Below are 556,636 nucleotides of genomic sequence, written 5' to 3'. Positions count from 1 at the left end.
ACAACACTAAGTTTTCCAGAGTGTCTCTGAGTTTCCTTTCAAATAGTGATCCGCACGTCAGAAGCCTCTGGGCTTCAGTTCCATTGAACTTCCCCTGTTGTGACTGTTTTAACATTCATAGCCTCTGAATTATGCTCCATGTCACTTAAAATTATGGGAATGGCTCTTTGAAGGGCTTCCACATCCTGCATGACATCAATAGAGACATCTGGAGATCCAAATACGGCCAACAAGTCACCAAGTGCAGAGGCTAACTCAGGGGTGGAGCACTGACTTGCATGCAGTAAATATGGCCCTCTGTGCACTTGCTTGGGAAACTCAGAGCTGAATCAGGACAGAAAATCTGCCACTCGAGGCAGAGTCCAGCAACTCAAAGAACGGGCTAAGCTGCCCTCCTTCTCTGAAGCTCCCTCCTAAGCCCTTCTTCTCGCTTACTCTCTCCTGGCTCGTTCTCTCCTGAACAAGAATATAGGACGATCAGGTTTGTGAAGTGTACCTCGGGCTCCTGAGAGATAAATAGGACAGAAGACATGGTTTGAGAATATTTCCTTACCTCACCGTTTTCAGTAAGCCTTCAGGTGTGCGTTTTGTCTGCAGCGTTTCATAACGCTAGATATGAGAATTTTCCTCGTGAAGGACGAGGTAGGTGTGTGAGATTATGAAAGTGCAGAGCAGGGCACACTCTAGCTCACAACTGTTCTTCTGCCGTCCTCCCTTCATGTCTTCCTTACCCTCTCCCTCCTCCCCCCTTCCTGTGCCCCTCCTTCTCTGTGCTTGTGATAGAACATGCTAAGCTCATGCTCTACCACTGAGCTACATTCCCATTTACCACCCTCTCCTTCGTCCCCTCAGCTCCTACCCAAATCTTCATGTGGCCTGCCCTTTTTTTTTTTTCAAGACATGGTTTCTCTGTGTAGCCCTGGCTGTTCTGGAACTCACTCTGTAGACCAGGCTAGCCTCGAACTCAGAAATCCGCCTGCCTCTGCCTCCCAAGTGCTGGGATTTACAGGCGTGTACCACCACCACCCGGCATGGCCCGCCTTTTCTCTCTTACTCCAATGCTAATCTGTAGCCCTGTGTTCATGATGCCGCAACCCTTTAATTCAGCTCCTCATGTGGTGGTGCTCCCCAACTTCTAAAATTATTTTTGTTGCTACTTTGTCACTGTAATTTTGCTGCTGTTATGAGTCTTAATATAAACCTATGCTTTGGGGCTGGAGAGATGGCTCAGCGGTTAAGAGCAACAACTGCTCTTCCGAAGGTCCTGAGTTCAAATCCCAGCAACCACATGGTGGCTCACAACCATCTGTAACAAGATCTGACTCCCTCTTCCGGTGTGTCTGAAGGCAGCTACAGTGTACTTACATATAATAATAAATAAATCTTAAAAAAATAAAATAATAAACCTATGCTTTGCAGAATATCTGATATGCGACCCCTGTGAAATGGTCATTCAACTCCCAAAGGGGTCTTGACCCACTGTTTGAGAACCACTGAGATAATGGGGTTGGTTGGTTGGTTGGTTGGTTGGTTGGTTGGTTGGTGGGTTGGTTGGTGGGTTGGTTGGTTGGTTTTCAAACATTGTTTATTGTATACATCTGAGTGCACTGTAGCCGTCTTCAGACACACCAGAAGAGGGCATCAGATCCCATCATAGATGGTCGTGAGCCACCACATGGTTGCTGGGATATGAACTCAGGACCTCTGGAAGACCAGTCAGTGCTCTTAACCGCTGAGCATCTCTCCAGCCCTGAGATAAGGGTTTTTATTTGTTTGGGGTCTAAGTTGGATTTTTGGATTTTGGATTGTTGATAGAGTTGTTTTCCTTTCTTTTTAAATTGTTTTTTATGTGTATGAGTGTTTTGCCAGTATATATGTCTGTGCACTATGAGTACTTGACCTTGAAGGCCAAAAGAGGGCAGCAGATTCCCTGGAACTACAGTTACAGATGGCAATGAGCCAATTTGTGGGTGCTGGGAATTGAACCCAGGTCCTCTGGAAGAGCAGAGCCATCTCTCCAGCTCCCCCCTCCCCTTTCATTCTTTGTGCTTGCTGTTGTCTGTTCACTCATCATTAAAACAACCCAAATGTTAGAGTACACACTACTATCAGCAATTCTGCATCATAAAGTGCCTGGCAGGCACTCAAAGAGTGATTCAAGTTGTTTGTTCCTGGGCTGTCGCTGTGTACCTGGCCTCTGGTAGTCATTGGTTTTTCAGATATTATTCTAACACCACATTAGCACTGGGCGTCGTGCCTGGGACTCCAACAACAATTCTAGGTGAGGAAAATAACACCACAAACCTCCAAACTAGCCCCTCATGTTTTCAAACATTTCTTTAAATTGTGTATGTGTGTGTTTAATGTGTGTGTTTAATGTGTGTGTTTAATTTGTGTATTTATATGTGTGTGTGATTTATGTGTGCATATTCATGAGTATTTGGGTGTGCACTGGGGTGTGTACTGTCTGTGTATATGTTTTGTATGTATGTTATGTGTTTGTGTGTATGCGTATGTTTCTGGGTGCATGTTTGTGTGTATACCTGCACATACATACATGTACACACACATGTGAGTGCAGGTGGTCTCAGAGTCCAGAATTGGTGATAAAGTCATGTTTGTGAGTGTTTGTGTTTGTTTTTGTCTACGTGTGTATATCTATGTTGTGTGTGTGTTTATGTGTGTGTCTGTGTGTGTGCTCTTTATGTGTGTTTATGTGTGTGTTTGTGTGTGTGTGTTTTGTGGGTGTGTGGGCGCATGTGTGTGCACATGTATACATGTTTACACATGTGAGTGCAGGTGCCCTCAGAGTCCAGAGTGGTGGTGGAGTCATGTTTTTGTGTGTTTGGGTTTATGTGTGTTTATGTGTGTTATGCATGTGTTTTGTGTATGTTTGTGTGTGTTTTATATGTGTGTTTTTGTGTGTGTTTTGTGTGTGTATGCACACATGAACACATGTATATACATGTGAGTGCATGTGTTCTCACAGTCCAGAGTGGTGGTGGAGTCTCCTGGAGCTGAAGTTATAGGCAGTTGTGAGCCTGCTAACATGGGTGCTGGGGGCTGAACTTGGGTCTTCTGCAAGAGCAGTGCACATTCTCAATCACTGAACAGCTCTAGCCCCTAATTGAGTCTCCCTTGAACAGTGAAAAAACTACCAGTCCATAATAATGGTTATTTTTAATTAAAAAAAAGATTTAAAATTAATAAATTCAACCCATGACCTAATTCCAGATAGCCAAGTCCGAACCAAGCACACACACACAAGAAACGTGAAAAAACAAGACAATATAAATCATCCAAAATTTTTCAATGCCACAATGATTGCCTCCAGCAAGAATGATTTAAATGGAATCTCAAAGAATTCAAAAATAATTATCATAAGTATGCTCAAAGAAATTTTAAAAAAAGAAAAGGAACATTAACTCCAGAATGAATTCCAAGGCACCAACAGCTAAATGAAATGAGGAAGTCAATATAAGATATAAAAGAGGAATTTAATAAAGAGTTCAAAATCGTGTGTGTGTGTGTGTGTGTGTGTGTGTGTGTGTGTGGTGTGTGTGGTTTTTTGAGACAGGGTTTCTCTGTGTAGCCCTGACTGTCCTGGAACTCACTCTGTAGACCAGGCTGGCCTCGAACTCAGAAATCCACCTGCCTCTGCCTCCCAAGTGCTGGAATTAAAAGCGTGCGCCACCACTGCCCGGAAAGAGTTCAAAATCTTAATAAAACTCCAAACTGAAATGTCAGAAATGAAAAGCACAGTAAGCTGAACAAACGTTCCATAGAAAGAAAGCCACGCCGACAGAGCGGACCGAAGAGAGGACAGAGATCTGAGACCAGAGACAAGCGAAGAGTTAGCGAGTGGTCAGACTATCCCAACAAGAATAAAAATAAAATAAGAAGAAGGGATGGACCAGGGCTTTACCAAATATTAGTAATACTATGAAAAGAACAAATCTAAGAAAGGCAGGCATAGAAGTAGAAGAATTTCATTCTGAACGCATAAAAAACATTCAAAACAAAATCATAGAAAACTCTCGCAACATTAAGGAACGAGATGCCAAGCCTGATATGTAAGAGAGAATTGCCCTTCAGTTCTAAACCACTAAATACACAGACCAAGGAATGTGTGTACTGAACAGCAGAAAGAGGCCAGCCATGATAGGATAGCCTTTTATCCCAGTGCTCCGGAAGCAGAAGCAGATGGATCTCGGAGTTGCAGACCAGCCTACATAGTGAGTTCCAGGTCAGACCTGGACGGAGAGAGAGACCCTGTCTCAAGATAAGCAAAAAAAAAAAAAAAAAACAGCAGGAGAGGCACAAAGCCAAGCATGGTCACCAGAATAACAACTGATGATTCGGCTCAAACTTCAAAGTCCAGGACGGCTTAGAAGGATATATTTCAAGTTTTAAAAGAAAACAGCTACCAATCCAAACTAGCAAAGCTCTCTGTCATAACTGAATGCAAAAGAAAGGCAGGCCAAAGGAATTCATAGTTGTCAAACAGGAAAGGAACTCAACTGTATTTTTGTGGTCCTTTTGTTTCATTTTGCTTTGGGGGGATTTAGGGGGATTTAGGGGAACTTGGGGGGAGGGTGTCTGTCCTTCTCGGTTTGTTTTTGTCTCATTGGTCTTTTACCTGTTTGTTTTGATTTGGGGTTTTATGGGGTTTGTCAAGTGGTAAAGTTGTTTCTTCTGTTTTTGTCCCTTTTTTTTTTTAAGAAAAAAGAAAGAACATAAAGATGGGTGGGTAGAAAGGTTGGAAGATTCTGGAAGGAATTTGGGGAAGGGAAGAAACATGATCAAAACATAGTGTACGCCGGGCAGGGGTGGCGCATGCCTATAATCCCAGCACTCGGGAGGCAGAGGCAGGCGGATTTCTGAGTTGGAGGCCAGCCTGGTCTACAGAGTGAGTTCCAGGACAGCCAGAGCTGAATGCGTAAAATGAAAACAAGAAAGAACCCCCAAAGCCATTTGGTCCTATCGCAACCAGATGGATGGAGAAATGGCTTCTGGCATCTCACCACACACGGCACAGCCTTCCACATGAATTATTAGCCCCAACATATCAATGGCACCAAGTTTAGAGAGTAAGGCATATCTCCGCCTGAGTCCAAGTTCCATTTGGAACAACATGGCAAGTCAGAACAGAGGAAAAACAATAAATTCCTAAAACAACCCTTTTCAAATCCTGGGTCCCCCCCCCCGCCCCCCCCCCCCGAGAGGCCATCACATGGGATGCCTCTTGAGAGTCGAGGGCCTGACTGGAGTGGATTCAGTACTGCACCTCCCCACCAGAAGTAGGAGCTGGTGCCCTGGGAAACAGGAGACGTGTAATCCCACAAGGAAGTTTTCACCCCTCTCCCAAGACCAGCCCTAACCAGCCTTTCCAGGGCTGTAACAATACCACCTGCCCCACCTCCATCTCACTGAGTACTTGAGACCTAAAGTATTGAATTGCTTCCTGTCCTGCCACCTCTCCGAAGGACAGAGGAAGCTTGGTACACTTCCAAGGGCTTCCTTAGACCCCTGACCTCAGAGCACTTCTCCCGTGCCCTGGCCAGCTCTGCTTTTGGCATTCTAGTCTTCTGATCTGGACAGAAGTTGAGAAACTTGGACCAGTTTCCAAGATGAGAGCCAAGAACAGACATGGGTAGTGGGGGGTTGGAGGCAGTGACTCAGGAGAGCGGAAGGAGGGCCTTATATAAGGCAGGGAGGAGGGAAGAGTGTGATTTGAGTCTGGGGTCCTTTTTCTGCGGCCCTGCGGGCCCTGCCTTTCTCCTTAACCGTCCTTCAGCCTAAGCCCACTGTATTCACAGTTACGGAAGCATGAGCCATAGACACAAGAAGAGATAGCAACTTAGAAGAAGTTAGGAGATAAAAACAGGAGAGAGAAAGAAAGGCGGGGCCAGGGGCTGTGGGAGTGTCTGTCTGCCATGACTGAAGCCCAGGGTTTCACCCTCACCAACTACCAAAACCAGGCGGGAATGAACACGCCTACAGTACCATCGTTCCAGAGGTGAAGCTGAAATTTCCAGAATTCAAGGTCACCCTTGGCTACACAGCAGGCTCTAAGACATTCTGGGCCACACAAAAGCAGACTGAAGAGATGGTTCGGTGGTTAAGAGCCTGCACCACGCTTACAGAGGATCCAGGTTTGGGTCCTGCACTGCTCACAACAGCCTACAATTGCCAATCCAGGGGATCTGACGCTGACTTCTGTGGGCAACTGCACTCACATGCACACACCAGATGCACACACATAATTAAAATTTAAAAATAATCTTAAAGAGAAAGGATGGCTCCAAACGCTTCATCTCCCACTCTACAGGACAGCTGGATACATTTCTATGGGTCTCCCAGGCCCTTGGCTACAATGTATCCATCTTTCCTTCCTTTTTAGTCTCTATTTCCTTCTTTCTCTTCTTTTTTTTAACTTGACAATCAGCAATATCGTGTATATCATTTCAATACATGTCTCTTAGGATATTTTGTTGCCAGACTGAGAGAGACAGAATGAGAGTCATAAAGAATTTCAGAGACAAACTGCAAGACTCAAGAAAAATCCAGTGGAAGAGGTACCCGGAAGTGGGAAGTGGGGAGTCAACACAGAGGGAACGGGCCTTTCGCAAGGCCCCCTGGCCGGGGTAGCAAAACTGGACTTGAACCCATAAACACAGAACAGAAGAGCTCAGGCTAGGACTGGATCCAGTACTGGATCCACAGTACTCCTCCCTAGCCCATTAATTTTTTAGCCAACACCCCATAACCCCACCTTCTCCTCAAGAACCAGGCCCAGAGTCCAGAAGCCTTTGCCCTATTCCAAAGCAAATAGCAAGTGCTGTCCACAGAGAGAAGATTTAAGGTCAGCCTTCAAGCCAGGAGGACCCAGTCAAGTGACAGAGGGTTCTAGAGGTGTGGCCCTGTTTACCCCGCCATGCCAGCTGGCTGAGAGCCCAGGGTCCACAGCAAAGGTATGATGGAATGGTGGGAGGGGATTAAGATCACTGGAAGACCGGGAAAGAAGGCAGGGCAGGGGAGGGACAGGGAGAGACGACTTAAGAGCAGGCACCCCACAAACACACACACACACACTCACACTCACACACACCACAGCACACACAAGAGCTCCAGAACATTGCTACAGAATACTAATACAGGTGAGGGGTGACTCCCAAGAGAGGTCGCTGGCTCTGGCTCTGAGAATCAGTTCTGGGACTTGTATGTATGCCCTTTGTTCTCTAGATGGCCCCCCTCTCTCCCCCCCATCCATCTCTCCACACCCACTCTTTATTCCCTATTAATTTTCTTCTTTTTAACTTGACAAGCAGCAATATCATGTGTGTCGTGTTAATGCATGTCTGTTAAGATCTTTTATTTTTCAGTGTTTATCTCTGGATGGTTTCATAGTTTTCTGGTTTGGTTTCTTTGTTGTTTGGGTGGTTGGCATTGAGTTCATTTGTTTGGGGTTTCGTTATTGTTTTATTTGAAGGGGTCATTTTGTTTGTTGCTTTGCTGCCTGTGACAAGGTTCTGACACACGGCCCTTGACTGGCTGGAAACCCACTCTGTAGATAAGGCTAGCCTCAAATCTTGAGTGGTCTTCCTGCCTCTGCCTCCCCCATGCTGGGTCGCAGGCATGCAGCATTATGACTGGTCTGACTCTGTTTCTTGGTATGCATCTCTGAGCTAGGTACAGTGATTACCCGTCACGCTGGCACTCGAGAGGGTAGAGCTGGAGTGAATCCGAAGCCAGCCTGGCTGCCGTGTGAGAACCTCTCTTAATAGACCAGGAAAAAAGTGTGTGTGTATCTGTCTCTTCAACTCCCATCTCTCTTCTCTCTCTCTCTCTTTCTGTAACCTCTCTCTCTCTCTCTCCACACACACACACACACACACCCTGTCAGTCTCTTTCCTGTGATTGTCCGTCTGTCTGTCCCCATCTCTGTGTGACTCACGTATCTTCTGCTGTTTCTCTTTGTGAGAGCCAGTGTTTTGGTAGATGGTTTAACATCGATATATGAGAGATAAATGAAAGAGAGAGAAAGAGAGAGAGATGTTAGATGGATTATTTATAGATGATAGACAATCAGTAGATGGTTAATCGACAATATATTGGTAGCTGATAGATAATACAGCTACATAAACAGAAAAGACATAGATTCCACTGTTTCCGATGTCATGACTGTTTCTTTGGGTCCCTGTGGCTGTCTGTCCCCGCCTGTCTCTGCATTCCTTTCTCATGTGTATGTTTTGACAATGTCTCTGTGTCCTCACACACCCTTCCTTCTCCCCTCTTCCTTCTTCCTCCTCTCCCTCTTCACAATCTGACATCTCTCCACCTCTCCTTCACTCCACGGTCCCATTGCCTGGGCCCAAAGAAGGAACATTCCAGCCGAACATGAGGAGAGGCATCCCGCACCTGACGTCTCCCTCTTTGTCCCTCCAGGCACTGCACCTGCCTTCACCATGGATGGCATGAGCACAGCCATCTTGCTTCTCCTCCTGGCTCTCATCTCTCTGTCCCTGACCTTCGGCTCTTGGGGCAAGGGCCAGCTGCCCCCAGGACCCAAGCCTCTCCCGATCCTGGGAAACCTGCTGCAGCTTCGCTCCCAAGACTTGCTGACCTCCCTCACCAAGGTGCCAGGGACTTGTCTTTGGCAGAGGGCAGTGGAGCCAGGAAGGGTTGCCATGGCTACCAAGCCCCCTGTAAACCCTGTCTTCTCCCTCCAGCTTAGCAAGAACTATGGGTCAGTGTTCACCGTGTACCTGGGGCCCAGGCGTGTGATAGTCCTCAGCGGATACCAGACGGTGAAGGAGGCTCTTGTGGACAAAGGGGAGGAGTTCAGTGGCCGCGGCTCATACCCCGTGTTCTTCAACTTCACCAAGGGCAATGGTAAGCCTCCCCGACCTCCTCCAGCCTCTAGCCTTTTGCATATCTAGGAAGGAAAGAAGGGTGGGGGGCTGTCCACTCAATGACATTCAGAGCTGCAGATCCCCCCAATGACCTCATGTAGGACGCAGACAAGCAATGCTGCAAGGAGGGGAGGATCTACCTCATGTCCAGCTCCCACCCGCACCGCGAACTGAGTGGCCATGCCAACCTCCCCATCCACTCAGTCTGACCTTACGCTCATCCCAACCTTACTCTATCTCAACCACATCGTCAGATTTCCACTCAGTCACGTGGCCAAGTTGTTGACCATTGTCTCACCAAACTCTTTCAGGCCTACATCGGTATTGCCCCATTTCAAATCCCATCTCATTCGGGGAGAGGGTGTTTGTTTGCACGTTGTTTGAGACAGGGTCTGTCTCCAGCTGTCCTCATACCACTGCACCAGGAATAGTCACGGTCACGCCTAGCAAAACATGGGCGGTGGGACTAGAACTCATGCTCGAGAGGCAAGCGCCTTACCTACCATCTCCTTCCTCTTCTTTTTTCTTCAGCAGCTAATTCTTTACTATATCAAAAGAATTTTTTTAAAAAATGTAAGAAACCTAAGACTTGGGGCTGGAGAGATGATGACTGAGCAGTTAAGAGCTCTGGCTGCTCTTCCAGAGGACGTGAGTTCAAATCCCAGCACCCACAACTGTCTGTAACTCCAGTTTCAGGGGATCTGAAATCCTCACACAGAAATATATGCAGGCAAGAAACCAATGCACATAAATTTTAAAAATATTTTTAAAAAAAAGAAAAAAAAAGACTTTAATCCCCTGATTCCTAAAACACAGGCCATCATGAGACTATAGCATTCCAGCATGGTCAGAACTGCCTTGAGGAGCTACAGGAACCCAAAAGACACACCTGACCCAGCCAGGAAGGAATTCCTGCCCCACCGCCACCACCCCACCACCCCACCAACCCCACCACCCCACCCCCGAGGTCCTGAAAGACAGAGATGAAAGACAGGGTGAGACTAAAGACAGGGTGAAAGCGATCAGGGCTGAGGAAGCTGAGGAGCGTGAAGTGCTTCCTGCAGAAGTGTGAGGTTGGGAGTTCAGATCCCCAGCCATCACATAAATGCCAAGTGGGCATGATGGCTGCCTGGGACCCCAGCACACACAGAAGTCAGAGACAAGGGGTCACCAGAGCTGGACAACTAGACTCGCTGGATTGGCAGGCTCTGGATTCAGGCGAAACACATTGCCTTAACAAAATAAGTGTGGGGAGAGACTGAGGAAGACAGCTGGTATCAATAAAAATAATAAAATCTGGGGCCAGCAACATGGAGGTAAGGGTGCTTGCTGTCAAGCCTGGTGACCTGAGTTCAATTCCTGCAATTCCTATAGAAAGAGAAAACTGATTCCTGCGAGTTACACTCTGACCTTCACATATTTATAGCACATATGTATACACACACACACACATCCAATAAACATAACAATCTTATAGTATTAATAAAAGTAAAAAGAGAGCCAGGCGGTGGTGGCACACACCTGTAATCCCAGCACTCTGGGAGGCAGAGGCAGGCGGATTTCTGAGTTCAAGGCCAGCCTGGTCTACAGAATGAGTTCCAGGACAGCCAGGGCTACACAGAGAAACCCTGTCTCAAAAAAACCAAATCCAAAAAATCAAAAAAAAAGTAAAAAGAGTCAGGTATGGTTGTAATCCCAGCATTTGGTGGGCAGAACCACAGGAATCTTTGCAATTCAAGGCCAGCCTGGTCTGCAGAATGAATTTCAGGCCAGCCAGAGTTTTATAGGGAGGTAGTGTCAAGAACAAAAGCAAAAGGGTTTTGTTTTGTTGTGATTTTTTGAAAGACTGTTCTGTGATAGAGTCCTTACCTTTTGTCTGTGTGGCTCTTGGTTCAATCAATCCTAGCACCAAAAAATCTAGAAAGTGGGGAAGAGACTCACTTCTATGAAAGGCGGTGCAAAGGTTCAGAGACCACACCTGTCCTAGGATGAGTTCCCAGTGTCCTGTGGTATTGATTCTTCTTACTTATCTCTCTTATTTGTACACTCAATGATCAATAAGCAGTCAATACGATTCAAAGGTGACTTTGACACAAACTGTGTCTTTACTCTGTCCTTCTAACACCTCATAGTGACAGGTCGTTGCAGGGGAGTACAGAGGCAGGGGTGATAAACCAAGGAAAGTCCAGAGCCCTGCAGAACCCAAACCTGGCGCGTCCCAGGAGTCGGGCAGGGTTTGCTGGAAGGACTGAGGAAGATTCTAACCTGGATCCTCCTCCCGATGGAGCAGGAAGAGACGACTCCGTGGCTGTGGTTTGGAAACAGTTGCCAGTTGAAGTTGCAGTTCTTTTTCCTCTTCTCAGGCATCGCCTTCTCCAACGGAGACCGCTGGAAGGTCCTCCGAAGGTTCTCGGTCCAGATCCTGCGGAACTTTGGCATGGGGAAAAGAAGCATCGAGGAGCGGATCCTGGAAGAAGGCGGCTTCCTGCTGGAGGTGCTGCGGAAAACGGAAGGTCAGGCCACACCCCGGGGTTAGCATCCCTCCCGCTAGCGGGCTCCAGAACCTGGATATGAACAGAAACTCCTGGCGGCATCTCACGCTGCCCATGGTGTGAACTGTCCTCCTGGAGGCTGGTGGGCAGGGCGCGAGGTCCTCTGGGGCTTGCCGCCCAACGTGCCTATTCCTAGTGGGAATAATGATGACATTCTCAAATATCTTACCACAGATCTGGAGAACTGAATTGCACCAGTTCAGTTCCCAGCATGCATATGGTGATTCACCACCCTCTATAATTCCCATTCCAAGGAATTCAGCGTCTTCTTCTGACCTCCACAGGTGCCAAGTATGCGTATAGTGTGCGCACGCGCACGTGCGCGCGCGCGCGCGCGCGCGCGCGCACACACACACACACACACACTCAGGAAAAACACTCACACGCAAATTAAAATGAATAAGTCTAAGTTAAAATGTTCGGGAGAAATCATCACAGCTGGACCTACCTGGATGTGGCCCCAGAATTCAGGAGGTGGAGGCAGGAGGCCCAGGAGTTCAAGATGGCTCTTAGCTAAATAGTGAGTTTGAAGCCAGCCTATGTTACATGAGGCCCTGTTTCAAAATGGTAAAAAAATGTCAGGAGGTGAGGAGAAAGTGGGCTGCAGAGGTGACTCTGTGATCAGGAGACCTTCCTGCCCCTGCAGAGGCCTTGGGTTCAGTTCCAAACATGGAAGTTTGCAACGTCCTGTAACTCCTGCTTCAGAGGACCCAATGCCCTCTGACCTCCATGGGCGTCCATACACATGTATGCGCACACACAGAAAGACACAGACAATCACACACATAATTAAAACTAAATACTTTGGGGGGTTGATCATTTTATTTCTTATGCGATTTATAATTAGGAAGGTAGAACAACTTCCTAGAATCCCACAGGGGATCATTAGGGGAATAGCTCAATGGTTGAGCCCCTGCCTAGAATCCCCCAGTGAGGGGCTAGGGGCATGGCTCAGTGGTAGAGCACCTGCCTAGAATCCTCCAGTGAGGGGCTGGGGGCGTGGCTCAGGCGTGAAGTACTTGCCTAGTGTGCATAAGACCTCAGTTCCATCTCAGCAGTACAACATTCAAACAAAATCACAGTTTTCTACAGCTCCAAGACCCTTGGGTATAGCCATCTCTTTGAAAATTCATTAGCACTCAGAAGGTTGAGACAAGAAGAGCATGAGTTCAAGGCCAGTCTTCACAGCACATCAAGATCCTGAACAAGAAAAAAAAAATTACATAAACCAATGGAGTCTCAAAATCTGCCCCAATTTACAGAAGAAACTAAAATACAGAATACAAAAAACAAAACACAACTCTTTCCTGCTCTCCAAATCTTACTTGCTTTGGGAGAAAAAACTGGGATTGCATATGACTTAAGTGTGGTCATAGCTGCTTAACGCTAACCATGTAGCTTCCCACAAATGTGTCTAGTGAGATGTCTCAGCAGACAAAGGTGCTCTCTGCCAAGCCTGGCCTACACAGTGGAAGGAGAGAGCATGCCCTCTGACCTCCATTTCATGTTACCAAACACACACGCACTCACACGCACACATCAATTACATAAAAATTTATTTTTCAATTGCCACAAATATATTCATATAACATAAATTGGTTGTTTGTTTGTTTTAGCTAGGTTGTCCACTCTGTAGCCCAAGCCTAAGACTCATAGCAATTCTCCTGCCTCAGTCTCCCAAGTGCTTCGATTACAGGTGTGACCACACCCAGCCAGATTCATTATCTTACATGGTTTTATAGGTTCGAAGTACTAAGGGGATCAGTAGAATGCTCTCTCTCTCTCTCTCTCTCTCTCTCTCTCCCTCCCTCCCTCCCTCCCTCCCTTCCTTCCTCTCTCCTCCTCTTCTTCATTTTCCCCACCAACACACTTTTTTATTTTTCAAGACAGGGTTTCTCTGTGTAGCCCTGGCTGTCCTGGAACTCACTCTGTAGACCAGGCTGGCCTCGAACTCAGAAATCCGCCTGCCTCTGCCTCCCAAGTGCTGGGATTACAGGCGTGCACCACCACTGCCCTTAACTCTTCTTTAGAAGGACCTTACTGAGGTCCACCCAAGTCATCCAGAATGTTTTTCTTATTACAAAATTTATTTTGAGATTTTTATGATCTTTTTTTTAAATATGCGTCTGGGGGAGGCGTGTGGCCATGAGTGCGGCTACCTGAAGAGACCATGGGATCCCCCTGGAGTTGAGGTACAGACCATTGTGAGCTTCCCAGTGTAGGTACTGAATACCAACCCCATGTGATCTGTAAAGCAATACGTATTCCTAACCACTGAACCATTTCTCCAGCCCCACATTACAAAATCTGAATAACATCACATCTCAGGTAAGAAAGAGCCCGGGGTGGAGACAGGGACGCCTGTGGCACCCACTGGTCTCCCTACCACAGCAGTTTGCTTTGTGGCGGCCCCATGACAGATCAGGTTTCAGCTATGAATTTCCCTGATTCTTTCTAAGAGCTCCATGAGGAAGGGACTGTCACCATACCCATTTTACAGATGAAAACTGAAGTGCAGATAAAGAAAAAGCATAGAAACTTAGAGCCCACACTAGAATCAAAGTCCAACCTTCAGATACTGTTTTCTGGGCTGTGCTCTTACACCTTAGAGGTTGTGTTGAAATGTAAGTTTTGTTTATTCTCAAAACAGAAACTCTGTAGCCCAGGCTAGCCTGAACTCACAATGAATGAGCCACCTGCCTCAGCCTCCCAAGTGCTGGGATTACAGGCCTGCACCACTGGACCTAGCATGTGTTGCTTTTATTGTGTCCCACAGTGTGTTTGGCTGTTGGATGGTTAGAGGTTAGACAATATGTTTGTGGTCTATCCTGTGGTAAAGCTGTCCTCAGGCACTGTGTGTGGCACTGCAGTGTGAAGTCTGCTGCACCCCAGTGTTAACTCACTGTGTATCACCTCTTCTGCTGCCTGGCTGTGTGTCTTAGGATGCCACCGTGTGTTCTGCACTGAGCTTCTGTGAGTTACAGCTGTGCGCTGGGCAGTTGTGTGTGTGTTGGAGTATACCGACATCATGAGGCTGCTGCGCCCTGGGCTGTCTGAACCGGCATATTCTGTGAGGTTTTGCATTGTTTCTTTCATGGAGACAAGGTCTCTCATAGCCCAGGGTGGCCCCAAACTCTCAATGCAGCCAAGGATGACCTGGAACCCCAGATCTTTGCCTCTGCCTCTCAAGCGCTGAGATTGCAGAGGTCAACCACTAGGACCAAACACCTATTTTGTTTTGAGTTAGGATTTATTTGTGTGAATATGAGTTTGTGTTAATGTGTGCCAAGGGTGTGTGGGTGCCTGCCAAGGCCAGAAGAAAGAGTCGGATCTCCTGGCATTCTAGGCAACCACTAAGAGCCTGAGGTAACCTCCCTGGGCCAACCCGCTGGCCCCCAGCTGTCTGATTTCAAGACAGTTTTGAGGCTCGTAACCCCGGGCTGAGGTCAAACTTGCAGCAATCGTCCTGCCTCGGCCCCTCAGCTGGGACTGCAGGTACTAGCCTCCCTTGAGACTCTTTTGACTGTACTTGCTGGTGACATTGGTGTGCAGCTGTTTGCTGTGATACCTGTGTGCCGTGCTGTGGGCAGTGTAATGTATCTAAGAACAGCCAGTTCCTTTTTGTTACGTTCTTGTTCTGGCCTGGCAGTGTTAATCCCAGCACTTGGGAGGCAGAGGCAGGAGGATTTCTGAGTTCGAAGCCAGCCTGGTCTACAGAGTGAGTTCCAGGACAGCCAGGGCTACACAGAGAAACCCTGTCTCAGGGGGGAAAAAAAAGTATTCTTGTTCTGCAGGATAAGGTGAGTTTTGTTGTGCGTGACATTGCCAAATGAAATGATTTGGGAGTGTTGTCATATTGCACACTGAGTGGCCACGTGGGAGCATTCTGGACTGCAAGATGTGGTTTCATGAGTGGGGGAGCACTGAGCAAACGGTCCGCGGCAGCGCTCCCTCCGGCCACAGCACGTGTTGTACTGGCAGAGCTGCGCCCTGACCTCCTTCGCCTCTCCACCTCAGGCAAGCCCTTTGACCCCGTGTTTATCCTGAGCCGCTCAGTGTCCAACATTATCTGCTCCGTCATCTTCGGAAGTCGCTTCGACTACGACGACGAGCGCCTGCTCACCATCATCCGCTTCATCAATGACAACTTCCAGATTATGAGCAGCCCGTGGGGCGAGGTAAGCACTCCGAGGTCAACCAGATGGAGTAGCAGAGCCACGGGGTCCACCAAAGCACCAGGGCCGGTGAGGTGGTGGCACGTGCCCATAATCCCCATACCAAGGAGACGGAGGCCAGAGGATTGACACAAGGTCCCGACCAACCTAGACTGATTAGAAAGACCTCCTCCAGCCGGGGCTGAAGAACCAGGTTATGTCTCAGAAAAATAAATTCGTAAGACCAACAGAGATGTAGCTGGCCTGGCCTGACCCCACTCCTTACCTTATAACCCCACCCCACCCCCGGTTACAGGGTCCACCCAACCCTCCCGTGTCCTGCCCCGCTCCCTCCCACTCTCTTTCCACACTCGGAGAACTTGGCTGCCCCCGCCAAGACCGGGTCAGAGTCGATTTCATCTGTTTGCCTTACTGAGCCCGTCCATCAACCCCCAAGCTTGCTTCACCGAAGCCTCTCCGACTCTGCCCCCCGCCCCCCAGATGTACAACATCTTCCCGAGTCTCCTCGACTGGGTACCTGGGCCGCACAGGCGCATGTTCCGGAACTTTGGAGGCATGAAAGATCTCATCGCCCGCAGCGTCCGCGAACACCAGGATTCCCTAGACCCCAACTCTCCCCGGGACTTCATCGACTGCTTCCTCACAAAGATGGCCCAGGTAGCTGTGGGATGAAGATTCTCCCTCTGGGCTGGTATGAAGCCCTACCTGCTATCCCCCAGCCTCAAACCTGCAGGGAGCTCAGCTTGGGTAGGGTCCTGGAGCCGAGGCACCTGGCCCTCCTGGACGGCTGCCCAGAGCGACTACCAGTGAACAAATCATTAAGCCGTTGTCGTGGCTGGCCAAGGCGTTCACCTGGAGCCATCCCACTTTTTATCTCTCCCCTCACCCTCCACGGCTCTCCCCATCCCCCCCAAAAAAATGTTAGCTCAAGAGAGGGAGAGAACCAGCAACTAGTAACGGTAGCAGTTGAGTGGGTCACACTGGTTCCAAAGTATGAGATTCTCCCAGAGCCTGACTCTCAGTACCATCCGTCGACCGCAGGAGAAGCAAGACCCACTGAGCCACTTCAATATGGACACCTTGCTGATGACCACACACAACCTGCTCTTCGGGGGCACGGAGACGGTGGGCACCACATTGCGCCACGCCTTCCTAATTCTTATGAAGTACCCCAAAGTGCAAGGTACACAGGCAGCAAAGCCCTCTCTACATTCCCCCCTCCCTCCTCCTACCCCCCACCCCCACCCCACCCAGTCCAGCGGGTCTAGTAGAGCCCTCCATTAACAACCCTCTCATACAAGCCCAACCAACTGACAGGGCCATTCCCGATCGGGCCTGTGTACTATTGGCCCTGCCCACAACACGTGTGATTGTCCGGCCTCTGAGTCCTTCTTCCTCTGTCCTCTCAAAACCCCGCCCCTGAGCCCCAGTCACAAGGTCGGCTAAGGACGTTGACCTCTTCTGAATAATATGACTCGCCTCTAGCACATAAGCCTCCCCCTCCCCAGGCTCCGCCTCCTGGGTGTCCTCCTGGCTTTGCAGAAGCCACCCACTAGGTCCAGGAGCCTCAAAGCACTTCTAGACATCAAATGAGGGTCCTAGGATCCAAACAGCCCTAAAACCCACCTACACAAACCCACACCCAGAAACCCTTGCAACAATCAACATTGTCCCCTCTCAAAACAAATGCTTTGAAACCCAGACTAACCAAAACTCTCAGCCATCCTCCTGCCTCAGTTTCCCACGTGCAATGATTACGGGCCACCGCCTGCAGCTAGAAAAGCTCTGACTTGATCCTGTCCATGCACTCCCACAAACCTGTTCCAGTCCCAGCCGTTCCTCAAAATACCATCATCCACCACCTTCCCCTTCCGCCTCCAGCCCGCGTGCAGGAAGAGATTGATCACGTGGTGGGGCGCTCGCGCATGCCGACGCTGGAGGACCGTGCATCCATGCCTTACACAGACGCCGTGATCCACGAGGTGCAGCGCTTTGCAGACGTCATCCCCATGAACCTGCCCCACCGGGTCATTCGGGACACACCTTTCCGAGGCTTCCTGATACCAAAGGTGTGCTGGGCTCCTGAAACGACATGGGGGTAACCTAGGAAGAAGTATCTCAGGCTTTTGTAATTGGTTAAGGGGTACCCTAGACCCTAGCAATCAGCTCCTAGAGTACCAAGCTACAGAGATGGGAAGTTGGAAACATTTTTTCCCAATTTTTAATTTTATTTTTTACGTGTATGATGTTTCACCTAAATGTCTGTGTACCATTTGCATGCAGTACCCAAGGCGTCCAGGAGAGGGCTGCTACTCTCTGGAATTGAAGTTACAGATGGTTGGGAGGCCCAAGAGGGTGCTAGGAATTGAACCCAGGTTCTCTGCAAAAGCAGCCAGTGCTCTTAACACCATCTCTACAGCCTTTTTTGGAGAGAGGGTCTCTTGTAGACCAGGTTGGCCTTGAACTCCTGATCCTTCTGCCTCTTCCTCCAGTGTATTGAAATCCTATCACCCCTGGCTTAGCCATCTTAGATTCTTTTTTTGGTGTTGTTGTTTTTTGGTTTTTTGGATTTGGTTTTTTCGAGACAGGGTTTCTCTGTGTAGCCCTGGCTGTCCTGGAACTCACTCTGTAGACCAGGATGGCCTTGAACTCAGAAATCTGCCTGCCTCTGCCTCCCAAGTGCTGGGATTACAGGCATGCGCCACGACTGCTCAGCTCATCTTGGATTCATTTAAACAGAGTTCCTTCGTACCAGAAGGGATTGGAACTCCATACACCTTCCTATCTCAAGCCCTTTCCTCGGACCCCTCTCCAGAATTACTAGGGTCTGGAATTTTATCTGAACATCTCCTGAGGCTAAGCTACCATTCTTGGGAGGACACCCCCTCCAAACACACACACACACACACCTCCCACCCCACTCCACTTTGCACACACACCCCACACACACCTCCACTCAGAAATCCTGTATCTGCTTCTACAAAGCTCAGGGCCAAAAGTCCCCCCCCCCCCATCCATTTCTCAGACCTCAACAACAGCTTCTAGCACCTATCTCTAGGAGACCTAGATGGAGTCCCACCTGGCCTCCTTTTCAAATCCCTAGTGCTCCATCTTCGCAGCACGGAAATTCGAGTTGGGGGGGGAGGGGATGGGGAGACAAATAAATAAACAAACAAACAAACCCTCTTCCAGAATGGAAAGATGTCTCTGCAGTTAAGAGCACTTCCAAAGGACCCAGGTTGTACTTCCAGCTGTGGATACACAGCAATTCACAACCACCGGGTCCAGGAAACCCGCCGCCCTCTTCTGACAACCTCCGCCTTTGTACCCACATGCTCACACATACGTGCAGGCAAACATTCATACACGTAAAATACAATTTTGTCAACCCTCGGTGAGTGCACATCACTGACTCTGACTCTTCACCCACACAGGGCACAGACGTCATCACACTCCTTAACACTGTGCACTATGACTCCGACCAGTTCAAGACGCCTCACGAGTTCAATCCCGAGCATTTTCTGGACGCCAATCAATCTTTCAAGAAGAGCCCCGCCTTCATGCCATTTTCGGCTGGTAAGAGATGGAGTGAACTGTAACTCTAACCCTACTCTTCAGACCCTCTCGATCTATCCCATCCCATCCTTGGCTTAGCGTACAGAAATTTCCCTTTTCGTGTTTGGCTCCTATAACACCAAAGTGGAAGCCACTGAATTTAAGAATGATTATTACCAGACTCTCCACTAGGTGGCGCAGCTGGCTCTGGTTTTTTAAATTCTACCTTCAGGGGGGCGGGGTGGGGGTGGTGTTGGGGGAAGGGGACCGGAAAGCTTGAAGGAGGCGGGAATTCTAATTACTCAGTACAGGGAGGAGGAAATGAGGGCTAATGTCAAATAATTTGCCTTTTGTGTGTCCGGTGCTGCCTCTGAGACCGGGCAGTGGCTGAGAGTTGGGCTCCGCAGCCAGATCACCGCTGATTGCACCCCAGTCCTGTCCCAGCTGTGATAACATTCTGATACAAGATTTGAACCCAGGCAGTTGCGTTCTTATCGGCAGCCACCTCGGCTTCATTCCCTCCTGAGTCAGTGATATCCCTAATCATGATCTTCAAACCCACACACTGTCCTCTAAGAATACGGGATGCCGGCCACTCTGTCTTACCTCTGCTCTCCGCCCTCCCCGCCCACTCAGGACGCAGACTGTGTCTGGGAGAGCCGCTGGCGCGCATGGAGCTCTTCATATACCTCACCTCCATTCTACAGAACTTCACGTTGCATCCGCTGGTGGAGCCTGAGGACATCGACCTGACCCCGCTCAGCTCAGGGCTGGGCAATTTGCCAAGGCCGTTCCAACTGAGCATGCGCATTCGCTGAGTCCCGCGCCCAGGGACTGCTCTGTCTCTCTTCCAGTTGGGCCTCCATCCATGTCTCTCTCACATTATCTTCCCTAAACCCGGGGCCTGCCACAATATCGGTGGTACTTTACCCCTCCTGTCTTACGCCCATCTTCATGGAAAGAATGCGGTGACAAAGGGGAAATACCCATCTTATACGCACAGAACCTATTCTATGATGCACGCTCTTCCTGGCTTTTTGTATCATTTCCTAGTAAACACCTTAATAACAGATGTGCATCTGGCTTGGCTGAATTAATGGAAGAGATAAGCCCTTTACGGCAGCACTTTTCGAGCTGTGGATCAAATCCCTTTTTCAAAAGACTCGTCTAAGACAATCTGCATATCAGATATTTACATTACGATTCACAACAGCAAAATTACAGTTATAAAGTAGCAAAAAAATAATTTTATGTTTAGGGTCGCCACGACTTGAGGAATTATTGGGGGCCACAGCATTAGGAAGGTGAGAACCACTGTTTTTATGATGAGGAAGGAGGTCTGGATGCAGAGGGCGTGTAGACACGCCCATCCTAAGCCACGCCCATCATAGGCCACGCCCGTCCTAAGCCACGGCCATCCTAAGGCCCTCCTGGAGTTACCAGACACAAAGTCAAAGACTTGTCTGGGCTACAAAATGAGTTCAAAGCCAACCTAATTGTCTCAAAGTTAATTTTTGAAAGTATTGAAGATACAGCTCGCTGATAGAGTTCTTGCGAACATGTATGATTCCCACAGTCCAGTCTCCAGTACTGTAAACAAAGGGAGGAGGGGCTGATGTTTTCTGAAAACCAGTTGGAAACGAAACGATGTGGGGGCCTAAAGACCAAGAGGCAAAGGTTATCAGAAGATAGCAAGCAATCTGTGGGGCTGAAGCTGGAGAGCCCGAGAGAAGCAATTACAAAGATCACACCATGCTTCCCAAGGAAATAGCTCTAGATGACCCCTTTCATTCTCACTATAGAACAAAGAAGTATTGTCACCCATGTTTGCAGACCAAACGGAGACTAAGAAAGGTGGGACCTTTTACCCAAGATCACACTGTCAGAAATGAACAGAGCTGGAATCAGAACACTGGAGCACTGCAGGTCTAACCACTGCCTTTTAAAAGACCAGAGGCCACAGAGAGATAGAAGAAAACATTGTCAAAGACAGAAGAGAGGTGGGGTGGGAAATGGGGAAAAAATGAAAAAAAATGAAAAAGAAATGAGAGCCAGAGAGTTGGCTCCGCAGCTAAGAGCACTTCCTGCTATTCCAAAGGACCCTGGTTCAAGTCCCGGCACCCACACGATGCCTCACAATGGCTGACTTGGCTGAAATAATGGAAGAGATAAACCCTTCCAATGGTCCAGGGTATTGACACCTCTTCTGGCCACCACAGGCGCTAGCAACACATGTGCAACACAGACATGCGTGCTGACAAGACATCTGTACACATAACATAAACATGTAAGAAAAAGAAATGAGAGAGGAGATTGAGAGAGAAAAAGAGAGAGGGGGAGAGGGAGAGAGAGAGAGAGAGAGAGAGAGAGAGAGAGAGAGAGAGAGAGAACGCCAAAGAGGGGAGAGGAGACACAAGCAAAGAAAAACAAAGAAAATTAGACCAGCGTTGGCACAGGATATCCACCCAAGGCCAAGTTCTCAGCACAAAGATTTGCTTGCCCCAGAAAGACATGGATGGGGAATAAGAGGCAAAAACAGGAGATAGAGGATGAGGGAAACAGAGGAGAGGATGAGGGAGAGGGGGAAGGGGATGAGGGGGAGGGAGGAGGGGATGAGGGAGGGGGGAGGGGTATTTATCCTCAAGCACAAGGGACTGCCTCTTGATAGAGAGGAGACACACGTGGCACATAGAAAAAAATGGTGTCCTATAAAGGTAAAGGGGGAAGCCTGTGTTAGGATGAGATGTTAATTCTGCTTGGACAGGTTAATCAGGACAGCCAAAGGGCACATCTGCTTGCTGGACGTGAATACTTTGATAGCTGGACCTTGGTGGTCAGCCTCAGGAGGAAACAGTGGACAAATAAGGCTGAGTAGCTTTAGGAATGTCGGCTAATGGCTTTGAGCAAGGCAGAGGGAATGGGAGAGAGGAGGCAGGGCCTGCCACGGCCACGCTGGCCATGCTGGCTACGCTGGGTGCTGTTACAGCCCCTTCACCGGGAAGTCCAGGTCAGCAGTCTCTGTTACTCCCAAGACCAGGGCAGAAGGATCACTAAGTCAAAACCTGCTCTGCTATGCAGTAAGTTCAAAATCCCGGACAACTTAGTGAGATCTTGTCCCCAAAAGGAAAAGGGCTTGGAAGCTCGGTGTGGTGGCCCACACGTCTTTGAGCCCAGAGTTTGAGAGGCACAGACAGGCAGGTGAGTTCAAGGCCAGCATACTCTACATGGTGAGTTCCAGGCCAAGCAAGGCTACATAATTAGATCCTGGCCCCAACCCTCACCCCCGTGCTGGGGTCAGGGGGAAGGCTTGAAATGCTGTTCAACAGTACAGAGATTGCTGAGAATCCACCAATAGGGGGCTGGGGGCGTGGCTCAGTGGTAGAGCCTCTGCCTAGAATCCCCCAGTGAGGGGCTGGAGGCGTGGCTCAGTGGTAGAGCCCCTGCCTAGAATCCCCCAGTGAGGGGCTGGAGGCGTGGCTCAGTGGTAGAGCCCCTGCCTAGAATCCCCCAGTGAGGGGCTGGAGGCGTGGCTCAGTGGTAGAGCCCCTGCCTAGAATGTGCAATGCTGTTGTGAATAGTCCTGGGCTTGTATTTTGATGTTAATTCCACTCCTCAGAGGGGCTGCAGATGAGGAGTTGCTTTGTGAACCTTCTCCCCACCTTAACTTTTTAAATAAAGGCTTGAGCCGTGGGCTGGAGAGATGGCTCAGCAATTAAGAACACTGGTTTCTCTACCAGAGGTTCTGAGTTCAATTCCCAGCACCTACATGGTGACTCACAACCATCTGTAATGGGATCTGATGCCCTCTTCTGGTGTGTCTGAAGACAGCTACAGTGTACTTATGTACATGAAATAAGTAAGTCTTTAAAAAAAAAAAAAAGGCTTGAGCCAATGGTTGGGCAGGAGCACGGAGGAGGAGCTAAGAGTTGAGGGGAGGAGCTATGAGGGATTTAAGGAGAGGCTGGAGAGAGAGAGAGAGAGAGAGAGAGAGAGAGAGAGAAGCTGGAGGCCTGGAAAACTGCATGTTATCTGGGACAATACGGATGGGAATAGAGTAGTGTAGTGGGAGATCTGCCTATCTAGGCTTGTAGCTTGTTTTGTTACTGACTGAGTTGAGCTTTCTTTTACCAGGGAATTGGGTTGGAAACAAAGTAGCAGGAAAACAATGCTCCGAGTTCAAGTCCTGGTACTGGAGACAACAGCAACAACAAACAGACAGAGAAAGAGAAGAACCCTGTGTGAAAACCCAAAGTGACAAACACAAGCCCCGTATGGGCCTGAGGCCTGGTCCTCCGCAGGCACATATGCTTCGGTAGAGGAGCCTGCTGTTCTTGTGAGACTCCCGACACTGGGAGCTGGGGACAGGGGCTGTCTCTGACTGCTTTGCCCGTGCTTGGGACCCTTTTCATACTACTGGGTCGCCTCGGCCAGACTTTGGCATGAGTGTTTGCACCTAATCTTATTGTAAGCTGTGCTCACTTGATACCAATGGAGCAGACGTGGATCTGGGGGAGAGGGGATTTGTGGGGAAAGGATTGAGAGGGGTTGAGGAAGGGGAAACTGCAGTCCGGATGTACTGTATGAGAGAACAAAGAGTAGAAAAGAAAGAACCACGTATAGAGGAGGTGAAAAGCGGGAAGACAGCCCCTCGTTCCACATCCCCTCACAGGCCAACGCTTCTGCTCTGCCATTCCTCCCTGTGGGGTGTGGATACAGTCCCAGGCATGAGACGCTTCAAAGCTTAGTACTGACCCTAACACCTTGACATCTTGCTGACGTTAGCTTTCCTCCCAAGCTGCAGGCACAGTGTGTCTGGCTCCCAGCCACAGGCAGCACTGAGGTGGAAAGGGAGACCTACCTTGAAAAGAATCTCCCCAAAGCCATCAGAAGTTTGGACATGCTCTGCAGAGCCTGACGCCAGCCTAGGCCAGGGCTATAGATAAACCTGACATGGAGCATTGATTTCCTAATCCCTGTAGGGAGATCAGAGGGTCTACTTCAGAACCTGAACAGGCATGAAGAGGCCCGGGGAGAGATGACAGAAATATATGTGGATACTTAAAAGAAAATGAGGCGTGCTGGTGCAGATCTGGAGTCCCAGCACTTGGGAGGCAGAAGCAAGTAATTCTGATTTCCAGGTCAGCACGGGCTACGAGAGTGAGAGGCTCAGCCTCAGACGCCAGATCTGTTGGTGAAGGCCTACAGTCCCAGATATTTGAAGGGCTGAGGCACCATCATAATAAGTTGGTGGCCAGACTTAGTGAGATCTTGTCTCAAAACAAAATACAAAAAGCAAACAAACAAACAAAAACTGAGCCCCTGCCTAGAATCCCCCAGGGAGGGGCTGGGGTGTGGCTCAGTGGTAGAGCCCCGCCTAGAATCTCCCAGTGAGAAGCTGGGGACGTGGCTCAGTGGTAGAGCCCCTGCCTAGAATCCCCCAATGAGGGGCTGGGGGCGTGACTCAGTGGTAGAGCCCCTGCCTAGAATCCCCCAGGGAGGGGCTGGAGGCGGGGCTGGGAGCGGGGCGGGGCTCTGTGGTACAGCCTGGGGTGGGGGGGGCTGGAAGGAGGGCTTAGCATAAGCTCCACCAGTCAGGAGCAGTGCTCAGTGGAAGAGCACTTACCTCAACTTTACAGGTGAGAGGCTCAGGCATGACTCAGCGCTAGAGGACTTGCCTAGAGTTCACCAATGAGGAGCTGGGTAACTAAGTAACGCAGCATTTGTCTAGCTTATGCAGGCTTCATGTTCAATGCCTAGTACCTCTGAGGGTAGGCTTAGAGTTTTCAAAACCTACTTTGATAAGGGTTCTTAAACACTTCAACCTCCCTTCTAGTCCACCTACGAGAGGTAAGGAAAAAGAGAGGTTGCTAGGAAACAGGGATGTGGGCGTGTTTAGAAGTAGTTCTTTAGGGCTATTCCAATCTTCACTGTCAAGATCTCAGCAGTCCAGTCCAAAACATTAAACACTAATCAGTAACAGCGGCTCGACACAAGGTTCCTCTAAACGGCGTGTGTCCGTGGAACTGGCCAATAGCAGCTGGAACACCACAAGAAGTTCTCTGGCGTGATTCTCTCTACAAAAATCACAGCAAGCAAAGATCAGCAAAAAGGCCAGCCAAGCATTGCAAGGCAACGCCATGCCAGAGTGTTCTCTCGCTCTCTGTGAGGCTATATTTCTATTCTTTCTAACCACCATGCTCCCCGTCAAGTGTCGGCCTCAGCAACACATCCTGTCATAAGACAGCTTCCAGAAAAACATCACATGACACAACTGAGTCTCCAAGGAAACCAGGAATTCCCGCTTCACCTGGGAGTGGGGGTGACATTAAAAAGATGGAGACAAAAAGTCACAGGAGCAGCAGAGAGAGACCTTGGTTCCCAAAGTCTGCTTTCCGGGAAACAGATCTGACTGCCTACCACAGCAAGGCCGATGTTCAGGAGAAAGTGAGTGGTGGGAGACAAGTTTCTTCACAGGCCAGCAGTATGGAGACGTGAAGAGGTTGCCTCAAGACTTCATCTTGAGGAGCTCAAGGACACGAAAGGTTTCGTGAAGAGTGAGGGAGGCGCAAAAAGACCATATTACTGAGCTAAGTCTTAGCCATCCAGGGCCCATACATCTCTCTTTTTCTTCTCCAAAACGTGAAAACGGGCTTTTACATGGGGCTTTTACATCCCCGCCCCTCTTTCTGACAGACATACTAATACAACAGAAGACTAAGAGATACCTAACATTTGTAATCTTTTTTTTTTTTTTTGAGAAAGGTTTCCCTGTGTAGCCCTGGCTAGCCTTAAACTCACAGATATCCGCCTGCCTCTGCCTCCTGAGTGCTGGGGCAGAAGGCATGTGCCACCACGCCTGGCACCGATGTGGCCATCATCACCAAATCTTGGTTGTGGCCTTAGTCCCTAAGAAGCAGCTAAAGAGAGAGAGGGTCTCTTCTGGCTTACAGTTTGAGGGGATACGTTCCGTCACAGGTGGAAAGGCGTGGTGGCCAGGGTGGGGGCTCAGCTATTGATAATGCATCTTCAGTCAAGAAACAAAGGGCTCACAGAAAATAGGGCCAGGCTATAAAAACCACAAGGACTCCCCCAGTGACACACTTCTTGCAGCAAGGCTCTCCCACTTTCCCACACAGCACCACCAGCTGGAGGCTAAATATTCAAACACCTAAGCCCATGAGAGTCGTTTCCATTCAAACCATGCTTGTCAACTTGGTGAGATTTATAGTCACCCAAGAGACGCACCTCCGGGTGTTTCCAGAGAGGACTAACTGAGGCCCCTCCTATATGTGAAGAGCAACCCCACAGGCTGGTCCTACACTGACTATGGGGGAAAGAAAATGAGCAGGGCACTGACATTCGTGTCTCCCTGTTTCCTGCCTGTGAATGCAACATGACCGCTTACCCCATGCTCCCACCACCATGATAGGCGGCATCCCTCACACTGTGGGTCAAGCCCTGTTGCCAACAACCTGGGCTGAGAAAGAAATACATTCTGATCTAAGATCATTCGGGCCATTGTCACACTGAGGACAGAGGAAAATGATCTGCCCGCGGCCACCCACCTCCCTGAAAGCAAGCTGAAATGTTCTGTTTGTTTGTCTGTTTGGTTTTGTTGTTGTTGTTGTTGCTGCTGCTGTTGTTGTTTTCTCTGTGTAGCCCTGGCTGTCCTGGAACTCACTCTGTAAACCAGACTGGAACTCACTGGTCTTGAACTCAAAGATCCACATGCCTCTGCCTCCTCTTGCTCCTGAGTGCTGGGATTAAAGGCGTCCACCACCACCACCACCACCACCTTGCTTGTGCTGTTTCTTTAAGACTTGAGGCTTGCTTGGGTCCTGCCCTCTCCATACTTGCTTGTCATTCTATCTGGGGCAAAGCCCTTTCTTCCTTAACCTGCTTCTCCCAGATGTCTGGTCACAGGAACAAGAAACCTAATATGGAAAGTGAGTCGCATGGAGCACAGCCGACACTGACTCGTGAGGATATCATGAAGCTCCGGGGCCTCGTGAACAGGTCGTGGAAATGTGGAGGCAGGCCATCTGAGAGGGAGTTTGAAAGACCAAAATGCTGAAAAACTGCGGACAGCGATGGGTGCTCACTGGTTTGGTCTGGGTTGCTCGCGGTGCTTTTATTATATTTATCCCGTTTCATGCATGAGGGCTTTGCCTTCGTGTGCCACATGTGTGCCTGGTTCCTGTGGAAGTCGGGAGAGACTGACGGATCCTCTGGAACTAGAGTCTCAGATGGTTGTGAGCCTCCAAGTGTGTGATGGGAACTTATTAAAGACACACGCCTTTAATCCTAGCGCTGGGAGACAGGGGCAAGTGGATCTCTCTGAGTCCAGCCTGGTCTACAGAGAGAGCCTGTCTCAAACGAACAAACACAACAAAAAAAGTTAGGCTCCTCCTGGTTGGGGGATGGGCTCACCCACTCATCTCCAAATTTTTAACCCAGAATTGCTCCTGTCTAAAGAAAATAAGGGCCAAAGAGTGGAGCAGAGACTGAAGGAAAGGCCATCCTGAGACTGCCCCACCTGGGCATCCATCTCATATGGATGGGCAGCCACCAAACCCGGACACTATGGCTGATGCCACGGAGTGCTTGCTGACAGGAGCCTGATATAGCCGTCCCGGAGAGGCTCTGCCAGAGCCTGACCAATACAGATGCGGATGCTTGCAGCCAACCATCGGACTGAGCACAGGGACCCCAGTGGAGGAGTTAAGGGAAGGACTGAAGGAGCTGAAGGGGTTTGCAACCCCATAGGAAAAACAAGAATATCAGCCAACCAGACCTCCCAGAGCTCCCAAGGACTAAACCACCAACCAAAGAGTACACATGGAGGGACCCATGGCTCCAGATGCACATGCAGCAGAGGATGGCCTTATCTGGCATCAGTGGGAGGCCATTGGTCTTGTGAAGGCTTGATGCCCCAGTGTAGGGGAATACCACAGCGGTGAGGTGGGAGTGGGTGGGTGGGCAGGGGAGCACCCTCATAGAGGCAGGGGACGGGGGAGATAGGATAGGGGGTTTGCGGAGGAGAAACCAGGAAAGGGGTTAACATTTGAAATGTAAATAAATAAAATATCCTATAAAAAGAGAAAGAGAGAGAGCCAGGCGGTGGTGGCGCACACCTTTGATCCCAGCACTTGGGAGGCAGAGGCAGGTGGATTTCTGAGTTTGAGGTCAGCCTGGTCTACAGAGTGAGTTCCAGGACAGCCAAGGCTATACAGAGAAACCCTGTCAAAAAAAAAAAAAAAAAAAAAAAACAGAGAGAGAGACAGAGAGAGGAGAAGCTAGGCTCAGCCACTCTTCCACAATAGGTCAATTAAAGAGGCAACAGTAGATGTGTTAGGTTTATTTAGTGTGGCCACACTTAGGCAAAGGAACAAACAGAGGCACCAAGTGTCCCCTGAGCCTGTCCCCATCGCCGGGGCACTGACTTTAGCTTTAGGATTAAATAGGAAAAAAAGTGAAGGGGGCAAAATATTGGCTCAGTTAGCACAATTAAGAGGCTAGGGCGTGGTCTAGCTCGAGGCTGCCTCGGTTCTCACTCTCCAAGGCTGTTCTAAAGAAGTCTCTATCCTCGTCAACCTCGACGGGAGGGCTCTGACACTTTGAACAGGATCACTCCAGTTCCAGGTGCAGCCTCGCCCTCAGGAACGATCACTGTCACCCCAAGGATGATCTGTGTGGCAAGGATGCCGGGCTGACTCATGAGGAAAGAAAGCAACATCTTTAGGTTGCAGCAGACATGACAGATGCGAAGGCAGCAGCAAGCGAGGCCAAGTTCCCATGCAGCTTACCTTGAAGACCAGCCTGAAGGGTCGGTGTGCTGCGAGGAAAGTGCTTTCTAACCTAACCGTCTGCTTTTGTTTGGGAGGGGAAGGGAGGTCTACTGAGGATTGGGCTAGGAGCCATTTGTTACATTCGGTTACATTTTATGTCGACTTGACAGAGGATAAAGTCTTCAGAGCTGAGCCTCTTAAGCTTTGGCTGTAGGCAAGCCTGTAGGGCATTTTTCCTTAACTAGTGATTGATGGAGGAGGGCCCAACCCAAAGTGTGTGTTGCCACTCCTGGGGGCGGTCCTGGGTTCTATAAGAAAGCAGGCTGAGCAAGGCATGATGGGCAGGCTGGTAAGCAGCACCCCTCCATGGCCTCTGCTTCGGCTTCTTCTTCCAGGCTCCCACTCAGTGTGAGTTCCTGCCTGGCTTCCCTGGATATGTAACCCTTTCCTTCCCGGGTTGCTTTCGGTCTTAGTGTTTCATCACAGCCATAAGAAGCTTAAGACCCACTGGGCAATGGTGGCACACACCTGTAATCCCAGCACTCTGGGAGGCAGAGGCAGGCAGATTTCTGAGTTTGAGGCCAGCCTGGTCTACAGAGTGAGTTCCAGGACAGCCAGGGCTACACAGAGAAACCCTGTCTCAGAAAAAACAAATCCAAAAAAAAAAAGAGAGAGACACCTAAGATCTAACTGGATTCTACCCAGACCTTAAATTAACATTTTGGATGAGGCTGAACTGGAAGGTAATAGATTTGGGCTGGAGAGATGGCTCAGTAGCTAAGAGTATATACTGCTCCTGCAGAGGACCCAAGTTCGCTTCCCAACTCCGGTGTCAGACAGCTGACAATCTCCTGTGGCTCCAGCTGCAGGGGTTCTGATGCCCCCTCCTGGCCACATCAGGCACTGCACGCACATGACATACATGCCCACAGACACACAAACATACCTATAAATAAAAAATTAAAACAGCCGAGTGGCCCCTGCCTTTAATCTGAGCCATCAGGGAGCTGAGACAGGCAATCTCTAACTTCAAGGCCAGTGTGGTCTACACAGTAAGACCCTGTCTCAAAACAAACAAATGAGTGAATGAGAACCTCTTTTTTAAAGTAATACACTACTTTAGTGAAGGAAATTCTAAGATAGCACTAACACTCAGCTGTAGTGTGATGACTGCGTTTACTCATATCTACAACGAGAAGAACTAAAATATACAGGGAAAATGTGCAGTTTGGCAGAGGAAAAGAATGAGAAGAGTTTATAGTCCCCAACAAGGAGGGTGCAGACAAACTGTTGCACTGTTTAAAGAGATTAGAGCTATCAAATTCTCAAGGCAGATAGAGGCTCCGTGGTTAAGAGCCCTGACTTCTCTTCCAGAAGACCTGGGTTCAGTTCCCAGTCCTTACAGAGCAGGTAGCAACTGTCTGTAACTCCAGTTCCAGAGCACCTGACACCTACCCTCACACACAGACATACATTCAGGCAAACACCAATGTACGAAAAATAAAAATAGGTTATTTTCTAAAAAGAAAAATAAAATCCTCACGCTCTTCACCTCATGCCCTTCCCGACAGTGTCCTGAATGCAAAACTCCACACACCGAAGGCTCCGATTTAAGAAAATATTATCTCATTTGAAAGGAGAAGGGCGGAGTGCTGAGAAAGCCATTCAAAGGGTTCCCTGCTTGCAACAACCCACCTGGACCAGTCTTTTGCCAGGTCCAGCTTCCCAGAAGAAGCTTTCTAGACACAGAAGCCACTAGAGCTGTTGGAAGGGGTGGGTAGCATCTTATCAACTTTACTCAAGCTAGACTATCTGGGGAAGGGATAGCTTGACCAAGGGACTGCCTCCATCAGATTAATTAGCGACTGATGTGAGAGAGCCCAGCCTACTGTGGATGGCACCACGCCTGAGCAGGTAGGTGGTCCTGGGGTATACGAGAAGCCAGGCTGGGCATGGAGGGCAAGCATGTAAGCAGTATTCCTCTATGACCTCTGTTTCGGCTGCTTCCCAGATTTCGCTCAAGGATGGAGTGTGACCTGAGAGTTCTAAGCTGAGACCAACTCTCTCCTCCCCACGTTGCTTCTGGTCATGGTGCTCTACTGCAGCAATAGGAACCCTAAGACAATATCTGGAGCTGGCAGCAAAGCTCGGGAGTATCAAACAAGAGGCTCCAAGAGTCACGATGTGAGGCTGAAAAAGAGAATCCTAAGTGGCTGTGGCTGACAGTGATCCAGGACGCTGACAGTGCACGGGACGCAGTGAGGAAGGCTGCAGCTACGGGGTAAAGCCTACAGCAGGAACAGAACTACCGAACTTGCCGAGCCCATAGGATGCCGCCACGGCTCTCGACCTTACTAATGCTGTGACCCTTTAACACAGTTCCTCATGCTGCAGTGACCCACCCCGGTCATACAATTACCTCATCGCTACTTCATAGCTGTAAATTTGTTGTTACGAACCATAATGTAAATATCTGAAGCGTAAGCCCTGTATGGGTCACAACCCACGGATTGAGAACCGCTGCTCTAGATGCTGACCAGGGGGCTTCAGGGCTTAGCGGTTTCTGATGGGTTCCAGTGTTGCTTTGGTTCAGTCTCCTCTCACTAATGCCCTCACTTTCCGACCCCAAAGAGTGAATGTCTAATATATGCCATCGCATACTGAAAGTATATAACTTGGGTTTAAAAAAAAAAACAAACATTTTTGGGCTGGAGAGATGGCTCAGAGGTTAAGAGCACTGATTGCTCTTCCAGAGGTCCTGAGTTCAAATCCCAGCAACCACATGGTGGCTCACGACCATCTGTAATGGGATCTGAAGTCACTTCTGGTGTTTACTCACATAAGATAAGTAATTCTTTTTAAAACACACACACACACATACACACACATACACACACACACACAAACAGTGGTGGCACACGCCTGTAATCCTAGCACTCTGGGAGGCAGAGGCAGGCAGATTTCTGAGTTCAAGGCCAGCCTGGTCAACATAGTGAGTTCCAGGACAGCCAGGGTTATACAGAACAACCCTGTCTTTAAAAAACCAAATCCAAAAAACAAAAAAAAAACAAAAAACAAAAACAAAAACCCCACATTTTTGGTAGGCATCTATATGTGTGTGTGCTGTGCATGTAGGTGTACATATGTTTTCACGTGTGTGCATGCAAGAGTGTGGAGGCCCAAAGTCGACACTGGGGGTTCTCTTCAACCACAGGCCACTTTATTCATTGCCACAGGCTCTCTCCGTTTAACCTAACGCTTGTGGCTCAGTCTAGTTAACCAACTTGCTCTGGGGTCCTCATCTCCCCCTTCGCACTGAGTTACACGTGGGGCCCCACATCCACCAAGCATCTCTGTGAGTCCTGGGGCGGGAGAGGGGGCGGTCCAGATTCTAAGGACCACACCCCACCTCCAGCTTTTTACATTTTTATTTTGTAGGTGCTTAAGTTAACTAGGTCTCAAAAGATGGTTTGGCCAGCCATTGCAGTGCACACCTTTAATCCCTGCTCTCTGAAGGCAGAGACAGTCAGATTTCTGGGAGTTCAGGGTCAGCCAAGGAGAGAACCAATCCCAAAACAAAAGGAGGAAGAAATAAACTTTTGAAGAGTTTTGAAGCTGCTAAGGTTATAGGGACTTTGGAGGATGAACTAAATATCTTTTACACTGTGAGGTAAAGAGGAGTCGTCAGGGACCAGATACATGTAGAACATTCTGACTTAAAGACATATCTGGGGGCTGGAGAGATGGGTCAACAGTTAAGAGTGCTTGCTGCTCTTGCAGAGGACTAAGTCTGGTTCTGAGCACCCGCACAGGACGGCTCACAACCTCCTGTAACTTCAGCTCCAGGGGTCTGCTCCTACACCCTCTTCTGGCCTTTCTTTCTTAAGTGACTTCATGTTAGGTGTTTGGTCACAGCAATAAAAAAAAAAAAAAACTAATTAGAAGGGTGGGGAATTCAGATCAGTGTTAACAACAACAACAACAACAAAAATGTCCAGAATCAACCAATGAGATCTGCAGGAGATCTGTAGAGATCTTGCCTAGAACGCAACCTCGGCAGCACTGCGTGGGAGGCAGGAGGCACGAGGCACAGGCTGGAGAGGAGACTGCAAGAGTAAAAGCACTCCTTCAGAAGACCTCAGTTTGTTTCCCAAACTGGCTCCAAATTGCCCCCTATAACTCCAGCTCTGGGGGCCTGGCGTCCTCTTTTGAGCTCTCTGGCCACCTGCACTCATATGCACACACATAATTTAAAAATAATAAAAATAAATACTTTTAGATTTTATTTTGTGTGTTATGACTATTTTGTCTGCATATATTTCTGGGTACCACGTGCATATCTGGTGCCTACGGAGGGGAGAAGAGGGAGTCAGAACCCCTGAAACTAGAGAGTTACAGATAGTTGTGAGCCACCAGGTGGGTGCTGGCAACCTAATCTAGGTCCTTTGCAAGAGCAGCAAGTGCTCTTAACCAGTGAGCCACATCTCCGGCCCCATAAAGCTTGGGGGTGGGGGAGGGTATAGAGCCCATGGCTGTGTGCTCAGTATGGGAAGAAAACACTAAGGATTACTACGAAGGGTTATGAAGGGTACCAGAAATTCTGGGTTCAGTAAATCTAAAGATCTGAGGATTCAGCAGCTAGCGTCTTAAACACGCAGGCTGGCCTCCCCTTCAGCTAAGGGCTTAGTGAGGAGCCACAACCTGCGGAACTCTGCCAAAAACACTCCCCAACACAGCCGCCCTGATACACTGGGTGTGAGCTGAGGAGAAAGAGCAGCCAGAGGACAAAGAAAGGTGTGAGGGGGAAGGAGACCGGGGAGCCCGTGGAGAGGGGAGTCCCAGACATTCTAAAGCAGAGACCAGATTCTGAGGAGCAGGGGATGGTGTGGTGCTTGATGAGAGATCCCTGTAGTCTCCGGCATCTGCGTGTTTGGAGAACAAAGCTTAGGAGCGGTGGGCGGGCTGGCACCAGTCCCAGGGAGCTCTAACTCCTGCTTGCCTGCGCCATGTTGCTGCCTGCTGCCATGCTTCCCCGCAGAGACGGAGTCTTGTCCTAAGCCCCAATAAACCCTTCATTCATGGTACCGTATCGCAGAAACAGAAAAGTAACTGACACAGACGGAGACGGAGAGGAGACGAGAAGGAGCCCAGGTGGTGCGAAGCCGAGAAAAGAGTGTGAGTCAGGCCCACAGGAAACAAGAGGCTTATCTGCACGAAGCACTCTCTTAGATGTTTGAGGTACAGGAATGGACAACACAAACCTGGCACAGTGGCACCTACTGGTGATCGCAGCACTCGAGAGGCTACAACAGGAGGATGGAGAACTGAAGGCCAGGCTACATTACACAGTGAGATTCCCACCTTGGAAAAAAAAATGTTTATAAAAGTGGACAAGACTATAAACCAGGCAGTGGTGGTGTGCGCCTTTAATCCCAGCACTTGGGAGGCAGAGGCAGGCGGATTTCTGAGTTCGAGGCCAGCCTGGTCTACAGAGTGAGTTCCAGGACAGCCAGGGCTACACAGAGACACCCTGTCTCGAAAATAAAAAAAAAAAAAAATGTACAATTGGGCTGGAGAGATGGCTCAATGGTTAAGAGCACCGACTGCTCTTCCAGAGGTCCTGAGTTCAAATCCCAACAACCACATAGTGGCTCACAACCATCTGTAATGAGATCTGATGCCCTCTTCTGGAGTGTCTGATGACAGCTACAGTGTACTCACATATAATAAATAAATAAATCTTTTTTTAAAAAAGAAAAGGGAAAAAGAAAGCTAGACACTGTGGCACATGCCTATATCCCAGTGCGGAGAGCAGAGACAGGGCAGCCCTATGTGAACCAACCGATTTAGCTGGGACTGGAAGGTTCAATGAGAGATTATGTCTCAGGGGGAAAAATTAGTTGGAAAGCAATTGAGAAAAGACACCCAACATGACCCTCTGGTTCCATTCATGTCCACCCTCACACGCATGAACACACATGAACACCTTCAATGCTTTTTGAATTGGTTGGAAAAAAATCCCTGTTCTTGAAGGGGTAGGAGTTTACAAGGCCCTGCCCCCTCCCTGAGACTAATAGTTTCGAGACTCAGTCTTCAGTGGTGTAGCCTCTGCTAAGTTGTTTGTGCTTCTGTAAGGGATCCTAATTAGACTTGTTGATTGGCCAATAAAAAAAATAAATAAATAAAAATAAGAAATAATAATAAATGGGCAGGAAAGTAGGAGGACTAGCTAGGAAGAAGACAGGGATCAGTGAGGGTAGGATCGGACAAGAGATGGTGGAGGAGTAAAAGGATATGACCAAAATGTACTGTATGCATTACCTATGTATATATGTATGTATGTATGTATGTATGTATGTATGCATGTATGTATGTAGCTATGTATGTAGCTATGTATCTTGTATCTATGTATCCATGTATGTATGTATGTATGTATGTATGTATGTACATATGTATATACCTATGTATGTATCTATGTATCCATGTATGTATGTATCTATGTATGTATATACCTATGTATGTATCTATGTATCCATGTATGTCTGTATGTATCTACATATGTATATACCTATGTATCTACGTATGTATATACCTATGTATGTATCTATGTATCCATGTATGTATGTATCTATGTATGTATATACCTATGTATGTATCTATGTATCCATGTATGTATGTATCTACATATGTATATACCTATGTATCTATGTATGTATATACCTATGTATGTATCTATGTATGTATATACCTATGTATCTATGTATGTATCTATGTAACAAATGCTAATAAATATGTTAATAAATGCTCATAAAAACTTGGTTTAAAAAAAGAAATTAGAATGATTTCAAGTACAAAACAGGGTTTCAAAAAAAAAGTAAGTCCAAAGACTATGAGGAAAGATTGCAGGCCCCGAATGGGATAGGGACTCCCCAGGAAGACAACAGAGTCAACTAACCTGGACGCTTGGGCTCTCAGAGACTGAACCACCAAGCACAGAGCATGCACACGACTGACCTGGGCCTCCTGCACATATGTATCAGATGTGCAGGTTGACCTTCATGTGGGTCCTGAACAACTGGAGCAGGGGCTGTCCCACAGCTGCTGGCTCTGTATATGGAATATGTCCTTCTAGCTGCACCTTGACCGGCCTCAGTGAAGGAGGAGAGCCTAGCCTCCCTCACGGAGACTTACAGGGCCAGGGTGGGGGGATGCCCAGGGGGCCTACCCACTCAGAGGAGAAGAGGGAGGGAGGGAGGGAGGGAGGGAGGGAGGGAGGGAGGGAGGGAGGGAGAGGGAAAGATTTGTGGGAAAGGGTGACAGGGAAGGGGTTAGTGAATGGGATATAAAATGAATACATAAAAAGATAAAATTAAATTTTAAAAAAGTCCTGGGCCTAGAAAGCTGGCATTTCAGGGTACAGCCCAATACAATGAAAAGAGGGATGAGTGCTGGGCGGTGGTGGCGCATGCCTGTAATCCCAACACTTGGGAGGCAGAGGCAGGCAGATTTCTGAGTTCAAGGCCAGCCTCGTCTACAGAGTGAGTTCCAGGACAACCAGGGCTATACAGAGAAGCCTTGTCTTGAAAAGAAAAGAAAAGAAAAGAGAAGAGAAGAGAAGAGAAGAGAAGAGAAGAGAAGAGAAGAGAGGAGAGGAGAGGAGAGGAGAGGAGAGGAGAGGAAAGGAGAGGAAAGGAGAGGAAAGGAGAGAAGAGAAAGAGAAGAGAAAAAAGAAAAGAAAAGAAAAGAGGGCCGAGGACTTGGAGAGGAACCCAGACCCTAATAAATGGAGAGAGACCCTATCAGTCTGACCCATTCGGGAAGGGCTGGGCAAGAAGAACATCTCATTCTCCAGTGTGGTTGGCCCTTGAGTAAGGGTGTTGCCCCTCAGCCCTGTCTGTCACCTAGTTCCTGCAGAGAGAAAAGCTGATCGGTAGGAGGAGGATCCTGCAGAGACCTGATGGAGGACAGCGAGGCGGAGACCACCGGAGGGCTGGGGATACGGCTCAGTTGGTAGAGTCCTTGCTTAGCATGTGGACTCCCGGGGTACCACCACCCAGCATTGAAGGGAAAGCCCTAGTGACACAGGCCTGTAGCCCTGGTGACACAGGCCTGTAAGCCCAGCACTTAGGAGGTGGAAGCAGGATCCGGAGTTCCAAGTGACCCTTGGCTACACACATGCTGCTGCAGACCAGCCTGGAATACTTGAGACCCTGTCTTTAAAAGGGGGTGGGTGAGTGCATGCTGGAGACATGATTCGGAAGTCAAGAGCACTTGTTCTCATAGACCTCAGGTGCGAGCCCCTGGCATTCACGTGGTAGCTTACAACCACCCATAGCTACAGCTCCACGGGATATGATGACCTCTCCTGACCTCCCCAGGTACCAAGCAGGCCCGTAGTTCACAGAGATACACATGCAAGCAAAATGCTCACATGCATAAAATAAAATAAAAATAAAAAAATAAAACTGCAGACCTAGAGACATACAGAGAGGGCAAGAGTCACGTTGGGGAGGGAGGAGGAGGAGGAGAGAGAGAATTAACACCGAGGCAGAGGATAATAGAAATGAGCAGGTACAGAGAACAGAGGAACACAGGAAAAAAAAAAAAAAAGACAGGGACACTGAGACACTCCCAGAAACAAATCAACCCCAGCCTCTTCCAGGGCCCCCTACCTTACCCCCAGGTCTGGGCTCCCTGCCAGGCAGGAAAACTAGATCCGACAGGCAAGGGAGGGGCAGGAAGGTGGACCGCATTCCCGAACAGCCTGTCCTTAAGAACTGACAGCCACGCCCAGGAGCTGATGCAGGCCTGAGTGGGCCCCTCCAGCCCGTGGCCCTCGGTGCACCTGCTGTCTTGACCTAGTCTCAGATAGGTGTCCCTCCTGAGGGCTGTGGACACCAGGTGCTGTAATAACAGACACCTTGGCAGGGCATGAAAACCAGAGCCTAGGGTCGGAGCTGACCAAGTCTGTGGCAAGGTGTAAGAGATGCACATGAGAAGATATCCAGAAGCTACAAGGCTGGCGGGCACCAGGAACCTGGGGAAGGGCAGCAAACATTAGGGAGGCCAGGTACCTAAGCAGACAGCATGCAGGCTTCCGGGAGCAATGGAGAGAGCCAGGCACGGGGCGGGGGCGGGGGGGGGGTACACTTATTTTTCTCCCCAAGACAGGGTTTCTCTGTATAGCCCTTGCTGTTCTGAAACTCACTCTCTAGACAAGGCTGGCCTTGAACTCAGAGACCCAACCTCCTGCCTTTGCCTCCGGAGTGTTGGTTGGAGTTGAAAGTGTGGATCAGTACCACCTGACAAGACCCAGTCTTTTTAACGGGTGTTGGAGAGTGGCTTGGTGTTCACACCACTGACTGTTCTTCTAGAGGACGGGCAATACCTACATTGCAGCTCGGAATCATTTGTTACTCCCGTTCCAGGGGATCTGATGCCCTCCTCTGGCCTCCCTGAGCACCGGGAACACATGTGGTGCCTAGATTTACAAGTAGGCAAAGCACCTATATAATGAAGTAAAGGTTATTTATAAAAAGAAAAAAGAAAAGTAACAGAAGTGATAAAGTCCCAGGTGTGAGTTCCTGGGAACCAAAGGCACAGAGCCCAGGAGTTCCAGAGCAGCGATGTTAGAATGTCACTGGTGTCTTTAGGAGTCAGGAGTGTGCTCAGGAGCAGGATGTATACCTGTCTGGCATTTGAAGGTACTATCCAGAACGGTCCCCCAGAAACAGCTAGGGTACTGGCAACAGGTCTACAGTACAGGTACAGGGGGGACTTAGGAGGATGCGTGTATGCACAGGCACGCACACATGTACACACACACACACACACAGCCTCAGGGAAAATGGATAGATACAACAAGAGCTGGAAACTGAGTGGGGACATGGGGTTAGGCATTCAAGGAACAGAGAAGTCCCAAACTCTTGCGCCTCCCACACTAGTCTCCGCCCTGCTTCTCTCCTGGGTAAAATTCCCTGCCAATTCAACTGCTGCCACACAGTGAGGATCTCAGACAGGATGGTCGCTTGCTTGGCAACACTGCTGCTGCTGCTGCTGCTGCTTCTAATGTTGATGCTATGGTGGGGCTGGTTGGTCCGCAGAGCTCAGATGCAGAAAGACCTACCCCCTGGGCCTGCGCCGCTCCCGGTGCTGGGGAACTTGCTGCAGTTACAGTCTGGACACTTGGACCGTGTGCTCATGGAGGTGGGTTAGGAGAGCACAACTCTGGGTTTGTGAAGGTGCTGTTGTACCCAGAAGAGGGAGCAGAAATACCAGTTCACTGAAGAGACAGGGTTAGAAGCCTAGACTCCTGTGTCGGAGGGAGGAAGGCTAGAGTCTGGACCCCTGTGTCTGAGGGAGGACAGTGAGACCTGAGCCCCAGTGTCTAAGAGCTAGCGCCTAGACTCCAGGGGCTGAAACTGAGAGGTGGTTTAGAGCTGGACCTGGAAAATGAGGGGGTGAGAAACTCTGGGGTAGAAGGAAGACCTAAGGTCTCCACGGTGCTTCCCATAGCTCTCCAGCTGCTGGGGCCCGGTGTTCACGGTGTGGCTGGGCCCGCACCCTGCAGTGGTGCTGTGCGGCTATGCGGCGCTCCGCGATGCATTAGTGCTGCAGGCAGATGCGTTCTCCGGCCGCGGGTCCATGGCTGTCTTCGAACGCTTCACCCACGGAAACGGTGAGGCCCAGGGTGGGTGGAAGTGGGTACTAGATCGCTCAATTTAGTCTAAGGACCAGTAGAGCCGAGCAAAACGGGAAGTGCTTAATAAAGAATGGTGCTAATGAGGGCAAACTGTTAGGCCTGGGGTCCAGTGGAGGTTCACAGTGCAAGCAATAGCAGCCTAAGTTCCTAAGCCCTAAGAGCTGCTCAGGGATCCTAGGCACAGATGAGGTCAGGCTGCATGGTTTCCGCTGACGTGGTTGGCACATGGTCTGGGAAGCGCAAAGCAGTAAGAAGCCATCCTTAGAGTGGTAAGGAAGTGACTGGACCCAGCACGGCCAGCTCTTGAGTTTTGGTTCCCACCGTAGGCATAGTGTTTTCTAACGGGCCGCGCTGGCGCGCACTGCGCAACTTCGCACTCAAAGCGCTGAGGGAGCTTGGCGTGGGCACCAGTACCATTGAGGATCGCATCCTGGAGGAGACGGCATGTGTGCTGGACGAATTTCAAGCCACCATGGGTGCGGTCTGGCAGGGAAAGCATAAGCACCTGGTTTGGGGGTGAGGGGGGGGATGTGACTGATGAACTGCCAAAAAACGCTTTGGGTACAATGCGACAATCCAAGGGAGCTATGGGGAGGAGGGAACGCAGCTTCTGTGTGAGGGGTCACACCATCTTATCAGAGGTTTGAGGGTGAGGGTCTCCTCTGCAGATCTTACTAGTCACTTTTAGGGGACCACGGCTTTATTATATGACTCAGAGCTGCTCTCACCGCCAGGAGCTCCATTTGACCCGCGGCAGCTACTGGATAATGCTGTATCCAATGTCATTTGTACTGTGGTCTTTGGAAAGCGCTATAACTATGGGGACCCAGAGTTCCTGAGGCTCCTGGACCTCTTCAGTGACAATTTCCGAATCATGAGTTCCCGATGGGGTGAGGTGAGAGGATGAGGCTCCAATTTCTCATTTTACTTGCAGCCTTGTGCCAAATTCCAGGGGCATAGTCCTACATACAGTGGCTAGAGATTTAATGACAAAGTTCTACAACCCACAAAGTCCTGATTTAACTTCCACACTGAGAAAACATGGCCTTGTCCAGGGCCCCATTAAGACCATTTTAGGGCTGGAGAGATGGCTCAGCAGTTGAGAGCATTGACTGCTCTTCTGAAGGTCCTGAGTTCAAATCCCAGCAACCACATGGTGGCTCACAACCATCTGTAATGAGATCCGATGTCCTCTTCTGGAGTATCTGTATACAGCTACAGTGTACTTACATATAATAAATAAATAAATCTTAAAAAAAAAAAGAATATTTCAGCAGGATATGGTGGCACACGCCTTTGATCGAAGTACTGGGAAGGCAGAGGCAGGATCTCTAATTTGAGGCCAACCTGGTCTACATATGTTAGCCAAGGATAGTGAGAATATTGGAGAAGGAGAGAGGGAGAGGGAGAGAGGGAGAGGGAAGAGGGAGGGAGGGAGGGAAAGAAAAGAAAGGAACCCTGCCTCTGCAGACATACAATATGTTCCCATCCCTCATGGACTGGATCCCTGGTCCCCACCACCGAATCTTCAAAAACTTCCACGAGCTCCGACTCTTCATCTCTGAGCAAATTCAGTGGCACCGGCAGTCACGTCAGACTGGGCAACCCCGTGACTTCATTGATCATTTCCTCGACCAAATGGATAAGGTACCCGTCCCCCGCTGCCCTTAACCGTACCCACCTGCCAACCAGCAGGCATCAGAGCGCCTGTCCGTCTGTCTCCAGGAACAGCAGGCCGTGGAAAGTCATTTCCAGGACGAGACGCTGGTGATGACTACTCACAATCTTTTCTTTGGTGGCACTGAGACCACGAGCACCACACTGCGCTATGGGCTCCTCATTTTGCTCAAGTACCCCGAGGTGGCAGGTTTGAGAACTGGGTCCAGCCCTCCCCTCCCCTCCTCCTAAGTGAAGAGAGGGTGGCTGGGGTGGGATCTCAGTAAAGCACAACTCACAGCCTCCAACGACCTCAGCCAAGGTGCAAGAGGAGCTGGATGCCACTGTAGGTCGGACCCGCGCCCCTAGACTAGAGGACCGTGCCCGCCTGCCGTACACCAACGCTGTGCTGCATGAGATCCAGCGCTTTATCAGTGTGCTGCCACTGGGGCTGCCGCGGGCCCTCACCCAAGACGTAAACCTCAGGAACCACTTCCTGCACAAGGTGCAAGGGAGCCTGGGAATTCTGCACGGGGCAGTGGACAATTCAGAGATTCATTTCAGCAGGGCTAAGCAATCAGTACCCTGGGGGCTCCTCTCCCAAGCTCCTACTATCACCTTAGGAGCTGGGGTGGGGCTGGGGTGTAGCCATCTGAAAGCCCTTGCCCAGCACCTGCAAGGCCTTGTGTTAGGTGCCAACAACAGGAAGGGTCTGGGTGAGGTGCGCACACTCAGTCTGTGAGTAACACTGTGTATCCTCCAGGGCACATTTGTGATCCCCCTGCTCATGTCTGCACACCGGGACCCAACCCAATTCAAGGACCCTGACCATTTCAATCCCACCAACTTCCTGAATGACCATGGCGAGTTCCAGAACAACGATGCCTTCATGCCCTTTGCTCCAGGTCTGGGCGAGGAGGGAGGGCAGCTGGGTGGCTAGCGCTGGGGGCCTGGGAGGAGGTGCCTGCTATCCCACACCTGCACCCATATCCACAGGAAAGCGGATGTGCCTGGGTGCTGGCCTCGCCCGCTCTGAGATCTTCCTCTTCCTGACGGCTATCCTGCACAAGTTCTCCCTGCTGCCTGTGGGAAGTCCTGCCAACATCAACCTTACTCCACAGTGCACTGGTCTGGGCAACGTGCCCCCAGCCTTCCAGCTCCGCCTGGTGGCCCGCTGAGGGCGGGCTTCACTAGTCTCATCTCAGTGGCCCTGATAGCCTTACCTACCCTAACTGTACTGTAAATCTCTTTACAGAGAGGAATACAAATGTGTGCAGCTCTGAGGTAAACTTTTATTTCTTGGCTGGCAGGACCTCCATACCCATGCTCCCTAGAACACCCTGCTGCCCAAGCAGTGGCAGCCCAGTCCATAAAGTGCCACAGGCAAAGGGGTTGGGGAGCCACTTCACATTCCAGGCTGGAGGAGTGGGGACGGGGTGAAAGGACACCCCCGCCCCAACAGACCTTTCCCAGCAAGAGGCCATGACTCACCTCAACCCCAAATCCTGCCTCCTCTCAGCCCAACACTCAGTGGCCCAGACATGGCAGGACACAGGCCACCAGCCATACTGGCCACTGCCCAGGTCAAAACCCAGCACCGCTCTCAGGGCGGCAGAGGTCTCTCCTGGTTGCTCCTCAGGGACACTTAGTGCTCTCACAGCACACAGCAGAGGCGAGCCAGAAGCAGCAGCCGTGGCAGGAAAGGAGCAGACACTGAGGCTGGAGAGCTGCTGCTGGGCCCGGGCTCCCGTCAGGGCAGGGAGCTGCTGCTCCACGCAGCTCTGGGGCTGGCCGTTAGGTAGGTGTGGCTGGCTGAGATACAGGTACTTGGACACCTTTCTGTCCCGATGCTGAGGATGAGAGGAAGATAAAAAATTGTGAATCACTGAGTAAGGGTCAAAGAAAGCAAAAGAAACTGAGAAGATGGGGAGCGCATTAACAAAAGAAAAAAAAAATGGGACTCAGGTTAGCGATACCAGGAAAGTAGGCAAGAAGTGGGCATAAGGGACAGAAGAGGCCTGTGGAAGTGGGTCGGCCGGGGGCAGTGCTGGCCTAGTGTGGCCAAGGTCCTGGGAACCACTCTCAGCACCCAAGGGGGTACAAAAAGGCTGAGGACCTGCCTGGCAGCACAGGGACCAGGAAGGACAAAGGAAGAAAGCAGGTACCTAGTTGATACTTGTCTCTGGCTGCTGCCCGCTCCTTGGCATCAAAATACCAGACAGTGATGGCGTACCTGGAAAGTGGGCAGTCAGAATGCGTGTTCTGCAGTGCTAGCGCTCTCCCGTGACACCTCCACCCTGGCAGGCCCCACTCGGGCTCTCTCATCACCTCATCACTCCCGTCAACTCTGGGGAACGCTGGGTACAGGGGAAGCGGCTGGACACATCCCTAAAGTGTAAGTCATACCTGGTGGCATAGGCTGGCTTCACCTCATGTGGGTTCCGTCGGTCAGACCAGAAAATGAGCAACCGGTCAAAGAGGGGCTCGATGTTGGCTACCACTGGCCGACCCTCAGGGAAGATCTGCAGCAGGCCGCCATGCACCTGGGGGCAGGCCAGACGAGGCTACTGGTGAAGCCTGGAGCCCCTGTCTAATACTGCACCCACGTGCCCACCAGGGGGCGCAGCGCCAGCACATCATTCCCTCCCAGCACTCAGGCCCTTAAAATGAATGACAGCCCAGAGTCTACATTACCATGGAGATGGGCAGGAAGCTACTAAAGACAGGAAAAGGGGGAGAATGTCTGGGTGGGGCTAAGCAGACAGCACCATTCCCGGAGAAGAGGGGGACCACAGCCAGCTGAAGAGGAGCCTGCAGAGGGACTTCTCCCTCAGCCCTGTGAGCTGAGGAGCGGAGGGCTGGGACACCAGCCCACGCCATCCCAACCCCAGCCCTACCTTAACATCCCAGTTCCGATTCAGGTAATAGATGCAGGTGATGCAGCGCCCGTCGCCGTGGGGATTGTCAACATGCCTCACGTACCCGAGCCCATTGCCTGGGTAACACGCCACCATGGCCTGGCAGAAATGGAGGAAGGTGGCTTACTGAGATCAGGCAGGGACACCCTGAGGAAGCAGGCTAACCACTCCTGTCCCAAGTCGGTCCTTTACCATCTTAGGTTATGGGAGTTCCAGCCCAAGAGACCTTTTTCCTCATTAGCCAGATTCCATCCTCAAGTTCACAAAAACCTAAGCTCTTCAGCCTCAACAACCCACACTCCCACCTTCACCCCACCCCAGAACAGAGGGACTCAGTGTGTAAATGATGGCTTGTGCTTCTTAGAGGTCCTAACCTCAGCCGTGTGGAGTGGTGTGTGGTGCACACCTGTGACCCAGCACTAAGCAGGGCAGCCTCAAGGACTCAGTGAGAGCACAGAATCACCTAAGTTTTGAGATATGGAGGTTCCTTGAGTCTTGAGCCCTCTTCAACTTAGAGGTTCTGTTAGGGTTCGAAGAAGGTACAGCATGGATTTTTTTTCTTCAAGGTTCCCTCAGGTGACCCTAATGTGAAGTCAAGCTGATTGACCACACTTGACTATAGTCTCCAGCTACATGACCTGTCCCATGTCCACAGAACAGGAACCTGACTAGAACTCCAGGTCCAAGCATGCTGTGCACTGCTGCCAGCCCCAGTGCTCCAAGAGGCCTCAACTACCCCTCTGTGAAATGGGGCTGATAAACAACACCTTCCGTTAACTCCTGACATCTCGGAGGTAGGCCTGCACCAGGCTTCATCTCCCTGGGCACAGGTTTGTCTAGGATTCCAGGTTTCCCTGCCCCAGGGCCTGAGGATATTTGTTACCAGGGAGCTAACAGAAAAGATGCAGCCACCTCTGCAGAGCCAATCTACAGGGTCAAGTCTCTGCAGCCAAATGACCTGTGGCACTGGGAAAGTAAACTAAGTTCCCATGTCAGGTGGCACCACGTGACAGGATGGTGAGAACTGACCTTGACTACTATGTGTATCCGCAAAGACACGGTGCCTGCTGCCACAGGACAGAACTGAAGCACAGGCTGAACTGTCACAAAGTCAGAGTCACCCCTGTGCAACTCCGATGGGAGAGTTCACAGTAAGCAAAATGGAGTGGTTAGCACGTGAGCCCTTAGCTTCTGCCCGGTCAGCAACCACCTGTCTTGACCCTGCCGCTCAGGTCCTGCTCGCAGCTGGGGCTCCCTGACAACGCTCAGCTATGCTCTGGGGTCCAGCGTAGCCCAGCAAGACAACCATAGAAAAACACTCAAATCAGACACAGCAATGTCTGCCGCGCAAACAGAAGGCTTACGCAGCACTCCATGAAGGTCAATTCAGCCCTGCATCCTCCTCTCAAGGCTCTTCTCTAGCCACTAATTCCAGGGTTCACCCCCTGTGGACACTGCAGTCCTCTCTGCATCCCATCTATACACCTGATGCAGCACAGAGCCTACTTTGGGAAAGAGCCTTAGCAAGGCTACACAGCAGGAATGAGCTTCAGTACCAGGGCACAGTGAGTGAGAAGACCCCAGGGAAAGCCTGGCCTCTGAGCTCGAGAGGAGAGGTGTGTGACTTCTGCAGACGGGGCGGGACGGCACTCTGCACTCTAAGCAACCACTTGCCGGGAGGAAAGCATGTGGCTATGGCCTGGTAGCTTGGAATCAATGAGTCACTGATTAGAGACAGGCAAGCCCTTCTGAGCTGGAAATCCAATCAGGGCTCAAGCAGGTTCTCCAAGCTGATGGGACAGCAGGCAGTGCTGCACTGCCTCTAATCAATCACCATACAGCATCACACACCCAGAAAAGTACAATTTCCCACCACAGGCGCCAAGACCACCAACCTGCAAGTCCTGACCTCTGCTCCAAGTCTCAACACACCTACCTTCTCCCCACCTCAAAACCTGCGATCCTGCCTGTGGCATGTCCCTAGACCTTAGCACAACTGGCACCATGTTAGAGGCGCTGTCTTGACCTTAAAACCTAGCTTACAAGGCCCCAATACCTGTCAAAACGGGAACAAAGATGTAGTCCACAGTTCCAGGAAAGTCCTAAATGTACAACCTTGCTCTTCTGTTTTGGCCTCTGTAGTTCTGCTTCTTGCTAACTGAACCGTGCCAACCAGAACATGCTTTTTTGTGCATAAAAGACACCCAGCTGTAAGGCTCGGGGCTGCATGGTCTAGACAAGTTCCCCACGCAGCTGGCAGCCGGCAATAAAACGTTTTGGCTTTCAGAGTGTCCATGTGGTGATCTCTGGTGGGTTTATCTCACAACACTATTGCTCAGGCTCAAGCATCTAGGTGGCTGTCCACGAAGCTCTGGGCCAAGCCAGAGTACCCAGGGTTCCACCTGCAATATCAAAGCACTACTCTCAACAGTGCCCCCCTGAGGAAAAGCTTCAACCACAGGGACAGCAGTAGAGTGACAAAGGAACTTACTCTCCAGGATGCTGGAATCACTGCTATTATAATAATGTGCCAAGGACCCTACCATGCCACACATACTATATCAGAAGCCAGTGACTCAGCCAGAGAGCAGGCCCTGCCTCCACGCTGCTCTTAAAGGGGCAAACCAAACCAGCTGGACCCTCCGGGAAGTCCCTCTGCTCATCCACAGAGAAGAGACAGGGATAGAAGGGAAGGGAAAGGCAGAGGAAGAGCTCTGCTCAGGAATGACCTAGGCTAGGTCACTGCTGGTCAAGGCCACATTTCTGACCGGTGTCCTCACTGTCACTGCCTCAGATCACCTCAGCACCCCACAGCCTCACTCTCGAGCACAGGAAGGGAGGCTACATGTGGCCCTTCCTTTGTTAAGTGGGCAAGCATGCAGTTGCGGAATAGAGTGCTTGGGCTAGCTCCCTCCCTCCTTCCACCAATCCGACCTGTTCTTTCCTCCGAGGAAAGAGCCACTTAGGAGAACCTGACTCTTACCCCTCTCTAGTCCCAGTTCAGGCCCTGTCACTAATACTGGTGGGAGGCAGCCCTGAGGTGAAAACAACATACTTTTTTTTTTTTTTTTTTTTTTTTTGGTTTTTTGGATTTGGTTTTTTCAAGACAGGGTTTCTCTGTGTAGCCCTGGCTGTCCTGGAACTCACTCTGTAGACCAGGCTGGCCTCGAACTCAGAAATCAGCCTGCCTCTGCCTCCCAGAGTGCTGGGATTACAGGTGTGCGCCACCACCGCCTGGCAACCTACTTCTTTACATTGCTTTCCCATACTGCTTGAGTAGCCAGGCACCTAAGCCAGCTTGCCCATCCCCTTGGGTTACAAGCTATGTCCCAGTCCCTGAGGCTCCGTGCTCCTGGTGTCCCCACGGACTTCCCTCCTGCAAGGCTGCTGAGCGGGGAAGCAACACCAACCTTGCCTGCTCAGAAGCCAAACCCAGGGAGGGGCCAGCTCTGGTGCTTCAGCTATCAAGTGACCAGAGGGAGATGGAAGTAGGACAGGTTCCAGCTGGGGTGGGGAGGAAACAGGCCTGGGCCTGGGGGGCCGGGGGGCAGGGACCATGGCTCCCAAGCCAGTTCCCATCCAACAAGAACCCAAGACAGGACCCCAGAGATAAGGGAGGGCACCATTAGGAGCACGGCCTCCCACTCACAGGGCAGAGCACGGCCTATAAGATCGCCAGCCAGGAACCACTGTTGGCCAGCAGCAGTACTCTCAATGGACTGTGTTCAAATGATACTGGGCCTCAGACTTACACACTCTTCCATGAAGAAAATAGATATATCGCCGGGCGGTGGTGGCGCACGCCTTTAATCCCAGCACTCTGGGAGGCAGAGGCAGGTGGATTTCTGAGTTCGAGGCCAGCCTGGTCTACAGAGTGAGTTCCAGGACAGCCAGGGCTTCACAGAGAAACCCTGTCTCGGGGGAAAAAAAAAGAAAGAAAAGAAAATGGCTATATCAAGAGAGCAGAAAGGCTGTGGAGGTGACTGTCCTGCCAGGGTTCCTGACCCTGGTTCCTGAATGAACAGCTGGAGGCCTAGGAGGCCCTGACAACTGCCCACAAACTCCAACCAGATGTACGCCTCTCCTAAGAAGGTCTGCGGCTTTCAGCAGATATATACAAAAAGCCTTGACTTCAAAAACATTAAGAACTACCGTTCTGCAACAAGGAGGAATGGAGGAAGGAAATGCAAGGCTCAGAGAAATACAGGTAGGAAGTGACAACCGGTCAGAGAAGGAAGGACAGGGACTGGGGCAGGAGTGGGGAAGATGCTGACAAGGGCTCTGCCTGGGTCAGCACTCACCCAGCGACACCGCTGGGGTCACAGGGCAGAGTGGAGGCCAGGCCTACTCGCCTTAGCCCATCCTTAGCCCAGGCTACCTCCACACTTCCTCCGCCTTCTGGTTCTGCCTTCTGCATGCCAGCTTAAGTAACCCTCTAAGGAGGTTAAGACAGCCAGGGGTCTTGGTCTTCCACTGTCAAGGGGCATTGCCACCCCAGGCTCAACTCCTATTTCAGGTACAAAAATCAAAGTCTAGAGGGCGGTAACTGCCGCCCCTCTGGTGGAGCTGCCTACACCATACTACATAACCCCAGAAGCTTGTCTCTAAACCCACATGCCAAAGCATCAGGCACTCACCAGAAAAGTGCCTTACCTTGGTGCGCCCATTGATGACGTAGTTGCCCAGCCGCCCTGCACAGTGGCGGATTACTGCGTCCACATGAGCCATGAGGGCACCAATGCTCCGGCAGCCTGGCTCGTGGCCTTCTACCCACGCAATCTGGTCCCCACGGATGCTGCGCGGTGGGATCGCCCGCTGGCTCACTAGTTGCCCATCACGTAGACGCCCGCCCCACTTCAGGGCTTCCACCTCAGACAGCACACGGCCACCCAGTACTGACCCCAAGAAGTTGTCCTTGACACAGATACCATAGTACCGCATGCAAGGCACAATATAGTCCAGGGCCAGGCGCTCAGGTGCAGAGGGCTGGGCTTCCTCCCTCAGTCTAGCACTTGCCTCGCCACTGCTACTAGTAGCGCTGTTGCTGCTGCCGCTGCCACTGCTGTCACAGCCCACACCACTTTCCCCCTTGGCCTCCTGGTTCTCTTGCCTGGCCCACGGTCGTTTGCTGGGTGAAGGGGCATCCCCACCATCCTTGGCCCACTTCCGTTTGGGGGCCTCAGGCCGGGCGCCCTGGGCCGCCAGTCGCTGGCACTCCTTGGTGACCAGTGCAGCTGCGCCTTCACTCTGCAGTGGCCACAGCTCACCACCATCCTGCCCGCCAAAGCCCTCCCGCAGGGGACTGGCAGTGGTAGTAGTAGCGGCGGCTGTGGTTCTGGGGGTCCCATTGCCAGCCGAGGCCTCCCCAGATGCTCCTGGACGGTGATAGGAAGGGAGCAGAGGGCAGGGCAGGTAACTCTCCACCCCCATTCTGGCTCGGCTAGGCTCCAAGGACTCTGACACAGACCCTGGCAACTGAGGGAGAGCTTGATTCAGGGCCTGCGGCTGGCACGGGCTGTCCATGGCAGCAGTGTCTTCATCCCCCGGGCATGGAGGGCACGGCCCAGGCCCATGGTGCCACCCTCCTCCACCGCCTCCTCCTCCACTTGATGCAGCCGGGGGCCGCTGGGCCTCGTGTGGGGCAGGGGGAGGCAGGGCAGGCAGCAGGAGCTCCTCTAGTGCTCTGGGGGTGCGCGCTGGTCCCCAAGTCCGCAGTTGTCCCTAGGAGCTTGAGAATGGACTGACGGGGGTGGCTGGAAGAGAGAGAAAAGGAAGAACTTAAGAGGAGTCAGAGACAAGCAGGTGGAAAGGGGTGGGGATGGTACCAGAAGTAAATGACAGACAGAGCAACACACACACACACACACACACACACACACACACACACACGCTGTGACAACAAGGGGCATTTAACTTGGGAATTTGGGAGGGAATGTCTGGCAGAAAGAGTAATAGAGGGAAAGTGCAGAGAACGCTGCATGGACGGCCCAAAGGAGAAGGCGATAGGGAGACGGAGAGATCAGAGGAAGAAAAGCACCGAAGAGAGGTGGGAAATACAAGGTACCTGCCTGAGGTTTCAATAGATACTCAGAGAGATGAGGAGGGAGGATGACACGGAAAACGAGAATGTGGAATCTAGGGTAGAGTCGGGGTTGTGGGGAACCAGCGGGCAATGCCACCGCACGACATTCGCGGGAACCAGATCGCCTGGGTGGAAGGCCACGAGCCAGGGCAGGCGGGGAAAACCGGGAGTCCGGGGACAAAGAGAACAGGGAGAAAAACAGGACAGCAGGGGAGCGGGAGGGCCGGTGGGGTCGACCTGTGCCCTACGGGAGGAAGCCTACAGGGCCGACACACACCCAGCCGGAAGGGAGGTCCTGCCAGACGGACGGACTGACGGAAGGGAGTCCGAGAGGAGAGTCCGACCCGACTGCGTCCCTCCCAACCCCCTCTGCCGCGACCCAGGGCCCGCCGGACGCTGCGGGCGACCGAGGCGGGGCCGCGCCGGCCCGGCCCCTCCCCTCGGTGGTGACTGCGCGCTCCCGCCGCCCCGATGGCCCGCCCCGCCGCGCCGGGCGCGCGCTCCCCTCCCCACCCCCAACCCCCTGGCGCGGGGTCGCTGACGCCCTCGCGCGCTCCCGCCTCCTGCCTCCGGCCCCGTCGCCCGCGTCCGGCCGCCACCGGGCCTCGGGCTCCTTCTCCTCCCTAGGTCTTTCCCTTCGCGCGACCTCCTCACCGAGCTTTTTCCTCCGGCCTCGGCGCCGCCGTTTGTGCCAGCCGCCCTGCGCTTCACAGCGCGCCATACCCCGCCCCCCACCGCCCGCGACGCCCCGCCCCCGCCTCGCCCGGCAGGCACGTGACAGCGGCCCTACCGAGGAGACTGCGCGTGCGCGAAACGCGCAGTGACAGGAGGCTTAGAGCGTCCTACCGGACAAAGTTGTGAGCCGGTCTGGGACGTGAGGCTCATTTGCATTATGTGCTCCGCCCCTTCCACGCGAAAGCAACCACGCGGGTTCAGGAAAAGGCGTTCTGTGAACTCTTAAGGCGGCCCCTTGGAGGGGGGGTACAAATGGAGCAGTTTCACACACAAAGGCCCACCCCTCAGAGCCCAAAGTGTCAGCGAAGGGCTAGCAGCGGGTTCTTGACATTTGCTATGCAAATGTCTCATTTACATGGGCCGCTCCTGCACACAACTAGAGAGGATATTGAGAAATGACTGCGCAGTTAAGTTGGAAAGTGTATGTAAATTCCTACGTCAGTAATTTACATAAGCACTTAAAAAAAATAACGGTGAGTACGGGACGTCCTTAGAGAAGCGAAACCCGGTAGAACAAATGAGCAAATGTGTACTATTTGCATGACCCGCTCCTCGCTGCTCCCCCGGGGCAACTGTGGGAGTCAGATTAGAGCAACCTGGGACAGCCTCACAGAGAAGACATTTGCAAACAGCTCCTCTGTAGCCAGGGCGGATTTTTTTGTTTATGTAGTGCTGGACACTGAATCCAGAACTTCGCACTTGCGATGCAAGCGCTCTACCACCAAGCTATTCCTAACGTCTACACCACCCTGGGAAGGCTGTGTGGTTAGGGTTATTTGAATGCCCCACCCTTTCCACCAACTCCCGGGCCCCCCAAGTGGGTAATCAGTGGGGTTGGATACTCGCTGACATTTTGGGAGAGCAGCTGAAGCTGTCCTGAGGAGGGGCTGCACCTGTCTCCAGAAGGCCATTTAAAGACATCAGGGTACATCAGGATTGTCCAGGAATCTGGATTGCACAAGAACCACAGTGGCACGTGGAGAAAGATGTACTCGTTCACAGGCACACACACACAATGGAACAAATCTACATCAGTGCACACCCAAGCCTCAGGAGCACGGGCTTTTAGGAACACACCGTGAACCACCATCCTCCTGAGCAGACATGAGGCACACACTAAGTCAAACCAGGCACAGGACCAAGGCCCCCTTAGATTCCCGATTCCTTGGTCTTACTGTTTGTTGCACACAACAGCAGCCTCACCAACACGGTCACCAGGCCAGAGGCTACTCACATGCCACAGTGTCACATGTTCCTACTGACACTGCCCCATACACAAGTCCTGGCAAGACTCATACCTGTTACACACGGGAACATCATTGCTACACACACCAGCTTTGATGGATTATGTACTGCCGTGAAGTATGAATACAAACTGGGCATGGGCACATTGTCATCCCAGCTCATGGGAGGCAGAGGCAGGGAGACCTCAAATTCCAGGTTAGTCTACGCTATAACAAGGCCCTGTGTCAAAAAAAAGGGAGGTGTGAAGGAAAAACCAAAGACATATATACAATGGCAAACTGTCCTCAATGAGTGTATGAGTAATGATGTGCCAGGATGTACCCCAATATGTCCGCAAACCAAGTCCCACCCAGAAACATGGCTCTTCATGCAAAGGCCCATTCGTAACTTCCATTAGAGACCGCTTCTGTTTCCTCATCTCAGAATGACAGAGGCCGAAACACAGGTGTAAACAATGCTTTATGGAGGACCGGGACAGGATGGAACAGGCCTCCAGGTAATAAATAACACAGACTTGCAACAGCGGGGGCCAGGCAGGAAGTTGGGGCCAAATGGCTCTGGTCTCCAGCTTTGGGAGTTCTTCAGGTATGGTTAGGGGCTCAGGGGGACTAGAGTTAGCCAAGACAGAGGAAGCAGCAGCAGGTATGGGGTCCCCTTTCCCCTGTGGCTCAATCTTGCCCCAAAGCCAGGCCCCACCAGGCCAGGGGAGGGGGAGGGGGATGGAGTGACTTTTCTGAGGCTGAGGCAGATTGGGGCCTGGCCTCTTGGGGGCCTGGTTCTGAGCCCCAGCCTTCGGGCAGGGCTGGTCCAGAAGAACAGGTGAGCTGAAAGAGAAGGGTATTATGACCTGGAGGGGTCCAGTCCTGAAGTTAGAAGCTCATCTCTAGGTATCTTCCTGACCTGTGTCTGCCTGGACTCTTTTTCCCCAGTCTGTGCACTGTCTGACTCTGTTGCCCCTCTGCAGGTTATGTGGGGGACTCACTCTCCAAACACATCCCTATTGGTTTGCATCGGTAAAGGGGCATTTCAGTACCTAACTACCATGACCCTTGCCAGGTGGAGACTCACACATGACATACCAGGACTGGAGTGGTAGGCAGGAGGATGGTGAGTTTAAGGCCAACCTGAGCTACAAAGGGAGATCCTGTCTCCAAAGCACAAAACATGGGGCCGGGGGGGGGGGGGGGTAACTAAATACATGCCTCCACATTGGTAAATTTCTGTGTCCCTTTTTACCCCTAATGGTCCGGGCTAGGCCTCATTCCAATGCTTTTCAAACAGAAGAAATAGAACAGAAGAATGGTCACTGCTCTGACTGCTTACAGCATTACCTAGCTGTTTCTAGAAATTACCTAAGGTAAATCCTGGATGCTGGTATGTGGTGAAGCTTCCCGACTTATTCTAATGGGCATTATTTTTCGAGAGGGAAGTGTTGGTAGGCCCTGATTAATTTTTTTGTCCTAGTGAAGGTAAATCAGAGGGTGTGGTGGCTCACCCCTATAATCCCAGCATTTAGGAAGTGAACTGGAGGCCTCAAGTTACAAGCCTGTGCTACATATAAATAGTGTGTGTGTGTGTGGGGGGGGGGGGGGGAATGCAGAGGGAGGGAGGGAGAAAAATAAAGAAAAAGGAAGGAAATCCTAGTTCAGCTGCTAGTGCTTGCTTGGCCTGCATGGACCCTGGGTTCCTCCTCAGCGCCCCATAAATGCCCTGGGGGTAGTTCTGTGTTTCTAATACTTGGAAGGTGGAAGACAAAGAATGTGAAATTCAAGGTCACCTGTGACCACACAACAAGTCTGAGGCCAGCCTGGGCTACATGTCTCTCGAAAGAAAAAGAAAAACGAAAAAGAAAGAAAAAAAGAAAAGGGCAGAGGGGGGTTGAAATTCTTATAAAATTTTTAGAATAAAAGAAAATATCAGGCTGGACATGATCGCACATATTCATCCCCACACTGGGGAGGCAGAGGCAGGTGGATCTCTGTGAGTTCAAGGCCAGCCTGGTCTACAGATCAAGTTCCAGACAGCCAAGGCTACGTAGAGAGAATCTGTCTCAAAAAGAATAAAAGACTTGTTGGTAACCAGGTATGGTGGTAGAAACTTATAATCTCAGCACTTAAAAGGCTAAGGCAAGAAGACTGATGCAAGTCTGAGGCTATCCTAGGCTATATAGCAAGTTCCTTATTAGCCTGAGCTACCCAGCAAGACACCCCCCACACACACACACACAAACAAACAAAAAAAAAAAAAACACCAAAGGGAATTTTTTTTAAGTATATAAAGAAGTTTTCTCTATAGGCATGACTGTGTTAGATAGTAATGACTTAGTGGTTAACAGTCTGGACAAGCACCGGCTGCATGTGACCCACTGAGGGCAAACTGGAAAAAAACTCTACGCTCAGTTCCAAGTTGCACACCTTTCTCTCTGCACACAGCCAAATGTTCCTTTTGCTTTGGTTTGGTATTCCGTGGTGCTGGGACTGTACCAGCCTGTGGGGCAAATGGCCGACTACACAGAGCTCTGGAGCCAGCACACGTAATCTCCCGGGGCCTTTAAGACGGGCAAGAAGGAAAGCAACGACAGCGCTCCGGCTGACCCTCCAGCCAGTGCTCGGCTCCTCTGCGTGCTCCGCGGTTCACTCACTCCACCATTACCACCAGCACCTCCACACGGCAGGGGCCACCGCTGACCGCATTCTACACGTTCAGACCAGCAAGTGCGGAGGCCAGGAAGGAAGACCACTGGCTAAAGGGCTCATCCGGGACTTTTCTCACTTCCAGACCCCACAGGCATTCCATCAAGAGCCATCTGGCTCTACCTGCAAGGTGGATCCAGGCCTAAGGACATGCCAGTGGCGGGAGGGGAGTTAGCGGGGGCATGTGCAATCACAGAGGCGAGGAGGGAGGGGACCAAAGCCCGCGGGCCCTGCAGGTCTGCCCTGAGTCTGGACCATGCATAGACATATGGACACCGCTCCTGGGAGGAGGCTAACAGGGGAAGGGGAGAAAACATGGCCGAAAAAGAGCGTGCCAAAGAAACAGAAAGACCTCTCTGAGACCGGTACAGTGAAAGGAGCAGGGAAAGGTGGCAGGGCCCAGGCACCACAACAGGCTCAGCGGCTTCAGCACGGTCCCACGGACCCCAGGAGCCATGATCAGATCTGAGCTTTAGACAGAGCCACTGACTGCCACTAAAGGGAGCGAGCCTGGAGAGAGGGAATGAGGGAGAGAGACCAGCCGCACCTCAGCATCCACCTCTACCTGCTAACCCAGCCCTCCCCCCCAGCTGTATGCCTATTCCTCCCTGTGCCCAACAGGGTCGTATACATCCCAGGCTAGCCTCCAACTCACTGCGCAGCTAAGCCTCGTCCTGAATGCACACCATCCTGCCAGCCCACCCAGTGCTCAGTATGGGAGCCTGCGCTTCTGGCACACACTGTCACTTGAACTCCATCCCTGTCCCCGCCCCTCCTCATTGGAGTCCCCAGCAGCTTCTTCACTGGCACCCAGTAATCCCCACCCTCCAGCCCCCTATCCAGGCAGAGGAACCCTGTGATGCACAGTGTCTGATCCTCTCCATCTTCTGCTCAGTAGTTCCCTATGACTACACAGCGCACAGGGTATAAATGAAGACTTGACTGCTGTCAACACACATCCCCCACTCTGGCCACACTATGCAGGGCCCTACGCCAGGGCCTCTGTCCTTACTGTTGTCTTATGTTCTCTCTGACTCCCCTGCTCTAAGTCTTTGCTCAAATGTCACCCTCTTCAGTGTCCTGTTTAAAAGGGCATTCCTCATCCTATCCTCCGTATCAGACTGTTTTTCTCCAGAGCTCTTCCCTGCCCGACCCCCAACTACTTTATCATTTACATAAGTATGTCTGTGGGCAGGGCGGTGGTGGCAGTGCCCCATGCCGCATGCCTGTAATCCCAGTACTTTGGGAGGTAGGGGCAGGCGGATTTCTGAGTTCGAGGCCAGCCTGGTCTACAGAGTGAGTTCCAGGACAGCCAGGGCTACACAGAGAAACCCTGTCTGGAAAAAAACAAATCCAAAAAACAAATAAACAAACAAAAACCTATGTCTGTGGTCTGTCTTCTCCCAAGACAATATAGAACCATGCAAACAAATGTTTGTTTGGTTGGTTTTGGTCTCTTTACCCACTGCTGTCTCCCCGGAGGCTTCCCCAGGGCTCAGCACACAACACAGGTTCATTGCAGCAGTGATAACCAGGAACAAGGGGTCAGGTGCAGGCCGAGGCGGCAGAGGTCTGGGGTGCAGAGGGCGGGACCGTGGGGTCCCTGGGGCTGGGAAGATGGCTCCTTTGGTTCATGGGCTTTTGCGTCTGTCAGCTTCTCTTGTCACATTTTCCAAGTCTTGATGGCTTCTGTGTCCCACCCTACCCAATACAGGAAGCTCCTAGCATCCCACCTGGCTCTGCACGTCTCAGCAGCCACAAGGCTGAGGGGCCACGGCCTGGGCACTGCGAGGCTGCCGCAGCTGGCGAAGGGATATGTCGCCATACTGAATGCCTGAGCCCATCCTCTCCGGGTCTAGTTCACCTGTGGGAAGAGAGAGGTCAGACATGTTCCTCGGAGCCCATGGGACCCTTGCCTTTCATCCCACTCCCCCACCTCGCACACTCAGGTGGGCCTCACCTGAGTCGATCTTGTTGAGGATGGTTCGCGCGCACTTGAGGAAAGCTTCTTCCACATTCTCACCAGTGAGAGCGCTGGTCTCCAGGAACATCAGCTCTGGAGGGGCGGGGCCTCCATCAGTCCCCACCCTCCACACCCGCCTTCCTCTTATGCCAAGACACAAGATTCCCCTGCAGCTGTCTTCCCACCACACACCCACACAGCTCTTCCTTTGAGACTCAGGTCCCGTGGCCCCTGCCCAGAAACCCCCCACTGAGGACCCAGCCTGAGTCAGGGAACCCCTCTGGGCTCCACCAGTCTCCTGTGCCTCCACTGTCTTAGCAGAGATTTTTCTCTGATGTCACTGTCAGCAAATGGATTTGCCCCCCTGCCTCTACCACAGCACTGTGAGCCTCAGGAGTCTGTCAATGTCTCCAGACTCACTGAGTACAGCCCCAAGCCCACCGAGGTCACATGACAGGCTTCACACTGGGCCAAGTTGTACTCAGGATTCAAACCCTCATCTGCCTGGCAGCAAAACCTCTTCTACAAAACAGGGGTCTGAAAAACAGGAGGGCATGAGTAGGATATGTTTGTGCACCCTCTGCAGTCCTAAGGAGGCAGAGACACAACACAGCTGGTCAGGAGGTCTGGGTCAGCCTAGGCAACATAGTGAGTCTAAAGCTAGCCTCAAAATAAATAAATAGATAGATGGATGGATGGATGGATAATAAACTTTTAAAAAGAGCTGCAGATGAACTTAGTTGACTCATAACACCATATAACCTGGGCATGGTAGTTCACGCCTGCAATCCCAGCACTAGAGAGGCAGAAGTAGGAACTCAAGGTTATCCTCGGGTATAGAGAGCTTGAGGCAAGCCTAGGCTACACAAAGCCCTGTCTCAAAAATAACAGATAGCTAAACCTAAAAATAAGAGAGAAAGAAAGAAAAATGGGACATAGACAGGTCCCAAGTCAGCAGATGAACTCAGAAATCCGCCTGCCTCTGCCTCCCGTGTGCTGGGATTAAAGGCGTGCGCCACCACCGCCCCTTGACAGGCCATGTTTTCAAGTGGGTTTATAATAACCTTTTCTTCATGCTCCTGCCTCCGCCTCCACCTAGCACCCTGATGCTAGGGACTGAAAAGAGAGCTTCAGCCATGCTCGGCAGAGTCACACCTCCCAGCCCTTCACTGGTGGATTCCAAGCAAGTGACCACCCAGTCAGGCTCACACCACTTTTGATGGAGCAGGTCACTTTCTGTCCTCTCCTAAGCTCCAGTGCCTGTGTGCCCTTGGGTCCCCAAGGGTTCATCTCCTTTATTTACAAAGGTTCCCATCTCTACGGCCACCTGAGTTTGCAGTATCTACCTTAAACCACCGCTTTACGCTGACTCCCCATTGTGGGCAAGTTTATAGCAGCTACTCTGTACCAGGAAGAGCTAAGGGTGTGTCGGGCAGACCCCCTAGGCCAGCACAGTTCACCCCCTTCCAGCTGAACCTGAAGACCACAGCAGTCACTGACTCAGCACTTAAGAGTCAAACCAGGCCTGCTGAAGCCTCCATGTTTAAGGTACAACCATCCAGCAAAAGCTAAGAGGCACATGGGCTACAGTGGACTGGCTGTCCCTCCCTCCATCACCAGACCCACAGCGCAGCCTCACCATTCTCCTGAGCAAAACGGGAAGCCTCTAGGAACGTGACCTCACGCTCAGGATCCAGGTCCTTCTTGTTGCCACAGAGGATGACCACGATGTTGGGGCTGGCCAGCGTCCGGGCATCAGTTAGCCAAGCAGCTAGCGAGTTGTATGTCTCCCGGCTGTGAAGAGCAGACAGAGGAGGAGGCAGCACAGGAGTGGGAGCATCCGTGCCCAGCCTCTCCCATACCACCGAGGCCCTGCACTCACCTGGTGATGTCATACACCAGCAGAGCTCCAGCTGCCCCTCGGTAATAACTCCGTGTCACCGACCTGTGAGGCCAGGGGGACCCGGTCACCCCCAAGGCTGGGATCTGCCCTGGGACTGCCCCCCTCTGTGGAGAGAGGCTAGTGGTTCGGAGGCCCCCTTTACTGTTGGCCCACTCCCTAGAACCTGACCCCTGTCTTCTTGAGATACGATTTCCCGGCCTCAGAGTCTTCTCTATTATTATTATTATTATTATTATTATTATTAATTATTATTCAGGCTGGCTTTTTGAGAGTCTCACTCTAGTTCGAGCTGGCCTCACGTTCCCTGCCTCAGCCACCCACCTATACGTAGGTGCTTGGGACTGGAGCCAAGGCCTGGCACATGCTAGGTAAGTGTTCTCCACAGAGCTACCCCCCAACCCTTTATTTCAGTTTAATTCAAGGTCAGGCTATCTTAGCCAGGCTGACTCCACTGTATCCTAGGCAAGCCGGCACTTTCTTTTTTTGTTTTGTTGGATTTGGTTTTTTCCAGACAGGGTTTCTCTGTATGGCCCTGGCTGTCCTGGAACTCACTCTGTAGACTAGGCTGGCTTCGAACTCAGAAATCCGCCTGCCTCTGCCTCCCACATGCAGGGATTACAGGCGTGCACCACCACCGCCCGGCTTTCTTATTTAACTGCTTCTTTTATGTAGGTGTTGGTGGTGTGCATGTTCCACAGCACGTGCGTGGAGGTCAGAGGACTCTTAGAGAAATTGCTTCTTTCCTTTCACCACGTGGGTTCAGGCGCTCAAACTTAGATCCTCAGGATGGCAGCAAGCATTTTACCCACTGAGCCATCTTGCAAGACTTTGTCATAAATTTCCAATCCTCCCGCCTTAGCCTTTCAAGGAACTGAGATCATGGGCATCTGCCACACGAGCTTAAGCTTGCACACTTCCCTTTCCTGTCTGAGCTTCTTGTCGCGTCTCTCCACGCTCACTTTTGCCTTCCCTCTTTCCTTCATTTACTCAGAGAGCGTTTTCTGATTTTTCTCCCATCTGCCTGTCCTGACCAAGTGCTATGCCACTTCTACTAGTCCTCCCTGATATCTGGTGCAAGCCTCCTCTCCCTGGTGGCCAACTCCGTTTGTCACCAATATGGATCCCTCTGGGATGCATACAGTTACTGGGACTGCAGGCCTTGTCACAGGCCTGCCTTCTCCTTCACCCTCTCTCTGCCTCTGGGTTCTCCATGGTCAATCTACACATGACTCCATTGGAAGCTGCTGATGTGCTGAGACTAGACTAGATCTCCAGGAGCTGAATCCTCCCATCTCAATACTCTCATATTCATATTCTCTCTCTCCCTCTCCCCTCCCCCTTTCTCCCCTCCCCTCCCCCTCTCCATCTTCCTGCCCTGCTCTGCATCTCCTTGCTCTTACTTCAACTCCGAGGGACTCTGCACACCTTTCTTTCCCTCCCTCCCTCCCTCTTCCCTCCATGGGAACCCAGGCTACCTACCGAAACCGCTCCTGGCCAGCAGTGTCCCAAATCTGTAGTTTCACAGTCTTCCCCCCAACGTTGACCACCCTGGAACCAAACTCCACGCCGATTGTGTGGTTGGAGTCCTGTTTGACTGGGAGTGGGAGGGAAACGGGAGGCAGTGCAGGGGCTCCTGGAATCCCCCCCATCCTACAGACCCCTCCTCCTTTCCTGTACCCCAGTTCTCACTGCTGGGTTGGCAGAGAGCTTGGCAAAGGCCATCCGCCATAGAGGCAAACCCACAGCACTAGCTTTATTCACCGGCACCGGCCACCTCCCCCACCTGCTGCCCACCGACCGCACCAGGGCCACATCTGCAGTTCCAGGGGCCTGCCAGAAACTCACACTTATTCTCAATAAACTGATGGAGGAGACATGATTTGCCAGTTCCGGCACTGCCAATCACCAGGAATTTGAAGAGGAAGTCTGGCGCAAAAGATATGCAGAGGGAGAGAAAAACAAAGGGAATAAGAGAAGAAACAAAGTCGGAAGGAAAGATGCACACAAAAATACAAATACAGCATGCACAAAAAAATAAAAATTAAAAAAACATGGGAAGAACTCAGGACATCCTGCATGGTAGCCAGCCTAGCCCAAGATGATATTTATTTATTTATTTATTTATATTGGAGACAGGGTTTCTCTGTGTAGCCCTGTCTGTCCTGGAACTTACTCTGTAGACCAGGCTGGCCTGAAACTCAAAGATTCCCCTGCCTCTTCCACCCTCCCAGTGCTGCGATTAAAAGTATGCACCACTACTGGGCTCAAGAGGACTCTTTTTTTTTTCATTATTAATATTACTGATGTTCGAAACAAAGTTTTACTATGTATTCCAGACTGACTTAGCTGTCCTCAAACTCCAAGTACTCCTCCTGCCTCAGCCTCTAAAAGATAGTGCTGCCATCCCCTGTCTTTCTTTCTTTCTTTCTTTCTTTCTTTCTTTCTTTCTTTCTTTCTTTCTTTCTCCCCCCCCCCCCCCAGGGACTCATTGTGTAGCACTATCTGGTCTTGAATTCCAATCCTCCAGCCTCAGCCTCCCCCCTACTGGGAGTACAAGATGTACCAGCACACTTTTTTTTCTTTTTTCTTATCTTAAGAGTACTTATTCTGCGGGGCGGTGGTGGAGCATGCCTTTAATACCAGCACTTGGGAGGCAGAGGCAGGCAGATTTCTGAGTTTGAGGCCAGCCTGGTCTACAGAGTGAGTTCCAGGACAGCCAAGGCTATACAGAGAAACCCTGTCTCAAAAAAACAAAACAAAACAAAACAAAAAAACAAAGAGTGTTTACTCTGTAGTCCAGGCTGACCTCTAACTTGAAGCAGCCTTCCTGCCTCAGTTTCCCAAATGTGAGCATTATAGCACACAAAAGTATTTTTCATATAGTGTTTACCATATACATGCCCGTCACAGTCCTAAAGACTTATTTAATTATAAACGAAGCTCTAATGAAGGAATTATACAGCTCAAGAGATGGCTCAGTATATCAGAGCACCGACTGCTCTTCCAGAGGTCCTGAGTTCAATTCCCAGCAACCACATGGTGGCTCACAGCCATCTGTAATAGAATCCAATGCCCTCTTCTGGTGTGTCTGAAGACAGCTACAGTGCACTCATATACATTAAATAAACTTAAAAAGAAAGAAAGAAAGAAAGAAAGAAAGAAAGAAAGAAAGAAAGAAAGAAGTATACGAAATACTTCTACTTTCCAGGAAAATGAGGCCAGTAAGGTTAACTGACCTACCCAAGACCATACAGCTAGGCACAGCTAAGATACAAACCCAAACCAAAGGTCTCAACAACCTTAGCTGATACATTTCAAGATCCATCAAAAGGAATTAAATTCGGCCTCCATTCGTGTTCACTTCACCTCCTACCCCACCTCACTCATTCACTCTGTCAAGGCCTCTGACATTCCTGAGCTGGCTACGTCCTCAGGTAACTGTGCACCAGATTCTTTGGCTTTTCTATGAGTGTTCAATGAATGGAGCTGTCTCTGATTGTTGTCAGAGCTTTCTACTGCCCTCCAACCTCCCTCTACCCACCTGATACTGTACATCCATATTGACTGCCTAACTGAAGTTCTTCTCCTCATCTTCTGTGCAGAAGCCCTCTATCCTTGAACTTAAGCCGCATCCCTTGACGCTAAGTTTCAAATCTATAATTCAAGAACACCACTCCAATCCTCTCAACCAAATCAGCCCCACAGGGTGTGCAGGGTCCCCAGCATCTGTGTGAGGCTTTCTCTGTAGTCCATAAAACGTGATCCTTGCTAGTCACCGTCAGCCCCGCCCTATCCACTCACGCTCCGCCCAGGAAGGCTTGCTTCCCTCTTCAAGGCCTACCCCTTACCCTAATCCACCAGACTAGGTCCCTCAAATCCCGCCCTAGATCTTTTTACCCCGTAAAGCGGTCTCTTCAAGCTCCACCCAAATCGATTAAGCTCAGCCCCAGACCCACTTAGCCCTGCCCCGTATCCGGGAAGACCCCGCCCACCTGAACAGAAAGCCCCGCCCCACTTCCACATCCACATCCACTACGGGCCCAGACCCCCCCGCTGTGGCCCACCAGCCTCACCGTAGGTCTCGGCCATGGCTCGGTGGCGACCGCTAAGGGCCGCAATATGGCGCCGCGGCCGCGCCTGTTCCTCGGCTGGCAGCCGCTCCACTCGGGCTGCAGCCTCAGCTCCTTTCCACTCCTGGAGCCGGCGCCGCCACTTCCGCCTTCACCCCCCCCCACTCCCGCGCGAGCCTCCGGAGCTGCGGATACCAGGCCACGCTCTCCCAAAGCAGGGATTGGTGGATTCAGGAGGCAGTGGGCGGGACAAGCAGCGCGGATTGGCGGCACGAGAGGGGCCGAGTCAAAAGGGGCGTAACACAGGAGAGCGATTGGTGGAGCAAGTGGGAGAGGGCGGAGGCAGAGATACTGCGCCCCGTGGAGGAACGGATTTGGTCAAAAATCGGGGAGCAGAGACGAGACTCCGGATTGGTTAGACGTAGACATGGGGGCGGGATACGAATGCCAAGAAGAAGCAAGGGCAGGAATGGACGATTTGGAAGAACGGATCTCAGGCTGCTGGGTGTAATTTCTAACCCCACAGGCCGGAAAGAGGAAAGCTGAGCGGACACGCGCACATTGATCCCTATTTACAAGAAAAACCTTTGCTGGTTGAGCATGGTGGCGCATGCTTTCAACACCAGTACTCAGGAGGCAGAGGCAGATGCATCGCTGAATTCAAGGCCAGCCTGGTCTACATAGTGAGTTTCAGAACAGTCAGGGGCTACATAAAGAAAACCTCAAAACAAAATAAAACAAAACTGTGCGATCTATGCGCCTCTCGGGATTTCATTGGCTCATACCAATAGTTCAACTCCCTTCTAAAAGGAGGAAAGCGTACATACTTTGTACTGTTTATTCCCTTGCTTGGGGGTCCCAAACCTTACCTTGGAGCAAAAGGCTTGCAAAGCGAAATTCTGCCTGGTAACCACTGACGTTACAACTTTCAGGGCATTAATTGGCTAGATTCAGAAACCTGTAAAACATTCTTTGCACATACCCACCCAACCCCAAAAACCAAAGAGACAAATCGTTTGCAGTTGGCTGCTGTATTTGTATGGAGCCGGAAGGGTAACTGCAGGGATAACAGTAGGCTGAGCTCACTGGCAGTAGAAATCCCATTGCTGAAAAAGAGCAGACAGAAAATCAACCAGTGATCACACTGCAATGCATCTAGTGGTTCTAACAAAGTTACAGCTGCAAGGACTAGGTCTGACCACCCAGAAATGAACAAATTAGCTTCGAGTCCTGTACCCTCTGCCATTTCCCAATTAGAAATCACTCAGCATTTAGGCAGAGCCTGTAAACTCAGCAGCCCTCAGGAGGCTGAAACTGGAGGTTAGTGGTTTTGAGGCCAGCCTGGGTGCAAACCAACAACAAAAATAATTGCTTCTCATAAACAGGTAAGAAAATAAAGGAACCATCATCCTCCTACTCCCACCTCCACCGCAAGACACTCACATCTGTCTTCATATCAATTTTGCCAGGTTTCAGAGTCAGGTCCTCCCGGACAATGCTACTAGGGAAATAGCCCAGGCGGGCTGCCAGGTCTCCATAGTAATCTCCCTGAACCTGGAGAAGAAGTGAAAAGTCCATCTGGGGAAATGGCACTTACGCTTGCTGAAGGCCTGTGTACAATCTTCTGACTTGAATCTCAGCTTAAAAGCCATTTGCTCATAAATGGAATGTAGCCACTATAACTAATCCTCACAACGCCATGATTGCTGGGACTTTTGACAGCTAGCTTGTTGCCTCCCTCAGAGTTGTTCACTGTTGTATCTCAGGTCTGAAAAGGAGCTTTGGCACCAAATTTCCCTATGATTTCTAAAGTAAAAGTGATTTAAAAAAAATGTCCTTCCTTCCCCCCAAATCTTGTTTTCCCCTCTCCCAAAATTTTCCCTTCAGATGGAAAATGAGGCTTTACACCCAGCCCAACCCCCACACCCTTCCCATTATCACTCTCTGAAGACTCACACTGCCTCCCCAGAAAAGCCGCCCACGGCCCTTCAGCTTGGAGAAGACATACACCACTTGGCCCCTGTATATGGTCAGGAAGCGGCAATCGGGAGCCACGTAGTCCTGAAGGGCCACAGCCATGGAGATAGGATCTGGGGAGAGAGAAGGGAACCTCAACACAGCAACCTCAACACAGACTAGCAGCCCAAGCCTCCGGCCGGCCCCCTTCCCTTGTGCCCTGATTCTTACGGCTGCATTCCTCATCCGCACACAGCTTCCGGTCAGCCAGCTTGGGCATGGCTCGATCAGCCCTGCTAGGCCCAGAAAAACCAGACAAGACGACGATGCCAAGGAGCACCGGGGACCACAGCATCATGGACTGAGAATGACTAAGTGAAGAACGGGGTCTCCCGGGCGCTCCTGCCCTCCCTCTGGGCTGAATATCAAGGAAACCTGTGTTCTCGAGCCTGTCTCCGCCCCAAACCAAATTTCACCCCCCCTCCCACTCCCCAAGGTTGTTCTCCAGCCAGTGCCATTTTAGAGAGAGGGTAAGGGCTATGGGCCAAAGAAAATGCCCACTTGAGCCCAAAGCAATCCAGACGACTCCAAGTAGCAGCCACCCCCTGGATAACCAGAGACCCAGGCTGGACTATCTGATTCCACCTTTAAGTCATTTTAGGTACCTGGACCCTCCAGAGACCACGCTAGAGAGGCCAGTATAGAAAACCACCCTGGAATTTCCTGTGCTGAGGTCTGAGAACAAGGCAGTTCTTTGATTAGCAGCCACAGCCAGGGTTCCCAGGTACTGAGCAAACACTCAGTGTCTGGTCTTAGGCTGCTCTGTCCCACCTGGCTCAGTGTGCGCAGTCACACAGGCTACATCCTCAATGGAAACTAAGCCATTCTAGCTTTTGAGTGTCAACTCCGTCATCTATTAAAAAAAAAGTGATAAAAGCAAACAAAAAGTATCTATCAAGTGCTGTTATTGGTGGAATTTTTTGTTTTGTTTTTTGTTTTTGGTTTTTTTTGAGACAGGGTTTCTCTGTGTAGCCCTGGCTGTCCTGGAACTCACTCTGTAGACCAGGCTGGCCTCGAACTCAGAAATCCACCTGCCCCTGCTTCCCAAATGCTGGGATTAAAGGCATGGTGGGATTTTTTTTTGTTTTTGTTTTTGTTCATTTTTATATGATTGTTCTGCTGCATGTATGTCTGGGTACTGCATGTGTGCCTGGTATTTTTGAAGGCCAGAAGAGAACATTGGGTCTTTTGGAACTGGAGCTACAGAACTAGGTGCTAGGAAGGAAGCAGACCTGGGTCATCTGGAGGACCCGCCCACGCTCTTCTCATAACTGCTGAGCCGTCTTTCCAGCCTGCTCTCTTTTCCTTGAAACAGGGTTCTACTATGTCGCCCTGGCTGGCCTGGCACTCCCTATAAAGACCAGGCTAGCCTCAAACTCACAAGAGATCAACCTGCCTCTGCCTTCCCAGTCCCTGAGTAAGGCACGCACCGGCATATCATTCATTCATATATATATGTGTGTGTGTTGTATATATATGTATACATATATGTATGTATATAGATGTATAAAATCATATATAATCATATCAGGGATGGTCTCTATTGCCTCAGGAGTGGTCCTGACAAGCCCAGTTCACAAAGAAACTGAGCTAAAGAACGTATGTCCACGGTAACTGAACCAGGAAGGGAAACAAGATTCATCTCAAGGTTTCTGAGTATCCACTCCCTGACCTGGCATGGCTCTCAAAGGAGCAGAGGCCCCCAGGCCATGTTTAGTGAGCTCGCAAGGATGCAGTCAACAGACTAAGGCTGAAACTACAGCTTAGTGCTGACTGTGGTAGTTTGAGAGTGCTCCCAGCAGGCTCCTGCATTTGAATGTTTGGTTCCCAGAAGGTGCAACTGTTTAGGAAGGTTGGGAGGTGTGTCCTTGTTCATAGAGCTGTGTCACTGGGTGTGAGCTTTAAGCTTCAAAAGCCCAAGCCAGGCCTGGGCCCAGACACAGACACACACTCCCTCCCCCTCTCTCCCTGCTTCATCTTGTCAGACTTAAGCTATCAGCACCTGCTTTAGCATCATGCCTGCCTGCTGCCATGTGGTTATAATCACCATGAATGATCCTCTTAAACTGTAAGTAAGACCTCGAGCCAGTGCCTTCCTTTGAATTTACTTTAGTTCTGGTCTGTCTTCATAGCAACAGAACAGGAACATAGCAGTTGAATGCCTGATAATCTTGGGTCCAATTTCCAAGACCAAATTAAAAAAAAAGAAGTATGATAATTTATAACCAGAATATATGACACGGGGTCCAGGATGGAGCTTGTCTAGTATGCACCACAAAATTTAAAACAATAAGACCAATGTAAAATAAGAATGTATTTGAGATTCCCTTGAGAAAATTTTGTCCACAAGTTGGTAAATAAATGAAGTTGGTAACATAGAACGTGAGATAGCATGTTGTCCTCATATTTGAATTTCCCAATTTAGAATACCTCAACGTGTTTCTTTAGGCAGTAGATATTTCACTGTAAATACTAGTTTCAAATCTTGGCACTGTGAAAATTCCTCAAGGAAAGAAAATCTGAAGGCCTCTGGGAGACAACCCACCAATACACAGGGACTAACTGGAGCTCAGTTGGTAGACTCCGTGGCCTGGCATCTGCTGGGCCCTGGGGTCTGCCCACAGCACTAAATAACCTGGGTGTGGCAGTGTACCGTTTATAATCCCACAACTACCAATGCAGAGTAAGAGGACAGAAGTTTGGAGCTGGAGAGATGGCTCAGAGGTTAAGCGCATTGACTGCTCTTCCAGAAGTCCTGAGTTCAATTCCCAGCAGCCACATGGTGGCTTGCAACCATCTGTAATGAGATCTGACACCCTCTTCTGGTGTGTCTGAAGACAGCAACTGTGTACTCAAGTAAATAAAATAAATCTTAAAAAAAAAAAAAAAAAAAGAGGACAGAAGTTCAAAGTCACCTGAGTCAAACTGAGGTTACATGGTGACTTCAAATTCACATGCTTGTCTCAAAAAACAAAACAAAACAAAACAAAAAGACTCAGGAGCTGGAGTGGTTAACACTTGCTGCTCTTGCAGAAGACCCAAATTAAGTTCCTAACACAAACATGGAGACTCACAATCCTCTGTTAACACCAGTTCTAGGAGATGTCTTCTGACCTCTGAGTTTATACATGGTATGTAAACATACGTGAAGGCAAAATGCTCACGTGGGTTTTTTTCGTTTGTTTTTGAGACAGGGTTTCTCTGTGTAGCCCTAGCTGTCCTGGAACTCACTCTGTAGACCAGGCAGGCCTCGAACTCAGAAATCCACCTGCCTCTGCCTCCCAAGTGCTGGGATTAAAGGGCATTTGCCACCATTGCCTGGCCAAAATGCTCATGGGTATAAAATAAATCTAAAATTAAAAAGCTTCCAACATAGGGAATTGTATGCTCAGTATTAAAAGCGATTTGGAGATACCAAGGATACATCATCCACATAAGTATGTATAAAGCTGGGAATTCAGGCCTAGATAAACAGGCAGGTTTACTATAGAAATGACTATTCCCCCAAAACTCAATTTACTTAAATCCACTGTGTTTCCAATGTACTCAGTTCCAAAATACTTACCTGTGTGTGGACTTAGGTTTTTTGGTGGGTCAGAAATCTTGGAGCTGTTTGCGTGACTTCAAGGCTGAGGCTGCAATCCACAGGCCACAGAATGTGGAGCTGTCATTTGAGGGCCGGACTTGAGGAAGGTCAGCCCCAAGCCCCAGTAAACACTGTAGCACCCAATGGCTTGTAGAAACTGCACTGTGGATGGATGTCTGCACTGACTGTGGACTACGGGGGAGGGGGAGGTGATGTGCAGAAGGGCTGATCCGGGGCCCTTTCCCCAGCCTAGTTTGTGTGTGTCTCATCTGAATGCATCTTGTATACATGCCCTTGGGTCCCCTTGGAGTGGAGTTACAAGTTGTGAGCGGACTCGTGGGTGCTCAGAGTCCAACTCTGGTCTTCTGAAAAGCAGACAGCTCTTAACCAGGGTCATCCCCCAGCCCTCCCTGCTTCTTGCCACCTGTCAAAGCCAACAAAAATCAGCTTTCGTCTTTAATAACGCATGCATTTTTATTATCTAGAACCCTTTGGCTTATTATGGCTTCTGATACCCTCTGGTCTGGAATGTTAAATAACTTCTAGGTGTGATTTGTTAATTATAAACTACACATTATTTTGAACGCTGGGCTAAAATCTCACCCACTTCCATTTCAGAAAAATTTTTGTCCAGTGTACCCACGTCATGTATGTCAACCACACACCATTCATGTAAGCAGACCAAGACTCTCATGGCTTGTGTTGAAGTCATCTTTATTGTACTTCATACGGGATTCAAAGCATAATGCTAATGATACTGTCTACCCAAAGTGTGCTCCTAGCATATACCTATAGTTCCAGCATCTGGGAGTCTGAGGACTGTGAATTTAAAGTCAACCTATAATGCATAGACCACATCAGGGAAAAAGATGTTTTTAAGACTTTATGGTTAGGTAGGTAGGAGACGGGCATATGTGCAAGTAAATGTGGTGCCTGTGGAGGCCACAAGAGGGCAGCAGATCCCCCTGGGACTGGAGTTATAGACCCCCCAAGTAGGCAACTTGGAACACCAGGAAAAGCAAGTTATCTCTCCATCCTCTACCCCATCCCACCCTGAGGGAGGGGGGCGCAGTACATTAGCCAAGAAGGATGAGGGGGGAAAATGGAAATAAGACTGAAATCATGAAAAAAAGTTTTACTACCACACCCCCAACTGCCAAAGTTACAGCCATTACATGTGATGAGTGCAAGGCTGAGATGAAGCTGGATGTGATGGAGATGCTTAAGAGCGCGTCCAGTCAAGGCAGGTCAGTTCAGGCTACAATGAGTTGGGGCTAGGTGGGCAGCCTAAAACCCCACCGAGAAAACTGAAGATGGGAAAAGGTACTGTAGGCTTCTGAACTCTAGATTCAGTCAGAAATGATCTGCTGGGGAGTTGGGTAGTTTTTCAAGTGGGTCACCAGTTCAAACACACAAAGGGATTTAAAATGCATCAACAAGCTGGGCTGTGGTGGTGCAGGCCTTTAATCCCAGCACTTGGGAGGCAGGGGCAGGCGGATCCAAGTTTGAGGCCGGCTGGGTCTATAGAGCGAGTTCCAGGACAGTCAAGAGAAGCCCTGTGTGCGTGTAGGGGGGAAAGTGTGACACACTCTCCCCCCCCCACACACACATACTTGGGGACCAACCACATACAAACTTCACTCAAGACCCATGTGACCACAGGAGCTCCGAATACCCAGTGCCCTCCATCTCACCAGAGGAGCACAAGGCCACCCCAGTGAAACTCCTCCCCCACCCCCCAGTGCTCAAGCGCAAAACTCTCCCACCTCAGGATCCTTGTACTGCCCCCAGAAGTGCAGTGGTGGTGGCAGCTCAGGGCTCTGCGGCCACTCTATACTGCTGCACCTTGAGGCTCGTTTTCTGCCTTGCTGAAGAGAAAGCTAGCTCCAGAGTTCAGTCACTTGACAAGGTGAGTGAGAGGACTCTGACCTTGCCAGGGCACTGATCCCACAGTCGGTCGGTCTTAGAATCAGGCGTGAAGATGAAACTGAACAACTAGGCTGCTGCACCAGGAGAGCCTAAGAGCTCCACCGTAGGTCACCTTCATCACCCGACCTGCTCCCAGCTCCTCAGCACCCACCACAGCAGCTCAGGCTGCCAGAGAACTCATGGCAATTCCCCTGTCTCACTCAGCCTTCGGGATAGGACAAAGGCCAAGCTAGCAATGCTGGTTTTGCATCTAAGGTTTATTCAGTATGTGCTCAATCTACAGTGTGGGGACAGTGGGAACATGATGATGTGATGTGGCATTAATACACAATCCCTTTTCACATAGGAAGTAAACAAAACTCTTGCTGGGGACACTACCTCCCCACTGGGTGACAGAGATCCCAGACTACAAATCAGAAGGGGCTGACCACTGCACCCGTGTGACACGGCCACCAGGCCAATGTGGAGAGGGGTTACCTCTCCCCTGGCTGCAATAGTCCCTTAATGATGCGAGTGGCAGCTTTGTCCTCCTCGGGGACAGTCTTCCCTGCGGAGTGCAAAGGCAGGAGCAGAAGCAACCTTCAATGTGCTCCTGAAGGCGCCCCTTCTGCGGCATGCAGCCTGCCCAACTGTACACAGCGGGCCTTGTGCCTGCACTCAAGGATTTTGACTAATACTACTACACTCCCAAGTGTTTTCTTAGATGGTGAACAGATCTACGAGAAGCCATGAGATCCGAACTCTTGATGTGGAGGGAACAAAGGAAGGCACGAAAATAAAGCAGACAGCACTGGTGGAAACCGAACCTCAACAGCTCACTTTAATCCTAGCCTAACAGCGCCAGGTGCAATGTCTGCCGACAGACTCTGGGTACAATGCTGTGTGGCAACCACACACTCACACACGGCTCTGAGAAGGCCCCCAGGGGGGACTTACCTTCAGGGACTGAGCCAAGGGAGGGGGGAAGGAAGGGGCAGCCCCGGAATGGGGACTGGGGCACTCCGTAGGGGAAGGTGCTACTTCTTGGCAAAAGAGATCTTCATAGCATTGTTTTGTGTGATCTTAAAGCCTTGCAGGGCATCCCGTGCCGCCCCGGCCTGCACTTCATTGTCAAACTCCACGAAGGCGATGTCGTGGCGCCCGGGGACCAGACGCACCTCCTTGAAGCCGGGGAACCTGGAGGGGAAGAGCAGAGCTCAGAGACCCGCCTCAGCTTTGCCCTAACATTCCAGCACCAAAGCAGCAGAGGTGAAAGACTACGTTTCCCACAGGTACAACACAGACCCCATACATAGATCCCCTGGACAAAATACACACAGAACCCCTACCAGATAAACACCATTAAATAAAAAACTCTAACAACCACAGTGTGGACCAAACGCAGCACTAGAACCCCTTCCTTTCCCCAAAGTTCACCCCCAGCCCCACAGACTGCTAAGCAATCCCGACTCTCAGCCTCTGGTTTTTGCTTTGTTGAGACAGGTCCCTAGCTCAGGCGGGAGGGACCTCAGCCTCAGCCTGAGCACTGGATTACAGGATGCCGTCCTGACCACTGACTTCCCTCATTTCCCACAGGCAGTCTCGCAAACACCACTGCTCTGTGGGCGTACAAGCTGCACCTCATTGAGCTTGATTTGGTTTCTCAAAGTTTCCTTCAGCGTAATTCTAAAGGATCACTCAAGCCAGTTATGGAAGGTCGGACTTCCACAGGAGGCAGAGGCCGGAAGACCACCAGCTCCTGACCAGCCAGAGCTATATATGAAGACTATGTCCATTTTTTGCCTAATAAACCTTCTGTTTTCTATCAAAACAAGGGAGGGGCTGGAGAGAGGGCTCAGCAGTTAAGAACCCTGACTGCTCTCCCAAAGGCCTTGAGTTCAAATCTCAGCAACCACGTGGTGGCTCCATAATGAGATCTGATGCCCTCTTCTGGTGTGTCTGAAGACAGCTACAGTGTACTTACATATAATAAATAAATCTTTAAAAAAAAAAAAAAAAAAAAAAACTGATCTTGCAGGACCCAGCACCAAGGGTCAGGCAGCTCAAAAGTACCTAAAATTCGAACTCCGGGATATCAGACACTTCTGGCACAGATCCACACACAGACAAATACATAATTAAAAGTAAAACTAAGAAATTCTTTAAAAAGAGAGAGGGGGTAGGTCGCAAGAGAGGGGGTAGGTCCCACATTCCGGGGCTGACTGTCCCCACAGCAGACAAGGCTAAGAGCTTCATAAATGGCTAGCAGCAGCCCTCCCAGCCAAGGCCCTCACATAGCCTAGGCTACACAGTATGAATGACCCTCAGCTCAGCCCTCCCGCTTCCGCCTTCCAGGTACTGAGATGACATCACACACCACCAACAGCCCAGGCTTGAGCAGACATCTCTGTGAGAGATGAGCTTGGAGACCTGAGGACCAGGCACGCAGCCCTTCTCCACAGCCAGTCCCTGCTCTCAAGGTCTACAGGTTCCACCTCACTGGCAGGGTAGAGCTCCTACAGTCCCCAGTGCCCATGCTATTTTTTGTTTGGTTTTTTTGTTTTTCGAGACAGGGTTTCTCTGTGTAGCCCTGTCTGTCCTGGAACTCACTCTGTAGACCAGGCTGGCCTTGAACTCAGAAATCCACCTGCCTCTGCCTCCCAAGTGCTGGGATTACAGCGTGCACCACCATTACAGGTGAGCACCCGTGCCATTTTTGAACAGGCTGGCTCACGCCAGTCTAAATCGGCTTAACATCTTGCCGTTCTTTCTCTTTTCCCCTGTTCTGCCAACCCAGAAAATTACAGAAAGTTAGTCGGGACCCAAACTACCTGTGCATGGATGCATGCCCACAGCACTGCGCGTCCTTTCCCGCGGAACACCCTCAGGTGCTGGGCACGGGAACCAGGCCTGCCTGCCCACCCAACCCACTTACTGGTTGAAAAGCATGGAGAGCATGAGCTCGTTGGTCTCCTCAGGCAGGTTGGTGAGGAACAGGATGTGATTGGGTGGATTCTCAGAGAGCTGCGGAGAGACGGGAGCCTGTGGTCAGGGCACCGAGAGGGAAGCTGGGTACTGCGCTCTGCTCAGCACCCCACTCAGTCTTCCTCAAGTCCCCAGTGCACACATTCTCACCCATCTCCCAGAGCCCGAGACAGCAGACACCTTCCAGCTTTGCCCAGCACATGCACTACCTGGATGTACACTTTGGCTTAGCGTTAACCTGCTCTCCCACACCAACTCCCCTATCCCAGGCCGGCTCACCACAGAGCTCAGCCCAGTGTCTCCCATCACCAACCTAAAGCCCCATGTAACTGCTCCATTTCTACTCGCAGATTATGCTTATAAGACCTGGTGGTGGGCTAGGGTCACTTACAGGCTGGGCAGGTGGCATCTGCCCGGGCATGAGCTGCTGTGGGGGCATGGCCCCAGGTGGGATCTGGCCAGGAGCGAGGCCTGGTGGCGGGATCATGCCAGGTGGTGGCATGTAGGGAGGCTGTCCTGGCATGTGGTGCATGATGCGGGGTGCCTGAGTCATCGGCGGCATGCCCTGCAGAGAACAAGAATAGGATGATGTCACGGGGCTATAGGTCACGGAAGGCAAGGTCACAGTGCCCACAACATGAAGGAACACAGCTACTGAGAAGAGACAAGAAGAACAACACTCGGAAAGATGAAAAACACCACCCAACTGAGCCCCAAGACGGAAAAACTGAAGGCTTAGGCTCCAGGAGGAATGCTAACCCACAAAGAGCTTTGTGAAGAAAAGGCATAATTACAGCACGGCCCAACTCTGTCCAGATGTGTATACGGACACTGGAGGGAGGCTGAGATAGCTCAGTGGTCAAGTGAGCACGGTTCCCAGCACCCAGACAGCAGCTCCCAGCACCCTGTGATTCCAGCTCAAGGATCCAGAGCCCTCTTCTGCCCTCACAGGAATGCACACGCGCGCGCGCACACACACACACACACACACACACACACACACACACACACACACACACACATTTAAAAAGCTCTTTGCCACATAGCCTGGCTGGCCTCTTGCCCTCCAGGATATGCCTGCCTTGTTCTGGGACTTACAGTGTGCAGACTACATGTGGCCCAAAAATTACACCTCTAAACTTTTGAGAGAGAGAAGAAAAAAATAGAAGACAAGAGAGGTGGCTCAGCGGTTCAGACTGTTCTTTCAGAGGACCAGAATACACAGGACAGATCACAACTGTTTCTAATTCCAGATCCAGGAGATAGGAGGCACACACATCCAAGCAGTCAAAAACAAACACCCACATGTGTGTATATATATATCTGTATATATTAACATATACACGTATTAAAAATAAACATTTTATTTTTTATAGATTTATTGTTATTATTACTACTACTATTACTATTATTATTTTTGGATTTGGTTTTTTCAAGACAGGGTTTCTCTGTATAGCCCTGGCTGTCCTGGAACTCACTCTGTAGACCAGACTGGCCTCGAACTCAGAAATCCGCCTGCCCCTGCCTTCCAAAGCGCTGGGATTATAGGCGTGCACCACCACCGCCCGGCTTATTTATTATTATATGTAAGTACACTGCAGCTGTCTTTAGACACACCAGAAAAGAGCGTCAGATCTCATTACAGGTGGTTGTGAGCCACCATGTGGTTGCTGGAATTTGAACTCAGGACCTTCAGAGGAGCAGTCAGTGCTCTAAACCACTGAGTTATCTCTCCAGCCCCAAAGTAAACATTTTAAAATGTAAATTAAAAACAAACAAAAAAGAGCCAGCTTGGTGGCTTAGCAGGCAGAGGCGCCTACCTGCAACTAAGCCTGACAGCCTGAGTCAGTCTCCAGAATTCACTAGGGTAGAAGTGGCTACAAGTTCTGACTCCACTCATGCCCCATGGGCACGAACACTCATAAACACACACTAAGCAAAAATGTAACTTAAAAATGAAAAGAAACCAAAGATGGAAAGCTTGAGAACAGAAACGATCATCAGGACAAGCCAGACACGCACAGACACACACACACACACACCGTTAGCTGCAAAGCGTGACACAGCCTGACAACGACAGGAGGTAGTGCAATTCACCTCTTTCCTTTCATGCACAGTGCTTCAGGTGTCCATTGAAGAATGGCTTGCCACTTCTTACTGGGTCAGCTTGAGTTAACGTCCTCCAAATGAGTGAGGGCCAGAATAACCTAACCTCCCAGTTGTGGAACTGCAGGTATATGCTATACCAGGCCCAGGGCACGCTTTAAAGCTGATATGTATTTAGTAGAAGATGAATTTCCCTTCTTTCATTTCAGGTGCTGGGGTTGAACCCTGGACCTTACATGAACTAGGCACACCTAGTCCTAGGCAGGGCGAAACTTTCCTGCAGATACGACTGCCCTGCAACAGTGCAAGGATTCCCTACCAGTGTAGATTCTGTCGTGCCTTAGTATTAGCCATCTCTCCATCCACAGGCGTACAGCAGGCTGGAACTCCAGAAGCCATCTTGAGCACTGGACAACCCTCCAGAGTTGGTCCCTCCTCCCATGGGACCCAGTAACTGAGCTCAGGTCAGGTCCCTGGCTTGCTTGACCAGCACTGTCACCAGCAGAGATAGGCCATGATCATGTCTGCCCGAGATCCTTTGCAGGCTCTACCTCCTATAACGGCACCACCGGAAGCCTTGGCCTTTATTTACTTCTGTTGTGCTTTCTTTGCTTAATGTAGAGAAACAGCTCACTCCTGTTTATAGTACTAGGGATCAGATATATGGTCTCACACAGGCTACGTCAATTTTTTTAGTTTATAACCCAGTAGTTTTCTAAATGAAATTTGCCTATTTCCAACAGTAGGCTGGTAAATTTTGACTTTCTATAAAGACACGGACTTAGCGTGAGCATGCACAAACACAAACGTGCAAAAACACACACACTGAAGTAAAGATACACAAACAGACCTTCCTAACAATCAAGTGTACACAGGTGAACGGAGCGGCCTGGTCCATCCTACGGCTCACCGACCCAATGGGACAACCCCTCACTCTACCCCACAGGAAGCCATGGGCTGAAAAAGGCCTGCCACTGGGAGGGACATGTTTCTGCCCCTGCTTACCGGCACAGGCTGGACAGCGCCCACCCCCGGGGCAGCTGCCCCACCCGGAACAGCCTTTTTGGCAGCAGGTGTCTCCTGACTCTTGGGCTTCCTCTTCTCTCGTTTGCGATCTCTCTCCACAAAGGTGCCCTTCATCTTGGCAATGATGTCTGAGTCAGTCTTTGCATACTGGATCCGCTACCAATCAGAGCAGAAAGATCAAGGGTATGTAAATCAGGGAAAACTGCTAAGGTTCAAAATGAAATCTCGAAAGGAGCTTACTAAGAAAAATTAGCGACTGCTTGGTGACTGCAGTCACCATCCCTCATCTGTAAAATGGGGATATTTTCCAGATGGCAGGATTATCGTAGAAACTTACTAGTAAGTCTAAGTGCTTGGAAGCAGCACTAGCTGGACTCTAGGAAGCAGCTGTAACTGTAAGCTAGAACTGGAGCTTACTCGCTTTCCCAGGAAGAACCCGGAACACAAGAGCAGACACAGACTCAAAACTATGTTGAGACAAGGTCCCACCATGTAGCTCCAGCTGGCCTGGTCCCAGGAGTGTCACAAAGTAAACCTTCCAAATACAGTGGTCAGGAAAGCGGAAACACAGAGGAGGGTGACAGCCTGTGGACACGTGGAGCAGACACCCAGCAAGGGAGTGCTGGGGAGTGAAGGAGGGACGGGGGAGCTCGGCCTGGAGCATTCTGTTCTGAGATGAAGGCAGGACGCTAGGCTCCACCTCTGCCCAGCTGGGCTGAGGATTAGAGGAGTGAGGCGGCGAGCGGCCTTTGTACTATTCCAGAAGCTGAAAGACAGTGAGATCTCTCAGAAGAACCTGTGCTGTGAAGACAAGATTGGGTGTGTGGAGGGGGGGCAAAGGCGTGGCTAGGACAAGCCTTCCAGTGGGGCTGGGCAGCACAGGCCACAGCTGCAGTGACGGAACGTCGGTAGGTACAGAAGGAAGGTGGTGCTCAGAATCCTCTGTGCACTTTGGCTCCTCTCTATTTCTGTGGTGTTTTAGGCAGGTTCCAACTCTGCAGTCCAGGTTGGGTTGAAACTCTTGGCAATCCTCCTGCCTCCTACATGTAGGCATAAGCCACTACACCGAGCTACTCGATTACTCTGTGGCCCCACAGCCACCATAAGAACACATGATAAAAGGAACAGCAAGAAAAAGGAACATTCTTAGGGAATATCACAGGCCATGGAGGTCCACGCCCACCCAGTCTCTACACCACACACACATCAGCTCATACACATACATACAAACACACCAACTTCATATTCAAGACACTCACCATGGGCTTGTCATAGAAAGGGAAGCCCTGCATGGAGCGTAGGGCATTAGTGGCGCTGCTGACCTCCTTGAAGATGACGAAGGCCTGGCCCCTCATCTTCAGGCTCCGAGACACCAGGATATCCAGGATCTGGCCAAACTGGGAGAAGATGGCATACAAGGACTTCTTGAGCTCTGCATTCAGGAAAGACAAGGCACACTGTGACAAAAGGCCTGGGCACTGCATCCTGGCACTTGCACTATTCTTAGAAGATGGACCAGCCGGGCGTGGTGGAGCACACCTTTAATCCCAGCACTTGGGAGACAGATGCAGGCCAATCTCTGAGAATCCAAGGCCAGCCTGATCTACAAATGGAATCCAAGACAGCCAAGACTGGCTACACTGAGAAACCCTGGCTGGAAGGGGGGAGGAGAAGAAAAAACCCAAAAAAGACAACCCAAATGAGGGGCTACCAGCCAACTGACTGACTACCCAGCAACGCTGCAGCTCAAGAGCCCACAGTAACAGAAACAGCCAAGAACCACTCAAACCAGCACGTCTACATGTCCTACAGGAGGCGAACAGCTATACCTGCTGTTCACAAACTTGCTGTTCAGATAACAAACACTGCTTTCACTCCAGTCGAGCTAACCTCCCAGTCCCTTCTTATGCCTGACATGCCATTCATTCATTCACTCATTTATTCAAGGCAGGATCCAATTCTATAGCATGAATCTCTGAACAATCCTCCTGTTTCAGTCTGTGAATCACAAGCATGACCTCCTACTCTCTACCACACCTCGGCCTTTGTGCTCTCTTCACAGAATGTCCTTTTCCTGACATCTCTATGACTGCCCCCTTCTAGCCACTTAAGTCTCGGCATAATCTGTGGTCTCCCGGAGGCCCTCTCCAACTGCGTTGTCTGCATGCACCCTTATGTTCCGCTTCTAACCCTGTCTTCTGTGGACATCAGAAGCTCACTTCTGACCCCTGTGAAAAGCCACAAGCCTGTGAGTCGGACATGCTGGCCCATCCTGGAATCCCAACACCTAAGAGCTGGAGGCAGGAGCATCAGGTCCTTGAAGTCATTCATTCACCATGGCACTTGTGAATGTCAGGCTCACAGGACAGGCAGGCGTAGCAGCTGAATTCTTTCCAGTCCTCCCCTGACAATTTTTCTCCAGCTGGTCAGAGGAACCAGTATTTACCCTTCCTTAACTTCTGAATACTACTTCCAAAAACCAACGCACAAAGGGGCCAGGGCAGTAGAGAATCCATCCACCTCACAAGCCTCATGACCCGAGTCTGATCTCATGAACTCACAGTGGAAAGACCTCTCTAGAGCTGTCCTGACCACACACATTCATCCAATTATAGATGCACACAAAATAAAAACATAAAAGTAGTTATTCATGATTACTTTTTTAAAAAATGTGTGCTGGGATTCAGTCTTTGCAGAAAGGTAAACTTTCTACCCCTGGGCCTTACTTTCAGACAAGAACTGAATGATCTGGTGGGGATTTTTGTTTAAAAGAATTTTTTTTTTTTAAGAAAATGTTATGCGTGGGTATTTTGCCTGCAGAATCCACAAGACGGTGTCATATCCCCTAGAACTGGAGTCACTCACAGACAGTTACTAGTCTCCTTTGAGTGCGAGGAATCAAAACCAGATCCTCTGGAAGACCAGGCAGCCTTCTCTAGCCACTGAGCTCTCTCTCCAGGCCATGCTGATTTTCTTAGTTGCTGAGATTTAAACCCAGATCCTTACTCATGCTAGGCAAGACTAACATCAGTTACATTCTCAATCCTTTTGGACACTGGGTCTTGCTATGCAGCCTAGGCTGGACTGGAACTCAAGATCCTCCTGCCTCAGTCTCCTGAGTGCTAGAATTACAGCCCTGTACCTCTGCACCCTAAAAGAAACCATTTGTCTTTGGTTTCTTTTTTACTTGCTTTGACCATGTTGTCCCAAATGGCTTCAAACTTTTACTCTTCCTGAGGAACAGAATTACAGACTTCTGCCAACCAGCCCAGTCTAAGAATTAGCTTAACCGGAATCCCACATTTCTGTCTCATTTATCTTGCTATTCGATCCCAGGCCAAATTATGCCACCCACATTCCAATTACTTAATCTGAGCGGCTTGTGAAAATTAAAGATAGTCAAGACTTAGAATCCTGCACAATCACCCATATCACAGAGCCCATTCCTTCGGTGTGTTATGTGCATCGTAGCCAATCACTGAGACCACCAACCACCCCGAGGTCAGTGGACAGAGACAAGTCTCATGAAAGCAGACTGATGGAGGAAAACGATCCCCGAGAGCTTTGCGGAAAGAAGAGACCTGTGAAATTAAAACCTTGACCATTAACAATGCGCAGATTAAAGGGCAGAGTGTAAAACGTGTGTTGAAACCAAGGAACCAGTATGTACAAAGGCCAAAGTTAACTCCTAACAGACTGAATGGGGAAGGCTGAGGAAGAAATGTGGGTGCTAGAGGTGAATGAAAGGGGGGTCAACTCTTGCGAGATCACCTTGAGTCAGGCTACCCCAAGAACTCACCATCTTTCTTGATCTTCTCATTGAGATTGTTGATGTAAATAGTGTGGTTGGGACGGGTCTCGGGAACTGCCATGGTGTGAGATGTTCAGGTACAGCTTAAAGAGGAAGAAAAAGCGACTTTAGCCCCAAGTTTCCCAAATTCTTTGTTACAAAGGGCTGATGGGCTCTGCTCAGGAATCTTTCTTCCAAGAGGAAGTCGGGTAAGGTCGGAATTGGGGGGAGGACGGCACAGCTTAGCAACAAAGCCAGCATAGGACCCCGCGTCTCCAACCCGCGTGCTAAGGGAGATCTAGAGAGGTTAACTACGAATCCCAGAATGCTCTACGAGTCCCGGCAGGCGGAGCACACTGAGCGGCGCTTCCCATTAGTCCACGCGCGCGAACGGCGTCCCGGGAGGAAAAAAGAACCCGGATGTCGGAGCCAGTTAAAGTAGTGACCAACTTGGAACATCCTAGTCTCTCAAAAGAGAGGCCTCCCGAAGTGCTCCACCCGCCTCCCCGGCGCCGAGAGGCGTCTTCACCCGCGGGAACCCACCACCTGGGCCGTCGCTCCCGCCGTCAGCGCCCGCCAAGCTACGCTGCACAGACACACAACTATCCACCCTGGCTCTGGCTTCTCCCTTCCGCGAACTAATCACGGCGCGCAAACTCAGTAAGTTCAGAATAAGTCTTTTTTTTTCCCTCAGCCTCAGCGCCTGCCAAGGAAAGGAACACTTGGGTTCCCGCCTTAACGATAAGGCCCGCCCCTTACCGAGGGAACGGACCAATCAGAGACGGGCACGAGCTTTGGGCCAATTGGAACACGGTTAGAGCTCTAGTGCGTTCTAAGACTGCCTTTTGGAAGCCACACCTTTTCCCCCTTCCGCCAGCATCACGTGATCCGTCAAGGAGCGTTGTGCTGGTTGCGAGTTCTACCACGTGGGATGGGAAAGGCTAGATGGAGGCTGGCAGGGTGACGCCATTTCCTCCTGGGGAGGAGCTTGTGCAAATTCCTAGGTTCCATTACCTAGTGGATCGGTCTATACCAACTTAGTCGGCCTTTGGTCGCTGAGCTGCTGCGACTCTCGTACTTCCCGGCTGATTCCGTGACCCTGCCTACCACTAGGCGGGTCCCCACCCACGTGTCTTTTTTTTTTTAACCTCTTGACCCTAGCTCTTAAAGTCAACTGAAGGTTTCAAACTCAGGCCCGGACTGCGAATGTAAGCAAGTCGCATCCTTTAGACACCTCCCAACAGATCTGAACCTCCTTATTACAGAGGTGACCACTAAACTTTCCACTGTATTAAATACTAACCCGGGTTCTTCCAGACTAACTAACTCGTCAGGCACCATGTTCTGCAATCAACTCTAGTTTTATTTATTTATTTATTTATTTACAGGTCTCAATGTGCAGGCCTGAATATCTCTCATCCAGTTCTTTTAAAAACTGAACATCTCCATCCTTGAGAGATTTGGGAGGACCCTCTTTCTCATTCTTCCTGTAGACCCCAAATGACTTCTCCATGCTCTGTCCCCCTAAAACCCACAATCCCCGCAATAATTCATGAGACCCAAGACACCAACATCCCACCTCTTTTACCCCCAGATTCCCCGGACTTAGCTTTACCACCCCCTCCTTGTAGTCTCCGTGCTTCTGTTCCACCCCCTCCCCCACTCCCTCCTCCACCGCCTCCTCCACTCCCTTCCCCTCCACCCTCTGCTGTGGAGGCTGTTCTCCCTCATGTCTATGGCCTGAAGAACAGCCAGCTCCTGAAGGAGGCCTTGGAGAAGGCTGGCCCAGCCCCCAAAGGCAAAGATGACATCAAGAGACTCCTGAAGCTTCACAAGGACCGGTAGGTTCTCCATATCCCCCCCATCTTCACCCCACCCCCACCCCCTACCAGCCAATCATCACCTGTTTACAAATCACCACAGATAGCCACCTTGCTCTTTGCAGTCCCATTTCCTTGATCTCAAACAGCCAGATGCCTCAAGTACCCTACTTAGCTCTTTGGTGGTTTGGCCTCCAGCAATGGAACAGTTTCTTCTCCTGCCTGGTTTTGTCACAGAAGCCAGTGAGTGGTCTGTGCCTCCAGACAGTGACTCCCAGAGCAGCCAGAGTTGTGATAATGGGGCCCTAGGACAGATCTCAGTGTTGGCTTCTGGAAGAGAAGCAGCTACAAATGCTAGTGAGCAAGTTATGCAGGCCAGAGCCATGAGAGTGGACTGCACTGGCGCAGATCTACAGTAAAGACTCCAAAGAACTAGCAGAGGAGAGCTGGGGACACGACGTTGCTCAGTGGCAGCGCACTCACGTGGAGCATGGCGGGTTGGATGTGGCGGGTTTGGACCGTCCTGAGGTCTGCTGAGCCAGGGAAAGCCTTTGCTGAGAGAGGAAAGCTATATTTATTTATTTATTTATTTATTTATTTATTTTTAGTTTGGCCTCGAACTCAGAAATCTGTCTGCCTCTGCCTCCCAGAGTGCTGGGATTACAGGCATATGCCACCGCCCGGCAGGAAAGCTACTTTTAAGAATGAAGGTCATGGGGGCTGGAAAGATGGCTCAGCAATTAAGAGAACTGACTGCTCTTCCAGAGATCCTGAGTTCAATTCCCAGCAACCACATGGTGACTCACAACCATCTGTAAAAGAGATCTGATGCCCTCTTCTGGTGCATCTGAAGACAGCTATAGTGTACTTACATATAATAATAAATAAATCTTAAAAAAAAAAAAAAGAAAAGAAAAAAAAGAATGAAGGTCATGAATCGAGTGCAAGGTCCCAGGAACAGAGTAGTGCACACAGGGGCACGGGCAGTAAGGAAGGAGGACAGAGGCGAGACCACAGGCCCTTGTCCAGGCTGATAAAGAAACTCCTGGGTCCTGACATAATGGCGTGTGCCTGTAATCCCAGAGCTCAGGAAGGCAAGCAGGAGATGAATGAGGTCAGGGCCAGCCTGAGCTACATAGTGAGACCCTGACTTGGAAGGAAGGAAAGGACAACAGTTCTTAAGCCTCTCCAACCACCATCATGAAAATTGAGTGCTTTATTTCTTGGCCTGTTTGGGGTTTTTGTTGTTTTGTTCTTTTGAGAAAGGCTCCCATGTAGTCCAGGCTGACCTCAAACTTTCTATGTAGCTGAGAATACCTTGTTCTTCCTCCACATCAGGAGATTATAGGTATACACTGCCATCAGTAGAATTGGTGAGGAGAGGTGGTGGTGGTGGTGGTGGTGGTGGTGGTGGTGGTATGGGACAGAATCCCTATGTAGCCCAAGCTGACCTGAAACTTGTGGCAGTCCTGCCTCTGCTTCCAAAGTGCTGATATTACAGGCGTGAATCACCATCACCATGATTTGCTGAGTTGTTCTCAGCAACTTTCTGGGCTAGGAACTGATACATTCCTGTTGAGGAAGTCCTGGGTGAGAAACTCAGGACTCTTAGAAGGACGGAAAGATGACTCTAGTTAAGAGCACTTGTTCCCTTTTTTTTTTAAGTTTTATTTATTGTTATATATACATGTACACTATAACTATTTTCAGACACACCAGAAGAGGGGTCAGATCTCATTAAGATGATTGTAAGCCACCATGTGGTTGCTGGGAATTGAACTCAGGACCTTCAGAAGGGCAGTCAGTGCTTTTAACCACTGAGCCATCTCTCCAGCCCCTGAGCACTTGCTCCCTTACAGAGCATCTGAATTGGATCCCCGCACCCACATACTGTGCTTTCAACTCTTAAGCATCCAGCACTTCTGGCCTCTCTGGGTACCATGCAGAGAAAGCTGAAGCCCCTGCTCAGACACTCTACAGAGAAGGGACAGGTCCCCATGTGAACTCAAGGGCAGGACATGGCTCTTCCAAGCACCCCGCTATGGCCAGGAGTTTCCCTAAACAGAACCTGGAGCTCTGCTCTGTGCATCCGCCCGGCCTGTATGAGCGTCCCCATCACTTCCCCTGGCTTGCCTTCTCACTGGCCTTGGCATAGGCAGACCAGGCACGTGGCCTGAAGGACCCGTGTTGAGGCTTGCTCTGTTGCTGTGGACTGTAATGCTGAATTCTGTACAAAGGGTTAGGCCTATGAGTGAAATCTCAGATTTACCAGTTGTTGTGCAAACCTTGCTCCTTGATTTAAAGCTGTTGAGATTGTTGTGTCTCTCTGTATTGTAATATTTAAACACTGGCCGGGTTGCCTCGGGGAGGAACAGATCCTCTTGTACACCACATGATGCTAGGTAACCTTTGCCTCCCAAGTTACCCCTGAGTGCTGGATAAAGATGCCCACGGCTTCTAGCAGGGCAAAGGAGAGAGAGACATGAGGTTTTGGTTCCCAGGCTTGGGGTCCGAGGCAGAGACCATGAGGAGGAAGAAGATGGTGGAGAGAGGAGAAGACGTCCTAGAGTAGGTGAATGGAAACTTGGTCTTGAGGGCTGGCCAGCTGGAACATGGCAAGTTTTAACTTGAAGTTATCGATACGGAAGTAGTTATTAGTAGCTGAGAGGGTGGCTATCTGCCCAGCTCTAGGGCTGATTAAGGCTTAGTATAAATACAAACTGTGTCTTTTATCTGGGAACTGAGTGATCCAAGGCGGGGTAGATAAATAATTACTACAGCAGACTGAGATCCCTGAAACCCTGTGGCTGGCTGCCTCAGGGCAGAGCTCAGCGGGCCTCCGCAGATTCATTAAGGTGATCTCCTGGGCTGAAAGTATATTCCCATCTTGTTTTACTCAGACTGAGTTAAATCTATTTATTGTGCATCTTTATGCGGGCAGGAGTGTGTGTGTGTGTGTGTGTGTGTCCTTCCAGCATGTGGGTCTGAGGAATTGAACTCAGGTTGTCAGGTTTGGCAGCATTTTATACACTGAGCCATTATGTCATTACCCGTTATATCTGATGGGGAGAACGATCAGGAACGCGCCTTTAATCCCCAAACTGGGGAAACTAAGGCAGAAAAGTTGCCACTGGTTGGAGGCTCCCTAGGCTACATTTGGAAAAATGTCTAAAGAAAAAGAAAAAGAGCCGGGCAGTGGTGACGCATGCCTGTAATCCCAGCACTTGGGAGGCAGAGGCAGGTGGATTTCTGATTTTGAGGCCAGCCTGGTCTACAGAGTGAGTTCCAGGACAGCCAGGGCTACACAGAAAAACCCTGTCTCACAAAAACCAAAACCAAACAAACAAACAAAAGACCTGAGAGAAGCAGCAGAAAACACCCAAAATGGTGATTCCCACCTCCACGACCAGATGAGGAAACTGAGGCTTGGAGAGGCGGTATTGGGGGGGGAGGGTACAGTCTCCACAGGAGAGAGAAGTGAGCTGCCCAGACAGGGATAGCCCTGAAGCCTTAGAACAGCTCAGCCTGCAACGGGTGGTCTCAGAGCTGTTCCCTCGTGATTTATCTGGTTGCTATCCCTCAGGTTTCGGAGTGACCTTCAGTGGATCCTCTTCTGTGCTGACCTGCCATCGCTCATCCAGGACGGCCCTCAGTAAGAACCCATCTCCTGGATTCCAGAGGCCCTCCACAGGCCAGGCTGGCACCGTGGGACAAGCACCCCTACGCCCCAGGCATCCTGGGAAGGGAGAAAAAGATCCTCAGGCTATTTTCCATACCGGGATCTGTGTGTGTCCATTTTATGTTCCCCAGGTTCCCAGGTTTAACCCCACCTTGCAGCCTGTTCTCCCCACTTGGCATGGAAGGGGAGGCAAGTCCCCTAGACAGTATACCCCTCCCCTCCTCTGGGGTCAGGGGAATTCAGTAAATCCATGGGCCATGCTACAGACTGGGCTGTCTCCCCCAGGTGTGGACTGGTGGCCTTGTGGATGGCAGGAGCTCTTCTGTCAACACCCAACAGAGTCTCTCTGGAAAGACTAGTGCAGGTGGCCAAGGAGAGAGGCTACACGGCACAGGGAGAAATGTTTTCTGGTGAGTTGACTGGGCCATCCCTCAAGCCCTGAGGCCATTGGCTCTTCTCTAGGGGGACAAAAGAGGCCGTCTGAGGTCCCCCGAGTGAGTGAGGAGGTCTCATTACCATCTCCTGGCCTGCCCCTGACAGTAACAGACTAAGATGTTACCAGGACAAGTCAATCCAGACTGCCTGAGTCCTAAACTCTGCTCCCTTAGCATCTCTATAGTTTGTTGTGTCAGACCCAGACATACCAAAAAAGGACCTGGCTGGCCTTCAGCTTCTCCCAGCATCCTTCAGTTCCTACCTGAACTTTCCAGCCAGTGGCCAGTAGTCCTCTCCCCAGAGGCTCTTCTCTAGATAATCCAGACATCTTGGTTTTCTGCTTCCCCGCCTGCCCCTCTCTGCATTTCTCCCACCCTGTGCACGCTGCTGCCTCTCTCGTTGCTCCTCCCCTGCCTCTGTCTGCCGACTTCCTGGGCCTAGTTGTGTGGGACCAGTGAACCCGCCCAAGAGCTACCCCCAATAAACTTGCCTTTATACTTTAATTTGGCTTGAACTGACTTATTTTGTTGGCAGAGAAAACCTATCATGCTTAAGTGGCTAAGCATCTGACCATGTTTGCCTCATATCTTTTGTTTTTGTTTTTGCTTTTGCTTTTTGTTTTTTCGAGACAGGATTTCTCTGTATAGCCCTGGCTGTCCTGGAGCTCACTCTGTAGACCAGGCTGGCCTCGAACTCAGGAATCCACCTGCCTCTGCCTCCCAAGTGCTGGGATTACAGGCGTGCGCCACCACTTCCCAGCCTGTTTATGGTTTTTGTACTACTGGGGACTGAAGTCAGGAACATAATGCCTACTAGGCAGGGGCTCTACCACTGAGCCACGCCCCTAGCCCCTCCCTGGGGGATTCTAGGCAGGGGCTCTACAACTGAGCCACGCCCCCAGCCCCTCACTGGGGGATTCTAGGCAGGGGCTCTACAACTGAGCCACACCCACAGCCCCTCACTGGGGGATTCTAGGCAGGGGCTCTACCACTGAGCCACGCCCCCAGCCCCTCACTGAGGAATTCTAGGCAGGGGCTCTACCACTGAGCCCCGCCCCCAGCCCCTCACTGGGGGATTCTAGGCAGGGGCTCTACCACTGAGCCACGCCCCCAGCCCCTCACTGGGGGATTCTAGGCAGGGGCTCCACCACTGAGCGCTGTTTCCAGCCATGCCAATGTATTTCTTTCATTTTTTTTTTCTCTTGAGCCATAAGTTCACCAAATTTCTCAACCTAGTCTTGAACTCACTGGGTACCCAGGCCAACTTTGAACAACTGGTACTTGTAATTCAGCCTCTGAAATCACTGGGATTACAGGTCTTTGACATCAGACCCAGCCTGAGCTTCATTTCTGCACTCACAAATGATAAGCCTGCTGGGCGGTGGTGGCGCACGCCTGTAATCCCAGCACTTGGGAGGCAGAGGCAGGCGGATTTCTGAGTTCGAGGCCAGCCTGGTCTACAGAGTGAGTCCCAGGACAGCCAGGGCTACACAGAGAAACCCTGTCTGGAGAAAACCAAATCCAAAAAACCAAAAAAAGTAAAAAATAAAAAAATAAATAAAAATAAAAACAAATGATAAGCCTTTTGAAATGATTTTCATTCACATATTTGTGGACTTATTTACACTCTCTCCCTCTTTCTCTCTTCCTTCTCCAGTGGCTGACATGGCCAAACTGGCCCAGGAGACTTTGGGCTGCCAGGCCGAGCTCCTGTGTGGGGGACTGGGTGGTCCCAACAGAGATGGAGTTCTACAGCACCTCATCACTGGACATCCCCTGCTCATCCCGCATCCCCGGGCCAGGGAGGGAGTGGGGTAGGGATGGTGAAGGGTGGCGCCCAGGGCCATACCGCAGTTTGGACCTTAACACCAGCTCTAGCTATGACGAGGATTTCAACCATGAGCCGTGTCAAAAGAAAGGCCATAAGGCCCATTGGGCAGTGAGTGCAGGTAGGGCGTTGTCCCCCACCCAGACCTTTGCCCTTGTGTGCTGAGCTCTCCACCCACTATGAACCCCATTCACATCCATGCACTGAAATATAAACAGCAGCTCGGCCCTCTTCCCCATGCACACTTAGTGAAACACCCAGCAGGCATCCAGTCCCTCAAATACCTGCCAGTTAAGAGTCCCCAAAGCAGGCTCAGAGCACAGACTGGGGAGTGAAGAGCTCCGGGAGCAGCCCAGCCTCTGCCCCTTCAGACTCTTCCTTCTGCCTACATTTCTTCCCCTCTCTGGGCTTGTTGCCCATCTGGAAATTAGGGAGTTAGGGGAGGAATATTAGCTCTTCTCAGAAGCAACTTGAGAGGTTTTTGCAGCCCATGGTTCTGGAGATACCTCATTGGAGGGAAAGACATGGCAGTGACGGCAGGAGCCTGAGGTACATATACCTCCGTAGTTCGTGGGAGACCAGGGAGCGGAGAGCTCCAGCCCCGCCCACCCCAGTGATGTGCTTCCTCCAGCAAGGTCCCACCAGCTGCAGAACAGCACCACAGATTGCAGGCCAGGGCCCAGCACTTAAACCTCAGAGGGCATCGCACAGACAAACAGTAATGGAGGCAACGCTGCGTCCTCTTACAGCTGCCTGGTCGGCATTGGCTCCCACAGAACACGGCTGATTCTGTGTGCATCTCTGTCACCAGCACTGTCCTCTCACCTGCCTGGGAGGAGGGCGGGTGTGTACGTCAGGTCACCAGGCCGCCTGGTGTGTGTCTAGCCTTCACTGGCTCTCTGTGAGGGGTCTTTCTGGGGCAGCTGGAGATGTCGAGGCTTTTTTCCTTAGAATGCTGTCTCCATCTTCCATGTGCCATGCGAGGCAGGACACCCGAGGCATGGAAGCCAGAGGCCTTGCTGCTGTGTAGCCACAGAGCCCTACTAACCTTGTGGCAGCGAGGCAGCCCCTGGCTGTAACCGAGGCAGCTCACATCTCTTCCTGTCCCCAGGGGTCCTGATAGGTGTGCAGAATGTGCCAAGCCCTGGCTACATTGAAGACTCTGAGTTGCCAGGCCTCTTCCATCCAGTGCCTGGTGCACCCCACCAACCACCATCCTTCCCAGAAGAGAGCTCCCCAGGTGCCATCTTCCTTCTCTCCAAGCAGGGCAAGAGTTGGCATTACCAGCTGTGGGACTACAGCCAAGTCCGGGACAGCAACCTGCAGCTGACCGACTTCTCACCCGCAAGGGCTGCCGATGGACGGGTGTACGTGGTACCTGCTGGTGGGGTAAAGGCTGGCCTCTGTGGCCAGGCCCTGCTGCTCAGCCCACAGGAGGGAAGCCATCAGCTGGGGCTGGGACACCTGCCTCAACTAAATCCAGCACATTAGACTGCTTCAGCTTTGTTCCGATGTGACATTCTCAGTCCTCTTAGTTCCATTTGATGATAGTGAGCCTCTTGAAGACTGCCTGCCCAGAAGTCTTTCACTAGGTCACCCCATCTATGGAGTCACAAGCGTGACCACTGTCCAAAGTCTAATTACCTCCAGGATCAAGCATTCCTTTGGCGAAGGGAGACTTGTTTTTGTGGAGGATTTTTGTTTTCACAGCATGAGCTCTGCCTTGGGGGTGGAAGCACAAAGGTCTAACCCAGTGCTCAGACGGCACAGCACAGGTTCTCAACTGGGTCATGCAGCTGACTGTTTTTTTTTTGTTTTTTTTTTAATTCATTTATTTATTATATTCTCATCAGGCACCTACAGAAGAGGATAACAGGTCCCATTACGGATGGTTGTGAGCCACCATGTGGTTGCTGGGATTTGAACTCAGGACTTTCGGAAGAGCAGTCAGTGCTCTTAGCCGCTGAGCCATCTCTCCAGCCCGCAGCTGACTGTTAATACTGGGTTGTTCCTTCTACCCTTTCAGCCCCCTAACGGTAGAGAGGAGAGAACAGGATAGAGAGGAAAGGGGCCAGCATTATCCTTCAACTACTTCCTGCTGATTAGGGGCCTCAAGTTCCTTGGGGCAAGTTTGATCTTTGCTGTCAGAATATCTAGTGTTTTCTTTTTTTTTTCCCCCCTAAGATTTATTTATTTGCCAGGCAGTGGTGGCGCATGCCTTTAATCCCAGCACTTGGGAGGCAGAGGCAGGCAGATTTCTGAGTTTGCGGCCAGCCTGGTCTACAAAGTGAGTTCTAGGATAGCCAGGGCTACACAGAGAAACCGTCTTGAAAAACAAAACAAAAAAAAATTGATTTATTTATTTTATGTATGTAAGTACACTGTAGCTGTTTCCCGACACCCCAGAAGAGGGCATCAGATTCCTTTAAAGGTGGTTGTGAGCCACCATGTGGTTGCTGGGAATTGAATTCAGGACCTTGGAAGAGCAGCCAGTGCCTATAACTGCTGAGCTGTCTCTCCAGCCCCCCTAATTGCTTCTTGCTTCTTGCTCACAACTTAACATACCACAACCCACAGCCCCTCCGCTCTCAGGAGCCTGCACATTTCTGTAACATCTGAAAAGCCCCAGAATTCCAAAGGTCACAGTAACAAACCATTTGCAGAAGGCAGAATCACACCCCTGCTACAGCGTGAAGCAAGTCCTAGCTGCTGTGGACAGTCTGAAGCAGTCCATATTCCAAACCTGGGATTTAAATGAAAACATATTCCCATAATATTTCTGTGTTTTTCAAAGAAACCAAAATTCTCACTACAGAGTAGTTACCCCTTTGGGTATCAAAAGACCCTTCCACAGGGATTGTCTAAGACCATCAGAGAAAATATATTTACTTGATGATTCGTAATAGTAGCAAGATTATAGTTATGAAGTCATGATGAAAATGATTTTATGGTTTGAGGTCACCACACCGTGAACTATATTAAAGGGTTGCAGCGTTAGGAAGGTTGAAAACCACTGAGGTAGACGTAGCAGATCTCTGAGTTTGGAACCAGCCTGGTCTACATAGCAACCTCTAGGCCAGCCAAGGCTACATAGTGAGAACCTGTCTCAAAAGCAAAACAGCAGTCTTACTATTTAGCCCTGGATGGCCTAGAACTCCCTATGCAGTGACCAGGTTGGCCTCATCCTCAGAGATTGGCCTGCCTTTGCTTCCTGGGTTCTGGGATTAAAGGCGTGCTCCTCTATGCCGAGCCTGGAAGGCTCCTGGTAGTGACTCAGACCCTAGTCACGGCCCTCTGTGACATCCATTGGCCTTTCTTTGGGAGCATTTGTAAAGACACTGTCAGTTCTCTGAGGACCTTCAAGAGCCTGGACCTCCTTCTTGTCCCCTCCCCAAGTTTGTTCAGAACAGGAAGTAACCCACCCTCCTTCTCTGTGGCACACTCGGATTGCTGTTCACCCACCCGACAGCTCTGATGGCCTTTCAGATCCAGAGACTGTAGGTGCCAGTGACAGCCTCAGGCTGAATGATGATCACTCTCCTGGACCTGGCAAGATGGCCTAATGGGAAATATGCTTGTCGAGCCTGGTGACCCAGGACCCTGTGCAGCAGAATAAGACCCAATTCCCAGAGGTTGCCCTCTCCCCTCCATTTGCTTGCTGTGGTGCATGCACATTCACATTCACAAAAATTCAAATGTAATAAAGAGTTTTTAAACCTTACACCCCCTAACTTCTCCATGCCCCAATATCATTTCCCCTTATAAAGTCCCTGGGATGCCTCCCCTCCCTTCCACATAGTGAGGAGGAGAGGAGTATGATGGTTGTTTGAGTCTTTTTTTGGTTTTGTTTTTTTCCAGACAGGGTTTCTCTGTGTAGCCTTGGCTGTCCTGGAACTCACTCTGTAGACCACCCTGGCCTCGAACTCAGAAATCCACCTTCCTCTGGCTCCCAAGTGCTGGGATTAAAGGCATGCACACCACTGCCTAGCTGGGTCTTTTTTTTTTTTTTAAAGATAGATTTTTGTCCAGGGTGACCTCGAACACGTTTCATCCTGTCCAGAGCTGGGATAGTGCTGCAGGCCTATAACCCCTGCATTTGGATCACAGAAGCTAGGTAACAACCGTTCAAGCTCATCAACTGCATGACAAGTTTGGGGCCAACTTGAGCTATGTAAGACTGTAAATCATAGGCAGTGCGTATGCCTCCTCTAGTGCATCAGCTCTTCAGTACTGTACGGAAAGTGACAGCACCTGGGACACCTGCTCACGAGGGGGCAAACAAGCTACAGTGCTCGCTCCCGGATCCCAGCAAAAGGTCCCATTCTAGGGAAGCTGTATGGGGACAGTGTCAAGGCACACTGTCATCCCAGCACTCTGAAGGCTACACAAGAGGACTTCCAGTTCCAGACCAACCTGAGCTACACAGGGAGAGTCTGTCTTTAAAAAGAAAAGAGTTGGGGAGATGGCTCAGCAATGGAGACCACTCCCCGCTTTTGCAGAGTTTGGATCCAGACCCAAATCAAGCAGGTAGAGCTGTAACTTTAGCTCTGAGGGAAGGGGGCCCAACACCCTCTTCTGGCCTCCTTAGGCACCCAAATACATGTAGCATGCACACGCACACAAAGTACAGATCCTTTGTGTTTACAAAACTATCTCTGTAGCCCTGGATATCCTAGAACTCCTTCTTAGACCAGAAGAAGTTCTGGCCTTGAACTCAGAGATCCACCTGCTTCTACCTCCTTCTATCACCCACCCCACCCCCCAAGTGCTAGGGTTAAAAGAATGTACCACCACCACCATCCTGTGGTAATCTTTTTTTAAATCTATAAAACAAAAAATGATGGCATTTCTGAGTCTTGAATGAGTGGTGAACTTCCCTCAGCACGTTCACTCTCCCAAGATGATTGATACCCCAGCATGAAAATCCAGAGTATGACTCTCAGATGCACATACCCAGAGGCCAAGAAAATACCACAACATTGATTCTGTCCTGTTTATTGGGGTGCTACTGTAGGTGGGAGGCATAGTAAAGTCATTTTGCCTCAATTCCCTAACACCACCACCCCAGCTGACTACCTCGTATATAAATATATATATATATATATAAAGTCAGTCAATAGAAAAGGAAGATGTGTGGGCCTTGGAAGACATTAGGGCTTCAGCTTGGAGAAGAGGTAGGTTTCTGTCCTTGCCAAGCCCACCTGTATGGGCCAGGAAGCACTGCAGGAGCACAGGGACAGTGGTTCCCCCTGACCCCACCCCAGAGTTCGAGAGTCTTTGGTTAGAACCAGGTAGTCCACAGTTGGGGTCAGTAGCCCCACCCACTTGTGCTTCTGGGCAACCTGGCACTTCATTCTGTGTGTGGTCAGGGTGCTTACACAGTAAAGCAAGGCTGTCTGGTTCCCAAGGAGGAGCGGCCTCCCCTGCCTCAGACACTCCTTCCTGTCACTGGACTCTGCTGGGACAAGAGCCTCCCTGGGGCCAGGGCCAGGAGGAGGACGTCCTGAGGCTGGAGCTGGTGCACCAAGGAAGGAAGATGGTCACAGTGCTGTGGGCGTGGTCTGGGTCTACAGTAGCTCAGAGTCCACAAAGGGACAGACAGGATCCTCCCCTGTCCTGGTGGGGAGGAGGGCCGGCTGGCCGCAGGCAGCATCAGCAAGTACACCAGGATGCCACACGCTCCTGTCAGCACTTAGATGGGGCTCTCACTGGCCCAGGTGGTCAAGTAGCTCCTGCAGGTCTTCACAAAGGATGCCTGGTCCCCAGGGAAACAAAAGCCAACATGCTGGATCTAGGCTCAAAGAGCTAACTCAGGGAAGAGTTCATTCTTCGGCTGTGGCCTCTGGTACTCCCTTAGAAGCTCTCTTAGCTGGTCAGGATGGTTCATGTTCTGCTAACTCTGTGCCTCCACTTGTCTTGTTTCCCACTCGTAGGGGAGCCCAGTGCTGCCAGGGAGCCCCAAGCTCCTCAGACCACACTGATCTGGTGACACTTTGAAGCACCTCATCTTCTACCAGCAGCCTCAGGCCGGACGACATCTTAGGGTTCTTCCAGCCAGTCATATGCCATCCTGCAAGTGAGCCTAGCAGTGGCAGATGACATCAGCTCTGGGCCAGGCCCTGAAGGAGGCAGATCAAATTGTCCAGACCCCAGAGGTAGCCATCCTCACGATTGCCCTCAGTCCAAGGCAGCCTATGACTGAGTGTCTGGTGGTCAGGCAGGGCCACTGTCTTGCCGAAGTCAATCATCCAGACCTTGGCCAGGCCGGTGTGGTCATGCACAAAGAGAAGGGAACTGCCTACTACCTGCAGCAGATAGTGAGAGAAAAGCAGTTAGAGAAAGGAGCAGTCCCTAGCTAATGGATCCCCAGGTGAGCGGTAAACAGGGGAGTAAGACAGCAGAAACTCTGGAATGAGGCTACCCCAGTCTGAATCTGGACTCTGATGCTTGGGTACATTTCACCCTCTCTATGACTCTGCTTCTCCATATACAAACTGAGAATAATTGTATAATTTACACAAAATGGACATAAAGCATTTCAAAGGGTTCCTGAAACACAAGTACACAACGAATGTTACAGTTAGTGTGTGTGTGTGTGTGTGTGTCTGCACACATGCGCCCAAAGAATAGTCCAAAGACTCCAATAAACTAAGCAGTTTACAGGGAGCTACATCTCTAGTCCCTGTCACCTTTGACTTCTTTTTCTCATTTCTTTGTTTGACAGGGTCTTAGTCCCAGACGTCCCAGAGCTACCAAGACCTCCAAGGACGTCCTTGAACTCTAGATCCTCCAGCCTCTATGACCAACCCCAAGCTGGGATTGAAGACAGACAGAAGCCTGGCTTCTCTTCAGGTTTGTTTGTTTGTTTGTTTGTTTGTTTGTTTGTTTGTATTAACAAGATCTCGCCTACAGGCTAGGCTGGCCTGTTTCCATCCCTCCTGCTTCCGCCCTCCTCCTCTCTGCAAACAGTGTGAGCCCGCAGCACACTGGGCTATTTGCTGTCATCATTTTTTAATCTACTGCACAACTCAAATGTAGTCCCAGCCCTGACAGAGTCAATGAACTCAAGACTGGACAGCAGACATGAAGAACTTTTCTAGATTAGCACAGTGGTTTCTTAGGTCTACTGGACTGTGACTGATGACGTTAGGCAAGTGGCTTCCTTCCTCTGGCCTTGGTGTCCTGTCTGTAGAATGGGGAAGTTGGTAACCTTCTCCCTCCTGGGGTCATCAGAAGTACCCAACAAGCCAGGCGGTGGTGGCGCATGCCAGTAATCCCAGCACTTGGGCGGCAGGTGGATTTCTGAGTTGGAGGCCAGCCTGGTCTACAGAGTGAGTTCCAGGACAGCCAGGGCTACACAGAGAAACCCTGTCTCAAAAAAACAAATCCAAAAAAAAAAAAGAAAAGAAAAAAGAAGTACCCAACAAGCCACAGGTTCCAAAAGTGCCTCCCAGCGTCTGTCTCAAAGTCCTCCTCATCGGGTGCTGTTAGTGGACTACAGAGTAAAGGAACCTTGTAACAAGTAAAGTAAACTTGTTTCAGAGACAGCCATTGCTGAGCGTACATCCACAATCCGAGCACTGGGGAGGCAGAGGAAGGGCAGCCACCAGCTTGAGGTCAACCTGGGCTGCACAGTGAGCTCCAGGCCTGCAGAAGCTAACGGAGCAAGCCTGCCTCCCAAGGAAGCCACTAAGCCAGCCATGGCGATACACGCCTTTAATTCCAGCACTGAGGCAGCTGAGTGTGTATGAGCTCACGGTCACCCTGGGCTGCTGAGATGGCTCAGCACATAAAGGAAGGAAGGCACTCCACCAAACCTGATGACCTCCTGGACCCACATAGTGGAGAGAAATTTCTCCCATATGCTGTCCTCTAAGCTCCAGGTACCTGTCTGGAGAGGCACAGTGTCTGCGACCTTGTGAGCCTTAACCTGAGGCTGGAGGATTAAAAGTCCAAGGCCTGTAACCTAGACTAGAGTGAGCTCCAGTGTGTGGAAAGCTCTGGGGCCACTTCTAGACACTTGGCAGGAATCAGACACTGGGCCATGGACAAGGAGGTAGGTTTCAGGTAAGAATCGGATTTGGGGCTAGAACAAAGAAGTAGGCTTCAGGCAAGAATTTGACTTTGGGCTAGGGCAGGTGGGTAGGTTCAGATATCTTTATCATCCTGATAAGCCCTTAGAAACAGAGATCATGGGACTTTGTGTTTATTGTCTTGCTTGTTTCTTAACAGGGAGCTGGTCTTATTATCTGCATGTAATTAAAATGGTATAAAAGCAGATTGGGGTGGAGCGGTGGAGGTGCCCACCTTTAATCCCAGCACTTAGGAGGCAGAGGCAGGTGGATTTCTCAGTTCGAGGCCAGCCTGGTCTACAGAGTGAGTTCCAGGACAGCCAGGGCTACACAGAGAAACCCTATCTCGGAAACAAACAAAAAGCAGACTAGGGGAAAAATACCCCACTTCAGCCTCAGAGCTGACTGCGGGTCATGCTACAGTGCTATCTAACTGTCTTGTTCTTTTAATCCTCAATTTCCCCCACCCCCAGAACCCACTGACTGAGCTGGCTTGGTCACTTAAGTAGCATGTGTAATGTAAATCCTGTCTCAAAATAAAAACCTGCAGAGGTTAACCTTGTCTATATCGTGAGTTCCAGACCAGCCAAAGATACACAGTAAGACCTAGTGACAAGTTGGGGCCCTAGCTCAGTCGCTGGGGTGTCTGCCTGCAAGCATGTACCACAGCCCAGGGAGTAGATGTGGGGTGAGCAGTCTAGCATCATCCTCAGCTGCATAGCAAACTCCAGGTCAGACTGGGCCACAGCACACCCTGCTTTTTGTTTTTAATTTTATGTTTATGAGTACACTGTAGCTGTCTTCAGATACACCAGAAGAGATCCGTTTACAGATGGTTGGGAGCCACCATGTGGCTGCTGGGAATTGAACTCGGGACCTTTGGAGGAGCAGGCAGTGCTCTTAACCGCGGAGCCACCTCGCTAGCCCCAAGACCCTGTCTTTAATAAAAAGTAGAGGGTGTGAGGAAGGAATGTAGTTCAGTGGTAGAGCACTTGCCTGGTAGACATGAGATCCTGAGTTCAAATCCCCTACCAAACAGAAAAAAAGAGACAGACACCAGGCAGCTGCAGATGCTGTTACCATACAGCGAGCACCCGGGACCGCCATGTCTCTCCAGTTGTCCAGGGAAACTGCAAAGGCCTACTCCTGTGTACTTTAAATGGAGGTAAGACACTAGGCAGGCAAAACCAAACACAAGGAGAGGAGAGACCTCTCCTCTACTGCCACATAAAGCCTGGAGACAGTAAGGGACAACGGTGACATCTGACCGAAGCAAACATGACAATGACAGCTGGCACTCTGATGGTTTACTGTGGGCTGGGCTCTAATACTTTAGCCTATCCATTAACCTTCATCCGTGCCCACATGGCTGCTGCAGCCAAACTAAGGTGCCAGAGACGCTGAGGCCTCCCGACGGCTGCCCAGGCTGAGGAGGCTGAGAAGTCCAGCTGGGCCTGGGACTTGTGCAGCTTCAACAGCAAGACTTTCAGCTCAGAGCTGCCTAGAAAAGGCAGACACCACTAAGTAAAAGGAACATGAGAGAGATGGTGACAGCGAGCATAGAATCCTTGCACTTGTGAAGGTTGAGGCAGGAGGATCAGGAGTTCTAGGCCAGCCTAGGCTACATGAAACCCACAAAACAAAAAGTCCTGTGGTCTTGTGACTGGCACAGTGGGTGGCCTGAGTTTCATCTCACATGAAATGTTAGATGGACTCACATGTTAGAAGGAGAAAATAGGGGCTGGGGAGATGGCTCAGCGCTTAAGAGCACTGACTGCTCTTCTGAAGGTCCTGAGTTCAATTCCCAGAAACCACATGGTGGCTCACAACCATGAGATCTGACGCCCTCTTCTGGTGTGTCTAAGACAGCTACAGTGTACCTACATATAATAAATAAATAAATCTTTTAAAAAACAAAGCAGGAGAAAACAGGCTCTCTTGTGGTGTCCTCTGTGTTCCAAGTGTGCACAGCCCCATTACAAATAAATCACAACAATATAAAACAAAACGTACAAATGAAAAAAAAACCAACTTGAGAGACAGGCTAGGAGCAGAAAGGAGAAGGCAAGAACCGCCCAACACGGGCGGTTCTTAGACATCATTACAGTCATAAACTAATTCTAAGAACCTGGATGTGAACGCCTCTGTACACCCTAGAGATCACTTTCTAGTGACCCTCAATCCTCAGCAGTACTGGGAGTGGGTGGGGTGCCACCACCCTTGCCCTAGTCTGAGCAGTTGAAACCGGCTGGGTCCAGTGGCTGGGTGTGCTGGGGTTCCCTGTAATCCAAGCATGTGAGAGGCTAAAGGCAGGGAGACTATATGAGACCACCCTAGGCTACATGGGACGGGGTATTAAAAATCATGCCTCTCTCACAAAGAAAAAACAAGGTTGGGGTGTGCTCAGTCCACTGAATGAGACCCTGGTTCTGAATCTCAGCCCTGGAAATAAAGGAAACTGAGGCACAAGAAGGGAAGTCAAGGTCATGGCACAGAGACAGCCTCATCCCAGACCATCTGGCTCGAAGCCATGCTCCCGCTTCCTCCTTTCACGAGTCCCCTTTGCTAAGTCTACACTGGAGCCCACATACACCTATGGGTATCCAGGACTCGCACCTCATGGGTCTTGAAGAAGGGAGAATTCTCCAGAGTCTCTCGGAGGTCTTCCAGTCGCGCCACATACCTTCTCTGAGTGAGAGAGAGAGTGCTCTCATTAGCACAGAAACACAGCAAGACCTCACCGACACCCCAGACAGTCAAGAATAAAAAGAACCAAGGAAATGGCGGGACGAGGTGATACTGGGCGCAACCAGTAAAGTAGTAGCCACAAGGCAGAGACAGTTACATGAGTCCCCACCCACCCACCCCACAGCTCCCCCACAGAGAGAGGCACAGTCAACTCCCCTTCTCCTGAGCTGGGCCTTGGTCTGCTCTGCCAACAGAATGCTGAGAGAGTGCTGCCACGCTGTGCCTAGACACCAGGGGGCCTCGGGCCTGAGCTTGCCGCCTTAGCTCCTGTCCCATGGTGCCAACAGCACAGGCTAGTCTGCTGTGTTGAAAAGACAGACAGCCAAGTCCTGAACAAGACTGTGAACCATGACAGACACACAAGCTATTCTTAGCCAAGCCAGCAACTGATGGCAGACTGAGCAAATCTGGCCAGGCTCAGCCCAGACTGGCACAGCCCAAAGCAAGGGGGCTAGCCTCAGAAGCAACACTAAATGGTGGCTGTCTCTAGCTACATCATAGGATTCAGGTGTTCTACTTACTAGGATTCCAAGGTCCCCATTCACAAAGTCTTCCAACACCTTTGTCACCTGCTCCAGAGCCTGTGTCTTCTTGAAGTTAGTGTTGCAGGTCCCATCGGCCTTCTGCAAAGCAGGATGGGAAGTGCTGTTGGGTGTGCTGCCTCACCTCCAACACTGGGCAGCCCCAGGGCACTCCTCTGGAGCCCAGTTCAGGGAAACAGCCCACCTGCCTAGCCCAACTCAACCCAGCCCCCTGTCACACTTTTACATAAGCTGTCCTTCCGCAACTAACGGCTGAGCCCATCCAGCAAACAGGCTGCTGAGGGCCCGGGTCTGGCTTCAGTCCCGATCCTCCTACTGCCTAATGGTGTGGGCATAAGCAAGTCTGTCTCTTTTCAAGACAGGGTCCCACATGTGTCTGAGGCTCACCAAAAAATTCACTACAAAGCTAAGGCTGGCCTTGAACAACTGATCCTCCTGCCTCCATTTCCCGAATGCATTACCTCACTCAGCTTAACAAGTCCCATTCCCTGCCTCAGCTGCCTCGTCTGGACAATGGGACCCTGTGTGTGCTGTACTGCCTGGAGCTGGTGTGCTGGTGTGAGGGTGGCCTGAGGCTGGGCATGCAGGTCTTAAGCTTAAGCTGAGTTCAGACTCCTCACTTCTGCTTCAACCTCCCAAGTGCCAGGATTTCAGGCATGAGCTACCACGCCTATTTAAACTTATTGACTCTGTGATTAATTATTCAAACAGATGTAGGGTGGGGACGCTGTCCAATGGCCTCCCTCATATTATGGTGGCAAGTGCTGATTGCTACACCGTAGCTCTAACCCTTATTTAGTTTTTATTATTTGTTGGTTTAGTGCTACTGAGAGTTGAACCTGAAGCCTCACACTGTTCAGCTCTCTAACATGGAGCTGCACCTCCCAGGGCTCGCTCCCCCGGGACAAGGTATCCCTAGTTGCCCAGGCTGGTCCTGAACTCACTCTGAAACTCAGATTGAATCTGCAGTCCTCATGGGGATGAAAGATCTAAGCTACCACATCCAGCTTTTCTAACTTTATTTAATTTACAAAATAAAAACTTAAAGGATCCTTCCAGCTGTTATACTCCATGATGAAGGGAGGAGGACCAGGCATGGGAGGCAGGGGAGGCTGGGACAGACACACGGCAGGGCTCATGAAAGGAAGATGGTCCGTGAAGATGTTCTAGTAGACAGACGCTCCTAGCTCTCACCTTAATGCCTTCGATCCGGAAGCCCAGGGTGGACGTTGAACTCAGGGTCTCCCTCCACTGCATGTAGCGGGGCTTTGTGACTGCGCCCTGAGCATGCTCCTCTGGGGTGGGAGCCCCCGGGTCCACTGCCACCATCTTCTCATACATGTCCTTACGGGGCCTGGGCCGCTCCCGGGCCTTCACCAGCTCCTCCTCCAGGTAGGTCCTGAGCACACAGGCAGACCAAGGGAGGTCAGCGTCAGCGGAGCTGGAGGTTCACGCTCCTGACGTTAAATGCTGGGAACGGAGGCACAGGCATTCCATCCCAGCATCTGCAGGACAGAGGCTGGTGGGCCTCTCTGAGTTCAAGGTTAGCCAGGGTTACACAGGCAGACTGTCTCAAAGCAAACAAAAGCCCAGTAACTATAAAAGTTTAAACGATACATTTATAGCAGAGCTGGGTGGTGGTGGTGTATGCCTGTAATCCCAGCACTTGGGAGGCAGAGGCAGGCGGATTTCTGAGTTCGAGGCCAGCCTGGCCTACAGAGTGAGTTCCAGGACAGCCAGGGCTACACAGAGAAACCCTGTCTCAAAAAAAAAAAAAATCCAAAAAAATAAATAAATAAAATTAAAAAAAAAATAAATGTATAGCAGAAAACAAGAGAATAGTTTCATATCACAGTAGGCAAAGACTTTTTTTTTCTTTCTTTCTTGAGATAGGGTTTTTTTAGTGTAGACATGGCTATCCTGGAACTCACTCTGTAGACCTTGAACTCAGATCCCCTTGACTCTGCCTCCCTAGTGCTGGGATTAAAAGCATGCACCACCACATCCGGACTAAGATTTTTTTCAAACGCAAGGCCATTGAAAACAACAGTATTAGGCAAACAACGTTTAACAAAGTAAAGTACTTCAGCTCATTGGTGTTTGGCCACAGGAGCTGGAGAGATGACTTAGTAGTTAAGAGCTACTCTCTCAATGACCTAAGTTCCAATCCCTGCATCATAAAATGGCTCACAAGCGTCTCTAACTCTAGTTCCAAAGATTCTATCACTCCACTCTGGCTTCCTCAGGCATCAAGTTCACAAACATATGTGCAGGCACAAAATTTGCACACATAATTGAAAAAAAAATTCCTAGCACCCACATGGTAGTTTACAACTGTCTATTAATTCCAGTTCCAGAGGATCTAATGCCCTCTTCTGGACTCCTTGGGCACTAGGAATACACGTGGTACCCTGACATACATCAGGCAAAACACCCCTACACACAAAATTAAATAAACAAATAAACAAAAGGAAATAAAACTTGGAACTAAAGGTGCTTCTGACTTTGAAGTTTTCAGATTTTAGAATTATTGAAAGAAGCTTCCAATTTCACAATCAATTTTGAATTTCAGGTTTCTAAAATCATGTGCTTATTTATTGGCGGAGGAAACATGCTTCCGAGCTGCTATGATCACCACATGGGTGCTGGGAGCCCAATCCAGGTCCTCTGGAAGAGCAGCCAGTACCTGAGACCAGTAAGCCAGCTCTCCAGTCCCAGAATCATTATTGTTTTTTTTTGGTTTTTGAATTTTTGGTTTTTTTCAAGACAGGGTTTCTCTGTGTAGCCCTGGCTGTCCTAGAACTCACTCGGTAGACCAGGCTGGCCTCGAACTCAGAAATCTGCCTGCCTCTGCTGCCCAAGTGCTGGGATTACAGGCATGCGCCACCACCGCCAGGCTAGAATTATTTTCAAAGAGGAAACAATGTTGGTTTATTAAGATAAAGCAAGACTTGCCTCCCTGCACCCCCATGACTAGGAGAAGTTCCAAGGGAAAAAAATACCAGATTGTGTATTCGAGTTGTTTAACAGAATTAAGAGAGTAAGAGGGCAAATGCAAGGCCATCAGTTTGGTCCTCAATCCAGGAAACGTGAGAGAAATGAGTTAGAAAATACACACATATCACTGTGTATGTGTATGTGTGTGTGTGTGTGTGTGTGTGTGTGTGTGTGTGTGTGTGTGTATGTGTGTGTGTATGTGTGTGTGTGCACGCGCAGAGTAAAACAAAGGGTTTATATACAGAATACTTAAACAACTAATCAAGAGAGAGACAGAGACAGAGACAGGGAGGGAGAGAGAGAGAAAGAGAGAGAGAGAGAGAGAGAGAGATTAGGGTATGATGCTACACATTTACAATGCTTCGGAGGCAGAGGCGGGAAGTCTGAGGCTAGCTGGGTCTATGTGTTGAGTTCTATGCCAACCATGGCTGTACAACAGACACTGTCTCAAAAACAAAAGTAAAACAAGATAAAAATAAGAAAATAAAAAAATTAAATTAAGCCGAGCAGTGGTGGCACTCTGGGAGGCAGAGGCAGGCAGATTTCTGAGTTTGAGGCCAGCCTGGTCTACAGAGTGAGTTCCAGGACAACCAGGGCTACACAGAGAAACCCTGTCTCGAAAAAAACCAAAAAAAACAAACAAAAAATTAAATATATATAAATTAATATATAATATATATATTATATATTATAATATATATATACATACACGAACATAAACAGAGCAACTAGCCACAACAAAACCCGGGAAGTGGACTTGTTAGGTGTGGACAATGCCCTACATTTAACTCCCAGCATCAACATAATAAAAGACTGTATTGACTGAGCAACCACTACAACTAAAGCAAGTCCTTAAGCCTAGGAACTAAAAATTAAATACATAAAACTCTAGTTTCAAGGCTGGGAATGCGGCTCGGTGGGCAGACTGCCTACCTAGCACGCACAAAGCCCTCCAGTTTGATCTTCAGCATAAACCACACATGGAGTCATATACCTGTAATCTTAGCACTTGGGAGGTGGAGGATGGAGGATCTGAAACTCAATGCTATCCTTGGCTGCATAGAGAGGTTGAGGGCAGCCTAGGCTACAAGAGATATTCTAATTTTTGTTGTTTTTTTTTTTAAGTTTTTCATTTTTCGGTTTTTTCAAGATAGGGTTTCTCTGTGTAGACCACCCTGGCCTCTAACTCAGAAATTTGCCTGCCTCTGCCTCTGCCTCCCAAGTGCTGGGATTAAAGGCGTGTGCCACCATCACCCTATAAGAGATATTCTAATTAATTAATTAATTAATTAATTAAACACAATAAAATCCTATTACATTTCCAACAAAATGGTTTAAATTAATGAAGCAGGCAATATCAAGATAGAACCAAGAATACCAAGAAGGAACAGCAGCAGGCCTGCACACCTGGAATCCTCCCCACAGGCCTGCACACCTGGAGCCCTCCCCACAGGCCTACACACGCATACCTGGAGGCCTCCCCACAGGCCTGCACACCTGGAGCCCTCCCCACAGGCCTGCACACCTGGAGCCCTCCTGCAGGCCTGCACACCTGGAGCCCTCCCTGCAGGCCTGCACACCTGGAGCCCTCTCTGCAGGCCTGCACACACACACCTGGAGCCCTCCCCACAGGCCTGCACACCTGGAGCCCTCCCTGCAGGCCTGCACACCTGGAGCCCTCCCTGCAGGCCTGCCACACGCACACCTGGAGCCCTCCCCACAGGCCTGCACACCTGGAGCCCTCCCTGCAGGCCTGCACACACACACCTGGAGCCCTCCCCACAGGCCTGCACACCTGGAATCCTCCCCACAGGCCTGCACACCTGGAGCCCTCCCTGCAGGCCTGCCACACGCACACCTGGAGGCCTCCCCACAGGCCTGCACACCTGGAGCCCTCCTGCAGGCCTGCACACCTGGAGCCCTCCCTGCAGGCCTGCACACCTGGAGCCCTCCCCACAGGCCTGCACACCTGGAGCCCTCCCCACAGGCCTGCACACCTGGAGCCCTCCCTGCAGGCCTGCACACGCACACCTGGAGGCCTCATGGACCACTGGCAGACGCACACACTGATGCAGCTACTCTGAATGCACGAGGCCCCAGTTTCAAAACCATTCGCCGCTTAGCCAGGCTGCCCCAGTCCTACCTGCTGCCCATCTTGCAGTCCATGATAGAGGGGCCCTCAAAGTCTGCCAGCAGATCCTCCATCTGGTTGAAGGCCTGGCCATCCCGCTGCACCACGCCATAATAAGTGGGCACGAAAGGCCGCAGGGGGTCTCCCATCAGCAGCTCCAGGCTGCGCTGTTCACACTGACAGAACCGCTTCAGAATCCGACCATCCTCACCAGCCTGGAAATTCCCTGAGGGAAGCAAGACCAAGGAGAGGTCAGAGCCTGCATGCATCAGACAGCAGCCATTGTCATCCTGTCCAGCAGTGCTGCCCACTGTCCCCAGAAATTCTGTCTCTCTCTGCCTCTCTGTGGTGCTGTTCTGAGACAGGGTATCTTATTTGTTTTCAGACAGGTGGCCTTAAACTCATAAAAACTTGCTTGCCATCCAGTGCTGGGACTAAAGTCATGGGCTCCCATGCCCAGCTCACACCTGGCTTGCTTTATGTATTTATGTATTTATTTATTTATTTGGGTTTTTTTTTTTTTTTTTTTGGTTTTTTTGAGACAGGGTTTCTCTGTGTAGCCCTGGCTGTCCTGGAACTCACTTTGTAGACCAGGCTGGCCTCGAGCTCAGGAATGCGCCTGCTTCTGCCTCCCAAGTGCTAGGATTAAAAGCGTGTGCCACCTCTGCCCTGCATTTTTTAGTTTGTTGTTTGTTTGTTTGTTGGTCACACCTGGCTTTAAATTGGCCTATTTCCCGTATATAGCACAGTTTACCATTATTTGTTTTGTATTTTTTTAATTTAGTTTTCATTGTGTATGTGTGTGTGTGTGTGAGAGAGAGAGAGAGAGAGAGAGAGAGAGAGAGAGAGAATTCACAGAGGCCAGAGCTGGATTCATAGGCAATCGAGAGCTGCCCAACATGGATGCTGGGAACCAGACTGGGGCCTTCCGAGAGAGCAATGCATGCTCTTAACCACCGAGCCATCTTGTTAGACACTGTTCTTGCTGTTATTCCGTGAGAACCTGAGCACGATGTGATTGAGAGTGAGAGTGTGCCAAGCCCACCCTGTGAGAGTGGCTCTCGTCCTCAGTGCTCACATGGACTCCGGGCATTCAGCTCAGGCGATCCCGCCTGCACAGAAAACACCTTTACTCAGCTAGCCATCGCGCCCACCCTGTTTTGTAATTTTAATGGGTGCTCTTGTCTTCTGAGGTAACCATGACATATCAGTTAACAATATAACTCTCACTGGGTGGTGGTGGCGCATGCCTGTAATCCCAGCACTCTGGGAGGCAGAGGCAGGCGGATTTCTGAGTTTGAGGCCAGCCTGGTCTACAGAGTGAGTTCCAGGACAGCCAGGGCTATACAGAGAAACCCTGTCTCTAAAAAACCAAAACAAAACAAAAAAACCTCTCCACAACAGACCCTCATATGATTTCCCAGGAGATAGCCACTTGGGTCTATTTAAACTAATTTATGCTAGAAACAGTGGCTTCAGCCTATAGTGCCAGAAATTAGATGGCTTAGGCAAGAGGACAGACACAAGTTTGAGACCAGTCCAGGATACACGGTGAATTCAAGGCAAATCTGGATTAATGGCAGCACTCTAGGTGTAAAATAAATAAATAAATCCATAATTCTGACATTATCTGGAGCACATAGATGGCTGAGGTAGATAGAATTCCAAAGTTTTCCTTTTTTCCCCCTATGGCAAAAGGGTAGTTGCTTTGCTTTGTTGATGTAAGGTCTTACTATGTAACCCAGGCTGACCTCAAAGTTGACAACCCCCTGCCTCAGCCTTCCAAGTGCTGGGACTATAAATGTGTGCCAAACCAGGCTTGGTGGCAACGCTGTTTTCTGTTCTCCCTAAGATGTCGCTGTGTGGTGAGACACACACACAGGCCCCTGGTAAGTCCTGTTTTTCTTCCTAATGAGTCACAGGACAAAACCATTTGGCTTTGGTTTCCTGGGAGTCTGCCATGAGGGAGACACAGCAGAGTCCAGGGGCTGGTCGCTGTATTCTCACCAGCCTGACCCATTCTCTCAATGATTTGCTCTCAACTCTTCAGTTAACCCTGCAAGAGCAATAAGATCTGCTCTACACTAATGTGGGGAACTGAATCCCAGCCTGTCTAGGGTCACCCACAGATAAGTAGGATGTATCCACTCACTCCAAAGCTAAGACTCACCCAACAGATGAGGTCTAGCCTAGTGCCACAGCTCAGCCTTTGATCCCAGCACTCAAAAGGCAGAGGCAGGTGGATCTTTGTGAATTCAAGGCCAGCCTGGTCTAAAGAGTGAGTTCTAAGCCGGGCGGTGGTGGCGCACGCCTTTAATCCCAGCACTTGGGAGGCAGAGGCAGGTGGATTTCTGAGTTCGAGACCAGCCTGGTCTACAAAGTGAGTTCCAGGACAGCCAGGGCTATACGGAGAAACCCTGTCTCAAAAAAAAAAAAAAAACCCAAAAGAGTGAGTTCTAGGCCAGCAAGGGCTATATGGAGCCTATCTCAAAGCTAATAAATAAAATATTACTAGGCCTAAATGTTTTTCCTAGCAGCCCCGGAGGTGGGACTGTCAGCAAGCCCAGCCCACACACCTATGCCAAGCCCTGACCATCCGTCAGCCAAGGCCCCAATCTCACCAGCATGTCCGGACAGCTGGACCCAGGGGTAGTAGTGCTTATGGAAGGAGACCACGAAGGGCGAGTACTTCAGAACAGTCTTCAGCTTCTTCCAGGGCTTGCTCTGTAGGGAGGGTGAGTATGAGGAGTGGGTCAAGGCTAGAGAATTACTGTCCTGGTGGCTTCCTAGGATCAGGGTCCCCCCCTAGTGGGGGTAATGCAACCCCACTTAGTCCAATGATGATGAAACTACTTACTGGGGAAAAGAGTCTGTCTCTGCATCTTTGTCATAGGAGGAAGGATAGGCTAGATCTGGTTACTGTAGCAATCACCAAACTTCAGTATACCCTAAACCTGCCCTCACAAAGCACAGAAGCCAAACCTCCTGCCTCTCAGTGAGGTCAGGTCTGGAGCAAACCATAGAGATGGAGTGGAGGAATGGAGGCCAGCCAGAGAGACAGAGGGCTGACAACGGTGATAGAGACCGAGTGCTGGCTGCCAAGGGCTCTGGCTTGTCCCCCTTCAGGCAGCTCTTAGCCCTCTTGAACTGAGGTGGCTGGCTGACTTGCTATGCCAGTGAACTGTGACTAGAAGCGTCACTTTGGGGCGGAGGTTACAGAACAATTCAGAAGCTTCCTTTTCAGTTCCCTGTTGGTGGACAGGGAGCTGGGCAGACATGGGCCTCAGTCATGTGGTATGAGCAAAACTTTTGCAGTTGCTCTGAGTCATTCATATTTGGGGACAAATTGTTAGCATAGTGATCATATGTATAAATATATATATTAGATTTACTTACATGTATCAAAGTTTTGCTTTTAAGTATGTACATGATGTATGCATGCCTGGGGCCCACAGAGGTCAGAAGAAAGCATTGGCTCCCCTGAAACTGGAATTTATGGGTGGTTGTAACCACCATGTGGGTGCTGGGAACCGAATCCAGGTCCCCCCCTTAAGAGCAAGCGCTCTGAGCCCTGAGCCATCGCTCCAGCCCCACTCTCGCATACCTTCCTCTACTGTGACTAATCAGCAGACAAGCAAGATGACTGCAGAGACCGAGAGAGAGAGCTCGGAGGCTCAATCTGTACTGCTCCTACAGAGGACCCCAGTTACCCACATTTGGTACCCCCTGGGGCAATTCACAACTGCCTGTAGCTCCTGTTCCAGAGGATCCCACACCCTCTTCTGGCCTCCACAGATATGAGACTAGTTGCAACCCCTATCCCTACACACATGAACATCATTTAAAAAAAATAAAGTCTTATGCAGGGTACTGTGATGCACACCTTTGATCCCAGCACTCAGGAGGCAAAGGCAGGTATAGATCTCTATGAAGTCATGGCCAGCCTGCTCTATATAGTGCCCACATAGCTGGCCACAGTAATATGGAGAGACCCAGCCTCATAAATAAATAAATAAATCTTAATCCACCATGCCCAGCCCATAAAATCTTAATTGAAAAATAGAAGCCAGGCGGTGGTGGCGCACACCTGTAATCCCAGCACTCTGGGAGGCAGAGGCAAGCGGATTTCTCAGTTTGAGGCCAGCCTGGTCTACAGAGTGAGTTCCAAGACAGCCAGGGCTATACAGAGAAACCCTGTCTCCAAAAAAACAAATCCAAAAAACCAAAAATTAAAAAATAAAAAAAAAGGAAGCCAGGCAAGCACTTCTGTAACAAACTTTAAGGCTAAGACAGTAGGATGGTTTGGGGGCTGAAAGCGCTGGCTGCCAAATGGAGACCTGAGGTCAATCCCCAGAGCCAGGTGGGAGGGAGAGCCAGCTCCCAGGATGTCATCCAACCCGAGCACACTGAATGTTAAACAGCTACTAAAGAACAGCAGAAACAAACGATAGATGGAAGGAAGGGGAGAGTTGGGGTGGAGGGAGAGGTGGAGAGAGGGGGGGTGTAACAGAACACCAGAGAAGGGCTGGGGCACAGCTCTGCAAAAGTGTGAGGGCACAGCGGCCCAGGCTCTGGCCCTGACGCCATCACTGTTAAAAAAGAAACAAATACAGAGCAGCGTTTAATCATGCTGCTTCACGTCTGACTCAGGCATGTGCGTGCCTGCACACACACACTCATCCCAGGCACAGAGCGCGCAGGCATGAGCTGTGAGGGTAGAGGCAGAGAAGGAAGCTGTGTGCTCGCCCAGGTCAGGGGCATGTTTTCTCCCAGCTCCCAGGCCGATAGCAAGCTGGGGGGAGCCAGATGCTAAGCGGGGCGCCAGGGTGCTGGGCAGCATGGGATCCAGGAAGGGCTGTTTTCTCCCTGGGGAGGAGATGATTAATCAAGGTTCCTGTTTACTAAGCACCTGGAACATTCCAGGCACCATGACAAAGACTCTGTGTGCCATACCCTATTTAATCCTAAAAACAGCCCCAGGAGGATGGTTGTCTGTGTCACAGGGGAGGAAGCAGACTCAAGAGGTGAAGCCACTAGCCTAACATCACCAGGCACAGTGCTGGGCCGGGTTCCTGGTTCTGGGGTGTCTGACCCCATTGCCCTGGGGCTGACCACTGCATTCCAGCAGGACTGAAGCCTATGCGGGAGGGGGACTTGCTAGGCTACAAGTACATAGACTTAGTACCTGCTGACACAGCAGGTGTGCCCAGAACACTGGTTACATGACACTGTCTTTTATCATAAACACCTGCCCTCACATCTACCTTGTCCACCAATACTGGAGATGGTACCCCAAACCTCCAGCATGCTAGACAGGCTCAGCACAAGGGCTCTACCACAAAGCCTCAACCCCAGCCCCTCGGGGGATTCTAGGCAGATGCTCTACCATTGAGCCACGCCCCCAGCCCCTCCCAGGGGGATCCTAGGCAGGGGCTCTACCACTGAGCCACGCCCCCAGCCCTTTATTTTAGAGTTAATCTGGGCTTTCTGGGAATAGTTCATCGTGGTCTCAGCTCACACGCCTCCTCTTCCAGGAAGCTCTCTTTGATACCTCACACCTGCCTAACTGTATATCATGGATTCTCACAACCCCAAGCTTCTCTCAGCCCAGCCTTGCCCTCTCAAGCTGCTAGTGTCTGGAGATCCATCTGTGTCCCCCACCAGCCTGGAAGTCCCATAAGAATGGTGTCTTGAGGAAGGCAGATGTCTGGGTTTGAGACCAATCTGGTTTACATGGAAGCTCCAGGCCCCCGAGGGTCACACAGGAAGACCCTGTATCAGAAGATCATAGATAAAGCGTCGTGCCTTGATCACTAGTGTCCCCAACAAAGCACAGGAGCTTAGGAAGCAATTCCTGTTTGTGTGCCTTTGAGTCCTGGCAGTGCTGAGATTAGCACCCTCCTCTCATCTTCATTTTATAGATGGGGAAACTGAGGCACAGAAAGGCATCTTGTGCTTGGTGTTGGCCAAGTCAAGTAAAAGCCACACTTATTTGACTTAGTTCTAGCTGAGTTTCAACCTTTCCATTTAAGAGCCTTGGCCTGCAGGTCTTCCTCCCAGGCCTCTTGTCTTTCCAGAAGTCATGCTACACCAAACACTTTTTTTTGAAGCCTTTGCGAACTCATGGCTCTGTTCATAACCCCCTGCTTCCAGGCTTCGGTCGACCACCCTCTGCTGTCCTGCGGCTAAGCCTGAGTGCACACAGCCCGGCTCGCTGTTTTCCAGCCTCCACAGGTTCCTCTTACTGATGGTCCCGCTTCCTTCTCTTTCATTTTGAAGTCACACCAGACATCGTGGCCCAGCCATACTCCCCGCCCTCCTGTTTGTTTTTAAAACAAGGTCTCACCGCACTGGCCAGCCTTGAACTGTAGCTTAAGGTGACCTTCAACTCCCAATCCAATCGCCCCTCCCCCTACAGGTGAGCACCACTGTCTGCCCTTCCTTTTTATCACCTTGCATCACTAGGGAGGCAAAGGCAGGAAGATCCAAAGTTCCTGGCCATCCTAGACCAGAGTGATGAGAGCCAGAGTCAAAACAACTGGGCTGGGTGGTGGTGGTGCACGCCTTTGATCACTTGGGAGGCAGAGGCGGGCGGATTTCAGAGTTCGAGGCCACCTGGTCTACAGAGTTTCAGGACAGCCAGCACTACACAGAGAAATCCTTGTCTTGAGAAGCCAAACAAACAAAAACAACAACAACAAAACCAAATGGTTACAGACAGAGAAGAAAAGTAGGGAAGGGGGAATGGAGAGAGGGCAGGCGAGTGAGAACCATGTAGAGGCGTGTAATCCCAGACACTTGGGAGGCTGACTGAGATAGGAGGAAGGCAAATCTAAGCCTGCTAGGAATACATACCAAGTTCAAGGCAAGGCCTGGGCAGTATCAGAAAACCCTTTCTCAAAGTAAACACTGAAAAAGAGGACTAGGAACACAGCTTACCAGTACAGGGCCTGCCTAACATGCACAAGGTCCTAGGTCCATTCAGTTCCTCAGGTTCAATCACACACACACACACACACACACACACACACACACACACACACACGTGCAGGCATGAAAACAAAAACCCAGCTGTGAGATGGCTCAGCAGGAAATGCACTTGCTGCCAATCCAGACAACCTGAGTTTGATCCCTGGATCCCACAGGGTAAAAGAAAGAGAAATAACCTCCCTAAGTTGTCATGTGACCTTCATGTCACTGGCATGTGCACATCCGCAAACTAAATAAACACGATACATACATATATACACGCATGCATACATACCACACACTGTGGAGCACAGTTGTAATTCAAGCCTTCAAGAGGCTGAGGCAACGGTGCTGTCTTAGGTTCAAGACCAGCCAGGGCTCCATCTATACAGCAAGTTCTAAGCCAGTCTGCACCACTCAACAAGAGTACTTGGTAAGTCTCAAAGACAGACAGACAAGAGAGAGGAAAGAGGGAGGGGAAAGGAGGGAAGAGAAACGGCGTAGGTCCTAGGCAGGCACTTATAGTTCTGGTATTTGGAAAGGGTTTGAACATATATATTTGGGGGGGGGTCATTCTGCAGCCCAGGCACATTTCAAATTTAGGCTAATCTTTGGTTCAGCCTCTCAAATGGGACATAGCACCAAGCCCAGGGTTAAATTTGTTTATAGACAGGGTGTCACTGTGTCATGGCTCTGGCTGGCCTGGAATACACCATGTAGACCAGATCTACCTGCCGCTGCTTATGGGATTAAAGGTGTGCACTGCCGCGTGGCTTGCACGGGTTGAACCTAAGTGTGTGACATCCTTGGACAGGATGAGCGATCCCATCTCCTGTGGCCTGATTTCTTCATCTGTAAGAAGAGACAACAACAGTGTGTGTGTCATAGGACTGCCGTGCAAAATAAAGTAGCGGAGCATGCGTGTGACAGTTGCAGCCACCAGTGTTGCGGTCACTATTAGTCACCCAGCTCCAACTCAGCTGTGCAGAGACGTCAAGGTGATGAGAGGGCAGGCACAGGGAAGAACCACGGCACAAAGCCCTGGAGGTTGGCTCTTTGCTGTGGGCACTAACACGTCTAGGCAGGTTTGTTTCTCACAGCTGGTACCACAAGTGTGAACAAGTCCCCGAGGGAGGTACACAACCTAAGGGGTGGGACCAAGGTAGACTCCAGGGGCCGGGGCCCAGTAGGACTCCACAGACAAGCTGGCACCCTGATGGACTCTGCACCCCACCCCAGGCTCTTCTCCACACCTGGGCCTGCTCTGCCTCTCCTCCATGAACCGCCCAGCTCACTCCTCTGATTCACCAGGGAGAGCCGCACCCAGGCTGGGGGCGAAGGTGGAAGAGGAGTCTGAAGGGGCCCCCTGGGGAGCAGATGAGCCCAGGAGATTAGGGGGGGTACCTGGATGGGGTGGGGAGCCCTGAGCATCTTGGCCTTTGAGCATCTAAAGAAAAGCTAGAGATAGCCAGCCTGTTGGCTCGGGCCTGTAATCCCAGCACTCAGAAGGACTGAGGCAGCAAAATCCTTATTACACGTTCAAGGCCAGCCAGGGTACAGGGTAGGGTAGATACTTGGCTAGGCTGAGGATCCAAGAGCATTTTGCCCTCTGAACTCTTTTCTTTAAGACTGTATTTTTCAATTACATGTGTGTGGGTGTGGGCAGGCCTACGTGACGGCAAGTACCCACAGAGGGCAGAGGCTTTGGACCCTGGGGACGTAGAAAGCAGGCCGTCCAGAGCAGCCCCACAGTGCTGGAAATCAAACTCTGGTCTTCTACAAGAGCAGTCCGTTGACTTAACTGCTGGCCTGTGCAGTCCTCTCCCCTCCTTTGAATAGTTACTGAGCACTGGAAGCAGGTGGACCCGTGGACTCACCTCTGTCATCCGAACCTTTGGAAATGAAAGCTCAAGGCAGCAAAACTGTTACCTGTTCGATAACTTAGACTCTCCTGGCTATCCTGACTATTTGGCCCTTTGAAGATCTAATGGAAGCTGGAGGCAGCAGGTTGTGTTGGCTCCTGTCTGCTAACCTCAGCCTTGAGAAGGGACAGGGGTGGGGAGCTGGAGAGATGGCTTGTCACTCCCGTTCAGGGCTGAAGTTTGATTCTCAGCACTCAAAAATGGTGGCTCGCACCACCTGTAAGTCCATTTCCAGGAGATCTGACTCTCTCCTCTGACCTTCCCAGGCATCCATGCAGGTAGGATACATATATACATACAGGCAAAACACACATACACATAAGATAAATAAATCTCAGTAAGAAAATAAATACATCTTTTTTAAAAAGGCTTACGGCATCAGGAAGGCTGCAAGGTCAAAGCCAGTGTATGGACAAATGGGTGTGGCACGGTGGCACACCCTGTCTGTAATTCCTGAAAGGCAGAGGCAGGATGATCTTAGCAAGCAGGAGTCTAGTGGGCAGGCCAGCCTGGTCTTCACAGCAAATCTATCTTATGGGGGATGGGTACAGCACAGTGGAACACGTCTGTAATCCCAGAGGCTGGATAATCAGTTTTAGGCCAACCTATGTAACAAAGTGATTCTGAGGCCAGGATGGGCCACGGAAGAATATCTAAATAAGATTAAAAACAATAATAATAATAAAAGGAAGTGGGAAGCCGGGCGGTGGTGGCTCACGCCTGTAATCCCAGCACTCTGGGGGGCAGAGGCAGGCGGATTTCTGAGTTCGAGGCCAGCCTGGTCTACAGAGTGAGTTCCAGGACAGCCAGGGCTATACAGAGAAACCCTGTCTCGAAAAAACCAAATCCAAAAAACAAACAAACAAACAAACAAAAACAAAAAAAAACAAAAAAAAAAGGAAGTGGGGGTGGCAAATAGGTCAATGGATCCATCAATACATCTGAGAATGTGTGTGCATTCCTTCTATCTACTGGTATTTTTTAAAAGATTTATTTATTTTTATTTATATGAGTACACTGTAGCTGTCTTCAGGGAGGGCATCGAGTTCCATTACAAATGGTTGTGAGCCACCATGTGGTTGCTGGGAATTGAACTCAGGACCTCTGGAAGAACAGTTAGTACTCTTAACCACTGAGCTATCTCTCCAGCCCAGTATTTTTTTTTTTTAAATTGGTATTTTGCTGGGCAGTGGTGGCGGCACACACCTTTAATCCCAGCACTTGGGAGGCAGAGGCAGGCAGATTTCTGAGTTCGAAGACAACCTGGTCTACAGAGTGAGTTTCAGGACAGCCAGGGCTGCACAGAGAAACCCTGTCTCAAACAAAACAAAACAAAAATTGGTATTTTGCCTCCATGTATGTCTGCAGATCCTCTGGAACTGGAGTTAAAGACAGTTGTGAACTGCCATGTGGGTGCTGGGATTTGAACCTGGGTCCTCTGGAAGAACAGCCATTGAGCCATCTCTCTAGCCCCTTACTATGCTTAACAGTTGAGCATCAGATCCCCTGCGGAGGATTCAACAGAAGTCACAGACCTTTTATGTGAAATCATGTACCCACCTAGACTCACACACGGGTGCAATCTCAGATTCCGAGGCATGGCTAAGGTCCACTGTGGACCGCTCCCAAGAACTAGTGACAGAGGGGTAAAGGAAAAGACAGACATGGAAGAGCTAAGAGTAGGGGGTTGATGAACCGGGTTAGTAACCTGGCTGTCACGGGAAGGTGATCAGTGAATTGCAGAGCGAGCTAGAGACGTAATTACTGGCAGGTAGCTAAGTGTAACCTGGAAGAGAACCTTCTAAGCCAAGGCAGAAGGATGGGAGGACATGAGTTCTGGGGTGGTGGGGCATGCTCTGGGGAAGAATTGGTCTTACTCACTCCAGATCTGTCCTCAGGATCGCTGGTACCTCCGCCCCCAGCCACCAAGTCATCCTCAGATTCATCAAACGAGGAGGCAGAAGAGAAGCCGCCAGTACCCCCCTCAATCCGGGATCGGGGTCCCACCGGCTGGGTCTCAGGCTCCGGAGTCTCTGGGGTGATGATAAGGCGGGGCACAGGACACAGGGAGCTGCACTCCAGGTGGGAGCACAGGTTAGTCACCAACTCTCCAGGATCTGATAAACCTAATGGAGCAGCTCCATTGGACTCCCCGGAGACGCCATCAGCCCAGGGACCATCAGTGCCAGGTTGAATCAAGGCACCCTCAGTGTCTCGTGCTGAAAAACCATCACTTTCAGGCTGTCTGTAGGCTGTCTGAGTATTAGGTCCTATGAGGGATCCATCAGTTTGGGACTCTGTCCAGAAGCCGTCGGTGTCATGTGGTGTCCTGGTACCATCCGCGGACAATTCTTTGCAGGAGGTATCAGCACTTGGTTCTGGTGAGGGGCAGACTGGGTGAGTTTGGAGTTTGGACATGCTATGGTGGGTCCGGAGGTTATCAACCCAGGGCTTGTCAGTCTCTGGCAGAGCCTGCCACAGCTCGGATCTGTCCAGTTCGCTCCAGGACTCATCAAACCCTGGTTGGGTACAGAGGCTGCCTCTCTTTGGCCGAGACTGGAGGTCAGATCTGTGAAGATCAGTTCGAAAGCCATCTGTCCAGGCACCGGCCATCTCCATCTCAGCCAGGGGGCTATTCCTTTTCGGAGGTGTCTGGAGGTTGGACCCGTCTAGCTCCTTATTTTGGCTGGGCTTCTCCGACGCAACTCCTAGGCCAGCTGCTTCGCACTCCGCGTGTCCGTCGCCACAGGATTCTGCCTGGGGACCGTCCGGACACGGCGCAGGCCCGAGGTCGGTCCTCTCCGCCTCGGGGTGCAGGCTGGACCCCTCGATCCAGGCCCGAGGACCGCCCCCCTCCGGCCGTCCCGTCGGGCCACCTGCTCCCGGCCCGGGTCGCTGCAGTCCCGGCTGTCGCCGCCGCCCACCTCGCAGCGCCTCCAGCCCCATGCGGGCCTCGGCTGGCAGTGCGCCGGCCTCCGCCTCGCTCAGGCTTCCCCGGCACGGGCAGCGCCTCATACCCGCTCCCTCGGCTCGGGCTTCGGCCCGTCCGGCCCCTCCTTCCCCTTTAAATCCTCCGAGGGGTGTGGCTGGGGAGCCCCAACTCGTGGGTTCCGGCCCGCCTAGCTCCAGGCCGCTCGGATGTGCAGGGGTTAACCGATACTCCACCTCCCAGGGAAAGCCCAAAACACGGGCTCGCCGGAAGTGACGAGTGTGGGGCGGAGCCTCGGATGGCCCCGCGTGTCTCGCTGGGAAAGAACGCTGGGCTTCTGATGGTGGCCGGGGTCTAGGTCGTGCGCCCCCGCGATCTTTCCCTACATCACTTACTCCACCCCAGTAACAAGTTCAACCACGCACTCATTCAACATTCACAGACAAGATGGACTTTCCACAGACTTGAGACATCCCCACAGGCATGAGTTTGATGCTTCCGCAGTCACTTCTCAAGCAGTTACCTTCAGTGTCTTTCCTTTCCACTGAATTTCCCGTGTGAAGGCTGATGTCTAGGTGGGCACGGTGAAACAAACCTGTAATCCCGTATTTAGGAGGTGGAGGTCGGAGGTTCAGGAGTTCAAGGTCATCCTTAGCTCCATAGCCAGTTCCTAGTCAGGGATCTTCATACACATGCATGCAGAGACAGAACATGGTGGTAAAGCTTTAAATACCAGCACTCTGGAGGCACAGGCTAACAGATCTATGTGAGTTCTAGGCCAACCTGGACTACATAGAACCTATCTCAGACACCCCTCCTCCCCAATACACAAAAGGGGAGGGGAATGAAATAACTCAGCAGGTGAACCTAGTCTGATGATGACCTGAGTTCGATCCCAGGACTGCGTAGTGCAAAATTTGTGCATAAATAAACTTATATTTGTTTGTTTTCAAAGAATTCCAGGCCTCGCCCGGTATGCGCACCACACCTTTAATTACTGTAAGAAGGAATCAAAGGCAGTCTGATCTCTCTGAGTTCAAGACCAGCCTGGTCTACAACATCTAGGACAGCCAAACAGAGAAACCATGTCTTGGAAAATTACAAAGACAACAATCCCAGGGCTGAAGAGATGGATCTGCAGTTGAGAGCCGTTAGCTGCTCTTGTGAAGAATTGGGAGTTTGGTTTCTAGCACCCTGAATGGGGTTCACAATCATCTGTAACTATAGCTCTAGGGTGCTGAACACCTTCTTCTGGTTTCTTCAGGGCATTCTTAGTGTGCACAGACATATTTGCAGGTAAAATTACCCTCACACATACAATGAAATCCTTTTAAGGCTGGCATGGTGGCACACACCTTTAATCCCCTGAACTCAGTGGACAGAGGCAGAGAGATCTCTGAATTTGTCAGTTTCAGGTCAGCCAGAGCTACATATAGAAACCCTGTCTTGGGCTGGAGAGATGGCTCAGCTGTTAAAGAGCACTGGCTGCTCTTCCGAAGGTCCTGAGTTCAAATCCCAGCAACCACATGGTGGCTCACAGACATCTGTAATGAGATCTGATGCCCTCTTCTAGAGTGTCCGAAGACAGCAACAGTGTACTCACATATAATAAATAAATAAATCTTAAAAAAAAGAAACCTTGCCTTGAATAATAATAAAATACAATGGGTAAGTCCTTTTTAGAAAAGAATTGCAATGTTTAAAACAATGGAGAAAACTCATGTCTAAACCATGGGTGATGGCACACTCCTATAATCATATTACACAGGAGGCAGACACGAGACATTCTGTTCTTGTGTTTCATTAGCCCAACACCAACCTGGCCTACATGGTAAGAACCTATCTCAAAAACCCAGAGCCTGGGCATGTACTTTTGTGGTGGAGGAAGGGCACAGGGCCTTGGACTTTTAAATAAGTAAATGAAGCCGATCTCATGTCTAGAGGACTTAGATCCTATGCTCTGACACTAGACCATTACCTCCAGGTTGGTTTGTTCTTTAATGACGTGTGTGTGCCTGTGTCTGTGTGTGTGCCTGTGTCTGTGTGTGTGCCTGTGCAGGTGCCTTCGGAGGCCAGGAGGGAGTATCAGATCTGGAGTTAAGGTTACAGATGATTTAAGCTTCCTGGATGCTAGGAACTGAACTCAGATCCTTTGGAAAAAAAGCAAGCAAGCATTCTAAGCTGCTGAGCCCCTCTCAGCCCCTTGGGGTTTGCTTGGTTGGTTTTTTGTTTGTTTGTTTGTTTTTTGTTTTTTGAGACAGGGTTTCTCTGTGTAGCCCTGGCTGTCCTGGAACTCATTCTGTAGACCAGGCTGGCCTCGAATTCAGAAATCCACCTGCCTCTGCCTCCCAAGTGCTGGGATTACAGGCGTGCGCCACCACCGCCCGGCTACAATTCTTGTTTTCTAATGCCAAGGCTCACACAGCTGTGTCACCAACATATACCTTCAGCTCCATTGTTTCCTCTTTTACTTATTTTGAGATAGGGTTTCATGTAGCCCAGGCTAGCTTCAGAGCCAAGGATAACCTTAAATTCTTGCCTTTCCTGTCTCTGCCTCCCAAGTGCTGGGATTAGAGATACGCACCACTACAGTTGCCTTCTCGATCCCAGCTTACCAGGGAGGGCTTTACGTTCAAGTTTTACCCATTCCCGGCTTTTTTTTTTTTTTTATCTCATCTGCAATCTCAGATACATGAAGTTTATGTACCAACGTGAGCCACGGCCCTGTGGGATTGCCATCTGAGGTGATTTTTCAGCCTGTCCCTTATGCCAAGCAGCCTGTAGCTCCTGACTCAGACGCTCACCTCTGGAAGAGGACTGGAGGTGCTTTCAATCTTGAAATTGAGTCACCCATCGGAGGGACACTGAGCACAGGCCTAAGGCTCCAGGATGAGTCATCTCTTCATAGGCTAATGAGAAGTCAGATACGGGAACCCACCTCATACATCATACAAATTAGAGAACATGAAGTCCGGAGGAGGAGGAGGGCTCTTCTGAGGTCACACAGTAAAGGGACAGGCGCAAGAAGGCCTAATTCCCGACAAAGGGGGTGGGACTAGACCAGCGACTGTGGGGTGCTGTGAGGAACACATCTGCGGTCCTCCCTCTCTTTGGTTGTGGGAAAGATGTCCCAGCCACCAGCTGTTTCTATTCCAGACAACAAGAGGAGTGAGTCAGTTTTCTTCCATGCCAAGGCTCCTGACTCAGCGCTGGGAATCTTGACTGAGTATGTTCTGGGAAATGTCAGGCCGTCAGGAAACAGGGGGCTCCCACGGAGGGCCATCTCCTAAGTGGGCGGGGAATGGAGAGTAGGGTGCAGGAGGGAACCCCGGCGGCGCAGTATGCCGCCAAGGGCAGTTGTGCTGAAGGCAGGAAAGAGATCATAAGCAAGGCAGTGGGGTTTATATGTGCAAGGCAGGAGGCTGGGTGCCAGGACCAGGTGGGTGTTGGTGCGAAAGTGGAGAGGCTCCAGTGCCAGGGAAATGTTTGCTTGGAAGAATATGTATTTAAGGATTGCTAGGGGGGTGTGGCTCGGTGGTCAAGCTTCTTCCAAGGAATGCACAAGGCCTTGGATTTGTGCATTCACAGCCGCAGGGGTTAGGGGGGAGGGTCGCCAAATACTTAGACTAGATTCTGAGCTTGCCAGGCAGAAATGTAAGTGGATGTGATGGTGCAGACATCAGAAGTTCCTCAAAGCCTAGGGGAGGGGGAGGGGCAAGGGAGGGGGGCGGCGGAGAGGAAGGTAGGGGAATTCTGTCAAGAAAGACCATTGGTCAGTGTAGCGAGCTCACAGAGCTCTCGTGCGCGTCGACTCACACACAGGACCCACAGAGCCTTTGCCCGGGTTCCACCCCCTTGCCACGCCTCCTCAGCCGGGTGTATTTTTGTAAGCGTCAGCAAGCTGCTGAGCTACCATTGGCTATCTGATCAAGGTGGGCGGGTGTGTGGACGTTTCCCGGAAGTTTAAGAGGCCCAGCGCGTGCTAGACCAGGAGCCTAAACCTGGTGGACTGGGTGCTTAGCAACGGGGGAGGTGCCCCGTAACGGGGTCGTAGCCGGGTGTTTAGGCAGCGGGGCAGCACAGGAATTGTGGATGCTTTAACAGCCCGGGGTAAGGCGATGCCTAGCAACGAGAGGGGCGCTGAGAAGTAGAGAGCAGTCCTGGAGGATCTGTGGACGTCTAGCAACGGGAGAGAATCTTAGCAACAGCGAGGAGTTTGGGGGAGGGGGATTGGGGAGGCGCTTAGGGGAAACATGCGTTCTTAGCAACGTGGGGGGGGGGTAACTAGGAGAAACCTGGGAATCAATTAAAAGGGGAGAAGATAGGGGGGCTTTCAAACAAGGGCGCAAAGCAGGAGGCCCAGTCCTGTAATCCTTATTATTTCTTAGGCAATGTGGCCGGAGCTAGGTGCCATGCTGCGCAGGACCTGTGGACCGCTGGGCAGGGCTGTTCGTCTGCCCTGTGGGGGGGCCCTGGGACCTAGGCCCCACTGGTGGGTAAGAGGCTGGGGAGGGAGCCTCCAAGGAAAAGAGGTTGAGGGAAGGGGGTGTTAAAATGATGGAGATGGATCCAAAAGGGATCAGACCTTCATTCTATTAAAATCCACTTCTCTGCAGGGGTCATGTAGGAGCTGTTTGGCCCAAAGTGTTCATCAAGACCAGCCCGGAAGAGGTCTAAGTGAAGATGACATTCGCAGGGCACGGGAGGCCCGGCTCAGGAAGGCAGCCCGGCCCCAGGTATCATTGCTTCCTGCCTGTCGCTTCCCCTTCCCCTGTGATCCTCTGAGGAAGGTGGCAGCAGGTCCGCAGGGCTTTTCTGCCATTCTGTCCACTTTCCCTACCTCACACCTCTCTTCTTTCTCAGCTGAGTGATCGCTCTCGTGAACGCAAGGTGCCTGCCTCCCGCATCAGTCGCCTGGCCAGCTTTGGGGGTAGGTGTGGCATGTGGGGATCCTCATGTGACCTAGATCAAAAACAACAGTTATAGATGAAGCAAGGGAGAGGGTGAATCAAAGACAGGGTCAGGAGGGAGAGAGAGACAAGGAGAGAGGGATGGCGGCAAAGACTGCAAACCCCAGAAACATAGAATGTAAACCTTGAGCAAGGTCTTGTAGGCGTGTTTATGTCTTCTATTGTGTGGGCTAAGAGGTGAGGTGACAGGACTTTAGGTTCTGCAGCAGGATTGTTCTAACATGTATGAAATAAAAGGAATGTGTTGCAACCAGCCCTTCAAACAGGAAAGCAGGCGGCCAGGACACCCACCTGGAATTTCAGCAGTTGGGCTGTAGGTTGGAGGGAACAGTAAGATCAAGTGTCCAAGATAAAGTGTGAGTCTGAGGCCACCTGCAGGACATGACCCTGTTTAAAGGAGAGAAAGGTGAAGAAGGAGGGAGAGAGAGAAAGAGGGAAAGGGCCTTAGTAATTCCTGTTCTTGAGAAGCTAAGGCCAAAAGCTTGAAAGGCCAAGCCTGGTAGTGCATGGCTGGAGACCCAGCTGCCTGCTAGGGTTTTTTTTTTTTTTTTTAAAAGATTTATTTATTTATTTAGTTATTTATTATTCATATGAGTACACTGTAGCTGTCTTCAGACACCCCAGAAGAGGGCGTCAGATCTCTTTTTTGTTTGGTTGTTTTTTTTGTTTTTTTTGGATTTTTGTTTTTTTTCAAGACAGGGTTTCTCTGTGTAGCCCTGGCTGTACTGGAACTAACTCTGTAGACCAGGCTGGCCTCGAACTCAGAAATCCGCCTGCCTCTGCCTCCCAGAGTGTTGGGTTACCGCCACCACCGCCAGCTTCAGATCCCAATACAGATGGTTGTGAACCACCAGGTGGTTGTGGGACTTGAACTCAGGACCTCTGGAAGAGCAGCCAGTGCTCTTACCCACTGAGCCATCTCTCCAGCCCTGCCTGCTAGGTTATTGTAGGACTTTTTGCAACCACAAATTCAAGACCAACTTGGCATCATGGACCTTGTCTAAGGAAAAAGAAAATAGCATGTAAGAAAATATAAATATACTGAATATGGATAAATACTTGCTTATACACATACAGTTTGTTTGTTTTTGAAGCAGAGTCTAACTGTGCATCTCTAGCTGGTCTGCAACTAGGCTGGCCTGGACCTCAGAGATCTGCCTGCCTCGGTCTTCCAAGTGCTGGGATTAAAGGCCTGCGCCGGCCTGCACTACCACACACTCCCAATATGCCCTAGCACACAGATGTTTTTTGTGATGATTTCTCCTGTAACCTTGCCTGGCCTCAAAGCCCCAAAACTGAATCCGCCTTCCACATGTTCTGACAACAGGCCCTGGTGTCTATTGGTCATTACAATCACAGGTTAGAGGTGTCAAAGATAAATGCAATTGCGAGCTCTGGGTAGAGCCTGGGCAGTGGAATGCCCAGGGTTTCAAAGGAGAGGCATAGCCTCATATTTTGATTGGGCAGTTTACTTAACTTCTCTGAGCCTCAGTTTCCCTTTCTGCAAGATGTGAGCTTTCCTGTCAGACACATTTCAAAGAGGTGTGAGAACAAACTGCGTTAACACTGTGGGTTCAGGAATGATCAAACTGGATGATGACTGATCTTAAGCAAGAGCAGCTATTGAATGCACACCCTACTGCTGGGCAGAGCAAGGACATAGCTCAGAAGTATCTGAACTATGACAATGGATATCTTTTCTGTCAGCTTATAAAGGAAAAAAAAAAACCACAATGAGTTCATATACAAGCGTAAGAAGTACTGCCCAATGGTCCGCTCTGACTTCATATTTTAGGCGTAACAGTTTATACTGAGCTTTGATTTGATGAGTCTTACGAAAAGCTTCGTGGAGTTTCTTAAGATTAGCAAACCTCATACAGAACAAAGCAGGCTGTGTGGTCAGCGTGACCTTGCTCTGAGCCGAGTCACGTCTCTGTGTCTGTGACTAGCAGGCAAGGGACAGCAACACTATGAAATAGCTGGCGGGCCCGGGACACAATGGCTGCAGCCATGCTGGGGAGGGAGTCAGACCGTAGCAAACACGTAAGACGCACAGGCAGTGACACCGGAGCACACTTGGCAAACGCCAGCTGCACGCCGGCGATGGTGACAGTGAAAGAGTCAAGGTCTGGAGTGACGGCACAGGCCTCTGATCTCAGCACTTGGGCAGAAGCAGACAGATCTCTTGTGAGTTCTAGGCCAACCTGGTCTACATAGCCAGTTTCAGGCCAGCCAAGGCTACACATGAGAGCTTGTCTCCAGAAAGTACACAAGAGGAGAGTGGAAGGAGAAGAGAAAAAGGAGGGCGTGAAGAGGAGGAGGCCTGGTCGGTTATGCCAGATTTCAGTGAGAGGAAGGCATGGGAGATACGTGTCCTGGGCATAAGAGAAGGGCTGAGAAGGCAGCACACAGCCGACATTCTTGAGGCCCTGGGTTCTACCCCAGAACCACAAGTTAAATACATATGCACAATGAATAGAAAACTAAGGGTAGGTAAGCTGGCAAATGCCTAAAATCTCAGCACTTGAGAAGAACAAATAGGAGAATCAGGAGTTCAGGTAACAATGAGTTTAAGGCTAGCCTGGGCTACATAAGCGTGTCAGAAGAAAGGAAGGTCAAGTGTGAGTCATCTCTGATGTAGCCCCAGCTATTAGGAAAGCTTCGGCAGGATTACATGTTCAAGGCTAACCTAAACCACACAGCCAGGCCCGGGCCAGGCTGGCCAACTTAGTAAAACACTGTCTTTATTATTATTATTATTATTATTTTTGAATTTGGTTTTTTCGAGACAGGGTTTCTCTGTGTAGCCCTGGCTGACCTGGAACTCACTCTGTAGACCAGGCTGGCCTCAAACTTAGAAATCCACCTGCCTCTGCCTCCAGAGTGCTGGGATTATAGATGTGTACCACCACCACCCAGCTATTATTTTTAAAGATGCTAGGGATATAGAGTTTGGGTAGCACAGGAGACCCTGTGCTCTGTCCAGAATATCAAAAGAAAAGAAAAGAAAAAAGAAAAGGAAAGAGAAGAGAAGAAAAGTGAAGAAAAAAGAAAAGCCCGGGATGCAGCTCAGTCAGGAGTGAGCCTCCCTCTAGTTTAGGCAACCGAGGCTCTGTAGCCAGCATTAAGCAGAAGTGAGAATCTGTGAGTAGATCAGGTAAGCAGGCTCTCGACTTCCTTTCCTGCTCTTCAGGGCTGGCTGTGGGCTTGGGCCTGGGAGCGCTGGCTGAGGTGACCAAGAAGTCCTTGCCAGGTGGAAGTCTGCAGCATGGTGAGTAGTGACGTCACCTGGGTTCATTCAGCTCCTGGTCTGGGGGGGGTTGGGGGCTTGGGTTATGGTAGGGTTTTGCTTACTAGTGATGCTGTGTGTGTGTGTGTGTGTGTGTGTGTGAAGTAAATTGTTTATCTAGCACACAGAAGTTACACACAGTGACTAGTTCCCAGGACATACACCAGGTAGCTCACAACTCCCTGTAACTCCAGCTCCAGGGAATCCAGCGCCCTCTTCTGACTGCTCCAGATTTTTATGCATATATGCAATGCATTCATGCACACACAGACATGCATGCTTGCATGCATGCATGCACATAGACATAAATATAAATAAAAATTGTTTGTTTTAGGGGACAGGGTTTCTCTGTAGCTCTGGCTGTCCTAGAACTTGCTCTGTAGACTAGGCTGGTGTCAACATTAGAGATCCACTTGCCTCTGCCTCCCAAGTGCTGGGGGGGTTAAAGGTGCGCATTACCACACCTAGTTAAAAAAATAAATAAATCTTAAACCAAGCTAGATGTTCTAGATATCAAGTCTGGCCTAGCTGCAAAGCAAGTTAAAAGGAAGCCTGGGTAAAAAAAAAAGAGTTTGTTATTTTTAAAAGATAGGAAAGTTGTTGTTGTTTTTGTTTGTTTTGTTTTGAGATATCTCTATATAGCCCTAGATGTCCTGGAACTGTAGACCGGGCTGGCCTCAAACTCACAGAGATCTGTCTGCTCCTGCCTCCCAAGTACTGGAATTAAAGGCATGTGCCACTATGTCTGACTAAATTTTTGTGACTAAATTTTTGAAGACTCGAGAAGTCTGGGCTGTTCCGTAGTACTTACCCAGCATGTATGAACTCGTGCTTGGAAACTGGAGTTTCCAAGTTCAAACTCCAGTGCCACAAAATCGAGTGAGTGCCCTGAAGACAGCATTCATGTGGCTGTGGTTATTGATACTCTATTAGAGAGACTAGACATGCAAATTTAACTCCTTAAAATAAATAAATTTATTTATTTATTTACTTACTTACTTACCAAGATAGGGTCTCTGTATGTGGCCCTGGCTGTCCTAGAACTGCTATATTGACCAGGCTGGTCTTGAACTCAGCAAGCCCCACCTGCCTCCTCCTCCAGAGTTCAAAGATGAAAGGTTTTGAACTTCTGATCCTTTTGCCCAGGCTGCTTGAGTCCCGCGGTTAGAGGCGCCCCTCTCACCGCCGTGGGCACTCCTGACTTCTGTGGTTCAACTTCATGTCTGTGGGATGTACCCAAATCGCAAGGTGTGGTGTGTGTGTTCAGGGCTGTGTAGTCCCTTTGTTTCTGTCCCTCGAGTTCACACGTGGAGGAGGAACTGCACTATTGTGGAAATGTGCTTTTGTAGAAGTCGCCCCTTTGTCAGAGGGGTGTGCCAGCAGGTTCTCATCACACGTGTCTGTCTGAGCTGCTGCACCAGACTTACCAACACTTGATATTAGCATGTTTACGTTACCCCGTCTGGCGGCTGAGCAGTAGATTCTTTTTTTTTTCTTTCCTGTAATGTCAGCACTCAGGAAGCAGAGGCAGGAGGATTTTCAGGAGTTTGAGGCTATCCTGGGCTACATTGTAAGTTTTTAAGATAAAAATGTTAAACTGGAAATGGTGTAGTTTCCATGCACACATTTAATCCCAACACTTGGGAGGCAGAGGCACATAGGTTTCTAGGAGTTTGAGGCCAGCCTGGTCTACAGAAAGTTCTGTCAGCCAAGGGTACACAGGAAGGCTCGCTCTGTGCATGTGATACTGATGCTCACGTTTCTCCGTAGAGGGCGTCTCCGGACTGGGCTCTAGTCCATTCCTTTCCGAGGCCAATGCTGAGAGGATCGTGCAGACCCTATGTACAGTCCGGGGCGCTGCCCTCAAGATCGGCCAGATGCTCAGCATCCAGGGTACAGCATGACCCTTGACCCCTGACCTGTGACCTCACCCCCACCCCACCCCACCCAGCCAGCAGCAACCCCCGATGTCAGATATTCCCATGGAACCCCTCCTCATCCTCACTCATCCCCCGCACCCCACTGTCTCCCAAGACAACAGCTTTATCAGCCCCCAGCTTCAGCGAATCTTCGAGAGGGTCCGACAGAGTGCCGACTTCATGCCCCGCTGGCAGATGATGGTGAGCACCCAATTTGGGTGGGTGGTGTCATGTCGTGGGGTTACATAGCTCAGCATAATCTGCAAAACAGTTTATATGACATAAAGGTCTTAGACCTGTTCCTAACACACATGAGTAACATGTAAGTTTGAGCTGTGATTAATTTAAAACGATCATGCTAGGACATACGAAACACACCTACATAGTCTCAGCAGTTTGAGGTAGAAGCAGTAGGATGAGGAGTTCAAGGTCATCCCAAGCTACACAGAGTCCAAGGCTAGCCAGGGCTACCTTAGACCCCATCTCAAACAAAGAAAATTGAAGGAGACATTATCCTTAAATAGGGTGCCATTGAACCCAGCACTAAGGACAGGAACTGTTCCGTAACCGTATAAAGACCTAGGCTCCAGCTGCCTGCCAGCCTTCCTCTGGACTCTGCTCCTTGCCATATGCGTGACCCATGTAGTCTCCGTGGCGCTCTGAGCCACTCTGTAAACACCTCTGTAAGGACCTCGCAGTGAGACCCTGCCTCAAAAAACAAACAGCTAAACAAACAAACAGAACCAATGTAGATATTCCTTCTGTGGGACTCCTGAGTCTTAGGAGTTCTTCTCACTTTTCTAAACAAATCTACTTTGATTTCCTCCACTCAAAGACAAAATGAAACAATGGCACCCGTGTAACTGTAACTGTTACTCTCCTGATGTAACTGTCACCTCTGAGGCTTACTGCTTCCACCTGCTAACCTAGGCCTAAGCCTGGAAGCTTCTAGCCTCTGTGCAGTCTGATGTAGGCCTAGAATGTTTTTAGCCTGAGACTTACTGCTGAATAAGCACACCCTTTCTTGTTCTTTCTTTTCTTTTCTTTAACTTTTTTTTTTTGTTTGTTTGTTTTTTTGTTTTTTCGAGACAGGGTTTCTCTGTGTAGCCCTGGTTGTCCTGGAACTCACTCTGTAGACCAGGCTGGCCTCAAACTCAGAAATCCACCTGCCTCTGCCTCCCAAGTGCTGGGATTACAGGTGTGCGCCACCACCGCCCGGCTTAAATTTTTTTTTCTTGTTCTTTCTGAACTCCTGCTGACTGGTTCAAGTCCCCTGTTGTGGGGGGACTCCTCTCCCAGATGACTGCTTCAGTCCAGCTCCTCTCGGCTTCTGAGTTGCCTCTGCCTGGCCGTTTCCACATCTGTAAAATAACACATCAGCCAAGAGTGAACCCCGGGTTGTTAACACAACCCACTCCCTAACTAACACAGCACACCGGTACAGGGACTGAAGTCAGCCAGCTGGAGCTGTGATGGTAACCGGCAGGCTCGCTCTTTTCAGAGAGTTCTGGAAGAAGAACTAGGCAAGGACTGGCGAGACAAGGTGGCCTCCCTGGAGGAAGTGCCCTTTGCTGCTGCCTCCATCGGGCAGGTGCACCAAGGCGTGCTCAAGGATGGGACTGAGGTGGCTGTGAAGATCCAGGTGAGCAGAGGGTTGGGCGGGGCTGGGGGCGGGCACTGTGCTGTCCCCAAGGCCTGGTGACTCCTGATCCCCCTCCCTCCTGACAGTACCCAGGTGTTGCCCAGAGCATCCAGAGTGACGTGCAGAACCTGCTGGCCCTGCTCAAGATGAGTGTGGGCCTGCCAGAGGGTGAGGTGCCCCTCCGCCCCCCCCCCCCACGGGAGGGATGCTTATAGAGAGGGAGTGGGGCTGGACTGAGGAGAGACATTGTAGGTGTGCACACATCACATGGGTGACAGGAGGGTGCCAAGCAGGGGAGATCCAGAGAGAATGCATATAACATAGCTACAAAAAAACAAGCCCAGATCAAATGCTCAGACAGACAGACAGACAGATGTGCAGTCTGCAGGGGAACCTCAGAAGCAGAAGAGACCACTTGGTAGGCAGCAAGTCTGTGTTGCGTCACATGGAGATGGCCTATAGAAGACAGAGCGAGGTGTGCGTGTGGAAGGGAGGAAGTAGAGAGACTTGGGCAGGCCTACGGGCAGAAACGAGGTGAAGATGGCTGCGAATGAGGCTCAGAAGAGTGCTTGTGTGGCAGGCTCGAGGCCCTGGGTTGATCTCTGGTACCCAATAGGGTATGGTAGTACACACAGGACTCCCATGCTCAGGAAGGTAGGGAGATCAGAAGTTCAAGGTCAGCCTCGGCTAACCGGCCAGTGGAAAGAGCTGCTTCTGGCTGGGGGCTGGGACAGTTCCTGTGACAGACTTCCACAGAGACCACAGCTCTGGGAAAGACTCAGATGAGGGGGGTAAACTGGGTCTGGTGTTCACTCACACTTATAACCTTAGCACTAGGGAATCTGAGACAGGAGGATTGCCAAAAGTTGCGGTCAGCTCTGGACAACACAGAGAGACTCAATCTCAAATGTAAAGCCAAGTATCGTAGCAAGTCTGTGGTCCAGGATTTGGAAGGTAGAAGCAGGAGGATCAGGAGATCAAGAACAGCCTTGGCTACTTCCTGAGTCCGAGGCCAGCCTGGACTACATAAGAGCCTGTCTTTAAAAAAAAAAAGGAATGAAAAAGGGAGGGGGTAGCAGTCTGAACAGAGGTGTGTGGGACACTGAGAGACTTAAAAAGAAATGTATGAGAGACCAGTGAAGACACAGGCAGGGAGCCATCGTCGGCCACCTTGGCTTGTCCTCTCCCCTCCCAGGCCTGTTTGCTGAGCAGAGCCTGCAGACCTTGCAGCAGGAGCTGGCTTGGGAATGTGACTACCGCAGAGAAGCTGCCTGTGCCCAGACCTTCAGGTAAGCCGACACCCCACAGGCAGGCGCCTGGGGGACGCCTTCCTGGCTCTCCGCTCTCGCTCCCGCTCCTGGGAAGGCGTGGCTGTGGCATCCGCTAACCTCTGGCAGTCAGTATCTTCATGTAGAATCGAAGGCACACACACCTCTTTATTTCTGCGAGGCCTCTGTCAAATGCATGCGTAGCTGCTCTGGTCTCGCAAAGGGGCTCAGCTGCACCACGAAGTCCTGATCGACCTGCTAACTGAGGAGGGGTCAGCATTGTGCAGCAGCAGGGCAGGAGAACACCAGCTCCAGACTGTTCCTTCTACACACCAGGCAGAGAAACAGTTACCATCCCGGAAGCTAGGGTCGTGCTCTGTAGCTCTTGCTGGCACGGACCTTGAACTCATAGAGATCCTCCTGCCTCTGTCTCCCAAGTGCTAAGATGAAAGGCATGTGTCATCATGCCAGCTCAACCTTAATTTATTTTTAAATTCTAATTTAAACAAAGTATCGTGATATATACCTCTAATCTGCAAGCAGAGGAAAGTGGATTTCTGTGAGTTCAAGTCCAGCCTCCTCTACATTAGGGAGTTCCACACCAGCCAGGGCTATATCATGAAACTCTGTTTCAAAATAACAATAACACCCCCCCCCCCAAAAAATTCTAAAAAAAAAAAGAAAAATTTTTTGATTTGTTTAGTTTGTATATGTGAATGCACTGTAGCTGTCTTCAGACACCACAAGAGGGCATCGGATCCCATTACAGATGGTTGTGAGCCACCATGTGGTTGTTGGGAATTGAACTCAGTTCCTTTGGAAGAGCAATCAGTGCTCATCACCACTGAGCCATCGCTCTAGGCCCTCCCACCCCCCATTTTTCTTTTAGTTTGTTTTGCTTTTGTTGTTGTTGTTGTTGTTTTGCTTGCATAGGTCTGTGTACCGCATGCATGTAGTACTCACAGAGGCCAAAAGAGGGTGTTGAATTTATAGATGGCTGTAAGCCACCATGGATGCTGGGAATCAAACCTGCACCCTCCGGAAGAGCAGCCAGGGCTTTTAACTAGAGTCGTCTCTCACGCCTCTCAACCTTATTTTTTGAGATACTATCTCTTACTGAACCTAGAACTCTGGTTGTGCTAGACTGGCTAGCCAGCAAGCCCCAGGACCCTCCTGCATCCACCTCCGTGGTACTGGGATGACAGTCCTTGCTGCCGTTCGTGGCTGTTTTCCATAGCTCTGGGGATCAGGTCCTTACGCTGGGTGGCAAGCCACTCACCTACTGAGCCCTGTCCTCAGCCCTCAGAGAACCTCCATGTTCGCATACCCAGCAACCCCACCACCAGCCTCCGTGATAAGTTCTGTATGGACATTTATACTGTTGTGTGCCATCAGAACTTTCTAGAACGCTCAGAGCACCAATGTGAGCATGCCAGGCTCAGGTGGCTGGCGGGGAAGAGGCAGTGCAGACAACAGTCACACAGGGCCTGTGTCCTGGACCCCGATGAGCATGGGCTTCAGCCTCAGGTCAGCCCTTACACGGTTGCGTGGCCTGATTCCATTCAGTAGCCTCCGGAGAGTCTTCTCTTCTCCTAGGGGAGGTGTGCTGATTAGTACTTAGCACGGGCCTGGCTTTTGAGAACTAGGGCCAGAGTCAGAGACTTCATAAACTAGGACTGCATACCAACCCAAAGTAGGAGCCCACAAGGCAGAATGACACCGGGGACAGGCTAGAGCAACCCCGTGTAGGCTCTGAGACCATTCTCCCAGCATCCCCCAAAGCCTCCCTGTGCCTCTGCTGCCTGCCCATCCATCTGCCCGTTCCCAGCATCCCCACAGGTCCCCACTCAGCTTCACCTGCTGTTCCAGGCTCGTGGAGGCCTTACGTAGGCGTCCATCTGGTCTTTGAGACAGAACCTCTGTCTGGCCTGGAACTGGACACTTAGACCAGGCTGGCTGGACCCTGACCCTGGGATCCAGCTGTTGCTGCTTCCCCGTGGCGGGGATGACAGCTGTGTGCCCCTCCTCACGTCTGGAGGCTCTGGTGGTGAGACGTGGGTCCTCCTGCGTATGTGGCAAGCCTTTTCTAATGGAGCTGTCTCCTTGGCCCCTGGTTTTGAAGACAGAATGCCATGTAACGCAGACTGGCCTCAAACTCCCTCTGTGGCTGAGGATGTCCTTGACCTCTGCCTCTCAGGTTCAGATGTGTACCACCACACCCAGGTCTACGCACTGCCACCATCATATTGCAGCAGTCAGCCTGCTGAAATGGAAGTGTAATAGGCCCTGTGTGCCATGCATGTACTTCCTGCCTCTAGCTCCCAGCTGCTGGGACTACAGGTGTGCACCACCACATCTGGGTCAGAGAAGGAGCCTCCAATTTATTTACCACTGTCTAGAGTCCACACCTATGGCGGGATCAACAGGCACGGCACAGTATTCCCTGCTGCAGCGAGCCTATGCCACTAGGAAGACCTGTGTTCCAGGCTTCTGCCCACAAGAGGAATACTTTCCACCCGTTCAGACTATCATCCCCCTATCTCAGTCTTCTCGTGCAGGGACTGCAAACCTGCTCCACTTCACAGTGCTTGTCACAGTTGGTGGGCATGACTCTGACAGTCTGCGGGGAAACCAGCATTGATTTCTCCTTTCTTTGCCATGATTTCATGCATGGATTTGTTCTCACTAAGAATCTTTTTGTGGCGCATGCCTGTAATCCCAGCACTTGGGAGGCAGAGGCAGGCGGATTTCTGAGTTTGAGGCCAGCCTGGTCTACAGAGTGAGTTCCAGGACAGCCAGGGCTACACAGAGAAACCCTGTCTCGAAAAAACCAAATCCAAAAAAAAAAAATCTTTTTTTTAAAAGATTTCTTTCTTTCTTTCTTTCTTTCTTTCTTTCTTTCTTTCTTTCTTTCTTTCTTTCTTTCTTTTCTCTCTCTCTCTTTCTTTCTTTCTTTTCTTTTCTTTCTCTCTCTTTCTCTCTTTCTCTCTCTCTTTCTTTCTTTCTTTCTTTCTTTCTTTCTTTCTTTCTTTCTTTCTTTCTTTCTTTCTTTCTTTCTTTCTTTCTTTTGTATGGGTACACCATTGCTCTCTTCAAACACACCAGAAGAGGGCATCAGATCCCATTACAGATGGTTGTGAGCCACCATGTGGTTGCTGGGAATTGAACTCAGGACCTCTGGAAGAGCGCTGAGCCATCTCTCCAGCCCCCTCACTAAGAATCTTGATGGACTGTGGCATTTTCCATTCTGTTCATTGAACCTGAACATTTTGCCTTTTCACTTGAAGACAGCGCTCTGAGGGCTGCTGAGGTGGCTTCTCAGTTACAGAGCTTGCCGCCAGCCCGATGGCCCGGGCTGGATCCCCGGGACCCGGAGAGTGGGCAACGGGAACTGATGCCCACAGGTTATCCCCTGTCACCCACACATGCTCCATGACCTGTGACAGACACACGAGTATACGCACGCACGCACGCACACACACACACACACGCACACGCACACGCACACGCACGCACGCACGCATGCACGCAGTAAATAAATGTAAAAAGAAGAAAGAAAAACTTAGCCAGTCATCATACTCCTGTAAGCAGCCCTAATGACACTCATTTAAAAAAGATAAGAAAGTAGAAGGATGAGTTGTGAAGTAGGGATCAGCAGGGATGGGAGGGATGAGAGAGGGTGACAGTGAGCTGGCTAAAATACATTGTGTGTGTGTGTGTGTGTGTGTGTGTGTGTGTGTGTGTGTGTGCGCGCGCGCGTGCTCGTGTGCATGCACGTGTGTGTGCATGTGCATGTGTGCTCATGTGTGTGTACATGGGTGCGTGCTTGTCTGTGTGCTTGTGTGTGTGTATTCGTGTGCATATTCATGCTTGTGTGTGTGCTTGTGTGCATGTGTACTTGTGTGTGTGTGCATGTGCGCTCATGTGTGTGTGTGCATGTGCATGTGTGCTCATGTGTGTGTGTTCGTGTGTATGTGTACTTGTATGTGTGTGTGCTTGTGTGTGCTTGTGTGTGTGTGGTGTGTGAAGATGCCATAATGAAATCTACTGTGTGACTAGTACATATTAATTGAAAAAGACAAAACATTTTTTAAAAAGAGGAAAAAGCGTTTTATGTTCTTCCTCGGCATATCTGTGATGCCAGTATTCCTGCTCTTGCTTTGGGACCATTACTAAGTAAAATAAAAGTGACTTGGACACTGCTGATGTAGTATCACAACAGTCATCCGGCCGAAACGGCCAAGCACTCTTACAAGGGAAGTGTTACACTGTCTGTACGAGCAGATGATTAGTGTTCCAGACAGGGTGGGGTTGGATTTATCATTCTGCTGCACTCACTTTAAATTCGTAATACTTACTTCTGGAATTTTCTTTTTTCCTTTTAAATGAGATTTCTTTTTATTATATGGAGGCTTTGCTTGTGTGTGTGTGTGTGTGTGTGTGTGTGTGTGTGTGTGTGTGTGTGTGTGCACCATGTACATGCAGTGCTTTCAGAGGCCAGAAGAGGGCCTCAGATCCCCTGGGACTGCAGTGAACAGATGTGAGCTGCCACTGTGGGTGTTGGGAACCCAGGTCCTCTGTAAGAGCAGCCAGTGCTCTTAACCACTGAGCCATCTCTCCAGCCCGTCTGCTCCCATGCCCCCGCCCCGCCCCACCCCATCCCACCCCACCTTTTCTCTTGATTGCTTTTTGAAACAGAATCTTATGTACCCTGGCTGTGCTGGAACATGCTGTGTCACAGGAGTTGGCTCTGAGGCCCGGACCTCCTTCCACTCTCCAATGCTAGTTTATAGACACACACTACCAAGTCCAGCTTAGAATTCTTCATTTAATATTTTTAGATCACTGTTTACCACAAGTAACTGAAATGTTGGAATAGGATTCTCTAGTGATGCCAAGGAGTGGTTATCACTGTAGAGTCATAGAGTACTTGAATAAAGAATTTATAACATTTATTACTTTGTATGTATGTTTACATGTGTGTGCATGCCAGTGTACAAATGCTACAGCACACATGTGGGAATCAAGGGATCAAACTCAGGTCATATGCTTTGGGACAATACCTTTATCCTGTAAGCCATCTCACTGGCCATAAAATAGTTATTTTTTTAAGTGATGTGTGAACTAAATACTCTGAGCTCATCAAGTAACCAGATGAAGGTCGAAGAAGGGTTAGTAGGAGGGAAGTAGTAACTGGGTCTCCAGCTACACCCAGTTAAAAGACTACGCAGTACTACAGTGTCACCCAAGGCAGCCAAGCCTGAGAAGGGGGTTTGGAGGAAGGAAACCCTAGAGCAAGATGGCCTGAAGGGGCTTCTCGGTAAAATGGCCAGTTCAAACCAAGTCTCTGGGCTCTAAAGCATGAAGTCTCTCTCTTATCCCTGACCCTTCCCTGCCCAGGAAGCTCCTGGCTGACGACCCCTTCTTCCAAGTGCCAGCCGTAGTACAGGAGCTGAGTACTACACGGGTGCTGAGCATGGAGCTGGCTGCGGGGATCCCGCTAGACCAGTGCCAGGGCCTGAGCCAGGACATTCGGAACCAGGTACATCTCCTGTGGAGCGGGGCCTTCTCTCCGGGCCAGGAGGACGGGCAGGACGCCTCACGGGCATGTCTTCTTGTTCCTCCAGATTTGCTTTCAGCTCCTGAGGTTGTGTCTGCGGGAACTGTTTGAGTTCAGATTCATGCAGACGGATCCCAACTGGGCCAACTTCCTGTATGATGCCTCCAGCCACCAGGTTGGTTCTTTATGACAGGGATCAGCGTACACTGGCTAGCTTCTATGAAGAGCATTTCCTCAAGGGCCAGAGAGATGGCTCCATGGGAAACGATGCTGGCCACCAAGCCTGATGACCCTAACGTCAGTCCCCAGGGAGGTGTGGGAAGGAATATCATCTGGCCTCCACACATGTGCCACACATAATGTAATACATAACAATATAACATATAATAAATGCAAAAAATGGAGCTGGAGGGATGGCTCAGTGGTTATCATACAGAGGGACATGAATCCCTTCCCAGCATCCACACGGTGGCTCACAGCCATCTGTAACTCCAGTTCCAGGGGCCCAATGCCCTCTTCTACCTCTGTGGCACCAGTCATGCAAGTGGTGCGCAGAAATGCATGTAGGCAGAACATCCATCCATATATAATGAATCTTTCTAAAATATAAATAGAACAAAAAGGTGAGCCAGAACTAATACCACGATAGGGAAAATACAAGCCATGTAGGTTCAAAGCAGAAACTACAGGGCAGTTCTAGTAAACGCTGTTGAAAGTTTTTCAAGAGCAGAGTTTCGCTATGTAGCCCAGGCTGCTGCTCAGTTCCTAATCCTTCTGCTTCACCTGGAATTGTATCTCTGTATATATAAAACTAATAAATCATGGACCCATTACTAGATAGATTCTGTGCCTACATATAAATGTAGAAGATATGCATGAAAATTTTAGGAAAATTAATTTTTACATTTATTATTTTACTATTTTATGTGTATGGGTACTTTGCATATGTGTCTGTGCACCATGTGTGTGCAGTGACCGAGGAGACCAGAAGAGGGCATTGGATCCCCTGGAACTGAAAGTACAGACAGCTGTCTGCCACGATGTGGTTGCTGGGAATCGAATCGAATCCAAGTCCTCTGAAAGACCAGCCAGGACTCTTAACCACTGAGCCATCTCTGCAGTCCTGAGGAATTTAATGATATTAGTTTCTGGCAAGCAGTAACCTTGCAGAGGGTCCTGGGAGTATACGGAATAAACCTGTGTGGGGTAGTATTCATATTTTAAGCTGATGAGTAGGATTTGTGAGTATTCATTTAATTTCTTAGATACCCCATTGTCTGGGGTATCTTATATGCCCAAGATTTGTATTAAAGGCAAATAAGGTAGGTGTGGAGGCACCCACTTTTTTTTTCTCTTTTTTTTTTTTATTATTCGATATAATTTATTTACATTTCAAATGATTTCCCCTTTTCTAGCCCCCCCCCACTCCCCGAAAGTCCCGCAAGCCCCCTTCTCTTCCCCTGTCCTCCCACCCACCCCTTCCCACTTCCCCGTTCTGGTTTTGCTGAATACTGTTTCACTGAGTCTTTCCAGAACCAGGGGCCACTCCTCCTTTCTTCTTGTACCTCATTTGATGTATGGATTATGTTTTGGGTATTCCAGTTTTCTAGGTTAATATCCACTTATTAGTGAGTGCATACCATGATTCACCTTTTGAGTCTGGGTTACCTCACTTAGTATGATATTCTCTAGCTCCATCCATTTGCCTAAGAATTTCATGAATTCATTGTTTCTAATGGCTGAATAGTACTCCATTGTGTAGATATACCACATTTTTTGCATCCACTCTTCTGTTGAGGGATACCTGGGTTCTTTCCAGCATCTGGCAATTACAAATAGGGCTGCTATGAACATAGTAGAACATGTATCCTTATTACATGGAGGCACCCACTTTTAATCCTAGTACCCCAGAGGCAGAGGCAGCCTGGGCTATGACATGAAACCTGGTTTAAAAAACATAAAACAGGGGCTGGAGAGATGGCTCAGCGGGTAAGAGCACTGACTGCTCTTCCAAAGGTCATGAGTTCGAATCCCAGCATCCACATGGTGGCTCACAACCATCCATAAAGAGATCTGACACCTACAGTGTGCTTACATATAATAAATAAATAAATATTAAAAAAAAAAACATAAAACAGCCAGGTGATGGTGGCACACACCTGTAATCCCAGAACTCTGGGAGGCAGAGGCAGGCGGATTTCTGAGTTTGAGGCCAGCCTGGTCTACAGAGTGAGTTCCAGGATAGCCAGGACTCCACAGAGAAACCCTGTCTCGAAAAACCCAAATCCAACCCCCCCCCAAAAAAAGCCATAAAACAAACAAATAAAACCTAACAACAGAAAGAAAGCTGGCACTAAAGTCCAGTCTTAAAGCACCTGCCTAGAAGGTACCACGGCAGCTGGGGATGTGGCTCAACCAGAGGCTGGAGTGTGACTCACTGCTACAGTGTTTGCCTGTGATCACCAATGAGGGTCTAGAGGTGTGGCTCAACTTGTAGGGGTGGGGCTGCAGGAGAGGAAGAGGGGTCCTGGCCGCTCAGGCAGCAGTGGGAATGGTAACAGCTCCCCACATTCCTGTCATCCGTTGCTCCCAGGTGACTCTACTGGATTTCGGTGCAAGCCGGGCCTTTGGAACAGAGTTCACGGACCATTACATTGAGGTGAGCACAACCCCAGTGGCTTCTGAAGGATCAGGGCTTAGGCCTGGGAGGGAGGACAGGGCAAGAAGGAAAAGCAGACGCAGCTAAGAAATGCAGGGCTTTAAGATGGTTCACAGGAAAGCACTTGCTGTCGTGAACTGAGGAGGAGGAGGAGGCAGAGGCAGGTGAATCTGTGCGCTCCAGGCTAGCCAGGGCTACATAGTGAGACCCTATTATCATAATAGTAATAACAGCTAGCGACTCCCACCACTTAGTAATATTACAAGTTCTATCTGACTGAAAGTGGCCAGAGCTGGCTGGAGAGATGGCTCAGCAATTAAGAGTTGGGTTCAAGTCCCAGAACCCACGTGATGCCTCAACCATCTGTGACTCCAGTTCCAGGAAATCTGACACCCTCACACAGACACATGTAGGTAAAACATCAATATACATAAAATAAATCTTAAAAAAAAAAAAAAAAAGCAAACACCGGGCTGGAGAGATTGCTCAGCGGTTAAGAGCACTGACTGCTCTTCCAGAGGTCCTGAGTTCAAATCCCAGCAGCCGCATGGTGGCTCACAGCCATCTGTAATGTGATCTGATGCCCTCTTCAGGCAGGCGGGTGTATATGCAGCAGAGCACCCATACATTAAATAAATAAAAAATTAAAAAGGAAAAAGAAAGTGGCCCTGACCACTCAGAGCCCCATTACAGGCGACGTAACTGAGCTTAGAGACAGATTGTCCAAAATCCCAGCAGGCCTGTGAGTTGTGAGTGGCAGGTAGTCTGGGTCCTTTCTGAGAGAAGAGCCAGAGATGGCCGCTCTGTGCGGGGCCTCGGCATCCAGCCTGCACCTCGCCGGCCGCTGGAGCTCTTCCTCGCCAGCCCTGCTTGTCCATTTCTGCCCCCGAGGCTGTCAGTGGGGCAGCTGCACAGACCACCCCACCTTTGTCCACACAGCTCGGGCTTTCCGTTCCCCCAGCTGTTAGCTCCGACATCCCCTGATGGCCCCTTGGTGCCCAGCCAAGACTGCTGTGATCCTGGCCACAGCTGTCTCCCCACCAGAGTTCAGCCTGTGTCCCACAGCAGTGGGACAGTGAGCTGAGAGGTCTGCATCTTGACCGAAGGTAGCCAGGAGAAGAAACTGACTCCCAGGCTGATAGGAGGAGGGCATCACTGCCCACCCTCACAGTGACACACTTCCTCTAACAGAGCCACGCCTCTTAACAGTGGGCCAACCAGATACAAACCACCACAGGAAGTAGGGACCCGGGGCTCAGAGCTAGGCTGAGGAAGTAGAGGGGGCATTGTGAAAACGTGGAGGAGCCTGTCCCAACTTGAGGATTCAAGGAAGGCTTTCTGGAGGAGGAGACACTGAACCGAGAGCTGAGGGATGCAACGGACCAATCCGGAAGAGGCTAAACGGATATCCAGATAAACTTTCAAAGGTCAAGAGACACCATGACCAAGGCTACTCGTACAAAAGAAAGCCTTTAATTGGGGGCTTGCCTACTGTTTCAAGGGCTTAGTCCATTATCCTGCCAGGAAGTATGGTGGCAAGCAGGTGTGCTTGAGCTACATCCTGATCCACAGGCAGAGACAGACAGACAGAGTGAGCCTGGCATGGGCTTTGGACATGTTAAAACCCATACCCCACTCACCCATGTGACATGTTCCTTCCAACAAGGCCACACCCACTCTGACAGCATCTCTTAATCTTTCTAATCCTTTCAAAGAGTTTCAGTCTCTGATGCCTAAGCATCAAATATATGAGCCTGTGGGGGCCATTCTCAAATGACCAGAGGGAATTAGGAGACTCCTTTGTGCACGGTGGTGCTTCTGAGGGGAAACGGTCATGTAAGGGCCAGAGAGGTGGCTCAGTGGTTACGAGCACTTGATGGTCATACAGAGCACTGGAGTCTCCGTCTATTGCTGTGATGAGACACTATGACTGAGGAAACTTGTAAAAGAAAGTGTTTGCTCAGGTGAGACTATGACCGTGAAGGCAGGGGCATGGCAGCACCCAGGTGTCACACTGTGGCAGTAACAAAGAGCTCCTGTTTGATCTACCGCAGGAAGCTGAGAGAGAGAATTCAAACAGTTCCACCAACTGGGGACCAATGTTCTGTGTTCAAACATGAGCCCATGCAGCCGTGTTTTTCCACACCACCACACCAAGCTCAGCATCCAGCACCCATAGGGCTCACTCACATCTGTCCCCAAGCAGGACACCAAGGGCCCTTCTCTGTCCTTCACACAGGGACCTGAAGGAGACTCATGCTCTGATTGGACAGGCAGGAGTTGGGTGGGGCCAGGACATCCTTGGGTCCCTCTGCTTGCTTACCCCCTGAGGTGCTTCTGGAAGGGCCTGAGGAGAGGAGGAGCAAGGGAGTTAGTTGAGGAATTCCCCCTGAGCAGTAAATAGCCTCAAGGCTGGGGACCGAGCTCGGGCACTGGGAGACATTACCCAGGAGCCCGGGGAGCCCGGAAGGGAGACCCTGCAGACAGAGGCCAGGAAGACAGGACAAGGCTGAAGGCTCTGGCCTAAGAACTTTTTTTTTTTTTTTTTGGATTTGGTTTTTTTGAGACAGGGTTTCTCTGTGTAGCCCTGGCTGTCCTGGAACTCACTCTGTAGATCAGGCTGGCCTCGAACTCAGAAATCTGCCTACTTCTGCCTCCTAGAGTGCTGGGATTACAGGTGTGCGCCACCACCGCCCGGTGCCTGAGAACTTTTAAGACCACTCCTAGCTGCTGACAAAGACCGATGACATATAGCACCACGCCCACACGCACACACACACAGGACATTTGAGGCACAAAGCCTCACAAGTACTTGAACCAACCCATTTCTTATCAACATTGCCTTCCCAAAACGTGGGTCATCTTAACCTTTACCAATTAAAACAAAACCAAATCATTTTTAGATGCCTGTGGTAGGTAGCCTATAATCAGAGCACTTGGGATGCTCAGACAGAACAGGAAAATCATGAGTTCCAGGCAAGCCTGGATTTCCTATGGAGACTGTATTTGTTTGTTTGCATGTGTGTGTCCATGTGTGTGCACGTGCATATATATACATATACACACGGGCACACTCATGCACCATAGGGAGGTCAGAGGAAACTCTGCCAGAATCCTTTCTCTTTACCCCATGTGGGACCTGTTGGGCCTGAAGACCAAATTCAGGCCATCTGACTTGTCAGTACCTTTACCAGCTGAACTACCTTTAAGAAAAGAAAAGAAAATCAGCCCATTTATATGGAACCCTAACAGGTAACCAGACAAGTCACAGGCATGGAGACCTATGATTACTAAGGCTGTCCCAGGCCACCTCCCAAAGAAAGGTCGGGGCTGGACAGGTTCCTCTCTGTGCTATGAGCCCACCTCTGCACAGGTACCCTGGCATCCAGTGACAGCAAGAGTAGTTCTCAGTGCGACAGACACTTCCTCTGCAGTCACAGTGCTGAGCCCACACAGTGATCCCAGGGAGAACCGGAAGTTCCTTACTCCCACAGAACCCATTCCACAGATGAGAAGGCAGAGGCTACAGTTTCTCTAGAATCATCTAAAGCCAAGGGAGCTGGTGCAGGTGTTTCCATGCCTCCCTCTACAGAACTGACAGGAACTGAGCTCTGCCCCAAGCATCCTGAGTGCCCTGTCTCATGGCCAGCACCACTGCACCCAGCTCAAAGTCCCATGGGGAAGATGGCCCTCAGGCAGCCTAGGATGCCGTTGTGTCCTTGTCTGGAGCCATCAACAGATGTGACACTCTACTCTGGGCCACCCATGTGGCAGCTTCCAAACAGTTTTGCATTCCCAGTGGCTGGCAGAGCCGCTGATCCCGCAGGCTCTCTGGAGGGAGACAGCAGGCACAGGGGAGGGGCGGAGGAGCTTCTAGGTGAGAATGTACCCAGGTTGGGCAAGACATCTCCTTCCTTTCCCTCCCTCCCTTCCCCATCTCTTTTTAAAGTGTTCCTTGGTAGTTCAGGCTGGCTTGGAACTCATAATCGTGACCCTGCCTCCTGAGTACTAGGATTGTAGATATGTACTGCTCTACCCTTCTGGCTAGTATTTCCTATTATCTAGAACCTCCCTTGTGGCCGGGTGTGATGGTACAGACCCCTAATCCTTCAACTCCAAGCTGGTGGGGAGGCAGGAAGGTCAGGAATTCCTGGTTATCCTCAGCTACACAGTGAGTTCAAGAGAGTGTAGGCTGTATCAGACTCTGTCTCAAAACAAAACCAAGAACCCCAAAGCCTCCCTTGCCCCCACCCTGGTCTTTGCCCTCTGCCATTCCAGGTGGTGAAGGCTGCAGCAGACGGAGACAGAGACCGGGTTCTACAGAAATCCCAGGACCTCAAATTCCTTACCGGTTTTGAAACCAAGGTGGGTTGCCACTGAGCAGAAAGGGGCTGGTGTGTTTGTGGCTGCTTTCTTTAGAGGGCTAGTGTCTTGGGAGCAGAGGAACCACATCGCTCTACTGAGCAACTGGAGAAAGGGTGGGGGCTTGGGGGAGGTAGAGACCTCTATCCCTGGCAGTGAGATCACCGAGTGCACTAGCTTATACCAAGGAGCCCTGAGGTGAAATGGAAGGTGCAGCTACCAAGTGGGGGAGGCACTGTTTATTCTGGAGATCCTGGGTTTGAGGAATAGAGGAGTTATTTGCCTGTGGAAAGCTGGGGCTCTTGGAGACGGGGTTAGGGGGTGGGTGCTGTGGGTAGGGGGTGACTACTTACTACTCCTAGGGGGTCTTGGGCCAGCAATGCAAATCTTCCACCACCGAGCCACGCCCCCACGAGCCCCTCACTGGGGGATTCTAGGCAAGCTCTATCAGTGAGTCACGCCCCAGCCCTTGCAGCGTGCCTCTTCAGAAGTAATCAGAGGACATTATGTCCGTCTGGCTGCATCTGCCATCCCCACCCTAGGCATTCTCTGACGCCCACGTCGAGGCAGTGATGATTCTGGGGGAGCCCTTTGCTGCCTCAGGCCCTTACGACTTTGGGGCTGGAGAGACTGCTCGCCGAATTCAGGGCCTCATTCCGGTGATGCTTCGGCACCGGCTGCGCCCACCGCCTGAGGAGACCTATGCTCTACACCGCAAGCTAGCTGGGGCTTTCTTAGCCTGTGCCCGTCTCCACGCCCACATCGCCTGCCGGGACCTCTTCCAAGATACCTACCACCGCTACTGGGCCAGTCGCCAGACCTTGCCACTGCCAGCAGCCTCCTGACTAGGGCCCTCCCTGCCGACCCCACCAAGGCAGATTCCATCCAGGGATACCAGCTCCACAGCGGGCCGTCCCCTCCTCCTCCTCTGGCCTGGTCCCAGAACCTAGTTTCTTGCCTTGGTTCTTTGGGCCCCTGGAGTTAGCTCCCTGATCCAAAGTGAGCATCCTTGAATTCTGAGGCTGCGAGTCAGCAGAATCCTGCCACCATCTAAGTGAGCCCTTGGCCTCTTCATGGGGTGCACTCTCATGGAGGAGGCCGCCCACGGCCCCAGGTCTTCCAGGATCCGCAGGCGAAAGGGGAGACGCCGTCTGCTGGAGGTGGTCCTCACCTTTGCCTCCCTTGCTCCAGCTGCCGTCTTCCTGGGTTCCTGCCTGTGTATTGGAGGATGGGGGTGGGTGCTGATCCTTCCCTCCGAATAAAGGCACCCTTTCCCTCCCTCAGCTCTTTTCTCTCTGTGCTAAGGGGGAGGAGCTCACAGGCAGCTCCAGGTGCAGATGGCCAGACCACCCCCACCCCCATCCCCTTGTCTAAGGCCATCTGTTGCGGGGAACCTCCTCCGCCCCCCCCCATGCTGACCACCTGCTCCAAGGGCTGTGGCAGCTGAGAAGTACCCTCCTATCACATACTCGCCCCCCACCCCCGGCTTCAAGCTCCCTCCTGTTCCCGACAACCTCGTCTTTGCTAATGGGCCCTACTGCCCCTACCAGCTGCTTTGCCAAACCTTCAGGACAGGGGTAGGGGTGCAACTGAGTCCAGAATTAGGACCTGGACTAACCCAATGCCCTCTTCTGGCAAACAAGAGGGATCTCCCTCCAGAACTCCAGGGTCTGTTTCTTTTCCTTCCCCTCCTCTCCCCTCCCCTCGCCTGCAAAAAGTGCCTCGTCACCGCTTCTGCCCGCCCCCGCCGGGCTGGGAGAACCGTGGGGTTAAGCAAGATTTGAGGACGTCGAGGCGCCTCCCAGAGCAATTCTTCAGAAGCAGAAACATAGGGGATCTGAGGTCAGGGGTTATGGAAGCAAACAGAACCTGCGCCTTAACCAGAGAGGCACTCCTATAGGGACGCGTGCAGGTTCCCGCAAGGCCAGACTACGGGGCGGGGTGGGGCGGTCTTTGCTCGGGAGGAGAGCGGGTAGTGTTTGTATGGGGCGTGGTCTGCAGGAGGGCGGGGTTAGTTTTGCATATACAGCAGGCGGTGGGCCAATGGGCGGGGTCGGGGCGGGGCGCCGAGGGAGGGATGCTCCCCCGCCCCCGGAACGGAATCCTCCCGGGAGCCGAGCTGGCTCGCGCGTTTGCATCCCGCACCAGCAGCCGGCCCCGGGCCCGGCCCGCGTCAGACCGAGCCGCCGCCACCACAGCAGCAGCAGCAGCAGCACTCGGGGAACCGGGCCCAACCGGGGCCGCGGGAGGCGGGGGCGCCCGGGCCCTGGATGTCCCGCAGCGCGGCGGCCAGCGTGAGAAGGGCGGGCTCGGGGGGCTCGGGCCGGGGGCGGCGCCGCTGCTGATGTGGCGAAGGGTGGGAGGCGGCAGCAGCGCCCGGATGGAGAGAAGATGCCAAGGCTGGAAAGGGTGGTCCTGGGTGGGGGTCCGGGAACAGGTTCCTGGCAATCTCAAACCTGCCAGACTGGGGTCTGGGCCAGCACAGGCCATCTCTGCGAAGGCCCTGAAAATAGGGATCCTGGAATACGGATTCCCCCCAGATCATGGACAGGGCTACATAAATTCTAGGTACAACTCCCTGGGCAAGGTTTGGCGTTCAGGGTCTGGGACACAGTTCCCTTTATCAAGCTAAGGCCTTAACTGAGCCGATTCCAGACAAAATCAGTACTCTTCCCCGGCCAGAGGCATTCTTTGAGCACAACACCCCCCTGGGCGATGTCGTGAAGATGAGATCCCTGGATAGAGCTGCCAAGGCTAAGGCTCTGGGGGGATGGGGGGCGGTTTCCAAGTACTGTCTACTCCCAGGGGTCCTGGATCCAGCCTGTCCCCCCAAGCCCTTGGGCGGTGTCCCAGGCAAATCCCCTTCTCAGAACAAGGTCCCTGTGTCTGAAACTCCACCCCAGCGTGAATAAAATAAGGAGAATTTCAGGCATTCCCCTACCCCACCTCCACCCCATGCTTAGTCAGGGGTCTCAAGACATTGGTCTCCTAGGCCACCCCTTTTGTCCCTAGGGCTGCTCAGTGTCTATGAGAGGCCCCACCCGGAGACAATGCTCAGCCATCCCTTGCCCCCCAGACTCCAGGATTCAGCCTGGGCTGGGGGCGGCTCCCCAGAGAAGGGTGGAAACCTGTCTGCGGCCTCTGGTGACCAACGGCTTTGTGTGTGTCTGTGTGTGTGTGTGTGTGTGTATGTGTGTGTGTGCAAGGATTGGGAATGTGGCTAGAAGTGTGACCTAGTGTTTGTGTGACTGTATCTGTGTGTGTGTGCATTTGCATTACATCTGGCATGGAGGAGGTATCCTGCGTTGTCTGCCTGCATGCTTGTGGTTGGACGTGGTGGTATCTGTGGTGTGTGTGTGTGTGTGTGTGTGTGTGTGAGAGAGAGAGAGAGAGAGAGAGAGAGAGAGGCCGTGGATGTGATGACAGCCGTTTACTGTGCAGATTCCTGTACTTTTTAAACTGTTTAGATGATAACGTGTGTCTTTTGTGAGACCCTATATGTATGTACCTTGGTATATGTCAACATCTGTGTTGGGTTTGAGGTTGTACTTCTGTGTGGATGACTGAAAATGTGGGTGGAGCTGTGACTGTGTAAGTCAAATTGTGACTGTGACTCTGGCCATGTGTGACACAATGTTGTGCTTATGTCTGATTTTGTACTGCGTTTGGGGCAACTCTGGGTGTGCGACTGCCATTGTATTTGAAGTCACATCGTGCCTGTGAGACTGGGCCTGTGGGATGGCCGTGTGTATGACGGTGGTTGGGTGTCCCTTGCCACATCGGTGTGTATATGTGACTAGGGTTGCATAAGTGACTGTCCACATAGCCGTGTGACACCGAGTGTGCACTACAGCCTCCTGTGTGTGCTTTGAGTTGTGAATCTGACTTCTTGTCTGAAACTCTCATCTATTATAAAGGGTTAATTGTGTGGGACTCAAGCTATGGATGTTGCCTGGGTGCTAGGGGTGTGTTTGGATCTGGCTTCTATTTCCTCTGTGTGTATGTGTGACCCACTTGTCTGTTACCCTGGGTGACTCCATGCAGGTGTCCTAGACTGTGAAAGTGTGTGTGCGTATGTGTGTGTCTGTGTGATCCGGTGATGTCATGACTGTGCACATGGCCATGTCCAGGACCGTGTTTTCCTCTATAAATGGTATAATTCTGTAAATGCCATTCCGGTTATGTGTACACCCAACTGTGCACTTGCAGTATGGAGAACTGAACGGTGTGTCTTAAGTTTCTGTGTGCGAGATTTCGAGGACTAGTGGGGCTGTGACTGTGTATATCTGTCCACGTGCTGGAGTGATTGATTATGTGTGGCCACATTCTTGTCTACGTGACGTGAATCCTCATGGAGACTGTTTGTCTGTGATAGGGTGACGTGGTCGTGCTGTGTGGGGGACACCAACATGACAGATGGCCAGGCACCGTGGGCACTGATGCTGAGTGACTGCATACACAACTGTTTTTGGAATGTATGTGACTGTCTGAGGGTAGCCGTCCCTCCTCCTCTCCCCTCCCCCCCCCCCTCTTTGGCTGCTCATATGCTATGCCTTTAAAGCCCCAGCTGTGGCCATCAGCATCTATACTGCATAACTCTGTGTGTGTGTGTGTGTGTGTGTGTGTGTGTGTGTGTGTGTACATACGAGAGCAGCTATCACAGAGGACTGTGTAATGGATATAATGGTCAAATGTGTGTCAGTCACTAGTATTATGTGATGCTGAAAGTGTGGCATCGAAAAAGGTGTGTTGGTGTGACCGCTACTGTCTGAGCTTGAGTGGACAGTTTTCTCCAGCTGGGATGGGAGGTGGGGGTGCTTATTAAGACCAGTGTGCCTCAGTCCAGGAAGACAGGGAGACATGCAGATGAGAGTGTGTCACTGTGTGACCCACCGCATGTATGGGTGACCAAATAGGTGACCACTCTGGATGTGTTTCTACTGCTGGCTGCCTGAGGAGACACAGCTGTCATGAAGTATCTAGTTGGACATGTGTCACCCCTGTGTGTGTGACAGGCCTAAGTCATTGTGCATAGTTAAGAAAACAGTGAACAGTGTCAGCTGTTGGTATGTGTAGGTGTGTAAGGAGGGCTGGGACGCACCACAAGCATGTGGACAAATGGCCATTGTAGAACTGCGTGGACATGAACACGAGGCCAAATATGCAGCGGCAGTTGTGCCTTGTGATCTGAGGTACATGGCTGTCAGGATGAAGTGTGCTGAACTGTGAGCAAGGGCCAAGAGAACCGTAGGATGTCAGGTGTGTACGGCGGTATGTTTGTGTATAATCCTGGACATGACACCAGAGGGCAAAGTCACTCACTTTACATTATCGCCTTGAGTGTTGAGGGCCCCTGATCAGTGTCCCCCAGCACACCTACTCCTTCCCAGGCCCTTAAAACCAGGTGGCTGGTTTCCCTAGTAACAGTTGCTATGACTACCAGGGTTCCTACTAGGGAGCCTGAGATGGAGGGGGTTGGCTAAGGTCCAAGATGGGGGTTGCATAGGGGACCGAATCCCCCACCCCTACAAACTTCTCATCATCCCACTCCCTCGAGCAGGGCGGACCCAGGAGACCTGACCGGCATTTGTCCCCAGCCCCCTGTGGGGCCTCGGGGCCCCCTGAAACCTTCAGGACGGAGTCAGGTGAGTGACCAGCTTGACAGAGGACAGAGACTGCATGGCACATGGGTCACGGTCATTACTAGTGTGACCGGAGGAACTGCCAAGCCCTGCCACACAGGCTTCCTTCCATCCTTGGTGACTGTCAAGGCCCCCCTCAGTCACAGATACACATTCTGAACTCTCACCTACAGACACCAACAGTCTTCAGGACACAGAGGTTGTGTACAGGTCAAACTCTTACAGATACACACCCACACAGAGCTCTACATCCATAGATTGGCAGCTCGGCCTGCACACACAGATGCTCTCCACATGCCTGTCAGAATGCATTGTCAAGCATCCTTCCAGGCGCGTTAAGTAGCTGCTTATTCTCACACTAACACAGAGACACTTGCTCGTGTGCACATATCTAGAGACCCTCCCAGATTCACACAGGCAACCACTGGCCCTCACTCCACACCCATTCTTATATACACACCCGAGAGATGTACTTGGCCAGAGACAATGGTGCAGCCCTATAATCCCAGCACTTAGGAGGCTGAGGCATGAGGATCGTGAGTTCAAGTCCAACCTTAGCTACATAGCAAGTTTGCAGCCAACAGGGAACCACATGAGACCCATCTTTAAAGCTATGAGATGTTGTTTCTTGCCAGTAATCCTAACAGCCAGGAGGCAGAGGTAGGCACAACTCTCTTGTGTTTGTTATCAGCCTGGTCTACATCGTGACTTCTAAGTCAGCCAGAGATACATAGCAAGATGCTGTTTTGAAAAAGAAGAAGAGGAGGAAGAAGAGAGGAAGAGGAGGAATCAAAAGAAATACCCATATACCAGTATGCATAGATTCACAGGGTCAGACAACAGTGCGTCCCTTATCCCAGGCTGGCTTTGAACTCTGCTACCAAAGGATGGCCTTGAACTCTTGTGTCCACCTCTCCCATGTGGTCAAACTGCAGGCACACACCACCATGCCTCACTTAGGTAGTGCTGGAGATGGAGCTCAGAGCTTACTGCATGTTAGGCAAACACTTGATCACTATGACTTCAGTCCTGACAGCTACACCGGTAGACAGACAGCCTCACACAGCACCCAAGAACCCCAAAAGAGCTACACTTCTGCATAAGTCTCACAAACAGGGCTGAGCACATGGGCAGACAACAGCCACTCCGTCAGAAGTCACACTGAGGACTGTGGTCTCGGTCCAGCTACACAATGCTTAGACACAGCATTGCTTTGCAGACATACTCCAGCCCAGAGAATGACCTGGGATGGTCCTGCTTTTGGTTTTAAATGAGTGAGTTTATTAAATATAGAGAGAGGCCAGACGGTGGTGGTGCATGCCTTTGATCTCACTGCTTGGGAGGCAGAAGCAGGCAAATCTCTGAGTTCAAGGTCAGACTGGTGAGTGAGTTCCAGGACAGCCAGGGCTATACAGGGAAACCCTGTCTTGAAAAACCAACCCCCCCACCAAAAACAAAACGAAAAGTGCATATATATATATACACACACACATACATACATACATACATACATACATGGGTGTGTATATACATATGTATTATAAAATAAAAGTTAAACATCCATCAGGCATAACTAGAGTGGCCCAATTGAGAAAGAGAGATGGAGAGATGGCTCAGTGGTTAAGAGCACTGACTGCTCTTCAGAAGGTCCTGAGTTCAATTCCCAGCAACCACATGGTGGCTCACAACCATCCGTAATGGGGTCTGACGCCCTCTTCTGGTATGTCTGAAGACAGCTGCAGTGTACCCACATATAATAATAAATAAATCTTTTTAAAAAAAAAAGAAAAAGCTACCCACATACAGACTCATTAACAGCTGCCCTCTTGGACATGGGATCATCTTATGGTTCCGTCCTAGAGAGCAGCCATGAGGGACAAGAGTCATGCCCTCTCATAGACACACTGTGTATAGAAAACAGTCTTAGGTACACCTGTGCAGTCAGAACATGCTCCCACAGACGTGATACTACGGAGGCGCAGCGTGCACCAGTGCGTACGCATGGCCACTCAGACACGAAAGGCAAAACCCTCCAGATTCATATCACAGATAACCGCAGCGCACAGACACATGAACGATCCTTCCTGTAAGGGTTCTTCAGACAGCCTCCCCTCACTCCACCCCTGCAGCCTTGATTCATCTGGACTTCGCAGTCAGAGGCCTGTGCATATGTTACATTCTCTCTGCCTCTCTCTGTCTCTGTCCCCCTCTCCTATTCTTGGAGTTGGACGCTAGGCTGGCACTCTGCCACCAGGGAAGAAGCTACCTTCTTCCCCGACCCTCATACCCTCAACACCCATGACCTTATGACCCTGGACCCCCACACCCTTAATCTCCAGATCTTTGTTGTTCTTCCCAGTCATTCCCTGGAGCCCTAAAGCCCATGGCCGATGCATCCTGCCAGCCCGCCCCTGTCTCCGTGCCCCTTGCCCGACATGACTCTGCAGCTCTGAGTGCACAACTCCGGAACACTGTACATAATCAATACCCACCCCAGTACCTGTTCATCTAGCAGATCCTTAATGCTATAACCTCACCCCACCCCACCCCGCCTCCATACCTTCTGACCTCCATCTTTGATCCATACCCCCTATCCTATGTCACCAGACGGGGCGGGCACCATGAACAAGTTACGGCAGAGTCTGCGGCGGAGGAAGCCAGCCTACGTGCCCGAGGCGTCGCGCCCACACCAGTGGCAGGCAGATGAAGATGCGGTACGCAAGGGCACGTGCAGCTTCCCTGTTCGGGTGAGTTCGTGGGGCGGGCAGTAGACGGCATCACTTGGTCCCAGGCACAGGGCTAAACGGTGATAAGAGCTGTACTTTGGGGCTGTGAGCTGTGTGTGCTGTGACCTCCAGACCGTCCATCGTTGCTACTAAAACACCTCTACGGTGACACGGCAGAACACACCCTACTCACTTTTGTGGGATTGGACCCTGAGGCCCCGCGTGCAGGCAAGCACCTTAACCACTGAGCTACACCCCCTACCCCACAGCCCTCTTGTATTTGAGGCTCTCTCTCCCTCATCATTAAGTTATCCAGGATGGCCTTGAACTTCCTCCGTAGCTCCGGCCGCCTGAACTCAAGCTCCTCCTCTCTGATCAGCACTCCTAGTGCTTCTGTCTTATACCAGAAAAATATTACTTGGGATCTTGTAATATATCTTGAGGGGTAGAGTACTGTCTCCCAATTCTTCAAGAGCTCACAGATAGCCTGCACTAGAAGGTCATAAAAAATTGGCAGTGTTTGCAAACGCTCTGTTCCTGTCAGCTGACATCACATCCATTCTTCCGGGAAAGACAGTTGGATGCTGGGCCTGAGGCGAGGGATTCAGCCCTTCTCATCTTAGAGAGGAACGCTAGGGTCCTCAACCAGGTTTTCTCTTCCTTGGAAGTGGACCCAAAATGTGAGGGGTTCTTGTAACAGGCACTGGTAGGTAGTGCTGGTGAAAGTGTGCAAAGTGCCAGCTAATAAGAGGGCATCTGTTAAGTGGGAAGGTCTTATCACTTTGGTACAGCAAGTCTGGGGGTTTGGTTTACCAGGACATACTTGCCTAGAATCCCCCAGTGAGGGGCTGGGGGCATGGCTCAGTGATAGAGCCTCTGCCTAGAATCCCCCAGTGAGGGGCTGTGGGCGTGGCTCAGTGGTAGAGCCCTGCCTATAATCCCCCATTAAGGCTGAGGATGTGAGTTAGTGGCTGCGTGCTTGTCTACCTGTGTAAGGCCCTGGTTCCATCCCCAGTATGAGGAGAGGATGAGGAAACAACCAACAACTTAAAATTGCTAGTCTCACTGGAAATTCTGGAGAGTCATTGCACCTGCACGCTGATGTGTGTGTCTGTGTGTGTGTGTCTGGGTGTGTCTGTGTGTCTTTTTATGTGTGCACACTAGGGCTTAAACCATGGGCCTTGTGCATGCTAGGCAAGCAGTCACCACTGAGCTACATTTCCAGTTCTGGCCTGTGCTCTTTTGAACTGATGTCAGGGTAAGTTAGAACAGTTTGTGGCCTACATCACGTCTGCAGGGACGCAGAAACATGCTGGCCCTCAGAAGGCCAAGGGCGATGTGTGAAGGGTCAGCGATGCAGACAGGACGCAGCTCTCGTCCGTTTTTCTCAGCTGTGTGTCTGGGCTGGGAACAGGATCGTTCCTTCTGTGAGGAGGTGCAGAGGCAATGACTGGCTGAGAACCGTGGCCGCAAGAGTGGGGGCTGGCCCGCGATGCAGGCGGTGGCTGATTACTGTGTCTCCCGCTTCCTCCCCCCAAGTACCTGGGCCACGTGGAAGTGGAGGAGTCCCGGGGGATGCACGTTTGTGAAGATGCCGTGAAGAAGCTGAAGGCGGTGAGTGAGGGGCTGGATCGAGGGAGTGGGCAAGAGGCGTCTGAAGGAGCCAGTCCTCATCAGACCCCTCTGTTCCCTGCCCCCACCCCAGATGGGCCGGAAGTCCGTGAAGTCTGTCCTGTGGGTGTCAGCTGATGGTCTCCGAGTGGTAGATGACAAGACCAAGGTAGGAGGCCTGTGTGCGGGGTGGAGGAGGACTTCCCACCGCCGCCCGCCGCGGGATGTTCCTCCCAAGGGGCCTCTCTAGACTCGGCCATGTGTGCCTGCATCGGTTCGGCTGGCTGCACAGTCCTAATTCAGGAATGAGGGCTATGGTTATTTGCAAGAGAGTGGGTGGGGTGAGTGCAGGGACTGGAGCAGCCACCTCAGCGCCAATCCCAGCCACCCCCTCACCAGCTGGGAAACCCTGGGCGCAATTTAACCCCTCTGGGCTCCTATAGCCTCATCTTTAAAATAAAAAAAAAGGCCCTATCATCAAATCAGAAAGTCTGTGTGTATGGAGTGTTTAAAATGGGCCTGCAAGGATTGTGCAGTGGTGAAAGCAGGCGTGAGGAAGTGAGCTCAGAGTCCCAGAACCCAGTGTCCCACCCGGAAGTCCTGCCTCAGAAGACAGAGACATTATCTCCAGAGCAAGCCGGCTAGCAAGACTAGCCACATCAGCGAGCTCTGGGTTTGATTGAGAGACCCTGTCTCAATGAATGAAGAGTGCCTGAGGGTGATTACCAGTTTCAGCCTTGACCCTTTCGGATGCAGGTACTCACACACACACACACACACACACACACTGGAGGTGGTGGCACACGCCTGTAATCCCAGCACTTGGGAGGCAGAGGCAGGCAGATTTCAGCTTTCGAGGCCAGCCTGGTCTACAGAGTGAGTTCCTGCCTGCAGGGCTACACAGAGAAACCCTGTCTGGGGGGAGGGGGATAAACAACAACAAAAAAGAAAAACAAAAAAAGGCCATACCTCCTAATAGTACCACTCCCTATTGGCCAGGTATTCAAACACCGGAGTCTGTGGGGGCCGTTCCTATTCACACTACAACATTCTCCGCCCTATTCTGTGTTTAGACAAGATCCCTGGGATCCAGGGTCTGGGTCTTTTTCTAACGCAGGGGAGTGAGGCCACTATTAGCCAGGCCTTGTGCGTGCTAGGCAAACAGCGCTATCACTGATAGGCCCTGGGTGTCTGCTCCCCTTTGCCTTCCCTGACTCTAGTCACTAACAGACACACCTCCCTGACATTGCCCTGTGTGTGCTGTGCTGTGGGCATTCAGTTGCCTTTGTGCAGGTCATCCTTTGCCTGAGCGCTGCCTCCTGCCCTCCTCCTGAAGAAATCCCTGCATGGCTGGGCTGAGTGTCACTTCCTGGGTCCTGCAAGCTCTCGAGTCTCCTTAGAGCCTGCTGTGTCTCTAGGCCGTGTCTTCCATCTCGGATGGCTCCAAGGGACGGAATCACAACCCTGGGGCAGGCTGGCCTATGGCTATCTCCATGACAACTGGGTCCACATTTGACTCAGGATGAGATTGTGTCTTGACTGTAGGCAGGAGAGATGGTTTTCACTGCCTGCCTCCTCAACCCTTCCTAGGACCTGCTGGTAGACCAGACCATCGAGAAGGTCTCCTTCTGTGCCCCTGACCGCAACCTGGACAAGGCTTTCTCCTACATATGCCGGGACGGCACCACACGCCGCTGGATCTGCCACTGCTTCCTGGCCCTCAAGGACTCTGTGAGTACCCCAAGCAGCCGGGGTTCTCATCCCCCATCAGCATGCCCTTGGGGCAAGTCCTGGGCCTCTCTGTACCTGATCTTCTCATCTTGTCTTAGTTTGGGTTTCATCGCCGTGAAGAGACACCATGATCAAGGCAACTCTTATAAAGGATAACATTTAATTGGGGATGGCTCACAGTTTCAGAGATTCAGTCGAGTACCACCATTGTGGGAAGCATGCAGCATGCAGGCAAACAAGGTGCTGAGAGTTCTACATCTTGATCTGAAGGCAGTCAGGAAACTGTCTTTTCGGCAGGCAGTCAGGAGGGGCTTGAGCACAGGACCTCAAAGCCTACCCCCACAGTGATGCACTTCCTCCAGCAAGGCCACACCCCATGCCTCTCCCCATGGGCCAAGCTTATGTAAACCACAACACATGTCAAGAAGGGAGTGTCTGCAGGTTATCGGGGTACCTTTGATGCCAGAACTCTGGAGGCTGAGACAGGTGGACCCTAAAGGACAAAACAGCTAGGTGGTGGTGGTGCACACCTTTAATCTTAGCGCTTGGGAGGCAGAGGCAGGCAGGTCTCTGAGTTCAAGGCTAGCCTGGTCTACAGAGTGAGTTCCAGGAGAGCAAGGGCTACATAGAGAAACCCTGTTTCAAAACACAGGCACACACACAGAGATGACAAAACAAAACAACAACAAAAACCAAAGAAGGAAATTCAAATAGTCTCTAATGTAGAGGATTTCTGGGACGTGAGTAGGTCAGTACAGGCACATCAAACACCAAGAAAATAATATCAGTGATCATCACCCTCTTACCAGTATTAATAGTGTGTGTGGGCGTGTGTGCACTTGCAGGCCCGATTGTATGTATGTGCACCCTGTGCCGCAGATACTGTAGAGGCCAGAAGAGGGCGTCAGATCCCTGGGGCTGGAGTCACAGACGACTGAGAGTTGCCTGATGTGGGTGCTGGGAACTGAACAAGGGTCCTGAGCAGCCGGGCGTGGTGGCGCACGCCTGTAATCCCAGCACTCTGGGAGGCAGAGGCAGGTGGATTTCTGAGTTCGAGGCCAACCTGGTCTACAGAGTGAGTTCCAGGACAGCCAGGGCTATACAGAGAAACCCTGTCTCAAAAAACCAAAAAAGAAAGGAGGGGGGTGCAGGCAGACAGTGCTCTTAACCACTGAGCCATCTCACTAGCCCGTGGCCTCAAACTTTTGGTCCTCTTGTGTGCGTGCTAAAATTTAGGATTATAGAAAGCATTCATTCCCAAGCTGAGCAGCTCCGAGTTTTAGCCTATGCATCAGCCCTCCCTGTGGGTGTTTTAAGAATTTGAGGAAGGCCTAGCTGTAAATCCTGGTTCCAGAGTCTCTCATTCCATTATACCTCATAGGTATTGATACATCGGGAGATTGGCTAGGTCAGTCTCACTCCCACCCAGGCTATCAGAGCCTCTCCGTAAATCCTTCAGGCATGGATGTCAGAGACCTGAAGGCTCTAAGCAAGAAAATGAGGGTGGAGGGAAGGGCCCGGACACGGTGTTCTGTGTGGCCATTCGGACGTGGTCTTGACATCGGCCTTTTAGGGCATGGTCTTGATACCACCTGGCCTGGCTCTCGTGCACCTGTGAGCCCAGCAAGCCACAGAGGTCTTTCAGGTTAAGGGGATGGATGGACCCAGCCTTCACTTCCCAGGAGGACTGAGAAGTTTTGGAAGAGCACATGGGGTGAGAAATTCACGGTGCCTATTTTGGGAAACTATGCTGGCTGCCCATAGTTGGTGGTGTGGATTCAGTGTCCAGCCACCTGGCTATGTGGGATGTTGGGCACAGTGACATCTCTGGATTCATTGTGATCACACACACAGCCAAGTTTTCAACATACCCCCACAGTCCCCGCCTCCCAACGTGGTTGTATGAAAAAAAATATTTTTTTTCTGCTTGTCAATTAATTTGGCACTTTTAGTTGGCTTGAGGACAGGCAGCTGGGCCTCATCAGGGGCACAGGCTGTAACCTTCAGTTTTGATAACATTTCTCTGTTCTCTTCCTCATTGCCTTGATACGGGTCTCTCACTGAACCAGAAGCTTGGCGATTTGGCTGGCTACTAAGCAAGTCTTCAGAGCCTCCCTGTCTCCCCGCCTCGGTGTTGGGATTAGAGGGGCCGCGCCTGGCTTTTTACGTGGGTAGTGGTATTCAAACTCAGGTCCTCAGCGTCTGTAGAACATGCCCCAGTAGAACATGTAGAACTTGCTTTTAAGTTTTTCCTTTCTTAAATTTGTTTTTATTTTATGGGTGTGGCTATTTTTGCCTGTGTGCACATCTTTGCCACATGTGCATGCTATGCCTGCAGAATCCAGAAGAGGGCACCAGATCCCTGGAACTGAAATTATAGACAGTTGTGAGCCATGGGTGCCAGGAATGGAACCCAGGTCCTGTGCAAGAGCAGCCACTCTTAACCAGCCCTGCTTTTGAGTGTTTTGTTTTTGTTTTTGTTTTTGATGGAATTCTACCTGTTGGTGGGAAATACAATTATTTGTACAAGTGTCAGTCACACTGTTGTAATTGTCATGGTGCTGGTGTAGCAGGGTCAGTTTGACTCGGGCTGTACTCTAAGTACTAACGCCTGGGGAGAGTTTATGGAGCTGATCTGTTTGCATTCCCACAAGTCTTCTGCCATCCGCTTGGCCACAAGCTTAGAGTCCACGCATGAGATTTACCGCCGTGTCAAAAAGAACCTTTATTCTTGGGATAGCCTCGTGCCTTCTTGCCAGCTGCCTTTGGAGCAGTGCTCCCTGGGCTGGGGTCTTCTGACCTTGTAACTGTTAGCAGGAGGCACTGCCTTCAGGTCTGCAGCCTTCTGCACGGGAGCTTTCCGGGCTGCCTGGTCCTGTGGCCTTTTTCAATGGATGGGACTTCAGCTTTAGCAGGCACTGCTGCCGCCACCACAGCGACAGCCTTAGCAACAGCTGCTTTTGTGTGAGACGCTTTCGGAATAGCAGCTCTTTGAAGTGTCTTTCCTTCAGTCTCGATTATTCTGCTCCTCATTTTCTTTGCCTTCATGGCTTTGGTCGTTTCGACGTCTGCCATCTTGGGTCTCCTTCCTCTGGCACTGGTTTCCTGGCTGCACGTGTTGCACTGATATCTGCCTCCTCCCAAGCTTTCTGTGCATGCTTCTGGTGGGCACTGTGTGAGAACTTGAGGGTGAAGTCCGCGGGCTGCATGCATCTGAAAGGTGTGGCCTGTCTCCTCACCCGAGTGGAGGGTCCAGCCACTAACACCCTGTTCTGATCAGTAATGTCTACAATTGCGCTCAGCTTTCCAGGATGGGGCCTAAAGGAGACATAGGCCGCCCAGCCAACCTCCACAAAATACCTGAACATCATGTTGGTGGGATTCAGTGAGAAGCCTGCTTTTGAGCTTTAAATAGTCTCATGTAGCTCAGGCTGGCCTCAAACACGCTACAGAGCTGAAGATAGCCTTGAACAAATGTTGGGCATAAAGCACCAGATCCATCAGATTTTTAAAATATTATGAATTTCTTAGAACTTCTTCAGCTTAAGTTTTTGATTTTTTCAAAACGCCAAACACATAAAATGAATCCCTTTGAATTGTACAGTGAAGATGGGTGTGGTTCAAAGTAAGAGACTTGGGGCTATAAGACCACACCCCGAGCTATATAGTGACTTTCAGGTCACTCTGGGCTACCTATTAAGACCCCCTCTTTCTAGATATATCTATAGAAAGACATAGATAGACTTTATAGAGAGATGAAGCATATAAATGTAGATATAGAGACATTTTATATGCGGATAGATTTTTGGATTTGATTTTTGTTTGCTCATTGGTTTAGACAGGGTCCTCATTACATAGAACAAGCTGGCCTTCAACTCAGAGATTCACCTGCCTCTGCATCCCGTGCTGGTATTAAAGGCATTCACCACGCCCAGCAGTTTATTTTCAAGGTTGGCTGTTCTACCTCCTTCAGAATTCCATGTGAATTTCCAAATCAGCCTTTCCGTCTCTGCAAAGACACCGTTGGGTTTTGATGAAGATTTTACTAATTGCAGGTTACTCTGGGGAATGTTACTGACTTACCCATATTAAGGTCTTCTGGTCTAGGAACACAGGGTATCTTTCTATAGGTGCTTTTTAGTTTCTTTTTAGCAATGTTTTGTATTTCCAGCCTAGGTATGTTGTACCTCTGGTTATATTTTGTGGTGTGTGTGTGTGTCTGTGTGTGTGTGTCTGTGTGTGTGTACAAATGCTTGTAAAGGCTAAGGGTCAGCATGGGAGATCTTACCCCTTTCTCTCCTCTCTCTCTCTCTCTCTCTCTCTCTCTCTCTCTCTCTCTCTCTCTCTCTCTCTCTGTCTGTCTGTCTCTGGTCTGGCTTTTGATTTCTTTTGTTTTGTTTGTTGAGACAAGGTCTCACAATGCAGCCCAGGCTCTCCTGAACTAGCTCTGTAGCCCAGGCTGGTCTCATCCACCTGCCTCTCAGGCGTTCAGCTGGAGTCCCCCTGGCTGTAGACATCCAGCCTGCGGGAGGCGCACATGTCTCCTCCGCCCATGTCTGGGCAACATTTCTAACCCGGCCGCCTCTCCTGCAGGGTGAGAGGCTGAGCCACGCTGTGGGCTGTGCGTTCGCTGCCTGCCTGGAGAGGAAGCAGCGACGGGAGAAGGAGTGCGGAGTCACCGCCGCCTTCGACGCCAGTCGCACCAGCTTTGCCCGCGAGGGCTCCTTCCGCCTGTCGGGGGGCGGGCGGCCTGCGGAGCGCGAGGCTGGGGACAAGAAGAAAGGTGGGTGTCGCGCGCCAACAGGGGGCGCACATGTGCATCTAGGGATCCCTACAGAGGAGCTGTAGTTAGGGCGCAGTGGGCAAGGTTGGTAACGTTTGCAGAGCAAATCTCAATTTTAGGAATTCTCGGAACCGCATTCTGCAGGCAGACGGGGGAGGGGTGGCTAGGTGGGGGTGGGGAGCGCTTACCAAAACACATTCTGTTGTCTAAGTCAGGGAGCAGCTGATGTGTTGGCCGAAGCCCTTAACCCTAGCACTCAGAGGCAGAGGCAGGTGGAACTCTGTGAGTTTGAGACCAGCCTGATCTACAGAGTGAGTTCCAGGACAGCCAGTGCTACATGGTGGGACCCTGTCTCATAAACAAAAAATAGGGTCTTCTTGTAGCCGCTATCTCTTGGAGATCTCCAGGTTCAAATTCCAACACACACACACACACACACACACACACAGACACACATTGGCTCACTGCCATCTCTATCTCCAGTCCCAGGGTATCCAATACCCTTTTCTGGCCTCCCAGGACACTGCACACACATGGTGCACAGGCAAAACATCCGCACATAAAATAAAATTTAAAAAAAGATAAAAAAATTTAAAAAGGCATGAAGAGTGTTGTCATGCCACAGTTGTTGCCGCGTGCCTCTGGATTTACGAAGGGAACTGAATGCAAGAGCTGTTCTGGTTTCCGGAGAGAGCACTTCACTGTTTGCACCGCCAGAGGGGAGTTTACAGTGAGGTCAGCCTTGCCGATTCTCACACTCGGCGGCCTGCTGCACCATCTTTCATGATTAGCACACCTAGCCTGCCAGCAGAGCCTGTCACACACGCAGAACTCAATTCTGCCTTCACAGATCTTTCAGGGGGGAGGAGTCCAGGGTCATAGGAGCCCAGAGAGGGCAGGGGACTTCTTGAAGTAGTCACACAGCACTGAGATGGGAAGGAGGTCGTTTCCTGTTTCCAGCCTTCCCCAGGATGCCGCCATGGCTGCAGGCCAGGCCTGTTACCTCATGCTGGAAGATGGAAAAGAAGTCTCTGGGGTAACTGGGGTACCAGGCTGCCGCTGTGGTGAGGCTCTGGTTGGAAGGCAGGCAGTGTGTATTTGTGGGAGGAAAGATAACCTGCTCTTAAAAAGCCTGCATTTTGAAGTGTAGAGTCTCAAGGCTTTGCAGAGGGCAGGGGACAGCCCCAGGGTGGAGGGGACCCAGGCTGAGGGGTTAGAACGAACTGGAAAGATTTGGAAAGGATAAAGTGAACCAAGTCAAATCTAGCATCACTGGTCACAGCTGGGACAAGAGAGAGGCACAGGGAGGAAGACATCCTTGAGGTAGACAGAATAGCAGAGAACAGAAAATGAGAGGCACAAGAGACAGACAGAGCAGACCACCGCGTCAGTAAGGCCTCACGGCCTTCATATCTGTAAACTGTGACAGTCCTGGCCACAGGAATGGTTGTCTGAGTCGGACAAGTTAGCGCTTGCACAGCTCCAGGGCCTTGTCGTGTAGACGCTCATGTGCCGAGTGAATTATTAGGAGACAGTGGCCAGGAGGGAGCGAGAGCAGCCGAGATGGAGCTGGATAGAAAGCTAGAGATGGAGGCCAGGCTAGAGACCGATTCCCCAGTAGCCTCCAGAGGAAGTGGTCTTGGCTTGATGGGAATCATGACCTTTTCAGGGCCGTGACCATCCCGTTTTGAGGACGGGATGTGTGGTGTGACAAGGTAGCACTGGGGCGTGACTGAGGGCCAGGTGGGGCCGAACTGTAGTTTACTGGTACTTCTGTAGAATCCCCCAGTGAGGGGCTGGGGGCGTGGCTCAGTGGTAGAACCCCTGCCTAGAATCCTCCAGGGAGGGGCTGGGGTGTGGCTCAGTGGTAGAGCCCCTGCCTAGAATCCCCAGTGAGGGGCTGGGGTGTGGCTCAGTGGTAGAACCCCTGCCTAGAATCCTCCAGGGAGGGGCTGGGGGCGTAGCTCAGTGTTAAAGTACTTCCTTAGAATCTACCAGTCTGGGTCTGGGTTGGAGACCGCTCAGCTAGTATACGCAATAATACCCTGGGTTCCGTCCCAGCACTATAAACCCAAGGCCTGTTAGGCCTGGTTTCAATGCCTTAATTAAGGAAACTAGCAAATGTGTCCCTTGTGTCTTTAGCCGAAGCAGCAGCTGCTCCTGCTGTGGCTCCCGGCCCTGCCCAGCCTGGGCACGTCTCTCCCACACCGGCCACCACATCCCCTGGAGAGAAGGGAGAGGCGGGCACCCCAGTGGCTGCAGGCACCACGGCTGCTGCCATTCCCCGGCGCCACGCGCCTCTGGAGCAGCTGGTCCGCCAGGGCTCCTTTCGTGGGTTTCCCGCCCTCAGCCAGAAGAACTCGCCTTTCAAACGTCAGCTGAGCCTACGGTTGAATGAACTGCCATCAACACTGCAGCGCCGTACGGACTTCCAGGTGAAGGGCACAGGTGAGCCCTGGGGTCAGCAGGAAGGAGCCTCAAAACCAGCCAGCACCATCTGATGGGGACTAGGGATCGAGGAGAGATGATATACACCGATTGATTAGCACTGTCTGCCAGGGACAAACGGTTAAACATGTGGAACATCTGATCATTAACACTGTCGGCCTTGAGCAATGGAGAGAAAAGTGCTAGCACAAATTATGATTGATTAGTCATGCCTGCTATGGGAAAAGGATGGAAATATAGTACAGTCGAGATCAGCTAATAATGTCTGCTGTTATTAAGGGAAGCGGGCGAGGTGGCACACGTTTTATCTGCCTCAGGCAGGCAAGTCTACCATGGGCAAGGGAAAGGTGGCTCAACAGTTAAGAGCACAGGGTCCTCTTCCAGAGGTCCTGAGTTCAAGTCTCAGCAACTGCCCGGTGGCTCGCAACCATCTGTAGTGTGATCTGGTGCCCCCTTCTGGCATGCAGGTGTACATGCAGATAGAATACTCGTGTACATGAAAGAAGCAGCATGGATTTTTTTTTTTTTGCCCGGGTTGAAAGCACCATCTTTGAGTGTTCTTCCCAAACATTTGATTGGTAGATCTATTGCATGTATCAAATGAATGTTAGAAGCTCTAGCTCAGGAAAAGAGAAGATCAGAATCGATTAATAATGCCTTGGTCAGGGAGAGTAGGAGGATAGCATACATCATATTATCCTGATCTGTGCTATGGACAGAGATCCTATGGAGTGCGGTAGTGGGCTACACAATTAATCAGCAAAGGTCCAGGCAGCAAGGAAGCTGCCGTATGTTCTGTGTTTGCCTAAAGGAGGCTTCCAGAATTTGAACAGTGGAATTTCAAGATCTGTCCAAATAATAGGCACAGTAAGCAAAGAACACAATGGAGGTGATGTGGTGGAGAACATTGTGTTTGATTATTAATGTCTGTCATGGGCCAGGGGGGAAAAAGAGATGCCAACTGTTGTATTCTAAAAGCAAAGTATAGCCGGTCAGTGGTGGCGCACGCCTGTAATCCCAGCACTTGGGAGGCAAAGGCAGGCGGATTTCTGAGTTCGAGGCCAGCCTGGTCTACAGAGTGAGTTCCAGGACAGCCAGAGCTACACAGAGAAACCCTGTCTCGGGAAAAATAAAGAATAAAAAAATATAAATAAAACATATATATATAAATATATATATATAAATATAAATAAAAAAAAACTTGAAAGCGAAGTATGCTGGTACATACCAGTATTCCAGCACCCCAAAGGCAGAAGGGTCATGAGTTCAAGGCCAGCCTGCACTGCCTAGCAAGATCATGTCTGTGAAAGAAATGTGTGCTGTGTGTGCTGTGGCCCAGGGAGATGAAAGATTTGGTAGAATTCCACGCTGTTGCCTTAGGGAAACAGACAAGATGGCTGGCTGTGCAGAGGTCTTGATCCCCTGACCCTTGCTACTGCTCCCACTCGTCACATGTGGGACCCCTGGCTCCCGTGGCTGTGGAGATGGGCGTGGGAGGGTGTCGATTCATTTCCCCCGGGCTGAGACAGTGCGTACTGGGAATGATGCATACCCCTTGTCCGGCAGCACGCCCTGACTGTCATATACCTCCACATGGGCTGTCCGCGCACAACCTGACATCAGACACACGCGAGTTGTCATGCGTGTGCTTGAGATGGCTCCCCAAGCTCAGTCTCCACAGCCAGTTGCACACTCACTGGAGAATGAATGGCCACACAGAAAATCCACATTCTGTCATCCACGCCACAGACCGGAAGTTACACACTCAGAGTTACATGTGTGCAGAAATCGTGTGCACTCTGACGTTACACATACACCAGAGTATGTACTCACAAATCACGGGCCCAGATTTACACACTTAAACCGCCAGACTTAGCTTCACACAAACCTAGAAACTCCCCACATGCAGGTTCACACAAGCATGTATCTGCATTGTGTAGGTAGACTCTGAGGGACACCTCACACCTGAACCTCGGTCACACCCTCAGACCCTGTCCTGCCCATTTATGATAACTGTGTGTGTCCACGCAGCTCCCATAGACATTGACGAGAAGCTACATATGTCGCCGCCATCTGCGGCTTGTCTGAATGGTGTCTTTGGTCCTTCAATGCTCTTCCGAGAACCATGCCTGTTCTAGGTCTCCTGTCTTGCTGCATAATTTCATCTCCACGGCGATGATACCTGTGTTAGACCAGGCCAGGGGAGGTGGCCAGGGGCCCATTCCTCCACCACAAAGCAGGATATGTGATCCCCGGCCGGGGAGCGTCCATTGCTTCAGGTTCATGCCCTGCTGTGCATGTGGTAGAACACACTGTTTAGTCAGTGCACATTGTCAGTAGTTCTCAGAGTCTCTTCTGCCTGGAGTCACTTAGATCTCCAGATCCTGGTTTGGGATTCCTGTGACCTTCAGTTATCAGATGCCACATACTGGCTTTTACCGTTACACTTGTCTCACACACATCCATGTGCACAATTGTTTTAGTGACCTAGTGACCTACAAACCTCTGGGAAACATCGTGTCCTGAAGACCCAGAGTAAAGGCAGGATTGCAGCAAAGCCTTCTTGCTCACCTCTGCCGTTCTGTGACCTCACAGTGCCTGAGATGGAGCCTCCTGGTACCGGTGACAGCGACGGCATCAATGCTCTGTGCACACAGATCAGCTCATCTTTCGCCAGTGCGGGGGCGCCAGCGTCAGGACCGCCGTCTGCCACAACAGGTAAGCCCTTCCACTGAGCAGTCACTCTCCACTGGCTCTCTTGCATTGCTTTGCCCGTGAAAGGCCATCTTAGAAATTGTAGGAATCTGGGATGGTCCAGGGTTAGAACCTTTGACCTGTGGACTGTCTCAGAGCTGTGGGACCGCTTTAGAACCACTGTATTGCCTTAGGACTGTGGGGTCCATGGAGAATTAGAAATCATCTTACAGCTTATTGTAGATCTAGAAGTCACTTTAGAACAACAGACTCAGAGCTGCGAGACCACCCCAGACAGATCAGCCTAGAAACCCCGATTGCTTCCATGCTGACAGATCATTTTACAGCCACGGGATTGCCTCAGAGCAATTTAAGAGCAACAGGTCACCTGAGAGCCACAAATTTCTCCAACAACTGGAGTTTCTCAAAATTTTAAACATTAAAAATGTGACCCTTCCCCACCCCCCATGGCTCTGCAGTTAAGAGCATTGACTGCTCTTCTAGAGGTCCTGAGTTCAATTTCCAGCAACCACATGGTGGCTCACAACCATCTGTAATGGGATCTGATGCCCTCTGCTGGTGGGTCTGAAGACAGCGACAGTGTACTCACATACATGAAATAAATAAATAAATCTTTAAAAAAAAAAAAGGGTAACCCCAGAACCTTAGCACAGTACAAACAAGGCAGTAGGATCGCCCTGTGTTAGGGTAGTGCAGTTTGGGGAAGACATGTGCTGTCATAGAATCTTAACCCTAGAATTGAGGCTAGAGAGATGGCTCAGCAGCTAAGTACACTGCCTATTCTTCCAGAGGACCTGGGTTCAAGTCCCAGCACCCATATGACAGCTTATAACTGTCTTTAACTTTAGTTCCAGGTAATTCAACACCCTCACATATATGCAGGAAAAAAAAACACCAATGCATATAAAATAAATTTTCTTTTTAAAAGAAATACTAGCCGGGCAGTGGTGGCGCACGCCTTTAATCCCAGCACTTGGGAGGCAGAGGCAGGCGGATTTCTGAGTTCGAGGCCAGCCTGGTCTACAAAGTGAGTTCTAGGACAGCCAGAAAAACCCTGTCTCAAAAAACCAAATAAATAAGCCGGGTGGTGGTGGTGCATGCCTTTAATCCCAACACTCTGGGAGGCAGAGACAGGCGGATTTCTGAGTTTGAGGCCAGCCTGGTCTACCAAGTGAGTTCCAGGACAGCCAGGGTTACACAGAGAAACCCTATCTTGGAAGGAAGGAAGGAAGGAAGGAAGGAAGGAAGGAAGGAAGGAAGGAAGGAAGGAAGGAAGAAAGGAAGAAAGAAAGAAAGAAAGAAAGAAAGAAAGAAGAAAGAAAGAAAGAAAGAAAGAAAGAAAGAAACAAAGAAAGAAAGAAAGAAAGGGAAAGAAAATGAATAAATAAATAAATAAATAAAAAGATTGGAAAAGAAATACTAGAATTAAGGTGCTATTTAGAATTTTTAACATCAGACACAGCACTGGCCGGCCAGTGAGAGGCGTCAAGCACTGATCGGTTACGCGTCCATCCAGGGCTGTCTAAGCTCAGAACTGTATGCTCTCCCACTGCACACCTGTTAGGAGTCAGGTCATCTGCCCAAGGTCAGGACAGTGGCGGAAAACTGGGATTCAGAGACGGTCTCCTCGTAGAACCTGGGGTCTGACCACCAGGTCACCCTGATTCCTAGCCCGGGATTCTCCATGGCAACCTGTACTACCCTCTTTCCAGGGACTTCTGCCTGGGGCGAGCCCTCCGCACCCGCTGCAGCTGCCTTCCAGCCTGGGCACAAGCGGACACCTTCAGAGGCTGAGCGATGGTTGGAGGAAGTATCCCAGGTGGCCAAGGCCCAGCAGCAACAGCAGCAACAGCAGCAGCAGCAACAACAAGCCACCTCCGTGCCACCGATGCCCACCATGGCCCCCACCCTTCAACCCTTCTCCGCCCCAGTGGGGCCCTTTGACACTGCAGCTGCCCAGGTGGCTGTGTTCCTGCCACCCACGCACATGCAGCCTCCGTTTGTGCCGGCCTACCCGGGCCTGGGTTATCCACCCATGCCCCGGGTGCCTGTGGTGGGCATCACACCTTCACAGATGGTGGCCAACGCCTTCTGCTCAGCTGCCCAGCTCCAGCCCCAACCTGCCACACTGCTTGGAAAAGCCGGGGCCTTCCCCCCACCTGCTGCACCCAGTGCCCCCGGGGGCCAGGCCCGCCCCCGCCCCAATGGGGCCCCCTGGCCCCCAGAGCCAGCGCCTGCCCCTGCCCCTGAGTTGGACCCCTTTGAGGCCCAGTGGGCAGCGTTAGAAGGAAAACCCGCTGTGGAGAAACCCTCCAACCCCTTCTCTGGTGACTTGCAGAAGACCTTTGAGATTGAACTGTAGCCCGGATTGCCCTGCCCCCGCTCCATCAGCCCCAGGTGTACCATGCTCAGACGGGGAGGCCCAGCCTCTTCCCTAGAGTCGTTCCCTGAGCTGAGCTGCGCCCCTCACCGCCCCCTCTAAGCCCTTCTCTCCACCACCCCTCAACAAACCACTACAGAACCAATTTTGTGATGCCTAGGTTTTGCCAAGATGGAATTCAGGGATGGACCCAGCCTGACTAAGGGAACCATTTCACTGCCGGACTTAGGCTGGTGACGCCCCTTCCCCAGCCCCAGACATGGAATGCCCTCAGTTCAAGCTACTACCCCGCTTCTGTTGTGCCCTTCCACCTTCCAGTGTTGGGCAGGATGGAGGACGGATGGCCACTTAGGGGCACTCCTGGGTCCGCCTCAAGCCAGGTCCATCCTCTCCTGGCCCCATACACACAGCACAAGCTAAGGGCTTCCTCTCTGCCCACGCCGTGTTCACTGCCAGTGCTGTGCTTGCCCCGCCCCCGCCCCGATTCGGGGGCGTGTCTTCCAGAGGGCCAAGGTCTCACGGGGTGGGGCCCGGATTGGCAGCCCAGGAGAGGGTGGGGGGGGAGGGTGAAGACGCTCTGTTACCTCATGTCGGTGCCCGCTGGGGAGTGGTCCCAGGAGAAGAGGAAGGGGGTGCCTGGCGGGTACTTTTCTATCTTTTATTTCCAGATTTTTTTTGTATCTAAACTTGCAGATTTGTATTATACAAGGACAGCCAATAAAGGAAGACTATAATGGTGACCGCTGGGAAATCAAAGTGTGTGTGAGAGAGAGAGAGCCCTGTTGTGGAGCCTCCCCCACTGTATCGCCATCCCTTCTGTGGTCCCAGAGCTGGGGATCTGGAAACACAGAGATTCCGGCCGGTCTCAGCTGCCATAAACTGAGGCCAGCCTGTCCCCTTTGTCGCTTTAAACCTGACCTCATGCCAGGCGGTGGTGGCACACACCTGTAATTCCAGCACTCTGGGAGGCAGAGGCAGGTGGATTTGTGATTTCTGAGGCCAGCCTGGTCTACAGAGTGAGTTCCAGGACAGCCAGGGCTACACAGAGAAACCCTGTCTCGAAAAAACCAAATCCAAAAAAACAAAAACAAAAAACCTGACCTCATGAGTCATGGTTTGGTGATCCGTGTCTATCGTGTGGATGGTAGAGGGAGCCCGGAATTAATCATCACTTTCTTAATTATGAACAGACTTTGAACCAAGGAATCAGAAAGGGCCATTGTGAGCTATTGCTAATTGGTCTGAGATCAACATTCCAAGTGGTTCATTGTAACATATCTTGGACCACACTAGGAAAAGCCTGCCCGTCGCTCTTTCCAAACCTCGGGCCAAAGTTTCCCTGGCAGTTCCTGGGTGTGTTTTGTTTTTCATTTGTTTGTTTTGAGAGACAAAGCGTATGTGTCCCAGGCTGGCCTCGAACTCAGATCTACCAGCCTCCATGTCTATAGTGCTGGGATTAGAGGGGAGAGCACCAGCACACCTGGTCTCCGCTGCCATTTTAAACTCCCGTGTGATTGGTGAGGTCACTGAGCATAATCTATTAGAACTTTAAAAAAAAATGACTGGGGAGCTGAGCCAGGTGGCTTGGAAGTTAGCAGCAAGAGATTCAGGAGTTCAAGGTCATACTGGGATACATAGATAATTTGATGGGGCAGAACAAAGCACTAAGGCTCTATCTACACACACACACACACACACACACACACACACACACACGCTGTGACTCAGTGATAAAGTGCTTGCCTAGCATAGATGGGGCTCTGGCTCTGTTCCCAGTGCTGCAAAAAAGAAAATGGATAAATATGTATCAAATTATATTTTATACTTCCTTAAAATAACACGGTTTTGTACAAGCCTGTGTTCTCTTCCTATTTGGTAATTTTTTGTTCGTTTGGTTGGTTTAGTTTGGTTTCTAAACTTCAGATTTATTTTATGTATGTGAGTACACTGTCAGCTGTCTTCAGACACACCGGAAGAGGGCATCGGATCCCATTACAGATGGCTGTGAGTCTCCATGTGGTTGCTGGGAATTGAACTCAGGACCTCTGGAAGAACAGCCGGTGATTTTAACCACTGAACCATCTCTCCAGCCCCGTTCCTATTTATTAATGCAGGTCACACACCTGACTCTGGGAGAAGGAAGAAGCTGGAACTCAAACCCAGCCTCTGGCCAGCCCTGAAGCACAGGTAGAAACAGGCTGGCATCTGGCATCAGGAACTTACTCCTGCACCGGGGACTTTTAACAGACACCTGTGCTGGGAGGCAGACCCCAGGCATGGCTAGAGGATCTGCTAGAGATCTGGGCGCCCTCGAGCCTTTGCTCAGTGGGAACCCCAGAATGATTTTTGCACAGCCTCTCCTGTGACCAAGGAAGTCTTTCTCGGCGCCGCCCCGCAGCAGCCCGGCACATGCGAGCAGGTGGAGGGTGCCAGAGGTAGCTGCCCCACAGGTGGGCATCTCATCAAGACCCCCCCTTCCCTTCCCCACACCACCCCCAACAAGACCCGATCAATCAATCAATCAATCAATATCAGAATAAAACTAGGAAACCCGGATAAGACTTTATCCGGGTTTGACATCATTTGGTGGGACGTCCTAACTGGCCGCTTTGGCACCTCCTTTCTAGTGCTTAGCAAGGCTTGCCAAGCTCTGCGGAGCCCGGCCTTTGTGCCCCTTTCCCAAGGAGCAGCACCCAGGGGCCTCGCTCAGTCATTTGTTCTCATCCAAGCTGAGAGAATCTCGACTCCTCCCGATGCTGCAGGAGACTCGTTCCTACCGGCAGCCGCAGCCAAGGCAGACGCTCTAGCCGTGAGAGCAAGCGGTAATTCGTGCACTCCCGATAGCGCATAGTAGGGCAGGGGGTGGAGCGCGGCGGGACAGCGCCCCCTGGTGACCTTGGCTGCGCTCGATGGAATGGCCTGGGGGCTGGCATAGCAAAGGGCTTACACTCAAAAGGCCTGGGAGGAAGAACATCATTTTGGAAAAAACAACTGCCGTCAGAGCCAGGAGGAGCGTTATCCCTCGGCCTTGGCTCGGCCGCTTGCTCCTCTGGGAAGTCCTCTTTGACTCCCTCAGTTCGGTTCTGGCGATTCTGCTGGACCCCTATAAAACAGCGTGTCAGCCTGAGCCGGCCAAATCAGGCCGGGCTCTCTCTGCCTGTGCCTCTCCCACCTTCTTGCCTGCACCTACCATCGCATATTATGATCTTTGTTATCCCCGTATCCCACCCTACCCTCTGCCTTCACCCCATCCTGTCTGTGTGTGCCCATTCCACTCCAGACTTTCTGCCTGCCCCCTCCCCCATCCATCTGCCTATGGTTAACCGCAACCCACCCTGCTCCCAGCTCTCTGCCTGCTTCACACACACACACACACACTCTGACTGGGCTCCTATCCTGCCCCCTGTTTCCTTACGCCCATCCCTCTCTAACTCCCCCACCAGGGACCCTTGACTCTGCCAAGGAGTATCACTACCACCTCATAGATTTTATTTTGTCCGGCAGCTTTATTGAGATATAATCTCCTTGGGAATGGGGTGGGGTGGAGAGATAGCTAGCGGTTAAGAACACTGGCTGCTCTTTCTGAGATCCATTCAGAACCTAACACCCACATGGCGGCTGTAACTCCGTCCAGTTCTAGGCCGTCCACTGCCCTTCTCTGGTCTCTGCAGGCACTGCACATACCTGGTGCACAGGCATACACATAGGCAGAACCCATACACATAAAATAAAAATAAACAAACCTGGGAGCTGGAGGGGTGGCTCAGCGGTGAGGAGAATTAGATGCTCTTCCAGAGGTCCTGAGTTCAATTCCCAGCAACCACATAGTGGCTCACAACCATCTGTAATGAGATCCGATGCCCTCTTCTGTTGTGTCTGAAGACAGCTACAGTGTACTCATATACATAAAATAAATAAATCTAAAACAAGATTTAATCTACTTATAAAGATCACATTTTAGTTGATCTAGTGATCGGTGGTGATTTTACAGTTGAGCGTCCATCACCAAGAATTCTATTTTAGCTGGGCAGTGGTGGCGCACACCTGTAATCCCAGCATACTGGGAGGCAGAGGCAGGTGGATTTCTGAGTTCGAGGCCAGCCTGGTCTACAGAGGGAGTTCCAGAACAGCCAGGGCTACACAGAGAAACCCTGTCTTGAAAAACCAAATCCAAAAAACAAAACAAACAAACAAAAAATCCAAAAAGAAAAAAAAGAATTCTATTTTAGATGACAAAATATCTGTTCACCCATGCGTACTTGCTCCCTATTCCTACCCCACCCCAGGCAATCACCACCATAGTCCTCCTCTATGCACAACTCCCCCACCCCACATTGGGAAAGTATTTCTTTTGCATGCTGAGGTTTTTGCTGTGACACTGAACCTACCTGGAGGGAACTCAGAAGTCCAGCTGGGCATCTGGCTAGCTAGTAAAATGTGTTTGCTGCACAAGTCCACCACCCTGAGTCCCAGAATCAACTCCTGAGGACTGTTTCCTCTGAAGTGGAAACTTAAGGGTTTTTTGGAAAGCCAGTTGGGTTGGCTGGTGTTTTGCTGCGGAGCACACGGGTGAAGGAACATTTCTTTTTTTCTTTTCTTTTCTTTCTTTCTTTCTTTCTTTTTTCTTTTTTTTTTTTTTTGGATTTGGTTTTTTTTGAAACAGGGTTTCTCTGTATAGCTCTGGCTGTCCTGTAACTCACTCTGTAGACCAGGCTGGTCTCAAACTCAGAAATCCGCCTGCCTCTGCCTCCCAGAGTGCTGGGATTACAGGCGTGCGCCACCACCGCCCGGCTGGAACATTTCATTTAAATGGGATACAGGTGTGAAAGGCTAAGGCCGACTCGTGAAGGAATATTTCACTGACGTGGGACACAGGAGAGAGGATGTTCTGCTAAAGCAAGCACGTGAAAGGACACGTGACGAAGGATTCTTTGCCAACAGCACGCACGTATTGGTCCGCCTTGCATTGCACAGTTGAGCTGCATTTGTCGGGACTCCATAGAGAGAAACGCACCAAAAAACGTCTGGTGGTGTGCTGCGGTTTCTTGCTGCTTGCCAGGACTTGGGCTGATTGGCAGAGTGATGCCAGCTGAGGCAGACGCATGTGCTGAGGCGAGACCTGTGGAGAACACGTATTTGGAGGGTGCAAATAGGGCGGCAGACAGCGATGGGGGCGGAGCTTGGCTGGCTGGGACTGTGTGAGCTATGCAGCGTTTGTGGCTCTCGTATCATCTCTGATCTTCGCTTCCCTGAGAGAGGCACAGCCTAGAACTTCTCCTGATGTCCCTCCTGCGACTCAAGCCGAGGCTGAGGCCTGGCTGTCTCTGCGAGGTCACGTCACCACTGTTGCTAATCCGCCTCTACTGAACTGGACCGCTGCTGTCTCCGTGACGTGTTTGTGAGTGGATGGAGCTGCCGCTGCCTGCTCACCTGTGGACTGACCTGCCGATTTCCAGACAGGGGCTGCTCCAAAGAACCTTCCTAAACAGGCCCACTCCCCCCACCCCGTATCTTTTCTTTCCAACTACCTCTGGTGGGTGGTGGGCTAAAGGGGACATTAAAGCATTTAAGAACCATCATTAAAAATAGATGCCACAATTAAAGTTACAGTCCTCTGCCCCCCATATGCGCAGCATGGTACACACATGCGCACAGAGTAGTAATAAATAGTTTAAAATCATGTTGAAAATAAAATGCTAGTAGAGAAAATATGTACACTCACCCCTTTCATAATTCATTTGAAAAAAATTTGTTTTGGGCTGGTAACATGACTCAGAGGGTAAAGGTCACGCCACCAAACCTGAGAATCTGGGTCCCATTCCTGTCTTACCACACACATGATGGAAAAAGAAATGGACTTCCAAAACGTGTCCCCCACACACACAAAGATACACAACACACAGACACACAACACACACACACACAAACACACACAGACATACAACACACACAACACACATACACAGACACACAACAGACAGGGGAGATAAGGAAGGTAAGTCAATCCTTGCCTGCGTGGTTCGAGGCCAGCCTGAACCATATAGGAGGGACCCTGCTTCAGAAAAGAAAGGAAGGAAGGAAAGGAAGGGATGGGGGAGGGGATGAGCGGGGAGGAAGTGGGGGGTGAGGGGGTACACGCCCACTCCCCCATCCCTTCCTTTCCTTCCTTCCCCACATCCACCTCTCTAGTGGTAGGGACCTATGGGGTGCTGAGACTTGAACCCAAAGCTCTGTGCTTGCTAAGCAAGCACTCTATCTGGTGCCCTCTTCTGGCCCCTTCAGGCCTCAGGTATGCATAAGGTGCACAGACATAAATCCAGGCAAAACACTCATTCACATAAAGTAAAAATAATCCTTAAGTTTAAAAAAAAAAAAAAAGGCCTGTGGGTTGAGGCTGGTGGCTGCTGCCTCCGGATAATCTACTGGATGAAAACTAATGTGCTCTTTGGGTGACATAGCCGAGTGATTTGTGTCAACACTGGCCGCGGTCAGCCCCACTGTATTTCCCAGATACAAAGTCGCTTTACAGTTGAAGCCATCAGACTGGGAAGCAACGGTTCCTTGGAGACAGAGCAATCAGAAAAGATTACTAAATCCTAGAAGAGACCCTGCGGAGAGCTGGCAAAGGCATCTGAGGGGTTTAGGGCAGAATCAATATATAAGGAGTCCAATATTTCTATTTCTAATTACAGTGTGTGCCAGTGTACGTGTGTGTGTGTGTATGTGTGTGTATGTGTGTGTGTGTGTGTGTTTACATGTAAGGGTAGGTGCCCTTGAAGGCATGTGTCAGATCCCTGTAGTGGGAAAATGTTTCTGTTTTTTTTGTTTGTTTTTGTTTTTGTTTTTTCGAGACAGGGTTTCTCTGTGTAGCCCTGGCTGTCCTGGAACTCACTCTGTAGATCAGGCTGGCCTTGAACTCAGAAATCCGCCTGCCTTTGCCTCCCAGAGTGCTGGGATTACAGGCGTGCGCCATCACCGCCCGACCCGGAGGGGATCTTAAACTTTATCCCTAGTAGCCATATATGGCAACTCAGGTTTGTGATTCCAGCACAGGAGAGGCTAAAGCAGGGGAATTTCTGTGAGTTTGGGGTCAGCTTCAGTTACTGTATATTGAATTACAAGTCAGCCTGTACTGCAGAGTGGGATCTAGTCATAAAATAGGGGTCTAGAGGGGCTGGAGGTGTGGCTCAGGGGTTAAGAGCATCTGTTGCTCTTGCAGAGGACCAGGGTTTGATTCTCAGCACGCACATGGGGGCCAACAGCCACCTGTCTGTGTGTGTACCTGTACACCACAAGATGGCACCAGATCCCAAAGACTACACTTACAAACGATTGTAAGGTGCAAAATCTGTGTTAGTCGGGGTTCTCTAGAGTTACAGAACCTATAGAACCTCTCTCTCTCTCTCTTCTCTCTCTCTCTGTGTGTGTGTGTCTCTCTGTCTCTCTCTCTCTCCATATATATGTATATATATGCATGCATATATATATATATGGAATTTATTAGAACAACTTACAGGCTGCCGCCCAACTAATCCAACAATGGCTAGCTGTGATCAGAGAGGCCAAGAATCTAGTAGTTGCTCAGTCTCACAAGGCTGGGTGTTTTAGGTGATATTCTGGAATCCCAAAGTGGTGGCTATGTGTGGGTGCAGGGAACCGACATCTGGAAGAACAGCCAGTGCTCTTAACCATTGAGCCACCTCTCCGGTCCCAGCTTGTAACTCCGGTGCCAGGGGATTAACTCCTTCTGGTCTCTGAAGACAGCAGTGCCCACACGCACTCCCACAGACCTGTACACATAATTTAAAATTAAAGACTACAACTGTACGTCTGTCTCACCCTGACCGGGAAGAGGCTGCTTGCGCTGGCGTTACTGGCTGACACAGGCAGCTCGCTTTGACGCGAGTCAGTGTGAACGGATTTCTGCTTCTCGCAGCTAAGTACATCCAAGAAAGAAAAAGACATTCTCTCTAGCCTCTGAGTCATGAATCCAATAACAAACAGCAGTGTAATCTCACTTTAACTGTATGAGGTCACCTTAGCTTGGGGTCATGCAGAGTCTGCCGAGTTTTTGGTTGTCCCCTGCCAATGCATCCGCACCCTTTGGCCCAGGAATCCCACCTCTGGGACACACCAGGATGTGCATGGGGGCGTTATTTATAATGGGAGGAAATTGGGGACGGCTTCAGTGTCTGGCAACGCTGCCCTGTTGAGTAAACAGAGAGCGAACGTCGGAGATTGTGTTTATACAAAGACGTTTTAACCGGGGGAAAAGCTTACATTTTTAAGAAGGGGGAAAATGTAGGGCTGTGTAAACAATTTGATCATGTAGTTATGTAAAAACACACATATGCGATCAGAAGAGGGTCACATAGAAAAGAATGAACTGAAGATACTAAACACTCAAAATCCCGAGGACAGCAGTGCGTGGGATGGGAGCCAGCAAGCCTTTCATCTTTTTTTTCCTTCTGTCTTTTCTTGCCCCACCCCTGTGCTTCTTTCTGAGCCAGCACTTCTTGTAACCCAGGCTAGCCCCAAAATTAATATATGTTGCCTAGGCTTGACTTGAACTCATAACCCTCCTGTTTCAACCTCCCAAGTGTAGAGACCTCAAGCATACATTGGCATGCCCCATGGTTTTCTGTAACTTTCTGAACAATGAACACTCCATACTTTATTTTGAGGATTAAACCCGAGGTTTGTGAACGCTAGGCAAGCCCACCGCCATCGAGTCACAACCCCTTCCTTTTCTCTTGTTCTTCTTTTCTTCCTCTGTGGGTTTATGGAAATGTGCATGTGTATGCAGGTGTACTCATGTGCAGGTACATGGATGCACATGCGTATGTGGAGACGCTGGTGCTGGGTGTCCTTCCTCAGGAGCCGCCCATCTTGATCTTGCTTGTTTTTCTTTTTTTACGTGTGTGTGTGTGTGTGTGTGTGTGTGTGTGTGTGCATTGTGTGTGTATGTGTGTGTATCTATGTGTGTGTATGTGTGTGTATCTATGTGTGTGTATGTGTGTGTATGTGTGTGTGGGGGGGGTAAGAGAGCACTGTGTATCATGGGGGGGCATGTATGGAGGTCACAGAGCACCTTGCAGGGAGGGTCTGTCTCTAGTTCTGTCGTGTGGAATCAAACTCAGATAGATCAGTAGCCTTGGAAGCAGGCACTGTGGCCAGCTAAGCCAGCTCTCTGGCCCCACCTTGATTTGTTGTTGTTTGAGACAAGGGACTCTCACTGGCCTGCAACTCTTCATTGAGGCTAGGCTAGCAACCCCAGGATCCGCTGCTCTCCACCTCCACACCATGGGATTATTATACGGTCCACGGAAGTGTCTGCGGCTCAGACTCACTGCACATCAAACACTCGAGCTCTCTCCGGATCAGATCTCCCTGGAACTGGAATTACAGACAGTTGTGAGTTTCTATGTGGGTGCCGGGAATTGAACTCAGGTCCTCTGGAAGAACAGTGCTCCCAACCACTGAGCCATCTCCCCATCCCCCTATTTCTATTTTAAAAACTTACATCATAAAAATTTCCAAACAAAAGTCAAGTGGTGATGGCAAACATCTTTAATCCAGCCCTCATGAGGCAGAGGCAGGCAGATCTCTACGACAGCTTGGTCTACAGAGTGAGTTCCAGGACAGCCAAGGCTATACAGAGAATCTTAAAAAACAAAACAAAATTCCAAACACACTATAAATTTATACATACTCTTTTCCCAGCCTCAGTTCAAGAACCACCAATATTTTACCATCTCCCAGACCCTTCTCTTATTTTTTTTCAGACAGTACTTTGCTCAAGCTGGCCTAGAACTTGTGGACATCCTGCCTTGACCTCCCATTTCTGCTACTTCTCTGAATACGTGTGCACGTGTGTGCATCTGATATCCAACTGTTCTTTTTTGTTTGTTTTTGGTTTTTTTCAAGACAGGGTTTCTCTGTGCTGGGATTAGTGTCATGAGTCACAACAGCTGGGAGGGCTGAGCTCCGAGCTTTCTTGAGGTGAAATGGGAGGCAGAGATAGAGGTCAGCCTGAGGCTCTGGGGCCAGCTAGCCTGCAGAATACAGCACAGCGGTGAGGACAAGAGGGACTCTGCCTCGGCGGATGGAGGGCCAGAACCAACTCCTGGAAGCTGTCCTCTGACCACTGCGTGCACCGTACCTGGGAGAACCGAGCAGGCCCATGTGCCCGCAGACACTCACAAATACATAGATACTGTTTGTTTGTTTCGAGACAGGGTTTCTTGGTGTAGCCAGATGTCCTGGAGTTCTGTCTGTAAACCAGGCTGGCCTTGAACTCAGAGATCTGCCTGCCTCTGCCTCCCAAGTGTTGAGACTAAAGGCGTGCGCCACCATACCTCCATTCAGTAGTTAACAGCACCAGCTGCTCTCGCAAAGGATCCAGGTTTAGTTCCCAGCATCCACATGGCGGATCATAACCCTCTGTAACTCCAGTTCCAGGGGATCTAATAACCTCTTCGGGCATGCAAGGCCATCTCGTGATTATTCTCTCTCTCTCTCTCTCTCTCTCTCTCTCTCTCTCTCTCGCTCTCACTCTCTGTCTCATCCTTTTCTTAAAGATTTATTTATTTACTATATGCAAGTACACTGTCGCTGTCTTCAGACACACACCAGAAGAGGGCGTCAGATCCCATTACAGAAGGTTGTGAGCCACCATGTGGTTGCTGGGAATTGAACTCAGGACCTCTGGAAGAACAGTCAGTGCTCTTAACCACTGAGCCATGTCCCCAGCCCTCCCTCTCTCTCCCTCTCATCTATCTCAGTGTTGGGAATGACACTTGGGACATCAAGCATGTGATCTCCTTCTAAACGACTGCTCATGGCCCACTCTCCTATTCCTATATTTCTTTATATATATATTTGTATGTGAACTTATAGGCTCATATTAGAATCCTTAGTCACCAGGAAGAGAAACGATTTAAAAGAATTAGAAGGTCGAGGGGGTGTGGGTTTGTTAGAGTAGGGATGGCCTTGCTGCAGAGAGTGCGTCATGGGCGAGGGGCAGGCTTTAAGGTTTCCAAAGCCCACACCAAGCCCTGCTTCTGCTTCTGCTTCTGGAGCAGGATTTAGTTCTCCTTCCTCTTCCTCTTCCTCTTTCTCCCCCTCCTCCTCCTCCTCCTCCTCCTCCTCCTCCTCCTCCTCTTCCTCCTCTTCCTCCTTTTCCTCCTCCTCCTCCTCCTCCTCGTCCTCCTCCTCTTCTTCTCCTTCTTCTTCTTCTTCTTCTTCTTCTTCTTCTTCTTCTTCTTCTTCTTCTTCTTCTTCTTCTTCTTCTTCTTCTTCTTCTTCTTCTTCTTTTTGGTTTTTTGAGACAGGGTTTCTCTGTGTTGCCCTGGCTGTCCTGGAACTCACTCTGTAGACCAGGCTGGCCTCAGAAATCCACCTGCATCTGCCTCCCAAATGCTGGGATTACAGGCATGCGCCACCACTGCCTGGCCAGGATTTAGTTCTTAACCCTCTGAAACTGAAAGTGAATGCTTTCTTTTATAAGGGTTGCCATGGCCACAGAACACTGACTAAGATACAAAGACTGTCTAAAGACAAATCAGAGCCCTCAGGAAGCCAAAGAAGAGGACCTGGGAATCTAAGCAGCCTGGATTTGAGAAAACAAAACAAAGATAAATAAACAATTAAATAGAACCTCAGTGAGGAAGAGGAGGGGCGGGAGAGGGGAGAAGGACATGTCCCCTTACGCAACCACGAATTCTGACAAAACTGGCAAGAAGTTTCGAGTATTATCTAAGAGTCGCCCTGCTTGCCTCAGAAACAAATTCACAATTGTTTGGTTTGAATTTGGATCCGGACAGGGTGCACTCATTATATTGGGTTCTGATTTTTATTATCCATTTAAAATTTATTACATTTTGTACGTGTGTGTGTGTGTGTGTATCCCATGTCACAATCTCCTTGTCAGAGCATAATTTGTGAGAGTTGGCTCTCTCCTCCCAGCTAATGGGTTTGAACTCCCGATGTCAGGCTTGGCAGCAGATGATGTAACCCTGTAAGTTCCACTCATCTGGTGGGCTATGCATTTTTTCATTCTGTTATATTAACAGTGTGTGTGTCTGTGTGTGTGTGTCTGTGTGTGTGTCTGTATGTGTGTGTGCACTTATGCCCCATTTTCCAGGAATTCTGAGTTGCATCACGAAGCATGATAGTTTAGTCCTCTTAAACCATACCCGTTTATAGTCAGATATGCTTGGGTGGAGTTCCACATCTCTGCAGTTAGTTTTCCATATTCAATATCCAAATCCTAAGACCTGGGGTCCATGTGGCAGCTCATGCCTTTGATCCCGACACTCTCGAGGCAGGAGGATTATTGTGAGTTCTAGACCATTCTAGGCTGCATAGTGAGACCTTGTCTTAAAATCATCTAAGAAGGGGCTGGAAAGATGACTCAGCAGTTAAGAATGCTCTTCCAGAGGTCCTGAGTTCAATTCCCAGCAACCACATGGCAGCTCACAACCATCTGTAATGGGATCTGATGCCCTCTTTAGGTGTGTCTGGAGAGAACAACAGTGTACTCACATATATAAATAAATAAATCTTTAAAAAAGAAAATCATTAAAGAAAATAGAACCCAGCTCTAGAACCCAGCTCTAGAACCCAGCTCTAGAACCCAGCTCTAGGCCCTGTCTGGTTCTCTAGCTTGGGTCTTGTACTTTCTCTTTTTTTTTTTTTTTTGTTTTTCTTCGAGACAGGGTTTCTCTGTGTTGCCCTGGCTGTCCTGGAACTCGCTCTGTAGACCAGGCTGGCCTCAAAATCAGAGATCCTCTGCCTCCTGATGCTGGGATTAAAGGTGTGTGCCACACTACCTGGCTTGGGCCTTGAGTTTGCTAAACTTCAGTCTCCTTGTTTATAAGGCGGAAGAAGATGAACTTTTGGCTGTGTGTGCCCGCAACCCTGAGAGATGGGAAGGGCATCTAGAGAGCTCCAAATCACGGCAGCCATCCATCTGCCCTCTGTGCCCCTCTTTGTTTATAGACCTAAGGCTGAGTCATCAACTGGTCCAGGCATCTGGGGCTCTCGGTCCCTCCTCTCTGCCCTGTTGACTAATAGGAAGCCCAAGCAGAAATGTGAATTGCTCTGACTTTGAAACTCATGATCCTCCTGCTTCCACATCTTCCCACCAGGATTACAGGTGTGAGCCACTTTTCCTGTGTCTGTGTACCATGTTGTGCAGTGTCCACAGAGGCCAGAAGATGGCGCCGTATCCTCTGAAAATGGAACAGTAGATGTTTGTGAGCCACCCTGTGGGTGCTGGGGTCCTCTTCCAGGCCCTGACACCAGTATTTGAGACATCATGGTGTCTGGCTCAGGCTGGCTTGGAACTATGGTAGCCCAAGCTCACCTCAAACTTTCAGAAATCCTCCTGCCTCAGCCTTAATATTGACACTGAAGGTCTGTGACAATACTTACTGCCCTTTGTTTATTTTGATTTTTTGTTCTCACAGGACTGAAGATGGAACCCAGGACTATGTGCTTATTAGGCAAGCACTCTCCCACTGAGCCATGCCCCCAGCCCCTCACTGGGGGACTCTAGGCAGGGGCTCTACCACTGAGCCACGCCCCCAGCCCCTCACTGGGGGATTCTAGGGAGGGGCTCTACCACTGAGCCACGCCCCCAGCCCCTTACTGGGGGATTCTAGGGAGGGGCTCTACCACTGAGCCACGCCCCCAGCCCTTCACTGGGGGATTCTAGGGAGGGGCTCTACCACTGAGCTACATTTCTAGTCCTTAAATTGTTTTCTATCTTCAGTACCATTCAAACTTTCCTTCCCTTTTCAAACTGTGGGACCCAGGTCCGTCTGTCTTGGGGATGTGCCCCTCAGGGCCTGGCTCCTGCCCTTCATTGCAGCCCCGTCTTCTCCGAGATGCATTCCTGTCCAGCTATAGGGAGTGAGGGCTTTTTTCCTAAACTTGACCACACCTTCTAATATCTCCAATGGTAACCCAGAGGTTGCCAAGCGCCTCACTTTCTTACAGGAAGAAATTATTTCCTGTCATAACCGGGAAATTAAAAGTACTCATAGCCAAGAAAGAAATGAAGAGCGAACATTTTTACTTCTCGAACCTCATATGTACAAAGTCCTGACAGGTAGCAAAAGACTTCTATTCCTTTATATTTTATATGTGTGTGTGTGTGTGTGTGTGTGCGTGCACCCGCCTCAGAGCAAGTATGAGGTCAGAGGACAACTTGCAGGAACAAGTTCTCTCATTCCACCACATGAGTCCAGGGCATCAAAATCAGTTCATCAGACTTGATAGAAAGCACGCTGAGCTGGTGCAGAAGGCTTTAAACAAAAGAAAAGAAAAGAAAAGAAAAGAGAAGAGAAGAGAAGAGAAGAGAAAAGGAAAGGAAAGGAAAAGAAAGGAAAGGAAAGGAAAGGAGGAAGAGGAGGAAGAAGAGGAAGAGGAGGAAGAAGAGGAGGAGGAAGAGGAGTAGGAAGAGGAAGAAGAAGAAGAAGAAGAAGAAGAAGAAGAAGAAGAAGAAGAAGAAGTAGCAGCGTTCTTGTTTGTTTACGATTTATTAAAACTCACAATTTGAAGTTGGCTCTTTTGATTACAGGCTGATAAAACTTCATGTAGATAATTGTGAGGGGTCCACCCCCCACCCCACCCCCACCCCGTCGTGGAGGAAAGAGCCTGGGAGAGGGTGCGGCAAGAATACTCAGAGACTCAGTCTACAAAGCGTCCCTCCTGAAATGAGAACCAATGCGGGGCGCGCAGGGAAACCCCATCCTCTCCTGGCAACAGCCAAGGTCTCCCATTGCCTGATTTCGCCCGCCCACCGTCCAGACCTCCAAGGAGCTGTCTGGAACATGCACTGGGATAAACACTGAGCGACCTGGGAACAGGCCAGCAAGGCCCTTCGTAAGGGGAGGTTGGAGGCAGGGGCCTGAGAACTGTCTGCTTCCACGCTGGTGGGAGCACAGAGGTGGAGCCAAAGAACAAATCGCACATGTAGATCCCACCAACTAAACACCCCTGTCTCCAGGCTCCCATACCAAAATACCATTTCCAGCCCTCACGGCTTCCCTCCAGGGTCCTCTTAATCCACTCCCCTTCCTCCAAGGTCGCGGTCACTGTGGCCTTTATTATTATTATATTTGTTGCTTTATTGGGGCTTGGGGTGGGAGGGAGGCGCATGTCTGAGCACACAGTCACTTCTCTCCTTCTACCTTGTAGGTCCCGGAGACTGAGCTCGGGTCCTCGGGCGGAGTGGCAAGTGTCTTTCTTTCCTCGCTGTCTCTCGCTCTGATGTCTGACAACATAGATTGGTTGCATCTGTTTGCATTTTATTTTTACAGAATCGGGAAGTTCTCCCTATTGTTTTTTTTTTTTTTTCCTTCTCAACACTGAAAGCATCCAGGTTGTGTGTCCCTCTGGGTTGTTCAGCGGAACACACACACACACACATCACGATACTGTATTCAATGTACTAGTCTATTCCCCTTGGGGTGGGGAGGGGAGCCTTTACAGGCTGGAAGCAGTTGGCTCAAAGGTCCTGAGGTAAGAATGTGTCTTGTAAATCTCCACAGGGCTGGAGACAAGGGAGCAAAGAGAGGAGAGGGGAAGGAAGGTCGGAAGGACACAGGAAGCAGATGGCTGGGGCTTGGGGCTGCTTTGTCCAACTGTGAGTGAGACGGAGCCATGAGGAGGTTTCAAACAGAGAGGACTTGATCTGAGTGGAACGCCTACTTCTAGCCCCATGGGGTACTTTCTTTTCGGACACAGTCTCATGTAGCCTAGGCTGGCCTCACACTGGTATGTAGCCAAGGATGACCTCATCATGACCCGCCTGTTTCCACTTTTCCAAGTGTGCCATTTACAGGGATGTGCTGTTATGTTTGTACCAATCGTCTGTTTATCTATCTATCTATCTATCTATCTATCTATCTATCTATCTATCATCGGTGCATATCCTTGCTACTGCTGACTTTCATTCTTTCTTTCTTTGTTTCTTTCTTTCTTTCCTTTGGTTTTTTGGATTTGGTTTTTCAAGACAGGGTTTCTCTGTGTAGCCCTGGCTGTCCAGGAACTCACTCTGTAGACCAGGCTGGCCTCGAACTCAGAAATCCGCTTGCCTCTGCCTCCCAGAGTGCTGGGACTACAGGCATGCACCACCACCGCCCGGCTCTGACTTTCTTCTCTAATCAATTTTATTTTTTATGTGTGTGTGTGTGCTCCACACATGTGCAGCTGCCCATAGAGGCCAGAAGACAGTGTCAGATCTGGAGTTAGAGTGAGAGGTGTTAGTGAGCATCTGATAGAAGTGTTACGAACCTAACTCAGGTACTCTGGAGGAGTTGTATGCTGGTTAGGTTTGGGGGTAGAGGATTGTTTTTAATCAATTTGACACAAACCAGGATCATTTGGGAAAGTGGATCTTTAATTGCAATTAGATCCTTCATTAGATTGGCCTGCAGGAAAGTCTGTGGTGTTTTTTTTTTTTTTTTTGGATTAATGGTTGTGTTAGTTCGAATATACTTGGCCCAGGGAGTGGCACTATGAGGAGACACTTGCTGGAGGAAGTGTGGTGCTGTAGCGGTGGATTCACAGCTGCCTGGAAGTCAGTATTCTCCTGCTGCCTTCAGAAGAAGATGGAGAACTCTCAGCTCCTCCCGCACCATGCCTGCCTGGACGCTGCCGTGCTCAAGCCTTGATGATACTGGGTTAAACTTCAGAACCTGTAAACCAGCCCCAATGAAATGTTGTCCTTTATAAGAGTTGGTTTGGTCATGGTGTCTCTTCACAGCAATGGAAACTCTAAGATATGGGAGGGACTGGCCCACTAAAGGTGGTGTAGAGTAGGTGGCCCTGAGCTATATCAGAAGACAGGCTGTGCAAGCCAGGAAGAAGTCCTTCTCCATGACCTCTGATTCAGTTCCTGCCTCCAGGTTCCTGCTTGAGTTTCAGCCCTGGCCTCTCGCAATAAAAGACTGTAATCAGGATATATATGCCAACTAAATCCTTTCTCCCCAAGTTGCCTTCAGTCAGAAAGTTATGCCACAGCCTTAGGAACCCAGCTAGAGCAAGCAGTGGTCACCCCTAACTGCTGAGCCACCCCCACCCTCTTCTGCTTTTACATCCTACACATTTCTGAAGTAGGAGACTGAAGCAAGCATCCACTCTGTAACCCAGGCTAGCTCAGACTGACCTCCCACATATGGCAATCCTCCTGCCTCAGCCTCCCAAGTGCTGGGTGCACCACCACCACCTGGTTAATCTGGAACTTCTAATGTCCTGTAGGGATAATTGGCATGTGCCAACCTGTTTTGTGTGTTGCCCGGTATCAGGCACAGTGCTCCCTGCACACCAGGCAAACACTGCCACTGAGCTGCATCTCCAGTCCTTTAGGAAGATAGTAGTCTGGACGTTGTGGCAAGTACCTACAATACCACAGGTCTATAGTCCTAGTGATTCAGGAGGCAGAGGCAAAAGGATTCCCTCTGAGTTCAAGGCCTTCCTGGTATACCTAGCGTAAGTTCCAGGTTAGTCATGCTTTTGGGCGGGGGGGGGGGGGGGAGTTGAGACAGGGTTTCTCTGTATAGCCCTGGCTGTCCTGGAACTCACTCTGTAGACCAGGCTGGCCCCTGGACTCAGAAATCCACCTGCCTCTGCCTCCCAAGTGCTGGGATTAAAGGTGTGCGCCACCACTGCCTGGCCAGGCTAGTCAGGGTTACATGGTGAGACTCTGCTTCCAAAAAGGGAATAGGGGAGAGGGCATATATTGTGCCGGGGTTATAATTTAGTGACAGAGTGTTTACTGCCCAAGATCCTGGGTTCAAGCTGAGCATGGAAAAAGAAGGTAGTTTCTAGGAACGTATTTAAAGTTATTTATCAGGCCATAATCCTCATCCAACAGCCTGCCTTCACAGCCCGCCAGGCCACCGCTGGGCACTGATTTAGAGTGTTGCCTAGTGGCTGGAGAGGTGGCTCAGCAGGCAGAGAGTGCTTCTCTCCCAGATGATCTGTGGTTCCCAGGATTCACATCAGGTCTACAGCCCACAACGACCTGTGGTAACTCCAGCTCCTCCGGGAGTTCTGACGCCCTCTTCTGGCTTCCACAGTCACACACGTGACACCCACAGACACACATACAGACATGTAAAGTATAAACAAAAATAAATCTTTTAAGAAAAATAGAACATTGCCTAAGTGACTACAGCAGAGACTCTTCAGAACGAACGTTAAAACCTTAACTCCTTAAACCGGGCGGTGGTGGCACGCGCCTTTAATTCCGGCACTCTGAGGTAGAGGCAGGTGGATCCTGAGTTCGAGGTCAGTATGAGAAAGTTCTAGGACAGTCAGGGCTATACACAAAGAAACCTGTCTCAGAAAAAAAAAATTAACTCCTTGAATAATACCCAGGGTTGAATGATTCAGCTAGCAGTGTGGACATCCGGGGACCCAGCCTATCTATTTTGAGCTCAGTTAACTGTGTAACCCAAGTAAGTCTTAAACTCTGAGGCTCAAATGATCCTCCTGCCTCAGCTTCCAGAAGTTGAGACCTGTGTCTTTGTGACAAGTATTCATATGATGGTTTATGTTTGTTTTCTTGCTTTTTGGTGGGAAGGGAGTAGACAGGGTCTCACAATGTAGCTCAGGTTGGCTGGGACTCAGTACGTAGCCTAGGGTATCCTCAAACACCCGGCAATCCTTCTGCCCCAACCTCGCCAGACTCCTGAATGTTAGGGTTATGAATGGATAATAGTACTGTCAGCCATCTTTCTTTTTTTAAGTAATTTTTTTTGAGACAGGGTTTCTCTGTGTAGCCCTGGCTGTCCTGGAACTCACTTTGTACAGCCATCTTTCATAACACATAGGACGCATTATTTATGCATAGTTGTTGACACTCTCACCACTGTTCCTCCCTCAGTAACTATATGAGCATTGACCACTAGGGGGCGCGTCTAGCTTTGGCTGCACCGGCACGTCGTGACCATCAGGGGGCGCTGCGGCGCTGGTCACGCAAGCTCAGTGACAAACTGGAACTATTTTTTGGACATTCCAGAGGAGAACGCATTGATCCTGGTCAGCGCCAAAAATCCCAGAGCCAGGGCTGGGGACTAATGTGGGGGATGTAACAAAATAAAACAAAACTAGATTCTTGGCTTGGCCGCCGGGTGGGGGGATGGGAGGATGTGTGTGGTGTCCCTAAAAGTCAGTCACAAACCCTTCCAGCAGCGTTGGCCTCCCCACCCTGCTTCCAGCCACTCCTGTAGAGCAAGGTGGCTGATGGTGGGGGTGGGGGGAGATAGCAGGAGCGTGTAAATTGTCTACATCTACAGTGGAAGGTTTACACTTTGTTTCAGACAATATACTTTCCCTTCCTCCAACTTCTCCCAGATCCTTCTCACCTCTGCCCACCCAACTTCTTGTTCTCTCTCTCTCTCTCTCTCTCTCTCTCTCTCTCTTTCTCGCACACACACACACACACACACACACACACACGCACATGCACAAAGTCACTCCCTTCCCTCCACTCTGTGGGGCGTGGACACTGAACTCAAGTCCTCAAGCTTGGTGCTAAGAACCTTTTCTTTTTCTTCTTCTTCTTTGACTCTCTAGAGCTTTCCATAGATTCCCAAAGGGATCCAAAATCCGCCCCAAATCACCTTTCTCTGCCCCCCTCTTCCTCTCTTCCTTTTCTCAGACCCACAATGTCCACCTGCACTGTCTAACCGAATTTGACCGGCGGGCCATACTAAGGCATCTAAGAGCTGTTTGCCGTCCTTGCCTCTAGACTTTTCCCCCCTTAACTAATTTAGTTCTCTCCCCTCCCGAGGGCAGCCCGCTGCCTCCACTCCAGCTTTTGCAAAGCTGCCGCCGCAGGCTGGAGCGCTATCTTCCACTTTATCTTGTGCATTTCCTCTTGTTGACTTTTCTACTCTTCAAGAACCCGACCTAGCGTCCTCCCGGCCACCCCTCTGGGCTGGTTAGTCTGTATTTTTGTACCACTGAGCCACGCCCCCAGCCCCTCACTGGGGCATTCTAGGGAGGGGCTCTACCACTGAGCCACGCCCACAGCCCCTCACTGGAGGGTTCTAGGCATGTTCTTAACTGCTAATTTATACCCCCAGCCCTTCATCCTTCATTGCTAGATTCTCAGCAGACACTCCTCACTTTTTCTTTTTTCTTTTTTTTTTTTTTCTTTTTTGCTTTTTCGGTTTTTGGTTTTTCCGAGACAGGGTTTCTCTGTGTAGCCCTGGTTGTCCTGGAACTCACTCTGTAGACCAGGCTGGCCTTGAACTCAGAAATTTGCCTGCCTCTGCCTCCCAAGTGCTGGGACTAAAGGCGTGCGCCACCACGCCTGGCTCCTCACTATTTTTAAATTTCATTTTCCCAGGTTCATTGAATTATAATTCATACAGCCCTTCATTTGAAGTGCACAACTCAATAGCATTTAGCAAAGTTGTGTGAAGCCAGCCCCACTGTAGACAACATGGAGTCTTGAGCACCTATATACTGAAACCCCTTTTCACGAAGGTGAGCTCTGGAAACGCCCAGTGCACAGCATAGCGGGAGAGCAAGCTCTGGTGCGCAGGCGCGGGGTCGCGCAGGCGCACAGTGACGTGGCAGGTGCGCAGGCGCAAATCCTGCAGCGGAAGGAACTGTTAGCATTGGTTGGTAAACAACAAAAGCTACACTGGACATGGTGGTGCACCTCGTAATCGTAGAACCCGGGAGGCCGAGGGCAGGAAAATCAGAAGTTCAAGTCCAGGTTAGGCTACATAACAATCTCTTAAAAGAAAATACCACAAAACAACAGAAAACCTCAGCAAATCTGAAGCATGACTGTTTAAAGATTAGAAAGAGCACGACCGAAAGGACCAGGGGAAAGCAAAGAAGCAGAGATAAAAGACAGAAAGCTAGGAGAAGAAGAACAACAGAGAAAAACAATGACACGGGGAGGAGAGAGAAAGGAGACCGGAGGCCAAGAGAGCCGAAGTTAGACTCGATGAGAGTCCCGGAAAGTCAGAGTCAGTCTTGGCGTCGGGCATGGCGCGATCCGAGGAGTGACTCAGCACACAGTGGAGCCAGCTTTTGAGAAAAAGAAAAAGGCAGGCAGAGGCCGAAAGTACAAAATAGGCGTTTTAATTGAAATTTGTATAAAAGGGCAAGAAATGTGTCAGGAGACCCAGGACAGGCCCAGGGCCCTGGTGGGAGGGGCTGGGCATGACGGGCTGGTGCCATAGAAGGCGCCCCTCTGTGTCCGTCCATCCTAGGGCGAGGCTGTGTGGCATCCTTGCACGCGTGCAGACTAGAGGGAGGCGGGCGAGCTCTGAAAGCTCCCGGTGCTCAGATATGGTGGGAGATTAGGAGCCGCTGCTCAGGCCCGGGGGCGCGCAGGCGCACAGTGGTGTGGCTGGCGCGTGGGTGCGAATCCTGGGCGGCAGACACAGCGGAAGGAACCATCAGTGTTGACACAGCGCGCATTGACACACAGTGGGGAGGTGGCCTCAGCCTCGTCACACTCGTTGACGTCTGCGGGGAGTGGGTAGAAAGACTGTTACTCGTGTCCAGGAATGAGGCCGTTTCCCCAGTCTTTTGAGGTAGAGGATCGTGGATGCAGGGCCTCTCCTGTGGCATGCAACATGTCGCTTGCTACCTCCTGGCTGCGTGAGCCTAAGGAGTGTGGTACAACATCTCTGTACCTCGGTTTGCAAGATGGAGGGACTGGAGGCGTGGCTCAGGGGTAGACCACTCACCAAGCATGCATTGAGCTCTGGGTTTCACCACTAACGCAATTAACATCTGCAGGTTTCCTTTTGTATTCCCAAACCCTCCTCTGCCCTTAACAGGAGCCCGGCTTTCCTGGGACTCTGGGCCCATTTTGTTCAATCAAGCGCCACCCCTGAGCAAGAGTTCATTGGCTCCCTCTCGCACGGTCTGACCCCTGTCTGTAATGAGATTCTTTCTTGGAGGTTCCTGATCACCATCTGGTTAAACTTGCTTTTATTTTTACCCTTCTCTCTCCTCCCCTTCCTCACCGACGCAGGACATGCGGGTGATGTCCAGGCGGTAGCCATCGAAACAATCGCAGGTGAAGCCTTCTGGAACGCGCACACAGCGGCCGTGGGCGCAGCCGTCCAGGATACCACACTCTTCGGCCTCTAGGCCCTCGTAGGGCTCAGACAAGGCTCCTGCAGAGAACACGGGGTCCCGGAGACTGCAAATCTCTGCCTTAGGTGGCTTTGTCTCTTTCCGTCTTTGCTTCTGGCTTCCCAGGCTGGGTCAATCTCATCCTAATCTGTCTTTCCCACCCCTAGACTGCAGGGGGCGCCGTGGTAAGATCGTTTACCTTGTTTAGTTCCCCTAGGTTTTTCTATACATCCTGGGCTGGCCTCAAACTTGTAGTAATCCTCAGGCCTTTTCCTCCCAAGTGCTGGGATTACAGGCATGGGTCTCCAACACTCCTGCTTTCCAGGTGACCCGGTATCACTTTCTACCTTTTCTCTCAGCATCTCCCTTCTTGTGTGTGTGTGTGTTTTGTTTTTGTATTTTTGTTTTTGTCTGTCTGTTTGGTTTCTCCGGCCGAACTGCTCACCTGTATAGCTTCCACGTTCAGAGGATTCCTCAGGCTCTGGGAAGGAGCCACGCGTGTCTCTGGACCGATAAGGCCAACCAGTGCCTCGGCTAGGTGGGTCAGGAGCCTCAGACTCGCCATAGGGGCCACCATCGTCCTCAAAGTCCGGCATGTCGAAGGGCGGGGCGCCATAAGGGGCCTCCCGGCGAGCAAAGGGTCCGGGTGGGGGCGGGTAGGGGTCGTAAGGTAGCACAGGCGCTGGATACAGGTCTGGCCCATAGGGCAGACTCTGATAAGGTGGGCCTATATCTGGGCCATATTCATAGGGAAGTCCAAAGCCACCCGGGCGCGGCGGGCCATAGGCAGGTGGGCGCAGCACATTGCAAAGGGCCTCAAAGTCATCTGCGAACAGGAGCCAAGGCATACCGCCATCAGGACCCACCACTCGCCGACCATCCCCAGCCAACAGAAGAGACTGATGTGCTAAGAGGTTTGGGGGAGGGATGGAGAGGGAACGGAGCTGCAAAGAAAGGATCTAAGCATTTGCAAGCACAACTGACAGTCTCAGGCTAACTCTGGGATTGGGATAGTAGGATCCAGGGTCTTCAGACTGTAGCTAAAATCAGTCTAAGGTAATGGAATTTGGGAGACCATGGGAGCTAGGGCTAGGAACCTGAAGAAATGACACAAAGATGCTTTGTGGTTGGTTGAACACTGGAATTTAAGGGGTTAATGGTGCCTAGAAGGAGCGTGAATCTTTGGGATCCAGGGAAATCAAGACTGGGGGTTTTGGCTCTTGTTCATACAGAGCTAAAAGGAGGGACCAGAGGTCTTTGGGGCTGTGTTGGAATCTTGGTACTGGTGTGTAGGGGCCCAAGGCAGTGCGTGTTAGCAGCTGTCGGTGCTATTACCAGACAGTCTACAGGATGGGCTAGTGCATGTGGTCAACTGCTGTTGGAATCTAGGGGCCCAGAGTTTGGGGTGGGATGTCTCACAGGTTGTGTCTTGTGGGTCTAGAAACCAGGAATTTAATTAAGACGAGAGACCACAGAGCTGATGGGGCTGGACCTATGGGAGCTGCTGAATCAGGCCTTGAGATTTCAGTTGGCAACACTTAGAAGTCTGTAGAATTGTGATCAAGATTTTGGGATAGGTTGCAGCACACGTAAGGACGCCAAGAGGCCCTCCGGGGGCCGCGGAGGGCTGTACAGTACCTGAGTCCTGGGCAGGACAGAGAGCACAGTCCATACCCCAGGCTTCGCCGTAGAGACAGCAGCACTCTGTGTATGTGGCCTGCCGGTCGAGTCGTGGGCGACTGCAGACGAGATCAGGTCCCACCTCCTGCCAGCATACTCCCAGATTGTCATCTGTAGGCGGTGACAGGAAGCGTCAGGGTACCTGGGCCCTCACACCGGCCCAACTCCGCTCTCCAGAGGGTTCTATGAAATGAGGTAGTTGTTTCTCTTCCCTGGGTATTAGTTTAGGGTGTTGTGTGTGTGTGTGTGTGTGTGTGTGTGTGTCCAAGCTGACCCAAAACTTGTGGTCCTCCTTCATCCATCTCTTGTGTAGCTAGGATCACAGGTGTGTGTAAATGAAGTCTCCAAGTTTAGGGATTGTTTTTTTTTTTTTTTTTGGTAGGAAGAGAAAATGGGAAAATAGATAAAAGAGATTTGGGGGCCAAGGACCAAAGCAAAGAAGGGAGACACTTGGAGTAATTTGAGAGAAAGAGATGTAAAATAGGTAGAACAGGCTGAAAGAGGGAGAGGGAGAAGGGGTGGGGGAGGGAGAGAGAAGGAAGGAAGAGGAGGAGGAAGAGAAGAAAAACCAAAAGAGCAGGTGTGGTAGAGCAGGCTGGAAACCCCAGTAACTGAGAGGCTGAGGCGAGAGCTCAACTGAGTTTAGGCTAGCCTGGGCTACATAGTGAGATTCTGCATGCGAAGAAGAAGAAGAACTTATGGCCCAAGAAATGTGTGTGGGTTTACAGGGCAAGGAAATGTAATATGGGCACTAAAGCTTTCACCTTCAACCTCCAGGCCAGGTTACCTCAAAAGAGCGGTGACCCCTGTAATAATAGCACACCTCTAATCCCAGCAATTAGAAAGCTGAGACAGGAGAATTTCTGTGAGTTCTAGACTAGCCTGGACTACAAAATGGGGGGCGGGGGGAGGAGAGAACAAAGAATAAAACAATTTGGGCCAGACATTGTGGCTCAGAGATTTAATCCCAGAGTTCTGGAGGCAGAAGTGGGCGTGTTCCTTATGAGGAGTTTGCTGTCTCAAAAAAAAAAAAAAAACAATAAAACAAAAACAAAAAACAAAAAAAACAAACAAACTGGCGGGCGGTGGTGGCGCACACCTGTAATCCCAGCACTTGGGAGGCAGAGGCAGGCGGATTTCTGAGTTCGAGGCCAGCCTGGCCTACAGAGTGAGTTCCAGGACAGCCATGGCTACACAGAGAAACCCTGTCTTGAAAAAACAAAAAAACAAAAACCAAACCAATCAACCAACCAACCAGACAAACAAACAAACAAACAAACAAAAGCGAAAAGATTCCGAGTCCCATCTAGGGACTTGAGATTGCACAGGAAGAAATTAGCTAAGCCCAGGCATCTACAGGCTGGGAAAGGGGTGGGGCTGGGCGGGGCCGTGGGCGGGGTTACCAAGGCTCTGGCTCTCGTTGGAGACGCAGCGTCGCCGGGAGCCGTCCAGCACCAGTGGGGGCTCGCAGGTGCAGTGGTAAGAGCCCACCGTGTTGACGCAGCGGCCACCTTCACAAGCGGGCTCCTCGTCGGCGCATTCGTCATTATCTAGGAAAGCATGGGGGGGAGGAGAGGGGCGGTTACCCAGATGAACTCCTTTGCACATTTCCCCAGCTCACAGAGTGGAGTCTAGACTTGGGAAGGACTTCCTGTTGGGTTGGCCACACTCCTACCTGGGGGCGCTGGCCAGGCCCCCCAGGTAGAGTTGGGGGTGGGGAAGGCGGGGCTCATACCGACGCACTCCAGCCTGTGCGCGTGATAGTAGAACCCGTTGCTGCAGTAGCAAGAGTAGCCTGGGGCGGTGTTCACACACACTCCGCTCTTGCACACCTGGTCCTGGAAGAGTTGGCATTCATCCACATCTGCAGGAAAAGGTGGAGAGAGGTGAGGGCAGGGGTGGGTTTGATCCGAAGAAAACGAGGGTAGTGTGGGATAGCCAGTCACGACAGAGGAAGACCGCAATGGTACCCGGAAGTTGAGACAAGGAAAACTAGAACCAGAGGGCACGCTGGGGAGGAGACCTTAAAAATAAAGTGAGAGACAGAAAAGGGAGCCGGGTGTGCTGGAGAATGCATAAAATCCCAGCAGTCAAGAGGTAAAAATAGGAAGAACAGAAGTTCAAGGTTAGCCCTTGCTGCCTAGCAAATTCTTGGCAAGCCTGGTCTACTTGACTCTGTAGCCAAAAGCACAAATTAAAAATGAGGAGAGAAAAGAAAGGAATAGCAGGTGGTACTAACACCGGCAGTTTGTTTGTTTTTTTGGATCTCAGCACTAGGGAACCACAGAGAGGTGGATCGCTGAGTTCGAGGCCAGCCTGGTCTACGGAGTGAGTTCCAGGACAGCCAGGGCTACATAAGGAAACCCTGTCTCGAAAAACAAAACAAAAGAAAAAAAAGAGAGAAAGAAAGAAAGAAGAGAAGGAAAGTTAGGAGCAAGAAATTGAGTGGCTTACAAGTTTGAGGCTGGTCTGGACTACTAGTGAGATACACTTCTCAAAAATGAGAGAGAAAGGAAGAAAGAAAGAAAGAAAGAAAGGAAAGAAAGAAAGAAAGAAAGAAAGAAAGAAAGAAAGAAGAAAGGAAGAAAGAAAGGAAGAAAGAAAGGAAGAAAGAAAGAAAAGAAAAGAAAAGAAAGAGAAAAAGAAAGAAAGAAAAGGAAGGAAGGGAGGGAGGAAGGAACAGAGGCAGGGTGGGACAGAGGCAGGGTGGGACAGAGGCAGGGTGGGACAGGGCTGGGCCTAGGGGCCGAGGCTGGGTGGGCTTGAAGTCTGGCCTTACCTCTCCGGGCACTCAGGTCTCCACTGGGCACCAGGTAGCCCCGGCCGTGAGGACACAATGACTGGTATTCAGCTGTACACAGAAGGAAAGATGAACCCAGAAACCCAGGCCCCAGTGCCTGCCCGAGCCCATTGACTGTGGCCCCCGACCAGGGGCTAAAGCCCAGGCTGTTAGCACCCACGTCTCCTCTTCACGCCCACTGCTGCCCACCCGGTGGCTGATGGCTCACTCTTGTCCTGGCAACACCAGTAACCCAAGCCGTGGTCTAAACGCATCCTCTTTCCAGGCTCCACATCCCCACACCTACACCAAGAGCTTGAGCCCTGGTCTCCGACCCACAGGCCACGCCCACCTGTCTCGGTGCCCGGACACTGCTGGATGCGGCAGCCGCTGCCCCAGCCTTCTCCCACAGTGCAGCAGCACTCCTGCCACGTCACGTTTCGGGCCAAGATATTGTCACACGCATCTGGAGCTGCTGTGTCAAAGTAGCACTCACGACGTCCACTGCTCACGGGGCCCTGCCTGGGAGGGCTGGGTCTTCGAGGTGGGGGCGGGGCTGGAGGCCTGGCTGGAAGACTGGGGCTGGCGGGTGCTTGGGGCGGCGAGCCTGGGAATGAGCCTGAAGAAACAAAAGACTTTAGCCAGGTATCAGTTCGGCTCCCATTCTGCCAAGACAGTGATGGGGGAACGGGCCCAGAGGGTACCAGCCATCAGCAGCTGAACAGGAACACACACTTCCGGAGATTCGGGACAGAGAAAGTCTTAGGTAGCTTAGGATGACTTCGAACTCCTGATTCTCCTGCCTCCACCAAACAAGCTAGGATTTTAAATGAGCCCCATTACAAACCAAACCTAGAGCCAGACAAATGTTAGGCAAGGACTTTATAACCTAAACACTCACATATAATCTTTGTGTATATAGGATTTATTTTTGGTTTTTTTTTTTTTTGGTTTTGGTTTTTTGTTTTTTTTTTTTGATTTTGGTTTTTTCGAGACAGGGTTTCTCTGTATAGCCCTGACTGTCCTGGAACTCACTGTGTAGACCAGGCTGGCCTCGAACTCAGAAATCCGCCTGCCTCTGCCTCTCAGAGTGCTGGGATTACAGGTTTGTGCCACCACCGTCCGGCTATGGAATTTCTTCATAAATAATTATGTCTCATGGTTATTATTTTGGAAATAAGGGCACAGGTGTAAAAGCCAGAGGTTACACCGTCCCTCCCCACTCCAGACCCCGGGTTTGGTCCAGCCTTCTCCTCTCCTGGCTTTACACTTCCACTCCGGACTTTTACACAGCATCCCCAGGGAGATTTCAAACTCTTGATTGAAACTGATCTGCTGTGCTATGTGCCCTGAGGAAAAGCCCGGCCTCCAGAAGCAGCTACCCAGCGCATTAGAGGCACACCAGCTTGGTGTGTCTGTGAGGGCTTTTCCAGAAAGGGCTTCCAGAAGACCCATGGCAGCTCACCATGGGATAGAACTCTGGACTGAATAGAAAGGGGAGAAGGAAAAACCAACTGACTTCCCCCATCCTTGCTCCCGGGTCCACGGTCAGTGAGCGAGTGAGCGACAGCCTACAGTGTTGTCCCCAGAGGTGGACTATGCCATCAGATCGAGAGCCAGAATAAACCCGTCCTCCCTCACATAGCAGGCGGTCACAACTGCACAACGCCCGCCTCACACACTTCGCTACTTGTTTCTGTTCGTCCGACTTAGTTCAGACACGGAGCCCTTCGGAAGACCCCAAACTTCTTCTCATGATGGCCTGGGCACCTCCTTTTCCCCTCCAGCTCCCTTTGGTCTCCGATCCTCCCAGCCTGTCCAGATCCCTCTGGATAGCCAGGGATATCTCTGTCTCTTCATTATTATTTTATTATTATTATTATTATTATTATTTAAACTACTGGGGATGGATTACAGGGCCTTGTCTATACCAGGAAGATCTTTATTGCTAAGCCATACTCCAGCCCCTCACTGAGGGATTCTAGGCAGGGGCTCTACCACTGAGCCACGCCCCCAGCCCCTCACTGGGGGATTCTAGATAATTGTTACACTACTGAGCCTTTTACTGGTAGTGTCTAGCCAAGCATTCTGCCACTGAACTATATCCACCTAGCCATCTTTTACCCTTGACTTGAGACTAGGAAGGCCTTCACAAATGACCCACACTGTGGTTGAACTCACTGTGTGGCCCTTTATGCTTCAGTGTCATTGCACGTGCGCACGAGCGCGAATGTCTTCTGAGCAGCCATAGGCCTTAGGGCACTGGCTTCGCTCTCCATTGGAATTTGAGATCAGCAGGTCAGAGGTTAAGCCTCTCTGCTTCCTACTGGGTTCCCAGTGTGCAGCAAGGCCCTGAACACGTTGATGGCCTAGGTGTACCAGCCAAAGGAAGGAATCCTGCAGCCTTCAGGTCAGGAACTAATTCTCTTGAATACATCTAATGTCCAAGGCTGGAGCCTGCAGCTCCGTGTAGATGGTCAGAGGACCTGCTGTCCACGGCATCCATCACGTGTGTTCTAAGGGTGTTTGTGTATGTGTTTAAAGCAGTAGCACTTAGGGTCGGGGCTGTGGCTCAGCTGGGAGAGCGTTCTCCTGGCATGCACAAAGCCCAGGGTTTCATTCTCAGCACCGTGTAAGCCAGGCATAGTGGTGCAGGCCTGTGATCCCAGCGCTGAGATAGCAAAGGCGGGAGAATCGGATGTTCAAAGTCATCTCAGCTACACAGAATGTGTAGCCAGGCTGGGCTACCTATCCGGGGAAAAAAAAGAAAAAGAAAAAACAGACAAACAAAAAAGCCAGCTGCCAAAATAACTTGAAGTGGTTCTCAGCCTAAGGGTTGTGACTCCTTTTTTTTGGGGGGGGGTCACATGCCAGTTTTGCATATCAAATATTTACATTATGATTCATAATAGCAAAATTACAGTTATGAAGTAGCAACATGATTTTGTTGTTGTTGTTATTATTATTATTTATTTTTTTTTGGCTTTTTGAGACAGGCTTTCTCTGTGTAGCCCTAGCTGTCCTGGAACTCACTCTGTAGACCAGGCTGGCCTCAAACTCAGAAATCTGCCTGCCTCTGCCTCCCAAGTGCTGGGATTAAAGGCGTGCGCCACCACTGCCTGACAACATAATAATTTTTTTGCCACATTATAATTTTATGGTTGTGATCACCACAGCATCAGGAACTGTATTACAGGGCTGCAGCCTTAGGAAAGCTGAGAGCTACCAACTTGTCAGGTAAAGACACTTGTCATGGAAGCCTGCCACCTGGAGTGCAGTCCCAGAAACCCATGTAAAGGTGGAAGAGAGAACCAACTCCACAAAGTTGTCCTCTGACCTCCACACACACATCATGGGACACCCCATGTCTACAGGCATGTACACATCACATTACATCATAGCATCATACAAGAACGAAAGTTTAACTGAAGGATGAAGGGTAGACCAGATGGCTCAGTCGCAAGAGTCACTTGTTGCTCTTGCAAAGGAATCAGTTAGGGCCCCACCCCCCACATGGCCTTCTGAGGCACTCCCACAGACATGCACATGCCCACCCACCACACACAAAAATAGAAAATAAACCTTATAGAACCCTTTCAAACACTGAAATAAATAAAAACTTCAAAGGAACATAGGGAAAAAATTTAAAAAAATAAAGTAATAGCATTTAACTGATAGACCATATCAAGAGATACATGCATGTACATGTACACACACACACACACACACACATGCTCACACGTGGTTGAGCCACATAATTTTCCCACAAGCCCAGCAGGCCTTTGTTTAGTAGACATAGACATATGATTCTTACCTGCAGGAGTCCGTGGGGGAACACAGCGTCCAGTCATGGGATCGAATTCCTCAGGGCTGGTGGGGCAGACACACAGGAAGGAGCCTTCGACATTTTCACACAGTGCGGAGCCACACACGCCCTGTAGTGTCTCACACTCATTCACATCTGTGAGCAGGAAACACAGTGGGAGGGGGAATCCGTGTTATAAAGCTTCTGTGGCATGAAAGTCCAAGATTTCAAATGTTACAGATGGGCTGGAGAGAAGGCTCAGCAGTTAGAGCGCGGGCTGCTCCTGCAGGAGATCTGGGATTAATTCTCAGCACCCACTGGCTGACAACTCTATCTCCAGTTCCTGGAGCTCCGATGCCCTCTCCTGGCACCTGCAGGTACTGCAAGCCTGTGGTACAGATAAACACTGGACACATATAATAAAAATAACCCTTTAGCCGGGCGGTGGTGGCGCACGCCTGTAATCCCAGCACTCTGGGAGGCAGAGGCAGGTGGATTTCTGAGTTCGAGGCCAGCCTGGTCTACAGAGTGAGCTCCAGGACAGCCAGGGCTATACAGAGAAACCCTGTCTCAAAAAAACCAAATCCAAAAAAAAAAAAAAAAGAAAGAAAAAAAATAACCCTTTAAATATAATGGATATCTATTTCTATATATCTCAATAGACATATATCTCAATATGTATATGTCTTTTGATATTTGGCTCTCACTGTGTAGCCCTGGATCACCATGTAGACCTGGATGGCTTCGAACTTGTGCAATCCTTCTGCTTCTGCCTTCCGAGTACCAGGATTATAGGGATGAGCCACCACTGCAGGCTTTCTGTTCTTATTGTTTCATTAAAAAAAAAAGACCAAACCAACCCCGACCCACAAAACAGAGAGAGACAGAGAGACAGAGAGACAGAGACAGAGAGGAAGAGAAGAGAGAAGAGGAGAGAGAGGAGAGGAAGGAGAGAGAGGAGAGGAAGAGAGAGAGAGAGAGAGAGAGAGAGAGAGAGAGAGAGAGAGAGAGAGAGAGAGAGAGAGAGAGAAGTACAGGCCACCCTCAGACTTGTAGCAATGCCCCAGCTTCAGTGTCCTAGGGGCTTGCACTAGACACATGCACCATTATACCTGGCTCACAATGGAAATTTTTAAAACATGTGCTTCTGTGTGTGTTTCCATGTGTTTGTATTTGTGCCATGGTTCCGATGGAGACCAGGAGAAATTGCCGGACCGGGGAACTGGATTAGAGCTGACTCTGAGCTACCCCGTGAGTGCTGGGAATTAAATCCCGTTCCTCTGGAAGAGCAGCAAGGACTCCTAACTGCTGAACCGACTCTCCATCCCCTAGCACCGATATAGCTTAACAGCCCAGACTCTGTTGTCTACTTCTCTTCTAGTTAGAAACCCTAACTTTCCCTTGGGAATCCCCGGAGCTTCCAAGTCCGCCCCATTGCATCCTGGGTACAGCCAAGTCTCCACTGGGGCAGAACGAATCAGGTTCCAGCGATTCTGCCGGTCAGAGGCAGGCAATGACCTCATCATGCCAATCAAAGCCTAGAAAGTCTTGAGACTTTCTAGGTCTCCTCCTTAGCCGTACAGCTGCCAGTCTGAGGCTGTGAGCCCAGAGCTAGAGCCACCTGTCACTGCCTAAAAACAAACCCAGCAGAGAGAGCGAGAGAGCGAGAGAGCGAGAGCTTTGCTGCGGTTCTTGGCTCTGCTTACATCTGCACTCACAGGCTCTGCCATTTTAACTCCTCCTGATCCTCTTAGCTGTTTTGTTATTAAATTTTGTTTTATGTGTGCATGCCTGCCTGCATGTATGTATGTATGTATGTATGTATGTATGTATGTATGTATATCACATGAGTGCCTGATGCCCTTAGAGGTCAGAAGAGGGCACCATATATTTTGGAACAGGAGTTACAAACAGTTGTGAGTCACTTTGTGGGTGCTGGGAAGTGAAGCCGGTTCTCTTCAGGTGCAGCAAGTGCATTTAAAGATGTATGTATTTTATCCAGACAGTGGTGGTGCACACCTTTAATCCCAGCACTCAGTAGACAGAGGTAGGCCGATCACTGAGTTAGAGGCCAGCCTGGTCTACAGAGTGAGTTCCAGGACAGCCAGGGCTAAGGCAACCAGGGCTATCCAGAGCAATCCTGTCTTGAAAACAAAAACAAATAAGTATTTTGCTGGGCATAGTGGCACAAGTCTTTAATCCCAGCACTCAGGATGCTGAGACAGGTAGATCTCTGTGAGTATGAAGTTAGCCTGATCTACATAGTGAGTTTCTGGCTTGACAGGTATGAGGTAAGACACTGTGTCAGAGAAAACAACACACATGTAAACACATTGGGGGGGGGGGAAGGACTCTGTGGTTAAGAGCACTTGTTCTTCTGAAGATCCAGGCTCAGTCTCTGAACCCAGTTGGCAGCTCACAACAGTTTATACATCCATTTCCAAGGGATCTGACACCCCTTCCTCCAAGGCCATTGGGCACACATATACTACACAAACACTTGAGAAATACACACACACACACACAATAAGTAAATCTTGATTACACATATGCATGCACACACACACACAAGACAGGGTTTCTCTGTGTAGTCCAGGTTGTCCTAGAACTCACTCTGTAGACCAGGCTGGCCTCAAACTCATAGATCTACCGGCCTCTGCCTGTTGAGTGCTGGGATTTAAGATGTGTGCCACCACCGCCCAGATATATATTATTTTAAAATCAAGTACAAATGTTTGTGTGTTTGTGTGGGTATGCGTCCATGAGTGCAGGTAGGCGCCCTCAGAGGCCAGAGATGACAGGCCCCTCAGAGCTGGAGTTAGGGGTTCTGAGCCTCCTCACGTGGGTGCTAGGAGTCAAACACAGGCCCTCTAAAATAGCAGCACATGCTATTAACTGCTGAGCCACTTCCCCGTCCATCCTTCCTTCTTATGACTCCTCAGTTCTCTTTTTGGGAATAAAGGCTGGTGGTGATGGAGCTCAGTGGTAGAAGGCTTAACTAGCATACGTAGACCCAGGCTCCATCGTCACCAATGCAAAAAAGGGAGGGGGGGAGAGGGAGAGGGAGGAAAAGTGAGGGAATGACAGGGAGAGTCGGGGGAGAGAGAACAAATCAGGAACAAAACCAAGTAAATCCACTGAGAACTGTTAGTTAAGGCCAGTCTGCGCTGCACAGTAAGAACTGTCTCAGCCCCTATTCCCCTCCCCCTCACCAAAAGAAGGAAAATAATAAAGTCTGTGTTTGCAGTTGTGAGATGACAAGGAAGGTATATGGCTGCCAAGTCTAATGACCCGAGTTTGATGCCCAGGGACCCACATGGTGGAAGGAAAGAACAGACTCGCACAATTTGTTTTCCACCCTCTGGGCCTCTAATTAAAATATCTGTAAAGACACACGGCGAACTCTCATTAAGGATGTGCAGAATGAAGGCTGGCTTGGATAATAATTCCAGCACTCAGGAGACAAGGGCAGGCGGATCACCGAAAGCTGCCGGCCAGCCTGGTCTATGCTGCGAGGTCAGAACCAGCCAGTGCTACACTGAGATTCTTTTTCCAAAACAAAAACCCCACGAATGTGTCCTGATGCCTAGTCACATTCATGTCTGGACAAATGAGGGGGTCAGCATACTAAAATAATAGCCACGGTGACCGTGGTGGTGATGGTAGGGTGCCCCTACATCTACAGCATGGGCTGGAGGGCTGCGCCCACAATTCTCTCTATTTTCTGTGTGTAGAAATGCTCTGTCAGATCTGGTGGTCTAGAGCTGTACTGCTAGCTACTAGGGAGGTTGAGGCAGGAGTTTCTGACATCCAAGGCCTGCCTCAGCTGCATAGGGAGTTCAAGTCCAGCTCCAGCAATCTAGGTTCCCTGTTTCTCAAAATAAAATGTAAAATTAGAGGGCTGGAGAGATGGCTCAGCGGTTAAGAGCACTGACTGCTCCTCCGAAGGTCCTGAGTTCAAATCCCAGCAACCACATGGTGGCTCACAACCATCCGTAATGAGATTTGATGCCCTCTTCTGGGGCGTCTGAAGACAGCTACAGTGTACTTACATATAATAAATAAATAAATCTTTTTTTAAAAAAAATGTAAGATTTTGGCTGGAGCTGGGTGTGATGACACACCTGTTATCTCAGCACTTCAGAAGTGGAGGCAGGAGGATTTAAAATTGAGGCCATTCATGTCTACACTTTGGGATCAAGGCACAAGACCCATCCCCTTGAAGAAAACAGTCAAAGAACAAACTAAAAGAGTTCAGGATGTGATTTCATTAAGAGAAAAAAATTTAACACACTAGCACACACACACACACAAACACACACACACAACTTACACTGGACAGTGGCGGCGCACGCCTTTAATCCCAGCACTTGGGAGTCAGAGGTAGGCAGATCCCTGAATTGGAGGTTACTACACTACAGAGTGTGTTCTAGGACAGCCAGGGCTACACAGAGAAACCCTTTCTCAAAAGCAAAACAAATAAACAAGCAAAACTAATTGAGGGTTTTGAGAGACTTTTGGTTCAGTGATTCAGAGCACTTGCTGCATCTTGTAGATGACCCACGGTTCAATTCCCACCACCCACATGGTGGCTCACACCGATCTCTATAACTCCAGTTCCAGGGTATCCAATGTCCCCTTCTGACCCTCATGGGCACCAGGCACAAACATGGTACCCATAAATATATGTAGGAAAACACTCATAAAATAAAACAAATAAATCGTAACCTAAACCAAAACAAAAAAGCAAAAACTAATTGACTAAGGTCACTTGATCTTTCTGTTTGGAGACGAGGGTAATACTCTATCACCTAGACTAGCTTGGAACTTGCTATGTAGCTCAGGCTGGCCTCGAACTCATAATCATCGTCTTGTTTCTGCCTCCCAAATATTAGCATTACAGAAGTGAGCTACCAGGCCTGGCCCTACAGGACAGTTTTAACTTTTTATGTCTCAGGAACACTTAGGTTCCAAGAACTAATTCTGCAACTCTAGAACGTTCATTTCTCCCCGAGAGCAGAGAAGGGTGGGGCTGGACCAGCCTTCTCCCCTTCTGGTCCCTTACCCACGCAGTGACGTCCGTCCCGTGCCCCCTCGTAGCCTTGGTCACAGACGCACTGGAAGGAGCCGGGCAGATTCTGGCACATAGCATGGGCGCCGCAGAAAGACCGGTTCCGGCACTCATCCACATCTGCAAACACCAACAGGCCGCTTCAGTAAGGCCATGTCTAAACCTCTCACGCCCTTCACAGCCCCGGACTACCCCGCGAACACTCACCCTGGCACCCGCCCCCTGGTGTAGGCTGATAGCCAGGGTCGCAGGCTGGCATGCAGTGGTACGAGCCAGGGGTGTTCTCGCAGCGCTGGGCACCGCAAATCGCAGAGCCGTATTCTCGGCACTCGTCCACGTCTGCAACAGAGTGGGGGCGGGGTGTCAAAGGCCTGAGATTGGGGCGGGGAGGGCGGGGTTTGCTAATGCCACTTCTAGTCGCTAAGATTGAGAAAAGTCCCTGGGCTTGGTTAGTCTAGTACCTCTTTTTTTTTGGGGGGGGGGGGTTGGGTTTTGGGTTTTTCGAGACAGGGTTTCTCGGTGTAGCCCTGGCTGTCCTGGAACTCACTCTGTAGACCAGGCTGGCCTCGAACTCAGAAATCCGCCTGCCTCTGCCTCCCAGAGTGCAGGGATTACAGGCGTGCTCTTAAGTCCCTAATGCAATTTCTCAAACAGTTCAACAGGGCCCCACCTCAGGGTCTTGGCTCACACGGTTCTCTCTGCTAGATATGTCTCCACAACTATGTGTATCACACCGCCCCTCTCCTCATTCACCGGCACAGCAAAGTCCAGCCCTCTTACTCCGCCTCCCTGAGCAATGTCCTTGTCGCAATGCCCCGCCATGTCTGCTCATTTATTTTTTTCGCTTTTTGTTATTGTCGAGAATTTCACATGAGTACTGTATTTCCATCATTTTCCACCTATGCCTGTCCCCTGACTCCCTTCCTTCCTTCCTTCCTTCCTTTTTTTTTTTTTTTTTTTTGAGACTATACAGCCCTGTCTGACCTGGAACTCATTCTGTAGACCAGGCTAGCTCAACTTCTCTGGAGATCTGAGATTAAAGCCATAAGCCTCCATGCTCAGCTTATTTTTCTTCAATTTTAAATTGTTTCTTTTAGAGACAGGATGTCATACAGACAAGGCTGGACTTGAATTCCATGTAGCCAAGGGTAACCTTAAACTCCTCCTTTTGTCTCCACCTCCCAATTACTGGGATTGTAGAAACAGTGCCACTACACATATTACCCTCCTTTAAAAATAAAGATTTATTTATGTATGTTATGTATGTAAGTACACTGGTACCCTCTTCATCCAAACCAGAAGAGGGCGTCAGATCCCATTACAGATGGCTGTGAGCCACCATGTGGGTGCTGGGAATTGAACTCAGGACCTTTGGAAGAGCACTCAGTGCTCCTAACTGCTGAGTCTTCTCTCTCTAGCCCCTATCATTCTCCTTTTAAAGTTAGCATTTTTTTAAATTTAGGGTCTAATGTAGCTGAGGCTGGCTTCATGTTTGCTATGAAGCCAAGGATGGCCCTGAACTTCTCCTCTTCAGCTTCTAACACCCAAATGCTAGGATCACAGGACGGCACTGGGTTTATGCATTTATCCCGCGTCTAACCCAGGGCATCGTCCATTTGAGGCACGGACCCTACCAGATGTGGGACATTCTCAGTCTCATACCCTCTTTATTAAGCCTGGGCTTTAAGCTGGGCATGGGGGGCATATGCTTGGAATTCAGCACTTGGGAGTCAGAGATGGGTGCTCTGGTGTGTGACTAAAATTCAGCACTAGGAGGCTGAGACAGGAGGAATGCTGTAAGTTCCAGTTCCAGGCAAGAGTATCCTACAATAGTGAATTCCAAGCCAGCCATGTCTACACACACACACACACACACACAGACACACACATACACACACATACATACACACACACACATACATACACACAGATACACACACACACACACTCAGATACACACACAGATACACACACATACACAGACGCGCGCGCGCGCGCACACACACACACACACACACACACACACACACACACACCATATTAGCTCAAGGATCCTGCTGTGCCCTCAAAGTCTGGCACCAGCAACTGCTTACTGAGCTTTTTGTAATGAATGATTAAGGTCTGAGGAAGTGAGATTTTCGTGAGTTAGCCAACTAGGAAGGGAAATGCAGCCCATAATAATTTTGTTTCATAGGTTATAGAAAATATTGATTCATCCTGCACCACGTCCCTCTAAATATATTAAAATGGTTCAGTAACAGGAGGGCTTCTAACTTGTCCCGATTCCTGATAAGAAAGCTCCCGCCCACCAAAGAAAATGCATGTGAACAGCAGGGGCTAATTTTCCCCAGAGAACACTGAAGGGAGAAAGGGAGTGTTAGCCGTGGGAACCTCTCCTTCCAGGTTTTTGAGACAGAGAGCTCTTTCCTGATTTCCAGGGGAGAGGGCTCCCACAACCAGCCACAGGTTTTAGAGGATCGGTCTTACCATCACAGGTGCCCTCAGGGCCAGGGTGGTAACCCGGATCGCAGTCCCGCACACAGCGGTAGGAGCCAGGAGAATTTTCACAGCGCTGAGACCCGCACAGGGCAGGTCCCCGTTCACGACACTCGTCAATGTCTGAGGACCAGGCCATATGAACCAAACAGGTTAGACAAAGAGGATCAGGAGGGTCGGGAGGGAGAAGTGGAGGAGAGGGTGAATAAGGAAAGGGTGGGGGAGCAAACAGGAAGGGTGTAGGGGAGGAGGCCTCTCACCCAGGCAGGAGGCAAGGTCAGGGCCGGCGCGGTGTCCAGGAGGACAGATGCACTCGAAGGAGCCGTCAGTGTTGGTACAAATGCCGCTCTGGCAAAGATCCTCCTCGCTGCACTCGTCCACGTCTGCAGGACAGGGCATCCGAAACCCAGGCCCACCACCTCCTCCTCTGCTTAACATCCCAGGCCACACCCCTTCAGTTCTCCCGGCCCAACCTTCCAAGTTCCGAAACCTCAAAGGAAGACCTCACCTAATCTGCTTCAGGCCCCACCTTTTTTGCAAGCCCCGCCTCCTGCCAGAGGTCTTTTCCAACCACTATCCAGCCGCCAGCTTCCAACTTTTCCTGAGTATCCTGTTTCCTCCATGATTGCGCCCTCCAGGCCTCCCAAAAGCTATACCCCAGTATCCATATAGATTCCCCCAAACCCTCAAAAAAATCCAGAGTCCCCTTTCTGCCCTCCTTCCCTTCTCCTTTTCCTGCTGTAAGCCCACTCTTTCCACTCAGATACGGCCTGGGGACTGACCCAGACAAGATGCTCCGCGAGGTCCAGGCCGGTAGCCAGGGGCACAGGTACAGGTAAAGGAACCATCCGTGTTGAGGCACTCTCCGTGGGGGAAGCAGAAGTCGCCTTCCAGACACTCATTTATGTCTAGGGTACGCAAGAGTCAGGCTTGTGCCATTGGTCTCCCGAAGTAAGCCCCACCCATAATGTTGTAACCCTGACACCCAAGTTGCAACCTTGAAGACTTAAGTTTCCCTGAAAAATCCTTTCTTAGTCCATTTTACATCTCTAATGGGCTTTGCTCAAGAATCCAGGCACTATTCCCAGACCCTCTGGCTGGCTGGCTAACTCACCTGCACAAGGCCCGGGTTGACCAGATGGCGCCCGGTAACCTGTCGAGCAGCTGCAGTGGAAGGAGCCTTGAGTATTTGTGCACTGGCCGTGGAGACCGCAAGGGGTGCCGGAGCTGCATTCGTCCACATCTGTAACAGTGGGTTAGGGGTTCAGAAGGGAACCACTGGAGCACACGGGTTGGTGGGAATGAAAGGAAAAGGTCTTGAGTAAAGAACAGAGTACTCCGGGATTAAGAAGTGCTGTGGATCTGGGTATCTGATCTCTACCGGGATTCCTGGCATCAGGGAAAGAGACTCCAGACTGGCAATGGGGATCAGAAATTGCGTTAAGGGATGAGTCCAGGTATTATGAACTACATCATTCGGTAAGATTCTGCTTAACAAGTGGGGCGGTGGTGGCGCACGCCTTTAATCCCAGCACTTGGGAGGCAGAGGCAGGGGGATTTCTGAGTTCGAGGCCAGCCTGATCTACAGAGTGAGTTCCAGGACAGCCAGGGCTATACAGAGAAACCCTGTCTCGAAAATACCCCCCTCCAAAAAAAAAAAAAAAGATTCTGCTTAACAAATGTGTCAAAGTCAGCTAGAGTAAGGGGTTACAGACTGATGTCAGGCGTGAGTATCGGGGTCAAGGATCATGGACCCAATTAAGTTCTAGGGAAGAGATTTTGAGAAGGGATGCAAATGGATGGTGAACCAGGGGAAAAACTGGTCGGAATTATAGGAATTTTTGGTTTTCGTTTGTTTTGGTTAAGATAAAATGGCACAATAAAATGTAGGGTCATGGGCCACACTTAAGGCCTGGAAACAGTGTGGGTCCAGAAATGTATTTTTGTTGAGAGTCAAGGTCAGTGATTATTAGGAAGCGTCATGGTTAGCTCTAAAATGCTCCTGCAGAACCGCATGTTCCTAAGCTACACAGTCAGGAGGCGTCACCCATGGTTAGGAAGAAGGTCAAGTCAAGGACTTCCGGTCTGGTGGGACATGAAGCAAGAGTCAAACTTAGGAGTCCCGGTTCATGTAAAGGGACTGAGGTCCAGGTCCCAAATTATGAGTCAAGTTAGGGTCATGGATCAGATCAAGGGTCAACATCTGGGTGAGCAGGGTTAAGATACAGGGTTAAGGTCCCAGGTCCCAGCGAGGCCTGATCTCACCAGTACATCTGCCGCGGTGCAGGTGGTGGCCGACAGGACAGGCCCGGCACTGGAAGGAGCCAGGTGAGTTCACACACTCCTGCCCAGGACACGCTAGGTGGTTCTCGCACTCATCCACGTCTGAGAAGCAAGGGGGGGAGAGCAGCCTTGAGGAAGTGGCCCCAGGCCTCCTCACCCACCCACACTCCTCCCTCCCTCCCCGGCCTCACCCTCGCACTCGGAGCCCGCAGCGTTGGGTTGGAAGCCTGTAGGGCAGACACACTTGAAGCTTCCTTCCGTGTTCTCACAGCGGCCATAGGCACAAGGCGAGGGGCTCCGGGCACATTCATCCACATCTGGGCAGAAGAGGCCAATCAAGTTGAGGAATTGGCCCAGGCCCCTCCCCACTGCCATCCCTACCCACCCACCCCCAACATTCCACAAGGTCTCACAGGGTAGCCCAGGCTAGCCATAATTCAAACCAGTCCTCTTGCCTCGGGCACCTGCATCAAGCCTAAAGGCTAGAGGGCGACCCACAAGGTGGAAGGAGTGGACTGATTCCAGTCTGTTGTCCTCAACCTACGCACTGGCATAGTGGCCCGGGCCCACCCACCGTCTCCCTCAACCCCCTGTATAAACAAATAAATGTTTCCTTTTTAAGTTTAAATAGGAGGAGGGACAGGCATTGGTTCTAGGTGGACACCCTTAATACTCAGGAAGCAGAGGCAGGGGGATCATTAGTTCAAGGCCACTATGTGAGGGACAGGTCCGTTCTCAGTTGGGAAAAAAAAAGACAGAATTCAGCCAGACCTTCCCAGGTTTCTCAATACTCTACTGACCCAGCCTCTGTCCCAGAGCCCATCCTAAGGCCTCTACTCCCAAGCAATGTCTCTCTCCATCTCCCCAGAGAGCCGCGGCGCTGCAGGCTTGGGTCCAGCACCCTCACCTTGGCAGGGGGCCCCTGGTCCTCGGGACCGGAAGCCAGCTGGGCAGGCACAGTGGAATGAGCCCGCGGTGTTGTCGCAGCGGCCTGGCCCGCAAGGCGGAGGCTGTTGGGCACATTCATCCACATCTTCTTCACACGACGAGCCACGGAAGCCAGCCGGGCAAACGCAGCGGAAAGAGCCGGGCAGGTTTTCGCACACCCCACGGCCACAGAGGCCCGGGTTCTGGGTGCATTCGTCCACATCTACATGGAGCAAAGAATATTCCGGGGTGTCCGGCGTGAGTCACCCCCCACACCATGCCACATTCTGCAGGAGCTTCATTCTGACTCTGGTTGGTTCCTGGAATTCTGCCTCTTGGGTATCCATGAATTGGGCTACATTTGTCTTCCATAAATCAGCCCCCCTTCCCAATAACTCACACCTCCATCCCTTCTCCATCTGTTTTTCCGTTCTTCATGATCCAGGCCCCTTCTGTTTTGCAACCCTTGGCCTCTCCATCCGATCCAGGTCACCACATGTGGCTCTCGGATCCTGCTCTATGTCCCCCGTGAGTAAGCTGTCTTTTGTCCCCATTGCTTGGCTTCTCCAACCTCATCGCTACCTTCCCCTTACACCCTCTTTCTTTCTGTCCCCTCCAAGCCCCTCACCCTGGCAGCTGGCTCCATGCGGTGCTGCCTGGTACCCGGCGGGGCACACACATAGGAAACTGCCTGGCGTGTTCTCGCAGCGCCCGCGGTCACACGGCGGCGGCACGCGGCGGCACTCGTCCACATCTGTGAGCAGAATCCAGAGGCTAGAACTGGGGCAGACACTCAGTCCCTGAGGGACGAAAGGCCAGGAGCAGGAGGCAGGACGAGGGCGAGGCGAAGCTAGGACAAGAGCTAGCCTGGGGCGGAACCAAAGAAGTGGGCGGAGCTAGGGCGGGTAGGCTTAAAGGGAAGGCGGAGCTCGCATCCAGAGGTTAGAACGAGGGCTAGTTGGGACCCAAGCTGAGAGTAAGATTGTGGGAGGGAGCAAATTTGGGGAGGGCAGGACCTGGGCAAGGGCAAGGACGGAAAAGGAATCTTTGAGGATCAAAGGAAGAAAAGGAAGGCAGAGTCGGAGCCAGAGAGGAAAGGGTAGTTTGAGGCGAGAGCTGGAGTGGAGTCAGGGGTCGCTGTCAGATGAACTGCAGAAATTGTAGAACTCAGACGGTGCCTGGGGGCGGGAGCTACTCCAGGATAGGGAGGGCGGGGCTAGGGCAAAAGCCAGGCCACAGGGAAAGGAGGGGCCAAATTAGGTGCAGAGCAGGGGTGGGGCCTAGCTGATCTTGGCCAGGGTGTTGTGATCTAGAGGGACCGGCAAGGGAGCAAAGGAGCCGGCAAAGAAAAGACCCAAGTAGGGGGTGGAGCCTGGGCCCTAGAGGGGCGGGATTCTCACCCAGGCACTCGGCAGCCCGCGGGCCTGCTCGGAAGCCCGTGCCGCACACGCAGCGAAAGCTGCCTGGTGTGTTCTCACAGCGCCCGGGAACACAGGGGGTGGGGACGCGGCGACATTCATCTACGTCTGAGGGCACAGAGTAGGCTAGTTACGTGCTGACCCTCCGTCTGAGCCCCGACTACGCAGAATCCCTTCTGCCCAGCTCACCAATGCAACGAGTGCCCTGGGGGCCGAGCCGGAAACCTGGGTCGCAGGCACAGGTGTAGCCGCTTGGCCGAGGAACGCAGCGTCCAGGACCACAAACCTGGGGGTTTCGCTGGCACACGCTGGAAGAGGGACCTGGAGGAGCCAGTCAGCCAGGTTCCCACAAGTCTGAACTTTTCGTCCCTTCTACCCCAGAATACTGCCCTTAGTTCCTCTAAGATACCTTCATGAGTGTCGCCTCGCCAAGTCTAATCTTCGAGATCATGTTGTCATTTACTCTGAGAGAGCCTCATCAACTCTGCCTGAATCCACCCTCAAAGACACTCACCCCATGACTCAGAAGTATTTTCTTGAAACCTCCCATGATGCCCATTTTACAGGATAAGAACTGGTGCCTCGGGATGCAACTGTTTGTTTGTTGAGCAGAGAACTGGAAGCCAGCTGTGACTCTAGTACCTGAGGGACCCACTACCCAAACTCTCAAATTCTTGCCTCTCCCCACACTTCCTTATCTCTTCCCCAACGCCTTCACCCAGAGGCCTTTCCCCACCGAAATTCACAGTATTTCGGCTACCACCCTCAGATTCCTATGGCACCTGATTCAGGAATCTCTGGACCGGTCCAAGAAGGGATACTGGGCAGGGGAAATTCAGGCCGAGGCCGGGATTCAGGCCGAGGCTGGGGATCAGGCCGAGGTCGAGATTCAGGCCGAGGCCGGGGTTCAGGCTGAGGCCGGGGTTCAGGCTGTGGCCCAGGGTCAGGGCGGGGCTCAGGTCGCCGCGTAGGCAGAAAGCCTGGTAAAGAAAGAGCATCTGTATAGGGATCTAAATTTGGATGTGTTTGCTCCTCCACTTCGTTTCCTGTCGGCTTCTCGCAGCACCTGGGAAATGGCACCCCCTCCGTCTGGGTTTCAGCTAACCTGAAGGTGGCCGAGGGGTAGCTGGTGGAGCACGTGGTTGGTTGAAGGTCACTCGAGGTGGATCCGGGTTTAGGGGTCTGGTGTTGTAGCGGAGGTCAGAAGCAGAATAGTGGTAACCAGGGCCAGCTGGGCAGATCTCCCGGAAACCCTCTGAGAACAAGGCGAGGAGAGGGCAGAGGAGGCGACCAAAGGAAATCTTGTGAGTTGTAAGTAGGCTTTGGCTGGGAACAGAGCTTGGTCTGAGGTAGTGTCAGGAGTCTGACTTATATGCTGATGGAGTAGTGTACCGACCAAAGAAGCCAATGGTGGAGCTGCGAGAGCTTTCCTCCTTAGGGATGGTGGCCCAGTGCTCTGGTCAGCCTAACTTTAAGGTTGTACGTCTCAGGGGTGGGCGTGGCTAAGGATGGAGGAGAAGCCCAGGATTGATGAAGCCTTTGGGAGGGCGGCCGGCGGAGGCTCTGCCAGGTACTGCCAACTTTAGAGGCAGAAGGCGGGGCCTACGACTACTACGGTCTCTGTACATCTGTCAGGAAGGGATGGGTTGGAAGGGCTTGCTCACCTGAACCGTAAGGTGGGCAGAGCTGGCAGCCTCGGCCCCAAGCCTTGCCCACGCGGCTACAGCAGCAGATCTGTTTGGTGATATTTCGAAGAATAGGCAGCGAGCATCCGCCATCGTGGAGCACCCGGTAGCAGGGGCCCTTTGCCTCTGAGATCACGTGTTGGGCTGGGGGATGGGAAGAAATTCTTCAGGGGTGGTGGGAAGTACAGCAGTTCTCTCTCTCTCTCTCTCTCTCTCTCTCTCTCTCTGTGTGTGTGTGTGTGTGTGTGAATGCCCCCCCTTGAGAATTTAGTGGGTAAGTGGGAGGGGCATCTAGGGAGATCTCAGGGAGAGCCCAGAGTGCCCAGGGTTTGAAGTAAGGCATAAATGAGAATCTGCATATAAGAATCTGACCGCTGTCTAGAGAATTTGGCGGTCTGAAAGGAACTCAGGATTCTGGGAGTCTGAGGGAGTTGGTTGTGAGCAGTTAGAGAGCTGGAGGTGGGGCGACTGAAATCAGTGCAGAGATCCTAAGGTCCAGAATAAACCCCCAAGGGGGATCTGAAAGTCTAGAAGGGTTTGGAGTATCTGAGGGAATTAAGAATTCAGAAAGATCCTGGGATGTTTTCTAAAGTCATGAGCGATTTAGGAGGCAGCTTCAGAGTCCCGCCCCCTTTCCTGGTGGCTCACAGATGCAGCTGCTGCGGGAAGAGTCCAAGAGGAAACCATCCGGACATACACACGTGTACCCGCCACGAGTGTTGGCACATTCCCCGTGTTGGCAACGCCCACCTGTGGCGCACTCATCCACATCTGCAAGAGTTGAGGGAGGTTTTGGCGAGTCTGGGACTACTAAGTCCCTGGCAGTCCAACCTCGGTTCCCTGCCCTCCTCTGCCGTGCCTTACCTACACAAGAACCATTAACTCTCTCGAAGCCGGCTGGACAAGGTCCATCTGGGCCATTCACTCGGTTGGAGTTCACTGTGGAGAAAGGAGGGATTGGGCACGGACAGGTTGGCAGAGAGATAACCAGGAAGTTCTGAAGAAAGATGAAATGGGAAGGGTTTAAAGGAGTGAAGTGTGGTTTGAACTACCGAGTTAGCCTGACTGCTCAGTAAGGTCGGAGGCTCTCGAAATGCACGGATGAGACAAAGGCACAAAAGCCGTTAGAAACGTGACCGAAATCAGAAAATGAGGAAAATGGACTCGATGGTATGGAAAACCCTAGATAGACATGACCGCCCCAAGGTAGGTAGATATAGCTAGAATGTGTGGTTAGGGTTTATCTGTGCCCGGACGAGAAGAGGCGAGGTTTGGGGACGACCCAGGGCTTCTTACCCAGGTGTTCTGCGCACGGGTGACAATCATGAACACCCCAGGCCAAGCCCTCCCCTCGGCAGCATACTTCCTGCGTCCGGAGCCCGGGCAGCGGCGATGCACACTGTAGAAGAAGTGAGGTGTGAGCGCGCCCCCGCGTGGTGGCATGTTTTAGGGGGTTCCCCCACCCCCACCCCACCCGCCGGCCTCGTCTCACTTCGCTTCCGCGCAGTTCCCTGAAACAGTAACCGAAGCCGGAGGCGTCCGAGTAGCCGTCCTCGCGGGGCGCGCTCTGTGCCAGCACTGTGTAGGGCGCCGCCGCCTCGGCCCGTGCCGCCGCTTCTGCCCTAGCGAGGGCTTCGGGGCTCGCCTCCTCCCAGGGGCCCGACACACGTTCCACTTGGTGCACCACCACCGATGCCTCCTGAGGGTGCTCCACGTGCACACTCACCATCGATGCTACGCCTGAGCAGGGGCAAGAAGGACAATGAGATCGGGCTCTGCCTTGCTAGGAGTAGATTGGAGAGGTGAGCTGAGGGTGGGGTGCTTGATACTGTGGCGCGGGGAGGGGGAGGTTGGGGATGGCATGGTAATGTAACACGGCCTGCAATATTCAGTGATCCTCCTGCCTCTGCATCCCGAGTGGTGGGATTACAGATGGAAGCCACCAAGCCGGCCTTGGGAGGGTATCAGAGAAGGCAACAAACTTGGTCAGAGAATGGTCAGGTTCCCGAGGCAAGCGGAATCTGAGGTCCTTTGGCTAAATTCTCCTCACCGTGTTCGTCATCGCGGTGGTTGGCTAGTGGCATTGTGTAAACGGAGCGGGTGAGGCCCGGCATGGCTGGGGCCGGCGGCCGGGCCCCCGAGGAATGCAATTGGCAGAATTTGCCAGCGAAGTCCGGGGGACAAAGGCAACGATCAGGCTTCACACACACGCCACCGTTGTGACAGATCAAGGGACATAGGACTGAGAAGAAAGCAAGGATACAAAAAATTAGTACTGTGCCTGGCAGACAGCTAACTCAGTCCCCAGCGCTGAGGCGGGGGCCTCAAAGTACATCATCCCACATCTCTCCTTCGTAGGTGACTTTTTCCGTTTGTTTGCTTTTGTTTTAACATAGGGGGCTAATGTAGCCCAGACAAGCCTCGAAAATTCACTATATAGCCAATGCTTTAACTCTTGACTCCTGCCTCCGCTTCCTAATTTTTAAGATTATAGCAGTATGCTACCACAACAACCTTCCCCAAAGCTGGCTGATTATATCGGGTGGGTCAAGTCGCGCGGCTATCACATAGTCCCGCCTTCTAAGTGGGCTCACTCCGCCTCCTCCCTCCATTTCATTCACCTTCCCATTTTCTGGCTGAGTTCCTGAGTTCAAGCCCCGCCCAGACAGTGCTATTCCCGCCCACTGGATATTACCTTCGCTCCCAACAAACCCACAGTTCCCTTTTCTGTCTCAGCTGGAATCCAAAACGTCCAGGCTTTTCCCATTGGCCAGGCGCTCCTTTCTAGTCCCGCCCACATGGCCTTTTACCTGACACTGTTAGCTCCGCCCAACCCAGGTACCTGATAGCCTTATCTCCGCCCACTCACTTCCCTCCCTCTGATTTGCCCTTGGCTCACGCCCCTCCCACTCTTGGGCGAGCTAAGCGCCTTAGCCCCGCCCAGTTCCCCCGCCTACAGCCTGCAGAGTTTCAGCCTTCCCTCCCCCGCCTCCGGTAGCTCCGGGCGGGGCAAGTAGCGGGGACGCGCCTCTACTCCCCTCCGCGCGCCCTCTCCGGGCCCCTGGCCACCTCTGGGCGGGGCACTGCCAGCTGTGCGGCGGGGTAAACAAAGAAAGGGGTGCAGCGGGGCCAGGGCGTCGTCTCCGCATTCCGGACCCTTGGGGAGCCCCGGACCGCTGAGCCAAAGGAGGCCGGACGTGTCTTTCGAGGGCACCCCCCTCCCTTCCTCCCCTGGGACTGCCGAAAACAGCTGGAGACAGCTGCACTCAGGGGAAGGAGGGAGCAGACAGCCCGGGCTGTCCGGGGAGGTGTGTGTGTGATTTTCCGGGCCACGATTGTACAAAAGGAAGCGCAGGGGAGCCACCTCGGTCTAGACGAGTCGGGGGACAGGCATGAGCATGGAGGCAATACTCTTGGGGTTCAAAGACGACCCGTTTTCTAGGAGGCAGGGTGAGGCTAGCTCAGACCAAATCTAGGCTCTCAACCAAGATCCTTTCAAGTCCTTTCGGATAGTTGCCTAGAAAACAGGACTCTCGCACTTTCTGGAGGCGGGGGTGTGGCCCATGTGAGCGAGCTGAGGGCCAGGAGAAGCGGAGTCCGATAGTTTCTATCACCTTAAGACTCACAGGTTGCCGGGACCTTAGGAATCGGTGGAAAGTCTTATTCCTCCCTAGCCAAGGGTCTAGTTGCCCCTGAGTCTTGATTAATGGCCCTCTGTGGATAGGTCTGGGAAGGCTACATTAGAAAGAGAAGAAAAAACAAAACAAAACGAGGCTATCTTGGAAGAGAATCGGGGTGGGGGGCGATGTTGGAGGGGGAGAATTATGTCCACTTAAGGCTCATGCGTCAATGTTTCAGGGGAAGTGAGAAGCCGCCGGGTGACAATATTAGAGTTCTCCTGGGAGGGGCGCAGCCTGGAGGAGTACCTCCAGAGAGGGAGAAGGAACTTCGCTGGAGGAGTTCCTGGAGTGTTTCACCCGGGGTGGAGAGGGACCTTTGGATCCGGTGGCCAAAAACCCCGGATCCTCTGGCGGGAGCGTTAATCCTGGACTCCAGGTACCTTAATGGGGTCCTTTAAATGGCAGAGAAGGGCTCGACCGAGAAGCAAGACTGCAAAAATGGAAGAGTCTCAGATGGGAGGAAGCCACCAAGTTTAGGGATATTTCTTAGTCTCTTGAGTCATTTCCCTGCCTGCTCTCGCTTGCCTACTACAGAGTCCCAGCTCAGCGTGCCCAGACCAGAGGGCTTAACTGCTAAATGGGCAAAACTAACTTCACGTCCCATAACACTAGAAGAACAGGGAGCTAAGGACATAGGGGTCTCGCCGAGGTCAGCCCGCCTTCACATGTCCCTCCTTGTGCCTCCAGGGGCTTGGCACCCGTATGGGCACGGCGCCTGGCACGGGCGAGTTGGGGCTGGGCCGGGAGAGAGTGAAGGAAGGAGGAAGGGGCGGAGAGAGGGAGTGGTAGCGGGCGGGGGCTCGGGCGGGAGATGAGCTCACGCCGGCCGGGTTGGGCTGGCTGGGGGCCAGGCTGGGCGAGTTCTCGGCGCCAGGGGCCCCACTCCCCATTCCGGAGGGCGTAAGGGGTGGGAAGCAAGGAAAATCCGACCCCCCCAGTCCATCCTCACACTCTGGGCTAGCAGGTGGCGCGTCCTCCCGACCTCACCTGAACCCCAGAATGCTCCCCTTGTCTGGAGCAAGCCGAAGCGCAAACCGGTCCCTTCCTCCCCCAGGGGGCGCCTATCTGGATATCGGTCGCACGTGGAACCGCTGTAATTCAGGTCTTGCCGAAAGACACCCCGTCTTTCCTGGGTCTCCTCCCGCTGAGCTCCTCACCCCAAGCAGTCCCATGCCAGACTTTCCTAGTCTTCCCCACTCAAAGACAGACCCAGAAACTTGAGATGTCCCCCGCCCCATGCAACTCTGAAACACATCTTGGTGACCCACTACGCACAATCTCCGAATTTGGGCCCCATCTCAAAAGTTGGCAGATCCCTCAATTCTGAGATCCTCGCCTTGACTGAAAGGGATAAAAGCTAGTCCCAGTCCATTCACGTGGGACACTAGAGTTCCCGCAGGCACACACTGCTCCTGACATCAGCGCCCTGGGGATCCACTCCCCAAACCAGGAATTCAGAGCTCCCTTCTTCCTCAGAGACCCCACGGACTCCCCAGCACTTCTGTACGTGGAATCTGGGCTCCTGCTCCCTTAGGCATTGTCTCCGAGGTCCTCCCTCCGGGCACTCCTCCCTTGGGAGCACCATCCCGCACTCACAGGCGCGGAAGCCGGGTCCCCCCGGGGCCGCCCCGCCGGGCGCGCCGCTGTCCACGCTGGTGGTGTTGCGGGGCGCGCAGGTCGGGGTACAGCGGGAGCCAGTGGGCCCGTGGATGCAACGCAGGCCGCACACGGCGGGGGTGAAGCGCACGCGAAGACGCTCTCGGGGTCGGCCCAGTCCGGGCTGCGGCCCCAGCTGCGCCAGCAGCACCAATAGCGACACCCAGAGCAGCCGCGCGCCGCCCGCCATGGCTGCAGCGCCGCGCTCCACCGCGCCGCCGCCCCAGCCCGCCCGAGGGGCCCGGCCGCGCCCGCCCGCCCGCTCGCCCGCCCGCCCGCCCGCCCGCGGGGGAGGGCGGCCGCGCCCCCGCTCAGCCCCCCCTCCCCATCGCTCCCTCCCGGGCGGCCGCGCGGGGGCGCGTGGGGCTGGGCGCTTAGCCAGAGGCGCGAAGGCTGGGCGCTAGACTCGCAGGGGGAAGGGGAGGGCACCCCCCTCTGCTCCCACCCGTGCTCCAACAAGTGGATGGGGCCTATAGGGTAGCAGCAGGGAAGGGAACAGGTGGGGGCGGGCGGGTTTGCCCCCAGAGAGAGTTGAATCCATTGAGAGGAAATCCATTAGAGTAATGGGGGCCGCATTCGGGGAGCCAGCTAAAGGCTGATCTGACCAGGCACAGGGGAAAGAGGCTTCATCTAGATAGAGGACAAGGATGGCCCGTGTGGACAGCGAGATGGCACATCTGTGGGTGATGGATGAGAAGGGTCGGTTCTCGGGGGCACATAAAGGAATTGGGGCTGAATTCTGGAGAGGAGACTGAGGGTATACCTGAAGAAGCCACATCACACCAAGACTCTACACCTGGTGGCAAAGGTTAGAAGGAATAAAGGCAAGGGCTAGGCTCAGACTGAGGGTGGGGGTCCTCACATCTGGCCTGGGGCTCACATCTGGAAAACTTTAGGACGGAGGGGGATGCATCTGGGCTGAAGGCCACACAGCAGGCGAGGGCTTCTGAGGGTAGCTGAGTCTATAGCGTGCTCTAGTCTGGGGTACCGGGCTGGAGGAAGAGCACGGCCAAGGGAGGGTCTGGCATGTAAGAGGGAAAGGTCTTTGGCCCCCAGCCGTCCCGCAATCTTGGGCATTTTGTGCCCGGGCAGGCGCCAACCCGCACAATCGCTTTTGTTGTCTGGGCTGGTTCAGCCTCGCTCTCTGCTGGGCGAGTTGCCCCCCCTCTTCAGCCACGGGAGCCCGGACGCCTGGCTTCCCGGCCCCACCCCGATGGGTCAGCGCCTTTGGCCTGCGTCTAGTCCTGTCCCTGGCTCACCTCGTACTGCCGGACGCAGGGGTCCCTAGAGGTGGCCGCGTCCTGGGGAGTGGGATGGACCAAGCTTACAATGGGGGACTGGCAGGCGGCGGCAGCACCGTGGGAACCAGACGGCTTTATCTGGCCCGGAACCACCCCCCCTCCGCCCCCTACACGGAGGAAGGGCGGATGTTCTTACCCCGGGCCTGGCCGGCAGGGGCGCGATGTGGGGGCCTTTTTTTCAGCAATGCCCGGGCCCACGGCCCTCGGGGCCGCCTTTGCCTCAGCAGAGCTCTGGCCTCCTGCAAACTAGGTGGAAGGGGTGGAAGAGGCTGTCACTACTATTAAATTAGCTTCCTCGCCTCAAGAAAAAAAAAAAAGCCTCCTAAGCCAGAAACTAAGCCAGGAGTGGGTTTACCCAGCCTTGCCCCCAGCCCTTTTATAGGGAGCAAGGCTTGGGATATCTTTAGAGAAATACTTTCAGAGAAAAGACTATGGACGCAAAAACAGGTATGGAAAGAGAAACCATATGAGATGGATGGGAAAGAAAAAGTAGGAGGGGCTTGGAGACAGAAACAGAGCAAGAAGCAAAAAAACCCAACGATTCAGCCAGGCAAGAAAAAGAATACAGACAATGAGTTAATAGTGAGAGACCTGTGTGTGTGTGTGTGTGTGTGTGTGTGTGTGTGTGTGTCTTGGAAGGGGAATTATATGCTTACGTCAGTGGCTGCCAGTTGAGGGATACCTGTCTCTTCTCCACAGGACTGCGGCTGGGGCTGGGCACTGAAGGGGTTGGGGTCGGGCACCCCCGTAGACCTGTGCACTTGTCAGGTGGGCAGTTCCGGACCCTGCAAGAAGCTTTAGAGACAATCAGGGATTCAGTCGGGAAGCAGGGCTGAGCCTCTATCACCATCCACCTCTTGGTTCTGGATGAGGGGGGGGGGGAAAGGAGACCCCTCATCCTTCACCTATAGAACCCACCTCGGGTGCAGCGACTACTCGCAGGTGTCTGGTCTAGGCAGCAGCGACAGGCAGCCACACTGGAAATAGGAGGGTGGAACTGTTCAGGCCTCGGAACTCCCCCAAGGGAGGGCAGGGGTGGAGGACAGAGGAGAAACCAAGAGAAGACTCAAGGGAATTCCAAGCAGGTAGATATCTTCGCGTGAGGCATGCCTGTGCAACTTGAGGAGACACACTGGTTTAGACTTTCAGAAGTAAAGACCTCAAAACTTATATCTGTATATCTTATGAAGTTATTCATCATCATCGTCATCATCGTCATCATCATCAGAGACAGATTCTCATTATGTAGCTCTAGTTGGCCTCGAACTATCTATCTAGTTGGCCTCATTACGATCCTTATTTTGAGACAAGGTCTAGAATGTACTGTGTAGCCCAGGCAGCCCGCAAACTCACGACCAATCCTCCTGCAACATTCTCCTCTAAAGCTAAAGTTACATACGTAAGCCGCCACGCCAGACTTAAAATGTTTTCAGGAAACATTCAAAGGAGAGTTCGCAGTGAATCTACAAGCCAGGACTGTCTGGGATCTAGAACTCCGCCCACTAATTCGACCAGACTGGAGGCTGACTCCATCCTAATATTGGCCGGTAGGTGGCGCCACACACATACACACACGCAGACCTCGGCGGCTGTGCACTGCGGTGTCGCCTTAGACTGCGGGTCCAGCACAGTGCTGAGGTGGTAGGGATACCGAAGTCCAGGATTGGGAATCCCGTGGCCTGACTTCTATCCAGTTCCCGCCTTTCTAGGAGGTACGTCCTGGGACCAGCGCCTCCTGGTCCTTGAACGTCAATGTCCGAGAAGAAAGGGTCTTTTCCGGATATGTCTGCGCTCCACAGGGTCTCAGAGGCGACCCTTCAGCGGTACTGCCAGAGCGTCGTCACCCAGGGGCCCCCCAGACAAGTCCATTATCCCCAAGTTAAAGGGGGGGTGAGGGATGATAGTGCACGTTCAGGCCCAGAGAGAAAAAGTTTGGAAGATGCTGAGAAAGGGAATCCAAGGCCTGGATCCATTCTAAATGAGTGGGGCTTAGAGGGAGCACAGGCTGCCCCGGGGGAGCCTCCAAGACCCTGGAATCCTGTCGTCATCCCTCCCGTTTTTCCTCCAGGTTAACCCCTTCCCAGCCCCGCCCCCGGCGCGGCTCGGGTTACTAAACGCATTCCCAGAGACCCAGGCGGGAGCGGAGCCCACGGCCTTTGTAACGGTGCGCAGAGCTGCCAGGAGCAGGGCTGGGGTGCTAGGCAGACCGTGTCTCCGATCCTGTCACCCGCAGACGCGATGGGGTCCTATAAACACTGAAATTTATAAGTTATCCTGGATCTTACCACCACATCATTAATAATTCATTCAATCCCGATGAGCTCTGATCTCAGAAAACTAGAAGCGTCAAAAAACCCAGAGGATTCCTTACACAGGTTCCCCCAGTCTCCTTGCCAGCAGCCTATATACGTCTTCCTAATCTATTAGAAGAATCTAGAAGTCTTTATCAATTAATCCAGCTCCCCTAGAAACCCAGAACACGGCGACTTTTCTTTAAGATCTCACCACGACCTTCCAGCACCTTAAAAAAAAACACTCAAGAAACTTGGGGAGCGGAAGGCCAGTTCAAGGGCCCCACCCATCTCTATTATTCTAAGAAAACTCCAAGTCTTACCCGGTATTAACTGGGGTTCTCTCTCCCAATAAACTCGGGAGTTGGCTGGAGCCTTAACCAACGTACCCCTCTGGAGGGACCCCCGCTCCAGTTCCTCAGCGTATCTCGAATCCTAACGACTGCAAAGTAGGGGCTCCCAGTCGATCCGAGAGCTTTGGCCTTAGCATCTTCCTACCAAAAGCAGTTGCTCTGTAGTCGCCTAAATCTGAACGTCTTGCTCCTTCGGGACCACAAGACTTACTGGGTCGAGCACGAGGAAGAAGAGGCTGCAGTGGGCTTACCCGGCCTGGTGGCTCGGGACCACCGCCTTCTCGATGTGGCTGGGGCTGGGGCTGGGGCTGGGACTGGGGCCGCTAGCAGATGTGGCGGCTGGGAGCAGCAGCAGCAGGAGGAGGGGGCAGGGGCCGCCGAGGCCAGGCCGGCGCATCGTGTCGGGTGCAGAGTCCGGCTCCAGGAGGGCAGTGTGTCCAGTGGGTCCGGATCGGCCTGGCCCCGGTCCCGCCCCCTACCCCCGCCCCAGCCAGAGGCCGACTCACTTTCTCCACCGTGCAAGCCTGGGGCTGTGAAACTTCCCGCCAATCAGAGCCCTGCACTGTCAGCGCTCCGAGTGAGGCCAATCGGTAGGCGACATGGGAGGGGTCTAGAGGACAGGTGCCGGGCGGGGTTGCCTGGGCGGGGGAGTTCTCCTGGAGGGGGGACGATTTCAGGAGTTAAGTACAGATTGCCCAGTCTCTCTTGAGCAGAGGTCCCAAGTGACACAAGTACCGAGATGGATGTACAGGGGCCCAGGGCCTCTCAGCTAGACTTCCGCTAGCAGGCCTCACCCTTTGCTCTCTGCTGGCATTTCTGTCAGAATGTAGCTGGCTGCCTAGTGGAACTGATAGATTCCCTGGTACCCACTTCCCAGGCGAGAGACAGTCTCTGCTGATGAATCAAACGTGGTATCACTTCCCAGGGTGAGTGCGAGGCCAGCCTGGGCCACATAACGAGACTCTCCTTCTTCCTCAGTCACGCCAAATCTCAAAGTAATAAGAATTTAGTATTGGAGTGCTAATCTAAGCCCCGACCCAGATGCCATCTTTATGGCCTACATCACGCCTTCCAGGAAGATGGCCCCGTCCATTGTTGTAGCACCACCATCTGCAAAAACTTGTCTTTCCCAAGTTCTACCCTTCTGTGAATCCAGGCTACGCCCTTCACCAGACAGCTCCCAGGAGACTGCGCAGTTCTGCCCCTCCCACACCCGTCTCTGCCTTGGTCCCTAGAAGACAGCAGAACCACTTCCCGGCCTGACTCCTAAAAGTCTCCCCCCAACAACCCTTACTAACCCAGAATAATAATACGCTTTTGTTATTGAGGACCTCTAATCTCCCCTTTCTGGGTAAGGAGGGGCACAAGCTACAGGAGACACTAAGTCCACCCTCGTCCCTTCGGTGGGCTCCAGACTTCAAGCCCTGCCCACAACTTCCAAACGCAGAGGGCCCAACCCCTTCCCTTCACGGTAAACTCGAGTTCCGGCCTGGCATGGTAGTGTAAGTCCCCTAAAGACAGCACTGGGGAGGCAGAGCCGGGTAAGCGTCGGGCCAGCTTGGTCTAAGAGCAAATTCTAAGCCATCTAGGGTGCAGAGCAAGAACCTGTTTCAAACAAACAAGCAAAACCTCAAATTCCCACCCTGTTTTCTCAGCCTCACAAACCCCTAGTGCTTCGGGCAGAGAGGAATGGGATTAGCTTTTACTTAGAATACCAAACCCCACGCTTCCCGTGATGCTCCACTTCTGGGTTTAGAATGTCATTTCTCAACAGTTCTATTGTGGTCCGCCCCCCCAACACCCCCCCCCCCGCCCTGAGTTTGCTTGGAATTGATCTTAGACTTCTGCTCCTCCCCTGTTCAAGGATTGCACGTGCCCACCACACACCAGACATCTTTGTTGACTAAAGCCTTAGCCCCGCCCCCAGACATTTTGGGCTTCTGGTCATGAAAGGTAACAGGGGCCTTAGGCCCTAACTTCTCCAACCCCCTCAGATGAAGAACAGGGAGTGTTCCGGAATCACGCCCTCCCCTACTCGAGTTCTTTACACTGGAATGTATCCAGGGTACACACCTCATCCCTGCCTGCGTGCGATGAGCCACACCGTCTCACTCACACAGCCCCTTTACACCGTCACTGCCACCTACAGCAGTACATGCCTCCATCCCACGCTGTCACCTAGAAACCAGGGCCTACCCACCGTCCAGGGGCACGCGAGCCCCAGGAGCAGTGCTCTTGGCAGTCGGGGCTCCTTCGCGGCTATTCGTGGGCTGACCTAGAGCAATGATGGAGTTCGCCCATTAACTGTGCTTGTGCTTCTGTCTCTGTGTGCCCCCCACTCCAAGTCCCTGCTCTCATGGCCCCGTGGGACACCATGCCCCTCACCTGTCTACCCCCTCCCCACATCCTACCCTGTGGCTGGAGCATTTGCTGGGGGTGCTGCCGAAATTTCTCCCTTCTGCCCAGGATCCAGGGCATCGGCAATGCTCGTTGCTAGGCAACAGCCTCTGGCTCACCACTGCAACTTCCGGGGATGGCAGGGATGGCTCTGGCTTCCCCGCCCCCCTCGAATTTGGAGTCTCCAGTTTTCATTTCTTATTTTTATATCACATTTATGTTATTCCCCTGGATTCTAGTACGACCTCGGCACTTTATAACCGTCTTGGAGCTCTGCATCATAAAATTCCAGAAGCTTCTCCACATTATTCTTTCTTCCATACACTATTTCCCCCCTAGTATTGAAAACCACTTCAATTTAACAATACGCCCCGTTTCTTCAAGAATCATGACTATTCTAGAAATACATGAGTTCTCTGGCATGGAAAAAAGATCGCAGTATTCTAGATCTGGGATCATTACAAAGCACCCCCATATTTTAGGTTTTCCTGACATTCTAGCTCCCACATGTTCTTTAGGATCTTTAGAATCCCTACACATCCCCAGGACATAGTGTTCTGACTGTCCTGGCATGTCAAAAGAAAATCCAGAGTTTGGGGTTCCTGGGCATCCTAGAACACCCAGGGTTTAGGGCCACCCTCCCTTTAGCACTACCATTTGCATCCTGGATCGCTTGGCAATCAGAATCCTATGCCACTTTGGATTGTTTAGAGGAGTGGTTTCTTTGTTGTTGTTGTTGTTTGGTTGGTTTTTTTTTCTAGATAGGGTTTCTCTGTGTAGCCCTGGCTGTCCTGGAACTCACTCTGTAGACCAGGCTGGCCTCGAACTCAGAAATCCTCCTGCCTCTGCCTCCCAAGTGCAGGGATTACAGGCGTGCGCCACCACCGCCCGGCTGGAGGAGTGTTTCATGTAACCCAGGCTGGCTTCAAACTCGACAAGGCGCTGAGGATGACCTTGAACTCTTGATCCTCCCACCGTGACACAGGTTTCTGGGGGTAAGACCATTTCCTCCTCTTCTCTCTGCACCACAGAGGTCTGGACTTAGCTCTCCATCTTCTGACTCATTCCTTGTAAAGAATCAGCTCCCACCCCCCATCCTCTTTTTTTGAGACCAGATTTTTCACACTGTGTCACTCTGACTAGCCTGAAATTTATCATGTAGACCAGGCTGCCCTTGTATTCTGAGAGATCCACCTGCCTCTGCCTCTGCCTCCCGAGTGCTGAGCAGAAAGGCTTACACCAGCTTGCAAGGCGGGTACTCCTGGGACCTTTCTTCCACTCTGCCCACCTGGAGCTGGCCCCTCCCCCTGGCTCATGGCATGGGTTAAGACTGTGGAAATCCTTCATCATACTGACTACAGTGACTGGTTCAAGAATGGTTGTCTGACTCAGTTCAAGCCCATGGATCCCCTGATTTTTGTCTGTTTGGTTTTTGGACTTTTCGAGACAGGGTTTCTCTGTGGAGTCCTGAAACTCACTCTGTAGACCAGGCTGGCCTTGAACTCAGAAATCCTCCTGCCTCTGCCTCCCAAGTGCTGGGATTAAAGGCGTGCGCCACTACTGCCTGGCTTTGACTTCTCTATATAGACTAGGCTGGCTTTGAATTTACAGAGATCCACTTGGCTGTGCCTCTTAGGTGCTGGGACTAAGGTTGTGTACCACCACACCACACTCAAATCACTCTGGCCTCTTAATTTATCAGTTTCTCGTCTCTTGCTATGAACAATACATGGTAAGAACAAGTTAAAGAAGGATTTATTGGGCTCCATTGTGGCCATATTGCATAAACCATCAGGAAGCCCCGAGCAATGAACAGCACTACTCTCCTCTTCACGCCATCTGAGGTGCCAGGACGTGCCATGGCGTCACCCACATCCCGGGGAGTCTCCCCACTTCAACAAACCTAATCTAGACAACCCTTCACACGCACGCACAGAGGCTCACCTCACCTAATTAATTCCTCTCAGGCACGCTCAGACCTTGGTCACTCAAGGGGATGACAGATCCTGTCGAGTTGGCAGTGTTAACTGTCTTCACGACTCAAGTCTCCTGGTTTGGCATCTGAAGTGCTGGTGTTGTGTGTGTCACCTCAGTCCTGTTGACTTTTTGGTTTTGTTTTTTTGAGGCTGCCAGAAGAAAGGAATAGTGAGGGGTCTTCTGGGGCCATCTTGGCCGCAGATAATGGATCCAGCAGGCTTCAAAGGCTGGAGGTAGAAAGCCATTTAAGCCTTTGAACGCTGATCCTACGTGAAGCCAGGGGTAAGCCAATAGGTTCTCGTCTCTGCTTAAACCAGAAGGCAGATGTTTCTGATTTTCTTTTGTTCGCTTCTTGCCCATTTGTTCTGGTTTTTTGTTTTGCTGGTTGGGTTTTTTTGGTTTTTGTTTTGTTTTGGTTTGTTTTTTGTTTTATTCAAGACAGGGTTTCTCTGTGTAGCCCTGGCTGTCCTGGAACTCACTCTGTAGACCAGGCTGGCCTTGAACTTAGAAATCTGCCTGCCTCTGCCTCCCAAGTGCTGGGATTAAAGACATACACCACCACTGCCCAGCGTTTAGTTTTATTTTTTGAGACAGTGGTCACTGATACACTCTTCATAGGTCCAGCTGTGCTGGAGCTCACTCTGTAGACCAGGCTGGCCTCTAAGCCACAGAAACCCACCTGCCTCTGCCTCCCCAGTGCTGGAGATTAGAGGTGTGCTCCACCGCAAGCTGTTTTGGGATTTACAGCTTGGAGCCTGATGATTGGTCCCTGTGGCTCTAGCTCTTCCTGTCGACACTCCACACACACACACATCCACTAAAACAAAACAAAACAAAAAACAAACCAAGGCTATAAACAGTTTTGGCAGTGAGGGTTTTATTAGAGACGGTGGCTTTGGCGTTTACAAAAGGAGAGAGGAGGGAACCTGGTGACAACGATCACAAGAAGGAGCCCCTGGCCTTGGCTCCAACAGGAAGCCCCCCCACCCCCGAGTCCCGCATCCCCTGGGACCAGTCCATATGAAGGCACGGTGGTGGCTAGATTCAAAAGGAAGTTTCATTAAGAGTGTTCTTGGAAATTATCAGGGGACTCCCAAGACTGGCGGAGGGTCGAGGGGCTGGTGTCGGTGGCCGTCGGGGCTCTGCTGCACCCTTTGCCAGTTCCTGACACCGATCCACGAAGCTTCCTGCCCCGCGGCGCCGGGCCTCTGCCTGTGGTGGGCTGGGGCTCGCTCTGTGGCCACACAGGGAGGTGTTGCTGGAGGCTGAGTGGAGACTGAGAAGGAGGGAAACTCAGTGTCTCAGGTCACGGTCACAGGGCAGTGTCCCCCAAGGTCACTATACTGTTTCCATTGCACGAAGAGAGAGATGGAGTTACAGCTACCTGGTGAGAGAGGTCCTGGGGGAGGGGCTGGGGAAAGAGCCCCGGGCGGAGGCCAAGGGGCTCAGGTCACACTGCTCCAGTTGGTCCATCAGCTCCTCTTCCGTCAGGCCGCCTGCTGGGGGTAGCAAAGAAAGTGCAGTCAGGGGCAAGATGGGGGGACGGGTCACAGGTCAAGAGCACCAGGAGGAAGGAGAGAAAAAAGAATGCAGAGATAGATGGGCGGGGTCAGAGGCTAAGAGAAAAGGGGAAAATCAGTGGTAATAAGAAAGGACAAGGGGCTGGAGAGATGGCTTGGAGGTTAAGCACTTTGATTGCTCTTCTAGAGGTCCTAAGTTCGATTCCCAGCAACCACAACCATCTGTAAAAGGATCTGATGCCCTTTTCTGGTGTGTCTAAAGACAGCGACAGTGTACCCATATACATAAATAAATAAATCTTAAAGAGGAAAGGGTCGGAGGGCAAGAAAGGGACCAGCGGGGACCAATGAGCAGGGGCCCGGAAGGGAAATCATGGGGAGGGTGGAGCCTGCGACAGGGACTGAGGGGCAGCAGGGATACCAGGAGCTTGGCCCAGGCCATCCATGGCAGTGGTGAGGTCCCACATGGCCAGGCTGCCGTTGGCCTGGCCGGTGAGCAGGTAACGTCGGGGTCGGGAGCCCAGTCGCCTGGAGCCCTCGCACTCCAACACCGTGAACGCAGTAGTGGGAGAGCCGTCCACTGAGCGCACGGAGCACACCCTGTGGGGACAAGGGGCCACAAGTCGCTCAGCCTGGTCCCTCTCCGCACACCCCTCCTGAGCCAGTCTCCACCACTGAGTGTTCAGGTCCTGTCCCTCCAATGCCCATCTATACATCCATTATCTACCCCTCCTTCTCTATCCCCCTTCTCTATCCCCCCTTCTCCACCCTCCTTATCCATCCTTCTCCACCCCTCCTTATTCACCCCTCCCTATCCATCCACAACCATCCCCATCCGGTTTGTTTGCTTTGAGACAGGATCTCGTGCAGCCCAGGCTGGCCTGCAACTCGACAGGTAGCTGAGGATAAATAACCTTGAACTTCGGATCCTCCAGCTTCTACCTCTTAGGTAGGAGTCTTAGGGTTGCAGCGATGCAGCACGCCCTATTTACTCAGAACTGGCAATCAAACCCAAGGCTTCACGCGTGCTCGGCACTCACTGTACGGACCCACGAGGCTTCGCTACTCTGTGGAGCTAGTCCCAGCCTGGCACGTGGCCTGTGCTCGTGCTCTCCCTCCCTTCTTCTGTTTGTTCCTTCAGGCTTTTGTCAGAGCCCACTCCCTAAGCAACGGTCCCAGGTCTCCTTCCCCTGACACCTGCTCTAGACTCAGACAGCCTGCGTACCCAGAGATCCTCACTGCATGCAACCTGTGCCTTCCCCAACCCTCAGTCTGTACCCCAACCACCCTGACCCTCAGCCTGTACCCCAACCACCCTGACCCTCAGCCTGTACCCCAACCACCCTGACCCTCAGCCTGTACCCCAACCACCCTGACCCTCAGCCTGTACCCCAACCACCCTGACCCTCAGCCTGTACCCCAACCACCCTGACCCTCAGCCTGTACCCCAACCACCCTGACCCTCAGCCTGTACCCCAACCACCCTGACCCTCAGCCTGTACCCCAACCACCCTGACCCTCAGCCTGTACCCCAACCACCCCAACCCTCAGCTTGTACCCCAACCACCCTGACCCTCAGCTTGTACCCCAACCACCCTGACCCTCAGTCTGTACCCCAACCACCCTGACCCTCAGTCTGTACCCCAACCACCCTGACCCTCAGTCTGTACCCCAACCACCCTGACCCTCAGCCTGTACCCCAACCACCCTGACCCTCAGCCTGTACCCCAACCACCCTGACCCTCAGTCTGTACCCCAACCACCCTGACCCTCAGCCTGTACCCCAACCACCCTGACCCTCAGCCTGTACCCCAACCACCCTGACCCTCAGCCTGTACCCCAACCACCCTGACCCTCAGCCTGTACCCCAACCACCCTGACCCTCAGCCTGTACCCCAACCACCCTGACCCTCAGCCTGTACCTCTACCACCCTGACCCTCAGCCTGTACCCCAACCACCCTGACCCTCAGCCTGTACCCCAACCACCTTGACCCTCAGCCTGTACCCCAACCACCCTGACCCTCAGTCTGTACCCCAACCACCCTGACCCTCAGTCTGTACCCCAACCACCCTGACCCTCAGTCTGTACCCCAACCACCCTGACCCTCAGTCTGTACCCCCAACCACCCTGACCCTCAGCCTGTACCTCTACCACCCTGACCCTCAGTCTGTACCCCAACCACCCTGACCCTCAGTCTGTACCCCAACCACCCTGACCCTCAGCCTGTACCTCTACCACCCTGACCCTCAGCCTACACCTAATCCCACCCTGACATTGCCTGTACCCCATCCGACCCTGACACTGTCTGTACCCCTTCCCTACTCAATTTCCCAGGCTAGCTAAGGTCCAGCCCAATGGCCTGAGGTTTTTCCAGTGTCCCCTGCACACATATAACCCAGAGGCCAATTCACGGTGTAGCCGCTGCTTCTTCAGGAACCACAGGGTGGACCCCTTTCAGGTCTCCTCTGTGGTCCTGCCTCTTTGGTGGGACAGTACTCACCGCTGCCCAGTGGAGGAGAGACGTACAAATAGCTGGCTGGCATTTGGCACCACCTTCTGGATGAACACCTGCTGGTCGTCCCGCTCGCCATAGGGACCTGGGCAGGCAGAGGCAGGGTTAGGGCTAGCCAGGGTCCACAGGGCCTTCAGAGACCATAGCACCAGCCTTTCTCCATAGCTGGGCCAACTCCCACACCTAGATCCTGCTCCGGGCTAGCGGTTGGGCAGAGGCAGAGGGAACTAGGGGCTCGCAGAGATCTACAGCACTCGGGTCTATCAGAAGATGGTATCCTGAGCGGTACTGGTCAGTGGGAATCAGTGGCCTGGCAGAATGGTGTTGGCGACGAGTATAGAGGTGAACAGGAGGTCAGGGGACCCCCAGGTAGGGGTGAACAAGGGTCAGAGATCAGTGCGGCTGGAGGGCAACAGAACAGCTAACTGGGCAAGCAGAGGTCTTGAGATCCCACAGGGCCTAGGCAGGGCTGTGGGAGGAGTCAGCGGGTACCGATGTCATTGCCCGCACTGCAGCCGCCGAGCCCGTCGGCCGACTCCAGCGCCAGGATCTTGAAGGATGCTAGCGGAGTGGAACCCGGCTGGGTGGAGATCATGCCTCGGAAGCGGGTCACAGACCATGTCCGAACGTGGTTGTTGTCGGCACACACTGAGAACAGGGAGACAGCAGCAGGTCAGGCCTGGCCAAGGCACCGCGGCAGTCCTGACCTCCCCCCACCCCCCTGTATAAGCCCTTTTCGAGGTGTCAAGAGAATTTCAGGAATTCTCTTGGCTGGAGTTCTACAAGCCCCGAGATCCTGCTGGCTCAGCCCCTGAAGCACTTTGAGTGTGACTCAGAGCCTCGTGGATCCTTTTACCTCATCTCTCTCTCTTCCTGATCCTGTCCTGTCCCTATGGCCATATCCCACACTCAGCCCAAGCAAGGACCTCAACATCTGAGACTGGCCACGCCCCTGTTCTGCATTTAACTCCGCCCCCTCTCCCCATTGGTTCCCTTGTAGTGCCCAGTTCCTCGGACTGGAAAACTTGTCCCTGCTGGTCTGGTCTGTACTATTGGTCCATCTAAGGTCCTTGACCTCAGACAGGCTTGCTCTGAATTCAATGACCTTTTCTTTTCTTTCTTTCTTTCTTTCTTTTTTTTTTTTTTTTTTTTTTTTTTTGGAGACAGGGTTTCTCTGTGTAGCCCTTGGCTGTCCTGGAACTCACTCTGTAGACCAGGCTGGCCTCGAACTCAGAAATCCTCCTGCCTCTGCCTCCCAAGTGCTGGGATTACAGGCGTACGCCACCACCACCCGACTCAATGACCCTTTAGAAAGAAATGTGAGACCAGAGGTGTGGTGGTACACCCCTGTAATCCCAGTGTTTGGAGGGCTGAATCCAAAGAATCGTAAAATCAAGGCTAGCCTGAGCTATATAGCAAGACCTTATCTCAGCAAACCCCCCAGAAGCTGGGGCGCCGGCCCAGCTGATAGTGTTTGCCAGGCGAGCAGATGAATCGAGTGTGGAGGTGTGTGCTCCTCATCCCTGCGCTGAAGCGGTGGGGAGGAGCAGATCCTAGGGCTCCCTGGCCAAGCACCCTTGCATAATGGGCGATCCCCAGATCCTAGAACTGTGTTATCTGTCATACATCCCACACCTAGGACACAGTAGACACTCAATCATTGCTTAGCGGATGAGTTTTCTTCTTACTCCCACCTCCTAAACATACATGTACTTTTCCCAAGCCTGGTTCCCTTACTATAAGCTTTTTTTTATTTTTAATTTCTTGAGAGGCAGGGCTCTCATATAACCCAATGGCTTCAAACTCAATATGTAGCTAAGGATGACCTTAAAATGATGATCTTCCTGTCTCCACCCCCAGAGAGCTAGGATTACAGGTTTGGCGCTGGGATTCAAACTCAGTGCTTCCTTAGCACTATGCTAAGCAAGTGCGTTACCAGTTTAGATACATTTCTGCTCAAGGTCTTTCTTACCCTGTAGCCTAGGGTAAGTGATTCTTCTTCCTGAGCCCACTGAGTGCTGGGATCCCAGGCATGGGTCACGGTGCCTAGTACAGTCTTCCTCCAGTCTGTGGCTACCCTGGGGCCTCCTGTTACCTCACAGCACTGTCTCTCACATAGCTCCCCACCCTCTACCCCCACCCCCAGAAGCTCCATGCCCCTGCCTCCACACTCCCAAAGCCGGTCCTCCTGTAGAGGGACCCACCAGAGATGAGGTGTTTCTCTGACAGCATGATCTTGGTGACAGGGCTGCGGTGCACGCTGAACGTCTGGAAGAGCTGGGGTCCCGAGCCCACCGTCTCAGGGTGCTGCACAATGACCCGCACGACCCCGGAACTGGTGCCATAGGCAATCTCAATCCAGTTCCCACTGTCACCTGGGGAGGGCCAACAGCAAAGAGACGATCTGTTGTAGAAACAGCATCAGGGCAGGGAGGGCGAGAGGAGGAGGGAAGGGAGGGAGGGAGGGAGGGAGGGAGGGAGGGAGGAAGACACACTGGAAGAATCTGACACTGGGAAGACATAGGCAGGGCTGTAGAGATGTCTCACTGATTAAGAACATTTGCTGCTCTTCCAGAGGACACAGGTTCGATTCCCAGCACCCACATGGCAGCTCACAGCCGTCTGTAACTCCAGTTCCAGTGAATCAAGTCTCTTCTCTTAGACTCTTTGGTCACCAAGCATATACATGACATATTTACATATATGCAACAAAATACTCATACACATAAATAAATAAATAAATAAATAAATAAATAAATAAATATTTTTTTAAAAAAATTCCAGAATAACGTATAAACAGAGATAAGTTGAGAACCCACATTGAGTGTCTCAGGGACTCCACTGACAAACTTTGCAATTTGGAATTCTCAGAAACTTTTTTTCTTTTTTGGAGTCAGGGTCTCATTGTTGTAGAGCCCTGGCTGGCCTGGGAATTCACTATGTAAACCAGGCTGGCTTCAAACTCACAGAAATCCCCCTGCCTCTGTCTTCTGAGTGTTGGAGAGATTCCCAGAAACTGAACAGACCATCATAGAGAACACAGGTAGGACACAGCTTTAGCATTTTTCACAGTGGCCATGGGCAATGCACTGTGTCCCTTACAGGAACAAGAATGCAGGTTAAATCTAGGACACAGACGAACCGAGGGGCTAGCCTGTGATCCCAGCACCCATGAGCCTGAAGCAGAAGGATGACATGTTCTGGAGTTAGAGGCTAGCCTGGAATACAGGGAAAGATCCTGTCCTCCACAGAAAGAAAATGAAGAGAAAAAAAAAAAATCAAGGCTCCTCGAGCATGGATTTGTCTACTATCCGGCAGGTACCCAGGTTTTTATGAGTTAGGCCAATGTCGTGTCCTGACAGGAGACAAGTAAGATGCAAGAGGTAAGCTTGTCAAGGAGAGGCCAGCAGCAGCCCAGCACCTAAAAGACCGTTAAATAAAGCAAAAGAAAGCACCGCAGGAATGAGCGCTAATGTCCCATTCCTGACGAATCCTCCCCACAGAGACACGCCGCTATGGCTGGGCCTGCCTGACCACAGAAGGGAAAGAAACTTTGCCGTGGCTTACTGGTCTTGGGGGTGAGGTAGACGCTGAGGGCGGTGACCCCATCCTCTGCTGGGTCTCGGAAGAGCTCACTGACAAGGAGGTCGTTGTCCTTCATGCGCAGGGGGAATTTCTGCACGTCTAGGTGGGCAGGCAGGGGTGGAGCGGTGCGATGGAGGCTCCTGCTCCAGCCCACCCCTCACACTGCACGAGGACACTGCTTACCTACGTAATAGATGGAGCCATTGCTGCAGCCCAGGAGCAGGAAGGAGCCGGCGGCATCATAACTCGTGATAGGCTGGACCTCCTGGACCTGGGGCAGGGAGAGGCAGTCGCAGGTTAGCAATATTTCCACTCAAGGTCTCACTCTGCAGCCCATGCCTGGCATCCCTGCCTTTCTCCCACAGTGCCCATTTCTGGGTGCCCAGCTGGCTAGGCTGCCTGGACCTGAGCCTTCCCCTTTCAACTTTGCCAATAGCTTCCTGTGTCTATGGCGTTCTCCCTAACTGGCCTGTGCACCTTCCTCTCTATCTTAGACCGTCTGTTCCTTGGACCCTTCTTCTGTCTTGGTTGAGTTTTCTAAATTATTTTCTAAGATCACGTGTGTATATATCTGTGCACAAGCGTGTACACATGAATGCGGGTGCCCACAGAGGCCAGAGGCGTCAGAGCTACTGCAGCCGCAGCCACAGGTGGTTGTGAGCCTCCTGATACAGGCGCTGGGAATAGAACATGAGGCATCTGAAGGAACAGTGCCTGCCCTTAACTGCTGAACCATCTTTCTAGACCCATTTCTTGTTGAATATCGACATTTGGCCCCAGGTACTTCTGGTTGGTGTGGAGCCTGCTAGACAGCCCAAGCTGCCTTGCCTGTGAAGTATTGATGATCCTTCCTATATATCCCATGGACTGGGATTATAGGTGTGTGTGTTTGTGTGTGTTTGTGTGTGTTTAGTAACTTATTTAGCACAGGGTCTTCTCCCTGTTAACTAAACACTCTATTATTGACCTATCCACATCCCAGCCCCTCCCTAGGGGATTCTAGGCAGAGGCTCTACCACTGAGCCACGCCCCCAGCCCCTCACTGGGGGATTCTAGGTAGGGGCTCTACCACTGAGCCACGCCCCCAGCCCCTCACTGGGGATTCTAGGCAGGGGCTCTACCACTGTGCCACGCCCCCAGCCCCTCACTGGGGGATTCTAGGCAAGGGCTCTACCACTGAGTCACGCCCCCAGCCCCTCACTGGGGGATTCTAGGCAGGGGCTCTACCACTGTGCCACGCCCCCAGCCCCTCACTGGGGGATTCTAGGCAGGGGCTCTACCACTGAGCCACGCCCCCAGCCCCTCACTGGGGATTCTAGGCAGGGGCTCTATCATTAAGTTACAGCCTTTGATGCTCTCTCTCTCTCTCTCCTCCCCCCCACCCCCTACCTCCCCCACCCCCATTTTGATGCTACTGTCACTAAGCTGCCCAGGCTGACTCTATAGCGCAGGCTGGCCTTGAACAGCTTGGGTTACAGGCTGTGTTAGCAGGCCCAGCCTGGCTCCATCTGCTTTGCCTCTGTGTCTCCTACCTTCACTGCTTTTTCCTGCTTCTCTCCTGGTGTTTCTTTCTGTGCTTCTGTCCCTCTCCAAGTCTATTTCTGTAGGATAAATACTCTACAATTCCATGTTTTCCCTTCACACTTTAGACATGGCCTGGGCTGGGTGGACGCAGGCACATCCCCACACCCCCTCCACACACACACACACACCCCGCCACCTCTACATCTGCGTGGAGAACCCCAGTTTTCCAAACCCCATCCATCCTTCACATTGATTCTTCAGCCACTCCTCCAGGAAGGCCTCCCGGATGTCCCGAGGACTTTCATCCCACTTCTACTGTAGGCTTCTTTTCCTCTTTCTCTAGGTGGGGTGAAATAGGCAGGAACCCTGGGCCTGCACAGTCTAGACACTTGGGCAGAGGGAGACGGGCTGGCCCAGACTCACCTGCCAGTGCTTGGTCACGGCGTTCCAGACACCGATGCGCCCTGTGTGGCTTGTGGCAATGAGCTGATTCCCAACAAAGAACAAGGCCTCAACTGGCACACCCAGGTGGAAGACACCTGTAGGCAGCAAAGGTGTGTGTGTGTGTGTGTGTGTGTGTGTCTCAACACAAGGCAGGAACCTCACTGCAGGGCAGGGCTTGGGGTGGAGCAGAAAGAAACCCTGGGGCCACAGGCTGGACTGAGAAACAGGATCCACAGCAAAGAGGATTCCAGGCATTACACGGAGTATCCGACGGGCGTGGGAGTGTAATGGCGAGAAGACTCCTAACAGGCTGAGGCTGCCAAAAGGGCTTCCACCCTTCCATTGGAACAAAGGGCTACAACAACTAAAGGCTGGTTTTTGTTGTTATTGTTTTGAGTTGGGGTCTCATGTAGCCCAGGCTGGTCCCCACCTTCTGTGTGTTGGATTACAGCTATGTACCACAATACCCAGGTTATATGGTACTGAAATTAAATCCAGGATTTCATGCATGTTCCTTTCTCTCCAGATACACAAGTAAATATATAATAAAATAAATCAGCGTGTTAACTGAGTATGGTAGCTGTACTCCACTGAACTGGCTGGCTTTGTGTGTCAACTTGATAAAGGCTGGAGTTATCACAGAGAAAGGAGCCTCCCCTGAGGAAATGCCCCATGACATCTAGCTATAAGGCATTTTCTCAATTAGTGATTAAAGGGGGGGGGGCATTGTGGGTGGTGCCATCTTTGGGCTGGCAGTCCTGGGTTCTATGAGTAAGCCGGAGCAAGCCAGTAAGTAACAACCCTCCATGGCCTCTGCATCAGCTCCTGCTTCCTGACCTACTTTGACTCCCAGTTCTGACTTCCTTTAGTAATGAACAGCAATATGGAAGTGTAAGCTGAATAAACCCTTTCCTCCCTGATTTGCTTCTTGGTCATGATGTCTGTGCAGGAAAACATCTTGACTAAGAAGACATCCAGTATCCAGGAGTTGAGGGCAGAAAGACCTGGGATTCAAGGCTAGCTTGGGCTACATGGTAAAACCTTGTCTAAGGCAAAATGAAGCAATGAAACATGCCGAGTTCTGAAGGTCTGAAACATTGTCTCACAAGGCAAAAAAAATGCATTCTCCCCGTGGGTTTCTGAGTGTCAGGGGTTGGGTTATTTCAACAGGTTACAGGATTCTACAGAGCTCTAAAAAAGTCCAGGAGACATACCTATCTCAGAGCCACCACCTTGTGCTTGTAGCGCCCAAAGAAGGATCTCACTGCCGGTGGCTGCGGCCACCATCTTGTCGTGCTCCCCCGGAGCACCGCCCAGCACCCGAGCAGTGAGAGCCAGGCGCTCGATGGGCCAGTCCAGGCGTGGGCTGGAGAATACGAGCTGCCAGCCCGAGGCTTCTTTCAGCCTGTGGAATGGAGGGATAGCACCGACCCCTTCCTCAGAGCCACCCTAGCCACAGGGGCAGGGACTCCCATGGCCCCCTCCCCACCCTCAACACCTGTAACAGACGAGAAAGTGGGTATATGCCACAGCGATCCAGTTGTGGTGACCACACACCAGGCGCACCATCCCCGGCTCCTCTGGTTGACCTTGGGGGTGAGAGAGGAGAGCAGAGCAGGGTCACAGGGGCCACTGGCTCTGACCTCCTAAAGGACAAGCATGCAGGCTACATCTGATGGTGTGGGCTGTCAGGGAAACTTAGTGAGACTCTGTCTCAAAACAGAACGTAAAGAGAAGGCTGGGGTCAGGGGAGCTGGTTCAGCATATAAAAGCAGTCCTGGCACATGCCTGCAAAGCCAAGTTCATTCTCCAAAACCCACATGGTATCCTTTGACAAGTACATGCACATGCACATGCACATGCGTGCACACAATAATGATAATTAAAAATAAATCATCAAGCTGGGTAGTGGTGGCGCACCCCTTTAATCCCAGCACTTGGGAGGCAGAGGCAGGAGGATTTCTGAGTTCGAGGCCAGCCTGGTCCACAGAGTTCCACGACAGGAGGCTGAGGCAGGAGGACTGGATTGCTTTGAGCTCCAGGCTAGCCTAGACCAGAGTAAGATCCTATCTCAAACAAACAAACAACAACCACAAAAAGCTAATGAAGGCTAGGGGTATACAGAGGCAGAGCACACGCACTGAGCTCAGCCCAAGCTTACCTAACGGGGATGGGGGCGCTCTTTCATCCAGCATCCGGCCCAGTAGCCCCGCATTGCCCAAGTTGGGGGGCATCGTGTTGCTCCGTCGAACAGGCGCTGGGCGTCCCCCTATTTGCTGGGGCCCCACTAGGCTGTGCCGGTTCCGCCGCTTCACTGGAAACACTATAGAGAGGAAGCGGTGGGCGCCATGATTAAAACCATGGCGGGCAATCTGTAAACACGGAAACCACCGCAGGCATGGATTCCCTGTGCGGGCCACAGTGACCTGGGGAAGGTGTTCCCTGATGCCGGATACGGCATTCAATGACCCAGAGCGCGGCCCAGGGAAAGACCTGGCTTGGTGCTGCTATGGTATTGATTCCTTTACAGTGTTTGTTAATTTGGCCAGGCCTGGCAGGCAGGTCTGTAATCCCAGCTATTTGGAAAGCTGACAGTGAAAGATTGCAAGTTCAAGGCTAGGCTGTCTCAGAACAACAACAACAACAACAATAATAATAATAAAGCAGAGGGCTGGTGAGATGGCTCAGTGGGTAAAGGTGCTTGCCACCAAGCCTGGCGATCTTGACTTTGATCCTGGGACATGTGTGATGGAAGGAGAGAATCAATTCCTGCAAGCTGTCCCCTGATCTCTATACATGCACCCTCCCCGCCCTGAGCCCAATAAATAAGTACATGTGCCGGATGGTGGTGCACAACTTTAATCCCAGCATTTGAGAGGCAGAGGCAGGTGGGTCTCTGAGTTCAAGGCCAGCCTGGTCTCTACAGAGTGAGTTCCAGGACAGCCAGGGCTGCACAGAGAAACCTGTTCTTGATAGATAAATATATATATATATATATATGAAACGTTTTTAAAAGTAAAGAGAGCTGGGTCATGGACATGTTCCTTGATGTTACCAGGGAAAAGCTGTGGGCATGGTTCAGAAGTAGAACACCTGCCTAAAATTCACCCATCAGGCTTTTGGGGAACAGGGGGTGGGAGCGCACAGTCTCATGCTACAGTATATGTCCAGGATGTACAAAACCCGGGGCATAAACTCTAGTACTCTAACAAATAAACAATAAAATAAAAATATAGTTGTGCTGGGCGGTGGTGGCGCACGCCTTTAATCCCAGCACTTGGGAGACAGAGGCCTGCAGATTTCTGAGTTCGAGGCTAGCCTGGTCTACAGTGTGAGTTCCAAGACAGCCAGGGCTACACAGAGAAACCCTGTCTCAAAAAAAAAAAACCCCAAAAAAACCAAAAACCAAAACCCCAAAACTATATATATATATTTCCTGAAGAATGGGGTGAAACTTAATTAAACTCAGACTACATCTCCCGTCAAGCTCTAGTATACGCTTGAGCTGTAGAGAAGTGGCTGTTGTGCAGCTTCAAGGAAAATGCTGTTTCCTATTTCCTTTCCAAGCATCTGATAATGAACTACAACTCCCATTGCCCCTCAGGGCTCCAAATACCTAAGGGTTGAAGCTTTATGGGAAATGTAGTCTTTAACCCAATCTCCCTCTACCTAGTTTTCACCTGGAGGAGGTAGATAACCATTGAAGAGGACGTTTCCGCAGGAAGATCGATCCAACTCTTCCCTCACCTGCAGGCGACGAACTGCAAGGGAAGGACTCAAAACTTCATCTTGAGGGAAACTAAGGGGAGACCTTTGTCCCCTTCCTCATCTGTCTTTCCACAGAACTATCCCCCACCCCACCCCCTTCAGAGCCAGACCCAAATCCAGTGCCCTTAGCTCTAACCCAACAGTCTTTTTGACTGGGAAGAGTCAAAGAGGTAGAGAATGCTCAGGAAACAACTGAGGGTGCTGGCTAGGGGTGGGGGTGGGGTGGGGAGGGCAGGGGACCCTCACTCACCCAGTGGAGTGAGCCCATAGAATTGGGCTTCATGGAGGAGGCTGGAACCATGGACACCTCTGGGTAATAGAAGAGATTTGGGTGTCAAAATCTAGGGCGTAGGGGTGGGCAGCGCATTGTGAGGAGAAAGGTTTTGAAACTGCACAGAGAATATTGAAGCTGGTTTCGACAGACATAAGACTCTAGGGAGGATGAGGGTGGTGTACACCGGCCATTCCAGGACATGGGTGATAGAGGCCGGCCTGAGATCTGGGTTAATGCAGAGCAAGGCATTATCTCAAGCCAACAAACACATACATAAAATGCTTTTTAAAAAATCTAGATAACAAGGATGATGGAACGGTACAAATGTGTGGTGGGTATATTTAAATGAAGAGGATATAACATGATCAATAATTCTAACAGAATTGAACATTTACTTTCCGAGGAGAGATTCTATACAGTGGCAGAATTCACCCTTTTACCCATACCAACCTGGGGTCTAACTCTTTGGTCCGCAGGAAATTGAGGATGGGGGCAAAGACGGTAGGGTCCCGATCGATGAAGATCTGCATGGTGGGGTAGGGGGTGGGAGTCATGGAAAGGACCTGGGGTGAGTAGGAGTTCCTGTCCCTCCTCCCACGCGGCGTCCGGTTTATGATCTAGCCCTACTCACAGCTCCGGTCTCGTCTTTCAGGGTTGAGATGCGTCCGCTCAAAAGACTACAGGAAGGGGAAACCGAGGAGGTGTCATGGGCCGAGTTGTAGAGGTGAGTAGGGTAGAAATGGGTCTCCCCACACCCTCTCCTTTTATCCCCTTCTAGCCTCGCCCCAGATTGGCTCTCCTAATCACCTGGAGAAGAAGGAGTCTGGGATCCAGGTAAGCGTCTGACGAGAGGTACTGAACCTGGGCGGTGAGGTAGAAACAGAGGAGGAGGTGAGGACCGCTGCCTCCTCTAGTGGGATTCACGCATTCTCCTTTGGCATTTTTTTTTTTTTTTTTTTTTTTTATTCAAGCGCCAAGCCTCCAGCTTGAGGCGGAGCAATTCTTGATGGACAGGGACTACCACCTCCACCCCCCAGAAGAGGCGGGCATCCCGCCTCCGTCCCGTAGGATGGAGCCTCGAGGATCTCTCATACTCACCGCTTGCCCCCTACGTTCAGATGAATCACTTCCCCGGGTGCTCCCCGACTCGGGACCCCCTCCGCTGCAGTCGTCGGGACAGCCATAGCCCCCCGGCAAGCCGGCCGGCTTGCACCCACTTCCGGGTGTGTATAAACCCGCCCCTACCCTTTGCTCATTGGCCTAGAGACTCCAGGCTCCACCGACGATTGGACAGGGAGCTCGCTCGGCGCAACTACGGTCTCTGACTCTTTAAAGAGGGGCGGTCTTTCCTGGCTCTGAAGGGGCGCACGTCGGGGATCCTTTGGGGGTGATTTTGTAACTTTCCCCCTTTTCTAGTTTCCCTTATTTTGTTGTAATATATAAAGAATGTAAGCGATTCGTTGAAGAGCGCGAGCGCAGATCTTGAAATGAGCCTATACCAAGGCTTAGGTATATGTAGAGTCTAGGAGACTGCCTTCGCAGCCTTGTCCCCACAGCCCACCCTCCAATCCTGTCTCAGACACACGAACAAACCAGCGTAGACTGTCAAAGCCAAAGGGTTTATTGTAAGTACATACAGTGTGCGCCTGCCACACCGCCCCGCACCCCCCTGCCCTGGCAGCGTCCAAGCAGCCACTGGGGTTGCCTGTAACCCTGATCTCCTCACTCCCAGGGAGGTGCTCCAGCCAAGAGCATGCAGGGGGAGGGCTTCCCCACCCCCTCCCCTCGGGAAGTGGCATTTACAGCTGGAATCGGGGAGGAGAGAGGAAGACAGTTTTGAACTTTGACTCCCCTCCTATTAAAAGCCTTCGCGGATGCGGGGCGGGGGAAGGAGAGGGAGAGGTCTACGTTTTTGCAAAAATAAACTAAGTCAGGAATTAACCGCATGGCTCTGAGATGGCGGAGTACAGGGGCTAAGGGCCCCTTTCCTCCCTCTTCCCAGACAGATCAAGGCAGCATTGGAAGTGAGGTAAAGGCAGGGAGGGAGTGTGTCCCCTCCCCACCCCCTAGCACCCTGGATGGTCCAGGGGACCTCACCAGCGCCCCCGTTGTCCATCCTTAGGGCGGAGAGGAGGCCAACAATTCACCACCTCCTAGATCCCTCGCCACTCCGGCTTCTTGGGGCAGGATATGACGGTTGGGCAGGGAGCGTGGCTCAACTGGCTCCCTGCCCGGCCCCACGACGCTCAGTTATTGCATACAAAGAATGGAGCCCCAGCACCTGGGGTGGGGTTGGCGAGCGGGAAGGGACCGAGATATGGCTATAGGGACGGCAATCCCCTGCCACCACCTCTTGGAGTGCAGATGCCCCTTCTATTCCAGGCCCACCGTGGCGCATCCGCAGTCATCCGGAAGGCCCTTGCGGATGAGAAGGTGTCTTTGTGTCCACAGTGCCGAGAGGAGGGGCAAGGAGACTTGTCAGACTCCAAGGGGTCGGGGAAGGGTACCTGGAATCACTTTCGGCGCCCGCTGGCCCTACGCTCCCCGCCCTCACGCTTGGGGTTGCCCTCGTCGGTGGATGATGTGGTAGGTAGTGTCTGACCCCATCGAGCGATCTCGGCGTGTTCCGCCACAGAGCTTGCCACAGCCTCCAGCCAGCCGTTCATCTCCTCCTGGCGGAAGAAGCAGGACAAGTCCGCACTTGGAAGGGAATCTCCACCACACCACACCGCCCCTCCCTAGCTTCACCTTCCTCGGTTATCAGTGTAATGCTGACAGTAAGGATCAAACAACAGTTATTTGCACCAGACTCCTCTCTAAGCACGTCTGTGCATGTGTTCACTTAAACAGAACCAATGGGATTATCTATAAAGCAGAGATTATCCACCACCCCAAGCAGAGATGAAGTACCGAGCCAGAGCTTGCAGAGACCTGACAGCAGGCCCCTTACTAATTTCTCCACAGACTAACTTACTTCCATTTCGCAAAAGCCTTGAGATGAGTTATTTTGGATCGGCAAGAGGGCCGGGTGAATAAAGGTTATGTTGGAGTAAAATGGACAGTGAGCGCTCCATCACCAGGACCCTCACTGGGAAGGAGAGCGCTGACTCGGGAAGATTGTCCTCCACCTCCACACCCAGGGCCCAGCACACGTGTGACAATACACACATTCATCAACACATACACACACACACACACACACACACACACACTATACTGGGGCAGGGTGGGTGGGGCACCCCTTTAATCCCAGCACTTAGGAGGAAGAGGTAGGAGGATCTCTGTGAGTCTGAGGCCAGCCTAGTCTACATGGAGAGTTCCAGGATAGCCAACACTTCAAAGAGAAACCCTGTCTCAAACAAACAAACAAACAAAACCCCCCACACAAAACAACAACAACAAAACAAAACAAAAAACCATAATTTAGGAACTAGGAAGATGGATCCACGATTAAGAGCAAAGGCCGCCCTTCCAGAGGACCAGGCACCCACGTGCAGGCTCACAGCGCGTGTGAGTCTGGCTTCAGGGAATACACCTCTGGCTTGTGGAGCAACCCGGCAGCTGTGCGGTACACATGTATGCATGCAGGCAAACATACAGATAACATAAAGATAATAAACCTTTTTAAAAAAATTTTTCGGGCTGGAGAGATAGCTCAGTGGTTAAGAGCACCGACTGCTCTTCCAGAGGTCCTGAGTTCAATTCCCAGCAACCACATGGTGGCTCACAACCATCTGTGAAGTGATCTGATGCTCTCTTCTGGGGTGTCTGAAGAGAGCAATGGTGTACTCACATACATAAAATAAATAAATCTTTAAAAAATGTTTTCAAAGGAGCAGGTATAGTGGGCCATGTCTTTAATCCTCGCACTTGGGAGACAGGAGTAGGCAGAACTCTTGAGTTTGATGCTAGTCTGGTCTACAGAAAGTTCCAAGACAGTCAGGACTATGCAGAGAAGCCATGTCTCAAAAATAACAACAACAACAACCAAAACAAATGAACAACAACAAAAAAGTAAAAACAAAACAAGAAACCCAACAACTCTTCCTCTGTGTGGTGTATGAGACTGTCTACATTGGGGCAAGGACCGTGTGTGCACACGTCCGTGTGGAGGCCAGAGGAGGATCCAAGTGTCTGGCTGTGTCTAACACGCCCAGCCCAGCTCCCTCCACACAGGGTCTCTCCGTGAACCTGGAGCTAGGCTCACCAGCAAATGCCTGTGAACCTCCTGTCTTTCTTTACCCCCACAATTACGGGATTACGTAAGTCCATGGGCAGCCATGCCTGTCTTTTTATTTATTTATTATTAATATGGATGCTGGAATCCAAATCACGCCAGGCTCCAACAACAACCCTCTTCACCACTGAACCGTTTCTCGAGCTCCAATAAGGGAGGGCGTGGTATGCATCACATTTACTCCCTGTAGCTCAGAACCCTGACTTGCCCCCTACCCGCACCCTAGCACACTCAGGACAAAATCTGCCCCTGGATGGCCCCTAATCCTGAGAAGCCCTGCTGCAGGGGACCTTTCTGGGACCTCATTTCAACTGTCCTCCTGCACCTAGCTGTCCTCAGCCTTTGCAATTCTGCCCTCTGGATTACCTCTATGAGGATCACGCACCTCTCTTTTTTTTAAGACAGGGTAGCCCAGGCTGGCCTTATGTTCACTATTCTAGCTGAGGATTGACCCTATAGCTTCTACCTCCCATGGACAGACAGGGTGCTAGATCCCCAGCGGCTGGAGGTAGAGGGAGCTGGGAGCTGCCGAACGAACATGGGTGCTGGGAACCAAACCTGGGTCGTCTGGAGAAGCAGTAAGCACTCTTACCTACTGAATCATCTCTCGAGAACCTCGACCCCTCCTTTTTAAACTTACACCCATCATCCTTCTGGCCTTCTGAGTTGCCATGGCAAAGAAGACAGACCTAGTTATCGCGGCCAGCAAGCACCTGCCCTGGATCCCTGGATCCCTGGATCGCTGGATCCCTGGATCGCTGGATCCCTGGATCCCTGGATCCGTCTCCATGACGCCCGCCTCACTAAGCTCCTCTGCCCTCACTGCTTCCCCGTTACGACCCTGACCCTGACGGGTTTGGCTCGGGCGTTCCTTCTATAGGCCCACTCACTACTTTGACTCAGGAGCCACCCGAGAAGCTAAGCCACTTAGAGGTCAACCTGATCTTACCTCGTCTTTAGCCTGGAGCAAGAACTCGCTGCCGTCCTGGGTTCTGCAGGAGACAAGGGACTTCAGGTATCTTGGGGGACCCAACCCCTCTCCCCCCCACCCACCGTCTTCCAAGGGAACCAGGAGTCCACAGGGAGGTGATGAAGCTGCGACGCTGGGGCCCCTCCCTTCTGCCCACGGAGGGAGGGACTCACTGGAGCTTGAAGACGTGCTTCTTTTTCTTGTAGTCACTAGCCACCTCGCTGGTGGCCTTGTGCAGGCTGAGCAGTGGCTCCCCGCCATGCGTGCCCCCTGATGCTGGGCCTTTGGCGTCCTTGTAGAAGCCCAGCTCCCCCTTGCTGAGCACACAGTACAGGCTTACCCATGACCTGGGGTGACGAGAGGGTGACTAAGGCAGAGCTACTCTGCACCCTCCTCCCTCTGGGCCTTTGTTCTAGCTTCATAGGCGTATGCCAAGCTGTTCTTCTATGAGGCAGTTCCTATTAAGGGAGGTATAGCAAGGCTCCCAGAACCAAGAGTTTGCCCAGGCTAGACCTCCCTTACCCTCCCTAATCTCACCCCACAATGACTTTCCAAAAGCAAGACACAAGCTTTGAGACCAGGGACAGAGCTTAGCAGGAGGTAGAGCCCTTGTCCAGAATCCACTAGTGAGGAGTTAGAGGTATGTCCCAAGAGTCAAGCGTAAGACCATGGGCTTGATCCCCAGTTCTGATTCTGTTACCATCCCTTGCTTCATTCATGGGTCTCATTTTCCCACCATTCACCAAGTTCCTTCAAGGAAGAGTTACTGCTCTACAGTTTGGAATGAGAAGATCTGGTCTCCCACCCAAAGCCCCAATCTTGGAAGAAGTCTCAGACGGGAAAATAACATACAATAGGTGTTCCTGTCCAAACCCGCCCTGTTCATGTCATCTCAGCTGGACAAAAATGTACTGGACGAGGACAAGATGGACTCACTCCAAAACTAAACACACACGTGCACACGCGTGGTGGTTAGGACTGTCGAGAAGGCTCAGCAAATAAGGCACTTGCAGCCAAGCCTGGCAACCTGGGTTTGATCCCAGGTTGACCCCCATAGCGGAAGGAGAGAACTGATCCACACCAGTTGTTCTCAGACTTTCACACACAGCTTTCACCCCAACACAAATAAATATAATTTAGATAATTTAAGAAAAAGCTTCTCGTCTGGATAACTGAGATAGCCTCCAACAGTTTGGGCTCTGTTCCCGACTGAAAATGTAATGTCTAGTGGCTGCCGGGTTGGGGGTAGCATCCCGATCAAGGATTGGATGCCATCTTGAGGATCCGATTCACACCCCATTAGAATCATCTAAAGTAGACTCTACCACCAGTTTGCTCCTTTGCCACCTGGGGTGGTTGCTGAGGCTGAATCCCAATTAATTAACGTTAGGGGCTCTTCTGTCACTCTCCCATCTCACTCAGCTCCAGACACTGAGGTATTGGATACTAAAGCTTTGACCACGCCTCTCCACTTCACGGATTGGAGGTTTTGAACTTGAGTCCCGCCCCCTCCTCCGGCCCAGCTCCACATTCATTAAATGCCCAGAGCAGGCGCCCAAGCCATCCAAAGCCCCGCCCACGCGCTCACCGGTTGGACGACTTGCGGTTAGCGTCGAGCTCGCGCTTGCGCAGCAGGAAGCCCTCGTGCTGCACTGTGTGAGTGGGCGGAGGCGGAGGTGCAGGGGCGGAGCCTCCCTGGGCAGGGGCGGAGCGCGAGCGCCGGCTTCCCCCGCCCTCACCACCCTCTCGAGGCCGTGGCCTCCGGCGCGGCTTGGGCCGGTCCCGTGCCCGGGGCCGATCAGGCCGAGGTGTCCGCTCGGGCGGCTCAAGCCCGTTGGGCAGGCGACCAGGGGGAAGCTCGCGAGGCTGAGGCAGCGACGGCTGTGTGAATGAAGGGAGGGGGGAGAGGGGTACTGTGCATGATCACTAGGGGAGCATCCTATCTCAGGGAGCCCGAGGGCCTGGGGTCCCATCCCTCTTTAGGGCCACCTATCTTGGAGAGAAACATGGAAAGACCTTCAGGGCTTAGAGGACCCTATCGGTTTTGATAATGGGTCATTCGAATATAGCCTTGGAATTCTGGAAACTGGGAGGTTAGAACAGGGTCTAAGGAGGTAGAAGGTGCATAGAATTTCTGTATGAAGAATCTTGTGTGACTAATAAGAGAATGGGTACCCCCGCGAGCCTGGAGAAATATGGACGTAGGGACTAAAGACCACTATGTGTGCAGTGTGTGGAGACAGAGAGATAAGTCTCCTGGGTCTGTGGCTCCATCTTTCTAAGGGGCCTCTGTCGATTGCAAGGTCCAGGAGGACGGATGGGCCTGGGTAATGGTTACCTCTGAGATCCTGGCCACTAAGAGGACTTCTATACCCGCCCATCCCAGTTGTTCAACTTACCACCCCAGCAGGGAGCCCTGGGCCTGCCTCTTTCTCCTGAAGTTGCTCCACAATATCAGCCAGAGTGGCCTTCCTGGGGAAGAAGAGACAAAAGACCCGACTGAGATTCTGGGCCTTTTGCTACTGCTCTGCCTTGGCTGGACAGAGGAGCCTCCAAACCAGGCCCCTGCCTGCAACCCAGCGGTCTCACACGTGTGTGTGCCTTGCACACCATGGGGGTTCCTGACACAGCTACTCAATGTGCAACCAAACCCCTCTCCAAGATTTTTTATTTGTTTGACCTTTTAAAATATTTTTTGTTTTAATTTTTAGGGTTATCTATGTGTATGAATGTTTTGCCTGCATGTATATATGTGTATCACATGTATAACTAGTGCCCTCAGGGGCCAGAGAAAGGCACTGAAGGCCCCACAGGTTGTGAGTCACCCAATGTGGGTGCTGGGAACCAAACTTAGGTCCTCTGGGGAGCAGTAAGAGCCATTGAGCCATATATATATATATATATATATATATATATATATATTTTTTTTTTTTTTTTTGACAGGGTTTCTCTGTGTAGCCCTAGCCATCCTGGAACTCACTCTGTTGACCAGGCTGGCCTCAAACTCAAGAGTTTGGGGATTAAAAGTGTGAACCACCACCATCAGTGTCCATCTGAGATACACACACACACACACACACACACACACACACACACACACACACACACACGCATGCAGCCCAGCTTGACCTCTGACCTCCCAGAGGATAACCTTGAATTCCTGCTCCTCTTGCCTCCGCCTTCCAAGTGATGGGAGCACAGGTCACCACACCGGCATGGTGTGTTCATTTTAGAGACAGGAGCTCAAGGGTAGCCCCGGTGCTCAGTGTGTATTGCGGGTGGCCTGGGACTCGGTCCTCCTTCAGCCCTACGTGCTGGTGCCGTACACTCGCATCAGCAGACCCGCCGCCATTTGAGCTTGAAGCAGAGCAAGGGGCAAGCTGGTGGCTTCAGGCTTTAAACACCCTGTTGACTTTCTCCACGCATCCCCTGAGCTCCCAAGTCCCCTGGGCTTCCCCTCCCAGCCCTAAATGTTTGGGGTCTTCCCTGTCCGGTGATAAGGCGGTTTCCCTCGCTGATCCTGGCCCTCTGGCCTCGGCCTCTGCCCTCCCCTTCTCTAACACCCTGGTCACGGAGGTCCATACCCTTTGACCAGCTCTCCCCTGGTGGGAGTCTCCTGCTCGCTAGACTCCTGTCGTTCTATCCGCCGCTCCCGCCGTTCCCGCCGCCTCTCCATCTGCTCATAGCGACCCAGAGTAAGGCTGTGCGGCCCCTCGTGGTCCGCGGACTCCTGGCGCTCAGGCCGCCGCCTCCGCGGTGCCTCCTCTGGTTGATCCACGGACTCCTGGCGTTCTGATCTTCGTCTCCGTGGCAGCTCCTCCGCACGATCCGCTAACTCCTGGCGCTCCGGCCGGGGCCGGACCTGCTCCGTCACCGCCGGAGTCCCAGGGGTGTCCGTCGTGTCCAAGGCTGCGGCTGTCGGGGCCGCGGGTTCTACCTTCCCCGAGGTCTCTGGCAGCCGGTCAATGCGCGGCTGGAGACGCTCGGGCTTAAGCTCCTGGCGCACATACCCAACCCGGGTCCGCACCTCCGCTGACAGCGTGTCCGAGGCCCTGCGGGCCAAAGGCTCCAGGCCCCTGTCATAGCCCCCTGGACGCAGCAAAGGCGCTGCCTTGGCCGCCAGCTCTGTGGGGTCCCCAAAGAACTTGCGCCCCAACAAGGGGGTGGGTGGCTGCTTACTCTGTTCTGCCTTGAGTTTCTCGATCTGGGGGTAGAAAGGTCAGGTCAGGTTGGGGTAAGGAAATGGTTCGGTTCGCGAAGGTGCTGGGCGTTTCCCTTCTTTGCCCAACCTAGTTCACCCGGAAACAGGATTTTCAGGCACTGCTTATTCTTAGAAAATACCTTAATCCCTATTCTTTCCACAAACACCCATTGTTCTTGTAGAGGTGTAGGGATTTTGCTCTCTGTCTTTGCCTGTCTGTCTCCTCTGTCTGTCTGTCCCTCCACCCCCTCCCTTCCCCTTCCGCCCCCTTCCCGATCCTCCCTTTTATTGGTTTGGTCTTTGTTTTGCCAAGCATGTATGATGGGGAACTACAGGGGAGACAGGGTTTCACCCAGCCCAGACTGACTCCAAACTCGGTATTACTGAAGTGACTTTGAGTTAACTTCTGATCCTCCTGCCTCCACCTCCCAAATGCTGGGGATACTGGTGTGCGCCACCACGTCTGACAACTAAACCGTCCCTTCTCCGGGTGCTTTTCTGACCCCTGGCATGGCATCTTCCTAACAGTCCTCTTCAACAGAACCTTATCGTCCACATTATTCTTCAGGCTTCCTATTGGACTCCTCAGGACCAGTTTTGCAAAAAGGGCTTCTGGGAATCCAGAATCCCACCTCCCCATCTCATCTCCCCAGCGACAACCTTTTTCTTCATCAAAAATCTTGGCCCCCCTCTGGGCTGTTAACTATCAATTACAGTCTGCCATCACTTGGAGCCCAGTAAGGATCTCTGTCTAGTTCCGCCCAAAGCTCTGGGCACCCAGAGCTGCTGTGACTGAAATATGTAACAGGACGGTGGGTGGGAGGTGGGATCCGGGGTCTGACCGTGGTCAAGCGCCGCAGAGAGCTGAACCTCTCCTCCCACGCCGCAGCCGCTTTCCGGAAGGCCTCGTGTCGTCTGATGAGCTGCTCCACCTCATCCACGCTGCTGCCCAGCTCCCGGCTCTGCAGGAGCGGCTCCTGAGCTGTCAGCCAGGCGTCAGCCACCACGGCCTCCTGAGCAAACTGGTGGACCTCCAGCACTGGGGGCAGGCACACGGATGAGGCACTAGGAGAGCCTTGGATCTTTCCCTAGAGTGAGGGCTTTGGTTTTCTAGGTCTCCCCTTTCACCAAGGAGGTTCCGGGAATCAAACTCGCCAACAAGTGACTTCATTTGCTGAGCAATCTCTGTAACTGTAGGAACGGGGGCTATTCTGTTTCTTTGAAACATATTTGTCATGGGACAACAGGTATGTGCCACCACGTTCAGCTTTTTTTGTTTTGTTGTTTTGGGTTTTTTTGTTTGTTTTTTGTTTTGTTTTTTTCTATTTTTGTTTTTTCGAGACAGGGTTTCTCTGTGTAGCCCTGGCTGTCCTGGAACTCACTCTGTAGACCAGGCTGGCCTCGAACTCAGAAGTCCTGCCTGCCTCTGCCTCCCAGAGTTTTGGGATTACAAGTGTGCTCCGCCGCCACCACCACCACCGCCGCGGGCGCTGGGAGTGTTTCTAAAGTACCTACCCCCGCACCCCAGTGATCGCCCTCAGATTTGGTTCTGGAGATCCAAAGTTGGTGTGTAAAGCATGCTCGTGTCACTTGTGACCCTCTGCCCGTGGCTAGACCTTCTGAAATCGGCCTCCCGTGTCCCCGAAGCGCCTTATTTAGGCCCTTACTCTGCTGCAGCCACTCCCAGTGACGGTCCCACTTCTCCGACACCTCCTCCTTCCGGCTTCCCAGCTTGTCCAGCTGTGCCTGGATCTGGGGAATGTGGGGGGGTGGGTGAGCAAGGTACTGGGGTATGCAAAAGGTAGGAGCAGAGGAGGACCCCCCACCCCACCCCACCCCGCCTCCATGTTTCTCCCCTACCTCATCAGCCACGGCGCTTTTGTTGAGTAGGAGAGACCGCCCCAGCTCCTGGCAGGCTGCCAGCTCAGGCCCACGACCCTCCAGTTCCGTCTTCAGGCCCTGGTGGTAGTTCATAAGCACCTCCACGGATGACACATCCCTGCGGTGGGCAGAGGACAGGGACCTAAGCTGCACGCAGCCGCCCTCAGCCCGACCCTCCTGGCGAACACAACTCCTTGACACTGCCGTTCTACAGGGCTTCAGGGCAGCGACCTGGTCAGGCCAAGTTCGGAGGGGCCGGGGTCTTCATTAGTTCAGTGATTCAAAGGGGCCAAATCTTTGCTTTAGCACATCTAGGTTATCAAGTCTTCCTTCCCTCCTCTCTTCTTGTGACAGGGTCTCCTGTAGCACATGCAGGCCTGGAACGCACTATGTCGCTAAAGATGACCCTGAACCCATAATATTCCTGTTTTTCTCTCTCTCTCTCACACACACACACCCAGGGTGGAGATAACAGCTGTGCACTTCTGCATTTGTTTTTAAAAATCTGAAAAAATTTTTCCTTTTTTTTTTTTTTTTTTTTTTTGAGACAGGGTTTTTCTATGTAGCCCTGGCTGTCCTGGAACTCACTCTGTAGACCAGGCTGGCCTCGAACTCAGAAATCCACCTGCCTCTGTCTCCCAAGTGCTGGGATTAAAGGCGTACACTACCACCGTGTTTGTGTAGCCCAGGCTGGCCTCAAACTCGTGATCCTCCTGCCTCTGCCTCCTTCAGCAAATCCTACCGGCCTGCGCCACCACAACCAGCTCCATTACTTTTTTTGATGTGGGGTCTCAGGTAACCGAACTGTCCTCACACTCAGTGTGTACTGAAGGATGACTCTGAGCCCTCTCTCTCCACCTTCTCAGTGTTGGGATTGCAAGCAGTGCCACCAGACCTTTATTCCGCACTCTACCAACTTAGCTACAGCCTCAGATCTTTGTTTACTGTAGGCAGGGTCTTGCTAAGTCACCCCACACCTGCCCTGAACTCTTTCTTCCTGCCTCAGCTTCCTGAGTATCTGAGTCGATGGGCCGATGCAACCGGGTCTGGCTTCTGCAGGATGGTGACCCAGAACTATTGTGTGAGAAACTAAGTAAGCATCCAGGACAGCACCTGGTAGGGGGAGCTGTCAGGCCACTCGCGGTTCCTGTCGCGAAGGGGCTGTTGGGGATCTGGAAGTGGGTTAAGGAGCACCTGGGTTTGTCAGCTGCCCCAATCTGGCCCGCGATGCCATCCATCCAGGATAGCAGGTCGCGAGCCTGGCTGTGGAAGCGCAGGGCGTCGGCCGTGGAGCTGACGTGCAGACGAGCATCCTCACAGGCTGCCAGCAGCTCCTTCCAGCCCTGCAACACCTCCTGCTCGCGGCTGGCGATGGCCTCAGCGTGCTCGCCCGCGTACACCGTCCGCAGCTGGGCCGCCCCCTCCTGCAGCTGCCGGACCTGAGGGACAAGGCAGGTCGTGCGCCAGTCCTGCGCGGGCACAGGCTCCGCCCTCCTATTCATCTTATCTGACTCAGGCTCCACCCTTCCCTCCTCCATCACCTGTGGACACGCCCCTCCCTCTTTCCCCACTTCAGAGGTACAGGCTCATTTCTTTCTCCTTGCCCAGCTCCTGTAACTCAGGCTCCTCCCTTTACCCCGCCCCTGTGGCCCAGGTTCTCCCCCCCTCTTCCCCTCAGCCACCCAGATCCCTCTCTTTGGACTCGCACCCAGCCCGGTGGCCAAGGCTCCACCTCCTTTCTTCCCTGACGCTCTCGCGGACTTGTCAAAGACTCCTTACCACACTCAGGCCTTGCGGCCCGGTCCTCTACTGACTGACCTGTGTTCTGGCTCTTAGCTTTACCACCAGGTTTCTTTCAACTTTTGATCTGATATATCTGCCCTGTCTATCGCCTACTTTTCCCTACTGATCCACCACCTTTCTCTTCCCTCAGAGCTATCTGATATTCCCAGGAGCCCTCTTTCCACCCTGATGTCTACTGGTCTATTTGACATAATTCTCTCTCTCTCTCTCTCTCTCTCTCTCTCTCTCTCTCTCTCTTTCTGTTCCATTTACATCAGACCTACTACCTTCCTACTTGTAACCCAGTTTTCAAATATGCATCCAATTTTTGTTTTGAGACAAGGTCTCACTGTACTTAAGGCTAGCCTCAAACTCAGGCTCTTCCTGGGATTATAGGAAATGTGAAGTTATGTTTGGTAGATCATATAAAAAACTTTTTTTTTTTTGGACACAAGGTCACACTCCGTAGCTCAGGCTGGCTTTGGCCTCTTGACAAGTCTGCTGTCTCAGCCTCCCAAGTGCTAAGTTTTCAGGCACAAGCCACCTTGCCCAGCTTAGCTCATGCCATTTCTGATAGAGGCAGGAGTCTCACTGCAAGTTCATGGCCGGCCTAGTCTACAGAACAAGTCTCAAAACAGACAGAACGTCACAACGAGACTGTATCTAAAACAAACAAACAAACAAACAAATAAATAAATAAGGGCTGGAGAGATGGCTCAGCAGTTAAGATCACTGACTGCTCTACCAGAGGTCCTGAGTTCAATTCCCAGCAACCACATGGTGGCTCAGAACCGTCTGTAATGGGATCCGATGCCCTCTTCTGGTGTGTCTGAAGACAGCTACAGTGTACTCCTATACATAAAATAAATACTTCTTAAACGTTTAAAATTATAAGTTTCAGCATCCTCACCCCATCTCAACTGGATTTCTTGGCATAACACAACCAGTTCGCTTCCTCTCCTCCCAGTATCCTCTTGTCTGCAAGCTGCTTTCTCTGGCCACTGCCTGCCTGCCGACTGCACAACAGCTGTCGGCTCTGCTGTCTGCCCTCCCACTCACCACCCCACCTGGGACACGAGGAGCTGCAGGTCGTGCTCAAAGGCTCGCAGGGTCCGCTGCATGGAGCTGGCGCTGGGTCTGGGCTCAGGTGGTGCCGTCAGGCGGGGCAACCGCCTCCGCTTCTCCTCGATCTGCCCTTGAAGCTCCCGGGCATCGCTGAAGAACTTATGCAGTTCCCTAGACGCAGCGAGCAGCTGGGCCCGAGTGCCCATGAGCTCCAGCAGTTCTGCCCAGGCCTCGTTCAGCCCGTCCTTCCACTCCGCCATGGTGGCCGCCGCGGTGTGGCCGCACTCGATCAGCTCGTCCACCATCTGGTTGACCGCCGCCAGCCGCTCCCGCCCTGCCGTTCCTGTCTCACTGGCAAACTCTGAGAATTTCTCCTGTAGCACCTGGGATCAAGACGTGAGGTGGGGTGAGAAAAGACGGCAAAGTGGGTGACAGTGCCCCAGTGCCCTCCAACCTGTTACCATGTGACAGATACAAATGATGATGATAATCATTATAATAAAATAATTTCTAATAACTCTTGGCCATTTTGTAACAATAATATAGTAAATGGGTTTGTTTTGGTTTGGTTTTTGGTTTTTTTGGATTTGGTTTTTTCAAGACAGGGTTTCTCTGTATAGACCTGGCTGTCCTGGAACTCACTCTGTAGACCAGGCTGGCTTCAAACTCAGAAATCCACCTCTGCCTCCCAGAGTGCTGGGATTACAGGCGTGCATCACCACCACCTGGCTAGTAAATGTGTTTAAAATATATGATATATAGTATTGATAACGAACACCACGCTAGGCATCGAGTGTACCATGGTGTGTGTGTGTGTGTGTGTGTGTGTGTGTGAGAGAGAGAGAGAGAGAGAGAGAGAGAGAGAGAGAGAGAGTCTCAGATAGCCAAGGCTGCCTAAAACTTACTATGCAGCCAAAGAGAAGTGGAACTCCTGCTTCACCTGCTCTCACCTTCTCCTGTGCCACAAGTGCTTTACGACATATGAATGCATGTGTTCATGTGTTTCAGGGCCATGAGGTGGGGTAATTGGAAAGGAGGCCCAGAGACAAACATACGCGGTGGCTGCTAGTACTGTGGACATGTGGGGGTTTGACTGATCATGGCTCCCATAGGATCATGTGTTTGACTACTCAGTCTCCAGTTGGCAGAACTGTGTGGGAAGGATTAGGAGGTGTGGCCTGGCTGGAAAAAGCATGTCACTGGGGGCAGGCTTTGAGGTTTCAAAAGACGTGGATCATTCCCAGTGCGCTGCCTCTCTCTGCTTCCTACTTTTGGATCAAAATGTGATCTCTTAGCTGTTCCTGCCACCACATCCACCATGGACTCTAACCCTCTGAAACTCTAAGTTCATTTCCTTTCATTAGTTGCCTTGGTTCCAGTGTTTTGCCATCACGACAGGAAAGTAACTAAGCCACGGCATTATAAGAATCCTCACCGACACATGTTCAAAGTCCTGGCCCAGCTCCGGTGAGCCAGCTACCACCTCCTTCTCGGCTATCCAGTGCTCCAGCTCATCCACCTGCCGGCTGAGCTGGTACAGCCAGTACTGCTGCTCCAGGCTCACCCTGCGCTCTTCACCCAGCTCCTTGAGTGCCACATAGAGGCGATCCACTTGGGACTGTCGACGGCTGATCTGCTCACTGACGGAGGAGATGGGGGACAAGAGAGAGCCCACTGAGACTTCTGGGAGCACCTGTAACCTCTCCCTCCCTCCTAAGGAAGGACTGTTTCCTCCTGAATCTTTGCCAGGGTCCTATCTCTTAACATTCCCCCTGTCGGGGCTGTTTTATGTTCGTCTCACACAGAGACAGCCTGGAGCTCACTGCTATAGCAACAATGTAACTGATACTAAAAATAACATAGTAACATAGTATCAATAACTAACCCTAGAGAGCCTTATTGGGGTGCTGTGCCACCTGGCAGGATTCTGACATTGGCCAAAGACTCGACATTGGCCAAGGACAAAGAAATGGGCTGCTTGGCAGGAATCTGACATCAGGGCATGACAAAGAGGTAAGGCTTCAGCCATGATTATGACTTTAGGCTAGGACAAAGAAGTAGGCCCAGACACCCGGATCATCCTTAGAAACAGCGATCACCGGACTTTGTGTTTATTGTCTTGTTTGTTCCTTGACTGTTGTCTTGCTCGCTTCCTCACTGTGCTACTCTTCCTTATACCTGCATGTAATTAAAGTGGTATAAAAGCAGATTTTAAAAAATTGAACGTGCCTCCAGTCTCAGAATTGACTGAGACCATGCTACAATGTTGTCTAATTGTCTTTTTTCTTGCTCCTGCACTGGAGACCCTGTTGACTGACTGAGCTGGCCTGGTCAAGCAACATTGTGCTAGGAACTGAATCCACCATGAATATGTGTGTGTGTGTGTGTGTGTGTGTGTGTGTGTGTGTGTGTGTGTGTGTGTATGGCTCATCTAAGCCCAGACTGGCCTCAAATCCTCTGTGTAGCCAAGAATGATTGGAACATCTGGTCTCTCAGGACAGCTTCCACAACTGGATACACTCACCTCCACCCAGGTGTACCCAGCATCTCTTAATGGTTTGTTCATTCGCCCTTTGACCTCTTGGTGCTGTCCAGTGACTGTGGGCAGGCTCCCTAACTCCCGCCCTCACAGTCCAGCCAAACGTCCTTCAGCTTTAACCTCCAGGCTCCTGGATTTGTGTCTTGACCCGTATTCCCTTCCCACCCCTGGGCCAGACCCCCAAGGTTCCGTGAGGTTACATGATCCAGGTGTACCCGGAAGGCTCACCCACCATCTGATGTCGGTACTCCAGATTTTTCAGTCCTCCCAAACACCTGTCTCTGTCCCTCTCTGTGTGTCTCTCTCAGACAGGAACTTGCTATGTGACCCTTTCTGGCCTGGAATGTTCTGTATTGGCCACATTGGTGTCAATTTTGCAGCAATCCTCCTGCCTCAGTCTATGGAGGGCTGGGGATACACGAATGTTCCATCAAGCCTAACTCTGGTACTCAAAACTCAGTCCTAGCCATAGATGGACCCTTCCCTCAGGAATGGCCTCATCCCTGCTCTGTTTGGCCTCACCCCACCTGCCCACCTGTCTGGGTGTCCCATTTCCAGTAACGCCCGGCACTGGCGCGACAGCTGGGCAATGCTTTCTTCATAGTTCTCCACGCCCTGTTCCAGTTGCAGATGCTTCTTGAGCAGCTGCAGGGTGCTCTGTTCATCCTGGGGGCACAAGACGCCCGCGATGAGTTCGCAGAGGACGAGGCCCCTGGCTCCGGCGTCCCCGAACCCCTGAACCCCTGCTCCGGGCGCACCTTGCCCTTGTCCTCACTCATCATGAGCAGCTCCTGCTCGCCCAGCCACGCCTCCACCTCAGCCACGTCAAAGTAGTACTGTTCCACCTGGAAGGCGGCGTCCAGCGTCTGCTGCCGCCGTTCGGCCGCTTCCCGCAGTCCGGTCCAGGCGCTCTGCAGCTGCTCCTGGCCGCGGCGCACTGCCTCGGCCTCCGGGCTGCGCAGTGAGGCCAGCACGCCCGCACGCTCCAGAACCTCCTCCAAGCGCGGCCCGTGAGCCTGAATCTCCCGCCGCAGGCCCTGAGGATGAGACGTCGGGTAGAGAGGAGGAGATCTGAGACTCTACCTCGATCCACTCTGGGGCTGGCTGGGCCATTGAACTAGAAAGGACATCCTCAGATCCCCTGCCACTGGCCGCCTAACACTCACACACCCCAGTGTTGGAGGTGGGAAACGGGCCCTGACAAAGTGAAATCAGTGAGAAAGCTGGAGGCCGGCTCCAAAGACTGTACTGTCGAGTCTGGAGATGTTGGACAGGGTCCTTTGGGGGAAGCTGCTGGGAGATGCTGTCTGTCTTCCCAGACTTACTGCAGCTGTGGCTACCCTACACAAGTAGGATCTGGGTGCTAAGAAGTGCAGCAGGGTCAGGAAGCATCTCAGGAGGATCTATTGGCAGTATATGGTGGGGAAAGGGCAGTCATCTTTCTTTAGGGTTGTAGCCCCATACCCATACACCTTAGAACACAGTACAATAAAAAATGAAAAAGTAGCCAGCATGGTGTCTCATACCACTAATCCCAGCCCTTGGGTGGCAGAGGTAGGTGCATCTCTAAGAGTGCCAGGTCAGCCTGGACCACACTGTGAGACCCTCACTCAAAAACAAACAAACCATAATAATAGTTTAAAAAAACATTAAAGAAGGGGAATGTAGGGAAGTTGAAGGAGGGCGGATATGGTCATAATACATTATATACATATATGAAAATCTCAATGAAGAATTAAAATACATATAATATAAATTTAAACTGTAAGGGTGATTAGGTAGGTTAGTGAATCACAGTGGTGCGGGCCTGCAATCCTAACTTCTCAGGAGGCTGAGGCAAGAGGGTCACAAGGTCAAAGCCTTCCTGAGCTACAGAATAAGTTCAGGGCCACACTGGCTGTCCTGGAACTTGCTCTGTAGACCAGGGTGGTTTCCAACTCGGAGATCCCCCTGTCTCTGTTTCCCGAGTGGTGCTGGGATTAAAGGTGTGTACCACCAACACACAACATCCAGCTGTTTGGGGCTTTTACTAAAAGGTTTGTCCCCTGGGGTTTTGGAAGCACAGCTCTGGATAAACTGTTAGTTTATCCAGTATAGAAATTGAGTTAGAGTTCCAGAGATTTTTCAAGGGGTTCAAATTCCACCTCAAAAGGATTAGGGGTTTGCTTGCTATTTCTCTCCATTCTCTCTACAACTACCTTTTATTACCTCTAGAACTAGAAAATGAACCTAGGACCTTTGGAAGGCTAAGAAAGCACTCTACCACTAAGCCACACCCCCAGCTCCTCACTGGAAGATTCTAGGCAGAGGTTTTACCACTGAGCCATGCCTCCAGCCCCTCACTGGGGGATTCTAGGCAGGGGCTCTACCACTGAGTCAATCCCCCTAACTGTTCACTGGTGGATTCTAGGCCTTTACCTACTGAACCATCATCTAGCTGGCCTCCTTCTGTGGAATTTTTGAGAAGTCCTCTTTGGTTTGGGTAGCAATATATAAACCTGAAATCTGTTGGATGCCTCTCATTACCAACTAAAGAGAAGACAGTGACCTAAGAACAAAGTTAACTCAGAAACAATCACAAAAATGAAGTGGAGACTCAAGGCAATCTCTAGATGCACATGGATTGACCTGCTATCACATGCTTGAGTACAAAGACAACGCATTCTCTCTCTCTCCTACGTAGCTAATCATTTAACTGACTTCGTTTCTAGCACTCACATCCGCACAGGTCCCACCTCACTCACTCCTGGCTCAGCTTACCTGGTTCTTTTTGATGTGCTGCTGGACAGCCTGCAAGCCTGTGCCTCGCTCTGTCTGCATGGCCAGTGGCAGCCGCTCTTGAACCCATGCCTGGAGAGAATATGGGGGCGAGTCAGGGAGAGAAGGCACCCAAGGACTGCCGCCTCCCAACTAACCTTTCGACCCCTTTACTCGCACCAGTGCCCTTCCTCACCTAAGCAGCCTCTTGTGTGACACACTACCATCTTGCTCTCTGACCTCGGGCCTCCAGCACACAGGTCCTGCTCCCTGGAGTTTCATTCTCATCGTCCTCACCTCATCCTTCCTCAGTCCAGACATCCTTGCTGCCAGGAAGCGCGCCCACTCTGACTTTGAACTCCTTGGGGCTGTTACAGCTCCTTAGCACCACCATCATGGCCTGAGCCACCCTAAGGTGGGGTGGGGAGGCACCACTGTCTAGGGACTGGCCTGAGCCCTGTATGTAAAGCAACAGACAACAGCTGCCTTTGGGTACCTGCTGGCCCTAGCATCCTCTAGTCTGGGTTGGCCAAGAATGAGTAGAGAGTAAACAAATGAGTCAGTGGATACATGACCGAGCAGTGAGTATCTGGATAAGATGAATGAAAATGAGTGAACTCAGCGATTAAGACCAATGCATGAAAATAAATCCGTGACTGGGGTGCTGGGCACACTCGCAACGCCAGCAGTTGGGAGATAGTGCTAGGAGGATCAAGAAAAGTCCAAAGGCATCTTCAGCTGCAGAGACAGTTTCAAGCCGACCTAGACCACATGAGACTGTCTCAAACAGCTGGACGAGGAGGAGGAGGAGGAGGAGGAGGAGGAGGAGGAAGAGGAGGAAGAAGAACCAGAAGAAGCAGAAGGAGAAGGAGAAGCAGCAGCAGCAGCAACAGAAGAAGAAGAAGAAGAAGAAGAAGAAGAAGAAGAAGAAGAAGAAGAAGAAGAAGAAGAAGAAGAAGAAGAAGAAGAAGAAGAAGAAGAGGAAGAGGAGGAGGAGGAGGAGGAGGAGGAGGAGGAGGAGGAGGAGGAGGAGGAGGAGGAAGAAGAAGAAGAAGGAGCAGAAGAAGGAGCAGAAGAAGAAGAGGAAGAAGAAGAAGAAGAAGAAGAAGAAGAAGAAGAAGAAGAAGAAAAGAAGAAGAAGAAGAAGAAGAAGAAGAAGAAGAAGAAGAAGAAGAAGAAAAGAAGAAGAAGAAGCAGAAGAAGAAGAAGAGGAAGCAGAAGAAGAAGTAGCAGAAGCAGCAGCAGCAGAAGAAGAAGAGGAAGCAGAAGAAGAAGTAGCAGAAGCAGCAGCAGCAGCAGCAGCAGCAGAAGAAGAAGAAGAAGAAGAAGAAGAAGAAGAAGAAGAAGAAGAAGAAGAAGAAGAAGAAGAAGAAGAAGAAGAAGCAGGAGGAGGAGGAGGCGGAGGCGGAGGAGGAGGAGGAGGAGGAGGAGGAGGAGGAGGAGGAGGAGGAGGAGGAGAAGAAGAAGAAGAAGAAGAAGAAGAAGAAGAAGAAGAAGAAGAAGAAGAAGAAGAAGAAGAAGAAAAGGAATTTCACGAGCAAATGGATGAGTGACCAGAGTAAAGGAATGTGGAGGAGGGAAGGACCAAAGAATCCACCTAACTCTGACCCTGGCGCAACCCGGACTACAGTCACCCTCCAAGACTAAGACATCAATCCCTGGTCTTAAGTCCCGCCCATCCTCGAGTTGCAGCCCCAGGCCACTATGCTCTGCCTCACCAGTTCATCCTCCAGGTCGTGTGCCACCTGATGCAGCTCCTTGGATGCCAGCAGCAAGCGGCGACGCTCCTGCAAAGGCTCCAGCAGGCGCACCAAACGCTCGCCCACCGCGCTCTGCCGCTCGCCCACCAGCTCCTTGCTAGCCTGCTCCAACGGAAGCGCCGCAGTCTGTGCCTGCAGCTCGCCCACCTCTCGGCACCACTCCTCCACCTGAGACTCCATGGACTGTGGGGACAGGGGCACGGTCAGTGGTCCCACCCTTCCTCCAGGCTCCTTATGGTGACCAGGCACTCACAGGAGCAGATCCTTTCCCTCTTTCCTGTATGGTCCCCCACCTCACACCTCCTCCCCTGAAGTACCACACTCTCCTTGCATGAACACACGGGGTTTCTTACCAACCCCTACCTCCGGAATTTTTCTCTTAAGTTGGTGGGTGCAGTCCTCTGCCAGGTATGCCCTTCCTTGTAAATCAGATTTTAACTCAAATGCTACCTTCTCACTTACGCTCAAAGAACCGCCCCTCCCACAAGGAAAATGAGCTATTCATTCATGAATTTTTCTTCAAGGTTGAGGGAATCTCTATTTTAGGTAGGAGGAAATTGAAACCCAGAGAAGTAATTTGACTAATGAGTCAGTCTTGTCAGATATAAAACCAAACACAAGCCAGGCGGTGATGGCGCACGCCTGTAATCCCAGCACTCTGGGAGGCAGAGGCAGGCAGATTTCTGAGTTCAAGGCCAGCGTGGTCTACAGAGTGAGTTCCAGGACAGCCAGGGCTATACAGAGAAACCCTGACTCAAACAAAACAAAACAAAACAAAAACAAACAAACAAACAAAAAAACCCAAATCGAAATCCAAAAAACCAAAAAAAAAAAAAAAAAAAAAAAAAAAAAAAAAAAAAAAAAAAAAAGAAAGAAAGAAAGAAAGAAAGAAAGAAAGAAAGAAAGAAAAAAGAAAAAAAGAAAACCTGTGGCGGGCGTTTCCTGGTCTGTCCTGTCTTTAAAAATGATGCTGGGATTTGCCACTTTGGGAAAGAGGCATCTATCACTAGTCACGCATATGTGAACACACGGATATTTAAGAAATAAGCAAATGAGGCGGTTTAAACTGGTGGTAATGTTAGCAGTCCCCTCCCCCCAACATGATTTTAGTGTGTTCCTTATGGGATGCACTCATGGAAAGGATTTGTGGGTGTGAATACATTTCTCAAATGAAAGTTTAAATTGTAAAACAGTTTTATAATAAAGTATTTACATTAATTATTTTAAAAAAAAGAGGCTGGGGCTGGAGAGATGGTTCAGCAGTAAAGTGCACTGACTGTTGTTCTTCCAGAGGTCCTGAGTTCAATGCTCAGCAACCACATGGTGGCTCACAACCATCTGTAATGGGATCCATCCAATGCCCTCTTCTGGTATTTCTGAAAACAGTGATAGTGTACTCATATACATAAAATAAATAAATAAATAAATCTTTTAATTAAAAAAAAAAGAGGCTAAATACACTGGAGAGTTAATATATCTTATAAATGTCATTTGAAATCCCCAAAGATCAGTACCTGGGCACAAGCCAAACAGCTATCGATTTACCTGGATTTACTTGCTTTTTATGTTGAAAACGGTTACACGTGGGGTAACGGCTTAAATGGAATGAGTAAACCCGGAAATTAAAAGAACAGCTACCCAAATGCTTTGAGAGTCTTGGGGGAGGGGCTTTCCAAAATAAAAGTCACTAGGGCAAATAATTCTTACTCTGGCCACATTAAGACATGTCGGCACTGACCCTAATGTCACAAAGCACCGGAAGCCAAATGGCTAATGAAAGAGACATTTCAAAGGCATTTGAGCAGGAAGACATTTTTTACACGTACTTGTTTGTGTGTGTGTGTGTGTGAGGGCATGTGTGTATGAGCCATGGCACACACGGGACTGTCAGATGACAACTTGAGAGAGCTGATTCCTCCTCCTCCTCCTCCTGTGTGACCTAGGGATCAAACTCAGGTCACCAGCCTTGGTGGCAAATACCCTTACCCACAGAGACATCGCTCGTCTTAAGATTTATTTTTATTTATTTGTATGTGTGTGTCTCTGTGTGTACCACATGTGTACAGTTAACTGTGGCCGTCAGAAGTGGGTGTGGGATCCGCCTGATATGGGTACTGAAACCAAACTCCCATCCTCTGGAAGAACAGTCTTTTAAAAATTATTTTATGTGTGAGGGTCTTGTCTGTATCTCACATACGTGTGTGTGTGTGTGTGTGTGTGTGTGTGTGTGTGTGTGTTATGCTTATAGGAAAGAACAGAGTATTGGATCCCCTAGAACTGGAGACACAGACAGTGTGATTTGAATGAGAATAGCCCCTTAGGTTCATATATTTGAATGCTTGGTTCTTAGTTGGTAGACTTGTTTGGGAAGCCTGCTGTCAGGCTCCCCCCATTATAGTCATGCACCCTACGACCCTTTGAACCCGAGCCCCCCTCCCCCATGAAATGCTTTCTTTTTATAAGTTGCCTTGGTCATGGCATCTTTTTTGTTTGTTTGTTTGTTTGTTTTGGTCTTTTTGATTTTTTTTTTTTCTGAGACAGGGTTTCTCTGTGTAGCCCTGGCTGTCCTGGAACTCACTCTGTAGACCAGGTTGGCCTCGAACTCAGAAATCCGCCTGCCTCTGCCTCCCAGAGTGCTGGAATTACAGGCATGCGCCACCACCGCCCAGCAGGGTCATGGCGTCTTAACATAGAAATACAAAAGTAACTAAGACAGGCAGTTCGAAGCACCACATGTGTCCTGGGAACAGAGTCTGGGTCCTCTGCAAGCGCAGCTGAACTTCCTTTCTAGCATCCTTCCTCCTTTCATCCTTCCCTCCCTCCCCCTCCCCTCCCCCCTCCCCTCACTCTCTAAGATCTTTTTTTTTTTAAATATTTATTTATTTTATGTATATGAGTACACTGTAGCTGTCTTCAGACACACTAGAAGAGGACATCAGATCCCATTACAGATGGTTGTGAGCCACCATGTGGTTGCTGGGATTTGAACTCAGGACCTTCGGGAGAGCAGTCAGTGCTCTTAACCCCTGAGCCATCTCTCCAGCCCTCTAAGATCTTCAAGTAGCCAAGGCTGGCCTCAAACTCACTATATAGCCAAGATGATCTTGAACCTGTGATCTTTTCCTTCACCTCTCAAATTCTGGGTCATCACCATGACAGGTTAAAACTAGTTCCTTTAAGACACTCAGAGAGAGTCCTGGAGAGATGGCTCTCAGAGGTTAAGGGCACCAACTGATCTTCCTGAGGTCCTGAGTTCAATTCCCAGCAACCACATGGTGGCTCACAGTCATCTGTAATGGGATCTAATGGCCTCTTCTGGTGTGTCTGCAGACAGCAACAGTGTACTCACATACATAAAATAAATACATCTTAAAATTAAAATTAAAATTAAATTTTAAAAAAGCATTCAGAGTGGTGGCACACACCCTTAATTCCAGTACCGGGGAGGCAGAGGCAGGCAGATCTTTAGGAGTTCGAGGTTAGACTGGTCTGCAAAGCAAGTTTCAGTACAGTCAGGGCTGTTACATAAAGAAACTGACTCATAAAACAAAAAACAACACTTAAAAAGTAAAAATTAAACACCCAGAGGTTCCCTCCACCCATCCTCAACCCTGCTCCTGCCCCCTTCTCTTTGTCACAACAGCCAACCGTGAACTTTGCTCCTCTTGGCACGTGGTCCTTCTCTGTCGCCCTGACTGGCTGCCAGGAGCTCACGGATGCGCCTCCTCCTTCAGCACCCCTTAGCTGGGATCCCAGCTTCATGCCCTGATGGGAAGAACTGTCCTCACTCCCGTGTCTTTCAAATTACTGTCCCGTTTCTAGAATGTGAGCCTCCTGCTCTATATGCTCTATACGAGGTGTCTGGAACAGCATCTGGCACACAGTAGGCCTGTCTTGTGACGTGTGCTACGCACGAAAGCATATCATCCGCAGGACTGGAGAGACAGACGGCTCAGCGGTTAAGAGCAATGGCTGCTCTTCCAGAAGAGCTGGCTTCGACCCCAGCGTCCACACAGTGGCTCACAACCACCGGGAACTCCACGGCATAGGAGCTCAACATCAGGCGGCCTCAGGTACAGTGCATGCTTGCAATGAGACGTGGACACACGTGCAATGTGAGACGTGGACACACGTGCAATGTGAGACGTGGACACACGTGCAACGTGAGACGTGGACACACGTGCAACGTGAGACGTGGACACACGTGCAACGTGACACGTGGACACACGTGCAATGTGAGACGTGGACACACGTGCAATGTTTTTTTTTTTAAAAAAAATCTAAAAACAAATAATATAAGTGAGGAAAAAAAACTGTCCCAAACGGAACTGGACAGCAGATGAAAACAGGCAGCATACAAACGAGGAAATACATAAACAGATGCCTAGTGCCATTGATGGACAGGAAAAATGTAAATTCATAGATGACATCCTTTTTTAGCCAAGTGTAAAAGCTGAAGAGTATGTCCTGTTGGCAAGGGCAGAGACACTAGCCACCACCAGGGGCGGTGTAAACGGGCAGGTCCTTTTATAAGACAATTTGGCAGCTTCTCCCAAAGCAAAGGGTGCACAGATCTCAAGAGATAAGGCGCCTATCTATAGGCACAGAAGTTGCCCTTGGGTTTCCTCTAGCAGAGTTTACAAGGAGAGGGAAATTAGAAACAATCTCAGGGCCCATTAAGAATGAGACGGTGGCCAGGCGGTGGTGGCACACGCCTGTAATCCCAGCACTCTGGGAGGCAGAGGCAGGTGGATTTCTGAGTTGGAGGCCAGCCTGGTCTACAGAGTGAGTTCCAGGACAGCCAGGACTACACAGAGAAACCCTGTCTCGAAAAAAAGGAATGAGATGGTGCAGGCTAGAGAGGTGGCTCAGTGGTTAAACGTGCATTCTGATTTTTGCAGAGGACCGAGTTTGGCTCCCCAGTCCCGTGATAGGGAATCACAAGCACCTCTAACTCCAGCCTCAAGGGAACGGGACAGCTCTGGCCTCCGTGGGCACCTGAACTCAGTGCACACTCCTACCACTGTAACTAAAAAGAAGAAAAGTGAAGACGGCTCAGGGGGTAAGATGCTTTGAACAAAAAATGGACCTGAGTTTGAACCCCCAGAACCCCTGTAAAGTTGGGCACAGTGGTGCATATTTGTAAACCAGCACTCCTAAAGAGGGACGGGAGTTGGAGATCAGAGGATCCTGGGGAGCTGTGGACCAGCAAGCCCAGCTTACTCAGCAGGAAAGAGCATGTCTCTGAAACAAGGCGGAGGGCGAAGACCAACACCCGAGGTGGTCCTCTGGCCTCTGCAGGCCTGCTGTGGTGTGCATACACCTATGCTTACAGGAACACACACACTATAGGAACACACATACACAGGGACACACACACAGGAACACATACAGAAGAACACACATATATGCAGAAACACACAGGAACACGCACTATAGGAATACCCACACACAGGCTCACACACAAGAACACACGTATACATAGAAACACACACAGGAACACATAGAAGCACACACAAGGACACACAGGGATACACACAGGAATTCACACAAAAACACACATAGGGACATATACACAGGAACACACAAACAGGAACACACACTATAGGAACACCCACACACAGGCTCACACACACACAGGAACACACGTATACACAGAAACACATACAGGAACACACAGAAGCACACACAGGGATACACAAAGGAATATACACAGGAACACACACACACAAGGACACACACACACAGGGACAAATCCCCTCCCCAGGAACAGACAGAAACACACACACACATACACACACAAGAGCACACACAGGAATACACACACACACACACACATAGGGACAAATCCCCCCCCCCCCAGGAACAGACAGAAACACACACACACACACACACACACACACGAGCACACACAGGAATACACACACACACACACACAGGGACACAGGCACACAGATAAAAGGTAAGGTGGCACACACACTATCACTCCAGCCTTGAAGGGGTGGAGGCCGGAGGATCAGTAGTTCATTCTCATCTACACAGCAAGTTTGAGGCCAGCCTTGGCTACATGAGACTCTGTCTCAAAACTAATAGTAATGCAAGAAAGAAAGAGTTAAAGAAATCTGCCAGAGTGTGGAATAATAGCCAGGGGTAACTGAGCAGGGGAAGGGCCGTCCCCAGCCCTCCATATGCTATGTATTTGTACTGAGTTGCACATGGATGAAAATCCCCTGGGGTAAACAAGAAATTCACAACAGATGTCACCTACTGGAGGGACGTGGACCCACAGAACGGAGAGCAAGGCTGGGGAAGATTTGCATATATGATTTTTTCATATGGTTTTTGATGTCTGAACCATGAAATTTTATTTATTCAAAAATTTAAATTAAGCATGAAAACCAAATAAAATGAAGACACTAAGGAAAACATGTACCCATAGGAAACACACTCGGGAACTCATAGAGAAAAGTCTAGAAGGATACAAAGTAGCAGATGATTCGGGTTCCTTGGGGAACCTGGACCTGGGAGGAGTGGAAGGAAGGGGGAGACTCCACGTTTTACTGATGATTTCTAGGTTAATGAGATATTTCACCAAAAATGTGCTTACAGAGTGCCTGTCTGATTCCAAACAGATGAAAGAGAACAAAACAGAGCAATAATAAAATTAAGAGGTAACAGATTAAAGCAAAAAACTTCAACGCTAGACTCTCAGCTCGAGAGCTAATGCTCCTTTCTTTCCCGGCTCCCCGCTGTCTTTTTTATTTTTTTGTACTAGAATCATATATATTTATGGTGCTCCTTTCGTTTTTAAATGGAATTTTTTTATTTTTTATTTTATTTATTTATTTATTTGGTTTTTTGGTTTTTTGAGACAGGATTTCTTTGTGTAGCCCTGGCTGTTGTCCTAGAACTCACTCTGTAGACCAGTCTGGCCTCAAACCCAGAAATCTGCCTGTCTCTGCCTCCCAAGTGCTGGGATTAAAGGTGTGCGCCACCACTGCCTGGCTTTTAAATGGAAATTTTTATTATTTTACTTATTCACTCTCATCCCCCTCCCTGCCCCTCCCAGTCACCCCCTAGTCGTTTGTCTTTTAAAATATAGTTCTTAAAGATGTATGTGTTTTACATGCATGTTGGTACATGCCCTTAAATCCTAGCCCTCAGGAGGCAGAGGCAGGTGGATCTCTGTGAGTTCTAAGCCAGTCAGAGCTACATGGTAAGTCCCTGCCTCAAAAAAATTATTTTAATTGCACTAATCAATCAATCAATTTACTGCTACTAGAGCCTTCACTGGTAATTTTTAAATATAATTTGCTTAATTTATGTTTTATGTGCATCGGTGACAGGGTGTCAGATCCATTGGAACTGGAGTTACAGACAGTTGTGAGCTGCTATGTAGATGCTGAGAATTGAACCCTGGTCCTTTGGAATGAACCCGGGTCCTTTGGAAGAGCAGTCAGTGCTCTTAACCACTGAGCCATCGCTCCAGCCCCTGCTGATAAATTCTTAGCAAGAAGCATTTAGCCACTGAGCTGCTACCCCGCCCTCTTTTTCACTTTCAGACATGGTCTTGGTAAGCAAATCCGCCTGGCCTTGAATTCATTATACCATAGCCAGAGCTAGGCCTGATCTCTTGATTCTCCTGCTGACCTCTGCTTCCAAAGTAGCTGGGATCACACCTATCTGACTCCAGGTGTGACAAGTCCGGGAACATATGCTGTCTCCCTCCCTCTGCCCCTCCCTCCCTGTACCCTCCCCCACACCCTGACACTCAGGGCACCACAACAACCCATTCTGAAACTCACAATCAGCTGGCCTTGGGATTCCACGCATTAGGACTCCAGAAACCTGTCGCCAAGCCTGCCTAGGAGACTGCAGCAGAATAGTCTGAAGGCTGGGAAGGGGGCTCTGTGGGTAAAGATGCTTGCTTTGCTATGTAAGGGTGACGACCCAGGTTTGAATCCCCTGAGCCCACAAGAAGCTAGGCGTGGTAGCACATGTCTCCTTACCCCAGTGCTCCTCTAGCAACATGGGAAGTGGAGACAGAAGAGTCGGGAAACTCACAGGGCAGCCGGCAAAACAGATACCACCTGGACATGCTCAGGCAAGACGGACTGCACTGCGAGGACTGACTGACACCTAAGGTCATACTCTGACCTCCGCCTGCTCCCCAAGGCACACGTGCATCCACACCATGTTGACACAAACAAGCAAGTGTTACACAAAACTATACATCCTTCTATGTATATATGTGTATATATGTATATATATGTATGTACATATGTGTATGTATATGTGTATATATGTATATATATGTATGTGTGTATATATGCATATATGTGTATATGTGTATATGTATGTGTGCATGTATATATGTATGTATGCATGTATGTATCTACATCGCTATCTCTTTCACACAAATACACACACATAATATGATAGACAGACTAAGGAAGACAACCAGTTTCAGCCTCAGACCCTTTTTCTGCCACACACACATGCAGAAATTCACACGTGCACACATACAGCAAACACAAAGGCAGCCTGAAGTGAGGGTAAGCTCTAGCTTCCTGCCGTGACCCCACTTCAACACCGTCCCCGGCCAGTGACCCCACTTCAACACCGTCCCCAGCCAGTGACCCCACTTCAACACCGTCCCCAGCCAGTGACCCCATTGCCAGAGATGGAGCTGCGTTTCTCTCACAGACTCGGAACGTCTAGTTGGTAGACCGCTCTTGTCTGGGAAGGGTGGGAAATGGCTCCAAGCGCGCTGGCCCTTGGCTTGCTCGCCCCGGACCTCACATAGCCCAGGCCTGCTCCAGTTCATCACGTGACTAAGGATGACCTTGACCCCAGACTCTGTCTCTGTCTCTGAATTTCATATGCATTGGTGTTTTGCCTACATTAGGTCTAATGTGAAGCTGTTGGATCACCTGGAACTGGAGTTACAGACAGTTGTGAGCTCCCATGTAGGGCTGGGAATCAACCCGGGTCTTCTCCTGTGCTCTTAACTGCTGAGCCATCTCTCCCGCCCTCTTGCACCTCTCTCCAGGCATGCACCACCGCATCTAGTTTATGGGGTGCTGGGATCGATCCTAGGATTTTATGTATGCTGAGCAGGCCCTCCACTGAGATGCATTACAAGTATCCTGTCCTGAAATGACGAGGATCATTAGAGACACAAAAAGTAGATCAGATTTTTTTTTCCTCATTAAAAAAAAAATGCAGGGGGCTAGAAAGATGAATCAGCAGTTAAGAGCACTGGATGCTCTTCCAGAGGTCCTGAGTTCAAATCCCAGCAACCACATGGTGGCTCACAACCATCTGTAATGGGATCCAATGCTCTCTTCTGGTGTGTCTGAAGACAGCTACAGTGTACTCATATACATAAAATAAATATATAAGTCCTTTTAAAAAATTGCAAATTTAGCCGGACATGGGTGGTACACACCTACAGTCCCAGCACATGGGGGTGTGTAGCTTGGGATACGGTCTCAAGAAAAAATAAGGGTAGACTGAGATAGCCCAGTAGGTAAATGGTCTGAGTCTAATTCCCAGATCCTACAATGCAAGGAGAAAACTAATTTTTGATGGTTTTTCTCTGACCTCCGCATGTGTGACACACACATCACATACACATACATACATGCATACATACATACATACATAGTAAAGAAAATGTTTTTTAAAAAGAAAAGAAAAAAAGGTGGAGTGATAGAAATCTGCATCTTATGGTATATAAATTATATCATTTTCCCCAAAGCCATTAAAGATCAAAGGGTGGGGGGGAGTGAGCTGGAGGCATGACTCAGCAGTTAGGAGAACGCACTGATTTTTTTTTAAAGAATAGAAAAAAAAAAGCTGGGCGGTGGTGGCGCACACCTTTAATCCCAGCACTCTGGGAGGCAGAGGCAGGCAGATTTCTGAGTTCGAGGCCAGCCTGGTCTACAGAGTGAGTTCCAGGACAGCCAGGGCTACACAGAGAAACCCTGTCTCGAAACACCCCCGAAAGAAAGAAAGGAAAGAAGGAAGGAAGGAAGACAGACAGAAAGAAAGGCTCCAGAGGGCTAGAGAGATGGCTCAGCGGTTAAGAGCACCGACTGCTCTTCCAGACATCCTGAGTTCAAATCCCAGCAACCACATGATGGCTCGCAGCCATCCGTAATGAGACCTGATGCCCTCTTCTGGAGTGTATGAAGACAGCTACAGTGTACTTACATATAATAAATAAATAAATCTTTAAAAGGAAGGAAGGAAGGAAGGAAGGAAGGAAGGAAGGAAGGAAGGAAGGAAGGAAGGAAGGAAGGGGACAGGGTTTGTCTCAGACACCATAGCCTGGCCTCGAGCCTTCACCCGCTTCGTCTCCATCCTACTCAGATCCACCGTGCTCCTGTCCCAGCTCCCAGTTTCAGAAACAGAAGCCCAGAGTAAAACCAGCAAGAGGCAGAATTTGAACTCAGCACGGCAGGACCAAAGGCCCAGATGCTCACCACATTTTTCATATTCGAACATTGTGACCCTCGCCCTTGGTCACGCTGTGGCAGAGTATAGATCTGAGTCCTGGAATTGTCTAAAGCAGGAACCAGGACTCTTGCCTTGAGCCATGATGTGTTAGTAGCAGAAATAGAGTGGGTGAGGGGTGGGTCTCCCTGGGTAGAGAGCCCTGCACAGGAAGTGGGGAGGGGTCCGGTCCTTAGGGACGGGGCTGGGCGACAGCAATGCCTACACTGCACGTCCTCTGCTTATTCCCCAACAGTGGCACGACAGCGACAGCGGGAGCCTAAATAGCTGAGGCAGACCAGCTGGCGAGGCCCCGAGGGCCAGCACTCCACCATCTGGTCTCTCGACCAGAAAGGATGGATGCTTGGCCAAGAGGCTCTGAGAAAGAACTCTGGGTCCCATGGCCTGGTCTGGGAGGAGGTGTGCCTGCTGCTGCAGTGGCTGAGGTCGGGACACAAAGGCTAGCCTGAGCTCAAAGGAGGGGGGGGGGTGGAGTCGTTTCGTTTATTTGTTTTTGTTTCGTTTCTTTGAGACTCATGTAGCCCAGGCTGGTCTGAAACTCACTAAGTAGCCCAGGCTAGCCTCCAGCCCCTGGCACTCCTCTTTTCTCAGCCTCCCAAGTGCTAAGTAAGATTCCACTATGTGAGCCGCCATGCCTGGCAGAGACAGAAAACTCAAGTCAGAGGTGGAGTAGAAAAATGGGGGAAGGAGGGAGAAGGGACAACACAACAGAGGAGAAAGGTTCCCCAGTACGCATGCGACCTGGACGGTGACTCTGGCCCTCCCTCTGTCAGGCACCCTGTGCTCAGCTCCCAGGCAGGCCCCAGGGAACAGCAGGACCTTGGGAGGCGCCTCCCACCTCCCCTCTCCGAGGCCCAGCTGGGCTCCATCTGGAGGCCAGAGCCCACGCCTGTCTCGAGCGCCCCCTGCTGGGGAAGGAGCCCAGGAGTCCTGTTCTGGCCCTTTCTATTTTATCTGCATTCCCCACCCCTATTTTCAGCCTTTACTTGGCAAAATGGGACTCCTGCTCCCACCCCATAGTCTGCTGGGTTGGATGGAATTTATTCCCACCCAGGGGAGGAAGAGACAACCCTAATGAAGGCAGAGGCTGCAGATCCTCAATCTCTTGTCTATCCTTCCTTCCTCTGTGCATCCCCAAGCTGTCCTGGAACTTGCTCTGTAGACCAGGCTAGCCTCGCACCCACTGCCTCTTCCTCCAGAGTGCTTCCTCTCCTGGCCTGTCTCTGATTTTGTTTAGTGTTGGTGTTGGTTGAGATAGGGTCTCATGTAGCCCAGGCTGGGCTCCACTTCCTGCATAGCCAAGGATGGTCTTGAGCTCCTGGCCCACCTGCCTCCACGCCCTAAGAGCTGGGATTGCAGGTGTGTGCCACCACCGCCTGCAGGTCATACTACAGCAGGCATGGCGGACCAAGACACGAGGCGCAAGCCCCACTGGCTAAGGGGAAGACCCACAAACGCAGACCGGGCCTACCACGGCAGAATCTAAGTGTGGCGATGCTGGCGATGGCTGGGATTCAGGAAACGGCTCTGCTTCTGGGAAGCAGCATCGTCACCAGAAGCACTCTGGCTCCGAGAGAGCCCGGAGTGTCTAGGTTTAGCGCCATATGTCATCCCCATATATGTTTATAAAAAGTCGCGTGAGGAGTAGATGGCCCAAAAGGAATCTGAGCAGAGACGTGCGAAGTCATTAACTGTCACCAAATAATGTAATTAAAAGAAAGCTAGAAGCCGGGCGGTGGTGGCGCACGCCTGTAATCCCAGCACTTGGGAGGCAGAGGCAGGCGGATTTCTGAGTTCGAGGCCAGCCTGGTCTACAGAGTGAGTTTCAGGACAGCCAAGGTTACACAGAGAAACCCTGTCTTGAAAAACCAAATCCAAAAAACCAAAAAAAAAAAAAAAAAAAAAAAGAAAGAAAGAAAGAAAGAAAGAAAGAAAGAAAGAAAAAAAGCTAGAGAGGTTAACCCAAGGGGTTTATTCTCTCGATTTTCGTTTTGATTTTGAAAGTGGGTATCATGTAGCCCAGGCTTGTCTTAAACTTGCAGGCATTCTCTCAATAGGATGTGTGCCATTACTGCTGGCTCGTTTGTAGCCGTTTCTGTTTTGTAGCCGTTTCTGTTGTTTGAGCAGGGCCTCACCGAGCAGCCCATCACCTCCAGGGGGCTGTGATGTGTTTGTTTGTTTGATTTTACAATGTTGAGGATAAAGGCCAAGATATCACATATGCCGGGCGCTGGCCCCCAAAATAACTTTTTTTTAAATTAAAAATGTTTTAGTGTCGGGCATGGTGACCCACACCTTTAATCCCAGCACTAGAGAGACAGAGACAAGTTCATCTCTCTATGAGCTTGAGGCCAGCCTAGGCTACATAGTGAATTCCAGCCCAGCCAAAAAAAAAAAAAGCACAAAACAATGGCTTTGGGTTGGTGGAGATGGTTCGTCAGGGAATCACTTGCCACACACCCGAGAGGACCTGAATCTAATGACCAGCTCTCTCCGACGAAAGCTGGCCATGGCGGTGTGTGCCAATGATCCTGGCAATGGGGAGGCAGAGGCAGGAGGGTCCTTGGAGCTCGAGGAACAGCTAGTCTAGTGAATCTGGTGAGCTCCAGGTAGAGTGAGCGAGAGAGGCCCTGCCTCAGAAAAGCAAAACAGGGGCTGGGGAGGTGGTTCAGTGGTTAAGCACGTGCACTGCACTTCCAGAGGACCTGGGTTCAAATCCCAGTGCTCTTGACATGTCAGAGGGCTGAGCAACCTGTCACCACAGCTCTGGGCACCATAGGCACCCACAAACACGGCACCCACAAACATGGCACACACTCATACAGATACACACACGGACATGATTAAAATAAACGCATTTGAAACCCACTGTGCAGCAGAGATGGCTTTGATCTCCCAATCTTCCTTCCTGCACCTCCCAAATCCCAGCTTCCAGGTGGGGGGGCCACCAAGAGAGCTAACTCCCAGGCATGTCTGCTCTCAGCTGGGAAGGGGCAGTCAGTCTGCAGATACCTTAAGGGCTTCATCTTTTTTGCCTTCACAGTGGAGAACTGGCAATACCATCAGTATGTCTACTTTAGCAAAGGAGAAACTGAGGCAAAAGATGACTAATATCCCTCGGCCGTCCTGCCAGTGAGTCTCAGGGTTAGGAGGCCCCAGGCAGCCTGGTTCCAGGCTCCGCCCCTTGACAGTGCCTAGTCCTGCTGTCTATACTTGAGCTAGCACCAGGGTCCTTCCATTACAGGAGGAATGTGAATGGGCACAGCGGCTTCTCCAAAATGACTCAGCAAGAAAAGGGAAGGGCTACAATTCAAAACCAGGCACAGTGGGACACTCGATAACCTGAACCCACACTTGGAAGGATGAGACGAGAGGAGTGCCTGGGGTTCGATCCCTGCCTGGCTGTATACTGAGACCCTCTTCAAAAAACAAACAAAACAAAACAAAACAAAACAAAATCCAAGGGCTGGGGAGATGGCTTAGTGGTTAAGATCACTGGCTGTTCTTCCAGAGGTCCTGAGTTCAAATCCCAGCAACCACAGGGTGGCTCACAACCATCTGTAATGGGATCCAGTGCCCTCTTCTGGTGTGTCCAAAGGTAGCAACAATGTACTCACATACACAAAATAAATAAATAAAAATTAAAAAAAAAATCCAAATCAACAACTAAACATGGCCCGAAGGATTCCATCTGGACCGTGGGCTTTCCCGTGGGCACCTACTGAAGGATTCGGGGTCACAGTGCGTGCTGCAGAGTATTTGTTAACAGTTAGTGTGGCCTGGGGACCCGTGAGAGCCTTTCAAGGCTTGATGCAAGCTCTTTTATAAAGAATAGTGAGTCGTGGGCTGAGGACGCGGCTCCGCCGGTAGAACGTGGGTCTGATTTCCAGCACTGCTTAAGCAAAGTATGGTGGCTTTGCCCATGGTACCAGTGCTCGGGTGGTGGAGAATGACGGCTCGGAAATCAAGGTGGTTGTTAGCTACATCGCAAGTTCAAAACCAGCCTCGGGTACTGAAGCTATCATCTATCTATCTATCAATCATCTATCTATCAATCATCTATCTACCTATCTATCATCTATCTATCTACCTATCATCTATCTATCTACCTATCTATCATCTATCTATCAATCATCTATCTACCTATCTATCATCTATCATCTATCTACCTATCATCTATCTATCTATCTATCTATCTATCTATCTATCTATCATCTATCTATCTACCTATCTATCATCTATCTATCTATTTATCTATCTATCTATCTATCATCTATCTACCTATCTGTCATCTATCTATCATCTATCTATCTATCATCTATCTATCTATCATCTATCTACCTATCATCTATCTATCACCTATCTACCTACCTATCTATCTATCAATCATCTATCTATAATCTATCTATCTATCAATCTATCTATCTATCATCTATCTATCTATCTATCTACCTATCTATCTACCTATCTGTCATCTATCATCTATCTATCTATCATCTATATATCTATCATCTATCTACCTATCTATCTACCTATCATCTATCTATCATCTATCTATCTATCATCTATCTATCATCTATCTATCTACCTATCTATCTATCAATCATCTATCTATAATCTATCTATCTATCAATCTACCTATCTATCTACCTATCTATCTACCTATCATCTATCATCTATCTATCTATCTATCATCTATCTATCAATCTATCTATCTATCTATCTATCATCTATCTATCTACCTATCTATCTATCTATCATCTATAATCTATCTATCTATCAATATATCTATCTATCATCTATCTATCTATCTATCTATCATCTATCTATCTACCTATCTATCTATCTATCATCTATCTATAATCTATCTATCTATCAATATATCTATCTATCATCTATCTATCTACCTATCTATCTACCTATCTATCTACCTATCATCTATCTATCTATCTATCATCTATCTATCTATCAATCTATCTATCATCTATCTATCATCTATCTATCATCTATCAATCTATCTATCTATCATCTATCTATCCATCCATCCATCCACTCACCCACAGTGTCAGTTTGTCTATCTATGTATCTCTCCAGCCAGTCATCAACCCATAGGATCAGTCTATCTGTCTGTCCATATGTCCATCCTTCCATCCATCTTCCTACCTATATATCTGCCTGTCTACCTACCATGGTGCTATAAGCCTATACTACTCTCATTCTGTGCAATACAAGACTTTTAGAGACCAGCTAGATGACACATTTGGCAGCACCAGACTGAAGGCAGAGGCGAGTGTGAGGAAGACCTTTTTCTATTTCTCACCAGGAAGAGCTACAAAAATAAAAACAGCTTCTTCTCACACATAAGTGTTGTTCTTATTTACTTGTTAGTGTGTGTGTGTGAGTGTGTGTGTGTGAGCGTGATGGTTGTGCATGCATGTGAGGCCAGAGGTGAGTGTCAAGGATCTCCCTCTCTCACTGCCCCCCCCCCACTCACTTGAGGCAGGGTCTCTCAGTGAATCCGGAGCGTCTGGAGTCGGCAAGACTGACCGCACACCCCAGGGGCCTCCGACTGTCACCCACCCAGCTCTGGGATTACAGGTGTGCACTCACGTGCCTAGCTGTTCTGTGTGGATCAAACATGGATTCTCATACTTGAGCAGCTAACATTTTGCTGAGTCATTTCTTCAGCCCACATTTTTGTGTATAAAAAAAATCCATCCATCCTTTATTTAGTATGTGTGAGTACATGCATGTGTACATGGTTGCACACATACCACAGTGTATGTGTGTGTGTGTGTGTGTGTGTGTATGTGTGTAAGGACAACGCTATGGGAGTCTGTTCTACCATGGGGATCCCAGGGATCAAATTCAAAGTGGTCAAGATGGCAGTAAGTACCTTCATTGACTGAGGCATCTCACCAGCCCCAGGTTGTTCTTTATAAAAGAGAGTTATTAAGGATAATTTGTGATAGATTTAGTATTCGTCTCAAAGAATCAATAAATGTGCCGGATTGTGGTGGCACAGGCCTGTAATCCCAGCACTTGGGAGGCAGAGGTAGGCGGATTTCTGAGTTTGAGGCCAGCCTGGTCTACAGAGTGAGTTCCAGGACAGCCAGGACTACACAGAGAAACCCTGTCTTGAAAAAACCAAAATCCAAAAAACCAAAAAAAAAAAAAAAAAAAGAATCAATAAACGTTAAAAAGTTTCATTTTTCATATGGTTACTAGTGACAGGCCTAATTGAAACAAGCAAAGCTTTTCAAAAGACCAGTATACTTACATAGTCAAGCTTTTTTTATTGTCTTTTATTATTAGTCTTGTTTTTTTTCTGTGCTGAGAAGGGACCTCAGGGCTTTGAAGGTATCAAACAAATACTCTACCCCTGAGCTACGCCCCCAGCCCCTCACTGGGGGATCCTAGGCAGGGGCTCTACCACTGAGCCACAGAGTCTAATTTTTGTTGTTGTTGTTTGTTGTTTGTTTTTTCGAGACAGGGTTTCTCCGTGTAGCTCCAGCTTGTCCTGGGACTCACTCTGTAGACCAGGCTGACCTCAAAATCAGAAATCCACCTGCCTCTGCCTCCCAAGTGCTGGGATTAAAGGCGTGCGCCACCACCACTTGGCCTAAATTTTTTTTAAGCTCTAATTTTGCTGTTCGTTTAAGACTGGATCTCCTGTAGGCCAATTTAGCCAGGAACTAGCTGAAGCCAAGCATGTCCCCATGCTTCTACTCTGGTTTACACAGGGCTGAGGATCAAATCCAGATTAGCACTCTCCCGCTGGGCTACATCTCAGTTCATGAATTTTACTGATTTATTCATTTGTTTACTTTTCCACCTACCATGTTGATCACTTTACAGGAAAAAAAACGTGTAAGAATCCCATCCAAAGAGTAGTGAAGACTTGAAGGATCTGGATTCAAATCCAGCCCCTACCATTTGCTCCCCAAGTGAGGAAATTCACTCTCCATAGCCTCCATTTATGATCAAATACCAATCACTACCATCCCTGGCATTTAAAGACAGGTGCCATTCCACCTCTGGAGGAATACGGAGCCCTCATCCACAGCCCACACCAACGTGCCACACAGACCTCCAGGGCCTGACCACTAACCAGCTGCCGAGCTAGCCGAGGGGCTTCGGTAGGCGCAGGGATACTCTTTAGGGGCCCTTTGTTGGGTGAGGCAGAAAGTAGCCCCTGCACATCTTTGGGTCAGGCATTTCACTTTCGTGTGGTTTTCTCATTGGTCAGATGGGGTTAATAACATTATCCGCTTCCGAGATTGCCGCAGGGGTTGACAAACACTGAGCCCAGGGACCGGAAGAGGAAGTACTCCACGGAGAGTCACTGTTACTCTGGCTAAAGTTGGTCTCTTACCCCTGGGCCTTTCTTTCTCCACACAGAAAATAGTACCAAGGCCCGAAGACATGTCTGTATTGCTTATTTCACTCTAGGCTCTCTCTGTCCTGTGTGTGCCCGACCCTAAGGTGATGGCTGCTTCCAGTGACTCCCAGCTGGACAGCCTCAGGTTGAAACACCCCAGAGGGTTGGATGTGAGCTGTTCGCTCTGCCACACGCCACACGGGAGCCCCCTCACCAGCCGGTCGGTCATACCTGTAACTTCTTGAGCTGGCTGTTGACAGTGGCCAGGTCCCCACCGGGGTCTACGTCTTGCAGCTGACTTTCCATGTGAAGCAGCCTCTTGTCCAGCTCCGCGAAGCTCTGCACTAGCTGGTCTGCCTTGCTGGCTTCGAAGAGCTGGCGCGCCTTGGCCTGTGTGGTGCTCTCCAGCTCTGCCCAGCACTGCCGGATCTCACCCAGTTTCTTGCGCACAGAGGCGGCCAGCTCCGGTTTCTCCTGCATCAGTTGCTGGCCCTCCTGGCCAGAGGGATGGAAGGTCGGAGAGAAGGGCGGATGGGCAATAGAAACAGAGAGTCAGTGACAACAGGAGAGACTTGGGGAGACACAGAGTAGGGAGTTAGAGATGAAGGAGCGGACGCAGACAGAAATGGAACCAAGAAAAACAGTTAAGAGACACACAGGGTGGGTGGGGGAGACAGAGACCCAACAATTATGGGAAGGAAATCGGTAAAGACAGACAGACGGTCACAGAGTGATGAACAATGTGATATGTACACACAGTAGGACCACGAGAAAAAGAGAGGGAGAGGAAGAGGGTGTAGGGGAAGTAGAGAAAAGGGGAGGGGAGCAAGGAGGAGAAGAAAGGGGAGAGGAGGAGAGAGTGAACCTCCATTAGCTCAAGGTCCGGAAGACTGTGGTTTTGCTACACACGGCCCTTCAAGGGTTACTAATGAGGTCACTTAAGAGTAAGGTAACATGCGTGTCTCCGTTTGAATAGAAAAGTGGGGGTGCTCTTGGCTATAGTTCTAAGGGTCCACCCAGAGTAAGGGGAAGTTGATCCTTAAAAGCAAACACCTGTCTAGGCGCTTCCAAAATGGAAGTCAACTGCCTTCCCGGCTCAGTGCTACATTTATGAAATATTAAAAATAATAGGCACATGCTTTTAATCTCTGTATCTGGGAGGCAGAGGCAGGAGGATCTCTGTGGCTTTGAGGCTAGCCTGGTCTACATAGAGTTCCAAACTAACCAAGATGACATAATGACATCGTCTCAAAAAAAAATTAAAAAAGAAAGAAAAAGAAAAAGAAAAAAGAAAGAAGAAATAAAAATAACACCAAACTAGGTATAGTGCCTCACACCTATAATTGTACCACTTAAGAAGTAGAGGCAGGGGGATCACTGGAAGTTGGAGGCCAGCCTGGTCTACATAGTGAGACTCTGTCTCAACAAACCAAAGTAATAAAAATAGATAAATAAAATAAAGGAAAGCCAAGTGTGGAGGTGCCTGCCTGTCTTCCCAGAACTTGGGAGGTGGAGGCAGGAGGACCAGCAGTTCAAGGTCATCTTCAGCTAACTAGTGAGTCTAAGGTCAGCCTGGGCCTCAAAGACCCTGGGCTACGTAAGACCCTGCCTCAAAAAACAAAAAGTAAAATAAAAAAAAAAATTAAGGGCTGGGATTATGGGTCAGGGGTAGAGTGCTAGCCTGGCATATCCAAGGTCCTGAATTCCTCTTCCAGTAATGAAAAATAATAATTATAATATCAAAAAAAGGAATGAAGGAAGGAAGGAGGAAGGCAGGGAAGGAGGAAGGAAGGCCCGATGAGAGGAAGGAGGGAGGAAAGCTGCCTCTGACCTCTGACCTCTGACGGACCTGGGCGGCAGAACGCTTCCCAACATACATCAAATCCTGAGTGCAATTTGTAGCACCAGGAAAAGATCCCACAAGTCCACGGGTGCCTGACCTTATATCACACACACACACACACACACACACACACACACACACACACAGTACCTGGAAACCCCCAGAAAGGCGGCTACAGCTATTTGTTTATTTTTACTGAAAATGGTTAATGGACGCTGGCTGCACTGGGGATGCAAGACTGGAATCCAGTACTAGGGAGGCTCAGAGAAGATCTTAGATTTAAGGCCAACGTAGGCTACAAAGCAAGACTGTGTCTCAAAAGCAAGTAAAGGAGGGGGAGGAGAGAAGGGAGAGGAGGAGGGAGAGGAGGAAGAGGAGAGGGAGTTGGGGGTGCACACCTTTAATTCCTCACTCAGGAGACAGAAGCAGGTGGATCTCTGTGAGTTTGAGGCCAGCCTGGTCTGCAGAGTGAGTTCTGGGGAAGCCAGAGCTACACAGAGAAACCCTGTGTCCAAAACAAACCAACCAAAAACCAAAACCAACCAACCAAACAAACAAACAAAAAGAAAATTAAAAAAGAAAGAAGAAGAAACCAAGGGTCCAGGAGGCCAACACAGTTCTCTAAGCTATCACAGCTGTTTATAGACCCTGAAACTAGGGTTTAAAAAAAAAAAACTAGATTTTACTTGAACCCAGGGCTTCCCCAGCTCATGTCTAAGGCTTCCATATTAAATGGCCTAAGTGATGTGAAAGGAAGTGTGATAGAGTTTATAAGGTATAAGCTGATAGACAGGAGGATGGGCAACAATTGGGGGAGAGGATGACCACTGTACAGATGGGTAAACTGAGGCCATAGGTTACAACAGCGACTTCTAGTCTCCTAGCTAGAAGCAGGCAGACATTGTACAGGTTTGAAGCAGTCGAGGGATGGGCAGCCCACAAGGATGACGGTGAGGGGGTCAGAAGTCAGGGCGTGTCTCCCAGCGAGCAGAGGCCCCTCCGTCCTCCTCACCCTTTCTATCTTCTCCAGCCACTCCTTATTCTGAGCCAGCTCAGCCACGAACGCCTGGTGCCGGAGCCATCTCTTGTGCAGCTTGTGGCTGTCTTCGCGGGTGCCATCGCGAGCCGTCAGCATCTTCTCGTGAATCCAGCCATCCAGCTGTGCGGGACAGAGTAAGCGGACTCAGGATTGTCCCTCTCCCCATCTGGCACAGCCTCAAAACACCCCTCAACAACTCCCACTGAAGAGATGGCTCAGCGGTTAAGAGCACTGACTGTTCTTCCCGAGGTCCTGAGTTCAATTCCCAGCAACCACATGGTGGCTCACAGCCATCTGTAATGGGATCTGATGCCCTCTTCTGGAGTGTCTGAGGACAGCGACAGTGTACTCATATATGCATAAAATAAATATTTAAATCTTAAAAAAAAAAAAAAAAAAGAACTCCCAGGTCAGGCTCTTAGCCCATAAGAGTTGGGCTAAAGCCAGGCAGTGATGGCGCACGCCTTTAATCCCAGCACTTGGGAGGCAAAGGCACTCGGATTTCTGAGTTTGAGGCCAGCCTGGTCTACAGAGTGAGTTCCAGGACAGCCAGGGCTACACAGACCCTGAAAAACCCTGTCTCAAAAAAACAAATCCAAAAACACCAAAAAAAAAAAAAAAAAAAAAAAAAAAAAAAAAAAAAAGAATTGTGACCACCCCCCCATTAAGGACCAAACCCTCAACTCTCAATATTGGGGGGGGTGCATGTCTGTCACCCCAGCACTGAGGAGGGCAGTGAGTTTGTGGACACTCTGACCATATAATAGGACCCTGTTAATTTAATTTTGTTTTAAAATCCTTAACCTATTCTATGGGTTGAATACGCCCAAATCTAGCCCCAGCACCCCACTGTCCGACGACATTCCCCAAACCCTCCAGACTATTTCCACATTTAGCTCCCTTCTCCAAGCTAGAGAAGACCCACCCCTGGGCTCAGAAATTCTAATGAGACCTAAATGCAGCACCTGTGACTAAGAACACAGTTACCCCAAATTATGGCTAGCCAACGCCCAAAATATGAGCAACAGGCTGGCTTCTGATTCCTTGAACCAATCTACCCTCAAAATACAGGCTTCCCAACGTGGATCAGACCGAACCTCCAGGTCCAGCACCCCTCCCAAAACGCAAACAGTTAAAATATTTTCTTTAGGCTGTTTTCTGAGCCCCTTCCTCCACAGGAGTGAGGGCTCAGGGATTGGTTGCTTGCTTCGCATGAAAAAGTTCTGGAATCCTGTTCTATCGTTAGCACTTGGGGAGGGGGAACTGCCTATTAAACAAGACTTGTTCCCAAAGCCGCAATCTCCTCTCTACCAAAGCCTGAACCTGGGAGAATTTGCTCCTCCCTGCTCCAGTCACAAGATCCTCCTCCTCCCTCCTGGAAAAAAAAAAAAAAAAAAAAAAAAAAAAAGGCCCGAACTCCGCGGTCCCGGGAGGTAAACGCAGTCATATTCAAGGACAAATTCCGAGCCGGCCAAACCCCACCCCACTCGGTCCCCAGAGCATGTGCTCCTCAGGGGGCCAGGACAGCGTCTCACATACACACACGCACAAAGTCAAAGGCTGAATCCCCCAACTCCCTACATAGGGATGAACACGCAACTAGAGTCGCACAGTGAAGGCAAAAGCCCTAACGGAGGTGATAACGCATCCTCTAGGTACGCAAGCCTCTTAAAAGGGATTGCCTCCTCTGGCCACTCGGTGTTAGGCTAGACTCTCTCCACAACCAAGAAAAACCTCCCCAAAAGTCAGAGCCCCTCGGACTCAGAGCACGTATAATAATACCCCATATCCCTATGCAGAGCCCTCGCCCCCCCAAAGTGATTCCCCACCACCCTGTCATCCGAGGTTCTACGGACCCCGCAGGAACTCAGAGCCCTGAAATTCTGGGAACTCCTCAAGACCGGAGCAAATTCGATCCCCTCGTAGGAAGGTTGGGACCCCCGGCTTCACTCCTACAGCAAACGCAGACTAGCCTAGGCTAGCTCCCCTCCCTGCCCCCTCTCCCTGCGGCTCCAGCACCACGGACAGTTCCCGGGTTCGTCCCTCCCCCAGGGCGGGGGTCCAGGCCCGCCCCCGCGCCGCCCCCGCCCCTCCCTCCCTCCCTCCCTCCCGCGGGCCCGGATGGCGAGCACGCGCGCGAGCCCCCTCCCCCGCGCGTGTCCGCGGGGGCGCGCGCCGGCCCCCTCCCCCTCTCTCGTCTCCTTTCCTCCCCCTCCCTCCCCCCGGCGCCCCCGAGACCTGCGGCGGCGGCGGCGTTGGAGGAGCGTCCCTGCGGCAGGCGGGCAGGCACTCGCCCCTCCACTGCGACGGCGGCGGCGGCGGCAGAGGCAACGGCAGAAGCTCCGGCGGGCGCGCGCCCCCTCCCTCGCCCCCGCGCCGCGGCCACGCGCCCGCCCGCGCGCGCCCCCTGCCTGCCTCCAGGCCCGCCTCCTTTGCGGGGGACCCTAGTCGGGGTGGGGGGAGGAATCAGCACCTTCTCTGAGCTTCCAGGCCGGGGACCTTCAGCTCCATCTCAGATCTTTGCTATTGGGTCCAGAACAGTCACACGAGGGTCAGGTCCTTTCCTAAGCACAGGAGGGGGTCCGAATCCCCGGCTCCTTCAATTGAGGGTAAGGGGAGGCTGGAGAGCTTCCTGGGTTAATCCGGAGAGGCTCCGGTTTCTGACTACCACCTGAGGGTGGAGGTTAGGACAGGGGCAGCCTGGGACATCTGTGATGCTGTCCAGAATCATCGCCAGTGAGGAGGAGGGCCACAGGGACTCATTGCTAATGGGCTCACTCAGTTACGGGGAAGAGGTTTGGAAGCCCCTGTCTACTTCGTATGTAGGGAACTAGTCAGCCATGGACGTTCAATATGCAGAGTCAAACCATCTCTAGTTGGGGTGGGAGAAGGACAAGGACTTAGTTCCTGAACCTTCTGGAAGAAACAGGTACCAGTCGTCATAAGTGTAGAGTCTAGTCCTGGATAATACAGATTGGGGAGCCTGGGGCAGGGCATCCATCTCTGGGAACTGAGTTCCCTTGGAACGCAAGTCAAGAAGGGGAGTTTCAGTAGAAGTGGTCTGGGCTATCTCCTATCTCCTGTGATCCCCGAGATGTGTAGGAGAAGGAACTTGATTCCTAGTTGTTAAGGGTCTAAGGATGTAACACGTAGCTTGAGCCCTTGCATAGAGCTCAAGTCCTGAAGTCCGGTCCCCAGCACCATAACTAACTAAGCCAAACAAAAGCAAAGACCTAGTTCTGACCAACTGTGACTGAAGGAGGAGTACTTCTTCTACCCATCGCTCCACCCACTCCCCAACCCCCACCCTCAGCCCTCCGCCTCTCTCCTCGCTTCACTAATCTCTAGAGAAAGGTGAGATCAGCGCTCCTCCCCTAGGAACCGTAGGCGCGAACTCAGCGGTTGCCAGGGGAGCCCAGGGCCCCTCCCGTCTCCCTGGAGCCCACGTGGGGCTGACAGAGACCTGCCAGGCATGCGCTCTGCCACAGGACTCCTAGCGCCTCCTGGTGGCTTACCGGGAGCAACGTTCCTCGACCCACTTAGACGGGGCGTCCCAGCGCCCCTCCCCGCCAACCATCAGGGATCAAGCCTCTTTCTACGGTCCCCAGCACAGCTGGAGGGCCTACCTCATGACAGTCTCTAAGAAAGTGCTGCAGCACAAGCTGGTCCAGGAGTTTTTGCATCCACTGCTGGGCCCTCAGCTGATTTTCTTGGCTCCTAAGGAGAAGAGAAGGGCTGGAGAGAGGCTCAGGCTTGAGAGTGCTGTCTGGAGCCAAGTAGAGAGGGAAAGGGGAGGCCTAGGAAACAGTGATAGGGCGGGGCTCCAGAGAAGGGAAAGAGAAGAGAGGGAACTGGAGAAGGAGGGAAAGGAGGGGTAAGAGGCAAAGAGAGAGAGAGGCAAAGAGACATCACACACACACACACACACACACACACACACACACACACACACCATACAGATCAAAAGATGCTTAGAAACGAAATCAGGCCGCACAATCGCCCAGTGAGGGGGGCTGGGGGCGTGGCTCACTGGGAGAACCCCTGCCCATAATCCCCCAAGGAGGGGCTGGGGTAGCTGCTACCTAGAGTACATTAGTGAGGGGCTGAGGGTGTGGTTCAATAGTAGTGGCACCTCAGTTTCTATGCATGCCTATCGTGTCATCCTCCATCTCCAGAATCCAGACGAAGCGAAGACAGCAAGGATGGGCCTGTTGGGGCTGTGATAGCTTAGTGTGTAGTGGGGCTGTGATAGCTTAGTGTGTAGTGGGGCTGTGATACTATGAGTTCAGTCTTTGGGACCCACACGATGGAAAGAGAGGACGTACTCCCGCACTGCGTACAGTCTTCTGATTGTCACACACAGACTATGGCACATATACACACACACAAACAAACAATAAATAAAATTAATGTTTTAAAAATGTAACTGTCTTTCCCAGGCCACACACACACACACTCCTACATTACTAAGTGTTTTTCCCCATCCTTCTTTAACCCTCTCTTAATCAAGACTCTTCTGTCCTTCTGGGTATGACTTGAACAGCACCTCTTACCGTTGGGCCTTGGCAATGTTTTTCCCAAGGTTTAACTCAGTGGTTCTTAACCTTCCTAACACTGGGACCCTTTAACATGTTGTGGTGACCTCCAACCATAAAATTCTTCTCTTTGCTACTCCATAAACGTAATTGTGCTGCTGTGATGAATTGTAATGTGGATATCTGATATGCGGGGTATCTGACATTTGCCCCCCTATGAAAGGTTCGACCCTCAAGGGGTCGTGAGCCACGGGGCTGAGAACCCCTGGCGTAATTGCACACCAGCTTTGCCTGGTCTTTCTTGATGATTCCCCGAGACTTTCTGGTTTATTTCTTCCTTTAACTTTATCCTTGGCGCTGCATCCCCGTGTTGTGTGCACCCCTTATCATGTCTATCCCTTCCACTGCCGTGTCAATTCCACTGAGACAAGGAGTATTGTTTGCGTGTGGGTGTGCACGTGTATGCAGGCCAGAGGTCGGTCGTCGGTGTCTTCCTCTTCTGCTCGCCATCTTTACTTTCTGAGGCAGCTCCTCTCCCTTAACCTGGAGTTCACCATCTTGGCTCAGCTGACTGGTCGCAGAGCCTCCAGGTTCCTCCTGCCTCTGCCTCCCAAGCATGGGATCGAAGATGGTGTTAGCACTGCTCTGCTCTTTAAGTGGGCGCTGGGGGTAAAACTCAAACCCTTGTGCCTGTGCCGGGAGCATTTTCCCCCACTGGTCATTTTCCCAACCTGAAGGCAGTTTTTGTTTGTTGTTTGTTTTTGTCTGTCTTGTTCACAGCCATGAGTTCCTTGATGTGCAGTGTCTGCTCAGTGTGCTCATTTTGAATGAATGCAAAAATAAATGAGTGCAGGAGAGAACCAAGAGATGAACAAACATAAGGTCTAAGGGGGAGGGGGATATGTTGGCACATGCCTCTAAACCTCTAAACCCAGTTCTTAGGATCCTGAGGTCGGAGGGTCAGGAGTTTAAGGTCAGCCTTAATATATAAAGAGTTGAGGCCAGCCTGGGCTATTGTCAAGGGAGGGGCAGTAGAAATGCACACAGCATCTTTTCTCTAACGTGGAAAGTGAAAGAGAAAATGAACAGGAAACAGACACAGAAATAGAGGGAAGCATGGGGCAAAGAGACCCCTGCAGGAGCTTCTTCCTGAGAGACCCAGAGACGGCAGCAGCAGACAGGGAGCAAGAGAGGCCCCAGAGGAGACAGCCACTTCCTGCCCTCTCACCAGGAAACAGGAAATTCCTCAGAAACAAACCTACCAGTCTACTCCACCAGGACTTCGCAAGTCAGACTGTGGGAGGATTCAGATAAGGGATATGGAGAAGCCTTCCTTTCCGTGAGGTGGAGAAGGTAGGAGTGTTCCAGTGGCAGCTGTACCACTGCCTGGCCAAGGCACCAGACAGAGCAAGTCCCTCAACGAGCCTCGCATGCAAACGCAGCTAAGGAAGGTTAGGATGGGATGTGGCTGGTTTAACTGGGTTTCATCTCCAGCACACTCCAGATGGGGGTGTGGCTACTCAGCTGTGATCAAATGCAAGGGAGGTGGAGGCAGAAGAACGGAAAACTTGTGGGCCTTGGCGACCTCCTGAGGAAAGCTGGAACACATCTTTGTGAGGCCTTTCACTATGGAATCTGTGGCAGGATGATTCAGGGCCCTGTGGGTGCACTGTTGCCCGAAATCAGTCCCTTTAGTCGGGCCAGAGGATGGAGATTCTCAGGGTTCAGACTTGGTATCTTTTGGTGAACCAACTACCTCCTGCTGGCTCAGAAAGCAGCCATTTAAATCAAACCCAAAAGAATGCATTAGAGCTAGGAACAGCGGGACACATTTTTATCCTATAGTTTAAGAGCCTGAAGCTGGAGGATTGCTTTGAGTTTGACATCAGCCTAAGCTATATAGACCATGTCGAAGAGAAAGAGGAGGAGAAAGAAGAGGAGGAGGAGGAGAAGGAGAAGGAAGAGGAGGAAGAGGTGGAAGAGGAGGAGGAGGTAGAAGAAGGGGAGGAGAAGGTGGAAGTGGAAGAGGAGGTGGAAGTGGAAGAGGAGGAGGAGGAGGAAAGGAGGAGGAGGAGAAGGAAGAAGGAGAAGGAGAAGGAGAAGGAGAAGGAGAAGAAGAAGAAGAAGGAGGAGGAGGAGGAGGAGGAGGAGGAGGAGGAGGAAGAAGAAGAGAGGGCATTATGATGTGTGTCTTTAGACCCACTATGAGGTGGAGGCGGGAGAATTAGGAGTTTGAGGTCATCTCAAAGCTCTGAATATAGTGCCAGGTCAGGTGACATGACTCAGGAAGTAAAGGCACCCACTGCCAAACCTGAAAAGCCCAGTTTGATCCTCACACTCATGTGGTAGGAGAAGAAGTCTAAGTCCCTCTAGTTGTTCTCTGACTCTGACCTCCATACATGAGCTGTTGGACACACACACACACACACACACACACACGACAGATGGATGGATGGATGGATGGATGGATGGATGGATGGGTGGATGGAAGCAAGGAAAAAATCCAGGCCAATCTGGTCTACAAGAGACTTTGTGCCAAAAAACATAGATTAAATAAGCATAAGGAATTAAGTTGAAACGAGAAAAAGGCAGAGAAGCTGAAAACAGGGATGGGAAGAAAGGTCTGGGCATCCCGTGCCCACTCTGCTGTGGCCAGACCCCACCTCCTGGGCACAGTCGCTTCGGAACTGGGGACCTACTTCTCCAGCAGCCGAGCCACCGCCTCCTGCGCCTGCTCCCCGTAGGCGTTGCCTTGCCGCAGGAGGCTCTCCGCGGCTTGAACCGCCACCTGCATCTTTTGCTGGTTCAGCTCCATCGTGGTGAGAAAATCCCGGTGCCTTTTCATCGCCTCTTCTACGGACTCCACTGTGCAAGGGAGTTCAGCGCCAGACAGCGCCACCTCCTGGCAACGGAAGGGATACAGGTCAGCTCGGCTCCACCCTATGACGCTGGTTGGCTTCGGGCACAGTTGGGCCCGCCCCAGGGCCTTTAGTCCTGCTGGTCCCTCTTTTTAGAGGTCTGTCCTCCCATATTTCCCCCAGGTCTCTGCCCACTCTGCCAAATCTATCAATTATCCTCTCAGGCTAGCTCCTTCCAGATAATCCACGATCCCATTAAGCCGCTTCAAACGTGATCGTCCACAAATCCATCTCTCCTAAATCACTAAACCCAAGCAGAGCTTTAATCTTGGAACTTAGTGAAATGGAGGCTGGAAGATCTGTGAGAGCTCAAGGCCAGCCTGGTCTATACTGAGCGTTCCGGGCCAGCCTGAGCTACATAGTGAGACCCTGACTCCATAAAAGCAAGGGCGTTTACTGCTCTTCCAGAAGATCTGAGCTGGGTTCCTAGCACCCACATCCAGCGGTCCACAATGACACAAGTTCCAGTGGCTCCAGCCCCTTGGCCTTCTTGGGAACCTTCGCGTGTGTGCATACACACATGTGCACACAGTTAAATATAATAAAAATACATTCTTTTTAAAAATGAAAAGGTAGGTAGATGGAGAGATGGCTTGAGTATTAAGAGCACATGATGCTCTTAATACTCCAAAGGACCTGGGTTCGATTCCCATCACCCACATGGTGGTTCATAACTGTAATTCCAATCCCAAAGGATCTGGTGCCCTCTTCTGGCCTCCCAGGACTCTAAATGCATTTTATGAGTGAATACACATGGGAAAAACAAATAAGAATAAATATATTTTAAGTTAAAAACTGGCCGCCTAGGCTACTATGCACCTATGGTGGTGGCATATGACTTTAATCCTAGCACTTATGAGGCTGAGGCAGGACGATCTTTGTGAATCCAAGCCCAGCCTAATCTACAGAGTGAGTTCCAGCACTGTCAGGACTACATAGAAAGTCCCTGTCTTGATAGATAGATAGATAGATAGATAGATAGATAGATGGTTGAGGGATAGATAGATGATAGATAGATGAGATGATAGAGAGATAGATAAATGATAGAAATGGATAGATAGATAATTGATAGGTACCTGATAGATAGGTGATAGATGATAGATAGGTAGATATAGATATATGATAGCTAGATGATATATGATAGATAGATAGATAGATTGGTTGGTTGACAGTAGATGATAGATCTATCAGCCCCAAGAACCCACACCACTCAACACAACCTTTTAACTCTGTCACACACCTCAATTTTCCAGATAAACGGCTACTTCTTTAATCCCCTACCCCCATCTCAAATAAAGCAGGAATCTAGGGGTCCCTGGAAACACATCTAAGCAAGTCTGTGCCCCCATCCCCAATCCCTCTCAGACACCGAACCCCAGCCAGCCATCAGGCACCTGGTTGCGCAACACCGCGAGCGCCTGGCACAGGTCTCTCAGGAAGAGCTGATAGACGTGCGCCTGGACCAGCGCCTCCCTGCGCTCCTCCCATAAGCCGAGCAGTTTGTGCCAGCCAACCTCGAGGTGTGGCAACCATTCGTCTAGCGCCAAACCGGGGCCCAGCTCCGCGCCGTCGGATGCTAGCAGCGCCTCACTGGCAGCCACGATGCGCGCGTAGTCCTCCTCGCGCTGATCCACCTCCTCCTTGAGCGCGGCGTGGCGCGCCAGCAGCCCGTCCGCCTCCTCCAGGCTACGCGGCAGCGGCCCCTCGACGGCGCCCGCCGCCTCCTGCGCCCGCACCAGCCAGTCTAGGAAAGTATCCAAATCGCGCAGGAAACGCTGCAGACGACCTGCCGCCGCCACCGCCTCGCCGCAAGCCTGGGCCGCTCCGGCCAGTGCGCCCCACTCGGCTCCTAGCTCCTCGGCGCCCTGGTGCAGGCGTGTCGCCTGTGCGGGGAAGCGTTCGGCCAGCAGCGCCGCCTCCTCCAGCAGCGCCGCCTGTCGCGGCTCCAGTGCCTGTAGAGCCGCCTCCAGGCCACTCAGGCGCCACTGCAGGGCTCCCCCTGCCCGGGGCGCGCTCTCCACCGCACGCCGCTTCTCGCGCACCTGGGCGCGCACCTCGGCCACCTCGAGTACGTGGTTCTCCACCAGCAGCACCGCGCTCATCTCCTCTTTGCGCTGTTCCACCAGCTCCACGATGCGGTTCCATCTGTTCAGGGACGGGAAAGAGGGTGATTGGGTGTGGAGGGTCTGCACACCCAGGGTAAAATCCAGGCCTTGGACGCTCAGATGCCTCGGGACCTGGGAGAGTCCCAGTTTGTGCCTAAATCAACAGGATCCCGCCCTGGACAGTGTTTAGAGCGCGACTCTCAATGTGTCACTCCAGCACTACCAAATTATCTTCATAATAATATTAGGATTCTGCTTGTCATCTCATTATCTTTCAGAGTTTATTAGCGACTGAGGACCGAAAACAGACAACAGAACCCAGCTGCCTGCCTAAGGCACACAGTCCAGGGAATCACAGCTGTGTAGAATAGTGCACGCCTGTAATCTTAGTACTCCATGGGCTGAGGTTGAGGCAGGAGGATTGCCTTGAGTTCAAGCCAGCCTTGGAGAAATACATATATACATATGCATATACATATACATCATATACATCATATACATATATGAGAGAGAGAGAATGAGAATGCTACTCTTCCCACTGTATTCTATTATGGAAAAATGCTTATATTTCAGTGTCTGGGATGTAGGTCAATGATACAGCACTTGTCTGGACCCATGAAAAAGAATTAATTATGCCAAGACATCATTTATTCGGGTTCGATTTTTGCACATGGCTGGTATGTGTGCTTGAGTGCCCTGGTGCACATGCGTGTGAGTTAGCTTTCGGAGGCTTGAGACTGATCGCACTGCCTCTCTAAGCCACTCCCCTTTCGTTTCTTAGGCAGGGTTTCTGCACCTGTAGCTCTCCAGTACTGGCTGGCTGGCTAGCCCAGATAGCACCTGCTTGCCCCAGGGATTTCTTAGCTCTGCTTCTCAAGTGCTGAGATGACAGGGGGCTGCCAAGCCTCTCTGGTCCTCACATTTGCAAGATAAAATAGGAGGAGCCAGGCGGTGGTGGCCACACCTTTAATCCCAGCACTTGGGAGGCAGAGGCAGGTGGATTTCTGAGTTCAAGGCCAGCCTGGTCTACAGAGTGAGTTCCAGGACAGCCAGGGCTCCACAGAGAAACCCTGTCTCGAAAAAACAAAAAAACAAAAAAAATAAAAAATAAAATAGGAGGGGTGTTTTGTCTGTTTTTTATTCCCTTTGAAGATTTATTTATTATGTACACAGCCATATACCTGCATGTACGCCCGCAGGCCAGAAGAGGGCACCACATCTCATTACAGATGGTTGTGAGCCACCATGTGGTTCCTGGGAACTGAATTCAGAACCTCTGGAAGAGCAGCTAGTGTTCTTAACGTCTGAGCCATCTCTCCAAACCCCTAAATTTTTTTAATATGTGTGTTCATTTTACCCGCATGTATATATATGCACCACCTGCCAGCCTGGTACGCACAGAGGTTAGAAGACAGCAGAGGGTTGTGAGCCACCATGTGGGTGCCAGAAACAGATCCTGTGCCATGTCTTCACCCCATCCCATCCCTTTTTAGACAGGTCCTAGTATGTAGCCCAGGCTAGCCTGAAACTTGTGATCCTTCCTCTGTCTCCTCAATGGTGGGATTGGGTGCAGGTATACCTCTGGTTTTTGAGGCAGGATCTTGCTAAGTTGCCAAGGCTGGCCCTGAAACCCTGGGCTCCAGGTCCTTCTGCCCTCAGCCCCCTCTATAACCCCCTGGGCTGGACTGAACTTCAAGTGTGAGGACCCGGGTCTTCAAGCCCCAGCCCTTCCCACACTGGCAGGACTTCTGGCAGTGTTTTAGGAGGAAAGATGGCAACTTGTCATTTGCTTCTAAACATTTCTATATTCCGTATATTCTGGAGCTGAAAGAGAGCTTAGGAGGTGAACGCACTTGCCACCAAGCCTGGTGACCTGAGCTCTGTCCCTGGGATCTATATGATGGTGGAGGAGAAACTGAGGATTGCAGTTGTCTTCTGATCACCACATGCACAACACATGCACACACACACACAGACCACATGCACAACATACATGTGCACACACAGAGAGACAGAGAGACAGAGAGAGAGAGAGAGAGAGAGAGAGAGAGAGAGAGAAAAGAAGAAGAAAGAAAGAAAGAAAGAAAGAAAGAAAGAAAGAAAGAAAGAAAGAAAGAAAGAAAATAAGAAAATGTAATTTAAAAAAAAAAAAAAAAACCAAGCCAGGCAGTGGTGGCTCACACCTGTAATCCCAGCACTTTGGGAGGAAGAAGCAGGTGGATTTCTGAGTATGAGGCCAGTCTGGTCTACAGAGTGAGTTCCAGGACAGGCAGGGCTACACAGAGAAACCCTGTCTCGAAAAAAAACAAATCCAAAAAACAAAAAACAAAACAAAAAAACATGTTCTAAATTCTGGAAACTGGAGGCTGGGGTATAAAACAGTAAATATAAAGTATTTAGGAATCCAGTCATGATGACATACTCCCGTAATCCTAGCACGTGGGAGGCAGAGGCCAGCATTGATATACAGAAAGTTCAAGACTAGCCTAGATTACAGGAGATTTTCTCCCAGAAGTAACAAGGACACAGAGCATAGTGGAAGATATCTTAATCCCAGCTCTTGGGAGGCAGAGGCAGGCAGATCTCTATGAGTTCAAAGTGAGGCCAGTCTGGTCTACATAGCAAGTTCCAGGACAGCCAGGGCTACATAGTGAGACTCTGACATACATAGATAGATAGATAGATAGATAGATAGATAGATAGATAGATGATAGATAGATAGATGATAGATAGATGGATGATAGATAGATGATAGATAGATAGATAGATAGATAGATGATAGATAGATAGATGATAGATGATAGATAGATAGATAATAGATAGATGATAGATAGATAGATGATAGATAGATGATGGATAGATAGATAGATAGATAGATGATAGATAGATAGATAGATAGATGATAGATAGATGATAGATAGATGATAGATAGATGATAGATAGATAGATAGATAGATAGATAGATAGATAGATGATAGATAGATAGATGATAGATAGATGATAGGTAGATGATAGATAGATAGATAGATAGATAGATAGATAGATAGATAGATAGATAGATAGATGATAGATAGATAGAGCAGGTATGGTGGCACATGCCTAGAATCCTGGTACCCAGGAGGTAGAGCAAGAGGATCAAGAGTTCAAGGACATCCCCAGCCAGTGAGTTGAAGGCTAGCCTGAGTAACAGCAGTCCTTGTCTCAAGAAACCAAAGTAACAGACAAATAAGACCCCTCAAATAAGATAAAGTGCATGAGAAAACTCCTCATAAATTCTTTCCGGACAAACCACTGAACGGCCAACGAAACCGGCCGTGTCCTCAGCCCATCACCGCCAGCACTGGGTGGGTAGTACCTTCCTGTCAAGTTGTTGAGACTGAAGAGATGGCTCGTGGTTAAGAACTCATATTGTTCTCCCGAAGGACCCTAGTTCCATTCCCAGCACCCACACTGGGCAGCTTACAACCACCCATGACTCCAGCTCCATGGAACTCTACACCCTCTTCTGGCCTCTACAGGTACGTCATCCAAATGCACGTGTACACATACACATTCATGCACACACACATACACATAAACACACTAAAAATACAATAAAAATACCTTTCAAAAAATATTTTCCTGATCTACAAAGTGTCCATTAACACCTCGGGAGGGTTGATCTCACACATCTCTGGCCTTTACAGAGCAGTGGATAGAGAAGGCGCTAACAGGAGGAACTTCCTGCCCCAGGAGCCACCTACCTGCTGTTGAGATGGTCCTGGCAGGAACGCACCTCATCGGAGCTGGGATGACCTCCTTCTACCAACTCCTGAACTGTTTGGTTCACATCCAGGACTCGGCCCATCAGGCTGTTCATTTCCTGGTCCAGACTTTCAAATCTGCAGAAAAGGGAGGGGATGGAGAAGTGAGGGGGCCGGACGCTTAGACCCCAGCTCACTTCTATAGTTGTAGGTCCTTATGCTGTTTGTCATGTCCTTTGCAGGACTTTCTCTCCCTTTCTTTCCTACTCTTTTGTTGTTGGCTTTGTTTGTTTGTTTTGTTTTGTTTCCCTTGTTTGACTGTCTGTTTGCTTTGTTATTGCTTGGTTTGCTTTGGTTTTGCTGCTGCTAGTGAAGCAGGGTAGCACACATCGTCCAAGGCTGACCTTGAACTCTCCAAGTAGCTGAGGATGACCTTGAACTCCGAAATGCGTGAAACCCTGACCAGTACAGGCTCCAGTTTTCCTATGGGTTGCTGTAACGTTAGGTTGTTCAATGCTCACCCTGGTCCTTTAGACTTCCTATCACACTGTCCCTGGGTCGCTCATCCATTCCCACTGCCTGGGGCTTCTCTGAACACATGACCTCCCGTCTCCAGGTCCAATCTCAAGCTGCCTTCAACCTCATGGGCATCTATACAGCCTTGGTACTCTCATACCTGCCGACCCAAACTGCCCTTCCTAGCTCCCTTCCAATTTAGTCTTCCTCTGAATCATCAGCTCAGGGACAGCTCCGAACAACCCCAAGACTCTGACCTCTGACCCCTGGACCTTATTTTGGATGACTTGCCCCATTTTTTTGTTTGTTTGTTTTGTTTTTGAGACAGGGTTTCTCTGTATAGCCCTGGCTGTCCTGGAACTCACTTTGTAGACCAGTGAGTTCTACACTTGATTTATATTTATTTATTTATTTATTTATTTATTTATTTATTTATTTTTATGTTTATTTTTGAGACAAGGTCTCACTATGTAGCCCTGGCTGTCTTGCAAGTCATTAGGTTGGTCTCAAATTCAAATAGACCTGCCTGCCTGCGGTGGGACTAAAGGTGTGCTCCGGGGTGGGTGTCACTTCACTGTCTAGGAAGATGACATCTGTCTTAATGGGAGTCCCAAGCTTGGGCCGGGTTGGAGGGGCCTGTAGAAAACTTTAGGTGGATCCATGCATGTTCTGTGACTATAAACTGTGTAAAGGCCGAAAATGGCTCTGGGAGGTTCTGCAATGCGCGCACCCGGCAAGTATTTGCTGGGTGTCTCATATCTGTGAACTCACTTCCTTCTCACCATAGGCCTGAGTCACAGGCTATGATTATGATGTCTACCCCATTTCACACATGGGCAAACCGAGGTGCAGAGTATGAAGCTGATGAAGCCCAGAGTGAAGGCTGAAGCTGGGACCGCCCCCACCCCCGTGAGAAGTGATAAGCCAAAGCGTGTGAGGTTGGGTGGGTGGGTGACCAAGGGGCCCTGGGGGCTTCCACGGGTGCGCTCACCGGTGCTGCACCACCTCAACGTCGTCGAGGGAATCGGGCACACGCATGGCCAGCAGCCACTGCTCTTTCTCCCCGATCCACAACTCGCAGGCGTGCACCTCGCCGAACATGCGGTACACCGCGAGCGCGTCCCGAAGCCACTGTCGTCGCAGCGCGGCCACCTCGGTCACCTCGGCGAACAACTGTTCGGCTTCCACCACCCGCACCTGCAGCGCCACCACCAACGGCCCGGCGCCACTGGCTCCTCCTAGGGTCGCCAGTTGGCGCCTCAGACCACCCACAGGACCACGGTGAGCTTCCACCTCCCCGGTGAGGGCGCGGTGCTGGCGCGCCAGGCGACGGCTGGACGCTTCGTCGTGACCGAAATCTCCAGCGGCTGCCAGACGATACGCGTCGCGAAGCCAGTCCAGGAGCCCGTCCAGGTCGGCGCCAAACTGGTGCAGCGCCCGCGCCTCCTGCAGCCTCCGTTCCCGGCGCGCAGCCGCCTCTTCCAGCCGCTGCCAGCGGCGCCGAGCGCTAGCCGCGCGCTCTGCCAGGCTAGCCAAGTGCAAGGGCTCGGCGCCCGGGCCCACGGAGCCGCCCGCCGCAGCCAGCTCCTCCCCGCGTCGCAGCGCCTGCTGCAGCAGCGCCCGCCGGCCGCCCAGTTCGCCCTGCAGGATCTTGTGCTGCGCCAGCAGGCGAGCGGTGCTGGACAGGTCGTGCGCGCCGCCCGCCGTGCCCGCTGTGCCGCCACTGCCGCTCGTGGCCTCTAGGAGGCGCTCCTTGTCCCGCGCCCAGCTCTCCGCCTCCTCCAGCTCCTGCAGCAGAGCCCACAGGCTCCGCGAGGCTTCCAGCTCCGCGCGCCGCCGCGCCGCCTGCTCCTGCAGCTCCGACAGACAGCCGTGCACGTGGTTCACGCGGTTGCAGATGACCTGAGGGTCGCAGGGCTGATAGCCTGGGGCAGGGGAAGGAGAGGGTAGGAAGAGATGCCAGCCCATGCCACCCCTCCCTCAGGTTTCCTAGACACCCCAAGCTTAGAGCAAGCGCTTTCCTGGATCCTCGACTCTTCACCATCTACCTCAGCCTTCCTTCCGTGGAACACCGCCACCTGTTTAGTCTTCCTCTGGGTTGATTCCTGTGGGCAGGTAAGGACTATCTCCTTCATTATCGCATTTCCACACCATTGCATAGGGCAGAGCCCGGTGAAAGGGGAGACTTCTCTCCCAAATACTGGGATAAGGCAGGTGCCACCATGTCTGTCCCATAAACTTTACTCCTCAAACATTACGACTTACACCTAAATCCCTAGTACATACGTAAATAACTGTGAAATTTATTTAACAGATCCCAGTCAACCTCTCCTCGATGGAGCCAATGTAGTCAGTACCGCATGCCTGTAATCCCAGAGCTTGGAAGGTGACGGCAGCAGGATTGCATGTTTGAGGCCAGCCTGGACTTCATAGCGAGATTCTGTCTAAAACAATAAAGGGGGGCTGGAAAGGGGGCTCAGCTGTTAAGAGTACTTGCTGCTCTTCCAAAGGACCTGAGGTGGGTCCCCAGCACCGGTGTGCTCACCCACAACTGACCGTAACTCCAGCTATGTGCTAGCCAATACCTGTTCTGGCCTCCACAGCACCCTTTCTCAGACACGCGCGCGTGCACACACACACACACACACACTAAAATCCATCTTTAAAAATAACTTAAAAGCCAAGCCAAGTGGCCCAGTTCTTCCGGAAACTGCCTGGATTACAGAGTGAGTTCAAGGCTAGCCTGAGCAACTTAGTGAGGATGAAATAAATAAAATAAAAAGAAGACAGAAAATAAAAAGAAGGCAAGCCCGGCATTAGAGTATTAGCCCGGGACCACCTGCGAGCAGCTGGGGGCCAGCTAATCAGCATACCATGTGCTTAGCATGACCAAAGCAATCTAGGTCCAATCTCCAGCATGGAAAAAGAGGGCAGGGGCGATCCAGAAATCATGCTCTGGATTAGTAGTACATCATCACCATGACAACACAGTCCACACTGGTTCTTTGTTGTATCCTCAGTGCTGCTGGCCATCTCAGGGGTGTTGTCACAAGAAGGGGACAATAGGAGAGTCCCAACAGCCTCCTCGGTGGGTGTGCGGTAAGTGGAACCACGCCACCACGCAGAAGAACTGGTAAGGTCGAACAGATTTTTAAAACCCTGGCAAATCTCATAATTGAGAACAGTAGGTATTAGAATTAACTCCCAACAGGGTTCCTGTCCTGGAGCATGTGACCAAGACACCCCACTAAGAGGACCATTACAATCCGTCACCTATCAAAAAAAATCTACGGTTCTCCATGCTCATGAGGTATCTAGAGAGGCCCCGAGTGTCTAACCAATAAATGAGCTTCTCCTCCTGGGCATTCCTTCCCGCAAAAGGTATTTAATGCCTGGTACACCCTGAGTAAGATGTATGCATCCTCATCTGCCATGAATAAAATAGTTTGGACAACAAGAACCATCTCCCTCATCAAGGACCACCCAGTAGGGTGGGGGTTTGGAGGAGAGACCATTGTCATAAAGAGCCTCGCCTAAATCTCCAACTCCTCTCGGTCCCCAGCGGTGTCTGGATACACAGGAATTTGAGAACCACAGCCTCTGTCCCAGCCCCAGCTGTCTCTCACCCGGAGAAACATGGGCTAGGAACCCCATCTTAGACTGTGTTTCACCTTCCCTGAGCCTGTTGGTGGCCAGGCACTCCAGAAGCAAGGCAGAAATGCAGCCTAATGAAACCTCCGTGGTTGCTCACTCTACGTACCTACCTTCCTTTTTTCCTTCCTTCCTTCTTCCTTTCCTTTCCTTTCCTTTCCTTTTTCTTTCTTTCTTTCTTTCTTTCTTTCTTTCTTTCTTTCTTTCTTTCTTTCTTTCTTTCTTTCTTTCTTTCTTTCTTTCTTTCTTTCTTTCTTTCTTTCTTTCTTTTGAGATAGGTAGTCAAGTAGTGATGCAAGATCTTTCCTATCCATTCCCATTGAGGCAGTGAGAGGCCAGTGATTGGAGAGGAGAGAGGAGGAGGAGCTAAGGGAACTGAGGGGCGGAGAGAGGCTGGGTGGACCAGATGATCAGAGCAGAGCGGAGAGGGAGATATCCAGATGACTTCGGACATATTTCTGGTGTTTTGGAGAGGTTAGAAATATTGGGATAGACTTTATCATTGTAAATTGGTATTATGAAATTGGGAGTTTCTCATACATAAATATATTTGGTTAATTATTCAAGTTAACCAGGTATTTGGGTGCTGAGCGAGACCTGGGCAGTACTTTTTAAAATTAATTCCCGCTACAAAGTAGCCCAAATGCTTTGAACTCTGTTTAACCAAAGATGACCTTAAACTCCTGCCTCCTGAATTCATCTTCACAGTCAGTCGTTCACCAACACACTGTTTGCGCGGGTGCAAAGGACTGAACCCAGAGCCTCCTACATCCTAGGCTATAATCTACCTACTTAGCCTCATGCCCAGCCCAACCCCAGTCCAGATTTACTCTAGGACATAGCATAGCCCCAGGAAGAGTGAGAAAGTCTCCCATCATCTTACAAGTTCTGTGGTCGGCTACAATTTTCTCATCAAAAAGAAAAAAGAAAGAAAAAGGGAAAAGAAGAAGAAAAAAAAGGTCACCAGCGTTCAGGGCTAGCTGGCCAGCATCAGACAGCTGCAGACACACCATCAGACATGCCAACAGCGTGGGAGAACAGAACCAAGCCATCTCTGGGTACCAACCAAAACATGGTGCCTGTGCAAACCACAGTAACCACACACACACACACACACACACACACACACACCAGCCAACGCAAATAACTGCTATTGTTAATTGCCAAGCCTCCACCTGATACTCCTATACAGGTAAGGATGATTAAGACGCCAGTCACCAGGGGCTAGAGAGACGGCTCAGTGGTCAAGAGCACTTGCTGCAGAAGGCCCTGGTTCGAGGCCACCCAGCACCTAATTGCTAGCTCACTACCATCCAGAACCCCAGTGTGAGGGGATCTGATGCCTTTCCTCTGAATTCTAAGGGCACTAGGCATGTGCACACACATACATGCCGGCAAACACTCATACACATAAATAAATCTAAAAAAAATTTTTTTTAAAGATGTTTAGTCATTTGCGTCCCTTGTGGTGGTTTAATCTGTAGGAGACAAACCTCGGTTTTCTATGAGGGTATTTTAGAGATGTTTAACTGAGGAGGGAAGGCCTACTAGATGCATGTTATGGTGCACTGTATAAAGATCATGCTCGCATTATTCGAATGCTGTCTTCTGTGCCCCCACATCTGACTGTAATCCTTATTTGACAGTTTCTAGTCTCAGTGTGGTGTAAACATAGCTCCCCAAATATTCCACCGGGTCAGTAAAGCTAGCCGATTAGTCAATGACTGGGGGTTGGGGATTTAGCCAGGGGGAATCATCCACAGGGAGACACCATGAGAAAACACCTAGAGCAGAGAAAGCCTTAAAATGCAAGTATTGGGCTGGAGAGATGGCTCAGTGGTTAAGAGCACTGACTGCTTTTCCGAAGGTTCTGAGTTCAAATCCCAGAAACCACATGGTGACTCACAACCATCTATAATGAAATCTGATGCCCTCTTCTGGAGTGTCTGGAGACAGCTACAGTGTACTCACATATAATAAATAAATAATTAAAAAATATTTGAATGCTTTGGGAAGGGGTGGGTGGGAGAACAGGGGGAGGGAAGGGGACTTATGTGACTTTCGGGGAGTGGGGGGCCAGAAGGGGGGAAATAATTTGAAATGTAAATAAAAAATATATCGAATAAAAAAATGCATTTAGAATATAAATTTTAAAAAAAATGCAAGTATTTCAGGGATTTGGGCCGGGAGGCAGCCAGGTTATCACAGAGGATTAAAATGCGCTAATAACTGCTCAGTTGTTGTGCCGTAAAGCTTATTAAATAAAAACATAGTCCAGTCTCAATTATTTGGGAGCTAGCTGGGTTAAGAGGTGAAACTGCAACACCTATTTAAAAGCCTGACCAACAGCCTGCCCTGAGCGTCCGGTGGCATCATCCCAAGGACAGGCTGGGATGCAGGACTCAATGAAAGGGATGCGGGGAGCGGGGCCCTGACTTTCGTCTCTCTCCGCTTCCTCCTCACCGGTGTGGCCAATTAGATCCTGGATGACTGAGACTCATCGCAGGCAGAGTAATGGGGTGGAAGACGTAGGGACCAAAAACTGCTTTCCCCTTCTGTCAGAAGTATCAGAGAAAGGGAGCTGTCTCCTGGGTCTGTAAGGCTGGGCTGGAGACGCAGACTGAAGGATTCCATATTATGCCACATATGGAGGGACTGCCTGCCTGACGCTGAACACACACACAGACTGCAGAAACAGTCTGAGGAACGACAGCAGGCCCTTCCTAGATGCAGCCTGGCCTGAGGTCAGAGCTCCACTTCCTACCATTCTGATTATACTCGCCAATCAATTCCTCTTGATTCCTTTAAAAATCTAACAGACAAGGTCTCGTGCAGCACAGGCTGAGGCTGAACCTCCCGTGCAGGCAAGGCGAGCCTTTAATCCCTGACCCTCACGACTCCATCTCCTGGGTACTGGGACCACCACGGACAGCATCTAGCACCGTCTCCCTTTTTCTTTCTTCCTTTTTTCTTTTGTCAATATAACAGGGTAGCCCAGGATGGTGTCAAGCTCACAGCAATCCCTCTGCCTCAGCGTTCCAGTGCTGTGAATACAGGTTTGCCCCTCCTCCTCTGGCTTCCTCTAAATTCTTTATTTAAAAAAAACATACACCAGGCGGTGGTGGCGCATGCCTGTAATCCCAGCACTCTGGGAGGCAGAGGCAGGCGGATTTCTGAGTTCGAGTCCAGCCTGGTCTACAGAATGAGTTCCAGGACAGCCAGGGCTACACAGAGAAACCCTGTCTCGAAAAAAACAAATCCAAAAACAAAAAAAAAAAACAAAAAAACAAAAAAAAATACATACATATATACACATATACATACTTTCTTAAATTAATCATTCCATTTGTTTACATCTCAAATGATATCCCATTTCCCTGTTACCCCTCCACAAGCCCCCATCCCACAACCTCCCTTTCCTCCCTCCCCTTTGTCTCTATGAGGGTGCTCACCCACCCACCCACTCTCTCCTGCCCCGCCCCTCCAGCATCCCCCTAGCTGGGGCATCAAACCTCCAGAGGACTAAGGGCCTCCCCTCCCGCTGATGTCAGGCAAGGCCATCCTCTGCTACCTACGTATCTGGAGCCCTGGGTCCCTCCAGGTACACTCTTTGGTTGGTGGTCTAGCCCCTGGAAGCACTGGGTGGTCTGGCTTTTTTTTTTTAAGCCAAGTAGGTTGAGTATTTACAACTTGTTGCTGAACAGCTCTTGACCAGATATTGTTTTACATGATGTTGTGAGTTATTCTAATTTCTAATGTTAGGGATGGGAAACAGGGCATTAAACATGACAGACTGTGCTCTACACTGAGCCACGCCCCCAGCCCCTCACTGGGGGATTCTAGGCAGGGGCTCTACCACTGAGCCACACCCCCAGCCCCTCACTGGGGGATTCTAGGCAGGGGCTCTACCACTGAGCCACACCCCCAGCCCCTCCCTGGGGGATTCTAGGCAAGGGCTCTACCACTGAGCCACGCCCCAGCCCCTCACTGGGGGATTCTAGGCAGGGGCTCTACCACTGAGCCATGACCCTAGCTAGTCCCACAGTCAAGCCTTCTGTGCCTGAGCTACAACCTCAGCACTGCACATTTGATGTTGCTGTTTTATGGTGTTAACTGAGATTAAGATGTGAAAGGCTTTGCACATTAGTATTCAAAACAAGTGAGAGGTATTCCTGTGTAATCTCAAAGCAGGACAGCATTTGGTGGTCTAGCTTTCCATGATATTGGTGCCCCCATGATCTTCCTAATTGAGTGGGAGCCTAGACTGTACTTAGATGTCTCCAAAAACAAGGACTTCCTCCCTCCCTTCCTTCTCTCTCCCTCCAGTCCTCCCATCCACCCCTCTCTCATGAGTCCCCTTTGCCTCTCATGCATCCACCATGAGAGCTCCCCGCCCCCACCCTCCCGACTCACCCTGTAACTGGGAGAACCTCAGGGCCGCAGCGTTGAGGGCCTGCACCCGCTCACTCTGGGCCGCTATGTCCCCCTCCAGCAGCCCGTGCTTCTGCAGCAGGTCCTCGGCCTCCACCAGATGCTGCCCGCATTCCCGAGAGAGCAGCTGAGTCTGCCAGGAGACACTGAGCTCACCGCAGGCACTGCCCAGGGCCGCTGACCTCTCCCCACACCACACCAGCCTTTGCTGCAGGACACGACTTGGGCATCTGTCCTCTGTCATGGTCTCCCTTTGCCGTTATCCTGCATCTCTGTGTCTCCGAGAACGTTCCCATCTCTCAGTATCTCCACAGTTTTATCACAATATCTCTCTCTCTCCCTCCCTCTCTCTCTCTTTCTCTCTCTCTCTCTCTCCACCAATCTCTGGTAGATATCTCTTTTCTAAACTGATCTACCTCGGTGTTTTCCCTGTAGCCAGAGATTTGCCTTTCTCCTTTAATGTGTGTATGAGTGTGTGTGAGTGTGAATGTGTGTGAGTGTGAATGTGTTGGAGTGTATCTGAGTGTGTGAGTGCATGTGTGAGTGGCTGCATGAATGAGTGTCTATGTGTGAATGTGTGTATGTCTGTGTATAAGTATTTGAGTGTGTATATGAGTGAGTATGTGTGAGTGTGTGTGAATGAGTGTGTGTCAGTGTATGTGTGTGAGTACATGTGGAGGGTGCATGTGTATGGGTATGTGTGTATATGAATGAGTGTACAAATGTGTATCCATGTATATGTGTGTGGATGTGTGTTGAATGAATGTGAGTGTGTATGTGTTTAACTGTGTGTGAGTATGTGTGAGTGTTTGTGAATGTGCATCAGTGTGTGAGTGTGGGTATGTGAGTATGTGAATGTGGGTATGGGTGTATGTGAATGAATAGTGTTGTGTGTGAGTGTGTATGAGCTGTGTGTATGAATGAGTATGGGGTACATATGAGTATAGGTGTGTGTGTGTGTGTGGATGAGTATGTGAATATGTATAGTGTATGTGTCTGAGTGTGTGAGTATATATGAGGGTATGGTGTGAATGTGTATCAGTGTACTGTGTGAGTGTGTGTGTGAGGGGTGCATGTGTGTGAGAGTGTGCATGTGTGACTGTGTGTGTGAAAGAATACTCATGCATGCACATTTATATGTGTGTGAGCATGCGTCTGTGTGTGTGTGTGAGCATGCATGTGTGTGTGTGAGCGTGCGTGTGTGTGTGAGCATGTGTGTGTGAGCATGCGTGTGCATGTGTGTGTTTGTGTGTGTGTGTGTGATAAGGAGGGGGCACTCATGCAAAACCATGTGTGTGAAAGTCAAAAATCAACTCTGCGAAGTCATGTATCCCTTCCACATGGGTTCCAGGGCTTTCAGGGCACGTGAGGGTGACCTTACCTCACCTGCCCTGCCTTTATTTTCATTACTTGGTTTACCTAGTTATTGTGTGTGCACAGGCACACGCATGCTCATTTGCATGATGTCAGAGGACAGTGTGGGGGAGTGTCCTCTCTCCTCCTATCATGTGAGTCCTGGAGACATCCTGATGGTCTCATAAAGCTCAGGCTGGATTTGAACTCACTATGGAGCTAAGGATGACCTAATCTCTCTGACTCCTGAGAGCCAGGGTTACAGGTGTGCACTACCAGCCCCAGTTTTATGTGCAGCTCTAAAGTGCAATCCAGGGCAGGCCAGCCCTGTACCAACTGAACTCCACCCACCTGAGGCTTCCTCTTTATCTCTACCCGTGTCACCCAGACTCTGCATCCTTCCCTGGCCGCCACAGGCCCCTCATCTGGTCCTCACCTGCATCTCCTCCATCCAGTCCACCATGTAGACCATCTCCTGGAAGACCTTCTGCAGGGCCAGATTCTGCTCAAGCCGGGTCCGCCGGGCACCTACCAGCCCAGTCAGCAGGGCCCACTGGCGCAGGACACTGTCACGCTGGGCTGCCACCCGCCGGGCATCATAGTAGCCTTCGGCTGCCAGTGCCTGGGCTAGCTCCGCCACGCCCTGGACCCTCTCCTCATAGGCTGCAATGTCTGCCTCGATGGCTTCGTGCTTCTTCATGGCCGCCTCCACTGCCGGCAGCTCGTAGCCGAAGTTGTCCTGGACAGTTGCAGGCCACAGACACTTACCACGCTGCCTCAGCAAGCCCTCCTGATGCTTTGACCCCGAATGACCCTAGAAGCCCTGTCCTCATCATCAGAAAGCAAGTCTACAGCCCCCTTGACCCCAGGGACCAGCCCCACTTCCCCAGCTATCTTGAACAACAGTCCACCTCTCCCTAGTAGCCTGGGGACCAACCCCACTCTCCCTGGTTACCCTGGAAACCATTCGAACCTGTTGTTTCCTCGGAGATTAGCTCCACCCTACTCAGTTACCTTAGAAACCAGTCTGGCTTCCCCTGTTACCTTGGAGACCAGTCCTGCCCACCTCCAATTACCCTAGAAATCAATCCTACCTTCTCCTGCTACCTCAGATACCAGAGCATCATAGTTTCTCTAGACAACAGAACACCTTTTCTAGTTACCCTGGAGATCAGCGCCCATCCTCCCTTGTGACTCTAGAAACCATGCCACCTTCCCCAGTTTCTCCGGAGACCAACTGTCAGATCTCTACCTGTCAACCTGTTAACCAGAAAACAGCCTCAGCTTCGCCTTTGCCCTGGAGACTGGGGACCGGGTTTGCCACTGTTCTGTTACTTCAAGACCAAGTCTATCGCGGGCGTGGTGGCACACGCCTGTAATCCCAGCAACTGGGAGGCAGAGGCAGGCAGATTTCTGAGTTCGAGGTCAGCCTGGTCTACAGAGTGAGTTCCAGGACAGCCAGGGCTATACAGAGAAACCCTGTCTCGAAAAAACAAAACAACAACAACAACAACAAAAACACAGAAAACCCCACAAAAACAAAAACAAGTCTTCTTCCTGTGTTACCCTGGACATCAGACACAATCTCCATCCTCACCGCTGCTGCTCTGGAGACCAACTCCCCTCTCCCATTAACTCGAACCTTAGACCCATTCCCTTATCCTCTCCTGTCATTTGAAGGACTAAAGCAACCTTCTGAGGTACATAGCCTCCATCCATACTGAGCTCAGTGCAATGAGGTCTTCTCACCCCACCCCCACCCCTCACCGCCCCACCCCCTACCGTGTACCTGGGAGACCAGGCGCTGGTTCTCATTTAGCCAGCTCTCCCTCATGGCCACCTTGTGGTCAAATCTTTGAGCCAGGAGTTCCAGCTTCTCCTGTCGGATGAGCTCAGCCCTGAGGGCCGCCTCCCGCTCGTGTTCTGCCTTCTCCAGCTCACCCCACGCCTGGGAAGACAGGAGGACGTTCTTAGATTTCAGTAACTGTCCCGTTTAGCGACCCTGGCTTTCCTGTCTGAGGCCGCTCGTGGCATATGTGACACCTTCAAGCAAAATTAGGGGGAAAAGAAGAACCTCCCCCCAAAGGAGGGGGGTCTACCATTCTATGAGAATCAACATTCAGTGCGTGCTTCTACAGCGGGAACCTATACAGCGTCGTGATGCCATCTTGCCTCACCCCTGTCCCCGACCTCACTCACCTTGTCAATGTCCCAGATGCCACAGCCTTCCCGAGGCACAAAGAGGCGCCGGTTGTGGGCACGCAGCTTGCTTTGGATGCTGAACAGTAGCACCTCCAGGTTCCCCTTCTCCTGAAACCTGAGGAGACATGAGTTCAGGGTCCCCCCCCCCCCGTCTGCCACGCCCATCACCCCCCCTCCGCTGCTGAGCCGAGTCTCACTTGACGGGCTTCTCCAGCGTACAGTAGGCGGTGAACGCCTGCAGCTGCTGCTGCACCCCACTCAGTGAGTTGGCAAACTTTTGGTTGCTGATGAGGTCCACGGTGCGGTGGATCCAGGCCAGCAGCTCCGCCGCCAGCTCCTCGTAGCGCTCTATGATCTTGTCAACCTCCAAGACCTGGTCCAGGACCTGACCCGGCACAAAAAACAAACAAACAAACAAACAAACAAGCAAACCAGAGAGTTGGAGGAAATCTCCAAGTCCAAGATGTGGGGGGTCGGGTTCCAGTGTAAAGGCGGGTGGAGGGGGCGGGTGGAGAGGGCGGGTGGAGGGGGGTGGGCTCCGCAGCCCTGGGCAGCAGTATAGTGATGTCTGTCCTAGACCCGTGAGTGATTCCCAAGGTCTCCATCCTCCCCTCTCCTAGGCTCCCTCCTACCTTCCCAATCCGCTTCCCCTCCACAGCCAGAGCCTTCATCTTGGAGAAGTAGTGGTAGAAGGAGACCACGTAGGTGATGATGGACTTCTCATCTGGAGCCTCCATGTTCACATCTGGTGGGGGAGGGAGTTCAAGGAGCAGGGTGTGGTCTCTGACTGTGTGTCTCTATCTGTGTGGCCTCGGGCAACGCAACCTCTCCACTACTCGAGTGCTGGGGTTTGCTTTTCTTTTCTCTTTAATTTTTAATTTTTTTTTTTAATACCGTTTTCTGAGGTTAGGTGATTGGCCTGCAAGTGTCTGTGCACCATGTGCATGCAGTGCTGACAGTGGTCAGAAGAGGGCGCCAGATCCCCTGGAGCTGCAGTCACAGATGGTCGTGAGCTGACTTGTGGTGCTGGCAACTGAACCTCAGATCCACCCCAAGAGCAGTCAGCATTCTTAGCCACTGAGACACCTCTCTCTTCCTGGTTTTCTTTTTCTTTTTCTTTCCTTTTCTTCCCTCCTTCTTTCCTTCCTTTCTTTCTTGTTTCTTTTTTCTTAAAATAATGCGGGTGTGGGGTTTAACACAAGGTTTCTCTGTGTAGCCCTGGCTGTCCTGGAACTCACTCTGTAGTTCAAGCTGACCTTGAACTCAGAGATCCACCTGTCTCCCAAGTGCTGGTATTAAAGGTGTGCACCACCACTGCCTGGCTATTTTTTTTTTCTTAAAATTTTAAACTCCATTTTTATTTTATTTGTGAAGATATTCTGCCTCCATGTATGTCTCTGTATCACATGTGATGCAGTGCTCCCAGAGGCCAGAAGAGGGCGTTAGGTATCCTGTGACTAAAGTTACAGACAGTTGTGAGCCATTATTTGGGGGCTGGGAATAGAACCTGGGTCTTCTGGAAGAGCAATTAGCTCTCTTAACCACTGAGTCTAGAACTTGCTTTGTAAAAAAAAACAAAATTGTAGAACTTGCTTTGTAGACCAGGATAGCCTTGAACTCACAGAGATTCACCTATCTCCCAAGTTCCCCCTTCTGGAGATGAGGGTTGTTTTTGTTATTGTTTTTTAATGTTCCCAATGGGGATCTTCTAATTCATGGGATCAAGCAGAGTCAGACAGATAACCACAAATAAATTAACTATAATTATTTCTTTTTAACCATATTAAATTAATTATGTTCCATGAAGCAGGTTCTCTTCCTTTACAATGTGGGACTCTGGGACCAAACTCACGTTGTCAGGCTCAGCGGCAACACCTACACGGGTTGGGCTACCCCAGTGGCCCCTGTAATTACTTCTCAACACCATCCTCCTGGTGCCCCATGCACTGCTGCCTGGCTACTGCTCTCCCTATTGTACAGGTAACACTCACAGCTCAACTGGAATTCCCTGACACAAGCCTCTTCGCCCTGCCAGGTCTGCAATCCTTACCTCAATTTCTTTCATCCTTCAGCCTCATAATATCGTGTGTGTGTGTGTGTGTGTGTGTGTGTGTGTGTGTGTGTGTATGTGTGTGTCTGTGTGTCTGTGTCTGTAAGTGTGAATCTATGTATCAGTGTGTGTCTGTCTGTATGTGTGTGTGTCTCTCTATATATACATGTGTCTGTGTGTCTGTATGTATCTGTGTATTTGTATGTGTGTCTCTGTGTATGTATATGTCTATGGGTATGTCTGTATATTTTTATGTGTGTCTGTCTGTGTCTCTGTGTGTTTCTGTCTGTCAGGGTCTGTGTGGTTTTGTGTCTGTGTATCTGTGTCTGTTGAGTATATGTGTGTCTGTATGTCTCTCTCTCTCTCTCTGTGTATCTTTCTGTATCTGTGCATTTGTATGTGTGTCTCTGTGTCTGTGTATTTGTATGTGTGTCTGTGTATTTGTGTGTGTGTCTCTGTGTGTACGTGTGTGTTTGTCTATGTATTTGTATGTGTCTGTGTGTACGCATATGTGCATATCTATGTCTATGTGCATGTATGCATGTGTGTTTGAACCCAGGGCTCTGCACATACTAGGCAAAGGCGAGTGGACCAAGCTCCCTCCTGCCCTCTTTACAGCCTAGCATTTCCTGTTTGAAGGCATCAGGACACGGGGTTAAATTAGGGCCACACTGTTACCCGAGTTCTGTCCCTTTCCTTCCCAGTGCCTGCCGTGCCTAGCACTCAGCTGCAACGCAGGGAGCACCCACCAGGCATGCCGCGTATGTTGTGTGAGGTGTGCCATTAAGGACTCAGGTTTCAAAGGGAGCGTGTCTGGATCTCAGTTTAACACCTTACTTGCTGCATGTCTTGGGAAACGCCTTAACCTCGGGGTCCCCGTCTCTCCCACTGTTACAGTGATGACAATTCTCAATCCCCACCTCTGAGGAACATGGGAAACCTTAGAAAGAACAGCCAAGCGTGCGGTGGCACACACCCGCACTCCGAGCCCTTAGGTGCTGGAGGCAGGAAGAGCAAGAACTCAAGACCAGCCTTGGCTACACAGAGGTCAGCCAGAGCTCCACAAGCCCCTGTCTCAACCACAGAGAGGGAAGAAGAACCAAAGGAGAAGAGGTGACTTAGCAGCTGAGCAGGGGTGGTGCTCTTGCAGAAGACTCGCATTCAGTTCTCAGCACCCACCCAGGACAGCTCACACTGCCTGTAACTCCAGCCCAGTGCTTCTGGCTCTGTAGGCACCTGAAAGCACACACACACACACACACACACACACACACACACACACACACAGGAAACAAAACTCTTTAAAAAAAAAAAAAAGGAAAAGTAGCCACAGATGGGGCACTCGACAAATTCTAATATTACTTAACACATACGCGTCATATACACATCTGTCTGGTTTTATTTTTGAGACAAGGTCTGCAAGGGCTGGCTTTGAACTCTTCATCCTCCTGACCAAGGGCTGCCAGTCCAGCCTTGTGCCTCTCCATCCAGCCCACATCAATCTCCACTGCCTCACGAAACATCGATTGTGTTCAGGCTGAGCGCGGCCGTCAGAGGCAGATGGACTTCTGAGACCATGTGCGGTATATGGTGGGTGTGTGGTCAGTTTCAATCAGCGACCTGCGTGTCTATGAGGGATGGACTTAATGGAGTTGACTGACGTGGAAAGGCCCAGCCCACCCTGGGTGGTATCTTTCCCCAGGCAAGGAGGCGTGTCCGTCTGAGTGGGAAAATGCAGCTGATCAGTCACAAGTGAGCACACACGCATGCATTTCTCGTTTCCTTGGGCTGTGGCTATGATGTGACTGACTGCTGTAAATTCCTGCTGCCGCGCCTTCCCCACCTTGACGGTCTGTAACCTGGAACCGTGAGCTAAAATAATCCCTTTCTCCTCTAAGCTGCACCTTCTCAGAGTATTTAATTAGAGCAAGAGAAATAAAACTGGGACTTCATTCCCATCTCCTTAAAACACAGCGGAAGCCAGGCTTAGTGGTGCACGACTTTAAGGAAGCAGAGGCAGGCAGATCTCTGAGTTCAAGGCTAACCTGGTCTACAGACTGCGATCCAGGACAGCCAGGGTCACACAGAGAAACCCTGTCTCAAAACAACAACAACAACAACAACAACAACAACATCAACAACAACAACAACAACAAAACCCAGAGTAGACAGGCTGGGATGGCACTCAGGGTTAGAACACATGCTTAGCCTGTGCAAGTCCCTAGGTCTGAACCCCAGTACTGCAAAAGTAAACAAAACCAGCTCTTCAGTAAGGTTAGTGTGTGGGTGAAAGAGAAGAGTGTGAGAATGAATGGGAACTGTGAGAGGCACCCCAGCTACGCAGCTATGTCGTCTGTGCTCGGAGAAGGAAGATGCTGTTATCTCAGAGGTGGGGACCATCAGTGCCAGGGAGCACTGAGGATTGCCTCGGAGGGTGAAGTGAGGAACGGCTCTGGGATGGACAGACGCTGGGGCTGCGGGTGAGCCAGAGTGGTAGCTGGAGGTAGATATAGCGTAGCCAGGATAGGAATGAGGTCGTGCGCATAGGGAAGGAGAGAGGAGTAAAGGTAAGAGCCAGGCCTGCTAGGGCAGGCCTGTTATCCAGAAACGGGGACGGCTGAGGCAAGGGCTCTGTGCCAAAATAAAAAAGTAAATAGGAAACTGGGATATAGATCAGTGGTAGCGCCCCTGCCTAGAATCCCCCAGGGAGGGGCTGGGGGCGTGGCTCAGTGGTAGAGCCCCTGCCTAGAATCCCCCAATGAGAGGCTGGGGGCGTGGCTCAGTGGTAGAGCCCCTGCCTAGAATCCCCCAATGAGAGGCTGGGGGCGTGGCTCAGTGGTAGAGCCCCTGCCTAGAATCCCCCAATGCGAGGCTAGGGGCGTGGCTCAGTGGTAGAGCCCCTGCCTAGAATCCCCCAATGAGAGACTGGGGGCGTGGCTCAGTGGTAGAGCCCTTGCCTAGGATCCCCCTGTGAAGAACCAGCAGGAGCGGGGAGGTGGCTCCGTGGCAGAGCCCCTGCTGTAAGGTCCACCTGGGAGGGGTTTGGGCATTGACTCAGTGGTAGAGCTCTTGTCTGACGTGTGCCAGGCCCTAGGTTCAGTGTCTAGTACCAAAACAACAACACCAAAAGGAATAAGTTAGAGGTGATGTCGTGCTTAGCGGTGGAGACATAGTTGAGGACTGGGGAAGGCATTGGGTTTAAAGCTGGCACTGGAGAGAAATGGGGCTTGGGAGATGGAATCAAAGATGAGGAGAAGAAGGGTTCCATTGGGATAAGGTAGGGGTGTGGCTGAGGATGGAGAGAGGAGGATACAGCCTGGGAAGGGGGAAGGATGGAGAAGAGAGGAAGGCTTGGGGAGTGAGGTGAAAATTTAAATGACTATGGCCTCCGGTGTGGTCCTGGGTGAGATGGAGGTATTTTCACAGTGGTGTTGGGAAGGATTCAGACGGGACCAGATGGGGCTCACCTTCGGGGTCCAGCAGACGTGCTAGCCCCAGGTGCTGCTCGGCTGTGCGGAAAGCTCTCTGCAGGTTGTAGTTGGCGTTGGACTTGGTAAGTTTGCTGAAGTCCACAAGATCAGGCCTGGGCAGGGGCACAGAGCAGGAGGCAGCAGGCAGGCTCCAGAGCAGGTGAAAGAACGCCCTCACCTGCGCCCCACCCCGGCAAGGGCACGACCCAGCCACGGAGGACAGGGGTGTGTGCTACAGCCCAGGAAGCACGCGCCTGGGGCACGCATTGCTGGGGCGTGTGCAATCATGTAACCGTGTGTACATATCACTGTGTGCACAGGCATGTGGCTCTGTCCACGTGTGATCAGAGCCCACATGGCGCCTGACCGTGTAAGTCTGTGGCAATACGAATCTGTACGGCCATGTGTTACACGGGAGCATGTGGACACGCGGTGCCCACGTATCTACTTGGACATATTTGGGCACAGCATTGCATAGTGGTCAGGGTACGTGTACTTATGATGCCCGTGTGAACTCAAGTGAGTTCAGACATATTATATCATGGTCCTGTCATATCATGGTCCTATTATATCATGGTCAGTCCACATGTATATGTGGTAAACTCATGTCTACTTGGGTGTATTTGTCTTTTTTTCTTTTTTTCTTTCTTTCTTTTTTTTTTTTTTTTCGAGACAGGGTTTCTCTGTGTAGCCCTGGCTGTCCTGGAACTCCCTCTGTAGACCAGGCTGGCCTTGAATTCTGCCTGCCTCTGCTTCCCAAGTGCTGAGAATAAAAGCATATGCCACCACCACCCAGCTATATTTACATTTTTTAAGCTACATTTATTTATTTAGAAGGGTATACATGCCATGGTGCTTGTGCGGGGGTCAGAGGACAGCTCCAGGAGTTAACTCTCCTCCTACCATGTTTCAGAAATGAAACACGGGGCCACCGGGCTTGGCATCAAAGAACCTTCCAGTTTGTTTGTTATTTACTTATTTGGATTTTTGAGACTGTGTCTCTCTTTGTGACTCTGGTTGTCCTAGAACTCACTCTGTAGACCAGACTGGCTTGAACTGATGGTGATATACCTGCCCCTGCCTCCCAAGTGCTGGGATTAAAGGCATGCACCACCATCCCTAGATCTTCTGGTGTATTTATATAGAGCAATATGTAGTCTCTGGGCCATGGTGTGTGTGTGTGTGTGTGTGTGTGTGTGTGTGTGTGTGTATGAATGTATGTATGTATGTATATGTATGTGTGCATCATATTGTGTTCGGGACATTTATATGAATAGGCTGCACACATATCTAGTATATGTTCAGGTATGTCTGTGTGTGTGTGTGCGTGCGTGTGTGTGTGTGTGCGTGTGCGTGTGCGTGTGCGTGTGCGTGTGTGTATGTATATTATGTGTGCATCACATTGTGTTCGGGGCATTTATATGAATCAGCTACACACATATCTAGTGTACGCTCAGGTATGTGTATTTGCATGTGCATGTGCGTATGCATGTGTGTGTGTGTGTATACATGAATCATGTCATACTAGGGCATGTATTTGGATAGATGGCACACATATCTAATCAAGAGTAGTATATCACAACTAGAAGTGTGAGTCAGGAACATCTTGGCCACGTCACTCTGCCTGAGCGCCCCATTTCTCCACAGGCTTCCTCCTTGTGAATGGGAGGATGATAACAGCAAATGCCTACAGGGTCAGTGAACACCTAACGCACTCACAGAGAGCGAGGGACGGTGCTTGGGACATAGAAGACATTTTGAAAATGTGGCGGCCTGGTGGTGGTAAACATGGCCTAGTCCCAGCTTGTGGGTTTTTATGCTTACGTGAGACTGGCGACTATGAGCAGAAAAGCATGTGCCGTGAAAACTGGGCCCTGGCTTTGGCCACACCTGAACAAATTCCTTCCAGTCCCTGGGCTTCAGTTCCCCAGTCTGTCATCTGGAAAGGTAGGATGTGGGTGTCCTCTTCCCGGACACATGGGGTACAGGTGCGTGAGGGTGTGGGATGCAGAAAGCGGGGCTCTGGGGGATGTAGAGAACCTGTCTATTCCAAAACAGACAATGCACCATGAATGCGTCCCCCATCCTGGCTGTGCACGTCAATTGGCTCCCCGCATGCCAGGATAGGGCTCTACCACTGAGCCGTACTTCCAGCCTCTCACTGGTGAATACTAGACAGATCAGGAGTCTGTCCCTGTGCTGACTAGTTTTTTTGGTTTGTTTGTTTTGTTTTGATTTTGCTTTGTTTTGTTTTTGCCATCTTGACACAAGCCAGACTCATCTGGGAAGTGGCAACCTCAGGTGAGAAAATGCAATCATCAGAGTGACCTTATTTTCTTGATCAATGGCTAATGTGGAAGGTCCAGGCCCACTGTGGGTGGTGGCATCCCTTAGCAGGGGGTCCTCAGTTACATAAGAAAAGAAACAGAGCCGGGCGGTGGTGGCGCACGCCTGTAATCCCAGCACTCTGGGAAGCAGAGGCAGGAGGATTTCTGAGTTCGAGGCCAGCCTGGTCTACAGAGTGAGTTCCAGGACAGCCAGGGCTACACAGAGAAACCCTGTCTCCAAAAAAACCAAATCCAAAAAACCAAAAAAAAAAAAAGAAAGAAAGAAAGAAAGAAAGAAAGAAAAGAAAAGAAATGAGGAACAAGCCAGTAAGACACATTCCTTCATAGCCTCTGCTTCAGTTCCTGCTGCCAGGCTCCTGCCTTGTGGCCCTGCCTTGACTTGTCTAGTGATGGGATGTGTCCTGAGGGTCTCAACCACATAGAAGGATCTTTGTAAGATGTCTAAAACTGATTTTGGTCAGTGTTCCAATAAAAATCAAACTAAGACACCTGGAAATGAGTTCCCTATTTTGGGTGTATATATACCTGGGTATTTCAATGTGTGGACACATACCTGTGCAAGGTGCGTGCATTTACATGCCAAGAGTCTGTGTAGGTATGTGTACCTCTGAGAAAAAGTGAAAGACATGTGTCCAATGGGAAATAAGTGTATATGAATGAGTAAAGGTGAAGAGAGAGGTTTTCTGTGTCATCCATGTGTATGTGCGTATATGTGTGTATATGTGTGTGTATACGAGTGTGTGACATCAGGGGTGTAGGGGTAGAGGGCAGGGCAGGCTGATACCTGTGACGATGGATGAGGGCATTGAAGGCCAGGCCATCTCTCCAGCTGGTGGTGAAATTCTGGATGTTTACCTCAGGGTAACTGGGTGTGGAGAAGGAGGAGACAGAGGCAGAGGCGAGTCAGAAGAGGAGAACAGGAGTGAGAAAGAGAAAGGTGGATATCTGACGGGTGAAAGATGGAGGGGTGTGGGGGTGGCAAGATGGCTCAACGGTTAAGAGCATTAGCCGTTCTTCCAGAGGACAGGAGTTCAAGTCCCAGAACCCACATGTCATCTTGCAACAGTCTGCAGTCCAACTCCAAGTGATTTGACACCCTCACACAGAAATATATACAAACACCAGCACATAGAACAAAAATAAATAAAAATCATTTAAATGAAAAATAAAATCATTTAAAAATGATGGATGGATGGGTGGATGGATGGATGGATGGATGGATGGATGGATGGGTGGATGGATGGGTGGGTGGATGGATGGATGGGTGGGTGGGTGGATGGATGGATGGATGGATGGATGGATGGATGGATGGATGGGTGGATGGATGGGTGGATGGATGGGTGGATGGATGGGTGGGTGGATGGGTGGATGGATGGATGGGTGGATGGATGGATGGATAGATGGATGGATAGATGGATGGATGGATGGATGGGTGGATGGATGGGTGGGTGGATGGATGGGTGGGTGGATGGATGGGTGGGTGGATGGATGGATGGATGGATGGATGGATGGGTGGGTGGATTGATGGATGGGTGGGTGGGTGGATGGGTGGATGGATGGATGGGTGGGTGGATTGATGGATGGGTGGGTGGGTGGATGGGTGGATGGGTGGGTGGATGGGTGGATGGATGGATGGAGAGATGGATGGACAGACAGATAAGGAAGAAGAGAGATACCTGAAGAAAGAAAGCGAATGAGGATAAAATAGGAGGTGATGGGGAAAGAGAGAGGAAGAAGGAGGCAGAGACAGAGAGGTGTGGAGAAAATGGAGAAGAGACAGGAAGGCAGGAGAGTAGAGAGAAAGAGAAAGGAAGCAGAGGACGACGAGAGAGGTCCAAAGCTGACTGAGGTAAAGCCAGACAGGAGAAACAGATGGCTTCACAAGACAGTCCAGGAAGGGTAAGCCATACAAAGCCCACCCCTCCCATCTGTTCTTCCTGCTCCCCCACCCCTGTTCTCCATGGGGCACTGGAGGATTGCTATGCCCTTCCCCCACAATGCTAGGCATCTAAGGAGAACGCACTACAGCCTGTACCCACCCCACCCTCTCAACCACGAAGGAGAACCTTGAATCTCACTGCCCAGACTACCGGGTCCTAGATGGATGGTGACTACTGGGGGAGGGAGGTCGGGAGGGGGGAGGGCAAGCTGGCCAGGGCTTGGACTTGGGGGAGGGGTTACACATAGGTGCTTGTCAAATATCCTGAGTGGCGGGATTGGGGGAACAGAGGGACAGGAACAGGCTGGGGACAGCCATCAATGCTGTTTGGGGGATTTTGTAGTGTTCTGGCAGCACTGGGATTAAACCTGGAATCCTGTGCGCTAAGGCCAGCCCTCTAGGAACTGAGGAACTCCACCAGCTCCTCCACACTGCCTCCTAAGGCCTCTGCTAGCTTCGCCTTTGAACGTGGCTTTTGAAATTCTTAGAAAGGTTTGTTCGCCAAGGTTAGAGACCTATTTCATTTACCAGCTTGGGACAAACATTTGACAAAGGGCATGTGTTCCTCCTTAGGCTGTTGTTGGGGGAGGAAGCCCGAGGTTGCAGGCCCACCTGCCTGCCAGGAGGGGGCGCTCACCCAGCGGTTTTCATCTGGCACCACAAGAGCAGAGCATCCTTGGCTGAACGGGTCTCCCTGTTGTCCTCTGTCTCAATCTTGATGACTTGAATCTGTGAAGAGACAAACCGAGGTCAAGCACTTCCCCTCCTGCTGGCGAAGGTGGCCGGTACAAGGGGAAGCTCGCAGGATTCAGGACTGTGATTGGTTGTCTCCTACTGTGCAGTCACAAGCTGACAGGGGAAGAGGTCAGTTGAGGTCTTATTTTCCTGAAGCCCGCTAATAACTTATAGGTAACTTCTTTGATTCAAACCACTATCATCTTCTGCCTCGGCCAGTGTGGTGGTCTTCATGTTAATCTCCCTGCACAGTCAGCTCTCCATGTGGTGGTACAAGAAGGGACAATGGGAATTCCTAGGGCATAGCACATGCCTCCATATGCTAAATAAGCATTCTACCACTGAGCCCCTCCCTGGGGGATTCTAGGCAGAGGCTCTACCACTGAGCCACGCCCCCAGCCTCTCACTGGAGGATTCTAGGCAGGGGCTCTACCACTGAGCCACACCCACAGCCCCTCCCTGGGGGATTCTAGGCAGGGCTCTACCACTGAGCCACGCCCCCAGCCCCTCACTGGGGGATTCTAGGCAGAGGCTCTACCACTGAGCCACGCCCCCAGCCTCTCACTGGAGGATTCTAGGCAGGGGCTCTACCACTGAGCCACACCCACAGCCCCTCACTGTGGGATTCTAGGCAGGGGCTCTACCACTGAGCCACGCCCCCAGCCTCTCACTGGAGGATTCTAGGCAGGGGCTCTACCACTGAGCCACACCCACAGCCCCTCACTGTGGGATTCTAGGCAGGGGCTCTACCACTGAGCCACACCCACAGCCCCTCACTGTGGGATTCTAGGCAGGGGCTCTACCACTGAGCCACGCCCCCAGCCCCTCACTGGGGGATTCTAGGCAGGGGCTCTACCACCGAGCCACGCCCCCAGCCCCTCCCTGGGGGATTCTAGGCAGGGGCTCTACCTCCAGAGAATGGAAGGGACTCCAAGGGAGGAGTGCCTAGAAAATGGTTTGTGTATGTATGTATATATGTATGTATGTATGCATTCATGCATGTATGTGTGTGCACATATATGCATGTATGTATGTGTGTATATATGCATGTATGTATGTAAGTATGTATATATGTATGTGTGTATTTATATATGCAAGTGTGTATGTATGCATGTATATGTGTGTATCTTCAAGTGTTCACATGTATCTGCACCTTTGTGTGACTGCATTGTATGTCTCTATCAGGAGTTTTTCTCTATCACGTTCTAACTTCTTTTTTGAGACAGGGTCTCTCACTAAACCCGAAATCCATTAATTTGGATTAAACTATGTGGTTGGTAAGCCCTAGGGGGCCTCCTGTCTTCATACCCTGCAATAAGCCTTCTAATGGCTTAGAGCCTAGGATAGATGCTACTACGTGGTTGCTGGGAATTGAACTCAGGACCTCTGGAAGAGCAGTCAGTGCTCTTAACCGCTGAGCCATCTCTCCAGCCCCTGTCCCAGTACACACTGGATAAGTGTCCTGCCACTGACTGTATTCCCATCAAAACAATCTCTGGGAGGAGAGGAGGGAGAAAGGGAGGGCTGTAAGCAGAGGTAAAGTGAATTTAATTAATTAATTAATTAATGGAGGTAGGAAAATCTGTAAACTGGGAGTGCTGGCAAACACCTGCTATCTCAGTGCCTGGGAGAAGGGGGCAAGGGGGATCAGGAGTTCGAGGTCACCCTCAGCTATCTGAGGAGTTGAAAGACAGCTTAAGCTAGGAGTGACCCTGTCTCGAAGAGAGAGAGAGAGAGAGAGAGAGAGAGAGAGAGAGAGAGGAAAAAGAAAAGAAAGAAAATAGAAAAAGAAGGAAAAGAAAAAGAAAGAAAAGGGAAAAGAAAAAACCTGTAGTTTGCCTCCATAAAAACCTGTAGTTTGTCTCCATACCAGACAAAATCAACTCGAAATTGCTGAGCTCAGGCCTCCCAGTGTCGCTAATAATTCCTCTGAGGTCACCTCCTCTCCTCCCTTGCTTGCCCCTGGTCCCTAGCCTCAGTGCTTGTCGGAACCTCCAGCATGCGAAGCCACGCCCACCTCATTATCTTTGCATCTTCTGTCCCCTTCTCCTGGGCTTGAACTCACGCACACCAGGCAGGTGCTTCACTCCTGAGCCCTGTTGCCGGCACACACCCCATTCTTGTACGCAATTCGACCTTCAGCATCCCAGCCGCTTTCTGACCAAAATCTCAGCGAAGCTAATGTGATACTTTATATCCCATAACTGCTTTAAGCGGATCTTCCTTTGTCCCCTAAAGCCTTAAAAACAAAGTTCTCCTCTTCAGCCCCGGGGCTCCCCGACCCAGGACCTGTATATAAGCAGGTCATCTTTCCTCTGCCTGTAAACGGTCCTTTCTCCTACACCCTGCTGTATCTGTGCATTTGTTTATCGTCAGTCTCCCTCATCACCCTGCGAGCCCCGTAAGAGCCGAAGTTTGTCTGTTCGGTTCTGTAGCGGAGCGAGATTGCCCGCTCCAGCGCCCAGCTCCGTGTAACTCAGAAAACCGAGTCCGTCAGGCTGCTCCGTGTGGGGAAAGCGAACGCCTGGACCCCAGCTCCTGGGGATCACAGAGTCTGAGGCAATCCCGTGGTCCCGTCAACTCAAAACAATAACAACGAAAAAGCTGGGCGCTGCTGGCACTCAGGAGGCAGAGGCCGGCGTATCTCTGGGTTCGAGGCCAGCCTGGTCTACAGAGTGAGTTCCAGCCTGATCTACAGACTTCTCAGGGAAACCCTGTCTCAAACAACAATAACAACAGCAACAACAAAAGATGGTGCTAAGATGGTGTGTCAGGTAGAGGCACCTGCTGTTAAGCCCGAGCACCCCAAGAGTTCACTCCCCCAAAGGATAAAGTTGGAGGACAGAACTGAACCGTGGAAGTTGTCCTTTGACATCCGCATGAGTGCTCTGGCATACACGCACCCCCCATCTCCATCCCCACCCCCGCCACACACATAAAATGTGATCTTTAAAATCCACCCGTTTCCTCTTTGGTAAAGTGAGAAAACTAATTCTACGTAATTTAAGGGTTCTGTGTGTATTAAATATCAGCGTTTAGAATAGTGCGGAAGTGTAAACAGTGTAGATATGGTTACACCAGTGAGAGAGATCACAATTATATTTTAACAACCCCACCACCTGCTTACAGGGTTCCTGGAACATGGGAGGAAAATCTGGGGGAGGAAGGAGTAAGTGGGGGAGGGGCGCCCTCCTAATGCCCCCCCCAGTGGGCAGCGGGCTGTGCAGGGGTCATCGGGGGTCACCTGGAAGCGCAGGATGATGGTCCAGACCAGCCCCAGCGTCAGTCGGTGGTTCCCGTCCACGATGTCATGTGACCCCACGTTCTCCAGGTGCACACGCTGCTCCTTCAGGAACTGCAGAGCCTTGTCCACGTTCTCCAGCGAGTGGATCCGCATGCGGCCGCGAGTGGGCCTCGGCTAGGGCAGCAGGGGCATTGAGTGATGGGACCTGGCCAAGAGCGAGGAGCCCTCGGCTCTGCCTCTCTCACGGCCAAGGCCACACCCGTTCAATCTCAGCCAAGACTCAGGACCCAATTCTATCATCTCCGCGGGTTCAGGACCAACCTGGGCTACAGAGTGAGTGCCAAGCTTAGCCCGAGCTGCAGGATAAAATATGGTCTCACATTTCCCCTCCCTCCACGAGCCCTTACTTATTTTCTCTACTTGTTCTTTCCAGGACGTTCTCTTCGCTGTTTACTCAAGCTCTTTACTTGGCCACGCCCATCATCGTGAAGCCCCGCCCCTCCCTTTGGGCCTAACTATGGTACCCTTCTTCTTTCTTGCGGATAGCTCGGTTCCTGACACTGGGCTTTGTTCCTGAGTAGCTGTGCCCCTCACGACTCCGGGAGTTCTGAGTTCTTGTCCTTCAATGGCTCGCTGCCCCATCATAATCACACTGTTTGAGATGTGGTCCATCAGACCCACAAACATGGCCGCAACCCAAACAAGACAATCTTGTACAATACTACCTTTGCTCCGAGACACCCATGACCTAACCCTACCGACCTAGACTCCCCCACAGCTGGAGTTCACTGCATCACTCCATCAACCGACTCCCCGCATCCAAGTTCTTCCTGCTTTACAGACACGCCCCTTGCCACCCCCCCTAACCTAACCCTTCTATGCTCTTCCCTACACTGCCAGCTCCACCCCTCCTTGGCCCTCCCACAGAGCATCTTCTCCCTCTAGAGCCCCGCCCCTCCAACAGACACACCCTTCACCCCGCCCCTGCATGAACCCCACCTCTTCCAAAAAGCCCCGCCTCTCCAACGGGGCTCTATCCACTCTGTAAGAGCCTTCCTCTTCAACTAGACTCCGCCCCAACAACACTGAGTAAGAGGACCTCTCACACACAGGTAGGGGGCTCTCCCTCTCCCTCAGCCAGGACCCTGATTAGCCCTTATCCCCCCAGCCATCGAGACCCTCTCACCAGCTGCTCCCCCGACAGCACTTCCAGGAGCCGGGTGAGCACGAACCCGTCTCGAAGGTCTGCATACAGGTCTCCAATGTGGCAGCCCACGCGGGCGAGGTGCGAATTCACCCACTTGGTGAAGGTTTTCTTCTGCACCGCCTCTCGCTCGTCTGGAAGAAATAAAGACTGAGCCCAGCCTTGCCAGGGGTCCCGCGTCTGCCTCTAGCGTCCCCCACCACCACCCTCTGCTCTTCTGCTGGCCCAGGTACCTCCTCCTGCCCGGATGCCTCCCACTATCTGATGCTACGTGCTTAGTGACACATACCTGTTCTTGCCAGTTTTCCTAAGATACCATTCCCACAGGAAACCTTCCTAGCCTGCTGTCCTAACTGAGGTCATTCATTCATCTTTGCAATATTTGAGTAACAGCTCTGCTGGTCTCGCAGTGGCACAGAAGTCTCACTAGTAAGTGAAGCCCGAATACATGTGGACACTGTGTAGCCGGGCTGGGGTTAAGGATGAGGAGGGTCAAGAAGAGAACTGCACTCTAGGGCTCTCATTGGCCCTGTACACAGGGTCCGTCCAAGAGGGCAAGAAGGACAGAGGCTCGCAAGACGGAAACTGTGAAAGCCAGGAGCGGAGATGCATTGGGGAGTTATTTGGGGTTAAAAATAAGACAGCAGCGGTTGGAGACTTAGCTCTGGCTACAGCTTTTGTCTAGTCAATACAAAGAAACAATACAGTGGCAGCTGACTGCTGTAGGAAGTGGAGGAGGAGGCAGGGCCCATGAGGCCTCTGAGGACAGGAATGTTCAAAGCCACCTCGTCACCAATATCCAGACACAGCTCCAGCGTCCCTGGATGGGCAGGGGGAGAAAGTCCACTTTCTGCCTCACTTGCTCACAGCAGAACCTTTAAGAGCCTAGCTAACTCTCTCCCTCCTTATTTTAAATATTTTTAAACATATTCCTTATTGAACAGAGCTATGGATCAGAGGACAAGCCCCTTACACTGTGTGTCTGGGGATCAAAATCAGGTCACGTGGCTTTTGTCGCAAGTACCATTATCCACGAAACATTTCTCCACCCCTCTCCTTGCCCCTTCCCTCCATTCCTTCTTTCTTCCTTTTTTTTGGAGGGGGGGGGGAGAGGTGACCATGAGTGCTGGGACCTGTGTGCCACGCCCTGCCTGTGTAGAACTCATAGACAATCTGTGGGAGTCAGAGTTTTTCCTCCACAAAGTGGGATCTGAATCCCAGAGATTGAACTCAGGTTTACACCACACACCAAACTACTGAGCCATCTCTTTGGCCTTATTTTGTTTCTTTGTTTGTTTGTTTGTTTGTTTGTCATCATTGTTAAACATTTTGGCACATGTGCTCCAGGCTGGCTTTGAACTTGCTTTGAGGCTGGCCTTAAATTCTCACTCCTCGTGCCTCTCAAATCCAGGAAGGACAAGCAGGAACGCTAAGCCTAGGTGTTTTTCTTTCTCATCATGTAGCATCTTATAATATGAGCCAGACTTCAGTTATCTTACACTCACTCATTTGTTCCTTATTGACATAGGTTCTTACTATATAGCATGGGTGGGCCTTGAACTCACCATCCTCCTGCCTCAGTCTTTCCAGACCAGTCACAAGCATGGACCCCTATGCCTAGCTTAAAACTAAAAGGCCTTAAAACTTGAATTTGCAGGCTGGTACGATGGCCTGGACCTGGACCTCATGGGATGCAGAGGGAAAGGGTTAGAAGTTCAAGGCCAGACTTGGCTGAGAAAGATAGTCTCAGGATCGCCCTACCAACTGAAAAACGGTGGCCTTTAATCCCAGCTCTTGGAGGCAGGTGGATGTCTATGAGTTAGAGACCAGCCTGGTCCACACAACGAGTTCCTGGACAGTCAGGGATATGGAGAGAGACTATCTCAAAACAAGCAACAAACAAAACAATATAAATGAGTTAAGTGGGACAGGAAAATAATGTGATCTAATAAAATGTATACTATGATGTAATTATTATTTCTGGAATTTCCCACTTACTATCCTGGATCATGGACATGAAGAAAGAGAAGCATCGAATACGGTGAGAACATGACACCATTAGGCGTGGAGTTCCTGAGTAACACAGTAACTATGCTGACGATCTGCATGTTTAATTTTTAAAATTGTTTTTCAATCTTATGCATACAAGTACTTTAGCTACATGTATGTGTGTGTACCATGTGCATATTCGGTGCCTTCAGAGATCAAAAGAGGGAGTAGGTCCCATGGGACTGCAGTCATAGACAGTTGTGAGCTGTCATATGGATGTTGGGAATCAAACCCAGGCCTTTGGAAAGAGCAACCAAGGCTCTTAACCGCTGAACCACCTCTCCAACCTCGTGTTTTGTTTTTTTTTTTTTTTAAGATTTATTTATTTATGATATGTAAGTACACTGTAGCTGTCTTCAGACACACCAGAAGAGGATGTCAGATCTCTTTACAGGTGGTTGTGAGCCACCATGTGGTTGCTGGGATTTGAACTCAGGACCTTTGGAAGAGCAGTCAGTGTTCTTAACCGCGGAGCCACCTCTCCAGCCCCATGTTTGGTTTTCTGAGACAAGGTCTCACTCTGCGACTGAGACACTCCTCAATTCGAGGGAGTCCCTCTTGCCCTGCTTCCCAAGTGCCCTGTGCTCGCTATAAATACAGCGATTGATCACTTCCTGTTTGTACCATCGTTTTAAGTGCCAGTGAGTCTATATTTCATAACTGAAAGCCTAAAAAAAAAAAAAAAAAAAAGGAAATTGTATCTTGGCTTTCCTATTCCTTCCTCAACTCCTGCAAGCTAGAAAGCCACAGGCCACAGAGCACAGGACAGAAAGGAACTCACTGAGTGTCCCTTGGAGTCTTCCTGGCCTGGGCTGCTCTCTTCAAGACGACCCAGAAAGGAAGAACAAACTTCAGAGCACTTTGCACCATGTGCACTTGGCTCTGTTTGTTACAGTAGCTTAGCACATATATCCCCAGATAATATCAGCCGCAATGTAAAGCTTCCTGTTAGTTCAGAAAAATAAAATGTATTTGCAATCTATTTCCTTTTTCCACCATATGAAACCTGCCAATGATCACCTTTTATCCTAAAACACACTTTCTTCTTCTTTTAATAGTACTGGACATTGAATTTAAGGCTTCAACTTGCTTGTCAAATGCTCTACCACTGAGCCACGCCCCCAGCCCCCTCACTGGAGGAATTCTAGGCAGGGGCTCTACCACTGAGCCACGCCCCCAGCCCCTCCCTGGGGGATTCTAGGCAGGGGCTCTACCACTGAGCCACGCCCTCAGCCCCTCACTGGGGGATTCTAGGCAGGGGCTCTACCACTGAGCCACACCCCCAGCCCCTCATTGGGGGGATTCTAGGCAGGGGCTCTACTGAGCCATACCCCAGCCTTCTTTTGACTTTTTATTTTGAAACAGTCACAATAAGTTGTGCAGATTGACTTTGAACTAATTTTGCCACCCAGACAAGGTTTGAACTTCCTGCGCTCCTACCTTAACTTCCCAAGTGCTATTACTGCAGGCCTGATCAAAGATTTACTTTTCTTCTCACTTTGTTGCTGTTGTTTGGTTTTGTGTTTGTATGTTTGTTCGTTTGTTTGTTTGAAAGAGGGTTTTACTATGTAGCCCTGGATGGTACTGAACTCACAGAAATCCACCTGCCTCTGCCTCCCTGTTGGTGTGATGAGCGGTACTTACCACCACATCCAGCTTGTTTTGTTTTCCTTTTGCTTTGTTTTGTTTTGTTTTTGAGATTCTGGATCTCTCTCTCTCTCTGACTCTTTTTACCCCAGAGAGGGTTTCTCTGTGTAGTCCTGGCTGTCCTGGAACTCACTCTGTAGACCAGGTTGGCCTCGAACTCAGAAATCCACTTGCCTCTGCCTCCCAGGTGCTGGGATTACAGGCATATGCCACCACTGCCCGGCTTGGAACTCTCTTTGTAGACCAGGCTGGTCCCAAACTTATAGATCTACCTGCTTCCACCTCCCAAGTGCTGGGCCTAAAGGCGTGAGCCACCACCCTGGCTTTCCTCTTCTTTTTTTATACCTATTTCTTTTTATGCGTGTGACTGTTTTACCTGCATTGAGTGTAAGTCCACTGCATGGGTGCCTAATGCCTGCAGAAACCAGAAGAGGGCGCCAGTGATGGGAAATGATCATGAGTCCTCTACAAAACCACACTAAACAGCTGAGCCATCTCTCCAGCCCTTTTGTAACACGGCGTCTCCTATAGCTCAGGACTGCCCTAAACTTGCTATGGAGCCAAGGATGACCTTGAATTCCTGATCCTCCTGCTTCTGTTTCCCAATGGATGGAATTCCAGGCCTGGACTATCAGACCTCATTCAAAGATTCCATGAGTAAGACATTACCAGTCGTCTTTGTGAGCCCGTACCCGTGCTTGGTTATAGCCTACTCTTCCCCTAGCATCTCTCGGTCCTTATATCTCCAGGCTTGAAATCTATGTTAAAGGGTTTGAGCGGGAGGGTCAGTCACACATTTGCCCCCACACACATGTACACATGCACACATGCACATATGCACAAAGACCTGAATTTGATGCATCAGAACCTATGTTTAAAAGTTAGGCCTTACTCAGGAGGCAGAGGCAAGGGAATCTCTGAGTTCAAGGCCAGCCTGGTCTACAGGACTTCCCCGCCAGCCAGCCAGTCTAGCCGAACTGACAAGCTCCAGGTTCATTGAGAGACTCTGTCCCAAAAATCTGAGCCCAAGAGCAAGTTGGGAAGACATGTAATGTCAACCTCTGGCCCCCACGTGTGGACCAAGGTTCTGTACAGACAGGGTCTCACATGGGTCAGGCTGCCCTCACACTATGTAGTCAAACATGACCTTGATCTTCTCATCCTCCTGCCTCTACTATCCAGGTTCCGAGAGCGCTGTGGTGTAGACCCAGTCCTGATGGGAATGAAAAACGATTTAAAAAGAAAACAAAGAAAATGGGCCATTTCCACTAAATTGGGTATACACTGCTATAGCCCGAGTCTGAAACGTCTCCTAGTTTTTTAACACGTGCTTCCAGTTAGTGGACTTTTTTTCCTTCATTTTTTTGTTTGTTTGTTGAGACAGGGTTTCTTTGTATAGTCCCGGCTGTCCTGGAACTCACTCTGTAGACCAGGCTGGCCTCGAACTCGGAAATCAGCCTGCCTCTGCCTCGAAAGTGCTGGGATTAAAGGTGTGCACCACCACTGGCCCAGCTCTTCTCTTTCTCTCTCTCTTCTCTCTCTCTCTCTCTCTCTCTCTCTCTCTCTCTCTCTCGGTTTGGTTTTGGTTTATTGTTCTGTTTTTGTTTGTTTCCTTGTTGTTTTTAACGATCCTCTTTTGAAGGCTACAGGATCAGGCTAGTATAAACACGTCGTTTTGTGGAAATGGAAGGTTAACTAGGTCCTATTTACTTCATCTGTTTCTGATCTATCAGGATGTAAAGAGCCCCCTGCCTCATGCGCCGCTGCCACAAACTTCACCACAGCTTCCCTACCGCTATGAACTAAAACTTTGGAAAGACTGTGCGCCCTTAAGTCGTCTGCATTTGGTGTTTCGGCCACAGAGCCACAAAAGTACATAATGCATACACTCGATGATGCAAGACATTCATCACCAGCAGTGGATATTGGCCACCCAGACATGTGTGTGCCCCACCCAAAAACTGCGCTAGAAGTTGACAGAATCGCCTTTCACAACGGTCCCAGCCTGAAGCAACTCAAGAGCACAGCAACAGGTGAGCAGCTAGGCTGCAGTAAGTCTGCGCTGTGGACTATTAGGCGGCAAGGAACAGGGCTGTGAGCATAGGGCACGTGACTGAAACCCACACGCTTCAGACGGAGCGATAAGCCAACGGTATAAGGGAGTGCAGGGCGCCAGGCACAGGGGTAAATGTCTGTCATCCTGGCAGTCAGGAGGCTGAGCGGAAACACTGCGAGTTCAAGACCAGCCTAAGCCACAAAGGGAGACACTGTATTAGGCGTGTGGTGACACACGTCTGCAATCCCAGTACTCAGGAGGCTGATGTGGGATATAAATGACAGCTTGTCTCAGTAATAATAATAATAATAATAATAATAAGCCAGGAAGTGATGGCGCACGCCTGTAATCCCAGCACTTGGGAGGCAGAGGCAGGCGGATTTCTGAGTTCGAGGCCAGCCTGGTCTTCAGAGTGAGTTCCAGGACAGCCAGGGCTACACAGAGAAACCCTGTCTTGAAAAACCAAAAATAAAAAATAAAAAAATAATAAAAATAATAATTTTTAAAATAAGAAAGAAAGAGAGGAAAGGAGACAGAGCCAGTGGGATAGCTCCGTGAGTAAAGACATTTACTTAGACAGTATCAGGACCTGAAGTGTGAATGCCAGCACGTTCAAGTATGATGAGCCAGGCATCCCATCCGGGCCTGTGACCCCAGCTCTGAGATGACCAGAAACGGCAGGATGAATAGAATTTTTGGCTGCAAGTCTAGCTAAGAAAAATCGGGGTCATAGAGGAGGACAGCCAAGCGCCCTCTTCTGGTCTCTGGGGGTACTGCATACATATTGCACACAAACATACCTGCATGCAAAACGTGCACCAATAGACTTGTTTTGATTGGGGGGGTTGTTGTTTTGTTTTTGTTTATTTGAGACAGGGTTTCCCTGTGTAGCCCTGGCAATCCTTGAACTCTCTCTATAGACCAGGCTGGCTTCCGCCTGCCCCTGTCTGTGAGTGCCAGAATTAAAGGCGTGAGCCACCTACCTACCACCTAGCACACATAAACTTTTTTATATTTAAAATTAAGATACACAGTGTTGTAGAAGACTCTCCTGACAGCAGAACCACCACCACTCTTGGGAGTTGACAGACTTGAAAAGGTCAACACACCTGAATTTGTTGACTGTGAATGTCCCTCACGGGAGGGGCAGGGAGCATCTGGGACCTCCTACCTGATTATCCAGATGCTTCATACCACAAAACGAACGCGACTCTGCTCTAATGGTGCATTGCTGCTAGAGGGGCCAGCGTCTATAGTCCAGGGAAGACTGAGGCAGGGACTTCATCTATAGGAAAGCTATCATCCCCACAGGGTACGGGCCTCGGGAGGGGAGCACCGCACTGCTGTGAGTCCCCGTCATCTATGCTCTGTGCATAAGCACATTCACGGGTGCCCGGCATTGAACTGTGGTGGCTTGTTATTGAGACCTTGGGGAGGAGGGACAGACATTGTTCACACCTTCCTCGCGGAAGAGCACTAGCAACACGCACACAAACACCCCAAAGTCTTGGGCCAGCAAGATGGCTTAGTGCTAAAGAGGCCTGCCACCAACTCAAGCAACCTGATTTAATTTTTGGAATCCACATGATGGATTGAATGCTATCCCATGTGCAGACAGACACATTAATTAATTGATTAATTAATTAATTAAGGTATAAACAAGGAGTCTGGAGAGATGGCTCACGAGCTGAGAGCACACAGCTCCTCAACCAGAGGACCGAGGTTCAGTTCCCAGCACCCACGGGGGGGGGGGGGCTCACAAACACCTGTGACTCTGCTCCAAAGGATTCAAGGCCTCTGGCCGCCGAGGGCCCTGCACTTACACACAGACCTACAGGCACTGGACACACACCTGCACAGAATTACAGATAATACATTATTTTTTAAATGGAAACAATATTTTTTTTAAAGTCCTAAAATCCAACCATTTGACACTTCAGGGCAAGTTCCACAGCTTGAACAGCCAAGACAAAAATCTGGACTGCACCATAAGCCCTTTCCTCGAGAACAGAAAACGAGGGCTGGAGAGATGGCTTAGCCGTTAGGAGCACTGGCTGCGCTTCCAGAGGTCCTGAGTTCAAATCCCAGCAACCACATGGTGGTTCTCAACCATCCGTAATGAGCTCTGGCGCCCTCTTGTGGTGTCTGAAGACAGCTGCAGTGTACTTACATATTAGTAAATAAATAAATCTTTAAAAAGAAAAAAGAAGAAGAGAAAGTGAGGGCTGGAACGGGGTGCCTGCCACGGGTCTTTGCAGGCATTTAATCGGGAGCAGAGGCAGGCAGCTCTCCGAGTCAGATGACAATCTTGGTCTGGAGCTTACAGTAAGCTCCAGGACAGTCAGAGCTACATAGAGAGAGTTTTGTCTTTAAAAAAAAAAAAAATCAAGGCCAGGCGGCGGTGGCCTTTAATCCCAGCCCATGGGAGGCAGAGGCAGATGGATCTCTTTGAGGTCAAGGCCAGCCTGAACTACAGAGTCCCAACACACCCAGGGCTACACAAAGAGACCCTGTCTTGAAAACACAAACCGACCAAACTGAAACACAACAACCAAAGTTCTGAAATTGTGCGTTTTGAAAGTCGTGCACCGGTCCTCGCCCAGCAGTCCCGACTCCCATCTCAGTATTTTAATTCAGATCAGTGAGAACTAAGTAGAATTTCAAGCCTGGCGCACTGGCCACACTCGGAGTGTTCACTGGCCACGCAGACAAGCCGCGGCCCCATTAGACACCACAGATGCGGAACAGTCTCATCTCAGTGGGAAGTTCACTGGTAGATCTAGTCAAGGAACTCCAGTGCTGGGAGCAACGCCCCCGACTCCCAGCCATCAAGCGAGGTGGCCTCTCGCGGCCCATGTCCCTCCGCCCTCCCGGGCCTCTTTTTCTGATACCTGCTAAGGCCTTGATCCGAGAGCACTCAAAGAGCGAAGCGGCAGCGGCGTTGGCGGCTGCCGGAGGCTCCCGATCCCAGCCCCGATCTGGGCTTTCCCAGCGGGATGAAGGGTTGTTGTTGTTGGAGGCTGCTGGGCCCTCCATGTTGTCCACTTCCCCCGGTACTTGAGCCATCGGGGAAGGCAGGGCCTGGAAACGAGGAGAGGAAGATTAGAGCAGGAAACCGGCCTGAGTTCTGAGGACCCAATTCTCACAGTGAGTGCTGTTCCCCGGCTTCAATCTGACTAAGAGAGCCAATGGTGATGAGGCAAAGCCTGTGATCCCATAGTTGGAAGGCTGAGGCAGGAAGATCGCGAATTTCAGGCTAGCCTAGGCTACTTTTAGCTAAATTTTTGTCTCAAAAAAAAATCAAAGAATAGGGGCTGGGGGTACAGCTGTGTGGGTAATAGGCTTTACTCGGAAGTATAAGGACCTGAATTCAACCCCCAGAATCCACATGAAAAGCCAGCGATGGAGTAGTGCGCGCTTGTAATCCCAGCACTAGAGAAGTGGAAACAGGCCGATCCCCGGGGGCTCACTAGCCAGGCCGCCTAATCTGTGAGCTTCCAGCCAAGACAAGGGCATGTCTCAAAAGCAGTGTGTCCATCACCTGAAGAATGACACCCAAGAGTGATCTCTATAGGCATCTATACACATGTGCACCTAGACACACACAATAGATGATGATGATGATGATGATGATGATGATGATGATGATGATGATGATACAGACCAGGCATGGTGGCACACACCCTTTAATCCCAGCCACTTAGAAAGCAGAGGCAGGCAAATCTTTTGTGAGTTGGAGGCCAGCCAACTAGGACCATATACTGAGACCTAGTCTCAATTATCATCATCATTATCATCATCATCATCATCACCATCTGGGACTGACAGTCAAATGCCTACAGCACAAATATGAGACCCTGAGTTCAGATCCTTGGCACCCATGTAAAAAGTAGGGCACAGAGGTGTACATCTATCTGTAAAGCTAGCTAGTAATGACCAGGGCGGAGCCACGTGGGTCCTAGGAGCTCACTGGCCAGCAGTGAGGCCGGGTTCTATGTGAGACCCTGTCTTTAAAAATAAATAATCTGGGGAGTGAGAGAGGAGGACTCCCAGATGTAGACGTCTGACTTGTGTGTGTGCGTTTGCACACAAACTTTCATGGACACGCAAGCACACACACACACACACACTAAGCTGGGCCTGGTGGATGATGCGCTAATCCCAGCTCAGCACTTGGGAGGTTGAGGCAGGGGGATGAGGATGAGTACAAGTCTCAGCTACACAGCAAGCTGAAGACCCACCTAGGCTACAGGAGACCCTGTTTCTTTTTTCTGTCTCACCACCTGCCACAGTTTCTCTGTGTAACCCTGGCTGTCCTGGAACTCACTGTGTAGATCAGGCTGGCCTCGAACTCACAGAGATCTGCCTGCCTCTGCCTCCTGAGTTTTCTTTAAAAAAAAATATAGATAGATAGATAGATAGATAGATAGATAGAGAAACAGAAGAGAGAGAGAGAGAGAGAGATGGTTTAGTAGTTAAGAACACTTATTGCTTTTGCAGATGACCTAAGTTCAGGTCCCAGCACTCACATGGTGGCCCAAAACTGTAACTTCAGTGAGCTCCTGCACATGCTCACTTCACTAAACTCAAGCACTAAACTCAAGGGCTGGAGAGATGGCTCAGCGGTTAAGAGCACCGACTGCCCTTCCAGAGGTCCTGAGTTCAAATCCCAGCAACCACATGGTAGCTCACGACCATCTGTAACGAGATCTGATGCCCTCTTCTGGGGTGTCGAAAGACAGCTACAGTGTACTTAGATGTAACAATAAATAAATCAAAAAAAAAAAAAAAAACAACTCAAGCAAGCAAACACACATAACATAAATAAAATAAATCATAGATCATTAGTTACTGTTACTAAATGATGAATAAATCTTTTTTAAGAATTAAACCACTGAAATAACCTCAGCCTGGCCACTGCAGAGAGCCGCTGTCATGAACCCAGTCAGCGCCTGCTACGGCTCAGCAAACGGCTCTGTGTTCTCTGGTGAGCGCTAACACAGAGCCTCCCAGAGCTCTGCAATGCCGCGGTGCTCACCAGAGTGAGCATTCTGAGCCCTCGCCTTGCTCAGGATTTGATATGCATTCATGTGTTTAATTCCTTAGGGACTGGTTATTGTTGGCCCCTTTTACAGAGGTGAACACTGAGGCACGAAGGCATTCGCTCAGTTGCATGAGTTGTCCAGCGAATTCAGCTGGGGACTCAAATGGGGCTTATTAATGTCCTTAAATATCCACCCCTGTAGGCATCATCCTTTGCTGTGGAACCCTTTTGTTCTCCAACGTCCTGGCGAAGAAAGGTCTTTGGGTGCCTAGGGATATGTCTTTCTCTTTGACCCTGGCTTCTAACATGTGACTTGGTTTGACCAGCAGAGTTGAGTGGGAAGAAAAGGCTGGCCAGTCCTGAGCCTTAATAAAGGAGATTGCTTGGATTAGTTATGATGCTAGAGTGGGTCCAGGACCACAAACTCTCCAGCCAAAGCCAGCCACAGCAGCTAGTGATGCCCCCCCCCATCGCTATGACACCCCTAAAGCTTGGTGTGCCAGCTGAGGCCTGGGGAACTGAACAACCGTATTAAACTCTTGACTTTACGGCTAAGCAAATGCTTGGTGCTTTAAGACAGCGAGCTGGGAGGGGTGATTTGTTACGCAGCATCCCATAGCAATAGCTGGTGGATTGTCTACCTCTAGAACCTGGAGTACGTCACAAATACCTATTTTAGGGGGAAGGTGGCTTCAAGTATGTCACCAACACAACCCCCACATACACACCCCAGTCCTACTTCTGAGACTGCAAAAATAGAATAATACACTTCTTTTCAAAAGACTCAGACAGCTCCAAACTCAGTTTAAGATGCTAAGCAGGTGGTGAATTGTGGCTGACGGTCGGTCGTGGAGACTATTCCTTTAGGTGGGCACCCTAAAACCACTGCTCTTTTCCCCTTCTTTCATAGAAAGCTGTAAGTAACCACATGGCTACCTACAACTACTTGTGTGACCTCAGCCAAGTCTCTTGCCCTGTCTGGTCTTCATCCGTGAAACTCCTGCGTGTGTCTGGAGTTGCACTGAGTCGCTCACACAACAGCCATGGAATCTGGCACACGCGGGTGCATAGCTGCCCTGACTCTTTTCTTCTCGTAGTGTCTGCAATGCCATGATGCCTGCCTCACACTTCCATGTGCTCCACACAGCCAGCCAGCTCTGACTTTTCCCTCTTTGGTCTCATATCTTAGCAAGTCCCAGGGTCTGGTCAAGAGTCAAAAAGGAGATGGGCTCGATGCTTTATTCTGGCGGTGTGGAACTCAGTTTCAATGTGCTTTGATTTCCTTCCCTATTAATGGGTGGTCAACAACTGTTTCCTCAATGGAGGATACTTGGGCCAGAGGAGGCGCTTAGCACTTGGCGAGCTCTCTGCCGGGGCCCAGCTTGCAGCTCTGGCCTTTCAGGGGTGCATAGGAAAAGGGGTCCTGCCGGTTCCAGCAAAGGCCGGTGGGGAACTGAGCTGAGAGTGGGATCCGAGGCTTTAACCCTTCCAAAGCCGCGCCTCTCTGCCCCTGTGGTCCGGTCACGGTGCGGAGGAGGGGGGCCTGGGAAGGACAAGGCCTTGGGGTGACCCACGCCTGGTTCAGAGGCTAAGCTAGGTGGGGGTGAGGGGTTCGTTGGGTCGCAAGCCTCCATCCGGCTACACAGACCCGGGGGCTCAGGTCCGCCAGCTTGCGGGGGAGGATGCTGGGCCAGCGGGGGAGATGCTGGGGAGGGGCCGCCATCCGCACCGCCGCTCACCTGGGCGCCGGCCGCCGATGCGGTCCCGGATGCTCGCCGCGCAGCACCGCCCTCCCTGCGGGCGTTCGTCGCCGGGCCGGGCCGGGCCCGGCTCTGTTCGGCCCCGCCGGCCCGCCGCTCGGCCAGATCCGCATGCGCCGCCGCCGCCGCGCCTCCCCCCACGCGCCGCAGCCGCTCCGCACGCCCCCGAGACCCCTCCCGCACGCCGCCTCGCCGCCTCGCACTGTCACACACCGGGCCACGCGTGTGATGCACAGCCGCGCTCGCGAGCGCTCGAGGCAGCGTCACACACTCCCACACTGCCACTCACACACCGGGCCCCTGGCAACGTCACACACACTCTCCCCACATGCACACTCTCACGGTGTCACTCCTTCGTACGGGGTCAGTCAGGGTCAAACCTTCAAACTGTCTGTCACACGCGGTCATTCGCAATGTGTTCCTCTCTGGAATGTGCCCTGCAGGGTCATTCACTGTGACACACTCAGATATAGCCACCACTAACAGTGACACTCAGATATCGCCAATAATGTCACATGTAGTCACCAATACAGCAAATAGTGCCCTGCAGGGCGCTATTAACTCATTGACAACTCAGATACAGCCACCACCACAATAAGGGTCACATGAAGTCCCTTGAACAGTGTCCCAGGACGGAATAGTGCTCTGCACGACCACACTGTGACACACTCACATACAGCCACCACCACCAATGGCACATACAGTCACACATGTCGCACACCTCCAACGTGTCACAGAGTGTCTACGCTCACACAACACAAACTTCACAATCGCATAGTCTCACACGCTTAAAATGTCACACCAGTCGCCTAGGCACAAAAGATGACACGCCCTGTGTTGCTACACACCCATACATCAGAGCCTCAACAAGACACAAAAAGAATCTCAGTAAATGTCACACACAGCTACAACATAAATGGAATCATATTATCACACACCCATGTGGCGTCCCAAACCTTCCCAATCCGCAAGTATCACACTCCATTACAGCATACCTCACACACACCTCACACTCAGACCTTATCACACAGGCTGGGTACCCCTCACAGGATCACCCCACGGACGCCAAATAATAACATCAATGATTTCTATACACAACTCACATTGCAACACAAGGGACGAAACAGGGTGTCGCCCACAACCATGCTGTCCCTTGCGATCCCTGAGGGTCACACAGGCACAGAATCACCCCACACACACCTCTTGCTTGTTGGCAGGAGAGTACCACCTCAGTGTCTCTCAGGGGGCGTGAGCAAGGAGAGCGCGGTGGGCGTAATGCTCCGGCCGGCCCCGCCCCGTTCAGCCCCGCCCACTAAGGGTGGCTGTCTCTAGTAGGCTGAGCGCTGAGTGACAAACGGCCTTAGCACCGCCCACTCCCTGCCCTAGAAGGGGCGTGGCTTCTACTTCTAAGCGCCTATCGGAGAAGGGGGTCTGGAAATGCCATTTGACTCTTGCTCCACCCACTCACGCCCTTCCCAGCGGGAGGCGTGGTCGCCTCCGTCCCGCCCTTTGAACCCAAATTAGGGAGGCCAAGCCGAGGCTGGAACCTTGTCTGGTCCCGCCCCCTCCTTCGGTGTGGAGGAGGACCCGCAGCGCGCCACCTCGCAGCCACTGGGTTCCCGCGCGTCCTCGGAGTTCTCAGCTTTTCGGGCCCTGGACCCCGCGACATGACTGTCAAGAAGATCGCGATCTTCGGTGCCACCGGCAGGACCGGGCTCACCACCCTGGCGCAGGCGGTGCAAGCAGGCAGGAGCCGGGGCGGGTGGGGGGAAGTCCTGAACCCCGGGCGGAGCTCTGGGAAAGGTCGTCCTGGGGCCGGGCGGAGACCCCACAGGGCGGTGTGTGCCCCGGCCTGCGGGCCAGCAAGTGGTCGCGGGGCAGAAATGGAGGACTGTTTGATTCAGCTTTATGGGAGTCCCAGGCATAAAGGAATTAATCGTGGGAACCTGGAGGACTCCTCTGAGTTACATGCCAACCAGGGTCTCTTATGAAACGTGTGACAGTCGTGGTGGTCCTAGTTAGCACACCCAGAAAGGGTTTTCGAGGCATCCATCCAGCCGGGCCATCTCCCTACACGTGTTAAAATCCTGGTGACCCTCATTGGGAATGGGTACTAGTGTGTTACCCCACTTGACATATAAGAAAACTGAGGCGGAGAGGATTTGCCTGGTACTTGGCTGTGCTGGGATTTGAACTTCGTGTTCTTAAGCACTAAAAAACCATCCGCAGGCTCATAGTTTGGTCCCTGGAACAGAAACTCGAAAAGGTTAGGCAACAAGTTACTTCGAAGAGAATGGAAGGGATCACACCAGAAGAGAGGGGCAGTCTACGAACTGCAGTCCTGGGAAGGACATTGAGCTAAAGCTTTGAGGCTGCTCAAGGGGAGGGCGCAGGGTCCCCAGCAGCCCGGACTCCTCAGTCTAAACGTTAACTCTAGACCAGGCCTGAAAGTTCCAGATAAAGGGCCACACCCTTGCTAGCCTTGGCGATTCTTAAGATACTGACTATCAAAGTGCCCCAAAAGGGTGGCGGCCACCAGGAGCCCCGTCCATACTGGTTCCCAGCACAGCGCCTGCTTTGGGTGAGGCGTTTTCTATAAATTCCATTTCCTCCCTCCCCCCCCCCCCCCACATGGGCTATCCTTTCCCCCAGGAACTTAGTGAGGGTCTTAATTCACCACAAAGGAGAGAGCCCTGGGTCTCCCAGTGAAAACCAAACTACAGGCTGGCAGTGGTGGTGTAGACCTGTAATTTCCCCCACCACTGGAGAGGCAGAGGTAGGCAACTCAGGAGCTCAAACACATCCTTGGCTACACAGCAACTTCAAGACCATCGTGGGCAACCTTAGACCCTATGTCAAAACAACAGCAAAAGCAAGCTGCTGATGCATCATTTCTAGGGAGAAGTGCTGTGTCACCATGAATTGGTGGAGTATCCTGTTAAAACCCTAATCCCCAATACCACTGTTTACCGATGGCTCACCCTGCTGGTCACAGGCGGGATTGCACGCAGGAATTCCGGGAGGCCGGGCCGTTTTCTCCCTGTGGCTCAGAAAAAAAAAAACTGTCAGAAACAGGAAGAGGAAAAAAAGAAAGAAAGAGAGAAAGAAAGAAAAGAAACATAAGAGGCAGGAAGGTATCAGGGGAAGATACAGCTCTCAGAGATGGGAGCCGGCCTGGACTCCACCTGTGAGAGAGGCTTGAGGGGGCGTGGCTCAGTGAGTCTCGCTGCCCAAGGAAAACAAGTAGGTAGGAAGGGCTTGGGTTTTAGTCCCTCAGTGTCCTTTTGTAGGACCAAGGGTCTGACAAACATAGACTCTAGGTTCATCCTACACATTTAAGCAGCCAGGTCTATTATATACCACAGTGATGTGGCCAAATGCTTTGTCGTCTACAGTTAGAGACGTAAATATCTGTAAACTAAATAAAAGAAAGAGAAAAGAAGAACAATATTGAAGCAATAGTTGTGAGCTAGGCAGGTGGGTCAGTGGGTAAAGGTATCTGACAACCTGAATTGAATCCCTAGGAAGAGAGAACCAATTCAGAAAAACTTGACCTCTGACTTCCATATATGCACACACAAAAATAAGAGTAACAGATAAACAGAGGTTGCTAGCTGGGCTGCGGTGGTGCAAGTGTTGAATCTCAGCACTTGGGAGGCAGAGGCAGGTGAGTCTCTGTGAGTTCCAGGACAGCCTGGTCTACAGAGTTCCAGGACAGCCAGTGATACACAGAGAAACCTTGTCTCAAAAGAGGGGGGTAAACAGGATTGCCTTGGGACCCTGATTAAATGACTTACAATATAGAAAGTGCTTAAAACCAAGGCTTACATACAGTGGGTACTTATACTCCTTGGCCCACAGAACTCAGATATAAAGATGATAGCCCAGGCTTGGATGTAGCTCTGGTTTTCTCTGCCCACTGTGTGCTCATGGCTAGTTACCTAAACCTGCCTCCGATTCCCTTTCTTCAAAGCAGGTACGATAAAAATAGCTATTCTGTCAAATTGTTACAATTTAGGACTTTTCAAACTAGGGATCAGTCAGTGTGAGTTCTGGACTGTTTTAACTTGGTCACAAAGGATCAAAATGTATCAAGTTGCTGTGGGAGTCCCTAGAGTCTGAGCCTTGGTCCTCAGTAGGACAATTAGTGGGAACAATTAATAATGAACGCAGAAAATGGAGATAAATTTAATGCAGGCATGTTGGGAAGCTCCTCGCTATCAGACTCATCTTTCAAGGTCTCGACAAAAGGTAGAAGTTTAAATAGAAGGCAAGAGGTGCCCATATGTCAGCAGTCCCTCTCGGTCAAGGTGTGGTCGTCACTGGCATCATCTTGTTGTCCCCTGTGTCCTCCAAGGTGGTCTGAGAAGTTGTCAGAACCATGAAATCTCTTCCTCTTCTGGTTGGCACAGGCCTCAAGCCTCCTTCTCCTGCCAGCATTAGACGACATTTGGGGAAGTTGCAATTTTGGGGTGGGGGGGTCCACTGTTTCAGTATGAGTATCATCTGCATTCTTGCCAGAATGGTTAAAGCTTGCCAGATGTTGGTTTGATATATGGATTTATGTGTACCGAGTCAGGCAGTGAAATTTTGTATTGAGTGTTAAGATATTTTTTTTAAACTCTTGAAAAAGCTTGTAGAAATGATGAGAAAATCCTATATTCCCAACACTCAAGAGAGTGAAAGGCCAGCTTGCAGCCAGGTCTGGGAAACATAGTTCAAGGTCAGCCTGTTTTGTGTAATACTTTGTCTCCAAAATTAAAAAAGGAAGAAAGGAAAAGAAAAGCTTTTCTGTTCTCAAATAGAAAGAGAAACAGAAAGACAGGTTTTTACATGTATGAATTTTTATGCAAATACATAAATTCTACATATCGTATACTATGTATATACCTAAAAAGAGGAAGCAGGTTGAGAGACTCTTGCGACTTCTCCATAGCTGAGTTTATTTAAAAATAAATCTTGCTCGGCAGTGGTGGTGCACGCCTTTGATCACAGCACTTGGGAAGCAGAGGCAGGCAGATTTCTGAGTTTGAGGCCATCTTGGTCTACAGGGTGAATTCCAGGACAACCAGGGTTACACAGAGAAACCCTGTCTCAAAAAAAAAAAACAAAATAAAAAAATAAAAATAAAAGCTTAACAGAAGCCTGAGCAGATGTTTGACACCTGTATTCCCAGCACTTAGGAGGCAGACAGCAGGAGCATCACAGGGTTTAAGGCCAGCCTGAGCTACATTGTGAATTCCATGATAGTTCAGGGTACAGCCTGACACCCTGGCAAATAAATAAATACAAAAACCGAAAAAAATGTCAGTAACAAATGATATTGTTAAAGAAAAAAAAAATCACCACACATTTTAGGGCCAGCAAGGTGGCCTGCTGGGTAAAGTCACTTGCTGCCAAACCTGATGACCTGAGTTCGATCCCTGGGATCCACAGGGGTAGGAAAAGACCAGTGACTCCCACAAGTTGTCCATACACAATTTACAGATGCACGCATGGTAAGACATAAATGTTAAATATTTAATGAATAAGGAAGATAAATGCAAAAGATAAAAGCCCGTATTTTAATCATCTCACAGAAGTTGTCTTTGAAGGATAAGATCTGAATGCGTGCTTCTTGCTGCTTTTTATTTTTTATTTTTTTGTTTTATTTACTATCCTTTTTTAATGTATGTTCTGTCTGTGTGCCACTTTTGTGCCTGGTGGCCATGGAAGCCAGACGAGGAGGCCAGGCCCCTGAAAACTGGAGGTGTAGACGGTTTAAGCCACCCTGTGGGTCCCGGGATGGACACCAGATCTTCCAAGAGAGCAAGTGATCTTCACAGCTGAGCCATCGCCTCTTCGGCCTCTACACGGGGCCCTTTTAATTTTAGCGTGAATTGTATATTTTGCTTGGTTTTTTGTTTATTTTGCCTCGTTTGAGACAAGGTCTCCCTGAGTAGTCCTGCCAGGCCCGGAACTAAACTTTGAACTGGGTTTGAACTCAGAGACCCGCTGACCTCTGCCTCCTGAGTGCTGGCATTAAGGCTGATCATCAGAAGCCGCGCGCTGTCTAGGCCAGGCAACAGATGAATTGGCGAGGCTCCTCATTCAGTAGCCAAGGGCCATCTTGAAAGTCAGGTACATGGGGGCAGGGAGCGCGAGCTTGTGTCTGTGAGGTGTGAGGGAGACCGGAAGCAAATGGGAGACCCCGGACTCCCGGGGCAATGGCTTATTCCTAGGTCAGCAGAGAGTCCTGATGGAGCAGAGAAATAGAGATCTGGGGAAGGAGGGTGAAGGGGCCCGGTGCAGACTGCACACAGTAGGTAGGAGAGAGATGGCGTCTGGGAGGAGAAGCCAGAGCCAGGGGGGCCCAGAAAGGCTGTCCTGAGCGATGTGAGTTTACTGCAAGGTATGGAGGGACCAGGACGGACCTGGGTAAGGAGATGCCACTGTCTAGACTGGGTTTGGAGGGGGCAGGGCAGGGCTCTGGAGTCCGGGGAGGACCCAGGCAGGGAATGAAAAAGAGGTCTCCGGTGAGTTCACACAAAAAAATTAAATTAATTAAAAAGTCATTGCTAGCCGGGTGGTGGTGGCGCACGCCTGTAATCCCAGCACTCTGGGAGGCAGAGGCAGGCAGATTTCTGAGTTCGAGGCCAGCCTGGTCTACAAAGTGAGTTCCAGTCTACAAAGTGAGATCCTGTCTTAAAATAACAACAATGGCAATGATAAAAATAATAATAATAAGTTAATAAATTAACTGGGGTCCCAGCACCTACCTCAGACAACTCCAGCACCTTTTGGCCTCCATGGACAACTGCCCTCAAATGCACAGACACACACCTACCCTCAAATGCACAGACACAAGCCCATAATTAACAACAAACAAAAATTTAAGTAAATAAAATGTTTTTAAATGAGGTAAGGGCTGGAGAGATGGCTCAGCGTTTAAGAACACTGGCTGCTCTTCTGGGGGTCCTGAGTTCAAATCCCAGCAATCACGTGGTGCCTCACAACAGCATGCTCATCTACATAAAATAAATGAATAAATCTTTTTTTAAAAGGAGTTAAAACTGAACATGGAGATTAAAACCTATAACCCCAGCACTCTGGCTGTGGGATCTGGTGACACAGACACATCACCCTCACCTCTACGGTGAGTTCAAGGCCAGGTTGGGATACATAAAGCCCTATCTCAAAAGAAATTAAATATAAATAGAAAAGGCATAATCACCATAGCAAACTTTCATTGCTTTTCAGGACCAGGACTTTGGATTCATTTGTTTTAGTACAGGTTGGTTTTTATGCACTTTTTTTTATTAAAATTATTTTATTTATATGAGTACATTGTAGCTGTTTCCAGACACACCAGAAGAGGGCATCTTTACAGATGGTTGTGAGCCACCATGTGGTTGCTGGGAATTGAACTCAGGACCTTTGGAAGAGCAGTCAGTGCCCTTAACCGCTGAGCCATCTCTCCAACCCTTTTATGCACTTTTCTTGTTGATGGTATGGTTTTGGTTTTTCTATGCGGGATTCAAAACTAGCGCCTTGCAGCCGAGATTCTATACGTTTTTTTTATTTTTATATTTTTAGTTTCTTAGGCTTTTTTAAAAAAGAAAAAAAAAGTTTATTTATTATTATATGTGAGTACACTGTAGCTGTCTTTAGACACACCAGAAGAAGGAGTCAGACTTCATTACGGATGGTTGTGAGCCACCATGTGTTTGCTGAGATTTGAACTCAGGACCTTTGGAAGAGCAGTCAGTGCTCTTAACCACTGAGCCATCTCTTTCTTCAGCCCGTTCTTAGGCTTTCTTTAATGTTCTTTTTTTTTTTTTAGCTTGTGTCATTCTAATATTTCTTTGTAGTATTTTGAACCATGTACATTGAGTCTGTGTATGGGTTATGCAGGTGATTGACGGGTGTCAGAGGTATCAGACCCCTGATGCTGGAGTTAGTTACAGTTACAGTCCCTGGCTCGGGTACTGAATCCGGCTCACTTATGGAAGAGTAGCCAGTGCTCTTAACCACTGAGCCGACTCACTATGCATAGTTTATTTGCTTCCCTGTGAGCTTCTAAACCTTAAAAAGAAAAAAAAAAATTAAGGATAATCATGGTGGCGCAGAGGCAGAGACAGGCAGAGCTCTGTGAGTTCAAGGCCAGCCTGGTCTACATAAAGAGTTCCAGAACAGCCAGGGCTAAATAAAGAGACCCTATCAGAACCTCCCCACACACATTCCCCCTTCCAAAAGATTAAATAATTAATTAAAATATTCTTTAAAAATTCTATCTTAATATGTATGGATATTTTGTCCACCTATACACACACCGGGTGCCCACGGAGATCAGAAGGCATCAGCTCCCCTGGGGGTGGAGTTACAGACAGTTATGAGCACCTGTGGGTGCTGAGACTCAGACCTGGGTCCTCTACAAGATCAGCAAGTGCGCTTAACCATCTCTGCAGGCCCTGGTTTGTTTGTTTTTAAGGCAAGGTCTCACTCCCTAACCCAGACTGGCTTTGAACTCCTGCTCATTCTGCCTCAGCTTCCTAACCACTGAGATTACAAAGGCAGATTTCTGAGTTCGAGGCCAGCCTGGTCTACAGAGTGAGTTCCAGGATAGCCAGGGCTACACAGAGAAACCCTATCTCAAAAAAACCAAAAGCAAAACAAACCAAAACAGTTGGCACGCGTTATGAAAGCTGATAGTACCGTGTATATGTAAGAATTTTGGGGTGAAAACATGTTTTCGCTGCCTTCAGTCTGTTATCTGGTTACGTAATCAGGCTGCGTGTAATCTTTTGAAAAACTGCCAGAGGGAAACTGAGCTCAGCCTTTGAAAGCACTGACTGCTCTTCCAGAGGACCAGAGTTCAATTCCCAGCATCCACATGGCAACTCACAACTGTCTGTCCAAAACTCCAGTGCAGATAAAATAAAAATAAATCATTTAAAAACGAGAAAAAGAAAAGAGGGCTAGAGAGACCGCTGAGCCGTTCAGAGCACGGACAGCTCTTCCAGAGGTCCTCAGTTCAATTCCCAGCAACCACATGGTGGCTCACAACCTTCTGTAATGAGATCTGATGCCTTCTTCTGGTGTCTGAAGAGAGTGACAGTGTACTTATATAAATAAGTAAATCTTTTTTTTTTTTTTTGATTTGTACATTTTTCGAGACAGGGTTTCTCTGTTGTCCTGGAACTCACTCTGTAGACCAGGCTGGCCTCGAACTCAGAAATCCTCCTGCCTCTGCCTCCCAGAGTGCTGGGATTACAGGCGTGCGCCACCACCGCCCGGCCATTAAGTAAATCTTAAAAAACAAGAAAAGAAAAAAACTGCCAGATGTGGTCCATCGTTCGGGGTTCCACTGAGCACTGCGTGGGAGGGGTTCCTCCCCACCGGCGTGCCAGCCCTGGCTCCCGGCTTTCTCACTGCACCATCTTGATAGGTGTGAAGTGGCATCTTACATGTAAGTTGTTTGTTTGGCCAGTGGATTGGCTTTGGTTTTTTGTTTTTTTTTTTAAATTCAGGTCTCACTTAGCTCAGGCTGGCCTTGAACTCCTGACCTCCTGCATCTTCCTCGTAGTTGTTGGAATTATAGGCATTGTGACAGGTAACAAGTCTTGCTCTGTAGCTCTGTATCTAATTTGAGATAACCCTCTTGCCTCCCATGTGGTAGGACTACACCGCCACACTCTTCATTCTTTTTTTTTTTTAATTAGATTTTATTCGTTTATTGTGTGTGTGTACTGGTGGAGGTCAGAGGACAACTTCCAGGCTGGTCCTGGGTATCTCTGTTGGATCTTCAATGCCTCTATCCTCCTCCTCCTCCTCCTCCTCCTCGTCCTCCTCCTCCTCCTCCTCCTCCTCTTCCTCTTCTCCTTCCTCTTCTTCCTCTTCTTCTTCTTCTTCTTCTTCTTCCTCTTCTTCTTCTTCTCCTCCTCCTCCTCCTCCTTTTTTTTTTTTGAGATGTGGTCTCTGCTAAGTGACCTCAGTTTACTATGTAGCAAAGGTTGTCCTGGAACTCCTGATTCTCCTTCCTTTGCTGCCAGTATTCTGGGAATACAGGCGTGTGCTACCATGTTTCTTTTTACTTCTGTGGAGGGGAACGTGGTCAAGTGAGGGTGGGGGAGGGTGCATATTTGGGCGGAGGCCTATCATTCTTCTAGAGCCATCGAACAGGTCTTTGGCTTTCGTTTTCTGTTCTTTAGGCAGGTTCTCACTGGGACAGGTGACTCAGAGCAGGCTAGGCTGACTGACCAGCAAGCCCCTGGGATCCTCCTGACTCTGCCTCAGAGCACTGAGGAGATTGTTTGTTTGTTTGTTTGTTTGTTTGTTTGTTTGTTTTTGAAGGCAGGATTTCTCTGTGTAGCCCTGGCTGTCCTGGAACTCACTCTGTAGACTAGGCTGGCCTCAAACTCAGAAATCCACCTGCCTCTGCCTCCCAAGTTCTGAGATTAAAGGCGTGCGCCACCACCACCTGGAGGGAGCACTGAGATTACAAGTGTGCACCACCACTGTTCTTTTCCAGTACCACGGTGTTTGGCGGTCAGATCCACCCCTTTCCCTCCTCTCTCTCTCTCTCTCTCTCTCTCTCTCTCTCTCTCTCTCTCTCTCTCTCTCTCTCTCTCTCTCTCTCTCTCCTGACTTTTCCCATGAAACCTGGATGTAGAATCCACGCTGGTGCATCAAACACCTCTTCCGCAGCTCTGCCCTTTATTTATGCATATTGGAGTCCTTTGAAGCACCAAAAGTTTGCTAGTTTGGGGTTTTTTGAAACAAGGTTTCGCTATTTAGACCAGACTGGCCACAGACGTACTGAATTCCAACAGCTGGGAGTAAAGGCCGGCGTGCTCTCACACCCATGTGGACATGCGAGGTTTTCAATTTGGATGAAGCCCCCATCACTTGGTTTTGCTTTGTCTTGTGCTTCTGAAGTCATAGCTAAGAACCCACCTTCTAACACGTGGCCATCAAGATGTGTTCTTATATTTTCTTCCAATAATTGATAGTCTTCTCTTATACTTGTTTATATCTTTGACCATTTGGGTTAATTTTTTTAAAAAAAACCAACTTTTGACATTTTTATTGTGTATGTTGTGAGCCTAGAGGTCAGAAGAAAAGCTTGAGGGCATTGGTTCTCTCCCTCTACCGTGTGGATCCCAGGGATCGAACTCAAATGCTCAGGCTTGGCAGCAGTCACCCTTACTGGCTGAGCCACCTCTCCGGCCCTTGGGTTAAATTTTGTGTATTTTCTCAGATAGGGATCCCACTTGAGTCTTTTACATTCAGTGCCCTAGACTCCCTAGGTTCCGTTCCTGCTTCCCCCAAAGGTTATTTAGCAGCAGCAGCAGCAGCAGCAGCATCGTTGTATCAAATGTAAAATCTCCCATCATCTGTGTGTGAAGTTGGTGCAGGCTATCCAGAGATGGAGACTCTTCTATTTTTGCTTTTTCTGTATCACCTTCACTGACTAAGAGACAAATAAATCCCTGTGACAGGTGCCAACAGTGACTGCAAAGTTTTTATTTATTTGATGACTTTTAATTGTTTGTCATCAATATTTTTTTTTCAAGTTAAGGGGTGAAACCCAAGGCCTCATTTATGCTAGACAAACACTCTGGGGCATTCTAGGCAGGGGCTCCACTGAGCCACGCCCCCAGCCCCTCACTGGGGGATTCTTGGCAGGGGCTCTAACACTGAGCCACGCCCCCATCCCCTCATTGGGGGATTCTTGGCAGGGGCTCTAACACTGAGCCACGCCCCCATCCCCTCATTGGGGGATTCTTGGCAGGGGCTCTAACACTGAGCCACGCCCCCAGCCCCTCACTGGGGGATTCTTGGCAGGGGCTCTAACACTGAGCCACGCCCCCAGCCCCTCATTGGGAAATTCTAGGCAGGGGCTCTACCACTGAGCCACGCCCCCAGCCCCTCACTGGGGGATTCTAGGCAGGGGCTCTACCACTGAGCCACGCCCCCAGCCCCTCACTGGGGGATTCTAGGCAGGGGCTCTACCACTGAGCCACGCCCCCAGCCCCTCACTGGGGATTCTAGGCAGGGGCTCTACCACTGAGCCACGCCCCCAGCCCCTCACTGGGGGATTCTAGACAGGGGCTCTACCACTGAGCCACACCTCCTGCCTCTCCCAATCTTTCAAAGTTTTCTTTGAGACAGAGTCTCACTAATTGCCCAGAAGGTTCAGTCCTCCCCATACCTCCACTTTCTGAGTAGCTGAGTCACTGGCCTTTGAAGCCACAAAAGTTTTTATCTTTAGTGAACACACTAGAGATGCCCTGGGCTGAGGGTGGGAACTAATCCCAGCTTCATTCAGTGTTTGAGAGTTTGGTTCCTCCCTTTCCTCCAGGACCACTGATGGGGGAATATAGAGCAGGTGCTATGCCAGGAGTTAACCATTTCCCTCCTGGAGGGTGAGGAGGGATAATCAGGGATAGTTTCATGGAGACCTACATTCAGATAATTTGTGAGCCACACGAAGTTATTGCATTGCTTAAAGAGCTATCTAGCTATCAACTGTTAATTTACCAGCTTGAGGACCATTGCCCAAGAATACGCTGGGCATGGAGAACGCTGGGAAGAAAATAGGCTTCAGGGTTCACAACACTCTGTAGGGTCCTGAACAGTCACCCTCCAGCCCGCTGACCCGTCTTTCTATTCCTCTTTGTCCACAGGTTACGAGGTGACGGTGCTGGTTCGAGACTCCAGCAGGCTGCCGTCAGAGGGGCCCCAGCCAGCCCACGTGGTGGTGGGGGATGTTCGGCAGGCAGCCGACGTGGACAAGACTGTGGCTGGGCAGGATGCTGTCATCGTGCTGCTGGGCACTGGCAACGACCTCAGTACTCAGCCCCCCCTTTGCCCCCGGCCCCTCCCTGCACCTCGGCCTCCGGCACCACCCCCGCCCCCAGCCCCACCCTTGCCACCCCTGCCACCACCGCCACCACCACCTACCAGTGACGGCCACTCTCTGTCCCCTCTAAGGTCCCACTACAGTAATGTCCGAGGGCACCCGGAACATTGTGGCGGCCATGAAGTCACACGGAGTGGACAAGGTCGTGGCCTGCACCTCGGGTGGGTGGTGGGGTCATGGAAGAGGGGCTGAGCTGGGAAGGGGGTGAGTACTAAACAAGCAGCCCCCAGTGCTCTGGAATATGGTCTTAAAGCTATCCCGAGTCATACAGTCATTGAGCACCAACTGTGAACATAGCGGTGCGCCCCGGGTTCTGCAACCCGCGTGGCTCGCAGATAAAAGTGAGGTGTCAACCAGATCTGTGGTTGAACTGACATCCCAGATAAGCAGAGCCAAGATAGAAAAGGCACTGCAGAAATGCCGGGGACAGCAGTGGACAAGCCTGGGAAGAAAGCCGTAGCCAAGAGGTGGGAGACGTCTCACAGAGAAAGAATGTGGTGCAGCTTTAGTAAACACCAACCCGCTGCCTTCCCCAGTTGTATAGAGAGAAAGTGACATTAAACAAAAGTTCCTGGAGGCCCGAAGTGTGGCTTAGTAGTAGAGCCCCTACCTACAGCACCCTCAGTGAGGGGCTGGGGGCGTGGCTCAGTGGTAGAGCCCCTGCCTAGAATCCCCCAGTGAGGGGCTGGGGGCGTGGCTCAGTGGTAGAGCCCCTGCCCAGAATCCCCTCAGTGAGGGGCTGGGGGCGTGGCTCAGTGGTAGAGCCCCTGCCTAGAATCCTCCAGTGAGGGGCTGGGGGCGTGGCTCAGTGATAGAGCCCCTGCCTAGAATCCTCCAGTGAGGGGCTGGGGGCGTGGCTCAGTGATAGAGCCCCTGCCTAGAATCCCCTCAGTGAGGGGCTGGGGGCGTGGCTCAGTGATAGAGCTCCTGGATAGAATCCTCCAGTGAGGGGCTGGGGGCGTGGCTCAGTGGTAGAGACCCTTCTAGCATGTACAAAGTCCTAGGTTCCATCCACAGGACTGAAGTAATCCTTAGTAATCTGGGAGGAATTAGTAATATCAATTAATGCTAACAGCATCTATTGAGCACTTACTGCGTTTCAGGTGCTTAGGAATGAAAACCACTTAATCCTCCCAACACAGTAGGAGAGAAGTAGAGCGAACTCCGGACTCTTACGTAACACTAGCTATTACCTGTTTTGGTTAGTTCAAAGCCACAACACTAGAAGTTTCCCAGTGACCTGAATGTATACTGTTGTAACTAGTCAGAGCGGAGAGATGTGAAATGCCAGGTTGTCTCTGCAACTTGTTCTCTCTGGTTACCACTGACTGATGGTCTTTCTGGGAAGGGAGGGGGGCATGAGGAAGGGGTGCATGGTCCAGGCAGCTGGTACAGCGGGTGCAAAGGCTTGGAGGGCAGGAGAGAAACTCGTTTGTGGTTATTTCCCGCTCATTTTGCAAAGAAAAATAATCATAAGTCTGTGATTTTTAGAATGATTTGTTTGCGATGGTTTTTTTTTTCTTCTGTCTTAGAGACAACCATTAGTGATTAGAATGAATATCTTGTTTCCATTAACGAAATTGTAAGGTTCACTTAATTTTACTTCCTTTTCCTCCACCCCGAAAAAGTTTTGTTTAGGGCTAGGTTTCATGGATACTATATTATTGTTATTGGTGGTGGTGGTGGTGGTGGTAGTCGTATTGTATACATTGGTGTTTTGCCTGCGTGTATGCCTGTGTGAGGGTATCAGAGGTATCAGATCTTGGAGTTGCAGAGTTACTGAGTTGCTATGTGGTTGCTGGGAATTGAACCCAGGTCCTCTGGAAGACCAGTCAGTGCTCTTAATCACTGAGCCATCTCTGCAGCCCTATTTTTATTTATTTTAGTTAAAATTATTGTATTTGGGGGGCTAGAGAGATGACTCAGCGGTGAAGAGCACTGACCACTCTTCCAGAGGTCCTGAGTTCAGTTCCCACAACCCCTTGGTGGCTCACAACCATCCGTAATGGGATCTTACGCCCTCTGCTGGCGTGCAGGATACATACAGATACAGCTTTCACATAAATTAAATAATTTTTAAAGAATTATTTTATTTATATATGCATGAGTGCATTGCCTACCTGTTAGTCTGTGTTTGTGCATGTTTGTACCCGTACCATGTTTGTGCCTGGTGGCCACTGTGGCTAAGACTGCCTGGAACTGGAGTTATAGGCAATTGTGAGCCACCATGTGGGGGCTAGGTATCCCCCAGATCCTCTGTAAGAGCAGAAGGTGTTCTGAATTGCTAAGTCAGCACCCTTGCCCGCACCTCCATGATTCTCAGTTGTTACTGGACCAGTCAGTGTCTCTGTCAAAACTCGGTTGACAAAGAGCTTACAGCGCAATCATAAGGACCGAATTGGGGTCCTCGGCACACACATTAAAAGCCGCGTGTGGTCATTCCTGTAATCACAGCTCTAAGGAGGTAGAAACAGGAAGATCCCTGGGGCTTGCTGGTCAGTGGTCTAGGTAAACTGCTGAGTTCAGAGAGAGCCTCTGTCTCAAAAATTATAAAGGAGAGCCCTTGAAGGATCCCAACATGGACTTGAGCCCTTCACACATGGTACATGTGTGTGCACACATACCACACATACCAGGGTTTGAATGTGTTGTGAGTGTGTGGAGGGTGTGTCTGTGGAGGGTGGAGAACAACTTGGTAGAAGTCCGGCATCTTCTCCCACAGTGTGGCTTCTCTTGCTGTGACCTGCGCTCTGGCAGCTGACAGGCAATAAGCCACCTAATGATTGCGCTCAGCCCAGGCTAACCCTGCCCTGTGTCTGTCCCCACCAGCCTTCCTACTATGGGACCCTACCAAGGTGCCCCCACGCCTGCAGGACGTGACCGATGACCACATCCGGATGCATAAGGTTCTGCAGGAGTCAGGACTGAAATACGTGGCAGTGATGCCCCCCCACATAGGTGAGTGGGTAGGGGATGGCATTATCACCACCATGTTCTTCACCTGAGAGCTTGGCACAGTCTCCCCTGGCTCTTCTAAAACGGCCAACACTGGGCTTGTATTGAGGCGCACATCCATATGACAGAAAAGTGTGGGCTGGCAAGATGGCTCAGTGGGCAGCGACTCCCGCCTATCAAGCCCTGGGACCTGAGCTCGATACCCACATGGTAGAAGAGAACAGTCCTCCTAAAAGCTGTCCTTTGGTCTCCACATAGGAGCTGTGGCATGTGACTCCCTTCTCAACGAGTAAATAAAACAATTTAATTTTAAAGTAAAACAACTTAATTTTTTAAGTAAAAAGATAATTGAAAACCACTTTTCTCCAAAGTGGAAGGCAAGTGTGTGGTGCTCACCTCTAATTCCAGAGTCTGGGAGCCCAGCCAGCACCGTCACCAGTTCTAGGCTGGCCTGGGTTTTGAGGCTGTGCTCCCCAAATCCAAATCAGAAAGGAAAGTCGTAAATACGTTCTGTCCTTCTTAGCCTTATTTCACCTGTTGTTGTTGTTGTTGTTGTTGTTTTCTTTTTTTTTTTTTCTTTTGGTTTTTTCGAGACAGGGTTTCTCTGTGTAGCCCTGGCTGTCCTGGAACTCACTCTGTGGACCAGGCTGGCCTCGAACTCAGAAATCCGCCTGCCTCTGCCTCCCAAGTGCTGGGATTACAGGCGTGCGCCACCACGCCTGCCTTATTTCACCTTCTTCCTCATGTAGCCCAGGCTGCCCTTGAGCTTGTAGCTGGGGATCACTGAACTTTCAACCCCGAGATCCCCCTCCCCCAATTCAACAATTACAAATGTTCAGTACCACGCCTGGTTTGGTTTTGTGTGTTTGGCTGGATTTTATTGTTGTTTCCATTTTATTTATTTCTTTTTAAAGAAATTCTTTTTTTTTTAAGATTTATTTATTATATGTAAGTACACTGTAGCGGTCTTCAGACACCAGAAGAGGGTGTCAGATCTCTTTATGGATGGTTGTGAGCCACCATGTGGATGCTGGGATTTGAACTCATAACCTTTGGAAGACCAGTCAGTGCTCTTACCCGTTGAGCCATCTCTCCAGCCCCCCATTTTATTTTTATTTTATTCTATGTGTGCGGTATTTTGCATGCATTTTGTCTATGCACCAAGTGCGTGCAGTGCCTAAGGAGGGGAGAAGAGGGTTTGGATCCCCTAGAGCTGAAGTTACAGGTTGCGAATCACTATGTGGGTACCAGGAATCAAACCCGTGTCCTCTGGAAGAACAGCCAATGCTCTTAACTACTGAGCCATCTCTCCAGCCCCAGGCCTGGTTGGTTTGATCTCCTTACTGTTCTCTGTAACAAACAAATCACCTAGAATGCAGATGTTAAAAAAAAAAGTCACATCATTTCTTCTAATTCTTCTAAAATTTATTCTTAGCCAGCTTGTGGTGGTACACGCTTTTAATCCCAGCACTTAGGAGGCAGAGGCAGGTGAATCTCTGTGAATTCATGGCCAGCCTGGTCTACAGACAAGAGTTCTAGGACAGCCAGGGCTACACAGAGAAACCCTTCATCAAAAAAATTTTATTTTTATTACTTTTGAATACATGTCTATGTGTGGGTATGTGCACGTCTGTGCAGAAGCCCATGGCGGCTAGAAGTGTTGACTTCTTTGTCCCTAGAGCACTGGTCTTTAACCTTCCTTAAGGTGGTGATCTACTACCTCATGTCATGATGACCCCAACCATAAAATTATTGTTATTGCTACTTGATAACTGTAATCTTGCTACAGTGAATTGTAATGTAAGTGTATTTTTGGAGTTAGAAGTTTGTCAAAGGGATCAAGACCTAAAGGTTGAGGACCACTGCCTCAGAGTTACAGGCAGTCATGGGGTGCCTGATATGGGTACTGGGAACTAAACTCGATTCCCGTGAAAGACCAGTGTGTGCTTTTTAGCACTGAGCCATCTCTCCAGCCCTAAAATCACCCTCGTCTGTTATCCCTGGTTCCTGATACCAGAAGTCAGCAAGACTCAAAAGGTGGTTCTTGCATGGGGGAGTCTTGCCTTGTGCGTTTGGAAGGTGGCAGAGCGTAGTGATGACAAATCCGGAGGAATCCGCTTGCTAGGACATCTCCATATGGCCTCACTTTGTGTCCCGCACTTCCTCACATTAGTACAGCTGGGCTGGCAGGAAAAAGAGGCTCAAGAGATGCCAGACGTTGGGATACATTCCTGTCATCCCAGACCATGTGATGGAGGCCACCCTGGGTGACATCGCAAACCTCAGTCTGAACAAAAAGTTATTTGATGAGCTAATATGAGACGCCCCCAATCCCACTCAACCCCCTGCCACACACACCGAACACACTCATGTCCTATATAAAACTCAAAAAGTTTAAAAGATGGAAATGAAAACCAGAAAGAATGACGGGTTCATTCATTCATTCCCAATGCCTTTCTCTCACAGGGGACCAGCCACTGACTGGAGCCTACACGGTGACCCTGGATGGACGAGGGCCCTCGAGGGTCATATCCAAGCATGACCTGGGCCACTTCATGTTACGGTGCCTCACGACCAATGAGTATGACGGACACACCACCTATCCCTCCCACCAGTATGACTAGCACCCTGGCCCTGGTGGGGAGGCTCGCATCCTGAGAAATGACATACATGCATGGAGGAATCAATAAATTTTTAGCCAACAGCTTCAAATTCTTTCAGAAAACCTAATTTTCTTCTCTTTGTTTGTAATTTTTTTCAGGGTCTTACACATGCTGGGTGAACCCTCTACCACGCACCTGTATTTTCAGTCCTCCTACTGATAGATTTTAGAAAGGTGTTCCACTGCGGAGCCATGCCCCAGTCTTTAAAAATTGTTAAAGTTTATCTATTTATTTATTTATTTATTTAGGGGTGGGAGTGGCATGCTGTGATACCTGTGTGGAGGCCAGAAGACAATTTGAAGGATTCAGTTCTCTCTCCATGCAGGTCCTGGGATTTGAACTCAGGTCACTAGAACCTTTAACCCCTGAGCCCTCTCAGCCACCCTCTTAAAAAAAACATATTTTTTAAACTTAGAGGTCTTGATAATTTGCCCAAGCTGGCTTTGAACTGTTGATCCTTCTGTATTGCAGGATATCTGATCACACTGTGAACCCCAAGATTGTATTATTTACTGAAAATACCTGTTAATAGTTGTGGTGTGGTTCAGCCCTTAGAGCACATCTTTAATCCCTCCGGTTGGCATACAGACACACCCTTAGTACACATCTTTAACCCCTGTCTTAGTCAGGGTTTCTATTCCTGCACAAACATCATGACCAAGAAACAAGTTGGGAAGGAAAGGGTTTATTGAGCTTACACTTCCACGTTGCAGTTCATCACTAAAGGAAGTCAGGACTGGAACTCAGGCAGGTCAGGAAGCAGGAGCTGATGCAGAAGTCCTGGAAGGATGTTTCTTACTGGCTTGCTTCCCCTGGCTTACTGAGCCTGCTCTCTTACAGAACCCAAGAGCACCCAGCCCAAAGGTGGAACCACCCACAAGGGCCCTTCTCCTTGATCACTAATTGAGAAAATGCCCCACAGCTGGATCTCATGGAGGCACTTCCCCAACTAAAGCTCCTTTCTTTGTGATAACTCCAGCCTGTGTCAAGTTGACACACAAAACTAGCCAGTACAATTGACCCCTTGTCAACTTGACACACAAACACATTACTATTAAGCCTCAACCCTTACTTTCTTATTCATTCCCAAGATCTAAATTACTTTAAAAGTCCCACAGTCTTTACATATTAAAAGTTCAATCACCTTAAAATGTCCAATATCTTTAAAATTCAAAGTCTTTTAAAAATTCAAAGTCTTTTAACTGTGGGCTCCACTAAAATACTTTCTTCCTTCAAGAGGGAAACATCAGGGCATAGTCACAACCAAAAGCAAAACTCAAACTCCAATGGTTCAATGTCTGGGATCCAACTCACGATCTTCTGGGCTCCTCCAAGGGCTTGGGTCACTTCTCCAGATCTGCCCTTTGTAGCACACAGCTTGTCTTCTAGGCTCCAGCTGCCTGTACTTCACTGCTGCTGCTGTTCTTGGTGGTCATCTCATGGTACTGGCATCTCCAAAACGCTGCTATCTTCCACTGTAATTAGGCTTCACCAATAGCCTCTCATAGGCTCTCATCAGGGTGACAAGCCTCTGCTCCTATGCATGACCCCATCAAGTCCTGGGCCATCAATTGCAACTGAGGCTGCACCTTCACCAATGGCCTTCCGTGGCCTCTCACTGTGCCAAGAGCCTCAGCTGCTCTTCATGATCCCTTCATGCCTTCAAAACCAGTACCATCTGGGTGACTCTTACACAGTAGCAAGTACAGACATAGCACAAAATACAACTGTGGCTATCTCTGGAACACACTCTGTGCTCTCAGAAAACACTTCCAAGAAGATTTCATCTCAGTGATGCTGGTCTCTTCTTAATCACCACTAATTTCTTAGCTCCAGCTAACCAGCATCAATAGTCCCAGTAACACAAAGTTTTGCTTTAGTGGTTCTGGTATCTTGTTACTCACAGCTGATTCATCAGCCCCAGCTAACCAAAACCACAAAATCTTCACAATCAAAACATGGCCACTTTAAGAGTCTTTAATCTTCCCTCTGAAATGTCACAAGCCAGGCCTCCATCTTTTGCACTGTTCTTAACATCTTCCAAGCTCCTACAAAACTTTCCACTGAGCTCTTAATATTCTAATGGCTTTTCTAGCTCAAGGTTCCAAAGTCCTTCCACAGTCCTCCCCAAAACATGGTCAGGTTGTCACAGGAATACCCCACTATGCTGGTACCAATTTGTCTTAGGGTTTCTATTCCTGCACAAACATCATGACCAAGAAGCAAGTTGGGGAGGAAAGGGTTTATTGAGCTTACACTTCCACATTGCAGTTCATCACTAAAGGAAGTCAGGACTGGAACTCAAGCAGGTCAGGAAGCAGGAGCTGATGCAGAGGCCATGGAGGGATGTTTCTTCCTAGCTTGCTTCCCCTGGCTTGCACAGCCTGCTCTCTTATAGAACCCAAGAGCACCAGCCCAAAGGTGGTACCACTCACAAGGGGCCCTCCCCCTTGATCACTAATTGAGAAAATGCCCCACAGCTGGATCTCATGGAGGCACTTCCCCAACTAAATTCCTTTCTTTGTGATAACTCCAGCCTGTGTCAAGTTGACACACAAAACTCATGACAACCCCAAACCATGAAGGTTAGTTTGTAGAAGGAAGCACCCAAGTTTGAAAGTGATGTTTAATTGAGTGGCAGACAAAGTGACGAATCAGAGAAAGATTTGACAGAACAGGCTCTGCCCAGCTCTCACGAGTCGAGACAGGAGAGGGAAGCTATGTTAGTGAGCAGAGCAGAGATGGAGAGAGAGTAGGGGAGCAGCTTGACTGGGACAGTTGTGCAGAGGCAGGCTGCAGAGAGAACAAGCTCGACACAGCATGGACCAGAGAATGAGAAGGAGCGATTCAGTCAGAAGCTTCGAGAAGCCAGATTGAACCAGTCAGCTGGGAGAGGAGTTTGAGCCAGAACGGCTGAGTTGAATCGGCCAGCCCTAGATCAGAAAGAGCCGGAAAGGGTGAGCTTGCCCAGCAGCAAGTCTCAGGTTGAAAACATTCTAGGCCTAGATGAGACTGTACGGGGAAGCTAGAAGCTTCCAGGACTAGGTTAGCAGACAGAGGCAGTAAGCCTCAGAGATGACAATTACATCAGGAGAGTAGAAGTAGCACCTGTGCTCTTGCTTCAGCCTCCTGAGGACCTGGAACTGTAGGCTTGTCTCATGACACTGAAAATGTCAGTGTTTCTCCATGTTTGGCATTGTGAGTTTTTCTTCTTTTATTTATTCAGTAAGAGTGGGGTGTGTTTTGTTTTGTTTTTTGGTCTATGCCAATCCCTGGGTTGGGGCCCCAGTGATGACCAAGGTAACCCATGCCTCAGATTTCCTAGTTCTCACAAAGCAGCAGGAGTGACAGCTCTGATAGGCCTGCTGTGACACCCAGGCCGGCCAGAGCTTCGGAAGCTCAGAGACCAGATGCAGCTCAGTCACCCAACGCACCTTGATCGGGAAGGGCTTGGTGGGAGGGAGACAGACGTATATCCAACCTGAAGCCGGGATTAGTAAGAGTGTGTCTAAGGAAGGTTCTAGAATAGGGCAGCATTCCTGGCTAAGGAACCATGAGCAAGGGACAGAGAAGCATATGGCTCCTTTGACAAACTACACTTTGTCCCTTGCAGTCAGTGATAACACTACATACCAGGCATGTCATCGCAGCACTTGGAAGAGGGAGGCAGGGGCATTATCAGTCAAAGTCCATGCTTTTAGTAACAGGGAAATAACAACGATAATACTAATATTAATACTGCCATTACAGTGAAGTAGAGATGGTCAGAACTAGGGAGGTCTGGGGAGGATGAATTGTCCAGACAAGATGGCTCAGCAGTTCTGGGCTTGCTGCCAAGCCCAAAGACCTGAGTTCAATCCCCAGGTCCCACAGGATAGAAGGAGCAAGCCAACTCCTGGAAATGGTCTTCTGGCCTCAACAAGTGTGCATGCCACGGATGAATAAATGTCATGTGATCGAGAAGTAGTTCAGAGAAAGCCAAACTTTGCTGGCCATGGTGACTTACAACTGCAATCCCAGCACTCAAGCTGCCGAGGCAGGGGGATTGGCATAATTTTGAATCCGGTGTAGTTTATGTAGTATTAATACAAGAATGAGGCTATTGCTTCAAAAAGGAAAAAAAATTGCAAAGGAAGTAGGGGTGGAGGTATGGGCTCCTGGAGATTTTTTTAAATTGTTTTTGATTATTTTATGTGTATGGGTGTTTTGCCTGCATACATGTCAGTGCTTGCCTGGCATTCCAGTGAGGTCAGAGGGTGCTCAATCCCCTAGAACTGGGTTTATAGAGAGTTTTAAATCAACATGTGGGTGCTAGGAACTGAACCTGGGACCTCTGGAAGAGCAGCCAGTGCTCTTGCCCTGAGTCATCTTTTTAGCCTCATAGAATTTTTTTTTGGAGGGGGGTTGTTTTTTTGTTTTTTGAAACAAGGTCTTGCAGGGCGGTGGTGGCACACGCCTGTAGTCCCAGCAGTCTGGGAGGCAGAGGCAGGCGGATTTCTGAGTTTGAGGCCAGCCTGGTCTACAGAGTGAGTTCCAGGACAGCCAGGGCTACACAGAGAAACCCTGGCTCGAAAAAACCCAAACCCAAAAAACCAAAACCAAACAAACAAACAAAGAAACAAGGTCTTATATAGTCCAGGCTGGCCTTCAACTCATTTATGTAGCCAAGGATGACCTGATCTTCCTGGCTAGCACAGTTCCCAAGCACTACAATTACAGGTGTATCATGTCTGGCTTAGGTTTTATTATCTAAAGCTTCTGGACATGAAGCCCAGAAGAGTAGGATCACAGCAGAGATTTGGGGGGGGGGACTAAAGAAGAGAGAGAACCCCTCCCTCTGGGTCCTGGGTAGATAGTTGGTGTGGGGTAGGAGGAAGCCCAGGCCATAAATAAAGTGACTTGGGCTTTACTGACATGGGGGCATTGAAAGATTGCCAGTTTAGGATGGAGAAGGAAGGAGAGGAACCACCCTACACTGGCAGCCCAGGTGGCACAGCCCAGGTGGCACAGGTCTTGTAATGCCAGATCCTCGGAGGCTCAGACAGGCAGATGGAAATTAGAAGGAATCTGAGCTGCAGAGTGAGGTAAAGGCCACTTGAATGTACTGGAATGCCATCTCAAAGAAAATAGGAAGAGGGTAGGTGCAGAGATGGCTCAGTCGGTGAGAACACTGCTGTGCTTCCAAAGGGTGCATATGGAGGCTCAGTCCCGGGGGATCCAAAGTCTTCTATGTGCACCGGACAGCCAAATAGTGCACAAACACACACATGGACAAAATGCTAAGACACATAAACTTTTTTCTTAATATTTTTGCTGGGAGGTGCTGGTGCACACCTTTGATCCCAGCACTTGGGAGGCAGAGGCAGGCGGATATCTGAGTTTGAGGCCAGCCTGGTATACAGAGTAAGTTCTAGGACAGCCAAAGCTCTTCAGAGAGCAGGCCTGTCTTGAAAAAACAACAACAAAACCTAAAAACAAACAAACAACATATAAAATTTTAATTTAAATGTAAGAAAGGAAGAAAGAAAGGGATAAAGAAAGAAAAAGAAAAGTTGTGGCTTTCAACCCCAGCACTTGGGAGGCAGAGGCAGGGGGATCTCTCAGTTCCAGGCCAGCCTGGTCTACAGAGTAAGTTCCAGGACAGACAGAGCTACACCTTGCTGTCTGTCCCTTCAACCACGCCCCCAAAAAACTCCACAACCACCAAACACAACCTTCCCCCAAACAAGCAACAAAAGCCCCATACAGGTGTTCTGAATACACACAAAGGTGAAACTCCAGCCCCTCAGTAAGGCCAAGCCTTCACAGAGGACAGAAGCAGCTTTGTCCAGGAGGTTTGTGGCCGGTCTGGGTTGGAACCTGTCTGCCATCTTCCTGGCATTCATTGTGAGGAACTCAACAGTATTTCCCACTGGGTACACAAAGATGGGGTGGACACACCGGAAGAGGAGGGGGATGGGATTGGCGGTGAGTGCCTGTGCCCACCTCACTTGTTGGAAGGAGTGGTTTTTTTCCCCCCTAGTACCAGGGGTCGAATCCAGGGTTTTGTATGTGACAAGCACACACCCACACTACCCCTGAGCTATAGTCCCACTTGTTTTTCTTTTTTCTTTTTTTTAAGATTTATTTATTTATGTGAGTACACTGTAGCTGTTTTCAGACACACCAGAAGAGGACATTAGATCTCATTTTGGTTGGTTGTGAACCACAATGTGGTTGCTGGGATTTGAACTCAGGACCTCTGGAAGAGCAGTCAGAGTGCTCTTAACCGCTGAGCCATCTCTCAAGCCCCATGTTTTTCTATCTTTTGAGATGGGAATCTTAGTTACATAGCTACTACATCCAGTTCAGGTCAGGGATTTTTGTGTTGTTTTGTTTTCATTTGTTTTAAACAGCATTTATGTGTTGTGTGTACCTGTACTCAAGTGCATATACACATACCAGTCAGAGGACAGCTTGTAGGAATCGCTTCTTAGTGACCCACTGAGACATCTTGCCGGCCCACAACTGAGGTTTGGTTTTGTTTCTGCCATCAATTTCTCTTTCTCTCTATTGCCTGTGTCCTTGACAGGTGGTCACTGTGTACTTGCTCTGGGCCCAGCACTCGGAATACGACGGACTGTGTAGAGGTAACCTTGGAATTTGTCTGGGGGCGGGGGGCAGGCAGAAGGTTAGGGATTGAGTAGGGAGGTACAAGAGGTAACTCTGTAATTCAGAGAAGGGCATCTAACATCTGGACTCTGTGGGCACTGCATGCATGTGGTCCAGGCATGCATGCAAGCAAAACATTCATACACACAAAGTCAAAGTAGATAAATGTAAAAGAACTAAAGAACAATAACTGGTAAATTATTCTCTTCTGGTGAAATGAGCCAACTCAAGCCCAGATTGGAGTATATTAAGGAAGGTCTACTGGGAAGCCGCTCTCGGAAAGGTTCACTGATCCCAAAGAAGGAAGTCAGAGGGGTCACCAAGAAAATGGAGAGGGGGGAAGAGGGGAAGAGGGAGGAGAGGAGGAGAGGGAGGGAAAAAGGCAGAGATGGAGGAGATAAGGCAGAACCTCTGGGGGAGGGGAGGCCCAGCCCCTGGGCCAGAAAGTTCAGGGTAAAGGGCGGGGTATGCCAGGCAGGGAGTGAGGGATGCTGGGAGAACCTGGAGGCCAGGCCTGCTTTGGTATGTTAAATAAACATGCACCCCAGCTGTTGGTCCGGGGTCTCAATCCGGGTGGATGCAGAAGGATCCGGAGTCTAAGATCGTCTCCAAGGTGTGTAGCCAACCAGGGCTGTAGAGGTAGTTAACTGAGTAAAGGTAGGCTGGACTCCCTGGCTCCCACGGGGTGGAAGGACTCTCTCGAATTGTCACCTGACCTCTACATGCATGTCATGATACACATAAACCCAAAGTAAATAAGTTCCTGGCCAACCTGGGCTACATGAGACCTCAACTTGAAAGCAAAAACAAAGAGCTGGAGAGAGTGACTGCCAGGGAGGTCCTGGGTGTGAGTCCAGACTTTGTGTGGTGGTTCACAGCTGCGAGTAACCCTCCCAGGAGATCTGCTGCCTTCTGACTTTTGTGGACACGAGGTATGTACACGGTGCACATACATACATACAGGCAAAACACTCACAAATGTAAAATAAACGTTAAGCCAGGCGGTGGTGGCGCACGCCTGTAATTCCAGCACTCTGGGAGGCAGAGGCAGGTGGATTTCTGAGTTTGAGGCCAGCCTGGTCTACAGAGTGAGTTCCAAGACAGCCACGGCTACACAGAGAAACCCTGTCTCAGAAAATAAAATAAAATAATAAAAAACAACAACAACAAAAATTAAAAACAAATAACTAAACTAAACAAAGCAAAACCAAGAAGATTTGAGAGAGTCTAGCTGTCTTACTGCTGAGAGTTTGCCTTGTATTGGACGCTTGCAATAAGATAAGGGAGGAAGTGCAGTGTTGATTTCTTAGAAGGTATTGGGAGCTATCTTAGAAAAACTGAGCGCAACTAGACAAGCTGGGGAAGCCTAAATCCTAGCGCTAGAAACCCGAAGCAGCAAGAGACAAGATTCCAGAACAGCTTAGGCTGCAGAGCAAAACCCTGTCTCAGAAAACAAACAAACAAAATAGCTGGGATGTAGCTCGGTGCTAAGAGTACGTTGGCTAGCACCACCTCGGTGCTCCGTCCCCAACACCACAAAAACTAGACAAAAGGGGGAATGTTCTGGGCCTGGGGGAGACACTTGTAACTCCAGGATTGAGGACATAGAAGCGAAGCATGATTAGAATCTCAAGGCCAGCCTTGTCTACACTGGAGTCATGCTTCACGAGACTGCCCGGAACAAAAAGAACCCGAAAGTGAATCCTAGAAAACAGGAAGGAGGGTACCAGAGAGCAAATAGTGATGAGCAAGCCAACCTTTCACTATGAAACCACAAAATCACAAAATAAAAAAAACAAAAAAACAAAAAAAACAAAGTTTTAAATCTTAGCTCGGTTCTACGGTGTTTGTTCAGAAAGCGCCAATGTTAAATCCCCAAAACTGAAGAAGAAAAAAGTTTGAGTTTGTTCCAAGAGCTGCGAGCAGCCATGAAGCGTGAGCAACAACAGGCAGACAAATTCGAGAAGCGATGGAGTTGCCTGGGATCCAGGAGGTTCCACCAAACAAGCAGCAGACTCGGCTAGGCTAAGCGCAGGCTCCGCCTACAAAACGCGTTGGGGGTGGGGAGGCAGAGCTCCGCCAGCTACGGGGCGGGGCTGCGGTCGTTCAGGCAACGCAAGCCGCATCATTCTATTGGCTGCCGTCTAGTGCGTCATTCCTCCTCCCCCACCCTCCGGTTTGACCCGGCCTTCGGAGCTCCGTGGGGGCGTGGCCTCCCCCAGCTGCCCAGCCTGCAAAACCGCAGGGAGCAGAGAATGGTGTCACCCGGTGTCACTCCGCAGTGGGGTCTGGTATAAGGGGTCTGCAGTGAAGCAGAGGAGTGAGAAACACAGCTAGGTCCAGAGCGGCAATTCTGAAGGCATTACCACCCTCATGGAGACTCCGCCCCGCCCCGACCAGTAGCCAACCTAAGCCGGACCCGGCCCAGTGATGGACGGGGCCTAGCATCCGTGGCTCCTCTTAGCCAATGGCGCTCCGCGGCGGGCAGGACTCCAACCAATCCTGACTTGCGATTGGCCTCCGGGGCGGAGCCGAGTGGCCCTGGGCCAGACCCAGAGGCCCGGGGAAAGTGAGACGGAGTCCGAGCCAGCCCTGGTGGAACCCAGCGCTGCAGGCTTGTTGGAGGTAGTCGTGGCGACCCTGGCAGCCGAGGTGAGGAGCGGCCGCCGGTGTGAGATTTTCCTGGAGTTAGAGGAGGAGGGGCGCCCGCCCCCGTAGTAGGCGGAAGCGGGGTATCCAGAGTGGAGAGAGTAGATTGGTGTGATTGATGGGCATCGGACGGTGGAAAGCTGAAGGCTGAATCCCAGCATCAGCACCGAAGGGGAAGCAGGATTATTCAGGAGTTGGAGTTTGGAAAAGCCAGGAAAACGGAGAAAGAACTTTGGGGGAGAATAGGACAGTTTTGAGTCTCGGAGAATGGGCAGCTGAGTTTGGAGTTCCACGGTGTTTTGGGGAAAAGTGAACATTTTAAAGCTAGGTAGGATATGAAGCATTTAGAGGAACCCGGGAACTAGAGGAATCGAGCCTTGGATTCTGAGACTCCGTCGCGAGAAGGGAATGCCAGGGAGAGTTCACTGATGGGGTCTTGAAGCGGGACTGGGAGTTTGGAAAGTAAAGCCCAGTCAGTCATTTGAAAATGGAGCCGAGTTAGGTGAGACTTGGGACGAGGTCTCAGAATTGGGATACCCAGTTTCGCCGGCGGAACTATGCACCGGAGAGTTATTTGTCGTCTTTGGGCGATGTGATGGGATCTGGATCTCTGCACACTGCGGACAGTTTGGGGAAGAATCCAGAACTTCCTGGGGTGATAGGAACCCAGAGAAAGCAGGTTTCGCACTGAAGTCTGGTGGGGGAGGGGCGCTCGGGGCGTGGAACACAGATTCGCCGCCCCGAAGGCTGTCGAAGGCGGGGCTCGGCTGGCTGCCCCTGGGCAGCTGAAGTCCGGGTTCCCTTCCCCCCACCAGCCAGGGCTCCAGTACGCATGCTCTCAGGGAGGGCGGGTGTGTCCAGCCTCTTGGGTGTGCTGGGCCTTCTGGGGATTGTAGTTTGAACTCCATAGCAGACGTTCTGCCTGGTGTCTTTGGGTCCACAGTTCCCAGAAGGCCGTGGGGATACATTGGGGTGTTCTTGGATCTGGTTTAGCGACCCAGGGAAGGGCGGTGCCTATAAAAAGAGATGATTTGGTTGGGCTGGTCGCTAGAGGGTGCAGTTTGGGGTTAGTTTCGTTCTATCTGGCTTTCCTTTGGGTTGGAGTTTGGGAAATGCTCCCTCTCTTTTGAGAGGTCATAGACTTAATTGTAGGGAGCAGGTATGGACAGAAAAATAAAAAAAAGATTTTCAACACTCACATCTCAGCTGAGCTGAGCGTAGTCACACAGACATTTAATCCCAGCCTTTAGGAAGAAGAGGCAGTACATTATGAGTTTGAGGCCAACCTGATCCACATAGGGAGTTCCGGAACTATACAGAGAAACCCTGTCTCAAATTTGGGTTTAGTCCACCTCTCTGTACTCCACATCTGTTTGTCCCATGACTTGTTAGAAAAAAAAGTATTGTGGGAAAACAATAACAAGATCAATTGAGACTAGAGTTATGATTTTTACTTTCCAAATGTTGAAATTGATTACCATAGTATAAGTTCAACATTGTGCCTACCATAATCTCTGTAAGTGATATTCAAGCCATGTCCAGGTGTTTTTGTGATTTGTTTTAAGGCTTTTTGTTTTTCTGAGACAGGTTTATCTGACCACATAACTGTGCCTGGCCTGAAACTGGCCATGCACATACACCAGACTGGTCTTGGCTTACAAAACTCTCCATGCCTCTACTTCCTGGGTGCTGAAATTAATGGCATAGAACACCATCTCCCAATTTTTTTCTGTTTATTTTCCTATTTTAAATTTTATGTGTATGGGTGTTTTGCCTGCATGTTTGTCTGGGCACTACTTGTGCGCCTGGTGCCAAAGGCGGCCAGAAGAAGCCATGGATCCTCTAAAAGTGGAGTTTTAGGCAGTTATGAGCCATCCATGGTGGCGCACGCCTGTAATCCCAGCACTTGGGAGGCAGAGGCAGGCGGATTTCTGAGTTCGAGGCCAGCCTGGTCTACAGAGTGAGTTCCAGGACAGCCAGGGCTACTCAGAGAAACCCTGTCTCGAAAAAACAAACAAACAAACAAAATTAACAAAAAGAAGAAAAACTGAGCCATCCACGTGGGTTCTGGGGATCAAACTTGAATCCTCTAGAAGAACAGCCAATGATCGTAACCTCTCAGCAATTTCTCCAGCTCCCTTTACTTTTGAGACACTTACCTAGCTGAGGATGACCTTGAACTTCTGAACTCTCTGCCTCCTTAATACTGAGGTTATAGTTACAGGCATCTCTCCACCCTCACTGCTGCCTGCCCCCCCCCCCCCGTGTCCTGTGCGCATACCCACACACCCACAAACTTACCACTCCCAACAACCCTACCTGCTTCTTGCTCTCTCAATTACATTGCATGTATTAATTCACCCATTCTTAGTCTTGTGGGATTCTGTGTGCACTTTAGAGGTTCTGATAAAAAAAACAAACATACACAAGCTTCCCATAGCTACACACAGGCTTGCTTGAAAAAGTGGGATCCCAAGGTATCTGATTCGACTCTTTTTCCACAGGACATGGGAGGCTTAAAGAGGAAACATTCTGCTTTGGAAGAGGAGGAGCAGCAGCAGCAGTGGGACTGGAGTCCAACAGCTCTTCGGAGCTACCAGCAAGCCCTGCTCCGAATCTCTCTGGACAAAGTCCAGCGTAGCCTGGGCCCCAGAGCGCCCAGCCTCCGCAGGCACGTCCTCATCCACAACACGCTCCAGCAGCTCCAGGCTGCCATCCGCCTAGCTCCGGCCCCAGCCCTGCCCCCGGAGCCTCTCTTCCTAGGTGAAGAAGATTTCTCCCTATCTACCACCATTGGCTCTATCCTCAGGGAGCTGGATACATCCATGGATGAGATGGAGCCGCCTCTGGATCCAGCAGCTTCCTCAAATCCCCAGAATGAGATCGTGTCCCAGGCTGATCCTGTGTTCCTAGAAGCTCTGAGCTCCCGGTACCTGGGAGACTCGGGCCTGGATGACTTCTTCCTGGACATTGATACATCTGCAGTGGAAAAGGACACTGCGCTTCCACCTCCGGAGCCACCTCACAGCCTCTTCTGTACCCCAGGATCCTGGGAGTGGAATGAATTGGACCACATCATGGAAATCATCCTGGGGTCCTAAAACTGATGGGATCCTTCCAGACACCAGCCTCAGTGGGCTGGGTCCTTAGATGGGACGCTTGTATGTATTTGGCAGAGGCTCTAAACAGTGATTGTGTAGCCTCCTTTCCTCCTATGTCAGGATTCCACAAACTGTCCTGAATGTGTGCATGTCTGGTTACCACAGCCTTCCGTGAAGGTGCGTCTTCCTCGATTAATTTATCTCTTCCAAATGCCTTAAAGAGACTCTGTTTCAAGGAGTCTCGATTCCTTACTTACACATTTCTTCTGCCTCCACTTCCCACTGCCCTTACGACCACTAGGGTCTCAGGGAAAATAAAACTGGACCTGCCAAGAGGTGATGGGTGGGCTGCCTCTCCAGGGAGGGAAAGGGGGTGCTCTCCTGGCAGGCTCAACCTCTCGGCAGGACCCCCAGTCCCAGCAGCCTCCTGATTCATAACCAGGCCGGACCATGTGCAATAGGGCGGGAATCTACCAGCTCCATGCTGTGCTACTTAAGAAGAAAGAGGACTTGGGGTTTGTAATGATATTTGTGTTTGTTTGTCTATTTTTTTTTTTTTTGAGTGAAGTATTTTTGTTGTTTTCGGATTTTCTTTTGATTTTTGTTTTTTTCTAATAAATGCATTTTGGAAAGATTGGAATTGCAATTAAATCTGTAAACATCTCTGGGATGATCTGGGGAAGAGCCTGCTAAGTTTCTTGAATACTTAACATCCTTTCCTTAACAAAAGTAGAGCAAGTGTAACATTAGTGTAACATTGTAAAGTTACACTGTCAGAAACACCTTATGCAAACTAAACCCTTTAATCCTCAAGATTAGAAAGAAACATACTGTGACAAATCTTACATTTGCATAGGGAAAATCTCAATTTAAGGGCTTTAAGTACATGAATGAATGAAGTCTTGCTTAGTATATGCCCTGGGGTTGACACCTATCTATAAAAACTACCATTTGTTTTGTTGTTTGAAACTGTCTCACAATGTAGTCCTGGCTGTCCTTCAACTCACTGAGATCTAGTTGCCTCTGCCTCCCAAACGATGCACACCAACACCTTGCTAAAATAGCATTTTGAAGCCTGAAGATTAGAGACCGAGAAGAAAGGAACAATGTAGCTAAGATTCACTCTTTTCTGGCCCCTGCAGCTACGTTTTCTGCCTGAATACTAGCCAGCCCTGAACATGGTGGACAAGCATGTCAGACTCGTTACTGCTGAACCATTCCCTACAGGTGAACTTTAGACAAGTGCCCTTCAGGTGACAGTGCTCTCAGTCCTTCACTAGTAGAGCTCACACAGGTGCTTTGCTGCCATGCTGGGGCCTCAATAAGAGCCCTGTTTACCAGTGTTTACGATCCTCTCCAGTGGACTGAAACCCAGCATATGTGTGTGGGTGTGCGCGTGGAGCATGTGTCACAGGCCGGGGCTCTTAGGAGCTGAAAAGTCAATCTGTTGTTTTGGAATGTGCTCTTGAGGTCCTAAAGGGAAGTAAAATGCCCAAAGACCCTCTAGGACCTGTGAACAGAAATCTAAGATGCTATTCTTGGAAGCCTTACCAAGTTCTGATTGAAGAATTCACGTCTGGCTTGAGAGGTGCAGAGCGAGGCTGTGGAGAGTGAGGGTAAGGAAAAGGGAGTGTCACGTGGCACTGCCCTGCCGTGCCGAGTGAATGGACTCTGCCTTAGGGACTTTTCTGGAAGGGTTGCACGGCAAAGATGGGGATTTCTGCTTGTGGTTTCTTGGCTTTCCAACAGATACTGCCTTTGGTGAGGTGGGGCATGGCTTCATATCTAAGAAAGTGCTCAGTTTATCTGAAAGTAAGGCCAATCCAAAGAGGGATGAGGACTGTGGGAAAGCGGCTTAAAAAGTCTAGATCCTGGGCTGGAGAGACGACTCAGTGGTTAAGAGGTCCTGAGTTCAATTCCCAGCAGCTGCATGGTGGCTGACAACCATCTGCAATGGCATCTGATGTCCTCTTCTGGTGTGTCTGAAGACAGCTACAGTGTACTCATGCATAAGGTAGCCTGTAATATGTACAGGTGGACTGCAAGAGTTCTGTCTTCTCCTTGGACAACAATGAAAAAGGATGCTAATTATTACTTTTTTTTTTTTTTTTTTTTTTTTTTTGGTTTTTTTGGATTTGGTTTTTTTGAGACAGGGTTTCTCTGTGTAGTCCTGGCTGTCCTGGAACTCGCTCTGTAGACGAGGCTGGCCTCGAACTCGGAAATCTGCCTGCCTCTGCCTCCCCAGGTGCTGGGATTAAAAGCGTGTGCCACCACCGCCCGGCAAAAGGATGCTAACTAAATAACATCTTTCTCTTCTGGAAACCTCCAGCAACTTCTCCCACTCCCACTCAGAATAAACACAAGGGTCTGATTCAGTCTCACACTCTGTGACTTCCTCAGTTTCATCCCCCACTCTCCCTTACTCAAGTCTATATTCAGGCTGCTCCCCAACCTCAAGCTGATTTCTACCCCAGGACCTTTGTTCTGTCCATGACATCTTCCCAATGGGTACTTCTCCTCAAGCTTCACCAGACCAAATGTTCCCTGCTTTTGCTGACTCAGTGTCCCTTGAGTACCACTATCCTCTTACATCCTGATTGGTATTGTTGTTGTTGCTATCAGTAATAGTAGTGGCAGTAGTAGGTCTGGACCGAACCCAGAGCCTTGCACATACGTAGCAAGTGTGTTACCACTAAGCTACACCTTAACCCTGTTTGCCTTTTTCCCCTGAAATGTTTTATTCTATCTTGAGTGTATGTGTGTTTTCCCTGAATGCGTGTCAGTGTACCACATGTGTGCCTAGTGCCCTGGTACTGTGGTGCTCTGGGAGGCTGGGAGAAGGCGTCAGATCCCCTTGGAACTGAGTTACAGACTGAGCCACCACGTGAGTGTAGAAATTGAACCCTGGTTCTCTGGAAGACCAGTCCTGTTCTTAAGCCCTGAGCTGCTGCCCCAGCCCCGTTTGACTTGCTTTCTTTTTTGAGGTGGGGTCTCTCCATGTAGCTTGGGCTGTCCCAGAACTCATTCTATCGTGCAGGCTAGACATGCACTAACACAGATCAATCTCCCTGCCTCTGCCTCCCGAGTGCTGGGATTAACGTGTGAGCCAACACAGTAGGTTGTTGGGCTTTCTTATTTATTTATTTATTTATTTATTTATTTATTTATTTATTTATTTATTATTGGTTTTTTTGGCTGTCCTGGAACTCACTCTATAGACCAGGGTGGCCTCGAACTCAGAAATCCACCTGTCTCTGCCTCCCAGAGTGCTGGGATTACAAGCATGCGCCACCACCGCCCGGCTTTGTTGGGCTTTCTTAAGAGCACCTGTGCAACCCCAGATTATTCATTACCCATTCGTGGTTAACTTGAGCAGAAACTCTCAGACGAAGGACTGTGAGGGACTTTGCCCGGTTGCGCTCTCCCCACCTCCGGTGCTAGACACTGACACTGGCGGGCTCCGGAAAAACTGCTGGGGTGAGAAAATGGCTCAGTAAGTTTTAAACACCTGTCATGCAAGCGTAAGACCTGAAGGTGGATCCCCAGAACTCACTGAAAACGTTGGTATGGCGTACCAGCTGCCTCTAATCCCAACATGCAAGAGCTAGAGGTGGGGAGTCCTCAAAGCAAGATGGCTAGCCAGATTAGCCAGAGTCATGAGTTCGAGGTTCAGTGAAAGGCCCCGGAGAGTGACAGAGGAAGACAGCCAGGGCAGACTTCCGGCTTCCACAAGCATGCGAACACACACATTTGTGTACTCTGTACAGATACACACCAATGCAACATACATACACACAAACTTGTTAACATGAAAACATGAAAATGAACTCCAGGCCTGGTAATGGCCGCGCCTCCCTCTCCCCTCTTTGGATGAGCACCTTACTCGGGGAGCCACTCCCCACACCCTGGCCCACCTCCAGGTGGGGTCTGAATGGCTGGAGCTGGGGTGAAGGTGCAGGCCTTTCAGACAAGCATTCGGGACACTGAAGCAGGAAGATGAGGAGTCGGGGATACTATTTAGATGGGAGGACCAAAGATGGGCTCCTGGATAGGGCGACATTTGGATAAAGTCCTGAAGGAAATGAGGGATAGGTCATGCTGGGGAAGCAGCGAGTGCAAAAGGCCCTGAAGCCAGAGCATGCACAGAGTATTTGTCAGCCAGGAAGACTCAGTGTGGTGGCGGCACCACTGAACACCCCGGAGAAGACACCAGAGGCTCAGGGCCACTGTGTGGGGGCGAGAGGCTCTCAGACTGGGAAGACTTTAGCTGTTTCCAGAAGAGCGAAGCCTCTGGGAGGGTGTTCAGCAAAGGCGAGGAGATCTGACTCACCTTTTTCTTGGAAGTCTTTTTACTTCCCTATAGCAAGTGAGGCGGGCTGGGCATGGTGGCACCAACATTGTCATCCTGGCACTCGGGAGACCAACAGGAGGATGGCCAGTAAGTCTGGTTTACTCATAGAGAACATGATCAGAAAAAAATAAAAAAAAAATAATAATAAACCAAAACTCCAAAACAAACAAACAAACACCAGTCTAGGAGGAGTTAGGAAAGAAGGAAGATGGGGAGGGGGGATAATTCAGGAGCTTGACAGTAGCAGCCAGACAATCGTAAGAAACACCCCCAATTTCCAGGGGAACATAACAGAGGCTCAGAGCGGCCCGGCTCCTTCCCTAATTAAGAACTGGCCCCAGACGTGGAAAGGCTGTCCCTGCAGAGGGACGAACCCCAGAGGCCAGAGTCCACCTTTCCCCAACCCGCCCTCCCCAACGGGACTTCAGTGGGGGATGGGCCACCGAGGCCCTGGGCGTGGCCCTAGGCCGAGTCCCACCCACCTGCCCACCCTCGGAACGTGCTGGCCGGCCCGCAGGAGACCTGGAAGGCCACAGCAGAGGCCTGCAGCCCGTCTGGCGCCTCCTCCCTCCCCAGGGGCCGGGTGGGGTGGCTGGCTAGGGGCGGGACATTCCCCCGGACCGTCCCCCTTCCCTCCCTCCCTCCCCAGCTGGCGAGGGTTCCCCCTTTCCCTGGCCTGCCAAGCCCTGTGGCTTAGCCTCTAAGTTTCACTTCTCAAGGTCCAGTCTCAATCCTCTCTTCCTTTTCTCTCTCCTCTCTTCTCAATCCTGTCTTCTTTTCTTCCTCTCTCTCTCTCCTCCCCCCCTTTTCTCTCTCTCAGTTGAACAGGAATCCCTGCCCCAATGTCACCTCCCACGGACCACCCCGAGGCAGGCCTCTCTCCCTTAGGACTCTCATCTCACCCTGTTCAAGTTACTTATCAGAGGCAGAAATTCTTTTCCTTTCTTTTCTCTCTTTCCTTCTCTCATCTTTCTTTCTCTTCAAGGGTCTTGTCATCTCACTTGGTTGACTGTGGACAAAGGTCTAAAACTTGGATCCATTTCTCCTACTTCCTCTCTGGGCGTTCCCAGGCCAGTTCTACCGGCCGGCAGGCCTCCCTCTCTGACAAACAGCACCTCAGGGTCTTGCCCTGACTCTACTCTATGCTATGAATTCTTCCTTCAGCATTCTTCCTCTGTCACTTTGCTGACAAGTCGCTGCTTAAAGTGTCACTTCTTAGTCCAAGGGCTATCAACCTTTGGGTCCGTGACCCTTTTGTGGGTCAAATGACCCTTTCCTAAGAGGGTCACCTAAAAACATCAGAAAACAGATTGTCTTCATCATGATTCACAACAGCAGCAAAATTGCAGTTATAAAGTAGAAACAAAAATAATTTTATGGGCACACCTTTAATCCCAGGGCTTGCTCTGGAGGCAGAGGCAGGTGGATCTCTGAAGTCGAAGCCAGCCGGGTCTACAGAGTGAGTTCCAGGACAGCCAGGGCTACACAGAAAAACCTGGTCTTGAAATACTAAACCAAACCAAACAAACAAACAAACAAACAATCAAAACAAAACCCAAAAAAGAAAATGTTATGGACAGGGTCACCACAATATTAAGTACTATATTAAAGGCATTAAAACCACTGTCTTTCTGGGCGGTGGTGGCACACACCTTTAATCCCAGCACTTGGGAGGCAGAGGCAGGCAGATTTCTGAGTTCGAAGCCAGCCTGGTCTATAGAGTGTGTTCCAGGACAACCAGGGCTACACAGAGAAACCCTGTCTTGAAAACAAACAAACAAACAAACAAACCACTGTCTTAGTCTTCCATTCTAGCACTAGAGAGGGTCAGAACTTACAGATAATTCTCAACAACAGTTTTAGGCCAGCCTGGGCTACAGAGACCCTTTATCAAGCAAACCATCACATGTCATTACTTGAGTCATGCTCATTCCCCTCCAAGCTGCATACCTTTTATTATTTATTTGCTTGTTTGTTTATTTGGGGGGAGCTTTAAAAACATCACTGTGTGGCTGAAGGTAGCTTTGAACTCCTGAACCTACAGCCTCCACAGTTGGGAGTACTGGTATGTTCTACACCTGGCTTTATTTTTGACAGTGCTGTCTGGTTATGGGCCCAGGTTTTAATGGTTGAGCAATCTCTCTCATACTACTTTAGATTTGGGGTTTTTGTTTGTTTGTTTGTATTTTGTTTTTGTTTTGTGTTTTGAGACAGGGTTTTTCTGTGTAGCCCTGGCTGTCTTGAAACTAGCTAGCTCTGTAGACCAGGCTGGCCTCAAACTCATAGACATCCTTCTGCCTCTGCCTTCTAAGTGTTAGGATTAAAGACATGCACCACCACGGCCCTGTGAATCTTGGTTTGCTTTTTTTTTGAAACAGAGTCTAGCTGTCTAGCCTGAGCTTACTTTAAACTGTGCCTCAGCTTCCTGGGTGGCAGAATTATAACAGTCAACCGAGCTAAGTTTCCTTTCTGCCTTTGCCCTTTGTCCTGACCCAAGAAATACAAGACCATGGAGCCTATGCTGGTTGTTATGGTTGTGTATACAGTCCATCCAGAAGAAATACTCAATTGATGTATATTAAATATATCAATGTAAATGGCTCCTGTCTCAGTTAGGGTTCGCACTGCTGTGAAGAGATACCATGGCCAAGGCAACTCTTCCCCTCACCCCCCAGACAGGGTTTCTCTGTGTAGCCCTGGCTGTCCTGGAACTCACTCTGTAGACCAAGCTGCAGAACTCAGAAATCCACCTGCAAGGCAACGCTTATAAAGGACATTTAATTGGGGCTGGCTTACCGGTGCAGAGGTTCAGTCCAGTATCATCAAGGTGAGAACATGGCAGTGTCCAGGCAGGCGTGGGGCAGAAGGAGCTGAGAGTTCTCCATCTTGCCACAAAGGCAGCCAAAGGAAGTCTTCTAGGTAGCCAGGAGGAGGGCCTCAAAGCCCACTGCCACAGTAACACCCTTCCTCCCACAAGGCCACATCAAGCCACTCCCTGGGCCAAGCACATTCAAATCTCCACAGGTCCCATTAGCTGGTTAGTGTGTGGTCTGTAGTGAGCCACTTCAACTGCTGGCAGACTTTCAGTTGTTTTTTTTTTTAAATTATTATTATTATTATTATTATTTATTATTATTAAAAACACTTTTGTACTATAAAGCACAACCTAACCTTGAACTCCTGATTCTCTTGCCTCTGCCTTGTGCCTGCTGGGATGAGAGCAATGCGCCACCATGCTGAGCTCTTTCTAAGCCTCTTTTATTAGTCAGGCCATAAAAATAGACTGTGGAGAGAATTATGTCCATTTACCTACCAGGATCCTGATTCCAACTAGAATGGTTATTCTCTTTTGACATTAAACAAAAGGCCAACAAGCAACCACTATTCTCTTTTTTATTTTTATTTATGTATTATTATTTTTATTTTATTTTATTTTTTGAGACAGGGTTTCGCTGTGTAGCCCTGGCAGTCCTGGAACTCACTTAGTAGACCAGGCTGGCCTCGAACTTAGAAATCCACCTGTCCCTGCCTCCCAAGTGCTGGGATTAAAGGTGTGTGCCACCACCGCCCGGCTATTTTTAAGACAAGGTTTCTCAGCCAGGCACTCTAGGAGGCAGAGGCAGGCAGATTTCTGAGTTTGAGGCCAGCCTGGTCTACAGAGTGAGTCCCAGGACAGCCAGAGGTATACAGAGAAACCCTGTCTAGGGGGGGAAAAAAAAAGACAGGGTTTCTCTGTGTAGTCCTGGCTGTACTGCAAATAACTCTGGAGACCCGGCTGTCCTTGAACTCACAGAAATCTGCCTATCTCCACTTCCCAAGTGAAGGGATTAAAGGTGTGTCCACCACACCCAGTTTAGTTTGTTTTCTAAATAAAGATAATGCTTAAGGATTGGAGAGATGGCTCAATAGTTAAGAGCACTGACTGCTCTTACAGAAGGCCTGGGTTCAATTCACACCTGTCCTTAACTCCTGTCCCAGGGTTTTGGAAACCCTCACATAGACAGATATACACGCAGACAAAACACCAATGCACATAAGATAAAAACAGTTAAATAGAAGATAATGCTTGAACCTTTATTGGTTACATAATAGCCTCTTTTAAAAGATTTAACTTACTTTGTGTATATAGGTGTTTTACCTACATGTCTGCCCATGTACCACGTATGTGCCTGGAACCCACAAAAGCCAGAATAGGGCATCTGACTCCCTAGAACTAGAATTATGGATTGTTGTTGGACTCCTAAATAGGTGCTGGGAATCAAACCCACGTCTTCCGGAAGTGCTTAAGAGTGCTCTTAACAGCTGAACCACCTCTCCAGTTTCACAGGCTATCTCTTTGTGGTTTGTTTGTTTGTTTGTCTGTCTGTCAAGCCTGGGTTTCTCTGTATCCCAGGGTATAGAACTCAGTTTGTCACTTAGCAGCACGGGTGTCTTCACCCACAGAGCCACCTCCTCAGCTCAACATTCTACTGCTTGGATTTGAGTTTCTGCTTGCTCAGCTGTTTATGTAGTAAGTATCGGGTGCCTGGGAAAGCCAGAATAGGGTGCTGGATCTCCTAAAACTATAGTTATAGGCAGCTGTGAGCTGCCATGTGTATGCTGAACTGAACCTGAAGCGGGAGCTCAGCCTGGTCCTCTGCAAGAGCAACAAGTTCTCTTAGCCACCGAGCCTCCTCTCCAGACCCTAATGTTCTACTCTTAGTAAATCATCAGGCCATTTTAGTTATTCTTTTTTTTTTTTTTTAATTTTTCAGTGCTGTAATCAAGCTCAGGTGCTTAACATGCTGGAATATTAGGCAAGCACTCTTTGACTAAACTGTACCTCTCCGAGATTATTTTAAGACTAGCTGAAGGCCAGGTGTGGAACTCAGGCCTTTCATCCCAGCTCTCATGAGGCAGAGGTTGGTGAATCTCTGAGTTAGAAGCCAGCCTGGTCTATAGGTCTATAGATCGAGTTACAGGACAGCTATGGCTGTTACCCAGAAAAAACCCTGTCTCGAAAAACCGAGACAAATAAACAAAAAACATACACATACAGAAAAACTAAAATCCAACTAACTAACCAAACAAACAATCAAAAAGATTATTAGACGTGGTAAGTCAGCCTCTGGTTTCAGTCACTCGAGGGACCATAGCTCTGTTTTCCAGGCTAACTTGGCCAACCTAGTGAAACCGTCTCAAAAAATAACAAAAAAGTTCGGCGGTTTTGTTTGTTTGTTTATAAGACAGGATCTCACTCTGATGTCCAGGCTAGATTGAAACTCACTATGTAGCCCAGTCCGACTTCAAACTCAAAGCAATCCCCCTGCTTTATCCCCCCCCCCCCCCAGTCTTCCCATGCTGAGGTTATGGGTGTGAACAACCACGCCCCGCAGGAAATTATTTTCAGGGACTTAAACTGCTGCCCGAAGTCACACAGCTACTCCGGAACTGATGCCCAGGACGTGACCCTGGTGTCATTCCGTCCCCACCTTACGCCCATCTTTAATCATAGCAGAATCCAGTCGTCCCACCGTAGTTGAGTCCAGTTTTGTAAGTCCTACTGAGGAAACTGTTAATTTTGTAACTCTCAAGAAGTAGGTCCGCTTCCAGAAGTCATACAGTTTTCTAAAATCAGACATGAAGTGACAGGCCTGTACTTTAAAAAGTCCAAAACTCCTACCTGTCACCGCCCCACAAGGGAAATCGCTACCAGAGTTTATCCCTTGGCTCAGGCAGTCCGCCTGGGCATGCGCCTTAAAGGCAGCCTCCCCCCCGCCCCTTTCTGGAACTGCCCCGCTCAGGCTCCGCCCACCGTCACCAACAAGAGCCGATCCCTGAGCTGGAGGGCGGGGCTGCCACGCGAGTGGGCGGGAACTAGGGATAGTCTAGTGTCGGGAGTCGTGCGCCGGAGTTAGAACTGCGCCTACCGTCCCAGGTGTCGGTTGCTGGAGCTGAGCGAGCTAGTGATGCTACGGCAGCCGCTTCCTGATTGGCTGCGTGTGGCTCCCTCTTCGTTCTGATTGGCCGCGAGTGATCTGTGTATGTAAATGAAGGGGCCTGGTGGGGAAAGACGGGGGATACGGGCGACCGGGTTCTTTAGCGTGTTCGATACCTCAGCTAGGTAGATGCTCGCCGGGGCTGACCGGGATCGAGCGCCCAGGGCCTGTGTGTGTCGCCGGGCCGGGCCGGGCTGGGTGAATCACGTCGGAGCCAGAGAAGGGGGCGGAGGCGCCGGCTCCCTGGCTCCGGCTGCGTGACTCACCCGCCCCCGCCGCCGCCGCCGCCGCTCCGGGAGGAGCCGCCTCCGCTGCCTTCCGGAAGCGAGGGAAGACCCGGCTCGCTGAGCGGCCCGCGGGGGTCGCGTCTCGCTATGGCCGGGGAGGGACAAGCGGGACCCTGGGGAATCTAAAGGATCCCGGGGTCAGAGGGGCCGGCGTCCCCGGGGGAGCCCAGATCGGAGGACCGCTAGGGGGCGCCGTACTCGGGGGGCGGAGTCGGGGTGGGGGCTGAATTCCTGCGGTTCCCGGCGCCCGGGTCTTCAGCGAAAAGGGCAAAGACTCGATTTTTAGTGTCTTGCCAGGTCTAGGCAGCGTCCCGGGACCGAGACCCTGCGGCCTTTGTGCCCCCGTTAGATTAGGCTCGGTTAGGGTTCCAAACTCTAGTCCTCTCTCACCTTGGAAGAAAGCACCGATTTTCAAACTTCTGTCAATGACTTACTCCTGCGGCCCTTCAGGGTTTCCCTTGCCGGCTCTCTCTCCTCAGTAAGTTCGGGATCCTTACTTCCTTGAATGACTACTAACAGCTTAGGCTTTAAGCTCAAGCGGTCAGCATCCCAGCGAGTGCAGCAGCCTCGGAAGGCAGGCAGTTCAGTCCCACTTCTACACACACACACACACACACACACACACACACACACACACGATCACACGATGGTGCCCCCGGGATCCGCCACAGACCTTGCCAACTAGCGTCACCACTCATCTTCCTGCCTAGACCCTACCCTCCATGACTCTGTCCTGACACTGAAAATCCAAGCCTCCCGCTCCCCACCCCCACCGGGACTCCTACTGTGTCACTTTGTACGCCCGCTCCTAGTGTGTGGTGTTTTTTTTTTTTTTCCCCTCTCCCCAGTTCAGGTTTACTTCTCTCCGTCTTCCTTTGGCGCTTTCAGGAAAGCCTTGCCCTGGTTCTCCATAGCCTACACAGCATGCATCAGGGCTCAGCTTCAAGGTGTCTTTCTTAGAAAAACCTTCCTTGTCTGCCTGCAGGATGGCATCTCTCCCTCCGCCCCCTTACATTTGGCTGTTTAGTTTTCGATACATAGCAGATACTCTGTGTCTGGAACTGTGTAAGATGGCTGGCTGCATTTGCAATCAAGGATTGGCACACACCTGTAATCCTAACCCTTGGGAGACTGAGACAGGAGGATTGCCTGGAATGGCTGGCCAGCCTGGACTACAGTGTGAGGCCCTGTCTCAAAAAGCGCAAAACCAACAAGTGCTTATAAATAAGGACTCATGTGAGTTTCCGGCTTGCTGTTCCTACCAAGGACCCGATTTCAGTTTCCAGTGCTCAGAGCTCATGGCTTGCATTTACTTTAAAGCCAGTGCAGAGCCAGGCGTGGTGGCGCACTTGGGAGGCAGAGGCAGATGGATTTCTGAGTTCAAAAATCAGGCCAGCCTGGTCTACAGAGTGAGTTCCAGGACAGCCAGGGGGGCTACACAGAGAAACCCTGTCTAAAAAAAACAGAAAAACAAAAAACAAAACAAAACCAGTTCCAGGGATTCCAACAGCTGGCTTCTGTGGACATCTGCACTCTCATGCACACACAAACACAAAATTTAAAATAAAAGTAAAATTTCAAGTACTAATGATGGTGTTGCAAGGGCTTTTTGTTCTTTTAATCTAATCTGTATGACAACTTATAACAGATGCTGTCTGTATCTCAGGAGTCCGCTGAGGGCCCTAGGATACAGTCCAGTTGTTAGAACGTTTGCTTTATGTGCAGGCAGCCCACGAAGGTCCAACCCCAGCCTCAAATACACCAAGTAATGGTGGCACACACCTGTAATCCCAGTGCTGGGAAGGTGGAGAAGGGAGGAGCAGAAGTTGGCGACATAGCAGGTGTGAGGTCAGCCTGAGTTACATGGGACCCTGTCTCAATAAAAACAAATAAGAATTGGCTTAGAAAACCTAGATTTGGAGGTTAGTTGAGCACGGTGCCAACAGTTAGTTGTCAGAGCTGGGTGTGAACTGAGTATTGACTCTCCGTAACTGATGGCTCCTTCCTCCCCGCAGAGGATGCTGAGTAAGGGTCTGAAGCGCAAACGGGAGGAGGAGGAGGAGGAGACGATGGACGCCCTCTCAGTGGACTCGTGGTGGTTGGATCAGAGCCACCCAGCAGTGGCACAGACCCCGCCGACCGTGGCTTCCAGCTCTCTCTTTGACCTCTCGGTGGTCAAGCTCCACCACAGCCTGCGGCAGAGCGAGCCAGACCTGCGGCACCTGGTGCTCGTGGTGAACACATTGAGACGCATCCAGGCGTCCATGGAACCCACGACCTGCCTGCCGCCTGAGCCCACGCAGCCCACAGCCCCCTCTGTGGCAGACAACCTTCTGGCTAGCTCAGACGCGGGCCTCTCAGCCTCCATGGCCAGCCTCCTGGAAGATCTCAACCATATTGAGGACCTGAACCAGGTCCCCCAGCCCCAAGCAGATGAGGGTCCTCCGGGTCGCTCTGTCGGGGGTGTCCCACCCAACCTGGGGGCCTTGGACTTCCTTGGCCCAGCCACTGGCTGTCTGCTGGACGATGGACTGGAGGGCTTGTTTGAGGACATTGATACCTCCATGTATGACAGTGAACTTTGGTTACCAGCCTCAGAGGCGCTCAAACCTGGCCCTGAGAATGGCCCGGCCAAGGAGGACACGCCAGAGTTGGATGAGGCTGAACTGGACTACCTCATGGATGTACTAGTAGGCACACAGACACTGGAACGGCCGCCGGGGCCCGGGCGCTGACCCTTGCACCCAGGGATGATTGACTGACTTGGATCTGAGTTGAGCCTGGTGGTCACACCAATCCACTTTGACAGGACACAGAGGAGAGCCAGGGTCACTGTGGAGAGACAGTACTGAGTCCAGGAAACTTCACATCCATCCACCTGTCTCCACCAGTGAGGGAGTTAGAAATAAGCTCCCAGTGGTGAAATGACAGGACCCAGTGACAGCAATGGTGTCTGGGTCAGGCTGGGGATTGGACTGGGGTAATAGTCTGGGCTATCCCGTCCCATTATCCCCAGTGTGGGAAGAGACCTCATAACTTTTTGAAATTAAAACCAGCTTTGGGAAATACCAAGTCCCTGTGTTTCTTTGCATCTGTGCCAATCAAGGATGAAATGACATCAAACTTGTCACCCTGTGACACTCCCACGGTTATAGCGGGGATAAAATGCACTCCCGGTATGAGATATCTTTGAGCAAACGGTAGGAGCTTTCAGGAGGACTCCCAAAATAAAGCCGCTAAGTTTAGTGGAGAGAAGGCAGGACATTCAGGGGCAGGCAGCTGGCTTTCCATCTAGAACCTACCCAGGTCCGGGCAAGCCGGGGCCACCTGCCTGCCTGAGCGGAGCCTTGGGCCTGGCCGGAGCCGGGTGTCTGCGGCCGCCCCCGCGGTCCAGCTGCATTCCTGGCCCGGCTGGGAGGGGCCGCACACTCACAGCCCTGGCACGGGACCCAGGCTGCGTCCTTCCTGGCGGCCGTGGGGGCAGGGCAGGGCAGGGCAGGGCCCCGAGAGCGGAAGGATGGTGGGGAGGGCACGGAGGGAGGAGCCAGGGCGGGGCTGGGCGGGGGAGGGGGGCTGGACTGCCACCCAAAGGGCGGGATGGGTCCTGAATCTGGGGACTGTGACACCGGAGGGCCACTCCTGGGCCTCCCCAAGGGCCGGAAGCTCCAAGGACCGCGGCCGGCCGGGGTGGAGCTGGAGAGGCGGGAGCTGCACGCAGCCCCAGGGGCCTGGAAGGGGTAGGCGGAGCCAGGTTTCCTGGAGGAACGGAGGAAGCTGTGCCCATTTCTGGAAGTGACTGAGGCGGATCTCGGAGAGAAGCGGACGGACATGGCTTCAGGCTAACTGGTGCCAAGTTAAGGATCCTCCAGGCTCCTGAACCCAAATCCAGGAGGCTCCTGTGCCTAGAGCACAGGACATCGACGGCCCCTGTCTGAGGCTGAGACCTTAGGAGCCCGGGCTGAGCTCTGCGGCGCCCCCTGGTGCCTGGTTAGGAATCTACGCTGTAACCATGATCAGTCTGGTGCTGGGCCTGCCGCTTTTTGTTTTTTTTTTGAGGAGGCTTCTGTATCCTAGGCTGGCCTCTAGCTCATTGTAGTGGAGGCTGGCTTTGAACTCCTGATCCTTCTGCCTTTACTTCCTTACAAGATGGGACCACTGGCATGTGCAACTATGGTTTTTGAGACGTGGTTTCACTATGTTTACTAGCAGGCTGGCCTTGAATTTATTATATAGCCTAGGCTGGTCTCAGACTTGTTACTGTTTTGTGCCCCACCAGCCCAGATATTAGTTGTGCTTTGCTGTTGTTGGGTTGTTTTGGTTGGTTTTTGTTTGTTTGTTTGGTTGGTTGGTTGTTTTTTTGGGGGGAGGGTGGTTTTTTTGTTTTGTTTTGTTTTGTTTTTGTATTCCTGATTGTCCTGAAACTCCCTAAACGGACCAGGATGGCTTTGAATTCATAGTGCTTTACCTGCCTCTGTCTCCAGAATGCTGGCATTAAAGGTGTGAGCCACCACAGGTGGCTGCTTGGTTTTTGAGACAAGGTGTCCATCATGGAGTCTAGACAGACCTTGAACTCGTCGTGTCCGTCCACCTGCCTCCAGCTAAGATGTGCCTTTCACACAGGGTCAGGTACACAGTAGGTGTTCATAACTCCTGAAATAAAGAGGAAGGAGGAAGAGGTGGCTGAGGACAGTGTATATTGGTGGCCAGTGCCTATGGAGGGGAGCTGCCCCGGGGTGTCAGCCTGAATACACAAAGACCATCTGAAAAGAAGTCTCAGTGCCAGCCAGGGCTGGCACTCATCGTGGAATGCAGTGGGCGTGGAATGTGCTGGCCGAGGAGGCGTGTCCTTCTGGGGTAGAACCTGTGCATCAGCTGGACGGAGCCGGAGCCGGTACAGCCGTCCTGAGGTCAGATGTCTGGAGCAAGGGATGGGGCCTTAGATACACACTTACCGTAAAGGCACCGGGATGATGGGACTGACGCTTCATCTTTTGTGCAGAACCTGAGCTCTTTCCTTCAGGCCCTGGATCTGTAGGTGCAGAGATATAAATGCATGGTATCTGGGACCTGCCTCTTAGAAACTGAGCCCCTGCACAGCATGCAACCTGTGCAGCTATAGCTAAGAGGCACCAGGCCCGGGAGCAAACAGGGGGCGCCAGCCAGAAGGGGAAATGTGACGATGGTAGAGACGTTGAAGTGATGAGCTTTGACCAAAGTATGGGAAAGAAAAGAGGTGCTTAAACGCTGGATCTCTTAGGTCTATTTATTAATGTGTTAATTATGGTGTTAGAAACATAACCTAGGGCATTGCACATGCTCTAGATAACCACTGTACCACTAAGCCCCACTCCCAGCCTCCCATGCCCTCCCTCCCCCATTTTTGAAATAGGCTATCTCTCTGTAGCTCCAGCTATCCTAAAACTTACTCTGTAGACCAGGCTGGCCTCAGACCCAGAGATATGCCTGTCCCTGCCTCCTGAGTGCTAAAATTAATACTGTCTGCCACCACACCCCGCTTTATCTTTTATTTTGAGACATATAGTCTTTGTAGTCTGGAATGCTATTGAACTCTTTTCACGACAGGGTTTCTCTGTGTACCCCTGGCTGTCCTGGAACTCACTCTGTAGACCAGGCTGGCCTCGAACTCAGAAATCCGCCAAATGCTGTGATTAAAGGCATGAGCCACCACTGCCCGATACCATTGAACTCTTGATCCTCCTGCCTCAGCCTCTCAACCAGTTGAAATTACAGCCCTCCTACCATTAGACCTGGTTCCCACCTGGTTTTACACCCCAACTGTGCCACTCAGGGGCTACGTGATCTAACTTTTCTGAACCATCCAGTTCTCTGTAAATTGGAATAGTTAGAGGGCTTCTGCTCTAGAGAGAGAAAGGGGGCCTCGTTTATAAGTGCTAAGAGAACGGACCTTAACATGTTCAGGGATCTCTAAGCAGCTGGGTTTGGCTGGAAATGCAGAAAGGAAGCCACCAAGTCAATGAAACTAGGAAGAAAGGAGGCAGGGGCCAGGCACACATGCACAAGCAGGAACTTTGCTGTGAAAACAGCAGGGAGCCTGTAATTTCCTTATTGGATGCTGCCAGCTACAAGAGGACATGGGGTATGAGGTCACAGCAGCCCAGGGTAGAGTCCCTAGGGAGGAGTGGTGCGACTAGTCATAGGGAGGGGAGGGTAACAAAGGGACAGCAAGGACACCCGTGGGGCCAGCTGTAGGACCATGTGGAAGAACGAGTACCATACAGAGATCTAGGGTTGGTGCGGAGCCCATGGAGAGACACCACGTGTGAAGGAGGCTATGAAAACCAAGCAAAGGCATCAGGCCCCTGGGACGAACTCCAGAGACAGCCATGGGGAGGTAGGGGCCTGACAGATGGCTCAGGCTGGGTCAGGAGAGGGTGGTCCCAGGAGGGCCACTTCGATCTCACCACATCCCTTCCGTCCCACAGGATGTCCTGTGTTTATGGAGGTGGCCTGGGCTGGTGCCACCCCCATAAACTCAGCTTCCCATGACCACACCCCTGTTGGGTAGGGAAAACAAAACAGAGAAAGAGGAAGACACAGAGCTGGAAAGACAAGAAAAGAGGAAACAGGCATGGAATAAGGACAGACATGAAGGACCATGATCTAGACAGACAACAAAGCCATCATTCAGAAGTCACAGCAAGCCAGGAATAGATGTAGACCATTGTCGGGAAGATGGACAGACAGTTACCAACGCAACCATTCCAGGGCTCGGGGGGCCTGAGACAAAAGGGTCACAAAGTCAAAGCTAGCCTGAGCTACAGAGCAAAGTCCTCACCCCTTACTCAGAACCAGGTAAACATCTAGATAGGGTGGCTCTTGGTTGTAGTTGCAGAATTTGCTCTTTGAAAGCTGAAGCAGGAGGATTGCTGTGGACTTGAGGCTAGCCTGGGCTACATAGTGAATTCTAGGAAAGCCTAAGCTAACAGAGACCCTATCTCAGAAAACCAACCAACAACAAAAATGACAGCTGCCACTAAGTCTTTTTCTTCTGTGGCATTTACTTACTTATTTTGGAGGGTGTATATGTGTCACAGTGCATCTGTGGATGTCAGAGGGCAGCTCGAAAAGATTCTTGCCTCCAACCCTAAGGGCCCTGGGGATCAAAACAAAGTCAAAGCCCTTACCTGCTGAGCCATCTTGCTGGTCCAGGCACCAAATCTTTTTGTTGTAGCTTGCTTTGTTTTATTTAATTCGTCATTGTTGAGATAGGATCTTGCTCTGATGCTCAGATTGGTGTCTAACCCCTGGACTTGGCCAAGTGATTCGCCTGCCCTAGTCTCTACAGTGCTAGAGCTATAAGAAGAGTGACTGAACTCACCATTAGCAACGTTTGTATTAGTTAAAGACAGAATGCTGCCAGGCAGTGGTGGTGCACACCTTTAATCCCAGCACTTGGGAGACAGAGGTAGGTGGATTTCTGAGTTTGAGGCCAGCCTGGTCTACAGAGTGAGTTCCAGGACAGCCAGGGCTTTACAGAGAAACCCTGTCTCGAACCCCCCCCCCCAAAAAAAAGAAGAAGAAGAAAAAAAAAAAAGACAGAATGCCAAGAATTAGGAGAAGGACTCAGCAGAGGAGTGCTGGGAGTGTGTGGCTCAGGGTTAGAGCCCCTGCCTAGAATCCCCCAGGGAGGGGCTGGGGCTTGGCTCAGTGGTAGAGCCCCTGCCTACAATCCCCCAGGGAGGGTCTGGGGGCGTGGCTCAGTGGTAGAGCCCCTGCCTACAATCCCCCAGAGAGGGGCTGGGGCGTGGCTCAGTGGTAGAGCCCCTGCCTACAATCCCCCAGTGAGGGGCTGGGGCGTGGCTCAGTGGTAGAGCCCCTGCCTAGAATCCCCCAGTGAGGGACTGGGGGCGAGGCTCAGTGGTAGAGCCCCTGCCTAGAATCCCCCAGGGAGGGGCTGGGGCGTGGCTCAGTGGTAGAGCCCCTGCCTAGAATCCACCAGTGAGGGACTGGGGGCGTGGCTCAGTGGTAGAGCCCCTGCCTAGAATCCCCCAGGGAGGGGCTGGGGCATGGCTCAGTGGTAGAGCCCCTGCCTAGAATCCCCCAGGGAGGGTCTGGGGGTGTGGCTCAGAGGTAGAGCCCCTGCCTACAATCCCCCAGTGAGGGACTGGGGGCATGGCTCAGTGGTAGAGCCTGGGATCTCCCAGTGAGGGAGGCTCAGTGATAGATTGCCACCTGCCTGTCTTATTTAAGGGCCTAGATTCTGTCCTCATTGTCATGGGGGGGGGGGTGGTGGCAGGCAAGTTGCACACCCTTGCCCATCACCCCAGAACTTCAGAGGCAGAGACAGGAAGGTCTTGGTTTCAAGGCCAGCCTCATTTACACACTAAGAAAAACTAAATGCCATTGTCTGAGCCTGAGAAAGGATGATCTGTTGAGATGGTTCAACAAGTAAAAGCATGTCCCATCAATCCTGCTGACCTGAGTCTAGTCCCTCAAATCTGCAGTAGAAGAGAACCTACTTCTGAATGTTGAACTTTGACTTACACACGAACATTGTGGTGCATGGACACATGCACGTACACCCCACAGAGTACATCTAATAATAGTAAATACACATCTTTAAAAATTTGTGAGGAGAGTGCTAGAGAGATGGCTCGGAGGTTAAGAGCACTGGCTGCTCTTCCAGAGTTCCTGAGTTCAATTCCCAGCAACCTCATGGTGGCTCACAACCATCTGTAATGGGATCCGATGCCCTCTTCTGCCCTGAAGGCATACATGCAGGCAGTGTTGTATACATAATGAATACAGTATTTTTTTTAAGAAATTTATTTATTTTATATATGTGAATATCACTTTCTTCAGACACACCAGAAGAGGGCATAAGATCCCATTACAGAAGGTTGTGAGCCACCATGTGGTTGCTGGGAATTGAACTCAGGAACTCTGGAAGAGCAGTCAGTGCTCTTAACCACTGAGCCATCTCTCCAGCCCTACTCGCAGGCTTAAAACCCTGTCTTGAGAAACCAAAAGGAAAACAAACTTGAGGGAAATGATAAAACTGGGCATGGTCTCTATATAGTAAGGGAATTTGTTGGTGACTTACAGTTTGTAGTCCAACTTCCAACAATGGTCAGCAGCAGCTGTGGATGGAAGTCCAAGGATCTAGCAGTTGCTCAGTCCTGTAAGGCACACAGGCGAAGAAGAAAGAGAATCTTCCTTCTTCCAATGTCCTTATGTAGGTCTCCAGCAGAAGGTATGGCCCAGATTAAAGGTGTATGCCACCATGCCTGGATCTGGGACTTGCTTTGTCCCAGATGACCTTGAACTCAGAGGTCTGTCTTAATCTTCTGGGATTCATAGCCACTGTGCCTCAAGATCTCCAAACCAAGATCCAGGTCAGAAACTCTTATCTCTCAGCCTCCAGATTAGGATCACAGATGTGCCTTCCGATTCTGGATTGTAGTTCATTCCAGATATAGTCAAGTTGACAACCAGGAAGAGCCACTACAGTGGCCAACTCCTTTATTTCCAGCGCCAAAAGCAAAGGCTGATGAGTATCTGAGTTCGAGGCCATACTGGTGTAAATATTAAGTTCCAGGACAGCCAGGGCTACACAATGTCGCCCTGTCCCAGCAGGAGGGGAGCTCCAGTTTTTGAGCAATGGAAGGGAGATCATGTCCTAATTTCTTTCACTTTTGTTTGTTGTTATTGCGTTTGTTGTTGCGGTTTTTGAGACAAGGTTTCATGTAGCCTAGGCTGACCTTAAACTGGGAATATAGCTGCAGATGATCTTGAACTCCACATCTACTCTCCTGCCTTCACCTTCTAAATGCTGGGACCATAAGTCTCTGAGTGCTTCTCAGATGAATAAATGCACAGTGTTTCTACGGACACACGACAGAGCAGTACAGTTAGGTGAGGTTCTCCTGCTCCATAGCAGCCACACCGCTTATTTCCAGGATGGCGCTGGCTCTGTTCTGGCCACACCCTATTGCTTGGTGCCTGCCAGAGCTGGAAGGCATTTCCTGGAGCTCAGCACATTCCAGCCTTCCCTGGTGGCTCAGAGTGGGCAGGGGGCATTTCACAGAGGAAGGGGGCGGCCCCAGCATGCTAGGGTCCTGCCACCCTGTTCCTGACCCTCAGCAAAAGGTCCAGATCCCTCAATATGGGGTGACAGGAGGGTCTTCAGAGAGGCCACCCAAGCCAGTGTGAGGGACCAGCGTGCAGCCCTTGGTCCTGGATGGACAATAGAGCAGAAGCTGCTGACTATAGCTTTGGGGGTAATCCCCCAGCCTCAGCCTGGCCCCAGCTCTAGGCCTTAGCTCAGAAAGCTGAGAGCATCTGAGGCAGCGGCCTTGTGGGTGACAGAGGCATGTGGGGGTATCTGTGTTTCCTCTGCCGCTCCCCGGGGTCTGGTGAGTCAGGGCAGGCTGGGGGCTGGGCTGGGGGGGTCAGTGGAGTGGGAACACCTTGAGACATTAGTTTGAAAGTTGGGCAGGACAGGCTTTAAGTGTATGATACAGTTGCTTGCCGTGTGATCTTGTGAAAGTTACCGTCCCTTCTCCAGTCTCCATATCTGTGAACTGGAAGGCCAGAGGGAGCAAGGCATCTTTGGGATCTGGCTGAAGCGAGGTTGGAGGTCAGCCTCAGTACCTCTCTCTTGGGTAGTTATGAATTCAACATAACTGCCCTCCCTGAGGCAGAGGCGAAGCACTGCAGACCGTGGATCCAGTGAGTGTCAGTGACAGTGGTTTTGTTGAACAATTAACAGGAGTTTTATCATACCCAGCCAAGGTTCAAAGCCCGGCTCGCCCTCAGGAGAGGCCTATTCAATCCTCTCATTTTTGTTGCTGTTGCTTCTTGTGTCTTTGAGACATTATCCCATGAGCCTGGCCTCATATTCAGTATAGCCAAAGGTGTCCCAAGACAGCCAGGGCTACACAGAGAAACCTTATTGCCAACAAAACAAAAGGGTAATTTGTCCCTTTCGCCATTTATTTATGTACTTTTATGAATGGTTTTGGTGTGTCTGTTTATTTGCTTGTTTGTTTCTAAGACAGGGTTTCATCAAGTAGCCGAGGCTGCTCTGGAACTAGCTCTGTAGACCAGGTTGGCCTTGAACTCACAGAGATCTGCCTGACTCTGCCTCCTGAGTGCTGGGGTTAAAGGTGCATGCCCCCACCTCCTGGCCTGCTTTTGTCTTTATTTTTCAAAGATTTGTTTTTATTATTTTTAATTATGTGTAATAGTGTGTGCGTGTAGACACGAGAGTGCGGATAGACACCTGCTGCGGCCAGAGCTGAAGTTACTAATGATTGTAAGTCACCCGGGGTGGGAATGGGAGCCACAACTGGGCTCAGCTGCTGAGGCCTCTCTCCTGTCCCTGCCTTAGTCTTTTTTTTCAACTACATTTATTTGTTGTGTGTATCATAGGATATGTACATGCATGTTTGTGTGTATATGTGCATATATGTGTGCACTTGGGCAGGTATGTGCATGTATGTGTACACTCGTGTGTGCCTGTGTGGATATCTGTGTGAGAGTGTGTGTGTGCATGTACACGTGTGTGTGTGTGTGTGTGTGTGTGTGTACGCGCGCGCGCACGTGTGTGTAAGTCCACATGAGTTAGTTGGCTCTCACTTCCCATCACATGGGTGCCCAAGGACTGAATTCAGGTCCTCGGGCTTAATGGTAAAGGCGTTCATCTGCTGAGCATCTCACTGGCCCCACCATATATTGTAAAACTCGTGACTCCATTATAACCTTCGAGAGGTAAGCATTATTTTTTTGGTTTTTTTTTTTTTTTTTGGTTTTTTGGTTTTTTGTTGTTTTTTTGTTTGTTTGTTTGTTTGTTTTTCGAGACAGGGTTTCTCTGTATAGCCCTGGCTGTCCTGGAACTCACTCTGTAGACCAGGCTGGCCTCGAACTCAGAAATCCACCTGCCTCTGCCTCCCAAGTGCTGGGATTACAGGCATGCGCCACCATGAGAGGTAAGCATTCTGACTACTCCTATTTCAAAGACAAAGAAACTGAGACCCAGTGATGCCCTGTGATTGCTGAAGTGCCCATAGCCAGGAGTGCCTGAGCTGGGATTTGAACCCAAATTCTCAAGGAGACAGTATAAGAGGTTGTCTTGAGAGTCTCAGGGACTCTGTGGGCTAGGCCTGGGTCCAGGAGCCCAGAGATGATGGGGGTGGGGTGCTGAGTATTCGAATGGGGGTGGTATGCAAATTCTTGAACCAAGGCTGGGGTGGAGGTCTGGACTCTGGCAAGGGAGAGGTTCCTGTTTCCAGATCCCCACCCCCCTGCAGATGGATGCAGTGCAGAGAAGGGGATGTTTGTCCCCACCACCCACCCTTTGGGTGACATCACAGCAGGACAGCCAATGGCCAGGGTCCCCCCTCTGCCCCCTCCTTCCCATTCCTTTTCCCTCCCAGCCCAAGGCTGGGGCTAAACAGACGGATCAAGGAGCTCTGGAGGTGTCTGGAGGCCCACCGGTAAGAACTCATCAGCTGGCCACTCTGGAGTGGACTGGGCTGAGCAAGTCTGGGAACACAACCTAGAGTTCTGGGAGGTCTGGGAAGGGAGATTAACAGAGGAGTTAAATTCATGGGCTTCAGAGCCGGGCTCTGGGTTCAAATTCTATGCTCCCATTTCGGAGAGGGGGGGCTTTGCTCTCTCGTGGCCCAGGCTGGGCTCTGATTTATGTCGCTGAATACAACTTTGAACGTCTTGGCCTCTGCTTTCACCTCCCGAGTGCCAGGATCACAGGCATGTACAGCCATGCTGAGTTACATGCCATACTGAGCGTATGTGCTGCTGGAAGTGGAATCCAGGGCCACACGCATGCGCGACAAGGCGAGGCGAGGCTCTATCTATCCAGTCTACTTTTTCTGGAGACCCTTCCTTTAGTGTTTTTGGAGACACAGTCTCAGATTCTTTCGATATATCCCAGACTGGTTTTAGGTTCCTGGAAAGCCTCTGATTTTAGTCTCACGAGTTCTGGCATTTTACGTGTGCCCAACTATACCTGCCTGGGCAGCTTCAGGCTGCACCTTTGCCTTCACTTTCCCATCTGTAAGATGGGCAGATGGAGGCCCCTTTGCATAGCTGGCAGAGGGCTCTTGGTCTTTGAGAGTGGATGCTGAAGAGTGAGCATTGGTCCCATTGTAGGAGACAGGACTCAAAACTTAGTTGGTGCCTCAACTTAATGTTCCCTTTTGGCTACTTTTTCTGTAGCCAAAACTGGGGGGGGGGGTAGGGGGCAGCTGCTGTGGTACAAAGGCTGGGTATGGAAGGCAGGCGGGATGGGTCATGCCTGTAACCCCAACATAACGGAGGTGGAGAGGCAGAAAGATCAAGAGTTCAAGGTCACCCTCAGCTATGCAGGGAGTGTGAAGCCAGCCTGCACAACCAGAAAACTTTGTCTCAAATCTGCAAAGATGGCTGACTCTGAGAAACAGATGCGCTGGGCAGTGGTAGGCAGTGTTCACCTTTAATATCACTCTGGAGGCAGGGGCAGGCGGATTTCTAAGTTTGAGGGCTAGCCTGGTCTACAGAGTGAGTTCCAGGATAGCCAGGGCTATACAAGAAAACCCTGTCTCAGAAAAATAAAAATAAAAAAAGAGAGAGAAACAGATGCATAGCCCCTCTCTCCTCACTCTGATGCTGCCAGAAATTAGTTTAAACTAACTGAACACTTACCATAAATGAGGAATAATCAAAGTACCTGCTGGTGTGTGTGTGTGTGTGTGTGTGTGTGTGTTGAAGACAGACTCCAGGCTGGCCTCCAACTTACAATCCTCTGACCTCAGCTTCCCAAGGGTTGGGATTACAAGCTGGCACCATGCCAGTGAAGGACTTTTATTCGGTACATATTTCTTACTGTTAAAAAAACAAAAACAAAAAACTGAGGCCCCAAATAGAAGTCCCCCCCCCCATGTACTCAGACTGAAGAAGCACAGAGGCGGCCCACCTCAGGACCACAGGAGGCTAAGCGCCTCCTCTTAGCCTCACTGCATGGCCTCAGATCGTGTCCGGGGGCCGGGCTGAGCTGGGCATTGCTGAGGGCAGCAGATCATCAATGGCTTAGGGAAGTCAAGGCTTTGAGTGTGCAGACTTCACACACATGGCAGACAGCAGCTCCTGAAGGCAGAGAGCCAGAAGAACAGAGAGAAAGGCCCAGATGATAACATTTACCTCTGAGCCACACTAAGGGTTCGAATGGCACCAAAACCAGACAAGTAGATCTGGGTCTGATGGCGCTAGCCTGCCGAGCCAACTCAGGGCTGTTCTAGGCAACTTAATGTGACTGTGCCTTAAAATGAAAGGGGGAAAGAAGGCTGGGATATGTTAGAGAACACAGACCAGTGGGTAGCGTGCTTTGCCCAGCGTGGGAGAGGCCAAGGACTTGATGTCCAGCATCCCATGAACCTGCTGTGGTTGAGCCTATAATACCAGCACTAGGCAGGGAGGCAGATGAAGAGGCTCAAAGGTTCAAGGTCATCCTCAGCAGGGAGGCCAGCCTGGGGTACATGAGACTTTGTTACCCCCCCCCCATAACCAAATAAAGTAGAGGGATCAGAAGTATCTCAGGGGCAGTGCGTTTGGCCAGCAACTGTGAGCTCCTGGGTTCAATGCCCACCATTAATAAAAAGACATTAAGTTTCTGTTTTGTTGTTGTTGTTTTTGTTTTGTTTTGCTTTTCCGAGACAGGGTTTCTCTGTGTAGCTCTGGATATCCTGGAACTGTTCTATAGACCAAGGTGACCTCAAACTCAGAGATCTGCCTGCTTCTTGCCTCCTGAAGGCTGGGATTAAAGGCGTGTGTCACCACCGCCTGCCTAAGACATTATATTTCCAGACCTTAACACATAATAAATGTGTTTTAGAAACAGGGTCCTAGAAAAGGTTGTGTGAATTTCAGGCGTATGCTAGGGTAGTGTCTCAAGAAATGAGCTGTCGACATCCAGAAAGTTCTGCCTGGCCACAATTCAACAGAAGAACCTCATTCCCTCTTCCTGTGACATAAACCAGGGACTCCCCGGAAGCCTGCCCCCCACTTCCTTACCTAGTGGGACGGGCAGGTTTGAGAACAAAGAGTGTCTGCAGAGGGGACATTTCCTTCGGAAGCTGCCCCCACCCCTGCCCAGGAGCTGGGCATGTGGCTCAGGAAGGGCTCAGAGGCCTAAATATAACCTGGGCTGGGCAGCTGTTCCCAGGGGAGGGATGAAGAGGGGACACTGTGTTGCCCGTGTCCTGCCTAGGTTTCCTGAGTCAGGTTCTAGGTGTTGCCTCGTTGCCTGGGCCCACAGCAAGAATGTGCCCTTCACCAACCTCCTGGGCACCTGCCACTACTGTCAGGTCAAGGTTCTCCACCGAGGTTCCCCACAGACCTTATTGACTGTCCTTTTGTAAAAAAAAAAAAAAATTATTTATTTTTATTTTATGTGCATTAATGTTTTGCCTGCATGTATGTTTGAAGGTGCCAGATCCCCTAGTACAGACAGTTTTGTATTTTTTTCACTATTTTTGAACTCAGGCAAAATTTTAACTCATAATCCGATTTGATTACAGGAGTCTCTGACCACACCCAGTTTACAACAGTCTGTCCTTAACTTTTCATTACTTATCAGCAAAATAGGGTCCCATGGCCAGCCCTGGCACTGACAGGAATTCATTTAATTTGACCCCTCTTGCTCCCCTCAACTCTCTCCCAGTAGCTCTGCAATTAGGCCTTGCCATTCCAATTTAGGTCTAGAACAGAGGTCAAAGACACAGGTCTGTACTCTGCCTCATCCTGGCTGTGTGACTCTGGACAGGAGACTTCTCATCTCAGTGAGCCTTGATCTCTGCCCCTGTGACAACTAGCACGTCTGTGGTTGCCTTCACAGGGCCTGGGTCACAGAGAAGCCATCTTAGGAGAGTTCTTCCTTCAGCTTATGTGCAGGAGCACAAGGGAAGCTGGGCTTAGACATACAATCCAGGATTCCTAGGAGTTGCTGACAGGAGCCTTCAGACACTGGGGGCCAGTGGGGGGCGGGTGGTGGTAGTGGTGGTGGCGGGGCTGTGTGATTACAGCATGTGTGTATGTGTCCAGAGGGTTGTCTAGTTTAGCTTAAGGTTGTTCTGCTGCATAGGCCCATTTTGTGCAGTTGGCCTAGGGAGCTAAGGATGACCTTGAATTGTTTGATCCTCTACCTGTCAAATGCTGGGATTATAGTTGCGTGCCACCATGCCTGTTTTAGGTAGTGCTGGGAATTGAACCCAGGGCCTTTGTGCATGCTAGGTAAGCACTCTCCCAACTGAGCTCCTTTGCTCCAGGGGTGAACTATGAAGGGCCATTGTATGGCAGTGGGCGGGTGGGCGGGTGGGCAGGGGCAGAATGTGACTGGCACAGTAGATGGGCCATTGTGTGAGGGAATGTGCCACATGCGCCTGACCTTTCCTGTATGGCAGGGGTTGGCGGGCTGGCACGCCAGGTCAGGGCCAAGCTCAGAGACAGTCCCCTCCTCCATGTCCCCAGGAGGGCCTGGCTGGAGACGGCCTGCTTCTCTGTGCCTCCTTCTGGGGTTGTGTGAGCCACATGGAAGCAGACTTGCTTGGCTTCTCAGAGACGGCCTATTTTCAGTAAAGTAGCTGTCTGGTAAACTAAAAAATGGTGACATATGCCTGTAACCCCAGTATTTGGGAGGCTGAAATTGGGGAGGGGGACCAATAGTTCAAAGTCATCTTCAGCTACATAGAGAATTTGAGGCTAACAAGTTCTAAGACCCCGTCTCAAACTCAAAGCAAGGACTGGGAATGTAGATCAGCAGGTAAAATGGTAAAATGGTAGCTTCGCATGCACGAAGCCCTGGGATTGACTCCCTAGCACAGAATAAACCAGACGTGATGGGATCACAATTTATTTATATGTAAGTACACTGTAGCTGTCTTCAGATACTCTAGAAGAGGGAGTCAGATTTTGCTAGGGATGGGTGTGAGCCACCATGTGGTTGCTGGGATTTGAACTCAGGACCTCTGGAAGAGCAGTCAGTGCTCCTAACCACTGTGCTACCTCTCGAGCCCACGTCCAGGCTTTTGAGACAGTGTCTCACTACGTACTCCAGGCTGGTCTGGAAATAACCATAAGGCACTTGAGCACAAAGAGCCGTCAGAACCAGCACAGGGTCGGGCTCTCAGGTCTACCAAAGGACAGGAGGTAATCCTACTGTGTGTTGTTCTTCCCAGAGCCCCAGACCCAGGAGGCCCAGGGAGCCGGAAGTGACCCTCAGGTGAGAGCCGGCTGGTCCCACATACTCCTCTCTACCTCCCCCAGGCCTGACTGACGCTCCCATGCCCTTTGTCTCTCCTTGGCAGGCAGCAAGACCTCAAAGGAAGAGTGAGATTCCCGCCTACAGCTGTGCGGCACCCCGAGCAGGGCTCCAGTCAGGAGAAAAGACCATCACTCAGGAAGCGGTGAGGGGCCCCACTCTCCATCCGCCTGATGCCGCCGCCCTTGCACCAGACTTCTCCTGCGAGCCCCGTCGTCTCTACCCCACAATCCCTCCTTGCCTCAAGCCTCCATCTTGTGTCCCCAGGCTCAGCGGCAGCTGCTCCATGAGGAGCTAAAGCTAGTCCTACAGCAGAAGGAGGAGAGGAAACAGGAGCCTGAGACCCAGGTGACTCCCTGCAGAGCTATGGAGGCCAGGAGCCGCAGCGCTGAGGTGGGTGTCCGCAGGTTACGGTGCCAAGAAGGCATGTTCCGGCTTCTCTGGGCCTTGGGATCCCCCCCGCCCTAAGCTGGAAATAGTAAATGTGAGGGAGAAATGAACATATGTCAAATGCTCAGCACAACATGGGGCTACAGATGAGTGTGGTGGCTCAAGACTGTCATCTTAGCTTTCAAGCTCAAGGTCAACTTGGGCAATTTAGTAAGGCCCTGTCTCAAAAAGATTAAAAAAAAGTGTCACTGGGGGTAGAATACCCTAGTATGCACAAGGCCGTGGATTCAAGCCTCAGTACTGATGATGATGATGATGATGATGAGGAGGAGGAGGAGGAGGAGGAGGAGGAGGATGGTGAAACCCACTGTGACTGGAGGTGTTCTCTTGGTCCCAGACTGTGCATATGTCCACAAAGTGAACCGTCCATGTGCCCAGAGATGGGGACCACTGCCCCGTCTCCCCAGCGGGGAAGCTGAGGCTCCCAGAAGTTAGGTCACCTGCCTAGGGCTGCACACAAAGCAGTAAAGGACTGGATTCGCCTTGTGGGTCTCCAGGTCCTTCACAGTGACTTCGCACGTTCTCAGCTCTTCTCCGTAGTGGGGTGTTTTGACTCAGGGTCTTATTCTGTATTCCAGGTTGGCCTCTAACTCACAGTAGTCCCTCTGCCTCAGCCCCTTGAGCACAAGTGCTAGAGTAATTTTTTATTTTTTATTTATTTTTAAATTTATTTTGTTTTTTTTTTTTGAGATAGGGTTTCACTGTGTAGCCCTGGCTGTCCTGGAACTTACTCTGTAGACCAGGCTGGTTTCAAACTCAGAGATTTGCCTGCCTCTGCCTCCCAAGTGCTGGGATCAAAGGTGTGCGCCATCATTGCCCGACCAGTGCCAGGATCATAAGCATGCACCCATGCCTGGTTATACTAGTCTTTTCTGATAAAATATTTCTGTTGAATTTTTTGTTTTTGTTTTTTGTTTGTTTATTTGTTTTTTTCAAGACAGGGTCTTAAGGCTCTGGGTGTCCTGAAACTCACTATGAATACCAGACTGACTTCAAACTCACAGAGATCCACCTGCCTCTGCCTCCGAAGAGCTAGGATTAAAAGACTGTGCTATCACACCCAGGTCTTTTTTAATTTATTTTAAAATTATTTGGGAGCTGGGCAGTGGTGACGCACACATGCTTGGTGTCAGTGGAGATCAGAGAAATATGTCAGATCTCTGGAGAGTTTGAACCCCCATGTGGGTGCTGGAGACTGAAACAAATCCTCTGGAAAAGCAGCCAGTCCTCTTGACCCCTGAGCCATCTCTCCAGCCCCGGGGTTCCTTTTCTTTTTCTTTCTTTTTTTTTCTTTTAAAAGTTTGTTTCCATTAATTTTATTATGTATGTTATATGTGTGTGGATGTCAAGGAATTAATTTTAGGGACCGGGTCTTTTCCTCTACATGTAGCTTCCAGAAGACTGCACTCGGATCATCAAGCTTGGCAGCAAGTACTGTACCCACTGAGCCCACGTGACTGCTGTGTGCAGCCCTAGGCAGGTGACCTAACTTCTGGGAGCCTCAGCTTCCCCGCTGGGGAGACGGGGCAGTGGTCCCCATCTCTGGGCACATGGACGGTTCACTTTGTGGACATCTGCACAGTCTGGGACCAAGAGAACACCTCCAGTCACAGCCGTCGCTTTCAAATTCGATGTTAGCATGTGTTTTTTTGTTTGTTTGTTTGTTTTTGTTTTTGTTTTCTAGACAGGGTTTCTCTGTATAGCCCTGGCTATCCTGGAACTCACGCTGTAGACTAGGCTGGCCTCGAACTCAGAAATCTGCCTGCCTCTGCCTCCCAAGTGCTGGGATTAAAGGTGTGTGCCCGGCTGGTTTTTTTTTTTTTTTTTTTTTTTATTGTATTGAAGAAATTTTTTTTAAGATTTATTTATTTATTTATTATATGTAAGTACACTGTAGCTGTCTTCAGACAACAGAAGAGGGCAAGTTAGATCTCTTTACGGATGGTTGTGAGCCACCATGTGGGTGCTGGGATATATATATATATATATATATATATATATATACACACACACACACACACACATACTCATCATGTGGTTGCTAGGATTTGAACTCAGGACCTCTGGAAGAGCAATCAGGTTACCCGCTGAGCCCTCTTTCCAGACTGATGTTAGCAGTTTTAACCTCTTCTACTGAGTACTACTATAAGTACTGGGTGGCTCTACTTACAAAGAAGCCTCCTTAAGGCTGAGGGTGGCAGGCAAGGGGGTCGTGGCCTATAGCGTCCTGGGGTGGAATACCTAAGGCAAGGCTTGGCTGTTGAATGTGCTTTGAGGCATTAGCTAAGTCACTTTATCTTTGTAGGCTTTACGGCCTTCCTGTGACTTCCCAAAAAACACGGGGAGACACAAGATGTTGCCCAGAGGGGAGAGGAAGGGCCATACCGTTTCAAGAAGCACCCCCCCCACACACACACACACACACACACGCACACAACTAATGTCCCACATTCCCCTGCTCTAGTGCCTTGGGGCCACTGCAGTAATCCTGGCATCTAGTCTAGGCCTGATTTTCCCTCTCCAAGCTCCTCCTGGCTGGTCGCAGGGCTTGCACTCACCCAAGCCCATCCATGCCTGTTCAGGTCTCAGTTCAGAGCCAGACGTTCCTTTCACGCCGCCCAACGTTGCAGTGAGGCAACAGGCCCAGAAGTGCAAGGTGCCCCACAAAAGCGTGTGGTTTCCTAGACAGAATGAGACCTCTCGCTTCCCCTTCTGGGAAGCAGATGCGAACCCTCTAGCATGTTTCAGAGCCAGGGCCAGCAAATACCACGGATGCCACTTCTGCTTCGGTCACATTCATTACCCACGCACCCCCCTTCACTGGAGTCCCTTTCCCGGAGGAGGTATGCATGTCTTGGAGTTAGAGAGCTCGAGACAGCATTCTCACACAGTCAAGCCCACGGAGGGCAAGACCCCATTCTTCCATCCCGCATGGCTTAAGGGCTGCCTCCCTTTATCAGAAGCATGCCTGTGTTCTGGAGGAGTAACTATTATCAAGTCGAATATTTTATAGAAATGTTTTGGTTTCTTTAGTTTTGTGCTGGGAATGGAATTCAGAACCTCGTGCGTGCTAGGCAAGAGTTCTACCACTGGGGTAAATCCTTAGGCTTCTTGTGTAGTTATTAAAGCCCCACCTGGTCTTTAGAATATGGATACTGGAATTGGTATTTTGTCTTATGACTTTAATCCCAGTACTTGAAGGAGGATCTCTGTGTATTCGAGGCTTTCTAAGGTGTTCTGGGTTACAGGTGTCCCTGTCTCAAAAATAAAAGGAAAAGAAGGAAGAAAGGACAATTAATAAGCTTTTCTTTCTTTCTTTCTTTTTTTTTTTTTGTTTGTTTTTTTTTTTTTTTGTTTTTCGAGACAGGGTTTCTCTGTGTAGCCCTGGCTGTCCTGGAACTCACTCTGTAGACCAGGCTGGCCTCGAACTCAGAAATCCACCTGCCTCTGCCTCCCAAGTGCTGGGATTAAAGGCGTGTGCCACCACAGCCCTGTAAGCTTTTCGAAATCACTTAATTTGGCACTTCGAGTCCTGCCCCAAGCTCTTGCCCCGCCTATTCATCACCTCTTCTTCCAGCCCAGCCCCGCCCCTTGCTTTTCCGGACCCCGACCCTCCCAGAGTGCGACCGGGAAGGGAGAGTTTTTAACCACAGCGCGAGCCCTAGAGAAGGAACGCCATGGCGATCTCAGGGCGAGTTGCCGTCTTGGAGCTCCATGGTGACTCCTTGCTGTCCCTCGCAGGAGCTGAGACGAGCAGAGTTGGTGGAGATTATCGTGGAGACCGAGGCACAGACCGGGGTCAGCGGCTTCAACGTAGCAGGCGGCGGCAAAGAAGGAATCTTCGTCCGCGAGCTGCGAGAGGACTCGCCGGCAGCAAAGAGCCTCAGTTTGCAGGAAGGTAGGCGTGGTCTGGATGTGGCAAGGCGGAGCCGGTCTATGGGGGCGGAGTTAATTATCTCCCTTGGCCATCGCGCTGGAGGCGTGGCGTAGGAGGGCGTGGCGATGCTGGCCTGTGGAGGCGGAGTTAGGAATCTGCTTTTGGTCCCGGGCCTGGCGGGGGCCTGGCGGGGGCGTGGCGTGGTGGGTCAGGGTTGACCTGCAGGGGTGTGGTTCGGTATCTGCCTAGAGTCCTGGCAGGATGAAACTGAAGTTGTGCTTATTTACTAAGAGGCGGGGTTAAGGGGTTGTGGTGAGGCTTTCCCTGTTCTTCTAAATCTAGCTCCTCAAGCATGCCAGGCGCTTGTTCTACCACCGAATTATATATCATTCATTGTTTTGGGGGCTCGGAAAGGAGCCCAGGCCCGCGTCGAACTCGCTGTACAGTTGAGGGTGAACTTACTCCATCTTCCAAATGCTAGAATACAGGCATGCACCCCCATGCCCATCTTTCAAATCCCTTTTTAAAATTCCATGTCTAAGTTGTTCGAATTGGCCTTGAATTTTCTGTGTAACCCTGGCTAGGTTTAGACTTAAAAAATAATTATTTTATTATTTTATTTGTATGGATGTTTTGCCACCAACTATGTCTGTGTGCCATGTATCTGTTGTACCCCTGGAGGCAGAAGAGGGCTCGGAATCCCCTGTGCGCCGCCAAGTGGGCGATAGATCCTTCTGAAGAACAGGGAGCATTCTTAACTGCTGAGCCCATCTTGCCAGCCCTTGGTCCTGAACTTTTGATCCTTCTGCCTCAGCCTCCGGGGCAGCTGGGATGACAGGCCTGTGTGACCATGCCCAGCTGGCACTATGATTATTTAGGGCCAGTTCATTGTCTGTGTTGGACTCCCAGAACCCTCGTGATATTTCTGTGTCTCCATATTTTCATCTTTAAATGGGAATAATTAGCACTGATCTCATGGGGTTATTATGTAGCTTAAATGAGTCAGGTTTTGAAAACAGCAAACAGATAAGTGTCACACAGTAAGTAAGCACTATGTAAGTGCTAATTAATGTGTTATTGGGACAGGGGAAAAGGGGTGGAGTTAACTTGAGATGGAGAGAGGCGCTTAATTAAATGAAAAATGTTTTTAAGAAATATGGATTTCTTAAACCGACTTATGTATTGCACATAGCAATTACTCTTTTTTTAATTATTTATTTTTTTAAATGTATGCGTTCAATTTTGTCATACTGGGGATGGAACCCAGGGCTCTTTGGACTTGCTAGACAAGTGCTCTATACACTGTGCTCCCAGCTCTAGGCAAGCACTCTAGCAATGAAGTACATCCCTGCTCCATAGCAATATTTACAAGCATCTGATTGCTTTACCATGGCGAACAGAACACAGAAAGGTCCCTGCACTTACGAAGCTTACAGAATAGCGGGAGGCGGCTTTGAAGGGCTCATAAGGACTATGACTTCTTTTTTTTCTGAGACAGGGTTTCTCTGTGTAGCCCTGGCTGTCCTGGAACTCACTCTGTAGACCAGGCTGGCCTCGAACTCAGAAATCTGCCTGCCTCTGCCTTCCAAGTGCTAGGATTAAAGGCATGCGCCACCACTGCCTGGCTCTTTATTGTAATTTCTTGAGACAAAGTCTCCCTCTGTGGTCCAGGCAAGCCGTAGATTCCTCCTGCTCCAGCCTCAGGGTTGGGATGGCAGGCAGGCACCATCAGACCCAGCAAACGTTGTAAATCAGAGCTGTCTCTTGCACACTGACTGGAGGTGTGGAAGGGCACCTGGGGGGGTAGACAGTCTACCCTTCACATCTCTGAATTCTGCGTTTGAGGATTCAGCCCATCGGAGACTGAAAATATTTGTGCGTGTGTGTCCCGGGGGTGGTGGGGGGGAGTGCCCATACTGAACATGTCTGAACTTTCTTCTTTCATTATTCCCTAAGGAGCTAGAGATATGGCTCTGCCGTTAAGAGCATTGCTAGTCATGCAGAGAACCAGGGTTCAGGTCCCAGCACCCACACTGTGGCTCACAACTGCCCCTTACAGGGGTCATGTGTCCTCCTCGGGGCTCTGCATGCAAGGAAGCAGAGTACTCAAACGCACAGCGCACAGCGTGAGAACGAATCTTACAATCAAAGGAACAAACTGTTTATATAGGCTTTACATTGTATCATGGGTAATTTGGAGATGGTGGGGCGGGCCTTTCATCCTGGCAGCCCTGGGGAGGCTGGGGCAGGAGAATCGTGGGTTTAAGGCTAACCTGGGCCACACAGGGAGATTTTGTCTCAAACAAACCAACCAACAAATTATGTAAGTGTCCAAAGCAGGAGAATGGAAAGTTCAGGGTCTGCCTCAGTCGGGCAACTTAGCAACATCCTGTCTCAAACAGACCAGAGGACGGTGGTTCTGACTCAGTGCAGAGTGCTTGCTTCGAGTTCCTAAGTGAGAGCCCTGGGGTGTGGCTTAGTGGCAGAATATTAGTCTAGTAGGCATATTAAAAAAGGTTAGCCTGAAGAGATGGCTCAGCATTTGAAGAGTGTTGGTTACTCTTCCAGAGGACCCAGATGATGATGATGAGGAGGAGGAGGAGGATGATGATGATGATGATGAGGAGGAGGAGGAGGAGTCTTTTTCTTTTGAGACAGGGCTTCTCTGTATAGCCCTGCCTGTCCTGGAACTCACTCTGTAGACCAGGCTGGCCTCGAACTCAGAAATCTGCCTGCCTCTGCCTCCCAAGTGCTGGGACTAAACCCGGCTTGGACCCAGGTTTTATTCCTCATGGCCACATGGTAGTTCACAGTGAGTCTGTGACTCCAGTCCCAGGGGATCCAGTGCCCTCTTCTGACTTCTATGGCACCAGGCACACAGAAGGAGCATGTGAGCAAAATGCTCGCTCACACATTAAAAACAAACAAAACCTCCGGGCAGTGGTGGCGCACGCCTTTAATCCCAGCACTTGGGAGGCAGAGGCAGGTGGATTTCTGAGTTCGAGGCTAGCCTGGTCTACAGAGTGAGTTCCAGGACAGCCAGGGCTACACAGAGAAACCCTGTCTCAAAAAACAAAAAACAAGCAAACAAACAACCACTAAAATATAATAAAACTCCAAAATTTTACATACACATTAAGTACAGGGAGTGCAGGGTGGATGTATATAGGTTTTGTGCAAATATTATGTTTACATGAGATTTGTACATTCACAGTTTTAATACTTGGGTGGATAGTACTCAAAAACTTCCCTGCAGAGATTGGGGGTTATAAGTGTAGAGGGGAGCATTCAAAGATGGAAGTATAAATGTGGGTGTTAGAAATAGACATCTTGGGCTGGAGAGATGGCTCAGTGGTTAAAAGCACTGACTGCTCTTACTGAAGGTCCTGAGTTCAAATCCCAGCAACCACATGATGGCTCACAACCATCCATAATGAGATCTGTTGCCCTCTTCTGGGGTGTCTGAAGACAGTTACATATAATAAATAAATAAATCTTTTTAAAAAAGGTGTTCTTCAGATCTCCAATTCCTTTTCCATCTATGCTGACTGCAACAAACATCTTAAAAAAAAAAAAAGGCTGGGCGTGGTGGCGCACACCTGTGATCCCAGCACTTGGGATGCAAAAGCAGGCGGATTTCTGAGTTCCAGGCCAGCCTGATCTACAGAATGAGTTCCAGGGCAGCCAGGACCACACAGAGAAACCCTGTTTTGAACCCCCCCTCCAAAAAAAAAGAAATAAAAGAAATAGATATCTTAGCTGGGTAGTGGTGGCACATGCCTTTAATCCTAGCACTTGGGAGGCAGAGGCAGGTGGATTTCTGAGTTCGAGGCCAACCTGGTCTACAGAGTGAGTTCCAGGACAGCCAGGGCTACACAGAGAAACCCTGTCTCGGAAAAACAAAGCAAAACAAACAAACAACCAGAAAGAAATAGTGATCTTACTAAGCTTCACAAAATTCCCCAGTCCTATAACCCTAGTGCTCAGGAGGCTGAGGCTGAGGACTGAGAGTTTGAGGCCAGCCTTGGAGTCATAGTGAGAAAGAGATCGAGAGCAGCCTGAGCTACACAGGGAAACCCAGCTTAGAAAGCAAAAACAAACAAACAAGGCTGGACAGATAGCTGAGCGGTTAAGACGCTGGCTGAAGAGAGGACCAGAGTTTGTTTCTGACACCCTTGTTGGGCAGCTCACAACTATCTGAAACTCCAGTTCCAGGAAATCTGAAGCTCTCTCTGGTTTCTGTGGGAGCCAGCATACACACACACACACAAGTACACACACACATACACATATACACACTCACACATATATAAACACACATACGCACATACAAACACACATATAGTCACACATACATACACACATATAAACACACATATACACTCACACATATACACACATACACACATACACACATACAAATACACATACACTCACACACACATACACACTAAAACAAACACACACTCACATATACTCACACACACATATACAAACATGTGCACACATACACACTCATACACACATATAAACACACACACAAATACACACACATATGTACACACACACTCACACACTCAGATAACCAAAAATAAAATAAATATTAAAGCAGACACAATAAAGACTATTGCCAGGGGCTGGAGAGATGGTTCCTTGGTTAAGTGTGCTGAGTTCAGTTTCCAGAGCCCACGTCAGGTAGCTCACGGCCACTAGTAATTCTGGCTATAAGGTATGCGATGTCTCCTTTTGGCCTCAGAGAGCATCCGCATAAACAAAGCACATGTACACACCAGACATCCATAAAAAGCAGCGGGGAGAGTGTAGCAACACACTTCTTTAATCCCAGCACTTGGGGGGCAAAGGCCAGTGGATCTCTGTTAAACTGAGGCCAGAGTGTCTGTCTAGGCAAAGGACTGAAGGTTCTGTCAGGGTGTCTGTCATATGGATGTGTAGTACTGGAGACTGAACCCAGGACAGCCTTTGTACTAGGCAAGTGTGCTCTGTAGCAGAGCTACATCTCCAGTTTCAACAGCGAACTCGAATGAGCTCTAGAGGATGAGGAAGGCACCATCCACAGAGGGTAAGGCACCTGCATGTGGGTTAGCTACTTCCTAAGCCACAGCTGGGCGCACTTGAGGTGGAGGCAGAGGGTGAAGGGGTGAAGATCATCGTCCTTGGCTCTGTAGTGAACCCACTTACATGAACCCCAGGTGGGTGCTCAAGGATGCTACTTTTTGATTCTTATCTCACAAGGGACCCTCTACTTGAATGATGATGGAAAAGGAGAGCGGATTGGTTCCTTCCGGAAAGGGGCGTGGCTAAAGCCAATGGGACCACTTTCGCTCTTAGAGCCCTAACCTATGAAATTTCCTCTCAGGCCAGAGAAGCCTATGCTATGCAGGGTCAAAATCTGGAACTGGGCCTCTCTGGGCTAACTCCTAGGAAGTGGGCGGGCCCAAGTGTGGGTGGAGTCAGGTGACACCCCAGAACTCACCTCCACCTTGCTTGCAGGGGACCAACTGCTGAGTGCCCGTGTGTTCTTTGAGAACTTCAAATACGAGGATGCACTTCGCCTGCTGCAATGCGCCGAGCCCTACAAGGTCTCCTTCTGCTTGAAGCGCACCGTGCCCACCGGGGACCTGGCACTGCGGCCCGGGACGGTGTCTGGATACGAGATGAAGGGCCCGCGGGCCAAAGTGGCCAAGCTGGTACGCGTGCTAAGCCCGGTCCCGGTCCAGGACAGCCCTAGTGACCCGGTCACTGCGTCGTAAACCCTACTCCCTGCCACCGTGGCCCATTTTGACCCTCTGTCTTGTCACTAACCCAACACTAATTTGCCCTCTGCCCCTTATTCGCTCTCCTAAACTCCTTTCCTGTCAAGGGGTGCACCTATCAGCAGGTGGGTTTCACCCATCCCACATGCACCCCGGGCTCATTAGGGGTCATGGAGTCCTGGAAGGCCAGATTCTAGCCTAATGGCTGTTGGGTTACTGAGTGACCCAAGTTTCTTTTCCTCTCAGGGTCCCAGTTTCCCCATTTCTATAAGAAGGATGTTGGGGAAATTCCAGAATAAGGGCCTGGAATTTTGGGGTTCCCATTGCCATCCCTCTGCCCACTCTGAGATTCTGAATTACTGTCATTGCCTTCCTGGGGTGAAGTGACAGGCAGGAAGGTGGATGTGTTTTGGGGTATACCTTACCCCAAAACTTTTCCCAGCCTGGTATAGTAGGTGGGTTAATTTTCTGTCTACCCCCAGCCTCCCACTGTCCCACAGCCTCCTGCCTCTCTCCTCTCTCCTCAGAACATCCAGAGTCTGTCCCCTGTGAAGAAGAAGAAGATGGTGCCTGGGGCCCTGGGGACCCCTGCAGATTTGGCCCCTGTTGACGTCGAGTTCTCTTTTCCTAAGTTCTCCCGACTGCGCCGGGGTCTCAAAGCCGAGGCTGCCAAGGGACCTATCCCAGCTGCCCCTGTCCGTCGGCGTCTCCAGCTGCCTCGGCTACGTGTCCGAGAAGTAGCTGAAGAGGCCCAGGTAGCCCGAATGGCGGCGGCTGCTCCTCCCCCGAGGAAGGCCAAGGCAGAGGCTGAGGCGGCCACAGGAGCTGGCTTCACAGCCCCTCAGATAGAGCTAGTTGGGCCTCGGCTGCCTAGTGCTGAGGCGGGGGTCCCTCAGGTCTCAGTTCCCAAGGGGACCCCATCAACGGAGGCAGCCAGCGGCTTTGCCCTTCACCTGCCCACCCTGGGGCTGGGAGCCCCAGCTGCACCGGCTGTGGAGCCCCCAGCCACAGGAATCCAGGTTCCGCAAGTGGAACTCCCCACCCTGCCCTCTCTCCCCACCCTCCCCACCCTGCCATGCCTGGACACCCAGGACGGGGCCGCGGTGGTGAAAGTCCCCACCCTGGATGTGGCAGCTCCGTCTGTGGGGGTGGACCTGGCTTTGCCAGGTGCAGAGGTGGAGGCCCCGGGGGAGGTGCCTGAAGTGGCCCTCAAGATGCCCCGTCTAAGTTTCCCCCGTTTTGGGGTTCGAGGGAAGGAAGCTACTGAAGCCAAAGTAGTCAGGGGCAGCCCCGAGGCCAAAGCAAAGGGTCCCAGGCTTCGAATGCCCACCTTTGGGCTTTCTCTCCTGGAACCCCGGCCCTCTGGCCCCGAGGCTGTTGCTGAGAGCAAGCTGAAGCTACCCACCCTCAAGATGCCCTCTTTCGGCATCGGTGGGCCTGAGGTCAAGGCCCCCAAAGGGCCTGAAGTAAAACTCCCTAAGGTTCCTGAGGTCAAACTCCCGAAAGCGCCCGAGGCGACCATTCCAGATGTGCAACTCCCTGAGGTACAGCTGCCCAAAATGTCAGACATGAAACTTCCAAAGATCCCTGAGATGGTCGTACCCGACGTTCGCCTTCCGGAAGTGCAGCTGCCCAAAGTCCCTGAGATCAAAGTCCCAGAGATGAAGCTCCCGACGGTGCCCGAGATGGCCGTGCCTGAAGTACGACTCCCAGAAGTTCAGCTCCCGAAAGTTCCAGAGATGAAGCTTCCGAAAGTGCCTGAAATGGCCGTGCCTGATGTCCGACTCCCAGAAGTTCAGCTCCCGAAAGTTCCAGAGATGAAGCTTCCGAAAGTTCCCGAGATGGCCGTGCCTGATGTCCACCTGCCGGAGCTGCAACTACCCAAAATGTCTGAGGTGAAGCTCCCAAAGCTGCCCGAGATGGCCGTGCCTGACGTTCGCCTCCCGGAAGTTCAGCTACCCAAAGTGCCGGAGATGAAACTCCCTAAAATGCCTGAGATGACCATGCCCGACATTCACCTCCCGGAAGTTCAGCTGCCCAGAGTGCCTGACCTTAAGCTGCCTGAAATGAAGCTTCCAGAAATAAAGTTCCCCAAAGTGCCCGAGATGGCCGTGCCTGACGTCCCCCTTCCAGAGCTGCAGCTGCCCAAAGTGGCTGACATTCGGCTGCCTGAAGTCCAAGTGTCACAGGTCCCGGAGGTGCACCTTCCCAAGGTGCCACAGATGAAGTTGTCCAAGGCTCCTGAGGAGCAGAGGAAATCTGCGGGGGCGGAGCAGGCAGAAGGGACTGAAGTTAGTTTCAAGTTACCCAAGATGACCATGCCCAAGTTGGGGAAAGTGGGTAAGCCTGGGGAGGCAGGTATTGAGGTTCCAGACAAACTCATGACACTTCCGTGTCTGCAGCCAGAGGCCCGTGCTGAGGTGACCAGTGTTGGGGTCCCTTCCCTCTCTCTACCCTCTGTGGAGATCGACTTGCCTGGGGCCCTGGGCCTGGAGGGACAAATCCAAGAAGCGGTCTCGGGCAAAGTGGAGAAGCCAGAGGGCCCCAGGGTGGCAGCGGGTGTTGCAGAGGCGGGCTTCCGTGTGCCCTCTGTGGAGATTGCCCCTCCTCAGCTGCCCACAGTTGAAGTCGAGAAAGAGCAGCTAGAGATGGTGGAGATGAAAGTCAAGCCCACTTCCAAGTTCTCTCTGCCCAAATTCGGACTTTCAGGGCCCAAAGCTGCCAAGGGAGAGGCGGAGGGGTCGGGGCGAGCCGCCAAGCTGAAGGTATCCAAGTTTGCCATCTCGCTTCCCAAAGCTCGGGCAGGCCCTGACGCTGAAGCGAAGGCCCCCGGGGAAGCGGGGTTGCTGCCGGCCCTCGATCTGTCCATCCCACAGCTCAGCCTGGATGCTCAACCGCCCCCAGGCAAGGCGGAAGTAGCAGGGGCCGATAGCAAACCTAAAGGGTCCAGATTTGCTCTGCCCAAGTTTGGGGTGAAAGGCCGGGACTCTGAGGCTGATGTATTAGTGGCGGGGGAGGCTGAGCTTGAGGGGAAGGCTTGGGGCTGGGATGGGAAGGTGAAGATGCCCAAGCTGAAGATGCCATCTTTTGGGCTGTCCCGAGGAAAGGAAGCAGAAATTCAGGATGGACGTGTCAGCCCTGGGGGGAAACTGGAGGCCGTAGCCGGGCAGCTTAAGATCCCTGAGGTGGAATTGGTCACACCCGGAGCTCAGGAGCCAGAGACGGCCACCAGCGGAGGGAAGCCATCAGGCCTCCAGGAGTCCCCCACTAGGCAGGTGGCTGCAGAGGGCCAGGAGGGTGCGCAGAGGGTGTCCGCGCTGGGTATCTCTTTGCCTCAGGTGGAGTTGGCGAGCTTTGGGGAGGCAGGCCCTGCGATCACAGCCCCTTCTGCAGAGGGCACAGCGGGCTCTAGGGTGCAGGTGCCACAGGTGATGCTGGAGCTTCCCGGAACCCAGGCGGCGGGTGGTGATGTGTTAGTGGGTGAGGGCATCTTCAAGATGCCCACAGTGACGGTGCCTCAGCTAGAGCTGGATGTGGGGCTGGGCCACGAAGCCCAGCCTGGTGAAGCAGCCAAGAGTGAGGGAGGCTTAAAGCTGAAGTTGCCCACACTGGGGACAGGAAGCAGAGGAGAGGGCGCGGAGCCCCAGGGCCCCGAGGCCCAGCGCACCTTCCACATCTCATTGCCTGATGTGGAACTCACGTCACCAGTGAGTACCCACGCTGAGTACCAGGTGGCTGAGGGCGATGGCGACGGCGGGCACAAACTCAAGGTTCGGCTGCCCCTGTTTGGTCTGGCGAGGGCCAAGGAAGGCGCAGAAACTGGAGAAAAGGTTAAGAGTCCTAAGCTCAGGCTACCCCGGGTGGGCTTCAGCCAAAGTGAGCCGGTCTCTGGAGAAGGCTCTCCCAGCCCTGAGGAGGAGGAGGAAGGCAGTGGGGAAGGGGCTTCCGGTCGCCGGGGGCGGGTCAGGGTCCGCTTGCCACGTGTAGGCTTGGCTTCCCCTTCTAAAGTCTCTAAGGGACAGGAGGGTGAGGCGACCTCCAAGTCCCCCGTTGGGGAGAAGTCACCCAAATTCCGCTTTCCTAGGGTGTCCTTAAGCCCCAAGGCCCGGAGTGGGAGTAGGGACCGGGAAGAAGGTGGATTCAGGGTCCGACTGCCTAGTGTGGGATTTTCAGAAACAGCAGCTCCAGGCTCCACCAGGATTGAGGGAACCCAGGCTGCTGCTGTCTGAAGCCCCGGGACAGCTTTGGATTCCACCCCCCTTGTCTTCCCATCCCCCATCCCAGCTTCCCCATTTTGTGTGTGACATTACTAGCACTAATCCCCAGAGGGCTTGAAGGCGGGCAACTGACTCAGGCAGGAGCCGGTGGCCTGTGCCACCTCACTGGCCGAAGTGCCTGTATATCATGTCAAGCTATGTGAATAAAATAATTCAAAAGGTTGCCATGTGTCTTGGTCCTTGTGTGGGGCACAAGGTCTCTTCTTGTTCCCCATCTGGTTTATGCAGTGTTATCTCAGCTTCAACTTAAAATCTTGCAGCCTGCTGGGCGGTGGTGGCACACACCTGTAATCCCAGTGCTCTGGGAGGCAGAGGCAGGCTGATTTCTGAGTTCTAGGCCAGCCTGGTCTACAGAGTGAGTTCCAGGACACCCCAGGGCTATACAGAGAAACCCTGTCTCGAAAGAAAAAACAAAAACAAAACAAAAAACAAAAACCAAAGAACCAAAATTTTGCAGCCTTGGGGACTAGAAAGATGGCTCAGAGGTTAAGAGCATTGGCTGCCTTCCAGAGGTCCTGAGTTCAATTCCCAGCAGTCACAGGGTGGCTCACAACCATCTGTAATGAGATCTGGTGCCCTCTTCTGGCCTGCAGACAGAAATCTGCATACAGCCTCAGCCTCTCAGTGCTGGGATACAGGCAAGCACCTGCCCTTGCCCTGCACAGTTCCCAGAGGCCTTTGGGAAGCACCTGTGGAGCGATCCCAGCAGACTTCATTTTACTTCTGGTGGAATGTGCCACCATGCCTGGTTTTACATGGTGCTGGGAATGAGCTTACAATCTCACCCATGCTCCACAAGGACTCCACCTCATCCCACCCCACCCCACCCCGACTCTACCCCTGGGCTACACCCCAACTCCATAACGTTTCATGTCAAGTTTCACTAAGTTCCAGGAGCTGACTTTGATCTCACTCCGTAAATCCCCTCTCAGTTGTTTTCAATCCTCCTGCCTCAGCCTTCGGAGACTAGCGAGGATTACAGATTGATGTCAGCAAGGCCACCAGGCTAGGTCCACGCTCCCTTCCTTTCCTGTCTTTCCGGTTTGACTGCCCTGTGTGCTTTGGGCTCCACCCAAGGAGGCTCCTCCTGTTTCTTTCTTTGGAATCGACGTTTCATTTCTGAGTCTCAGCTTCAAATACTTGGGCTGCCATTGAGGACCAGGCCCCAGGCTCCTGAGCAGCCAACATGGCTGGGCCTCGGCTCCTGGGTCTGTAGGCCACACTTTCCCCTGCCCTATTGCTACTGGCAGGGATCTAGGCTGCCACTGTCTTCAGTGTATGTCTCTCTGTGACATACACTCCAAGTTCAGTCTTCTCGACATGGGCCACTGCCGCTCTCTGTGTACAGCACACACACACACACACACACACACACACACACACACACACACACACACCTGCACACTCATGCAGTTGTGAAGTTCTAGTATAGAAAAGAAGATCGAGGGGCTCTCACCCGCTCCTGCCCTGACTCCCCACTCAAGTCACTGGTCCTCTGATCCTTTGACTGGACAGGCGTTAGTTATCCTCACCTGTGGTGGACTGTCCCGCAACGCAGCATTTGGTCTTTCTGCACCAGCACTTTACTATTATTATTATTATTATTATTATTATTTTAAATGAAAGGTCTCACTATGTCTCCCTGGCTGTTCTGGAACTCAATCCGTACACCAAGCTGACCTCAGACTCACAGAGAGCCACACCGACCTCGGTCTGGTCTTCTAAGTGTTGGGATTAAAAGCGTGTGCCACCAAGTTCGCTTCCAGCAGGCTCTTCTCGGTTTACCCGGGGTGTTTTTGTTTCCCTTCTGACTTCTCGCCAAAATGTCAAGCTTCTTTTTATTTTATTTTTATTTATTGGTTTTTCAAGACAGGGCTTTTCGGCCTTGGATGTCCTGGAACTCAGTAGACCAGGCTGGCCTTGAACTCACAGAGATCCACCTGCATCCACCTCCCGAGTGCTGGGATTAAGGACGTGTGCTACTACAGCCTGGCAAGCTGCCCCATCTTCTATGGTTTCCTTACCTAGACTCAGAGCTGACAACTATCCGACATCCCTCCATTTTTCTCAAGGAGCCGGCTGTTGCCGAAGTTTTTGGTGATGACGCCATACACCATATACTGGAGATGTGTGTGTGGCAGTTGCTATCCTGTCTCTGGGAGCCTCTGGCTCCCAAATGACTGATTTAAGCATAAGCTCTGGGGGAGGGGGGGGAAGCCTTTTGTTCCCTGCTGGGCAGCGGTTGTGTTCACCTTTAATCCCAGCACTCAGGAGGCAGAGGCAGGCAGATCTCTGTGAGTTCAAGGCCAGCCTGGTCTATAGAGTTCCAAGATAGCCGAGACTACACGGAGAGACCCTGTCTCAAAAAAAACAAAAACAAAAAAGAGTACTTGTTGCCTTTGCAGAGGACCTGGGTTGGATTCCCGCCTTGAAGTTCACAACCATGTATAACTAGTCACAGCGGATATGATGTCCTCTTCCGACCTTTGAAGGCAGCAGGCATGCGCCTGGTGCATAGACATGCATACAGGCGAGCACTATACACAAAATAATACAGTAAGTAAATCTAGAAAGAAAGGAAAAGAAGGTAGATTTTAACAAAAATGGCCTGAGTGGCAGGGCAGTAACAGTGATGTGACGTGAATAAATAAATATTAATTAATTAGGGGGCTGGAGAGATGGCTCGGCGGTTAAGAGCACTGACTGCTCTTCCAGAGGTCCTGAGTTCAATTCCCAGCAAACACATGGTGGCTCACAACCATCTGTAATGCAATCTGACGCCCTCTTCTGGTGTGTCTGAAGACAGCTAACGTGTACTCATTCATATACATAAAATAAATAAATCTAAAACAAAACCATATAAGGAATAGAAAATGTATGGAAGAGAAAGACTAAGACAGGGAGAAACGGAGATGTTTTGCCTTTTGTTTAGCATTGATTTCTGGAACCGGATCTTAGCGTCTTCTGCCACCTACTGTCCCTTGTCTATGTCACCTTCTCACTGACTGCCCCATACCTTGTCATAGGTATGTCATACCTTTCTTCCCTCCTTAACCCTTTCAGTACCTCAGCCTGCCCTCCTGCCTTATGGAGGGTTTCACCCAGTCGTGCCTGAACCCCTCATGCGCCTGGGTCCTGCCTTAGTCTCCTTGCTGGCTCTGGGCCCTCCTTTCTTGCCTTCTACGGTTTGGCTTTCTTCATGTCTGACTGAGTGGTCATTCCCTTGCTTAAACCCTTCATGGCCCCTAGTGTCCGGTTCAAACTTTTTAGCCTGCATTCAGTGCCTCTTACGACCTGGATCTTACTCTATCCACACAACCCCTCCACACACACACACACACACACACACACACACACACACACGTCTCTAACTTTCTTCACTCTCACGTGCCTGTAGGTATGTCCCGTTTCTGAACTCCCAAGGTCACCGAGGAAAATCTGAGTCCACCCTGTCAGCTTCTCCAGGATTCCGCCAGTGGGTGGGGGAGGGGTCCCAGCGCAGCACCCCACCCCCCTCCGTTCCAGTCTGGGACCCAGGTCTCTAACAACAGAATCAAAGCCACTCAGCAACGCTAGAACCCATTCAGGGGGGCCTGAGCCCCCTCATCCCAAGCCAAGAGGGCTTTGGGGGAGGGGTGCAGCCCCTGATAGACTCACCGTGTGGCCAAGGGGGTCAAGGGGCGTCAGGGAGACAGGGGCTGAACTCATAGGGAGAGACACAAGTGTGGTAATCTTTCCCCCGCTAGAAGGACTAGCTAGGGGCCATCATCAGGGTGGGAGGTCTAGGCGACCAAGCCAGTTGTTCAGGAGTAAAGGCAGAGTAGTGACTAGCAACCAAGGTACCATGGCCACCATCCAGTCAGAGACTGACTGTTATGACATCATTGAAGTCCTGGGCAAGGGCACTTTTGGAGAGGTGGCCAAGGGCTGGCGTCGGAGTACGGGCGAAATGGTGGCGATCAAGATCCTAAAGAACGATGCGTACCGGAGCCGCATCATCAAGAACGAGTTAAAGCTGTTGCGCTGTGTACGAGGCCTGGACCCCGACGAGGCCCACGTTATCCGCTTCCTCGAGTTCTTCCACGACGCCCTCAAGTTCTACCTGGTCTTTGAGCTACTGGAGCAAAACCTCTTTGAGTTCCAGAAAGAGAACAACTTCGCGCCCCTTCCTGCCAGGCACATCCGCACCGTCACACTGCAGGTGCTCAGAGCGCTGGCGCGGCTCAAGGAGCTAGCCATCATCCATGCCGACCTCAAGCCTGAAAACATTATGCTGGTGGACCAGACCCGCTGCCCCTTCAGGGTGAAGGTGAGTGAGGCTGCCTGGGAGGGAAATGGCTGTGCTTGGACCTGGGAGGCTCCGTTAACACGCGGGTCTCCCTGGCCAGTTCCGTGAGGCAGCTCCGAGTGTCCCTGGATCCCATGCTGCCCCTCCTTGGTGCTGTCTGGCCATCTTCTGTATGCCATGCCACTTCTTGTTTTGTGTTGTTTTTGAGACATGGTCGATGTGGTGCAGGCTGGCCTTGAACTCACGGCCTAGCAGAGGATGACTTGAACTCATGACCTCCCTGCCCTCCCTGCTTCCACTACCTAAGTGCTAGTCACCTAAGTCACCACAACCAGCTTGCTTTGTTGTTTTCTTTTTTGAAGACAGGAGCTCATGGAGTTCAGGCTGGTCTGGAGTGGGTTTCCCCGCCCAAGTCCCTGGATTGCAGGTATTCGCTGCCATGCCTGGCTTCTCCAGCTCATCTCTGAGGTCCTTTCTATAGAGGACTGGGGGTCTTCCGTGCTGCCCCTCTAGGCCCTGGCGGCTCCCCCACCCTGCCCATTCAGCTTACCTCTTCGGGCTGGCGTCCTCATGGGGGAAACGGTAGCAGGGTAGGAAGTCAAGTGTGTGGTGGATGTGAGAAGAGAGACAACAGGAGAGAGAGGATGTGGGGATCTGCTCAGACACGGGAACTGGTGGACAGGAAGGCCACACTTCAGGACGTCTTGAGGGGGAAGAGAAGGCCATGGAAGAAGGGAAGAGTTTACAGGTAGAAGGAACAGCCAGGACAAAGGCTCTGAGGCAGGAGCATGCTGAAGTATTCTAGCAACACACAGGGGGGTTCTGTGGGGTTGAAGCGGAAATGATGGTGGGGGCAAAGAGGAAGAAAATGACATCAAGAAGGAGGGGGTGGGACTGCACAGATCCTCACAGGCACAGGCGATTGGTCTTGCTCTGGTATAAGTATCTCCCCATGGTTTCACAACGTATCGCTGGCGCTGGCGCTGGCTGGCCTTGGACTTGCTATGTAGATCAGGCAGGCTTCAAACTCCTGGGAGATCCTCCTGCCTCTGCCTTCCAAACAGTGGGATCAAAGTCACACTCCAACACCCTAGGCTTACAGACAAATTCAGGGCAAAAGGATGTGCTCTGATTTAGATGCTCATGGGGGGGGGGGGGCGGGTAGGACCAAGAAGGCAGATGGGGTCCCAGGTAAAAGATGGAGCTGGGGCATTCGTGGATTCCCAGCAGATTTTAGCGCTAGAGACAACAGGATTAGAATGAGTGGATGGGTTTCACAGTGTGAGGAAGATGCTCACTGGGAGCAGTTGCTGGGGAGATGTTCAGATCGTAAAGTCCCTACTGAACATGCACAGGGGTGGGGTGAGGTGGGGAGGGGGTGGGGAGGGCTCAGTTCTGACCTCTAGCATCCCCATAAAGAGACATCAGTGTAGGGGAGCTAGAGACAGGAATATTCCTGGAGCTTGATGGTCAGCCAGTGTAGCCAATCAGCAAGCTCTGTGTTCACTGAGGGGAGGGGTTTATCTCAGATATATAAGGTAGAGAGTGATAGACATCCAATGCATGTGAGATGACACATATGTGCATACGCATACAAACAAGTACACACACACTGGGGCTGGAGAGATGGCTCAGCGGTTAAGGGGACAGACTGCTATTCCAAAGGTCCTGAGTTCAAATCCCAGCAACCACATGGTGGCTCACAACCATCTATAAAGAGACCTGATGCCCCCTTCTGGTGCATCTGAAGACAGCTAGAGTGCACATTAGATGTAATAATATTACATCTAAAAATCTTGAAAAAAATTTTAAAAACCATGTATACACACACATTTAGAAAAAGAAGGGCCAGCCGGGTGGTGGTGGTGCCTTTAATCCCAGCACTGGGGAGGCAGAGTCAGGCGGATTTCTGTGTTCGAGGCCAGCCTGGCCTACAGAGTGAGTTCTAGGACAGCCAGAGCTACACAGAGAAACCCTGTCTCAAAACAAACAAAACAAAACAAAAACAAAAAAAGAGAAAAGAAAGAAAAAGAAGGGCCGGCAAGATGGCTCAGCCTGTCAAGGTGCTTGCTGCGAAGCCCAAGGGCTTGAGTTCAGTAGCCAGAACCCACATGGTGGGAGCAGAGAACTGACTCCCCGACTCTCAGGAGTTATCCTCTGACCTCCACACATATGCCACTGCATTTGCATATGCCCTCTCACTAAATTAGTAAGTTTAAACAAGAAAAAGTGTGAGGGGGAGTTGGGCATAGAGGCAGACACCTATAATTCCAGCACTGCACAGGTGGAGGTAGAAGGATCAAAAATTCAAGGTCATCCTTGGCTGTGAAACAGGTTCAGAGCCAGCCTGCGCTTTCAAGGTCTGTCTGCACCGTGTCTTTAAAAACCATATGAGGGAGGTAGAGGGGACTCCACTGGAACCAGCGCCTACTGGTCTAGACAGATGCAAGGTGGTTCTACCCTCCGTGCCTGTTCCTGACCCTGGGTGGGCACCTGAGCTGTCCCCTCTTCCCCCTAGATCCTGCTTCTGCCAAGCCTCGGTCTGGGCCTCCTCAGCCTCCTCAGCCACCCCTCCTGTGCCTCCTCCGCCAGAGTTCAGACTCCTCTGCCTGCTTATCTGTCAGCAAGGCACTGGTGGGTGATGACTGAGCTGGCACCAGCACCCAAGGGCGGGGCTGGACCAGAGCTGCCTGTTCTGTGCCTCTCCCAGCCCCCCAGTGAATGTCAGAGACACAGAGACAGGAAGAGATGGATGGACGGAAGGACAGTGAGCCAAGTGGAAGAGATCCCTGCAGACCTAACAGGGTTCACACAGCACCTGGGGGTCACTGGCAGCCCTCCAGGGCTTTTAGAACGAAGGGACCCCACAAACACTGGCTCAGTGTCCCTGAAGCGCTAGAGGGTGCTGAGTCCAGACAAGTAACTACTTCATGATTGGCCTTGTGTGCATAGAGGTGAGGGTTGGCTAAATGAAAGGCTGAGAGGGAAGCTGTGACCTGCACTGCGTCACAGGGATTCACAGTGAGACTGGCAGAGCGCCACCTGGTGGCGAGGGAAGGACAGGCACCTGCTGCCGCGGCCCATGGATTACCAAGAATCTGTAACATACTGAAGGCCTTCAGGGAGTTGTCAGTGTCTGAGGGTGAAGATTTTAGAGGTGGTACCTTTCCAGTCCATGACACAGAAAAAACGACAGACACTGGAATATGAGAGAGATTAGCTGAAGAGGCAGTTGGAGGGAGAGACAGAGAGAGAGACAGAGACAGAGAGACAGAGCCACCACCAGGTGGTGGTGGCTCATGCTTTTAATCTCAGCACTTGAGAGGTACAGGTACAGGCAGAGGCAGAGGCAGAGGCAGAGGCAGAGGCAGAGGCCAGAGGCCAGAGGCCAGAGGCCAGAGGAGGCCAGAGGGCAGAGGGCAGAGGGCAGAGGGCAGAGGGCAGAGGCAGAGGCAGAGAGGCAGAGGCAGAGGCAGAGGCAGAGAGGCAGAGGCAGAGGCAGAGGCAGAGGCAGAGGCAGAGGCAGAGGCAGGTGGATCTCTGAGTTCTAGGCCAACCTGGTCTACAGAATGAGTTTAAGGACAGCCAGGGCTATACAGAGAAACCCTGTCTCAAAACACACACACACACACACACACACACACACACACACACACAGAGAGAGAGAGAGAGAGAGAGAGAGAGAGAGAGAGAGAGAGAGAGAGAGAGAACGAGCCAGACCTGGTGATACATGCCTATAATTCCATATACTCAGGCTGCTAGAAATATCATGAATTCAAAGCCTGCCTCAAAAACCTAAGGCCAAAATCCTCAGCATAAAAAGTGAAGGCCCAGAGTGGTGGTGCACACCTGTGATCTCAGTCCGAGACACTCGGAGTCTGGAGGACAGGGAGTTCAGAGTCACCCTAGACTACACAACAAGTATGATGCTAGTCGGGGATCCGTGAAACCCTGTCTCAAAAGAGCAGACTCTAGGCCAGGCAGGATGGCGTGCGTGTGCGCACATGCGCCTTTGATCCAAGCACCCAGGAGCCAGAGGCAGCAGGTCTCCATGAACCAAATCCAGCCTGTTCTACAGTGTCTCAAAATAAAACAAAACCAACACCTAAACACTCCCCACCTAAGTTCTGAAAGGGCCAGGGAGCTGGCTGGGGAGAGGGTTCGTTAACTGCCCAGACTGTCCCGGCAGAGACCACAGTGTTTCCCAGCATCCATGCGAACAGTTCGCAACTACCTGTAATTTCAGTTCCAGGAGCATCTGATTCATTTGATCTCAGAGGATTCCAATTGTGAATTGTGAATATGTGGGTTCTTGAGGGTACACACACAATTAGAATAAAAATAAACCTAAATGATTCTTACAAAAAAAAATAAAGAAAAGCTAGCTCAGTAGCAGAAAACATGAGGCCTAAAGTTCTCCAGGACAATGGAAGACAGACACACAAATCAAAGGAGGAAAATACTGATTAGTCTAAAACGCCTACTCATGTATCATTCATTCTTTCCTGGACCCTCCAAAGTGCCAAGCACTAGTTCCAGGCCTCTAGAGACACAGCCTTGGAGAAAATACAAAGCTCTTGTCATGGGGCTGGAACCCGATTCCCTGCAAGAGCGGCGAGTGCTCTTAACCACTGAGCCATCTCCCAGGCCTAGCGGGGTAAGTGCTTGCTGCACGGGAGCAGAAGATCCTACATTCAGATCCCCAGGAATCCCATCAAAGCTGGGCTTGCTTTTATAGTCCCAGGGCTGAGGGACTGGAAGGGAAGACAAGAAGACCCTGAGGGCCAGCGGCCCAGCCATCTTGCCAAAGTAGTGAGTTTCAGATTCATTGAGAGACCCTGCCTCAAAAAATAAGTTACAGCAGTAGAGGAAGATAGAGCACCTTTGGTCGTACACACGTGCACATGCACATGGGTGATGACACCAACATATGCCTATAACACCCCTAACACACACACACACACACACACACACACACACACACACACACACACACACACACACACAAGTTATAGTATGTAAGATGATGTTAAAATCATAGCTGGGAGCTGGGTGTGGTGATGCATTGCAATAATCCCAGCCCTTGGGGAAAGGACAACAGGAATTCAAGGGCATCCTTGGCTACATCACCAGGTTGAAGCCAGCCTGGGCTACATGAGACCCTGTCTCAAAACTGGCCAACAGGACTGGAGAGATGGCTCAGCAGTTAAGAGCACTGACTACTGACTGCTCTTCCAGAGGTCTTTTTTGTTTGTTTTTGTTTTTAGAGACACGGTTTCTCTGTACTACACTAGCTGACCTGAAACTCACTCTGTAGACCAGGCTGGCCTCGAACTCAGAAATCCGCCTGCCTCTGCCTCCCAAGTGCTGCGATTAAAGGCGTGCGCCACCACCGCCCGGCATCTTCCAGAGGTCTTGAGTTCAATTCCCAGCAACCACATGGTGGCCTACAACCACCTGCAATGGGATCCGATGCCCTCTTCCGGTGTGTCTGAGGATAGCAACAGTGTACTCATATACATAAAATAAATAAGTGAATCTTTAAAAAACAAACAAGCAAAGGACAAGCCAGGCAGTGGTAGCACACACCTGTAATCCCAGCACTCTGGGAGGCAGAGGCAGGCGGATTTCTGAGTTCGAGGCCAGCCTGGTCTACAGAGGGAGTTCCAGGACAGCCAGGGCTACACAGAGAAACCCTGTCTCAGAAACAAAACAAAACAAACAAACAAACAAAAAAAGCAAAGGACAGCGGATATTGGTGAACACTTAAGCATAGAGACTCAGACATGGAGCCAGACCTGTCACTTAACCCAGAAGCAACAGCTAGAGGACAGGGACAGGGACAGGGACATCCATAAGGAAGGAAGTGTAGAAGGTACAGAACTAGACAGACACAGGCGGATCGGATGGCAGGGATGAGTCCCAGGAGGGGCCTAGTGTATCATCTCTACCACTCCACCAATCCAGCTGCCCTGCGTTCCATCCCCTCCGCCCTCCCTCTGCCCTCCACAGGTGATCGACTTTGGCTCGGCCAGCATATTCAGTGAGGTGCGCTATGTGAAGGAGCCTTACATCCAGTCCCGCTTCTACAGGGCCCCAGAGATCCTGTTGGGGCTGCCCTTCTGTGAGAAGGTGGACGTGTGGTCTCTGGGCTGTGTCATGGCCGAGCTACATCTGGGCTGGCCTCTCTACCCAGGCAACAATGAGTATGACCAGGTGCGCTACATCTGTGAGACCCAGGGCTTACCCAAGCCCCATCTGCTGCACGCGGCCCGCAAGGCTCACCACTTCTTCAAGCGTAACCCCCACCCCGATGCCACCAACCCCTGGCAGCTGAAGTCCTCTGCTGACTACCTAGCTGAGACCAAGGTATGAGAGGAGCAGGCAGGGTGAAGACGGGGTGGGCTGGGGGCGGGGCGGGATACTATACCACAAACAACCCAGGCTTCCATCGGGGAAGACCAGAAACTTGAGTTGGTTGTCAGACTGGGGTAGGCTCGCAAATCTGGTGGGACATGCACACTGAAGGTCACAGCCATGTCTCTCTGGTTGGACTGAAGGTCTAGGTGAAGGGTGGAGACTGAGTTAGCTCACATAACCTTCCCGCAGCAAGAGAGCTTCCAGGGAGATCATGGGCAGAAGTCAGGGGGATCCCACTTGGCTCCCACAACGGGTGATTTTGGGAGCCCTGAGTACCTAGGTACATGGCAGGCTGGTGTCCCCCATCCCCTACCAGGTCCGGCCTCTGGAGCGCCGCAAGTACATGCTCAAGTCCTTGGACCAGATTGAGACGGTGAATGGCGGCGGGGCTGTGAGCCGGCTGAGCTTTCCAGACCGGGAGGCCCTCGCGGAACACGCAGACCTCAAGAGCATGGTCGAGCTGATCAAACGCATGCTGACGTGGGAGTCGCATGAGCGCATCAGTCCCAGCGCGGCCCTGCGCCACCCCTTCGTGTCCATGCAGCAGCTGCGGAGCGCCCACGAGGCCACCCGCTACTACCAGCTGTCGCTCCGTGGCTGTCGGCTGTCCCTGCAGGTGGATGGCAAGCCACCCCCACCTGGCATAGCCAGTGCAGAGGACGGGCCTCCCTACTACCGCCTGGCGGAGGAGGAGGAGACTGCAGGCCTGGGTGGTGTCACGGGCAGTGGGGCCTTCTTCAGGGAGGACAAGGCTCCGGGAATGCAGAGGGCCATCGACCAGCTCGACGACCTGAGTCTGCAGGAGGCCAGACGGGGGCTGTGGAGCGACACACGGGCCGACATGGTCTCTGACATGCTGGCCCCACTCAAAGTAGCCAGTACCAGCCATCGAGTCCCGGACTCGGGCCCGGAGCCCATCCTGGCCTTCTACGGCAGCCGCTTGACCAGCCGTCATAAGGCCCGCAAGGCCCCAGCAGGCTCCAAATCTGACTCCAACTTCAGTAACCTCATTCGGCTGAGCCAGGCCTCGCCCGAGGATGCCGGGCCCTGTCGGGGCAGCGGCTGGGAGGAAGGAGAGGGCCGAGCGGCCTCCACAGAGCCATCTGTCATCCCGCAACGGGAAGGAGATGGGCCCAGCATCAAAGACAGGCCCATGGATGCTGAGGTGAGTGGTACGCACGCACTGGCACCCACCCTGAGCATAACTGATGGTGGTGCACAGGTGACACGGCCTTGCTTCCTACAGCTGCAGCATTTGTCATCTCAACACAGGCCTAAGATTCAGTAAACAGGGTGACAAGGCTCGGCTCACACCAATACCCTCTGGACTGGACAAGGCTTATACTAACCCTCATTAAGGATGGGGCAGAAAACAGGCACCTAGTGATGGGCTTGTTAAAAAAAATGGGTGAGGTGCTGGGTGGTATGGTATGTTATCCGTAATCCGAAGAAGCTGGGGCAGGAGGGTCATCTCAAGGTCAAGTCTAGTTTGGGTCATATCGAGATCCTATCTCAAACCCTCCCCACCAAAAGTTACAGATTTAATTCTGCAATAGTGTCCTTGCCTAGCATCTACCAGTGAGAGACTGGGGACTCTCCCTCAGTGGTACACAGAGTGCTTACCAATGTGAGGGGCTGGGGCATGGCTCAGGGGTAGAGCCCCTGCCTAGAATCCCCCAGTGAGGGGCTGGGGCGTGGCTCAGTGGTAGAGCCCCTGCCTAGAATCCCCCAGTGAGCGGCTGGGGGCGTGGCTCAGTGGTAGAGCCCCTGCCTAGAATCCCCCAGTGAGGGGCTAGGGCGTGGCTCCATGGTAGAGCCCCTGCCTAGAATCCCCCAGTGAGGGGTTGGGGGCGTGGCTCAGTGGTAGAGCCCCTGCCTAGAATCCCCCAGTGAGGGGTTGGGGGCGTGGCTCAGTGGTAGAGCCCCTGCCTAGAATCCCCCAGTGAGGGGCTAGGGCGTGGCTCCATGGTAGAGCCCCTGCCTAGAATCCCCAGTGAGGGGCTGGGGGCGTGGCTCAGTGGTAGAGCCCCTGCCTAGAATCCCCAGTGAGAGGGGCTGGGGGCCTGGTCCAGAGGCAGAGCATTTGCCTGGTCTGCCCAGGTTTCCATCCCTAATACCTTATTGCACAGGGTGTGAGGCCCTTCACACCTGTCCACTCCTCCCAGTAGACTTGTACACACCTCAGCAGGTACCCATAATTCTTGCTGTTCTTCTCCCCTCCACAGAGGTCAGGCCCGGAGCTCTTCGACCCCAGCAGCTGTCCTGGAGAGTGGCTGAATGAGCCAGAATGGACCCTAGAGGGCATCCGGGGGTCTCGAGCTCAAGGGCTCCCAGCTCGCCATCCCCACCCACACGGGCCACCCAGGACCACCAGCTTTCTGCAGCACGTTGGAGGGCACCACTGATGGGGACTCACCCCTATCGTTTGATGGGGTCTGAGCTAGCTGGGCTGGCGCCCCCCCTCTTGACCTGAAATGGCATCTTAGAGCCATCCTCTGAACCTACAGATTATTCTTACAGAAAAATAGAAATCCAGAATGTTCCTATTTCCCTGCCCTGGCACATGCCTGTATCCCACCCTAAATGTTGGAGGTCGTCAGGGTCTGGCCTGAGGCCCTGAGGCCAGTGAGTTGGGAAGAGGCTGCACCCCACTGCACCCCACTGGCCATGAGTGTGCCTGGGCCTGCCTGCCTCTGTGTATTTCAATAAATAACTGTTCCAAACCCTGCTCCTGCCTGTCACCGCAGGGTAAACCTGTACCGCCCATATTGGACCACACTGGCACCCAGGGCCCACCTCTCCTATGCTGTGACTGGTTGGCCCCTGGCTGGGAAAAGCTGTGCTAGGCACAGTAGCCTGTTCCTTATATACTAAATTAAACCTGGTATGGTGGAGTGGGTGCATCATTCTAAGCACTCAGGAGATGGAGGCAGGAAAATTACAAAGTCAAGACCAATCTGGGCTAATATTGAGACCTTGTCTCAAAATGGGGGTTGTGGGTGAGGCAAGAGGCCTGGCTCGCTGGGACTCCACCCTCAGGATATTCTCTTTGTTGGACATGTGTCCATCTGAGCTTGCCAAGCACCACTGGCTTCGTCGCCGTCTATGTCTGCGATGGGCTGGGCATGCTCGCTCATTCACGCTCCGGACGTGCTAAGTGTCAACGCACTGATGGGAATAAATTCAGACCTCGCACATGCTGTGTTGTTCGCATACGCACATGCTCTGGTGTTCAGATATGTTAGTCCAGCTGCCACCTGTTCCTCACCCCACCCCCACCCCCACCCCCAACAGCAGCGGCATTCCGCAGTGGTTCTGCCCACACTGCTCTGTGGCGCATGCTCAGTACAAACATGCCGGTTCTACGCATGCTCGGCCCATGCTCACCGGTGTGGTCACACACTGCGTGCCCAGCCCATGCCAGCCTTTGTGTGCATTGCATGCTAGGCTGTCACCACCACAAGTCCATGCCCCTTGCCCCCTAACGAACATATCATCTCTTACCACTCGGTTAAGCACAGGCTATACAGACAATTATTTACTTATAATCTTGGCCCTTTTGGGGGGTGGGCCAAAGGTCTGGGCCCAGCATGCACCCCCACTTCTTTGGGGCCCGGTCCTCCCCAGCTCTGCTAGGTCCACAGGGGCCAGAGCGTCAGGCCGGTGGAGGCGGAGGTAGCAACAGGAGTGTAGTGGGGACTACAGAGCCACAACGGGATAGACAGAAGCAAGGGCACGGGACAGCAACCGGGACCCAGAGCTGAGTCCAAGGGGGCCTAGAAGGCGTTGGCCTGCCAACGGGCTGAGCCTCAAAGCAGGCGGCAGGCATTGCCCACACTGTCGGCTGAGGTGTCGAGATCGTGGCTGTACTGGGATTTCCAGTCTCTCTCGAAAACAGCCTCCAACTGGCTGCGCAAGCCACCGTGCCCATTCTGTGTCACCAGCAGGGAGGTGCCTGCTGTCTCTGTGAAGTAGCTTCCAGACCAGTTGGACGTTCCTGGGAACAGGGGTGGAGTGAGGGTCTGATGGGTGGCCAGGTCCTAGTGCCCGGGCCTTCCTTCCCTTCTCTGATATGGTAGGGGGTGCAGGGGGGGGGGGCACTTACCAATGTATGAAGCACGTTCGGTCACCATGTACTTGTTGTGGTTGACTCGGGCGTAGGGGATCCGGGCCTGGGTCTCATCCGCGGGGACCACAAACAGTTTCTGCACGGGCGGGGAGGAGGGTGAGGTGGGGGCTCAAGGGATCTCTGAGAAGCTCTGGCAGGGAGGCATGTAAATGCTATCTCCAAAAGGCATATGGCTGTTTCCCTAGGATGGATGGATCCTTGGACAAAAATAGGGCCCAGTGCAGCTGGTCCTCAGTAAACACCAGCTGAGGCCGGGTGGAGGGGGGATCTGGACCTGCAACGGCTCTTAGTCCCTCGTCCCACCCCGACACCCTGAAACCTCATTCCGATGTCCCTTTTTCTAGACAAAGTCTGTTTCTGCTTCTGTCTCTCTCCCTTCTGTTTTATTTTTAAAAATGTTAAATTTATGCATATGAGAGAGAGAGAGAGAGAGAGAGAGAGAGAGAGAGAGAGAGAGAGAGAGAGAGAGAGAGGATGTGCACGCACTCGTGCTCACAGGAGCCAGAGGAGGACATGGGATTCCTTGCAGCTGAACTCACAGGAGTTGTGAGCTATCACACACAGGGTGCTGAGAGCCAAAGTCTGGTCCCCTGGAAGAGCAGCCAGTGTTCTTAACCCGTGAGCCATCTCTCTAGTCCCAGGTCTTCCTTAAATACCAACATCCGGTAGGTGCTTTCTCTTGTCAATCTCACTGGACCCCACCCCTCTGCCCATGATGCTCCTCTTCAGTGCTAAACCTCTGTCTGTACTGCGTCCCCTATCCAGCCATGATTCAGTTCCCTCATGGTGGCCCACTCTGGGGCACCCTTGTCGTAACATTTTGTGGTTCATGCGGGTGTGTAGAGACGGGGTACTCTGGGCTGGGTGCTTACCACCTGGATGTCAGAGTGAGTATGGTTGTCACGAAGTGCAGCCAGGGAGAGCAGGAAGGACCGCATAGATGGTTCCGAGTGCCCCCAGCAGCTAATGAGCAGGCGCACTTTGACGCCTCGTTCATACGCAGCCCGTCTCAGCCCATCGTCAATTGCTGGCCAGAACCTGGGGGGCCACAGGGAAGGGGTTCAGGGGGAAGAGGCAGATCTTGCTAATAGTTTTGTTTTGTTTCTTTTGAGACAGAGTTTCTCTGTCCAGCCCTGGCTACCCTGGAATTTGCTCTGGCTGGCCTCCAATTCTACAGAGATCCATCTTCTTCTGCCTCCTGAGTGCTAGGATTAAAAGCATGTGCCACCACTACCTGGCTTTTTCTTATTAATTTTTAAAAAGATGTACTTTTTTTAAATTAAAGAATTTAATATTGACTGTATTAATATTGTGGTAGCTCATGCCTTTAATCCCAGCACTCGGGAGGCAGAAGCAGGAGGATCTCTGAGTTCGAGGCCAGCCTGATCTATAGAGCCAGTTCAGCCAAATCTATACCCGTCTCAAACAAAAAAGAATTTAATACTGTTTGAACTCTGTGTAGCTGTGTTTGCATGTAGGTGTGTGCATGTGGGTACTAATGCCCCCACGAGACAAAGGCGTCAGATCACCTGGGGACAGAGTTAGAGATGGCTGTGAGCCACTTGACATGGATGCGGGAAACCAGACTGTCGTCCTCTGAGAGCAGCAAACCACCGCTGCACCACCTCTCCAGCCCCAAGAGATGCACTTACTTTTATTTGATGCGCATGAGTCTTTTGCCTTCCTGTATGTGTGCGCGCCACCCTAACAGAAGCCTTCCCATTGAGCTTTGGGGCTTTGGGGCTCCCAAGCCTCCAGAGCCCCCATGCCCCCAGGCCTGGCTTCCAAGTCCTCTTCCTCCATACTCCTCAGCTCCTGCTTCTGGCTACCGTTTGGGTTCTCCGAAACCCATCCTCCCATCGTCTGATTTGTTTTGTGTTGGTTTCACTTGGTAACCAAGGCTGGTCTCTATCACCCCACCTTAGCCCTCCTTCCAAAGGATGGGGTTACAGGCATGCCTGATTTCCTCTTATCTCGTACATGTGTTCGTGTGCGTGTGCGTGTGTGTGTGTGCGCGCGCGTGTGCGTGTGTGTGTGTGTGCGTGTGCGCACGTGTGTGTGTTTGAGCCACCTAGCACGAGTGTTAAGAACTAATGTAGATTTTGGCAACAAACTAGGCAGCAACCATTCTTCACTGGTGAGCCGTCTCTCCAGCCCCAATCCACCTTATTTTTTAAGACTCTCCTGTTGAATGTGGAACATGGAATGCCCCAATCCAGCGAGGGTGGCTGGGCAGAGAGCTTTGGGATCGATCTGTCTCTGTCCCCATGTCGGTCATGCCTACCTTTCCCCCCCCCCCCCCAGGTGCCGGAGCTCCACAATCAGGTCCTCACACTTGCACGGCAAGCACTTTCCCCGCCCAGCCTTCCCATCTTATCTTCTGACCTCACATTCAATCATCCCTTCCCCGCCCCTTTCTGGTGTCATTAGGGACCGAGCCTGGTGCCTCTAGTATTTTCAGTAAGAGCTCTGTCACTGAGTACGACCCTTGTCCCAATACCTTCCCTTGTATCTGCTCTCCTGCCTGGGCCCCCTGCTTGCTCTCAGAGCCCCCTCAGCCCTTCTCTCAGGGGTCCCTCATCCGGAGCCCCGCCCCTTCCCAGCGTACCTGCGGGGATGGGAGAACTCCATGGTGGGCAGGTAGTTCATGACCGCAATGTAGATGAAGCTTCTGGCATTGTCCACCACGCTCAGCAAAGCCTTCAGGTCTGGGGTGCGGCCACTCGGACACAGTGGTGGGGGTGCACTCTGGGGTGAGGGGACAGTCAGAGGCAGTGTCAAGAGGTGGACCCCAAGTGAGGATAGGTCCCCATGAGGCAGGCAGGCCCTATGGAGGTCATTAAAACAGCCTGCATGAAAGGGAAGGGCATTTACCATGTCTGTTTTACAAGCGAGGAATCAGGCTCAGAAAGGGTAAGCTACTTGTTTAAGGTCACACAGCCAATTGGTACAGCCTGGATTGACTGCTTGGTTCCAGAATTCATACTCTTGGGTGGTTCCTGATCCAGAAGCAATGGAGGGCACTTTGTTACTTGGAGATTTGTTTAAAAAAGCAAATTCTCTTCTTTGATGCATGCACATGTACAATGAATGGTCTGTATGACTAATGTGTGCATGCATGCTGCACGCGTGCCACAGTGTGTGGGTGGAAGACAGAGCACACCCTGCGTGTTGGCCCTTGCCTCCTATCTTGTTTGAGGCAAAATCTCTGTTTGCTGCCATACCTACAGCGTGCCGGGATTACAGCCATGCACTACCAGGCCAGGCTTTACGTGAGCTTTGGGGATTTGAACTCAGGTCCTCAAGCTTCCACAGCAAGGTTGGGTGGATGGTTTAACTGGAGACAGGATCTCATGTAGTCCAGTTTGGTCTCTAACTTACCATGTAGCCAGAATGACCTTGAACTCCCAATCCTCCTGTCTCCACTCCTGCTAGCGCTAGAATTACAGGTATGTGCCATTTCACCCTGGCTAGGGATAGGGTTTTGGTGGGTCCTACAGGCAACTGGCAGAGACCTTTGCTGTATTCACACTTTTCTGTCACATCAGCCCTGACCAGGCAACCCTGAGGAAAGCGTAACTCTAAAAGTAGAAGTAGCAACGGAAGGAGGAAGCACTCATCTTTAGGAAAGACTGGTTACAAAGGGCACCAAAGATCATGCGGGCCTGCACCCATAATGCCCGACACTCCAGGGTCTCTCTGTAGAGTCCTGGCTATCCTGAAGCGTCTATATAGACCAGGCTGGCCTTGAACTCACAGAGATTCTCCTGCTTCTTTTTCCTGAGTGTTGGAATTAAAAGTGCACTATCATGCTTGGCCAATAAAATAAATTTTGAAAAAAAAAAAAAAGACTCGGAATGAGGGGCCATACTTTTTTTTGTGTGTGTGTTTGTTTGTTTGTTTTTGAGACAGGGTTTCTCTGTGTAGCCCTGGCTGTCCTGGAACTCACTCTGTAGACCAGGCTGGCCTCGAACTCAGAAATCCGGCTGCCTCTGTCTCCCAGAGTGCTGGGATTACAGGCGTGTGCCACCACCGCCCGGCTAGGGCCATACTTTTAATTCCAGTGCTCAGGTGACAAAGGCAGATGGATTTCCGTGACTTCCAGAGTAGCCAGAGCTATGTAGTGAGAGCCAAAACAAACATAACAAGAACAAAACCCCCTTTGCAATTGTTTGAGGCCATCCTCGGGTACACAGCTCAAGGCCAGCATGGGATGCATGAGGCGTTGTCTCACACTAAGTACAGGGATACTCGGGAAGAGCTACCCAGGGCTGTATTAGACACTGCCAAGGGGCGGGGAGGAGCTGAGCCCAACTGCACCTCACATGGAGGCTGAAATGCCTGGATATCCGTTTTCCAGGCTGATCCAGTACTGAGGGAGCTTGAGACACTGCCCAGGCTTTTGACGAAGCAGACTGACCAAGCGTGAAGTTCAGGCTCCCTCCCTAACAATCAACAGGCCGGCTAGATGGAGGCTGCAAACCACAGCATATGACCAAAAGTGATGATGTATGACCAAAAGCTATGGCGTGAGGCCTAGTTTCCCCCACTTACCGCCAGGTAGGCCAGAGCAGGCGTGCCATTGAGGCAGATCTCCATTGGTGTTTCTTGATTATATCGGGTGTCAAAGGACCGTGGCCAGGTGGAAGGGATGGAGCTACCTGCCTGGCCCAGGAACCAATAGGCTTCGAAAATCTTGGTGAGGTCTCGGGCGAGGCAGCTGCAGTTGTACATGACCACACCCAGCTCCTTGACCTGCGGGAGAACCGTGCTGAGCCTGGGGACCCTGGCCCGGCGCTCACAGATGACAGGGATGCTCCTGTTCAATCTACCCCCTCAGCCAGCTCCACTCTCTGTCCCTCAGTCTTTCCCACACCTCTACTCTGAAGAGCTAACATTCTAGAACTTAAATGGCCAGCTATAAACTTGATTTACATTTTGAAGAAACGTTCAGTCATTGCCAAGTTCCAGGGTTTTTGTTTTCTTGTGGTACTGGGTATTGCAACTAGGGCCTTATCGAACTGCCCCTGAGCTCCAGCCCAGGCTCCCACCAGGGGGTTCTAAACAGGTCCTTTACTATGAGGTACATACAACCCTGCCCTTTAACATTGTTGTTTTCAGACAAGGTTTCGCTGGGTTCTTCTGGCTGGCCTTAAACTTTTAATCATCTGGCCTCAGACTCCTAAGGATCTGGGAGGACAGGCCTGCAGTCCCAGGTCCTGTGGGCTGTTGTTTCCTGAGACTTTGGCCTGCTCAGTCTCAGGTGTTGGCTCTTCAGATTGAGTCAGGTGTATTCCCCACTGGGTGGGAAGACAGGCGCCTAGGAAGACTGTGTCTTCAGCACATCCCTGAATCACTGTTACAACTAGGGATCTAGGGAAGTATTTATTGGGGTGCATTAGAGTCAAGTTCTTTCTTTCACAGCACTGCCAGAGCTGGTCCCTCTTGTGCTAGTACCTGCTAAAGCTTCTGACAAACTCTGTCCTTGTTTGGGGACTTTTCCTTAAGACCCCAGGCAGGATCAGATGTCTCCTTTGGACTGCTACGTCACGTCAGCCCACCATGTTCCCCTACTCTAGCCCCGAGCTCTGTCTGTGGCTCCTTATTCCACCCTAGATCTTCTGCCTCAACCTCCCCGTTCTATCCTTGACCCCTCTGCCCTTGCCAGCTTCCAACCTCACCTCCAAGCTCCTGCCTATACACCCCCCATCTTACATCTCCAGTCTATCTCAACTTTGACCCTCTATCTACTTACAGCCCCACCCTCTCAGGACCTCCATCTCAGCTGGATCCTTGTCGATACCTTCCTCCCACTCTCCATTCTCTGCCTGTTCGCTCTAATCCCATCCTTAACCATCCCTCTTGGATCCCCCGTCTTTCACCTACACCTCCATTTTGTACCTCATCTTGTCTGTGCCCATACGCCACCCATCACCCCATCCCTCCCTGATGCAGGCTGTGCCACCCATCACCCCATCCCTCCCTGATGCAGGCTGTGCCACCCATCACCCCATACAGGCTGTACTGTTCTCTCACTCCAGCCTTTTGCCCGTTTCTTCCCTATCCTGGCCGGGATCTCTCTGGGATGTGGCAGTCTGATGACAGGCTAGGCTCCACACTGAATCACATATTCAGGAAACCTACCTGTTATCCCATCTTCCCAGAGTCCCCCAGGTAAAAGATGGGCTTCAAATACACACAAGAAATGTACAATGAAGGCCAGGTGAGTGGACAGGACCTTGAGTACTCTGTGTCTGGGTATCTGCTAACAGGATGGGGGTGGGGGGGCCCTAGCTGCAGCAGGAACAAGACAGGGGAGGACTGAACTGCAGGGATACATAGGGAGGTTCAGGAGGAGGCAGGGCGCACACACCTGGGTCAGTGATCGCCAGTCCATGTTGGCACTGCCCAGGTAAAAGTGGGTCTGATCCACCACCCAGAACTTGGTGTGCAGGACACCATGGGTCAGCTTCTGCATGTCTACCATGCGGACCTGGGCACCTGTGGTCAACAGGGGCAGCAGTCAGGGGGCCAGCCTGGGCAGCCTGGGCCTGCCAACCCTGCTGTTGCCAGCTTACCACTCTGTAGCAGAGACTGCAGGTCAGCCAGAGGTCCATTGGGCTTGCTCACAGCAATGCGGACCTTAACACCTCGGGGTGCCAGAGCCTGAAGTTGCTGAAGAACCTCTTCGCCCTGTGGGAGACAGCTGCTGAGGGGCTGGGCCGGCCATCGCGCTAACATCACACTCACAGGTGCCCCATAAGCATGAACAGGTGCCCGGCAGCGGTGGTGGTGGCGCACGCCTGTAATCCCAGCACTTGGGAGGCAGACGCAGGCAGATTTCTGAGTTCAAGGCCAGCCTGGTCTACAGAGTGAGTTCCAGGACAGCCAGGGCTACACAGAGAAACCCTGTCTCAAAAAAACCTAAGAATGAGGACAGTAGAGGACTCACAGATCACAATACTAAAACTCTTCGCCTTTTTTTTCTGTGTGTGTGCATGTGTGTGTGGTTCAGGGGATAGAACTCAGATAGCTTTGCATATAATGGGTAAGTACTCTAACCATGAGTTCTATACACACTCCCCCTTTTAATAAAGATTTTATATGTGTGTGTGCATGTGTGTGTGTGAATGTATGAGTGTGTGCTTACACGTGCATGTGGACATCAGAGGACAATGTTCAGGAGTCAGTTCTCTTCTACTGTGGGTTCCTGGGAGTGAAGTCAGGTAGTCAGGCCCGTGCGGGCAAGCAATTCTACCTGCTGAGCCAGTCATCTTACCAGCCCCTACTTTTCTATTTTCTCTTTAACACAAGGTTTCCTTATATTGTTCAGGCTGATGACAAACTTGATTTGTAGTTGCAGCAGGACTTGAACTTGGGACTCTCCTGCCTCAGCCTCTAGCAGCTGAGACTTTCTATCATCCTGAAGGGCAGGGCCCGGCTTGTGTCTGTTCTTTGATGTGCTTCAGTGGGAGCCTGGAAGAGGTGGGAGTTTATACTGTGTGTGTGTGGGTGTGTGTGTGTATGTGAGTGTGTTTATCTGTGTGTGTATGTGAGTGTGTGTGTGTATGTATGTGAGTGTGTGTGTATGTGTGTGTATGTGAGTGTGTATGTGTGTGTGTGTATGTGAGCGTGTGTGTATGTGTGTGTATGTGAGTGTGTATGTGTGTGTGAGTGTGTATGTGTGTGTGTGAGTGTGTGTGTATGTGTGTGAGTGTGTGTGTATGTGTGAGTGTGTGTGTATGTGTGTGTATGTGTGAGTGTGTGTGTATGTGTGTGTATGTGTGAGTGTGTGTGTTGCCTGCTTGTGAAAGGTCTTGCTATGTAGCTTGGATTGGCCTGGAACTCTCTAATGGCTCTTCCACACCCGTTCAGTTTCCAAAACGTTGGGATTTCAGATGAGCACCCTCATACCAAGCTTAGTAAATTGCCTTTTCTTTTCTTCTTTCAGGTATTTTGAGGCAGGGTTTCTGTGTGTCCCTGGTTCTGGAATGCACTCTGTGAATCAGGCTGGCAGGGGAACTCACAAAGATCTTCCTGCCTGTGCCTCCCCATTGCTGGGATTAAAGGTGTGAACTACCACCTCTGCAGCAGTCCAGAACAGTAAACCTTCAGAAAGGGCTGAAGGCTGCCAGGCAAGGGAATAAATTCGCAGATTAACCCACCGCATCCTCACAGGAGCCCAGCAGATCAGACTCTGTGAGCCAGGGAGGGGCCTGCCTCAGGCCACACACAGCCAGGGAGGAGGCAGCCTGGCTGGGGCTGGGTTACAACTTGTTCCTTCTTTGTGAGGATTCAAGGTGATATCTGCAAACCTAACTCATTAAAGCCAAAGTCACTCCTTGACCTCTAGAGGCTTCCAGTAATCAGGACGCAAAAGCGTCACCCTTACTTCAGAAGGGTGTGTGAAGACAGATGTTACTAGACACCAAAGTCCACCTGTCTCCAGGTTGGCAGGAAGCTCCCCCCACCCCATTGCCACCATTCCCACAGCCATGCGAGGTGTGAGAAGGAAGGCGTCCCGTCCCGGTACCTGCTGGGCAGAGGGCTCTTGCGTGTGGGTGTCATTGTTTGTGAGGGTCCAGTAGAAGGATGCGATGTCCAGGCTGCTGTGAGCACCGGCAAGGAGGCCCAACCAGGCCTGGCTGGTGGAGGGGTTGCTCGTGGTGGCATTGGGAAACTCCAGACCCTCGGGAATGCTCTCCACCAGCACCGCCCTGAAGGTATAGGGGGATATCTGTCAGTCACAGAGGGCCAGAGAGGATAGGCTGAGAAAGAAGGACTCTGCAGGTCGCCAGATGTGGATGGAAGGCTGGTTGTGTATTTCACCAGGTCTGTCTAGAGGTGTGGAAGAGGTGTGTGTGTATGTATGTGTGTGTTTGTGTATGTGTGTGTATCCATAGATGTAAATGGGAGATACTGTGCCCACGTGTTCACAGACCTGTATAAAGGATGATGACGCTGTGGCTGCCATGGAAACCAGAAAGGAGGGGGCAGAGTGGGCACGGATGTGGGCACCCACAATCCCCTCGTCGCAGCACTGCGCGCACCAAAGCTCTTGCAGGCTTGCTGGCAGGACCCTCCCACCCACAATCCAGTTCCTTTCCACTTACTCGCAGGGGTCATAGCAGGGGGCTGGGCGCTGATTCGGTCCAAAGAGATGTAAGTCCCCGTATTCCCATAGAAACAGCTGAGTCATCAGCGCACCGAAGCCCACGACCGCCAGGATAAGGACCAGGAGGACCCAGCGGGCTTTCTGTGGAGTGGGGAAGGAAGCCGTCAGCCTAGACGAGGTGGTCGCAACAGTCTGAGCTATCAGAGGGCGCAGCTCGCTCCTACCTTCTCCGCTGCCTTCCATGCCTCGATTTCATTCATGGGCAGCTCTCCGGCAGGCTCCTCAACAGGGACCTTCAGCTGTGTGATCGGGGATGATGGGGGAGTGGAAATAATAGGGTGTTTGGGTGGTCTCCCACCCTTCAATACACCCAAACACCCCTCCACTAGGCCCCCCATCCTCCTACCTCCTGGTACATCAGTTTAGGCTTCATGTTGCTTGGCAGCTGGGGGACTCTGCAGAACGAAGGCGGCTAGGTGGGTGTGTCAGGGGCTGGAAACTGGGGGGAACAAAAAAAGCAGGCACTATGTGGGGTGTTCTGCGCTTTTAGGGGGCACTGAAGAAAGTGGCTATCTTTTGGGCTTATGAGATCCACTAAAAGCCTCCTTCTTCTCCCATAATCACGGGACCCTTGGCCCTGTGCCCATCACCCCAAAAGGAGGAAACTGGTGGCTGGTCAGCAGGGGTGTTGAAATCCCTCGAGGTCTAATGCCTCTGCTTTTTTTCATTCCCTGCCATGGTCCTGCCGCTTTCAAAGCGTCCGGCATGTCCGTCATTAGCACCCACGGTGCTCCCTATCAGCATCCCTTTTTGTTCCCTGCTGGGCTCGAATCTAAGTAATTCCAAAAAGGCAGTCCTAGCTGGGGGCCAGGGGACCCCCGAATCTCTGTGCCTGGTTTTTCTCCGGCTTGGGATGACTCACGGAATGTTCCAGGTGGAGTGTCTGTCTAGTCCCAGGGACCTACCTGACCAGACATCTGAGGCTCACACCCCAGGGCCATCGCAGCCTCCCGATCTTATCCCCCTTCCCGCATCGCACCCCCCCTCCCCCTAAAACGACACCGGCCTTACTCCGACGTTGGCTGCTACTTCGGTGCGGCCCCAGCTTCTGCCAGAGCAGCTGAGGAGGGGCGGGAGGAAAGAAGGGGTGGGACCTCCAGGGATCACGCCCACTGCAGCGAGGAGTCTGCGCAGTGTGTGGCTGCCTCCCCCCATTCCCCCTCCCCGAACGGGGAAAGGGGTGGTCCTGAGCAACCTGACTTGAGTGGAGAGGAGCACAGGATTGGGGGATGGGCTTCGCTGTAGCCACCCCAATTTTCTCATCCCGCCCCCGCCTCCCAAAGGGACCCAGAAGTCACAGAGAAAAAGGAATTCTTCTCTCCTTTCTGATCTACAAATGTGAATTTTTATACCACGGACTCTTAGTGATATCATAAGATTAATCTCGAAGATGTTTGAAGACAATATGGGGAGATCAAGATTGAAGAATGTAACTGCAAGCTCGGGGCAAGCTCGGGAGAAGACAGCCCACGCAATGGGACGGGAGAACAATCGGGGACAGCTGGCCTCAGAGGTGGTGGGTTTTCTGGGAGTCTGTTAGGATGACGGTATTTCCTTTAAGTCAATTTATATTTGTAGAGATTAAAATTCAAAAAGAAAAACCCGAGGCTTCTGGATCTCATATTTTATACAAGCAGGATTTAAAAAAAAAAGTATGCTACTTATTTATTTAGGATTATGAGACAGGATCTCATACAGCCCCGGCTGATGCACTGTAGGGATTTAAAGCTAGAGAAATAACAGGGCAGCCCTCTCATGACTACCCCTTAGCCTATCCCAAACACAGAGGAAGTGCAGAGCCTGCCTGCGCGGCTGTGGAGCCTCATAGGCAGCCCTGTGTTGCCTTCTAGGGATGGCTCTCTTAGATTCTGTGATGTCGCCCACCAAGATCCAGGGCTTTGCAACCCCCCCCCCCCCAGGGCTACATTCCCAGCCTGCGTTCTTATTATTAACGTTTTTTGGGTGGGTAGTGAATTTTCCTCAAGGTCTCATACTATGGTCCAGGCTGGTCTGTAACTAACTCCCTGTACAACCCAGGCTGGCCAGCCTTTTAACAATCCTCCTGTCTTAGTCTCCCAAGTGCAGTTATTACAGCCTCTCTTCCTGTTTAACCAGGGAGACTGAGGCAGGAAGATATCTAGGAGGACCAGGCTAGTCTGGGCTGCAGAGAGGCCGACTCAGTAAAGAAAACCAGACACCAGAATCCAGCAGGCAAGGACAAGGGGCAAGGTTGACTGAGGCTTCTGAAGAGAAGAACCCCTGGAAGCAGAAGATAGCAGTCTGAGAGTGGGTGGACTACATGGTGGGGGAGGGGAGAGAAGGGGTTGACGCCCATTATTTCTGAAGGCTTTGATGAGAGATGTTTTCTTGAAGAATATAAAGTTGGAAATGGGGTGTGATGGCACCAGTCTGTCATCCTAGCTCTCTGGAGGTGAAGGCAGGGACTCATCAGGAGTTCAAGGTCATGAAACTCAGTCTCAGAAAGTCTGAGACAGGGACAGTGGTTAAGAGCACAGAACTGGCCGGGCTGTGGTAGCGCACACCTGTAATCCCAGCACTCTGGGAGGCAGAGGCAGGCAGATTTCTGAGTTCGAGGCCTGCTTGGTCTACAGAATGAGTTCCAGGACAGCCAGGGCTATACAGAGAAACCCTGTCTCAAAAAAAACCAAATTTAAAAAAAAAAAAAAAAAAAAAAAAAAAAAAGAGCACATAACTACTCTTACAGAGGGACTGGGTTCTCAGCCACCACAGAATAAGTCCACACAACCTGTAAATTCTAGCTCTTGAGAATCCAATACTTGTGCGTATGCACACACACACACATACAGAGACAGAGAGACAGAGAGAGAGAGAAAGAGAAAGAGAGAGAGAGAGATCCGCTTTTGTTGACAGTATTTCTCTGTGTAGCCCAGACTGTCCTGGAACTCACTCTGTAGACTAAGCCCGCCTGGTCTCTTGAACTCAGAGATCCGCCTACCTCTGCCTCCTGAGTGCTGGGATTAAAGGCATGCATCACCGTGGCCAGGCATAAATAAATCTCTCAAAAAATTAATTTAGCAGAGCACGGTGGCACCCGCTTGTTATCCCAGCATGTAAGTTTGAGGCAAGAGGACTGAAGAATTTGAGTCCAGCCTGGGCTACACAGACCCCTGTCTTTCAAAAACAACTAACTTACATTATTTTAAATACTCTGTTTAATTTCTTTACAATTTTTACTACATGTATTCTGTGTGTGCCATGTGGACTCAGAAGGCAGCCTACAAGAGTTGGTTCTCCTTTGACCAGGTAGGATCAGCAGATAGAATTCAGGCCATCAAGCTCACCAACAAAAACCTTTCCCCTGGAGCCGATCCAAACGCTCATCATGTCTATGATAACTAAACTGTGATTTGGCTCAGGCTCCTACTTGGGGTGTCCTTTCCCCATTCCTTTCCTCCTAAGACCTGAAGCCTCAGCTGGAGCAGGAGTCTGACCTGTCCTGGAGGGTCAGGGGTCAGGACAATACGACTGAGGTAACCAGAAGCAGCCAGAAGCTGGGATCCCTCCGTGACCCACACCACTTTTATGTCGGTATTCCCCAGTCCCTTCCTCGGGCTCTGGCATGATCAGCACAGCTGATCCTCTTGTTGGGTTTCATTCATATATGGGGTGCACCGCAGCCAGGAAACGTACCTCCTTCCTGTCCACAGATCATCTTCCAGTTCCTTAGCCTGTGGTCCTGTCTGTATTCAGGTGTGGCATCACAGCCTACAGACAAGGAGGAAACAAAACTGGATGGGGTTTTAAAAAAAATTATTTTATACGTATGTGTGTTTAGCCTGCATGTGTGTCTGTGCACCATGTATGTGCCTGGTGCTCAAGGAACCCAGGAGAGGGCACTTCTTAGAACTGGAGTTACAGACAGTTGTGACCTGCCTTGTGGGTGCTAGGACTTAAAATCTGGTCCTCTGGAAAAGCAGCCAGTTTTCTTTTTTTTTTTTTTCTGTTTGTTTTGCCTTTTGGTTTTTTAAGACATGCTGTCTGTGAAGTGTTTGCAAGTGGATCGAGCTGCTGCTGCTGACCTGTGAACTAAACTGCTGATTTCCTGACGATGGGGATGGGAGTTGCTCCAAAGAACCATTTCTAAACAGGTCCACTTCCCCCCCACTACCTTTGGTGGGTGGTGGGCTACAAGGGAGGTTAAAGCATTTAAGAACCATCATTAAAAGCAGACTGAAAAATTAAGGTTATGCCAGGTGGTGGTGGCACACACCTTTAATCCCAGCATTTGGGAGGCAGAGGCAGAGGCAGGCAGATTTCTGAGTTTGAGGCCAGCCTGGTCTATAGAGTGAGTTCCAGGACAGCCAGGGCTACACAGAGAAACCCTGTCTCGAAAAACCAAAAAAAAAAAAAAAAAAAAAAAAAAAAAAAAAAAGAAAGAAAGAAAGAAAGAAAAAAGAAACAAAAAAAGAAAGAAAAAAGAAAGAAAGAAAGAAAGAAAGAAAGAAAGAAAGAAAGAAAGGAAGAAAGAAAGAAAAAAGAAAGAAAAATTAAAGTTACAATGTCCTATAGGGACCCGCCTGGACTCCGAGGACCACCACCTACCACTATAGCTTTAGTTACCCTCTCTGAGTCTGAATCCTTGTCTTCAGTTCTCTGTGTCCCCTTGTAACTTTAATTTTTTTAAAACCTATTTTTAATGATGGTTCCTCTAATCCACCACCCACCAGATGTAGTGAGAAAGAAAGGATACTGGGTTTAGAAAGGTTCTCTGGAGCAACTCCTGTCTGTGTTGTCTGGAAATCAACAGTTCAGTTCACAGGTGAGCAGGCAGCGGCAGGTCAATCCGCTCGAAAACACTCCACAGCTACACCAGCAGGCCAGTTCGGTAGAGTTGGGATAGCAAACACGAATCAGCAGGGGTGACCCGACCTAGCAGAGACAGCCAGTCCTCAGCTTCAGCTCAAGTCAGCAGGAGGGACCAGGAGAAGTTCTCAGCTGTGCCTCTGTCAGGGAAGTGAAGATCATGAGAGACCAACGGGCGTTGCACAGCGAGCTCTATAAACAAGCCTCGCTCAGCCTCGGCCACCGACCATAGAGTCCTATTTATAGCCTCCAAACACCACGTGTCCTCCACGGGTCTCATCTGAGCTGGCGTCACTCTGCTCTTCAGCCCTTTGAAGAGTCCTTTGAAGCAGCAAGCACTTGTAGCACAGCACCAGAAGCTTTGGGTGCGTTTTTCTCTATGGAGTCCTGACCACTGCAGCTCAACTACACAATGTAAGGTGGACCAACACATGCCTGTCCTTAATGGAGATCCCTTCATCACATTTCCTCTTCACGTGCTTGTTTCAGCAGAACATCCTCTCTCCTGTGTCTGCTTCAGCGAAACATCCGTGCACGAGTCTGCCTTAGCCTTTCACCTGTGTCCGCGTTCACGGAACATTCCTTCATGTGTCTGCCCCGGCAGACACCCTCCAACCGACTCTCCGAAGAATGCACACTGTGTCCCCACAGACCTTCCATTCACCATGTACCGGTTCTCCTTAGCATCCCTCCTAAACCTGTTCCCTTTCTGGGAACCTGTTCTTTTCTAATTTTGGACCAGCTCTTCCCCCAAGGAGCAGGGCAGTGTGCTCGCTCACTGCCCTTCACGCTTCAGTCACACAGTTCCTGGAAAGAAACCACACATTTAGCTTTGGGGTCCTCTACCTCATGCCTCCCTATTCTATCCCAAATTCTCTTCTTGGACTTCCTGTATCTTAGCCCCAACCTGTCTGGGTTGTCCCTGCCTGTTGATTTCTCTTCCTCAATCCTTCAGAGCTGTGAGCTCTATGGGGACGGGGTTAGGGTGTTTTAGTCACCCCCGTGCCCTAGCACCTGGGCACAGAACCAGCAGCACATGCCCGTCTGTACCCAGACCATCCATCTACTCATGAATGTCCAATGACTTTATGAAATAAGCTTCATTTTAGAGACAGTGTAAAATGCTGTTATCCCAGCACCTGGGAGGATGAGGCAGGGGGATCATGAGTTCCAGGGCAGTCTGAACTACAGGATGACGCTCTGTCTGGAAAACAAAACTAAACAAAAACAAAACCAGGGACCAGAGAGATGGGTCCGTGGGCAGTTAGCTGCCCAAGCCTGAGGATCTGCATTTGAATCCTTGGCAGCCATATAGCCGGGTGTGGTACTTGTAACCCTTGGACTGGAAAGGCAGAGTCAGCAGGGTTGTTGGGCTTGCCTAGCTGAGCTCAAGATTCTGTGAGAGACCTTGTCTCAAGGGACTAAGGCAAAGCATGATCAAGAAGGCCACAGCTGGATGCCCTTCTTTGGCCTCCAAGCACATACACACACATGCAAATACTCCCATATACACAGACAAACCCAAAGAGCCCGCCAACCAACGAAAGTACACGGTCTTTTTGTTTTTTTGTTTTAGTCAGACAGGGTCTATATACCTCAGGTCAGACTAGAATTCTTCATCCTCCTGCTTTGGTCTCTAGACTGCTAGGATTTCATGTATTTATCACCACATATATACATATGTCCCACATATATATATATGGGCATGGAATATATACACATATACATATCTTTATATACATGAATATCTCATATATGTCTCTATATGTAAGGTGGGCCTTACACACACACACACATATATATATAAAATATATATGATATACATATATTATATACACATAGATATGTATATATATTATATATATATATGTCTGTCTGTCTGTCTAGTTTCTCTAGTGGCCCTGGCTGTCCTGGAACTCATTCTGTAGCTGAGGATGACCTTGAATTCCAGATCCTCCCGTCTCCATCTCCTAAGGGCTGGCCAGGATTACAGGTGCCTGACAATCACACTAGGCTCTGAAACTACAAACTGACCATGTATTCTGCAACTGGGTCTCAAACTCACTAAGAAGCAAAAGTGAACTCCTGGGCCTCTTGCGCCAGACTCCACGTGTTTGGCACATGTCTCTGATGTCATCACTAAGAAATAGGAGGCAGGAGGATCCGATGTTCAAGGTCATTCTCCTCAATTGCGGACAAAGTTCAAGGCCAGCTCGTGCTACACGACATCACAAAAAATTTAAAAATCATTGAGTAAAATGAGTTGGGTGACTAAGCAACCTCTCCACACGGTTACTCTTCACTACAGAAGTTTGAGTTTAGTTTGTTTTGAGACAAGGCCCACTCTCTATACAGTCTTCGCTGGCCTGGAACTCCTGTGTAGCCCAGGCTGGCTTGTTGAACTCCTAGGGATCTAGACATCTCAGTCTCCTTAGTGTTGTTATTAAAGACGCATGCCACACGCCCAGTTTTACTGCTGAGGTTTGACTAAGGGGAGATGTTCCCGTTTCCTGTCTCTGCCAGGCGCCCAACCCCCATTCTAGAAGTTCAGGAAGAACTAGTTCTAACCAATCTAGTCTCCCCTTCCCAAGGCCTCCTCAGTTTCCACAGCACTAGCTGCCTGCTCTCACTGTGGGGCTCACGGGTCACACAAGCCAAGAAAACAACAGGATAAGGACAGAAGCTCGCTTGCTGATAGGTCCCAGGACACTATTTTGGGTCCACAACCACGAAGTTGCAGGGTGGATGGCAGCACGGAGATCCTAGGGTGGGATGGCTGAGGTGCAGCCCGGGGTCAATGGACATGCTGACATTATAGAATAGTGAACACATGCCGGCTTGGGGATAGAGCAGTGTGTGTGTTGTGTGTGTGTGTGTTCATGTATGTGTGAGGATCCTGTGTACACAAGTGTGGAGGCCAGAGGTCGAGGTCAAATGTTTCTTTCTACCCTTCACCTATTATTAGTATTATCAGCATTATCTTGAGATAGGGTCCTTCCTACCCGCTAGCTCTGGCTGGTCTGGATCTAGCTATAGCTCTGTAGCCCAGAGCTTGGAACTCACAGATCCTGCCCCTGCCTCTGACTGCTGGAACTAAAGGCCACCGTGCCTGACTCTTATTTTTTTGAGACAGCATCTCTTACTGAACTTGAAGCTCACTGACTTGACAAGGTTAGCTGGCCAGTGAGGTTGAAGAATCTGGTGCTGGAGAGATGGCTTAGCGATTAGAAATATAGGATGCTCTGGCAGAGGGCCTGGGTTCAAGTCCTAGTGCCTACCTGGTGGCTCACAGCTATCTATAATTGTAGTTTCAGGGCATCAGATGTCCTCTTCTAGCCTCTGCAGTCACCAAGCACATATGCACACATGTGGTTCACAGACATATACATGTGCAAAACACCCATACACATTTAAAAAAACAACTCTAAACACTAAAAAAAAAAAAAAAAAAAAAAAAAATAGAATTCAAGGATCTTCCTATCTCTGCATTCTCAGTCCTAGGACTTCGGATATGTGCCGCCACATCTGACTTTTTACTTGAATGCAGGGCATGGGAACTCAGGTCCTCATGCTTGCTCATCAAGTGTTACCCACAGATCCATCTACCCAGGCCCATAGTGTGTAACATAATGATGATAGTCCCAGGTGAGGGCAACGTGGTCAGTAACAATGTAACAATATTAGCTCAAAGGCCACAGTAAACTGTTACAAGAAGTTAATTAGGGCTGGTTTGGTGGCCAAACCTGTTGGGGGTTATGTATTCATATGCTAAACACTGACCTCCAAGGTCTGGTTGCCCCCAACAAGATGACCCTCAGCTACACACCAAGCGATGCTATGTAAACCCTGCTCCCCAATTTAAAGTTAATTGGTTAATAAAAGGCTAGAGCCTGCAATTGGGCAATGGGGAGGGGGGAGGCAGGCCTTGAGGATTGAATGAGGGGAGGCCAGGGTAGGAAAGGAAGAAAGGAAAAAGGAGCTGATGGGAGGAGGAGGCTGTCAGGAGAGGGGTAGAGCCATGAACACATGGCCAGGAGAAACAGACCCTGAAAGCGACCCCAGGAAGATCCAAACAGTGAGTAACAAGAGACTTACAGCAGAGATGTAAGTTAGACTAGTTCGTTCCACAACCTGCCCAATCTAAGCTTACAGCTTGTAAATAAAATGCCAGGACTGTGCATTTCATACAGGCTAGCTAGAACAGGCTAAATCATTTTAGAAACGCCTACAGGCAGAGGTAAGAGGCTCAGGAACTCAAGACCATCTTTGGCTACATACGGTATTCGAAGCTGGCCTAAGCTGCACAAGGCTCAACCAACAAATGAACAAATGCTCAGCATTCCCGTTCTCCTGGTATGAGTATCCCTATGTGCTTCTGGTGTTGACAGTTTCATGTAGCTCTGGTTGGCCTCGAACTTGCAACGCACTAGAGGATGACATCGAATTCTTCTTGCTTTACCGCCTAAACATTGGGTTTACAGACACACAAAACCTGTTGGCTACTGTGCATTTACAGATGGGAAAGCAGGGATCAGAGAGCCATGATTTGGTGGCCAGGATTCCCCACAGGTTTAGCGGTGAAGCTGGGATACCACAGACCATAATATCCCACACCGTGGAAATATGTGAAGCATGTACCCACGGAAGGGGAAAGCTATATGGCTGCGTGGCTCCTTGTGGGTAATGCTGGATACAGACATGTGAGGGGGAGATGGAGACACGGGGGCAACTTGAGGGTGATCTAAAGGAAGATGGCAACAGGAAATACAGGAATAACTGGCATGAAGAGATTGAGGGGAAATGGGGGTTTCACGAAGGAGAAATGACAACAAAAGAGATGTGTGGGCGACTAAGACAATGGTGACAGAGAGACTGGTTCATCTTGTAATCCCTGCACTCAGGAGGCTGAGCGACTGGATGGAAACTTCAAGGTCATTCTGAGTTGCATTGGTGAATGGATACCAATCTCCCGTACCCAATCATCAGTGCTAACAAAGATGAAGAGTTAACCAGGGGAGCGCTGGGCGTGCGCCAGCTGACGTACAAGGGGACCCTGTCACATAAAAAGAGGAAACTGTACATAAGGGTCCAGTCAGGGAATAAGGGGAATGAAAAATGAATAAGATGGACAATGTTGTGCGGAAGAAATGGGGCAGCAGTTAAAAGCACTTGTTGCTCTTTCCAGAGGACCTGAACGAGAAAACCCAGCACTCGCACGAGGTGGCTCAAGGGAATCAGACATCTTCTGATCTCCTGGGGGCAAATGCAGTCACAGATACTCAACTAATTAAAAACAAAAATTAATTACTTTTTAAAGGAGAGGCGATGTGAGGAAGGTCATGGCGTCAGAAGGGGAGGGATAGTGACGATTAAGTGGGGTATGATTTAAGAGAAGGAATGAGGGCGCCTAAGCGGGCCAAGGACAATAGAGAGGAGATGCATTACAGACGAGAGGGTGACACAAGAAGGTCAGCCTAGGTGTCGCGCACCAGCTCGCACTGTACCTGCACGCCACAGTCTTCTACTCCAGAACCTAGCCCCGCCTTCCTGCCCACCTGTACGCAGGCGCACTCCGCTAGACCTGATCGTTTCTGATTGGCGGCGTTCTTGGGGAACGCGGGGTATGCTTGGGGCGGGGAGGGGCTTGGGAGGCTGCATGCTGTCACGTGACGGCCACCGCCCCACACTCTCTGGTCGGCGGCTAGGAGGGCTAGAGCAGCTGATGGGAGGTCCAGTCTGGCTTCCGGTATCAAGGGCAGGACTTCCGGGGCGGGCGGCCCAGGCGGAGGGAGGAGTGTCTGACAGTTGGCGCGACCCGGAGGGCGGGCGGGCGGGCGCCTCGTGGGGGTGCGGGCCCGGAGGGCCAGGTGAGGTGCGGGACAGGGATGGAGGTTAGGGATGGAGGTACGGGGTGGCCGGGGGTCTGGAGGGCCGTGCAGATCACACTGTCCGGCCAGATAAGCGATTTCTCTTTCTGAGCCTCAGTTTCCTCTTCTGTACAAGGGGGGGTGGGGGCGAAGCTGACCGTGGTACCCGGTAATGGGCTGTGCAGATGGAGCACACCGTGCTGCTCTCAGCGCTCCTCCATCCTTGTTAGCACTGATGATGGGTACCCGCGCGGGAGCTGGCCGGGCTTGCAGGCCCGCGGGGTTTGGGTTCTAATCCCAGCTTCCCTGTGCAGGGATTGGGCCAGTGTCATTACCTTTCTCAGCCCAAGTTTTCTCTGCTTAGTAAAACCCGATAATCTCAGGCTCATATGTTCGTCGTGTGGATTGTGATGGATGTCGTTGACATACCAACAGCGCGGTGGGTTGGGGTTGTAGCTGGGAGTTCTAACAGAATAGAGGAGGGAAGCCCAAAGAAAGCAAGAAAGTAAACAATCGGGAACATTGTTTGCCTCTTTCCTGAGTCCTGAAGTAGCAACTTAAAATAATAACTGATGCATGTTCTTCAATTTAAAAGGGGGCATTTTACATTGTTCTCCTATTGGGAAACTTCCATTGCTTGCCAGGAGATAGAAACTTTAACTTGAAATCCAATAGAAATGGAACAATTTATTTGTGGACAGTAAATGAAAGATACTTGAAAATTGGGTCTACTTATTTATTTATTTATTTTTGAGGCAAGGTCTCTGTATGTAGCTCTTTCTGTCCTGGAACTCACTACATAGACCCGGTTGGCTTTGAACTCACAGATGTCTGCCTGCCTCTGGCCCTCCACCCAGTGCTGGGATTAAAGGCAGGTGCCTTATGCCAGGCTGGCTAAATAGTTCACCTCACATCTGCATGCAACTGAGATTAGGTCTGAAACTGTCCCACCTTGTCACTGGTTTAGTTCAGATTTAACTTAATGAATACCTGGCAGACGTAGTTGTAGGAACTTTGAGTTTGCTTTTCAATCCCTCTAATAGTTTAAAAAATTTTTTTTAAATGACATGTTTTCTTACACTGTAAAGTCAGAGGACAGCTTTGCCTGGTGGCTTTTCCCTACTTAGCCATCTCTGCCCTCCCTCCCCCTCCCCAAAGAAACGTTAAGCTACTTGCTTTTAAATTCTTTCCCCATTGTTGTACCTGTCCATGCATTTGTGTGGAGATCGGGAGTCACTTCTCTCTCCGTGTGGGACGCAGGTGCAGGGGACAGAACTCATGTTGTCTGACTTGAAGGCAGGCACCTTTCCATCGGGAATCTTATCATTCACTGTACAGTACTGCAATGGAACCCAGGCCAGGAGCACACTAGGCAAGTGCTCCACCACTGAGCACCTTCCCGGCCCTTGGCTTTTGAGGTAGGGTCTGTCCGTGGAGCACAACTGGCCTGGAAGCCTCGGCTTCCCAAGGGCTGACACTGCAGGTGCCCGCTGCTCGGGCGAGCAGCTTTGGCTTAATGGGTCCAAGAGGGCGAGTCCCAGAAAGAAGAGCTGCTTGCCTGACCGACCGAGGTCAGGTTAGGAAGTGGAGAAACCTGGGCTTGGGTCTAAGTTCCCCTCTCCCCTTTCCTCCCACTTTTCCACCTCTTTGGCTTTTCTGAGACAGGACGTTAGGATTTAGCCTTGGCTGTCTTGAAGTACTCTTACGCCAGCCACCTAAATGCTGGTATTCTACGCCTTTAAGCATGGTGCTTAGGATTCAGGACCTCTAAGGACATACATAGCGTGTGGGTTCTATAAATGGTATTTCTAGAATTGAGTTTTGAGAGCTGTCAATTTCCATTATTCAGAAAGTCAGTGCAAGAGATGGACTTTTACAAATATTCATCTGTGTTTGTGTGTATACTCGTGCAGGTGCGCATGTTGTACATGCCTGTGGTGCTGAAGTTGGATGTCTTGCTTAAGTATTCTTTCCCTTGTATTTTAAGTCAGGGTCTCTCGCTGAGCCTGGAGCTTACCCGTTTGGGCACACAGGCTGGCCACTGAGCTCCAGGGATCCTCCAGTCTTTACTTTACTTTACTTTACGGTGCTTGGCTTTATAAAAAGTGGGTGGTGGGGATTTGAACTCAGATCTTCATGCACAGTACTGACTGAGCCATCTCCCCAATTGGGTACATGAACTTTTAAGATGATCCCTTTATTTTTAGGTGTGTGTGTGTGTGTGTGTGTGTTTGTGTGTGTGTGTGTATTTGCCAGCCTGTGCATGGTTTACCGACCTGCATGGTTTACCGACCTGCACCTGGAGCCCAGCTGTTGCATCCCCTGGGACTGGAGTTACAGGTGTCCCAGCTGTGCTTTGCTCTATGAATGCTGGGAACTACGCTGGGACCTCTACAAAGGCTAAAAATGCTCTCAACCGCTGAGTCATGTCTCCGGCCCCCGGAAATGGATTTTTAAAATAGTATCGAGAAGAAGCTTGACACCTGGGAGGGGGAGACAGGAAAACTGAATTCATGGCCAGCTTGGCTAATTGAGGAGACCTAGCTTCACCATGGGACCAAACCAAACAAACAAAATGGCGTTAGGGAGCTGAGATTTCCCCGAGTTTAGCAGTGGTGACTTCATGGCCCTAGGGACTTCTGGCTTAGGATTAACTGAGGCCTTCCAAGGGTAGACTGGTTATGCCTGCCTCACAGCAGTGCCTCCACCCCCATGCATCACACACTGGGCTAGCCCAAGTTCAAGACCCGGCTCTGCCCTCCTTGCTGAGTGTTTTCTCCGCGGCTCCGTTCTCCGCTCACTTCTGACTTTATTCCCTCCTTTTGCTCATTTTTCCTTCCAGACTCATCATGCAAAGCCACTGAGACGTGCGTGTGCTCACTTCCTGACTCAGAGTAAACACCCCGGACCTGCTCCATGGGCTTCAGAATCACAGAGAACTTGCTTTTGAATCTCAGAAAGGTCAGTTGCTACCTGTGACACTGGACAAGTGACTGTCCCTTGCTGAGTGAGTCATGCATGACTTTGTGATGGATGAGAGTGGACTAATAATAGTCTTCCCGGTGAGGCTGTTGCAAGGCGTCTTTGCCCTGGTGGCTACTTGGTGTTTGCTATGTGCCATGTCCTGACTGTCTCAGAGCTCGATAGTGTACTGTTGTTGGTGTTAGATCCAGAACTTGCTGTCTAGCTAAGGATAGCCTTGAACTTCTTTCTGATCCTCCTGCCTCTGCCTCCCCGGTGCTGGGGCTGTAGGTATGTGTACCTGGTGTGTATGGTGCCAGGGATTGAACTCAGAGCTTTGTGTATGCTAGGTGAGGGCTCTACCAACTGAATTACACCTCTAGCCCTACCTACTGGCTGGAGACTGGGTCATTCTGTATAGCCCAGGCTAGCCTTGAACGTATTGTGTAGCTTGGGCTGACCTCCACAGTTCTTCAACGCCTTTTAAATATTTACTCATTTAAGTGAAAATTGGTTTTCCCTTTCTTTGGAGCCTGTTGGGGTCTGGAACCGTGTCTCTCTCACCCATCCCCTCCCAGTCTGTGTCTTAGACACACCAGAGGGGTTTCTGGCTTAGGACACTAGACTCAGTGCCTCCTTTCCTGGAATACTCTCTGAAGAGCCCCACACGCATTTTCTCTCCCCAAGGTTTCTACACTGAAGTCTTTGCAGATCAGCCTTTTGAAGATGAGCCCCCAGCCCCGTTCCCAGGTTGTCCTTGCTGCAGTAACATTTTTGAGAATTATGGAATTTTGGTTTCTTTAAAAAACACAGAAATATTATAAGACTGTGCTTCGGACAGCTTGGGGCTGCTTCGGACGATCTGGAGTAGCTGACTATGATTTGCCTCATGCTTAGCAGAGGCATGGTTTTGCCAGCAGCAGATAGTTTCTGCAATTGTATGACGTTTGGAATTCTGGGAACTTTTCAGAGGGTACATAAATTTGAGGGTCCTGAGAGGTGAGGTCAGTGTTATTGGTTGTTTAGTGAGGTTGGTTAGAGTTTGTTAGTAGCTTTGGTCAAAGAAGAAACAAAAGGAAAGAAATTAGATTTGGGGATCTCTTTCTCCCCTCTATCCTTGTTATTCTTTTATCTAGTGTTAGGGGGTGCAACTGGGGAAATAGAGTGGGAAGAAGAACCCACAAAGTAGCAAAGAACAGCTACAACTTGCCACAAGCCGGGGTCATCTGGGAAGAGGGACTCTCAATTAAGAACATGCCTCCATTTTCTTCATTGGTGTTTGATGTGGGAGGGCCGCCCACTGGTCGGTGCTACCCCTGGGCAGGTGGTCATGCTGTTATAAGGAAGCAGGATGACTTAGCCAGTCAGCAGCACCCCTCCATGGCCTCTGCATCAGCTCCAGTCTCCAGGCTCCTGCCTTGAGTTCCTGCCCTGACTTCCCTCCAGGATAAAATAAACCCTTTTGTCCAGAAGTTGCTTCTGGTCATGGCGTTTTATTACGGCAGTGGAGACCCTAAGTAGGACACCATCCCTGAGTGCCTTCCCAGGCAGAGCGATAGCCCGGATGGCAGCCCTGTCCCAGGCTCACCACGGCCTGCCAGCTGCTGCTTCAGGCTATTCTTGGGTCCTGACCCTCTAGTTCAGGAATGTTCCTCTGCCAGGCAGGCCGGCAGCCCCGGAGCCTGAGGCTCCCTGGGGCGACTGATGGACCCTCTCTCTTCTCTCTTCCAGGCTCCAGGAAGCAGGATCAAGGCCAGGGAGACAATGGTCTCAGTGACTATGGGTGAGTCTGGTGTCCCTACAGGGTCCCTCTGCCTGTGGGTTGGTTTGGATCTAGAGAGATAGAGGGGGAGCGTTGGTAACAGGCAGGAACAGCTGGGCTCTACTGAGGTGGGGGCAGGGCGGGAGCCTGTGCAAGCCTGTGTATTCTCTTCCCGAGATGGGCCTCCTGAATTAGGAGTATGGCCTGGAGAACTTAGTAAAGTCCGTGGGTGCATACGCTGCCTGGCCTACTAGAGTCTCAGTTTTTCTTTTTTAAAAATTTATTTTTATGTGCATTGGTGTTTTGCCTGTATGTATGTCTGTGTGAGGGTGCCAGATCCTCTAGAACTGGAGTTAGAGACAGTTTTGAGCTACCATATAGGTACTGAGAATTGAACCCTGGTCCTCTAGAAGAGCAGCTAATGCTCTTACCCACTGAGCCATTTCTCCGGTCCCAGCCTCCCAGCCCCAGCCTCGGTTCTCTGGCTGTGAGATGGAGATGATAACCCTTCAGCCTGGGTCGTGGAGATTACCATATGTAGAATCCTAGGCTTGGTCCTCGCAGATGCTAGCTGTGCTCATCAGGTGACAGTTCGAGATGATTCCTCTGTTCTTCTGTCCTGAGATACAGCCACGTACTAACCCAGGATAACCTGAGATTCCTTAGAGCCAAGAACGCCCTTGAACTCTCTACCTCCCTGCCTCACATCCGCCTGGTTGTCTTCCTTGCTCCTTTTGTTTTTGAGGTGGAGAGAGATGTAGCTTGTTACCCAGGCTGCTTTCAGCATTCTTTTTTTTAATTAATTAATTAATTAATTTAGTTTTAATAGAGCTGAGGACCGAACCCAGGGCCTTGCGCTTGCTAGGCAAGCGCTCTACCACTGAGCTAAATCCCCAACCCCTGCTTTCAGCATTCTTTGTGTGTGTGTGTGTGTCGAAACCTTTTCAAGACAGGATTTCTCTGTGTAGCCCTAGCTGTCCTGGAACTCACTCTGTAGACCAGGTTGGCCTCTAACTCAGAAATCCGCCTGCCTCTGCCTCCCAAGTGCTGAGATTACAGGTGTGTGCCACCACCACCTGGCTTGCTTTCAGCATTCCTGTCTTAACTCCTGTGTGCTGGGTGGAGGCGTATGCAGCCTCACCCGGGTCCCCAGTTCTTGGTAAGCTGTCTTTTGGGATTGTCAAAGCACAGAAATTACAAAGGTGGCTTAAGAAAATGTTGAGATTTATTTCATGTGTAGGAAAATCCATAAAATATATTTGCACGCAATTAAGAGGAACTAAAAAACAGCCTAGCAGGACTGGCTGGGCTTTGAATTTACATAAACAAACCACGCAGGATATCACCATGTTGTATGAACTGCCCTTATGTAGCATGAGGTTTGAGAATGGGGCTAAGCATAACTAGTGTCTGTTTAATGCCGGGTAGTATTTCTCGTGTTTATGGAGGTCATTGTCAAGGGATTGCTTAGGGCTTGAGATCTCTGTAGCTAAATGGTAGAACATTGCCTAGGACTCACCCGAGAGGGACTTGGGGTATGGTTCAGTCAGTGTATAGTTTACGGAGGGTCTGAGAAGGTGGCTCAGAGCTGGGGTAGAGTAACTGATCCTCAGAAGGCATGCTCCACCCTCAGGACTGCAAACCGACAGACAAAAGGGGGTGCTGGGTATTTCTTGGTTTGGGGAAACACATCACAGTATATGCCCTTGATTTCTCCTGGTGTAAGGCGCAGTAACCGCGGCCACCTGATTTTAAGATACATTGTTATACTATGCAACATTTCTGAGTAGGGACTACTACTTCTGTGTTTACTTTTGGAGACAATGTCTCTGTAATTGTCTCCAAAAGTAAACAAAGTTCTCCACATTGATCACTGTGTATCTCACCCTGGCCTCAAACCCACACCTCAGCCTCCTGAGTGCTGGGATTGAAGACTGGCACCCACCTGAGGCCCAAGTATTTTTCTTTTCTTTTCTTTTCTTTTCTTTTCTTTTCTTTTCTCTCCTCTCCTCTCCTCTCCTCTCCTCTCCTCTCCTCTCTTCTTTTCTTTCTTTCTTTTTTTTTTTTTTTTGGCTTTTTGGATTTGGTTTTTTTGAGACAGGGTTTCTCTGTATAGCCCTGACTATCCTGGAACTCACTCTGTAGACCAGGCTGGCCTCGAACTCAAGAAATCCGCCTGCCTCTGCCTCCCAGAGTGCTGGGATTACAGGCGTGCAACACCACCGCCCAGCTGGCCCAAGTATTTCTTAATGGCCAGGCACTGGTTTATGACAGCTTAATTGGTCACACATTTGCCTTCCTTTTCTCTTTCTCTTTTTTTTTAATTTTTTTTATTTTTGTTTTTGTTTTTGTTTTTCAAGACAGGGTTTCTCTGTACAGTCCTGGCTGTCCTGGAACTCACTCTGTAGACCAGGCTGGCCTGGAACTCAGAAATCTACCTGCCTCTGCCTCCCAAGTGCTGGGATTAAAGGCGTGCGCCACCACTCCCCAGTTTTTTTTTTTTTCCTAAACTTTTTTTTTAGATTTATTATTATATGTAGGTACACTGTAGCTGTCTTCAGACACTCTAGAAGAGGGCGTCAGATCTTGCTACGGATGGGTGTGAACCACCATGTGGTTGTAGGGATTTGAACTCAGGACCTTTGGAAGAGCAGTCGAGGTGCTCTGAACTGCTGAGCCATCTCTTTAGCCCCTGCCTTTTCTCAATAGTACATGACAAGATGGTGTGCACCTGTACAGAGATTCCGCAACTCCCTGAGCACAGCCTCTGTAGGGTCTTTGTAGGTAGTGCACTGTTGAGATTCAGCACAGTAAGGCAGGAGGATCAGGAGTTCAGGGTCATTCTTAAACCTGGTGAGTTCAAATCCCAACAGGATACATGAGACCCTGTCTTTTTTTTTTTATTCAGGGTTTCTCTGTGTAGTCCTGGCTATCTTCAGACTTGATATGTAGATCAGGTTGACCTCAAACTCACAGGGATCCACCTGCCTCTGTCTTCCAAGGTGTGTACTAGCATGACAGATGAGACCTTCATTCATTCATTCATTCATTCATTTTATTTATATGAGTACACTGTAGCTGTCTTCAGACACACCAGAAGAGGGCATCAGATTCCCATTAAAGATGGTTGTGAGCCCCCAAGAGACCTTTCTTTAAAAAAGAAAGGAAGGAAGGAAGGAAGGAAGGAAGGAAGGAAGGAAGGAAGGAAGAAGTAAAGAAACAAAGATTCAAGGGCAGCAGCTGGGAGCTTGGTTAGCAGCGTTTGCCTCGAATGGCACAAGTTTCCGTCCCCACCACTGCATAAGCTGAGCACGGTGACTGCACATCCCTGTAATTCCCAATTCCAAAATTAGGAAGAGGATTCAAGATCATCTTCAGGTACATAGTGAGTTTGAGGCCAGCCTAAGCTCCACTAGACCTTGTCTTTAAAAAAATCCATTAAAGGCTGTCTGAGTTCTGTGTGCCAGTGACCTGAGGACTCAGTGTTTTAGTGTGGAAACATCAGCCAGGTGGGGCAGATTTCTTATTTCTGCCCTGGGGTCTTAAGGCATCCCAGGTGCTAGGATCTGCTGGTGCCGAGTGCCCAGACTGTGCTTGGTGGTGATGTGGTACTATTACGATGTGCAGATAAGGAAACTGAGGCACAGAGCATTGACTTCCCAAAGTCCTGAAGGCAGGAAATGGCAGAGGCAGGGTTGAACCTGCCTAAGCTTTGTGATAGAGTGTGTGCTGCTCCCTGCTAAGGCCTGTGGGCTGGCTCCGGGACCTGGGCTCCCACTGCCAGGCGCTGGGAGCTGTCAGGCCAGGTATGTGGGATAAGACATAAGAGAAGAAGATCAGAGGACTGGGAACTTGGTAGCATTGTATCCTGGCATGTTGCCCAACCTCCTGGGCCCCAGTCAGGGCTCAGTGCCTGCAGACTGACATGGTCAGGAAGTCTTACTCTACTGAGAGTTGAGAGCTCACAGTGCAGGGCTGGCATGCACTGGCTTTTAATTTGTGGGAGCCACTGCTGCTGCGGTTTGCTATGAATGACTGTCTTGTCTAACCCCAGCCACTTCCGAGTGGATCCAGTTCTTCAAGGAAGCCGGCATTCCCCCAGGACCTGCTGTTAACTACGCTGTGATGTTTGTGGATAATCGGTGAGGAGGCTGACAGGCTGGGGAGGTGGGGGCTGGCTGCATGGGGCCTCACCACCATCCCCCCTCACCACCATCCCCCCTCACCACCATCCCCCCTCACCACCATCCCCCCTCACCACCATCCCCCCTCACCACCATCCCCCCTCACCACCATCCTCCCACCATCCCCCCTCACCACCATCCCCTCCACCATCCCCCCTCACCACCATCCCCCCTCACCACCATCCCCCCTCACCACCATCCTCCCACCATCCCCCCTCACCACCATCCCCTCCACCATCCCCCCTCACCACCATCCCCCCTCACCACCATCCCCCCTCACCACCATCCCCCCTCACCACCATCCCCCCTCACCACCATCCCCCCTCACCACCATCCCCCCTCACCACCATCCCCCCTCACCACCATCCCCCCTCACCACCATCCCCTCACCACCATCCCCCCTCACCACCATCCCCCCTCACCACCATCCCCCCTCACCACCATCCCCCGCAGGATCCAGAAGAGCATGCTGCTAGATCTTAATAAAGAAATCATGAATGAGCTCGGCGTGACTGTCGTGGGTGACATCATTGCCATCCTCAAGCACGCCAAGGTGGTGCACCGCCAGGTAGGTGCCCTTCTGTGCCCCTGACTTCCTGGGGATGGAGGGGCTGACAGGAGGCCGGTAGGAGGCCCGGCAGCTAGGGAAGGTGTGACATTGGGCGGGCAGTTTGTCTCACTTCTCTGAGCCTTGTTTTCTCTGTCTTCCCTATGCAATGAGGCAAACTTTAATTTTGTGTTTCGTTTCCCATTCTTCACACATGTATGGTATACACACAGATGCAAGGTGCATGCTCACATGTGTGTGTGTACATGTTCGTGTGTGTGTGTGTGTGTGTGTGTGTGTGTGTGTAGGCCACAGTTGGTATTGGGAGTGATCCTTAGTCACTCCCACCTTACACTGAGGTGGGGCCTCTTAATAAAACCCCAGCTTTCCAATATGGCTCCAGATGCCCCGAACTCAACAGTAACGTCTAGGGACATGCCTTGAGCTGTTCCTCATGCAGGACCCTGCAGAAAGGATGTTCTAGTTAGAGGCTCAGCTCAGCTGCAGAGTTGATGAACAGAACATTGTTTTTTTAGATTGAGAACTAAAATATATATTGAATAGATGTGTTTATGGTGGATGTGTGGTTTTATATATATATGGAAATCAGAAGGCAACTTTGAGAGTAGGTTTTCTCTTTCAACCACCTGAGTCCCAAGGTTTAGCGCAGGTCTTTAAGTGGGCATCAGGAGTCTTTACCTGCTGAGCTATCTAGCCAGCCTAGGGTGCCTCCTTGTAGCCCAGAGCCAAGTAGTACCGAGTTGAGCGATGGCTCAGACATTAAGTGCTTGTTGCTCTCCAGAGGACCCATGTTCAGTCCCCAGCACCAGTGCTGGGAAGCTCACAACTGCCTGTAACTGCAGCTGCAGGGATCCCGCGCCTGCGGCCTCTGCAAGCATCTGCGCGATCTTGCGCACACCCCTCACAGCTCAGCCCTCTAGGCCTCCTGTTCCGTGCTCACCCCTCCACCTCTTGTTTGCAGGACATGTGCAGAGCGGCCACTGAGTCAGTGCCCTGCAGCCCCACCCCCCTCCAGGGCGAGCTTCGCCGGGGCGCTTCTAGTGGTGAGTTGCATCTGTTTAGTCCTTGTATACTGTCGCTGAAAGGAATACATCTGGCCGGCCCATCTTGTAGTCTGCAGGGCTGGAAGCAAAGCCATGGAGGCCTCTGTATGGACAGAATACGCTAGTAAAGAGTGGCTGTTCCGCACTTATAATAGGAATGGTGTTTCACAGTTTCAGTGTGTGTGTGTGTGTGTGTGTGTGTGTGTATCTGAGTTCATAAGACAAAATGTCTGAGGAAGGTAGAGGACATCTTGTGGGGCTTGGTTCTCTCTTTCCACCATCTAGATCTGGGTGCTCAAGCTCAGGACATGGGGGGGGGGGGATCAAACTAGGGTCATTCAGCTTGGCTATAAGTGCCTTTACCCACTAAGTCATCTTGCTGGCTTCTCTCTCTCTCTCTCTCTCTCTCTCTCTCTCTCTCTCTCTCTCTCCCTCCCTCCCTCCCTCCCTCCCTCCCTTTTTAAAGATTTATTTATTTTATGTATATGAATACACTTATTATGGATGGCTGTGAGCCACCATGTGGTTGCTGGGATTTGAACTCAGGACCTCTGGAAGAGCAGTCAGTGCTCTTAATCACTGAGCCATCCCAGCCTTTGCTTTCCTTTTCTTTCTTTTAAAGACAAAGGTTTATACGTACATAGCTCAGGCTGGCCTTGAAGTCACTGTCCTCCTGCCTTAGCATGTCGTTGCTGGGATCACCACACGTGATTTATTTCTTTTGGTGATGGAGCCCAGAGCTCACGCAGCGGCCTGCAGCTGGCCCTCCGCTCTGCCGTGCCATGCAGCTACACCTCTGCCCATTGTCTCTGTCCTAGGGTTTGGCTTGGTTTTTGGTTTTTGGTTTTTGGTTTGGTTTGGGTTGGGTTGGGTTTGGGTTTTTTTGGGGGGATTGGGTTTTTGTTTGTTTGGTTGGTTGGTTTTGTTTTTTTTTGTTTTTTTTTTTGAGACAGGGTTTGTCTGTGTAGCCCTGGCTGTTCTGGAATTCAGTCTCTAGACTCGGCTGGCCTCAAACTCAGAGATCTGCCTGCCTCTCCCGAGTGCTGTGATTAAAGGGCATGCACCACCACTGCCTTTGCTTTCTACTGCAGTGATAAAGCATCTTGAAAAGCAAGTTGGGGAGGAAAGAGTTTATACAGCCTGAACAGGCCCTGAGGCAGAGGCCATGGAGGAGTGCTGCTCTTTGGCTTTCTCCCCAGCCTTCTGCTACCTTCTCTTTTCCGTTTTTCCTTCTTGAGATAGGGTCTCACTATGTAGCCATGGTGAGTTTTGAACTCTGCCTTCTGAGTGCTGGGATTAATAATCATTGTCTTGCTAGAGAGATGGCTCAGTGGTTAAGAGCACCGTCTGCTCTTCCAGAGGTCCTGAGTTCAAATCCCAGCAACCACATGGTGGCTCACAACCATCCTTCATGAGATCTGATACCCTCTTCTGGTGTGTCTGAAGACAGCTACAGTGTACTTACATATAATAATAAATAAATATTTAAAAAAAAAGCATTGTCCCACCACACCTATCCAGGTATGGTGCCCTCCCTGGATAACCACCTGCCAGGAATAGGCTGTCTGGGGGAGGTGGGGGGGTTGGGCGGGGGCTCGGGCTTTCCTGCCGCAGTTAGCAAGCAAGAGAATGGCCCCACAGACTTGTCTCCAGGCCAGTCCCACTGGTGGAGGCATTCTCCCCAATTCCTTGATGCCCCTGGATTGTGTGAGGATGACAAAAAACTAACCATACTTTAGAAAATTTTTATTTACATTTATTTATTCTACATGTGAATGTCTGGGGAGTACTCGTGCCATGGCCTGGGCGTTGCTGAAATGACGGTGTGAAGGAGTCAGCTCTCTACTTAAACCACATGGGTCCTGCCGGGCAGTGGTGGCGCACGCCTGTAATCCCAGCACTCTGGGAGGCAGAGGGAGGCAGATTTCTGAGTTCGAGGCCAGCCTGGTCTACAGAGTGAGTTCCAGGACAGCCAGGGCTACACAGAGAAACCCTGTCTCGAAAAAATCAAATCCAAAAAAAAAAAAAAACCACGTGGGTCCTAGAGATCAGGACCTTACCCAGCCTCATGTCCTTCCCCACTGCACTCTCACAGTGGCCCCCATGGATCCTTTGTAAGGACGTCACACTTACCATGTGCTGTTGAGTGATTTGCTGAGCTCACAGCCAGCAGCACAGACTTGCTCCAGGACAAAGCTTGTCAGACAAACAAGTTTTTCTCTTTTTTAAAGATTGATTTATTTATTACATATAAGTACACTGTACCTGTTGTCAGACAATCCAGAAGAGGGCATCAGATCCTATTTCAGATGGTTGTGAGACACCATGTGGTTTCTGGGAATTGGACTCAGAACCTCTGGAAGAGCAGTTAGTGCTCCTTACCACTGAGCCGTCTCTCCAGCCCGAAGCTGCACACCTTTAATCCCAGCACTCAGGAAGCAGAGGCAGGCGGACCTCTGTAACATGACTTCCTAGGTCTGCCAGCTCTATGATAAGGACATGAAGACTCTACTAATTATGAGAGCATCAGACCTTAGCTTACTTGTTTTCAACTAGCTCTTATAACTTCAAATAACCCATTTATATTAATCTAAGTTCTGCTACATGGCCTTCTAGTTACCTGTCCTTCAGTCCTGGCCTGTATCATTCTGTCTAGCTGGCAAATCTCTCTCCCTGTCTCACTGATGAATCTCCACCTCTGACTCTCCCCGAGTTCCTATCTCCATGCAGAAGTCCCGCCTATTCTCTCCTGCTTCACTATAGGTCTTTCAACTCTTTATTAAACCAATCAGGAGGTGTTGGAGGGAGTTTTTACAAAACAACAAGACGGGAAGATAGATAGGCACATGCACGTGCACGCACATGCATACACGCGCACAAAGACAAACAATCAGAGACATTTACTTCTCACAGTTGTATGATGGATCAACTGGTCATTGTGCTCTAATCTAGCTCAGCAGGTCCCTGTGGGTCCGTGACATCTTGGTTGTAGGATGGCTTCATTTACATATGTGATTACTGGTTTGATGCCAGCTGGAATAATAGAGGTGACGTTGTGCCTTCCCGTAGGCATGTTCTGACAGGGAGTCACAGGGTTCCTAAAAACAGCAATAGAGGACAGGCCCTAGCACTAGGCCTCTGGAGTCTGTGCTTGTGCGCCATTGGTCAAAGTGAAGTCACAGGCTGAACTTAGAGCCAGTGCTGGCAGGGCACACCCAAAGGTGTGGAAGAAGGGGGCTTCATTTCTCTAAGGAGCCCAGGACATACCGAGAAGGTGTGGTCATCAGCTTTGCAGGCTGGGTGTGTCTGAGCTCCAGGGTGTCTGCTTGGCCTGATTCCAGCCTCAGCACTGAATCAGTTAAGGCTCTGCTGGATAGCATTCAGTGTGTGATAGCTGAGAGCCAGCATCCAAAGGCAGAGGCGAGCATGGCTCTTCCCAGAGTCCTCTCCTCCTCCTGTCCCCCTCGCTGTGTCCTGTTAGGGAACCCACAACTCTGGTTGCCGGTAGCATACATGAGCTTTGCCAGTCTTTCAAGTGCCTGTTGATAACATTTTAATGCCCTTCTGGGTGCCTTTTTCTTCTCTCCTTCCTCCCTTCCTACCTTCTGTTCTCTTCCTCCCTTCTTTGCTAGACAAGGTCTCACTATATTGATATAGCCATGACTAGCCTAGAACTCATGTAGACCAATCTAGCCCTGAATTTACAGAGTTCCGTCTGCCTCTGCCTCCCGAGCACCTGGATTAGAGGTGTGTTCTGTGCGTGGCCTAAATGCCTCTTACCATGTCAAGTAACTTTGAAAAATGAAACCAAAGCTGTGCATGGAGGCTTATGTACATGATCCCAACACTTTAGAGACAGAAGCAGGAGGATTGCTGTGAGTTAGCTAGCCTGGGATATGTTGTGAGTTCCAGGCCAGCCCAGCCCAGAGTGAGATAGGTCTTGTTTTTTTTTTTTAAGAGATAGGTCTTTTAAAAAAAAATCCTGTCAAGCAGTCATAAGCCTGTAGAACAAAGCATATTGTGGGTCCTGGTGGTCTGGGCTGTCAGGGAGAGGAGTTCCCTCTGAGGAGTCGGACATGGTAAGCTGGTTCCTGGGGAGGTGGGGCGGCCTTGCCGAATCCTGAGCATACCCATCATGAGGACAAAGCACCTTCCTTCAGTCCCTGCTTACCTTCTGCACCCTGGGCTGGCACTGTTGGGTTGAGAACTCGTAGACTATGCTTCCAGAATCCTCCTCACTGCCATTTCCCAGCCCTCTCTAGGGACTCCCTTCCTTCCTCCCACAGCCGCTTCTCGAATGATCGCCAACAGCCTGAACCATGACTCTCCACCCCACACTCCCGCACGGCGGTCAGACAACAGCACCTCCAAGATCTCCGTCACCGTGTCCAACAAGATGGCAGCGAAGAGTGCCAAGGCTGCCGGTGAGGGCACTTGGGAAGTGTTGGGCAGAGCTGCAGGGGACTATGGGTGAGCAGAGGGTGTGAGCGTGTGCATGTGTTGCTTCTAAATGTGGCAAGGTGCTTCCGAGCCCGTCAGAAAGTCATTGACCTCTGAATTTGATCGAGTCTGAGGGCTTTTTCTCTGTTTTTTTTTGACTTACAAGTTTTAGTTTTATTTTCTAAATGTATGGGTGTGTGCATGTGTATTCAGGTGTCCCTGGAGACCAGAATAGTGAGGTCCCCTTGAGCTGAAGTTACAGGAGATTGGGAGCTGATGTGGGTGCTGGGAGCTGAACTTGGATCCTCTGCAATAGCAATACCTGATCTTAAACACTGAGGCTTTCTCCAGCCCTGTGGTACTGTTTCTAGAAGGGCAGTGCTGATATCTTGGTTTTCAGGACAGTGAGAAGTTCTCCTGGATGGACTAGAGATCTGTCTGCCCCACTTCTCCTTGAGATTGTTATGTAGCCAAGGGTGACTGTGAACTCCTGCTCCTCCTGCCTGCCTTGTGCATAATCAGGTCACAGGCGTGGACCACCACACCCTGTTTATGTAGTGCTATGGCTGTTGAACCCCGCATGCGCGTGCCTGGCGAGAACTCCCCCTGAGCCACGTGGCAGCCCTCATCACTTCTTTGTGCCTGCTGTCCGCCGGCCGCTCTGCGCCGTTGTCTTCAGCCTGCAGCATGATTCTGCTTGAGTCTCTGGTGATCTTCTGCCCGGGCTTAGAGCTGGGTGGGACTCAGCTTTCCTGCCCTCCCGTTGAACCCATCCCCAGTTTCTAGTTTCTCAGGGCACCTATGGAAACTGAGGCAGGGGCTAAGGGGAGGACTTCAGGTTCTGGTAGCCCAGTAGTCCCCGTCACAAGCTGTCTGGTGCCATTGCCTCTGCTTTATCTTTGCCGTGTGTGTGTGTGTGTGTGTGTGTGTGTGTGTGTGTGTGTGTGTGTGTGCGTGCGCAGTGGCTCACACCTACGATGCCTGCACTTGGGAGCCTAGGCAAGCTGGATCTGGGACTAGACTGTCCGTCAGTGGTTGGAGTACTTGCCTAGCATGCGTTGAGTTCAAGCCCTACCACAGAAATGTATAAACATAAAAGTACTTAAATGTAAAAAGCTAGGCAGGGTGGCACACACTGTAAGGCCAACATTCAGAAAGCAGAGGCCGGGGGATCATTCGGAATTCTAGGTTGACCTAGTTTATATAGAGAGCCAGGCTAGCTAGAGGTATAGCAAACCAGAAAAGAGAAACGAAGTTAAAGCAGAGTCTAGAGAGCTGAAATGACCGCCGAGATGAGAGACTGGCACGCCCACCTTCTGGCACTCTGCGGGGAGTCTTTAGTTGAAGTTTAAAGTAGGTGTGGTAGATTATGCTGGTACCTAGTAATGGGGTGGGGGTGGGGGCTGAACCAGGAGAATTACAAGTTCCGGACCAGCTCAGGCTACATAGTGAGACCCTGTCTTAAGAAGTATCATTTAGGGTTGGCTGCATGGCTCAGTGAGTAAAAGCTGCTGCTACCTTGCCATAGTTTATAAAAAATTTTACATGTTTTATGTGTAAGGTGTGGATGTTTTATCTGCATGAGTGTCTGTGCATCGTGTGACTGCTTGGTGCCACCAGAGACCACAGAGGGTCTCTGATCCCGTGGAGCAGGACTTACAGGTGGTCATGCTGCCATGTGGGTGCTGGGCATTGAACCAGATCCTCTGGAGGTACTCTGTAACTACTGAACCATCTCTCCAGCCCCAAGACATACATTTTAGTGTATAATTTAATACTGCGCCATGCCAAACCAGTAGGATGGCCTTGACTACTCGTTAAAAAGTGAGTGCACAAAACGAACAGTACAGCCATCCACAGTTCTAAGGCAGCCAATGGGATTCGAGGGTCCACTCATCCCCATGGGTGCCACATTTTAGCCATTCAAGCAGGGTGTGGCATACCTCGGAGAGTCTGGGAAGTCAGCACTGTTTTCAGATCCCAAGCACATCTGTGGTTTAGTGACACTAAATGACTAATGTCCTCGGTGGCACAGTTTGGTGATGGGGGCAGCTGTGCACATGAAAGAGCTAGTCACAGCAGAGGACATGAAAACCCGGTCTGCCGCTGGGTGGCGTAGTGCATGCTCATAGCCCCGCCCTCCAGGGGCTGAAGCAGGAAGAAGCCCAAGACCAGCCTGGGCTACACAGTGAGACCTTGTTTGGAACTGAGGGCGGAAACAGGTGAACTGTCCTGACCATAGCTAGGTGTCTCTCACCCCAGCTCAGAACATTCATCCCTAAGGGAGCTGACGCCATGTCTCCTTACAGCTCTGGCCCACAGGGAGGAGGAAAGCCTGGCTGTTCCCACCAAGCGGCGCCGGGTTACTGCCGAGATGGAGGGGAAGTACATCATCCACATGCCCAAGGGGACCACGCCCCGGACCCGGAAGATCCTGGAGCAGCAGCAGGCAGCAAAAGGTACAGGCTGTGTGGGGCGCAGGTGGGAATCTCTTCGCTTGGTGCCCAGGAGGTGGGGGCTCCAGGGAGAGCTGCTAACAGGACTGCATGTATGTGTGTATTTATATTATATATACATATATTACACATAATTTATATATATTTAAAGTTATTTTTTATTTATGTGTTTATGTGTGAGTTTATGTGTACCCCATTCATGTAAGAGCCCGCAGAGGCAGAAAAGGCTGTCAGCTCTTCTGGAGCTGCAGTCACAAGTGATTGTGAGCTGCCATGTGGCTGCTACGGACTGAACCTGTGAGAGCAGTAAGTGCTCTTCAGAGCCCTCATCTCCCTATACATGATTATTTAGAAGATAGTTTGATACCATGTCTGTTTAGCAAAATGGCAGTATTAAATTTTCTATCAGGGCCTACGACCTCCCAAGCTGCAGACCTTTGACCAGGTTTACCAGAGCAGGCCTCAAATCTAAGCAGAGAGCCGTTGGTTGGCCTCATAACCTTCGTGCCACTGTTCCCCCAGAGAGCACATCTCGCCTGGCAGGTTGATAGTCTAGTGTTCGGGGTTCACTGCTGGCAATGCCACTGATGGCGCCTCCCCAGGGGCCTGCCGGTGCCTTTCAAGACCGTGAGACAAGCCACCTAGGAGGAAGTCTGTCTTTCTAGTCAGTTCCAGCTCGATTGTCTCTATGTCTTACAACCAGAGTATGCTGCACCTGGATCAGCAGGGTCGCTGGTGCAGGCTGTCCTGGAGCTCACTATGTAGACCAGGCTGGCCACTAACTTACAGAGACATGCCTGCCTCTACCTCCAAAGTGCTTGTGCCACCATGCCTGAGCTAGGGGCTTTTTTTTTATTTTATAGATTTATTTATTTATTTATTGTGAGTGCATTGTAGTTGTCTTCAGACACTCCGGAAGAGGGTGTCATATCTCATTACGGATGGTTGTGAGCCACCATGTGGTTGCTGGGGTTTGAACTCAGGACCCTTAGAAAAGCAATCAGTGCTCTTAACTGACAAGCCATCTCTCCAGCCCCCCCCCCCTTGTTTTTTTTGTTTTGTTTTGTTTATTTTTGTTTTTTTAAGACAGGATTTCTCTGTATAGCCCTGGCTGTCCTGGAACTCACTGGCCTCGGACCAGGCTGGCCTCGAACTTAGAAATCCGCCTGCGTCTGCCTCCCAGAGTGCTGGGATTATAGGTATGTGCCACCACCCCCGGCTTATTGGTGATGCAGATTTTTTTCCTTTGGTTGAGGCAGGGTTTCCCAGTGTAGTCCTGAGCCTCTCTCTGTAGACCAGGTTCCCAAGGCCTAGGATCAACAGTTTGTGCAACTTCCACCTGGCTGAAGTGTATGTTTTATTTAGTAGAGGCCTCATCCCGATCCATCACATCCTGCCAAACGTCCACAGTTGCAAGTGTGAGAGGAACAAGTGCGGTTCAGAGCTCTGCTGAAAAGCTGACTATGATAGTGCCCGGAAGTAATCTAGCCTCAGTTACGCAGTGAGTTCACAGGTAGCCGAGACTATGGAAGACCCAATCTCAAAGCAGAAGCACCTTCCCTTCTGCATCAACAGAGGCACAGTAAATTCTAGGGATCAGTTTTCATTGTTTTAGTTAGGATTACTATTGCTATGATGAAACACCATAATCAAAAGCAAGTTGGGGAGGAAAGCGTTTATTTATTTGGTTTACGCTTCCATATCCCTGTTCATTACTAGAGGAACATCAGGACAGGAACTCACACAGGGCAGGAACCTGGAGGCAGGAGCTGATGCAGAGGCCATGGAGGAATGCTGCTTACTGACTTGCTCCCCATGGCTTGCTCAGACTGTCCTCTTATAGAACCCAGGACCCCCAGCCTGGTGTTCATGGTCCCTAGTCCATCAATCACTAAGAATCATTAGAAAAATGATCATTAAGATTTTAAAACAGGGACTGGAGAGATGGCTCAGCGCTTAAGAGCACTGACTGCTCTTCCGAAGGTCCTGAGTTCAATTCCCAGCAACCACATGGTGGCTCACAACCACTTGTAATGAGATCTAACGCCCTCTTCTGGTGTGTCTGAAAACAGCTACAGCGTACTTACATATAATAAATAAATAAATAAATAAATAAATAAATAAATAAATAGATTTTAAAACAATAAACATGAAGAGCCAGGCAGTGGTGGCACACAACTTTAGTCCCAGGACCTGGGAGGCAGAGGCAGGTGGATCTCTGAGTTAGAGCTCTACGCAGTGAGTTCCGTTATAGCCAGGCTACACAGAGAAAGCATATCTTGAAAAATCAAAAAAAAATTAAATCATTAAGAAAATGCCTACAGGCTTTCTTTCGTATAACCCCTATTCTGAAGGCTTTCTCTTGATTGAAGTTCCCTGGTCTTAGATGACTTTAGCTTATGTCAAGTTGACATGAACCCAGGCCTCTCATTGGTCTCTCCCAGATTTGACGCTCACCATGTGTTTGTATGAAGATCAGAGCTGATAGTCTAGTTACAAAACTTGCGCCAAGCACGGTCTGCCTCTGCTGGGACAGTTGTCACTGGCCGTCATTGTCCTTGGCATCTGCTCTGTGGTTGGCCGAGACGTGATCCCACTAGACCAGGGCAGGTGCTGCTTCATGATGTTACCTCCCTCCCAGGTCTCCATAGAACGTCTGTGTTTGATCGTCTTGGTGCAGAGACCAAAGCAGACACAACCACGGGGACTAAGGTGAGTGGCTTGTGGAGCGGCTCCTGCGGGTAAGTGCCGGGTCTCTCTGCGTCCCAGGCGGCCACGCCATCTTCCCCCGCCATCTTCCCTGAGGTTTGAACCTCTGTTTTTCTTTGGCTCTGGTGGATTTCCTATTTGCCCCTTGTCTTTCCTCAGCCGACTTTAAGCCCCGCCCGGTCTATTTGGCCGCTAGATTTCTCTCTGTAATCTTCTACCCCCCTGTCAGGTAGTCTCAGGGTCTTCCACCACAGCAACTCCTGTCTTGACCCTCCAGCTCAGGGTTCCTCCCGTCTGCACGCCAGTCGTGCATTGCATGTTCCAGGTCCCTGGCATGGTGTGTGTGGTTAGAGCTCATCAGAGCTCACTCTAACTGGCTGTGTGACCTTGCCATTTTAGCCTTTTGTACCTCAGTTCCTGCATTTGTATAGTGCCAGTTCTTAGGATGGCTGTGGGATATCAGCAGAGGCGTGTTGATCAAGGTAGACAAAGTCTCATGCTCACCAGGGTGGAGCCACCTAGCTTCCTACCGCTCACCTCCCAAAATCTTGCCAAGATAGTGATAGTGACTCTGAGGGTCAGAAGACTAGAGGTCCAGCTTTGTGAGCGCCCAAAGGGTGTGGCTGTTACTTCTGCCTCAGGGACCCGGTGAGTGCTTCTTTCACAGCTGTCTTTTGGAGAGCCTGACTCAGAGTTTGGATCTCAGAGGCAATCCCTGGCATCTCTGAGAAGACATGGATTGTCTCTGATTCGATTTTTCCTGACCTCTGTCCTCCAGCCTGCTGCTCTCCTTTGCATGCTAGCAGTGTTGGCCCACACCTGTCACCCTAGCATCCTGGAGGTGAGGCAGGAGGAACTCGGTTGAGACCAGCCAATGCTGTGTAGTAACCCCTGTCTCAAACATAAAAGACAAAAAAATCCACGAAATCTCCACAGAGCTGGACTGCTGCCAAGCTTACAGAATTAGTGGAGTTCCTCTGACGCTGCCTCCTCCTGTGCTAGGATTCCAGGAGGGCGCGGCCAGGGCTGACCCGATCAATCATCATAGTTTCCCGAATATCATCCGAGGCTGAGGTACAGGATGGAGAATAGTGTCTGAGGCTTGTAAAGTATCTGCTAAGTACATGGCCAAGGAAGGGGCACTTTCCAGCTTTGTATGAGGCCTGAGGTCTGTCTGAGGTGGGAGAGAATGAGCAGCTGAAGTGACCTGGGGCCTTCCCAGTGCCCCCTGCCCTGGGCAGTGCACTCTTCTTCTGTCTTCATAGAACCACGGCTGTTCAGTGTCAGGGCTCCCATGGTCGGTGATGTTTCCTACAGAACCTTCCTGAGTCCCTTGACATAGTCAGGTGTTCCTTTTGGTGCCCTAGCCTCAGTTCCCCTTCAGTAGTGCTGTCACCATTACATAGGATGTCACTGAAGTGTGACATCTTAGAGGCCAGCCCAGAGCAGGGCGCATGCTGGGGGAGTAAACGAGTGAGCGCTGTCTTTTCTCTGCCTCCAGCCCACAGGAGTTTTCAGCCGCTTAGGGGCCACCCCCGAGATAGAGGAGGACCTTGCTTGGGACAGTGACAATGACAGCAGCAGTAGCTCTGTCCTGCAGTATGCTGGGGTCCTGAAGACGCTAGGACGAGGCCCAACCAAGGCCAGTCCCCAGCCAGCACTGACTGTCAAAGCCAAGGCCACAAGCTCTGCGACCACAACAGCTACCACTCCAAAGCTGCGGCGCCCGGCACTTCCCTCTCGCCCCGGACCGGAGAAGAAGCCGGATTCCCTGCCCAAAGTCAGCATCCTTCAGAGACTGGGCAAGGCTGCCGTTGTGTCCGAGGCACAGGACAGCCAGGTCACAAGCACCAAGAGTAAGTCCTCAGCTGAGGTCAAGTGCGCCATTAAGAGGACTCTGGTCGGGCCCCGGGGGAGCAGCCCCAGCGAGAGCCTTGGTGCCCAGATGGACCACGCAGGCGCTGTGAGCGTGTTCAAAAGACTGGGCAGAAGGACTCTCTAGCCACACACGGGTGGGGTGCAGTGTGGAATGGCAGGCCGGCTCCTGCCTCATCCCTTCAGCTTTTCTTGAGGGCGCATCTTTCCTCCCTCGAGCTCTGGATGGCACTAGGCTGGGCTCTCTCCGGCATGTATGCTGGTTCCGGGCGCTCGGGGACACAGGCATTTGTGCTGGTCTTTGATGTGTCTGTGGCCTGACCGTGCTTGCTCTGGGACTTTCCCTTCTTCCCTGCCCTCTGTCCTCTGTGGAGTAACTGTCACCTTGGCATAGTCCCCTCTTCTACCTCTTCCCAAAGCCACCCCTGGGAGCAGCATCTGCTGCCTTAGGCCCTCCTGCTGTGACTGCCCTGCCACAGAGGTGTCACCTGGAGGTCCTCCCTTCGGCCCACCCTGCGCCTCCCCTCCCTTTTCTACCCCTCCCCGCCTGCTGTGCTGTCTCCCCCCCTCTCTTCCCTCTTTTCATTTCTCTTCTGTTTTCTGTCCCTGTGGCAAGGCCCGACCGTCCGCAGCATCCTGCCCGACCCTCCTGCACCTCTGGCCTCCCAGCGGCCCCCTCGTCGACGGTGGCGGCGAACCTGTAAAGACTGTTAGCTGCTCTCCATGCCCGGGCTGGAGGGACTCCTCCGTCTCCCTACCCTGGCCATCTTTTTTCTTTGATGGGTGGTGGACAGCAGACATTGGGAAGGGGAGTGTGCTGGGGAAAGATGACTGCTGTTTAATGTATTTTGTGACGTTCAGACTGTTTTCTTCCTTCCCGTCTTTCAGTGGGAGTCACAGGTCTGTAGTTCACGCCAACCCCGTGGGGCGGTGGGTGCTGGTGAAGGACTGGGCCAGACAGCATCAGGACCTGAGCTGAAGGAGATGGCCACGGTTCTCTTAGTGAAGCCATCTCCCCCCAACACGCTGCAGTGCCTGTCACTGTGGCTTCCCCGTTGTCACCGTTCTGCCACTCTGCCTGTTGGTACCTTGCTTTTATTTTGAGACAGGATCTCACTATGTAGCCCTAGCTTTCCTGGAACTCGCTGTGTAGATCAGGCTGCCCTCACACTCTGACAAGAGCCGCTCACCTGCCTCCTAGCTCCCAAGCGCTGGGACTGAGCCTCCCACCATACCCAGCTGCTTGCTTGCTATTTCTTTTTTTGAAACCCAAGGTGGCTCAAACTTGCTATATAGTTGAGGAAGATTTAGAACGTCTGTCTTTACAAATAAATTTATTTTGTGTGTATAAATATTTTGTTTCTGTGTATGTATTAGGCACATAAGTGCCTGATGCCCATGGAGACTTGGAAGAAGATGCTGATTCCCTGAGACTGCACTTAAGGATAGTTGTGGGCCCCTTCGTGGACTTTGGGAACAAAACTTGTGTCCCCTGTAAACACTGAGCCCATGCTTTGAGTTTCTAATCCTCTTACCTATTCTGTGAGATTGCTTACATTAGAGGCCTATGCCACAGTGTCAGGGTTAGTGTGTACGGGGGACTGGGCTCAGGCCTTATGTGAGCATTCTGTTAGCTTTCTCCACCCCCACCCCACTTTTTGAGACTGTGTTACTGTGTCACACAGGCTAGCCTCAAACTCAGGATCCTCTTGCTTCTTCCTCTGGAATGCCACAGTCGCAGGTGTGGGCCAGCAACTGACAGCCCCTGAGATGTCAGGGGATTGCGTTGCTTGAGATGAAAGAGAAAAGTAGTGAGGCGGGGTTGACCAGGACCACTTCAGTTGAATGGTCAGCAGATTTTGAGGTGACATCATGGCGTGAATTGGTAATAAGAAGAGGCAATTTTTTATAGTCCAGGAGAACACTCTGAATGAAGGACAGCCACAGGCAAGGACCGTGAGGAGGGCAGTGACCAGGAAGGTGGCTGGCTATGGAAAAGGCATGGCTGCTGCATAGATAGGAGGAATGGCTGTTGGCAGAGGTAGGAGAATGAGTGGGAAGCAGAGGGTGGGAGCAGTTGTAATACCTGTTAGAGTAGATGCGCCCGGGTTGGTCAGCCATGTGTGCGATCCCAGCACTCAGGAGACTCAGGCTTGAGAATATCTGACTTCGAGATAGCCTGAAATATATAGCAAGATCTTGCCTCAAAAATGTAAAGATTTGCCAGGCAGTGGTGGCGCATGCCTTTAATCCCAGCACTTGGGAGGCAGAGGCAGGCGGATTTCTGAGCTTGAGGCCAGCCTGGTCTACAGAGTAAGTTCCAGGATGGCCAGGGCTACACAGAGAAACCCTGTCTCGAAAAAACAAAACAAAACAAACAAAAAAATCCAGAACTGGAGAGATAGCTCAGTGGTTAAGCCCACAGATTGCTCCTCCAGAGGTCCTGAGTTCAATTCCCAGGAACCACATGGTGGCTCACAACCATCTGTAATGGGATCTGGTGCCCTTTTCTGGCTTGCAACTTTTTTTTTTTTTAAAGAAAGTTGGTCTTTCCCTTGACTGGGTGTGGTGGATTACACCTCTAATCCCAGGTTTTAGGAAGCAGGGGCAGGAGGATCTCTGAGTTTGAGGCCAGCCTGGTCTACAGAGTGAGTTTCAGGATAGCTAGAGCTATCCAGAGAAACCTTGTGTTGAAAAACCAAAAAAGAAAAACAAAACAAAAACCTCCCTTATAGGCGTGCCTAACCTTTTAGTTATTTCCAGGTATAATCAAAGTGACAGAAAAAGTGATAGCAGTTGCAGTGGCTGAGGCTGACCTTGAACTCTTGTTCATCTGAGCCCACCTCCCAAGTGCTGGGATCATAGGTATGTACCACCATGTCTGGCTGAAGGGTCTGTATTTTCCCCCTGTGGTACTGGGGTTTGAGCCCAGGACTTCACACTTGCTAGTCAAGCACACATTCTTCAATCAAGGAATACCGTGTTGTCATGGTAACCTGGCCTCTGCAGAACAACCCTGGGACTTGCTGCTACAGCCACCACCATGACACAGAGATGAGGAACCATTGTTGTCTGTGGTCCCCTCTCGTGGGAAATGCTGTCTGCCTTAGCTGGGGATCACTTTGATTTACCTTCTTCTAAATAGGAACTCACAGGTTAGGGAAGTTTTCACGGCTGGCTAAAAACTGTCTACATGCAAATCCTTGGGCATGGCGTTAAGTGTGGCAGGGTACGGAAGCACTGTTGACTGGATCGAAGCATGAGCCCCAGCGCCCAGCTGCAGCCGCTCTGCTGTCGTCAGGCACATTGCTGACACAGATGCCCTTGCCTTCAGCCCACGCCCTTCTAGACCTGCTCACTGAGCCAGCAGTGTGAGGAGGGATGTCTGTTCTGCTGTTCCTTCAGCCTGTTGCTCTAGCTCCTTGGTCTCTTCACCTCCCTGATTCAAGCTTCAGCTGCTTCTGGAGTTCAGTGCTGCCAGGCCCAGGGTAACCCTGACTAAGCGGGGCGACTCCTCCTGGCTCTCCTCCCAAGCCAGGCTTAGCACCTGGAAGCTCAAACACTTACAGCAACCCAGGCACTAGTCTCGGACTCGGCCCTTCCTGGGAGCCCAAGCTCACTATGCCTTGTTTCTGACCATTCTGATGCCTAGCCTGCAGCCCTGACTTCTGACTGCCTGGAATCCGCTCTGCTATCCACAGCCCTCTTTTATACTTCTATTTATCCCTTCTTCCCTCCTTCCCTTCTTCCCTCCCTCTCTTTTTCCTCCCTCCTTTCTTCCCTCCCTCCTTCCTGCACAGCCTACCATAACTGTACCTCACTATGTAGCTGAAGCAGGCCTCTACTTGTTGGATGCTGGAATTACAGGCCCTTATGCCTGGTCTTTCTTTTCTTTTCAAGCAAAGTTGGAGTTTATTAGGAAGAGCATTTGCCTGGTTTCCAGAAAGAGTTACAACTTAGCAGACCACCTTCCAGCATCAGCTCAGACAACTGCTGGTTGGTGGGGTGCAGGACCACACTTGGCCAGACCATTTAGTTACACATAGATAGCTCTTGCCTTCTCTTTAAACTTTACGCTCATTTCAGGATCTGGAAGATGGACTTAGGGTGTTACTTCCTCATTTTGTTTTTCTCTCTCTTTTTTTTTTTTTTAATTTTTTTTCCCCTTTCTATTCTGTGTTTTTGAGACAGGGTTTTTCTGTAAATTCAAGTGATCTTGAATTTACCTCCTGCCTCTGCCTCCCAAGTGTTGGGATTAAAGACGTGTACAACCATGCCCATCCTTTCTCAATATGGCCATCTTGAATAAATCTTTTTCTGCTTTTTAATGTTATGAAAGGAAGGCTTTGCAGCTGATTAAAAGTACCTGCCCACTAAGCATGAGGACCTGAGTCCGATTCCCAGCACCCCAAAAGCAGCAAGGTCTGTGCACATTATTTGAGCACTAAGAAGTAATCAGACCCATCTAGGAAGGACTTACTGACCAGCCAACCCAGCCCATTCAGTGAAAGCCAGGTCCCTGTGAGAGACTCTGTCTGAAAATACAAGGTGGATGGATACTCTCGTACACACACACACACATACACACACACACACACACACACACACACACACACACGGCACACATACACAAAACCAACTTGGATACTCCTGTGAGAGACCCTGTCTGAAAATACAAGGTGGATGGATACACACACAGCACACATACACAAATAAAACCAACAAAACCAACTTGGATAGTTTCTGAGAAACACCGCCCAGCCCAGACGTCAGGCTTCTACGCAAACACAGAGACACCTGCACTTTCACTCTCCATTTACATATGAAAGGAAAGCTTTTAAGCCAGTTCACTGTGCAGCTGCAGGAGGATTCCCCCCCCCCCCCCCCACACTCCGCCCTAGACTGCCCTATACTGGACTAGTGGGAAAGGTTTGAATGACTACAGTAAGAGCAGCCAGGAGCCCAACGCTGGGAAGAGAGTGGCGTCTGCCCAAGTGCAGGTGTGGATTCTCAGGAGACGTTCTTTTCCATTTGAGGCCACCTCTTGCTAAGTAGCTCAGGCTGACCTTGAGCTTCCCAGCAGCTTCTCCGGTGGCAGTGACTCTGGGATGCCACGCTGTCCTGTGGAGCTCCTGAATGTCAGGCAGTTTTCTCAACACTGCCCCCCACCCACTGTTAGAGATCAATTAAAATTGAGCCTCAAAGGCTGACAAATACTGGTGATATCAGATTCCTGGGGCTACCTTTTCATATTTGTCAGTAAAAGGGTTCATACCCATGTTCTCCCTGACTGTCATCCCTTTGTTCCACTTGAGTGTGGCAACTTGGAGAGACCTTGTCTCAAAATAAGCCAACTGGGCAAGGTATTTCATACTCACAGCCCGGCTGGTTGGCAAACACAGTGGGATTGCTCTGAGTCTGGGATCAGCCTAGGCTGAGTAAGTATCAATGAGACCCTGTTTCAAAAAACCAAAATGAAATAGTGTTATGTCACTTTTCCTGGCACAGTAGGAGCAAACGTCTGTTCACCCCAGATGGGGTCCCAGAGACAGACCAAATAGGGTTCCACCAAAACCCAATTTAGTGAACCGAGAAGTTTGTTGGGGTTTCTTACAGGAGCATGGGTGATAACTCTTGACATCTGAGTCACTGGGGTTCTCTGTACCAATAGGCACCTCAGCTGGTGTCTCTTCTCCACAGTCTTAGCCTGGCAAGGAGGCCTTGTGAATTGTATCAGTTTTAGGAAGTTCCTGAAGTGAGTTGCATTTACTGTCTCTTGGGTGGAAATTGCTAGATAAATTAGAGTGCAAGAGAGACAGAGACAGAGTGCAATAGGGCAGCTGTGTGTGTGTGTGTGTGTGTGTGTGTGTGTTAAGTGCTTGTGTAGCAGGTACAAGGTACAATCCCCAGCACTACAAAATAAACCCTGGATCTCTGGTGGTTTCTTTGTGTGTAATAGGAATCCTATAAAGACACACGTTCACATTCACAAAAGGCCCACTGGATGCTTGGCAAATTCTGTTACTGTTCCTTTTGGATCAGGGATCCTCAACATGCGGACCACAGCCCCTTGGGGGTTGTCAAATGCCCCTTTCACAGGGGTCACCTAAGACCGTCAGAAAACAAGCTACATTACAATTCCTAATAGCATAATTACTGTTATGAGGTAGCAATGACAATCACCTTATGGGTAGGGGTCACCACAACACGAGGAACTGTATTAAAGGGTAGCAGCCTTAGGAAGGTTGAGGGCCACTGTTCTAGAAGCGGGAGCTGCCGGAAGCCTCACGAGGCTGAGGGTGGCAACACTGGGTTTGATGTTCAAGATCTTCAATCCCTACCCCATGTCACCATTTAAGCTAGATGTCAAGATGCCCAGACCTCAAACTTTGACCTTGACCCTCCAGGTCCGACCAGAGTGGTTGGGATGATAGGTGTGCTGCCTTCACAGCTGCTCTGTGATGCTGGGAGTCAAACCCAGGGCTCCACACAACTCCACCTCGGCAAGCATTGTACCAGCCGAGCTACAACCGCAGCTACAACCATAGCCTTCCAGTTTGGATCTGAACCCTGACAAGGGCCTAGGGAAGGACGGTGTCCTAGGCAACTGCTTCAGTTACTGCTGTCTGTTTGTTTTTGTCTCGTTTTTTTCTTCTTCTTCTTCCTTATTTATATGGGCATGTCCCCGTTGTTGTGAATGAAGAGGGGAATTTCCTCCAACATTGCTTCCTAGCCCCACAGCAGCTGCACCTCAGTTCTTGGGCTCCTAAAGGAGCATTCCCATCGGCCATCAGGTAGTCGAGTTTAAGTAGGTAAGTGAGCAAACCCAGCATTCTCAGAACTGGGGCGGGGGTGGGGAGGCAACTGAACAGCGCTTTCACCTTCAAAGTCTGGGTCCACCATTTCTTTTCCCTTGCCCAGAGTGGCTGTCTTCTTAGAAGGTATCTCTATCCAGTGTTCAGTCTGTTACAATTGAGTGCAAGAAGAGTTACAAAGATATAAATAGCATGGAGCTGAGAAGTTTGGGGCTGGGGGAGGGCAATGGTGCTTGGTATGTGTTGCCACCATGGGGGACAGTTTCTTGGGAGTTGGCCAGAACCTGCTGTGGTAGATTTTGTCCTTTGTGTAGAGTCTCATCCTTCTCATCTGTCAAACCAGATTGTCTTCACCAGTGACCGTGATATTTCTTTTAACCGGGCTCTATGATCCCCATTGCCCCATCAACCTACCTCTACATACTTTGCAGCTCTTTTTGGTTGGTTTAAATTTGAATGATCTCACTGGGCAGTGGTGGTGCATGCCTTTAATCCCAGCACTGGGAGAGGCAGAGAGACACGTGAATCTCTCAAGTTCGAGGCCAGCCTAGTCTACAAAGTGAGTTCCAGGACAGCCAGGATGTTGTTAAGTTACACAGAGAAACCCTGTTTCAAAAAACAAACAAAAAGTTTTAATTATTTGTGGGTGGGAGTGGGTGTGTGGTATGTATGTATGTATGTATGTATGTGCTGCAGACTGAGATTAAAAGCATACGTTACCGTACCTAGTTAAATATTATATTTTTAAAGATTTATTTATACATGTATGTGTGTATACATACGTATGAGTGGATACCTATGGAGACCATAAAAGGGTTTTCTCCCCTGGAGCCCGAGTTACAGATGGTTGTAAGCTGCAGTGTGGGTGCTAGGAAGCGAACCTAGGGTCTCAGCAAGAGCTGCAAATACTCTTAACCCCTGAGCCACCCCCCACCCGCCAGTTGTTTTTTGTTTTGTTTTGTTTTGTTTTGTTTTTTGTTTTGTTTTTTGAGACAGGTTTCTCTGTATAGCCCTGGCTGGCCTACTCACTCTGTAGACCAGGCTGGCCTTGAACTCAGAAATCTGCCTGTCTCTGCCTCCCAGAGTGCTGGGATTATAGGCGTGCGCCACCACCACCCGGCTTGTTTTGGTATTTTTTGAAATGGAGTCTCACTGTGTAAAATACAGGCTGGCCTTGAAACCACCTTGCAGTCTCTGTTTTACCTCACGCTGGGAATAGTTTTGTGCCAGCATGCTCAGCTGAATAGTATCAGAGTTACCAAAAGATTGCCAGGATAGTACAGAGTTACCTTGTTTCCCACACCTAGTTTTCCTTTCCCTAGTATCTTAAACCAGTCCAAAGTAACAACTGTTATAATATTTGTTACAGTGTATCAAGGAACTAGGTCTTAATCAAGGCCCAGCATTATTCCAGTGACTTGTTCTTTTTTTCTTTTTTAAGAAGACCAGTTTTTTTTGTTTGTTTGTTTGTTTAGGGTTCTTTTTATTTTGTTTTGTTTTGTTTTTTTCAAGACAGGGTTTCTCTGTGTAGCCCTGGCTGTCCTGGAACTCACTCTGTAGATCAGGATGGCCTTAAACTCAGAAATCTGCCTGCCTCTGTTTCCCAAGTGCCAGGATTAAAGGTGTGCACCACCACCACCACCCGACTCAGTTTTTTTTTTAAAAGGATTTATTTATTTATTTTATGTGAGTACACTGTCCCTGTCTTCAGACATCCCCACAGAGGGCATTGGATCTCATTACAGATGGTTGTGAGCCACCATGTGGTTGCTGGGAATACTCAGGACCTCTGGAAGAGCAGTCAGTGCCCTTAACCACTGAGCCATCCCTCCAGTCGCATTGACTTGTTCTTGATGTCCTCTCCGGCTCCCTCCAGTCCTCTTCATAGTCTTCAGGAGAGTTTCGAGGAGGTCAGGCAAGCTTTGGAACTTGCTGTGTAGTCACAGTTCGCCTTAACCTCTCTGATCCTTTTGCTCTCCTCTGCAAATTCTGGGAGTCTGGGTGTGTAGCCACACCCAGATTTCTTGGTTGTAGCCAGTATTATGTTACATTTGTGTTGTCAAATCTGACCGGAGAAGCTGATAGAATTTCATGTTAGTTGACCCTTCTGCTTCTGCCTTTCTGGTCTGTAGCAGTTTTCCATGTGTTTCCCTGATAATCCTTTGAAGCAATTCTGTTTTGTTTAAGACAGGTCTTAATGTAACCTAGGCTGGTCTTGAACTTTGGATCATCTTGCCTCCTCTTCCTAAACCTGGTTTTCATGGTACCTGGGATAGTTGTACAGGCTTAAGCAAACAATTTACTAACTGTGCTGGATCACAGCCCTTGAAAGGGGTGTGTGCATATGTGTCATATGAGGAAGGCCTTTCTTTCTTTCATCCAGCAAGTGTTCAGAATAACACCACAAATGTCCCTTGAGTTTCCTAGGACAAGTTGTAAGCCATCCAGTTGCAGTAAGAATGACCAGCTCATTTGGTGCCATCTTGTGGCAGGAACATAAATATAACCAGTACATTTCCTTACTGGGTAAGGAGTTGATTCTTTTTAGTGGGAGGGGCAGAGTTTGCAACAGGCTATCAATAGGACTCTCTTTTGAGAAGAGTTCACTGTGTAGTGCTAGCCGCCTTGGAACTCACTGTATAGTTTTTGTGCATTTTGCTTTTGATTTTTAAAAACTGGGTGCAGTGGTCCAGAACTTGAATTGCTGAGGCAGGAGGACTACCAACAGTTAGCTGCCAGGTGGAGCATGGCTGGGCACACCTTTAGTCCCAGCACTTGGGAGACAAAAGTAAGCAGATCTCTGAGTTCGAGACCAGTCTGATCTGCTTATTGAGTTTCAGGCCAGCCAGGACTACATAATAAGATACACTTTATTTTCAACTATTGAAAAACATTTAATATATATATATATTTTACTTTTATCTGCATTTCCTTTATGCTGAATCTATTCCCATGCAGTATGTTTTTGTTTCTTCGGGGATATCTTTTTCTTTTGTGCATCCTCCTCTTCTGGCTTTGGAAAATTTTGTTTCTTTACAGTGAGGATCATCTGGAAGTGGCAGGGGGGGCTCATGTATGGGTTAATCCAGCCATGAGCTCCATAGGTTCGTTGGCGCATCTTAGGCGCATGCGTTGTTCACCTGGATGTGGTCAATGACTAGAGAATCCACGTCTAACCCCCTGGGTCCAGGATTACTTTCTGCATTGGTAAGCATGTGCTGCAAAAATTCAGCACTTTATTTTGCCCACTGACCCTGTGTCCAGCCCCACTGTTCAGCCCAGGAGTGCTTACACATCCTACCATTATCTCTTAAAAATAATCTGCGGTCTCTTAGTTTGATGTACGTGTGTCTGAGTGTTTTGTCTCTGTGTGTGCCATGTGATCAGCTGGTGCTCTCAAAGATCAGAGGAGAGTTGTAACCTGGCACGTGGGTGCTGGAAACAGAACCAAGGTTATCTGCAAGAGCAACAAGTGTTCTTGACTCGTGGCAGGATCTCAGTATGGCCCTGGCTTGGCTGGAACTCCCAGCAATCCACCTGTCTCTGCCTCCCGAGTGTTTGCATTAAAGATTTACTGTGCTTTAGAGTGTGTATTTGTGTGCCATGGTGTACATGTGAGGTCAGAGAACAATCTGAGGGCGTCTGGTCTCTCCCTCCACCATATTCAGGCGATTAGGCTTGGCAAGCGGGTGTGTGTGCCTGCTGAGGCATCCTGTGAGCCTCTCATTCTTCCTCTCTGATAATGTACAATCGGATGTTAGGGATATTATCCCCCTGGGTATAGTGGCACCTGCCTGTAATCCCAGTACTCGCAGTTGGCTGCCATAGGAGGATTTCTGTGAGCTCATGGCTAGTCAGGGCTACATGGCTTTTCCCCAAAACTAAAACATTCCCTGTGCGCACAGAAAAACAAACAGAAAATGGTGTGTGGGAGCTGGGAACTGAACGTAAGTTCTCTGGAGGAACAGGGAGTGTTCTTAACTGCTACACCACCCGTTAGTCTTGAAATAAAATCAAGAAGCGCACAGCACTTGCAAGGCCTTGAGTCTGGTTCCGAGCTCTCACAGAGGGCTGATGGCGACTCTCAGAAGCTCCAGCTCCGGACTAACCAATGCCCTTCTCTGGATTCTCGAGGCATTCACACTCATGTGCATCGACTCCGCCCCCATAACTCAGTGAAACCTTGAAGTTTCGAGGTAAGGTCCCAATCTGGCATGGAATTCTTAGTCCTCTTGCTTCAGGATCTGCAGAGGTGGGTTACAGGCATGCAACCTATACATCCTTTCTTCTGTGAGCGGTTTCTTGTGGTTTTAAGGCCTACATGGGCTCAAGTTACTCCATATGAGAAATTATAAGTCCCGTGTTTATTTAGATATATATCATGTGCAGGTGGCATGAATATTTTGAAGTCACAGTTCAATAAGAACTGTTTCCCTAAGATAACCCAAGATTATTTGAGTTTTGAAGATGTGGATTCTTGAAATGTGAATACAGAAGTCAGCCCATAGTTATAGAAGAGGATATTTCAGTGTGGTGTTATGGGGTTCAAAGCTTGAATGCAACATTATTATTATTATTATTATTATTTTGAGACAAGGTTTAGCTGGCCTGGAACTCACAGCAATCCCTGTGCCTCAGCCTCCACAGTGATGCAGTAACAGATCTGTCAACGTCACTACACCCTGCTTTGTGGTCAACCTTGACCAACTCCAGTTTTGGGCCTCTAGAAGCATCTAGAAGCCTGGCAGTGGCAGGACAGACTTTAATCCTGTTGCTCAGGACGCAGAGGCAGGCAGATCTGAGTTCAAGACAGGCTGGTCTACGGGATGAGTTTCGGGACAGCCAGGGCTAGATAGTGAAGCCCTATCTCGAAAAATAAAGAAGATAATTATAAGAAAAAGTCGGGCTGGTGAGATGGCTCAGCGGTTAAGAAGAGCACTAGCTGCTTTTCCAGAGGTCCTGAGTTCAAGTCCTAGCAACCATATGGTGGCTCTCTACTATCTATAAGGGGATCTGATGCCCTCTTCTGATCTGCAGATCGGAACACTCATACATTAAATAAATAAAAATTAAAAAAAAAGTCTAGGACAGTGTTTCTCAGCTTACCTAATGTTATGACTCTTTTTTTTTAAATAAGATTTTATTTATCATTATATGTAAGTACAATGTAGCTGTTTAGACACAGCAGAAGAGGGCGTCGGATCTTGTTGCAGATGGTTGTGAGCCACCATGTGGTTGCTGGGATTTGAACTCAGGACCTCTGGAAGAGCAGTCAGTGCTCTTAACCACTGAGCCATCTCACTAGCCCATGTTATGACTCTTTAACACAGTTCCTCAAGTGGTGACCCCCAAACACAAAATTATTTTCGTTGTCATTCATAACTAATTTTGCTATTCTTATTAATCATTATGTAAATATCTGAGTTTCCCGTTGGTTTTAGACTACCCCAGTGAATGGGTAGATTGACTCCCAGATTAGCAACTCCCAGGTGAGGAGCCGCAGGTTTAGGAACTAGGAACTCCGGGAAAAGAAGAGTAAAACAAAATCAAAGCATAAGTAAATAAAGCCCTTTGATTGCCGGGAAGTAATCACTTGGGCCTTCGGGGAAAGCGAACTTGTTGGGGTCCTACTGCGCATGTGTAGTGCTCTCCCTCCAGCTCAGAACGAGGCTCTTAAAAAATAAAAAGTTAACACAACGGGCGGTGCCTAATGTACGCAGGCGCGCTGCCGCGAGCCGGCCTCCTTCGGTCCCTGCGCTTGCGGTCTGATGTTTTCTGAGGCCAGGCCCTTGGTCTACTACGTCAGTTCCTGTTTGTGGCTGGAAAAGGCGGTATTTCCGGCCAGCGGGTGGGAGGGGGCTGTGAGCGGGGGCAGGGGGGAGGGGGTGGGGGGGGCCGCGCCGCGCGAGCCGTTGGGCCTGACTCCGAGAAGGCGTCGCCGCTGCCAACACTGCCGCCGTCGCTGCCGCCAGTTAATAAATAAGGAGCGGGAACGAGCTCGGCGTGGCGATGGGCGGGGGTAGAGCCCGGCCGGAGAGGCTGGGCGGCCGCCGGTGACAGGTGAGTACGCCAGCGCGTGTCCCCGAGCGCCCTCCCCTCTGCGATGGTCGCGTCCCGGCCCCCCGTGGGGCCTCGCTGGGCCGTACCACCCGCGCCCGCCTGGCGGGGACCACGGACCTGGAGGCTCCCCCCCACCCCCCGTCTTCCGGAACTGAGTGGGGGCGGCTGCTGCGGGGCTGTGGGGGGGACAAACCCGGAGGGACGTGGGGCGGGTACCGTGGTCCATACCACTGCGGCGGCGGGGGGAGCTCTCTGTGTGTGCGGGCTGGGGGCTGCCCTCGGGGGGCGGGGATCGGGGCCGGCTGCTCCTTCTCTGGTCCCAGCCCGTCCAGCTTTTGAGGCGCGCACCCTATCAAGGGCCGTTTGGGGACTTGGGGGAGCCGTTCCTACAGTGCACTTAGAGGGATGGGAGCTAATGGAGAGGAGCTCGGTACCCAGGGCGGCCGCGTTGGGGCGGTCAGGGTGGTACAGGGTCGGGAGCAGGGCTGCGGTGTTTATCATATTTGAGGCACACGGTGCTGGGAGGCTCGACTGCGTGTTAAGGGGCGTACTTTTAGGGGTGTGATACTGAGTGGGCGAGGAGCGCTCTTCTCTTCCTGTAATATGCAGGGGTGGGTGGGCGTTTACACTCAGCTCACCCTCTATTGAACTTCTTAATGGCTTCGGGGAAAACGGGATCGTTACTGGTCTGCTTTTTTATCACGCGCTTGTCCGCTCTCCACTCCAGAGCCCTCTCAGATCATTTCACTTTAAGGTGTGTGGGACATCCTTTGGCAAGTTCTTTGTTTCCGGGGGTGGAGATGTGTCTTAGAAGTCACTGAAGTTTTCTGATCTCTAGTCTGGCTGCCTATTAGGAAAGGGAGGGGCTATCAGGTTTGGATAAGGAGAGGTGCCTCTGGACCTGCTCGTCACCTTTTGGGAGGAAGGTGTGTTTTAAGGGACAGCTCTCCAGAGCAAAGTGACAGGGGACATCTTTATTCTCAGAGCTTGGGGCCCCTGTTTCTCTCATTTGGAGAACTTTTGGGGGCCTGGTGACAGGCCTCCCTCTGCTAGAAAAACATAGGGTTTAGGTCAGGCTGATTTTTAGCCTGTTTACTATTCCCGCCCCAGAGATGCAGGTGAGCGTGTAGGTGCTGCCTGCTGTGGTGGACATGGTTGTGAAGGGCCTATACCGGCCCAGCCCGCGTTTCTCCATCTCTGGCCACGTGGCTTGCTTGTGCTCCCTGCTCCCAGCTCAATCTAGAGTCCTGTTTACGGTCCTGCGAGTTGAGTGATAACAGTTGGCCTCTTGGTTAGGTTGAGTGCTGTTTTCCCAGCTGTTCTTTCTGCAGAGGCCAAGGGGACTTGGAGGGAAGTGCACTTTATCTAGCTTTGTCTGGCCTAGGGAGAAAGGCTACTTCACAGTGCTTGGGACTGTTTCAGGTTCCTCACAGACCTAGTTTCTTATTGTGGTCCCTAAGCAGGGAACCCCAGAAGCGTGTGGCCAGTGTCCTTGCTCCTTAGGCAAGCTTGTGATCTTGGCTTGCCCTGTAACCTTTGTCCTAGGTCTAAATTTCCTGGAGGATTGGCCGCAGTCCCTGGTTGACCTAGCTGACCAGTCTGGTGATACGGTCAAGGGAACAGACAGTAGTCATTGGCCTGCAGCATTGGTGTCTATGGTGACTGCCTTTAGTGCGCTATGGTTCCCAGAGAGGAAGGCCCAGGCAGTTGATGTTCCCTAGGGCTTTTCTCCACCCGGGATGTGCTTCTGTAGTCCTCTCCAAGCAGCTTGTAGAAGTTTTGCCTGATAGAGTTAGCAGAAGCTATAAAAGTAATGACCGTGAAATTGATAGCTGACCTTCTCTCAGTGCGTTCAGTGCGCCTCACACTGTGTAGGATTCTAGAGTAGCAGACTGTTGTCATGCTGTCCTTTTTAATTGAGGAAACTGAGTCACGGCTCCACCATTTCAAGTGACAGCATGTGCTATTGAGTGTTCCCATAACGATAGGGATGTGACGGGCATTTTACACGTGGCTTCGTATGAGTTTCAAATACTATGCTGTGCATCTTTCATTCAGTCTACCTTATAGAGACCTGGTAGTGAGGTGGGAATGTTATGCCCAGGTCGCAGGTAAGGCAACCAAGGCACTGAGCCGTGGTGGCTTCTGTTTGTGACTAAGTACTCTGTGCCCAGCTTTGGGCTTGTGGCTTTATATAGTGTCTTATTTCCTTTTGTTTAAGCAGAATTAGAGCTTGTAGCCTGAAGGAGAAGGTGCTTTTTTCCAGGTCTGTATCAGATCCCTTGGAGGCCAGGCTGGGATTTAGAAGCAGATTGTACAGGCCCTGGTACCATACTCTGCTTGTTCCAGAGGTCCCAGGCTGTCGTGGTCTCTGCCCACTTGACTCTGGTTCTCGGTATGCGCTTTCTCTGAATGTTCCTGTACTTGACAGTTTCAGCATTTCAGGTTTTTCTGGAGAAACTTGGGGACAGAACTGAATTAAACATCCTTTAGGCCCGAGGACATGTATGCTGGGGACAGAAGAAGCCAGCAGGAGAGCCATTGGGTGAGACGGTGAGAGCAGCTGTAGACCCAGTTAGAGGCAGGATGAGGAAGACCTCCTGGCTGTGTGACTGGGGCCTCAGTGCTCACCTCCATGCAGTAGACTCCAAAAGGCGCCCACCTCCAGCTGCTGTGAGGAGCCAGTTACTTAACTGAGAAAGCTTCTGCTGTGGTGCCAAGCCATGGAGTCTCAGTGGACAACTCAGAACCTGCCACAGGACTGCGGCCCCTGCCTTACTCATCCCCTGCTTTGGATTCTGTTAGGTGTCTAGGGATCCAGCTCTGTCCAGTCTCCATCCAGATATCCAGTGTTCTGGTTCCCAGCATCTGTAAAGAGTTATGTTGGGCTGACAAGATGGCTCAGTGGGTAAAGACATTTGCTATGCAGGCCTTGCAAGCTGTCTTCAATCCTCAGAACCCACCTAACAGTGGAAGGTGAGAACCAACGCTACAGTTGTCCTTGTCCTCTGTCCTACACATGCATGTCACAGCATGCCCCCAATTGTGCACATGTACATACACAATAATAAATATAATTTTCAAAAAGACTATGGTGCAGTGCTAAGCACTGAGTTCAAATCCAGCCTTCCAGGTGCTAGTTGTATAGCTTTGAGTGGGCACTTCAGCCTCCTTGAAGCCTTGTCTGAGTTCAGGAAGGATAATGCCTTCCGTAGGTAGCAACTACAGCCTCTTCTATGCTTGACACAAGAGATAGGCATGTGATCAGTGTGGCCTAGCAGATTGTAATTCATTTACTGCTGCTAGGACTCTGGGCCCTAGCCAGTTTGTAGAAATTTGTCAGAGGATGTCAGGAGGAAAGCAGGGTTGACATTAGACACTTTCCCAGATGGAGAGACAAGGGGGCACACAGGACGGTAAGCTAATAAGTACCTCGGTACAAATCGTAGATCCTTCCCACAGGCCAGATTTGGTGCCTACCTTTGTTTTGTGTGCTTTCTCTAAATCCTTCCCACAGTCATGGAGTGGTGGGAAAGCTGGGAGCGGTCAGGGTGTTGCATCAGGTGAAGATCCTAGGGTACCGACAAAGTCCCAGTTCTGTCCAACGTTGTACAGCATGTCTTTAACCCCAGCACTGAGGAGACAGACACTGGTGGGTCTCTGTGGGTTCCGGGCCAGTCTGATCCACATGGTGTGTTCCAGATTAACCAGGACTACATAGTAACACCCTGTTTACAAAACAGAAGTCTTTTGTGGAGCTGAAGGAGAGCAAGCAAGGAATGGGTTAGCTGCTAGGTGGTGAGTGTGGGTGAGGTCCTGGGACCATCACACACTTCTTTAGATGGAGTGGCAGGAAAGGCAGGACAAGGCTCAGCAGCAGGGAGACCGTGGTATGTGTGTGTGGAGGGGATGAGCTTAGTGAGGTATAGGGGTGTACCACAGGGAGAGGCCTGTGTGATGGGGTGTGTGCTGCTGCTTCAGCGTGGGAAGGGGTTTGGAGTCTAAGGATTTACTCAGTTGGGTGGTACCTTGGTGGCCTGGAGGTGGTACCTTGGTGGGTGGGTGGCCTTGGAGGCTTTCAAGCTTCTGCCTAGGGCCAGACACTGTTTTGCATGCCCCCCTCTTCCCCCTTGAGAGGAGAACTGCCCTCCAACTGCTCCTGTGGAGACCCACTGGTTGCCTCCCTCTTCTGTGGTTTCACACAGTGTTCCCCAGGGCCATGGCTGTGTACAGTGAGGGACTGAGGTAGGGACTCAATGGACTGACTTGTCTATGCATCTCCAGCTAGCCTAGGCAGCTGCTGTTGCTAAGTAACAGTATGGATGGCTGTCACACTAACAGAAGGGTCCTTGCCACAGTCTACCTACTGCTTCTCCAGTCAGCTCCAAAGTTGGAAGGAACAGGGTCTTGGGTGAGACCCTTAGTGAGAATGAAGACCAGCTTGTAGTGTGACAGCGTAGCAGGTCAAGATTGGTCAGTGTATCAGGGCAAGATAAATGGAGGTTAGGGGAAAGGCATGTGATGACACTATTTGGTTTTGATTAGATGGTCAAGGAGGGTCTTCTTCAGCCTAGAGTATCATGATGGAGTCATGACAGGCCTGGCGTGAAACGCTGAGGATGGAAGGAATTGGCTTTGGATGTCCCCTAATGCTTCTGTCCCTGTACCAGTGTTAGGCCCTCAAGTGGAAGGAGACTGGATGCTGTGTTTGTATGGTTTGGCTCCAGGGTCCCCTCAGCACAAAGGTGCTTAATGGCCTAGATGAGGATGTCCTTTAGTCTGGCCTAAGGCTTAGTGCATAGGTGCCCTGGTGCATGAGTTTCCAAGGCTTGATCTGGAGCGAGAGAACCTCTTAGGGGTCTACACAGATCCCAGGGATGGGGGATGGGAAGAGGCATCTTCTGCGGTTGATCTCAGTCAGGCCTCAGGAGAACACAGGACTGCCCTTCTGTGGGCCTCTCTAGCTCCCCAGAGCTATGTGCAAAAGGCCCTTAGCCGCTGGCCTCCAGGCTGCATGGTGGGGTGGTTCCGTGGCAGACTCTTCTGGACAGCCAGCCAAGCAGTGAGAGGCCCAGCCCGGGGAGACAGCCTAGGAGCAGGCCCAAGAGGGAGGGAGGACGCTGGTGTGGGAGGACTGCAGGGTGGGATCTCAGCCTGGTCCTTTGGGGCAGGACCCACTGCCAGCTCGGCAGCTCGGCACCCACGACAGGGCCTGTGCTCTGGGTGGGCTGTGCAAGAACAGCAAGCTGGGCTGACAAGGAGAGACTCCGTGTCTGAGGTCCCGTCCGTCGGCAAGTTCCTGGAGCTCAGCTGCCTAGTGAGGAAGCTCGTCTACAGATGTCGTTTCTGAGGGTGAGGCCAGAAATCCAAGCCTTTCTCCATTTGCCACCTCGATGGCCTTCCTGAGTGCTCTGGGGCAGCTGCCACTGCTCATCTCTTCCCAGAATTAGGACTGCTCCTCCTCAGCTAGTGATTAAACCTGGGGCGGCTGAGGGAGAGCCCTGGTTTTAGCATTTTGAGGTTGCTGTGGAGCCCTGAGCATTTGGGTTCATTCTCTGAGGTAAAGTTTGTTCAGTTAAACTTAGAAGTTTTCCTGCAGGGTCATGGGAGGCTTCAGGAAGCTAGTGTGTAAGAAAGCACCAGCCTGTTGAGAAGGTACTTGATTGATTGGGTTCTTGCTGCTGTGGTTCATGGCACCTGAGGGCAGAGAAGGACTCTAGAGTGGGCAGCCTGTGCGTGTGGACTGGAGGGGTGGGTTCAGGGTGGAAGTTTTGGGAGCCTGGGGCCTGATGAGCTGTGGTGCTGGTGTATATTGTACTTTGGCATGCCCAGTGCACTAGCGCTGTGCCCATGCACGGCGTCCTGGGGTGTGGGAAGGGTTCTTATTTCCAGTTAGTAGGTGAGACCCTGAGGCACACAATGATACATAGCCTGTTTTGCTTATTTTGGTTGTGTGTGGTGCGTTCACTTGAGTTTACTTGGGGCACATGCCCATGCCAGGCCTTTTGTAATTTGCTGCCTTACTGCCCTGAGAACAAGATCTCTCACTGAACCTGAAACTTGCTGTTTCAGCTGGGCTGGCTGCTCACGAGCTCTGGGCATCTTCTTGTCCCTACTTCTCAATGCTGGGGTTGCAAACTTAAAATTTTATGTATATGAGTGTTTTGCTTACGTATCTGTGCACCATATGTATGCTTGGTGCCTTTGGAGGCCAGCAAAAGGGGTTAGATCCCCCGGAACTAGAGCCACAGATGGTTGTGAACTGCTCTGTGGGTGCTGGGAACCTTTGCAAGAGCAGCTAACGCTCTTAACTGCTGAGCCTTCTCTCCAGCGCTCTGCCTGGCTTTTTCTGTTGTGGCTGAGGATTCAACCTCTGGCCCTCGTGCTTGCAGAGCAAGCGCTTCTGTCCCCTGAGCATTTCTCAGCCCTGTTTTTTTGAGACCGGACTTTGTAGTAGAACTCCAGCTCTCTGAAACTCATCTTCCTCTTGCCTCAGTCTTCACAGTGCTGAGGTTACAGGCATATACCGTCGTGCCTGGCTATGTGAGGTTTTTGTTTGTTCTGTTCGGAGAGAGGAGTTCCCTCTATAGCCCTGGCTGGTCATGAACTTTTGTTGATGGACCTGTCTCTTTCTTCCAAATTTTGATATCACAGCTATATATCATCATACCTGGTAGAAACAATAAAAACAAGCTTGATTGATCGATCTGTCTGTCTGTCTGTCTGTCTACCTCCCTCCCTCTCTCCCTCCCTCTCTCCCTCCCTCCCTACCTACCTATCTATCTATGGCAGTCCTGGAACTTACTCTGTTGACTAGGCTGGCCCCTGACTCACAGAGATTCCCCTGCTTTTGCCTTCTGAGTGCAGGGATTAGACATGTGTACTATATAATGCCTGGTTGTCTTATTTTATATTACACCAATATTACACCATCTCAGTGCATTTTTATTGAGCTTTTCCTATGTCGGGTATGGTGCTTGTCCCTGGGGTAGCTCCTAGGCTAAGCAGAGCCTAAGCACACTGATGCAAGTGGCTGGGAAGGGCTCTGCTCCTGGGACGCTCCTGAGGAGAGAGCAGGTAGGCTATAGTGGGAAGTCAGGAGGGGTGGGCTGGGCAAGGCTGGGAGGTTGAGCTCAGCAGAGTTGGCTGAGGTGGTTGGAGCTGAGGAGGTAGTCAGGGATACAAGGCAAGAACTTGGAAGTGAGGAGTCAGGGCTTCATGCCCTCAGAGTAAGGCCAGGGAAGCAGGTAGGATGGCTGTATGAGGAGAGGCTGGGTGGGGTTCAGGGAGTGGCCTGAATGGGTGGGAGATGGGTAGGCACAGAGCTTACAATAATCTGCTTTATAGATGGCCTCTCCTAGGGCCCAGCTTTCCAAACTGGGATCCAGAGGCCATGGTGGACAAGGGGCTGGGATAGTCTCTGTTCTTTAGCTAATGCATTTTCATTTAGGTGGTATTTTATTTTACAAAATTTAGCAGGGTGTGGTGGCACATTCCTTTAATCCCAACATAGCACTTGGGAGTCAGAGGCAGGAGTGTCTCTGTGAGTTCAAGGCCAGCCTGGTCCACAAAGTTCCAGGAGAGCAGGAGAGCTGAGGATATTATACAGAGTAACCCTATCTTAAAACAACAGCAAAAACAAAGAAAAATTTAATATAGGAATGCAGTAAATCATCTTTATAATTTCAGCCACTTCCCTGGCCCTTCTAGGGTTCTGGATGGTCCTGGATTTGACAGTTGGACTTTGTGTAAAAGTTGCCATTTTCCCCAGGCTTGTCACATCCCCAGCTGTTCCCTGAGCACACCTCTTTAAGAATGTTGTGGCAACACAGGCATGTAAGAAAATCTGTCTTTGTCTCTTTCAAAAGGTCTCACTAAATAGGTCTGGCTAGCCTAAAACTCCCTGAATAGTCTAGGCTGGCCTTGACTTCACAGAGGTCCCCCTGCTTCAGTCTCCTGACTGCTACTATACCCTGTCTAAAAATTGTCTTTGTGGTAACATAAGAGCATTCTTAGACCTGTTGGTGCTCAATCCTAGCTTACAGACAAGGGGGCAGAGGTCCAGAGGAGCCCTAGTGGCCCCTGAAGAGGTGCAGCAAGATTCTGAGGTCTCTGAGACCTTAACCTAGCATGCCTCCAGCTGTTACATGCCTGGGCTCTTTGGAGGCATTTGCAGAGTAATAGCTGCTAGTCATGTGCTCTATTCATATGCTAAGTGACGACAGTTAAAGGAAAGGGACCGTGTGGTTCTGCAGGACTCTAGCTCAGGAGCTGGGGCCTTCAATTCTGCCAGTGCAGAGGTTGGCCTACCCTGTTCTACTTTAAGGACTGATGTCCCCTGCACTGGCTCAGCATTGTCCTGTGTGATTTGTCTTCCCAGCTTAGGCTCTGGCCTCAGCCTGCTTATCTGCATAATGGGGAAGGTGGTACCACTTATCCATCAGGACTCAGGTTAGCTTGTACCAGCAGTTTGGGGAGTCCTACCCCAAATAACTTGCAGTGGGTAAGCAAGCCTCTGCTCGTTTGTTCCTGGGTACCCTCCGGGCACCAGCCCTGCTTAGAGCACAAATGGGAGACCAGGGGGGAGTGGTCACGGTGAAGCCGTCAGCCAGTTAGAGGCGTGCGTGCGTGCGTGCGTGCGTGCGTGCGTGCGTGCCGTTTGTGCACTTGTGTGTTGATATCTGCAGGATGTCTGAAACAGTAGTGGCCTTGATATGGTAGAGAGAGTGACTTGCTAAGAGTGATGGCTCAGTCTTGGGGGCAGAGACAGTTGCAGACTTAGGTCCAGGCAGGAGTAACTGTCTCGCTGTTGGGCACTCTCCTTCCTGTCTTGACTTCTTCTGAATCAGATATGGTTCCTGGGTCCCCAAGTGAGGTACACAGTGTGAATGTCAGGACCAGTGGAAAGGAAGGCTGTGACACAGCCTTCCACTGGGGGCTTGCATCCCTGCACTAGCGACACAATGGTCCACGTGCAGCCCCTCACCCTGCCGTTTCAGGTCACAGGTTTCCATCTTTCCCAGGGAGAACCAAAGCCTTCAGAGGTGCCAGGCCTGGCTCACTGGCACCTTTCTCACCTCAGCCCAAGGCCCTGCCAGCAGTGCTCTTCTTCCAACTCTCCATGTCTGGTTCACGGTTCTGCTCAGATGTTACCAGATCCATGAGCCTTTCTGTGCCCTCTCCTTGGTCGTATGTATACTGGCTCCCTCCACGGTTCTGGACGCCTTGGATGCGCTATATAATTGACACCGTATTAGGGGCCCAGAGGATGTGGAGTGCTTGCTTTACCTCCACCGGGGGTCTGCAGCACAAACGCTCTGGGTCTAGGTGCTAGCCCTCCTGGAATTGCTTCAAGTTCTAGGTCTGGCCCTGTGATGGGGGTAGGGCTGGAAACCGTGGGGACCAGGGTAGACTCTGTCCCTACCTTGTGCAGATCCGGGGCCAGCAGAGGCCACACTGCCAGAGGCAAATAGAGGTGTGGGGAGGGGCAGCCCCAGTGTCCCCTGGGTAAGAGCAGATCCTTCAAAGGCCCCAGAGAAGAGATGATTTTATGTGTTGGTGTGCTGAGGCTGCAGTGCTGAGGCAGGTGGTCTCTGACAGCCTTGGTAAGGGCCTGGGGCATGTGCGTGTCCACGTGTGCCAGTCAGCTGTGCGTGGAGAAGCCCACTGAGTGCATCTGGTGTTCTTAGTTTGTTTGGAGAGCATGGCTGTGTAGACCGGAATACTTGACATGATTTCTGGGGCTTCAGTGAGGGGAAGGTGTGTGTTGCAGGAGGTGGTGGAGAAGACAAGGGAATCTGTTCTGGGTTTATTCTTGTCCCAGTCTCTGGCAGCTGCCCACACCTTCATCCTGCCTTCAATCCTACCTACTTCAGGAGGCAGATTGTGGGGGGGAGGGGGGAGGGAATGTGTGCTGGAAAAGAAAGTTAAGTCTTTTAAAAGTCACCATTTCACCAAGGAGGTGGAGTAGGTAAATTTTACATTGTCAGAAATACCCAGTGCCTCCACCCACCGGAGGAACTAAGACTAATACCTGAGCAGTGTGGCACTGCCTAGGAAGCCTTCAGTGTGGATCCCAAGGCCACCCTGAGTCTGCACCACTGAGAACTGTTAGCATGGTTCTCAGTCCGTGTCTGTGCATGTTATACTCAAGCACCTGTCTCCTTGGGCTCCGAAGCTCAGAACTGGAGATCTCTACTGACCCTGTATCTGATTTTCTAAAAGGTCTTCACTAAATTAAAGCCAGTTCAGACTATTCAAAGTAGTGAGGCCTTATCTTAAAAATACATGAAAATTCTATGTATAGCAATCTTTGGCTTCCTCCCTTCTTTTCTTGTGCTGGGATGGAGTCCAGGACCCCATATGCTAGGCAAGCTGCCGCTGAGCCATCCCCTTAACTCTCTTGGTGGTTTTTATTTTGAGACTGGATCTCTCAGTAAGTTCAAAACAGGCCTTGAACTCTCTGTAGCATGGGAAGTCCTGAGCTTGTGATCTTCAGGCCTTATGTGATCTGGGATTATAGGCCTGTGCCACCAGGCCTAGCTTTGGCACAGTATTTCTGTATATGTCATGCACATACGTACATCTACCATGCTGTGCACACGGAATTCAGAGGGTAACTGTGGGAGTTGGTTTTCTCTGCCATGTAGGTCCTAGAAATTGAACTCAGGTTGTCCAGCCTAGTGGTGAGTGCCTTCACCTAAGACATCTTAACCAAGAAATTAGTACCTTTCTGGGGACACCCACCCACAAGAGGATGGATAAACTAGTGAGAATGTCCAAATACGAAGGGCCACAGTGCTAAAACACAGAAGACAAAGGACAGGAGACCCAGAAGAAGAAATTAAACACATAACTTTCAGGGCTGGCCAGCTGTACTTGCTGGTGAGGGACCGATCTCTCTCTGTGCAGCTGTACTGAGTGAGATCAAGGAAGGACAGGAGGCATGAGTGAGAGGACGCATGCGTCCTCCACCGAGGCACCCCTCCCCGGGGAACAGCTAGCTGATAGTGCTCCCTTGGGATTACATGGCTCTGTTTTACCCTTTGTGGTTTACTGCATTTGAGAAGTGCCCTTCTCTGCACTCCATCACAGAATGTTGCCAGCCATACAGACGAAATCCAGTTTGGGAGTTGAGGTGTGCAGGGGAGCCCAACCTGGGTCTCTGAGCTGCGCAGAGCAGGCAGCGCTCACTTCCCCAGAAAGGTGCTTGTTTCTGCTTCCTATCGAGGAAGGCCTGACCAGGGTAAGGAGGGTTCCAAAGTCTTGAGGACCTAGGTTTCAGTCCCAGCTCTGCTGTGTCTTGGCCATAGCAGTGGAATCACATGTGTGGTCAGCTCTGGGCAGGTAGGAGAGCTGATTAGAGATGGTCCCCAAAGGGCTCTGCAATTAACTGGTGAGGTTCATTCTGTTTAAGCAGTGGCTGAGAGCTAAGCATGGTTACAGACCCCTGTAATCCCAGCATCTGGAAGGCTAAGGATGCCCTGAGTTTGGGGACAGCCTGGGATACATTGTCAGGCTGTTTAAAAGATACACACACACACACACACACACCAGAATGTTGCTGTTAGGGCTGGGTGTATGGTTCAACTGGTAAAATGGAAGAACCTGAACTCAATCCCAAGGCTGTCTTAAGAGAAAGATGGACAGTGCCTGAAGACTGTACCCAAGGTTGTCCTCTGGCCTTTACATACAGTGTGCATGTACACCTGCACACGCCCACACATACGAATATGCACACACACACACAAAGTTGTCCTTAAGACATTGTATTTCCATCTGTGCTGTATCCTCAGTGGCATTCAGGTCTCTTAGAAGCCAGATGTCACTGTTTGGGTTCAGATAGAGAGGTAAGCAATACAGGACACAAGGACCTGAGCTGGCAAGGTTCATGGAGCAGAGGAGCAGAATAGGGTCCACCTTGTCTTAGAGGGGCCGCCTAGAGAGCAGCCTAAGCTCGGCAAGCAAGGTTCCCTGGCTTCTGGCTGTGAGGGCTGCGTAGATCCAACTCTGTCCTCATCCTCCCTCTGGTCACTAAAGCCAGAGCTCTTCCATCCTCGCCCAACCCTCTGTGAGGCCTGCACCGTCCCTGTTTATTCCCCCCAGAGGCCTTCCATTCCAGTGCTGCTTAGCCTCAGACACCAAAACACCCCAGTGGCCCCATATACCTGCTTTTTAAGGGAAGGGACCACAGGGCACAGGCTAGACTCTGCTCAGACCGCTTTGAGAAGCCTTCCAGACCTTCAGCATGGGGAAATCCAGGAATCTCGCCTGTCCGAGTTATCACTGGATCCAGTTATCACAGACTTGCTGTATTGTGCAGACAGTGGGTACTTCATACAAATATGGAATGGCTGTAATTCCACAGACCTGTAATCCCATCTCCTCAAGGAGCAGAGCCGAGAGGATTGCAAATTCAACCCTTCTTGGGCTATAAATTCTAGGCTAGTGTAGATAACTTGAGACCTTGTCTCTAAGAGTTAAAAAGGTTTGGACAATGGCTTATTGATAGAGAGCTTGCCTGGTATGCCCAAGACCCTAGCTTGAGTACCCATTTCTAGAAGGAAAAATAATCCATACAATGAATATATGTAGAGCCAGGCCTGGTACCGGAAACAGCTCAAAATGAACTGTGTTCCCTCTGCGGCTGGCTCTGGCCTCTCTCTCACCCCCCCACCCCTTGCCCCTCAGTGGCCTGGTTTCCCTGCCAGACTCACTGATGGACTCAGCGGCAGGAGGGTGGCAGGGATCTGCACTCCCAATGCAGCCTTAGTGGGAAGCTCCTTCCTGACACTTGAGAATCCTGCTGGGACAGTGGCTGTGAAAGCCCCCACTCCATTTTGTCACCTACTACTGACCCAAGCCTTACCTCTTAGAGGAAAGAAAATTCAGACAAATAACCTGTCATTGACAGTCAGTATCTGCTTCTGGGGACTCAGGAGGCGAGGTGAGGGGAGGAGGGATGGATCTATTTTCTTCAGTAGCTGCTGTTAGCTGGCTCACCACTTACAGAGCATTTTGATGAAAGTCGATGGTGTGGAAAATGCCCATATGCTCAGGGAACAGCCATAGAAACGCCACAGGGAACGGTGGCTGCTGGGGGCCACTGGGCTCTGGGAGCCAGGTTCTGACTTTTAATTATTCCTGATAATTTTCATGAGGACCTCCCAGTTTGCATTCCTGCACTGTGAGGTTTTGAAGTTTAGCTCTCCCAGGTGAGACAATCACTGTATCTCTTCATAACTCATGAGATTTGTGTGTTTCTTGTCTAGGCGGCCATCCTTTTCTGTGAGGGACCCTGCTCTGGTCACCTTGCCTTCCGGGTGGCACCTGTTTAGTCAGCAGCTACAGTCCCTGCTCTGGCCCCTGGCATACTCAGATGTGGGCATTCTGGGCAGCAAGAACTAGTGTGTGATGGAGACGCAGTGGCTCCCTCTTGTGTATGCTGCAAAGGGCAGTCAGGACAGGTTTCCACGTGCTCTTGAGCTCCACAGGCAGGTCTCTGTCCCCCTTCTGAGTGTCCTTAGCCTGCAGCTCCTCCGTGAACAGGCCATCTGCTTGGCTGTGCTGCCTGGAATTTCATCACCGCAGGACTGCGTCACAGACACCTCAGCTGAGGCGCCACCCTTAGTGGGAGGACGGCTGGAGCCAGGCAGGAGGCAGGGGATCTTCCAATTCCTCCCCTGCTCTCGACTGCCTGAGCTGCGGCTGACTCCTTAGTTGCTGAAACGAGACTGTAACAAGTGGCTCTGGGGTGGCCCTGTGGCCAGGGCCCCTGCCACTCAGCTGGGAGACCCCAGGTAAATGGCTTCCCTCTGCTGAGGCTCTGCTCTCACTTGGGCATTTTTAGCTCCTCTGGCAGGGCATTGGGAGCTCCACGGCCCTGCCGAAGACCACCAGGTTGGCAGTGACCCTCAGACTCTGACACCCTGACCATTCTTAACCACACCTGGCTGCCCTCTTGTAGCTTTGAAGAACAGCAGCTGTGGGAGGGCTGCGCATTTGACACCAGCAGGCTCACACTGGGCGCTGTCGCGGTGCTGCTGCCTCTCAGAACCTTCAAGAGGCAGCGCTGCTTTGGCTCTTAGCTCCCTACCCAGCTCACCAGCAAGCACCTAGGCACAGTTTGGGACTTTGGTTTGGGGGCGTCAGCCCTAGGCCCTGAGCAGTGTCCCTGGCCTCCGCACTCTGTGCCCGCTGCAGAGCTTTCCTGTGTGAGGTCTTCCCGTGCACAGCTCTGGTCACTCCTTGGTTCTGAGGCTTTGCTCAAACTCACAGCTCCTTGGGCAGCGACACAGCCCCATTCCTGCTGCTTCCTCCTCATTGTTCCTCTCAGCACCTCTCTACCCCATGACATTGTGTGTGTGGGGGGGAGGGGGTGGGGTGGTAGGGGTGGTGGTTCTATCTTCCCTCTTCAGAATGTGAGTTTTGTGAGGCCCGTGATGGTGCCTTAGTGATGTTTTCTAGTATCTGGCACACACTGAGGACACACTCAGGGAAGATGGTGGTATGGGCCAAGTTCAGGTGGACACTTGAGCCTCTTGGCAATAATCAGCTCATTCATTGCTTGATAGTGTCCGAGCTGGGCTGCCCACTGTAGGAATATTGGTGGGTGTGGAGGAGTTTACCCGGAAGGTCTGTGTCTGTACTCACTGCAGCTTTGGAGGCTGGAACCTGCGCGTGCACTGCTTCCCTGAGGCCCCAGGAGGGAGAGTATGCAGATGGAAGTGGGGGGCTGGAGGGCTGAGGAGCCACTGTCCTGACAGCCGCTCTGGCCTTCTTCAGGGACCACTCCCAGGGTCCGGTTGGTATGGGGGGTGGGGGTGGGGGTGGTGCCTTGTTCTGTTTCCTAAGTGCACTGGGGAGCGTGAAGGGTTTGGCCACGGAAGGACAAGGTCAGAATAGACGGAGGGATGAGAGTGAGACTGAGGACCGTGCGAGAGGCCTGAGTGGGAGCCGGGGCTGCAGGACTCCAGCCTGGGCAGCCAGTGCAGGGTGGGTGAGCGGGCGGCTGCAGGAGTGAGGAGGCAGAGGCAGGTCTGTACAGCCCTGGTGCCATGCTGAGGCTTGGGCATGTTTGTCAAGGATTTGGGAAGCCATGGATGATTTTGAGTTGAGGAAGGACAGAGTCTTTGTTTGTTTGTTTGTTTGTTTGTTTAACTGGTTTGGAACTCACTTTATAGACCTGTGTGGCCTTCAACTCTGAGAAATCTGCCTGCCTCTGCCTTGTAGATGCAAATTAAAGGCGTGTATCCTCATGCTTGGCTTACTACGGAGTCACTTTTGAGGGTCTCTGGCTACAGAGTTGGGGGCAGGGAGGTAAGACCCGAGGAGGATGTGGAATCGGATCCTGCCAGCCAGCCTTAGAGGGGTGGGAGGCCGACACTGACGGATGTTTAGGCTGAGAGCTGTGTGTGTGTGGCAGAGCCCGCTGTCGCTGTCTGCCTCCACACTCCTTCGTTTCCTTTCAGCCTGGAGTGCGGCTTGCGAGTTCACACCCCCTGCCCTCCCTGTCTTTGGCCACCTTGTCTTCCCTTTGCTTCCTCCCACTGACCTCCCTCCCCTCTGCCCAGAGCCTGGGCAGCCTGCCACTGTCACATGCCAGGCAGCACTGTGTCCAGCCCACCCGCTCCCCCGGGGCACGAGAGAAAGCTGATGCCCATGCTGTCCCTAGAGCCAGCTGCCACTTCTCCAGGGCCTCTGTAGCTCCTGACCTGCCGTCCGCAAATAACCCTGGGCGGGAGGAGGCAGGCTCAAGGCACTTCGGGCTCCATGGCCCCTGTCCAGGCCGGGCTTCCAGGTAAGGGCCCAGCTGCTGGCTGACCACAGCATCCTCCTCCCTCTGCTCAGGAAACTTGAAACTCAGCAGCAGCTTCGGCGTCCGTTAGTCTGTTGGCTGTTAGTCCCTGAGGACAGATGCAGAGGTCTTGGAGACGGAACCAGGACTTTGGTCAAACCCCAGAACAACTCTAGGCCTCAGACACGTGTGTGTGCAGTAGGTTCCCCAGGCTGTCAGGGCTTCTGAGCCTTGCATTTCCTCACTCTTAGGGTGGGAGCACAGAGATCACTGAGGCTGGGGGATGGCATGGGTCTCCTGTACCTGGGCAAAGCAGTGGTTTGCTCAATGTGGCAGGTTGATTGGGAAAGAAAGGACTGCGCGTATGAGTCTGTCTGTCTGGGGGTAGGCAGATGCCGGTGGCTTTGAGCACACCCTAGGTGCCCAGGGCTGTCTGATTCATCCTGGGTTACCTCAGTGCAGGGGCATTGGGTGAGGCAGGAGGCGGAGCTGTGGCTACCTGGCTGTCTTCCTGTCTAGCCATGGGCAGGAAGGGAAGAAGAGCTCCAGTGGGTAGCCTGGATATATTTGACTGTTGTGGGACCCCATGTTTCTCTCTCAGGGCCGGGCCCCAAGAGAAGAGCTCCTCAGCTCCCTGGCTAGTCCCACTGTCTGGAGAGCTACGGAGCCACAGGGCCTACCTCAGAAACTTCACCGCTCCTCTCTTGTTTCTTGTAGACTATACTGTATCCGAGGAGCCTCCTGCATGTCCTGCTGTCCTGAGTCCTCTCAAGCTAGGTGACAGCGTGTTGATGCTGCCGCCATGAATGAGGTGTCTGTCATCAAAGAAGGCTGGCTCCACAAGCGTGGTAAGGGTCCCTTTGGCTCTGCAGACGGTGCGTCTCCTTCTCCATCCTGTTCCCCTCTAGCACCTGGTGCCCCAGCCCTGTGGCCGCTCTCACTGGGTACACTGGGTGAGCCCAGGCCCTGCTTCTTTGTGGGTGATCTCATTCATGCCCCTATCTTACAGGTAAAGAAGCTGAGGTCTAGACAGAAGAGTCACATAAAACCCAGCTAAGCGATAGTCAACATTTATTTATCAAATAGTCAATGATTGTAAGGTTCTGGGACCTTGGAGAGGCCATGTTCTGCTGGGAGTGGTCTAACAGTAAATGGACATATGCAGTGATCAGTGGTAAGAAGTGCCATGGGAATCAGGTCAAGGGCCTGAGCAGAGACAGGCTCATAGGGAGGCCCTCTGAGGAGGTGACCGTGGGCAGAACCTGCAGAAAGAAGTGCCCGGAGAAAGAGCTACAAATGCCTGCAAAAGGTGTCCCAAGGGAAGGGCAGAAAGGACAGAAGCCCTGAGACCTGCATGTGCTTGGTGTTTCTAGGAACGTTGTAGCTGGACAGAGTGTGGGAAGCTGGGCAGAGCAGACTCAGCAAGCCCTGCCAGCCACGCCCTCACAGGTGACCGGAAGGAAGCGCGAGATGCTGAGAGCCAGGCGGGACTTAGCTGTGTGATAAGAAGGGAGGCCCTGGAGTGGTCTAGATAAAGGAGAGAGAGACCTTGAGGGCTCAGGGTCCTCTGTGCCGCGCACCAGATGCCATGTGACATTGGGAGACAGATAGGAAGCTGCACGTGCTGAGCAGTTGGCTTTGTCACTGTTGGCCTTCAGGGACCTTGTCCTGGGGAGGAAGGGTGCCAGGCCAGAGGAAGCTGGTCCACAGACGCCGTTCACTCAGTGCTTACTGCATGGAGTGGCTCCTGAATGCGGGGGCTGCTCTAGATACCGGAGACAGTGCCCAGCCAGCCAGGCAGGGACCCCATCTTTGTAGTGACATGTCACATCCTGGAGGAGATCAGGTGTCCTGGCAGACCTCCGTATTCAGGGGTGGCATGGCCTGTGCTGTGGAGTAAAGCCAAGCAAGAGAGGAAGGAGGGCGTGAGGCGCACATCAGGGAACCGCCACATTTGGTGGGGGTGGTTTCCTGGAAGAACAGGGGGCCATGGTTCACAGGTAGCAGTGTGCGGGTAGATGGGGCAACCAGGCATCCTGAGGGGAGGGAGAGGGCACATTTGAATAACAGATGGTGACGTCAGCCTGTCCAGCCATCCCTGGCCACAGATACCAGCAGTCACAGGGATGCTGCTTAGGGCCAGCGGAGCAGTAGAGGGAACCCCATTTTCTGCTGTCGTCACAGCAGGGTGGCCTTCAGGGCACCCCGCCTTCAGACTGAGCCCTGAGTTTGACACTGTCACACAGCCATCCAAATATGGACACTTGACAGGTTCTGCCCTTGGCTCTGCCACTTCATCTTGATGTGACACTGGGTAAGCTGTGCCACCTGTCTTGGGTCTTTTTTTGGAATTTTGAAATGGGATCTTACTTTGGTACCCCAGGCTGAGGTCAGCACTGCAGTAGTCCTCCTGCCTCAGTCTCCCTAGTGCTAGGATTCTAGGTATGTGCTATGGTTCTGAGTCTGTAAGATGAGTTAACAATTTAGGTGTCTGCTGTCAGCACCCCTTAGACAGGGTTTTCGTGTGGTGTGTTTACTATGGTGTCTTGATTGCCTTGAGAAATGTTTCACATATAGTAAGTAGGTGCTCAGCAAACAGCTGCTGAATGAATGATTGGGATTGTATGTAATGGCAGCTGTGCTAGGATATGCCAGGCTGTTGGACTCCTGCCCCTTGCTGGAGTTTCACTAGGCTTACTGGGCTTGTTGGGATGTGGGGAGGTGGCTGGAGTGGTGACTACTGAGTGGGGGGAGTTTGTCTGTAGACCGGACTTAGCTCCCAAAACAAGGCTTGGCTCTGGCTCCTTCTGGGGCTTCGTGTCTGTTTCTGAGCTAAGCGCCCAGCTGAATTAGCGCCTGTCTGCTATCTGGCTCACCTGCCTTGAATACACAGTGCGTGCGCACACAGGCGCACTCCTGGGCCATCTGAGTGCCGGCTGGGGAAGGGGGCTCTGCAGCCCCTATAAAGGCGTCTGTGCTAGCCCGTTCCCACTCCTGCTGGTTAAAATGGTCATTGCCCTGGTTTCTTCCCAGTCTGTCAGGTCTCAGGCTGTACCAGGCAAGCCTGTGTTGAGTTCTCATCGATGCCCTCTCAGGGCAGATGAGCAGCAACAGCGATTGCCAGGAGCCTTGCCACAAGGCTGCAGAGCCAAAGTGGGGCCCTGGCCCTCTGCGGCTAAACTTGACTGGGCTCAAGGCCTCGCCTGCTTGTCTGCTGCTTCATACTAAGCAGGCTCTGAGGGTATGACTGACTAGAGGGCGTGGCTGCCACCAGGCCCTGTTTGTGACTGACTTTAGCATATCCCCACACTTTTAGCAGAACCCTGTCTCCCCGCTGGTGTGGAGGTAGACAGTGTAGTAGTCAGAGCGTGAGCTCTGGATTCTAGCACCAGCCATTCCAGAGAGCCAGCCTGTGGGGCTTGCCGGGAAAGCAGGGCTCTCTGACTCCGTTTTCTCATTTGACTGTAAGGGTTGGACTGTGAGATTTTTTTCCTTTCTCTGTAGGCTTCTTGGTAAAGTATGAAACACCACAGATAAGTGCCTGGCTCACCTATGCTTAGCAGTGTGCAGACAAAGAAACAGCAAGACAGTCTTCAACACCCCGTGCCCCACCCAAGCCGTACCTGCTGCGTTTAGGGTGTTTGTTGTCTCTGCTCATTTTTGTTTGGTTCTGTTAAAGGAAGGCGCTTGTGCTGTAGACCTTAGCCCAGGGCCCTGTGCCTGTGAACACGTGCTTGGAGCTACAGCCCCAGCTGGAGGTTTTCTGGCCTTTTTTTTTTTTTAAATCAAGGTTAAAAAGTTAAATTCCCATAATATGAAAGAAACCCTATTTATTTATTTATTTACTTATTTATTTTTTTTGGTTTTTTTTCAAGACAGGGTTTAGTCCGGGCTGTCCTGGATCTCACTCTGTAGACCAGGCTGGCCTTGAACTCAGAAATCTGCCTGCCTCTGACTCCCAAGTGCTGGGAATAAAGGCATGCACCACCACTGCTCGGCGAAATAAACCTTTTTAACTTGTAGAGTTGAGTGATGGTTAATACATTTATGGTAACCACCGTTTCTCTAACTCTGGAACCCACTAAGCAGTCATTTAGTCCCCCTCTTCTGTCCTGCCCCGGCAGCCATTTCTGTGCTTCCCATCCTGTGGCCTCACCTGCCCCAGACCCGTCATGGCACTGGGGCACTGTGTGCCCTTGCAGCTGCAGCTTCTACTGGGCAGAGGGTTTTGTGGTTATTCTGTCCTACACCTCAGGTCAATCCTGCATTCCTTTTTTTTTTTTAAGATTTTTTTTTTTTTAATGTGTGTCTTATTTGTAGGAATGCATGCATATGTATGTGGGTACCCCTGGAGGCTAGAAGAGGGGATCTGCTTGGTAGGGTTGCAGTTACAGGAGATTGCATGCTGCCCAGAGCAGGTTCTAGGAACTGTACCTGCGTCCTCTGCAAGAGTGGGAAGCACCTTTAGTCACTGAGCCATCTCTCCAGCCCCTTATTCCTTCTTATAGCCAAATAAGTGTATGGGTATATGTCTTACTTAGGGTCTTATTGTGTGAAGAGACATCATGACTACTGCAACTTGTATGAACATTTCACTGGGGATAGCTTACAGGGTTTTTTTTGTTTGTTTGTTTGTTTTTTATTAATTTTTTTAGAGATTTATTTATTTATTTGATGTATATGAGTACACTGTCGCTGTCTTCAGACATCCCAGAAGAGGGCATTAGATCCAATTACAGATGGTTGTGAGCCACCGTGTGGTTGCTGGGAATTGAACTCAGGACCTTCGGGAGAGCAGCCAGTGCTCTTAACCGCTGAGCCATCTCTCCAGCCCAGCTTACAGGTTTTTTTTGCCCTAATCTTGGGCAGTCTTTTCACTTTCTGTTAGTATTCTGTCATGCAGGAAATTTGTAGCTTTGATGACTCTTACTTTATTTTTTGGCTTTTGGCGTCATTTACAACTAAATCTGAGGTAACAAAGATTGAATCCTATGCATTCTAAGTATTGATGTAAAATAGAATTTTGTGTGTATGTGAGGTGGAGTCCAGCAGTCCCGGTGTCCTTTTCACTGGCTGCTCTTGACTCCTCTGTCCATCTATGGGCTGGAAATGCTTTCTTGTGGTTTGATTCTTGTCTGCCCTGCTGCAGTGCCTGTTTGGTTATGCCACAATGTTGCAGTTACTGAGCTCTGTAACAGTTCTAAAATTGAGAAATGGAAGTCTTTAAACAAATGAACTCAGTTGGCTCTGGGGTCCCTTGCAGTTCCTCATGAATTTAAGGACTTGGCTTTTCAGGCTGGAGAGATGGCTTAACAATTAAGATCACAGACTGCTCTTCAAGAGGTCCTGAGTTCAATTCCCAGCAACCACATGGTGGCTCACAACCATCTATAATGGGATCCGATGCCTCAGTATCTGAAGACAGCTACAGTGTCCTCATATACATAAAATAAATCTTTTAAAAAAAAAGAATTGACTTTTCATTGGGCGTGGTGGCACACACAAGTAAACAAATAATCCAGCCAAGGAAGAGAAAGACTTTGTGCTACCAAAGAAGGCCCAAGACAGGGCTTATTGGGTAAATTACTTACCGTACAAGCCTGATGACTTGATTTCTCTCCTCAGAATCTACATAAAGGTGGAAGTAGAGAACCAACTCCAAAAAGTTGTTCTGTGACCTCTCCCTGTGTGTGCACCCAAACACACAGCATAAACACATATACAATAATCATTTTTAAATTGACAGGAGAAATTAAACACTTAAATAAACTCAATGGCACCCAATATGCATGGGTTGAAAGTCTTAACCACATCACATACTGGGTTCAGGGACAAGGAAATCTCTACAGGGTTTCTCTGTGTAGTCCTGGCTGGCCTAGAACTCACTCTGTATACCAGGCTGGCCTTGAACTCAGAGATCTGCCTCCCAAGCGCTGGGATTAAAGGCATGCGCCACTACAGCCTAGCTCCTCAGCCTACTTTCTTACATAGTGCAGTACCAGCTGCCCAGTGGTCACAGCCTTCCGGGCTATGGCCCTCCTCCATCAGCCATTAATTAAGAATGCGACCTACCTCCTCCATCAGTCAGTTAAGAATGCTGCCCAGAGACTCAATGGAGGTGTTTCTCTGGTTGAGGTTTGGGCTTCCCTGGATGACCCCAGCTTGTGTCACGCTTATAGGAAACTAATCAGTACGGAATTTTTAAGTTTTTCTTTTTCTTTTTCTTTTCTTTCTTTCTTTCTTTCTTTCTTTCTTTCTTTCTTTCTTTCTTTCTTTCTTTCTTTCTTTCTTTCTTTCTTTCTTTCTTTCTTTTAAGATTTATTTATTATATGTGAGTACACTGTAGTTATCTTCAGATAGACCAGATCTCATTACGGATGGTTGTGAGCCACCATGTGGTTGCTGGGATTTGAACTCAGTACCTTTGGAAGAACAGTCAGTGCTCTTAACCGCTGAGCCATCTCACCAGCCCCTTTCTTTTCTTTTCTTTCTTTCTTTCTTTTTTTTTTTTTTGAGACAGGGTTTCCTGGCTATCCTGGAACTTACTCTGTAGACCAGGCTGGCTTCAAACTCAGAAATCCACCTGCCTCTGCCTCCCAAGTACTGGGATTAAAGGTGTGCGCCACCACCGCCCCGGCAAGTTTTTCTTTTTCAAAAATATTTTTATTCAGCTCAGTGTGTGATGGCACATGCCTTTAATCACAGTAATTGGGAGGCAGAGGCTGGTTGAATTTGAACCAGCTTGAATTTGAACCCAGCCTGGTCTATAAATTGAGATCCAGGACAGCCAGAGCTACACAGAGGAAACCCTGTCTCAGAAAACAAAGCAAGAAAATAGGAATCTTAACTTGTTTCTTACATGTGTTTCGGCTGTATGCACGTCTGTGTGCCCTGCACACGCAGTCCCACAGACCCCAGGACTGAAGTTTCAGGCTGTGAGAAGATGCCACGTGGGTGCTGGGCATCCAGCCTGGGTCCTCTGGGAGAGCATCCCGTGAGCCATCTCTCGGGCCCTCCAAAACTTTGCGTGTGTATTTGTGTGTGTAGCCAGGGCTACACAGAGAAAGTGTGCACATACTTTTTAAATGTATTTTGCCTGCATAATTGGAAGTGTACCATGTGTGTGCCTGGTGTCCACAGGCACCAGGCATAGAAGCCAGAAGAATATATTGTTTCCCAAGATTTGGAGTCACTGGTATCTCTCCATGTGGGTGCTGGAACTGAACTCAGGTCCTGCAAGAGCAACCTGTTTCAACTGCTGAGCTCTCTCTCTAGCTCCAGAATTGTTTTCTTAATTTCCTTTTTGGTTTGTTGTATGGAAACATACCTGACTTGTGTGTTGTTGACATAATCTATTAGTTCTCATATTTTTTTTGGATTTGTTTTTGTGCTTTTGTTGTTGTTTGTTTTTAAAACCTGATCTCTCATTATGCAGTCCAGGCTGTCCTGGAACTCACCATGTGGCCCAGGATGACCTTGAACTCAAGGCAGATGTAGACAATCAAGCCCAGCTTTCTTTGCTTTTTGAAATAATAGCCCTGGTTAGTCTTCAGTGCTTGGTAATCTTACTGCCTTAGCCACTGCTGCTCAGTGCTATACCACCATCTGGCCTTGAGCCCATGGTGATTCTCCTGTCTCAGCCTCCTCCATGCTGGGGTAACAGGTTTGCACAACTGTACCTGGCTGGTCAGCTGGTCTGCCCGTCTGTCTCCCTGATGCTTTTCCTTTTTTCTCTGTCATCCTCCTGTTTCTCCCATTGTTGCTGTGTGCATCTTACTGTGTTGCCGAGGCTGGCCTGGAGCCCTTGCCTCACACAGTCCTCGTAGATCCGCCTCTAGACTCTAGAGCCGTGTGCCACCATGCTTGGCTCCCCCCTCCCCATTCTCAGTAAGCCAGAGCCCTCCATGAACTTGCTGTGAGGCGAGCATGCTAGTGAACCCCTGGTCTGCTGCTCCCGTCTCCCAGGCCTGGGCTGTGCGGTGCTGAGCCCGGCACCCAGCTTCTTCCACTTGAGGCAAGGGCGTGCCAGCCGAGCTTCATCCCAGCTTTGTCTGGATTCCCCCGTGGTTTCTACTGCGTAGGGTCTTGTTTCACTACTTCTTCCTTTTCAGTGTGGATCCTTTTATATTTTTGGTTAAAAAAAAAAAAACTGACCTTAGACCTAAGTGAGGGTTCAGTTACTCTGTAGAATGGGGCGTCAGTGCATCGGGGAGCAGATGTAAGTTTGCTTGTTAGCATTGGTTGAAACAGACATCCTGGTACTGTTCCTGACCCCAGGGGACCTTGCAGTCTCTGCTTTATGACAGTGACAGCAGCAGGGGCCTTTTTCTTGACCTTTGTCATGTTGCTGTGCTGCGTCAGAGCTGCCTTCTCTGTTAGTCAGGGTGTCTGAGCTGCTACACTCATCTACGGATTTTCATACACTCTTTTATCTTTGTATCTAACCAGCTGAATTCATAGGAAGTTCATCATTGGACTCCTTCCGTTTGTAGACCTTAGGGGTGGGTGTGGGGCAGGTTGGCACTCCATGGGACCCAGGAACCTTTCCTTTTGGCTTCCCTCCTTGTCTGACCATCTTCTTGCACTTGGTTCAGGAAGCCGTTGGCTTTTAGAGTGCATCATATGCTCAATGCCCACATTAATTCTCCTGGCAACCCTCCTGCTCTGAGCTTGCTTGTTTGTAGCAGTGCCAACAGCACGCTGGGTGCCATTGTAGACTCTTCCAGTTTTGCCATGGTAACTTTTGTGGGCTGTTCCTCTGTGAATACTACCCATCCCTTTGATGTCTACACTACTGTTCTTCTTGTCTGGTCCCATCCATGTGGCCAAGGGGGCCACTCTGCATTTCCTGAAAGGCCTGGAGAACAAATATTGGTGCCTCCCAGCTTTTGCTTTCCTTTGTGTTTGACATTTAGCAAATGACTGGAAGACGGAGGCTCCAGCGTAGCTGAAGCGTATGTTTACTTGGTTATAGTGTACAGTGTACTGGCTTATGCAGGCCAGCCTCAGATTCCTGCCTCTCTCGTCTCAGTGTAGCCATTATTACAGCCGGTTTTAGACTATTGAGTCTTTTTGGTCTCACTCTAGACTAGGCTGCCCTGGAGTTCTATGTAGCCCAGGGTAGCCTGCAACTCCTAGCAATCTTTGTGCCTCAGCCTTCCTAGTGCTGGATTGCAGCTGTGCGTCATGACAGCTGGCTTTCAGTTGTAGACAGTTTTACCTGAAAGAACCTTTCTCATATCAGCTCGCACAGTCCCACTTCCATGCAACCCTGGCAACCTCTAATCCACATTTCATCTTCACAGAGTTAGCTGTTCTGGACATTTCTATAAATGGGCATGCATGGGGGGGTGGTTCTTGACACTTCAGGAAAGCATGTCATAAGTTAGAAACATGACACTCCTAAGTTCCGTGAACATCATAGTGTAGCCACACCGGAATGGAAGAATTTAGGTTGTGTATACTCGAGATTGCAGGGCTGACTGACAATCCCACACGTTCCTTCTGTATACTACCAGCCTGGCAAAAGAACAAAATTCAAAACGTGAACTATGCTTTTTGCAGAATGCCTGTTACTTTCACACTGTCATGTAGTTGAAATATTGAAAGTCAGAATGGGGTGGGGGTGGCTGGAGAGATGGTTCAGTGGTTAAGAGCACTGACTGCTTTTCCAAAGGTCCTGAGTTCAAATCCCAGCAACCACATGTTGGCTTACAACCATCCGTAATGGTATCTGATGCCCTCTTCTGCATTGTCTGAAGACAGCTATGGTGTCCTTATATATAATAAATAAATCTTTTAAAAAGAAAAAAAGCTGGGCAGTGGTGGCGCTGCTGAGCCATCTCTCCAGCCCTGTGACCTACTTTTAATAAGGAAGGGTCCAACCTCTCCTCTAGCCCACCACCCAGCAGAGGCAGTGGAAGAGAAAGTTATTGGATGTGGGGGAAGTGGACTTGTTCAGCAATAGTTCTTTGGGGATGAGCTTGATCTTCTTTGTTGCAGTTCAATCCTGTAGCAAACACCAAACACGACTCAGCAGCTACAGAGCAGTCCTCTGGGCAGGCAGGCACCAGGCAGCCGTAGTTCAATCCTGAAGAAACTGCCAGGCTCACCAGCTGGCCTGAGGCGAGCCAGTGGAAGCGACAAGTTGGCGCAGGATCCTTGAGAGCAGTTCTTGTTTAGAGAGCTCCGGGCATCCCTTAGGATACTCTTATGTTGGCACAGGTAGCTTGCTACTGCCATATATACTAAGGCAGTGTGGCCCTGGGACACTATTGCAGTGACTTCCTGCCAGGCATGACCTGTGGATCACTTGGGCCCAGTGCAGTGTTCCAGCCTGCGTCAGCAGGTGCCGCTTCCCAGGTTCCCTTGGGAGAGACTCTCATCTACCTTCTTCTCAGTGTGGTGCCTTTGTGAGTCACTGTCACTGGGCTGCCTGCCTGCTGGGACACTGTTTAACCTTGCCCTGATCTTTTCTCCTCCTGCCTTGTTTTAGGTGAATACATCAAGACCTGGAGGCCCCGGTACTTCCTTCTGAAGAGTGATGGATCTTTCATTGGGTATAAGGAGAGGCCTGAGGCCCCTGACCAGACCTTACCCCCGCTGAACAATTTCTCTGTAGCAGGTGCGTTTCAGGGCCAGGAGGCCAGAGTTCCAGAGCTCACAGTGTTGCTGGCAGGTGTTAGGGACACATGGGACACAATTATGCTTGAGCTGGAAGCTGTCTTAGGCCCTTCACCCACAGATCTGACTTCTGTCCTGTTGCTCTGGGTTCCCTTTCTGGGGATAGTGAGAAGTCAGGATACGCCTCACCCCTTTTGGCTGGTGTCCTGTCTGCTCTACTAGCAAGGTTCTCCCTCCTCTCTGTGTCCCTCTAGCCAAATAGATGTTAGCATTTGACCACGCTGCTCCAGGACTTACCATGTGTCCTCAGTTCCCTCTGTGGTACTTAACCTGGTGCTCTCTCTCTGTCTCTCTGTCTCTCTGTCTCTCTCTCTGTCTCTCTCTCTCTGTGTGTGTGTGTGTGTGTGTGTGTGTGTGTGTGTGTGTGTGTGTTTGAGGTAGGGTCTCACTGTGTAGCTCTGGCTGCCCTGGAACTCATTCTGTAGACCAGGCTAGCCTCGAACTCACAGAGATCTGTGTGCCTCTGCCTCTTGACTACTGGATTAAAGGTGTGTGCCAGCACTGCCCTGGTGTTTTCTTGACCAGCTTGTCAAGCCCAACAATCCCGTGTTCTCTGTCTCCTTCCTCTACTGTGGACCCAGCACCATGTTCTTGTCATAGCTGCTGAGAATGTTTCACAGACTACCCTGTCTCTGTTCGTTACCCCAGAGTCCATTCCCTCTGAGGGTCTTGCTGCAGCTTCTGTTTCTTCTCTGGTTTTGCAGTCTCTGGAACCCAGCCTTGTGCCCATGCCTTCTGCAGAAGGCCTTTTCCTGGCAACTCTCTTCCTGTGCCCATGGCCCTGCCACATCTACTACCAGCTCCAGCTTCTGACTTGATCTGCTAGCCCTTCTCTCGCAGCTTCTTGAAGACTTTTCTGTGGGTAGCCTCAGGGACCCCCATCCTCACCACATCCCAAGTGGATCTTCCTGCCCCTGCCCACCATCTTCTCTTTCTCCTGTCTCCATCTGAGGCGTTCCTGTTTAACCCTAGATCCCAGGCAGTGACCTGGGTCTGCCTCTAGATTTCTCCCTGACCTGTAATCCCTGCCCTTCCCTCCCCAACTCTGCTCTGCTGTGTTGTAGTCATTAACTTTGGTTAACTCTCTGTGCTGTCTCTGGCCTTCAGCAAGAAGGACCTGGCTCAGTCTCTACACACTCCTTCCATGACCCAAAGGACAGAGACTAGTTTCCTCAGCGGCATTTCCAGGGCTCTGCCTGGGCAGCTTGGCCCTCCTCTCCAGACTCGAGGCTACTTCCTCCTGTGCCCTGCCTTGCACAGTACCACTGCACTGTGTCTCACTGATTTGGTCCCCTTGCCTTCTGGGTTAGATACCTTCTCTGTCTTTTCTTACCTGGCCCTGACTCCTGAGTTGTTGCTGCCGGTTTGGCCTTCAACACATGGTGGACTTCTGTATTTGTCAGACTGAGGCGGCAGAAATGCCTTTCTGGACTGCAGAGTGAGTTCAAGGACAACCTGAATAACTTAGTATGAGACCTTGTTTCACAAGAAAAAAGTAAGCTAGAGCCCTCACTCAGTGGCAGAGTTTGTCTGCTGTGTGCATTAAATCTGAGTTCCATCTTTGCAACTGTGGGAATGGCTGAAACCAAGAAAGTAAGAATTGTGCTGAGGAGGAGCTGGGGAAAGCCTCGTATCACTTGTGCCTCATCTGTGTAGTCCTTCCTCAGGGTGTCTCTGTGCCCTGGAAGAGCAGGTGGAGACTGTGACATTCTGTACCCTCGAGGACAGGGCCAAGACTATCTCAGTGTCTGGCATCATCTTGTATAGGGGTTGGTACACAAAAGATGGCTTGGTGAGTTTGGTCTGTAGGCAGCAGGACCATCCCCTCACTCTTCCTGCCTGTACCCACAGAATGCCAGCTGATGAAGACTGAGAGGCCACGACCCAACACCTTTGTCATACGCTGCCTGCAGTGGACCACAGTCATCGAGAGGACCTTCCACGTAGACTCTCCAGATGAGAGGTGAGTCTGCACCTCCGTGTGACTGTCCTGAGAGTGGCCAGGCCGGGTATGAAGGCAGGAGGAGTGGGCAGAGTCCTCTGGGAGGCTAGTCTTCCAATTTTTTTCCTTTAAGATTTTTATTTTATGTATCTGAGTATACTGTAGCTGTCTTCAGACACACCAGAAGAGGGCATCGGATCCCATTATAGATTGGTTGTGAGTCATCAGGTGATTGCTGGGAGTTGAACTCAGGACCTCTGGAAGGGCAGCCAGCCAGTACTCTTAACTCCTGAGCCATCTATCTCTCCAGCCCTTGGGATGCTATTCTTTACCTGGAGTCCTCCTGGCATGGGACTTTCCAACTGGAGCTGAGAAGAAGTGGGAAGCTTGGTTTAAAGGCCCCCGCTCTGTATTTCAGACTCTGGGAACATAATCAGAGTCCTGGGAAGAAACGGAGTTCTTCCTGTTCATGACCCAGAGATTTTCCAGCTGTATTCCACATAAGCACTTTCATTGATTCTAGGGCACTGGTCCAGAGAGTCAGATACAAAGATCAGTGTAGGGAGCTAGAGGTGTAGCTCAGTTCTTGAGAGTCTAGCCTAGGATACATGAGGCTTCAGTCCTTCAGTCCTACAAAAACATGACATGGTAACACATCTCTATAATCCCATCACTGGGGAGATGGAGGCAAGAGGTTTGTCCTTGGCTACATAGTAAGTTCAAGGCCAGCATGGCATACAGGAAACCTTGTCTTACTAAAAGGAATTTGAGCCAAGTTTAGTAGTGTATGCTTGTGACCTTGGTACTTGGCAGACTGAAGCAGGGAAATGTAGTTTTAGGCCTTTCTAGGCTACAGAATGAGATGAGGGTCAGTGTGAATAAGATGGTGACCTCCTCTCCATGTCCTACCCCCCAACCCCTGCAGCTTACAGCTTCTTTGTTCCCGTTTCTATTGCTGTGAAGACACACCATGACCACAGCAACACTTTTTTTTTTAAAGAGTTTATTTTATATGTATGAGCACACTGTCCCTGACACACCAGAAGAGGGCATCTGCAGATCCAATTACAGATGGTTGTGAGCTGCCATGTGGTTGCTGGAAATTGAACTCAGGTCGTCTGGAAAAGGAACCAGTGTGCCATCACTTCAGTCCCCCACAGCAACTCTTATCCAGGAAAACATTTAATTTGGGCTGGTCTACCAGTTCAGAGGTTTAGTCCATTATTATCACAGCAGGAAACATGGCGGCCTGCAAGCAGGCATAGTGATGGAGAAGCTGACAGTTCTGCATCCTGATCCACAGGCTGCAGAAATGGAGACCACAAAGCCCGCCTCTACAGTGACATACTTCCTCCAGCAAGGTCACTCCTACTCCAGCAAAGCCACACCTAATAATGCCACTCTCTATGGGCCAAGCATTGTACTACAGGAATCTGTGGGGCCATTCCTATTCAAACCACACACTGCCCTTGAAGAGCAGTTAGAGACTGGGCACCCAGTGTCCCCGAGGCAGAACTGCAGCAGCACTCTGAGCTCCCGCTCTCACTGAATGGTGCGCTGGGGACTTTGTAACTGGAAACAGAGCAGCTGTCCCTCCCACTGTGTTCCTCCCTCCGTTTCCTTTGCAGCCCACACATGGGTGTCCCTGAGTTACTCAGCAAGTTTCAGGGTGACGTGTTTGCAGCCGTGAGCTCACCATAGGAGGCGTGCCTGTGAAGGAAGCATGGCCTGTATGCCTTTGGTCCAATACATAGGATGCATTCTTAGCGGGAAGACTGAGGCTCACAAGAGACCACATTCTAATACCAAGAGGTTTTCTGTCAGGCATGTCGAAAGTAGCCTCATGACCTTCTGCTCTCAAATGTTTCGATTCTTAGTTGTCTGAGCAGGATTAGGTGTTGTTTGTGTGTGGATGAGTTTGCCCTTGAAGATGGTCTTTCTGCGAACTGTCTGTTCAATCCTTTCTCTCTCCTCCTGCTGGAGCTGGGCTGCTGTTCTCATTGGTGTCTCTCTATGGGAGACAGTTCTTCCTGTGTGGAAGATGTTCTCTCTCCTGCTCTGTCTTCCTGGATGTTGCTTTGAGCAACCCTCCTCTTGCTGTCCACAAGGCAGAGCCTCTGCTGTCCCTGTGGGGACTCTGAAGAAGGTTGGCCTAGACCTGCTCAGCATTTCCGATGGAGCAGTGGAGAAAGAGAAGGTTTACTTTCTTCACCCACCCTCACCTTTTTTAATGGGAACTTGTGTTGCCCAGATCGGCCTTGAATTGATCTATGTTGCCAAGGCTGGTCATCCACTTCAATCCTCTGCCTCTGTCTCCCAAGGGAGTCCCCTGACCCTCTCGCACAGTGCTAGTCTAGAGTCTGCATAGAACACTATCACAAGATGCTATCATGCTCTACACTGTAGTTATTGTTTCATATCTCCCCAAGTTAAAAATACATTTGTCTCACCACAGCGAACCGAATTATCATCTCAGGCCAGCTGAGGTGTAACCCACTTGAAAACTGGGGGTCAAATATGGACTGCCAGCAAAAGCGGATCTAGGCTGATAGATGCTAGTTCATGGGTGCTGGGTGAGTCTAAAGAATGGCTAAGACCTTGGCTCTGGAATAGGAAAGAGAACTCCAGGAAATAGACTCAACAGAATATACAGAGACCTGGACATGAAACAACTCCTGTGTCCCAGGGACCTCAAGGAGTTCTGTGTTACCAGAGAATCAAGGGACTGCGTTTGGAAGAGGGAAAGTAGAGGCGCTCAGAGCTGGAAGCCAAAGCTTTGGAGATCCCTGCAGGACTTGGCAGGCGCTTAATAAACTGGGGTTTGTCACAGGGTTGTTAAGAGATTCAGAGGATGATAAACAGGAAGCCTGGGGCAGCAGTACCTGGCACTCAGTGGGTCAGGCCCGGCCCTGCCAGGAGAGGCCATTAACCACTGCCAGCGAGATCTGATTTCTGCTTTTTACAAGACAACTTGTCCTCAACAGCGGAGAGATTGGGCCATACTAAGACCAGGGTGAAGGTTGGGCTTTCTGTTCTTTCTTTCCTTCATAATCTCTGCTAATAAGAAAATGCCCCGGGAGTGGCCTGCCCTAGAGACCAAGCCCTAGATTCCAAAGGAAGGCAGAGCTAGAGACCCAGGGCAAGGGGGCAGCTCAACTCCCCACACTGGCGAGGGCTGGGGCTGTCCTTACTGCCTTGTTCACATAGGCCGAGTGCGAGTGAGTGTGAGTGCGAGTGTGGGGCGTGCGGGATGGGAGACAGGAAGCGCTGCTGAGAGGAGACCGACCAGGTCACACTTGCTGGACTTCGGGCTCTGTCTCTCCTTCTCCAGGCAGGGGACCTAGCAGCCATTCTGCCACCCCCACCAACAACCCCAGGGCCTATGTAGACCAGGTTAAACTCAAAGAGATGCCTCCTGAATGTTGGGATTAAAGGCGGGTGCCACCTGTAAAGGGGGGGTATTGTAAATATGAGGGAGAGGCACCTGGAAGAGTAGTAGACTGCTCACGGCCTGGAGAGAAGCCAGGAGCAGAAGGGGGTGGTGCACGAGGGGAGGGAGAGGGAGGGAGAGAGCGAGCTAGAGCAAAAGAACACAAAGGGAGGGAAGACATAAGAGCAGCAGGAGGCAGCTGAGATAGCAGGGTTCCGGAGAATGGGTAGCCTTTGGGAAGGGAGCCTGTGACCTGGGGGAACTCAGGGTAGAGAGGAGCTGAGGAGAGCTAGGGTGGGCTCTGCTCTGACAAGTGTCACAGGTGCTTGTGATGCCCGTGCGTTTGCTATGCTAGTAGGCCCCACAGACAGCATTTGTCTCTTCTGTGCTTTGGAATGTGGAAAGTTGGAGTCTGGGCCTGACACCTGCCATGCCCAGCACAAGTGTGTTCTGTGTAGAGAGGCTAGAGAACACTCAGGGACCACCTAGGCTCTGCAGCAGCGTGGCTCTCACCGGCACATTGTGTGTGTGTGTGTGTGTGTGTGTGTGTGTGTGTGTGTGTGTGTGTCGCGCACACGCGGCGGGGTGCATATGCACATGCCGTAAATTGCATGTAGAAGTCAGAGGCTGTCTTGGAAGGAGAGCCGGTTCTTTCCTTCTACCACGAAGGTTCCATGGCTTGAATCAGGTCATCAAATCTAAAGGGAAGCCAGGGCGGTGGTGGCGCACGCCTGTAATCTCAGCACTTGGGAGGCAGAAGCAGGTGGATCTCTGAGTTCGAGGCCAGCCTGGTCTACAGAGTGAGTTCCAGGACAGCCAGGGCTACACAGAGAAACCCTGTCTCGAAAAAAACAAAACAAACAAACAAACAAGAATCTAAAGGGAAGTACCTTTACCTCTGAGCCTTTTATATTACTTAAAGGCAGATTCTGAGTTTCTGCTCATACTTATTAGTGGTTTACTCTTCACTCAGCCATCTGCTAAGAACCTCTCTTAAAACTCAGAATGCCACTGTCGTGCTGGAGGTGATTGTACAGGGAGCTCATCGCTAATCTGGAGTCCAGAGTTCTCCGAAATTTAGGACATTGTGTCCCCATGGTACTCAAAATGTCTCAGATCTTGGGATCGCCTCCATGATCCTCACTCTCCCCACGTGTAGAATAAGATAAGCCGCCCAGGCGGATGGGAGGTGGACAAGCTGCCTCACCATGGAGTGCGACAGTAGCTGTCTCCAGTGGGAGGTGCTTGACCAGGCAATAAAGTCTAGGGGAATATTCTAGAATCCAAAGAACTCCAAGCTAGAAGCACTTCTGGTCCCAAGCCAGTAATTAATATGTATGCATTAACCCTCTATATATCCATGCATACTTGAGGTTTCCTAGTTTAGTTCTGTGTGTGTGTATGTGTGTACGTGTGCACATGGTACACTCTGTACAAAGTGCCTGCTTCTAGTCTATACTGTCTAAGACAGTAACGCTCCTTGATCCTGCTGTCTCTGCTAGACTGGCTGGCCCAGTGAGCCCTAGGCTCCTCCTGTCTCTGTCCCTTGGTTCTGTAACCCTCTGTCCCTGGGTACAGGTGCCTCGCTCTTTATGACAGTGCTAGAGATCTGCACTCAGTTTCTTGTGCTTACACAGCAAGTGTGTCACCTCCCAAGCCGGCCCCTTGGCCCTGACATTGTTTTTAAACATGGATTCACTCTAGGTACAGACTGCATCTTTGACTTACTCTAACCTAGTTCTCCCTTGTCTCTGTTTTTTCCCCTCACGACAGTGATATTCTTGACGAAATAAGCTAGATGCTTTGTTTACTACCTTGTGTTCTGAATGGTTCTTCTTACTTGCTTTGTTTCCCTGTGCTTGTTTGTCCTGTAAACTAGAAGTCGGTTTCAGAAGCGTTGGCAGCTATAGCCCTGCTTGCTCATAGGGCAAAGCAAGCACTACCGGAGTGTGGCTGGTCACTTGTGTGAGGCGTCTGCCGTGCTTGTGCTCCACCACAGCAGAGTTTAATAGACGGAGGAAGCACATGGCTAGAAAAGCCTGAACTCAAACTCCCAGCCCCACCATGGCGTTTGCAGCCCCCTGGTCTCCATGGGGAGATAGATGGCTAGCAGTGTACCAAGTTAGTGTGCTCTTCATTACTGAGTCTATTTTCTGTCACAGTGGGACCTACAACTTCTGCAGGAGACAGATGTGTGGCGAAGGTGGGCTGTTGAGAGCCACATGGCCTGGGCCTGGCTCCCGCCTCCCCAGCTAGGGCAGTGTGCTAGCTTGAGTAAGCATAGCTTCTCAGATGTCTCTTCTAGAAGCCAGGTGAAGGATGACAAGGTTCAGGAAAATACCATAGATGGGAGCTGTGCTCCTGGGCAAGGCAGGAGTGCCTGGGTTGTCTGTGTTGCCCCTCTGCTGGTTTGCCCGTCAGTTGGCATTTGCCAGGCTATGTGTTCCACATCCTTCCCACTTATAAAATAAGATGCCCGGGCTGATGGGAGCCAAGGGCTCCTTTACATGGAACGTAACAGTAGCTGTCTCTGCAATGGGAAGGGCAGTGGTGGTGTTTAGTGAGCAGGTCTTCTCTGGAAAGTGGCCTCAGTCACAGCTTACCAGGGAAGGTGTCCTTTGCTTTACTCCAGGGCTCTGTGAGTGGTGTCCTTTGGTCTGTGAACATTTCCAAGGGAGTATTATCCTTCCATCCTCCTGAGCCCCAGCGAGGAATTGAGGCCTGGCTGTCTGTCATCTAGGCACTTGGGTTCCTGGCACAGGGAGGAATGGCTGTGTGACACCCCCAGCCAGGTGTGGCTGTGACTGTGGAGCTCCTATTGACCACTGCTACTTTTCTTCTTCTGTCTATTGCCTGGGAAGGCTTGGTATCCTTGTGTCTTCTTTGGGAAAGGGAAGGCACTGAAGTGCCAGCTCTGGCTGGGAGCACCCTCTGCCCCAGACACCATGTTGCAAACCCTTAAGGAGTGTTCTGGACCAAGGCCCTCACTTTTTCTCTAGAATTCTGAGTGCTGCAACCTTGCAACTTTGGTCCAGTTGGAACCAGATTGGTGGTTGGTCAGGAGGTGGAAGAGCCTTTTACCACAGCCTGCCTCCTGGTACAGGCTCCGTGTGCTCTAACCAGGTGTGTCCTCTAGATCAGGCCCTACCCCAGGTTGTCACGCCTTCCAGAGGCCAGTACCTTTTGGGCTGGAGCTGTGAGGCAGAGACAGCTGGAAGGATGAGCATGTAGAGACACTGTCCCTGCTGTACTGAGTCTCACAGAAGCAGCCCTCGGAGGTGTATTTTGTCTTCCTGTCAATGAAGGCAGGAGTCACACTGCATCTTGGTCTGCAGTCTGTTTGCCATGTGACAGTCTCAAATTTCTGTGTATGGAAGTCTTTTTATATATTCATACCACTTAGATCTGTGGTTTTTAGACCATCATCAGAATACTAAGCCATGCTTAAAAACATTCTTAGCCAGGTGTGAGAATATACACCTTTAACCCAGCACCTTGGAGGCAGAGGTAGGCACATCTCTCTGAGTTTGAGGCCTGTTAAGAAGTTCCAGTAGCCAGGGCTATGTAGTGAAACCTGTCTCAAGAAACAAAACAAACCCACTTTTATAATTACATTGAAGTACACATCCACCATAGCACATGTGTGGTATCAGGATAGCTTAGGGAGGGAGTCTGTCCTCTCCTCCCCTCTCTCTGTGAGTCCTAGTTTGCAGTCAAGCATCAGGCTTAATGGTGGGAGCCTTTCCCCTCAGCCATTTGCCAGTTTCAAAGTCAGCATTTTAAAACATGTAAGTATACAATTATGGTCATATAAAGCAGACCACAGCACGTGTTGTCAGTGCTGTCCCCCACCCTCCAAGTTCTATGTTTTGGAAAACAAGAATATTAATACAGGGATTGGGCTCGGCTGTGACTTAATCCAAGGAGGGCACAGGTTAAAACCAAGTAAGAAATGCTGACTGGAGGCATGAGCTCAGGAGGGAAGAGTCTAGTACTGCCTGCCTGGGCGTGTGTGTGTGGGCTCTGGGCCAGGGACCTTTTATACCTGCCAAGCACCCAAATAGGTACAGGGCATGCCCCATTGAGAGGGACTCAGGAAGGCACGGGAGAGGGGCAGTAGCCTTTAATCTCAGCACTTGGGAGGCAGAGGCAGGTGGATCTCTGTGAGTTTGAGGCCAGCCTGGTCTACAGAGTGAGTTCCAGGACAGCCAGGGCTACACAGAGAGCCATGCCTAAAAAAAAAAAAAAAAGAGTTCTAGGCTCCATAACAAGACTCCATCTCAAAAGACAAAGAGCAGATATTAGCCCCTGTCCCTGTGGGGTGGGGGCCTCCGGTCTCTCGGTGGAGAGGAGCAGTGTGCCCAACACTTGTCTGTGCACCTGTCTCAGAGTATGGTGTGAAAGTCACACGTCTCTCTTACAAAGTGTGATTTCACAGGTAAAAGGTAGACCCCTCCTGACAGGAATAGGAACCCCAAAACTTGCTTCTGCTGGCTACGGCAAGCTTGGAGCTGAGCAGGAACTTTGTTGCCCACTGGCCCTGGGGAAGGCCACAGGTCATTTGAGCGTCCAGCGAGCAGGCGTAGAGCAGACTCGATGAGTCTTTCTTGCATCTGGCTGTTGTTTGTGCCTTGGACGCGCCAGACAAGCACTCTGCCACTGGGCTGCAGCCCTTCCTCTTCCCAGGGCCTGTTTCTGTGACTGAGTCTGTTAGTCTTTTGTGATATGGGGAAGGGAGTGGGTGCTCTGCATTTATTAGAGTCTGTCTCCTGGTCCTCTGCTTCCCAGTTCCCCATCCACGGACAACCAGGGCTCCAGAGTCCTTTGTTTTCCCCACCGACCGCTGCAGGAAGGTTGGTGCCTTCTGAGCCCTGTGTGAGGAGACCATTATCTAACTCTGAGCCTGTCCCCTACACTGCTGGGCACTGTTCTTTCTTCCTGTAGGGTATTTTAAGTCATCCCAAATCTGTGTAGACCTATCTCGGTCTTTGAGCTGCGCATATGAGCATCACACCACATACACTCTGATGCCTGTTCTGTGCCCCCAGAATCCCTTGTGTAAACTGCTGCTGCCTTGCTCCGTTGTTGCTAAGATACCTCTGTACCTGGTAAACCTTTCTGTGCCCACCCCAGCTCTGAATAATGATATGGAGACTTACTATGTTTATGATAAGCTTTGGGCACTGTAGCTGGGCAGATTCTCAGCTGGTCTAACCTAGGAACACCAACTAGCCTCCTTCCCACAATGCAGCGCATCACCTGTCCATCTCAGTCTCATCCTGGCACCTGCTGCCACCCTCATACCCTGTTCCTACCTGAAACTCTCTGTCTCTTTCAGCCCAGAAGTCCTACCTTAACTCTCCAGCCCAGCTGTTAGCCACTCAGCTGTTTATCTGACCAGTCAGAAGGTGATGGAACACGGTTTATAAAATATTCAGGCAGGATATGCCTCACAGTAATGACAGTACCAAAGTTGGCCTTGTTATCAGATCTCTGCCAACACAGAAATCAGCATTTGAATAATATAAGGATAATTTTTACACCATGTACGACACACCACCTTATGGAAGGCATGCCATTGTAGATAATACCAGGAAATGACAAGACCTGTCATCCCGCTTGGATCAAGACCTGTGTCCCAGCAGTGTCCCAGCATGATCACTTTGCACTCTAGGATCCTCTTGCTCTCCCTGGTACCCATGGAAACAGCAGAGCAGCCCAGGGGGTGGGATTGGTTCCTCTTTGTGTGACCTTGCTAGCAGTCTTCCTGCCAGCAGGGGGCAGGGCAGGGCTGAGGGCCATGCGCTCTGCTCTCTGTCTTCTTGGTCCTTGGCTCTGGGAGCCCTGCCCTTGGTGAACACTGGCTTTAGGAGCATTGTTCCTTTTCTAGACATAGACATGCAGAGTACAGTGGTTCATACAGACTGTTTAAAATTGCTGTTTTGCTGGGCCAAAAGTGGCTGTGCCACCTGAGTGTTAGTTAGCCACATGCATGTCTACATGTGGTCTCTGGTGATTTGTCCTACCTACCTCACAAAAAGAACAGTTTGCAAAGATCAATACAGCACCTTGTAGCCCGGGAAGGCCAGAGCTGGCCTGCTGGCCTCCAGCCAGCCCACCGCTGGACTGACTGACTTCAGCAGCTCCTCTTCTGCCGGCCTGGCTGGCCAGCAGAGGGAGTCCTATTGGCCAGCTCTTGCTCGCCTCATAAGATCTTGGCTGTTTTGGCTCCTGAGGCGTCCTTGTACTTCTGCTCTCTTCTTAGAGCATCAGTAGCTTGAAAACCCGAGCCTCCCACTTGCTCTGAAGCATTCAAGGTAGTGTTAAAACTGAACAGTCTTAACTTGCTGGGGACCCCTGAGTGAACCACACGGAGTCGGAATCGCTGCAAAACAATAAATGAGGAACTTTATTAAAAATACTAGCATGCTAGGGTCACTCTGTATATGAAGAGTGAGTGACCCCCACCGTCCATGCAGAGGACTTTTTATACAGACCCCAGGGCAGACTCCATTAGGCACAATGTGATTGACAGAATGGTAATATCCTCAAACAGATTGGTCCACTAGGGGATGAGGTAAATGGCCAATGGTCAGTACAGTCAGTCCTTTGGAATGTGTCCTCACCTCTAGGTCGGTCTCTCCCTCCCCACCTCCCGTGATGCAACCCAGCCCCCGACCCTTTTTAAGTTTCTGAGTTAATTCTTTCAGTAGCGCCTGTTGTTCCTCCCAAAGGCTGTGTGACTTTGTAATCTCAAGGGCTTCAAACAAATGTTCTCTGTCCTTTGATCATCTCAGGGTCCTGACTTTAACCCCACCCTACCCTCAGGCCAGAGCACCAGCAGCTGGACACTCTGTCTTTATGCTACTGCCTTCTCCGCAGACCGAGCCTGTGCAGTTTTAGTTAGGACCTGTCAGTTCTGCAGCCCAGGCTCTCATCAAGTGCTGAAGGGGGTTGGCTATGGCTGCCAGGGAGGAATTCTCAGGACTGTGTGTGCTTCCTCCAGGGAAGAGTGGATGCGGGCTATCCAGATGGTTGCCAACAGTCTGAAGCAGCGGGGCCCAGGGGAGGACGCCATGGACTACAAGTGCGGCTCCCCCGGTGACTCTTCCACATCCGAGATGATGGAGGTCGCTGTCAACAAGGCACGGGCCAAAGTGGTAAGTGCTGGTGGCCAGGGCCAGGGCTGGGGCCGCAGCAGCCCTGCCTGCCTGGGTTTCCACACAGTATCCAGGGGTTCCTGATGCAGGGCGACCTCTGCTTATAGATGCCGTGGGGGGCTACCCTGTGCCCTTGGGGTGAGTGGCTGTGCCAGGGCATACTGTTCTGGGTCTACGGGAGAAGTTGGGAGGCCCATGCTGGAGACCCTGGGCCTGTCTGCAGCTTCAGCACACAGGCGCCACGTGTCCCCACCTAGAGCCCTTGAGCCACAGCATCTTCTGGGTTCTTCTTCCTTGTTATAATTTTGTCCCATGGGTCAAGTGCTAAACACCAAAAGCCCTGCATTCTCCCTACCTACAGACCATGAATGACTTCGATTATCTCAAGCTCCTCGGCAAGGGCACCTTTGGCAAAGTCATTCTAGTTCGAGAGAAGGCCACTGGCCGCTATTACGCCATGAAGATCCTACGGAAGGAGGTCATCATTGCAAAGGTGGGCCTCGGGGCTGGGGCAGGGAGTCTTCTTCAGGAATGTCTAGACCTGACTGTCTGTAATTGTGGTTTGTAAAGTAGGACAGCCTCTGTTCTGTAAGCAGAGTGTTCCTGTCAGAGTTCGGAAGGCAACAGCAGAAAACAACACAGGGAAAGCTGAGTGGTCACCAGTGAGTTATCTCAGGCGACCTTTTACTGCAACTAAAAGCAGAGGAGACTTTATCATGAGGTCTCCTGTTTCAGGAAAAACTGATGTGTTTGCTTCTCTGTTTCTGCTGAGGCCTAGTGCTCAGTCTGAAACAGTGGCTGGAATGGATGAGAAAGGCCTCAGTGGGAGGCAGGGCACCTGATTGATATGCAAAAGACACACTGACCATCTGAGCTCTAAGCCTTGAGATGACTACAGTCACGGCTTACTGGTGGCCCACACCTTCAATCCCAGCACCCAGGAGGCAGAGGCAGGCGAATCTCTCAGTTTGAAGTCAGCCTGGTCAATGAAGAGAGTTCCAGGACAGCCACGGCTACACAGAGAAGCGTTCTCAAGAAAACAGGCCAAAAAAAAAAAAAAAAAGGTGACAACAGCCCTCCTTTTTAAAGGAGTGAGGAGGAGTGCTGGGATGGAGCCAGGGCCTTCACCCCATAAGCTCTGCGCCACTGCACCGTAGCCCAGTGTCCTCAGGAGCCACTGGCTGGTGCTAGACCAGGCTTGAGCTCTTTCAGGCCTGGGCGTTTGCCCTGCCATCTGATGCTCTGTCCTTGGTTTTCCCACACATCCTATCCCAAGTACCCGTCTCATAGGATCACTGTCTGAGGAGAAAGACCCGAGCCTGCGAGCCCTGGACCTCACTCAGCAGGGGCTGTGTGGGAGCCCAGTTGGGAAGGGTCACGGGGAGGGAAGCTCAGTGGTGGGAGCTTGCTGGGCTGGTGAGCACCTGGCTCTGAGCCCAGCCAAAGCAGTTTTTCTTGGTGGTTTTTAACATACAGCTTTTTCTCTTTCTGCCTTTTTTTTTTTTTTTTTTTTTTTTTTTTTTTTTGTCTTTTGAGACAGGGTTTCTTTGTGTAGCCCTGGCTGTCCTGGAACTCACTCTGTAGACCAGGTTAGCCTCTAACTCAGAGATCTGCTTGCCTCTTCCTCTTGAGGGCTGGGATTAAAGACGTGTCCAGCAGAAGGAAACGTTTATGATAAACTTAATAGTAAAATTTTTACACAAAGTACATAGGACATCTTTTATAAGAATGGGTTATATTGCCGGGCGGTGGTGGCGCACGCCTGTAATCCTAGCACTCTGGGAGGCAGAGGCAGGTGGATTTCTGTCTGCCCTGTGCTGGCCCTGCCATTACTGTTGCCAGTTTGGGGACGTTTCATCTGGATTTTGTTCCTTGGTGACCGCAGGTTGTCATGTGTCCCTGCCACTCACCTGCACTATCTGTCCACAGGATGAAGTCGCTCACACGGTCACGGAGAGCCGGGTCCTGCAGAATACCAGGCACCCCTTCCTTACAGTGAGTTTCCTCTCCTTGCCAGCCCTTGAGCAGAGCTCTGGGAAAGAGCTATCACAGGCACAGCTTTGGTGTAAGCCAGGCAGTGATGCCATGCACGGCATCACTGGGCTCCCAGCTGCTTGAACGCTGGGACACGGGTGGTGGTGTGGTCACTTGGTGGCCATCTTTGAGAGTGAGAGGTGCTTAGCCCAGCTGGCCAAAGTCAGAAGACTGCATTTGGGTTTTGGTTTTAAGGAACCTCAGCCGTGAACATGCCGTCGTGGTGTAGCCTCTGACTCTAGCTGAGTAGGTATGGACAGTAGCTTTGAGGCTGTGTCTCAGTGTGTATTATGTGATCCCTCGGTGTAGAAGACAACCAGAGAGCTTATGTTTTTGTAAGTAGAGGAGTTTTCAGGGCTTGGGGAACACGGTTCTCTGCTGCTGTGGACTGACGGCTTGGCTTCTTGCCTTAGAAGTTGGCACCCAATCCATTGTCACTGAGCCGTAGCAAACGAGGTTTGTGTGACACAGACAGAGCACAGCTCTAGGTGTGATGCCTCTTACAGGGGAGAGCTGGTGGGACAGCTCTGGGTGGTCAAAACATATCTCCTCCCCTGGACATGCCTAGGACTTGAACCCCTCTGACCCGCAGAGCAGGGTGTGCCAGTTCAGGTCCCTCCCTCCAGTGGCAGAGCTTTCGTTGTGTCCCAGCATTCTGGTTTCCTTCACAGGCCCTGAAGTATGCCTTCCAGACCCACGACCGCCTGTGCTTTGTGATGGAGTATGCCAACGGGGGTGAGGTGAGAGGTGGCCCCTGGCCAGTGCAGATATGCGTGTGTGCGCATGTGCGAGAGAGAGAGAGAGAGAGAGAGAGAGAGAGAGAGAGAGAGAGAGAGAGAGAGAGAGAGAGAGAGAGAAAGGAGGTTTATTGAATGTCATCAACTGCTCCCCTGCTCCCTGTGAAGCACGTAGTCCAAGATCACTTACAAGATGGGGGACAGACGGGGGCAGGTGAAGTGAGTGACTCACCAAGTTCACACTGCCACCATGTTGCTGGGCAGGGTTCAAGGCCCCGTGCAGAGGCTTCTGGGTAGTAGACTGCCATTCCCAGGATGTGTTCTTGAGGATCCCTGAGAAAGTGCATGGGCCTAGGCCCCAGCCCTGTAGCTCCAGAGTCTGCCCCATGCCTCTGTCACTGCATCGGTCGCACTGACTGACTGCTTCACTTCCATCACCCCCACATCCCGCTGCCCTCTCATTGGCACCTACCACTCATAGCATACACTCCAGCCCTTGCTCACTCAGTTATTAATAGCTAATTAATTAATGTGCTTATTTGTTTAATTCTAGGCAAAATCTCATTCAGATAGCCCAGGCTGGTTGCAAACTCATTGTCATTCTGTAGCTGAGGTTGACCTTTAATTCATGATTCTCTTGTTTCTGCCTCCCGTGTCCTGGGATCACACACCAGCCTCATCCTTAGCTCTTTATTTTTTTTTTTTTAAATGGGCTTGTGTAGCCGAGGCTAGTGTCAGACTCACCCTGTAGCCCAGGCTGGCCCTGAATCCCTACTCTGCTGTTTCAGCCTCAGTGCTGAGGTCATGGCGAGACCCATCATGCTGGGTCACATCTTTTCTCTCGTTTCCTCTGTGTCTGTGCTTTTCTTTTCTTTTCTTTTCTTTTCTTTTTTCTTTTCTTTTCTTGGGGGGGGTTGGTTTTTTGGATTTGGTTTTATCGAGACAGGGTTTCTCTGTGTAGCCCCGGCTGTCCTGGAACTCACTCTGTAGACCAGGCTGGCCTCAGAAATCACAAATCCACCTGCTTCTGCCTCCCAAATGCTGGGATTAAAGGTGTGCACCACCACCGCCCGACTCATGCCTTGCTTTTCTTGGTTCTCCTGGCTGGAGCCTGCCTCCTCTGGGGCATAGCCTGGGCTGAAGGGCCAGGTCTCTGGGAACCATTGCTGAGGCCTGACTCCTCTTGCAGCTGTTTTTCCACCTCTCTCGGGAGCGAGTCTTCACAGAGGATCGGGCACGCTTTTATGGAGCAGAGATCGTGTCAGCTCTGGAGTATTTGCACTCAAGGGATGTGGTGTACCGTGACATCAAGGTGAGAGGATGGTCTGGTGGCCGAGTGTTGGGGGTTCTGTGGAGTGCACAGGGTCAAGGATAGCCCATGGCACACACCTCACACAGTTCTGCAGTGAAGCTGCACCTGGGGGTGTCAGGTGGTGCCATCCAGAGCATAACTTGGCAGTGATACCAAAACTATGGTCCAGCCATGTGCCCTGTGCACACCAGAAAGGGGACAAGTGTTCCCCCGGGAAGTGTGCAGATGCTCAGAGAGCAGCAGCCGTCATGCTGCCCACAGTCCCTGCTGCCAAAGGGTGTGCGCCATGGAAGTGCCATTCTCCAGGGGCGCTCTGGGAGCAGAGCGAGGTGCACAGTGCCCGTGGCTGCATCCCATTGAGGGATGATGACCTTTTCATGGGCGCATTGGGATGATGCCCGGGGGTGGGGCGTGAGGCCCTGCTTCTGTGCCCTGCACAGCACACGCACTCACGAGAACCGAGTGAGGGAAGGGTTGCTGAGAGCTGGGCTCCCAGGGTTCGAGCGGAACTTAGGCCTGCAGACGCCACGGCCTTGCCAAGGTGTCCTGTACGCTGTGAGCACTGTACTGTCTCCTAGGATGCGCTTCATAGCTAGAAGAAAGTCTGAGCCATGCAGTGGTGGTGCGCTCCTTCAGTCCCAGCACTTGGGAGGCAGAGGCAGGCGGATTTCTGAGTTCAAGGCCAGCCTGGTCTATAGAGTGAGTTCCAGGACAGCCAGGGCTACACAGAGAAGCCCTGTCTCGAAAACCAAAAAAGCAAACAAAAATCCAGGCTCATGCCTATAATTCTAAGACTTGAGAAGCTGAGGCAGGAGGACTGCTTTGAGTTTAAAGCTAGCTTTAGCTACAGAGTGACCTTATCTCTAAAAAACAAACCAAATTCTGAGAACATAGTAGCACTTACAGTGAACCTTAAAAAACTAAGTCCAGGCTAGGCCTGGCGGCATGCGCCTTAACCCCAGCAGAGGCAGGCTCCTGGAAGTTTGACCCCAGCAGAGGCAGGCTCCTGGGAGTTTGACCTGTTTCAAAACAAAAAGAAACTGAAACTCCCAGTGCATGTGCTCCGCCCCTTCCTTACCCTAGAGACCCTGGTGACAGCCTGCCACCCCAGACTACTGCCTCTGCAGCAGTGTGCTGCTCAGTCTCCTAGCGCTGACTCTCCCTCGAGTGCAGCCCCTCGCTGTGCTGGCCCTAACCACAACATTGTTTTCGTTGCTACTTCCCAGCTAATGTTGCTGCTGTTAAGAATCATAATGTAAATGTGTTTTTGCTAATGATCTTAGCTGACCCCTATCAAAGAGTCGTTTGACCCCAAAGGGGTCGACACCCACAGGTTGAGAACCACTTCTTTAGTGGGGAAGAAACTCTGGGAGGAACTGTCCCGCATACATTGGCTTTTTTTTTTTTTTAAACAGCTGGAAAACCTTATGTTGGACAAAGATGGTCACATCAAGATCACTGACTTTGGCTTGTGCAAAGAAGGCATCAGTGATGGGGCCACCATGAAAACCTTCTGTGGTACCCCGGAGTACTTGGCGCCTGAGGTGTCTTGGGCTGGGGACAGGGAGCGTGGAGACCAGGGGTGGGGGAGCCCAGAGGGTAAAGCCACTCTAGCCTGGCTTCTTATCACTCCTCCTCAGGTGCTAGAGGACAACGACTACGGGCGGGCCGTGGACTGGTGGGGGCTGGGCGTGGTCATGTACGAGATGATGTGCGGCCGCCTGCCCTTCTACAACCAGGACCATGAGCGCCTCTTCGAGCTCATCCTCATGGAGGAGATCCGCTTCCCACGCACACTTGGCCCCGAGGCCAAGTCCCTGCTGGCTGGGCTGCTGAAGAAGGACCCTAAGCAGAGGTGTGGCCTGGAGTGTGTTGTCCCCTGAGCAACCCCAGTGATCCACAGGATACACCTCCCTGCACTGCCTCTTCTGAGGGGACGCAGGAACACAGCATTCCTTCTGGCCAGCCTAAGGTCGCAGGCCTGTATACGGTTGAGGCAGTGTGAGCTGTCTGCCTTGTAAGCCTACCCCACTATCCTGTCACCTCTTCATGGATAAAGATGAGGCCAGTTATGAGGCTGCCTTGTCCCAGATTGTCTTCTCCCTGCCTCTGACCTGAGCCATGAGCTCCCCAATCTGTGCATAGAAAAGGGGTCTGTGGCAGGCCAGCATCACCAGGAGCTGAGCAGGGCCTTGGCCTCTAGGGCAAACTTGCCTTTGCTTCGAGCCTGGCTCGCAGAAGCTGGAACTCTGGGTGCTGGGTGGTTGGTGATGGTTGTCTCTCCCAGGCTCGGCGGAGGGCCCAGTGATGCGAAGGAGGTCATGGAGCACAGGTTCTTCCTCAGCATCAACTGGCAGGATGTGGTGCAGAAGAAGGTGAGTGCTCTTGCCTGCTTCAGGGGTCCTCCCCTGCCTGCTGCCAGGTGACCTGACACTGCTGACTCCAGCCTCCTCTCCACAGCTCCTGCCACCCTTCAAACCTCAGGTCACTTCAGAAGTGGACACAAGGTACTTCGATGATGAGTTCACCGCCCAGTCCATCACAATCACACCCCCAGACCGATGTAAGTATCTAGGACCCCACGGTCCCTGACTGGATGGTTGAGAGGTAGGGTCTGCCCTGGCTTCTGCTTGCCCGGAGGACCGTGGTCGGCTCTTTATTGTGTCTGCCAACTTCCCCTAAGATATCTTGCCAGACCTGCTGCTGCTGTAAGAGTCACCAAGGACTATGACTAAAGTATGTTCTGGGTATAGGGACAGTCCTGGTCTTTAGAGCACTGTCTGGACTGTGTCCTCGATCTGAAGCTGCCCCGTCCTGGACAGCCTGAGCCCACAGCTTGCCTAGAACCCAGGGCCATGGGAGCCTGAGAAGCTGCCTGTCCTGGCAGTGTGGCAGCCTGGGCGCATCCTTGGCAGGAGTGGCCTGTGGGTCCCAGCCATGGGAGACTCTTGCAGGAAAAGGCCAGGCTGTGGCTAGGCAAATGGGGCTTGGGGGAAGTTCTGGAGTTGGGGGGTCACCTGGGAAATGGAGCAGACCTCGGCCATGGGAGCTTCTGTGAGGGTTCTGTGTGAGGGACAGAATTATGCCAGGGCTGTTGACAGTCCCTTGGCTGCAAGTGAATATGGGTGGGAATAGGACAGGCTAGACCCTGGCGGTAGGGAGTGCTGAGGAGACATTCAGAAGACCCAGCCAGGGAAGGAAGCCATAGCTAAGGCCTCTCTCCAGAAGCAAGCTGCTGGCCTTTGGTGCTAGTGCTGTGGCCAGTGCTCCTGGGCAGGTTTTCCTGTAGTCCCAGCATGCTCCTTTCTGGGGTGCTTTTCTAGTGAGGTGGGGGTGGGCCAGGTGCTGCGCCTTCATCTCCATGCATCTCCACCCAATCCCACAGACGACAGCCTGGGCCCGCTGGAGCTGGACCAGCGGACGCACTTCCCCCAGTTCTCCTACTCAGCCAGCATCCGGGAGTGAGCAGCCCTCTGCCGCCACGGGACACAAGCGTGGCCGCCATCCACTGCAGGGGTGGCTTTTTAAAACAAACTTTATTTTGCCTTTTGGTTTGTGTGCCCTTCCCTGTGCCCTCATCCAATCCATATCCAGTTTCTTCTTCAGTTCTTTCTCAGACTTAGCAGTCCTGGCGGCCCTCTCCTCTGGGCTCCCCTCTACTCCAGATGAGTGCTGGGGACCTCCCCAAGGACAGGCTGTTGGGAGGATGGAGAGTGAGGTCGTGGGTAGCCACAGGGTCCCCTGGATTTGGAGGCAAGCCGGTGAGGACACATCTAGAAGTTCCCTCACCCCCAGCACCCCAGCTGCCTTCTCTGCTGTCGTCTGGGCAGTCCGTCTGCTGCCACCCCACCTGGGGCAGGAAAGCAGTAATGCCCAGGGACAGGCAGAAGCCTGTGGAAGCTGAGGGATCTGGGTTTGGTTCCATGGAAAATGGAGCCAAGTCCTTGGATCTTCATGGGGGGATCCAGGAGCAGGAGCCGCCTTCCTCTTCCTCCCAAGCTGCTCCCTTGGTTCTCGATAAAGCAGGAGGAGTTTGGGGGCCGCCCTCCTGCCCACAGCCCAGTGCCTTACTACCAGGGCGGCCTAGGCAGCCGTGCCTCCCGCTGGCCCCTTCGGATGGCTTGGCCTCTGCCTGGGGCAGAGGGAAGCCAACCTTGGCTGTTACACATCTCACACCAAGACAGTATTGGACCCCTTGGACCTGACTGGGGTCTGAGAGGGGACAGAGATGGGGACAGGTGTCTCTGATACACAATGGGGCGGAGTCTGCCTCATCTCCAGAGCCCTTGTTCTGGAGCCTTAAAGTGAATGTTTGAGAGTTGTGTCAGTGCTGTGAGTGCAGTGTGCACCCTGACCTAGCAGTGAGCGTCTCAGGTTCCTGGGGTGCTGTGCCCACAGCTGTATGCAGCACTTGTGTGACTGGGCTCAGGCCGCAACCCCAGCCTGAGTGTTGGATGCCATGGGGTGCAGTGAGTGCAGGCAGTGTGCCTGCTGCTCTAGCTGTGTCTCCCTCCTCGATAGCTCTGGGTGTTTGGAAATGAGTTCTCCTGGTTTTGCTCTCCCACCACACCCCAGGATAGGAGGGTTTCAGAAAGGCAGTAGGGTGGGTGGCTGGGGATGGCTATAGGGTCATCTGTTTTTTACTTTCTATGCGTGTATGTTTATCTGAGAGTTTTCTCCATCCTTACTGGCCTTTCCTTACTCCTCGTATTTGTACGGTACAAGCAATAAAGACACTCATTTTGGACCAGGGTCCAGTCCACATTTCTTTAGCCACCCCTTCTCCTGTCCTGGAATGGGAGTGCCAGGAACCATTTATTACCTGCCCTGCCTCATTCTGAGGTCCATGGAGCCGTGGGGATGCAACCGATGGCCGTGGGGAAGTGGGCGGTGGATCCCGGCTGCAGGGAGCGTGTTGGACGCAGGGGCAGGGCTGGGTGGCTTGTGATGGACAGGGATAGGGTTCAGGCCCTTCGAAGCTGTGGGTTTGGGGCAGCTGGTGTCTGGGCGGCTCTAAACAGGAAGCCCTTGTGTGCTGGGGCAGAAGGGAGGGAGGGTCATTCACTTGGCCTCTAAGCCATAGAACAGTTTCTGTGTGGAGCCAGGAAGCCTTAATGTCCCCAAATGCCATCATAAAATCTGTGACTTAACAGCGCTTGTGGCAGCTCCCAGCAGGAACACCTGAACATTTGATTACAGCTACACAGGTCTAGGGCTGAACCCCATGCTGAGCCTGTGGCTTGTGGGGCTCACTGGGGTACTTCCTCCTTTCCTATACCAGGTTCCAGGCTCAGAGGGCCTGGTGCAGATGGATTTGTTCCAGGCTTTACTAGAAGTGGGGGCATCACAGGCATGGAGATTGCGAGCAGGGAAGTAGGCTGTGGCACAGCAGGGCTGGCGTAGACATCTGTCCCGACTGCAGAGAAGCCTGCAAGATGGGTGGGGCCGGCTTACATAAAGAAGTTTGTCCTCCCCTCCCCCATAGCTCTGATGGGAGAAGGTGAAGCCTTTGCGGCGGTGTTGCAGCCCACTGTTATGTTTTACTCAAAAGACCCTAGGTTGCTTCTCAAGCCTAAGGAAAGAAAAATGCCTTGTATTCCCCTGGGTCGCCCCTCGGTACTGGTGGCATTGTTTCTGACAATGAGTCACCTTGTGTGACTCATCTCCCAGCGGGACACATTCCTGCCTCCCTTGCCAGGGGCCCACAGTCAGCCATTCCTGTAGTGAGCACGCGTCCACAGCTCACTGAGGTGGCTGGACCGTCCTTTACAAGGCTCACTTCACACTTGTCACAGGGCTTTGTTTTCTCCCGTTTGTGTTTCTAAAAGCACCAGGAAGAAGTGAGTGAGCACCACAGCCCAGGCTGCCTGTTGTGCATCGCTCATTCTTGCCAGCTCGGCCATGCCTGCCTGCACTATGTCCCTTTGCCACCATACCTTAAAATTTTGCAGATGTCCTCAGTCTGCCGGGTCCTTGGGGGAATGAGACTTGGGGCACACTAGTGTCTTCTCAGGGATCGGGGGCCACTGTGGCCTGGTGCTCCCGTGCATGGGCGTGTGCCTCCCATCACTAGGACCTTTCTTAGGTTTCTGATTCCATTTCCCCTTATTGCTATCACCAGTGCTGTAATAAAAAATAAAAATAAGGCTCCATCTTGCTGTGTTTGTACTTTGGTATTTATGGCCGACATCCTGTGGTCTTTGAATGTGCTGGCTAGTTTTGAAATGTCTTCAGATCTGAAGAACCCTTCAGAAGCAGTACGGGATGGGCGGGTGGGTGTGGGAGGAGAGCCAGGAGGATCAAGGTTGAGCTTAGCCTAGGCTATAAAATGAGACATCCTCAGACTCAGAGATGGGATGGAGTGAAGGGAGCAGCAGATGGTTCCAGGACCTGCGGCAGGAGGACTGAGGCAAGCAGTAGCATCTCTGGGCTGCCTGAGGTAACCTACATAGCTGAGGGGCCCGGTGGGCAATGTGTGCACCATGCAAGCATAGAGATGAACGTGAGCCCAGGCATGGTGTGATGGCTCTGAACGCCTGCAGGAGACCAGAGTTGTGTTTCTAGAACCACGCTGGGCAGCTCATAACCATTTGTGACTCCACCTCCAAGAGATCTGATGCCCTCTGGTTTTCATGGGCATCACACTGGAATAGACACAGAAATAAATCTTTTGAAAGGGCGGTGCAGTAATGACCTGTGCTTATAATCCCAACACTGGAGAGATGGAGACCGGAGCATCTCTGGGCCTTGCTGGCCAGACATTCCAGCTAAATAAGCGAGTTCTGGTTCAGCCAGAGATGTGTCACAGAGTGGGAGGCTGGAGAGATGGACCAGCAGGTAAGAGCACTAGCTGCTCTCCGGAGGACTAGGTCCTGTTTCCAGCTCCCACGGGGCAGCTCCCAACCATCTGGACTTCCAGTTGCAGAGGATCTGACGCTGTTTTCTGTCCTCCATGGCGCCCAGCATACACACTACACAGACAATACACATTAAATAGTAATGTGGACGGTGATTGAAGGTGCTCTCCAGCCTTGATTGGTTTGTACACACAAACATTAGGGCTAAGACCGTAGATCGGTGACAGTGTGTTCAAGTACCAAGCTGTGGATTTGATAACCAGCACAGAAGAGATAGCCCACAGAGATATAGATCCCAAGCCAGGCAGTGGTGGGGCATGCTTTGGGGAGACAGGCAGGCAGAGCTGAGGTCGAGGCCAGCCTGATCAACAGAGTGAGTTCCAGGACAGCAAGGGCTACACAGAGACATGCGCACACACACACCCCAGTAGTGAATCGAGCCCAAGGACACCAGAGTCGAGGAGGACTCCCAGCAGGCAAGGCCAAAGACAACACAGCACTGTAGTATCTAATGCCCTCTGACTAGTCTCGGGGAGGGCAGATGGATCTGCTTCCAAGTAATGAGCCTTTCCTGGGATGTAGGCTGTGGACTCTCAGAGAAGACAGTGAATGTGGTTTGGATTCAGTGTGTGTCCAATGCTAACATGTGTATGGCTTGGTCCCCAGCTGCTGGTACTTTTCAAGAGGTGAATCGGGTCATGTTGTGCCAACCTCATGGGTTACACCACAGGCTTGCAGCTGCCTGGGCTGGTACGATGCTGGAGCTGGTTGGAGTGTGCCGGTCTGTCTGTCAGCTGCTATGGCTCCCTTTGGCCGCCTGCCTGATGTGAAGCCATCAGCTTTGTTTTTTCCTGCTCTCCTGCTACTGTGTTTCTTGCTGCAGATGCACAATGACGGGCTACACAGCCACAGAGTGAGACCTCTAATGGCATGAGCGGAAATAAATCCTCCGGAGTTGTCTTCATTAAGTATCTTGTAATGGGAATGGGAAATTTGAGGCTTTTGCAGTGTAGCACAGAATGGCCTGGAACTCAAGATCCACTGGCCTCTGCCTACAGTGTGCTGGGATCACAGGTAGGTACTGCTGTGCCCAGTCTACAGTGGTGGATTTGTTTAGTTTTGAGATAGGGTCTGATGTACACCAGGCTGGCCTCAGAATCACTGTGTAGCCTGAAATGACCTAGAACTCTTGATCTTCCTGCCTCTGCCTCCCAAGTGCTGGGATTACCAGAGGACCCCACCATGTCTGGCTGCAGTCAAAATTTGATGAACATTTCTGGTAGTGTTCACTGTCAGTATTAACCATCAGTCTGGTCAGCAGAGTGTGTTGGTGGACTCATTAAAATGGTGCTTTATCTCTGTCATCTTCCTTTCCCAAATATGTAACCAAGGCTGAGGGAAACTAAAATCAGGCAGATGTCTGACCAGTACTGATGGATGACTGAACAGGGAAGGAACTTGATAACCAAGAGAAACCCTGGTCACATCGGGCCCTTGGAGTCCAGGGTCAGAAGGATCATGCTCGGGGGTATTAGGGGTCTCTAGAGGAATAGAACTGACTGTGTGGTGTGTGTGTGTGTGTGTGTGTGTATGAGAGACAGAGACATTGGGATGGCATGGCTTACAGGCTGTGATGGTCCAGCTAGTCCAACAATGGCTGTCTTCCTACAGAAGACCCAAGAATCCAGTCCACAAGACTGGACGCCTCAGCTGGTCTTTAGTTGGCTTCCATGTCAGTGACGGGATGGACTTGCTAGCCAAAGTGGGAGCAAGCAGACAAGAAGCAAAAGCTTCCTTCTTGCCTGCCATTTATATAGGCTGCCGGGAGGAGTGTGGCCTAGATTCCTACCTTCAAAGGTCCAGATTAAACTGGGTGACATTGGCACACACATTTAATCCCAACACCCAGGCGGGCAGGTTTCTGGCCAGGCTGGTTTACACAGCATGTTCCAGGACAGTCAGAACAACACAGAGACCCCCCTCTCGGAAATCCAGAGGAGTGGGAGGAGCAGAAGAGAAGGAAGGAGAGGAGAGGAGGGAGGGGAGGAAGGAGAGAGGAGGGGGAAGAGCAGGAGGAGGAGGGTGGGGAAGGGGAAAATCCCTCACAGGTATATCCATCCACTAGAGCTTTAGTTAATTCCACATATGGCCACATTGACAAGCAAGAGTATAGACATCACCTGGGAGAAGGGTGAGTGAAGCCAGCTTAGCTGCTAACTCATCTCTGCTTGTTGCGATGTGTTAATAATGGGGAAGGTGGGGGTTGGATGTCATATAGCTTTCTGTAAAGCCTGAGGGAATGTATGTATGTATGTATGTATGTATGTATGCATGCTGGGATGTGGTCCCCCGTTCCGAGTGGACAAGGCTCTGGTTCAGTCTCCAAGGCTGCCGAAGGAAACAGAACGCCCTGTTCTTTGTTCTCCCACACTTGGCCACATTCAGTAGTTCTCCAGTTCTTCCACGTTTCAGCATTTGTCCAGAGACAAGAACGTCCCTTTACTCAAGGTCTCATCACCGAGGTAGGGAAGAGAGTTACTGTTGACACACGGTTCCCTGTCCACAAGCCTTCCTCGAGTCTCGGTCACATGCAGTGCTCTTGCCTTTAAAAATACCCCAGGGGCTGGAGAGATGGCTCAGTGGGTAAGAGCACTGACTGCTCTTCGAAAGGTCATGAGTTCGAATCCCAGCATCCACATGGTGGCTCACAACCATCCATAAAGAGATCTGACACCTACAGTGTACTTACATATAATAAATAAATAAATATTAAAAAAAAAAAAAAAGTGTTTGCAGTGCTTGCTGAGGACCCGGGTGTAGTTTCCAGTACCCACCCTGGGTAGCTCACATCAGCTCCCCCTAGAGGAGATTTGATTTTCCCTTATGTCCTCTGTTGCTACCTTCACATATGAGATTCACACAAACACGCGAAGGCACATATACACAAACACATGCCAACACACATGCGGATCCTTACAAAATCTTCTGGGGGGTCAAGTTCACTGACTGCTCTTCCTAAGCAGGTACCTCAAAGCCACCTGTGAGTCCAGGAGCTGGAATGACTTCAGACACCAAGAACACACATGCTACACAACACACATACACACACCCATGCTCATAAAAAGCTTTTAAAACAAGGCGGGCTGGAGAGAAGGCTCAGCGGTTAAGAGCACCAACTGCTCTTCCAGAGGTCCTGAGTTCAATTCCCAGCAAACACATGGTGGCTCCCATCTGTAATAGAATCTGATGCCCTTTTCTGGTGTATCTGAAGACAGCTACAGTGTGCTCATATAAATAAAAGAAATCTTTAAAAAATCAAAAAACAAAACAAAAGCAAAAACAAGACAGTGTCAGCACACACCTTTAATCCCAGAACTTAGGAGGCAGAGGCAGGTGGATATCTGAGTTCAAGGCCAACCTGGTCTATAGAGTGAGTTCCAAGACAGCCAGGGCTACATAGAGAAACCCTGCCTTTAAAAATCTAAAAATAGGGCTGGAGAGATGGCTCAGTGGTTAAGAGCACTGACTGCTCTTCCAAAGGTCCTGAGTTCAATAACCACATGGTGGCTCACAACCTTCTGTAACGAGATCTGACTCCCTCTTCTGGAGTGTCTGAAGACAGCTACAGTGTGCTTATATATAATAAGTCTTTTTAAAAAATCTAAAAATAAACAATAAGAACAAAAACATCTTTTGCAATGTTTTGATCCGGGCTGTATTATAAGGCCCTTTGCCAGCATGCTGGAGAACCTAGGTTTGATCCCCAGCACAACCCAGACAAAGCAGATTACTGGTTAGGGCTTGGTATAGACCCACTTACTGGTCTGCAGCAATGGTCAGGCCAGTTATTCTGCACTGTGTAGAATCTGCTCCTGAGGGCTGGAAGGGCAGCTCAGGAACAGTCTGCTCACAGTGTGAAACACCCCGAGTCCCACCCCTGTCATCTCCTACCCCCAGGAAAGAGTCTGGATCATGGTTTGGTGTTTGATTGGTGTTTCTTCATGGTTAAATTCAATCTCGTTTTGAGTCTTTAAAAAAAAATAGAGTTCTTTCCCAGCACTTAGGAGGCAGAGGCAGGCAAATCTCCGAGTTTGAGGCCAGCCTGGTCTACAGAGTGAGTTCCTGGTCCGCCAGGGCTACACAGAGAAGCCCTGTCTTGGAAAAGAAAAAAGAGTTCTTTCTTTCTTACCTGTTTTTGTTTTCTTTGAGATGGGGTCCCTGGCTGGCCTGAGGCGTACTCCGCAGACCAGGGTGGCCAGTTTATTTATTTGTATGTTGTGTATGAGTGTCTTACCTGTGTAGTACATCCCTGTACATACCCACAGAGGCCAGAAGAGGGCGTCAGAGGGTGTCAGTTGCCCTGCCTTCTCATTCCTGGCGCTTTCTCTTCTGAGGGTTTAGTTTCAACACCCCCAGCTCTGGGATTGCTGTGTTTAAGTCAAGTCCAGGCTGTGCTGCCACTCATTCAAGAAATACTTGCGGAGGACCTACTATGTGCCAGGTAGTATTCTAGGCACTGGAAATAGAGCAGTGATGCATGTTGGGGTGTGGGGGCGGGATAACAAAAGCCCCACCTGAGGCGCTCACAGTCCTGCTAGAAGGCAGGGAGTGCCCAGAAGCCAGTCTGAGCTACAGAGAGAGCCATTGTTTGTATTTGGGTGTGTGTGTGGGTGTGTGTGTGTGTGTGTTTTGTTTGTTTTTTGAGACAGGGCCTCTCTACTGTCCTAGAATATATACACCAAGCAGGCCTTAAACTTTGAGATCCACCTGTGGCCCAGTCACTGGGATGAAAGGTGTGCACCACCACGCCTAGTAAGCTGTGGTCTTGCTAGAAGAGAATAAGGGCAAAGAATTAGCGTACAACCATGATTTCCATGGAGACAAGGGAGTGAGGGTTCATGACTCCCTGCAGAAAGACATGGGGGTGGGGGTGGGCTGGAGAGATGGCTCAGTGGTTAAGAGCGCCGACTGTTCTTCCAGAGGTCCTGAGTTCAAGTCCCAGCAACCACATGGTGGCTCACAACCATCTGCCATGGGATCTGACACCTCTTCTGGAGTGTCTGACGACAGCTTCAGTGTAGTTGCATATCATAAGAAAAAAATAAATCTTTAAAAGAGAAAAAAGTCCAGCGTTTTAAATCTAGATGGGGACTTGCAGCAGATCACAGCTGGAGGCCGTTTGTTGGGCACTGGCACTGTCTCCGACTGACTGCTGGAGGAGGCTGGAGGCCAGAAGAGAACGGCAGGGTGTGCAGAGTGAGGATGGCCCTGCTCCGCTCTAAGTGTGCCGCGCTTGCCTGCAGCGACCCTGCCTTGCAGGTGTGTGTATGTACAGGGGAGGGGGCCACATCACTGCCAGGGACCCTGGTTGTCACTTGTCCTCCTGGGTCTGGAGGGTACAGGGGGCTGGACTGCTGCTGTTTGTATTCAAGTATTAAATTCTGTACCCCAAGATCTTCTTACTCCAAGACTAGTGGATCCTCCTGTCTACCAGCCTTCGTTATGTTAAACCTTGCTCCCCCTCTCCCCCAATGACTAAAGATAGAGGAAGGCAGCCGTTCAGTTACCTGGCAGGAGGTGGCAGATAGAGCGGAGATGGAGAGGGAAAAGGACGTGGAGGAGGAGGAGGAGGCCACCATGAGAGGAGGTGGACCACGCGAGCACCAGGCCAGTAGCAAGGGACATAAGTTAGAACAGTTCAAAACCTGCCCGTGGTCTTGGCGGAGGGTAGTGTGTCTTGGTGCTCTCGGGCACCAAGTAGTACCTGCCTCCTTACTGTCGTCACCATCTAGGAGAATAAAAGAAAATTACAGGAACAACTTTTTTATTTTTCTGAGTTGGTAAAAATGAGATGTGGATCCATTTGTGCTTCTCTGGGGATGGTTTTGCTTTCTTGGGAACTCTCAACCTAGCCTCAGGGTGCGTTTCCTTAGAATCCCCCAGTGAGGGGCTGGGGGCGTGGCTCAGTGGTAGAGCCCCTGCCTAGAATCCCCCAGGGAGGGGCTGAGGGCATGGCTCAGTGGCAGAGCCCCTGCCTAGAATCCCCCAGGGAGAGGCTGGGGGCGTGGCTCAGTGGAACAAGCTGGAAGCCTCAGGTTCTACCCGCCCTCCCCTCTTTTGTTCTCAGGGTAGGTAGGGTAAGTGTCCACATTCAGTTCCACTTTACCTTCCCTTGGCTTCTGGCTCCCTGTAGCCGCATTTTTAGAGACGAATAAGGTGTGACTTCCCTTCCTTAGTATCTTCTAGTCCCAACCTGCCCCAGCCACTCCCAACTCCAGGGACTTCTATCAATCTGTCTATTTAGCTCAAACCTCTCGTTTCCTTTCCTTTCCTGCTTCACTTTTTCAATTTTCTCCATGGTGTTCCCGTTCCCTGGAACTGTGCAGGTTCCGCACTGCGCTCCTAGCCCTCCTCCACCCCCTACCCCACCCCGCCCTGCCGAGCCTCTGTCTTTCTAAATGACTCACTGCCCCTACGGCGTCCGGGGCACTAGCTTGGCAACCCCTCGCTTGCTTCGCATCTCCCCACACCTCCCGGAGCCCCACTCAAACAAACAGACAAATAAATAAATAATAAATTCAAAACAAAACCCCAAAGTACCTTGGTAGTTTTTTAATTCAACAAAAAGTGTTTCTTTTATTTGGCGAGCCCTTCATCCTTATTGATTTTCAGCCCCCACCCCCGCACTCGATTTTGACTGGTTGCCTCCTGGGTCCTGGTTGGATAATCACAGCAAACCTCTTAAAGAAAGGAAGAGGCAAATTCTAACCCCTTCCGCCAGAGGGCACTGGCGGGCTTCCCGAGGACAGCTCCTCAGGAAACAAAAACAACTCCCCCCCCTCCCCCAAACTGGGATCCTTTCAGAGGTGAGCAGAAACTGCCCAGGATGGACAAGGTGAGTAAACTGGGCCCGCCCAATTTACCGAGAGCACGGGCCTTGATTTGGTTTGCCAGCTTTGCAAATTTCGTAAACCTAATTGAAGATGTGTGATTCCATAAACACTAATACACATGCCTGTATGCATACATCATATATACATAATATAGGGTCTTACTAAGTAGCCCAGGATGACCTCAAATCTAGTTTTGCTGCCTTCGCTCCCTGGGTTCTGGGATTACAAGCACGTGCCACACTCTTGGATAATTCAATGTTATAAAGGATTCATTTATTCTCGTGTGACTGAGTCTGTGTGTATAAATGCTGGTGCTCTCTGAGGCCAGAGAGAGCATTGGATTCCCTGGGGCTGCAGTTACACATGGTTGTCAGCCACCATGCGGGTTCCAGGAACTGCACTCCGACCTTTCTGCAAACTCAGCAAGAGCTAATCCTGAGCCCTCTCTTCAACCCTAACTTGATACTTTTTAACTGATTGTAGAATCCCAACACACCACACACACAGGCCTGGGAAGGTCATCAGCCTGGGAAAGTCCTTCCTGTTTGAGGGCTGGAATATAGTTTATAGTTGGTACATGAAGCCTTGGATCAGATCTCTGGTGTTGCATAAACTCCAAGTGTGGGGACGTGAACCTGTAACGCCAGCACTGGAGAAGTAAAAACAGGAGGATCTGAAGTGAAAGGCCACACCCTCAACAAATAGTGAGGTTGTTTTTTTTTTTTTAATTATCTCTTTTTACTTTATGTGCACTGGTGTTTTGACTGCATATATGTCTGTGTGAGGGTGTCAGAACCCCTTGAGCTGGAGTTACAGACAGTTGTGAGCTGCTGTGTGGATGCTGGGAATTGAATCCAGGTCCTCTGGAAGAGCAGCCAGTGCTCTTAACCACTGAGCCACCTCTCCAGCTCGCTCCACCTTTTTGTTGTTGTGGTTTTGTTTCTTTTTTGCCTGCATATGAGCATCTTGAAAAGAAACTGTAAGAGGATTTTAAATTTACATTTTTTATTTGTTTGTGTGTGAGTGTTTGTGTGCGCGCGCGTGCACGCGTGCCCAGGTATATGTAGGAAGGGGTCAGACGACCACTTTCACGAGCTGGTTCCACGTGGTCAGGTTTTGGCGGCTACTGCTTTCCCCTACTGAACTATGTTGCCGGCCCATAATGAAAGAATTTCTTTCCTTTTCCCCCTCTTTTTTGAGTCAGGGTCTCACTGTATAGCTCTGGCTGGCCAGGAAACCACAAAGTTCCGCCTGCCCCTGTCTCCTGAGTGCAGGGATTGCAGGTGTGTGCTACCGCAGCGCAGCCACATTTTCTCGACTGTCCTTATTGTACTGGTGGTTCTGGGCTGTCAGTGGGGACCCTTGTCACCTCCTCACTGGCTTGTCTGGAAATGAATGAAGGCCAGGGACGGAATGGCCAGGTTGCCGAGTTGCCCTTCGTCCAGGAGTCCCCAGGCCCGCTTCAACCTAAGGCAGATGTCTCCTCCAGACTTCTCCATCCTAGCCACCAGCCTTCTGTGCTTCCCAGGATCACCCAGTTTGAGCTGCCCCAGGCCTGTCTCTCCGCTAGACTGTGAACCTAGGTGTGGCTATAATCTAAATAATTCTTCCTCTCTCCTCCTCCTTCTCCTTACTCCACCCCCCACACCCACCTTTTCTTTGTAGCCCATGGCTGGTCTGGAATTTCCTCTTTAGCACCAGATTAGCTTCAAACTTCTTTGCACGCTCCTGCCTCAGATAGCCGAGTGTTATTATGGCAGGTGCTACCCCACATGGCCCATCACCCCCCAGAACAGAAATTGAGCAATGGCTACTTGTTTGTTACATAAAGACTCTATCCCAGCGTGTGTGCTATTGTCCCACACTACAGTACTACAGGTAATTTGAGGGGATTGTCCAAATCATACAGTAGTGAGAAACCAGTGTCTGAATCCGGGCAGCTTGACTATCCTGTATTCTTATCCAACATGCCAAATGACTAGTGGGCTGAAAACCAGCTTTCCACAAAACCGATGTCTGCCCGCTCAGCCTTTTTCTTCTAGAAATCTCCGGGAGAGCATGCAGGCGGGTGGGAGGGTAAGAACTGTGGGGACAAGGGAGAGGCGCCAGAACAACTAGACCCAAGCTGATTTGAGGATGAGCGAGGGGGAGTTTGGAGGGGTTTTTCTAGACCCATAGGGGGCAGCCGGAGACGGCAGCTAGAGATGTGGGGGCGGAGAAAGGGTGGGGACCGGCCCCGCGGGGGGCGATGCGGTAGCTGCAGCGGCGGCCGCAGGAGTTTCCCACAATGCAGCGCGGCGCGCTGTCCCCGGTGCTGATGCTCAGCGCTGCCCCGGAGCCTCCACCGCGCCCGCCTCCCGCCCTTTCCCCGCCGGGCCCCGGCTCAGCGCCTCGCCATGGCTCTGCTCGGTCGGGTCCTGCCCCAGAGCCGTCTGGGGGCCTGGCCGCGGCGCTCGACAGCAGCCTGCGGGCTGCCGTGGCGTTCAAGGCGGAGGGTCAGCGTTGCTACCGAGAGAAGAAGTTCCGAGAAGCCATTGGCAAGTACCACCGGGCACTGCTGCAGCTGAAGGCGGCTCAGGGGGCTCGCCCTGGCGGTCTGCCCGCCCCCTCCCCGGGACCCACCGCCAGCCCGGGGCCCGCCCGCCTCAGCGAGGAGCAGCGGCGCCTGGTGGAGAACACAGAGGTTGAATGTTACGACTCCCTCACTGGTACGGGGCCGTCGGGGGGCGCGGAAGACACGGGTGAGACGGGTGGGTGGTGAGAGGCAGTCAGGAGGCTTGTGGGTGGTGGCTGGAAGCTGAAGGAGTCGGGGCTGTGATCTGACGGGGAAGACTACAGAACTTGATGAGGACAAGAGTTGGGAGTAGATGGACAGGGCTTCTTGGCTGGAGTAAGCAGGGGCTTGGATAATGAACCGGGCTCTGGACTTGGTCTTCTACGCCCCGCTTCCCTGACTCAGTCTTTCCCCCGCCTGCCACGCACGAGCCAAGCTTAGAAAGGCTTACCCTGCACCGGCTGTTTTGTTCTTGGACCCTCACTCTGTAACTACTTGGGAAACCTCCAGCTAATTGCCTCACTTGTCTGTCCTGCGCCCTCTAGCGGCAGTGCAGAGAGCTCTTCTACTAACGGGCTAGCCAATTAGTGTCCCCTGGTGGCCAGAGCAAACCCTTGGGCCCACGGGAAGAGGCCAGGTTATTCCAGGCCATGTGAATCCTAGGGGATGCAGGCTGTGTCTGAGCATACAGGGTCTCTGCACCCCACAGCTTGCCTCCTGCAGTCGGAGCTGGTGAACTATGAGCGTGTGCGTGAGTACTGCCTCAAGGTGCTGGAGAAACAGCAGGGCAACTTCAAGGCCACCTATCGGGCCGGCATCGCCTTCTACCACTTGGGTGATTATGCGCGTGCGCTGCGCTACCTACAGGAGGCCCGCAGCAGAGAGCCCACAGGTGAGTGGCTGGGCGGGGCTGGGCGGGGCTGGGCGGGGCTGGGCTGGGTTGGGCTGGGCTGGGCCAGGCCGGAATGGGCGGAGGGTTAGAGCAGAGGAAACCAAGGCAGGAGGAGCAGGGCACAGCCAAGCTGCCTCAGAGCGGTGCTGTCACCAGCTCTGGACACGCTCTGTAGCTACCTAAGGCTCCTCATACACCCACCACCCACCCACCACCCACCACCCACCTTCCCCACAGGCATACTCGTCTTGTATCCTCCCCAACCAACTCTCTTCATTGGGAATCGACCCTGGGGCCTCATGCATGCAGGGCAAGCACTCTACGGCCTAGGCTACATCCCAATGCATTGACCCATCCATGTCCCTACCCAGTCACCGCTGATGGCCTTGGCTATGTCTCCCCCACACCCATAGTCCTTCACTCCCTCCCGGTCGCATTCGGCTCCTCGTCACCCTTCGCCCTCCACTCCTGCTCGGAACGCCTCATCTCTGCCCTTGGGGCGAGCAAGCAGTCAGGGTACTCGTGTGTGCATGTGTGTGTGGACACCACCCAGCCCATGGGAAGGGAGCACAGCAGGGCTGTGGGAGCACAGAGGCAAGATTAGCTTAGTGGCTTGGTGAGAACAGTTTTCACTTGGGGAGGAGTGGAGGTGTGAGAGGAGCGGCTCCTGACAGAACAACGCCGCCGCTGCTGCCACCGCACGTGTGAGGTAGGAGGTGTGACATGTCTCTGGGTGGCTGGCACAGCGGCGGTCTTGAGGACACACCGGCTGCTGTCTCGGGACACCCGGATAATGTTCCCGTCCCTCCCCACAGACACCAATGTTCTCCGCTACATCCAGCTGACTCAGCTGAAGATGAACCGCTGCAGCCTCCAGAGGGGAGACAGCAGTAGTGGCGCCGGAGGCCCAGCTCGGGATGTTGTGGGCTGAGGCCGGGGGCAGCCTCTACCTTACTCCCCCAACCTCCCCCGGCAACTCCCCGACTCCTGCGTTTCCTGGTAAAGCACCTGCCACTGGAGTCTCCTTTGTGTGGTCTCATTGTGGGGACGAAGGGACGCCTCCATGCCCAGGTGTCACTTCCTCAGAAACCCAGAGGCCCAGGGAGGACATGTAGGGTTCAGGGTGTCCCACTGTGGGTGGATCAGTACCAGGGCCCAGGCTGGAGAAGCACACACAGCCAAGCTTGGCTGGGGGCAGGGGTTACCTTTAATGCTGCGTTTTGTGCCAAATCCCCACAATGTCCTGTCCCTGAGTATCCCTGCCCACCCTCTCCCCACAGCAGGTTGGGCTCAGAGCTCCACAACCCGGGGTACAAAGGAATAAATTAAGTGTCCTCCCCTCCCCCCTTCCCCAATAAATAGAGTGAGTATCCTGCCCAGGGCCTCCCCCACCTTGGCAAATGGTGGGCTGTGGCGGGGCCTGGGGCGCTACATTCATGGCTGCCCAGGCGGGTGGCGGGCGGGTCTCAGTGAGAGCCATAGGCCCCACACAGGGGCACAGTACTGTCCTGGCTCTGGCCCTCCATGTCCATGTCCAGCAGTGTGGGCTGCGCGCTGGGGGGCCCCGGGCTCTCTGGAGTGTCTGGCCCGCTCGGCGGCGGCGGCGAGAAGCCCAGTGTCCGGCCAAACGACACCAGTTTCCAGGGGTCCAGACGGGCGCGGCTGGCAGCTGGCCGGGGTCTTGGGGCAAAGGTGAGGGTGGTAGGGCGGCCGGGGAATTCCAGGGGCCGACGCCGGGTGGGGAACAGGGCCTGGGGGTCGGGCAGTCGAGGGAAGTCCAGGGGGTCTCGAGGACCTAGGAAAGAGGATCACGTGCAGTGAGGGCTGGGGTAAGGGCGCCTGCCGTCTCCACACCAACACTCATGCGTGGAAGGTGGCCACCGGCTTCTCTGAGGAATCCTCAGCCCTGGCCGCGCCTGGCTCTAGTAAGGCCACAGCGGCCCTGTACAAGTTCTCGCAGCATCCAGGGGCTTGTTCTGGAAGACGACCTTTTAAGCCTGTCTGTAACAGGCTGGCCTGGAGCGCTGTAGCGGAGGGTGCCCTTGAACCCCAGAACATGAGGTTGGAGGATTGTGCAAACATCCAGTCTTCTGTGGTGTTGGGGAGCACACCCAACATGTCAGACAATTATTCTACCGCAGGTGCTGCACCCCGGCTCATCTTTCCATCTTAGGGACAGAGTCTCAGGTAGCAAAGGCTGGTATCAAACTCTGAATGTGTCCCAGGATGGCACAGTGTGTGCCACTACCCCCAGCTCATGCCTGCCTCTCTGACGGGATCTAACGGCACCTCGCTGACACTCACACCTGACCACAGCAGCTGTAAACCAGAACTCGGGGCCTGAAGGGCACAGTGACCATGCCATCCTGACCACATTGCTGGCTAATAGCTGATGGCTACCAATGCTTCCACTAGCCATCAAGTCACCTGCCCTGTCCCTGCAGACATTACATTGTCACCTCCCAATTTATCCTGTCTCAGGCATCCCCAAGCCCCGCAATGGCCCCGGCAAGGCCGCGGGTCAGTAGCCTGTGAAAGCCGGCTTGTAGGGCCCCACTCACCGTGGTTGGTGAGCTCCGGAGGCTCCCGCTGTCTCAAAGCCCCATCCGATGGCGTCCGCCTGTGTCCACGGCTCACGGCGTGGGCGGCAGTGACGTGGGTGGGCGTGAGCGACTGACGGGGGTCCTTTTTGAAGCTCTCCAGCTCCACGTCCACTAGAGGGTTGGTACCCGGAGAGGGCGCGAGCGGAGAGGGCGGAGGGGAGGGTGCGGCGGGGGCAGCCTCGTCACTGTCGGAGCGCAGCAATGATCGCGTAGAGTTACAATCGGATACAGAGGATAATGACACCAGGGTGGCCGAGGGGGCCAGGCCCAAGCCCGCGGTGGTGTCTTCGCGGCGACCTCCTGGGCGCCCGGTTGGGCTGAGCCCCCGAGGGAAGCGGCCAGGGCGCGGGAAGAAGAGCCCGTCCAGCCAGCGCCGCTGCTCCTCGCCGTCCCCGGCCCGTGCCTCGGCCACATCGGCGCCCAGACCCACCGCGCTCAGCAGCGTGGCACAGCTTAGCAGCGCCAGGTCGCAGCGCCTCCGGGCTCCGTGTCCTGGCCGGGAGGGGGTCGCAGCTGGCGGCTCCCAAGCCGTCTGAACGCAAGGAGAGGGCTCGGCGGGCAGAGGCACCTTGAGGTAGGACGGGGTGGAGTAGGGGGAAGGGGGCACATCGCCTTCATCTGCCTCCGCAAATTCTTCTGCAATGAGAGGTCCGTCACTCAGCTGACCCTGCCTTTCCTCACCTTCCCCTTAGAATTGGTGGCAAGGACTTCTTCCAATGACCTCCAAATAATAGCAAAACTCCCCACTGCCATCCTCCAATCTCTCCAACGCCTTGCTCTGACAGTGGTTCCAATCCCCAGGCCAGGCTGCTGTCTCTGCTTCTGGGCGAGTCTCTCACCTAGGTCCGGGTGAGGAGCCCTCAGCCAGGACTCCCGTCCCACTCCTTCCAGAGCACCCACTCGCTTACCCATCTCATTGAGGCTGGCGAAGCCTGGCGCCATGGGCGTGTGCTTAGGGGATTTGCCCAGGTTGGGGGCGCTGGAGGACCACTGCTTGCTGCCTTCCCCCAGGGCCTTGAGCCTGCAGGGCACAGGGAGATGGGTCAGGGCAGGGCTGGGCAGGGCTAGGGGCGGGTGGGCAGCCCTACACCGCACCTCTCCTCTCCTCCGGCTCGCTCTTTCTGCAAAGTGGAGCTGGGGCCCCACGTCCTGCCTTTCTTCTTGCCCCCAACCAGCTCTTCCTTCTTTGGTGGCCCACTGCGGCTCCATGTTCCACTGCCACTGCCGCCGCCACAGTCCATGGGAGTCACTGCATGGAGAAGAGATAAGGAGTCATGGGAGGCCCTGTCTCCCGACAGCTACCACTGCTGCGGATGCGTCCCTCACAGCCACTGCCATCAGGGCATGGCCTGAGCCAACACAGTGACCAGCTCCTTGAGCAGCTCCTGCGTGGACCCCGGCGTCCTCGCTCCATCCCTAAGCCTTCATCTTCCTTCCGGTTGGCACAGCCCTGACTTCCGGAGACTGTGGCTCTGTTCTCCGTGCTCCCGAATGCGCCCTGGCTCTAATATCCAGTATGTTGTGTAGACAGATGCAACGCCCACCAAGTTGTCCTCTGACCTTCTCGTGCACCCGTCCACATGCATACACATACACTTACAAATGTAACAAAGATCATGAGCTTCAGTGAGACTGTCTTAAAACGAAAACCAGAGGCTGAGGAGGAAGTTAGTTTGTGCAGTGTTTGCCTCTTAAACAGTCCCTGGTTTTCCCGGTGCTGCATAAACCGGGTGTTGTGGCACAAGCTCCTAATTCATAACTGGAGAGGTAGAGGGGGAAGGATCAGGACTTCAGAGTTTGAGGCCATCCTCGGCTACACAATTGCAGAGCAGCCTGGGCTATGTGAGACCATGAGACAGGCATGTAAAGGAAAAGTTAGTAGTTTGGGATTTCACGTGGATTGCGACTCTGCGTGCTCCCCGTGTGTGGACAGCAGCCCCGCTCCCTCACTTGCACGGCCCACGCACACACCTCCAGAGCACACACCCGTGCCAGGCTCCATGTGTGTCCCCTCTTTAAACAGTATTCATCTCTCCACCCAGTAACAAGCAAATTGAGATGGCTCCCATCCAAGCCCCCAAGGATCTGGGCTCACCCAGCACGAACTGGTTTTGCCCTTTAGTCTCAAGTCTACTTTTAAGGTAAATCACCTATTTCCCATCTAATCCCTATGCATAATTAGACACAAGCACACACACACACACACACACACACACACACCTGCAGTAAGGGCAGAGGCACAGCTCAGTGACAGCTCACACACTTCACACACAGAATGCCATGAGGCTCTGCCCACGGCCAAACATGTTTTAAAACCTCAGGGCTGGAGCACAGCTCAGGGGTTGGGAGCACTGGCTGCTCTCAGAGGACCCAGGTTTGGTGGTCAGCACCCACATGCAGCTTAAAGCCATCGGTAGCTCCAGTTCTGGGGGACTCTGACCCCCTCTTCTGGCTTCCTCAGGCACTGTATACCATGGTGTATGGTCCCAGAAGCAGGCAAAACACTCATACCCAAAAAATGAAAATAAATAATAAAACCTTTTTTGTTAAATAATATTTTAAAAAGTCAGATTGTGTTTCCATGGCTGTATGTTCTGGCCCTGCAGCCCCCTTCTATAAAATACCCCCTTCCTCCTTGTTCTGCCGCTGGCCTCTGGGCTGGAGCCCGCCGCCCTTCTCCCCGGCTGTGCCTTCTGCCAAGGGCACGCACACTGTCAACCTCCAGGGACGCTGGCAGACCTCAGCCCAGGCCCACAGCTGGGCAGCGTCAGCCGCTCTGTGGCATCCACTTTCCTGCTGGGGCTCCCAGAAGCTGCTGATCTCCTATTTCGGCATGTGCTAGGGTGGCTCTGGGAAAGGCATGCACTGGAATGGAGAGTAAAGGATCCACTGCCTCCCATGAGGGTGGCGCATCCACAGCTCCGTCCACTCCAGGCTCCAACAGAACAAAGCGGAAGAGGGGCTCCTGCCTTCGGGACCACCATCTTCCGGCCCTCTTAAGTTGAGCTTGGGTGTGAAGCAGAACCGCAGCCTTTCTGGGCCTCCAGCCCGCAGATGGACCATACACTCCAGGGTCTCAACTCTGACCCAACCGTCTTAAAGCACGGCCATGTACTCTGAGAACCCTAATGCTCCCCATCTCCCAACTTTTGGTGCTGGGGACAGAATACAGTTACAGGCTCCACTCCTGAGCTGCACATACCCCCAGCACCAACGCCTTTTCTTCTATTCCCTTCCTGGAAATGACCTCGTTGATGATGTATTTTTGTTACCCGTCACCCCAGTGAGAACCAGGAATGCCAGCACCGTGCCACGGGTTTGTTGACCACCTGTGAGGGCCTTGTGTATACTCACATCGAATGGCCCTCAGCCGGGGAATGATGCTGGGGCTGGCAGGGGGGCTGGCCCCATCGGATCCTTTCCTCTTGTCCAGGGTGGGAGAGGCCTGCACGGTGATCTTATGTTCAAATCCTGAGAGAAGAAAGAGGCATTCCTAAGTACTGCGTGGCAGTACGCAAGAGAAATGCCCTCTGTAGAAACGGGATGGCAGTAGTGGTCACTGCGTCACACGCCGGATCTCAGAGTGCTCCCCACACCCATTAGCACCCAGGGCTGCCGGAAGCCTCTTAGAAGGGAGAGTCTTAGGCAACTCCTGAGTGAACAAACTTAGAGAGGTCTAAACTGGGCTTGACCAAGAATCCAGGCCTGAGATTCCACCACTGCAGCAGGTAAGTCTTATGCGACCATGGAGCACTTGGGGCAACAGCGGGAGTGGACTTTAATATTTACTCCTGACAGCGTCTAAGGAAGATACGACATTTGGTTGTTGGAGGCACTACAGATGCTGGGCACAAACTAGGCAGGTGAGTCTACTTTCCTCTACTTCAACTTTTATAAAACCTTAGCATAAAATTAAGAACACATGAATATTTGCAGTGCCAGCAGTCAAGCCTCTGCATGCTAGGCAAGTACCCAACCACTGACCTACATGCCCAGCCACCCCCCAGATCAGTTTGGCGGGGAGGTGTGCTGGGGAGTGTAACCCAGTGCTCTGTATCCGTTACAAAGTCAGGCAAGCGCTCGCTCTACCAGCAAGCCATGCCCCCGACCGTCTCAGAGCCACAGCCCCGTTACCTGTGTCATTTCTGGATAAGGTTTCACTATATAGATCAGACTGGCTGAGCTCTGTATCCTAAGCTGTCCTGAAATCAACCATCTGCCTCTGCCTCCCCAGTGCTGGTATTATAGGCAGGCACCATCATGCCTGACATGGAAACTTAACACCTAGATCAAGATGTGCTATAAATATAAATTGCACTGGATCTCAATGATTCAGTGCGAAAACAAGAACATATCTTAGTGGGTTTTTTTTTTTTTTTTTGGTATTGCTTATATAGCTATATTGGGCTGAATAAAACATACATACTGTCTCAGTTTTCTTTTGTGTTGTGATTTGAGATAGGGTCATATATAGATATATAGTCTGATCTTCAATTTGTTATACAAGGAAGATGGCCTTGAACTCCTAATCCTCCTGCTCCCACTTCCCAGGTGATAGGATCACAGGCATGCGCCACTGGCCTGGCTGCTTTTCACTTTTTCAGCATGCATGCTGCCAGAATCCTTAACGTTATGCAGCGGCTGTGCGTCGACAGCCTGGCTCTGTGGTCTGTGTCAGGTAGGGAACCAGTCTTTCGTTTTGTTTCTGAGACAGCCTCAACTAGTCTCCAGGGTGGCCCAGGAGACTTGAGTTCGTGCTGGTCCTCCTACCTCAGTCCCTCAGTCTCAGGATGGACACTGGATGCCACTTGTGAGCTACGGTTCTGGCTTTACGTGTCTCCTCTATGTGATGGACACATTTGCAACAGGAAAATACTTTAAGGTGCTGAGGGTGTAACTCGGTGGGAAAACAATCAAGTAACCCTCTACGGAGACAACCCCGCCCCCAAGAAGTTTCTAGGGGGCGCTCGGGAGCCGGGAGGTACCAGAGGGCAGGCTGATGTGGCTGCTTCCTTCCCGTAGCTTGAGCAAGCGGCTGCGCTTGAAGTTGCCCTTGCGTTTGCGGACCCTGGGCTTCTCCTGGCTCAGCTGGCTCATGAGCAGGTGCAGCTCGCGTTCTACGATGTCCATCTCTCGCTCTGCCAGCTCCTGCTCCCGTCGCCGCAGCTGCTCTTCCTGAAAGCGCTGCTCCTGTGCGGCCCGCAGGAGCTCCTCTTCCCGGCTGCGCAACTCCTGGTGAGAGGGAGGCAGGCGGGCCCAGAGCTAGGGCTTAGCTGCGGGGGCCGCCATGGTCCCAGGACAGGTGGGTCTTGTGGGCATCAGGCTCTGCGTTCACATCCCTCCAGTTTGGACCTTACTAGCTAAGATGTCTGTCATGGCAGGGCCTGAATTAGCGCCCAAACGATGCCTTTTCTCTTTCCTTTCCTTTCTTGTTTTAAGACAGGGTCTCATGAAACCTGGGCTGACTTCCAATCGTTACCCGGTGGAGGGTACCACGCACCACACCGCCGTGCCTGGTTCATGCCGTGCTATGATGCAGTCCAAGGTTTGAGTCTGCTAGGCAAGCGTTCTGTGCCCGCGCCGTGCTATACCCCAGTCTTCACCCAGCTCAGCTCTCACTTGTTAAGCAAGCTGTGCTTTGGTAAAGAGCAGTGGCAAACTTCAGACATGCCCCAAAGCAGAGAGCAGCACCCGCGTTACCCACTATCGCACTTTGGCAGTCACCTACACCTTGCAAGTCTGTTCCTTTTCACGTCTACCCTCTCCTAATTTATGCTATCATATTTATAATGTGCGCTATCACCTGTGAGTACTTCCGTACAGGGGCCCTTTTCCTTATCAGCCCGCCCACAGAGAGCTGTCTTAACATGCAGAAACACTCTGGATGGACCCGGGGAGGGTTCAGGGGAGGGTTCCGGGGAGGGCCTCTGAACGCCCAAGGCACCGAAGTTGGGGTCTGCACCCACCCTTGCCTCCTGCCCTCACCTTCTCCTTGGTCCGAAGGTCATGGAACATGTGCTCAATCTCCAGCTTCCAGTCTTCCTGCAGCGAGTGGAAGGACTCCAGGGGCATCTGGAACAGGGCTGACTGCTCGATGACCTCCAGCCGCTTCAGGATGCTGCCAAAATCTGGTCGCCCGTGAGGGTCTGGGTCCCAGCATTCTGGGGAGGGAAGGGGAGGGAGGACGGGGCAAGGGTAGCATCCATGCTCAGGGCAAAGCAAGACACAGCTAAGGTCCTGCCAACATGACAAGGGAAACAATGGCAAGGCACCCCAGGACCTGCTCAGAGGGATCCAGGTTCAGACAGGAACCCCAGTATCAGATGCCCTCAGGAACTCTGGCTCTGGCCAGACAATGGGCCTGGGAACCATGGAGGCAATGGTGGGGAAGATGCCCTCTGGCTGCCTGGGCTCCAGAGCCTTTCCCCCATTCCTGGGCCCACTGGAATGCAAGGATGTATAAAGGGGAGAGGTGTGGCCCAAGGGGCCCTGTCCCCAAAGCTGAGCCTACCCTCTCCACAGGGCCCTGGCTCACCCTCCAGTAGGCGGGCAAAGGGCTCGGGGCACGTGGAGGGGATGGGTAGCGTCAGCTTGTTCATAGCCACACCGTAAGCCACGGCCAAGGCGTCGATTTCTCGGTAGGGGACCTCCCCGGTCAGCAGCTCCCAGAGAAGAACCCCGAAGCTGCAGGCGGGGAGAGGAGGGTGATGCCACAGTCCACCCCGTCTTCACCGTACTCCAGCCCCCCCTGGCTCCTACTTCCAGCCTAGCTGGTGAGGCCACAGGCGCCTGGTTAACCTCACAGGCTTGTTCCTCAAAAGGTTGTCTCCCGACATCTTCTGTCTACTTTTCTGACACCTAATCAAAACCAAAGTGGAACCCCGATGCCTACCGGGAAATGCCTCCTGGCTGTCCTGGGACCTACTGTGTCCAACAGCTTGGCCTCAAATTTCCAGAGATCCACCCGCCTCTGCCTCCTGAGCTGAAGTTAAAAGGGAGCATCGCCACACCCGGAGCCATCTTTTTAATGAGTTCATCACTTCTTTGTCTTTTTTAAAGCTGCTTTATTGTGGGAGCAGGGGAATGGCTCCACACCTGGAGGTCAGAGGACAAGTCACAGGACTGGGTTCTCGCCCAGCATGTGGGCCCCAGGGAACTAAGGCAGGCTGTCAGCCTTGGCAGCAAACACCTCTACCCACTCAGCCATCTTGTAGGCCCGAAAATCAGATCTTAAAAAAGGCTGAAGATTGACTCTAGGAGCTCATACACACACACTAGGCAAGCACTCGGGCACTGAGTATAGCATCACCTACAACAGCAGCAGGAACCTCCTCCTCTTCCTCCGTCTCCAACACAGCATGGTCTCACCATAGCCACAGCTGACCTGGAGCTCACTGGATAGCCCACGCTCAACTGACCCCAAACTAAAGGTACTCTGCCTCCGCCTCCCAGTGCATGCCTGGCAGGGCACAGCCTTCTTAGCATGCCTTCAAGGATCTCTGCAGTGCTGCTTCTAAACGCCCAGCCTCTTCCTTTATATACCCATCCCTTTTGTCAAGAACACTCTTCCTTTGTGTTTTATAACTTGTGTCCCCACCAGACACTGCTAGGCAGGCTTAGTTATCCTTACAACAAGGCTTCAAGGTAGAAGGAACTGGCACGATTCCATCTTGCCATCCTTAATGGCAAGGGATACCCCCTGTCCACCCTCCTTGTTTCTGGTTGGAATGTAGGCATGAAGCCTGGAGCTCAAGCAGCCATTCTGGATCATGAAGATAACAACCGGTTTTCAACAGGAGGTACGTAGCACGACGCCCTCCACCCCCACATCCCTGGAAACCCACAGGGGAGGTTTGATTGTTGCCCTGACTGGAGTGTCACTGGTAGCTGGGAGACATGGCCTTAGTGTCCTGACCTGTAACACCAACACCTTATTTGGGAACACATCCAAGAAGGAGCCCATGAAGTTGGAGCCAGTATATTGATATATGTGTGTGTATACATACATACACACACACACACACACACACACATATATGTTCAGCGACACAGATGACCACTTAATACAAAGGTAATTAGCCCTTCACCAAACAGTGGCCGTGCTGGGGAGCCAGCAGGAACGCCGGCCTGACTCAGCTCTGCCTCAAACACATCACTCTGCATCTTGAACAACTTGCAGCCTGGCTGGTGACTGGCAGTCAGTGGGCACACCAGGGTGTGACTGGCACCCTGCACCCGAGAGTAACACCCAGTGTGTCCCTCAGCCACAGGCACCGGCTCTGTGCGGCACTCCTTCTCCAGACCCTTCTCGCTCTGCTGCATTTGAACCTCCTGTGCCCCGACTGATCAGCTGGCCCCTGTGCCCCGACTGATCAGCTGGCCCCTGTGCCCCGACTGATCAGCTGGCCCCTGTGCCCCGACTGATCAGCTGGCTCCTGTGCCCCGACTGATCAGCTGGCCCCTGTGCCCCGACTGATCAGCTGGCTCCTGTGTCCCGACTGATCAGCTGGCCCCTGTGCCCCGACTGATCAGCTGGCTCCTGTGCCCCGACTGATCAGCTGGCTCCTGTGCCCCGACTGATCAGCTGGCCCCTGTGCCCCGACTGATCAGCTGGCCCCTGTGCCCCGACTGATCAGCTGGCCCCTGTGCCCCGACTGATCAGCTGGCCCCTGTGCCCCGACTGATCAGCTGGCTCCTGTGTCCCGACTGATCAGCTGGCTCCTGTGCCCCGACTGATCAGCTGGCTCCTGTGTCCCGACTGATCAGCTGGCTCCTGTGTCCCGACTGATCAGCTGGCTCCTGTGCCCCGACTGATCAGCTGGCCCCTGTGCCCCGACTGATCAGCTGGCTCCTGTGTCCCGACTGATCAGCTGGCCCCTGCGCCCCGACTGATCAGCTGGCTCCTGTGTCCCGACTGATCAGCTGGCCCCTGTGTCCCGACTGATCAGCTGGCCCCTGTGCCCCGACTGATCAGCTGGCCCCTCGTACTTAGAACTCAGCCTCCCACAGTGGTTCTGGGACCTGGGAGGGCTTCCCTGTCCACCCCTACCTACATTTATTTTCACACACAAATATTTTCCTGACCTTTACAATTATTTCACAATTTTCTTTTTTCAAACAAACAAACACACACACACCAAGGCTCACTATCCCCGACTGTTCCCAAACAGGCTAAGTAGACCAGGCTAGTCTAAACTTACAGAGATCCATCCACTGCCTCTGTAGTCTGATGCTAGGATTGAAGGTGTACACCACCATACCTAGCAACTGTTTAAAGTTGGTTGTGTGTTGTGTGTGCCTGTTTGCATTTGAGTGTGAACATACATGTCTGTGCACACAGAGGCCAGGGGTAAACTTCAGTGTGTTGTGTGTGTGTGCTGTCTGCATTTGAGTGTGTACATATATATCTGTGCACACAGAGGCCAGGGGTAAACTTCAGTGTGTTGTGTGTGTGTGACGTCTGCATTTGAGTGTGTACATACCTGTCTGTGCACACAGAGGCCAGGGGTAAACTTCAGTGTGTTGTGTGTGTGTGTCATCTGCATTTGAGTGTGTACATATATGTCTGTGCACACAGAGGCCAGGGGTAAACTTCAGTGTGTTGTGTGTGTGTGCCGTCTGCATTTGAGTGTGTACATATATATCTGTGCACACGGAGGCCGGGGTAAACTTCAGTGTGTTGTGTGTGTGTGTCATCTGCATTTGAGTGTGTACATACATGTCTGTGCACACGGAGGCCAGGGGTAAACTTCAGTGTGTTGTGTGTGTGTGCCATCTGCATTTGAGTGTGTACATACATGTCTGTGCACACGGAGGCCAGGGGTAAACTTCAGTGTGTTGTGTGTGTGTGCCGTCTGCATTTGAGTGTGTACATATATGTCTGTGCACACGGAGGCTGGGGTAAACTTCAGTGTGTTGTGTGTGCCGTCTGCATTTGAGTGTGTACATACATGTCTGTGCACATGGAGGCTGGGGTAAACTTCAGTGTGTTGTGTGTGCCGTCTGCATTTGAGTGTGTACATATATGTCTGTGCACACGGAGGCCGGGGTAAACTTCAGCTGTCATTCTCAGGAGCTACTCACTTGCATTGTGTGGGGTTTTCTTTGTTTTTAAAACAGTCTCTGTGTAGCCTTTGTTGTAGTGGAACTCACACTGTAGACCAGGCTGGCCTCACAGAGATCTCCCTGCCTCTGCCTCCTGAATACTGCAATTATTGGTGTCCTTGGTTTTGTTTAAGACAAGTCCTCTCACTGGGATGTGTAACTTGTGGATTGGGTTAGACCACCGGCCAGCGAGTTGCAGGGATCGATGTCTCGGCCACCTCAGTGCTGCTGGGATCACCAGCACATCTCCATGCCCAGCTCTTATGTGGATGCTGTGGGTTAAACTCAGGCTATCATGGCCTTTGTGGGAAACACTTTACTGACTGCACTATCTTCTCAGCCCCCCTATTTTATAATTTCTTTTGTTACTATCTGTGATAGTAGGGAATTTATTTTGTGTTACTGAGGATTGAACTCAGGGCACTACAGCAAGTTATGCAAGTATGCTCTCAATGAACTACACCCCAACCCCTCACTGGGGCCTCTAGGCAGGGGCTCTACCACTGAGCCACGCCCCTGCCCCTCACTGGGGGATTCTAGGCAGGGCTCTACCACTGAGCCACGCCCCCAGCCCCTCACTGGGGGATCCTAGGCAGGGGCTCTACCACTGAGCCACGCCCCCAGCCCCTCACTGGGGACTCTAGGCAGGGGCTCTACCACTGAGCCACACCCCCAGCCCCTCACTGGGGGATTCTAGGCAGGGCTCTACCACTGAGTCACACCCCCAGCCCCTCACTGGGGACTCTAGGCAGGGGCTCTACCACTGAGCCACGCCCCCAGCCCCTCACTGGGGGATTCTAGGCAGGGCTCTACCACTGAGTCACGCCCCCAGCCCCTCACTGGGGGATCCTAGGCAGGGGCTCTACCACTGAGCCACGCCCCCAGCCCCTCACTGGGGACTCTAGGCAGGGGCTCTACCACTGAGCCACGCCCCCAGCCCCTCACTGGGGACTCTAGGCAGGGGCTCTACCACTGAGCCACGCCCCCGCCCCTCACTGGAGGATTCTAGGCAGGGCTCTACCACTGAGTCACACCCCCAGCCCCTCACTGGGGGATTCTAAGCAGGGGCTCTACCACTGAGCCACACCCCCGCCCCTCACTGGGGGATTCTAGGCAGGGCTCTACCACTGAGTCACACCCCCAGCCCCTCACTGGGAGATTCTAGGCAGGGGCTCTACCACTGAGCCATGCCCCCCAGCCCCTCACTGTGGGGACTCTGGGCAGGGGCTCTGCCACTGAGCCACGCCCCCAGCCCCTCACTGCGGGACTCTGGGCAGGGGCTCTACCACTGAGTCGCGCCCCCAGCCCATCACTGGGGACTCTAGGCAGGGGCTCTACCACTGAGCCACGCCCCCTGCCCCTCAACAGAGGATGGATTCCAGGCTTATGCTCTACCCCTGAGCTACATCCACTAACCTCTAACTTTTGAGACAAGCTCTAAGTTGCCCAGGCAGGCTTTGAACTTGCCATCATCCCGTCTCTGCCCCCTTAGTAGATGGGATAACAGATCTCTCCTACCGGAAAGGGTTCTCTTTCTGTCTGCTGATTGTTGTGTCTCCACACCTGTGTAGCTGGGAGAAAGAACGGCTGCACCAGGCTCTGGACTTCCCGATTCCATGACTACACAGGGGACGGTGTCAGAAGCCCTTCAGTGCTAACATCTCTTTCTTCTGAGATTTTTTATTCAGGTATAAATTTTTACTCGGGACCTGTTTGAGCCTCAGGAACACTTAACTGCTTGGTCACTCCCCCAGATGTCCCTCCCGCCAGCGCCTCCTCCCTCTCCCTCTCCCTGAGGACACCCGCCAGCCTCTCAGCACCTCCAGACATCGCTGCTTTTGGAGAAGAGGGAGAGGCGGATAACCTCAGGAGCCATCCAGGCGTAGGTCCCCGCCGCACTCATTTTGGTCGTCTTGTGCCACTCTCGGGCAAGGCCGAAGTCTGTGATCTTGAGCACCGTGTCAGCGAGGTTGTGGTTCTCAATGGCCTCCAGGATTAGGACTGGGGGTAGGAAGAAAGGTAAGTCATCAAGACCTGACAGCCGGGGCCCCAGGCGTCCTCTTCCCCTTTAAGAGGTTATGGGTCCCCACTCTGCACTGTCCCTTCCTCTCCCTGGTCACCACAAGTGACTCCTTGCTTCTAATGCTCAGGCTTCCTCAGGGATGGCCTTCTTCAACACAGTCAACACTGCCCCTCCTGCTGCTTCATACCAACCAGGCAGAGGGTGAAGCCCTAGGTTTTAGCTCTGGGAGACTCATACTACTTAAAACTGGCCAAGAAGAGGGGATGGAGAGCCAGCCCAGCCATTAAGAGTGTGTACCAATCTTGTAGACAACTTGAATTGTATTCTCATCAGACAGCCTACAACCACCTGTAACTCCAGCTCCAGAGGACCTGATGCTCTCTATTGGACTCCACAGAAACGGGCACTCACACACACACACACACACACACACACACACACACTCACACACACACACACACACACACACACACACACACACACACACTTTTAAAGGAAAAGGTAGACACAGTTGGGCATGATAGCACATGTCTATAACCCCAGAACTTGGGAGCCTGAGACAGATGATTTGGAGGCCAACCTGGGAAAGACTTTGTCTCTAAAAACCAAAAAAAGAAAAAAAAAATATATATATATGACAGGCCAATTCAAAGCTTAGCCTTCAAGAAGTCTCTGGCACAATCTTGGCCTCTAGAACTTCTGCCACCACCATGATAATGTGCTTTAAGTAGCTGCTGATCCAAAGGAGGTGGGAGATACTTGGGAGTAGATCCCCTCTACCCAAGTCCAGCTAAATCATTTTGCTCCCCCCCTGTCTATCTATCTCTAAGCGCACAAACAGTGACAGGTAGCTTTTGTCACACACTGGGTTTGGGGAAGGTATGTCATGCAGCCTCACAGTTATCAAGACTGGCAGATACCACTGAGCATACAGAAGAGTTCTTTTTTTTTTTTTTTTTTTTTTTTTTTAGATTTTTTTGGTTTTTCTGAGACAGGGTTTCTCTGTATAGCCCTGGCTATCCTGGAACCCTCAGTCTGTAGACCAGGCTGGTCTTGAACTCAGAAATCTGCCTGCCTCTGCCTCCCAGATTGCTGGGATTACAGGCGTGTGCCACCACGCCTGGCTCATACAGAAGAGTTCTAGCTGACCAGAGGCAGTACGTCGTCTAACAATAGAAATCCTTTCTAAGAATGGACTCGTAATTTTTATTGCCTAGCAAACTAATTCTTAGAAAAGTTACTTGATCAAAAGCATATGGCTATCTAGATAACAGTACAAAGACCTGAACCAGCTTCGCCATCTCTGTTCAATGTCTTCATGCTGAGAGTTTATGCTCTGCATGTTTGAGTGATGGGTACTGAACCCAAGGCCTCATGCATGTGAGGAAAGCACTCTAAGACTATGTTACAGCCTTGGCTTGGTGTGTGTGTGTGTGTGTGTATTAATGCATACATTTGCCTGTATGTTTACATGTCCAACATGTGCATGCCTGGGGCCTGAAGAGACATCAAGTGTAGAATCCCCTGGAACTGGAGTCACAGACGTTTGTAAGGCACCTTGTGGGTGGTAGGAACTGAATCATGTTAGCTATGTTCTTTGCAAGAGTAGCCAATGCTCTTAGCCACCAAGCTGTCTCTCCAGCCTCCAGGCCTGGGCTTTGCTGTTTTGAGAGACGGTCTCACACTGTAGTCCAGTCTGACCTCAAATCTGCAGCCACCTCTACAGCGCAGTCCCGAGCACTGCGATTCCATGCTCGTCTCCATGCTCCTCCAGGTTCACTATGTCTCCACAGAGGCACACTCTTCCCGCCTCACAACTGTCCTGCTTTCCCCGGCTCTCTTCGTAAGGCTGGTTCCTTTATGTTCAGTTTTTGTGCGCCCAGATATTGCCTTTCTTGACCATCAAATGAATTCACCACAGTTTCTTCGGAGTCTCTGTAACTCTCTGAAAACTGATATTTATCTTCCTTTTCCCCCTCTCTCTTCCTATCATCTCTCTATCTATATCTATATGTATCTATCATCCCCATATCTATAGGGAGGTTGATCGATCAATCAATCATCTATTCTTATTTACTAATATAAATTATGCATTAGTGAGGGGTAGGGTTTTTTCCTGCTCTTCTTTTTCTTTTTTCTTTCTTTCATTTTTTTTTTTTTTGACAGAGTCTCATTAGGTAGCCCTGGCTGTCCTGAAACTCACTCTGTAGACCAGGCTTGCCTTCAACTCACAGAGATCCACCTGCCTCTGCCTCCTGAGTGCTGGGATTAAAGGCTTACAATACCACACCTGTCTCTTCTCTTTCCAAAAAATATGTTTATCTATTTTGTGTGTATGCATTTGTGTCCCAGACATGTCCCAGGAGATAAACTAAAGTTGCCAGGCTTGGCAGCCCCTGCCTGTGTCCAGCTAGCCATTGGACTGGCCCCTGATCTATTTATTTATGTAGATGGGCTCCTACCCTGTTGGTCAGATCAGCCCGGATTCATTATGTAGCTCAGGCTGGTCTCAAACTTCCGGCAGTCCTCTTGCTTCAGCCTCTAATACTGGGATTAGAGCCACTACACCTAGCTGTCCCTAGTCTCTGCCATGACCCTGGAGCCAAGGACGAAAGGCAGAAGATGCTTACGAATGACTAAACTAAGCCAAGCATGTTAGTACACATCTGTAACTCCATCACATCGGAGGCTGAGGTAGCAGATTGGTAAAACTAAAACTAACCAAACACCAAAACTAAAACAAACCAGGTGTCAGGATGGCTGAGAAGGTAAAGGCACTCGTGACCTGATGATCTGAGTCCCATCCCAGAGCCCTCATGGTAGAAGAAGCGGCATTATTCCTGGTGACTGTCCTCTGATTTCCACACATGCATGGTGATGTGTATTCCGAACCCCAGTAGTAAAAAATTAAGAAAAAATTACTGAAGCAAAGAACAAATGGCCTCAGACGGGGAACTTCTTGGGGAAGGGTGTAGGGAACTGTTGCAGGACCCATGTCCATTACTACCCCACAGGAAGCTCGGGGCTGGAGAGCGCAGCCACCTTGTGCAGGTTATATTAGAGATGCTCTATGGATCCTCTGGTTGAGCAAGGGCTTAGGATCCCCTCATGCCGTGGCCCTGCCTCTACTCACCCAGCATTTTAGAAACACTAGAATGTGGGCATCCATACAGGCAGGGAACACCTGCATCTGTTTTGTTGAGTCTCCCAGACTGGGCAGAGGCCTCAGAAGGTCATCAGCCCTTGGTCACTCTCTGTGTGGAATGTCTGAATGCCAGGCAGAGGAGATGAAAACCACTCAGCCCCTCTCTTCTAGGGGCTAAGGTTGCAGTCAGTAACAAGCTTACACAAAACAGCTGAGTAGAATCAAACAAACATGAAAATATAAACCAACAGGTAAAAAGGGATTGCTAAGGGGTAAGCATTGAAGGAGAAGGGAGGGGTCTCACATTCCTGGGTTAAGAATGACCTACTTGAGGGCAGGGAAGTGCAGGCCTCATTTGCTGTGGAGCCCCCTTGTGCATACTCTGGCCTTGGAAATACCAAATGCAAGACGGAGACCGTCACTTTAAAAGACAAAAATGAAAGATGTGGAATGAGTGTCAGCGAGGATGGGAGGACCAAGGAGGCACAGTCTCCCCAGCTGTACACCTAGGAGTGTCTAGCATACACCAGAACGATCTAGGAAGAAAGTAATGTCTCATCGATGAGGACTCTCGGGGAAAGAAAGCATGGTGTCTGGGTGCTTGGAGAGGGCCTAACTCAAGAGCATTACTATTTGCGGATGCCTCGAGATGCTTTTGGTGTAGATCTGATTTCTAGGGACCCTTCTCATCTACTTGGCCCACTGCTGACTCAATCAACCGGTCAGCTTTGTAGACTGTGACAGGCAAAGCAGCCCGGAAGCGTTTTTTCTATCAGCCAGTTTTCCCAACCCCTTCATCTGTTCCAGTCTGCTGGAGAACCAGCAGCATTTCAACAACAGTTTTGATTTGTCCCATTCCATTCCAACCCTATCCCCAGGGCACATAAGGCAGTGTCTGGAGACATTTTTGGTTTTGATAGTTGGGAGCAGGGTTGCAGAGTACTAATGACCTCTTGTGCATAGAGCCCTAAGGCCACAAACAACTCAAAGTGCACGGAACACTCACCCCACCAATGACAAGGCCACAAAGGTTAATAGTGACAGTCTTGGGAAGCCCTAGCTTCAATCAAGCCAGCTTCTGTTTATCTCTGCCTGGTAGACTCTGATGCCATCCATGATCAGGTTGTGGCATCATGAGGGCAGACTCTGCACGTGGCAATGAACACAGGCACTGTCATAGTGCCATGGATACACAATCATTGACCCACTGCGACTGTAGCCTAAGAGACAGTCTGTTTTCCAACCTACCTTCCTTCCTTCCTTCCTTCCTTCGGCTGGCCTCGAACTCAGAGATCCGCCTGCCTCTGCCTCCCAAATGCTGGGATTAAAGGCGTGCGCCACCACTGCCCGCCACCACTGCCCGGCTTCTTCCAACCTTTCTGAGCTTCCTTTTTCTTATTAATACAACCGAAGTCCCCTTCACCTGGCCCTGAAAGTCTATTGCTGCCCCTACTTGCCCCATGCACAGTGCCATCTGCTGTCCCCTGTCCTTTCCAACTATCTGGGCTTTGCCTCATAAGGTTCAGCGGAAGAGTTTTGGGAGAGAGGATACCACTTACTGTTGATGGACTTGAGGTCCCGGTGAATGATGGGCACAGGGGCATCATTGTGTAGATAGTTCATGCCCCGAGCCACCTGCACAGCCCAGTTGACCAGCACATGAGGGGGGACCCGGCGACCTGCCAGGACCCTGCTCAATGCGCCTCCCCGAGCATATTCCATCACTAGGCAGAGGTTCGGGGGACTGAGGCAGGCGCCCCTCAGGGCAATGATGTTGGGGTGCTGCAGGGCTCCAAAGAGCCGGGCCTCCTGGCGCACCTGCTCCGCTGTCACTGCCGGGTCCCGTTCAGGGTCCAGCCGGGCGGCCTTGACCGCTACTTCCTCTCCACGCCATAGGGCGCGATAGACCTTGCCAAAACCCCCCACACCGATGATCTCCTCCAGCTGCAGCTCGTGAAAGGGGATCTCCTGTGGCAGCTGGAGGTCTGTGGGTGCGGCGGGGGCAGCGGGGGCCACGTAGTTGCTGGGGAAGACGCCCACACGGCCGCTGGGCAGCTGCCCTGTCCACCAGCCCTCATCTCCAGACACCGCACAGTCCTGGGAAAGCACCTGGACGCGGTCGCCTCTCCGCAGGGTCAGCTCCTCGTCGCCCACCGCCTCGTAGTCGAACACGGCTGTCCACACTGGCCCCGCGGGGGTCGCGCCCCACTCTCTGGCCGCCGCCCCCTCCTCCTCCTCCATGGGGGAGGGGCCGGGGGCTGCGGGAGGCCGCTTCACGCAGGCTGCCCGCGGAATGCTAAGCGCGGGGCCGGGAGGCCGGGATGGGAGACCGTCCCTGCGGACCCCGGGGGGTTCCTGGGGACCATGGCTGGGGGGAGGGCCTCCGCTGGAGCGAAGGAATTAAAAAAAAAACAAAACCCTAAAAAACACCTTTTGCAAAGGACAGGACCGTCCCCTCGGATTTGCCTGTGCAGGAGAGGCGATAGGTTCACCTGTCCCCAAAGATGTCAGGGCACAAGGAGGGCCGGGTTGAGCGGGGCCCGCCGGCGGAGGCCGAGGCCGAGGGCAGCAAGCGGCCGCCCCTCCCCGCGCCTCTCACCCCGCGCAGCTCCACCGGCGGCCCCCGGCTCCGCATCCCCAGCCACGACCGCAGGGCCGGGCGGGGATGGCGGCGCCCCGGGGGCGGCCGCCCCGGGATGGGGTGGCGCGCCCCTCGGCCTCCTCACAAGAGGAACGCGTGGGCGGCCCCCATCCTCCTCAGCCGGCTCCTGGTCGGCCCCCCAAGTCCCTCTCCCCGCCCCCCCCAGGGCTCTTGGCGGTGTCCAGTGACGTGTGGTTGCCGCCGCCGCGATGCCGCCTGGGAGTTGTAGTCCCAAGTTGCGAGGCCTTAGGTTCGTCCTAGGCTACTCGAACCCTCATTCTTAGACCCTATCTCCTATCAGGGGGAATGAACCAACGCTTTTCACAAGCTCTGCAGGGGCCCC

General features: G+C 51.1%; 24 protein-coding genes, 2 long non-coding RNA genes and 1 pseudogene across 59 annotated transcripts; 15 read left to right on the top strand and 12 right to left on the bottom strand.

The window, feature by feature from the left end:
• Positions 1-6,842: 6,842 nt before the first annotated feature.
• LOC127673032 (cytochrome P450 2F2) lies at positions 6,843-20,269 on the top strand. Of its 2 annotated transcripts, none has more exons than XM_052168578.1 (10): positions 6,843-6,974; positions 8,449-8,639; positions 8,733-8,895; positions 11,279-11,428; positions 15,485-15,645; positions 16,123-16,299; positions 16,684-16,825; positions 17,524-17,711; positions 19,077-19,218; positions 19,834-20,269. In XM_052168578.1, the coding sequence occupies exons 2-10, from the start codon at positions 8,469-8,471 to the stop codon at positions 20,013-20,015; spliced, it is 1,476 nt and encodes a 491-aa protein (XP_052024538.1). In that variant the 5' UTR covers positions 6,843-6,974; positions 8,449-8,468; the 3' UTR covers positions 20,016-20,269. The 2 variants fall into 2 exon arrangements, with proteins under 2 accessions (XP_052024538.1, XP_052024531.1); XM_052168571.1 differs by lacking the exon at positions 6,843-6,974 and adding an exon at positions 7,066-7,160.
• Positions 20,270-39,005: 18,736 nt separating this feature from the next.
• LOC127673008 (cytochrome P450 2F3-like) lies at positions 39,006-42,566 on the top strand. Its single transcript, XM_052168527.1, has 9 exons — positions 39,006-39,191; positions 39,501-39,663; positions 40,014-40,163; positions 40,422-40,582; positions 41,158-41,334; positions 41,413-41,554; positions 41,661-41,848; positions 42,107-42,248; positions 42,340-42,566. Exons 1-9 carry the CDS (start codon positions 39,006-39,008, stop codon positions 42,519-42,521), a joined length of 1,491 nt encoding a protein of 496 aa, XP_052024487.1. The 3' UTR covers positions 42,522-42,566.
• Positions 42,567-42,615: 49 nt separating this feature from the next.
• On the bottom strand, positions 42,616-51,293 carry Egln2 (egl-9 family hypoxia inducible factor 2). Of its 3 annotated transcripts, none has more exons than XM_052168556.1 (6): positions 51,190-51,293; positions 48,915-50,014; positions 44,241-44,360; positions 43,750-43,886; positions 43,509-43,576; positions 42,616-43,193 (listed from the first exon to the last, which is right to left on the bottom strand). In XM_052168556.1, the coding sequence occupies exons 2-6, from the start codon at positions 49,782-49,784 to the stop codon at positions 43,138-43,140; spliced, it is 1,251 nt and encodes a 416-aa protein (XP_052024516.1). In that variant the 5' UTR covers positions 49,785-50,014; positions 51,190-51,293; the 3' UTR covers positions 42,616-43,137. The 3 variants fall into 3 exon arrangements, with proteins under 3 accessions (XP_052024516.1, XP_052024501.1, XP_052024507.1); XM_052168541.1 differs by lacking the exon at positions 51,190-51,293 and adding an exon at positions 50,998-51,081; XM_052168547.1 differs by lacking the exon at positions 51,190-51,293 and adding an exon at positions 50,621-50,733.
• LOC127697145 (basic salivary proline-rich protein 2-like) lies at positions 50,240-51,167 on the top strand. Its single transcript, XM_052200081.1, has 2 exons — positions 50,240-50,321; positions 50,464-51,167. Exons 1-2 carry the CDS (start codon positions 50,240-50,242, stop codon positions 51,165-51,167), a joined length of 786 nt encoding a protein of 261 aa, XP_052056041.1.
• A 1,470-nt stretch (positions 51,294-52,763) lies between the features above and the next one.
• Rab4b (RAB4B, member RAS oncogene family) lies at positions 52,764-63,120 on the bottom strand. Its single transcript, XM_052168517.1, has 8 exons — positions 62,956-63,120; positions 60,728-60,808; positions 60,362-60,476; positions 58,862-58,924; positions 58,619-58,773; positions 56,977-57,072; positions 56,750-56,880; positions 52,764-53,147 (listed from the first exon to the last, which is right to left on the bottom strand). Exons 1-7 carry the CDS (start codon positions 62,969-62,971, stop codon positions 56,765-56,767), a joined length of 642 nt encoding a protein of 213 aa, XP_052024477.1. The 5' UTR covers positions 62,972-63,120; the 3' UTR covers positions 52,764-53,147; positions 56,750-56,764.
• An 856-nt stretch (positions 63,121-63,976) lies between these two features.
• Positions 63,977-65,263, bottom strand: Mia (MIA SH3 domain containing). Its single transcript, XM_052179789.1, has 4 exons — positions 65,140-65,263; positions 64,909-65,042; positions 64,396-64,506; positions 63,977-64,058 (listed from the first exon to the last, which is right to left on the bottom strand). The coding sequence occupies exons 1-4, from the start codon at positions 65,261-65,263 to the stop codon at positions 64,035-64,037; spliced, it is 393 nt and encodes a 130-aa protein (XP_052035749.1). The 3' UTR covers positions 63,977-64,034.
• A 6,011-nt stretch (positions 65,264-71,274) lies between these two features.
• Snrpa (small nuclear ribonucleoprotein polypeptide A) lies at positions 71,275-81,077 on the bottom strand. 3 transcript variants are annotated; one of them, XM_052168476.1, is made up of 7 exons: positions 80,980-81,077; positions 80,379-80,473; positions 77,839-78,011; positions 76,559-76,735; positions 73,839-74,012; positions 73,398-73,486; positions 71,275-71,659 (listed from the first exon to the last, which is right to left on the bottom strand). In XM_052168476.1, exons 2-7 carry the CDS (start codon positions 80,449-80,451, stop codon positions 71,500-71,502), a joined length of 846 nt encoding a protein of 281 aa, XP_052024436.1. In that variant the 5' UTR covers positions 80,452-80,473; positions 80,980-81,077; the 3' UTR covers positions 71,275-71,499. The 3 variants fall into 3 exon arrangements, with proteins under 3 accessions (XP_052024436.1, XP_052024428.1, XP_052024419.1); XM_052168468.1 differs by having other exon boundaries at positions 80,916-81,008; XM_052168459.1 differs by having other exon boundaries at positions 80,913-81,002.
• Positions 80,934-89,943, top strand: Actmap (actin maturation protease). Of its 6 annotated transcripts, none has more exons than XM_052168437.1 (7): positions 80,934-81,029; positions 81,758-82,210; positions 85,773-85,841; positions 86,154-86,278; positions 87,960-88,089; positions 88,181-88,251; positions 89,397-89,943. In XM_052168437.1, the coding sequence occupies exons 2-7, from the start codon at positions 81,870-81,872 to the stop codon at positions 89,645-89,647; spliced, it is 987 nt and encodes a 328-aa protein (XP_052024397.1). In that variant the 5' UTR covers positions 80,934-81,029; positions 81,758-81,869; the 3' UTR covers positions 89,648-89,943. The 6 variants fall into 6 exon arrangements, with proteins under 6 accessions (XP_052024397.1, XP_052024387.1, XP_052024359.1 ...); XM_052168427.1 differs by having other exon boundaries at positions 89,394-89,943; XM_052168399.1 differs by having other exon boundaries at positions 89,242-89,943.
• A 3,166-nt stretch (positions 89,944-93,109) lies between these two features.
• On the bottom strand, positions 93,110-116,769 carry Itpkc (inositol-trisphosphate 3-kinase C). Its single transcript, XM_052168385.1, has 7 exons — positions 115,393-116,769; positions 107,242-107,344; positions 104,633-104,846; positions 100,687-100,891; positions 99,472-99,573; positions 98,819-98,890; positions 93,110-94,435 (listed from the first exon to the last, which is right to left on the bottom strand). The coding sequence occupies exons 1-7, from the start codon at positions 116,524-116,526 to the stop codon at positions 94,232-94,234; spliced, it is 2,034 nt and encodes a 677-aa protein (XP_052024345.1). The 5' UTR covers positions 116,527-116,769; the 3' UTR covers positions 93,110-94,231.
• On the bottom strand, positions 103,205-104,622 carry LOC127672983 (uncharacterized). 7 transcript variants are annotated; one of them, XR_007975047.1, is made up of 4 exons: positions 104,403-104,622; positions 104,195-104,312; positions 104,104-104,159; positions 103,205-104,069 (listed from the first exon to the last, which is right to left on the bottom strand). It is a non-coding gene; the product is annotated as an uncharacterized LOC127672983 (long non-coding RNA). The 7 variants fall into 7 exon arrangements; XR_007975051.1 differs by having other exon boundaries at positions 103,205-104,014; XR_007975052.1 differs by having other exon boundaries at positions 104,132-104,159.
• A 2,705-nt stretch (positions 116,770-119,474) lies between the features above and the next one.
• Coq8b (coenzyme Q8B) lies at positions 119,475-143,392 on the top strand. Of its 2 annotated transcripts, none has more exons than XM_052168365.1 (15): positions 119,475-119,666; positions 120,829-120,936; positions 121,057-121,176; positions 121,304-121,370; positions 124,604-124,681; positions 126,470-126,592; positions 126,734-126,819; positions 128,120-128,260; positions 128,347-128,428; positions 129,456-129,549; positions 134,929-135,070; positions 135,156-135,263; positions 137,682-137,747; positions 142,026-142,112; positions 142,652-143,392. In XM_052168365.1, the coding sequence occupies exons 2-15, from the start codon at positions 120,832-120,834 to the stop codon at positions 142,952-142,954; spliced, it is 1,602 nt and encodes a 533-aa protein (XP_052024325.1). In that variant the 5' UTR covers positions 119,475-119,666; positions 120,829-120,831; the 3' UTR covers positions 142,955-143,392. The 2 variants fall into 2 exon arrangements, with proteins under 2 accessions (XP_052024325.1, XP_052024332.1); XM_052168372.1 differs by lacking the exon at positions 119,475-119,666 and adding an exon at positions 120,387-120,550.
• A 231-nt stretch (positions 143,393-143,623) lies between these two features.
• On the top strand, positions 143,624-166,885 carry Numbl (NUMB like endocytic adaptor protein). Of its 2 annotated transcripts, none has more exons than XM_052168356.1 (10): positions 143,624-143,951; positions 147,670-147,754; positions 150,359-150,498; positions 152,017-152,091; positions 152,183-152,257; positions 153,679-153,819; positions 158,413-158,602; positions 160,745-161,050; positions 163,646-163,768; positions 165,478-166,885. In XM_052168356.1, exons 3-10 carry the CDS (start codon positions 150,373-150,375, stop codon positions 166,125-166,127), a joined length of 1,686 nt encoding a protein of 561 aa, XP_052024316.1. In that variant the 5' UTR covers positions 143,624-143,951; positions 147,670-147,754; positions 150,359-150,372; the 3' UTR covers positions 166,128-166,885. The 2 variants fall into 2 exon arrangements, with proteins under 2 accessions (XP_052024316.1, XP_052024308.1); XM_052168348.1 differs by lacking the exon at positions 143,624-143,951 and adding an exon at positions 144,186-144,403.
• Positions 156,532-157,190, bottom strand: LOC127685060 (60S ribosomal protein L14-like; annotated as a pseudogene).
• Positions 166,886-187,249: 20,364 nt separating the features above from the next.
• On the bottom strand, positions 187,250-215,989 carry Ltbp4 (latent transforming growth factor beta binding protein 4). Of its 3 annotated transcripts, none has more exons than XM_052168323.1 (30): positions 215,694-215,988; positions 212,468-212,659; positions 211,910-212,157; positions 211,714-211,816; positions 211,282-211,356; positions 211,066-211,188; positions 210,397-210,561; positions 209,838-209,987; positions 209,515-209,712; positions 208,922-209,053; positions 208,715-208,840; positions 207,943-208,068; positions 207,295-207,537; positions 206,579-206,704; positions 206,370-206,489; positions 205,219-205,347; positions 204,887-205,012; positions 204,365-204,487; positions 204,096-204,227; positions 201,816-201,947; positions 201,603-201,728; positions 196,547-196,693; positions 193,085-193,351; positions 192,733-192,804; positions 191,689-191,817; positions 191,357-191,503; positions 189,912-190,064; positions 188,719-189,099; positions 188,162-188,314; positions 187,250-187,655 (listed from the first exon to the last, which is right to left on the bottom strand). In XM_052168323.1, the coding sequence occupies exons 1-30, from the start codon at positions 215,941-215,943 to the stop codon at positions 187,501-187,503; spliced, it is 4,749 nt and encodes a 1,582-aa protein (XP_052024283.1). In that variant the 5' UTR covers positions 215,944-215,988; the 3' UTR covers positions 187,250-187,500. The 3 variants fall into 3 exon arrangements, with proteins under 3 accessions (XP_052024283.1, XP_052024296.1, XP_052024290.1); XM_052168330.1 differs by having other exon boundaries at positions 187,542-187,655; positions 188,137-188,314; positions 215,694-215,989; XM_052168336.1 differs by lacking the exons at positions 206,370-206,489; positions 206,579-206,704; positions 207,295-207,537 and having other exon boundaries at positions 215,694-215,989.
• An 8,938-nt stretch (positions 215,990-224,927) lies between these two features.
• On the bottom strand, positions 224,928-238,890 carry Shkbp1 (SH3KBP1 binding protein 1). Of its 2 annotated transcripts, none has more exons than XM_052168294.1 (18): positions 238,800-238,890; positions 238,509-238,562; positions 238,333-238,378; positions 238,152-238,225; positions 237,678-237,736; positions 237,340-237,420; positions 235,821-235,982; positions 235,158-235,248; positions 234,874-235,064; positions 233,639-233,754; positions 231,875-231,962; positions 231,674-231,790; positions 230,311-230,481; positions 228,599-228,754; positions 228,095-228,191; positions 226,014-226,192; positions 225,457-225,571; positions 224,928-225,348 (listed from the first exon to the last, which is right to left on the bottom strand). In XM_052168294.1, the coding sequence occupies exons 1-18, from the start codon at positions 238,883-238,885 to the stop codon at positions 225,117-225,119; spliced, it is 2,115 nt and encodes a 704-aa protein (XP_052024254.1). In that variant the 5' UTR covers positions 238,886-238,890; the 3' UTR covers positions 224,928-225,116. The 2 variants fall into 2 exon arrangements, with proteins under 2 accessions (XP_052024254.1, XP_052024264.1); XM_052168304.1 differs by having other exon boundaries at positions 225,457-225,568.
• LOC127672882 (uncharacterized) lies at positions 238,347-240,205 on the top strand. The gene is made up of 3 exons (XR_007975035.1): positions 238,347-238,535; positions 238,673-239,326; positions 240,084-240,205. It is a non-coding gene; the product is annotated as an uncharacterized LOC127672882 (long non-coding RNA).
• Sptbn4 (spectrin beta, non-erythrocytic 4) lies at positions 240,206-328,939 on the bottom strand. Of its 2 annotated transcripts, none has more exons than XM_052168271.1 (35): positions 328,765-328,939; positions 320,104-320,255; positions 318,918-319,091; positions 315,576-315,667; positions 313,784-313,864; positions 310,649-310,764; positions 305,764-305,876; positions 305,329-305,516; positions 305,129-305,246; positions 304,719-304,877; positions 303,366-303,668; positions 301,559-301,709; positions 294,486-295,419; positions 292,979-293,116; positions 288,525-289,275; positions 286,912-287,114; positions 283,304-283,394; positions 279,651-279,797; positions 277,027-277,290; positions 258,852-259,076; positions 257,137-257,226; positions 255,135-255,413; positions 254,912-255,042; positions 253,273-253,477; positions 251,840-252,220; positions 250,185-250,429; positions 248,970-249,108; positions 248,777-248,861; positions 247,952-248,148; positions 246,493-247,112; positions 245,308-245,380; positions 244,497-244,789; positions 243,082-243,255; positions 242,888-242,930; positions 240,206-240,373 (listed from the first exon to the last, which is right to left on the bottom strand). In XM_052168271.1, the coding sequence occupies exons 1-35, from the start codon at positions 328,937-328,939 to the stop codon at positions 240,215-240,217; spliced, it is 7,689 nt and encodes a 2,562-aa protein (XP_052024231.1). In that variant the 3' UTR covers positions 240,206-240,214. The 2 variants fall into 2 exon arrangements, with proteins under 2 accessions (XP_052024231.1, XP_052024241.1); XM_052168281.1 differs by having other exon boundaries at positions 245,311-245,380.
• A 5,273-nt stretch (positions 328,940-334,212) lies between these two features.
• Blvrb (biliverdin reductase B) lies at positions 334,213-351,266 on the top strand. Its single transcript, XM_052168258.1, has 5 exons — positions 334,213-334,423; positions 345,346-345,510; positions 345,653-345,742; positions 348,411-348,539; positions 351,003-351,266. The coding sequence occupies exons 1-5, from the start codon at positions 334,345-334,347 to the stop codon at positions 351,158-351,160; spliced, it is 621 nt and encodes a 206-aa protein (XP_052024218.1). The 5' UTR covers positions 334,213-334,344; the 3' UTR covers positions 351,161-351,266.
• An 8,992-nt stretch (positions 351,267-360,258) lies between these two features.
• On the top strand, positions 360,259-364,234 carry Sertad3 (SERTA domain containing 3). Its single transcript, XM_052168246.1, has 2 exons — positions 360,259-360,502; positions 363,004-364,234. Exon 2 carries the CDS (start codon positions 363,007-363,009, stop codon positions 363,598-363,600), a length of 594 nt encoding a protein of 197 aa, XP_052024206.1. The 5' UTR covers positions 360,259-360,502; positions 363,004-363,006; the 3' UTR covers positions 363,601-364,234.
• A 9,602-nt stretch (positions 364,235-373,836) lies between these two features.
• On the top strand, positions 373,837-377,288 carry Sertad1 (SERTA domain containing 1). Of its 2 annotated transcripts, none has more exons than XM_052168225.1 (2): positions 373,837-373,972; positions 376,232-377,288. In XM_052168225.1, exon 2 carries the CDS (start codon positions 376,235-376,237, stop codon positions 376,949-376,951), a length of 717 nt encoding a protein of 238 aa, XP_052024185.1. In that variant the 5' UTR covers positions 373,837-373,972; positions 376,232-376,234; the 3' UTR covers positions 376,952-377,288. The 2 variants fall into 2 exon arrangements, with proteins under 2 accessions (XP_052024185.1, XP_052024193.1); XM_052168233.1 differs by lacking the exon at positions 373,837-373,972 and adding an exon at positions 374,469-374,694.
• Positions 377,289-391,413: 14,125 nt separating this feature from the next.
• Positions 391,414-406,051, top strand: Prx (periaxin). Its single transcript, XM_052168214.1, has 6 exons — positions 391,414-391,473; positions 391,559-391,657; positions 391,780-391,905; positions 395,704-395,860; positions 401,351-401,547; positions 402,141-406,051. The coding sequence occupies exons 3-6, from the start codon at positions 391,879-391,881 to the stop codon at positions 405,840-405,842; spliced, it is 4,083 nt and encodes a 1,360-aa protein (XP_052024174.1). The 5' UTR covers positions 391,414-391,473; positions 391,559-391,657; positions 391,780-391,878; the 3' UTR covers positions 405,843-406,051.
• Positions 406,052-409,734: 3,683 nt separating this feature from the next.
• On the top strand, positions 409,735-419,009 carry Hipk4 (homeodomain interacting protein kinase 4). The gene is made up of 4 exons (XM_052179775.1): positions 409,735-410,199; positions 416,191-416,547; positions 416,915-417,763; positions 418,824-419,009. The coding sequence occupies exons 1-4, from the start codon at positions 409,735-409,737 to the stop codon at positions 419,001-419,003; spliced, it is 1,851 nt and encodes a 616-aa protein (XP_052035735.1). The 3' UTR covers positions 419,004-419,009.
• Positions 419,010-420,109: 1,100 nt separating this feature from the next.
• Pld3 (phospholipase D family member 3) lies at positions 420,110-440,360 on the bottom strand. 3 transcript variants are annotated; one of them, XM_052168162.1, is made up of 13 exons: positions 440,252-440,360; positions 433,575-433,649; positions 430,249-430,341; positions 430,067-430,141; positions 429,841-429,983; positions 429,261-429,444; positions 427,306-427,420; positions 427,101-427,228; positions 425,282-425,482; positions 423,336-423,475; positions 421,600-421,765; positions 420,704-420,803; positions 420,110-420,595 (listed from the first exon to the last, which is right to left on the bottom strand). In XM_052168162.1, exons 3-13 carry the CDS (start codon positions 430,273-430,275, stop codon positions 420,408-420,410), a joined length of 1,467 nt encoding a protein of 488 aa, XP_052024122.1. In that variant the 5' UTR covers positions 430,276-430,341; positions 433,575-433,649; positions 440,252-440,360; the 3' UTR covers positions 420,110-420,407. The 3 variants fall into 3 exon arrangements, with proteins under 3 accessions (XP_052024122.1, XP_052024111.1, XP_052024101.1); XM_052168151.1 differs by lacking the exon at positions 440,252-440,360 and adding an exon at positions 434,814-434,935; XM_052168141.1 differs by lacking the exons at positions 433,575-433,649; positions 440,252-440,360 and adding an exon at positions 430,914-431,000.
• A 112-nt stretch (positions 440,361-440,472) lies between these two features.
• C1H19orf47 (chromosome 1 C19orf47 homolog) lies at positions 440,473-463,964 on the top strand. 6 transcript variants are annotated; one of them, XM_052168198.1, is made up of 11 exons: positions 440,473-440,493; positions 443,457-443,575; positions 445,307-445,358; positions 449,392-449,479; positions 449,975-450,089; positions 451,051-451,132; positions 455,419-455,556; positions 457,882-458,031; positions 460,670-460,740; positions 462,239-462,593; positions 463,501-463,964. In XM_052168198.1, the coding sequence occupies exons 2-11, from the start codon at positions 443,531-443,533 to the stop codon at positions 463,518-463,520; spliced, it is 1,116 nt and encodes a 371-aa protein (XP_052024158.1). In that variant the 5' UTR covers positions 440,473-440,493; positions 443,457-443,530; the 3' UTR covers positions 463,521-463,964. The 6 variants fall into 6 exon arrangements, with proteins under 6 accessions (XP_052024158.1, XP_052024149.1, XP_052024130.1 ...); XM_052168189.1 differs by having other exon boundaries at positions 463,229-463,964; XM_052168170.1 differs by lacking the exon at positions 463,501-463,964 and having other exon boundaries at positions 462,239-463,320.
• Positions 463,965-475,307: 11,343 nt separating this feature from the next.
• Akt2 (AKT serine/threonine kinase 2) lies at positions 475,308-523,333 on the top strand. 3 transcript variants are annotated; one of them, XM_052168115.1, is made up of 14 exons: positions 475,308-475,487; positions 492,001-492,131; positions 501,779-501,907; positions 503,818-503,929; positions 514,345-514,498; positions 514,860-514,991; positions 516,428-516,493; positions 517,204-517,272; positions 518,459-518,581; positions 519,997-520,125; positions 520,222-520,436; positions 520,869-520,956; positions 521,028-521,144; positions 521,967-523,333. In XM_052168115.1, exons 2-14 carry the CDS (start codon positions 492,086-492,088, stop codon positions 522,483-522,485), a joined length of 1,899 nt encoding a protein of 632 aa, XP_052024075.1. In that variant the 5' UTR covers positions 475,308-475,487; positions 492,001-492,085; the 3' UTR covers positions 522,486-523,333. The 3 variants fall into 3 exon arrangements, with proteins under 3 accessions (XP_052024075.1, XP_052024091.1, XP_052024083.1); XM_052168131.1 differs by having other exon boundaries at positions 475,310-475,487; positions 521,042-521,144; positions 521,967-522,133; XM_052168123.1 differs by lacking the exon at positions 475,308-475,487 and adding an exon at positions 480,711-480,839.
• An 11,285-nt stretch (positions 523,334-534,618) lies between these two features.
• On the top strand, positions 534,619-536,708 carry Ttc9b (tetratricopeptide repeat domain 9B). The gene is made up of 3 exons (XM_052179761.1): positions 534,619-535,039; positions 535,595-535,777; positions 536,593-536,708. The coding sequence occupies exons 1-3, from the start codon at positions 534,619-534,621 to the stop codon at positions 536,706-536,708; spliced, it is 720 nt and encodes a 239-aa protein (XP_052035721.1).
• A 258-nt stretch (positions 536,709-536,966) lies between these two features.
• Map3k10 (mitogen-activated protein kinase kinase kinase 10) lies at positions 536,967-556,435 on the bottom strand. Of its 2 annotated transcripts, XM_052168097.1 has the most exons (11): positions 555,212-556,435; positions 553,981-554,073; positions 550,305-550,485; positions 544,916-545,064; positions 544,366-544,541; positions 543,366-543,612; positions 541,735-541,851; positions 539,476-539,629; positions 539,289-539,401; positions 538,339-539,016; positions 536,967-537,572 (listed from the first exon to the last, which is right to left on the bottom strand). In XM_052168097.1, exons 1-11 carry the CDS (start codon positions 555,891-555,893, stop codon positions 537,244-537,246), a joined length of 2,919 nt encoding a protein of 972 aa, XP_052024057.1. In that variant the 5' UTR covers positions 555,894-556,435; the 3' UTR covers positions 536,967-537,243. The 2 variants fall into 2 exon arrangements, with proteins under 2 accessions (XP_052024057.1, XP_052024063.1); XM_052168103.1 differs by lacking the exon at positions 553,981-554,073.
• Between the last annotated feature and the right edge of the window lie 201 nt (positions 556,436-556,636).

Source organism: Apodemus sylvaticus, chromosome 1 (assembly GCF_947179515.1).
Source record: "Apodemus sylvaticus chromosome 1, mApoSyl1.1, whole genome shotgun sequence".
Taxonomy (NCBI): Eukaryota; Metazoa; Chordata; class Mammalia; order Rodentia; family Muridae; genus Apodemus; species Apodemus sylvaticus.
The sequence above is the reverse complement of the archived record's forward strand: the minus strand, read 5'-3'. Positions and strand labels throughout refer to the sequence as shown.

Excerpts from the sequence above, each read along its gene's own strand:
- LOC127673032 (XM_052168578.1), top strand. The coding sequence starts at position 8,469 with ATGGATGGCATGAGCACAGCCATCTTGCTTCTCCTCCTGGCTCTCATC. Across the intron at positions 11,429-15,484 it reads GGTGCTGCGGAAAACGGAAG|GCAAGCCCTTTGACCCCGTG; the intron begins GTCAGGCCACAC and ends TCTCCACCTCAG. Across the intron at positions 19,219-19,833 it reads CTTCATGCCATTTTCGGCTG|GACGCAGACTGTGTCTGGGA; the intron begins GTAAGAGATGGA and ends CCGCCCACTCAG.
- LOC127673008 (XM_052168527.1), top strand. The coding sequence starts at position 39,006 with ATGGTCGCTTGCTTGGCAACACTGCTGCTGCTGCTGCTGCTGCTTCTA. Across the intron at positions 39,664-40,013 it reads ACGCTTCACCCACGGAAACG|GCATAGTGTTTTCTAACGGG; the intron begins GTGAGGCCCAGG and ends TTCCCACCGTAG. Across the intron at positions 40,164-40,421 it reads CGAATTTCAAGCCACCATGG|GAGCTCCATTTGACCCGCGG; the intron begins GTGCGGTCTGGC and ends TCTCACCGCCAG.
- Egln2 (XM_052168556.1), bottom strand. The coding sequence starts at position 49,784 with ATGGACAGCCCGTGCCAGCCGCAGGCCCTGAATCAAGCTCTCCCTCAG. Across the intron at positions 44,361-48,914 it reads TCATCAATGGGCGCACCAAG|GCCATGGTGGCGTGTTACCC; the intron begins GTAAGGCACTTT and ends CATTTCTGCCAG. Across the intron at positions 43,577-43,749 it reads AAGCCAGCCTATGCCACCAG|GTACGCCATCACTGTCTGGT; the intron begins GTATGACTTACA and ends CCCACTTTCCAG.
- LOC127697145 (XM_052200081.1), top strand. The coding sequence starts at position 50,240 with ATGGACGGCCCAAAGGAGAAGGCGATAGGGAGACGGAGAGATCAGAGG. Across the intron at positions 50,322-50,463 it reads AGAGAGGTGGGAAATACAAG|ATCGCCTGGGTGGAAGGCCA; the intron begins GTACCTGCCTGA and ends CGCGGGAACCAG.
- Rab4b (XM_052168517.1), bottom strand. Across the intron at positions 60,477-60,727 it reads TCAGTTTATTGAGAATAAGT|TCAAACAGGACTCCAACCAC; the intron begins GTGAGTTTCTGG and ends TCCCACTCCCAG. Across the intron at positions 58,925-60,361 it reads GCTGGCCAGGAGCGGTTTCG|GTCGGTGACACGGAGTTATT; the intron begins GTAGGTAGCCTG and ends CTGGCCTCACAG.
- Mia (XM_052179789.1), bottom strand. The coding sequence starts at position 65,263 with ATGCTGTGGTCCCCGGTGCTCCTTGGCATCGTCGTCTTGTCTGGTTTT. Across the intron at positions 65,043-65,139 it reads TGCGGATGAGGAATGCAGCC|ATCCTATCTCCATGGCTGTG; the intron begins GTAAGAATCAGG and ends CTCTCTCCCCAG. Across the intron at positions 64,507-64,908 it reads GGCTTTTCTGGGGAGGCAGT|GTTCAGGGAGATTACTATGG; the intron begins GTGAGTCTTCAG and ends CTTCTTCTCCAG.
- Snrpa (XM_052168476.1), bottom strand. The coding sequence starts at position 80,451 with ATGGCAGTTCCCGAGACCCGTCCCAACCACACTATTTACATCAACAAT. Across the intron at positions 76,736-77,838 it reads CTTTCTATGACAAGCCCATG|CGGATCCAGTATGCAAAGAC; the intron begins GTGAGTGTCTTG and ends TCTGATTGGTAG. Across the intron at positions 73,487-73,838 it reads AGATGCCACCTGCCCAGCCT|CTCTCTGAGAATCCACCCAA; the intron begins GTAAGTGACCCT and ends GTCTCTCCGCAG.
- Actmap (XM_052168399.1), top strand. The coding sequence starts at position 81,870 with ATGACTTCTCCATGCTCTGTCCCCCTAAAACCCACAATCCCCGCAATA. Across the intron at positions 88,090-88,180 it reads GGACATCCCCTGCTCATCCC|CTATGACGAGGATTTCAACC; the intron begins GCATCCCCGGGC and ends CACCAGCTCTAG. Across the intron at positions 88,252-89,241 it reads CCATTGGGCAGTGAGTGCAG|GGGTCCTGATAGGTGTGCAG; the intron begins GTAGGGCGTTGT and ends TCCTGTCCCCAG.
- Itpkc (XM_052168385.1), bottom strand. The coding sequence starts at position 116,526 with ATGAGGCGCTGCCCGTGCCGGGGAAGCCTGAGCGAGGCGGAGGCCGGC. Across the intron at positions 107,345-115,392 it reads ATCCTGAGGACAGATCTGGA|AGCAAGCCCTGGAAGAAGCT; the intron begins GTGAGTAAGACC and ends CCCTCCCTACAG. Across the intron at positions 99,574-100,686 it reads TCCGGATCGAAGGCATTAAG|AAGGCCGATGGGACCTGCAA; the intron begins GTGAGAGCTAGG and ends CCTGCTTTGCAG.
- Coq8b (XM_052168365.1), top strand. The coding sequence starts at position 120,832 with ATGTGGCCGGAGCTAGGTGCCATGCTGCGCAGGACCTGTGGACCGCTG. Across the intron at positions 121,177-121,303 it reads GGAAGGCAGCCCGGCCCCAG|CTGAGTGATCGCTCTCGTGA; the intron begins GTATCATTGCTT and ends CTTCTTTCTCAG. Across the intron at positions 135,264-137,681 it reads ATGATGCCTCCAGCCACCAG|GTGACTCTACTGGATTTCGG; the intron begins GTTGGTTCTTTA and ends CGTTGCTCCCAG.
- Numbl (XM_052168348.1), top strand. The coding sequence starts at position 144,380 with ATGTCCCGCAGCGCGGCGGCCAGC. Across the intron at positions 152,258-153,678 it reads TGGTAGATGACAAGACCAAG|GACCTGCTGGTAGACCAGAC; the intron begins GTAGGAGGCCTG and ends AACCCTTCCTAG. Across the intron at positions 153,820-158,412 it reads TCCTGGCCCTCAAGGACTCT|GGTGAGAGGCTGAGCCACGC; the intron begins GTGAGTACCCCA and ends CCTCTCCTGCAG.
- Ltbp4 (XM_052168323.1), bottom strand. The coding sequence starts at position 215,943 with ATGGCGGGCGGCGCGCGGCTGCTCTGGGTGTCGCTATTGGTGCTGCTG. Across the intron at positions 209,713-209,837 it reads TACCCCTCGGCCACCTTCAG|GCTTTCTGCCTACGCGGCGA; the intron begins GTTAGCTGAAAC and ends TTTCTTTACCAG. Across the intron at positions 207,538-207,942 it reads GCATGGAGCCAGCTGCCAGG|ATGTGGACGAATGCACCCAG; the intron begins GTGAGGGGCTTG and ends TGCTCCATGTAG.
- Shkbp1 (XM_052168294.1), bottom strand. The coding sequence starts at position 238,885 with ATGGCTGTCCCGACGACTGCAGCGGAGGGGGTCCCGAGTCGGGGAGCA. Across the intron at positions 238,226-238,332 it reads TGAAAGACGAGACCGGAGCT|ATCTTCATCGATCGGGACCC; the intron begins GTGAGTAGGGCT and ends CCCACCATGCAG. Across the intron at positions 235,249-235,820 it reads AGCGCCCCCATCCCCGTTAG|GTCAACCAGAGGAGCCGGGG; the intron begins GTAAGCTTGGGC and ends CTCACCCCCAAG.
- Sptbn4 (XM_052168271.1), bottom strand. The coding sequence starts at position 328,939 with ATGGCTCAAGTACCGGGGGAAGTGGACAACATGGAGGGCCCAGCAGCC. Across the intron at positions 295,420-301,558 it reads GAGGTTCTCCCAGTTACAGG|GCTATCAGCCCTGCGACCCT; the intron begins GTGAGTCGGGAG and ends CCCCTGCCCCAG. Across the intron at positions 255,043-255,134 it reads TGAGTGAGGACAAGGGCAAG|GATGAACAGAGCACCCTGCA; the intron begins GTGCGCCCGGAG and ends TTGTGCCCCCAG.
- Blvrb (XM_052168258.1), top strand. The coding sequence starts at position 334,345 with ATGACTGTCAAGAAGATCGCGATCTTCGGTGCCACCGGCAGGACCGGG. Across the intron at positions 345,743-348,410 it reads GGTCGTGGCCTGCACCTCGG|CCTTCCTACTATGGGACCCT; the intron begins GTGGGTGGTGGG and ends TGTCCCCACCAG. Across the intron at positions 348,540-351,002 it reads AGTGATGCCCCCCCACATAG|GGGACCAGCCACTGACTGGA; the intron begins GTGAGTGGGTAG and ends TTTCTCTCACAG.
- Sertad3 (XM_052168246.1), top strand. The coding sequence starts at position 363,007 with ATGGGAGGCTTAAAGAGGAAACATTCTGCTTTGGAAGAGGAGGAGCAG.
- Sertad1 (XM_052168225.1), top strand. The coding sequence starts at position 376,235 with ATGCTGAGTAAGGGTCTGAAGCGCAAACGGGAGGAGGAGGAGGAGGAG.
- Prx (XM_052168214.1), top strand. The coding sequence starts at position 391,879 with ATGGAGGCCAGGAGCCGCAGCGCTGAG. Across the intron at positions 391,906-395,703 it reads CCAGGAGCCGCAGCGCTGAG|GAGCTGAGACGAGCAGAGTT; the intron begins GTGGGTGTCCGC and ends TGTCCCTCGCAG. Across the intron at positions 401,548-402,140 it reads GGGCCAAAGTGGCCAAGCTG|AACATCCAGAGTCTGTCCCC; the intron begins GTACGCGTGCTA and ends CTCTCTCCTCAG.
- Hipk4 (XM_052179775.1), top strand. The coding sequence starts at position 409,735 with ATGGCCACCATCCAGTCAGAGACTGACTGTTATGACATCATTGAAGTC. Across the intron at positions 410,200-416,190 it reads GCTGCCCCTTCAGGGTGAAG|GTGATCGACTTTGGCTCGGC; the intron begins GTGAGTGAGGCT and ends TGCCCTCCACAG. Across the intron at positions 417,764-418,823 it reads ACAGGCCCATGGATGCTGAG|AGGTCAGGCCCGGAGCTCTT; the intron begins GTGAGTGGTACG and ends TCCCCTCCACAG.
- Pld3 (XM_052168162.1), bottom strand. The coding sequence starts at position 430,275 with ATGAAGCCTAAACTGATGTACCAGGAG. Across the intron at positions 421,766-423,335 it reads GAGTTCTCCCATCCCCGCAG|GTTCTGGCCAGCAATTGACG; the intron begins GTACGCTGGGAA and ends GTGGCCCCCCAG. Across the intron at positions 420,596-420,703 it reads CGAACGTGCTTCATACATTG|GAACGTCCAACTGGTCTGGA; the intron begins GTAAGTGCCCCC and ends CCCTGTTCCCAG.
- C1H19orf47 (XM_052168170.1), top strand. The coding sequence starts at position 443,531 with ATGGGCTTCAGAATCACAGAGAACTTGCTTTTGAATCTCAGAAAG. Across the intron at positions 443,576-445,306 it reads TGCTTTTGAATCTCAGAAAG|GCTCCAGGAAGCAGGATCAA; the intron begins GTCAGTTGCTAC and ends TCTCTCTTCCAG. Across the intron at positions 445,359-449,391 it reads AATGGTCTCAGTGACTATGG|CCACTTCCGAGTGGATCCAG; the intron begins GTGAGTCTGGTG and ends GTCTAACCCCAG.
- Akt2 (XM_052168115.1), top strand. The coding sequence starts at position 492,086 with ATGAATGAGGTGTCTGTCATCAAAGAAGGCTGGCTCCACAAGCGTG. Across the intron at positions 514,992-516,427 it reads AGGAGGTCATCATTGCAAAG|GATGAAGTCGCTCACACGGT; the intron begins GTGGGCCTCGGG and ends ATCTGTCCACAG. Across the intron at positions 517,273-518,458 it reads AGTATGCCAACGGGGGTGAG|CTGTTTTTCCACCTCTCTCG; the intron begins GTGAGAGGTGGC and ends CTCCTCTTGCAG.
- Ttc9b (XM_052179761.1), top strand. The coding sequence starts at position 534,619 with ATGCAGCGCGGCGCGCTGTCCCCGGTGCTGATGCTCAGCGCTGCCCCG. Across the intron at positions 535,040-535,594 it reads ATGTTACGACTCCCTCACTG|CTTGCCTCCTGCAGTCGGAG; the intron begins GTACGGGGCCGT and ends TGCACCCCACAG. Across the intron at positions 535,778-536,592 it reads CCGCAGCAGAGAGCCCACAG|ACACCAATGTTCTCCGCTAC; the intron begins GTGAGTGGCTGG and ends CCCTCCCCACAG.
- Map3k10 (XM_052168097.1), bottom strand. The coding sequence starts at position 555,893 with ATGGAGGAGGAGGAGGGGGCGGCGGCCAGAGAGTGGGGCGCGACCCCC. Across the intron at positions 550,486-553,980 it reads CTGCACTTCCCTGCCCTCAA|TCCTAATCCTGGAGGCCATT; the intron begins GTAGGTCATTCT and ends TCCTACCCCCAG. Across the intron at positions 544,542-544,915 it reads CTTTGCCCGCCTACTGGAGG|AATGCTGGGACCCAGACCCT; the intron begins GTGAGCCAGGGC and ends TTCCCTCCCCAG.